Source organism: Onychomys torridus, chromosome 20 (genome assembly GCF_903995425.1).
Source record: "Onychomys torridus chromosome 20, mOncTor1.1, whole genome shotgun sequence".
Lineage (NCBI taxonomy): Eukaryota > Metazoa > Chordata > Mammalia > Rodentia > Cricetidae > Onychomys > Onychomys torridus.
The window spans coordinates 15017286-15594001 of NC_050462.1; the positions used below are offsets into that span (position 1 = coordinate 15017286).

The 576716-nt window shown below is 44.2% G+C and overlaps 3 protein-coding genes, 1 long non-coding RNA gene and 1 pseudogene across 8 annotated transcripts in view; 1 reads left to right on the forward strand and 4 right to left on the reverse strand.

Moving 5' to 3' along the window:
- Window positions 1-1481: 1481 nt before the first annotated feature.
- On the reverse strand, window positions 1482-17640 carry LOC118571250. 4 transcript variants are annotated; one of them, XR_004943306.1, is made up of 3 exons: window positions 17415-17640; window positions 8141-8252; window positions 1482-7098 (listed from the first exon to the last, which is right to left on the reverse strand). It is a non-coding gene; the product is annotated as an uncharacterized LOC118571250 (long non-coding RNA). The 4 variants fall into 4 exon arrangements; XR_004943308.1 differs by having other exon boundaries at window positions 8141-8221; window positions 17326-17640; XR_004943305.1 differs by having other exon boundaries at window positions 17326-17640.
- Window positions 17641-18042: 402 nt separating this feature from the next.
- On the forward strand, window positions 18043-131186 carry Cep83 (centrosomal protein 83). Of its 2 annotated transcripts, none has more exons than XM_036170210.1 (16): window positions 18043-18100; window positions 55831-56101; window positions 56540-56690; window positions 66826-66918; window positions 69123-69254; window positions 79656-79907; window positions 82023-82154; window positions 93615-93729; window positions 95386-95530; window positions 95638-95787; window positions 106395-106470; window positions 108185-108342; window positions 110441-110570; window positions 127513-127616; window positions 129451-129640; window positions 130534-131186. In XM_036170210.1, exons 2-16 carry the CDS (start codon window positions 55932-55934, stop codon window positions 130636-130638), a joined length of 2103 nt encoding a protein of 700 aa, XP_036026103.1. In that variant the 5' UTR covers window positions 18043-18100; window positions 55831-55931; the 3' UTR covers window positions 130639-131186. The 2 variants fall into 2 exon arrangements, with proteins under 2 accessions (XP_036026103.1, XP_036026104.1); XM_036170211.1 differs by lacking the exon at window positions 18043-18100 and adding an exon at window positions 31640-31774.
- A 549-nt stretch (window positions 131187-131735) lies between these two features.
- Plxnc1 (plexin C1) lies at window positions 131736-281681 on the reverse strand. Its single transcript, XM_036169690.1, is given in 32 exon segments — window positions 131736-134159; window positions 135243-135317; window positions 135405-135545; window positions 137158-137305; window positions 138833-138996; window positions 140041-140148; window positions 140236-140267; window positions 142463-142517; window positions 152159-152262; window positions 154572-154749; window positions 168110-168256; window positions 172498-172696; window positions 173709-173833; window positions 175014-175052; window positions 178166-178269; window positions 178567-178668; window positions 181675-181777; window positions 183834-184019; window positions 184121-184324; window positions 187230-187317; window positions 189677-189856; window positions 192659-192798; window positions 204169-204264; window positions 204352-204454; window positions 206361-206448; window positions 210285-210429; window positions 221444-221558; window positions 244245-244345; window positions 248335-248469; window positions 260689-260829; window positions 280554-281333; window positions 281335-281681. Coding segments are annotated over 32 exon segments (4713 nt in total). The 5' UTR covers window positions 281617-281681; the 3' UTR covers window positions 131736-134054.
- Window positions 281682-408855: 127174 nt separating this feature from the next.
- Window positions 408856-410683, reverse strand: LOC118570778 (annotated as a pseudogene).
- Window positions 410684-512439: 101756 nt separating this feature from the next.
- Window positions 512440-576716, reverse strand: part of Cradd (CASP2 and RIPK1 domain containing adaptor with death domain) — a 148168-nt gene continuing 83891 nt past the window's right edge. Inside the window, exon 3 of the mRNA XM_036170195.1 lies at window positions 512440-514524. Within this exon, the coding sequence (XP_036026088.1) occupies window positions 514223-514524 (302 nt within the window). The 3' untranslated portion in view covers window positions 512440-514222. The remainder of the gene's footprint in view (window positions 514525-576716) is intronic.

The window sequence follows — 576716 nt, forward strand, 5'->3', positions numbered from 1 at the left end:
AAACCTGGCTGAAAAATCTATTTCCCTGGTCCCGAGTCTTTGTGATAGACATCATTGGCAATTGAAGTATTAGGTACTTGGATTATTATATAGAGCTATATATACAGTGAGAAGTTCCAAAAAGAGCCTCAAAATTGTCTTCTACCCAAGCTAAGAGAGGAAACAGAATACCACAGGGGAAGTGCAAGGGATTAGTCCAATTCCAGAACATACAGACTGCATGCAGATTGTGGCAGCAAACTTAACCAAACACTAAACCCAACTGGAACCATGCTGAGCATGCTCTAACTGCTAAGGCAGAATAGGGCTCAGGCCCATGATTTACAAACAATGATTTGGTGAAAGTATTCTTTCATATTTAAATCAGAAGCAAGTAAGTTCATAATCTTGGAAAGACAGTATTTCTAGCTTTGTTCAAGGAATATATTAACTCTGTAACCTCTGTTACAGTATAGTCTGCAGAGGCCTGGACATCAGGACATCACACTAATACATTGCCCCACTAATGTCATGCCTGAGAAGGATGACAAGAGGTCACTTATATGGCAGAAGCCTTGGTATGACACATGCATTCAGAAGGAATAAGATAAATCCTAAGAAAATCAAACAATTTAACAGGAAAAGCTTGTAGAGGTCCAATAGTCAATGGAAGGTGGAGACATTGTCTCCAGAGTAAAACACGGTATACTATGCCTCATATGTAATAGTGAGATCTGGAAATGACAAAGCCACACAAGAATATTGCTGCTTATTTAGAGCACACTCCAGAGCAACAAAGAGCTTTGTAACAGTCAGTGTAGATTGTCATATACGTGGGAGATCACAATACATATTTCTCAGGATTTAGAGCAAGACAATACCATCTCTAGCAGAGGATTTTATTCCTTTCAGAAACCATTCTTGGTATGGTACCAGACTCTGGCAAAGTCAAAAAAACCTTGACCATGGGGCACTAAGTTACTATATGTATTCATTATGAACTAAGTGATAAGGTAGATGGGCCCAGCAGCAGTTCATGGTAGTATGGAAATGTACCATCAGGAATGAATCACCTGCATGATCTTGTACCCCAGATCATGTATCTTTTTTACCATGTACTGTGTTTGAACCAGGACACCTTCCTCAAACTGCCCTGGCTAGGAGAGGCTGTGCTCAGGCTTCAATAAGCTGGCTTGGTATAGAAAAGGAAGGTATGGTCAAGGGTGACCCTAAATGATGGTAAGAGCCGAAGGAACAGCATCCTGAAAGAGAGGACCAGAAGTTCAGAGACAATGAAGTGAGGAAAAGAGGTGTAGGAATGGAGATAGGAGAGCAAATACAGGGGCGAAGATTTTTTTATTATACTGTAGTCAAATATAATGAGTTCACATATTGTTGAGTGCAAGCCAAAATCAGCGGTCAGTATATAAAAGGAGTGGAGAAAGATTACTTGCAATAGACCAGAGAGAGTACAGGTGTTCTTTCCAAATAAAACACTTGCAACAAAGACAGCATGGGAATTTTATTCAGAGAGCCTATACACATTCATGTAAGGGGTGGTCCAATACTAAGCATGCTCAGTTAAGGAGTACATTCCTGGGGGAAAATTAAATCCTTCATGAGCATAAACATTGACATTGACTTTTGCATCAACTTGTCTTAGCAATACCCTCTGCTGCCCGGCTAGCCATTACCCGTTCAAACTGGCAAAGTTTCAATCAACAACTCCTCTCAACGGTACTCCAACATTCCAAATGATATGGGATTGCATGGAATTTTGAACTATGGTACCCAACCTGTCGAGTTAGGAATAGAAAAATATACTCGCTGGGTGTCCCGGCACCAAGCAAGCTTTGCTTGCAAATCATGCATGCTGTAGAGGCGGGGACAGATCAAGATTTGTTGGATAGTTGTCTTATGACACTATGTATCAACACACTTCCAAGGGAAATCAGAAGGCATTGGAGACAAGTGCAGCCCCCTGATACTTGGAGGCTCATGGGCTAATGCTGAAGGTGTTGGATAATAAAAATAATAATCTCAATGAGTTCTTTGCATTAACAGGCCCCAGCGGAAGGACAAGGTAAGCTTTAGTAGCACTGAGGAATAATCTTGGAGAGCGTTGAGGAGTTGGGAAGTTTCTTTCCTTTTGCAGTCTTTGCCTCCCCACACTTGTGGTCAGGGACAGGACCTGCCTTGAGAAAGTACAGAGGCAAATTGTGATCCATGCTGAACAAAGGCTCACACAATACCCACAGAGCTGGCAGACTCCAGGATGTATGATAACTGCTTTGGGGATCATTAGAGTGAGTTTTACATTTACATTTCTATTTATTCAACAAGGGTTCAATTTAGAGGCTGGGCACAATGCTGATGACATTATAACAAACAGCTTATCAGGCAAAATTTTCTGAGATCATATCCTTGGAAAGGAAGGGGATCGCATCTTACTTCAACCTCTGTAAAAGTGCGAGATGAGGTTGAGAGCTTTAGGCTTGCTGTGAAAGGTTTGGCTTGCCATCATGAATATGCACCATTTGCTTGGAGGGGGTAAATAACTTAGAAGATGGGTCATTTCTGCAGTTGTCTGCAGCTGCCCTGAGAGTAGCAACAGCACCTGGTGGAACATTGGCAGGCATCCCAGTAGGTGAGCAGTACCAGCAACTAGGACAAGTAGCTACTGAAGCTGAACGTAGGATGCAAGAGCACGTTGAGGAGCAAGAAATCTATCAATTAGGTTTAGACCACGCTGAAGCCCAGATTTTGCTTGATTTTTCACAAGAAGAAACATGAGATTGGGGACCAACAAGCTGAAATCATCCTTGCCACAAAAACGTGAGAAGCTTCAACAATTAGCTGCAGCTATAAGCAGCAATAATCAAAGGGTCATGTTGAGCTCAGGGAGTCTTGCAGCCTCAGCACCCCTTCAAGCCCCTTGGGTTGCTCTGGCCACTGTTCAGCCTCAAAGGAGCACAGGGATTACAGAATGAGCTTCTGAAGATGTCGAGGATCAAGAGATGGATCACAATGATCAAAGTTCCCTTCGTCAGATTTTGGATGCCGGATCTGAAAGTGATGAAGATGAAGGGCACTTGCCCCAGGAAAGATCTAAACCCAACTTCTCACCCAAGATCTTACAGACTCTGCAACTCAGCCATTAGTCAGCCCAGACCAGGCGTACTTCGGAACCACCTCGCTCCCCACTAAAGGACAACTAACTATGGGAGATTTCCTCGACAGACACTCGAATTCCAATCAGTCCCCAGCTCTCCAAGGTCAGGGGCAGAGCCCAAGAACAACATTCCCCTACAGCTCTCAGCCATGAACCCTTGACCACACATACTAGAGTCCCCTACTCAAGACCAGTCACCGCCCATGCCGATTGAGGCTCCTCCTCCTCCGATTTATCCAATGCGAAGCAGCAGTTTCGGTGACAATGCCACTATCTCTCCCCCTTCTCCCTCCAATCCTTTCGATTCCATGGGTGCTTCCTCCAAGAGACAGCCTGGACACCCCCTCCTCTCGATTGGACCTTAAACACGGGATGTGACCGAGGCTGAAGATTGAAGCTGGGTCAACACAAAAGGATTCAGGCAGGGTTGTTATTTTGTTATAATACACCAGGGCGTGCCTGCGACTTTACCACTCACACTATTCCAAATGTGTTGCAATCTTCAGAAGCCTAATTGCTTGACCTTACAGGAAGCCAAGGCTAAGATGCCCAGCAACAGTTTACATGCCTCCTGTGCACACGGCAACCTTCCCAGTCAATCCTCCAGCAAAACTCAGGAGGCCTGTTTAATTTTCAGGCACTTCCTTTTTATAAACATCATCTACTTGCTGGCCAAATTTTCTTACATAGCAGTATTATTTTTGTATTATTAAGAAAGAAAAAGGAGCACATTCCTGAGCAAGCTCAGTTAAAGATCGTAATTTGAAAAGAAGATATAGTAGACACATTCTGGAGCATGCTGAGCTCAAACTAATCAACAGACATGCCTCAAGGAATGCTCTGCTTACACTAAAAATTTTAGCTGCAGGTAAGGAGAGGATACCCCAAAGGTGCATTAACATAAAGGATTTTGTCCCTAAAGGGGCCTGTTTTGCTTAGTGGCTAATGACATGTTCATTCTGACTAGAACACCCATGGTGAAAGAGGAAGAGAAAAATCAAACCGACACGGGATTGTCTGTTGGTGTTAAGCAAGCTTTCGTCAAGACCTGCTCTACAACTGTCACTACAGTGGTGTGAACAGTTATGTGAGCTAAACACGAGCCACAACATAACCTCCCAGTTACAAAAGCCAGCCCACACCTACATCTGTTTCTGAAGAACCCACTAGCAACAGGACCTACATTGTGTGCCCAGTATGGCATAATACTTGAGACAAATCAGACACCTGGTAGCAGGTCAATAACATGGACTCTTCCCATTTTGGAGTGGCTAGTGGTCCATTTTGACAGGGATAAACTAATTCTGGGTGTGGATTTGCTATTTTTGTCTTGCAGGGCCTTAACCAAACACCTAGGGCCTTAAAGAAGGCCTGATCCACAGGCATGGGCTCCAATTCAATGGTGCATCCACTCAGGGGACAAACTTCCCAGGAAAAAGATAATACGTGAACTCCCAACTGGGGAATCATTAGGGTCATCCAGCCTGATAGAACACCAGGCAACCTGCTGGAGGTGTTAGGAATGAGGAGAGACGTCTCCTCCCACACTCCCTCCAATTTCAAGTACAGGAGCAGACTCGGTTCTTGTGCTCAAGGGAAGAGGCTCACATTGGGGCACAGGTGGAGCTAACAGGTTGTCAAGGCTTACTTCAGCAGGTGAGAAGGCAAAGAGCAGAATGCAGGCTGAGCCACGTGGCAGTGTCATCTAGACTTCGTCCACCAGCTTTCCTTCCCTTGTCTATCCCTGGGCAGTCTGGGAAGGTCTCCTTCCTAAAATAGGTGGAAGCTTTCTTAGAAGCCATTACCCACAATTCAGTCTGTTACAATTAGATGCACGACTACCTGTGAAGGTGTAACTACCTGTAGGGTTTGGCTGTTTACTAAGGAAATACAAGGATGTCTTGCACATGCTCCTGCAAGGGTGGAGGGTGAGGCTCCTGGGGCCAGCTGAAACATCTAGAGACAGATTTTGTTTTTCCAAAAGTTCTCTTATCTGGTCAGCTTGGCTATTTCATACCCAGCTACAAGCCCTTTTATTACCTACCTTAGTGTTGTTCCTGACCTTGCGTTTAACCCTAAAATTAATCTTTATCCTAACATTTGCTTTCAATGTAATAATGGTTTAGCTGAAGTACCAGTTCAGAAGCAGGATTCCATAAGGAAACTGTACATACACTAACTTGGAGACCTCTAAAGGCATTGTCCCTACTAAGAACAACAACACATGGTTCCAAGAACCAAGCAGAGGAATCGGAAGTGATCCCACTGAACATTAGTTCTACTGACTTGTTAGAGGACACTATTTCCTGTTCCCACAACGCTACACTTTGGAAGTGTGAAAGTCCTGGCTTCCAATTCGGATGCATTTCTGCTAGGGACAACAAGAGTCCCATTAGACTCTAACTTATGGCTACTGTTTAGGCATTTTGAACTCTGGGTCCAGGTTTGAGCAGTCAAGGATTTCCCATCTTGGCAGTGGTAACTGAGCTAGATCAATAGGAAATTAAAAGGCTTCTAGGCAGAGAAAAACACATGGGTGATTAACTTTGGAATATTTTGATTCCAAATTGTGCCTGGGAGTACACGTTCATAAATTGTAGAGTGAGATATAAATGATTACCAATATATATAAATTTCATCGGGAAGGAGGATTTGGGTCCTACAAGGTAAGCCCTTAGGCTTACTAGAGAAACAACCCGAGGAAAATAGAATCTGACAGACAGTGGAGTAGAATGATGGGCAGCGCTTGCAGCCTACAGCTCCCTGAGTGACAGGAACTGTAGTTTGCCTTAAGAAAGTGCGTTCTCAAGAGGATAGGCCCATGGGGATCACGGAGGAGCCGCTTCTGAGAAAGATGGTGGTTTAAGGGAGCCCTGCTAGGATGACAAAAAGGAAGAGCAGGACTGGAACAAAACATGAAGAAGACAAATGCAGCTACAAAAGCTTGGGTCACGAAATGATACTTCTGAAGAAGAGAAAGTAGATGACGAAGATGAAAGATCCAACTAGGAGCTCTGGATAAACTGTTTCCTGCAGCACGGGGTTAGAGGCCTCAGCCTAAAGTGCGTATCTGATGATGATAGGCCAGGCCTGGGAGGGCAGAGACAGGCAGATCCCTGAACTCCCTGGCCAGCCAGCCATCTCAACTGATGAATTACAGGTTCAGTGAGAGGCTTTGTTCCAAAACACAAGCTGGAGAACTGATGAATGAAAATGTCCAAAGTCAATTGCTGTCCTCTACACCCATGTGCACATATGTGCAGACATGCACACATGAGCAGGCACACGTACCACACACAGAACTATCTCTAGTAGAAACTAATAATGGCATGGTTCATGTGCAAAGATCAAGACACAAAAAATCAAAATAATACCCAAGCCGCCATCAAAGCTGGCATTGCCGAGAAGCAGCAGCTACTATGTAGTACTAAACTAGGGAAACATTTCTTAATGGCAATGTAGAATTTCCTAACAGAAAAATATGAAAAACACTCTGCAACAAAACAAAAAACCCAACCAACCAACCAACACCCCCATCCCCCACACACACCCTCAGCAAAAAGTTTAAGACTGTCTGCTAAAAATATGGCCAGCTGTGATGGTAAAACTGTGGACATGAATCACACTGACAATGAAGTGTGACCCCCAAAGCCTGGACAGGATACCTTAGGGTGGGTTTATGGCAAGGTTACTCATACTGGAGGCTGAGATACTTCTCTAGGTTCTAATGTATCTCTCCTGCTAATCATAAGCAAAAGTTAAAAGATGTGGTGAAATTTCCCCCAAAGTTTCCAAGTGCCTTCTGAGGTCAAAAGAAGAAAAATCTTGTAACTCAATTAGAAGTGTGAATACTGGCGCAGGGTGGAGAGTTGCCTTGTCTTGTTTTCCAGGCAAAACTGAACTCCTGAATTTTAATCTCCCAGAATTCTTATTCTGTATCCAACGTCCTGGTTGAGAAGAAAAAAAGAGAAAAGAGAAAAACATCAAAACACCTTGGCATACTCAAATTATTTCTGCATTGTGTGTGTGTGTGTGTGTGTGTGTGTGTGTGTGTGTGAGTGAGAGAGAGAGAGAGAGAGAGAGAGAGAGAGAGAGAGCGCAAACTGATGACTATAGTTAGTCAACAGTCTTCCAAGTGGTCTATCTTGGGGATTCATCACAACCTTTAAGCTACAAGCTATAAACTTCCTTGATTGCTGCCCACCAATGGCTGAGCATAGCACTGTCTGTTCAAAACTGGGACCTCTTAAGTTATATTCCTGCACTTTGGAGTCTCCTTATTGACATGGCCAAGGCTTTCTTGGAGCTGTATTGTAGGTTCTCCACCAGTCTGAAGGGTCTTCTGGTCTACTTCTTTCTTCCTTTAGCCGATTCTGTCCATGCCTAATTCTATCTTGTTACTTCTCTCAGAACTCAGACTCAGTTCTGTACTGCAGCATGTCTGGTGTTCCTCGAGTCTCCTAAAATGCTATAGCATCAGTCCCCAATCTTGAAGCAACACCTAATTTATAAAACACTTCTTTTGAGAACAACTCAGAGTATGATTATTAAGATTATGAGGGGGCTGGAGAGATGGCTCACAGGTTAAGAGCACTGACTGCTCGTCCAGCGGTCCTGAGTTCAATTTCCAGCAACCACATGGTGGCTCACAGATCTGACACCCTCTTCTGTATACATAATAAATAAATCTTAAAAAAAAGATTATGGAATTTTGGAGTTGGAAGAGGTCTTATAGATTAAAAAATGAGAGAAGCTTGGTCACACCCTTGTTCTTTATTCTCTCAGTTCTTTTTTCTATTTCTAGTCTCTTCTAGCCTAATTCTTGATCCTCAATTGAAATGAACAACTTTATACAATAGGTTGTAAGTATCAAAGAGGCTGTACAGCTTCAGAATTTAGAGAAAAAAAGCCAGAAAGCAATCATCTCCATGGTAAAGTTGGAAAAGAATCAGTATATAGTGGATGAAGACATTTACATAAATAACCTACCCTTTGAACTCTGCATAATGTTTTGTGGTCACGGCGCTTTCCAAGTTTGTCTCAGGAAGATGCTCTATGAAAATGGAGGTGCTGTGAAATAACCAATGATAGATAGCATCATCTACAAAAGAGCAAAGAACTTTGGCTTATAGTTGTTTGATAGGTATATAAAAGTGATTTTTTTTTTTATCATGGTAAACATAACTTTATCTACTCTTTCAAAGAACTCATTATTTGGAGTATGTCTCTTCACAGAGGACATTACTCTCCAAGGGGATAAAAATTGGGTTTGGGACAAGCCCATTAGATATTACCACAATTTTTGGTCCTCCAAGGAGCCACAATACAGAAACAGATGTTCAGTCTATCTTTGTTTTAGGTTTTCATGGTCACATGGTGTGTAAAACAGGGGTGTGTGTCAGGGCTAAAAATGCCTCAGAGCATTAAATATGAAAACAGAGAAATCTGGTCTAGAGGAGCAAAAGGGAAAAAGGAGAGAAGATGAATGAGAAGCTGAGGGAAAGTATAATTATTAAAGAGAATGAGGGAAAGAGGAGCTAACAGATGAAGGAAAAATGTGTGGAGATTTTAAGACAAACATCCTCTCATTTTCCACTGAGCTATAGAAAACAGAACTTCCCCCCCCTCCTTGACATTCTGCAATACACGCTATTCCTCATAGATTATTTCTGTCCCTGGCAACAAATTATTAAATGTGAAACGTAATACTGTGATGCCTGCTCTCTGTTGAAAGAATTCTTATATCCCACACCATTCTGTGTTTTGCTCAACTACTCCAAATGTCCTTACTTTTTCTTATTTAAAATTTAAACATAAAAAGATTTCCTTATTAGATTTCTCAAGTCCCATCATTCCATGAATTAGTAATGTGAATTTTGATTGATAATACCAAAGCCTTTAATTTTATAGCATTTATCCCTATTGATCTGCCATAGTAGACTAGCTCATTTATTATTGTTTGGGCACTTATTTTTTTCTGCAGTTTGAATGTTCAGTGTTGTCCATCTGGGATTGGTTCCCAGATGCTCTATGGATAAGAAAATTTACAGTTTTTATAAGATGTTATTTGTCTATAACATATGAATAATCTCCTGTATCCTTTAAAATTAGACAATTTCTATATGTGTGTGTTGTGTAGGCTCTAAACCTATACTATTTATTGTTATAGTTTGGATCTTTCATTTGGGAAACAGTGGCTTCCCAGTGTGGTACCATGAGGAGATGGTGGAGCCTTTCCAGGGTGGGGTCTACTGGGAGGTCTTTATTATGGGGAGTGTCCTGAAGGGGACAGCGGGACTCCAGCCACCACTTCTTACTCCTTTCACTTCTCACCCATGAACTTGAGCACCTCTGTTCAACTGTGTCAGCGCTTCTAACCTTCCTAACACCTCACAACCCTTTACAATAGCTCCTCATGTTGTGGCGACCCCCAACCAAAAACTATTTCCATTGCTACTTCATAACTGTCATTTTGCTACTGTTATCAATCATAATGTAAGTATCTGTGTTTTCCAAAGGTCTTAGGTGACCCCTGTGAAAGGGTTGTTTGAATTCCAAAAGGGTTGCAACCCACAGTGCTGTGGATAATTGATGGATAAATAAAGCTGATTGGCCAGTAGCCAGATAGAAAGTATAGGCGGGACAAGGAGAGAGAATTCTGGGAAGTAGAAGGCTGAGGTGGAGGGATGCTGCCAGCCGCCATGATGAGAAGCAGATGTTAAGATACTGGTAAGCCACGAGCTACATGGCAACTTATAGATTAATAGAAATGAGTTCATTTAAGCTATAAGAACAGTTAGCAAGAAGTCTGCCATGGCCATACAGTTTATAAGTGATGTAAGTCTCTGTGTGTTTACTTGGTTGGGTCTGAGTGGCTGCGGAACTGGCGGGTGAGAGAGATTTGTCTTGACTGGGTTGAGAACCAATGGATGATGAGTTCCTTGCCATGGTGAGTTGCCTCACTAGCAGCCCTAAAACAGCAGGCAACTGATTATGCACAAAAATCCCCCAAACTAGGAGCCACGATAAACTCTTTCCTAAATTGATCACCTCAAGTTTTTGCTATAAGCTGACACACACATAATGCCAACTACAATATAAATACTAAGTAATTAAGGAATGACAAACATTTTGGATGTATTCAGTACAGTTCATAACTTTTTTCCAGTTTTTATATTCAGGGTGACTCTATGTAGCTCTGGATGTCCTGGAACTCGCTCTGTGGGTAGGCTGGCCTCATACTCAGGGCCTTTACCTCAGCCTGTCTGTCTCTGTCTCCTATGGCTGGGATTAAAGACGTGTTCCACCACATGTGGCCATAATTATTTTTCACTATCAAAAGATCAGTGTTGGTATGACTGTGCTTATCATGTTCACCCCATGTAGTGGTATTTTTTTTTCAATGAAAAAGTATACAGATAGGTTCAATTTAAATTAAGTTAGCGCATATAAATGGGTTTCATGACAGCATTTTCATATATTTGTGTGTGCTATTATACCTCATTTGTACCTACCTCTCTCTCACTGTCTGTCCATTCTCCTATTCTTTTAAAAAGTGTGTGTGTGTGTGTGTGTGTGTGTGTGTGTGTGTGTGTGTGCAAGAACATGATGTGCATGCATGGCACACATGCAAAGGTCAGAGGTCAACTGTGGAGTCTGTCCTCTCCTTCCACTTTTAGGTAGGTGCTAGGGATCAAACTCAGGGCTTGTGTGGCAAGTGCTTTTTCTAGTGAAGCCATCTTGCTAGGCTTCTACTTCCCTTTTGCTGGTCTCCTTCCTCCTTTCAAAGAATTTCCTTTCTGTTTTCACCAGACACAATCTTTTCAAATGGCTATTTTCCACCTCACAGAATCCATGGACATCAACTTATCAGTCCTGAGGGCTGATTTGTGCTTCACTTTCCTCTGAGAGTGGGAAAACTAAGCGTTTTCCTAATGACTGGTCAAATTACTCGGGTATCTTGATATCAGGAAGGGAGTAGCCCTCTTAGCAGTCATTAGTATTTCAGCAAATTGAAAGGTATAATTTCTATTAATACTTTTAAATACATAAGCTATTGTGGCATAGTTAGTATAGAATAAAATGCACGTATCTTAGATATTCAGTGTGTAGGTGTATTATAACTATCACTTGAGACAAAACATCGAACTGCTTAATCCATTAAGATCCTTTGCTCTTTTTCTATCATGTTACTTGTCTCTTAAAGTCACCTTGAAATTTATAAAACTTCTTTTTCTTGGATTCCATATGAATAGAACCAAATATTTGTGAGATTTATCCATGTTATTGGGTGTATGGACAAGTATGTTCCTTTTATTGCTGACTTGTAGTCTAGTGTGTGACTGCATAATTTTCATATTTTAACTGTGTTCCTGTGATAGTTAAGTGGTCACTTTTTGTTATTATGAATAAGGCTGTCCTAAACATGTAGTTTTCTTGTGAACTTGAATTTCAGTTCAGTCAACTAACTGAGATTAATGGCTCATGCATAGGCTAGATTGATGTTTAAAGAAGCTGAGAAACAGTTTTTTAATGTATGTTTCACTAACACCAGCTATGTGTGAGTTCCAGCTGCTGTATATCCTCACTGACATTTGGGCTATCAAGACTGACTCTAGCTCCTCAGTATGGGAAATGGAATCTACTGTACTTTAAATCTGCATTTCTTGTGACTAAAGAATATTGGACATTCTTCTTTGTTTTGTCAAGATACTCATAAAATTTATCCCTTAATCATTTAAAATTTTAGGTTATTTACTCATTTTTCATTTTTTGAGACAGGTTGTTTTCAAAATTTCTACATAGCATAGGATGATTCTGAACTCCTGATCTTCCTGTTCCCACCTCTTATGTTCTGTGATTCCAGGAGTGTTTCACTATGCTTGGCCCCTTAATCATTTTAAAATGTATTATTCAGAAGTGTGTAATGTATTCATAATGTTGCAATATAACCTATCTCCAAAACTCTTTTTTTTTTTTTCATCCTGAACAACTGATACTTTATACTCACTAATCAGTAACTTCTGGTTTCTACCTTCCGCCCAGAGTTGGTAACTATTATTCTGTGATTTGACTAAGTAACTCTTAAGTGGAAACATTGTATCCATTCTGACCGGTTATAGTCTAGTGTATGAATAGCTACCTTCTTTGTGCACCCATGTTGTAGCATCCGTCATAATGTTAACAGTATTTTAGTGTACAAATATACCATGTTTCACTTACTCCTCTATGCACAGACATTGTGATTATTCCCATGTTTTAGCTGTTTTGAATAATTCTCCTACAGACATGGCTCTCATCTGCTTTCAACAGTTTTGGGTATACACTACAAGTGGAATACTAGATTATTTGGTAATTCCATTCTAAGTTTTTGAGGAACTGTCACCCTGTTTTCCAGAGTGCTCTTACAACCCCACCAACAATTCACAAGAGTTTCAATTTCTCCACATTCTCACCAATATTTGCTATTTCCTGGTTGTTTATTAGGTGCCGATAGTAGTCATTCCAATGAGTGTGCAACGGTAATTCATTTTGATCTACACTTGATTCATGGTACTGAGGATCTTTTCATGTGCTTACTGGCCACCACTGAGGAATGGCCTACTGGAGTGTTTTATGTCCCGCATGCCCCCTTTTCAGAATGGGTCTCATTATGCAGCCCAGGCTGGCCTCAAGCTCACATTCCTGCCTCCAACCTCACTTCCAGCTTTTTTGTTTTGTGTTGTGTTGGGACTACAGGGATGTGCCTGTTTATGGTGTCCTGGGGATCCAACCCAGGGCTTTGTGCATGCTAGGCAAAACTCCACCAATGAGGCTACACTCCTAGTTCCAACTCTCAGCTTTTATTTTTATTTTCCAATGTTTCAAGTCTTTGTGTATGTGTGTATACTTGTGTGTGCTCAGGCACCTGAGGCAGCTACCAGAGGGCATAGGATTCTCTGGAGTTGGAATTACAGGCAGTTGTTAGCTGCCTGATGTGGATGGTGGGAACTGAACACTGGTCCTCTACAAGAGCACTGAGCCATTTCCTCAGCCTCCCAGCCTCTTCCCTGCATTGGTTTTGAGTTTTAGTGCTCTACATATCCGGGTATCTTATCAGTTACATGATTTACCAATATTTTTCTCCTAATCTATGAATCAACTTTTAACCATTGATAGTGTCTTTTATGTATGTGTATATGAGTGTGCAGGTACGCATGTATGTACGCATGTGTGTGGAGGCCAGAGGACAACCTTGGGGGTTTGTGTGCCAGTATTATACTGTTTTTGTTCCTCTGGTTCTGTAGTATGATTTGAAATCAGATACTGTTCTTTCTCTAGCATTTTCCCCTTCAGGATTGCTTTGACTATTTGGGGTCTTTCATATGACCAGATGAAGTTTGGGATTTTTTCCTCCCCTATTTCTGCAAACAATGTGTTTGCATTCTTTAATTTCATTGACTCCGTAGACCACTTTCCTAGCATTAGTTCTGATGACCCATGAAATAGGTTTTTACTTTGTCTTTTAGGGTTTTCAACTTGTCCACTGTTTGAAAGTTTTATTTTAGAAGTTCTTACTTCCTTGGTTAAGTTTATGACGAGGCTGTTTTTGGTTTTGATGTAACTCTCTTAATTTTCTTGTTCTCTGTAGCATAAAAGGTCTGGATTTTGATGGGGTGACTTTCTTTTTTTCATGGTTTGTACTTTTGTGTCACATCCAAGAAAATGTTATCTAATTCAAGATGATGAAGATTTCTGGTCATGCTTTTTTTTTCCCCCTAAGAGTTTTATAGTTTTAGATATTACATCTCAGTCCATGGTTCATCTGTAAACTCTTGTAACTGGAGTGAGGTAGGTTCCCAACTTCCTTCCATATGTGGCTGTCTAGTTTTCCCAGTCCGTATTCTTTTTCCTGTTGAATTATCAACACTTTTACATAAAACCAACTAACAAACATACATTTCTGAACTCAATTATGTTTCACATATCTATACCATTTAGGTTTGGACAGTACTCTCTTTTGTGTGTGTGCATGTGGTACATGCATGTTTGTGCATGTATGCCTGCCTGTGCCCACGTGTGGAAAACAGAGGTCTATGTTAGGTGTCTTCCTCTATGAATTTCCATCTTATTTTTTAAGGGGTTCTCTTACTAAAGCTGGGGCCTGCTGTTTAGCTAGACTAGCTGGCCTGTGAGCCCTTGAGTTACAGATGTGTGCTGCTGTGCCTTGCTTTTATGTGGATGTTAGGGATCTGAATTGAGGTCTTCATGCCTGTTCAACAAAAGCACTTTACCTATAGATCCATCTTCCCAGAACTGTCTTCTTATAGCTTTGTAACAAATCCTGAAACCAAGAGCCGATTTTCTAATCTATAGATACTTTCTTTTTGCTTAATTGCATTCATTAAGGTCTCCTAGGTCCTTAACAAGTGTGAAAACAAACTCTTTGTTCTCTTTTCTTTCTTTTTGAGATGGGATCTTGCTATGGTCTTGAACTCACAGGCTGAAGTAATCACTGCACCTTGCTTTCCTAAGTAGATGATATCACAGGTGTGTGCCACCTCAATTGATAAGAAACCTTTGTGTTAATGCTATGTGTGATTTTAGTGGAAGCAGATTTTCTATTTCCCCATTAAGTTTTCAAAATATGATAACCAATCTTGAAGTTCCCTTCTGTTCTCAGCTTGCAGAGACTTTCTAATGTTAATGAGTTTTGAATTTTGTAAAATATTTTTTTTCTGTATCTATTGGGACTATGGCTTTATTTTATTCTTCTTCCATTAATGCTAAAAATCCCTGCCCTATATTAAATTTCATCCTCTTTGGTCATGGTATCTAATTTTCTATATTATAAACTTTAATTTGATAATATTTTGAGAGTTAAAAAGTCTGTGTTTATGGAGAATATTAGTCTGTGATTATAAATGTTCCTAACAAATTTTGGTACTAAGATTATGCTGAACTCATGAAACTGGAGAGTGTTTCTCACTGTTTTGTTTTCCGAAACAGGATAGGATTGGAACTTTTCCTAGAATGTTTGATGAAACTCACTAGTACAGCTATATGGGCCTGGAGTTCCCTTTGTCAGAAGGTTTTTGATTAAAAATTGTTCTAGACTGAGTTACTTAAATGTTTTATTCCTTTTGTGTCAGCTCCTATCTTGCCTCCTCCCCTTCCTTCCCTTGGGTCTCACACAGGCTAGCAAGTGTTCTGTCACCGAGCTCTATCCCCAGCCTCATGGCAGCTTGGGAAATCTATTACTAGCATAAGTAATCCAGGTACCTCTCTAAAAGCTACATAATTCTATTAGTACTGGGACTATAATAGTGTGCAAATTTACAAATACAAAAGCAAATGACAGATAAGAAAATGTGTAATATATAGCAGAAAGATGTATGTATGTTCAGAAGGAGCAAAAAGAATCCAGTGGTAGAGGGAATTCCAGGATAGTGTGATAAATTATGAGGGACACACAGAATACAGCAGGAGGGTATTAGTCCAGGAAGAAAAGTCAGAATCAAGACATGCAAGTGGTATGTTAGCTTGCAGATCTATAGGTAAGTTAATCAAATTTATGGCAAATGAACCCCAAACAAACAAAGCCATCCTAGACCCAGGTCCCAAGGTCACATAACTGTGAGGGCCTGCAGTCAACTGGTTCTCCTTTCCCTGATACATCTTTAACTAAAAATAAAACATGACTTCACTTTTGTAAGACAATACATTTATGAATTAAAAAAAATCCCAAACAGGGTTAAAACATCCAAAAGATAAAAATCACTGTCTCACATTCTTTTAGATTTTTTTGTACTCATATATACCAACATACATGTATTCATATTCTGCACATTGTGATCTGTATTTCGATTTTATGCTTGGGCAAATACAACCCAGATTCTATGGCCATCTGTAATGGAATGTTTTAATGGGTCAAGAGTATTCTGTTGTATGCACACACCTCTCAATTTTTATTATTTAGGTTTGAAATTTATACTTGATTTTCTAAGCGCTGTTGGGAATATTTTTCTTCTTGCAAATGATACAAATGTACTTTTCTATGGATTTTTTTCAATTTTATGGGTGTATTACAGTCTTTGTTATTTCTTATAGTTTACTTCATACTTGGAAACAAGCCTTTCTAACTAACCTCAGGGTTATCACTATATTCTTTAATTTTCTACTTAAAAATATTTTTAGGCCGGGCGGTGGTGGCGCGGTGGTGGCGCACGCCTGTAATCCTAGCACTCAGGAGGCAGAGGCAGATGGATCTCTGTGAGTTCGAGGCCAGCCTGGTCTATAGAGCTAGTCCAAAGCTACAGAGAAACTCTGTCTCAAAAAACAAAACAAAATATAGTTTTAGTTATGTGTGTCTCCATGTGGGTACGTGCATATGAGTGCAGGTGCTCCCAGAGGCCAAAGGTGTCAGTTTCTCCTGGAGCTGTAGTTACAGGCAGATGTGAGCAGCAGGACCTGGGTTCTGGGAACTTTTGGAAAAGCAGGAAGCACTCTAAACCACTGAGCTATCTCTGCACCATAGATTTTCTCCTATTTTTAATGGTTTCATTTGTTTCTTTAAGTGTTCTTCTAGCATTTACTCTGGTGTGAGAGACCAAGTTTTTCTTCAATTACTAATCACTTCTCCTGTTATCTTTCCCTCACTTACCAGTGATTCTGTAACGGATGCTTTCACTGGTTACTACTGTTGACTTCAGCATCTTGGAAAACCGTAAAACATAACTGAATCTACAGAACTCGGGGTTAAGACACTCTATAAACATGCTGCAGCACTTGATGCAGCAGTGTTCGGTAAACTGCTACGGTCAGTGTCACACACACTCGCAGGATGTCTGGTTTCCCTGTTCTGATCGTGAATGTGTCTCCCACGTATCTCCTTTATATAACCCACCCCTAACACCACAAAAAATGCGACCGTTCAGTTGCCTTTCTACTCGAGAGGCCGGATATGAGCAAACATAAGCTATGCTTCCCGATGCACTCTCGAGGCAGGACGCGGGCTTCTGCCACCGCCTACCCTGAGACGCTGAAAGCCTAGCTCATCTCAGCCTTTCGGTTACGAACACTGTCAAAGCGGGCACCACGTGTCAACTTTTACAGCCCGAAGGCCAGGGGCGCACGCTGAGACTCCCTCCGAGGAGGCGAGCCTCCAGGATGAAACTGGGGCAGGAGATCCTGACCTGACTGTCCTGATGGCGAGCTGGGGGCGACTCTGCAGAAAAGGAAAACGTGACAAGAGCGAGACCAGGGCAGAGAGTCCTCAACCCACCGGTGAGACCGGCTCCACGACACGAGTGTCCGGGGCGCGACCCGCCGTCGCCCCGGGCTCGCGGGCTTTTGGACGCGGCTCCCAGGGACGTCCCAGAGCGGCGTTCCCACTCTGCCCACCGCAGCAAGCAACAGCAGCCGCTGCAGCCGCGGCCACTGCGGCCCTGGCAACCGTCGCCGGCGTCCCTGCACCAACGGCTCCGGCCGGGGCGGCGCGCGGCGCTGATGACGTGGCGCGGGGGCGGGACTTCCTGCCCGCGCGCCGCAGCGCCAGCTCCGGACGCGGTCGGCTCGGCGGCGCCGAGTGGCGGGGCCTGCGGGGCTGAGGGGGCGGCGTGTCTGCCGAGGAGGCCGGGCCGCGGAGGAGGAGCCGGGCTTGCCGCCGCCGCCGCCCTCTCGGCCCTTCGAGTTTCCCGGGCTACCTCCTCAGCTCTCCCCAGGCTTGGGCGCCCTCGTCCACCGCCCGGCCCGGCTCGCCGGCTCCCCTGCAGCCCGCGCGGGGCGCGAACCGCGCCAGGCGTGGCCGGCTGGGCAGACACCCCAGCGGTGGGCACCGGACCCCTCGGCCCCAATGCCTGGGCGAGCAGAACGGAGTGGGTGGCGGTGGTCGGAGCTGTGCCGGGGTCCCCCGGGGACGAACGCGGCCGTGTTCCTTTGGGCAAGCTGCAAGGACGGTGTATGAGTTTGGTAAGTGACCTCTCTCTTTTGGGGGGCGGCATGCTGGGCGGGCAGGTTGGAGCCCTGCAGCCCTCCTCCTCCACGCCCGCCCTTGAACCCCGGTTTGGTTTCCTGGAAAAGTAGTGGAAGCGCATGTGTTGGGAAGGCAGGCCCTAAGATGAGTTCTGATTGCAGTTTTTGGAAGCACGTGAAACTCCTTACCCGGAGCTCTTTGGTGCACTGCGGCATGGTAGCCAGCCGAGTAATTGACTTAATGGAAAGCACCTCCCCGGTTTAATTTGTGATGGAAAAAGCTAGGCTGTCATCTTCCTTGTCCTTTAAGACAGCTGTGGCAGTGATGTTTGCTGAGGTAAGGTCTGAAATAGGTGAAGTGTGTTTTGGGCTTGATAACTTTGGCAAATCCTCAGTCCAATTTCTGACTATAATAAAAGGACACGTGGTCTTCATCTAGTGTTTTAAGTCTTTGGTCACCTTCTAATTACCAAGCCACTTCCTTCTCAAAGATGTCTAGGATAAGGATAAATTTGTTCCGAACTTTTTAATATGTGACGAATTCGTAATACCTTCAGACTATTAGTATACAGTACTCAACTGAGGTCTAAAGAACTGAGGAGGTATAAACGCTGTGCTTCTGTTACCAAGCAACATCACCGTAAACAAGTCTAATTTCAATTAGAACACAATTAAATGTGGCCTAGTAATCTGAGTTCAGAGTTCTCCACATTTATGCTTTTAGCCTATAGGTGGTTACATTTCTCATCTTTTGTATTCAGATTTGATTTCCAACCACGTTAATTAGAGTTAGTAGAATGCTTTGATTTTTCTGTGTCGCATGTGACTTTTGGAGACTTGCAAATGGATTTGAGTTGTTCTTGGGTTGTTACTTATTCCAGAGTATGCTGAATATTTCTCTTTGAGAATATTTAGTAATAATCTCAAATAACAAGATGATAGAAAAATAGAGTTGCATACAACATTTGGAGATTGCAAAACACAAGTTTTTAAGCCTTGGTATTGCAGTAGGCTCACTCTCCACTTGTTGAACCCTTCATGATATAACTTGTATGGAAAATTAAGTTTATTTAATTTACTTTTTTAAGTGGTCTGTTTGGTGGGGAAAGCAATGAGACTGGCTGTTGCGTTGTAGTCTAGGCCTACTTTGAGTTGGCAATTTCTCTGCCTCAGCCTCCTGAGTTCTGGGGCTGAATGAAGATGAGGACATAACTGCTGTAAGGTACGGTTGAGGAGAAGAGTTTATTGTAGATAGGAGGGAGAGAACAGCCAGAGGCGTCGAGAAGGGTCCAGACTGGACATGGCCAACAGAACAGACCGGGCCATGAGAGGAGAGAGAGGAGGAGAGGGGGGGGGGAGCAGAACCAAGAGCCAAGAGAGCCAGTAGTCAGAATGGCCAAGCTTCTATCAGAAAGAGAAGCTGGGGAAGAGAAGCCAAGGTCAAGAGCTGGAGAGGGTTAGGGTAGGGGCTGTCCCAGGTACTTGTGAGTAGGAACTGAGGGAGCCTAGAGGCTGGCTTAGACCTTGATATGCTAATACGTACTGCAAACATGTGTTAATGGAACAGCCATAGGCCTGGCCTCTTTTGCCAAAGATAAGATTGACTCTTTTTAGCAAGGAGAAACTATCTTAGTCCCCAGGGAGTGCTGGCTTTTGTTGAAATGCCAGACTTTGGGAAAAGGAATTTCTTGGAACCTAACAGGCCTGAATGATCTTTTTGTTGTTGTTTGTTTCTCCCTTTTTTTTCTTTGTTGTTGTTGTAAATTGAAGCAGGGTCTTATACTTGGGGTCGATCTGGAACTCAGTATATCCCCCATTGACTTCAAACATCTGGCAGATCCTTGTTGCTCAGCCTCCCCAGTGTTGGAACTGCGTGTATGAGCCACCAGGCCGTAAACTGACAGATATCTTTAAATTCAAACCATTAGTGTGGTAGTTTGAATGCAATTGGTCCCCATAAGCCTATAGAGAATGGCACTATTAGGAGGTGTGGCTTTGTTGGAGTAGGCGTGACCTTGTTGGAGGAAATGTGTGACTGTGGGGGTGGGCTTTGAGGTCTCCTTTGCTGAAGCTTTGCTCAGGGTGACATTCAGACTACTTCCTATTGCCTGCAAGATTTAGGACTTCTCAGCTACTTCTCCAGCACCATGTCTGCTTGGATACCTCCATGTTTGCTTGCACACTGCTACATCCCACTGTGATGATTATGGACTGAACCTCTGAACTGTAAGCAAGCCACCTCAATTAAATATCTTCCTTTATAAGAGTTGCTTTGGGCCGGGCGGTGGTGGCGCACGCCTGTAATCCCAGCACTTGGGAGGCAGAGCCAGGCGGATCTCTGTGAATTCAAGGCCAGCCTGGTCTCCAAAGTGAGTTCCAGGAAAGGCGCAAAGCTACACAGAGAAACCCTGTCTCGAACCCCCCCCCCCACAAAAAAAAGAGTTGCTTTGGTCATGGTGTTGCTTTGGTCATGGTGTCTGTTCATAGAAATAGAAACCCTAATTAAGACAATTAGCAATAGGAATTGGAACATCAGGATTATACACCCTTAATAAAATCTGTGAGATTTCATTTTCGTTGTCATTTTTGAAGTAATGAACAATTGAGAAATTGGGCAAGATAGAGAAAAAAAATCAAGAATGATTCATATTGTGTGATGTATACCTTAGTAATTGGAAATCAGCATTATATTGGGGAATGTTCTAATTCAAGAATTGTAGAACGAATTCTTTTTTTTTTTTTTTTTGGGAGCTGAGGACCGAACCCAGGGCCTTGCGCTTGCTAGGCAAGCGCTCTACCACTGAGCCAAATCCCCAACCCTTAGAACGAATTCTTAAGAGAAAGATTAGTGATTTGTCATATGTAATGTATTAGGCTCAATATGTACTTCTCTTACATTGTTTAACAATGTATACTTCTGGGAATGTGTGTTCATATCTGTATAAGAAATGGCCTACCAACTAAATTCTTTGAGAATATATTCACCCCTTGCTGTGTGTATATGCACATGTGTGTGGAGGCCAGATAGTGTTTCTGATTCGCTAGTGCTGGAGTTGTTGTGAGCCCAGCTAATGAAGGTGCTAAGATCTCAGGTCCTCTGCAAGAGCAGAAAAAGCTTTCTTTATCTGCTGAGCCATTTCTCCAGTCCCTCCCCACCACAACTGAGTTCTTAAGTTGACTTCTTCAAAATCGCCTCTCCTTGGCTTTCCAAGTTCATAATCATTACAGCAAAGGCGCCTTTGTCCAAACTTTTTCTGCCACTAGCCTTTAAACCGCCTTCTCCTTCCTGTGTCAATCTTAATTTCTTTCTACCCTGTCCCAATTTCTTCTGTAAAGAAATGTAAATGATACCTTTGCTATAAAGTTGAATTTCACCCTGACATTTGAAATTCTATAGTATGTATTTGTGAATCCTATTTCTTGAAAACTTAGACTTTATGATCTGTTATCTTTTCTTTCTTCTTGACTAGATTAACCTCTTTCATGGGCGTATCCTTTTTTTAGTGACTAAACAGAAGTCATTGAAGGAATGTTTCTTGAATGACAAATGTTCATTTGTACCCCCACCCTTCCTATAATCTAATAGAAGTCAGAACATGGTTGGAAAATGTAGGAAGGGCAGCCATGAACAACAAGAATGGAGATTAAAGAGTGGGGATCACTGGAATCAGAAGGAAAGATTTTGTTCTTAGAAAGTGTGAATGAATATTTGAGAATTTCCCATGACATTACCATCACTGAGAACTCCCTCAAGGATTCTGGCTCCACTCCCACGTGGGCTTGGTGAGTTTGGTCAATTTCCTGGTTCCGCTTTAGAAGAGCCTTGGTTTTAAAATAGGAGCCTCAGTCTCCTCCCTCCCTCCCTCCCTCCCTCCCTCCCTCCTTCCCTCCCTCCCTCCCTCCTTCCCTCTCCCCCTCCTCTCTCCCTCCCTCCTTCCCTCCCTCTTGTGTCTCCATATTCTCTCCATGTTGTTTCACTTCTTCCCATCATACTTTTTACTCAGTCACCATTTAATTTATGAAACTGTGGCAGTATTTTGATCTGCTTCTCATAAATTTGCAATCCTCTGAAGTTCATTATATGTCTATTTTCTGTCAGGACTGCACTTTGTGGATAATGGAGAGATCACTGACTATCAAGTCTAGTTTTATTTCTTTTTTTTGTATTTGAGCAATATTCTAGGAGGAGAGAAATCAGTGAAGCTAGAAAATGCTCACTTTTTGCTTCCTGTATGTTATTTCTAAAGAATTAAAATTTAGAGCTAGGAGGAACCTAAAATCTAATCTCTTCTTTTTGGAAAATAATTGTCATTTTCAAAATATGTCTTTAAACATTTAGGTAATTTTAATAAGTTTGTCATAAATCCCATGTCTGATGTTTATAGCAAAGAGTGGCTGTAGGTGAAGATATAAAAAGGTGAAGTTGAGTACTGGAATATTTTTTATAAATCTTGGCTTCAGTTTTAAGTGAGCTTGCCAGCCCAGCTTCTGAGTTGTTGCCCAGTAACACGGTTGTAGTAGAGCATAGCAACCACTGAAAACTATAGGGTTTCAGGCTGCATACCTAGCCCCAGTGCTCACTCTTACAGTTCTCATCGACATCACATTTCATTTCAAAGCAGATACAGTGTTAAAGAGCATACACTATGTGACTTTGGGTATTTTTCAGGATGCTGACATAATTTCTTGTGTATTATTTCTCACAGAGATGCATTATAAATGGTTTTGAATAACAGTGTATATAAAAGATACCTGAAAAAAACTGGGTCAACCAAAAACCTGTAGAAAAGTCATTAAGTCGTTATTAATCTCTGCAGCCTGGATACATGGCTAGCTAAAGCTGGAGTGAAGTTGAAATGCACCTTTCTTGTGACTTCTGGAGCTGCGTGGAGACCTTAGAGCAGTAAACAGTTTCCTAGCTCTGTGATTGTGTGAGAGGAGGAGCAGAGATTTAGGAGACCAGCCTGAGTGAGTGTGTTGTTTAGTCAGTTTTGTCAGCTTGACAAGAGCTGGAGTCATCCTGAAGGCGGGAGTCTCAGTTGAGGTTTGCCTACATTGGATCGACTGTAGGCAAACCCCATAGGACATTTTCTTGATTAGTGAGGGATTGGGTGGCCCAGCCTACTGTGGGCGGTGCCACCCCTGGGCAGGTGGTCCTGGCATGTATGAGAAAGCAAGCTGAGCAAGCCACGAGAAGCAAGCCAGTAAGCAGTGTTCTTCCATGGTCTCTGCTTCTGTTCCTGCCTTGAGTTTTGCCCCGACTTCCTCAGTGATGGACTGTTGTTACCAAAGAATAAACTGAAATAAACCAGCTGGTATGGTGGCTCTCCCCATTTAATCCCAGCACAGGAGGCAGAGGAAGGTGGATCTCTATGATCCACCAGAGATCTACCTATATAGTAAGGCCAGCCAGAGATCTATCTATATAGTAAGGCTGTCTGAGATCTATCTGTATAGTGAGGCTGTCTGAGATCTATCTATATAGTGTGGCTGTCTGAGATCTATCTGTACAGTAAGGCTGTCTGAGACCTATCTATATAGTGAGGCCGTCTGAGATCTATCTGTATAGTGAGGCCAGCCAGAGATCTATCTGTATAGTGAGGCTGTCTGAGATCTATCTGTATAGTGAGGCTGTCTGAGATCTATCTGTATAGTGAGACTGCCTGAGATCTATATAGTGAAGCTGTCTGAGATCTATCTATATAGTGAGGCTGTCTGAGATCTATCTGTATAGTGAGGCTGTCTGAGATCTATCTATAGTGAGGCTGTCTGAGATCTATCTATAGTGAGGCTGTCTGAGATCTATCTGTATAGTGAGGCTGTCTGAGATCTATCTGTATAGTGAGGCTGTCTGAGATCTATCTGTATAGTGAGGCTGTCTGAGATCTATCTATATAGTGAGGCTGTCTGAGATCGATCTATCTGTACAGTAAGGCTGTCTGAGATCTATCTATACAGTGAGGCTGTCTGAGATCTATCTATATAGTAAGGCTGTTTGAGATCTATCTGTATAGTGAGGCTGTCTGAGATCTATCTGTATAGTGAGGCTGTCTGAGATCTATGTAGTGTGCCTGTCTGAGATCTATCTATGTAGTGTGGCTGTCTGAGATCTATCTATGTAGTGTGGCTGTCTGAGATCTATCTATGTAGTGTGGCTGTCTGAAATCTATCTATGTAGTGAGGCTGTCAGGGATCTATCTTTATAGTAAGGCTGTCTGAGAAAACAACAAAACAAAGAAACAAACTCTTTGTTTCCCAAGTTATTTTGGCCAGTGTTTCATTACAGCAATAAAAAACAAACTGACACTTAACTTTTCTTAGTCTATTTTCCCATTTGGAAAAAATAAGTCTTTGAAGACTTCCTTCAATAATAGCCTCAAGTCATGGCTTGCAGGTGCTTCAAAAGGCAAAACCCCACAATTCACTGCATTTCCCATCAGGTCCAGTCGGGCCAGCATATTTCCTTCCTACATACCTCCCACCCACATATGATCCAAGCACATCCAGTGTAGTCAGGTCAAACAAACTTATTTAGGGGAGTGAAACATGGGGCTTGTTATCGCCCATAAGCAGTAGGCTCTGGCATTTCAGGAAGTATTTGTCCTTGGGCAAGGGGCTTACAGGTTAGAGGCATTTTTGTTTCATGACTCTCTTTGGCACCGTGATTAAAACTGAAAACATTGGCTCTCACATCTGCACTATTCTAGACACGGGAGAAATGGAGAATAAGACTGTGCTGTCTTAGTTACCTTGCTGTCTACCATCTTAAGCACCTGATTGTCTGCTGGGGAAATGAAGAAACTTGTGATTTAACACAGTAAATGCGATAAGGATAAATGGGAATATATTTTGAGACATGTAGGAAGGACACCTGACCTAGATTTACAAGTAAAACACACTATAATTTAGTTAAGTGTAGTTTGAGGGTGAATACAGACATAGTCAACTTATACTGGAGGGGGTCAAGTCAGGGAATAGGATGGAGGAGAAGTTTCTGGGGGAGAGAGGGAATCAGGAGTCATTAGCAATAACTGGTAGTAAAGGTCCTGGATAGAAAGGATAGGGAAAGTGTGTGGGGTCTGAGAAGACTAAACACATGCATGCAGTATGTAGATGGAGACAGTGAGGAGAGCTGGAGTAAGTTCTTGGAGGCCAGAGTGTGCGTATCGTGTACCTTCACTGACCAACACGAGCATTGTCTGTAAACCTGTCTCTGGGAAGGTGGCCTCTGGGAAGATCTGAGCTTGCTAATGAAGATAGTTAAGTCTTTGGTTAGCAGTAAAACAGAGGGAAGAGTTTGGAACCTGAAGTCAAGGACTAAAATGTTGTCTATGTAAACTTTACCAACTACTTAGCTTTTCAGATCAGTTATTTATTTATTTATTTTGGTTATTACTGTTTTTATGTGGAAAAATGATACTTTCCTGAACAGTTGTTTGGTATCAAAGAAGGCACGTTGTAATGCCTGACTCGGTCATAGTGGACGTTAATGCTATACTGTATTTTATCCATTCTAATGTTAGAAATTCTTGTGAGATATGTACCCTTCTATTTCTCCCCTTCCATACTTGTAATCTTATTTTTTTTTCAGAATGATCAGGGGTTGGGGAGATGACTTGGCAGTTTAGAGCATGTCTTGCTCTTGCAGAGGACCTGGTTTGATTCCCAGCACCCACATGGAGGTTCACAACCATTGATTCATTACTCCATTTCAGGGATCTGATGCCCTCTTCTGACCATCACAGCACTGAGCATGCACATGGTATATTGAAGCATGTTCTTAATTAGTCTTAAAAATAAAAATCTGGAGTCAGATATCGAGGGTGAAAGCTGAAAGACCAGAGAAATGTAGTAGCCAGCCACCTCTTCCAAATCTCAGACTGAATGTCAGGGGTCCTATCTCTGTGAATCCTCAAACTGCATGGGCTGAGATCCTGTCTCCACCTCCCTAGTGCTGGGATTAAAGGCGTGAGCCACCACTGCCTGGTCTCTATAGTTAACTAATGGCTAGCTCTGCCCTCTGATCTCCAGGCAAGCTTTGTTTGTCAGAACACAAATAAAATATCACAAAACAGTATATAGATACATACATCTCACATATAATAAAATATATAAATTTAATAAAGAATTGATAAGAATTCCTGAGTTTTCTACCTGATGTCATTCCATATTTTCTATAATGAACATGTTGAGTGTCCCTTTTTAAAAATTATGTGTTACTAAATATTTATAAAAATATTATATATTGTAAAAAATTCTTTATATATTCTGGACATTAAAAAAATGATTTTTGTGGCATAATTTTTTCGTGTGTGTGTGTGTGTGTGTGTGTGTGTGTGTGTGTTTGTGTGTTTTTCCAGAGCTGAGGACTGAACCCAGGGCCTTGCACTTGCTAGGCAAGTGCTCTACTGCTGAGCTAAATTCCCAACCCCCTCTAGTGTGTTTTGACATGCAAAGTTCTTAATGAAGTCTAGTTGATTTCTGTGTGTTCATGTGTACTATTCTTTGTTATTATATATAAGGTTTTTTTTTTTTTTTTAATCCAATCCTAGGTTACCAGGGTTTTCTGTGTGGTTTTTCTTTTGTGTCTTTCATTTACATCTGGGATCTATATTGAAATAACTGTATATATGTATAAGATTAGGCTTTTCTTTTCTTTTTTTAAAGATTTATTTATTTATTATGTATACAGAAGAGGGCGCCAGATCTCATTACAGATGGTTGTGAGTCACCATGTGGGTGCTGGGAATTGAACACAGGACCTCTGGAAGAGCAGTTGGTGCTCTTAACCGCTGAGCCATCTCTCCAGCCCAGGTTTTTCTTTTTTAATGTGGCTGTCATATTTCCTAGCACCATTTGTTCAGAGACTATTCTTTTTCTTTAAGTTGTTTGGATGTCTTTGTAAAAGTATCAGTTGGAAATAGAGCCAACCTTGTTAGTGGGGATGTGGGTAAGGCCCAAAGTTGTGAGCATGGGAGCACTATCCCCATTGCTCATCTGTCTTGTGGCCCAATGGGTGGGGGAAATACCCCTCCCCTCATCTACATCTGAGGTCACAAGAGCAGGAGAGCTGTCCCTGCCCCTTGACCAGCTGCAACACTCAAGAGAGCAGGCCCTACACCTGGGCAACAAAAATAGAGCCAACCCTGTTTGTGGAGGTGTGCTTGATGCAGCCCTGAAGTTGTAAGTGTGGGAGAGCTGTCCCCACTACTCATCTGTCATGTGGTGGTGTGTGTGGGGAAGAGATGCGCCCCCTTACCCACTGCCTCTTACTACCTGCAACAGGCGAGCGAGATGACCCTCTCCCTTGTCAGCCGCAGCACTGGGGAGAGTGACCCTTACCTCATCTGGGCAACACTCTGGAGCTGGCCCTGATGATGTAGTTAGGGGAAGGGTGCCCCTGAGTGCCCGAAAGCAGGAGAGCATCCCCACCCCTCGCTCATTGCTACAAGGGTGAATTTACTGGGCAGTGCTGGAGAGCTCACCCTGGTGGTGAGGACAGGGCAGATCTGGAGGGCTGACCTGCATACCAGGCCCAGACCCAAGGTTATGACTTGACCTGCCCCAACATCTCCATCTGTGATCTGCTGGAACATGTGAAGGGGCTGGTCCTGCAGACCCAAAGCTGCAGGATACCACCACCACCACCACCACCACCGGATGTCCAGGAGGAGTCCTAGTGAGGGCCCTGTATTAATAGGGTAGTAGAAGTCAGAGGCCTCCAACCAGACCAATGACTGTTTGCACGCTCGATCTTGGTCTCTCTGTTTGACATAGTGGTGAGAGCTGAGAGCCTGGAGCCCAGGTGGGGTAGGGTTTTTATCATAGCAGAGGTTGTGGGGAGGGGAATTCCCGGGTTCAGGACCCTGATTGGCAGGTATTTGTTTAGGGTATCTTGGTAAAAAGGGAAAGTTGGTGTCTGCTAGGCTCAGGGACATCTGGCAATCTTATCTAATCTTTTCTAAAGGTTGGAATGTCAGATACTTTCTCTTAGATGCTGGCCCATCCCTGGGTGGATCCTTGGGTGGTGTCAGCTTATGGCTTTTCTTGGATCCAGGTTTTGCCTGTTATGGCAGCAGTTTTGGGGCCTGCCCCCCCCCCCCCCCAGTCAGCACCCTTAACCGCCAAGCCATCTCTCCAGCCCCTCGCATATTTCTTACTGTAGTGAGCTACTTACTTTGTGGTGTTCAGATGGCATACTTTTTATGATTTCAAACTTCTCTGAGGGGGCAGTGTTTTTATGTTATGCATGTCTATCCATGCAGGTTGGAGGTTGGTGTGTGGTGTCTTCCTAATAACTCTCTACCATGTTTTTTGAGATAGCATATTTTACTAAACATGGAGTTTACTAATGTGGCTAGCCTGGCCAACTAACAAGTTCCAGGGATCCTCCTTCTCTACTCTGGATGACAGTGTTCATCATTGTGTCTGGCTTTTTATGTGGGTGCTGGGGATCTGAACTATCTCCCTACCTGACTGTTCCCTATCTTAAACTAGTTTTGTGATTCAGTATATGGTACATCCTCAAAACCGTTCCTGTGTATTCACTAAGGGAGTTTATTGAGCTAAGTATGGTAACACACACCTGTAGTCCCAGCACTTAGCAAACTGAGGCAAGAGGATCTCGAGAAGACCATCCTGGGCTATTGAATGAGTTCTAGAAGACAACCCTGGGCTATTGAATGAGTTCTAGAAGAGCACCTGGGCTATTGAATGAGTTTTAGAAGAGCACACTGGGCTATTGAATGAGTTCTAGAAGAGCACTTTGGGCTATTGAATGAGTTCTAGAAGAACACTCTGGGCTATTGAGTGAGTTCTAGAAGAACACCTGGGCTATTGAATGAGTTCTAGAAGAACACCCTGGGCTATTGCATGAGTTCTAGAAGAACACTCTGGGCTATTGAATGAGTTTTAGAAGAACACCCTGGGCTATTGCATGAGTTCTAAAAGAGCACCCTGGGCTATTGCATGAGTTCTGGAAGAACACTCTGGGCTATTGAATGAGTTCTAGAAGAACACCTGGGCTATAGAATGAGTTCTAGAAGAACACTCTGGGCTATTGAATGAGTTCTAGAAGAACACCCTGGGCTATTGAATGAGTTCTAGAAGAGCACTCTGGGCTATTGAATGAGTTCTAGAAGAACACCTGGGCTATTGAATGAGTTCTAGAAGAACACCTGGGCTATTGAATGAGTTCTAGAAGAGCACTCTGGGCTATTGAATGAGTTCTAGAAGAACACCTGGGCTATTGAATGAGTTCTAGAAGAGCACTCTGGGCTATTGAATGAGTTCTAGAAGAGCACTCTGGGCTATTGAATGAGTTCTAGAAGAACACCTGGGCTATTGAATGAGTTCTAGAAGAACACTCTGGGCTATTGAATGAGTTCTAGAAGAGCACTCTGGGCTATTGAATGAGTTCTAGAAGAACACCTGGGCTATTGAATGAGTTCTAGAAGAACACCCTGGGCTATTGAATGAGTTCTAGAAGAGCACCCTGGGCTATTGAATGAGTTCTAGAAGAACACCCTGGGCTATTGAATGAGTTCTAGAAGAACACCTGGGCTATTGAGTGAGTTCTAGAAGAACACCCTGGGCTATTGAATGAGTTCTAGAAGAGCACCCTGGGCTATCTAATGAGTTCTAGGCTATGCTGGATTAAGTAGTGAGATCCTGTCTTAAACAAATTATTTGTATATTTTGTAGTCTTTGAGTGGAATGTTCTGTCAGTTATAATCATGGTGCTTAAATATTGTTCGCCTTATTTTGTCATTCATTGAAGTCTTCTCTTTTTAATTGTCTTCCCCTCCTTGTATGTTGGAGTTCTGTTAGACACATAAATACTTGTCATATATGGTATACTAATCCTTTTGTCATTATTAAATATGATTAGTGTGGAACATAATTAGTATTAGTAATATTTTTTGTCTTCTGTTTCATCCGCTATAGCTATTCTAGCTTTCTTATGATTGCTGTTTTGTGTATTTTAATTTTTTTGTCCTGTTTCTTTTAACCTGTTTATGTCTTTGAATCAAAGAAATGTTTTGTAAGGAATATACAGTTGTAGAGAAACCAAATCAGCTTAGCATCCTCTGTCCTTGGAATGGAGTTAATTAGTTCATTAATGTTTAGTACAGTTGTTGATATTGTATATTTATGCTATTTTTTCAAGTTTTCTATTTGTCTTTTTTTTTCCTTTCAATAACTGTTGTGGGATATTTTGATCGCAGTGTGATACTCCAGACTGTTGAAAGTTTATCTTAAATCCAGGGGAAGAGCCAGCAACTAGCTGACTGGAATTAGCCATAGAGAACCAAGCAATTTGGATAGAGAAGACACACAGGAAGGAAAGGACAGGAACTAGAGTTTGGGTTTCCTTTTGGTTTTGGAAGGAGGGAAGAGATGTGCAAGGTCAGCTAGTTGCTACTCAGCCTCTCTGAGCTAGCAGGTTTTCACCCCAGCCTTTAACTCCTGAGTCTAATTGATAAATAGAATGATAGAGACTTAATTTAAAACTACATATCTCAACTCCTGGTGGGGCACTGACTGTGGGTCTGTGGGGCCACAAGCGATAATTAAAATATCAGTAGATTCATGTGCCGCTAAGCTGGCAGAAAAACATCAAATAACTAACTTTGAAATGTTGTTTAGTGTACCTTTCAAATTCTGTTTTTTAAAAAACTATATTTATATAATGGGTTTTCTAGAAGTCACAATATGCTTTTTAAAGATTCATTTATTTATTATATATATAGTGTTCTGTCTGTAAGTATGCCTTCAGTCCGGAAGAGGGCACCAGATCTCATTACAGATGGTTGTGAGCCACCATGTGGTTGCTGGGAATTGAACTCAGGACCTCTGGAAGAACAGCCAGTGCTCTTAACCACTGAGCCATGTCTCCAGCTCTCACAATATGCTTTTTAATCTATAGCTGTCTTTTTCAGAATAATACTAAATTCTGTTTAATTCCAGAACTTCCCTCCAATTTAGCTCTTTTTCCTTTCCCTTTTTGATACTATTATCACATATATATATTACAGTTCTGCATATTATAAACCCAATAATGTGGTATTATAGTCATTTCTTTATGTAGTTTAATGTCTTTAAATGAAATGACACTCTTTACTACTGAACCTAGCCCTATTTATTATTAAGCTTGGTTTTTTTGTGTCTGTATAGCTTTGTGTTCAAAAAAGAATCAGCATGCTGTGTTCAAACTGACCCATGCATGGACCTGGGCATTGCAAAGGTGAATTTAAATACAGGCTGTTTTCAAGTCTGTCCTGGCTTTACTTTTCACTAGTATTCTTGTTTGTCTCTGTGTGCAGCTCCTCTAGATAATGCTGGTGGCCTGTGCCTGCTTGGGTATTTGGTCTACATGTTTGCAGTTTTTATTTTTTTCTGTCTGGGTTAGTGGACAATTTATCAAGTCCCTATGGTTCTCTTAATTCTAGACCTGTGTGAAGTCCTTGGTTGTTCTGTGCTTGCCCCAAAGAGACCGCTAACTGGAGGCTATGGGAGGCTACTGTTGCTCTCTGCTTGTCACAGAGGTCTCTACTTGACAGTTGACAGTGCACCAGAAAACAGACCACCTTCAAATAATGCTGAACTTGTTTTCACTGTTACACCCTGGGATTCCTTCACTGGTCTGTGAGGAGATGGGGACAACCAATGGTAAGGAGACTGTGGACTCAGGTTATTCACATCCACACCAGTTGTTTTCATGGTCGTACTTTTTAAATTACTCATAATTCTTTGTATAATATTAGATATTTATTAGTCACTTCAAATATACTCACTGAATTAGTCTCTTGATTTTTCTCAAATATCAATTGGTTTGCATTTTGGTAATTATTTTTAAAAATTAAAATATGGTTCCATCATCTTTCCCTTCTCTTCTCCCCTTCCAATCCCTCCTGTGTACCCACCTGCTCCTTGCTCCTCTTGAAATCATGATATCTTTTTCTTTGTTATTGTTACATATAGTTCTTGGATTTTTATATAAATACAGTGATATTTATCCTATTTTTATCTGTGTCTTCATTCCATAGTTATTGTAACATTTATGCATTCCTTATTATTTCCTGAGTGATATTCCATTACATAAATAATACAGTTATCTATTTATCTTGTGATGGATTTGTGTGTAAGTCTCAAAGCTGTTATGAGTAAGTGGTAAAATTTTTGTAGAGACTCATGCTTTAATTTTTTTTTTTTTGCTTTCTTTTAACTTATTTTTAATTCTTTGTGTTTTTCACATCATGCATCTCGATCCCATTCATTTCCCATCCCTGCATATTTGCCCTCTGCCCTTGAAGCCCACCTCCCCCTGAATAAAATTTAAGAGAGAAAAGGAAAAAAAAAATCTCGTCATGAAAGCTGCAGTGTGACCCAGTGAGTCACACAGTAAACCCTTCAGTCCACACATCTTTACTTGCACGTGTTCATTGCAGAGAGTCATTGGTCTAGTTGGAGGCCTCTGGCTTCTGCTACACCACTGCTGCTGGGCCGCTGCTGGGACTCCTCTTGGATATCCTGCTGTTGCCCTGTGTGTGGAGATCCTGCAGCTGTGCTTTTGTTTCTTAAGTGTGAATAAATGTATTATTGACAGGAATACATGGTAACTATAGGGTATGTGTGTGCATGGGTACACATGTTGTGGGTATGTTGTGTGTGTGTGTGTGTGTGTGTGTGTGTGTTTGGATACACATGTTGTGGGTACCAGACAGAGGTCAGCTTCTGTCATTCCTAAGGAGCTGTTTTTAAAGATAATTTTTAAAAGCTTTCTAAAGTTTTTTTTTTTTTTAATTCATTTATTTATTTTACATCCTGGCCACAGCCTCACCCTAAAGATAATTTTTTGTTTGTTTTTCAAGACAGGATTTCTCTGTGTAGCTTTTAGAGCCTGTCCTGGAACTCAGTCTGTAGACCAGACTGGCCTCGAACTCACAGATCTGCCTGCCTCTTCCTCCTGAGTGCTAGGATTACTAAATTAAAAAAAAAAAAAAATGTAAAGACAGTTTCTCTCATTGGTCTGGTGTTCATACAGGATTATGTTTTGGTGTTATAGGTCAGAAATCTTCATGTTCATTTGAGTCTGTATGCACCTCAGGTACACATGGCTTGATATTCTTTTTAATTTTTGTATCTAAAAAGGTTGTTCCATTACTGTTTGTCCAAAGACTAACTTTAAAAAAAGATGTGTTTTGAGTGTTTTCTCTGCATGTATGTATGTGCACCATTGTGATATTATGCACCCTAATAAACTTATCTGGGGTCAGAGAACAGAACAGCCACTGAATTAGACATAGAGACCAGAAAATGGTGGCGCACACGCCTTTAATCTTAGCATTCCAGGGACAGAGATCCATCTGGATCTCTGTGAGTTCAAAGCCACACTGAAAATAGCCAGACATGGTGACACACACCTTTAATCTCAGGAAGTGATGGCAGGAAGCAGAAAGGGAGGGTATATAAGGCATGAGGACCAGGAACTAGAGCCTTGTTAAGCTTTTAGGCTTTTGAGCAGCAGTTCAGTTGAGATCCATTTGGATGAGGACTCAAGGCTTCCAATCTGAGGAAACAGGATCAGCTGAGGAACTGGCAAGGTGAGGTTAGCTGTGGCTTGTTCTGCTTCTCTGATCTTTCAGCATTCATTCCAATATCTGGCTTCAGGTTTGTTTTTACTAATAAGACCTTTTAAGATTTGTGCTACACACCATGTATGTGCCTGTTGCCATTGGGGGTCAGAAAAGGGCGTCATATCCCCTAGCACAGGAGTTACAGTGTAAGCTACCATGTGGATACTGGGAATTGAGCCGCGGTCCTCTGGAAGAGCAGCCAGTGCTTTTAACTGCCAAGGCAGCTCTCCACTCTCCTATATGACTTTTTCAGGAAAACCTGCTGACATTTTGAATGTTATTACACTGGAATTTGTAGAAGTCAATATCTGAACAGTATTGTGTTTTATGGCATATCTTGGTATTAAACATTCTTCTTTGATAGTTCTTTTTTTCCATTAAAAACAAGATGAGAACATAAATACTATAAAGTCAGGAAACTAATTTTGTCCTACATTACTTCCAGGCACTTAGAGTGTACTTAATGGAACAATGAAGAATTTAATTTGTATCACATTAATTTCTTGGGATTAATTTCTAACTATGGAAGTTCTAGGTCAGATGATATATTCATTTTAGAAAGCTTTTGATTAATCAGGCTGCCCTCAGAATCTTTAAAAAATTAACACAGTTTTTAAAATAAGTGTGTGTGTGTGTGTGTGTGTGTGTGTGTGTGTGTGTGTGTATGCATGTGTGTCCACATTACCTGTGTACATGTGGACACCTGAAGTTGTCATTAGGTGTCAGTTGCTTTCCATTTAGTTTTTGAGTCAGGGTCTCTCTTTGGACCCAGAGTTTACCAACTGTGCTCAGTCTGCCTAGCCAGCTTGCCCTGGGGATTCTTTGGGATTATAGGTGTCTGTCACTTCTGCCCAGCTTTCTACATGTATGCTTTGGATCTCAACTTCAGTCCTCATGCTTTTGGGGGCAAGTGTTTTATCTGCTGAGTCATCTCCTCAGGCCAGAAGTTTTCATCTTTAAGGTACAAAGTTTTCAATACTTATCATAAAGTGTATGCAGTTTATTGGCAAACATCGTGACATACTTTCTCAGAAATTATAAGCTTAATGGGAAGCAGCATCACGTCATCATAGTTTTGTGGATGACTTCTGTCATTAAGCTTTATTGAAATTTAGCAGATAGAGAGGTATTCTGTACAGTCTGGAGAAGAATACGTTAATCATGCTTTCAATTTTGAATGAATGAGTTAAAGTGTAGAGCAAGCAAAAGTAAAAGAATAAATAGCAATTATTAGACAGAGAGACCTAGCAGATAGATAGCATCAAATTGGACACTTACAACATCCCACAGAGATGGCTGGAGTAGCCTAATTGAGAGCAAACTAAAGATAAGATCATTAAATCAAGGACTTATAATCATACAGCAGAAATTGACAAAGGGAGCCCTGTGCAGGCAGTCATTCGGAGGTCCTGGTTGAGAACGTGGGCAGAGCAGAGTGTCCCCTTGGTGAAGCTTCCAAACACAAAAACAAATAGCAAGTAGTAGATAGACAACATCATCAAATCTGGTACCTATAAACATCCGGCAGAAATTGGGGATCCTGAGGAGTTAACTAGGGTTTCTAATGGAGTGAATCTTAGATGGAGGATCCTCTTTTCTCTGCCTTTTCTATGAATGAGGTTCCCATGGCTTAACTTTGAGCATTCTGTTCCCACTGCAGGTATTTTTACACCATGGGCTAAATAATAGTAGCATTTGTTGGAAATGTTTTACTGTAATAAGATTTTTTTCCTTTGAGCTACCAGCTCACAAGTGATGACATGGAGACTTATTATTAATCACAAAAGCTGAGCCTTAGCTTAGGCTTGTCCCACTAGCTTTTATAATTTAAATTAACCCATTTCTATTAATCTGTACTTTGCCTTGTGGCTTTTTACCTTTCTATATGTCCAACTCCCTCCGTGTCTCATTGGCATCTCTCTTGCACTCCGAAAATCATCCCAAGTTTCTCTTTTTTCCCTAGAAGTCCTGCCTATCTCTCCTGCCTAGCTATTGGCCATTCAGCTTTTTATTACACCAGTCACAGCAACACATCTTCACACAGTGTGCAAATATCCCACAACATTTCCCCCTTTTTGTCTAAATAAAAGGAAAGGGTTAAACTCTTAACACAGTAAAACTATATATATATATATATAATAAGAACAATTAACAGGTAAGAATTACATTTGCAGTGTCCATAATTATTTGGCATATTTGGAGAGAATACTCTATTATCTATCCTGTCTTGAAGAATCTAAAGTTTTATATTTAAACCATTTTCTGTAACTTGTATTACCACCATAAAAATACCTTTTTAGACCTAAAAACATTTTCTTAACTAAAGCTTTTATGTCTGTCAACCTTATGCTCTTTACATCTCTTACATAAAAGTTTCTTTTCTGAATTTGGTAACTAGGAAAACTGCAACTATAATTATCTAGTCTTCAACCCCATCAGAGACCCAAGAAGGATATAATATTACACAAGCAAACAGGAAGTGCAGAGTAAGCAACTTCCAAAACTATAGAAATGACAGACATTTGCCTGCCTGGACAGTCACCCAAGGTTCCTCTGCAACGTTGGGGCATCCAGTTTACCTTCTAGATGTTTTCAATCTTGACCTATTTTGATCTTCTCTTTCGTCTCTGTCAAAGAATTAGGGGACTAGCTTTTGGAAAACAATTCAAGAATAACTGAAATAGATATGCTGGAGTCTGGGACCAAGAGGGGGGGCTTTTTTCTTTTTTGGTTTTGGTTTTGGTTTTTTGAGACAGGGTTTCTCTGTGTAGCTTTGCGCCTTTCCTGGAACTCACTTGGTAGCCCAGGCTGGCCTCGAACTCACAGAGATCCACCTGCCTCTGCCTCCCAAGTTCTGGGATTAAACACATGCGCTACCACCGCTTAGCAGAGTGGGCCTTCTTCTAGAATCTACTTTGAACAATCTTAAACAGCATATGAAAATTTATCAATGTACATTATGAGAGACAACCAAGAAAGTAGAGTTTTTATAGCATTTTCTTTGAGGAATTAGAACTTTCTTTGGAAAGATAACTATTATACAGCGGGGAAGTGTAAATAGGGTAACTACAGGATAAAAATATCTTGAGGACAGTGCACAGGCAGGATGCTGCAGCACAGAGCAGCAGCTGTTTCACTTCTAGAGTGATGTAGACTCTGAATGTTGTTCCTGACTCTTCAGATGGCTGTACTTTAGGATTGACTGATTTTGATCTGTGGGTTAATTGAAATTTTTAAGAAAAGATTTCTGGGGTTGGGGAGATAGCTTAGTTGTTAGAGTGTTTGCCATACAAACATAACCCTGAGTTTAGATCCCTGACACTTTGCAGAAAGCCACGTGTGGCTTTGTGCACCTGTAATCCCAATACTGGCAAAGCAGAAATAGAATCCCTAAGGCTTCCTGAGCTCCAGATTCAATGAGAAGCTGTTATTAAAAAAAGGTAGAGGCAGAGCCAGGAGGATCTCTGTTAGTTCGAGGCCAGCCTGGTGTATAAAGTGAGTTCCAGGACAGCCTCCAAAGCTACACAGAGAAACCCTGTCTGGAAAATAAAAAAAAAAAAAAAAAAAAAAAAAAAAAAAAAGTGGAGCGTGATTGAGGAAGATATATAACATTGACTTCTGGCCTGCATGTGTACCCATACACACACATGTGCACACATGAGCATATAAACAAAAGATTTCACTTTGTTCTAACTATGTAAACAAAATTCTGAAAGACAAGTAACGTGTATATGAGAAGCTGTAAATTAAACCCAACTAACAGCATGCTAAGGGGCGATGTAGGGATACAAAAAGAAATGTTTTCAATTACATATGGACCTACTTAGTGCAATATGTGAAATTTACTCTAGAAATTTAGATTTGAATAAAAAGACAACAGGAAGGGTTCTAATAGGAGTTATACTGGTGAAAGCAGTATGTGAGAGGTAGATATGGCCGTGCAGAAATGAGCAAAGAATAAAATCTGGTGTGTTTTCTAGGAGGCTTGTGTTAAAATTGGCTAAGTGTGGGGCTGGCGAGGTAGGTCTACAGGTAAACATGCTTGCCGCCAAGCCTGATTCCCGGGACCCACATGGTGGAAGGAGAGAGCCCACTTTGTTAATTTGTCCTTTGACTTCCACACGCATGCTGTTGTCAACGTCCACCTACACATTTACACACAGTAAGTATAGTAAAAAATATTTTTTAAAAACATTTGCTAAGTGCACATAGTACTTGAGTTTGGTAGTAGGGCAGGCAGTGTGATGGCTCTGGAAATGGAAAAGAATGATTGAAATCAACAGATGAGGGCTGCCAAGATGGCTCAGCAGGTACAAGTGTTCATCAGGCAAGCCTGACAACCTGGAACCCACGTGAAAAGATGCATGGCACATGCATCTGTAATCCCAGGACTCCTATGGGAGATGAAAGATGGGAATGAGAACTGCCCAGAAACTTAGAGACCAGATAGCCTACAGTAAACAGTGCAAAAGCAGAAACAACGGAGACCCTGCCACAAAGTGGAAGGCAGAACTGACTCCTGGCTGTAGCATATTACACCCATACTTAAGTAAACAATTATATAGATATTTTTTAAAAGTCAACAACAGGTGATGGTGGATCAGTAGTATTGATACTTTGCTGCAAATAGAAGTTGAGGATAAGTTATGTATTATGAAATTAGGAAAAGATAACACCAAATTTCCAAAGGAAACAAAATTTGAAGTTAGTGAGTTGATTTGGAGAGCAAATTTTTCCTTTATCCATTCTAGGTTCATGACTGAGACCTCCCTTCCATATTAAAAGGGACCATAGCAAATCAAGAGCATACAATAGCCCCTCCCCCTTACAATTCTAGGAATTGAACCTAGAGCCTTGTACCTGACAGGCAAGAACAGTACCACTGAGTAAAAGCCCCAGCACCTTTTATGTGACATGGAACCTTCAGAAATGAAGAGCCAGATGAAGCTGAGAAGCCATGTGTTTATGTCGTCATGCAGGCAGAAGTGTGGCTGAAGGACAAGGCAGTGGCAGTGGGGGGGGGAGGTGTTAGCAAAATTGATAGCTCAGGCTCTTCTTGAGGGCTCTGTCCTCATTCTTCCACTGGGACCCCTGTGGGACAAGGGTCTTTTGTCTGACTGACTTATTCAACTTCAGTTCGTTTTCTCTTGCTGTGATAAAACACAATGACCAAAGGCTACTGTGGAAGAAGTTCTTTGGCTTTTAGTTCTAGAGGGATAAGAGTCCATCACAGCAGGGAGGCATGGCAGCAAGTGACGGGCATGGTGGCGGCAGCAGGAAGCTGAGATCACACCCTAACCTTAAGTGGGAAGCGGAGAGAGCAAGCTGGCATTTGGGCAAGGCTCTACACTCTTCAACACCTGCCCCAGTGACACACTTGCTCCTCTAGGACTGCACCACCCACTGGAAGCAGCACTTGGAATACCCACGCCCGTGGGGCGTTTCTCAGTCTAACCACAATCTTGGAGGGCGTGGGGAAGGAGGAGGCCAGAAACTGTGCTTCTGCTGTTTGCGGTCGCCAGAGCACAGTATTTTGAGGTGGTGAGTTACGAAGTCCCCTCATTGCGCTTCCCCCATTGTGGGTGGCCTATGAATTGATTGGGAACGTGGGTGTGGACCTGAGACTCAGAGGGAGACCGCGAGTGAGCTGTGAGAGGGCAGCTGACCTTTTCCTAGGGGATGGATGGTACTGTGACGGTACCTGTCATGGGGAGTGAAAAGAGATAGTGAGATGGGTCATGGGAGCTGATTAGGACATGTAGCTGCTGAGAGAGAGTAGTTTTAAAAGGTTGATAGTGTGTATACAAAAATAACTAATGATGTGCTGGCTAGTACTTAGCATGTTTCATTTTTGTTTTTTTGAGACAAGGTCTCACTGTGTAGACCAGGCTGGCTTTGAACTCACCACGATCTGACTGTCTGTGGAGTATTGTGAGTAAAGGTGTATATCACCATGCTTGGCCCCTTAGAGTATTTTAAAACAGTAAATATTTGATGGAAGGTCATTATAAATTACCCTCTTAATTATTAAGTTCAATCTAGATTGGAATGTTTTCATATTTCATATTTTAAAAACGTAATATTTTAATTGGCAAGAAAGGAGTAATGATATTTTTATAGTTTATGTTACATGTTACTATTTTCATGTAAATGAAATCACTAATATTAGAAATTTTGCCCTGGATTATAAAAGTATATTATATCATGTAAAAATTTTATTTCTGCTAATAGTTTTGTCAAGTGAAGGGAGTAGTGCAGTATTGTATTTATTGTGTTACAAAGTATTTATGTTTACCTTATATTAAGACTTCTTTTGAAAGTTTGAGTTTTTGTCTTTTAGATTTCCAAATAGATTACTATATTAGTCCAAACCACTTGAGTGCTGTGGTATTGCTTATTTTCTAAACCATCCTTTTGTATTTCTGTTGTGAAGTTTGTATAATTTGAAAAGTTTTACCACAAGGTGTCATTGTAACCAATAAAAAGAATTTCCTTGTAAAGACATGTAACCTCAATTGTACAATTTTTATATTTCTTTGTTTTTAGAAAATATTTTTATGACTTTATTAATTTTTAGATTTTAAGATATATATATATATATATATTATAATACAAAGAAAACTAAAGTAGCTCATGTTCTTGGGTTGTTATATTTTTACACAACATATGCTTTCCACCTACAAATTTCTGAACAGTGTGTTGCTATCGAGATGGTTTGTTTGAAGGAAAGAATAAGAAGGAACAACAGCAGGTGGACATTTAATGAAAAAAACCCACAGTTTCAAGTCTTTGTTCTTGTCAGGGCCAGCTGTAGAGTTAGCCCTTCTTAGGAGATCCTCTGCAAGAAAGGTGGAGTCGGAGTGAACTGCGGTACTGGTTACAGTTAACCAAAATGCTTTTGCAAAAGATGCTGTGCTTGATTTTTTCATTCATTCTTTCTTTAATATTTTTTATTTGTGTGTGTGCATACATGTGGTATGATTGTGTATATGTTTGCACACATGTATGTGGATGGAGGCTAGAGATTGCCATTAGGTTTCTTTCTTTCTTTCTTTTTTTTTTTTTTTGGTTTTTCGAGACAGGGCTTCTCTGTGTAGCTTTGGGCCTCTCCTGGAACTTGCTCAAACTCACAGAGATCCACCTGCCTCTGCCTCCCGAGTGCTAGGATTAAAGGTGTGTGCCACCACTGCCTGGCTGCCATTAGGTGTCTTTTACCGTATGTTTTGAAGCAGGTTCTTATTGAACTTGGAGCTCATTTAGTGACCAGGCTGGCTGGCCAGCAAGTCCCAGGAATGCTCCTGTCTCTGCCTTCCCGGGTCAGGGATTACAGACACATGCTACCACCCCCAGCTTTTCATGTGAGGGCTGGCCATCTGACCTACAGCTTAAGGTCTTTCATTGACTCTCTAATAATCAACACTAAACTGTGGCCCTCTGCACATAATCCTTAAGGTTCTGTTCTGTCCAGGCACCAGCCACAATGATGCTCTTCTTCATTTCTGCGTTTTGTACTTGATGTTCTTTCATCTCCCCCTTGGTTTAGTTTAGAACTAACTTTGGGAGGTTTCTCTGGCTACTTCTCTGATATGTATGGCTTTCTTCCGTGCCCACATACTACCTATAAATACGTTTATTATTTTAAGACTTTCTGAATAATGTTTTGAAAGACAACATATGCAAATGGTAAAGAAGTTTTACCAGTTCAAAAATGATTGGATGGTATATTTACTGTCTCCTTGGTTGATCTGCAGTTACTGTTAGTGTGCTGTGGAGGTTGGAATGAGAATGGTCCCCAGAGCTCATAGTTTAAATACGTGGTCTCCAGTTGGTGGAACTGTTTGGGAATGCTTAGTGGGTGTGGCCTTGTTGGAGAAGGTGTATCACTGGGGCTGGGGCTTTGAGGTCCTAAAGCCCTCACCATTCCCATTTAGCTCTCTGTTCTGTACTTATGGGTAAGGCTGTAAGCTCCCAGCTATTGTTCCCACACTGTGCCTGCCTGCTGCCTACTCCCCACCTTTGATAGTCATGGTCTCACCTGAAACTGTAAGCCCCAATAAACTTTTCCATAAGTTGCCTTCCTCATGAGGGTCTTATCACAGCGTGAAAAGTAACTAAGACACGTAGATTTGTTAGCTTTCTATCTTGATTAAAAACATACCCAAGATAATTAACTTTCAAAGAGAGAAGCTTTATTTGGGTTGTTTGGAATTTTAGGCTATAGTTGGGCAGAGCTCCTTTGTCCCATGACATGGAGTCTTATAATCTTCCTTAGGGTGTCCCCTGATGACCTAAGGACTCCCAAAGGATATGAAGGAACAGTAGGCAGTCCTTTGTGGCACAGGACTGAACAGGTTGCGCCTCTCAATAGTGCTATCCTGGAAGGTCCTTTAACATATGCACCTTTTGGGGGCATTTAACAACAAAGCTGTAGCTAACATGTTTGTTTCACTGACCACCATTAATTCTTTGAGGACATAGGTGTTCAGTTTACCAAACAAAGTGTCTGGCATACATAAAATAGGCACTTAAAAAGTAGTCTGAGGCTAGAGAGTTGGCTCAGTGGTTAAGAGCACTTGTTCTTGTGAAGACCCAGGTTTGATTCCCAGCCCTACATGGAGGCTCACCGCTTCCTTAGGCACCAGGCATGCATGTGGTGCACAGACATACATGCAGACAAAGCGCTCATTTGAGTAAAATAAGTCTAAAAAATTTAGAAATAAACAAAAAGTAATCTGTAGTTTTGTGATTATGGGCTAGCTCTTTCTTCCTAAGGAGCTGGCTTGAGTTGATAGTCAGCATATTTTGGTATATCCTTCAAACTTTTATTATAAATAGACTAGTCAGTACATGTATAGTTATTAAGTAAATACTGGTTGATTAATATTTTTAATGATTTTTTTTAAATTAACCTTTTTATTGAAGATGACTTTTATCTCATTTCTGGCTGTAATTAAAAAATAGTTTCTGACAATTCTAAAGGATGTTTAAGACAATTACGATAAAGATAAAAAATTTTCCTTGTAAAGTTTTCAAACTATGTTGTATAGCTCATAGAGATAAAATTGCATCAGGATTTTCTTAAAGGATACATGTCAGGATACGTTGGATCACTGGATAACCTTTTGTGTATTAGCCATCTAGTGGGACTATGAACAGAATAGACTTTGTAATACAAACACCAAAGGTACTACTTGCTCATAATTCCCCATGTTACATGTCACAGAGCCTATACTGAGAAACCTTAAAATGGATTTGAAGTATGATTTTGTTAAGAGTCATCTTTGCATTTTAAATCACAACTTAGAGAAAGATTTATAATTTATTACAAATAAGCATTTGAAGTTGGCTGGCTATGATATCTTACTTTCCAGAATTTTATTGGAGTTAAATTGTGCAGCAGTGGAAATATGATTGTAAGAAAAGAATAACATTGTAATTCAGTGTTTGGTGGTTGATTGCTAACCCCTTGAATACATGTCTTCCTTTCCTCTTTCCCTGACTTCCCGTGTTTTTCTCTAAATCACAGTTATGGAGCCTGGCATGTTGCCAGGGCTTTGAAGGGTCTGCTCCCAGCTGCACTTCAGGTTCTGGCAGAGTGTCAGAATGTGACATTTATTTGCTATACAAAACATGATGGGCTGGCTGTCCAAAAGCCTGTAGAATGACTAGTGCATAGTTGTCTTTGGATTTTGAAGACATTTCTAATTTCTGTTTGTAAGTGAAGTAAATGCCCGATGAAGGTTATCACTAGACTTTTTAATATTTTTGAAAAACAACGTTCGCTTTGGGGGCATGGAATATTTAAAGCATTGTTTTGAAATGTTCAAGGGAATAGCATGTGTTTTTTAATGAAATGTATTTGGAAGAGTTCCATAAGCATCAGCAGCTGTGCTTTTCCAAGGTCTTGAATTGCCATACTTTTAGGCAGACATTGTGCTAGTCATTGCTTAAAAAATTTCAGTGCCAGTGTAGGAGAAAATGTAATATGTAGGTCTGTAGATCTGGGATCAGTCAAAAGTGGTCATAAGGGTGTGTGTGTGTGTGTGTGTATGTATGGTTATGTGATTGTTGTAGTTGCAAAGAAGGGACAAGGAGGTTTTTGGTTAAAAGTTGGTGTTAGCAGAGCTGCCTTTCAGACATCCTGTAAGTACTCAGTCAACAACTGAGATGCTCTGCTTCTCTTATTTTGCTTGAATTATATGCTTTTTTAAAAATAATCTTTTGGTGTTTTGAAACAAGGTTTCCCTGTGTATCCCTGGCTGTCCTGGAACTCATAGACCAGGCTGGCCTTGAACCCGGAGATCCACTTGCCTCTGCCTCCTGTGCTGGTATGAAAGACATGTACCACCACTGCTGGTTGTAAAAGAATCTATTAAAAATACTATTTTTATTTTATGTGTATGAATCTTGCCTGTGTGTATATGTGAATTGCATGTGTATGGTGCCTGTAGAGGCCAGAAGAGGGCATTCATTGGGTTCTCTGGAACTGGAGTTTGAGGTGATTGTGAACCATCAGGTGGGTGCTGAATCTGGGTCTTTTGTAAGAACAACTTGCAGTTTGTGATCTTAACTGCTGGGTCATCTTTCCAGTTTCTGTGAATTGCATACTTTAAAAGTTTGCATTATGGATACATTTAGTTGATAAATTTTGCATTGTAGTGGGTACGTGTATGTGTGTGTGTATTTTGAGTGTCTAATACCTGGTTAGGTATCTGAGTCACTGAGCAGTATATTGACTGGTTGAAATTAAAGATATCTGACCATAGTATCAATTTAAAATTATAGTACAGATTTTGAATTTTGGTTAAAAAAAACAGTAGGCATAAATAGCAAGTTGGTATTTTAGTGATCTGTGTTGGAACACAGTCAATGAATGAAGCTGTGTGAGGAGATTTCTGAGAGCTTGTGAGAAACACCAAGTAAATAAGACAAAAGCCTTGTAACCTCTGTTTCTCCATAACATGGGTTCTTGGAATATGCTTCTGTGCCCCTCGCAGGTGTAATAATAAGAGTGGGTTTTACTTTGAATTACCAATCATTTTACCCATTATTTAGAATCATGTTTCCAAGTGTGAGGGTTTCTCCTGACTGTTTACAGCCTAAACTCATGTGACCTTGCCCTTGTGACTGTATACAGCTTGAAATCAAGTGAACTTTGCTCATATGACTTTGTCTAACCCTCAGAATACACTCAGAGTATAAGTTGTCTGCCCTGAAAAAAGTTGACTACTGTGTGAGACTTTAGTTGGTCTCATTTTTAGGCTCTGCTCTCCCAGGTTCATGCTGCCAACTAGAGCAGTAACAACTTGTACCTGTTGTAGAAAATTACTCTATTAAAAATGCTCCAAATCTATTCTTTCTTGGTTTTAGAGACTAGACCTCTAAAATGAGATTGTTACCAGGGCCCTATTTTCTTTGCCATTTCCAAGCCACCCCATCCCTGACTGGTCTTTTTTCCAGCTCTGTTACTATTTTTTTCCATAATATTTTTATTGATTATTTGGGAATTTCACATCATAAACCCTGAGTGTATCTACTTTCTAGTCCTTTCAGATCCATTCCCCCCCTTCCCCCCCCCCAAAAAAAAAAAAAAAAAAGAAAGAAAGAAAGAAAAGAAAAAGGGAGAAAAAGAAAAAAAGTTCAATGACTATCCTAATTGTCATCATGGAGCCTTCATCCAGTAATTGATAGAAACAGATGTAGAGATCCACAGCAAAGCACTGGGTCGAGTCAAAGAGAGAGGAGGAATTATATGAGCAGAGGGGTCAAGATCATGATGGTAAAACCCACAGAGACAGCTGACCTAGTTGGAGCTCACGGACTCTGGACTGACAGATGGGGAACCTGCATGGGACTGAACTAGGCCCTCTGAATGTGGGTGACAGTTGTGTGGCTTGGGCAATATGTGGGGCCCCTGGCAGTGGGACCAGGATTTATCCCTAGTTCATGAACTGGCTTTTTGGAGCCCATTCCCTATTGAGGGATACCTTGCTCAGCCTTGATACAGAGCGGGAGGGGCTTGGTCCTGCCTCAACTTGATATGCCAGACTTTGTTGATTCCTCATGGGAGGCCTTGCCCTCTCTGAGTGGATGGGGGCGGGCAGAGTGGGGACAGATGTGAGGGATAAGTGAGGGAGGGGAGGGAGGGGGAATTGTGGTTGGTATGTGAGATGGAAAAAAAAAAAAACTTAAATAAAGAAAAGGTCCAGAATGTGTTGCCCTTATACTGGACCTTATACTGAAGTATGGTCAAATCCCGGTGGCCAGCCCCTTAAGAAAAACTGAGTCCTTCCCCATCTTTACTCTGCCAGAAGCCCCAACTATGGAGCTCTACATTTCAGAGTTCTCTTTGATGGCCTCCTGTCTAGGCTGTTAATTTTTGGGGGGCAGTGGGGTGAGGGTAGGGGTTGTCACAGAATCCTTTCATGTCCTTTCTCAATTGTGAGCCTGCAGTTATTAATACCATAGCAAAAGTGGCTTCCTTGCCCTCCAGTCAGTGGGGGACATGGATTATGGACTTCCACATGGTTTCTGGCAATAGCTAACAGCATGGATCATGGACGTCCACATGGTCTCCAGCACCATCATGTGGCATGGACCAGTCTCCATGGGCCTGTCTGGTAGCAGTACAGACCCTGGACATCAACACAGCCCTCTGCTGCTGCATGGGCCACAGATCCCATCATAGCAATCGGCGGCAGCACAGATCATGGACATCTGCATAGCCTTCGGTGATATCATGGGCCATGAACATCAACACAGATCCCAGCTGCAGTAGGACTATAGTCCTAGTCATGGCCCTTGGCAGCAGTTTAGACCCAGACATCATCATGGCCCCAGGTAGCAGGGCAAGCCACCCACATCAATATGGTCCCCTGGCAGAAGCATGGCCCACAAAAATCAGCATCACCTTAGACAGTATATGGCCTTCACTGGTAACTCTGGCCAGGGACCTCCCAGCTACTGTAGGACCATGGACATCCATCCACAAGAGCTTCTGGCTAGCTCCTTTTCTAGCTTTTATGGCTGCAGACATTTCTTGTTTTATGACTACCCTTTGCTTCATCTTCTTCAGCCTGAAACCCTTTCTTTCCTTCTCTTACAAAAGTACATGATTATATCTAAGGCCTACCCATATAATTTAGGGTTAGTTTATCATTTGAATATTTAATTAAATATTCATAGCATCCAGAATTAGAAGATGACTTTTGAGAAACTAGAATTCAGCTCCCAAATAGTCTGGAAGCCACAGTTTCTGAATACAGATGAGAAAAATGAATTGAGTTTCAATTGACATTGGATGGTACCATGTGATTTGTTTGCTTGGTGGCTTTGAGTTCTTAACATATGCTTGTGGTTCTTGTAGGTGTTGACTGTATAGAGGAGTGAGATGTTTCTTGCCATGGAGAAAGTCAGAGTACATGTATTATATTTATTAACAAGCTAGTGTCTTAGGGTTTTTATTGCTGTGAGAGACACCATGACCACATAAACTCTTACAAAGAAAACATTTAATTGGGGTGGCTCACTTACAGTTTCAGAGGTTTAGTCCATTATCATGATGGGGAACATAGCTGTGTAAAGGCAGATGAGGTGCTGGAGCTTAGAGTGCTACATCTTGCAGCCAATGGAAAATCAACTGACAGTCACACTGAGGGAAGTTTGAACAAAAGAGACCTCAGAGTCCACCCCCATAGTGACATACTTCCTCCAACAAGTGTACACCTAATAGTGCCACTTCCTTTGGGGGGCCATTTTTTTTCAAAGCACTACTTTCTATTCCCTGGCCCCCAAAGGCTTATAGCCATATCAAAATGCAAAAAAAAAAAAAAAAAAAAAAAAAAAAAATCATTCAGTCCAACTTCAAAAGTCCTCACAGTCTATACCAGTCTCAAACTTGTTTCAAAGCCCAAAGACTCTTTTGAGATGCATAGCAATCTCTTAACTGTAACCCCCCCCCATAAAAATCAAAATCAAAAAGCAGATCACATACTTCCAGCATATAATGGCACAGGATATACATTACCATTTCAAAATGTAGGGAGGGGAGTGTATTGAGGAAGTCCTGGATGAAAGCAATACTGAAAACCAGTCAGGCAAACATCAAACTCTGGAGCTCCATGTCTGATGTCAAAACGTTCTTCAGCTTTCCAACTCCCTTCAGATTTGTTGACTGCAACACACTTCTTTTTCTTGGGCTGGTTCCACTCCCTGTTAGCATGGGTATCCTCAATGGGTATCCCATGACTCTGGCATCTCTGAAATCTTGGGTTCTCTAGAGCAATCCAGGCTTCAACTTCATAGCTTCATACAATGACATCTCTATTAGTCTTCTATTCAGGGACACCCCTGATACATGCCTGGCCTCAGTGGCGTTCTTTAGTCATGGAGGAAAATTCCATAACCCATTTTTTTCTGTCTTTAAAGCCAGAACTATGTGGCCAAAGCTGCCAAGTTCTGTTGCTTGCTGGGGCTGAAATATGGCCCCATCATTCAATTACATTTTCACCAGCTTTCTGTCTTTCACTGCCCAAGCTTGGCTGTCCTGAAACTTACTCTGTAGACCAAGCTGGCCTCAGACTCAGAGATCTGACTCAGACTCTGCCTTCCCAGTGCTGGGATTAAAGGTGTGCCCCACTACACACAGCTCTAAGCTTTTCTTTAGTTTCTTTCCAAATTTAGCTGGTGGGATCTTGTTTTGAGGTCACCACTCCCTTTATTCCATCTCTTAGCTTATCTCCTTGAACACAGAGTTTAGCTCTATTCTACTTCCTGGTGTTCTTTTTCTCCTCAAAATTTCATTTTGTAGTTTACTTTGATCAGCTTGCTCCACAACATTATAAATCTTCATAAGCATGAACACTAGTAACCACACAACAATGTCTATAGTAGGCTGTTTTGAGTTTTCTTCTGACAAGGAAATTAATCCAAACAATTCACTTTAGCCTCAAGCAGACTCTTTGGACAGGGGCAAAAGGCAGCCACTTTCTTCATCAGAATACAACAAGAACATGTTATTTATTAAGCATCACAATGTTATTCATTAAATGGTGCTGTTTACCAGTGCGAGAAAAGCCACAAGGTACAACAAAACTCACTATAAGAGTTTATTAAGGGAAGGGAGCAGAAGGGGGCACTTAGGCCTATGGAAAGATAGTGTAAGAAGGGGGGGGGGTAAGTGGAACCCGCTTTTATAGATGCCCCCCCACGATGCTCAAATAGACATACGTAGCTATACTATGCATATGCATAGATTACGTGATCTTGCTGTACACAACTTTTGTGATCATGCAGGAATCATGCAACACAGGGATTACGTAGGACATAAGGCCCTGGGATGACTCTGCATCTTGCCAGTGTGTGTCATGGGGGAGTGGCTAGGAATTCTAACATATACTAGGAAACATATAATTCTTTGTCTCTGATATCTCGTGCGTGAGCTCACCATGGTTCATATAACTCTTAGCACCACTGTCTTCCATGCTCCTACTAGTATGGCCCATTAAGCAGTGCTTAAATCATTCCACTGCTTTCCAAACCCAAAGTACCAAAGTCCAAATTCCAACAAACACACACATGGTCAGGCCTATCACAGCAATACTCCAGTTCCTGGCCAACTTCTGTCATAGTTAGGGTTTTTATTGCTGTGAAGAGACACCATGACCACAGCAACGCTTATAAAGAAAACATTTAGTTGGGGTACCCCACCTACAGTTTCAGAGGTTTCATCATGACGAGGAGCATGGCAGCATGCAGGCAGATGTACTGGAGCTGAGAGTGCTACATCTTGCAGGCAACAGGAAGTCAACTGGCAGTCACACTGAGGGAAGCTTGAGCAAAAGAGACCTCAAAGCCCACCCCCACAGTGACACACTTCCTCCAACAAGGCCACACTTCCTAATAGTGCCAATCCCTTCAGGGTCAGTTTTTCTTTGAAACCACCATAGCTAGCTTAGAGAAAATCAATTAAATGTGTTTGGTAGAGTTAGTGCTTCATTGAGGAAGTAATGCATTGTCGAGCTTTTGTGTTTGGTTTCTTTGGGAGGCAGTCTCAGTGTGTTGCTGATGCTGATCTCCGAACTGGACTTCAGGGTGATGGTGGTGATGCTTCTGCCCAGCCTCCTGTGTGCTGAGATGATTGATTGGCTTTACTGCTTTGACAGTGTTTTGAACACTGAGTAAGAATTCACTGGGTCAGATGTAGAGTGACGGGAAAGGCATTCTAGGAAATGAAGTTCCTAGAATTCACAAGTGGGGAGTGTGTGCCTATGTAAGTGGTTGGTATACCGAGAAATTTTAAATTTGGGCTTTTACCCCCTAAAATATATTCGGCTAGCTCCTATTTTGCCATTTACACTTTACTTTGATTGTTCTTAAAACAAAGATCCTTTCACAGATTTAAAAGATCTATTATAGGCTATTAAATATGTAAAAAAGCGCTTAAGGGAACTGCAGATTAAAACTACAATGAGTTATCACTTTATACTCCCTAAAATGGCTAAAATTAGATTTGCAGCCCCAACTGTTGGCAAAAAATGTAAGGAAGCAGAACTCGCTCTCATATGTTGCATTGAATGGAAAATGGTACAACTACCTTAGAAAAGGATTTGTTAGTTTTTAAAATATAAAATTATTCATATGCACATAGTAACCATTCTTACATTTCCCTTTCCAAACAGAACACATTCCACAGAATGTGCTTATTCTGTTATTCACTAGGAATTGTGGTTACATTTTCTCCCTATGATTATAAATTTGTCTGTTTTTTCTTATAGATCTATCAAGTCTGTATTTGTACTTAGTAGCCATAGTAAGTGTGTATAAATTTAAAACAACTACCTCTGCCTGGTGTATTTAACCTTTATCAGTATGGATGTCCCTCATTTGTTTGGAGGGAACTTAAAGATTGACTTTATCTGATAGCATAGATTTACCATCTTATCTTTTGATTAACGCTTGCAATATCTTTCTCCCCTTTTCCTTCCAATGTTTCTTTGCTCTCATGTTTAAACAAAGAGGTCGTGTGGAGGTACATATGGTTGTTATGATTTTTCTTTTAAATTTGTTTTTGTTTGAGACATGTATTCTGCATATGTTAGTGCAATTACTGATGTGTAGGTGGACTTTTCTCTATCTCTCCAGCCCTCTCCCAAATAACCACACAGAGACTTATTATTGTTGTTGTTGTTGTTGTTTTCTATACAGGGTTTCTTTGTGTAGTTTTGGTGCCTGTCCTGGATCTCGCTCTGTAGATTGGGCTGGCGTTAAACGCACAGAGATCCACCTGCCTCTGCCTCCCAAGTGCAAGGTGTGCACCACCACTGCCTGGCTCCATGTAGCATTTTAATGGTCATACTAGAGAAGAATTTTGAAGATCTTTATTATAAAGAGTTAAGCGATAGGAAATATTTTAGGATCCTAAGCTATGCATGGTTTGTGTCATGTATTCCTAGTCCCCCACCTAAGCTGTCTTCAAAAATGACTTAACTATTTATTTAGAGGCAAGGTCTCACTATGTAACCTTGGCTGTCCTGGAACTCACTGTGTTAATTAGTCTGGCCTAAAACTCACAGAGATCTGCCTACCTCTGCCTCCTGAGTAGTGTGCCACCATGCCCAGCTCACTAGACTATTTTTTAGAGATGATTTTGGTGAATAGTAAAACTAATTAAAAGTACAGAGGCCTTCTATATACCACATCTCCCTACATGTACAACTTTCCTATTGGCAGTACACCTAATGAGCCTACATTATTATAACCAAAGTCCCAAATTTACATAAGCTTCATTCTTGTTGTAATGTTCTGTAGATTTGGACAATTGTTTATAAGCACCTATCCGCCATTATATTTTCCACAGAAAAGTTTCACTGCTTTAAACAACCTCTGCATGCCCCCTTCCCTCAATCCTTTCTACCCCTTGACAACGACTGATCATTTTACTGTCTCCATGGCCCACCCCTGAATGTTAAATAATTGGAACCTTACAGATAGCCTTTTCAGACTGGCGTTCTTCACTTAGCAATATGCACTTATGCTTTCTCCATTTTTTCCTCATAGCTTGATAGCTTATTCTTTATTAGTGCTGAATTCCATTGTGTCTAAGCTGCCTTTAATCCATTCATTCATGGAAGAACATTAATGTGAGAAATCCATGGAGTCTGCATAAAGGGTGAAGGAATTTTTTGGGGGAAACTTACTATAGCACGGGAGATTTAATGCAGGGTCCTGGGAAACTTAGATACACTCCAATGCTGTTGTGCTACTGAGACAGTCCACACCGTCCAGCCAGGAGTAAGAGAATAGAGCGAGTGGTCTTAAGGGTAGCCCCCGAGCCACACCCCAGGGGCAGGTACTTCAAGGTCATAGGTAGATAGAATAGCTACCTGCTACATCTCTAGAGGCAGTGTTCACAAGGTCATAGACAGAACAGCTATCCACTACAGGACAATTAGGAATAAAGCTGCTATTAAGATGTATGTGTAGGTTTTAAAAAATATGGACACATTTTTAATCACTTAACTAAATACCAGGGAATATGATCAGAAGTTCTATAGTAAGAGTATATTTAACTTTGTAAGAACTGCCAAACTACCTTCCAAAGTGGCTGTGCTATTTTCTTTCCCACCAGTAAGAAGCGTTTCCTTCTTGTCTTAGGTATTCTTTAGAAGTGTGCTTAACCTCCAAGCATTTTCAGTTTTTCCATCTATCTTTCGCTTGTTGACTATTTGTTCGTTTTTTGGTTTTTCGAGACAGGATTTCCCTTGACTATTTGTTCGTTTTTTGGTTTTTCGAGACAGGATTTCTCTGTGTAGCCCTGGCTGTCTGGAACTCTCTCTGTAGCCCATGCTGGCCTTAAACTCAGAGATTGCCTGCATCTGCTTTCCAAGTACTGGGATCAAAGGTGTGCACCACCACCACTACCACCACCACTCAGTTCTTACTGATTATTTGTATAATTTCTTCAAGGTTAAGAACCAATACTGTATGATTACTATTCTCTTTAATTTGTTGTGATTTTTTTTTTTTTTGCTAGAATGTGATTCCTTTCTTTTTTCTTTTCCTTCCTTCCTTCCTTCCTTCCTTCCTTCCCTCCCTCCCTCCCTCCCTCCCTCCCTCCCTCCCTCCTTCCCTCCTTCCCTCCTTCCTTCCCTCCCTCCCTCCCTCCTTCCTTTTTTTTTTTTTTGGTGGAGGGGGCCAGGGCTTCTCCATGTAGTCTTGGTTGTCTTGGAACTCACTCTGTAGACCAGGGTGGTCTTGAGCTCACAGAGATCCTTCTGCTTTTGCCTCCTGAGTGCTGGAGTTAAAGGTGTGCGCCCAGCCAGAATGTGGTTTTTAATGAATATTTCATGTAAACTCGAGAAGACTGTTACGTTGTGTGGCTGAATGAAGTGATGTATAATATCCATTATATTCAGTATGTGAACCTATATACATGTACACAAATGCATATTTCTGTTAGTATGTGCACATATAAACACACACTTCTATGTAAGTAAATATTACAATGATAAAAGGATCACTTCATTATTATAAGCACTTATGTTACATAAGGTTGGGGAAAGGGAAGAGTCCTGTAGGTCACATGATTAGCCCCAGCCTTTGGTGAACTTTGCCAGGGGCATTCAGTCTCCCTGCACTCCTCTTTTACAGGAGGGGTGAATGGAGGGTGCTAGATTTTAGTGCTTTTCTTGGGTGAGGTCGAAGGCTCTGTTAGCATCACAGCAGACTGGGCTGCACCTGACACACATTTCCTTTGTTAAGAAGGCTAGACTGCCCCTGTCTACTTCAGAGTGCTTCTGTGTCCCTTTTCTAGAGTTTTCTCTAGTATTCATTTCGAGAACCTGGTTGGTTCTCGGAGGGAAAACTCAGAAAACTCAGTTTTAAGTGAGAACCACTTAAAACGGTCCTCCTGGAGTTTTAACTCTGAGAGCCGCCTCTACCCAGCTTCCCAGTTGGCTCTTACACTTCGGTCTGCTCCCCTTGCGTAGAAACATTCCTGCTTACCCTTTTCTGCTCTAGCATACTGTTACTCTTGAATTTTCCTATTGGCTTCTCCATTTTCATGGGTGTAGTTTACCTTGTCACCTCTTCTCATATTTGGGTACAAGAAGAGTTTTTGATTTTTATATTGTTCAGCTTTATTGGTGAAATTATTAAGGCCACTCCATGTAGTTAAAAGGGAGGTTTATTTTGTGGGGTAGCTTACAAATGAATGGATAGTTAGGTTGCAGGGTCTGGGAAAGGTGTGGCGCAGTCCGGTGGTGTTCTCTGAAGAACTCTGCTTGGTCTACCTCCTGCGTCCAGGGTCCTGGAACCAAGGGAAACCTCTCTTCTTGATCCTGGGTCTTCAGCTTCCTCCTCCGACCCGCCTTGTGGGCGTGACCATTACCGAAGCCTCAATGGGGGCTGGAACTTCCAGGCCAATGCTGGAATGACTACCCACTACACAGCTTTCTGCTTGTTAGGGTGAGCCTCTTAAATGCAGCTGGAAATAAGGAATCTGCTGTAAGGTGTTTTTCCCGTCTGGCTGGCGGTGTGGCAGCTGTGTGCAGTGTCTAGAGGTCCTCTATAAGGTGTAAGCCAGGATGAGTTTCTTGCACCCTTTCCCCGAAAGTCTGGGAACATACTGATATGTATTGATATAGTCAGTCCAACCATGTTTAAAATGAGGAATAGCGTGAGTGAAGAGTAAGGGAAAAGTGTCCTTAAAGGACCCCCTCTCTGGAGGCCCACAAAGGTTCCTAGTGAGAGCTAAGCTTGCTTCACCAAGGAGCTGCATTAGAGGATGGCTGGTGATTGGAAGGGTCTGCACTTGGCTGTGCTGTGGGGTGGTCTTTTGTGCCACCCCTTGGCATTCCTATAAAAAGCCCTTTAGAAGAGACAGAAGGGGCTGGTGGATAATGATCCAGGCCCTCCTGAGGCTATCCTGTGTTTCTCTCTGCCTCTCTCCTCTCTATATTTCTATCTAAATCTCTTATCCCTCTCTCCTTAAGAGTACCCTGGGGAAAAAGTGGGAGCTGGTCTCCTACACTCCTCCCATCCACACTTCTGTATAGTTTCAAAGGAAACTTAGGCAATCTAATTTCCGTGTATAGGTGTGTGTGTATTTGTATATATACATGTGTGTACATGTATAGACATGATAGCAATTTAGCAGAGATTATATTCAAGCAAGAATGGTTTCCATAAGCCAAAGATTCATTGTTGTAATAGAAGGGAAAATATATGTATATATAGTGGTCTGGAGAAAGGTTAATGATGTTACAGGGAATCAAACGATTTGAATTAATTTTATTTTCTTATAACAAAGTATTTTCCCATCATTTTTAATTTGTATATGCAATAAACATTTAGTTACTGCAGTAATTAATGCTGGATCAATATTTTGGGGGTAGGTGAAGTGATCTTTTCTGTTCTTAGCATAGTAGGTAACACACAGGAAATGCTCAATATTTGTGTGCTAATTGATTTCTTTGAATCTGCCTCCCAAGTGCTGTGTGTCAGAAGACCATTTGCAGCATGACTCACAGACATAATTACTACTGGAGGTCATCTTTGTGAAGATGTTATTTTTCTCCAGATACTTACCAAGTTCTATATAATTTTCCCCTAATTATTGGAATATGTATTCTATACTAGGATCTGCTCTTGAAAGTTCCCACAGTAACTTTGAGAAATAGCTTAATTAGTGAGTCAAAGATGACTTAAACTGGAAAAGCTCATACCTCCGGTCTCCAGGGTTCTGCTTTAGCAAGAAAGAGTTGGGAACACTCCTGAAAGAAGACTAAATCAAAACGAAAGCCTCGGCTTATTCTTTCCATGGTTGTCGGTTGCCTTACAAGGATGGACACCTTGTTTTAGGACTAGTATTTAAAGGTGCAAGCTTGATGGTTACAGAGTTTCTTCATGGAAGTAAAGGACAAGTATGAACCTATGATTCAACTTTGTTTTTGCACTTGTTTTATGAATAGATAGAAATCTAAAAACTGAACTTTAAAAATAAAAGATAGGAAAATAATTGCTAACAGTTATGTAAAACCAAAGGCTGCTTAGGTTACTGAGTATTAATTATGTGCATTCTCCATGCAGGCATGATTTGGTCTCCTGGGATTCTGCTTTAGCAAGAAAGAAGTTGGAAATACTCCTGAAAGAAAACTAAAACAAAACAAAAGCCACAGCTTATTCTTTTCATGGTTGTCAGTTGCCTTACAAAGATGGACACGTTTCCTAGTGTATTTCCTCCTGGCGGAGACAGTAGGCTGAATCCTGAACCTGAATTCCAAAATATGTTAATTGATGAAAGGGTACGATGTGAACATCATAAACATAATTATCAGGCTCTGAAAATTGAACACAAAAGGTAAATTACTTAAATTTTGAGATAAAGTATCGGGGGGGGGGGTGGGAGGAGGTGGCTGCTTAAAAAATTGTTACTGGAGTTGTATTGGCTGAATGTTTGCTCTGGAACATATGGTATATTTTTGTTATATTACAGTATATTTAGTTAATATAGTAAAAATAAATTACTTTGTTCAGATCTATGGTATTAAGTGGGTTGTGAATGAACACTATTGAACATTAAATATATCCAGGTGGATAAATGTGTTTTTTTTTAATTGCTTTCAGAAATTACAGTGTTAATAATTAGATAAAAGTTTGCAAAGAAACAAATGTTACAAGTTTAATGGAATGTCTTATATCAGTCTTGTTTTTCTGTAGTATTGGTTTGCTTTATTTAAAACAGTGAATTTGAATGTAAAATATGCATTTCAAATTGAAATTCTTTTTAAAAAATCAGGTTGCAGGAAGAATACGTAAAATCACAAAATGAACTTAAGCGTGTGTTGCATGAAAAGCAAACTAACCAGGAAAAATTCCAGCTGCTCCTTGAAGAGTTAAGAGCGGAATTAATGGAGAAAATTAAAGATCTGGAAGAAATGAAACGGCAGGTGAGGAAGTATATTTGAATTTATGTAACATTAGTCATGTAGTTAGTGGAAATAAATGGTTTTGGTAAGATTAATGGAAATAAGTAGTTTTGGTAAATTTGTTTTTTTTTTTTTTTCCTATGTTGCTAATAGTTGCTTTGCTGTATCTGCAGTTGATATATAATCTAGTCTTTCATATATTTTATACAACTTCTTAAACTGTAGGCCCCAACCTCATATTAAATTGCGTAAGTAATGTAAGGGTTATGAAAAAAATGGCAACTTCCAAAAATTGATTCAAAATGAAACACTAATGAATCTGAGGTGTTTCTGGCAATACTCGCCTGTGTTACATTGCATGGCTTTACTGCAGTCTTGGTTTTGAACATACAATTAGAGTATTTTCACTGGATCAAGCCATCCAGTAACAAAAGATCACTGTCTAAAACACCTTAGCTCATATTGGAGACTGTTGTATGTAACAACTAGCAGTGTTTTTACTATATGTACGAAGTTTTCTGCTCTCAGAATTAGTGGATTATAATTTGTTTTTACAAAAAGTGAGAGGCCTGTATAAATGGAATCAATTTTTTTGTTTGTTTTAATTTTGTTTTGTTTTATTTTTTGAGATAGGATTTCTCTATGTAGCCCTGAGTGGAAGCAATGTTGAACTTGAGGCATTTAAGATACTCTTTAGACATTGCCTATTTAATCTGTCCCTTAAGAGTAAAATCTAAATATATGTTTGTTGTTGTAAGCATAGACAAGAATAAGCTTAAGGCTGAAGTGGCTATATTGGCATCACATAGAATAGATTGTAAGACAAAGAATTGATTATTAAAAAAGACCTTTATAGTGAAAAGGGTCAATGATGACCTTCATCAAGTAACTGTGTTACTGTACCTTACCTTTCTCATGCGGTAAAGGTAATAAAAGTTTCTACCTAATGTGTTGTTTGTTGTAAGACCTAAGGAGATAATATATATTTTTAGTAAGTACTTGACATATGGTAGATACTCAAATGATGGTATTTTCATTTTGATTGAAGGCAGGAACTTGTTTTCAATATGTCTAATGCTTAGGCCTAGCAGATACATATTTGTTGAATGAATGGAATAATTAATTAATCAAGTTTATTGTTCTGTTAATACATAATGCTGGGTTTCTTTCTCATATGTGCCTAGAGTATCAATATCTTCAAAGTTGTCTAGTTTTCTTTCATATCTGTTACTGGTTCTTTTGTATTCCTCAAAAACATAGGTTGAAGTTCTAATCCTTCAGTATATGGTCTTATTTGAAGATAAGGTTATTGCGGGCATTATTGTTGATGAGGTCACACTGGAATATGGTGAGCCTTTAACCCAGTGTTCCTGACGTTTTTATAAGAAGAGATGAGGTGCAAGAGGGTCATGGGGTAATGGAGACTGCCTCTGTGATGACATGGGGTGGTAGCGACTGCTGTGTGAAGATGGAAGCATCTGCACAGTAACACAGCAGAGCCCAGGAAAAGGCACGGAAAGATCATTGTTAGTGTCAGAGGGATTGTTGCCTTGCTAATACCCTGATTTTTTACTTCAAGCCCCCCAAATTCTGAAACAGTAAATTTTTTGTTGTTTGTAGCCACCCACGTTTTAATTTTCTTTCTTGCCTTGGAAACTAAGATAGCATCTAAAATAGACCTTATTTGTAGAATAGATTTTATACAGGGCTTTAGTGCTTTTAGTACTAACCTAGTCAATTTGTGCTTTGAGATGGGGCATCCAATGCTGGCAGGCTGCTCTGGAGCTAGATTTCCCTCTGCTTTGGCCTCTCCTGTATCTGGAATTGCAGGCAGGGCTGAGCCACCTCATTAATTAAAAAAAATTTTTTTGGGGGGGCGTTTTTTTGAGACAGGGTTTCTCTGTGTAGCTTTGTGCCTTTCCTCGAACTCACTTGGTAGACCAGGCTGGCCTTGAACTCACAGAGATCCGCCTGCCTTTGCCTCCCGAGTGCTGGGATTAAAGGTGTGCGTCACCACCGCCCGGCTATTTAAATTTCAATATTGTTTTTATTTTATGTATTAGGTGCTTTGCCTCCATGTAAGTCTGTGCATCCTATGTGTGTTTGGTGCCTATGGAGGCCAGAAGAAGGTGTGGGTTCCTATACTGTGTAGTTTTAAGTCAATTTGATCCATGCTGAAGTCATTTGAGAGGAGGGAACCTCAATTAAGAAAAAGCCTCCAGAAGAGTAGGCTGTAGGCAAGCCTGTAGGGCATTTTCTTAATTAGTGACTAAGGCCCAGCCTGCTGTTGGGGGATCCCTTCCATCCCTGGGCTAGTGGTCTTGGGTTCTGTAGAAATCAGGCTGAGTAAGCCAGTAAACAGCACCTCTCCATGACCTCTGCATCAGTTCCTGCCTCCAGGTACCAGCCCTGTGCTGACTTCCTTGGATGATGAACTGTGACGTAGAAGTGTAAGCCAAATAAACCCTTTCCTCCTCAACTTGCTTTTTCCCATGGTCTTTCATCACAGCAATAGAAACCTTAACTAGGATAGGTCCCCTGGAACTGGAGTTACAGATGCTTGTGAGCTGGGACATGGGTCCTGGGAGTCAAACCCAGGTCCTCTGGAAGAGTAGCCAGTGCTCTCAACCACTGAGCCTTCTCTCTAGTCCCTCGTTAACTTTATAAATTAAGACATTATTATTTACAGATTAGTATATGTCAAACATTTTCTTCCTCATATTGAAGTGAAATACTGTGTTCTTCCTGTGATATTTGCCTATTCTTTGGAAGTTATAACTTTCCAAAAATCTTGGGAAATTATAGATTGCCAATGTTTGTGGACAAACGTAATTCATCTAGGACAGTTTGTGTCTTACTAATGTACCTGGTTTTATTGTGATATTTATCACACTCACACACACACACACACACACACGTCAGGTAAATACGTGTGTGTGTGTGTGTGTGTGTGTGTGTGTGTGTGTGTGTATCTTAAAAATGGACTGGTTACTGTATTTACTGCTCTTGTAGAGGTAGAGGACCTCTTGATGCCTAGCACCCATGTCCAGCTCAAAGCTGCCTGTAACTCCACCTCTACACACCATGGGCACCAGCACTCAACATATACATACTACACACAGACACATACAAAATTAAAAATAAGCTAAAGAAATACACAAGAGGAGGAGGGAGGGAGGGAGGTTTGATTTAGCTATTTGCTTTAGTGTTTGTTTTTAATTTACACAAATTATGTTACAAAAACTTCAGTAAATTGAGCAGCATCTACAAGAAATATTTAAATGGAGGATTAAGAAAGGTGATTTTTAGAAATACGTAGATGTAACTGTCTTGTTAAATAAGAAACATAGAGCCAATTGCAGAGTTAAAAACCAAGAGGTCAGAGCAATAGCTGAGAGCTGAAAACCTTACCCTTCACTGCTGCTCTGTCTTTCCTCTCTGCCAGAGAGCTACTTCCTGTGTCCTGTCTTTTATATAGACTTTCTGTTCTGCCTTCTCATTGGTTGTAAACCCAGCCACATGACCTCCTCATCACTGCCTGTTTGTATAGACCTCCAGGTCTTCTGTGGTTGGTATTGAGATTAAAGGCATGTGTCGCCATGCTGGCTATATCCTTGAACACACAGAGATCCTGCCTAGCTCTGCCTCCCAAGTGCTGGGATTAAAGGAGTCCACCACCACTGCCCAGCTTCTGCTATGGCTTGCCCTGACCCCAAAGCAACTTTATTAACATACAAATAAAATCACATTTCAGTACAAATAAAATATCACAGAAATATACATCTTTTATCTAACAGGAAAAAAGTACCTATGTAGCATTGATTGTTCTATTGGCTTTCATAGACAAAGCTACAAAAACCATTTATTTGAAGCATATTTCTACATCTGTAGTCAGCAGGAATAAAAGTGCCTACCTCATAGGGTAATTGTAAAGATGAAATGAGACGTTGCGAAGGAAGTATTAGTGCTTTGATGTGTAACACTTAAGTGATCTGTACCTTTAGGCTGTTATTACAAGTTAAGTTTTCCTTATGTGAAGGGTGTGGAAGCAGAAGTATTCAGATAATTGAATTTTTCAACTTTTCTGGAGTATTTCAGACTTCAGGGATTGACACTTCTAATCTGTAAATCTGAAGTCCAAAATGCTCCAAAATCTGGAAGTTTCTGGGGATTGATACAGTACAAAAGGCTACAGCATTGGAGTGTTTGAATTTCAGATTTTTTTTTAATGGACTTTAATCAAAAGTATATCTTACTGATCAGATGCCCTTTTAAAAAGCCTCCAAGGGTAAGGAATAGCAAAGAAGTTCTCCTGATGACTCTGAAGAAGTAAACTCCCATATGAAGAAAGGAGTGTGACAGATGATGGGCAGTTCCCAGGAGCTGAGGGCCATGGTCCTGTCGCATAAGAGCTGGGCTCTACTAGTGTAACTAGTAAGCTAGGAAAGAACTCCTGGTCCCAGGCAGGATTATTAATACCTTAGCTGCATTCATGTGACATTAAATAGAGAACAAAAACTTAGCTGTGTCCAGTATCCTAACCCAGTGGTTCTCAACCTCTGGGCTGCAACCCCTTTGGAGGTGTCTGTTGAATGACCCTTTCACAGGGGCACCTAAGACCATTGGAAAATGCAGGTATTTACATTACAATTCATAACAGTAGTAAAATTACAGTTATGAAGTAGCAATGAAAATAATTGTATTGTTGGAGGTCACCGCAACGTGAGGAACTGTATTAAAGGGTTGCAGTATTAGGAACGTTGAGAACCACTGCCCTAATTCATACATATTGTAAGATAATACAGGTAATATAATTTTAGGTCTTTTAATTTAAGGCCATTTTTTTACTTGGGTTCTAGTACTTGAAAATTGGCTTCAAGTGTAACAAATGCCTCAGACACTGGAGTAGTTTTAGAACTGGAAAGTAGTCAGTAAAGATAAGAATTGTGAGGATCACCATAAGGTTTAAAGCAGTTTAGGAAGGCCTGAATGGTCTTCATAAGATTGTCTTAAAAAAAAAATAAAAGGTTGGAGAAGAGATTAAGGAAGACACTTGACCAATGACCTCCACACATGTGCATACATGTGTACTTGCACACATGCGCATATACCTCACAACAATGTACCTTATACTCCTCCACCAATATACAAAGATTTAAAAGTAAAGCATAGATTGTGCTGCTTGTTTTTTGTTGCCTGTAGTAAAGTGTGAAACGTAAAAGATTAATTGAAGGGAGAGCTCTTGAACAAAAAGAAAACAGACTAGGTATTTTTCAGAAAAGTGTTCTGCCTTTCCAAATGATAAAAATGCTACACAGCAGAAAACTATTGTATAAAGACCAGTTGCCACCACATCTCAAGATCTCAGATTGAGCAAAAGAACAAAATAATCACATCAAGGATCTTGTCAAGAGAGCATAGATTTCTTCTCTTTTTCCTTGACCAGAGGGTCTCTGAGAAGTTTGAAGTATTGTCTTAGCTGTCTCAGGCAAAGCATAGAAATACAAATAGGATTATATAAAAATGTCTGCACATGTAGGCTTTGTTTATTGGGGTGAAAGCCTCAGAAATTCCTACAAGACCCACTATGATTTGGAGACATTTACTTGGGAGACGGTCTGCTGGTTTGGACTGAAATGGACTCAGAAAGTACAAAGTAACAGGCTTTTGGATCCACAGAATCTCTACTGGCAAAAAGAAGGCCTTTAAACCTAGTGGGTTGCAGACACATGCTCCCTTTCATGAAGAAGAAAGGACAGCCTCAGATAAAAACCAAGAGCCTGCCAGGCAGTGGTGGCCCATGCCTTTAATCCCAGCACTCGAGAGGCAGAGTTCGAGGCCAGCCTGGTCTACAAAGCAAGTTCCAGGACAGCCAGAGCTGTTACACAGAGAAACCCTGTCTCCAAAAACAAAACCAAATTAAAACAAAACAAAACAAAACAAAAACCAGGAGCCCAGAAAGCTGAGCCTTGAGCCACAGAGGCTTTGAAACCGAGTCAGTGGAAGTAGTCCTAGTGCTTGGCTGCTGGATTTCAGAACTATTAAGGGTCAGTGACTTCTTTTTTATTTAGGCATAACTGCTACACTGTGCCCTTTTTCCTTTCCCAATCCATATTTCTGCCTAATACACACTTATGAACAGTTTTCCTGTTCCCAAGGACTTTGAAAAAATCATTTATTGTAGTGTAGATCTGCTGTTGGGATTTTTTTTCCAGCTCTTATGTGTTTGAAAAAGTTTGTTTTGTAAAAGTATTTTCACTGAATATTGAATTCTCAGTTGACAGTTTCCCCCTGTAGTTCCTTAAAGATGTTTTTAGTTTAGTTTAGTTTTGATAAGTGTCTCACATAGCAAAGGCACTACCATTCTTACATCTTGAGTCTTTGGTGCCGGCCCCCGCCAGCTCTTTACTACTTTTGAACAGTTTTGGTTACATGCCTTTGATGCCTTTGCTTCATGTTTCTAGTGCTTGGGATTTATAAGCTTCATAGGTCTTGAGTTTTTATTGGTCTTAGAGATTTTTTTTTTTTTTTTTTTTTAGTTTTGGTTTTTCGAGAAACTCATATTCTGCAATACATTTTAACTATTCATCTTTGTTCTGAATTCCTTAATTTCCCTAGTTTTTCGTGCTTTCCTCCTTTTATGATTAAGTTGTTGGAAACAGGATCCTATGAATTCATTCCTTCTTGTTACCCTCCTGCTTAGCTGGTTTGCTCTCACCTAGACGGGACACTGTAGTTAGGCCTGATCTCTCCTCCCAAAGCCACAGCCTTCTCTCCGCCAAGGCTTTGGTTCTATTTGTTCCTTCCTAAACTCCAACTGCTGTAGGATTCTTTATACCTTTTCTCTCCCTCCCCATCTGCTCTCGTCTCCTCTCCTTTTGACAGTCTATGTAGCCCACACTGACCTTGAACTCAACACACTCCTGTCTCCATCTGAGTACAGAGGTCATAGACCTGAGGCAGCATACTTGGCTTGTTAGTGCTGAAGCTTTAGCTTGTCGTGTGTGTGTGTGTGTGTGTGTGTGTGTGTGTGTGTGTGTGTGTGTGTGTTCTGTCTAAAACATCATTTCTCTTTATTTTTACTTTTTTTTTTTTGAGCTGAGGATCGAACCCAGGGCTTTGCACTTGCTAAGCAAGCGCTGTACCACTGAGCTAAATCTCCAACCCTATTTTTACTTTTGAATAGCTTTTGTTTGCCTACCTTATTATTACTTGTGTGTGATTGATTTCTCGCACCTAAATTTGAATTTATTATGGGAAGATGCATGCTTCATTTGAATCTTTGCAGCCTGTAGAAAGTTGTTTAGGGTCTTTGTATGCTTCAGTATAGCTACTGTGTGGGGTTTGTGGGGGTTAGCCAAATTACTGCATGTAAGATACCCAGAGCAAAATGGGATATAAATCATCATCTATTATATAATGTTTTATATTTAGAAGACTCTCATTCAGTAGTGTGTGTAGTATTTCAGGCAACTGTGGAATATTGAATAAACGAATAAAATAGTACATTATTCATGTTTTCAAAGAAACTCATACAAATACGGGCTATATTATTTTTCAGTCAGCATTTGCTCTTTTATTGATTCATGAAACAGGAGTTTAGTAGTTCCTGTATGGTAGTCAGTGATGAAAGGTGTTGGAAAAATAATGACGAATCTTTGTGACAGGAGTGTGCCCATATGCTGCTAGCATCAATACTAATTATTCACTGAAGTGAGCACTGTAAGAGAGTATGACAGAATAGAACCAAAGTTAGTTTTGTTGGTCAGAATAACAATTAGCCTTTCTTTAACAAAATTATGTCTTTAATTTTTTTTTTTTAACTTTTCATTGATTGTTTGGATTTCGCATCATGCACCCAGGCCCCACTCACCTCCCTGTCCTGTCCCCTTGACTCTGCCCTCTGCCCTGCAACCTCCCCAGAACAGACCAGATTTAAAACCAAAAACCAACCAAACAAATAAATCTCATCATAGAAGCTGTGGTGTTGCCCAGTGAGTCACACAGTAAACCCTTTAGTCCATAATCGTTTTTACTTGTAAGTGTTCATTGCAACTAGTCATTGGTCTGGTTGGAGGCCTCTGGCTTCTGCTACACTGTCAATACTGAATCCTCACCGGGACTCCTCTTGGACATCCTGTTGTCCTGTCTCATGGAGATCCTGTAGCTTTGGATCTGCAGGTTCAACCCCCTCCCTTACTCCAGCAGTTCATAGATGAGGTGGATGTTGGGGTGGGCTAACTCATAGTCCTGGTTCTGGGTCTGGGTGGTAGCTGGGTTGGTCAGCCTGCCAGCTCTCCCTCCTTGTTGCCACATGGATGAGCTCTCCAGCACTGCCCCAGCTAGTTTACCCAGTGCAGCAGACAGCATGAAGCAGGGCCAGTTCTTCTGCTCTCAGCCCGTCAGGCTGGCTTGCCCATACTCCCACCGCCAGAGCCAGCTCTACTCTTTTGCCCAGGCGAGGTGCAGGACCTGCTCTCCCAATTGCTGCAGTTGGTGAGGGGCAGGACCAGCTAGCTCTTGCATTCTCATGTCCCAGAGGCTGGTTCTCCTGCCTGCTGCAGGTGGCAAGAGGTGGGTAGGGGAGGTCATATTTCCCTCACCCATGTCATCACATGACACACTAGGGAGCGGGTGGGGGAGGGGGCGCTCTCCTGCTTTCAGATCCACAGGGCTGTCTCACCTGCACCCCCCTGCCAACAGGGTCAGCTCTATTGTGCTGCCAGGCAAGGTGCAGGACCCGCTCTCCCAAGTGAGAGGCAGGGCCTGTTCTTCCTATTGCTGCAGCCAGTGAGGTGGGTGGGCCAACTCTGTGCAGCCCTATCTTCTTGGACTTCAGTGGTAATAGGAGGCCCAGATGACCCCATGGCCCCGGGTGGCAGCATAGGCCAACCAGATCTGTATGGTCCAGCAAAGGCTCAATACTTGGATACCAACATGGTTCTAGGTGGCAGCCCAGGTTCCTGATATCCGCATGGCCCCTGGTGGCTACATGGGCCACAGACATCCATGCGCACTCAGCTGCGGTAGGACCATGGACCCAGACATGGTACTCAGCAGACGGAGCCCGGATGTCACCATGGCCTCGATTGGCAGCACAGGTCACCCAGACTGGCATGGACTCAGGGACAGTGTGGCCCTCAAACACCCACATGACCCCAGGTGGTGACCCAGACCCCAGGCATCAGCATAGCCTTTGATGGCAGCAGGAACCTTGGGCATCACCAAAGACCTGACTACTACAGCACCACGGACTCAGACTTGGCTCCAGCTGCAGCCCGGACTCTATACTTTTAATTTTTAAGATTATAATATAATTGCATCATTTCCCCCTTCTTATTGAAAATAAGTCTGAAGAATTTTCTCTGGTATAACAAATTACTACACCTTTATTTTATTTTTAGAAAATAGACTATCAGTCATTGTATCTAGCACAATAGCCTTAGCTGACAAGTTAATTCTTAACAATCATAAAAGTTATCAGTGATTTTTCTTGTATTTTTGAAACAGGGTCTCTCTCTGCAGCTCTGGCTGTCCTGGAACTCAGAGATCCGCCTGCCTCTACCTCCCAAGTGCTGGGATTAAAGGTGTGTGCCAGCACCCCCAGTATAAAAACATCATTGTTTTTCTTTTTTTCATTAGTCATATTTTGACACCTCTGATACCAAGATTGAGGTTCTTAAAGTGTTATTTTGGGGTTGGCTGTGTTTATCTTTTTCTCTTCCGCCCGTTTTGTGTGTATGCGCGTTTTTACTTACCTGTGGGAACACGGGCATGTGTATGCAAGTGCTCGTGGAGGCTGAGATTGACGTTGACAATTATCTGCAATTGCTCTTCTCCCTGATCAGTTGAGACGAGATCTAGGTCAAACCCAGTGTTGGCTGACAGAGGCTGGTCTTGCTGTCAGCATGCTCTCGGGATCCTGTCTCCACCTGAGTCTGGAATTATAGGCAGGCTGCCACATCCATTGCTTGTGTGGCAGGTACTTGAACTGCTAAGCTATTCCCCCAGTCCTGATAAGTTGTATTTAATGATTATACAAATTAACCACCGTGTAAAAATGTCTGTAATTAGTACTTGTCTTAGAGGAGACTTTGAAATAGGGAGAATTCTTTATTTTTGTATTTATAGTTGTTTGTATTTCTTTATGTACTAGGTATTAACACCCCAAAAACTGGAATTGGTAAGGGCCCAAATGCAGCAAGAATTAGAAGCTCCAATGCGAGAGCGTTTCCGGACTCTTGATGAGGTAAGTCATTAAGTGGAATAACTCTACTCCTCTTTATGCCTCATGGAAAGCATCCTTCATTTACCCAGACCCTCTGCATGGCAGTCCCTGCTGGTGGTCTCCACGGCCCGCTAGGCTTGGATTCCATCTCTCTCTGTGCTCTTTGGTCTCTGATGTTTGTGAAATGGTGGGATTCAAGAGTCTGCATTGGTGCTGTTCTGCCTTGAACATTTGTTCAAACTCTTTTGGCTGACTCCTTAATTTCTTGCAGTTCTTCCCAGAGTGTCCATCCTTCAGTGAGCCCACGTTGCTCCTCTCTGGTTTCCAGCTTCCTACTTACTGCAGCCTGCGGTCTGCCACTCCTGACACCTGGACACCTGTGGAGTTTCCTCACCTCTCCGCTTTCGTTTTTCTGCAGCGCCTGTTCTTTTTAATATGCTAATCTGCTGTATTATTGTGGCTTTGTTTTAGCGCTTCTAGAATGGAGAAACACAATGGAATGTTTTAACGCCTCCTTTCCTTTGCATGAGAGGAAGGACTTGATTTTTGTTCACAGATGATTCCTGATATACAGCAGGTGGAATGGTGTTTACCACCGAAGGGTGGGTTCACATCAGCTGGATTTGTTGCTTCCCCTGTTGCTTTGATTCCCTGACAGAAGCTGCTTGGAGAAGGAACAGTTTATTTTGGCTTACAGTTTGAGGGTACAGTCCATGATGGTGGGAAGCATGGCAGCAGGATCACAAGGCATCTGGCCATGTGGAATCCTCAGCCATGGACGCGGAGGGTGATGAAGGCTTGTGCTTAGCTGCTTTTTCCTTTTTATTCAGCTGGGAAGCCCAGCACATCAAGCAGGGCCGCCCTCACTGAAGGTGGATCTTCCACCTCAGTTAGCCCCTCCCAGGTGTCCGCAGAGGCTAACCTGATCTCGACAGTCCTCCGGAGGTGTGCTTGGAGCCTGTTCTCCCAGATCAGTCTACATCCTGCCAAGGACAGTCAGTATTAACAGCACACAGCCTCCAAAAGAAAAGTACTCATTCCTTTTACTTTGGGTTGAGACCAGATTTCTTGCTTTACTAAATGTTTGATAAAGAGGACGGGTAAAGACTGCAGAGAAGCGCATTAGGTACTGCCTCCACATTTTATATGCTAGCTTTTAAAACAAATATATCAGTTCTTACATTCATAAACTATTACTGTTCCCTCAAAATGGAACCCTTTGGGAGATTGGAGTAGTCCAAAATACTGCCATTGTGCAGGAAGACTTGCAAAATTCTCTTTTATAATGATTTATTTATCCATATCCCGATTTTTCAAATATGCCCCTAACAGCCATATATCCTAATGGCAGGGTATCATGCTTTGGGTGTAGATTGAATTTTTTGTAAATAAAATCATCATACCAAGGCTAGGTATTCAAGTTAAATAACAGCAGGTTTTAAAATCATAGTAAGTACGAAATGAACTATTGCAATTTATATGATTAAACCTTAAGTTAGTATACTAAGTATTCAAGTAACCTTTTTTCTGTTTTGAGGTTATCTAGTCTGACTTTAGAGAGAGATAGCTTATACTTTGTCATACTTGTTAAAATCTATCTCTATTTAGAAAGACATGCCACGTTCTTAACTACTATGACGTGCAGAGAGGGTGACTTTTGGGAGGCTGCATGCTTGTTCCCACAGTGAGAATCAGTGAAGACAAGGCATGAATGAGAACTCACTTTACTGGTCCACTCCAAGGAGCCGCCTCATTTGTTTTGTTGTTCTCTTTCATTTTTCATGAGTAAGGGTGTGTGTGTGTGTGTGTGTGTGTGTGTGTGTGTGTGTGTGTGTGTGTAGATCAAAGTTGGCATCAGGAGTCTTTGATTACTCTTCACCTTGTTCACGAGGCAGGCTCCTTCCTCGAACCCAAAGCTCTCTGGTTCAGCTGCTCTAACTAATGTGCTCTCTGATCCTTTCTCTGCCCTCTAGAGGCTGCACTCGCTAGTGGGCCCTCAGCTCCACCAAGCAGTTACGTTGGTTCTGGGCGTCAGGACTCCTGAGCAGGAAGCATTGTAACTACTGAGCCAGTCTCTTGCTCTTTGGCCTGTTTGTTAGACTTGTCCTTTTCTTTCATAATGGCTGTTAATATAACCGAAAATTATACCATACAGTGGGTTTTGGAGAGGGCACACATTTCACTTACAGATTTTTTCATGCATTGCAATCTCTTTTGTAATTTAGGAAGTGGAAAGGTATAGAGCTGAATATAATAAGCTTCGCTATGAGCATACATTCCTCAAGTCAGAATTTGAGCACCAGAAGGAGGAGTTTACTCGTATTTCAGAAGAAGAAAAAATGAAATTTGAGTCAGAGGTAAGTAATCGGTCACACTGCTATATCAGAGATTGTTGTAGTGAATGTAGTTTTATGATTATATATTTTTATAAGTCCCAAATTAGAGTTGATTGTCTAATTATGTTTTATTAATTAGCGAGGTATTTGTTTCTTTCTTTGTCAGCAATTTCTTGTGAGTGTTTTCCTTTGGCTATTTATTCCATTTGTTTTCTTTTGCCCTAGCCAATGGAGATAGATACATCCCACAGTCCCATGTTGCCATAGCTATGGAGAGAGAATTTTCTCTGTAAAGATTACTGATGTGACTCCTTACTTAGTGCTGTCCTGTAGTGAGGAGCAAACACTTTCTAGGCAGCCGTGGTTTCAGCCTCCATACCTTGTTGAGCTGCTGTAGATCACCCTCCTCCTCAGTGTTTTTGACAGTCCACCACAGTGCTCCTCTGGCATGTGCTCCTGGCTCATCCCTGATGCTTTGGGCGGCCATCTTACTCACGTTCCAGTTGGTCTTCTGCTTCTCTAAAACTGTTTTTTCCCGTTCGTTCTCTGTCTTATTCTCAATGGTTTTGTTATGATCAAGAGGAACAAGTGGCAATCCTGCTGTAACATTTATAAAACTAGGCTGATCCTCGTAGCAGTGCTCTATATGCTGTATGGAGAGACAACTGCATGTTATTTAGTTCATTGTGTTTATTTGGAATTCAATTCTTCCTACCTTCCTTTACCAGTTACCCGATATTTGTAGTATCTTAGGCCACAGTATTTGGCTTAGACTGATTTATTCTTATCAGTGAGCAGTTTCTTGATTGTTCCATAAATTATTTAAACTCTTGATCATTTAAGTTCTTTAGCATAAGAGTGCTTGAACATTATGGATATTTAAAATTTTTTTTCATCTAGCTGTTTATTTCTTTTCACAGTTTTAATGCTTTATTTAGGTTTAATTTCATTTTCATTTAATAGTAAGATGAGAAAAGACTTATTTGAAATGAGGAAGCTGAGGCATAAGATAGCAAACTGTCAGAAATTTGACAGGGTCGTCAGCTAGTGCAACAATAGAAGTCGGTGTCCTCTCTTTCACTTCTCAGCTCACATGTTAGAGTTTTAGGCTTGGAATTATCAGTGATCTGAGGCTCTTACTCTGATTAGTGTCCACCTAGCTTAGAGTTTGGATTGCTATGAAGCAACACCATGACCACAGCAACTCTTATAAAGGAAACATTTAACTGGGGTGGCTCGCTTATTGTTTCAGAGGTTCAGTCCATTGTCATCATGATGGGGAGCTTGGTGACGTGCAGACAGATGTGGTGCTGGGGGAGTAGCTGAGAGTCCTACATCTTACAGGCATCAGGAAGTTCAACTGAGACACTGGGCAGTATCCTGAGCATAGGAAACCTCAAAGCCCGCCCCACAGTGACGCACTTCCTCCAACAAGGCCACACCTCCTAGTAGTGACACTCCCTATGAGATTATGGGGGCCAATCACATTCAAACTACCACACCACCCAACAACTTCAATTTTGTTAGGCGTTCAGCTGATTGATACTATTTGTGGTTGTAAAAGGCTTCATTCACATCTTTAAGTATGACAGATTATGACCTGTGACCAGTCTGTTGTGGAAAATAGAGATGATTAGGATTTCCAACTTCCAGTGTCGAGTGAAGAGTCAGTATGCTGCGAGTGGCTGCTGAGCTTCTGTATGGTCGTGCTCTAGTTCAGACTTTGCTTCAGAAATCAGTCGACGCGTTTGCTTGGGGGGAATTGTGTGTATTCTTCAGGATCTTGATTTTGTTGGCTTTCTTGTTTTTTATTGTTGATGAAAAGAAATGTTGGTCTAAAAATGTTATTACTAATATATTTTTCTCTAATGAAAGACCAAATAATATTTAAAATTCAGATACTTGAAGGGATTGTTAAAGTCTAGAAAAATAAGACTTTCTGCTTTTCCCTTTTCCCAGCTCTTCACTTATTGAAATACTTCAGTTACTGTACACAGAATAGTACTATATGCAATAAACTTGGCAGATCCATTGTGGATTATAATTACAGTTAGGGTTTATAGGGCTTATAGATAAACCAACTCAGAAAGAGAAACGTGTTACTCTGACTGATGGTTTTGGAGATTTCAGTTTGGGGTTGGTTAGCCCCCTTGCTTTCAGCCTGTAGCTGTACACCACTGTGGAGGCCACCCTGGGAGAACAGCTGCTCCACCTCATGGCTGTGAGGGAGAAGCAAGAGGAAGAGGAAGGCCTGAGGCCTTCTCGGAGGGCACATTGCCATGACAGGAAGGCCACCTAGTTATCCTCCATGTTAAAGTTTTTACCAACTCCCAGTGGCTCCAGAGTGGGGGATAAGCCTTTCACATACTTGTCTTGGGGAAACCATTGCAGATCTAAACTGTAGCCCCTGGTAAGCGGCAGAAGTGTTTGCAGCCAGCAGAACTTGCCTGATCAGATTCAAGGTAAGGAAAAACTCAGGAGGGAGCTGCAGTTCTCTGAGTCAAGGCCAACCTGGCCAGCCTGGGCTACAAAGTGAGACTCTGTCCCAAAACAAAAACAAAAAGGGAAGAGGCTGGCTGCCTAATGCAAAAGTCGAAGGTGAGGCAGCAGGGCTGACGTGTGGCTGCAGCTGTGTGTTTCAGGCCTGCCTAGCTAAACAATGACGGTGGCCGCAGCACACAACAGACTTTTACAGAAGTGAGACTTGCTTCTGTTGGATGAAGATGCCGTTTAGCGCCTTAGAGAGAAACCGGTGCCGGGCATCAAGGAGCAAATCTACAGTCTAGTCTGAGGCCAATGAAGAAGCTGGGGAAGTTAAGTGGAAGCCTGTATTACTCATTTACCCATCTGAAAATCCTAAGGCCCATGAGGATTAGACTGAAATCTGTTCTGTCTGTGCTCTGTAAGGGAACACTGAAACCTAGATGGCAATATTACCAGTTTATGACATGTTTTACTGAGTGTTTTCAGCTTGTTATTGAGACCTGGTCAGATAAAAGGCTTCCTTCCTATGTCTTATGGTCCTCCCTGTTAATGAAATATCCATTATGTAGCCTGTGGAAAAAGGAATGGTTTTGGTTTTCCAGTCGTATTATTTAGGAAATATAGGCCACAAAGCTGTTCTTCCCATAGGTAATTTGTGTGGTGAGTCTGGGCAGAATAAATCAGAAACCTTGTGGAAATAATTCTCTATTTGAGTGCCATTAAGAACATTCGTGACTCATAGCAGGAGATTAAAATAGTAACATGAACAAGAGTTTGGGAGAAGTTAATTCCAGTCCTCATGGATGACTTTGAGTGTTCTAAGACTTCAGTGGACGTAGTACCTGCAGAGATGACATAATGCATAAGTGCTCAAAACAGAAGCTGAAGGTGTGACCTAATTTTCCAGCTTCACACTAACACTTGAGTAGCTGAAGAACTGCTTTTTATGTAAGTGAAGATGGTTCCTGCCCCTCTGTGGTAGGGATTGAACCTCTTGCAGGGTAGGTTAACACTGCTACTGAGTCACAACTTCAGTCCAAGAAAGTGGTTCTTGAAATGGAGTGGATCTCTTGGCAATAAAGGGTTTACAGGATTGTATCAGCTTAGGTGGTAAAACAGTGGCAAGATATGAGAGATTGACTCCAACTTGAGAGATCTACTGTAGGTAAGAGGCTGTCAGATAGCATAACATGTTATAGAAATGTCTTTCATGAAAGGAGTCAGTTGATGTGGCTAGCATAATTATTGCCTTGGTTTAAGAAATCACTACAGCCCCCAGCCATTAGCAGTCAGCATCCTAATCAGGCAGCAGCCATTAACATTGATGTAATACCTTCTGAAAAACTAAGATTCACTTAAGGGTGATTGTTGGCAGCTTTTAGCAATGTAGTATGTTTTCAGTAACACACACACACACATTAGTTTTTAAGAAGATATAATACTGTTATACCCTGGATAGACTATAGTATAATAGAATTTTTGTTGTTGTTGCTGTTTTTGTTTTTTGAGACAGGATTTCTCTGTATAGCCCTGGCTGTCCTGGAACTCACTCTGTATACCAGGCTGGCCTCAAACTCAGAGATCTGCTTACCAGGATTAAGGGCATGTGCTAAAATTTTTTTCTGTGTAATGAGAAACAAAAAATAATTGTGAGACCTGCTTGACTGGAATAATTTGCTTTACTTCACCATCCTAAAACTGATTTTAATACATATTTTATTAAAGCCTCATATAATACTGTGTTTTTAATCTATCCAAATCAAAGCAACTGACTACTCTCTTAGTGTGTTCATTCTTGGCAGATTCTTTAGGAATTTTTTTTAATTATGCACTTTATGTGTATGAGTGTTTTACCTGTATGTATGTTTATGCACCATGTGTGGATCTGGTGCCTGCAGAGGTCAGAAGCAGGTGTTGGATACCCCTGGAACTGGATTGTAGACAGTTGAGGGCTGCCTGTGGGTGCTGGGAACTCAACTCGTGTCCTTTGGAAGAGCAGCAAATGTTTTTAACCGCTGAGCTATCTCTCTATCCCCCTTTGGAAATTTTTAAAGGTTTTTATGAGGACTTCAGGAATTCATATATCCTCATTTGTAGCACTAAGAAGAATACATGAAATAAACATGGGAGAAGATGTCTTCGTTTTTATGAAAATGATGTTATGCTTTCTCAATACATTTGGTTAAGTCTGAAATTTTAGTAAGGATGAAATGCTGATTCTCAATACATTTGGTTGTATGTCTGAAAACTTAGTAAGGATGAAATGTTGACGCTGCATTTATAGTCATTACTCTGAGTTGAGGAATTAGAGTTCAGAATTGCGAGGGGCCATGACAGTGAACTTGAAGGAGAGAGTATGAAAGCACACTGGTCCTTTACATGGTAGCTCCTGAGTTTTCAGTGGATTACTAGTTAGAGCCTGCGTGTGAGGAAGCTATCTGTGCAAAGCCAGAGAAGGGATGAGAATGGTCCATGCAAAACAATACCTAGAGCTCACAGGGGACTCGTCAGAGTTATCCTTACATCAGCCAGCCAGGAGGAAATCCTTAATGTGTGACGCATCGCGTTAGCTCTAGATTAAATGTTCTTCTGCTTCTAACAAGTGTTGTAGAATATTACTATTGTTGTTGTTGAGACAGTGTTTTTCTGTATAATCCTGGCTGTTCTGGAAATGGCTCTGTAGCTCAGGCTGGCCTTGAACTCACAGAGATCCACCTGCATCTGCCTCTTGAGTGCTGAGATTAAAGTCATGGGCCACCACTGCGTGGTAGAATATTATTCGAAGGTGTGTTGCTTTTGTTTATGTTGCATTTGTTTAACTCTGTGAAGCTATTTTACTTTGCCTGGCTAAAACACCTGATGGTGGAATAAAGAGCTGAACAGCTAACAGTGAGGCAGGAGAAAAGATAGGCGTGGTTGGCAGGCAGAGAGAATAAATAGAAGGAGAAATCTGGGAGGAAAAGAAGAAAGAGCAAGAGAACAAGGAGTGGAGGAGGCTAGGGCCAGCCACCCAGCCACCCAGCCAGCCGTGGAGTAAGAGTGAAAGCAAGACATACAGAGTAAGAAAAGGACAAAGCCCAGAGATAAAAGGTAGATGGGATAATTAGTCAAGAAAAGCTGGCAAGAAACAAGCCAAACTAAGACCAGGCATTTATAAGTAAGAATAAGATTCTTCTGTGTGTTTATTTGGGAGCTGGGTGCCCCCCCCCCCATGAGTTAAGAGCAAAACCAACCAACAACAAACAAGGACACAAGTGAGTCTTGAAAAATCAAATGTCTGGCTGTCTTAACTCTCTCCCTGGACAAAGATTCAAGAATATAAAGGAAATCAAAGAATCCAGCACTAAAAAAATTAAATTGAGGGTCTAGCATCCCATGGAAAACAACTGGCAGCTAACAAGTAATTTTACATTTAAGGAAGAACTTATGCCAGTTCTCTGTAATATTTACCAGAAAGGGTAGGAGTACTTTCTAAGTCACCCTGTAGGACCAGCTTTATCTTAATCAAAGACAGTCCCTCTGAATAGTAAAGTGCTCCCACACCCTGCCCTGGTGTGGCAGTGGGCAATGTAGGAGCTTGGCCCGGGCTCCCTTCTTCACCAGGCAGTAATGAGATGCTGCGTCCTTTCCTGTTTGTGTTTCATCAGAGCAGGAATAGTAGACTGCAAGCTTTACGAACATCGATCGGTGATAGCAGGGTGACTACACTGTCTTAGGGTTTCTGCTTCTCTGAAGAGACACCATGGCCATGACAACTCTTACAAAGACAACATCTAGTTGAGGTGACAGCTTACAGTTTCAGAGGTTCAGTCCATTATTGTGGTGACAGTGTGCAGGCAGACATAGTGTGCTGGAGAGGTAGCTAGCTGAGTGTTCTGCATCTTGTTGGCAACAGGATGTGCACTGAGATACTGGGTGTGGCTTGAGTATATATGAAACATCAAAGCCCATGTACAGTGACATATTTCCTCCAACAAGGCCGTACCTGCTCCAACAAGGCCACACCTCCTAATAGTGGCCACTCCCTTTGGGGGCCATTTTCTTTCTGTCACACTTTCCTTTCAACAGTGATTCTATAAGAAGCAAAATAAAACAAATTTTAGTTTCAATTCAGAGTCACAATTTCTTGACTATTTCAAGATTTAATTGAAATAGTCTTATATTTAATCTTATATCAAAACCAAGAAAGTTCCAAAACTAAATGTAAGATAGCAATAGATGCAAACACTGAGTTGACTGATAGTATACTCTATCATTATCTGATCATAAAGGATTTAGTTAAAAATTAACCAAACTGGGCATGATGATACATTCTTATATTCCTAGCGCTCAGGAGACTGAGTCGGAAGGATTAGGAGTTCAAGGTGAGAGGCTGGGCCCAGTGGTTAAGAGTGTGTATGTTCTTATAGAAAACCTGAGTTTGGTCCCCAGCAGCCATGTTGGGTGGATCACTACTGCCTGTGATGTGACTTCAGCTCTAGGGGATCTGACACCTTCTCTTGGCCTCTGGGCAGGCACCTATACTGAAGTGCACGTATCCACACAGACACACATGTACACATGTAATTAAGAAATAAAAATGTTAAAAGAGTTCAAGGTGATCCTTGATTGTATAGTTCAGAGCCATCCTGGGCTTTGTGGGATGACCTTCTCTCAGAGAAACAAGAGCTGAAGGACATTGTTTGCAGAAGAACGGTATGAGTGACAGCATTCTCACAAGCCAAAGGAAGTATAGGAGTAGCCATACAGTAGGAAAACAACAGCCTAGGCACTTGATCCTAGAGTCTGTTCGCTTAACCATTTCTGTAGGCTACACCACAAGGCAGTGCAAGCAGAGATGGCACACTACTTTTTCCTGTGTGTCTTGGGGAATTGAATTGATACTGTTGTCCTTTGCACAGAAAAGCAACTGCTCTTTGTAATTCCTGATCTGTTTCTGTCCATTTCTTCTACTCTTAGAAAAGTAAAATTGGGGGTTGGGGATTTAGCTCAGTGGTAGAGGCCCTGGGTTTGATCCTTAGCTCCAAAATTAAAAAAATAAAAAAAAAAAAGGAAAAGTAAAATTGGTTAATACTGAGCGTTGTCTTACTTGTCCAGCAAGTTTGTATTCTAGAGGAGAATGAAGTAAATGTGAATGTGCCTACAGTACAGGCAGATTTGGATAGATGTCAGAGAAGAGAAATTAGAGAAGGACCTTTGGAAATGGGAAGGAAGAATTGAGATCAAAACAAATGAAGGACATCCAGGAAAATGGCATGTGAATCTGATTAAAAGTGCAAGAAAAAGGAAGAGCTGCGGATGTGTCCAAAGTCTGTGGCCAGATGAATGAGCCAGGAGTGCAGTTATGGCAGTGACTGAGTGTAATAGGGTCCTCAACTGCAGAAGTTTTCTGCTAAACTGTACGTATGTTTACTACCTACAGTAGTGCTGGATACAAAGTACTTAGTATTTATTATGCAAATGAGTAAATGAGTTTAGTGACTGGAAAGCAATGGCCTCCAGTTTGGCTAGGAAGGATTTTTGATAGTGAGTTCTGGTTGAGGAATTATAAACACAGAATTTCACCTTCACTGCCATTTTAGTTGTTGCTTTGGCTACCGTTCCAGGTATCATAGAGATGCCTCTCACGTACTAGCTGTGTGGTCTTATATTGAAATGGGCACTGCAAGAGAATAAATAGTGTTACTCCTGACTTTATCTTACTTCAGGACACCATTGTTCATATCCGTGTTAGACCTCCTGGCCTAGATGAACCACCCTACCACTAACAATAGCATAGTAAAACCATTTGCAGCTGGGAATGTGGCTTAGTGGGAAAGTGATCCTCTACCATGTGCGTGACCCTGCACTCGGTCCCTACCACTGCCCAAAACAAAACATTTGTCTGAGTAACCTTAGGCAAATGCTAACCAGTATCTTAAAAATCACCCAGCCAGCCGGGCGGTGGTGGCGCATGCCTTTAATCCCACCCCTTGGGAGGCAGAGGCAGGTGGATCTCTGTGAGTTTGAGGCCAGCCTGGGCTACAGAGTGAGTTCCAGGACAGGTTCCAAAGCTATACAGAGAAACCCTGTCTTGAAAAAACAAAAACAAAAACAAAAAGTCACCCATTGTTTAAACTGAAGCTGGGATAAAAGTAATGAACCAGGGCTGTCCAAGAAACCCTAAATCAGTATAGGCTTGCACCACAGCCCTTGATTGCCTTCTACAACTTGAAGATAAGGCCCTATTTCTGAAGACACCACAGACTTTTGATTGGGACTTGAGGAGTCAAGCTGGTCCTGGCAGGAGCTGGAAGGCTCCTCCCTGAGGACTAGTTCTCACAGCACTGGAAGGTGCCAGGCAGGCTGCCAAGGGAGAAAAGTGACCAACAGTCCCACCAGCTGTAAAGCCTGTGAACCACAGTAACCACTGGCCCGGCAGGACCCCAGCACAGTGCAGCAGAGGCACTTCTGTCGGGGGTGGGTGGGTAAACCAATGGGCGTCTAGTTGGGCTGAAGGCCTAGCCGGTAGGAGGGCACCCATGCCTGGTACTGTAAACCTGGCTAAGAACCCATGGGATGACCCCAGAAGGGAACTTACTACTGATACTTTTCTAAATTAATGTAGCTGGGAATTAAACCCTGGGATCTTGCGCATACTGAGTGAGTATATCACTGTGCCCTCGGTTGGGCTTTTGATGTTTACTTTCATGGATGAGTTTTCTGGAAAAAGTATGCTTACATACTGGGTGTTCACGTCTTTATGCCCTGTTAATATCTTCAATCTGTCACGTACAAAGTCAGACTTGGAATCCCTAAGTTAGGGGCTGAAAAAGATCAGAGAGAGCCTACCTGGCATTTTGAAGATGAGGAAACACCCTGCAGAAGCCTCCCACTTCTTTCCTTTATGGAGAGCGCTGCCAGCTTTGTCTCTGCCCCAGAGCATTTCTTTAGTATCCTTTCCCTTAGAGAGAACCCCGAATGTTCGTTTTGCTCAAACAGCCACAGGTCTTGCTTTTTGCAGTGGTTCACTTGAATAATAAGGGGTAACCCCATACAGAGAAAATCAAAAAGAATTGCTGCTGCGGCTGGGTTTGTCCATCAGTACACAACCCTGATGTATCTTGTTCCAGGTCCCCGGTTCAGTCCCTGGCACCGCAGGGAAGAGGAGGGGATTTCAAGAGGAAATGGGAGCTCAGAGTAGACAAGTGACATGCTGTAGCAAACTAGGAGACCCCAAAGGGGGTCTGTTCTCAGTGCTTTGTCCCCAGTTCTGAGCAGCAAGGGGGGGCCTCTGAGGCGCTCTGGGTGTTAGGAAGCCATTTGGAGCCCACTCACTAGGAGCACGTGGCATCTGGCAGTGGGAGTTGTTACGAAGAAGATAGACGACTTGTGTCTTACCTCTCGTTCCTCGGTGAACATAAGAAAGGAGACCTAGGCTATCGTTACAGTTAGACATTTAATAAGCTTGGCTGTCACTTTAAGAGTTCATTCACTGTATTTGTAGTTATTTACATAGATTTTGTGTGGATTAGTTGCTCTCAAACAGATGATTTATTAGTCCAGACATAGCCAAAGAATTAACTGTCACGTAAAGAGAAATTTGGGAGTGGTCATTGGATTGGCCTAGCATGAATTCCTATCATGGACTTGTGTTTTAAATAATTACTTTATGGTAGTATTTACAATTTTGAATTTTAGTCAGCAACTGATTAAGCCCTGTGCCAGACACTCTGGGGGGAGAGGGAGAGTTGGAGAAAGTCCTTGCCCTTAAAATTGAGTCATGCTGAGTACAAAGTGAAGAACGTGACATTTTAGATTTTTTTCTCTTTTTCCTTCATTTCCGAACCTGAGCTTTCATGTTGTGCAATTTTTAATTTTAATTTACTGACTTGTAAAGCATGTTCATGACTGAAAATTCAATAATTTAGAGCTTGTGTGCTTCCTTTTGAATGTTAGGTCGCACGGCTGGAGAAGGATAAAGAAGAACTGCATAACCAGCTGCTCAGTGTCGATCCCACAAGAGACAGCAAGCGCGTGGAGCAGCTCGTTCGAGAAAAAACCCATCTGCTTCAGAAATTGAAAGGGTTAGAGGCTGAAGTGGCAGAATTAAGGGCTGAGAAAGAGAATTCTGGTGCTCATGTAGAGAATGTCCAAAGGATACAGGTGAGGCAGCTGGCAGAGATGCAGGCTGCTCTCAGATCCTTGGAGGTAAGGTTTAATTGCTTCCCAGTGGAGGAGGGCATACGTTGTCAAGGGCCCGGGACAAGCCTTTGGTTGTTAGAGTATAAACACATGCTCGCCAGTCTAATGCTGATGCATTTGTGTAGTCCCAAGTGTACACGGAAAGAAGAAAGGTTGTGATTCCTCCAAGTAGCTGGCTGTGTTGCTGCATTAGGAGGGGATAGGCACTCTTTGGGAACCATCATCTAAGTGAAGTGACTTTCCTCTTAAAATGTCACAGAGCAGAATAGCAACATACCCCCAAGTTTTTCAAGACTAAAGTCATCTGAAAACATAAGGAACAATTGCTTTTGAAATTAATTATACATTTCTTATACTAGAGTTAAAAATCTTAAAATCATAAGTCCTATTTGAGCAGACATAACATACTACATATAACTTACAAGCTTCTCGTCAAAGTGATAAAAGTTAGCTGGCTATTAATGCATACTAATTTTTGCTGAATTATTTCCCTGAGTTCACTAGAGAAAGAAAATGTTGGCAGAGCCACACCAGGACCTCTGGGAGGTGTCACTTATGAAACATCTATTCACACATGCTTATGCCTCTTAGTGCCTGGAGCCTCAGATGGAGCAGAGACTTCATGTTGTCAGAGTTGGGTTTTCTTCTTTTGGGATAGTTATGCAATAGTTGAGCTAGGAGGAAATTATAGGCACATGGTTTGTAGTATATCCAATTTCAAAATACAAAATGATGGTGGGGGGCAACCAACTGGTACATGGAAAACTTTGGTAAGTTGTGAAGAGGAGAAGTTTTTGTGTGTGGGTTTTTTTTTGTTGTTGTTTTGTTTTGTTTTGTTTTTTAGGGAAAGGTGAAGAAGTCTTGGTTAGTACTTGTCAGAATTAAACTTGGCAGTATCCTTGGGCCTTAGACATAAGCTAATTGACAGCAAGATTGTTTAGGTTGCATTTCACGGGCCTGCATATGTTTGCACAGTGGTAGAGTAAGAGCGGTATCTGCAGTTGAATGTAGTATATAGTCCCAGTGTGAACTCTGACCAAGGTCATCTAGAGTGATCATTTTCAGGGTAAGTTGAACGATGGCAAAGATAGATGGCTCGTTTGTGACATTTTTCAGATTAGCTTGCATTTAGTTTTTATCATTTGTCAGATAAAATGAAAAATAAATAATAACCGCAGGTATTTTTTTTCTCCAGCATTTCTTGGAGAAAACAGTATCTGTTGTACACAAAGAATATAATTTTATATTTGAAGAAAATAATTGTTGTTCCCTGAGTTTTTTTGCTGAATACAGTCTTTATTTAATACAGTAAACATGTATAGAAAATAGAAAACTGAAGTGTATTCCCATAAGTGTAAAACACTCTCATTTTATTTATCTCAATTAGCAATGTTTATAAAAGCTTTTACTTTTTCCTCTCTGCTAAAAGAATACACTGAGTATCACTTTGAGGAAATTTCTATCAATTTAGAGTCTTAAATAACAATCTTAATTGTGTGGTAAGGTCAAAAGCTTTTTTGCTTTGTACTTCAGGAGGCTCCAGGACAGTTGAGAATTTTCAATTTTTGTCTCTTATCTGTTCCTTTAGAAAAGAATTCCCCATTGATTGTGGATTTTCAACTACTTTATATTTTTTCCTTTGTGTGTGTAGATATGTATGTGAGTGCCTGTGTAGCACAGCATGTATATGGCACTCAGAGGGTAGCTGGTAGGAGTCGGTACTTGCTTTTTACTGCTTAGATCCTGGAGATAACTCCGATCCTCAAGCTTGGCAGCAAGCACCTTTTCACCCCCTTACCTGGGACTCGGCAGCCTCCTTCTCTGTCTTCTAAAATGCTTCTCCATAACTTGTGGACTAGCAAGTCTGAAAGTTAGAATTACACCAGCATTCCCATACTGAGTTATTAAATGAGGACTGTAAGTACTTTCTCTCCTGAAAGAAGTAGATTGGAGCTCTACAGGTCAATTGAGAACACTGTTACTCTGGGACATGTTAGTTGTTGCCTAAATTCTGAGTCATTATTGTTGTGTTTGATTATGTATACATTGTATATAGTGCTTACTTTACTGTAGTGTAATGTGAACGATTATGTATAAATTTTAAAATCTTTTGTCTTCAAGGCTGAAAAGCAGTCAGTTAAACTGCAGGCTGAACGCTTAGAGAAAGAGCTACAATCAAGCAATGAACAGAACACTTGTTTAATCAGCAGATTGCATAAAGCGGACCGAGAAATAAGTACGCTGACCAGTGAAGTGAGTTGCCGGACTTTGCTTTATCTAGAGTGCCTGAGATTACACAATGATGGAGTAATTTGGTGTTTAAATTCTCTCTATTGAAATCTTTTTTAGCCCGTGGTTCTGTCTTTGAACTGTGATAGATCTCTAACTGGGGTTTGTGTGCTCTGCCCATGGAGAGTTCGGTGTGCCCTGGCTCTTTAGTACTTCCTCAGCAATCAGCATCCTTCTCCTTTCTGTTCACTCCCTCCCTCCCTCCCCGCTCACTGACCGTCCTTGAAAAAGTTCAGTCTTCCTTAGGGTCTTTGTGTGCCTGCCAGGAACTTTCCTCACATAGTTACATATCTTGCTTCCTTCCTTCCTTTATTGTTACCTCATAGAAGAGGCCTGCCTTCCTTGTCTTAAAAATAGTGAGATAGCATCTTCTGTCTTCTGCCTTATTCTTTGTATTCATAACCTATAAGACGAATTGCTATACGGTCTTATTAATAAAAACCCAGAGCCAGATGTTGGGATGAAAAACTGAGAGATCAAAGGAATAGAACAAGCCACAGACAACCTCAGTTCACCAACACCTCAGTCTCCGAAGAGACCTACTTCTTGTCTACCCACGCCTATATGCCTTTCTGTTCTGCCATCTCATTTCCTCTCTCCACCCAGCCACATCACTTCCTGTTTGTCTGTACAGACCTCTATGGTTAGTGCTGGGATTAAAGGCGTGTGTCACCACACCTGGCTCTGTTCCCAGTATGGCCTTGAACTCACAGAGATCCTGATGAATCTCTGCCTCCCGAATGCTAAGATTAAGGGTGTGTGCTAACACAGCCTGACCTCTAGGTTTACTATATACCTGGCTTTTTTCTCTGACCTCAGATAAACTTTATTAGGATGTACAATATATTGGGGACACAATACATCATCATACTAACCTGCTCTGTTTTTCTTCATAACTTTTTTAAAAGAATGATTTATTTATTTTATGTGCGTTGGTGTTTTGCCAACATGTGTATCTGTGTGAGCATGTCAGATCCCCAGGAACTAGAGTTACAGACAGTTGTGAGCTGCCATGTGGGTGCTGGGAATTGAGCAGCCAGTGCTCTTAACTGCAGAGCCATCTCTGCAGCCCATCTTCATAGCTCTTAATACCGTCTGATCTATTCATTTTTTCTTTTCCCCTTCCTTCCTTCCTTCCTTCCTTCCTTCCTTCCTTCCTTCCTTCCTTCCCCATGGGTTTTTTCCCTCCCTTCCTTCCTTCTTTCTTTCTTTTTTTTAAATGCTGAATGCCATTTATTGAAGGAGGGAGGAGGTCTTAAATACAGGCTTACAGCACAATGGGAAAACCCCGGAGGGTAGAAGTTTGCTTTTGATGTTTTACAATCTTGCATCTAAGCTGTTAATGCCCTATGTGCAGGATACACAGACAAGGAACTTCCCTTAAGCATTCAGGAGGTTGGAACCTCGCAGGGAATTAGCATAGGGAGGATATCAAGGTCAAGGTCAGCAAGAAAGGCAACAGTTACCCAAAACAGGGGCCAGGGCCCTACAGGTCCCCAACCCCCCTTTTACTAAAAAAATGAGCTTCTGACTTAGGTTGCGTGGAACATTGCAGGTCACCTTATCCGTCATGGAGATGCCTGCCGGCCACACAGGCGCTCTGTCTTAGGTTGGTGAGCTCCCCACCCCCCCAGGTACTACCTGTCTCTGAATACTCATCATATAGGCCAATTGTGTGTGAGCTGCAGAATTAACTGCTGCCAAAGTTCTCAAGGTGGCGCTGGGCTTGCAATCTGTGTGTTCGACACAGAAAAGACCAACAGAAGTCTTAACCCACCCATAGCCAGTAGGCTAAAGGCAACTGAGCCATTCCCTTCCTTAACCAGCCTTACTGCAAATTGGAGTCCTTGTAAGATGGTATCCCAAAAGCAAATGGAACTTGAGTTTATAAATTTATAATTTTCAAAGCCAATCGAAATGTATATAACTATTGAAATAAATTTATCATGCCCAATAGAATGAAAGATTAACTAACTAGTAACTACTTTTGCTGCCAGGGTCTCCACTGTGCTAGCTGTAGTAACCAATTATGAAATGGCAATCCCAGAAACAGTAGTAGCGGTGGCTACCACTGCTATAACAGCAACAATGGCAGCAGCGATGTCAGATTCTCTTCTGGTAGAGCATGTGGGCATCCACTGGCACAGATACAACTCCAGGAACACGAACCGCCAAGGCCCATTTTTCTTGATCCCAGCACGACTTAAGCTGGCAGTTCTACAAAAGAACAACTAAGAACCATAAAGAAAAAACAGGCAGCTCACAAGGAGCAGAACTAATGGTCTCATAATGGCTACATTCAGGCTCATAAATTTTAAGGTATCTTCAAAGGGGGCTAAATGAATTTTAGGAGGCCAAAAAATGTTGCACAGAGCCATTCCTGAGAAGTAGGTACTACTCCAGCTTGAATAGGATTGTGAAAATGAAAAGGCTTAGCGGGCATGCTACTGTTAACAAATGGAGGTCAGTGACCTTCAGAGTTATCCTTAATCTCCAAGGTGTCTTGGGTGACACATTCTCAAACATACTTGAAAGAGCAGTTACCATTTTTTATTTTTAAAAGATTTATTTTTATTTTCTGTGTGTGCCTGTATGTATTGTTTTGCATGTGTGTCTGGTGCTCAAGGAAGCCAGAAGAGGGGCGTCAGGTCCTCTGGAACTAGATTACAGATGGCTATACGCCACTTTGTGGGTTCTGGGAACAGAACCTGGTCCCTTGCAAGAGCATCAGTGTTCTTAACCACTGAGACATCACCCCAGTCCCTATTGATTTTGTTTTAGATATCTCCTTCCACTTTTTCCTTTAACCAGTGTCAGCTCCATGATATCAAGGACATTGCTCTTATCACTACAGTACTTCTAGCCCCTGGGAAATCGCATTCACATGGCAGATCCTTGTTAATATTTCTTCAGTAAGTAATTTTAACAACATAACTTGCTTTTAAATTATCCTTAAAAATGTAATTTGAATGTTCTTAAGTCATCTTTATGCCATAAAGTATTTCTCAAATTCAACTTTTCCCCATCAAGTGCAATATGTATATCTAAGGAATCTCAAAACCAGAAATATGATAGCAATGACAAAAATAGTTAATGAAGATCAATTTTGGAGTCAGACAGACTGAATTCATGTTAGGTTTTGCTTTTTAATTAGCTCTGTGACGTTGGTATATCTCTTCTTGAAACTTTGGTATCTACCTCCATAAATGTATCTGTGGAAAAATTAAATAAGGTATTATACATGAAGTGCTTACTATAAGATCTAACAGATACTTACTAACACACTATGGTTTTTAGTCTTTGGACTTTGAAAGTAAGGTTGGTTTCCAAATCAATGAAGTCATTTTATGTCTAGCAGGGTAGTTATATAAAACACCCTAAAAGCCAGGATGGCTCCCAGGTTTTTTAAAAAAAGTATTCTCTGTAGCCTAGTAGAAATGTCTATACTTAGAGGAATTGTCTGGTCATTATAGATTCTTGGCCAAGAATTTTCTGAGATGGCTCATGGGCAGGATGTTGAGTGAAGGTGTTTTGTTTAGTGATGTTTTGTCCTCAGAACTGAGGGGTCTTGGGTCCCCTGAAAATAGAATGCTTACTAGGAAGTTAGACTTGGAGGGTCTGTTGTCGTCTTTTTCCCTTGTTAGCGTGGTTGGTTTTGTTGGACGGTTTATACACGTGGCTGTTCTCTCTACCCCAACCCTAGCCCTGCTGGTCCCTTTCTCACAATCATGCTTTTGGTTTTGTTCTGTGACCATTTGGTTTCGTCAGGGCCATCTGTGGGGACCCATGGATTGGAACTATCATTGGAGACCTCTTCCTTAATCTGCCAGGACCAAATAGTTGAGCAGTGAGTGATAGGGCCCCTGAACTCCTCCATCTTATCTATCAGCCCATTCTCATGAGGACAGTTCAGGTACCTCCAGCTGCTGGCAGTTTGTGGTTGCTGTGCCTGTGTCCTGCCTAGAAGATGACTATATTTCAAGTTGGTCCTTTTTTTTTTTTTTTACCCCCTCTTCCTCTGGTATAAGAAGTGTCTTTTTATAGGTGGACCTCTAATCTGTCGCTTACACTCAATATAGCCATGAGTCTGTATTCACCACCGTTAACTGGAAAGATAGGCTTCTCTGATTAAAACTAGAGTAGCATTTGTCTGTGGGTACAAATGTATGTGTTTAGATGCCAGCTTGATGCCGTATCAGTTTTGCTAAACAACTTTCTTTAGTTCTCCCTCAGGGTTTATGATCTCCTCCACCATGGTTGGTTTGTTTTTTTTTTTCTCTTTTTTTTTTTTTTGAGCTGAGGATTGAACCCAGGGCCTTGCACTTGCTAGACAAGTGCTCTACCACTGAGCTACATCCCTAACCCCCAATCTGCTTGGACATTTTTTGTTTTTTTGAGACAGGGTTTCTCTGTGTAGCTTTGCACCTTTCCTGGAACTCACTTTGTAGACCAGGCTGGCCTCGAACTCACAGAGGTCTGCCTGCCTCTGCCTCCCAAGTGCGCCACCACCGCCTGGCTACCATGAGTTTTTACTAGGTTCAACAGTAACATGCAGTACCTCCTGTAGACTGGGTCTTAATCAATCAGAAAGCAGTTAGTTATCCCATAATAGTGGTACCTCTGTTGTACAGTGGGCACATCTTACCTGACAGGTTTTGTTTATGGATAGTAGGATTCACATCTATGAAGACACTGATGCCATCCTTTCGCAGCAGCTGACATATCACCTTCTAGGACTATGAAAACTAGGTAACAGGGAGGAAGTTTTCCGCTCAGTTCCAGCTTGATTTCTCTATAGCATGCATGCATGTTGTGTGGGATCCTAGTTCTGGTAGGCAGCAGGAGGGAGTGGTTTAGGAAGACTGAGGAAGAGGGGCAGGAAGAGTGTCAAAGCTTGGGCCCCCCCTCCCCGACCTGTAACTCGTAAGGACTTACTCCATCCCTGGTACTGGGGTTTTCTTTACTGACCCATGGCCTTACAAGGTACCTCCCTTAGAACTCTTTTTCCCCAGTTAGCAGGTCTCTGTGTAGGTGCTTCACCCTCTCTTTGTTTTAGCCTGGGCCATGTCACAATCCATCTGTCTTAGTCTCTTTCTGGTCATTCAGCCTTGTGACCATTTGACTTCTCATGTAATTTTATCTCCAGAAAACAAATGTGCTAATCACCCAGGCTTAGAGCATTCTTGTTCCATTTCTCATACAGTTAAACTGGCATTCTGCTTTGGGAAATTAGTGTAAGTGTAACTTCGAATCTTTTTAAAAAGTATTGTGATAAAATTGGATTTTTTGTGCTTGAAATACTGAGGCTGTAATTTTAGATGCATTGGTTGTCACCCTTGGAAGATAATATACTCAGTTTTTTTTCTATTAAAAGCCAGCAAGATGGCTCAGTGGGTAAAGATACCTACTCATGAAGGTTGTCCTCTGATCTCCATACATGCGCTTGGCATTTGTATGTCCCTTCTTCCAATTCGTAAATGTAATTTTAAAAATTCATACTATTCCCTACTATAGAGTATATGTATGTCTAGTGTAGCCTTTTATTTTTGTTTCAATTTATATTTAGCATACAAGTTGTTTTGTAGCTGATGTTTCATTTAGTTCACCTGACATGAATGATACTGAAAGTAAGTAAAACTAGACAAATAAAACATTTATCTATCCACTTACGGATTTTGAGGCAGGGCTATGTATTATGGTTCTCTAGAACTCACAATATAGACCAGGCTGGCCTTGAACTCACAGGGATCCTCCTGCCTCTGCCTCCAGAGTGCTGGGATTAAAGGCGCGCACCACCACACCCAACTACAAATAAGATTGTTAATGGTTAAATATACATACATATATACATTTTTCTTCTCTTCCCTTCTTCTCCTCACCTCCCTTTTTGTGATACTAGGAGCAGAAGTTATGTTTTTGTGCATGCTAGACAAGCATTCTACCAATGAACTACATTCCCAACTATAGCTATTAATCTTTTTTTAAGATTTATTTATTTATTATGTATACAGAAGAGGGCACCAGATCTCATTACAGATGGTTGTGAGCCACCATGTGGGTGCTGGGAATTGAACTCAGGACCTCTGGAAGAACAGTCGGTGCTCTTAACCTCTGAGCCATGTCTCTAGCCCCAGCTATTAATGTTTTTAATTTTAGATATTATCTCTTGGTTTATAGGATTAAATTTAGGTTATGTTTCGAAATTGCACCATTTTGGACTAGGTGGTGAAATACAATGGGAAGTCTCTGAGCTTTGAATCAGATGAACATATTTTGAACCTGACTCATTCATTTTATTTTTTTATTTCTAGTGTATCCTTAAATAAGAAAATCAAGAATACAGATTTTATTTCTTTTTTCCCCAGAGACTGACCTTAGGCAAGCTATTTCCTATCTTTAATATCCTGTTGATTTCATTGAGATCCAATTTCCTAAGCACATGAAGGCCTCTTTCTGTTGATCACTGAGATCCTATAGTATAACCCACTAGAAGTCAGTAATGATGTGGCTGCCTCCTGATTTAGATCAGCAGATACAGACCAAATGTCTATGGTGGTAAGAGTATAGCAGAATTTCAGTCCCCATCTAATCAAAACAGATAGAAAACACAAAGAAGAGCACTCAAGGTTTTTTTAAAGTCCTGAATACATTGTTTTCAGTTTTGCTCAATACCATTTAAGGATCCAGTATATACAGTAGTTTGTTTTAGATCCAGTATCCTGACTAGGTTCCTGAAATACCTGGAACTGGAAATGCAGCGACAGGACATGGGTATGCAGGGCAGGGCAGGGCAGGGCTGGGCTGGGGGAGGGGCCCTCCTTCTCTGCTTCACCTGGGTACTGACCAGTTCTTCTGCTGCGTTCTGTACACATACCCTTCACCATTTTTCTTTCTCTTCTCAAGAATAGATGGTGTCTCCTGTTCTGCTGAAGGGAACCAGCAGTTTGGTATTATTTCTCTCCACTTGTTTATTGGCACTTTGCTGAGACTTGCCTGTGTTTTTTAAGGCACACTTGAAGTAGTTTGCATATAAATGGAGTATTCAATATACCCTTCAACTTTAGACAAAGCAAGTTTCATCTGAAATTTTGTATGTAAAAGGATTGCAGGAAGGATAATTTTAAAAATATTTCTAACATGAGTGTCACAGTTTTCTTTGCAACTTGAAATTTTCATCAACATCTTACAATCCTAGCAAATGGCTGTTTGCAATGCAAAGGAACACCTGGGGTATGTTTAACTAAGTGATTTAAATTTGTAAATGTTAGGCTTTAGAACAAAGCTTTGCCAGTATCAGTGGCTCAGATTAAAAGCATTATCATAGGTGACCTAAAATGATGTCCTTAATGATATTTCACATCCAGTGAGGAACATTATGTTGCTTCATGAGGTTTTCAATCTTCAGAAATCTAAGTTAGTTACAGAAAACCATCCCTCAGAATTGTGACGATCGAGCTAAGGAAATCATATCACCTCAGAATTTCAAGAAAGGTCAGAAGTTTAATATCATCTCTTTAGAATTTATAGCCAGAGCTTCTGGCGGACACATTTTTTTATACAACTATCTTGTTTCTCCTGTGTATTATTTTCTTGGGTTTTTGTTTTGTTTCAAGATTTTTAAGGTTTACTTGTTTGATATGTATGAATGTTTTGTCTGCACATATGTAAGTGTGTTATATGTGACTTGTGCCTATGGAGGTCAGAAAGAGGGTATTTGATCCCTTAGATATGGAGTTATAGATGGTGTGTACCACCATGTGGGTGCTGGTAACTGACCGTGGGTTCTCTGAAAGAGCAACAGATACCAGCCCCCTCAGTTGATTTTGTTGATTTGTCTACTTTAACAGATTTTGAGTACCTATAAAATGCCTAATACTACCATTTAAAATTCTGTATTGGGGCAACTAGCTGAATATTTGCTTCTGTGTTATCAAAAGTGTAAAACAAACCACAATTGAAAAGGCCGAACTCTGGCCAACTGTTTATTAAGACAAAGTAACATAGCTTGGTAAAGATGGATGGGACAATGGAGCTCTTGAAGTTGAAGTTTCTAGGCTTGTTTAGAGTTTGGAAGCCTGAGAACAAGGAATATAATGGCCATGCATTAACAGCAGAAGTTAGGGGTATTGGAACTTGTCATTGTGTGCATGGTGGAGTGGAGGACAGAGGTCATGGTCAGCTGTCTTCCTCAGTTCTCTACCTTACTTCTTGAGACAAGGTCTCTCTTGCTAGCCATCACTGGTTTGGCTAGTCTGGCCGCCTAGGAAGCCGCAGGGAGGGATCTGTCTCTGCTGCCCCAGGGATTACTTGCTGGCTTGCCAGACAGCTTTTAGTTTTTAACATGAGTCCTGGGGATCCACACTCAGGTCTTAAACAGTTTACTCACTAAGCTCTTCATCACCCATTTTCATGCTTTTAATATTTCTTTTAGTATTTTTATATTTAAATATAAAATGTATTTTAGAAATTTAACAATTACTGGTTATGTAAGTAAATCCATTCTTTTAAGATCATAGAAATATGATACCAAAGAACAATTTAATCTATATATTAAAAACAAGTAAATTCCTTGAGCATTTATAGTTTAACAGCATAAGTAAGCCTGTCTCTGACCATGTTGAAATTGTTCCTTTTTTTTCTGTGTGTGTGTGTTATACATTTTTCTGTGTATATGTGCACATGTGTGTAAAGCCCAGAGGTCAATGTTAAGGTGTCTTTCTCAGCTGTTGTCTATCATACTTTATAATTAGTTTTTTAAAGATTTAAAAGTCTTTAAAAATTTGTCTGTGTATGGATGTTTTGCCTGCATGTCTTTCTGGGCACAGCATGTGTACCTGATGTTTATAGAGACCAGAAGAGGGCATCAGCTCTCTTGGGACTGGAATGAGAGACCGTTGAGAACTGCCATGTGAGTTCTGGGAACTGAGCCTGGTTCTTCTAGAAGTGAAGCCTGTGCTCTTAACCACCGAGCTGCCTCTCCAGCATCATTTGTGTGATTTCTTTGTCTGAGACAGTCCTTCACTGAACCTGGAGCTCACTGACTGAGCTAGACTGGCTGTGAGCCAGCTCCAGAGACTCACCTTCTTCCGTCTTGCGGGCACTGGGATTGAGGTGCACAGTGCCATGCCCAGCTTTTTCCGTGGGTCCTTGGATCTGAACACAGTTCTACATGCTTGTGCTGCAGACATCCTGCTGACTGATCCAACTTCCCAGCCTAAAGAATGTCTTCTTCATTTTAGTAAATCTCAGGGTGAGATTAATGTGAAGGGTTTTTCTTTCTTGGTTTTTCTTGAGGTTGCCATGACATTAATCAATGTTCTGTGGCCTTACCTTGAGTTGTCACCTCTTTCAAAGCAGTTGCAGTGCAGTTGAGGGAACTTGTGTGCCATTCTCAGCCTTTCGCAGTCAGTGTGTAAGAGCAACTTCTAACTATGTCACTGGAATTATGTGTGTGTGTGTGTGTGTGTGTGTGTGTGTGTGTGTGTGTGTGTATATATATATATTTTTTTTTTTTTTTTTGAGCTGAGGATCGAACCCAGGGCCTAGGCAAGCGCTCTACCACTGAGCTAAATCCCCAACCCTAGAATTATATTTTAATGTTACATTTTCTCAGCACTTTAATAATGCATTTATAAGTTGTCCTTGGAATTATGGCATAGTAAGAAAATTTAAGTATTAAAACCCCAGCAGAAGGTTACAATTTTATATTTCTATGTCATTTAGTGGTGTACACATTGATTTGAAAGGGTCTCTTCATTGTGAATAGCAGTGTAAATAGTAAAGTACTTTTTTGTTGTTTCCTTGAGATGTGTATTTTCTGTGACACCATTCCTTGCAATGTTTTCAAAGCCCTTTGTGGACAGAACCTCCTGCACTAAGGAACTTGTGTCTGTGGTCCTTCCCTTGGCTCTTGGACCGTCCTGGAGTGTGTTTTAACTGCCATCTTCATTTGCCATTGGGTTTGATTGGGCTCCACATAACTCACCCTTCCTGCCATCCACATCCTATGTTTACCTCGTGTGTGTTTGTGGTCTTCTATCTGATTCTGTGATTTTACACTTAAGTATAAGTCACATTACAGGTTCATCTCATCTCTCTATCTCCTGGTGGAAGCTGCCTAATGCCTTTGTAAATAATTTTAGAAGTTCGTGTACAGTGTTGACAGTGTGGCTGGTTGGAAAGACAGAACTTTTGTATTTACTGCTGTACTCCTGACTCCTAGAATTGTACCTGACACATAGTAAGTAGTCAGTGAACATTGTTGGATGAAGGTATACTACTTATGAACTAGAATTATTTGCTAGGAATATTTAGACTAAAAATGATATGTGACAGACTAATGGGAAGTATTGAAAATTGTTCACATTCTCCTGGGGCTTTAGAAGAAGCAGACTCTGTAATAAAGGATTTATGTGATTTGTACCTGTACCCTCCTTCTACCTCACATGTATATACACATGCTAACACATTTACTCTCCAAGTTCAATTGGTCCTTTTTTGGCCTCTTTTATTAATTCTTTTACTGTGAGTTGATTTCTTCGCTTTTATTTCTTAACCTAGCTCATTTTAAATTAGAGTTAACTTTCTAAAGCAAAGTTAATTATTCTATCTTAAAAAGCTAAGCAACTATCTTCAATGGTGTGCTGTACAGTTTTATGTCAATTTGATATGTGCTAAAATCATCTGAGAGGAGGGGACCTCAGTTAAGAAAATGCCCCCATAAGATCAGTTGTAGGGCATTTTCTTAGTGACCAAAGTGGGAGGGCCCAGCTCACTGTGGGCGGTGCCATCCCTGGGCTATCTGTCCTAGGTTCTATAAAAAAGCAGGCTGAGCCAGCCAGTAAGCAGCACTCCCCATGGCTGCAGCATCAGCTCCTGTCTCCAGGTTCCTGCCTTGCTTGAGTTTCTGTGCTGACTCTCTCGATGATGGACTATCATGTAGAAGTGTAAGCCAAATCAACCCTTCCCTCCTTGGCCATGGGGTTTCATCATAGAAATGGTAACTCCAACTAAGACAATTATGCCTCCCTGTGCTTTATTGTAAGGGATAGCTCTTTGTTTAAAGAGCAGACTGTGTGATGCCCAGCTGTTTCTTCCTTTTTAGAAGGAAGGTTTCAACACATTCCCCCCTGAGATGATCTGAATTGTCAGTGGATGTTATTTAAATGTAGTTAAGATTTTTAAGGCAAGATTAATCCCTGGTGACTCCACCCAAGTATTTGTAAATACATGCCTTAGTTCCGTCAGGGAAAGATCATTTTTGTTTGGTCTCTCTCTGCTGTTCTGAGCCTTGGGATACTTTCTCAGAAGGTACTTACACCCTGTACTACCAGATTATTTACTTATTTCCACCCATGCTCTTAGGTATGTACTGAATGATAAGAAAGTGACCCAATAATAATTTCAGTTTCTAATGACCAACAGGTGAAAGAGCTCAAACATTCAAACAAACTAGAAATAACTGACATCAAACTGGAGGCATCGAGAGCCAAGAGTGAGCTAGAAAGAGAAAGGAATAAGATTCAAAATGAACTGGATGGTAATATATTTCCCCATGCTCTTCTCTATTCTTTTTCGGTCTGAATTCACATTATTAAAACAAAGCAACCTGAGTTCTTTTCTAGACTCTCAGTCTTAATAGAATTTTAATCTTACAGTTCATAGGCCTCTTTTGTTGAATGGTTTGTTCATTCTGTGATCTTTTTTAAGTGACTTATCTTACATTTATATAATAGTTTTTGGTTACTGTGAATTAAAACAAGTATTGAAAATGTGAGTTTGTCCTTTATGTGATTATAAATTTTAAATGCTTGTAGATCATCTGGTTATTAGGCTAAAGGATATAAGGAGGTTATATTATAATTATATTTTTTGTTTTGTTTTGTTTTCAAGACAGGGTTTCTCTGTGTAGTTTTGGTTCTGAATCTTGCTCTGTAGACCAGGCTGGCCTCGAACTCCCAGAGATCCACCTGCCTCTCATGTGCTGGGATTACAGGTGTGCGCCACCACCGCCCAGCACCGCTCCTAAGTTTTTGCTATAAATCCTAGGCTAGTCTTAAACATATCCTCAAGATTTCTCAGAGGTTTAGGTTCTTTCTTAAATACTTCAACAACCTTCCCTCTGGTTATAACTGTGCTTGAAGTTACCTCTGTTGTTTCAGGTAGAGTTTATTTTTTATTAATAATTGTTTTGACTTTCCATATATTTTCAGAGTTGAGAGTAAATTTTTTTAGTGTTAGAGTTTGGGATATATTGCTGTATTTTGTTTTTCAAGGTTAAATATAAATTGGCTGTGGTTATTTATCTCTCATATTTATCACAAGATTTGAGAATTCTTTCAATGAACTTGAAAGTTTCCTCATTGCTCATATTTTTGTTAGAAATATAGCATATTTGCTAGAATCCTAGGGTTTTTTTGTTTTGTTTTGTTTATTTGTTTTGGTTTTTCGAGACAGGGTTTCTCGGTGTAGTTTTGGTGCCTTTCCTGGAACTCGCTTTGTAGACCAGGCTGGCCTTGAACTCACAGAAATCCACCTGCCTCTGCCTCCTGAGTGCTGGGATTAAAGGCGTGCACCACCACCGCCCAGTTAATCCTAGGTTTCTTTTAGAAGGATCCAGTTTTGTTTGTTTGTTTGTTTTTTGTCTTGTTTTTGTTTATGATACTATTCTGGGGCTCCAGAACTCCTGTAAGAAGTCAAGTAAATAAGCCTCTTTGGGTATTGTCTAAGCTGATCTCTACCTCCCAAGGTTCAAAAGAATAAATGTCTGTCTTGAAAGATTTGTGAGCCTAGCCTTTAAGGCGGAGCCATCTCTCACGCCTTTAATCCCAGCACTCGGGAGGCAGAGCCAGATGGATTTATGTGAGTTCGAGGCCAGCCTGGGCTACCAAGTGAGTTCCGGGAAAGGTGCAAAGCTACACAGAGAAACCTTGTCTCGACAAACAAAACAACCAAAAGAAAAAAAGAAAGATTTGTGTATCTATGTGCCTAAAAGTGATAACAAAAATTATCTCCAGCTTGTTTCTCTGTAATTTTGCGAAAGCTCTGATGAGCTGACACTCTATGAGGACCTTGAAGAATATCTGTCCAAGAGACCTCTCAGATTCTTTTGTTTTACTGAGTTTCAAATGCTCGTTAATTGTAAACTTCATATTAATACTGAATATAGTTTATTTTTCTTCTAAAACTATACTAGGATTGCAGGCAGACAATGAAATTCTCAAGTCAACTGTCGAACACCACAAAGCACTCTTGGTGGAAAAAGATCGTGAACTAATACGTAAAGTACAAGCTGCCAAGGAAGAAGGTTATCAAAAGCTTGTGGTGTTGCAGGATGAAAAGTAAGTCCTTCGGACCTGGGTTTGTTTAAAGTTCTTGGTGAAAGCATTGCATTCTCAGATCATCTGTATTGTAGTTCTCCCAACATAATTATCGTCTGTTGTTGTAGGCTGGAACTTGAGAACAGATTATCAGACTTAGAGCGAATGAAAGTGGAACATGATGTCTGGAGGCAGTCGGAAAAGGATCAGTGTGAAGAGAAACTGCGGGCCTCACAGATGGCGGAAGAGGCGGCCCGGAGGGAGCTTCAAAGTATTAGGTTGATTCGTATTTCAAGATAGTTTGGGGGTGCGGCGCCATAGTGGTGTAAACGTAGCACAGAAAACTCCTCTACCTTTTACCCCAAGTTCCATATAGTAACCGATTTCCTAACCGTATTATAGTAATCAAGCCGAAGTTAGGATAAATCAGTAAATAGTCAGCCGACAAATAAGGCCTATTCTCTTTATTTAGGTTTTACCACTTCACTTTGGTTTTTGGGGGGGGGGGGGGTTCGAGACAGGGTTTCTCTGTGTAGCTTTGCGCCTTTCCTGGATCTCACACTGTAGACCAGGCTGGCCTCGAACTCACAGAGATCCGCCTGGCTCTGCCTCCCCAGTGCTGGGATTAAAGGCTTGCGCCACCACCGCCTAGCCATTTCACTTGTTTCTTATCTTTAGTCCACTATAAAATTATTTTCACGGTACTTTGAGACTATGTAAATATTCTCATTAAACGTTCTACTAATTTTAGCATCCACTTACCATTCTTGCCTTTCAGTAGTTTCTCGTGTTTTCCAGTTGTGATTTTCTTATGTATTTTTGACATTTCTTCTACATCTGTTATTTGGAATTCTGAAAAGAAGGGCCTTCCTTTTTGTAATTGGCATTTTAATCACTGTCGACTAGGAGATTCTTGTTTTCTTCTTGAGTTGCACTATCTCAGATTTGACTATCGGAAGCTCGCGCCACTTCCCGAGGATTTCCCCACTTTCTAGCATCGTAGGAATCCTGCCATCAGGAGTGTGGTTCTCATCCTGCCTAGCTATGCTCATTGATACTTCGTAACGGTAGCTTTGATATTGTTATGAATCATCATGTTTCCCACGGCCTCCGGCGACCCTGTGGAAGGGGCTGAGAGCCACAGGTGGAGAACTGCTGGGCTAGCCCTTGCTCTGGCTGCCTTTGACCCAGTATGGTAAACAAATGCAGTCTGGGATTGTCGATTAGTACTAGGAGTGCCTTGCCCTGAGCGCCTTTCCATGGTGAAAAGAGAATATTGGAATCTCTGCTGTTTTGGAACAGTGTCTCCCTTTAATTCTGTGAGGTTTTGCACATGTGGATGGCCACAGTTTGACATTGGGCATTTTCTTCTGTTGCTGTCCACCATATCTTTTGAGATGAGGGTCTCAGTGAACTTGGAGCTTGGTGTTGAAGCCAGCCAGTCTGCAGGATCTGAACTCAGGTCCTTGTGCTTGTTCCGGAAGTACTTACCTGCGCTCCCTTCTCCTTAGCCCAGGTTTCTGTATATTGGTGGTATTTGGTGGTCCAGCTGTTTGTCGTTGTTGTCTATTCTTGGTGTGTTGACCTTTTCATTTCACAGTGCCCTTCATTTTTATTGTGACTTTATAAAGTCTGTTTTGTTTAGGGTTGGTATATTGGCCATGGCTCGCTCTGGTTCCTGTCCACATGGGATGTATTTTCCATGCTTTGCTTTACAGTTTATTTGTACTTTGGATTTATGGTGAGTGCTGTGTAGGCATCATTTAGTTAATCTCACTGTTGCCCATTCTGTCATTGGCTGTCTTTTGATTGGCACGTTTTATGTGTTTACATTTATACAGTAATTACTACTTTTTTGTCTTTAAATTTTATTTCCCCCTTGTTCCCTTCAATACTTTCCTCTTTGTATTTAATTTTTTGCCTTTTTGATTTCTTTTATTCTTCTCTTTTGGTAGGAAGAATGTTCAAATTCTTTTCTTTTAATTGTATATTTTGTAGCTATGGTTATCAAGGGATTTACATTCATATCTTTATGCTTCTAATACTTTTGTTCGAATTTATATCAGCTTAATTGCAAAGACATACACATTTCATTTCTATCTGCACATTTTCTGTTGTTCATGTTACAAAATTACATATCTGTGCACCATATGCCCCCAAACATGATTTTTTTCCCCAGTGAATCAATTTCTTAAATTAACTAGAACAAATTGTGGAGTTGTAAGCTAAAGTTACAATAATACTAATTTTTTAAATTAATTTTAAAATATCTTAATCTCTTAAGCCATTAGTAAGCAAGTTACAATAATAGTTTTTTATAATTTCACATGGGTCTACTATTATTTTCGTGTAGATTTGAGGTGTTTTTTTTCCTTTTCAGAGCTGAGGACTGAACCCAGGGCCTTGTGCTTGCTAGGCAAGTGCTCTACCGCTGAGCTAAATCCCCAACCCCAGAGTTATTATTAAATAGGCTTTCCTTTTATCTAGTGGGCCACCCTTGAACATTTCTTTTGCATAGGACTTAAGACTACCAACTTCCTCACTGTTATGTGGAATTTTTTTTTTTTTTTTTTTGAGACAGGGTTTCTCTATGTAGCTTTGGAACTTTTCCTAGAACTCACTCTGTAGCCCAGGCTGGCCTTGAACTGACAGAGATCTGCCTGCCTCTGCCTCCTGAATGCTAGGATTAAAGGTATGCACCACAACTGCCCAGCTATGGAATTTTCTTTCATTCTAAAAAAAGTTTTTAGATGAATTTTATTTTAAAATGTGTTAGATAAACATCTAGAAGAATTGTTTTTTTGCTGGATACAGGATTTTTAGTTGAAATTTTTTTTAAAGTATATTAAATATATCCATCCACTGCTTTCTGGCCTCTTAAGTTTTTAAATTTTTGTTTTTTAAGGTTTGTTTTTATTTTATGTTTTTGTCTGTATACACGTCTGTGCATGTGTGCCTGGTGCGTGTGAAGATCAGAAGAAGGCTTTGGATCTCCTGGAACTGGAGTTAGGAGTGGTTGTGAGCTGCCATGTGGGTGCTGGGAATTGAAACTGGGTTCTCCAGAAGAAGAGCTGATGTTATTAACCGCTGGGCCCTCTCCTCAGCCCTGCATCTACTCTTTTAAAAGATAAACTCTTTCTGTGTATCCCTGGAACTCGTGACCCTCTTGCCTCAGCCTCCTGAGTTCTAGCACTACAGGCGACCTCACAAACCCTAGCTCTGCGTCTGCTTTTGAATGTCCTGGTCTTTCATACCCGTCTCCCAAAAGTGGAAGGGAGTCAAATGAAGACAGATGAAAGGGCAGGCACTGGTTCTGAGAGGTCCTAGAAGCGATCTCAGCCGAAAAGGGGCCAGTAGCTACAGCAGTAGTCAGTCATCGAGGTACAGGCTTTCCATATTTGGGGGACTGTTAGCATTCACCCACTCTGGTTTCTGGACTGTATGCACAGTCCTGCCTGGTGGTATGCAGAGCTACCTGAGACCTGGGCTGCTTCTGTTGGAAGAGGTGCAGACTATTAAATATACTGTTATTTACAGATGGAACCTTCCTTTAAAAGTCTCAGGTCTTCAGAAGGCTCTAGATTTTCAAATAATTAGACTGATTTTATTAATGTATTTGCTGTCCAAATAAAGAGACATATTCCTTAATTTAGCTTAGGCAGTGTTTCTCAACCTATGGGTCACGACTCCTTTGACAAACTTCTAGCTCCAAAAATATGTGCATTACAATTCATAACATTAGCGAAATTACAGTTATGAAGTAGCAACGAAATAATCTTATGGGTGTGGGTCACCACACCATGAGAAACTGTGTTAAAGGTCTCAGCATAAGGAAGGTTGAGAAGCACTGTCTTGGAACAGACTTTTAAAGCGTGTGGCACGTTCACCTTGACTGACTCAGCTGTCTCGGTGGCCCTTGACTTCTTTGTTTTCCTTCTCTGAAGGAGTTAAAAATTTTTTCTAAGTATTTAATCCTTGTTATGAATATATTTCCCTTTTGTTTTGGTCTTCTAGCTGTTAATGTTTATAAGGATAATACATTTTTATAGGTTAATTTATATTCTGTCTGCATACTGATTTGTTTGAGTTAATTTTACTTTTAATTACTTCATTTAGAAGTAGACATAATTTTATTTCTTTACCAAGTCTTCGGCTCCGAACTGATTACCTAATTGCACTGGTAGTTGCCCAGTTCAGCACTGAGTAGGAGGATAGAGGGTAGGCTCCTCGGTGCTCATCTCTGTGCTGTGTGTGTCTTCAGCGATTAAGAAGTTAGCTTTAGGAGCTAGAGAGAAGGCATAGCAGTCAAGAGTGCATGTAGCTCTTGCAGAGGACCTGGGTCCTGTTCCATAACCACAACCATCGGTAACTCCAGTTCAGGGCAGCCATGCCCTCTCCTGACTTCCTTGGGTACATGCATGCACATAATGCTTGTACATATGTGCAGGCAAAAATTCACACACATAAAATAGATTAAAATTAAATAAATATAAAAGCCTGCTTTTTAAGATCTTGATTGGAATTATATTGAGTTTATATTTTAATTTAAGAACATTACTCCTCCAGTCCCTGACTATCTCGCATCACTCCTCTAGTTCTAAAGTAATTTTCACCACTGCCACTGTACTTTTGTACTTCACCGTCTCGCTCATCTTTTAGAGTCTTATGCCTAGGTCTGTGATATTTCCACAAGTGGTGCTGTTTTCAACGTCGTGATTGCTCACTGGCGCAGAAACAGTTGATTTAACTGACCTTGAATCCTATGCCTGCTCACATTTTTATTAGCAAAGAATAGCCTTCCTTTTCTTGCTCCTCTGTTGTTATTTTATTGTTGATTTTGAGTTTCATTGCATTGTGATTAGAGAATATATCTACTTTATGCAACATATTAGTATTTCATTTGTTATCTACTATGTCAAGGGCAGTACCAGGGGAAGGCAAGTGAAACACCCCCAGGGTATGAACTTTAAAGAGAAAAAGCATGTTTATTTTATCTCTGTGTGTGTCGGCCTGCATGTATGTATACTATGTATGTACCTGGCGCCCTCAGAGCTCAGAAGAGCGTGTTATATACCATGGAACTGGAGTTAGAGGTGGTTGTGAGCCACCATCTGGGTGTTGGGAATCAAATGTGGGTCCTCTGCAAGAGCCACAAATGCTCTCAACCACTTAGCCATCTTTCCAGCCATAGCATTTACCTTTATAGGCTGACTCTGACATTTGCACTAGCCTCACAGTGACTGTCTCAAAAGTTGCATAGAATGGTCACCTCATTTGCCTCATGCCTGTAGTGTATGATCCGTTTTTGTGGGCCTGATAACCTGAAGTTAAGTGAGTGCAGTTGCTCTTCCCCTTACATGGGTTACATTGTAATCAGCCCCACCTAAGCTGAAAATGTATTTACCTCTAGTACCTGACTGCATCACACCATCCCAGTGTACTGTAAAATGTCAGTTGTTTGCCTTAGTCAACACATGGCTGGCCAGTGCTAGCGGCCACTGGCTGGTTTTGCAAGAGCATGTCATACTGTATATTGCTAGCCTGGTGAAAGATCAAAATTCAAAATGTGAGGTGCAGTTTCTCCTGAATACATACAACTTTCACATTGTGATGCTGAAATTTTTAAAATTGAACCCTTACAAGTCAGGTAACATTTGATACATTTATGTGTTTGTAGGCTGTGCATACACACACACACACACACACACAGCCATTAAGATTTGTCTTAGAAAATTTAAGTTTTCTATGTACTAGTTATTTTTGTTATTTGATTTTTCCACATGAAATAATTAATATTACAGTCTTGTTATTAGTGTGTTTCTGCCCATGCTTGTAGTTTTGCTTCTTAAAGGTGGTTGCTATGCAGTTTGGAGTATACTTGTAAGTTACGTTTTGATGACCGGTTGTGGGTCTTTTGCATTACACAGTGCCCCTTTTTGGTTACTCACTTCTTTTTTACGTGATTCTACATTATTATCTGATGTCATTATTCTAAACGTAGAATACTGCTCCCGTTTCTCAACACATTTTTGTCCCCTTTCTAAATTTTCTGCCTTACTTGCTTTTGTAAAATGTGTTTTCTGTATCCAACACTAGTCGTATAGTCTAGCATCGCTCATGAACACGGTATAAGTTGTGGTTTCCTCCGTTTTTATGGATGAGTCATGTGCATCTGCAGTCTTGCAGGCGGGAACATGACGGGTGAGTTGCTAGGAGGTGGTGTTCCACCACGACCCTTTCGCTTAGAGCTGTTTTGAGGTTTGGTGTTTTCTATTAACGCTAAGGGTGTGCTTTTGTGTGGCTCTGTTACTTTCTGAATTATTCTTGCAGAAAGCATTCATAATACAGTGCTAGAGCATCTGCCCTTCAGTACCTGCAGATCTCAATATTTGCTTTCTAAATTAAAAAAACCTAAATCTTAGTGACTTATAAAGATTAAAGATGAATGACTTACAGTCATATGAGGTTGTAGACTGTGCTTTGAGGCAAGCTTCTTAGTCCACATTACTAATGAAAGAACTGCTCTTTTGGATCTCTTACCCTGTTGGTGGCTGATTCTAAAACCATAAGTCTGCAGTGGACTTTGAGAGCCAGTCTTGCCCACCTTTTCATTTAGGTAGATATTTATGTAACTGTTCCAGACAGTCTGTGAGACTTTCTGTCTCTGCCCTCCCAGGGAAGCGCCCCATCTGTTGTTTTATTGTGTCCTGGTCTCAGTTTGGCCTTTAGAATGTTTTCTGTTTGAATTTGAGTGTACTTCGACTGCTTAGAGCTTCTGCAGCCATAGTGATAAAATGTTCAATGTTCTGTCATTACTTAAAGACAGTAATAAACTTGCCCCATAGCTTTTGGTTTGTTTTGTTTGGGAGCATTTAATAAAATACAAAACAGTTTTCATCTTTAACTTGTCTATAATATAAATCATTTCTATTTCATTAGTCACTATTGAGAATTTGTTTTTTATCCTTCTTGAGTTTCTCCAGATTATTTATAATATGTGATTGGCCCCATGAGATGTCCTTAAAATAAGACACCTTAACCATAGACAGTCTGACAGAAGTAGTACTTCTCGAGATTGTATAGTTCTCCGTGTTTAGAATGTCACATAATTGTTACATCACTTGTTTACTGTTTTATAAATTTAGTCATGTCAACCACCTGTTTATTTTTCATTAAAATAACTATAATAATAACTTCCACTTAGTAGAGTCTGGTATGGTAGATCAAAGATGATCTGGGGCTTAAAAAAAAAAAAATGGGTCCTGACAGGAAAAATGTAAATGATATTGAAAAATAGTCCATTATTTAAAAATTACACTATATGATAAGTAACTGATCTAGACATTAATGCATGCTTGAAAGGTGCTTTAAGTTATTCTATACTAGTGTTTTGTTTTCACCACTAATCTGTCATAGTGCAAAGAACAGTATTTTAAGAAGTATTCATTATGGCAGAGGGGATGGTTCGCTGGGTAACGTGCTTACTGCACCAGTGTGAGGACTTGAGTTTGGATCCCTGGCACCCGCATAAAAAGCCAGACATGGCAGTGCACGCCTGGAATGCCAGCACTGGAGAGCAAAGCCAGGTGGGACTGGCTGGCCAGTCAGTCTAGCCAGAACAGCACGTTTAGGTTCAGGGAGAGACCCGGCCTCCAAAAATAAAGTGGAGAAGCATTTGAAGAAGACAGCCCAGTGTCAGTGTCTGACCTCCATGTGTGCATGTACAGACAAGTGCATGTCTGTGTGTGCTGCTTGAATGTGCACGGGCATGTGTGCACGTGTGCATTTCCCCCCATTTTGTATTTGAGAAAGCTGTACTACTTTTTTATGGAGCTTGTGAAGTTTGGGAAGTTACCTGTAAAATTAACCATGTACAAATTTTAGGAGGTTACGTGTGAGTCAGCTTCCCTTAGCAGCAGTGGTCCAACACAAGCTATTACAAGAAAAGGAAGAGACTGTCAGCTGATGTAGCTGTAGAAAGGACAGGGTTTGTACTCTTGTTTGCTTGGACGCCTGGGTCGACAGCTCAACTCTGAGCAGGTAGATGTCACTTCTTCCTCTCTTCCCTCCTCCTCCCATTCTCCTTGTTGGCTTTACTTTCTGCTGCTTTCTCTGTGAGGCAAGTGCATATGTTGAAACGAAAGGAGAATGGGTTAGAAAAGGGTTCAAGTTAGAAAAATCTGGACAGTGGTTTGGGTCTGGTTCACATGTCCGTCTCTGGGCCTATCAGTATGTCAAGGGGAACGAGGCACTCTGTGTAAGCTAGGATATGTGTGATAGAGAGGAGGAAGTGTATTCTGATATCAGGGGTGAAGAGAAGAAATTAAAGCGCTAGTTATCCAAGGGAGGAGGCTTAAATATTTAAGGTACCACCTGTAGTGATAACTTTTAAAGTAATGTATCTTCTGTGAAACTTAGAGTCATTTCCATTTTTATATCATTGCTTTAGGTTTGCTTGTTTATTTGGCTACCCACAGGTAGATACTGACCCTTTTCAACATCATTTAATACAGCCTCATTTCCATTTGTATCCTGAGAAGTATTGTTTGTTATGTATCATCTTCTTAGGAAGCACTAGACTTAGAATCGGACATTTAAACCAGCTCCTTTACAGTTTGGGCTACCGAGTAAGGGACAGAAGTGAAGGTCTAGTAGCATTTGAAGGGCGCAGCGATTCCTGTGTCAGTTAGGATGTGATTCTCTAGCAATGCTTTGCTTCAGTGCCCTTGTACCTTCTTAAGACATCCCCTTCTGGTAAACAACAGCCAGTCCATCTTAAGTGCCTAAGGGGCAGAACACTTGCTTTCAGAAAGTCGGTGTGGAGGACACTGTTCTGAAGAGACATGTTCTAGGAATTTCTGATGCTAGAGAAACCACAAAGAGCTCCCCTTGCTTGTCATATTATTTTGCTTTCCCTTGGTAATGGACATGGACATTATATGAAGGCAAGGTCCTTTGCCACTGAATATGGTATTACCGATTACATATAATTATTTAAATCTGAGTCTCCATTAACTAAAATTTTAAGAAATTAAAATTATAGTTCGTCAGTCATACTGTCAAGCACTCAGTAGCACCATGAAGCTAGTGCCTTTTCAAATTGAAACTTTGAGATAACAATTTCCATCGCCAGATAGCATCTTATCAGATAGCGCTGTTGGAGTGCGAAGAGTGGGGCCTGTCTTTATTTATCATGTTTCCACAACAGAAGTAGGCTCAGCATTTATAGTCAACTGCTCAGTCTATATCTGTTGAACGTTCAAATAGCATACATAGCAGCTGCATGAATACGGTGCCCAGACTCTGACCATGCAGTTGACAGGAGCGCAGTGAAGGCACTTGAGACAGCCATCTTACTGGGGTCCCATAGTTTCCCGCTGAGCTTTTCTCCAGCTGCATTCTCTGCTGTGACTTGACCCTCTACCCCACTTCCTATCTCTACCTCCATGATCCTATCTAAAGTATAATTATAGTTTATCATTCCCCAACTTATCCTTCACTTCCTAATCTCTTACCACCTACTTCATAAAGGTTCCCCCCCACTGTCTCCTTCATCTCCTCTTCCCCTCCTTCCATCCCCTCTGTTCTCCGTCCGTCCGTGCGCCCCCCCCCCCCCAGCTCATCCACCCTCCTGCTGGGAATCGAGCCTTAGCTCTTCTAGGACCACACTGAGCACACTGGCAACAGCAGTCTGGCGTAGCCTCTTTTGTTCTATTACCATAAAATATTTTGCGATTCAGCGTTTCCTTTTAAAGCCTCTCAGTGGATTCTGAGAGGGCATACACCCTCCAAACGCTTTAGGTGGAAATTAATCCTTCTTTTCCCTCAAGGAGAGTGGCAGTGGTAAGCTCCTCTTGTTCTCAGATCTTTATCTGACCAAGTTTGGTTAAAATGGTTTTCCCCTTGATATTTGGTGCATCTAATTTATCTCCATTCTTTTTCCTTTTCCAGTTATTTTCCAGTTATTTTACTAGGTAATCTTTTTAACAGTCATGGAGTCTTTGATACCTTGCTCACACTGTCCCTCTTTCCTGTCCCTTGTCATCAATCATCCATATTGATGAACTATTCATGTTTAGCTGTATAGCTTATGGTATCCTCACTCAGGCATTTTTAAATAGTTTTATTGTCCCATATACCTGTCCATGCCCAGGGCTTGTCATCTCTCAGAACCATTTCCCTCAAAGATGTGAATCTCTTCTTTTCTTCAGTTGTTTTCTGTTCACTGAAACTGGGAGTCCTTGTGCTTCTCTCCCTTCTCACCTGCCAACTGCCTTTTGTCCTGGTTAGCTCTTTTCTCAACCTGGTACAAACTAGAGTCGTTTGAGAAGAGGGACTTCACTTGTCCCCTCCTCACACTTGCTGTGGTATGTGGACATACGCAAATGTAAAAAGTGCTTTAAAGAGTAAAAATCTAGCTGGAATTATGGACTACAATTGTGAAGAACAAGGAGAAGCATGGCTGAATCTTCCCTTTAGACTTGCAGTGGTTCTCACCCTTCCTAAGGCTGCAACCCTTTAAACAGTTCGTAAAATTGCTACTTCATAACTGTGATTTTGCTAATGTTAGGAATCGTAATGTAAGTATCTAATTTGCAGGGTAGCTGACGTATGACCCCAGGTGCTACTGTCATGAATTGTAATGTAAATATCTGATATGTGACCCCGATTGAGAACCACTGCTTCAGAGCTACTGTTTCTGGCGTGTGTGTGCTAACATCTTGTGTTCATAGACAGCCATGTAGCTCCCGGCAGTCTAGACATCTGGACTCTGGATCTCGGGTAGTGCCTGTTGTCATACAGCCAGTCAGTAAGGTAATTGCCCAGTTTAGGGAAAGAAGTGAATTATGCATTCATAATCTTTTTGTTTGGTTGTGGTTTTTAGGTTAAAACTTCAACAACAAATTGTGAATACTGAAAAAGCAGAGAAAGAAAAACTTGAAAATTCTGAGCTGAAACAGGTGTGATTATAATACACATTTTGCTTTTATTTTGTTGAATGCCCCCTTTAAGTCTGTTTTATGTAGTTATTGCAATTAATCATAATCAGTTCTTTGAAATCTGATCCCCACAATTGATAATAGAGTGCTGAAGCTGTTACATAAAGATACAATGTTTCAGTGTTCTGCTTTAATTTAGTAGACTTGTTCTACTTTTGCTGTTTATCCTAATTTATTGATATGCTGTGGCCTGTGACAGATTTTTTTAAGTTATTGTTAAATGACAATATTTTGACATTCTGAATGTTAAAATTAGTTAGAAATATTCAGGTTTTAAGTTACGAATTAATTTTATGTTCTGTGATGTGTTAATGGGTCGTTTTGTTTTCTTGCTGCATCTGTATAAAATTTATGGGAATTTATATTTTTAATTAAGGGAAATAGTTATATAATGTTGGGTAAAATACATAAGATTATTTGTTTCTGATTCTGTTTTTTTTTTTTCCTTGAAGTATTTCTGTTCTCTTAGATTATGAGTAGTGAGGATTCCATTTAGAATTTTTGCACACCAGCTGATACTATTTTGCACATGCAGTTCTGGGTTCCTAATTGAAAGAGAACAATGCTTACATGTCAGCCCACATTGCTGGCATGTGCATTTCTGTGGCCTTACCCTGTAGGGCACAATGTTTTATTCTCTGAGAGGCCTGGATATAATACTTAGACATTGGAATTTCTGCCATCCAATGGGTCTAAAATTAAGTTTCTTGAGGATTGCTTAGTTAAAAAGTTGCAATAATAGAGTTAATGCTTTCCACCCAGGTATAAAAAAAAGAGTTCTACATGAGGAAATTTATTCTAAAATAGCAATTTGAGACATACCATATTACATATTACTATATTCTAGTAATTGCTCCACAAGCACATATAATCTTATGTGGCTTTTATACTATTGGCCATATAATGGGGTTATTTCCCACTTAACCAAGAATCTTGCTTCTTGTTGGTGGTACATGCCTGTAATGTACTTGGGAGGCTGAAGCAGAAGAATCATGAGTTTGAGGCCTGCCTGGACTGTGTGGCAAGACCTTGTTTCTGTTGCCTCTTGAACCTTATGATGGTGTTTTGGTTTTGGTGATGGTAGGGACCAAATTCATGCTTGTGTGCATATTAACTAGACAAGTATGCTCTACTGCTGAGCTGCATCCTAGGCTTATGGTGGGTTCGTTTGATTCCTGTCTCTTGGTTCTGTCAACTCTGAAAGGTCTTTCAGTGAATGGCTAACGAGAAGTTGAACTGAAAGAAAAATGAAGACGTTTATTAGTTGATAAAATAAAAATGGTTCATGAAGGATGTAGATTACAGTTGTACCCGGTGAGGTCTATTTAGTCACAATACAACCGTTGAGTCTTTCTGGCCAGCCAGTCTATAACTCCAACATATCATAGGGAGAACATGTGCTTCCACATGCAGGTAGTGGGGATGGGGTTGGATACGTGTGTGCTGGTGAATGGCTCTAGATCAGGGGTCTCACCCTCCGAGGGGTGCAGCCCTTGAAGGCAGTGTGGATGGTATTGAAGGGCTGTGGTTGTAGTGAGAAATGACTCTAGCCCTGTTGTCTCAGGGCATCCCTGTGGGCCTGCCAGCTGGGAGAGCCATTCCTGAGGGAGGGACTGCTTCTCACGTACCCTGATGCCTGTCTAAGTGTCTTTCTGCTTCTCTTCTTGTCTTTAAGCAAATCAGTCATTTGCAGATCCAGGTGACCTCGCTGACACAGTCCGAGAATGACCTGCTGAATTCAAACCAAATGCTGAAGGATGCGGTGGAGAGATTGAAGCAGGAGTGCCAACATTTACGAAGCCAAGCTGAAAAAGTGCAGCTCGGAGTTGAAAAGTAGAGTGTGCTCTTCATTCTGTACAGACTGTCTTCTTTCTGCCGTATGAAGTGTATTTCATTGATACTGAAACATGAGTCTAGTTTTAGGTGGTGTACTTTCTCCTTCTAGAAAATGAACTTTTACTCCTCAATTGCTTTTAAGTTTTAGGCATGGATGAAAAACCTTTCTTCATTGAGCAAACCAGAACATCATGTTTTCCCAAATCTGTTCTGAATGCCAAAAAACAGAATGATTTAGTTGTGAGGTTGTTCTCTCTCTCTCTCTCTCTCTCTCACTCACTCACTCTCTCTCTCTCTCACTCACTCACTCTCTCTCTCTCACACACACACACACACAGACACGGACACACGGACACATGGACACAGACTTCCTAGAACTACCCTTTTGGATTTCCCTTGTGTGAAGTTGTTTACTTATTTATATATTCTTTTCACCTTGAAATTTACTAGTAGTCGACAGTAGACTGTTAAGGAAAATGTGCTGCTCAGGATTTATACTCTCTAGAAAACATTGGCATGTGGTAAAATGGGGCTGGGGTGTAGCTCAGAACAGTTGGCTGTTACACAGAGGCCCTAGATCTGATCCCTTACACCACAAAAATAAATTTAAAAAAGCAAAACCAAATGTAGAATACTGTTTTATATTTGCTTTGTTTTTATAGCACGTTATTTTTATTTATCTACAGGACAGTTTTCTCTCCAAATTTGTTCTTAAATCAGTTTTACCACATAAAGTTTTTTTTCTACAGTTTTTCTGTTTTTCACATTGTAAGGCTTGTCTGTGTTTTATAGATGGAGTTGTATGTATAGGAAGGCAGTAAGAAAGATGTATCTTTATAATGTGTTGTGACATTCCAGAGGATCTAACTTATTTTGCCAAAGAAGAAATGTGTATCCTTGTTTTTGTTTGTTTGTTTGTTTGTTTGTTTGTTTTTGGAGCTGAGGATCGAACCCAGGGCCTTGCACTTGCTAGGCAAGCGCTCTACCACTGAGCTAAATCCCCAACCACGAAATGTGTATCTTTTAATCTTTGAGTATTTGACGAAAACAAGTGTGAGAATTCTAATGGCACGCAGTGTAGCTGACGTATTTAAGTAGCTCACCTTTGCCTTCCGACTGGTGATCATTGCATTGCTCCAAGTGTGACCGGGCTAGGGAGAGAGCTGGGCAGCAGAGTGCTGGCTTTTCACATGCCTGACTCTGAGTTAAGTCCTCAGGACCCAGACTCGGACTAAACAAGAGGCTGGCTCTCTAGATGAGTGGAACTTAGCTTTTGTCCTGCTAATATACTTAAAATCTGTATGAGTAATTAGACAAGCAATCTAACATGCCAGGGGTTGTTATTTGGATTTTTAGTGGCCATAGTATTGATAATAAAATTCATATTATTGTTAAGTATGCAAAATAGCTTTTAAATTATGTTGTTACTAGGATACAACTTAAAATGTCATTTGTATGAAATTTACACAGAAAAATATTCTTCATTAAGATTTAATATTTAGCTTGAAGTTTTTTTGTTTTGTTTTTTGTTTTGAGATAGGGTCTTTCTGTGTAGCCCTGGCTATCCTGGAAATTGCTATGTAAATTCCAGGCTGGCCTTGAGCTCACTCACAGAGATCAGATTGCCTCTGCCTCTGGAGTGTTGGGTTAAAGGCATTCTCCACCACACCCAGCATGAGGCTTGATTTGTAATCACCTTTAATAGGCACAGTTTTCTTGACTTGATGTTTATAATCATTGTTCAGGGGTTCAGGTTTTAAGTTTTTATCCTGCCAATAAATAGATAAGTTTCTTTATCAACTTAGTAAACGTTCTAAACTTCAGTTTCCTCGTTTGTTTAAAAGACATGACAGATGTTCCTAACTCCAGGGGACTTGGTGTAAACATAGTGTGTCTGTTAGTTTGAATGCAGTGTCCTATTCCTGAACCTTGCTCTGTAGGGCAATGTGAGGAAATACATGGCTGTATAGAGCCACAGGCTGGAGAAGTCAGGGTGTGGCCAGAAAGCCAGGGTATCTGAACACACTTGTGATTGTGCCCACTGGTCTCAGGACTCCTGGCCCATTCCTTAGTCTGTGCACATGTTCCCTGGCAGGACGCTGGAGGAGAGACAGGCACACTGGCTGGAAGAAAAGCGTAGACTTCAGGAGCGCATCACTGACAGAGAAGAGAAGTACAATCAAGCTAAAGAGAGACTCCAGCGGGCGGCAACTGCCCAGAAAAAGGCAAGTTGTTCTTAAGGACAATGCTTTCTGTAGAGTCAGACTTTGTTTTCCAAGGATAACTGTATAATCAGACTGAGGTTTTGTGGCGTGTTTCACATGATATCTAACCATCACATTTTCCTATTGATCTTGCAGAGACAATTGGGAAAATCAAGCAACAGATGCTTTCTATTTTTTAGAGTTAAATTATATTTTCTTATAGATGATATTTTTCAGTGCCAATCCATACAAATGTGTATGACTCGTTCTTCACTTAAGTTATAGTATGATTAGACCTGTTTTAATTACACATAACATTTGTAATGTTGCTTTTGTGGTTAAAGTCCTTTTTCTTGAGCTGGGGATGTAGCTCATTGCTAAGAACTTCCCAGGAATATCCACCAAGGTCTAGGCCAGGCGGGGCTACAAGTGAGACCTTGTGTCAAACAAAACAAAACAATGAAAAAGAGTGTTTGTTTCCAACTCAGAACTAGAGAAACAAATGTCTTTGGCCAGCAGTGGAGTCTTGGACTTACCCTGACCTCTGAAGCCACTCTTGACAGTTGCTACTTGATGTTTGCTAGATTGTCTTTTACAGGCATATGTTGTCTAGAGTCTACAAGCTTTACATTCTTGGAAACAATGCAGTTCTTCATGGAAATTAAGTAGCCAGATGATTCATCTAGTCACTAGTTACAGCTTTTTTTCTGCTTCAGTGAGGACTATAGTAGATCCCGTCAGCAGCAGTGACTCATTGTGGCAGTGATTCAGCTGCTCTTACAGCAGACCTGGTTGTGTGTATGTTTGATGGGTCTTATAGTGGCATTGGTTGTGAAGAAGAAACACTGTGAATACTAGTTATACCAGTGTCTTAATATCTGTCTAGTAGTGGATAGGTGAAGCGTGCATAAGAGAAATGACTTCAGTCATTCTCTAGGTAATACTAAAAGTAGTATGGGGTTGAGATTAGAAGACAACATTTTTTATATAAGAAACCCAGTATTTTTTACCCATATGGAAGCACATTTTTCTTTTTTATTTGTCAGTTGTATTCCTTTCCATCCATGTATCAATTCTGAAAGGCTACTAGTTTTAATGAGATTTCATTGATTTTTCTTGTAATGACTCAAGATGATCTTAGGAATACTACTGTACTTAAGAAATCTCTAGGAAGTATTATGAGCTGTTTATCTTTTGCAGATAAGCTTTCATGTTGCAATATTAGGAATAAATGTTGTAGAGATCAGATCCTAAGTATTAAGGTTAATTTTGGTTGGCTTGTTTTGGAAAAATGGCTTACAGAGATTATCAACTAATCATAGGTGTACCAGAAAGAGACAGGAGGTGATATTTTAAAACCCTGCAAAGTAATATTTTACCACTATTGAATAATGCAAACTTTTTTCTTCTTAAATACTTAACCACCTGATGGGTAAGAACATAGTGCCATTTCACTCCCAAACTATTTATTTATTTATTTGCCTGTTTGTTTGTTCATTTATTTATTTAGTTTTCTATATATCTTTATTTCTATCTATCCATCTATCTTTATTTCTATCTGCTTGTTTGCTTCCTTGCTTGCTTGCTTGCTTTTGGGGTTGCAAGGAGAAAGATGGGGGTCGGTACACTCCCCTATGCATGGAGAACTGGTATGCCTGTCATTCTCTACGTATTCCTTTGAGGCTAGCCTGGAAGCCATCAGACTCCAGCGATTTTCCTGTCTCGCTCCCTTAGTGCTGAGGTTACAGGTGTGCCTAAGATGGCTTGTTAGGGGAGTGTAGGATCCAAACTGCAGGTCTCATGCTCTTCAACATTGTACCGTCTCTCCAGCTTCTCATTTCACCTTTTCCTGTTGTTTTTGAGACTATTATTATGTATCTCTGGCTGGCCTGGAACTACATAGACCAGCCTGGCCTTGAGCTCAGAGATCTGGCTACCTCTGCCTCCCAGTGCTGGGATTGAAGGCACACACAGCTTTTATTTCACTTTTTAATATCTGATGTGTGGATTATGATTTAAGTCTTAGGAAATTGCTCCGTCAGTTCAATCCAGTGAATAATGGCGACTTGGAGCTGTCACACCATGTAGAACAACTGCCCTAGGAACTTAATGTCATCAGTTGAAAAAAGATTGGAATCTGTGTGTGTGGGGGTGGGGGGGGGAGGGAACTATGTATGTAAGAATACCTAATGTTAGGGTTTTAAGTGACCTTAGCTTTCAGATAGCTTTTACAAATTGGGGAATTGAAGTTGTAGATAACCAAGATATTTGCCTAGTTAGAACCCAAACTTTGCAAGTCATGGTGGTGTGTGCCTGTAATCCAAGCACTTGGGATGCCAAAGCAAGAAGAGTGTAGGTGGAGAGCTTCTCTCCAGGTGCCACCAAGCCCCCGTGGCCCCATAGCCCACGTATAAAATAATCATACGGACATTTATATTATTTAAACTGCTTGGCCATTAGCTCAGGCCTACCATTGTCTAGCTCTTACTCTTATATTCAGCCCATTTCTACTAATCTATACTTTGTCACATGGCTCGTGGCTTACTGGTACCTTACATCTTGTCATGGCGGCTGGCAGTCTATCCCCCCAGCCTTCCTGTTCCCAGCTTTCTTCTCCTCCTTGTCCTGCCTACCTTATCCTTCCTGCCTGGCTACTGGCCAATCAGCACTTTATTTATTTTAACCAATCAGAGCAACACATTTGACATACAGACCATCCCACAGCGGAAGAGTGTGAATTCAGGTCCAGCCTGGACTACTTAGGAAAGCAGGGTGGGAGGTCGGCCCTGGCTGAGTGTCTGGTGCACAGTCTGTACTTCCTGCTCTTCCTAAGTTTTCTCCGCAGAGCCGTGGCCGTGAGTCTACTTCCTGTGTTGGCATCATCACTGGGAGTTAACTCTTAGCATTTCCTCGCTTTGGTTAAGCCTCCTAGCCAGGCATGGTGGTGTGGACCCATAAACCACAGACCCTGGAGGCAGAGACAGATGCAGGTGGATCTTTGTGAGTTTGAGGCTAGCCTGGTCTACATAGGGAATTCCAGGTCAGCAGAGTTCATAGTGACACTGTCTCAAAACCAAACAAAACAAACTAAAAACTTCCCTACCACCATTTTTCTATCATTACAAATGTAATTTATAGCAGGTTAACAAACTTTTAAGTTCTTCATTTAAATGTCAAGAAATCATAACTTTCTTAGGCAGTAAGACTTAAACCGTAAACTAGTAACCTAGAATAGAAATCATAATTCTTTGTAATTTCTTACCCATGAAAAATGCTTAAACTCAAGACTAGCAACTTTGTTTTCCCCCCAGGCTAGATAAGCATGCCATCTGGGTATGTTTATTCAGAATGCTAAACTTCTAAGCATAAGACTTAATATCATTTTTAGTAAGTGTATTTAGGTAGAGGCTTGGTGGAAATGCAGTGTTGATATGTGCACCATTTTGTAATTTATTTTTGAAAAGCACTGCTGGGGACCTTGAATTGGAATGTTGTTCTCTGGTTAAAGATTTCTCTCAGTAGCTCTGTTGCCTGTCTTCGATATATCTGTGTGAATATGAGGAATGGTCTCCTGGTATGAGCACAGTGAGCTGTCTGTCCTTCTGAGGCACTGGAAATAATAACAGTTTGCAATTTTTATTTTAAAAAAAGTCTCTTTGAAGTAAGTTTTGGGTTGTTATTTTGATACAAGTTCTCACTATGTAGCCCTGACTGTCCTGGAACTCAGAAATCCATTTGCCTTCCATGTGCTGATATTTAGGTGTGCACCCACAGGCCCAGCCTGAAGTAGTTCTTGGTCCAATACTATTGTAAACGTTTTCCCATAAAGTGATGAGCCATAGCCTTTAGGTTGTAAAGTATTTTATAAAACATGTTATGTGGCCTAGCATTATGCTGAGAGAGAAGAGAAGCCTTCATCCCTCCTTATCGTTGACAACTGTATAATCTCTTTGAAGAAAGAAGGTAATGTTTAAGAAATACCTGGATAATACTATCAACCACTCCCAGGTCAATTATATAGACACTAATTTGAGAACCACTGTACCAAGACACACCCCCCACACACACACCCCGCACCCCGTTCCAATAAATAAGTAAACTAGAAAATGCCCACCAGGATCTGCTAGACAGTTGGAAACCCATGACCACACACACAGCCCTACTTAAACCCGTGTGGGTCATAGAGAAGTTGGAGGAAGGAGGATGCAGAATCCATTACAGACACGTATGAAATGGTCAAAGGGCAGAGTTAGTAAAAGTCACAACAAACCTGAAGACTAGAAACTGTTTGGTGAACTTTAAGAGAGGTCAGAAACCTGGACGGAAGTTCAGAGTATAGAATGAAGGTGAAGAACAACTAACTTGAGAGGTATCTCAAGAGGAGAAATAACAAAATGGAATCAAGTGCAGTGTGCATGTAGTCCTGGCCACTCAGGAGACTGGGGGAGGACGTCTGTTTGAGCTCAGAAATTTAGAGCAAGCCTGGGCCTAGCGAGACCCTGTCTAAAAAACAAACCATCACAAACCAAAAACCCACAATATGCTGGTAAATAAGTCAAGGGGCCCTTCTAGCGGTAAGAGGGTGGGCATGGATTAGTGTAGAATAAAGAACATGGAGTGCAAGTAGATTTAACCGACCACGGCAGGAAGTGATGACATCACATCCGTGTAGACGCGCCCTACTGTACTGGTGACTAGAAGTAATGAAGCCAAGCAGGATGGTGAATGCGTTCAATAAAGTCAGACGTGCCGTGAGATTTGGGAGGAGCGAGGAGTACAGACTAAGAACTGCAGAGAGGGTCAGGAGGAGCTGGTGCTGGGGAGGATGAACTGCTGTGGGAGCCAAAAAGATGAGCCATGCCTGCTGTGGCCAGATGTTTGCCCAGAACCCCAGTGCTGTTGGCTGCAAAGACAGGAGGCTTGCTGGGGTTCCATGGTGGTTGGCCTAACTGGGGAAACAAACAAACAAAAAACAACAACCCCTATGACCTCCAGGTCAGTGTCTGAAGGAGTAAGGCCGAGAGTTGACAGCAGGTACCTGACATCCTGCTGTGGCTTCCGTCATATACAACACACACACACACACACACACACACACACACACACACACACACACACTTTTATAGGGGGCAGATGGTCCTTGAACGTGGTTAATTTGGTAATAAAGGGGAATCCAGCTGATTCTTGTTTTTGAGGTTTCAGCATGGGAACACAGCTACCTAGGCTGATTCTTTCTCCCCCAAGTTTTTCAACAGGGTGTGCAGGGTGGCCTCGAGTTTTCTTTGTATTCCAGGCCAGCTTGATCCTCCTGCCTTAGCTTCTGAGTGCAACTTCACCCGGCTCTGTAAGTGCTCTGTTACTCCTCTGTACTGGAAGGCATCCATTTGTCTTAGGTTGTGGTCATATGGAATGCTAATGTAACATGCCTACTCTAATCCACTGTAACCACTCTTGAACTTGATTGCAGCTGTAAAGACCCTTTTTCCAAATCATATCACTCTGGGGTGCTTTCCAATACCAACAACCAATCCTCAGTTCTCGGGACACCAACTGGTCTTGCTTGAGCAATTCAGTTTTGAAACTACCTGGAATGATAGTTAAATCTCTCAGTTGGGTTTAGTCCCCTAAGAATGCCTCCCCTCCAACTCTAGCCACAAGTATAAGGTACCCAAACCAGCCATAGCTTAGGAGTTCTCATGATTTTGTTTTGATATTTAAATTTTGCTAGGATTCAGGAGAGCTCTTACTGATGTGTGTCAGTTTATTATAAAAGGCATGATTCGGGAATAACCAGATGGAACAGACACATAGATAATTGTGTAGGCTGTAGAGGACCATGCTATCTGTAAGTGACTTCTTTTGTCCACCAGCACAGAAGCTCTCCATGTGTCTAGTTTATTTGTTGAAGAGATTTGGTAGAGCTGTTTGCCTTCCCTCTCCTCCGTGTGGGTTGAAGAGTGGGTCGGAGTGTCATCATGTTCTCACTTGGTCTCTCTAGTAGCCTCCTCCTCCATCCCCAGGGTTCTTGAGCCTCCGTGCTAAGTCACTTCATTACCATACAGAGGACAAATTGAGAGGGACTTCCTCCTGGTTACAAAGGGCACCCTACCACTTAAAGTCCTAGGGTATGGGGAACAAAAACCAAATAATATTTCTTAGGATATTCTATTTATGTCCTCAAGTTCTAAGTGGACCCGAGTTTTGGTGAAGTATTATTCCGTAGTGGTGTAACTAAGACAATTCAAAAAATATGTTGAGTACTTGCTAAGTACTTGGTATAGTTCACCGGAATACCAAGGTGGCCAGATTTCGTGCTAAGAAACATGATATACAGTGGGTAGGGAACATAAACAGATAGGTAGAGGAGGGCCTGCTAAGATTAAAAGTAACAAGATGAGGGAGTGAGCCTTACATCCTGTAAGTGATAAGGTGAGGTTTATTTGGTAACATTTGAGCAGGACTTAGAGGAAAGGAAAGAAGATGTCTTGTTGATTTACATAGAAGATCTTGTTCCAGACATAATAGAAGGCACAAAAGTGTGCAGATGGCTTGTTATGTTGAAAAGATGAGGAGGCACAGTGTCAGGATGGGTAACACAGGAGCTTTGCTTTGATTCTGAATGACAGGACTGCTTGGACACTCGTGCATTGAGAAGTTTCTGGGAATGTCGTATGGGAAAGCAGAAGAGCATTCAGGAAGACAGCTTTAGTAGTCCAGCTTAGTGACCGTGGTTTCTCAGGGTGGAGAGCTAAGATGGCGTCTCAGTGGTCACAGTTTGTCTGTCTGTTAAAGGTAGAGCTTTGAAATGGTTTCACAGTGTGAATGAGAGAGATCGAAGAAGGTAAACATTTTAGACTAAACCTCTGATAGAACAGAGGTTTATTGACATGGGAAGGACCAGAAAGGATGTGTTTGTGAGTCAAATAACATGCGTTTTTGAACATGCTAATGTTTAAAAATTGGTTTTTTTTTTTTTTTTTTTTAAAGTATCTCACTTTATGTATATGTTTTGCGTGCAGTGCCCACAAAGGCCAGGGTGGGCATCAGATCCCCTGGAACTGTAGTTAACTAGGTTGTGAGTACCATGTGCGTGCTGGGACTTGAACCTGAATCCTCTAGAAGAACAGCAATGGTGTTAACATGGAGCCATCTCTCCATCCCCTGAACATGTTAACTTTTGGAATGCTACTGTTATTTGCCTAGTACCCTACAAGAGTTCGTGCGTGTGAAAAGTTTGTTCCTCAAGCAGAAATATTCCAAGTGCTGCGGCTCTTAGGTACTGGAAGGTCACTGAAAACATGTGCTTGAAAGGAATGCGGGGCCTCAGTCTCTACTTGACGTGGTTTCTGACTTATAAGTGATTTGTTCCATTAAACCCTCCAGCCACGATGTACCAAAGCAGTGGGGTTACCTGACCTTAGCCTGGAACTCTAAATCTGTGAACTGAATAGACCTTTTCTTTTTGGCAGTTAGTTACCTCAGATACCTTGTTACAGTAATATGACACTGACTGATAAAACTGCACAGCCAGCTTCTACATGGAGATGAGAAATTCGTAACTAGAGGAGAGTAGACTGGGTTTGATAAATTAGAAGCTGGACTCGTCGGCATATATATGGCATGTAACGCAGTAAAATTCAGTGAGAATAGATCTGAAATTGAACTTGAAGGAATTCTGAACTTTAGAAGCTGAAGAGGAGGAAACAGGTGGTGACCAGTATGGTAGAACCAAAAGAAGTACCAAGTGGAGAAATGCCTCGCGAAGGGTCACTTGGGATCAAGTGGCGTTAGTCTGATGATAAGATGGCAGCACAGGAAGACTGAGGTAGATTCACTCTGTGGTCAGTGCCGGTCACCTTCACAAGGCTTATTTCCATGGGATAGTTCATGGGCAGGAAGGATTCAAGTGGAGTCAGTGAGAGCTGGTTACATGGAAACATTTGTTTGTCTAAGGAGTTTAGTTGTGAAAAAGAGCGGAGAAATGGGGCTAGTAGCCAGGGAGGGTGGGTATTTTTCAAGAAGGAAGAAATTGTAGGGTATTTCAAAAGCACTCAGAAAAAGATCAAGGGAACAGTAACGCCCTTTAGGAGGCAGACGAGATGGGATTCAGTTTAGGGGGGAGGGAGAGTTTCTTATTCTTTTCAGCATGCTATAACAAAAGCATCATCAATGGAATAGCTCCTGCACAATAGAAATTTGTTCTTCATTGTTGAAGAGGCTGGGAAGTCCACTACCGTGCATTCCTAGACACGTGCTGAGTGAAGGCCCACTTTCTGGTGTATAAATGGTATCTCCTGGTCATGTGCTAAATAGTGCTTAGTGGATGAAGACACCACTGGACAGGAATCCTATCTGGAAGTTCTCAGTGTCCCTTATGCTGGGAATTTTCTTCAGAGTGTTTGTTACTTACCAGTCCTACTGGAGGACCTTCAGGTGAATCTACATCCCTGTAAATTACAGAATAATGAAACCTAGTTGTTTTTTGTTTGTTTGTTTGTTTGTTTTCCTACATTCCCTAGACTGGTTCCCCTCATGATTTTATAGCTCTCTTTATTTTGAATTACCTTTAGTAAGTATAGGACACAGTTATACATGTTGTGTGGATGCATAAATATATGTATATATTTTCCTAATAGACATGCTCAATCAATGGTTATTGATGTCTGCAGAGGTGGCTCATTGGCTCATTGTGTTTGTTGGTCCTCTAAAGGACCCAAGTTCATTTTGCAGGATCCACATCATCTGGTGGCTCACACACACTTGTTACTGCAGTTCCTCTGAAAGCATTGTACTCGTGTACACATTCCATATAAACACATATAATTAAAATAATAATAAATCTCAAGAAAGATTGATGAGAGAAATATTTGTATGTTTTACTGTAATTGAAATGACCAGTATATGGAGAAATGCAACTAGATTTTTAGATTGTGTATTTACATGATCATACAGTGATTAGCTGTCTTAAAATATCTGAAAGGAGTAGTACTTTTTTTAACATAGACTAGTAAACAGGTGAATCAGATGTACCCATAGGCTATGGTTTGAATGTTGGTTGTCCCCCATCCAGATTTATACAATGAAATCTAAGACAGGCTAGGTAATGTACCCCTCGAATCCCAGCATTTGGAAAACTGAAGCAGTATGATTGCTGTGAGCTTGAGACCAGACTGGGCCACATAGTGATGCCTGTCTTCAATATATGATGAATTCTGACTCACTAAGCAGTTAGTACAAAATATATTTGGGGGATAGTTGGGTCACAATGACAGTGCCCAGTGATTGGGCTTAATGCCCTCATTAAAGAGGGCACAAAAACTGTCTTTGTCCTTTTCACCTTGTTAGGAGCCAATGAGAAGGCACCGTCTGTGTGGAAGTAGGTCCTCATTAGATTTTATCAGCACTGTGTTCTTGGACTTCCCAAACTCCAGAAGAAAGAGAAATACATTTCAGTTGTCCATAAATTACCCAAGATTTCAAGTATTTTGTTAAAATAGTTTGAGCAAGAGGAAGATATAACCATGACACCACCTGGAAGAACTGTGTACAATATCTCCATGAAGGTCCCAGAGAGCTAGCAAGTCGTGAAACCAGTGTCCTGCAGTGTAGTTCCTAGAGGGTGACCATGGTTCCTGGGGCTGCTTTCTCCGGAGGGAAATGTGTGGTTCCAGAAGAGAAAGCCGAGAGGTTGAGAGGTTGAGCAAAGCTCGGACAGCCTCAGGGGCTTGGGGAGCAATCATTGGATTTCAGACGGCTACACACAGGGGTTTAGATAAATCTAAAAAGTGCTTTGGATCCGACAGAGATTCACACTTGGACAAAGGAAAACCTGACTTAAGTCTCAGTCCTTAAACGTGAGTTAAACTTATACATGACTAGTGTTCCTAGCTGCCTACCAGAAACAACTGTGACTCTACTTTAAGAACAAGAACATTGCTATGGGTAGGAAATTATTTCTTCAGATTTTTATATGTGATGCACAGTCTACATAACTACAAAATGGAGATAACACCGATAACACCATGCACCCAGAATGGTTAAAGTCCAACACACAACCCATTATGAGTGGAGATGTGGAGGATCAGGAACTCCTGTATTCATTGCTGGTGGGAATGCAGAATGTGCTGCCACCCGACCTTTGGTCAGTGTTATACAGTGTACACAAACTCTTTATGACTCATCTGTTACATTTCAAGGTATTTAGATCATTCATCTTTTTCTTTCTTTCTTTCTTTCTTTCTTTCTTTCTTTCTTTCTTTTTTTGTTTTTTTTGTTTTTTTTGTTTTTCAAGACAGGGTTTCTCTGTGTAGTTTTGGAGCCTGTCCTGGATCTCACTCTGTACACCAGGCTGGCCTCGAACTCACAGAGATCCGCCTGCCTCTGCCTCCCGAGTGCTGGGACTAAAGGCGTGCGCCACTAGATCATTCATCTTTATGAAGAATTGAAACACAGTTATAGTAGCTTTATGCCAATACTTGGAAACAATCAAGGTGTCCTTTAGTAGGGATGGATGAACTGTGGCACACTCACATAGTTTATTATTAGCAGTAAAAAGAAGGGAGTGTTGCTAAGCCACATGGACAGTGAAGAACTTACGTGATTCCAAGTATAACAATGGTAAAGAAGAACTATAGAGAGTGAAAAGGTCGGTGCTTGCTGGGTTTTGAAGATGGAGGAAAGGAGGAGGAGTGAGAGCACCGTGGTGTGGTGCTCTCGGAGTAGAGATGTGGCGAAAAGAATAGGCCTTGTACAACTATCCCCTTTGGGTTCAATGATCCGTTAGTGTTGGTAATCAGTTTTGACAAGTGTTCCTTAGCAATGTCGGAAGTTAATAATGTAAGTTGAGTGGAGAAGGCAGCAGCTGGAAAGTTTCCACCTTTTGTTGGGTTTTCTTGCAAATTTAAATTGCTGTAGTTAGAAATAGTTAACAGAAGTACCAGCCCCGGGGTAGTGAGATGGCCCAGTGTGTAAAGGTGCCCGCCGCCGCCGCCATGCGTGACAGCCTGACTGAGTTCAGTCCCCCCAGACCAGCTCCTAGCTGTCCTCTGACTGCCACATGTGTCCTGCAGCACTCTCACACCCTCCTCTTCCTCCTCCTCCCCCTCCTCCTCCTCCTCACACAAAAGTAAGTCAGTGTTTCAGAAGTGCCAAACCACAACAGCAAATGTGAACACACCCCAGATGAGATCCATGCCATCTCAGGGACAGATTTGAAAAGATTGGTGAAGTTGGTAATTCTCAGACACCTCGAAGGACTGAGTGGACAAAGACAAGTGTTTATCATTGATAGAAAAGTGGTTACGACTACATAATGTATAAATAGTAAAAATAAAAAGAATATTATAGAAATAATCATGCTGATTATCTATTTAAATGAAAGTAATACATTCCATGAACATCTTAATGAAGCAGGTATGAGAATAATTAGGAAATCTGGAGTCCTACTTCTCTTAAGGATAAAGAAATGGGATCTTTAATTAAAACCTCCCACAAAGAAAATTCTTCCTTTGGCTTCACTGGTAAATCCTTATAAATAATTAAGGAAAAATAGTACTTAATTTCCCAAGTAATAGAAAAGCAGAAAGAGTGTCTCATGTATGCTATGAGGTTCAACTCTGCTGCAGTCGTAAGAAGAGGGCACAGAGTTGTAATATTAGCATTGTAATGGTAGCAAATAATTTATATTAAATAGTGTGAGTAAGCTTCATTCCAAGACTGGAAGTGGGTTAGCATGAAGAACTGACCAGTGTAGTTCAGTGACCTGTCAACATAGACAGCAAACTGCTATGACTGTTACTGGACATAGAGAACTGCTGAGGAAATCTAGGACCTTTCCTAACAGAAGCTATTACCAAGTTAGTAGTAGGAAGAGGTTTTCCTACAAAATCCTCTAGCTAACACACCTACTGAATAACCATTAAATATCTCCCTTGTTCATCCAAGTTCAGGAACAAGACAAATCAGTCCACTGTCAACATTTTGTTCATTATTTTGTTGGAGGTGCTAGCTAATTTAATGAAGTAAAAAGAAATGGATATAATGATTGGAGAGAAGGGCGTAAGATTGTCACTCATAAATTACATGATTATACATGAGACAGATCTAGCAGTAAGGATTAAAATAGGTTTGGGTGTTTATTTATTTACTTGATTTATTTTTTGAGACAGTCTTGCTGTGTATCCAGGGCTGACCTGGATACACTTGCACTCAGAGAGGTCCTTTTGCCTTTGCCTCCTGAGTGCTAGGATTAAAGGCTTGCCACCACACCCAACTTAAGATATGTAAATTTTTAGAGTTGATGGTTAAAATCTCGGGCAACAAACTAGTTATCTTTATGTACAACTTGCAAAATGAAATATGTAAATTTTATTTACAATAGCAGAAGAAATTTAAATATTTAGGCATGAATCTTATGATATATAAAAATCTATATTTAAAAACAGACTACTCTGAAAAACTTAAAGAATGATTAAAGAAGAAAACTGTATCATGTTCATGCTTTGGGGAATTCATTATTGATCCATGTTCTTCACAAGTAGATCTACAAATTAAATATAATCAAGATCTTTGGACATTCCTTTGTATAAATAAACTGTAAACCGTATAGAGTATTGGAAGGAGCAGCATAACCAAGGCTGTCTTGGGATATGTGAAGCAAGTGAGAGCTTGCTTCAGAGGTGTCCACTCCTGCGTTTCAGGAGAGAGGAATCTTAGGGTGCATATCCATCACTTGTCCTTCATTGCAAACTGTGACGTGAATAAAAAGGATCCACATGCCTACAAGTGAAAGGTGAAAGTAAATACAGCCAGTATAAAATAACTTGGGAGAAAACCATAGAATGTTGGAATAAAGAAACATTTCTTTTTTTTTTTTTCAGAGCTGAGGACCGAACCCAGGGCCTTGCGCTTGCTAGGCAAGTGCTCTACCACTGAACTAAATCCCCAACCCCAGAAACATTTCTTAAATAGGGCACAGAAAGTACTCACAGCTGTTGCTGTTTTAACTCTTTTGGGGGCCCACCACCCAGCTCCCAAAAAAAATCACACACTGAGGATTATTTTTAATTATGAATGCCCGGCCTTAGTTTGGCTTGTTTCTTGCCGGCTTTTCTTAACTTTAAATTACCCTGTCTACTTTCTGCCTCTGGGCTTTTCCGGTTCTCTTCTGTAAATCTTACTCTTACTCCATGGCTTGCTGTGTAGCTGGGTGGCTGAACCCTGGAGTCCTCCTCCTCTGGCTGCTAGATCTCTCCTCCCAGATTTCTCCTATATATTCTCTCTGTCTGCCAGCCCTGCCCATCCTTTCTCCTGCCTTGCTATTGGTCATTCAGCTTTTTATTAGACCATCAGGTGTTTTACATAGGCACAGTAACACAGCTTCACAGAGTTAAACATATGCAACATAAACAAAAGTAACACACCTTAAAATAATATTCTACAATAACTATCTATAAAAGATATGATTGACAATTTCAAAATAAAAGTAAATTTTCTGAAAAATAAAATTTTTTTCTTGAAAGGTGCCTTTTTTTAAATTAACAAGTGTTTATTGTTATTGTTTTGGAAAGTTCTGTTTTGTTTTCAATGCCAAATATCTATATTTTTACATTTTCTATAACAGATAAAAGAATTAGACCCTCAAAACATTATAAAATTTAGATGTGTTGTTTGGTCAATTCTTTTGTATTTCCAAGAATTCACACTGTATTAATGCCATTTATTACTAAAAAAAAGATTAAAATCATTTTAGACTTTTGACTATTTGTAGAATCTTAAATCTGATGATAATTTTTGCCAGTATTCCAATTTCACAATACAAAATTTTCTAATCTTTCCAAGAATTAAGATGATAAATCCTTACACACACACACACACACACACACACACACACACACACACACATTTAAAGTTCCTTAGAGTTACACACTTTGGTTTTGAAACTATCTTCCAGTTCTGAGAAATTTGCTAATATAAAGCTTGCTACTGAAAAGGCATGCAAATTAATGTGCAAACTGGGACTCCAGTAAAACATCTTGCCTGGAAAGGTCCATATATATATTATTAGCAGGTTTTTTTCTTTATTTTATATACCTACCACAGTTTTCTCTCCCTCCCCTCCACCCTTTCCCTCCCTCCCTTCTACCAACTCTCCCCAACCACCCCCTGCTCCTCAGTCTCTGTTCAGAAAGAGACAGGCCTCCAGTGGCTTGAACAGAACAGGCCACTTCAAAGCTGAGGTAGGACAGAGCTCCTCCCCCTGTATAAAGGCTAGGCAGGGTAATCCAGCATGGGGACCAGGTCCCCAAAAGCCAGCAAAGTGCCAGGCACAGGTCCTGATCTCACTGCTAGGAGCCTCACAAACAGACCAGGCTACAACCTGTCACACACATGCAGAGGGTCTACGCTGGTCCCATGTGGGCTCCCTGACTGTTGGTCCAGAGTCTGTGAGCTCAGGTCAGCTGTCTCTGTGGGTTTCTCTGTCATGACCTTGACCCACCCTGGCTCGTACAAACCCTCCTCCCCCTCTTCAACTGGACTTCTGAATCTCAGCCTAAGTGCTTGGCTGAGGATCTCTGCACCTGCTTCCATCAGTCATTGGATGAAGGCTCTGTGATGACAATTAGGGTAGTCTCCAATCTGATTGCAGGAGGCAGCCAGTCCAGGCACCCTCTCCACTATTGCTAGGAGTCTTAGCTGGGGTCATCCCTGTGGATCTCTGAGTTTCCCTGCATCCCTTGTACAGGAGAACCAGCCTACAATTCACAGCCCCATAGAGGCTAGATAACAAAGAAAGGTGCTTTTCTTTAAGAGAATATTCCATGATAGGAGCTGGAGAGATGGCTCAGTAGTTAAGAGTACCGGGAGCTTTTCCAGAGGACCTGGGTTCTGTTCCCAGCACCCACATGAGACAGTTCACAACTGTCTGAATCCCCAGTCCTTGAGAATCCAATCCCGTCTTCGGTTAGGGTCAGGCATGCACATGATGCACAGGTGTGCATGTAGGCCAAACACTCATACATATACTACAAGTAAAAAAATGTAAAACACAAAAGAAATCTCACAATAGGTTGAGACATGAATCTGCAATAAATTCATGTATAAAAGGGTTCATAACCTGAATATTGAAAGAACAATGAAATTACTCAAAAAAATTTTAAGCAAAAACTAGACCAAGCACAAACACACATATGCACAACACTTCTAAAAAACACACGTGGCTGATAGGATAAGAAAAGATATTTAACATCTTGAGTAAACTATCAGAAAAGTTACAAACTTTTGCAGTAACATACTAACACACTACACCAGAATGGCTAAAATATAGGTTACTGAGTCTAACAAATATTGGCAAGGTTGTGAACTCTCTATGGCAAGCTGGTGGGTGTGTAATTGGTAGAATCGTTTTCATATGAAGGGTATACTCCATGGCCTAGGTAAAGTTTGTTAATACTTCCAAACTGTGAAACAATTGAATTTTTCATCAGTGCTACATTTGTACAGTGGCCAGCAATATAACAATGGAAAATTACTACTATAATAGCCAGTAACATTGCTTCTGCACAGATAAAAAGCTTAGAAAAAAACTCTGATGTATATACTATATACACTATATATATACTATATAGTTTCTTTTATACAAATGCGATGGATGGGTGACTGGGCATCCATGTTCCCCAGGCCGTAAGTAAATAAGTGCAGTCATAAAGGTAGAGGAGTGGTAACTTTGCCAGGGTACGTATACCAGGAGGAATATGAGACCTTTATGGATGCTGGATAATGAAGGCTAACAAATGCCCACAAAAGTGTCCCTTCTGGAACACTTAACCTCCAGTTCTGATAAACTAGAAGTAACCTAAATGACCCTTAGTAGTGGACTGGGTGAATGTACTAAATGTCAAAGTCACAGGTGGAAAACAGTATGGGGCAGTGAATGAACCATACCTTGAATAAATGACATGATAATCTCACAAGTGTGCTGAGTGAAAGAAAATAGCATTTGCAAAAAGGCTATACTGTTTGTGCAGTTCATGAAGGTCAACAGTTAGCAGAACCTTGGCTTTGAAACAGATTAGTTGGTTACCTTTTCAGATGGTGGAGGGGTCGTGACGAGGAGGAGGAGGAGGAGGGTACGGTCACTACCTGGCAGCGTTCTTGACCTGTGCAGTGGCCGTGCCAGGGTTTGCTCTGTGCGTTTTCATGAGGCTTTGCATTTACAGTCTGCTTTTTTTCTTTAAACAAGCTTGTTATGCTTCAATAAACAGAAAACATATTTAAGAGATCTGCAGCTGCTAAATTATTTCCAACGTGATGGGTATCTTTCTATTTTTAAAACCTGTTTATAAAAACTGAAAATATGCTTTTGTTCTTATAGTCCTGTTGCATTATACCTTTCTTCCATAAATTTAACAAGATCAGAGTATTCACTTGTAGAAACTTTATGTATTATAAAATTAAATCTATTTTTCCTACTATTTAGAAATATATACTTTTAAACTAAGGTATGCTTGTGCCTTATATTAGCATTCTTGTCCTTTCGTGTTTTGCTTTGATAGTAGTTTATTGATTGCAAATGGACTTTTAAGTTGTGTTCTGGGTTCTTTAACTATGTATATCATCAGAGACCATGAAGAGCTCATGCTTCCCTTTGCAGATGGCAGGCATACTCAGTAAGACTCCTTCCCTTTCTGGGGTTTATTTGCAATGATTCGGTTATTGATTCCAGTTTTCTGGTAGGCATTCATAATGATTCTGTTTGTCCCCTTGAGGGTGTGGTGTAGACCGATGGTTCTTGCTTTTGCAGTTTCAGTACAAAGCCATATACTAATCTTTGTCCCTAATATCCCTGAAAATATTGATCTCTAAATTTATAAAAAGGCCTTAAATATCAACCATTACTTTGTTCAAATAGGAAATTAGGTATCAATATACTTTTTTCATATTAATCTTTTCTTCTTTTTTCTAGAGGAAATCTCTGTATGAAAACAAATTGAAGAGACTTCAGGAAAAAGTGGAAGTCTTGGAGGCAAAGAAAGAAGAATTAGAAACGGAAAACCAGGTGTTAAATAGGTAATGTGTTTGTATGTACATATGCCCCATTGTAATGTTGGAGAACTTGGTTTCTGTTTACTGTTTGCTTATCTGTTGTGTGTGTGTGTCTGTGCCTGCGCCTGCATGAGTTTCTTTGCACCACATGCTCGCAGGCATCTGCAGAGGCTAGGAAAGGGTGTGAGGTTCCCTGGAACTGGAGTTGCAGGCTGTTGTGAGCCACATGTGGATGCTGGGAACTGAACTCTGATCCTTTGGAAGAACAGCAAGTACTCGTCACTGCTAAATCATCTCTCCTAGTCCCAAAATGTTGTTTCTGGGTATACTATACCTTAATGTTTTATTTTAAACTGTATATTTATGGCCAGCACTCTGGAGGCAGAGACAAGTAGATATCTGTGAGTTTGAGGTCAGCCTGGTTTATGTAACAAGTTGCAGGCCAGCTAGATCCCATCTCAAAAAAACCTTGTATTATTTACAAGATTTCTGAAATACATCACCTTTTACTTTTTTTTTTTTTTTTTAACTTAATGTTCCTTCAACCCAAAAGTCTCGATCACATATGAGGGGTTTGTAGTGTTGGGTATTAACAGAAAAAGGGCACTCACTGGCCTCAGCACAGTACAGTGACTGGTGGTGTTCTGGGAGTGGTGTGAGTTCTTGTATGGTAACAAAGTGGTGGTGGTGGTGGTGGTGGAGGAGTTCTGAGCATCGTTTCAGCTGCTAATCACAATCATTGGTGTTCTTTGAGCTGAGAGGATTCATACTGCTAAGTTGGTGATAATGACATTATGTGACCCATTTGATCTAAGGTGACAAAATCGTTTTGAACTGTTAATTAATGTTAGTCTTACTCACTTAATGAAGAGTTTGGACTTTTCTGAAATGGAATTTGCCTATATTGTACAACAGTGCTCCATGTTGTGTTCTGGTGTTCTTGGACAAAAGTTCTCTAGTGGACATGATCTGAGTGTCCTATAATTCAGTTCTGACACTGACTCAGGCTGAGTCCTACAAGACCACTTCCACTTTAGATGGCAGTCATAAAGCCCGGGTTATAACCTGTTCCTGTGATTGACAGGCTGTAAATTGGGGTTCCAGTGACCTCTCCTTCAGCTCTATTGATTTGCTAGTTGCTCACAAAACTGAGGAAAATTCTTGAGAGCAGTTCTTTTAAAGAATACCCTGAAGGACACATATCAACTGCCAGTTGGAAGAGGTGGAAAGGAAAAAGGATGGGCAAAGGGTGTCCATGCCTATACACCACCTTCTAGTCTGTGTGTTTGGCAAAACTAGATAGAGTTCCCTAAACTCTTGTCTGTCTGTCTGTCTGTCTGTCTGTCTGTCTCTCTCTCTCTCTCTCTCTCTCTCTCTCTCTCTCTTTCTCTGTGTGTGTATGTACGTATGTATGTATGTGTATTGTACCTGGGTGTGGTGGCATACCTGTAATCCCAGTGTAAAGCCGTCCTGGGCTGCAAAGTTAATTCCATATCAGTTACAGCTGCAGGGTGTAGTGTGTGTCAATAAAAAGGTCATTTTTCTGTTTATCTTTCTAAATAAGTAGATTCTCAGATAGATGGGTGTTAGAATTTAAGAGTCTTTCTCCCGCCTGGCAGTGGTAGCACATGCCTGTAATCCCAGCACTTGGGAGGCAGAGGCAGGTGGATCTCTCTAAGTTCGAGGCCAGCCTGATCTACAGAGTGAGTTCCAGGAAAGGTGCAAAGCTACACAGAGAAACCCTGTCTCGAAAAAAGAAAAAGAAAAAAAAAAAGAGTCTTTCTCCCAATTAAAAATGATATTCTGATCTTCATTAGGGTGTAACTGTTACAGAACAGAAATACTTTTTCTTTTTAAGACAAAATGTTCCATTTGAAGAATATACAAGGCTTCAAAAACGACTAAAGGACATACAGAGAAGACATAATGAATTTCGAAGTCTGATTTTGGTTCCTGACCTGCCTCCAACAGCATCGCTCCATCCGGCTAACTTTCAGTCATCAGCTGCAGTTCCTGGAGTGGAACTCTCCTTTCCTCCTCATATGCAGGTACGGGCATTTTAGGAAAGGGTCAGCGACTTCTGTTGGTTTTTTCTTTTGTTTTACCAATATAGAGTTAAAAGTCATTTGACAGTAAGAAGTTTTACCTTCTTTCTTTTCATTTACTGTAGAAATTTTCTGAGTAGATTTAAATTTACTCTGCCGTTCAGTGATGATTCTGGGAATAACTTCTCATATTTGCTATAGACAAATAACATGACTAGTGAGTCTTCAAGTAGCCTGGATTTTGTAGCTTAAATCTAGACAGCGATCAAGAACTTACTAATGCAGCACCCTGCCTTTTCCATATGATATTTTAATACTAGTGAAAATGCTTTGAGAGAAGGCACTGCTTTTATTCCTAGTTGATAGGCGAAGAAACTTGGGAGCAGTGTGGTAACTTGCCTAAGATCCTGGCTGAATAAATGATAGTTAAGCTTTTGCTAACTCTAGATCTGTCTGATTCCAGAGCCTAGGCTCCGAGATTTGACTGGATGGTATTCAGAAGATAGACTTTGGTACCTGTTCTACAGTGTAGGCCTAAGAGTTGTCGTCACTGATGGGAGTCTTAGGCCAGGCGCTGCTCTCAGTAAATTCCTGTGCTGTTCCAGTCTTGTTTGAAAGCTGCCAGCTATGTCTACCTGTGCCTGCCTTTAGCATTGTCTAGTTGCTCCCTGGCAGATTTTACTCCAAGGGAGGAACAGACTGGGTTTTGCTTAAGGTTATAGAGCCTGAGGCAGGAGAGAAGGGGGACTAGTTAATGGTTTCACCCTTGCCACTCTGGTTTTAGACTGCTAAAGTTGACATCATTTCTCAGCACATTGTTGGAGGCCTTTATATGAGAGGCAGATGGCAAGTACTTTCCTAGTTGTTCTAGGTTTCTGTTTTGTGTCATTTTTAAGGAGGAACAACATCAAAGAGAACTCTCTCTACTTCGCAAAAGACTGGAGGAACTAGAAACCACACAAAGAAAACAGCTGGAGGAGCTTGGCTCTCCTGGGCAGTGATGCTGGAAGAAAGCCAGAGCCAGGGACTCAATAAAGCCTGAGGTTGAACATGTGCCATTGAGATGCTTTGTTACCGTTTGTTTGCCACATCACCGGCTGCCTCAAGGAAAGGTACATGTGCTGCACTGCCTGGGTTCCAGGGTTGTAGGGTTATGCTAACCAAAGTCAAGTATTTGGAGTTTCAGATACTTGGAGCATGTATTGACAATACAGAACATAAAAGGAACTAACTAATTAAGGAATCAAGTTTTCATATTATTAATTTTCATTTTGTTGAATTTTTCTGGCATTTTGCCTGAAATATATGCCTCTTGAATTCCTTTTTCCTTGTCTTTGAGATATCTGTTTGGCAATAACATGATCAGTAAACATCTCCTTTATTGTATACAAAACAAGAGTTTTGGGAAAAGATGACCATTTAAAAGTATAAAAAACAAAAGTTTCTAAATATGAAAGTTTCAAAATATATGTTCATTATAGAAATCTTTACCTTTCTAAAAGCTGTGCACTTAATTTATTAAATAACTTAATAAATATTTTTATATCTATGCTGTTTTGTGTTTAATTTCAGTGATCATATAGTATATACTAAACAATTGATGATTTCACTTCTTTTCACTTTGGTGAGTTGGAAGTTTAGAAAATTAAGTCCTCTAGCTGTTTCTACAAAGGGCTGTTGTTGATCTTACTTGAAGCAGTGGGATCTTGAAGTGTTGTTGATATTTAGTTGTGTTTCTCACTGGTTAGGACCTAGCCACATAATTATGTTTTATTTACTTCATTTTTCACTGTGCACCCCTTGGAAGCTTCTTCATGTAGCATGTTTTAGAGGAATTCTGCTGGAATAATTTCATATCAACAAAGCAAAGCTTAGCTCAAACTTATGTGGATTTTCATTATTCAGAAGACTTTGCAGTCAAAAGTCCAAGTTGCTCACTGAAGACAGAAACATAATCAAGCCACTCTTGGCATCATTTAGCAAAGAGCCAGATTTCCTTAATGGAGCCGCTTATTTATGTGGAATGTACAATGACATCTTGTTCTTGAAAAGTCATTTCCATAGAGCCACTTAGAGTAAGAAAGACAAACAGTCCACACTTGTTACATCAAAATGTTTATTTTTGGATATAGACATTTAAAACATTCATCTCCAAGAACAGCTTCAGTCAGGGTATACAGTAAGAAATAGACTTTAAATCCTAATACAGAAAAAGGAACAGAAGTCATTTTTAGATGCTGCTTTAGACACTAGTGTTAGAAAAAAAGTTTATAAATTAATTGTTTTGCACCAAAAATATGCAAAGAAACTTGAAAATAGATACTGTTTGTCATTTGCTTCTTTAGTTGCCGTTTAATATAGACCCAGTGACTGATTGTCTCCAGCACACATCTAATTTGGACATTCTCTGCATTTGGCTAATGTGATCCAAACTGTGATCTAGATAGTGCTTTTCACTGGAGGCTTGACAAACATACACACGAGTGAATCTTCATACCACCTCAGTGAGGTAGGTTAGAAATAGTATACAGAAATTGAGGCACAAAGAGGGAAGTGATTTGCCCAAAGTTCCTAACTCCATACAGGACTCATGCCATAGAGCTGGACAGGGACACCCTCGTGTAGCATTTAGTAATACTTTGCTAAAGCTGTGGCTGAACCTTTGAGTGTTCTGTTCCCCAGAGAAGGGAAAGTCTGTTGGGCAATTCTCCTACCCTTGGCTCTCAACTCTCCTCCAACTTTTCTCTTAGGAAAGCCTTCACCTCTTTGAAGACTGTAGCAGCTTTAAATGGGGACCAGACCTCTCACCGTTCTACTTAGAAATAAAGTATTTGGTAGTTTTGAAATGTGTCCATTGGACAGACAATGGTCACAAGAAACAGGACTGGGAAGTGCCTATCAGGACAGTAACAGATGTTGAGATGTTACCTCTCTTATACGTGATCGGCTATTAAGGAGCAAAAAGGATTGCATTTACCAAGACAGATTCCCATTTCATTCTAGATGGTCCATACAGTGCTGGTAGATAGTTCTAAGGAGTGTGCGCTCAATGTTTATTTGCTGACTGAGAGAAAATTCCTTCCTACAGTGGGGGTTTGGAACAGCAAGAGTAAAAGGTGCCTGCCACAAGGGAAGTGAGAGTTCTCAGATTATACTCTTTACTTCTGTTTAATAGAAGGAAAACACAGTGGTATTAAAATTGGTCATGAGCAGCAAAAATTCGGGAATAAAAAAATCAGTAATAAAAAAGACTACATTATAACTGGATAGGAAATTCTGTGAAAACAAAAAGAGGCACGAATAAATGAGTATTTAAATCTTTCTCCTGTAAGGAATACTTTCAAAAAGTACATAGTAAGACTAAGATACCAAGTTGTACTAATATTTTCCAGGCCTTGGGCCTCAAATATATATTTATATATAATACTCCAATGTGAACAACAATTTGATGAAATGTAAAATGTATCTTTTATTTTAATCACACACAAGTATTTATAACCACAGGGTTCACCAGAAATCTAAAGCAAGGAGACACTAGCATAGAAATGTAAGATTACAGGAGCGACTTACACGTCCACATACAGTTCTGATCAAACAGAAGTAAGCCATGAACTCTTTGCTCACAAATACCCAACATGTCCACTACCAGATACATGAAAAGATCAAAAGGAAACGCACAGTAAGTAGGGCAGAGTCTGGAAAAAATGCTGTTGCATTTCAGTGAAACCCACCCCTCTCCTTGCTTTAGAGCTCCTTGGATGAGATGGAGGGAGTTGATGAGTGCAGCTGGCAACCACTGGAAAACACGAGCCCTTTCAACAATGTTGCGACACTGTTAGTTTTTGGTTTAAACACACACACTCACGAACGCTAAGTGTACACACTACCAAATTCTGCCTTTAGCTTTTCCAAGAACTACTGGGGAAAGTGAACGCTGCAGATCCTCAGGGTTGCCCTGACACCTCCACCTTGTTTCCAAATGACTCATTTCACATTTTGAGCATTGTTAGTACCCCCCGTCTAATGCAGAAGTACAGTGTAGTCACAAGTGCTACGTAGCTGTAGTTTTCCAACAAAACCACGTGGATATCATTGTGCTTAAGTGGAGACTGTAGTCACAATACTGGCACTTGCTTACTGGCCCCGTATTCTCTGTAAACAAGGAGGCTGTTTGCAACAACCGCTTCAGCTCTATGTACAGAAAGGTTCCCACGGCCTACCCACAGGCACAGTGGTTGATAGGCTTTCTGAAAGCCGTGCGTGTGCGTGCCTCGGTCTCGTAAAAGACAGTGCTCAGAGAGGAACCCATGTGCAAACTTAAGAAATGAACGACACAGAGTAGCTCAGGCAGCCGTTTCGCTACCAAGCTAGCTGTCTGAAGAACAGCTCTGTCAGAGAAAGCCAGGCCCCAGGGTGCTCACATCCACTTGCATTTCTTCTTCTCATCAAATAAGACTTTGACATGCAAGAGTTGTTTCTGCGCTTCTTCCAGCCCTCGCTCTCTCTCTAGTTTATTTAGAATCTGTTGACAATTAGAAGAGTTATCTTACATTAGAGTTTTAGCATGACAATTCACAGTTCTGGTGGGCTTGCTCGATCTTTTTTTTTTTTCCTCTTTCCTTTCATGCCTGATGCTGTGAGTGGTAAAAATCTGTACGAAACAGATGCCAGCATTTTCTTCGATCATTTCCATACTCACTTTGCAAGTTGTTTTCCTAAGTCATGATCACAGGATCAACAACACTTAGGTTTGAAATAGAAGCCCCCCCCCCCAAGAAATACCAACTATTTGCTTACAAATATGGGGCCAGACTCCCAAAGCCCTGCCCTATGCATCACGTGACAGCCATTCCAAGCACAGCAGGCATCCCTGGGCAGCCAGCATGCAGGCACAGATTCCTCAAATGCAGCAGGCAAGGGCATCCTGAGCAGAGATGGAGTCTCCCATCTCTTCCCCTCCCCTCCCCTCCCCAGGGCTCCCCTTCTCACCCTTGGCAAGGGATGCTTATCATGTGTAAGGAGCTCATTGCCTCTACCCTACCTTAGCTCTTCACTTGATCTTCAAGGAGCAAATGGAAATGGTGAGCTATTCTCACCATTGACATGGATAGCCTGTCCCAGCACGACTGAGTGGGGGGAATCAGGGAAGGGGAATTAACATATATTTGGAAACAATGGATCCAGATTAAGGAGAATTAATCATAAAGAAGCATGGTAGTTCCTACTAATGGTCCTAAAAAGCCCGAATGAGAACACTGTTTCTTGGTAAATTGCGAAAGTCAGTATATCGTGATTTCACGTCAGCATGGAAAACAGAAGCTAAGTGACTTAACAGGCTTAGCTGTCATTATTAGCAGACCACAATCAAACACAAACGGGCCCCATTTAACAGGGCCGTAAGTTACTAATCAGGGTTTACTTGAGTCATTGTGGCCTTAGGCCCCATGAACTCCAATTCAGGCTGGTGGTCTAAAGGTGGGCAGTATGACAGACAAGAGGGGCAGCCTGTGCAGGGGCTGGCTTGGGGCCTCCCTGCCTGCCTGTTTGGGATGGAGGACTACGCCTGAGTCCTTGTCATGGGCTTGAGGGTAAATAAAAATCTTACCTCATCAAAATACTTCACGATGTATTTGTAGATTTCTGTCAAGGCCACTTCTTCATTAAATTCATTTTCGTGTTTCTAAAAGAAAGGCTTGTTGAGAAGCTCTGAAATACGTCTGTTTTTGAGTAACCCAATTATAAGCTTATTTCGGCTTTTTAGTAATACCTTAGATTCCTGAGTTAAGAATTCTTCCATTTCTAAAGATGATAATGGAGGCAGATCCCTGATTGCTTTGTAATAAGATTTTACTTCCTCTTTGTAGGTTGGTATATCCTTGGCATAGAGAAGTTTGTTAGTTGGTGCTTCCTGAAAAACAACAACAACCACAAGAAGCATAAAAGGCCACGGTGGGTGGGGGGCGCTTTATAATAGTGCAGTGGAACTGCACCTCCGCAGGCAGTGACTTCCTGCTAACAAGGCTGAAGTCAGCAGGCAGGCCTCAGTGAGTGTTGACTGAGTGACTGACTGCCACCCAGATAGCTCTGGTGAGTGAGTCACTGTTATTTTCAGGCAGATTAAATGCTAATCTATTCAGCCTTCCTCTCATAAAAGAACTGAAATTATTATTTTTACATGACTTTGAGTTACGGTAACAATGGAACTTATTTCAGTCATAGTTCATTACTAATGGTCGTTAAAAAGCCTGAATTAAAACCCTGTGCTCATCCTCACCCACCAGTGAATTTTGGCATGTATAAAAGACTTGATTGTAGTTCTGATTGAGCCCTTTATATCACTAAAACTGGTAAGTAATTGGCAGTGGCAGATTTTCTAGCTTGTCCCTCATTTCATTAGATTGTAAAGATCTTCCGGTTTCTCAGGGAAGCACCTGGTGGCTCTGACGTCTGACGTGCAAAGATTCCTTGGCAATTTGAGGGGTGTAATGGAAGTATAGTAGTGATAATATGTAAACCACTCGATGAAGGAATCATTATTTGCAAAATTTTTTAAAATCTCAGTGAAGATAGGCGAACCAATGATTAGACTAATGTCCTAGTACATTTTTCAAGAGTTTAATGGCGGAATCAGTGGCGTGGTGAATTATTCTGAAGGCTTCCTACAGTCCTGAGATAGTTAGTCCTGAGAAGTGCTTGTCGGGTCTTAAGTGAATCCTGCAAAGTTGCATGACCATCCATTCAATAAGCATTTATTTATCCAAGTAGCACTCAAGTAGACATCAATCGTACAGAGATGAAGGGGACTGGCCTCAGCCTTTGAGAAGCTTACAGTGTTGTTGGGCAGAGAATTCATTCGCAGCCTGAATGTGATGTGAAGAATCACTGGCAGGCGGACAGCAGGGGAGGACTAGCTGCACCAAGGAGAACTTGTCATTGTGTTCCTTTGTGATAACAAGACCTGTGACCTCTCTGCACCCCGAATTCCTCATGTATAAAATGGGAACCACAGTACCCGAAGGATTAACTGAGCTGTACTGAGAACTCAGTAAGTGGCGTCTTTAAAGGCCACTTTTCCTATGAGCACAGACATTTTAAGGAGGGGAGACCCTGGGGAAGTTCAGAGACACAGTCAGACAGATCTGGTCTCCTGCAGTTCTTCATGCACGTCAAGAAACTGTGTGTGGAATGAAACACTGGCAGATGACTGGGTAGGGTTTCCCTAACAGGACTGAGGCCAGTCAGGAGGGCCCTGGAGCACAGCAAAGATGCCAGTTGTTAGGAAGAAATGGCACCAAGAGAGTGAGAAGGAAGAGTTTAGGGGGGCGCGTGGGCAGCAGGGCCATGGGTGTGGGGTAGGAGGCACTGCCGTCCAGCAGGGGCCAGGGGCTGAAGAGATGGGAATGAGAAGGGAAGAGACGTGAGCGAAGGCAGGTTTTTGCAGGAAGAGGGGGTTGACACACGAGTCACCGGAAGTGATTTCCAGGGGTATGTATGTATCAGAAAGCAAAGCTGGGCCTTACCTTCCCCAGTTGCTGTTCTGTGAGAGAAAAGGCATCCATGAAAGCCTGGGCAATCACTGACAAACAGCTGTCTATGTGTGGAGTCTTCTTAATGTCGAAGACAAACTGAGGGTTCTTCAGGATGTTTACCCAGAAGCGAAGAGGAAGGCTGTTTGGAGGGAAAACAATCTCTTCACAGGTAGGACTGGTAACAGCCAGTGTCTGCTCACCAGTGTGGAAATGAGTGTGTGTGACCTTGCTACCGAAGGACGCAAACCTGCTTAGCCAAACGAACCCAGCAGCAGGTGGCAACGTCACTCAGAGCCAGGAAGGGTCGGGGGAGTGAAGGGGGGCTAGAGAAGTCAGAAAATGGCCCTGGACAAGAATCTCCTCCAAATCTGGGCTACACGAGATGATGTCATCCACGAGAACTTCTCCCTCGCATCTGTTGGGCCTGAGCCTTCAGGCCCTCTTGGTGTGGGTGTGGCATTCCACTCTAAGTCCCTGACTGCCCCCAGGGTCTGACCCTTCTACCCCGGCAGACTCAGATCTTGTCACCATAACTGTGTCCCTCAATGGGGTCTCCTCACCACCACTCGTCAGACTGTTCATCTCCTCCCCCCACCCTCGGCTGTCTTTCACTCATACCGAGGAAGATCACACTTTGAGGATTTTGCTCTGTGGTCTGTCTTCTCAATGCTCCCCTGTCCCACACAGTCATGGTTATATCTTCTCCTCATCCAAGAGGGCACAAGCTCCTTTGAAGCATCTGTTCACCCTGCCCTGCCACTCTTACCCTCTTCCTGCTTTCTGCATGGCACACATGCCCCTCTGGTGCACTTCAGTGGACACAGTCCATTCCCTGTCTCTACCCATTAGAATGCAAATTTTGTGAGGACATGGCTGTGTTTCATGCATTACTACCAAGTGCCCAACAATAGGCACCGTGTAGGCAGTTAAGTAAATACTGGTGTATGAACTTGAGAAGCCCTCACTACATCTCTGTTGCAGCTCTGACCTCGCTTCCTACCACATGGCTGCTGGGATTCTCCATGGCATGGTCTCTTGTGGCTGGGGTATGGAGTAGCAGGGCCTGGGGGATATGAGGCTGGAACCAAAAACAGGACTGACCAAGAGAGCTCTGGAGCTTCACCTTTACTACTTGCTAGCGTGTGGAGGGGTCTGAGCACCCATGAGACGTTCTATTGCATCATGACCAGGTCTTCCTCAGCTGAGGTGCAAAGCATTTCAAATAGAAGCAATAAGCTATAGTCCTCTTTGAGACGGTATTAGCCTAAATGTGGATATCCGGCTCCTTAAAGTAAAATGCTAAATAAATAACATCAAAACCCTTGGGTAATTCTCACGAAATCTACTACTACAAATGACAAAAGCATGAACAACTTCTATCTGGAATCTAAATAGACACACAGCTTGAAAATTGTAAAGCAATTATTGTAGGTACAATAACAGTTTCTCTAATAGAAATAACAGGCTAAACCATAGAATACTAATTTCTCATTCTTTGCTAGTCTAACATTCTAGATGAATCTTTTTCATGTATTGGAGATAACAGGATTTTGTTATTTTGTCCTTTAGACTAGAAGTCAAACCTTGAGATTCTGATACAGTAACTATGTATTTAAGATTCTGCCCTAGGTTCTGGAAAACAGTCAATAATCACCTACATTCCCACCTGTTTGTTTTCCAAATATGTACAACATCAGGATCTGTGATCTTTTTGTTTTCAGCTTGGGCATCCAAAAAGTCAAAGAAGTATTTTATAGCAAATGGGGCCCTGCTATTGGGCAGACTCCAAATGCTTCTGAAGAGTTTCTCCAGCACAGAGTGGATGGCCACCTGGAAGACAGAATGGGAGTCTGAGATTCAAGGTGCTAGTTTTGAAAACCGAATGGAAAAGCCAGTTCCAGGTTGAGAGCAAAGGCCAGTGGGGGCCGGGACAAGGGTCCGGAGAGTCTGTGTCTGCGTTCCGATTTGGTGCATGAACGTGTGGATAGCAATGCTGTGTAGCCAGCAGGGAGATGCAGTGCCTGGTGGAAAGCTGTGTATACAGACAAGCCATGGATGTTCTGCCTTTGTTACATGCAGCCTGGAAAAACTCGGTGATAACACTTTGCTGCTAGATTTTCTTCCTGTTGCGTGCATTTCCATCTCAGGGTTTAAATGTGGACTTCCCAGAGCAGTTGAGTATTTTATCAAAAACAAAAGGAAGGCAGAGCTCTCTGGGAAAGCTGGAGAATCAAGAGGTGCTGGGCAGTCTGCTGCCTACCACACCCATCTCCTCAGGTTGAAGCAGATTTGCTGGAGAAGCTTAAAAGGCTGGGGGACAGTGACCGTATAGTAGTGGAGCAAAAATCCAGACATCCATTAACTGCTAAACACTAGATGCAGTAAGATCGGCTCCCGATTTGTTATTCCACTGGCTTTCCCATCTAACACCTTTATAAGTGAACAGAATTCTTGAATTTCAAAAGAAAGGAAAAAAAACAGTAAGATTTACTAGGTAATCGTCACAGATTTCCCCCTCTTTGATTTGCAATTCAAAGGAGTTTTATTGCTTATCTACAATAACAAGTAAACAAAAAGGAATAATTATGCTGTCAACCTAAAAACTAATAGTGAGGTGGTAGGTAAGGAACAGAACAATAGTCAACGCCCTGATTGAAGATGCTGCAGAAGCAATCCGTAAAGTGCTTTTCTCTTTCCAGCTTATAAAAAAACTGAAGGGGGGTTATAGGATGTGTCTACAATTTAAACTTTCATTTTGCTTTGCTGGAAGGCACAAGGGATTTGTAACATTTTCACACTTGAGCGGAAATTAAGCTGAACACATCCTGTACCCCCAAGGTAGCCATGAAAGCGCGCCTGGAACAGGAAGTGTACCTTGGTCGACAGCAGCTTTGTCAGATACATTTCTTTGACTTTGAACTTGTGTTTCCCTCGATGTCTCTTGCCTTGCACGACTTGGACTGCTTCGGAATCTGGTAAGATCTAAAAGGAAGACAGCGGAAGCGTTACCCGAGGAAACTAGAGAAGGCATGCAGGTCGGTGGACAGCGCAAGACAGCCCGGCACTCACCAAATGGCAGTGGTCATCCGAGTACTCCACATCTGAACGCCGGAGAAAGGGAGAGAAGAGAGAGCCCATTAAAAACCCAACCGTGGACTAATTGGCTCCCACAAAAGCCCCATTTGTTCTCCAAAGCAACAGCTCTTCTAGTATATGGGGGCTCTTCACTGCTACGTCTTTTCCTGTGCTGTACCTGAACAGTGTGAAAAGGGGGGCTAGGCACTGTGCAGGGTCCCTTGCCCTGCAAGTGTTAAGAGTAGAGGCTGAGTAGACACTTCCTGGGGACAGGGAGGAGAGGTTCCAGCCTGTCACTCAACAGAGAGACCCCTGTGTGCCAGGCCTGCAGCTAGGATTAAGCCAGCCATGTTCTGCTACTAATTGCCCAATTACTTAATTTCCGTGAGGGAGAACTATGTAAGAAGGTGCCAGTCTGAATCTAGGTTTCTTTGAAGAAGGGCTATTAGAGATGGGACTAAATAAATGATTAGCCTGGTAAATGGGGGTGTGGGGGGCCCAGGGTGGGAAGGAATGTGGGCCCCTTCTAAGGTAGGACAATGTGTCCAACTCAGAAGGCAAGCAAACCGAGAGGCACTGAACAAGGGGATGTTTGGGAAGAGGAGGAGAAAATGGAGGGTGACAGGCAAAGGCCCTGAAGATGCAAGGGACTAGATTGTCTAGAAATGCTACTAAAATTAGAGCAATTAAGAGGAAGGGGAAATAGTCCATTGAAGATCAACTGTAGGCTTAGTAAGAGGAGTCTGTGGTGTGGGAATGTTCTGATGGACATAAAGCACCGCTGACAGGCTGTCCTTGAGGGAGAAGACGAGCCGATAGAGCAGGTTGGTGGATTTGGTGCTGGATGTTGAGGGAGTCAGGATTCCATGAAGGGCAAGGCAAAGGACCCACCTAGCCTCATAGCAGGAGTTTTGTGTGGTGAGAACTTTGGGGAGAGAAGGAGCCCTCTGGAGAACAGCGTTAAGTGCTTGAGAAATCAATAGCAGTTGGCTTTATCAAGTTCAACACCAATCTTTTTTATTTGTTTGGGTTTTTTGGAGACAGGGTTTCTCTGGGTAGCCCCAGCTGTCCTGGAACTCACTCTGTAGACCAGGCTGGCCTGGAACTCAGAGATCCGCCTGCTTCTGCCTCCCAAGTGCTGGGATTAAAGGTGTGCACCGCCACCGCCAAGTCTGTCCAGCCTTAACTGGACTGCTGTGTGCCGTTCCTGTGGCTGCCTGGCTAACAGTTGGGCCATCCAGGGCTGGGATTGGCACAGAGGGGAAGGAGTCATGTGTCAGTAGGACAGAAATCAAACAGGTGGTTCCCAGCCACAGTGGATAGGGTGGGAGCATGCTGGGGGTCCATGAAGAAATCCAGCCTAAGGTCCTGGTACTCCGCCCTCACAACAGTGGGCTCTTCTAAAGGGCCAATCTTTGCGTCTTACAGGCCACAGCTCTCTCCTTGCCCTCAGCGATGCCATTTTTTTGTGCCACAGCGGCAGCCATTCTACAGAGTGGCTTTGTGTAGCCCAGTGCAGGGACAAAAGGTGGCCCTGCCAAAGGGATGTGGTTCTGCACACTAGATGCTGAGTCTATAGTCACCTATTGGCTCAGGAATCACAATGCCCTGCCTACAGTGTATGTGCAAAGAGCCCACTGGGGAGAGGCCCCCGTCCAGGGCTAAGGACAAACACCCCCCACCCCAGATTTTCTCAAGCATTATCAGTGCTTTCCTGTCCCACAGCTGCCAGGAAGACAAGACTAGTTCGCCGACTTTCCTATAAAACTCCCGTCCCTGCTGTCTGGGAAGTCTGCAATGCGAACAGACTGCTCTCTTGGATATTTTGCATGGACCGTCTTGCTTGCTCAGCCTGTCTAGGGCAGTGTGGTTATCTGCAAGCTGAAGCTCGGACGCAGGGCAGCCTCTTCTGTCGGTGCCTATCCTAGGGAGGACTTGGAAAAAGTTGAGAGGGCGGAGGCTGCCCTGTGTTCAGAGCTGCTGAGAGGCGCCAACTTGCCCAGTGCCGGGCCTTCTGTACCAACATGGTCACAGTTACCCTCCGACTTGCAGAACTCATGTTCTTAGGACTAGAACCAGATTAAAATGGTTCTCCGCTTCCAGAGAATTACATAGCAACAACTCAATCATATCTCTGTGACAGCATGTCTGAGAGAAGCAAAAAAGCAATGTCTCATAAAGCTTGGTGAGAACAAAAGGTTAACAATATTGTATTGGTTACCTGAAGTAAAATTTGCTATCTTCTTAAAGACTTTTATAGTGGATCCATTTGATATCTGAAAGCAGAGATTAAAAAAATATATGAGTTTTCAGATGTAATGGATTTTTCAACCTCAATTCAGGAATTAGACAGATCTTATGCTCTCTCATTTATTAAATATTTATCAAGAGCCACTACATCCTGGGTACCGTGTGCAGGCTAGGGTAAGCCGGGTCACCAGCAGGACACTTGTCTGTCCTCACAGGGCTCATGGTCCTGTAAAAGCAGCACGCAGGCAGCAAGATATACTGAGGTCAGTACCTGTGACCTACATGGGATGGGAGCTGCTTCTGGGAGAGGGGAAGAGTAAGCCATCTTCAGCCAGTCCCCTGCCTTACAGGTCAGAGGAGGCCTGGGTGGCTCCCCACACACACACCTACCACCCAAGGTTTCTTCTTCTCAATTGAATGCTTATGTGCCCTCCAAACACATATGCTGAATCCTCTTAATATGGTGGCATGGGGAGGTGGGGTCCTTGGGAAGCAATTACATCATAGAGAGAAGCCCTCAGAGATGGGATTAATGCCCTGCCCCCCCCCCCAACCAGCACATAAGGGCACAGTGAGATGACAGCTCTCTGAATCAGGAAGAGGCTTTGACTGCTAGTTCTGTGTCTCGTGGAGCATGACCTGGGTGTCTCTGCACCCGAGCTGTGAGAAATAAGTACTTGTCTGAGTCCCCAAGTGGATGCATTCTGTCACAGCATCGGAACTGGCTCAGACAGTATAGGAAAAGAAGAAAAGCTGAGACAGGTTTCCCCAGACTGGCATCTACAGCTGTAGCCAATGACAGAACAGCTGTATATCTAGGTCTGTACTCAACAGTACAAGTCCTCCTGGTTCACAGTAAGTTAGAAAAACACTGTAAATGAACAGACCGTTGCTACATGCCATGGGGTGAATCTCACAGTCCGTGGGGTCAGAGAGTCCAACACAAAACTCACAGTCCAAACTATGGTATCAGATATTAGAGAAGAAAGCGGGGCTAGAGATTAGGACGGACCAGAAGGGGCTTCTGTGCCAGATACAGGGTATGTGTGCTCACCAGGTAGCCCCTCTTCTAATGTGCTTATGATTGTTCTCTCCCATTAATTATAGAATTGCATATGCTTTCAACAAAATCCTCCAAATGTAAGGATAACACACTGGGGAGTGCTCAGCATACACTGCTGTTTTAGGATTCCCATTTCTGTGATGGAACACCATGATCAATAGCAACTTGGGAAGGAAACTTTGCTTATAATTCCAAGTCACAGTTTATCATCCAGGGAACCTGAGGCAAGAACTGAAGATACCCTGGAGGAGTGCTGCTTACTGACTTGCTCAGACTGCTTTCTTATAACATCCGGGACCACCAGTCTAGGGCTGGCACCACTCACAGTGAGCTGGGCCCTTCCACATAAATTGTCAATCAAGAAACTGCCCTACAAGCCAGCCATGGTGGCACATGCCTCTAATCCCAGCACTCTGGAGGCCAGCCTGGCCTACGTGGTGAGTTCTAAGACAGCTAGACCCTGTCTCAGAAGAGAGAGAGAGAGAGAGAGAGAGAGAGAGAGAGAGAGAGAGAGAGAGAGAGAAAGAGAAGAGAAGAGAAGAGAAGAGAAGAGAAGAAAGAAAGGAAAGAAAAAAGAAAATGCCTACAGGCCACGCTGGTGGGAAGTATTTTCTCAGTTGAGGTTCACTCTTCCAAAACAACTCTAGCTGGTGTCCAGCTGACATAAAACTAGCTAGCACAACTATTATTACATGTACAACTATGGTCAATCCTATAAATAGGATTTGGTGTACATACACTGCACCTCCACCTACATCGTAGTGTGAAACATTCCGGGGTCCTGAGAACTGCCTCCCGTCCGCTCCCAGGTAGTTGTCTCCTGTCCTCACAGAGGCGGCCCCCTTTCTGCCTTCTTCCACTGGCTAGTTTTACCTGTTCTTAAGATACAGACAACTGGATTCATACAATACATAGGTGAATGTTTGAAATAGTTTACGGATTTTTTTAAAAAAGATTTATTGATTTATTTATTAGCGCCACATCTCATTAAAGATGGTTGTGAGCCACCATGTGGTTGCTGGGAATTGAACTCAAGGACCTCTGGAAGAGCGGTCAGTGCTCTTAACCTCTGAGCCACTGTCCAGCCCAATGTTTGATATTTTTAATTTTAAGGTCGATATAAGGTCTGTGATGTTAACTTACTATACACTGTGCCTGTCAATAGTACATCTCTTTTCCTTACTGTGTAATAGCCCATTATATGAATGTACTACAAAAACTGCCATATGGTGAGGGAAATGTTAATACTTTGCAAATATGCCAACTGAAACAAGCCAGTTACAAGATCACATGTATGATCTCATTTATATAAAATGTTCAGAACAGTCAAATTTATATAGACAGCTAGTGGTCTTTCTAAATAGGAATTATAGAGAAGACTATGTCATGATGAGTATCTCTTAAAGGTGATAAAATAGTCTAAAATCAGATTGGATGGTACAAAACTATGAATAGACCTAAAACTAGTGAGTCCTATGTTTTAAACAGGTGAATTTTGTTGCTTTGTTTTCTTGTTTGTTTTGGTTTTGGTTTTTTAAGCCTGCTGTTGGAGACGAACCCAGAGCTTTGTGCTTGCCAGGCCAGTATTCTACCACCAAGCTACATTCCTCACTCAAATATGTGAACTTTGAGGAACATAGACTATATATAACTCAGAATAGTTCTGTCAAACAAACAAACAAAAACAAGTATCAGGTTTTAAATGTATAGGTCAGTAGATAAATCATGCAGTCATGGTAATGCCATGTCTCTGTGTGGCCTCCTCTAGCGATGAAGTCCAGGACTCTCACTTTGAGGCCTTTTGGAACCAAGGATCCCTGGACCAAATGGCCCTTCAAGGTGTTTTTCTCATAACCAGGTGGCTTGCTCCTTGGAAAAGACCGGTGCAGAAGCTACCTTCAGACAGAAGAAAACGCAGATACTAAGATGCAGAGGGCAAGCAGGGTGAAGGATAAATGGTTCTGAAGGAGGGACTGGTGGGGAGGAAGCAAGTCAAGGAAAACCCCACCTCCCCCCAGCTGTGTCCTGAAGAGCAACTGTCCTGTCACTTTGAATCCCATCAGCTAAGTGACTTTCCTCTCCACTGTAAAGCCCTTACAAATTTGGACCTGGTCTTCTCTGGTTTGGGGGAAAAAAAAGGAGAATCTTAGAATTGCTCTTAGGCTTCTTGCCCATTGGTTATTGAAATGTGCAGGCCTCTCTGTTAAGCACCACAGGATAAACACAACCTCCTTCAGGTGACACCCACAGAGGAAGAGCCAGCTCTCCAGAGGCCCCAGACACAGATGTCCAGCCAGCTGTGTCCAGCCAGCCGCTCTGTTTAGGCTGGAGGCCTCCCACTGCTAGTGTTCTGGATATATTGTGGGAAGAGGGAGAATCTGGGCAGAGCTAGCAAGACCATCAGGCCTCAAAATCTTCTCCAAGTGTTAACTCTTCCTGAGCTCTTGGACTGCTTTATCACCGAGCATCGTCTTCTTTCCCTTGAACCATTCATCACTTCCTGACTGATTCTTCAGTCCTCCGCCATATTTGATGCAATTAAAACAAATGCCCCATGGAGGCATCCCCATAGCAATACTCAGACACCATGCGTATAAGAATGTGTGAACATAGTTAGAAAATTCCTCCCAACCAAGAGCTGGGTGTACTGATTTTAAGCCAATAAATATCCTTTTATAAAAGGAAGCTGGTGATTCATTCTGGGTAATTGTCAAAGAATGAATCCCAAATGGATCCTGTTGAGTGTTGAGCCAATACTCTGCTACTGTCAGACGCTTTGTTTTGCCAAACTGAGCAACCCTTCCTCTATAATCACAAACACCACGGATGGGCCTTCTGATAAGGAGCGCAGCCAAGAGTTCAAATGTCTTTTCAAGAGCTGGCAACGCGTGGAGCTGGCACTGTGCGCAGGCATTAAGATAGTGTAGATGCAGCTTGTACCAAGGAGATTTTACTCTGAAATTATCTTCCAAGAGCTGGTGTAAAAGCATTTTATTAGTGGATGAGTTGGATGTGTGTGAGCATATTTCTGACTTTCACAGCTGCTCTAGGGCTGGAACATTCCAACCCCATGTGATGCTCTAACACTATTACAAGGACAGGAAACTCATTTGCAGATGTTGGGAGGAAGCAGGTTTCTACTTCCTCTTCTCAAGTCAGCTGCTGCCACGTTCAGGCGACAAACGCCTGTTTGAAGAGTGCCATGGAGCCCAAAGGGTCAAAAACACCTCGGCTGTTCATTCTGTCTTAGGAGCTCTAACTACTTCCCACAGAGTCCCACATCCCTTCTCTTGTCCTCCTGTGAGGCAAGGAGCATTGTCTGGGCCCTGACTTTAGGGATGAAAACCAAAGGAAACCAAGGAAAGATTAATGCCACTAGATAGATCTGCAGTAGGAACATGTCTCCAGCCCAGAGCAGAATAGGAGCACATGAAATTTCAGATGAAATCCTCCCCAGACTTAGAGTGTTCCATGATGCCCTGTGACATGGCTACCCCTTCCCCAGTGATGCCAGCCTGAGACTTGTCATCAGCATTACAAGTGGTGGCCACACAGGGATGAAATGGACACGCGTCAACAATTGAAAGCCACGCCTGGAACGTAGCTTGAACGATTGGAATACTTGCCCAGCACTCATGAAGTCCCGAGTTGGATCCCAGCACACAGGAGAAGCAGGAGGATTAAGAGGTCAACTCGTACATAGGGAGCTGGGAGCCAGTTTGGGCTACATGAGACCCTGCCTCAAAACAAAAACTAATAAAAAACTCCTAAAATAAATCTGTGCATAAATGTGAGATATCTTGGTGGCTTCTTGCCAAGATATCATAGGTTTAGTTTAACCCCTATAAGACAACAAAAGGAGATCAAAGGGATACAAATTGGAAAGGAAGAAGTCAAACTTTCACTATTTGCAGATGATATGATAGTATATACATAAGTGACCCCAAAAATTCTACCAGGGAACTTGTACAGCTGATAAACTCCTTCAGTAAAGTGGCAGGATACAAGATCAACTTAAAAAAATCAGTAGCCCTTCTATACACAAATGATGAGAAGGAAGTCAGAGACACATCACCCTTTACAATAGCCACAAATAATAGAAAATACCTTGGGATAACACTAACTAAACAAGTGAAGGACCTATATGATAAGAACTTTAAATCTCTGAAGAAAGAAATTGAAGATCTCCCATGCTCATGGATAGGTAAGATTAACATAGTAAAAATGGCAATCTTACCAAAAGCAATCTACAGATTCAGTGCAATCCCCATCAAAATCCCAACACAATTCTTCACAGACTTGGGGAAAAAATACTCAACTTCATATGGAAAAACAAAAGACCCAGGATATCTAAAAGAATCCTGTATAATAAAGCAACCTCTGGAGGCATCACCATCCCTGACCTCAAGCTCTACTATAGAGCTATAGTAATAAAAACAGCTTGGTACTGGCATAAAAACCAACATACAGACCAATGGAATTGACCCTGACATTAATTCATGTACATATGAACATCTGATTTTTGACAAAGAAGCCGAAACTATACAATGGAAAGAAGAAAGTATCTTCAACAAATGGTGCTGGCATAACTGGATGTCAATATGTAAAAGAGATCATCCTGAGTGAGGTAACCCAAACCCAGAAGGAAAAAACATGGTATGTACTCACTCATAAGTGGATTCTAGATATAAAGCAAAGAACAATCAGACTGCAACCCACAGAACCAGGGAGGCTACATAGCAGGGGGGGACCCTAGGATGATGACTGTGGCTTATAATAAGTTTTGGTTTTACTTAATTACTGGGCAAGCCTCAATGAAACATTTCACTATTAGGATAAGAATTTATACTGTTTCAAGCTGATAATAGAAAAATAAATAAATACATAAAAATGAAAAAAGAAGCGGCCTCTTCGTTGGCTACATAAACCAACATCTAAACGCGCCTTTCCAGGTAGTTCAATCTTTTTAAGAGCAGTTATGAAACTCGACCACAAGGACCACTGATCTTACCTAACAGCTCATCCGAAACATTTCTGAGAGCTATAAATGTCCTCCGGATGGCTAATCTGGGGTCACCAGTGACCACTTCTGCACTACCACACAGTGTTCTCTCTCTTCTCCTGCCTCAAAACAAGATGTGTGATCTGTAGAGAAAACTTCCTGCCCCACAAAACACCTGTCTTGTAGCCTCTGTGCTACCTACCTCAGGGTGTGACAACTTGGCCCAGCAAAAGGTCACAGTGGGGTGCCGAAGGGGAGAGAGAGGAAACCTAGACTGCAAACATGCCTCCTCAGGCTACCCTGATTCTATCAGTAAGACCCCCTTCATAGCAAACACCCTGAGCCACAGCCAGTTAGGGGAGTGTCTGTGAGGGTTTAATTATAGAGGGAAAAACGCTGCTGGTTTCGTGTGTTTGTGAAGACGTTGGCTCACATAACCCCTTCTCTGCAAGAGATGGAATGCCACTGCAGCAGAAATTTGCCATCCTCTGTGTGCATCTCATGGGAACAGAGAGAATCCTTCTGGTCTAAAAGCATCGGGCTGTGGTGAGCATTCATGGAGCTGGCACTGTGGACAAGGCTGGGTGCTGACTGCCACTGTGGCTGCCACAGAAGGCCACTGCCACCAATGCTGGGAGTTGGATTGGAAACCACTCAGCAGGTTGACAGAGCAGCAGCAACATGGGGCTCTGGAGACCGCACCCAGCCCTACATTCTGTTCACACTGACCCCTCTAGTACCCCCAGAGCAGATGTCCAGCAGAGATCTGCTACACCCCATCGCTCTGCTCACAAAATGAAGTGAAGGAAGCTGGGCCTCATACTCCAGCAGCAAAGGTTCTGTTTACACAGGAGGAGGGACTGGCCGTCACTGACGATTAACGTTAAAGCCTAACTAATTTGGACTAATTGGGGGAGGTAAGTCTGAATCACTTAGAACTCTGAATTAGACCCTATTTTTAAATGAAATATAGGTTTTTTTTTTCCTTTCAGGCACATACAGTGACTCAAGCTAGGGCGCTTTAGTAAATGAATAAGAGTGATAATTAGCATCTTGTCTCTTTGGAGGGAAAAGCAAGGACTTGAAAATGATTTTCTTTAACGAAAGGGCAAAAGCAAACGTCAGCCCAGCCCTCTCAAATTATCCCAAATTCCAAATCTGTAGAGGCGCTATTAAAATCAAGTGCGGAGTGAAGCAGCTGAAGGTAGGGTACATGCTTTTCTTCAGCTCAGTCCTTAGGATCCCAGGCTGCAGGACTGGTCCAGGCTTCGGGAGCATGGCCGCCTGACCTCCCGGGTTTCCTTCAAGCTCTCTGCATTTATTTGCCTTGTGGCTTATCTTTTTAAACATAAGCAGAATCCGTTAAGCCCTCATGTCCTAGCCTTGTCATTTATTACCACCAGGCAGCAACACTGGGCTATGAGGCCAATAAATCATCAGGACAGGAAGTGACTACAGGCCGGATTAATTTCATTATCATCCTTAAGCAGATAGGTGTCTAGTACGCCGATGTCTGCAGGAAGCGTGATGTTCTAGGTCTCCTGGGCCTTGCAGACAGCTGTATGCTGTTTTCTCTGCTGGAATGACCTGTCCTGCTTGTCCTTATTGAGGGTGATAACAAGTAGCCGCCCCCTCCTCAGGGTCCACTCAATGCCATATGGCTGTGGAGAAGGTGAAACAGAGATAGGACAGAGGAGGCTCACTGGAGCAAGACCACAACTCTAGCCAGGAGCACTAAGAAAAGGCACAGCGACATCTGGGCCCTCTTGGATACTGGACCAACTTGCCTCACAGACCCAGGGAGAGGAGATGGTCCAAAGCCCAGAATGCACAGTGATGCACTAGTAGGACCCCTCAGAGACTTTTTACCCACTAGCCTCCTACCCACTTACATCCCTTGGGAGCTGGCCATTGCCACTCAGGAACCCATACTGAGAAAACTGTGGGAACTTTTACCAAAATCCCCAACCTAAGAATGCTAGGTTTGGCCAGGCTATTGTGGGTCAGGAAACCTGAACTGTAGGGGACTTACATGGGTGTAGGGTCATGAGGCTCTGTGACGTCTCCTCCAGAAATAGCCACAGGGCCCCACGGGTAAGACAAAATGCAGGGGCAGGATGCTTCCTGCTCCTGACTATTCAGGCACCTGCTCAGGAATGGTCTTGAGTACAAGCTGTCTAAGGGTAAAGGCTGGTAAAGTCCAAAGTCCATCTTGGTCCTTTTTGAACCATAAGGAGTTGCTCTCCTTCTGGCTTCTTTCTGAAAAAGCACCTCCCCTCCTGAGTGCCAGCCTGGACCCCCACTATTTCCATCCAGAAGGACTGCAGAGCCCACCACCTGAGCCCACTGTGACCATTCACATTACCCCCATCTCTAGGGACACTGATGTTCTGGAACTCTCCCACAGCTTCCAATGGGTCTCCCTATTTCCTGTCCTTCACAATCAGTTTCTGAAACACAACTTTAGGCCCTCTGATGGCCCCCATTGTCCTTGAGATAAGATGTAAACTAGGCAGATGAACAAGACCTGAGGGATGACGGTTCCCTTTCCAGCTCCCTTCCACTTCTCTGGCTAAGTCTCAGGCTCAGTGAACCATCTATAATGTAGGCTAGCAATGGTTCCTACCTCACAGGGCTGCTGAAGCCAGGGGACTAGCCAACATTTAGAATTTAGTGAATGGCCAAGTCAGCCTGGGACCCACAATGTTCTCACTAGCACAGTTCTGGCTAGTCTGAAAGCCCCCCTGTCCAACATGCCAGCTGTCTTTTCCCCACAGGTAGTGCTGACAACTGATCCCAGCCCCATTCTTCAGTCTCCACTCAACTATGGCTCCTATAGGGAGTCTCCTTTGATTCTCCAAGCTACAGCACTATTGTATCATCAAGTGTTGCCTTTCTCTCCCTCCCGGACACTCAACAAAGATCTGCACCATCCGTTCAATGCCGCTGAATGAATCCCAATGTCTGTTTTCAGGAACTTTCCCTGCGTCCTGTCTGGTCACACATAGGCTTCTCTAGCAGTCGGGTCTTTGAGAGGTCTTTGTGTACCCTTCACTGATTTGAGCATTCATCCAGCATGTGGTCACAGGGCTAAAGGAGCCATCACTGAACGGTGCAAACAAATAAGAACATTTAGAACTTCTTCAGAACAAGGCCCGCTGCACAAAGGGTCACAAGGTCGGCATAGTGGAGAAAGGTGAGGCTGAGGATTCCACTTGGCTCAGCATGGACACACTTGACATGCCATGGGGATTTGCACGCATGATGCCTCACCCACAGCTTTTCTAAGAACGCAATGCACAAGGCCAGACCATCTTGCCATGGCAGAGTTTCTGAACTAAATGGCGGCAAGATGGAGAATCAGACAGCCTTGTGAGGAAGGGGACATGTGATGGGGACACCACTAGAGAGAGTTATGCGTGGGCTCTTCTAAATGAGCAGAGAAGACTACCCTAGAAACAAGCAACCTGCAAACCATTCAGACATAGGGAGTCTTGGTTTTGTTTTTGTTTTGTTTTTATGGGCTTACCTAGTACTAGAGTTATCCAATCCAATTAGGACTGTGGGTAAAGAAAGAGTTGGTGAGGCTGTCTTGGTCTTACCTCATAGTGGCCAATGGTGTTTAGCTTGGTTATTCCATCTTCAAGAATCACAGAGGAACTGTCAATGTCCAAAAGTTCTTTCTGTCGCGTTCCCACCTGAAGCTCTGAAAAAGGGGGGACAGGCCTTTGGTTCCTTTCTGAAGTCACAGTTAAGAAAAGAAAAAAGTTGAGTGCTGCCCAGTTATAAGTAAGCAAGCTTGTACGGGGTGGAGCCAGCCAGCCAGCCAAAGAGCTCTGGGCTTGCGTTATAGGGTCTAATATTTCAGAGCTGTTCCTGAAACATTATGCTGAGTCAAGTCTGGAAGTAGAGACCCTGAAGACAGAATCACCCATCATCCGAGGGACTAAAACCTTAAAAAAAAAAAAGCAACCTAGTATCACGTGTGCATGTTCATCCCCAGAGCGCAGTGTGAACTCTTCTCCGTGGTCCCTGTAGACTCTCTGTATACTAACACACCAATCCAGCTAGTGCACCATAGTCATGATAGTCGGAAGGTAGCCACAGCTAAGTGTTGGCTTGGCTTGAATGTGTGCAGTGTTTTATGAATTGTTAGGTTAGCAGCAAGTCAATAGCAGCATTTAACTATTAGGAGGTTGCACGAAAAAATCTGGACTTTGGATTTCTCTTTTTAAAAACCTAGTAATGGGGGCTAGGGAGATGACTCGGTTGGTAAAGGCACTTGCCTCCAAACATGATGATCTGAGTTCTTTTCCCAGGCCCCACATGGCAGGAACCAACTCTCACATGTTTTTATCTTCAAAAGTAGATGTGTCTATGTGCGCGCATGCACGCACACACTAAATAAAAATGTAATTAAAATTGTTTTAAATCTAGCAATAACCAGATATGGTCGGTAGCTCATGCCTACAAGCTAACATTCAGGAGGCTGAGGCAGGAGGATCATCACAGGTTCAAGGTTAGCCTGGATTCAGTAGTGAGTTCTCGGTCAGCTAGGGCTACAATACTGAGACCCTGTCTCTTTTCCTCCTGTTACCCACCCCCCCAAAATCTGGTGACTGTGACTCTGTAACAACCCACAAGGCAACGTCTGCAGAACCCTAAAGGCTCTCTGTCTTAGATGACAAGTCTTTCTAGTTAGATCAGGCTCTGCCATTTCCTGTTCCTAGGTGGTGACATTCTGTGCGTATATGCCTTCTGTCCCTCAGGACACGATGCCACCAGCTTGTTCTACCCTTACCCAGCCTCAGGGTTGGGAAAGGGTCACCTGGTGGGCACAAACCCAGGAAGGGCCTGCAGACTCTGCTGTGGACTTTTTGGCGGGAAAGCTAGAGCTGCTGGGCCGTTTTCCTGTGGTTATTAGGATGGGTGTGCCCATGTCCTTTGTGGTCAGAACCACACACTTCCCAGATGCTGTTCAAGGCAAGTGAGCTGATGGTCGGGGTCAGGCTTCAGTTTCCTAGATGGGGCTGCCCCTTCTGCTTCTCTCTAAGCAAAGGAGCTAAGCCCTCTTGAAGCTGCCAGGTACTCCAGGCCATGCAAGGGAACAAAAAACGTTGGTGCAGAGAAGCGCCTAAGCAGCCTGCTTTCTCTGAAGCAGCCTGCTTTCTTGAAGTTGCTACACATTTGCATGGCCTCCCCCAAATTTCCTAAGCCTGCCTCCAGGCTTTTCTCAATGGTTTCAGCAGGCGGTTTGATTGGTGGGGGAGGATTTTAATTGCCTGCCTAGTGGAGGTCTACAACTGTACACGGAGAGGAGATGAACCTTGTTATGCTGTCTGTCACCACGGCGATCCTGCTCTTCTTTCCTGTCCCATTATCTGCTCTAAAATCCCACAGCAGTCTCTTGGGAGGGCTGCACGGAGCTCAACTTTAAAATGTTGATGAACATTTGAGAGAAATGGAGCCCTGTTAGCTTGCTCACACATATGCTCTCCTTTGCAGTATACCAATAGAGCCCGCAAATGAATTCATAGCAGATGCTGCTCCGTGTTGGGGGAGAACGGAGAATACACTTAATGCAGGGTGCGATTAGCAGGGAGGAAGATGACCTTTCCAGCAGGCTGGAGTTAACGCTCTGTGGCTGAGCCACCCACTAATGACATGCTCTGTATCACAACAAACAAATCAAATGCCAACGTGAAGAGCTACACAGACTGAGGGCACCAGGTTTACACCTTCCTGTACTTCTCGATGCAGGGTGATGCCATGTGGTCCCAGGGTCAGCGAGCACACTGGTTTACAAATACAGTATTTTTAAAATGCCATCTTGGAAGGATGGTGCTTCCTGGGAAGAATCAAGAAGCACAAAAGAGAGCCAAGAAGTGCTTGGGTCCCCAGACATGCCCTCTGGGAAACACTGAGGCAACATAATTGTCACCCAACAGAAAGAAGGGAGGAGGGTGCGTTGCGGGGGTGGGGGGTGGGGGGGCGTGTTTCTGGAATAAACCTTACCGAGACCAATTTCGTTGAGCTGAAGTCCGTACGGGGAACCATTTTTGCTTAGGAATGCCTGGAAAATCTTGTCTTTGGCTTGGCCTATGGTGTCACAGTCAAGAACGTTGACTGCAATATTCCGACAGACATCAGCACTCTCGTTTTCTGGGATTTTTTCAAAGACGACATTTAATGCCTGCAAGAATACGAACAAACAGGATCCAGAGTCTATTCGGGAACTACAGCCTGAAAGGCATTCATGAAAGACACACGGCAAGTCCTACTAACACCTCTGACAGCACATTAGCAAATAGCGTATCGCATTATACTCCTCTAATCTCTTCTCCATAATCCATTCTTTTCAGGGATAATGGAAAGGAAAACAGAAAGTTAAAACACTCCTTATGGAGCAAGCATTGAATAAATATATTGGAGAGGAAAATATATACATGCATAAAAATTCTGCAAAAAAAAATAGTGATTTCTAATTTCTAAAAAAAAAAAAAAAAATCACTTGGAAATATTCCACAGCAAATGAGCACAGACTGGTGATTATCTTCTTTATTAACAGAACCACAGAGTCCCAGAAGTGAAGGTCCAGGTGACCGGAAAGGTTATGAGGTCCCTGTCTTGATCACTCCAAAGAGGTCACTTTTTAATATGCAGCATTAATTATGGCAGCACTCACCTCCTCCTCCACTTTCAACATCTGCAGTCAGATGTTTCGGAGTCCTCATTAAAATACCACGATCCCCACCCTGCACTATTATCCTTGCATTAATTACATTCCCCAGCCATTGCTAAGTTGTACCAGTTAACATTCTCCCGGTGCAGCAAAACCTCAAAATCTAACTAATGGGGGAAGGAAGTCTCTATGTATGTGAGAAAACGGAGAGCCAGGGAATATTTTGAAAAATAACCTAAAAGCAATTTCAGGTTTACTCTGTCTCAGAACAAATGCACAGATCTGGAAAACAAAGTTTGGCCTGCTGCAGATCCTTGCGGGGAGGGGGTGGGAGGATTGATTCAGAGTTGAGCAAAGAGGATTTGGTAAGTAATATGGCATGACTCAGAGTCTTCGGCACCATTATCAGTGAGCTGGGGGGACTTGGGGACAGTGTGAAATGCACAATTGGCTAGTTCGTGGGGGCCTGGCTTAATGAGCGAATGTGAAAGGTTAAGAATCGTGGGTCCAGAAAGAAGTGGAAAGCAGTTCTGTGTACAGATGTTAGGTCTGGTTAATTTTGGTGTATGAGATTTTTTTATTTATGTGCAAGTTTTCATAATAAAGTTTGTCATAAAAATTTTAAAAAAGATGTGGGACACAGCTAATATGGAGAGGGGGGGGGTCCTTAGGATTAGCAGAGGTGCATATGGGGATGGGGAGTTAGGTCAGAGAGCTTGCCTAGCATGCATGAGACTCTGAATTCCATCCCCTGCAATGCAAAACGTAAAATGTGTATAATGGCCCCCCCTATCCAATACTGTCACAGAGGTCAAGGAGGCAGTGTACTCAAGGGGTGCTGCAGGACTAAAGGATGATGGTGGTAATGAGGGATCAGGTCGATATGCTCACCACTGTAGCACTGGATTAGTATACATTCATTTGGAAGCGGAGCCTCGGTCCACATCGGCCAGCGCATGCACAGTGGTTGGTAACTGACTTCGGAAGGTAACTGATGATGAATCGAATTGACATTACCCTTAGAAATCATGACGGATGATCAGGGCCTGTGGCTCACAGATCCCCACAAGGTCATGAGACATCTGAGGCTCTGGCAGGTTCCCAGAGCCGTGTATTCTCTGGCAACGGTGTGTAGCTCTGAGGCCACTCTTGAGGCCTCTGCCCCCATCACTTACCCAAAGGTCCTTGCATCCAGCACTCTCACCTTGGGAGCTAGGATTTCAGTGCAGGCAGCAGTAAAAAGACAAATCTTGCTCTGGGATCCTGCATAGAGTTCCGGGCCTCATGATCACAGGGTGTTCTGTAAATGCCCTGAGTACTTTTTGGCTAGCCAGGATTCTACACATGTGTGGTCATTTTGGTTTATCGTCACGGAAGCTTCAAGAGGCAGTCATTTCAGTGATGCCGAGCAGGGCTTTCCCAAGGCAGAGAGTGGGACACCCATCAGTGAGAAAGCAGTGCTCACCATCCACTGAACTTGACAGGGACCAGATTCTTAACTACCCAGGCTTTAGAACCAGGAACGTCAGTGTCCACAAGCCACCCAACCTATGGCATTTTGCTACAACAGCCAAGACTTAATATCATCCCCCTCTAATCCCATTTATGATACAATGGTTACTTTAGTCCAGTCCTAGCCAAATGATTTAAACTCCCATACTAGTAGAATCTGAACTTTGGAGTTGACCCGTAGTCTCAGTGTGCTCCAGGTTAAGGCCCTGTCCTAGAAAGGTGTCAGTCTTGCCTGCTCGATAGGAAAACCTGTGTCCTGGGCAATCCAGCCATGAGCAAGGGGTTCAAAATGCTTCTCCCCTCGTGATCGAAAAACAACAAAATGCCAGACAAGGAAGAATGCAGGGTTCCAGATAAGTGGGAGAACTGTTGAGTGGACTGTCTAGAAACATCCAACACGGTGAAGACTCATACCTAAACCCTCTCCTCTCTCACCTCCCGCCTTTAGAGACATTAGGGCCTCTCGGCATAGAACTGCCAAGTGCCTCTCAAGACATACTGTTTTTTAATGGGAGAGGGGCCTTGAGTGTCAAACTCAACATGAGGAACATGCTAAGCACATGTGCTATCAACGAGCTACACCTGGTCCTAAGAAATACCTCTTTGAATCTTTTAACCCCCAGGTGAAGGGCAAACTGCTGTGACACCCCCACTTTAGAGCAAGGAATCTGGGGCCCAGAGGGCTCAGTTAGTTGCTCCAGGGACACAGCTTCTAAGTGGTAGAGTCTTTGAATAACTGCTGAGCTGGTCTCAGGGCTTGCTGAGCTAGGGTGGCCCTCCTAAGCTTCGACCCATCCTCCTGGGGCTCTGATGCATCCAGGAACCTGTCCTGGCCACCAGGAACCCCTTCTCTTGGACCAGCTGGAAGCAGAGCCCTTTATTGGAGCTCCCCTCATACACGAAAGCTGGGCAGGGTACTCAGGAGTAAATTCTGTCCCTGCGGGCAGGCCACTTTCTTTAGTCGTGGCTCTTCTTGTCAAAGGCACTTCAGAGAGGCTTTCAAGATAAAAATGAATGGAGAACACCCTTTAATCAGAGCCCCAGCCATCCTGCCTCATGAAATAGTTTTATTGGCATTTACAAAATACCATTCTGTTGCTACCTAAAGGGCACCATTGTCTTTACCAATAGCACCTCTTTATAGGCAATAAATGTTCTTAAAAGCATAACCAAAAGGAAAAAAATACCTTAACTGCATGTAAACTAATGTAAATCTGCCATTGCCTCCAACAGCTATCTGAGTGGAAAAGAGGTAAAGAGGCATTTTACAGAGTCCACAGGGAATTCTGAGAGTAAATCCAGACACAAATTGATTTGTGTTCATTTTTCATGCTGGTAACGCTTAGTGCTCAGACAACAGTTTCCTAGAATGTGAGTGGGGGGGGGGGGGGGCTCAGGTCTCACCTGAGTCTTAATAGTCCCATCCAGAGCAGGGACACTCACCTGAGCCTCTCTTCTATGCTGGGGAACACTAAGGGCCCACGTCACCTCAGAGTGTGAGCGTGTCAGGGTCTGCCTTTGCTACTCTGCCTCATAGCAGGGTCTCCTCTCTACTGTGCACTGTTACTGCCCAGCTCCTCCGCTGTTGAGGCCCACAGAGCCAAGCCCCTCTGTGCCCTTCTTGATGTTAGGGACTGCTTAAAACCTGCTCTCAGAGCCAGTGGCGCACGCCTTTAATCCCAGCACTCGGGAGGCAGAGGTAGGCGGATCTCTGTGAGTTCGAGGCCAGCCTGGTCTACAAAGTGAGTTCCAGGCCATCCTGGTCTACACAGAGAAACCCTGTCTCGAAAAAACAAACAAACAAAACAAAAGACCTGTTCTCAGGTCCCTCACAGCAGGTCTGGGAGACTCGCCTGCCACTTCGGTACACAGAGAATCCCCTGCAGGCAGGATAGGAGGATGGAAAGTTGAGAACATTCAGTCTGATCTGGTTCTATAGGATTTGTAGCTCATTTTCTGCTCATCACAGAAGGCCAAAGTTCTTTGAAGCATACCCTGTCGCTTCGCTGGAAATGAGCCTCTCTGTTAGCCCTGCAGCTCCCGACGGCCTTGGCAAAAAATACTGGCAAAGCTGTGGTAGCCTGTGTGGCTGGTGTCTAACCAACAGCCATGCTGCCTCTTTGACTGATGGCCAGAAAAGAGCCCAACTAGGGGAGAGCGATGCCACTGGTGGGCGCTCTCTCCCCTCCTCCACCAGGCAGCGGTCATGTGACTAAGCCATGGGCTAAGGAAAGATTCTCTATCCCAACAAAAAAAAAAGGGGGTGGGGGAGCTATGGCAACCATCCAGTGAGCACAAGGTCAGGGCCAAGGGAAGCACAGAGGTGGTGAGCCTGGGCTCTGTTGAAGATGGCTGATCATGAGGCTGTCCCTTAGGAATGGAGATAGTCACCTCCAGTCTGCTCTGAGACACACTTCGGCTCCTTTTGACCCTTCAGGTCCTGTTGATCCCCTTTTCTCTAACCTGAAGCCAAATATACCCACATTCATGCCGCTTTGCCAGTTTTACAGTAGCAGGTCAGTTCATTCATAGACACATTGATTTCGCAACAACTAGGGCAGGGCATCGTAGATGATACCATTTGCCCCAGTGCAAGCCCTGAAGGGAAACCCTGGTAGACAAGGATAACTGTGAGATAAACCCAAGTCCTAAGACCTGGTACGGTGGGTGTGATGGTTAATCTTGACCGTCAGCCTGACTGGATCTGGAATCAACTAAGAAACTTCTGGGAATACTTATGACCACATATGGCAGCACCTTCAGGTGAAAGCCTAGAAAGAGGAGGTCTGAAGAAACAGCTTTGATGTTTGTCTCCCTGCCTTTATGTCTTATGGGTAACTTCATCAACTCAGCTGCCGCCGCTGCCACCACATCCCTTTGCTGATGCCGGAACTCAGTTTCTTCTGGCTTCCAGCGCACACTGAAGACCAGTGGCTTTCCAGGACTCCCCCAGCCTTTAGCATCAGGTGGGGGCCACCAAGGCATCCAGCCTCATGGACTGGGCAGCTTACTTGAGAGCTAAGCCTCTCCAATATGAGGACAGCTGCTGTTGGATTACCCAGATTATAGCGAGTAAGCCATTTAATCAATCTTTTTGTTTGTTTGTTTGTTTTTGGAGACAGGGTTTCTCTGTGTAGCTTTGCGCCTTTTCCTGGAACTCACTTGGTAGCCCAGGCTGGCCTTGAACTGACAGAGATCCGCCTGGCTCTGCCTCCCGAGTGCTGGGATTAAAGGCATGCGCTACCACGGCCCCACATAATCAATCTTTTAATAACAAACTCTGTTCTTTCAGAGAGCTCCTACTAACAATACAGCAAAGTGGAGACAAATGGGGGTGTTTGGGGGGTGCTAGTTTGGAGAGGGGCATTCAGGGAGGGCTGCATGGAGGAGGTGGCATTATGAACTAGGTCTGGAAAGGAGCTGGTGATGAAGACTCTCAGCTACCAGACTTAGCAGACTGGAGGAACAGCAAGCTTCAATCTTAAGTCAGGCTACCAGGCCAGGATGTGGAGAAAAAGAACCCCACATCCTTAGGATGGGAGAGACTGGAGCACTCCTGATGCACACCCGCCTTCCCCAAACTACCCCTCTGCTAAGGAAGAAGCCCTGCACTATTTTTAGGGCAAAGAGTGATGAGAACACTCTTTGGAGTTTCTAATAATAATAACAATAGCCAGCACTTATCGAACGTGTACCACATCCCAGCAATGAATCTTCTAATTTCATCGAATCCTCGCAAGTCTGTGAGGTGGGAACTATTATTAGCCTTGTTTAACAGATGGAGACGGGAGATAGAGAGAGGTCTGGAATCTTGTCCCAGATTACAAGCGGTAGGGTCACACTTGGCTATGTCCAGACTCCCACTGAAACGCCAGGAGGCTCGTCATGGTGTTCTCCTTGCTGAGGGCCCTCACTCTGCTGAGGTCCTCGATCAGTAGGCAGTAAGTGGGAACGCACCAGGGCTAGAGGAGGCTTGACCTTCTAACTGTGGCCTGGCATCAAACTGCACACAAAGCACCATCCTGAGGCACGTGGCTTGGGCAAGACTGTACATAGCGTGCAGAGCCTCTGCACACCGTCCTGCCTCTGCCGCTGGGTGTGACCACGTGACCAAATTCTGGCCAATGACTTTCAATGGATGTGTTATGTGGCAACCCTTGGGAAACTTCCTTGAAAGACAGCTGGTGACCATCTGTCCTTTCTTGCATAGCCCTGCTGAGGTCTTGCTGTGGGAACGTGGGAGGAGGACCAGGAAGCAGACACCTCCTTCCAAGAAGTTACCTGAGGGCATCCCGGAGCAGGGCTGCCCATCCTGGCACCCCACACTGGGGAGAAGTCAGCCTCTCTGCTGCCTGATCTTGGGCATCTGGACCTCTGTTCTACACAGCTGCACTGCCTCCTAACAGCGAGATACGGAAGGAAGCCATCAGGCAGACGAGACCATCTGGAGACTCCAAGCTGGAGTGCTTGGGAAAGGGCCTGACAAGAATCTTCACAGCAAGCCTCAAGCCAGTCTCTGCTCGCTAGCCGTTCAGGTTGGTCATGGTCACCTCCTGTCCACAACTGCCTGTCGGTATTGTCTGCCCTTGGCTGCCCATGCCCAGTGCCAACACAACACACGGGTGTTTCAGATGTGTTTTTTCATGACGACAGAGACAGCTCAGCTGGCTTCCTTGCCTCACCCATTATCAATAAATAACCAACAGGAAGGCCTGCAGAAGAGACTTCCTCTTTACCTTAAAGGTGACAAGAAAGGCTGTCTCAAAGAATGGCCACTTCCTCTGTGCCAGGCCAGGTGGCTAGGTGTGCTACATACCTAATTTTCTGACTTCAACACATGTACAAGGGTAGGGTTTTTTTTTTTTTTAATCACTAACTGTTTGCAGATGAACACACAGGTTGAGTGTTCATACAGTCACACTATTAATAAGGGGCTGAGACCAGTTTCATACCCAGGACTGCCACAGCCCCAACCCCACCTCTTTGGTCCCAGCACACGGGTGTATAACTGAATTCCTGCTTGGCTAGTGGCTCTCCCCAGCTTGAGGAACTGAGGGAACATAAAAAAAAGGGGGGGGGGCTTGTTGGAGACTGGGAGAAACTGAACGTTAGGAGAGCACTGTCCCAGGGGAGGACTGTAATGCCACCTGGGTGACTCCTCTGGCATATCCTTGGCTAACAACAGCTGGATGCGGCTGCATCCTTTTTGGGACACCTTATGATTTCTACAGAGTAATGGTAAAGGCATGTATTACAAGCCAGCAACTTTGTCATAAAAGGTCTTTGAGCAATAATTGTTCTCATTCAATAAAACCTATCAAATACATTTCTACTTTCATTCCAGGGCCAAATGAAAGTCAAGAGGAAAGTCTCCTTCTTGTACCGAACTCAGAAAAGCTGCAGTTGGTTCTGCTGCAGCCAGTGGTCCTGGCGCTCGACCGCCCCATCTTCCACCGTGCACCACTTTTCTCTCCTTGTCCCACCAAAGGTGGACAGCTCATGGTTGGGATTCTGCTCCCCTAACAGAATAACAGCGGGCAGAGAGGAGTGGAAGAGAGCCTTTTCCACACTGAACAAGACAAGGTGATGGGGACAATGTTCCCAGTTTGTTTCTATGACCAGTTTCTCTATGCTTAGAATACTTTTGCCTGCCCTACAATGGAAAGAACAGAGCTAGCAAAGATTTGTGGACTGGGAATGCTTTTTTTTTTTTTTTTAGATTTCTTTCCCTCTGTCAAGTGTCAGCTTAAGAGCTGTCAAACTTTTGATAGAAGATCAGGTAGAAATATTTAAGGCTTCCAGGGTCATATGGTCTCTGGTACAACTAGTTAACTCTGCCATTGTAGCAGAGAGCCAACCATACATAATACATAGATGAACACACAGTACTGTGTTTCAATAAAGCTTTATTCATAAAAATGGTCAAGGGCCATCATTTGGCCTAAGGCTATTGACTGATGGATGACTCCTGCTATATTTAACACTATCTTCAAATGGAAAAGGACAATGCCAAAAGACAAACCTGGAAAATTATTTTCATTTCCATCATGATTTGTGATACCACTCTCCCATTCAAGTACTAACTAGGCCTGACTCTGCTCAACTTCCAAGATCAGATGGGATGGAATGTGTTCAGAAAGGTATGGCCATCATCAAAGCTTCCATTTTGTAGAAGGTATAAATATAAATAAGGATTCTAACAATGAAAGAATATTAAATTTGTGCCACGGAGAAGAAAATTAAATACTTTTGTACTGAGATAACTAAATTATTTTTCTAATTCCAAGATTATAGGTGTGAGGAGAAAGACCATGAAGAGGAAAGCCATTGAAAGCCCATTTAAAGTTAATTTTTCATTTTCCACAGCTTGCCATCGACTAGGGAATGACTTACCTAACACGATTATAAAAAATGGTCTCACTCTTTGATCAGGAAGCTAACTATAAAGCTAGTGATGGTTTCAGTATTATCTCAAGTCATAATGGAAATGATTTGCACTATGGTAGAAAGAAAAGGGGGGAAAAAGAGCTTAAGAATTGTTAATTAACTTCACTGTTTCTCCACAAATGCTAGGAGTATTAAAAACAAGATTGCTGAAGTGCAGACATCAGGACTTAATGAACAATGGGATGTAATTGAAGTAACGGGGAATGACTTAATCGGGACAGTGGGTTGTTTAATTACGGGGATAATGGATCTTCTGCAAGGACAAGCTAAACGGAACCGAAGGGGCCTGTGAGAGGTAAGGAGCACTCAGGAGAGCCTGCTGGGGATAGCCAGTGTTGTGTTAGCTATGGAACATTGTATTAAACATGCTTGTCCCCAAATGGTCACCACTGGGGAACAGGCCGACTTGGTATCGGCTGGCATAAACCTCCCACAAATCACAACAGAAGCATTTATGTTTCTGCGGGCATGTCCCCGTGCTTTGTCAAGAATTTCTAATAATCTTAAAGACTTTCGTACAGATATGAGAATGAGTGTAATAATGTGTTTGTCGGCACACTTTCCCAGGGTGCCAAGATGCTATCTCTCCAATACAGCAGATTGGCAAGCTCATTTCCTGGGTTTAAGAGTTCAAAAAACCATTTCTTGCTTAACTTTGATTACAAGTCAAACCCCTCCTTCTAATTCAGCACGCCTGTTACGAGTTATTGGTTTTTCTCATCTCCTCTCGAAACGGAGGCCAATGTCCCTTCTCCCATGTGGTCCACTTTCCTGGAACTGAGATCCTCTGAGTTGTAGACCCTGTGCTGTGTGGCCACACTCCTAACACCCAGGTGGTGGGCCAGGGCCAGGCTTTCAGTTTTGCAGAGGGGGAGAACAGGATGGATAGGTGGTAGCCTACTCTGCCTGTCAACTCTGAGCTAACTCGTGGGTGGTGTGTGAGGGTGTGTGGAGATTAGCGGTCCTCTCTCTCTCTTACCTTTCTTTCAGACAGGATCGAATGTAGCCTAGACTGACCTGCAACTTCTTATGTAGCTGTGGGTGACTTTGAACTTAAATTACATTTATTTATTCATTTCTGTGGAGGGTAGAGGACAGCTTTCGAGGACAAGCTCTCTCCTTCCACCCCGTGGGTGCCAAGGACTGAACTCGGGTTGCCAGGCTTGGCAGCCAGCACCTTTACCTACTGAGCCATCCTGCCAATGCAAAGTCTCTCTGAATCAAGTCTTCACCTTGGTTTTTGAGACAATGACCTCACTGAAGGTGGAGCTATGGCAAAGCCCCTGGGAACGGCACAACTCCGTTCCCTAGCACTGGGGCTACAGGTGTGCCGGAGTGAAATTTTAATGTGGGGACTGGAGATCTGAACTCGGGTTATCATGCTTGTATAATAAGCACTTTACCCTGAACTCCTCCACATTAAAGGAAGTCTTGGGTGGTGTGTGAGATGACAAGCCCTCCCCAGAAGCATCAGTGAGTGAGCTGAGATTAGGGCCATTTGACTGCCAGATGCCAGCCTGGGGCTCCAGGTACCAGAGCCGGAGTGGCTTTGAAGGGCTTTGCTTGGGCGAGTCAGAGGCAGCATCCTCTCAAGATCTGATGAATAAAACCTGACTTCTCAGAAAGATTTGTTAGCATAATGATTTCAAATACAAGAAACTGGCAGCATGGCTGTATGTTCTAGAAAACACCCTACACCTCAGAGAGGAAACATCCTAACCTAGGAGGTGTGAAACCTAACTCAGAGTTTGTTGTGTGAGGCACTGTTTTCTGAGCATGCATCCAAATGGGCTTTTTCTCAAACAAGGCCCTGCCAGGGCACCGATTCTGCTATTTCAAGGAGTTCATGTGACTGTTCGGGAGCTTTCTGATCTTCCTTGATAGAATTTACACACACACACACACACACACACACACACACACACACACACAATCCAATTTGTTCACCACACCTTGGTTTTCAATTACATAAACCACCTCAGGCAAATTTAGCAAAGCAAGGCTTTGAAAGCTACCAGGAATGGAGCCTGGGGAGGGGGGAGGAGGGATGCAGGGACCAGGGGGAGGAAGAACAGGAAGAAGGGGAAACAGAAACAGAATGGTTCAGGCTTGGAGAAGTTGTATGAAAGGAAATGAAAAACCTTAAATTTTTAATATTGACCTTCTGGTAACATTTTTGTCATACAAGCGCAGACGGGCTCATGTGCCTTCTCTCTCCGCCTCTAGTATAATCAGCCACCATGAAAGGGGGGTTGGAAAAGGTTCAACAAAAGGCATTAGAAAAATCATTCTTAAAGGCAAAGGCCCTAGGAGCTGGGGCCCACCTCTGTGCCAGCCTCCCTCTGTGCACCGCACATGTATGGGAGAAGGACAGTGCATAGATTTAATTTTGCATCGCATTTCCCCCGGAGGCTATAAAGGGGGAAAATTCAAGAGTCGACATGAATTTCTTCAACATCAAGTAACATTTTGATGATGAGTCGAGTGGTAACAAATCAGAAACACATGGTCTTAATTGACTGTGAAATAAATAATGTTTCCAAATGAAAGGGAGAGCATGTGCTCAGATGTAAAGCTCTGGAAAGGACTCCAACCTCAAAAGTTTTTTTTTTCAGGCAGCTGACTTCCCCTCCCCGCCAGACCTGCCCCCTCTCATCTCCTCCCCGTCTGGTGCAATGTTTTGTGAAAAGAAATCTTACTGGATCCCCGAAACCTATATCCACTGGTGAACATTTCTCTTTGGGGACCCTGTGAGGGCTGTTTTCTGTTGTTAGAACAGGACACCAGCCTCACCTGAAGCTGGGTGGTTTCTACGAGGAAGAGGTTGATTGAGTTCACAGTTCTGGAAAGCTGAGAGGGCACCATGCTAGCCTCTTCCTGCTGCTGTTGAGTTTGGTGGACAAGCAGCAAGAAAGGCCACAGGGTGAGAAAAGGAGGTAACAGAGTAAACCGAGGATCCCCAGATGACTTATGTTACCTCTGTGGGAGAGCAGAGTTCCTCTCTGTGTTTGCATGCATGCACCTGCATGTGCGCATGCATGTATCTGCATGTGTGTGCAGCAAATGTGCTGTATACTCTTTTAATCTTTCGAACACCTCCATGAGATGGGCAGACAACATGAGTATCACCTTTACTTCACACATGGGGTGAAGCGGAGACATCCTCAGTGTCACCTGGCTGGCTGGTGGCAGAGACAAGGTTCAAATCTGGCTGGTTCCAGAACCCAGGCTCTTAGCCCCTATGCCAACAGTTCTGGAGTAGCCCATTAAACATGCAAAGCCCAAGACTGAGGGGCTCAGTGGTTAAAGGCATGTACCGCTCTTGTAGAGGACCCAGGTTCAGTTCCTAGCACCCTTGTTGGGTTGCTCACAACCACCTGGAACTCCTGCTCTGGAGGAATCTGATACCTCTGGTCTCTGTGGGGACCTGCGCTCATGTGCACACACTTACATGCAGACATACACACAGGCAATTAAAAAACAAATAAATCTGTGGGCTGGGGAAATGGATCAGTGGCTAAGAATATTGCCTGCTCTTGCAAAGGACCTACACTCAGTTCCCAGTGCCCACATGGCAAATAGAGATACATGCAGGCAGTCACTCCTGAATATCAAATAAAAATAAAGAAAAAATAAATTTTTAAAGATGCAAATCCTAGGCCATACCCCCAGACTTGCATCTAGGGTCCCCTAACAATTGGTCAAACACTCTCCAGGCAATAGTGAGGCATGCTAAAGCTTGAGAATCACTGCCCTGCCTCCGAGATGCTGACGGGTATCCACAGAAGCCAGAACACTGACAAGTGCTCCCTCTCAGTACGGCTTCCTGCGTCTTGCCTGGCTGCTGAGCACACTGCCATCTTTAATGGGGGCTGTTACATATGGCGTGAGGGAAACTGGAAATAGCTAATCTATTGGCTCCTCCCCGCCCACAGACATGACATAACCATAATACAGTCCACAGCAGAGTGGTGCCTTCTTCAATTAGGGAGTAAATTCTTCCAGAACGATACCACAGGACTCACCACCCAGAGCCAAGCCACAGGAGACTTAGCTCTGCAGCGAGCAATTCCCGAACTCCACTGGCGTCAACTCCTTCCCTCTCCACTAATGAGGTGGTAAAGAAGCCTAGAGTCTCCATAGAGCTAAAGAGCAAACCAAAACACAGCAACCTTCCCCAAGTCTATGAGAATGGAAAAGCTTAGAAAGCTCCCTAGCCACACAGGAGATATCTTCCATATGGGGCTTCTGCCCCCAAATTCCCCAAAGGCCCTAGAGTGCTGTCTCTTTCTTGGGGGGACAGTTGAGGGTGGCCGGAGCAGGAATGGGTTAAAAGGAAGTTCTCGGTGTCCGAGACTCTCAGGCAGCCTGGCCCGTTCTCCTGGAGTGATCCACAGCATTCCTCTAAAAATATCTATGAGATCACAGTACATTAAGTGCGCGACACCAAACATTTGTAACTAATCCATGGAAATAAAGGAAGGCGTCATGTTGCATGGGGAACACAGTGAGATTTGTCTTGTGTTATTGTTCTAAAATAAGACGGCCTCAATTTGGTTGAAATATATCTTCACACATTGTCTTCCCCAAGCAGAGCCATTTGAGAAATTCTGATTGCAATTATAAGTGCTGAATAGGGAGCACTTTGCATTTCCTTTGACGATGCTAAGAGCTATAAGCAATCCTGATATTAAAATCTTTGGAAATTGATGAGTACCCCAGGCATCATCACAATGTTTTCTTCCCCAATCCAAGTAATTAAAATCTATTATATGAACACGTGTGAATATTTCATCAACTACCGCTTTAAATTAAGTAGATGCATGGGGCCTCCCACCATCCGAAGGGTATTGGTTTTAGTGACCCACCTACCACCCCTTACCCTCTGAGTCTGGATGGGGTGCAAACTCACCACAGTGTTGAATTCGGGGACCTGCCACAGCAGCCAGTCTTCATTGAGGGTGTACAGCGCCTTGCAAGTGATCACATCTACTGGACCCTTATTTATTTTCTGGTTCAGAGTCGTTACCAGCAAATAGAATGGCTCCCCAACAGTCTCCTTGGAAGAGATGCCAAAGCAACAGTTAGCTTTTCTGGGAAGCCCATGTCACTGCCGTGAGTGAAAGGCGGCAGTCCTTGCAAATAATGAACATGCTGTGACCAAGAAAATATGTATTGAGTCACTAGAGACCAGGAGCAAAAGCCAGGAAACTGCCTCATGCACACTCTGCATATGCACATAGCTCCCCAACACTATGGGAGGCATCCAGTAGGGCCCTGCAACTTCATGTTTAAGTTCCTGTCTGGCAGACTATTGCTCATCAGTAGGCTAGTGCTTACGAACAGTTTCTGGAGGTAGAGATTTAACCTTGTTTACATTCCTGTTTAATTGCAAACCAAAAATAAGTGGCGTTAAAAAAGTACTTCACAGTTGAGTCTTGGCGACAGGGACTCGCGCAAGATTGTTTTAAACACTTGCTGAGGAGGGTGGCCTCTCAGAGTTAATGGTTTGGTATAAGGGAAGTGGCCTTCACTTCAGATGTTTGTAGCCTGTGTCCCACCCAGGTGCCAACTCTTGTCTCTTAACATCCAGACACCTCCTGCACACTTCCCTGGTCAGATGGGCAGTCTTGTCGCTCAGTCAGGTTTATGCCTGGTCCTCTCAGGCTGGCCCAGGGCTCCTGTCTCCAGCCTTCCCTCTGAATTTGGGGCTGGTGGCTCTAATGTGCAGCCACTATGTTCAAAGGGACACTGTAGCTCAGGAACAGGCTATGTTCTGCTTCTGAGGCATGCAGCCCTGGGTTAGTTTTGGTTCCTCCTAAATAATGAGGTTTCCAGGATCTATGAACGTTAGGCCCCTAGGTGGAGAAAGAAGGGCTGTACCCAGGCCAGGGAGCCAGAGGACCTCAGGAAAGATGAAAAAGTAGCCACGTGGCTCCAACTGGAGCCCTGTGTTACCAAGTTCGTTTGCACAGCTAACTAACTCAGCTTTCAAAGGAGGGTCCCTTTGGCTCTCTCTGATCTCCTGTGAACCCCCTACTTTGGGGACTCCCACTCTGACCCCCCGATTCTTCTTTTTTACTTCCTGAAAGCACAGTCCCCTCCCCAGGCCTGGGCTTTCCTCTTGCCCTTCCCTACCCTCCACCTCACCTAGTCCACTCCCTCCCCACCTTTCTTTGCTTCTCTCTCCTCCAGTTGACAGATCCTTGAGTGCCTTTCTTATGCAGGACTGGGGGAGGGGGATGTTCAAAAGTTTCCAAGGAGGGGCAAGGGGACCAGTACCTGACATTTGGTTCTCACAAGAAACTGCCTTTATTTCATGGTTCCTAATCTCACCGCTATCTGCCTGCCCACCCCCCCGCACCTTGGGTAATGTCCTGACCACAAAGCTAAGAGCCTCACTTCTCTCTTCCTTACCCCATCAGAGGCACACCAAGGGCCCTTTTGTGGGGGCTGGATCATCCACACTGGTTGGCACAGAAGCCAGCCAGGCTCCCCTGGGCTAGGCAGAGGGGCAGCCACTGAATTAAGGGCTCACTACCCAGTATTTTCCAGAATTCTTGAAACTGATATGGTGACATCTAGCCACAGTGCCACTCGGGCCCACAGTTCTAACCCTAGCTAATCACCCCTAGCATCTCTTGAGGACCCCCTTAAGAACTTAGGTACCACTGGGCAGCAGTGGCGCATGCCTTTAATCCCAGCACTCAGGAGGCAAAGCCAGGCGGATCTCTGTGAGTTCGAGGCCAGCCTGGTCTACAGAGGCGAGATCCAGGACAGGCACCAAAACTACACAGAGAAACCCTGTCTCGAAAAACCAACAACAACAACAACAAAGAGAACATAGGTGTCTGCCCACCCTGTGCTGCACAGGACACCCCACCCAACCTGGATCTCTGTAGCAGAGGCAGTTTGAAAAATCTTTCCCAAAGAGATTGATGTGTGACCAGCCTAAGGAACCATAGGCCATGAGATTTCTTTGTCATCAACTAACACAAGGTTTAGGTATGACTCACCTATTGAAGACAAGTCTTTTCTCTTTGGAAGACACACCAGAGCTGACTGACTGTCAGCTCACAAAGGGCATTCAGAGGCTGGCTGCCCATGCCAGCCTTGGACCTACAAATCTCATCAACACTGCCTTGATTCTCCCATATGCAAAATGACCATAAAGACATCTCCAGACCATTAAGACAAGATAAGCTCCTAGCCCGGTGTCTGACATGTACAGCAAATAGCAGTCATTATTGTCCCCATCAGACCTTGGAGTCCTAGAAGGGGATATTACCTGATGGTTGCTTCTTGCTCAACATCTAAGAGCAACTGGGCTCGGGCAGTCAGGCTCCCAAGCCCCCTGATCACCAGAGGGAATTCTTCCACTGAAAGTGGAAGTTCTGCCCAGGACTGGCTGGATGCCACTTCCTCCTGGGCACTGTGCCACACCCCCGCTCACCACCAAGTGCTCCACACACTCTTGAATCAGCACAGAGAAGAAATCTTGACCCAGAATGCTTTGCTCAAGGGGGCTGCTTGGGCTAGGAGCCCAGATTTTCTCAACACTTCACTCCTTTCATGCCTAAGAGCCGCTCCTGAGAGCTCAGTGTAAGGAAGAGTTGGAAGTGGATTTCAAACCAGGGGATGCAAACCAAACCAAACCAGCAACAGCCAGCCAGCAAGCAAGCAAACAAACAAACAAAACAACAAAACAATGCCCACGGTGGGTGAACACACTAACTGCAGGGATTCCGGGGAGCTAGGTGGGTGGCTGGGGAGCTGGGGAACAGCCTCAGATAGCAAGCTTTCCTTTTTCAACAAAACCCTCCTGGGCCAATGCTTTCTGATGCCTCAGGGGAGGAGGGGGATTGTCTACATCAGCCACAGGGATTCCCTGAAGGAGTTTTCAGAGACATTGGTGTGGATACCAGCCCAGGGCTTTTGACTTAGCAGGGCCAGCTGAGGGACTAAGAATTGGGGACATACATATTAAGGGGGTCGGCTACCTGTACTCAGCAGCAGCTGTGGCCCACCCAACCACAGTGAGACTCAAAAGCAGGTCACCCCAGAAATAACCACTTGACACCTCCCCAGAGCAGATGATGTATACCAAGTAAACAGAAAAGGAGGCAGATTGCATTAATCTTAATAAACGGCCATTGCCTTGGGAATGGGGGGTGGGGGGAGTCGGTTAATTTTTTTTTTTTTTTAAGAAAAAAAGAATGTCGTGCATCTCCTCCTAAGATTGCATTAAACATTAAGCTAGGCACAGTCTGATTTAGAGTGCTGCTTGTGGATCTCAACTTAAGCAGCCCTGTTAAAACCTGTGGCATAACAGTGTGTCTTCTTCAGAATTAAATTAGATTCCTAAACTAGCTGCAAACACACAATGATGCCATTTTTTTTTTTTTTTTTTTTTTTTTTTTTGCTGGAATCTGGATGATCCGGTGAAATTAAAGGTGGATAAAAACCTTCCACACCAGGACCTCAGAGAGCTGAATAAAGACCAAGTTCAAGAGAACACCCTCACTTTCATTTTAATATTTTATAATAATAGCCAATATTTACGGGGTTCTTACTCACCACTGAGCAATGGCATATACTTTCTCATCTGTGCTTAAAAGAGCCCAACAATATTCATCTTCTGTCAGCTCCACAGGTAGTATGCTAAGTAAGGGATGCAGCTGTCTGAGCACCAGACCCAGCCCTGGGCTCCAAGGCCCACTCTGCTAACCCCATGGAAACCAGAGAGAGTTTGCATTCAGAAAGATTTCAAGATGAAATTAAATTCAACCACATTCCATAGTCACTTCAAGAAAGTGAACTCTGAGGACAGAAGGCTCATTGGAGATTTGCTTTCATGCTGGATGCCTGGGAAGAAGGGACCATCGTTAGCTGTCAGCATAGAGGTGAGTAATGCTGTATGTCAAGCGTGATTTAGGGGCCCCAAGAACGGTTCGTGCTCATTGGCATCTGAAATGTTCCCTAGTCTCAGAATGGGCTAGCAGGACCAGGAATGCCAATGTCAAAGGTCAGAAGAGGGGCTCACATTTAAAAATTTTGCCTGAGTGATTCCTAAGTGAATTACATGTACAGGGACCACTACCAGAACAAACAAACAAACAAACAAACCCAAATTTTTTTTTTTTTTTTTAAATTTCCATTCAATCCGGAAGACCCAAGATCAAGTTCAGTCAAATGCTGACACCAGGGAGCATTCTGGACTTAGATCCACAAAGGCACATGCTAAAAATAACTGCCTATTGTCTTACCTCGGACACTGCAGTAGAGCCCTGTGGCACTTACCCGGAGGAAACCAGAGAGGCAGACGGACATCCAGTTTGTAAGCAGCTTCTCCACCACAGATTCGGTGCGCCTCAGCATGAGTTTGGGCTGCATATTGCTGCATTGCTCCATCAAGTCCCGGGTCAGCACCTCCAGGATGCTGGTCAGGTAGACCAGCTTGGTTTGCAGAGCGATGGTTAGGAAGGAGGCAAACAGACACCTGTTTAAAAATAGAGCTGCAGTGAGCCATTGGCCACGGACTCAGCTGGACGGCACTGGTTTCCATGGAGTCTTGCTGGTAACAGGGGATTGTCTTATGAGGAGCTGGTTTTTTTTGCGTTGTTCAGATTCCAACTGATTCTGTCCTTATGTCACAAAATTACCCACCAGGCCTAAGGACCCACATAGACTGCTTGCCTAGTGCATGAAGCCCTAGTTTTGATACCCAGTAGGGCACATATGGGATGTGGTGGCAAAGCCCAGTAATTCCAGATCATCCTCAGTTACATAGTGAGTTTTAGGCCAGCCTGGTGTGTACATAAAACAATACATAAACCACACACACATCAATTTCAACTTTGGGATATTTTCTGTTTTTAGCGACAAGAAGGGAGTCTCTTTCCCCAAAATTCACGGTGTTTTTAAATTTAAAAATAACACTTCTGCTTTTTTGGGGTTAAGAATTTTCTTTCTTCTTTTTTGGTGTTGGGGGTTTTTCAGGGTTTTACAGGGTGCTGTGTGTGTGTGTGTGTGTGTGTGTGTGTGTGTGTGTGTACGCGCGCCTTCAAGACAGACTTGGTGTTGGGCTGGTGTGATCTGAGTTGCTGATGGCATGGCTGCCTAAGCACCCTGTCAGCACCACTGGGAAGGTGCATGCTGCATTTCAGGCAGTGCTTTGGGAACAAGGAGCTTGAGGGCTAGAGATTAGCTCAGTGGGAAGCACCTGTCCAGCATCCACACGGCCCTTGCTAACCAGCACTTCAAGAAGGAAGCAATGGTAAAATAAGGAGCTTGGGTTTTTGTTTGCTTCTGAGACGGTCTTTCCACACAGCCCTGGCTGGCCTGTAATTTGTTACGTAGACCAGGCTGGTCTCAAACTCACAGAGAGGCAGAGGCAAGAGGATCTGGACCACAGGCTGGGATTAAAGGCATGTGTCATCATACCTGGCAGGTATTCAGGTTTTAATATATCTGCTAAGTGCTTATCAAAATACAAAAGTATTAACATGTACCTGTCCTTTACCGAGAAGTTCTTCTGCTTCTCAAGGGTGTGGATGACAGCAACTAGGAAGCTTTTATTACAGATTAGGGCGTCCAAGGCTGTGAGACTCTCATTCTTGTCATTAGCATCTCTGTTCTGCCAGGGGACACCAGCAGAAGAAGACAGCAGCGGAGTACGTAAGATACTATAACTTATAGTATAGTACATAAGATAATATAACAGTATAGTATATAAGATAACTTAGTATAGTACATAAGATAACATAACTTAGTATAGTACATAAGATAACAGTATAGTATATAACTTAGTATAGTACATAAGATACTATAACTTAGTATAGTACATAAGATAATATAACAGTATAGTATATAAGATAACTTAACATAAGATACTATAACTTAGTATAGTACATAAGATAATATAACAGTATAGTATATAAGATAACTTAGTATAGTATATAAGATACTATAACAGTATAGTATATAAGATAACTTAGTATAGTACATAAGATAACATAACTTAGTGTAGTACATAAGATACTATAACAGTATAGTATATAAGATAACTTAGTATAGTACATAAGATACTATAACTTAGTATAGTACATAAGATAATATAACAGTATAGTATATAAGATAACTTAGTATAGTACATAAGATACTATAACTTAGTATAGTACATAAGATAATATAACAGTATAGTATATAAGATAACTTAGTATAGTACATAAGATAACATAACTTAGTATAGTATATAAGATAATATAACTTAGTATAGTATATAAGATACTATAACTTAGTATAGTACATAAGATAACATAACAGTATAGTACATAAGATAATATAACAGTATAGTATATAAGATAACTTAGTATAGTACATAAGATACTATAACTTTGTATAGTACATAAGATAACATAACTTAGTATAGTATATAAGCTACTATAACTTAGTATAGTACATAAGAGAATATAACAGTATAGTACATAAGATAACAGTATAGTATATAAGATAACTTAGTATAGTACATAAGATACTATAACTTAGTACAGTACATAAGATAACATAACTTAGTATAGTATATGAGATAACATAACTTAGTATAGTACATGAGATAATATAACTTAGTACAGTAAGTTGAAAGTTAGAAAGTAGACCCACAATGGCTTTTCCAAGAAAATGAATGATTTAATATTGAATTCATGACCCAAAAAACCCACAATAAAAATTAAAAGTAATAATAGTGAGGACAATGATGATGTTAACACTGAAAGTCAGACAGCCATTGAGCTAAAAATGAAAACTTAGAGACTTACATGCATATCTTCAGTGAAGATGTGTGTGAAGCCACCTGACTGAGAGGAAGGAGACACTTTTATTATTCATAACATCCAAAGGAAATGAACAGTGTATTTTTGTTATAATACTCAAGTCCATTTTAATAAAGCAGAGATGCTATTTGCTAATCTGAAGAGCCTTCAGGCTTGTGCTCCTTGCCTCCAAGATGTAATAAATAACTATTACGCTCTCAAGAAACACCAGTGGCTTCTGACGCCTCTAAGAATAGTCATCAGCATACATCAGCCTCGGTTTTTTTTTGTTTGTTTGTTTTTTGTATTTTTGGTAGATTACATTGCATTTAAAAAAGAACAAACTCAAAAGTTAAGGAAATGGTGGTGGGAGATTATGGAAATATCAGACTTCTCTTCAAGCAACTGACCTGTATGGGTAAGGCTCCCACAGTGCTAACCCCTAAAGGAGAGGCTCCCACAGGGCTGACCCCTAAAGGTAAGGCTCCCACAGGGCTGACCTCTAAGGGTAAGGCTTCCACAGGGCTGACCCCTAAAGGAGAGGCTCCCACAGGGCTGACCCCTAAAGGAGAGGCTCCCACAGGGCTGACCCCTAAAGGAGAGGCTCCCACAGGGCTGACCCCTAAAGGTAAGGCTCCCACAGGGCTGACCTCTAAGGGTAAGGCTTCCACAGTGCTAACCCCTAAAGGTAAGGCTCCCACAGGGCTGACCTCTAAGGGTAAGGCTTCCACAGTGCTAACCCCTAAAGGAGAGGCTCCCACAGGGCTGACCCCTAAGGGTAAGGCTCCCACAGGGCTGACCCCTAAAGGTAAGGCTCCCACAGTGCTGACCCCTAAGGGTAACAATTAAATAGTTGAAATAGCTTTTTGTAATTACATTTACTTATAGGGGAGGGAGAAGGCATGCCACTGTGTGTGTGTTTACAACTCTTGAGGGTGAGTTCTCTCCAATGTGAGTCCTGGAGACTGGACTCTTATTGTCAAGCTTGGTGGCAAGAGCCTTTACTCTCTGAGCCCTCCTGTGGCCCAAGAATTCGTCCTTGACCTTCTGTTGGGAAGCATCGGTATGCTGGGTTCCTGGCTCAAGGTTCTTTCCCGTTTCATTCAAATTTCCTTCTTCCAAGAGATTAGATATTCCGTTTACCCTATCTCTTCTATTTTCAGAAAAACAAAAATTAGTCTATCTATAGAGGACCAGAAGTTCAGGGTCATTCTTTGTGACATTGGGAATTTGAGGCCAGCCAGTAGTCTGGGCTGCCTCTTCCTGTGCTGTCCTGAAGGAACTGATCACCAGGTTATCTGGAGCACCCAAGCTCCAGGCCCAAACATGTGGCTCCCTGTCAATCAGCAAAGCGTCTAATTAACACCTGGCCTCATCTGCTGCAGAGGGCTCATCAAGAGGCCTGATCTGGGGGAACTCCCCCCCTCCCCCATCACTATAAGCTCAGTTTTGACTTGGCTTCCTTCAGAGAGTTCTGAAAACAAATTCCCTGGTGGTTTTTCTACTTGGGTCCTCTCTCCTAATGGCTCCTCTGACTTCATCATCTGGCTTCATCACTTCCCATTTGCCTTTCAAGATTAACACTGAACCCTGAGTTAAGTCAATCAGTTCAGCTCCTTGTGATGACTTTTTCTCTTGCCCTAAAATAACATCGCATTATGCCTAGGTTTTCGTTTCCTTTTGAGACACTCAACTCGCAACCATGTTCCTGGACGCTCATCACTGTGCCTTGTCCTTGATTACTGACTTTAGAGGAGAATTTCTTTTCCAGGCCACAGATTATGCTGTTCAGCACTCAAGGGCAATCATTAACTGTAGAAGCCCACACAGTACTCATCTTGATGCTGGAAATCTCCGTTATTTTATTGCTTTTAAATTCTTAATGGGGATCTCAGAGAGAGCTAGGAACTAGGACTCGTGATTGGAGCTTCTCAGAGGCCCTGAGCATCACCCTGACTCAGGGACTTGAATTCCCTTTCTTCAGATAAGGTAAATGGATAAGGTAGGAAACAGCAAATCTCGGTATTCTTGGAGAATAAGTCAAAAAGCTAGTCTTATTTGGAGTCTTCTTGATTTATAATACCAAGGCTTAGTGCCCCCACCCCCACGCTCCAAATATGGCAGGTATCTTGTGACAATGTCCTAACCTCCTGACAGCACATTATATATCATAGTGTCTGCTGCTAGAATTGTAGAGAAACTAGAAATTGCTTCCTGCATGTGCCCATGTTCCCAGGCATCTGGCCAAACAGAGCCAAGCTGCTTCTGGCAAGGTGATACAAACCCCTCCCATGGCTTGAAGGGATTTCTAACTTTGCTGATAGACCTGGATTTAGATATAGTCCATGGGATTAATGTGTTCCAGGGTTGGGGGGTGGGGGGTCTCTCTCTGGGGTCACCAGACCAATATGGCAGGGCTGAGGTATCAGGACATGGGGGGTGTTGAGGCCGAATGAGTGAGCGCCAAAGGCTTGGGAGGGTAAATGAAGAGGACTGAATGAGTGAGGAAATGGAGGTGTCAGAAGAGAGGCGAGACACCCCCGCCCACCCCCACACCCCGCAATCCAAAGGGCTCTGTACACTGTTCCTCAAGGGTCTAGAACAACTCCCAACTCCGTTCACAGACCTATATCTATTAAACGAGGAAGCTACACACTGATCCGCTAAAGAAAAACTGCCCCAAAAAGAGACCATAAAACCTCTCCGAGGCTAAAAGTGCCTGCCATCAGCTCAAATTCCCTGTGTGTCTACTTCCTGCCTTGTTTGGCTGGTCCTACATTTGTTTCCAATTGAGAAATAATAGTGACTGATCTTGGAGCAGCAGCGCTAGTCAGGCAGATAAACACACCAAATTGGTGAGCCCACAATTTATTGATTTTTAAATGAATTAGCTCACTTCCCAGCAACAAATTCAGTTCGAAACTGGTAGTAAAAACTAAAGCCAAAAAAAAAAAAAAAAAAAAAATCACTCTAAACTTCCGGCCCTAGTAGGATTTTTGTTACCAGGCAAAGAGTAATGGCCAGTGGCCTGTTCGTGCTTTCTACCCTAATCAATGCAATTAATAATTATCCTCTTCCCTGCTCCGCTTGAACTGAAGGTGGGAACTTGCATTATTATTCAAGGCTCAACCTGAGGATGATGATCCATGTTCTTTTACCTCAGGGAAGAAAGTTCTCAGAGCGAAATGTTTGTAGTCAAGGAAGGGTACGGTTCCAAAACTATCAACCACGTCCAATTTATCCATCTGCAGCTCGGCGAAGCCTGCAACACAGAGTCCCGAGAGCAATATTTTAACTCCACAAACAATGGAGGAGATCTGCTGTTGTTTTGCCTAACACAGACGATGACCTTGGTTTTCATTAAAGAAGAAACAATAGATAATTACTCGGCTGGCTACGGAGCAGAGCTGAAGTAAGACACAAAGCCAGGCCCATCGCCTGCTGCTCCCTAGTCTTCTATGATACAAACAGCCCTCATTATGTGGCACTCTCCACGTAAGGGCAAAAATTAAAGGAAAAATAAGGAGGGCTTGTTTTTCTGCAGACGACAGAACCCTACCGTCACGGATCTCTTTCCGGAGTTCACTCTCCAGCAGCTCCAGCTGTTGGCTCTGCTTTCTGCTCAGCTCCTTGGATTTGTGCCTGGTCACCACCACAGCCACTAAGGAGACAGAGATGCTGTGTCAGATCAGTCTAGTAACACAGAAATGATTAGGAGGGAAAGAAACAGGGAGAAAGATAGAGAGAGAATCGAGAAAATCGTAGAAACTCTATTTTAGGGTTGGGGGGGGGGGTCTGGCTTGGCACCAGAGCACTGGCCCAGCATGTCCCAGGCCCTGGTTCCTCCTCCAATGCCACAGAAACAAAAGGAAAAACAAGAGCTGGATTTTATTAAAGGGACATTTCCATAAAAAAAAAAAAGGTCATTCTAAAGAGGGAGGTATTAAATGTAACAGAAAAGAAAAAAAAAATCCACTCACTTCTCTCTTAAAGTGAAAATGAAATCAAATAACCTTTGCTTCTAACCAAAGATCCCAGCTGGCTGGAAAGTAATGAAACTAGCCAAGTTCCCGACAGCCACTGGCCATTTATGCCATTCCATTCTTTCCTCAACATCTCTAAACATCTCTGGAGAAATAAAGCAGTGCCGCAAATGTAGAAGGGAACCACGGGTCCATCCCAGCTGCAGGAACCTAACTTGCATCGTTCAAGGAGGGTGATATAAGGCAAGTCATAGGAGAACCCACAGCTGACGGTCTCCATCACTGCAATCTGGGTAGTCAATGGGACGAATCCTGGAGCTCGGGTTTATGGCCCCGCTCTGTCATTTCGTTTGCTACCTGTGTGGCCCTGAACAAATCCCTTAGCATCTCTGTGCTTGCCTGCCTTACCCACAAGAGCTGAGCTGGAGAACAGATTACAGGCAGTAAATCAAGAAACCACATCGACCGGAGAACTAACAGTTGCCAGCTCATGTAGTCTCCCAGAAGGATCTCGTTTTTGAACAGATATTACACGAGAGGGGTTGGGGAAAGGGTCAGTGCCATGACTGCCATGCCAGTGTGAGGGTCCAGAAACGCCCATGGCAAGATGGGAGACAGAGACTGGAGACTCCCCAGAAGCCAGCCCCAAGGCCACCCACCCTGCATATACTGTGATAAACAAGCAACCCCATCAGCACTACAGAGTTGTCCTCAGCCAGCCACATGTGTGCTATGGTGTTTGGGCACACCTCCTGCACACACACACACACACACACACACACACACACACACACACACACACACAGAGAGAGAGAGAGAGAGAGAGAGAGAGAGAGAGAGAGAGAGAGATTGATTGATTGATTGATTTTCTTTTTAAAGGAATTACACAAAGGAATGACTGCCAGCAAGTACAATGTGTTTGTTCAACACAACTACAGAGAATGTTTTCTAGACTTTTCCACCACCCCAACAGTTCTTACTGTAATTGGGACTGTGCATTTCAATAAAGCCCAAACTCACCCAGCCAGAGTACCCCCTTTTCCAGGAGTATCACTTGGGACTGTGACTCTCCAGGAAGCTACTTTGAGCAGCCCTGGCTCAGCATGTAAAAGGGATGCTGTGTGCATCCACACAGCAGGGTGGGTTTCCTGGCTCTGTTGGTGCCTGGCTTAGGCTACATGTGTTTAGTGTGTGCTTACCAGAGCTGCTGGTGATGCATGCTTCCCTAGAATGAATCAGAATGGGGTGGTTTTTGAAAGGTTCTGCAAACAGCCTTAAAGGTCGAACACGACCTCTACAAAGTCAGGAAGAGACCAGGAACTTCCAGAAGTCACAAAGTGGACATAACTATCTGGTGAGGCTGTCAGATCTGAGCATGGTTGACAGCAGGAGATGCTCAAGGCAGAACCCAGCATTTGTACAAGCAATCTTCTTCATCGAAGCCTACGTCAGCCAGGACTTTATTAAAATGTCAAGCCAAATTTTAGACCTCAGATCCATGACAGAGGGAGATGACTTGGGGAGAGCATAAAAAAAAAAAAAAAAATACCTGAAATAATCATTGACAAGGCAAAATAGGATTTCTGAAAAGCAAATTCATTTTACCAAACCGGTTAATCACACATGTACATCTTCTGTCACGGGAGTGTGAATTGCCCAAGAAAAGCACCAGCCTTTAGTTCATTTCTTAATCCAGAGACTGGTCCAGTCATCGACATCATATCCAATGCTCAGTAAAAAGCAAAGGAAAACAGATTTGGAAGCGAATGAATGAGCAAGGGGATGAGAAGGTACAAGGAAACACTGGCCTTTGCCTCCATGCCCCTCAGTGTCAGAACGGCACCATGTGTATTTAGTCAACAAACATGAAATGCTGTTTGATTGGATAAAGGAGGGGGAGAAGAAACAGGGTGAAAAGGTCACAAACAAAATGCATGGAGGCACCAGAAATAGAGAGATGGCGGAGACCCTATGAGGTGGTAGACTCATGGTGGAAACCCAGGGTGGAAACATTGTCTTCAAGGAATACTAGCTGCAAAGCTCTAACAGCTGACGCTAAGTCAAACTGGGAGCCAATGGCTTAGACATTCACAGTTTTCAACAGAAATATAAAATGTGAGTTACCTAATTTTTAAACGTCAACTTCTTAGGTAAAAACAACAACAACAACAACAAACTTGCCATAGGACCCAGTAAAACATATTGGTAAGCCAGATTCATCCAGTGGTCGTCAGTATGACACCTCCATGGCCATAGGAAGTATGCCATGTTGGAATGGGTAACACAGACACACTTGCAAAACCTGATTCTCCCAGGAAAAACATAACATGGATGGTTAGGAGGTGGTGCTTGGTGGACTTGGGAGGCAGGGTGAGATGACCAAGTTCTGGGAGTCCCCAAATGGACTTGTTTTTAAAACGGTCCCAAGGACTTTGGGAGCCAACTAGATATTTCTCAAATACACAGTACCAACTTGTAATCCAGTTCTTTGTTAATGACACACCCTAAGAACTCGTTAGAAAGGCCTCAACATGTGCCTTTTATTCCTTTCCCAAAGTTTTGAGTTGGGCTTTCACCCATTAATAGTTAATGAAAACAAAAAGCTCCTAAAAGCTGAAGATCAGCCTGCCCTCTGAGAAGCCTCCGGGAATAACTTCTTGGACAATGTGAAACAGGGTACTTACCAACAATGACAATGGCCAGTAAGATGGGAAGAGCGATCAGAAAATACCACGTGGAAGGAACAGATTCCTGTTCCACATAGAGCTCCAGATTTCCCAGCTTGACCTGAGGAGACAGAGTGGCACCATTAGCCCCAGTGGAGCTGAGCACCATAGGCATGCTCACTGTCTTAGCACTAGAACTTCCCCCAAGACACAGAAGCGGTGACCTGGTTGGAATCCATAGGTGTGCCCGGCTGGATCTGTAAGTTTCCAATTCTGGCCTCTTTGTCCTGAGGTTTACCAGTGCAGAAGTGGGCTAACACAGAGGCAGAAGGCCTCTGGCTTTTTTCTACAGGAGCAATTCCATGTCTCTCTCTCCCACATGTGGTACTTGCAGGCAGGGAGGTTTTGAAAGCCACTTTCTTGGTAAAAATCAGTTTGGCAAGGCTAGCCAGCTGATCCCTGAGGGCCCTTTCCACTTTGTGCTTTTTTGGGGTGAGGGATTAAGACAAAGTTGGAAATTAAGCTTGAAAAGGGAAAAACTCTGCATCCGGGTCCTTTCTCCATGGTTGCACACACAAGCGCTAAGGCATATGCGGCTCCTTGGAACCCTGGCTGCCCCATGGAATCACCAAGAAAAGTGACTGGGGTGATACTAGATCTTGGTGGTCTAGCATCTCTCTCCTTGTAGCGTCTTGTTCATCTGCACCCCGCCTCATTCTGTCCTCTTGAAATGGGATGTTGACAGGGTCTACAGGTAGGCTGTGGGAAAGACCAAAGGTCTCCATCCTATAGGGTATCAGCTCACTCCATCCCTGTACTCATTGTCTCTCTGGCAGCTGCCCAGAATCAAACACCAAGACCTGGCAATGCCTAAAAGGTCCTCATAATCTCTGGCCCTCCCTGTGAACTCTCTAACCTCCTGGGCATGCCCCCTCACTCCAGCCATGCTGACCCACTGGGTACGGATCAGACCTAGCAGGCAGGTTTCTACCTCAGGGCCCTGGGGTCCTGTATGTCCTTCTGTCCAGTCTGTCCATGGCTCCTTCTCTTCCTCCTCCTGAGGCTCTCACTCTAATATCACCTTACAGGCATACTTTTCCACAATCAGGTGTAAAGACAGCACAGGCTAGCCCAATTTCCTCTCCCCCACTTACTGCCCTCCCCAAAGATAGTTCTTTACTGCATGTTTTCACTGGGAAGCTCCGGAGAGGCAGCTGTTTCTGCCTGTTTTCTGCTCTGCTGGGTTCGAATCCCAGTGCAGGCACTTGGGAGCTGTGCTGCAGACAGAAGGAGGGAAGTGCGTGCCATGATCTACTAGCATGGAAGGTGGGGCCCCTGTAGGGCTGGTGGTTGCTGATTTTGCAATGGCTACTACCTCTTTGACCAGAATGATAAGCAGAGGGAGGGAGGAAGGGTCAGGGAAGTCAAATCCCTTACCCAAGACCACAGGGCTGTGGGACATGAGCACATACTCATTTTTGCCTCCCACTATGATAGGTTCTTTGTTTTTTTATCTAATTATTTTTTTAACCACAAAGCAAAATGTTGTTCTTTTTTTCCCTTTGCAATGCTAGAGATTAAGCCTAGAGCCTTGCGCACCACGGGCAAGCACGCGACTGCTGGGCCACGGCTCCTGTCTCACAGAGCATTGTTTATGTGACAGGCAGAGCCTCTTCCACTGGAAAGAGTAAACAATCCTTCCGAGAGGGTCCTCAGTCATGAGACCATGGTGGAGGAAGCCACTTGCAAACCATAGGTTATTTGGCTGCTGACAGAGGTTAGTGCCACCCTGCCTGTGCCTAAGAGGCTTTAGTTTGGGGTTTCTGCTAGGACATGTCACTTCTGCATTTAGAGAAAGGAGGACAGCTCTGACATCAGTGGGTCCAGGGATGCTGCTTGCAGATGCTATGGTCTAAAGGTCCAGCCAGCACAAAAGCTATCAAGGCTCATTAGGATTATGGACAATGGTGTGTTCAAGGCTTTGACATTTAGACAAGCACATGGGTGGATCTGCCTGCTATTCTGGTAGGATTATGCTTGAGCTTGCAGTATTTATTTATCTCCTATAAAGAGAAGAATCTAAAGACCCATGAAAGATGCCATTCCAACCTGGAGGTTAGGGAGGGAATTACCAAGACTCAGATAGAGACAACAGGCGGGACTTCCAGGCGACTTACACGAACTTTCTTAGAGGAGGTAGCGATGCTGTTGGCATTCTTGATGCTTTTAATCTTGCAAAGGATGGTTGTGAGATCCTGGTTTCGAGTAATATTTTCAAAACTGCAATTAAATTGCTTATTTTCCCCATGGAAGAGAGTGATATCAATGTCATCCTTGGAAATGTTGAAATTGTCATTTTCTTTCTGCAAGGAACGTGATGAAGATGAGGAACTCAGAGCACACCTGGAAACTCACACACGTGGAATAGTCCACACAGAAAAAAGAAAAAAAGAAAAAAACATACTTGAATTTTTACTTCCAATTCGGTGTCGATCTCAGATTCCACTCGGTACCCGGTAAATCTGGGGTCCTCTAGGTATTGTAGGGTTCCACAGTCCAAGTAGGCATCTTGTACTCTCAGCTTCACAGCAACATTGGTACGCACTTTGGAGCTCTTTAAATTGGGGGCTAAAAACTTGCAGAAAGTTGCCGTGCAAGATTCGGAGACCTAGAGAGAGGAGAGAACCCGTGAGGCACCAAAGGACCCCAGCTCTAAATGCTAAGTGACCTGAAGAGGGACCAAACTTCTGGGAACTTCTCTTTTCCCTCTATAAAACTAGGCTAGCAACACTATGGATCTCATAGGATTAAAGTAACCCTAAATGAAATGGGCCGAGATTAAAAACTCATTCAATTAAATATGGGCTCCCATGAATGAGATCCTATCTACAGAAGCTCTTAGGGCCTGACAGGCACACACACACAGTAATCACTCCACACATGCTAGTGTACTCAACACACAGTATCATTGATATTATTGGCATTCGGGAAAGCTGTCAGGTGATGTCATGGGGGAGTGGAGGCTTCCCAAAGAGAGTGGGATGGACAAAGAGGACCACTTTGGCTCAAAGCACTAAGGTGGATGAGTCCTAGAAACTTAGGACAGGGAATTGAGAGCCAAGGCCAGTTGCTAACTTGCTTGTACCTGGTTGAGAAACCATGTGTCAAGAGAGCCTCTGCAAAGTATTAGCAAGAGCTCCTAAGCTGAGAAAGCTCTGGCGAGGGCTCCCTTTTAGCAGAAGTCCCTAACCACAGGGAGGAAGCAGCTTTTCAGGCATAACAGAAAATAGTAAAGAAGAAGCCAGAGGACAGTAGGTCCCTTAAGAAACGAAGGACATAAGAAACGGGAACAGAGGTAGAAAGCCCGGCCCAATTGATGAGCAGGTTTACTTACAAAGAACACCCATAAACACACTGCCATTTTCAAGGGTACGGAGAGACAGTCAGGGAAGCCTTGCAGGTAGTGGAAGGAGAGGTTGGCAGGTGCGTTGGGGGTGGGGTGTGGTGGCAGAGGGCTTCCTTGGTATGCTTGAGGCCCTGGGTTTGATCCAGAGAAAGGAAGGAGAGCAGTACAGAGCAGGGGCTAACACTCACGCCAAGAAACGCATCAGGTGGGAGAGTCAGTCCCTTCTTGTTTTCTCTAATCCTGGAGTTAAAGGCAGGTGGACAGACGGCAGAGGTGGCCACACTGGTGTAAGTACACCATCCTTTTCCTAAACTCCAGCCCTCTGCCCTGCCTTAGCCCTTCTGTGACAGGATGAAAAGCCACTGGGCAACAGCCTCCACTTCCTCTGCAGCCTCAACACCAACGTGCCGGCTTTTTACCAACTTCCTAAAAGAAGGACCAGCAACAGGGTCGCCCTAGCTCCTTACTCCTAAGACCCTGCCTGTCTGAACTGGGGACCAACCCCTATTTTGAACAACGTCTCAGCCCCCTTCTCTGGTCATCCTATTTTCTCGGACCCCTGGAAGTGAGGATGCTGGCAGATTCTAAGCATCCTTTCTTCATCCTCGATGCTTGCTCTTCACCCACCGTTATCCCCACAGTAATGTTGAGATGACTTGCCTCACCATTCCCAGGCAGCTGGACCCACCCTGCAGACAGCCGTCCAGTGGAGAGCTCCACAGGGGCCTGGTGATGTCTCGGCCGCACTTGGCCATGCCTGAACATTTGCAGGGGCATCTTCTCTGAGCTGCTGCCTCTCCAAACCACCCCATGCACCACTGGTAAAATTATACCCATACTCATATCACTTCTTGCCAAGGATAGGGAGCCGACAGAGGCAGGGGCAATGGGGAGGTATTGCAGAATGAAGAGTGATGTTTTTAGTATGATTCTCTCTCGCACATCCCTATGTGGTCCTCAGCCATCCACATCACCTGCCCCAGCACACCTAGCACTCACTCACCAGCACCTGCTCTGTTCCTCCAGTTTCAGTACAGGTATGCCATCTTCCTTCAGCGGGGGGTGGGTGGGATGGGGTGAGGGGGTGGGGTGGGGGGGGGGGGGGATGGGCAGGAGCCCACGTACCCTTTGCTCTTGCAGCCAGCAAAATGTTTGGCTTACAGTGGGTACTCAATACATGGGACATGCTTTGGGAAAGAGAACACATCTCCATGTCTACTGGCTCAGGCTGTCCCTCAGGTCATGGGCCACCACACAGCTGAATGTATTCCCATCATGGGGAGCTGGCCAGAACCAGACACACTGTGAGGCTGGGAACTAACTGGCCAGGAAGTGTGTCAGAAAGTGGATGTGTGTAAGACCAAGGCTGTAAGAAAGATGGATTGCTATGCCTCCTGTTTCAGGCCCGAACACACACTGGTTGCAAATGGGGCAATGTTTTTGGCACCCTCAACTCTGCTGGCCTTGGCAGGAAGAAGCCCAGAAAGGCCGCTCCCTCACATTCGAGACAGAGGAAGGAAAGAGAAGGCCAGTCAAAAACCACCTACAAGTGACAGCACATCCAGGGGTCCCAAGGTGTGGCTGTGGTCCTCACTCCCTCCTCATGGCACCCCCCTCCTCACGGCACCCATGGCCTCAATCTATAGGCTCCTGGGAGAATCTCAAGGCCCTCTCAGAGAACTGAGTCCCAATAGGAACCAGTCTGCCTCTACTTTGGAGTCATGGGAGGAGGCGAAAGAAAGTGTCTACGTGGGACCCAAGGGACAATGGCAAGAGACTTGTTGTTACTAGCAAGTCACCCAACCTCCAACTGTGGGGCCACCACCACCTACCCTTCACAGGTTCTGTACATCAGACCTCAGGCATCCACAAAGCCTTTCACACATAGGCAAAAACATTTTATCTCATTAAAATGACTGGCCACAAGTCTCACACAGGGAGAATGTGACAGGCCTTGCCATAGGAAATTCGTTTCTGGTTCCGCTGTGTGGCAATCCCAGTTAACCCCAAGAATGAAGTCTGTCTGTCACAGGACAGGCAGTATATATCATAAATGAGCAGAAGTTTATGATGCCAAAGTCACAGACATGAAATATCCCCTCCCCACATACACACAGTTTAGTGAAAGGAAAGCAAAATTATGACTGAAAACACTTCTCACACTTACATTTATGTTTCCCTTTAGCTCATGTGAAATGATCAGGTTGTCGATGACGTCAAAATTCCTACCCATGATGGTTATATTTTGCCCACCACTGCAAGAAATAAAAGGACAAATGGTAAGCTGCAGGCCATTTATACTGATGAACAAAACATTAACAATTAATGTTAAGCTTAGTAGTATCTGGGAGACAATTAACTAATTTCAATTTCAAATGCAAGATAATTTGAGAAGTCTTTAAATGGTGCTGGGTACTGACTCACGGTTTTTAAGACACAAACATAAAAGCGCAGGTCAGGCCCTATTTTAATTCTGGGAAAATGCCCAAATTCTTTAATAGAATTTGAACTTTTTTGTGCTATTTTGCCACAGATAAGCAGATCATCTGCTGCACCTTGAAAGCATTTCACGGAACAAAATTTCATGTGATTACTGTTTAATCTACCTGAAGATGATCCGCTGTAACAATTTTCACGATCCAACTTCCAACCTACCGATTATATTTTGTTTAGTGAGAAGGGGAACATGTTGGACAAGGTAAAATGGTAAGTGATATTAGAAGTTGAAATTCTTGTTTGAGATACAATGTTTTGGTGTAAGGGGGGTGGGGTGGGCGGTGTACATAAATCTCACCAAAACCAAACTGAGTGACTTTACCTGTTCTTAATGTGTCAAAGTGGCCACTGGGTGTGAAATAAACAGCTAGCCACAGTTCTCATGGGAGCATCATTGTGTCAGGTCCAGTACCAGCAGAGCATCTGATGATACCCAGGAGATCAAAGCAAGCCAATACATGCAGGGCAGACAGCGGGTCCTGAGCTCTGCACACACAAGGTGGCAGAGCCCATATGGCCATTGGACATCCTGCCTCAGTCCCTAGAAAACCCACCCAAGCATATTCTACTGATTTCAGACTGTAACACCTACTTCTTGCTCAAAGTTCAAAGGCAAGGAGCAGCTGAGAGACCTGCGCCCAGCACAGCCATGATGCTAGGAAAACAGTGACGTGAGGAAAAAGCAAAACATTGTGGTAGAAACCACGAGTCTTGGGCCTGGCTATCAGAGCTTCGTATATTGACTGAACTGTGTGCATGCCTCCGTTCACCCCCTGCCAAAGGGACAATCCACCATTGGGCTCTTGGGGCTTTTGTAAGATTTAACCAGGTCAGTAGATATACCACAGGTATGTGGTAAGTACCACATCCGGTCTACTTTTTATACATAGGGCATACTTGGTCTCAGAGTAGAGGGATGCATGCAAGAGCCTTGCTTTTGAAATCTCAACTTCCCTGTACCACTTGCATGCAGAAGCCCTGAGCCCGGTTTCTCAGGAGGAGGCTATAGGTAGAGAGAAGATTGGGTGGGGGGATGGGAGGGCAATGCTAGGGACTGAACTGGGGTCTCACACATGCTAGGCAGTGTTTACCGCTAAACTACATCTCCTGGCCTGAGATTAGGCCATTTGAGAGGTAATAAAAGATCAGTGAGTTCATTGGGTTGGGCCCTAATCTAACAGGACTGATGGTGTTCTGAAAAAGGTTATCAGGGCACAGCCTTAGATGGAGGGATGGGAAAAGACAGCTACCTGCAAACACAGGAGAGACGCTGTCTTAGAAGGGGCTAGCCTTCCTCACTCCTTAGAGACACTCAGCTCTACAACATGGAGGAAATTGTCTGTACTGTTTAAACTATCCAGTCTGAATTCTTTATTAAGGCAGCTTATGAAAGCAACAGCAAACAGCCACCTCCCAGGTTCAACTTAACTAAGAATATAGGGATAGTTTTTTTTTTTCTTTCTCATGCTCCCCACCCCCCTCAATGCTTTGTCAGTGGTCTTATCTTGCCAGTACTTGAAAAATTAATTTCATATTGTGTGAGATGAAGAAAATCTCTTCGGGGTTATACTCTGATAATCTAAATGTGAATTTAAATTTGACTGGGGGGAACCTCTTTTCCCCATTAATATATTGGATTTATCTGAAAGAGTTGCTTTTGGAATTTCTAACTCTCAAGGAGGATCTCAGAAACAGAGAGGCTGCTGGCAGGCCCCAATATTTCTCTCAAAGCATTCAAAACAGCTGACTCCCGAAGTTTGAAAATAATAGCTATGGGAGAGGAGCCCCATGCCACAAGCAGGGGAGGCACCTGGTACGGAAGGTTATAGCGGTAACAGCCTGGGCTAAGAACAGCCGCTGTGGTTGAACAAAACATTTGAACTGTGAGTTTCCTGGTATCCAAGGTAAAATCAAAGCAGGCTATGGTCACAGTGACATAGGACAGCCAGCTTGTCAGATGGCGAGCATCTATCCAGGAGTCACTCCTAGAAGAACATGGAGAGGGAAATCTGGGTGCAGCTGCCATTGCTGCATGGATTTGTGCAATGCTCATCATCTGATTGATGTACATGACCCTCCTCCAGAAGAAGAGAAGCCCTCTCTGGGTCCAGACAGTACCTGATCCAGGTGGTGGCAGGGACTATCAGGGAACAGTGTGGCAGAGCTATGTAAGACAAAGCCCCCGCGGAAGAGCAGTCCCCACCGTCGAACTGAATACAAACGTCTTTCATCTCTTTCCGGCTTGATGGAAGTGAGAATTTCATGTGTGTGTCATTTAGCACGTGGCTAACCTGGATCCTAGAAAGGGGTCAGAAGAGGCACTCTTACGTGACACAGACACTTAGCACAGTTGATTAAGGTGACAACCAACCTATGAATTTCACGTGAAGATGGCCACAACCTATCAGAACAGTTGCAAGCAGCTGTAGAATCAAGGGCTGCCTGTTGGGTACAGCTCTCGCAGACCGGGTTCCTTTTTTCTTTTGTGCATGTCTATCTTTGATCTGCATTCCCTTTAGAAGGGGGAAATGAAGACGTATTACCTTTGCCCTCAAAAGTCTTAATGGACCAGGACAAGGAGGGGCATCATATTAAGTTAAGGAATTACGATTGATGTTGTGGAGCATCATGGTACTGCTCTTGTCAGAGATACACTGAAGGGTCCAGAAGTGACATGGTGTCGGGGTTTGCTTTTAAGACTCTCCAGCGGCTATGCCCTCTGCCCTGCCCCTACATGAAAAAGCAGGAGGAAAAGATGAAACTAATTGGGATGATGTCCACAACTTTTAAGTTTGGAAAGAGATTTATATGCATCTTTCTTTCATATATGCTGACATGTCCACAATTAAAGCTTTCTTCTTTTTCTTTAGAAGTAGTTCTAGTTGAGCACTGGGAAGGTAGGAGCCCAGGCAGACCTAACAGTTCTGTCCTTCAAAGAGCAGAGAGCCTGCTCCCAAAGTCTCAGAATCAATGGGCATAGGGCTGGCGCTTGCTTCCAGATTGGGATTGATACCCCTCAACAGTCAAAGCAAAGCTGTCCGTGACATCCCCTCTGTGACCTGCAGTGACCCAGCTTTGTGTCTATGACTCTCTCTCTCTCTCTCTTTTTGAGCTGAGGCTCGAACCCAGGTGTGCTTGCTAGGCAAGTGCTCTACCACTAAGCTAAATCCCCAACCTGGTGTCTATGACTCTCTAAAGCACACATTCAGACCAAGTTGTGTTTGCCACATCAGCTTAATGATGCTACAGGAGAATCTGTTTTTACTACGGGAAGGATATTATGTGCGTGATTATTAACCCTTTGGAGAGAGCAAAAGTCACTGGAGTCGGTCTCTATGTACCCTGCCCCAGATGTATGGATTTTAAGGCTTCTATTTATTTAAAGCAAAGCTCTAGGAATTTCATCCTCAAATCACTAAAACACAAACTTATTTGTAAATTTTGGAAGGCAAAAGGTGGGAATGTAGCTCATTCCACTACTACACTTGTCCTTTTCTTTCTTTCTTTCTTTTTCTAAATAGTCATTCACTTAAAAAGTCTATGTGAAAAGAGTTTGGGATCACCATGGGCTCAGGTGTGAGATTAACTGGGTTATTACATCGTCTGCTTGTGAACTTGGGTTCACCACGCAGATGTGGTTAGAGGAATGCAACACGCAGAAAGGTCTCTTAGTCGTTTAATTTAATAACTGTGGCATCTCAAGATGCATTCAGAATGGAAATGAAGGCATAAAGAGCCAGAAACAGGGTAATGCTCCCAAAACGACTTCTTTTGCGGCGAGGCTGATTGCCTTTCATTGAGTGCACAGGTGTCTAACGTCACAGATTTCGCCACACAAAATGAAAGATTTTTGCAATAAGGTATTTAGCCAGGATAAATGGCACACTTAAGATACCTAAGATGCATAGATACAGGCTTTAATGTGTGTTGATTCACTCTGGTACAGAGGAAAGCCAGTGATGGGCACCTTTCCCCATCAAGATCATGGGTATCCCAGATTCACAGCAGAAAGGGGAGGGGGCAGTGATGTGCAGTCCGTGAACAAAAACAGAAAGTTCACTGAATAAGCATGGCAGATTAGAGTGCTGTACAAATCTGTTTTGGTAGTTAAAAACCAAAACATCATGCTTCAGTGGATTGTCTTAAATGCATTTCCATGATGAAAATAAGCTCAGTATTATGGTTCATGTAGACTGCAACATTTTTTTTTAAACTTTAAATTAGCCCAAACTGATAAAAGTTAATAAGCAGAAAACTGGAGTTATCTGTCACGGTGTTATTACATAATGCTAGTATTTTTCCCTTAGGAAGGTGTAATAATTCCCCTAAGGATGTTAATGAAAAACTGAATTTTTTTTTCATTGTTAGGATAAAAAGAAATCAGGCCAGGTGGTGGTGGTGGTGGTGAACACCTTTAATCTCAGCACTCAGGAGGCAGAGGCAGGTGGATCTCTGTGAGTTCAAGGCCAGCTTGGGTTACAGAGTGAGTTCCAGGAAAGGCTCCAATGCTACACAGAGAAACCCTGTCTCGAAAAAAAAAAATAAATAAAATAAAATAAAGAAAGAAATCAGATATCATTATCTTTAAGGGGCACATTCACCTGGTATTTGTTTGAGGTATATATATATTTTTTACTACTAATATATGTCCTAGTAATTTAATTATTTGAAGTGAAAACCAAGCCAGTCAAGAGAAGAAAGCTGTAGCAAACAACATTTCTATGTCCATTTTTTTCAACTTCAGGTAGTATACGGAAAGAGTGGTTCCATAAAACTCTCCATCAATTTCCAAGGTACACATCTATAGTTGTAAGTTAGTTCCTTTCTGTATATAGTTGACTGTGTTTTGAAAATCAATCAAGGCTCCCCCTGGCAACATGCTGAAGCTGTTGTAGGTTGCAATTTGGGGGAGGGAGGGGAAGTAACACAGGTCAGGGTCTCCCATCTGAACTTCAGATGAGTCGTTAAAAACGTATGACTGATTGTAATTATGATATATAAAATACTGAACTATCATTTGGCTATAGGAAGCTCCGAAGGCTACTGACATTGCTTCAGCGTAGGTCCTAACGTTACCAGAAATCAATTATTTCCACTCACACATCCTTATCACATGTGCTGGTTCCTTTCAGGATCATGGTGATAGTTGATGCTTGGGTGAAGTTTGCTCCGGTAACTATCACGTTACTTTTACCCAAGGTCGATATTTTCTGTGGCTCAATGGCCTTAATGTAGAAGACCTATTGGAAAGAAAAGATTAAAACAGCAGATCAAAGCTACAAAATGGCACTGTCCCCCCTGCTAAAAAAAATAAAAAATCTGTTGATGTGCTTCAGTTCGAAGAACTCACTAGGAAATTACATTTTGCCAACACAAGCAGATAGTGTTTAATGAAATCAATGAATTCAGGGAAGAGGGCTGAAGATTCACATCTCACAACACGTGACAGCAGGGGGTCAAACCAATTAGTCTTTGTCTCCTAAGACAGTTGAAGAGCCCTGGGATTCTATCTGAGGAGTGAGCTGTCACTCAAGCTGAGGAACAGCTCCCTGCCTTACCCTGAGTCCTGAGGCTCGCGATGCTTGAGCCAAGTGTGGAAAAGGCAAAGGCGACCTCCCAGCGGAGGCCAGCCACCCCCAGACTCATCATTCAGTGGAGATACATATATCAATCCAGATAAATTTAATTCCCTAGGAAGGCTCATCTATTTTCTATTTGTTTCAATTAGACTGTTCCAATGAGGGTGGGGGGTGGCGGCGGGGAGGTTCTGTTTTAAGAAGTCTACTAGTTGAACCGTTCAGTATTAAAAAGTTAGATGCCTAAACCATTGTGAACAACCATGTGATCTCTGTGCCTGGCAGTTACCACACTCTGTATGACCCACTCTCTCTTGCCTTCTCTGGCTGATAATCGAGACCGAGCGCCATAGAGACACCTACTACTAACTTCCCTATCATTCAGATCTGTGTCTCCTCACTTCCCCGTTGGCAAGGTCTAATCAGTTTCCCTAACAGACCCCAACGGGGAGAGGAATCATTTGCCCCTTTTCTTTTCTAAAGGTCTCATTTCTATGTATGCATGACTGGGTGTTTCTGAGGCCGGAAGAGGGTGTTGGGTCATCTGCCGTTAGATTTCCAGGTTGTTGTGGACACCTGATATTGGTGCAGGGAACTGGACTCAGATCCTCTTCACGAGCAAGCACTCTTACCCACCGAACCATCCCTTCCGGCTTCCATTTCCCCTTTTCAAGACCAAACAATCCAGAGGCCTCATACACCTCTCCTTCAAGTGCCACTATCCTCCATTCTGGCCACTTATTCTTTCACAGATCCGCGTCCATTCGAAGATTCTGGCCAACATCAAGTATAGCAGAGCTGAGCGTGCATAAACTTCACAGTACTTTAAATGTGACCCAAAAGTCCAGAGAAGCATCGTCAAGTCATACTGGGCCAAAGCACAAATGTTGAGAACAGCTATTTGTAGCCTAAAGTCCATCAAGAAGACACTGAGTCACTCACTGGTCCAGCGGCTGTAATGCCTAGCACCTGCCTGACCCCCTGCTGTTCCAGGTGACAGTCTGTGACCCCCTTAGAGCAGCCCTGCTGCCTGGCTGCACGGAGCACCCCACTGAAATGAACATCTCCTTACTCTGCTCTCTTGGCAAACACAGGTGCTACATGGCTGAACAGTCATCATTATTGCTATGGATTGATTTTGCAGATTATGGCAAATCCATCATTAATGTCAACCACAGTGATGACGTAATGTGACAGGGAATTGATTGCTGTGGCAGACTTTATTTTAATCACTTTTAAAAGGACTTTAGCCCTGTATTTATTGAATCACTAAGAGCCTGAAAGGGTCACTTTAATTATTCTGTTATACTTGACTGCATTTTATGGGGGGAAATTATCTGCTAGAGTGGTACTTGGGATGGGGGGGATTAGCAACGACTTCAAGATAAATCCCTTACAAATGTCAAGGGTGTGTTGTATAAGAAGGCTTACTGTGTAGCTTTGTAGGTGACAGCCAAATGATCAAGTACTTACTAAAGGCCTCTTAAGGGTCTTAAGGACAGTGCTAGATGAGGGTAGGCATGGAGTATGTATGTGTAGGGCTATATCAAGAGCTAGCAAGCTACAGTGTAGGGTTCAAATCCCGTCTGCTGTTTTTGGATGTTCCATAAAAAACCTGTCAAAAGGAGAATAGAATTTCAAACATATAAAAACACACGAAATTCACATGTCATTATCCGGAAGTTTGTATATCATCTCCAGCTGTTTCTAGCATAGCTGAACAGCTACAACAAAGACTGTGAGGCCTGCACAGCCTGAAACACACACTGCCTAGTTCTTTGTAGAGCAGCGGTTCTCAGTCTGTGGGTTACGACCTGTTGGGGGGTTGAATAACTCACAGGGGTTGCCTAAGACCATCTACATTATGATTCATAACAGTAGCAAAATTATGGTTATGAAGCAGCAATGAAAATAATGTTATGGTTGGGGGGTCACCACAACATGAGGAACTGTATTAAAGGGTCGCAGCATTAGGAAGGTTGAGAATCACTGTTATGTAGACAATTTATAATCCCTGGTTTACAACAGACCACTGTCTGCTTAGAGACGAAAGATGTGTGTGTGTGTGTGTGTGTGTGTGTGTGTGTGTGTGTGTGTGTGTGTGTGTGTGTGAAAACTATCTCCTTGGATGTTGATTCTTGTCTTCCATCTAGTTTGCTACTGGGTACACTTCTAGGGATTCTCCTGACTCTGCCTCCCACCTCCCATTGGGAGTGCTGGAATTACAGACAAATGCTGCTTGCTATGTTCAACATTTTGTGGTTTAGGGGAAACGAACTCAGGTCCTCCTGCTTACACCCCACATGCTTTACCCACTGAGCTCTGCTCCCAGATCATAACTTTCTTCTACTGTAAACACTCCACGAACATCCATGTCAAATCTTTTTCTCAGTGCCTCATTCTGTGGTTGCCTGCTGAAGCAAACATGGAAAACACGCTAAGCACATGCTATCTCTGTGTTTGTAGTAGATGATAAAGACAGCCTTGTAACTACTGACAAAAAAAAAAATACTTTAAAAAAATGCATCCCATTTTGCTCTTTTCATGGCCCTAGAAACACTCTCAGAGGATGAAGTCTTCTTAACTTCTTATTTCCTCTTGGGTAGATACGGCCTTCCTACATCAAAAGGATTTCACTTGAAAAATTGGTTTGTTTAGAGAAGTTTCCATTGGTCATTTAGGACCGAGTCCAGGCCTGGCCTATCTTGTGGAAGCAGATGCTCACAGTTTGCTTCCAAAGAGGGTCAGATTAGCTCATTTGTTTGCCTGGAGAACTTTCCTTAATCTTAGAGGGCTAAAAAAAGCTGCCAAGATGACCCCACCCCCGATAATGAAAATATATATGAAAATGTTTTCTTTTTAATTTAAGATAGAGCAGTTATAAGCTGTATTTCATGGCTGCAACAATTCATAGAATTTTTTATAGTTGTTGATAATTTTAAAAAATGCAGTGAAGATAAAAGGGCAAAGAACAATCTTTCCCACAGTGTTTTCACCCTAAGTACTTTAGGTCGGTTTTGGACATTAAAGTTCATTCACGACCTGATGTAGTCAACCCTCACACTCGCCCAGAGGGTTAGTCGAAAACCATAAGTGTGCTGGATACAGCCAGGACTTCTCATAGCTCTACACTGAGACTCTTCCTCCTTCCTATGCCCAAGGTTTCCATACATCAAATCAAGACACCCATGACTGCAACCATCCCAGCCCACCACCCTCCACCGATTAACCTCAGAAAGGGTCACTTCCTGTTAGTTCCATTTTACAGACACGGGTTATTTTTAAGTGACAGTAAAATTTCAATTATTAAAAAAAAATAGCTCAGGTTTTTCATTGTTTTGTATTAAAAAGAGCACATTAGAAACTACTTAATTAGGTGGTTTGTAGAATACCTACTTATTTTTATTTTTCAAAAACTAAGCTGTTGGAAAGTGTCTACCCTGCCTCCGACAAATCTTGAAAAAGTCTGAGAGGATACGCTCTGATGGTGCAGGCACCTTTGGCGAAGTCCGACACCAACTCAGCTCAAATTACCGTGACATTCGTGGAGAAAATATCACTGGTTGAAAGACTATTGGAAAGAGGTGCATTAGGAAGGTGAAGTTTATTAAGAACAAACTGTACTCTATTAATCTGTTAGGGGAAAAAATCTGAATATAGTGAAGCTCTCTGTAGGTCTGGACCTGAATCAACACTTGGTAAAACATTTCTCAGATTTTTCACTCATGAAATTAGTTCAAACAGAACTGGATGTAAAGTCACATGGATTCAAAATCAGCAGGAAATCTGAAGTCAAAGGACATAAGAGAGATGAAAGGTAATATAACTAATTAAAGGAAAGTGTCCTGTCGGGCCCGACGGGTGAGTATTTGATTTGGAATTATTTAACATCTTCATTAATGACTGAGAAGAACAGAGATGTAATGTATTAATAATATGTATAAAGTGAGCAGAGTGGTGACCAGCAGTAGAGATGGGAAAGTGTAAAAGGGACTGAGACATGGAAAGAAAAGAGAATACAATTCCATCAAAGAACAATCAGAGAGTCCAATGAACAAGGCGATGTATTTGACACTCAGCCCCAAGGGAAACCCCCCCCCCCCCCCCCATAGGAGGCACAGCACAGACTCCAGGGAACTTGCGATGTAACTTCTAGTAGGTTCTGAGAACTGTCAAAGGTCAGCAATGCCTCAGGATATAGATGTGACACTTCCAGAGAACAACAATAGATCTATGCTCTGTTATATGAGATCAAGACTTGCTTCTGTGACCTGGGAAGTAACTCATAGGTGAGGGTGGAGCTGCCTGAGCCATTCCTAAATTATTCTTGACCATCGAACCTGAATGTAACCACAGAGTGACAAGACCAGAGAGGAGAGACAGTTAGTTCTTAACCTGGCTTCTAATGTGCCCTCTGCCAAGACTCAGTTTGAACATTCTTGTTGACCCACTGTCGTTGGGGCCACCCTGGCCCATCTGGGGCCTTTTATGCTCTCCTTGTCTTGGGGATGTCTGGCCTTTCCTGGGGCTCATTATTTCTTAGACCTCATCCTGAGCTGCCCTTCTCCTCCTCCATCTTCTGTGAGAAGCTCCCTTGTAGGCTGGGGCACAGATGGGACAGAGTGCTGGGGATATCTTTCTGTATGCTGTGAATACATTGCTCTGATTGATTGAAAAATAAAATGCTGATTGGCCAGTAGCCAGGCAGGAAGTATAGTATAGGCAGGATTAGCAGTGAGGAGAATTCTGGGAAGTGGAAGGCTGAGTCAGGAGACATTACCAGCAGCTGCTGCCATGAGAACAAGATGTAAAGATACTGGTAAGCCATGAGCCACATGGCAAGGTATAGATTTATAGAATGGGTTAATTTAAGATATAAGAACTAGATAGCAAGGAGCCTGCCATGGCCATGCAGTTTAGAAGTAATATAAGTCTCTGTGTGTTTACTTGGGTCTGAGTGGCTGCAGGAATCAGGTGGACACCCGAAAACTCCAGCTACAACAGAGTGGGTCCATCTAATCCTGAGGGAAGCCTGCATTATCTTTAAGAGTCCACCTCCTTTTCAGAGAGGCTCTTGACATCAACATTATGTGGTTTAACACTTATTGTACGTGGACCATCTAAGAGGGTAGTGGTTAAAAACTGCAAACTCTTGAATCAGATACCTGGGTTCAAATTTCTTCTCTACATTTTGGTTTTGAGGCGAAATTTCTCTGCCTGTGAAATGTGGCATTGTGAAGCTTAAATAAACAGACACTGAGTTCAGGACACAAGGGCCCGGTAAAGATGAGCTGTAACTGTTCTGCTTAGTTCGCCCTGGTGTTCTTTCTAGCTGTTCCTTTTCCTTTTATGTATATTCAACTCCTTTATGATAAAGAATCTCACTTCCTCACTCCAAAACATTTGAAGTTTGACAGTGCAACTTCCTTGTGGGTCTAGATTGGGCCTGCCCAACACAAAATAGTTGATCAACAAACACCCTCTGAGTAGAATTAATGCAGAACAGTGTTAGGCCTGTAGAAGCTACTTTAAAAAAAACAAAAAACAAAAATAAGTCTATGTTAAATTTAATTTTCCTTTTGAAGGCAAGATTCTTAAAAGGGTCCATTTGGTGTTGTCTATAAGGAATTGAAGCCCATGCTCAAAAGACATGGAGGAAGAGAAGAAGAGGAACAGAAGAAAAGAATAATATGAATATAAACTCCTTTAGAGTAGGAGACAGATTGATGTGGTTGATTTATGCCCTATAGTGATAAGCATGTTGTGAGGAAAAACAAACATGACCACAGAGGCCAGGTGTGGTCTTTAATCTCAGCACTCTAGAAGCAGAGGCAGCTGGCCCTTTGTGAGTCTGAGGCCAGTCTATTCTATACTGTTGCATAGCATTTGTTTAACTATGTAAAGATGTGTTGCTATTTTACCTTGCCTGCCTAAGGCACCTGATTGGTCTAATAAAAAGCTGAATGGCCAATAGCAAGGAAGGAGGCATAGGCAGGACTTCCAGGCAGGAAGAGTAAGCAGGAGGAGGAGTTTAGGCTTGGTTGTGGAGGGGGACAAGAAGAAAGAAAAAGAGATGCCAGGGAGATGCCAGGGGCCAGACAGACAGACACGGAGGAAGCAGGAAAGTAGGACACACAGAATGAAAGAAAGGTAAAAAGCCCTGAGGAAAAATGTAGATGAAGAGAAACAGGTTAAATTAATTTATAAGAGCTAGTGGGACAAGCCTAAGCTAAGGCCAAACATTCATAATAATAAGTCTCTATATCTCTATTTGAGAGCTGGTTGGCAGCCCAAAGAAAATTCCAACTGCACTACACAGTGAGTTCCTAGTCTACATAGTAACAGCCAGAGCTACATGGAGAGACCCTGTCTGGAATAAAAGAAAAACAAAACAAACAAACAACCCCCCCAAACAACAACAACAACATCAACAACAACAAAACCATGACCAGAAATCACTTAGGTCACACCACAGATCATCACAGCTTTTTCTGAGAGCAGGAGGGCAGCTGCATCTGCCCTCAGCAGGTGAGGGCACCAGATAAAAGATGGCTAGGAAATGAAAGGAAAGATGGCCACCCAGCCAGGTGCCAAGACAAACAGTCTTATGGTTTCAGTAGAGAGAGATTAGGATTGGCCTTTATGGCAGTTATGTCCTCATTCTAGGCCAGAGGAGATTTGGAGCTGCCTTCCCTATTGGGCTCACAAGTTTCCTTGGTTCTGACAAATGATGGCTCCTGTTTCTGGGCCAGGGAACCCTGGATCAAGTAAGTCTTAGGAGAATGTGAGGGCAACTATCCTGGGTTTGAACCAGGAGTCCTCCTCTATGAGTACCGCATTCTCTGGTGATCAAATCCACACATCAAACAGATGTAGTCAATAGCTCTTTATTGCCACCAAAGAAGCAAGACCATACCCCCAAAGGTCTGGGACATACACCCCAACACATGCAGGCTCGGGCTCATCTGCTCTTCCATGTGATCCTTTACTTCCTGCTTCTTTTGTATAGACAAACTAAATTGTTGAGGATTTTCTGAATTTTCTGGCCATGACCACACTTTTACTTATGGTGGTTTCTTCTCATGGAATATTCACTCTTCTGTCTTCTTTTATTTTGTCTAGATGTTTCCTGATCCTCTACAGTGAGCTGAAATGTCATTTCCATCAATCAATCAACCCATCCATCCATCAAAGACTTAACCAACCACACTGCTTGTGTTTAACCACTAGGCATTGGGCTTAAACAGAAAGGACTAAGACTCTGAGCATAGCCAGGCTTTGAGTTTCTATATGCTCCACGACTTCCTGTAGAAATCACCGACTCCAGCTCAGCATCTCAGTGCTGCAGATGCTGCCTGCTCCCTTTCTTCCCAGTGCCCGACATTTGGTGCCTAGGTGATGTGGGCAGAGGCATTCCAGAAAAGCTCTCAGTGGCTTCTCCGCTTGAACCATCGTGTCCGGTCTGCCATGCAAAGCTCAGTTGAGAACAAACAGCACAAACCAGAAAGTTTCACGTTCACATGATAATGAAAGGCAGCAGTGTTTCACAGAGCACAGGAAGTCTCTCCTATGCCAAGCAGCACACTCTTCCCTCACAACCAAACCTGAGAGTCTGTTCTGAGTCACATGAAGTAAATGTTTCGGTTTCAATAAACTGTCTTTCTCCAAACCTAGAAGGGCAATCCATAGAGAGGTATGGAAGGCAAACCTGGGCCTTGGATTATTTTTCAGACTCTCTTGGTGACCCTACCTTTAAAACCACAGTATCACAGTTTAAAAGGTACAGGAAGGTACAATACAGGAAGACAAGATGCTATGACTTCAGCATCCTTCTCTCTTTAAGACATTTACAAAAAGCCACTGCCTGGACTGCCATTCAGCATTCTTGATACACACAAGAACGTGGCTGAATTTCCAGATAACTGCATCGTGTGGTACCCCATTAATATGTACACTCTTTATGTTTTTATGCATCCATAAAAATACATTTAATTCCAAAAACTAATCTCCCAAAGGGTATATCTAGATGATTCTATTTGGAGAACGCATGAGTGGTTGTGAGGCACCAGAGCTGGTGGGTAGGAGGTAGGAGACAGCAGATGGGGCTATAAATGGGCAGCCTGGGGAGTCCTGTGGTGATGAGCATTCTAGACCTTGACTTTTCACATCATTAGCAGGGCTGAGATCTTCAGCTCTATTTTGCAAGGTGGTACTATCTGAGTAAATGGAGCAAAAGTTTTGTGTATTTTTGTTTCTTATAAAACAGTCTTCAAAAACAAGAAAGACACTAGAAAGTTCATACTTCCTGATCTCAAAACATACTAAAAAAATTATAAGAATCAGACAATATGAAGACAGATACACAGAGCAATGGGCCAGGAAAGAACCCTCAGAAATAAAGCCTCACATACAAGCCCATGATGGTCAGTGAGGATGTTATCACCACTGGACCAGGACAAGGGCACTCCAGAAATGGTGGGGGGAAAATCGAATATCCATATACAGAAGTCTGACTGGAGCTCACCTTACTGCATCGACAAAAATGGACTCAAGAGCTGACCAAGGTGTGCATAAATAACTTAAAACTCTAAGAAGAAAATATGATGTTTGAAAGGGGTCACAGCATCAGTTTTGGCAGTAATTTCTTGTGCCTAACCCCCAAAGCACAAGAAAGAAAAGAAAAAAAAAATAGAGAAATTGAACTTCACTGAAATTAAAAATTCTATATATCAAAGAATACAGCAAGGTCAGTGATGTAACTTAATGTAGAGTGCTTGACTAGTAATGTGTAAGGCTGTGGGTTTGAGATCCAGCAATACACACATACACACACACACACACACACACACACACACACACACACACACACACCACAGATGTACTCAACAGAGTCACTTACAGAGTGGGAGAGAAATATTTTCAAGTGACATATTTGACACAGGGCTAACCCTAGAAAATACTTCTGTCCCACAGACACAAAACAAGTTAGCCAATCAAAACAATGGGAAAGGAATTCAGCAGAAGGCATCAGCTAGCAAGCAAGGAAAGGAAAAGGGTGTAGGTGTCACAGATCATGGGGAGAAGAGAGTCAAAAGTCACTAAGATCACACCTCCCATCTGTGAGTTTGGTAATGACCAAACCAAACAAAAAAAGTAAGTGTTAGTGAGGATTTGAGAGACAGAAACCCTTGAGTGCTATCAGTGGATACCTCAACTAGCGAAAGCAGTATGGCTGTACTTTAAAAAAAAAAAAAAGAATTACAGCATGACCCACGAGTCTTAAATTTTTGGCGTTGAACAAAAAAATTAAACACAGTGGCTCACAGAGGCGGTTGTACACCTGTGTTTTTAACAGTACTTATCATATTATCTAAATTATGGAAGCAAAGCAAGCACCCATGCATGGGTGGAGGAATACATATAATAAATAAAATATGTATAAATAAAATGTATCACATACATATACTGGAATTTTATTCACCCTTAAAAAGGAAAGAAAGTCCGATCCATGCTACATAGATGAGCCTTGAGGGCACAAGGGTAAGTGAAGCAGGCCAGTCATGAAAGGCAAACTGATTGAATCCACTCACATGGGGGGCCTACAATGAGTAATGTCTTACAGACAGAAGGTAGCATGGTGGTTCCCAGAGCCTGGGGATGGGGGCAGGGGAAGATTCATTGAATGAGTACTGAGTTTCCGTTCGGCGAGATGTAAAGTGTTCTGGTGATGGGCTGCATGAGAAGCGTGAAGGAATACTTACGCCACAGAACGGCATGCTCAAAATAGCCAAGACGTTAAATTTCATGTCCCGTGTAGCTCACCAAAATTGAAAACGACCACCACCAAGCGTAATTAAAAGAAAAAAGCCTCTATGTTCTCCATCCAAGCTCCTGTCACTGCGCTTTAGTTTTACAAACCGCCGAGAACAGAGAAGCAGCCCATCACCTAATTAAGCCTCAGAGACTCACAGGCCAGAGATATTGGCACACCAAGGTTCTCTAATGCTTTAATTAACTGCATAATCCACTTGGACTCACAGGCCCTTGGCCTGTGTTACTTAATTCACCTAAAGTTACTATCAACTTTTCAGTAATAATTAAAAATGTGTTAGTTATTTACATTGACACTTGACCTTAATAGCTGCAAATGGCTAAGTTGAGGCCACTGATGAGTCACGAAATACAAAGCCAGGCCTTCTGACTGTCTTCCAATGCTCTTCTTAATTTGCCTGGTTCTGACAGACTCCAACGAGAATGAGAGAGAGGCTTTGTCCACTTTGTGTGTGTGTCTGTCACCACATGTAAACACTTAATGAACTTCTGTCAGCTCAAGGAAGCCAGCACCGCACTGGGTCCTAAACAGCCACGTGGGTCCTGCTCACAGATATTTGTATAGTCACGGCGTTACTTTCTGCACATGATAGATATGTTGAGCTTGGTGATAAACTGTAACTATGAAGAAATCAAAAGGAGTTTCCAGGAAAATTTAACGGGTTAAAAACAAAACAAAACAAAATCACCACTCTTGAGAAGAGAGAGACACACATTCTATTCTGGGCATTATTAATGATGGGTTCGGCCAACTCTACAAAATGTGAAAAAGGACTCAGCAAGGCCAGTTTGCACATTGTGCACAGACCCCCTACCCATGCGCACAGCCCCATCACGGGGGCAACCCTCACATCTCGTTGGAACTTAGGTTGCCTCAGCTGCACGCTACCCTTTTTCCCAGTGAGCCACAAAGTCACCTTTGCAATTCGACTTCTACCGGAACAGCATCATTTTTCACAATTACGAAGTTTTAATTTCTTTTATGTGAATGTGAAGCCTTTGATGTATTGAGCCAATTATGTGAAACTTGGTTAAAAATGAACCCAGAAAAAAAAAAACAAAAAAGGTTGTGTGTGGGAGGATTTGGGTTGTAAGTAAAATGGGGAATTTTTTAAAAAAAGAAACCCAGAGTAGTAGTTACCATCGTCATCAAAGGGGGATTTTTTTTTTTTCCCTGTTATCAACACACAACTGGAGTCTGACCTGTGAGGACTGGTCGGTTCTGTTGTTGTTCTTCTCCTTGCCTCCTCCTCCTCCTGAGGTCGTGGGTGGTTTCTCCACAGTGACGTGGCAGAACTCCTACAGTGGAGAACAGCCCTTCAGCATCAGAGTGAAACACCCAGGAACGGATGGGTGGGGCTGGGTGCGCACCAGCATTTGATTTACCTGATCCCTCTCATAATCGGACGGCTCGCAGGAGGCGAAGGGGTGGATGCATCTTTTGTCCCGTTTACACCAAGCACAGGCAGTTTCAATACACACTGCGCACCTGACAACAGGGAAAACCGACTTAATTCTTACATTTTTAAGGGGCTTATTCATCTTCTAGGTCTTTCCCTCTGTGCTGGTTCATGCTAAGAACATGAAAGACGAGGAACACTAATACTCATAATAAAATCTTTGAACAGCCTAGGATGGACAGAGGAAGAAAGGGTGGTCCTTTAAGCTTGGGGCAGAGAGTAAGGCTTTGTGCCCTTCTCTGGGAAGCCCTGCCAGTGGATGGATTGCCATCACACTTACAGAGGTGTTGCCATGGAGACCTGAAGCTGGGGTCACCTGCTGGTCTGCTGATAACAGGAACCCACTGAATCTGCTTCTGAACCTGGTTGCCACTGGTCTGTTCTCAGGTAAGCCTCGCTAAAGATGGATCGTTCCCTCCCTGCTGCCGCCAGCTCAGCAGATCAGCGGGGCCCTCACTCGCTGGAGCAGCCGTGCTACCAATGACATGGTGTGAGATGCAAAGCATTACCTGGCAGCCAGAGAGGAGGGGGTACCACTGTTTGCTTTACCCTCAGATGAAGGAAGAACTGTGTCTACTAATCTAATGAGCCCCTGTGCATGGGTCACTATGGAGGACTTGAAAAGCACGCCTAAGAATGATCAGAGTTAACGATACCGAGATGGTAGAAAGACAGGAAAAATGGGGGGCTGGTCTGGAAAGCTGTCCAAGGGATGCCACAACAAAACACAGCAGGAGGGGATGAGGAGATGGTGCAGAGGGGGGCACCTAGGCTGGAATTCCTATAGGCTCCAAGCATCCCGAGATCCTAACCTACAGAAAGTCACTCTCTGAGGGCTGGAAACAGCTCTCCTTTTGGGTGGGAGCCTCTGCCCCAGGCAGGCTTCCATATAGCAAGCAGCTCCCTGAAGAGACACTCTGAGGCCTGATTCTTCCTTGCCTAGCAGTGGGGTCAGTCATTTCCTTCAATCTGGGCTCTAAAGCAGGGGTTCTACAGAGCGACATCATTGGACACTTCTGGTGCCCCGAGATCTATTTCATTCTCTCTTCCCTTTTCCTGCTGGCTGGGCTGGAGGCTCTCCATAACAAGTTTTCTATTTTCTTCTCTTCAATTTATTTCTTAGACATCACGGATTACTTGTATGGTCACCTTGCAATGGACCTCTTTGGTAAAGACGACCTAACAACTAATGGTCTGCATTCACTTTCCCTACAGTGATTCCCAGGTCAGGCTGAAAACCACATTCATGTGCTGTTGGCCAATCACATCCCAGAACGAGTAACAGACCTCTGACAATACAGCCCACTAACAACATGTTCTGTCCCAACTTCAGAGGACAGGCCTCTGAAAAGTCTCGTTCCTCTGCCTTCTCTCTGCTTTAGGAGCCAGGAGGGAGCTGTGGTCCAAATTCAAAGGGTTCATAGCTGAAAGGGGCCAGTCGTAATAAACGGAAGACACAGGGCTGGGGTAGCTAAGTGGTAGAACACTTGCTTAGCATGCTCAAAGCCCTGAGTTCGATCCCCTAGCACCACAGGAAGAGAGCAAAATGAATGTCATTTTGGTGAGGAAAACCTCAACTTGCCTGACTTGCTTGTCTTTATGCTCTGGCTAAACTCCCAAAAGCGATTTGCATTATGGGAGAGCCTAGCAGTACTCCTTACTTCAGGGGTCCTCTGTGTCTGGGGAAAACACCTTTCCCTGTTGATAGAGACACCTAGGCGCACGCTCTCTCCTCAGCTGCTCCAGTTTTCTTGTTAGGGCTTGAATGAGCGAGCACAGCTTATTACCTCAGCGACTCTCCTAGCTCCCGTTAGGCCATGCTCCAAAAGGCACTTTGGAAAGTTCTAGTCCGCAAAAGAGTTCTTTAGGAAATTGAGGAGTAAAACAGATAAATTAAAAGCAACGAGAACATTTCAATTTCAAAGTCAAACTTACTCTTTTAATGACACACAGTTGGTAAAGTTGAATCTTTCGGATAAGTTCCAAGATGGGAAGGAGAACGTCGCGTTGACAACCAAGACATCTGGAGGAGAGGAAGGAAAAGGAGTCATTCAGGGTGGCTTCCCGCCATAGTCCAGCATAGCTGGAAATGCAAAAGAAAGAAATATTCTCGCCTTTTCTACAGAGAGGGCACGGGTGTGCCAGCTGTTAGCCAACATTTGAGTCAGTATGTGGCTTCTTCCCTGCGGGCCATTCATGCCAGACAGCCACAGTGCACAGCACAAGCCTCCAAACAGACTGAGCCTGACTCTAGCTCCAAGGCACCCACAGATAATCACCAGGAAAAGCCATTTTACAGCCCATTTACATCCCATGCTCTCGCTGGGATCACTACCTCAGCTTGTAATTGGCCAAGGCATGAGAATAAAACAAGTCACCGAGCAAGAAGTGCCTGGAATATAAATACCAGCATGTTGGGAAAGAAACCCTGCACCTTCAGAAAGATCCATACTCTGCAAATATTTACCTAACAAACCCTAAGTGTGGTATCCTGCGGTGAGGCCCAGTAATCTCCTAGGACTCAGCTGTTCTCAAATGAAGGTGGTTTTTGTTGTTCTTGTTGTTGTTTGCTTTTGAAAACCTTATCCATTGAATGGAAAACTCCAAAAGAATAAAATGAGGGTAAAAACTATGCTACGTCAGCAATAGAAAAAACGCCATTTTCAGTGTCTCCTCAAACCTCCATGCTGGATCTGAGGCATTGATACCCAAACCCAGCCGTCAATCAGAATCACAAGAACTTTAGGGAAATGGCAACACCAGGACTACACTCCAAGACATCATGACTCAGCAGAGCTGAGGTGGGTCTTAGAACCTGTGTATTGTAATGCCCCTCCCAACATAAATGAGCAAACATTTGAGTACCATGGTCCACAGCAACACCCTTCAAAGTCATTTTAGGCCTAAGCAAGGACCAGTGCTAATACAGAGGAATTAATATCTTCTTACTTACAGGAATTCATTGGGGAATAGTACATTGGGATTGTTAAATGGAAGTCCTGACATTGTGAGAAGTTGACCTGACTTTGTGGACATCCCTAAGTTCCTTCCTGAAATTTTATTAATATGTGATTCACAAAGTCTAAGGATTCTTACATGGCGATGCCTCGGATTCTTACATGGTGATGCCTCTCTCCAGCACAAAGACTTACTCTGATGGCTAGAATTCCACAGAACATTCTGCTCACGTCAAGTGGGCTTAGATGAAATGATAATCTTTTGTTCTAAAGACAGGGAGGTCTGGAGGGCTGCCATGACCTCTTGGCAGGAGCACTTGAACAGACACTTGATGTATGTTAGGGACATGAACACATGGCCATTTAGCACTAAGGGACTCGCAGGGAAAATAGATTTCCATAGAACTGACAAGCACCCAGGGAGGAGCCTGCAGAAGGCAGATTTCACAGGGCACTAACCGTGCACAGCACGTTGGGAATTTCACAGGGAAATGAATATTCACGAGCTCTCCTTTGGAAGCACTTACAGTTCTCCTAGAAGACGTAAAATAGCCAAGGTGAAGGAGACACGGAAATCAAGGGTACACCAAGTGAGTAGTTTGAGCTCCATGTAGTGTTTTGGGTGCAAGATAGGGGTGCCTGTGGAGAACCAAGGGCGTGATAGAGTGACTGGGAAGGCCAGATCAGACTAACAAGGCTGTATGGGAGAAACAAGACCTTTCTCCAGTGTTTCAAAGTATATGGGAAACAGGATTGACTAGCAGAAGTGAGGCAGTCAAAATTGGCCATGAAGCTAGACATGATGGCTGAAGCTGGACATGATAGCTCATATATATACTTCTAGCACTCAGGAGGCTGCATTGGAAGGATTTGCTACATAGTGGAATCCTCTCTCTCTCTCTCTCTCTCTCTCTCTCTCTCTTACACACACACACACACACACACACACACACACACACAGCCCACAAACTAAGTTTTGTCAATGGCTTTAGACAGCTGAGCACCAAGTGTGGACAACTGAACTTGTTGCATTCAGCTAGGGGAAGGGAGAGCAATTATTGGAGGCTCTTGTGCCATTGACTAACTTTATAAGTCAGTCTCAGGCACTCTGAAGTCATTATTTTATAGGTGAGCAAGACTTGCATCTTTAATGACCCAGTTTAACCAGACGCGCATTTTGAAGTCACGTACGTAGTAGTGGCGAGGTGGAAAATTGGCGTACCTTTTAAGCATGCAGACCCAATGGCTGCAAGGGTTCTTTTTAGCTCATGTCTCTGGCTGTGTGCATCAAATTCCTTCTTGAGGGGTGAAGGATCAGTTGAGTGCTGTGGTCTGAATGTTTGGTATACCCTCAAAAATTTTGTTTTGGAATTTGATAATGTTGTGAAGTGGAGCCTTTGGGGGAAGTGGTTAAGTCATGAGAACTTCCTCCTCATGAATGAGACCCATGTCCTTATCAGAGAGGGTTGGAGCATCATCTCTGAAGCAGGGAGTGAGCCTTCACCATGCACTGAATCTTCTGATACCCTCGGCTGGGATTCCCCAGCCTCTGGAGCTAGAAACAGTAAGTTCCTATTTGCCGATACATCCCCCAATATTAACTGAACTGCTCACAAACAACTCCCATAGCTCCAATATGATCACACCACACCTTCCAGGAGGCCTCCACCATCACTTTAACTCTTTCAAGTCTTTTCCATCTTAACAGACTCACGGGCCTTCTTTTGAGCATCCTGGAGCTCATCACATCTATCCGCCTCTAATTCCAGCTGCTCTCACTCTTTCTGATCTGGACCACTGGGATGGCTTTCTTACTAGCTGCTCTTTAGGAACGAAGTGTTTCAGTCCTTCATTCCCTCTCTCTTCCCCCTCCATTTATTGCCATCCATCCATCTGTCCATCCACTCACTAAAAATTTACAGATTGTAAATGAACACACTGGGCCAGATGCGGCTCTATGCGCAGCAAAGAGCCTTTCCAAGTGTTTTGAAGTCCCTGCCCCGTGGGACTTGCCTTCTACTCCAGTGGGAGGGAGAGGTGATCCACAATTATGTCTTTCTGCTAATGAGCCTGACTCTGCACTTGCAGCTCAGCCTCTCAGCATTTCCTGAGCGCTCCCAGGATGGAGCCCATGTCTCACACAGCCTCCTACGGTCCCCTGGCACTCCTACTTTACAGTGTCCCCTGCCCCTACCCCACCGGCCTTTCTCAAATAGAGCCTTTTGTAGTTCTTCAATCAAAGCCCTTTGTCTTCTGTCTCACACACTTAACTCCGGTCATCCTTCATTCTTCTAAGATTGATATCAATTACTCCAGAAAGAGATCCTTCCCCACCCTGGGAGCCTTTAGGGCTATAGGTTCCCAGTATCCATATACTACATTATATCCCTACATTTATATACTACATTGCATACCAACATTAACACACTGCAGTTTAACCCTAATTGGTTATAAGGATTCTGAACAAGGGCTAGCTTAATCTGTTTTCATCTCCATATTCCTGTAACCTAACACAATATACAGGTGTTCATACTTTCTGTATGAATGAATGAATGAATGAATGCATGCATGAATGCAATGACCTTACAATGTTTTCTCATCCCACCTAAGGTACTTCCTGCTTTTCTGAACTCTGCATTATTTCAGCTACCTGGATAGAATCAGCCCAATGGCGTCTGGCTTTTCTAGGCTCTCCTAGCCAATGTATCCTGCTCTCCCCAGTCATATTTGAGAGTGGGGTGCTGGGGTCGACACAGGAGATGGAGCAGTAGTGAATACCCAGGTGGAAACTAGAGGTAGAGGTAGAGCAAAGAGAAGGTAACTCTCCCAATCCCCAGGAACTGAGCTCAGAAGGTGCTCCTGCTTCTTGACTTTATAACAATGCCCAGAGGCATCCACGTACTGTAGCTGGGTCTGCTGGGGATGTTGCAGGCACAGGTCCGGTTCAGCTGGCTTCTCCCCTGGCAGAGCAGCTTTCCCGTGTCTGCGTTCTTCACCACACACTCTGAGTATCTTGCAGAGAAGCTTCCCAGGATGGTCACTGTGGTCTGTGCAGGGGGCAAGACACATATCATGTGGTTGGTTTGTATCATTGCAATCCCTCCTAGAGCCTTATGGGAAGTCACCTATAGACCTGTGTGGTAGTTTGAATGAAAATGGCCCCATAGGCTCATAGAGACTGGCACTATTAGGAGGTGTGGCCTTGTTGGAGTAGGTGTGGCTTTGTTGGAGGAAGTGTGTCACTCACGGGTGGGCTATAAGGTCTCAGAAGCTTAAGCCAGGCTTAGTATGGTGCACTGACTGTGTTCCTGCTGCCTGCGGATCAAGATGTAGAACTGTCAGCTCCTTCTCCAGCACCATGTCTGCCTCCCACCATGATGGTAATGGACTAAACCTCTGAACTGTAAGCCGGCCCCAATTAGATGTTTTCCTTTATAAGGTTTGCTGTGGTCATGGTGTCTCTTCACAGCAATAGGAACCTTAACTAAGACAACCTGCCACAGGAAGAAGAGTCTCTTTAGGGAGATGTTGGGAAGAAGAGATATTTCACTGGCTCTTTGCTCTTCTGTGAACTGAATATTCTGAGTCTTTGACCACAATTCTGCTCTGTGTATTTTTCTTATCAATTTTTAAGAGCTCTCTGCATGGTGTAGATACTAATCCTTATCTGTCATATTTCTGACACATACTTTCTCATAATCTACTGTCTGTCTTCACTTTAGTTTGTATAATCTCTTACCCTTATACATCTTTATGTAATCAAATATAGGGGTTCTTGTTTTGACTATAAAATGCTTTCTACCCTCTAGCTTACAGACAAGGATTAAATTGTTCCATCATCTTTACTGTTTTATTTTTTAAACTTACATCTTTAACCCATCTGGAATTTATCTCTGTATATACAGTATGAGATGAACGTACAATTTTGTTTTTATCCAGATGGCTAATTAGCTATATCATGACCATTTATTAAACAACAAAACCTCTCCTTTGCCACTGAACCAATACTGTCACTTGAGAAAACTTTTTAGATTTATCTATTTTATGTGCGCAAATGTATTGCCTGCATATATGTGCATGCACCTGTATGTGCCTGGTGCTCATGGAAGCCAGAGGCAGTACCCTCTGGAATTGGAGTTACAAATGTTATGATCTGCCCAGTGTATGCAGACAACCAAACCAGCATCACTTCCAAGAGTAACAAGTGCTCTTAACTGCTGAGCCCTCTCCCTGCCCTCAAGATATCCTTTTCGTAAAATGATAAGGTATTTAGAATCTATTTTGTAAATTACCCTCTTTCAAAATCCATTGAGCTACTTCTGTTCCAGTGCCACTAAGTTTTTACTAGTTTAAATATCTGCTAAAGTGAGTGTCTCCTTATTTATCTTTGTTTTCATAGGAATTCCTAGACATTATTCATCTTTTTGAGATTCACAATTATCTTATCCAAAAGATGGTAAGGTGATTTCATATCTAACTGAAATAGCAAATGTGTACCTTCATTTCAGCAAAGCATATATCTCTACATTACTAAGCATTCCCATCCAAACACAGGATTTTATTTTCATTTGCATGACTATAGACCATGGTTTATTTGAGAGGGTGTTCCTTGATCTTCTGGGGTTAAGATACCCTTGCCACCTCTTTATTACTTCCTATGAATACTATCAGATAATAGCTCAACCGACTTTTGAAATTAGCTATGGTTTACTGTGTGGTTAAATACAATGATGAGCTTCACAGGAAGAGGGTTTTGTGAGTATCTGTGTATGTGCAGAGGTGTGGTGTGTATGTGGGAGGAATGAAAAGAAAGCCTTGAAATTCCAAAGTCCTGAAGCAAATTTCTCCAAATGAAATATCTAAAGAAACAAGGCAGCTAGTTCTCCCATTGAGAAAGGAAATTAAAGGAATGAAATGCTCCAGATGCACTGATGTCAGTCATAAGAGGGAACCTGGTAGGAAGATGACCTGAGTGGGAAGCTGTAGTGGAGGAAGAGGTGACTCTGTCACCAGGGATGGAGACCAATGACCCGGGCCACCTGGGAAGTCCTCACTCTCATCTTCCTGACCTCTGCTCAGCCTTATACATTGTTACCTAGCTCTCTCTGTTGCTCTGCTAATAGCTTGCTAAATCTACACACTAATCTTCCCATTTTTCAAAAATTTGTGTTTCCAGTCCAGTTCTTCCAGCCTGAGTTCACCTGGCCTGAAGTCTACACATCTCTAGGAGACATTTCCTACCTATCTCTGAGACTGTGGCTTGAACCCAAGACCTTGTCCATGCTAGGCAAGCACTTTACCACTGATAAACATCACCAACACAGCTGGCCTCAATCTGTGATCCTCCCTCCTCGGCCTCTGAATAGCTGGGATAACAGGTATGTACCACCACAAGCTCCAGAAGACATAAGCAGAGGAATGAACTCCAAACGATGCTTGCTAACTCATCTTCAAAGGGAGCTGAACTCTCCTTTACCCCATGATTCTTTCTATGTCACACATGCTGGCGCATAACTACATATTTCTTATGTATATGCATATCTTACTCTAAATTCCTTGATCAGTTTAACAATAGTATCAAAAAGGGGTTTCTAAATCACATTTTCTTCAGCTCCTTAATTATTCTCCATTTCCTTCTAGTTCTCACATGTATAATTTTTACATAACTGAAACCATTCTGCTCATTTATTCTATAAATAAACAAGCTCCTAACATGGCCAAATGCTGTACAAGGCCCCAAATAACTAGCGAGTTAAACAACCACAGTCCTTGTCCTTTGAGAGTTTATACAGCTAGACAGACAGACATCCCACTAGACTGGAGGGTCACATGGCATCACGAGAGGACAGAAGCCTGGGAGATGGTAGCACAGTGAAACAGAAAGAATTACATTCAAGGAGCAGTTTGGAGCTATGATGACCAGGATTGGAAGAAAGGACATGAAAACGAGGATTCAGGTGAGGACGTGGATGGATGAAGGTACCAGAGGTGCTGGCTGAGATGGGACTTGCTGAGGGAGTGGAAGATCAAGATTTCAATTTGGAGTATTTCTCAAGTTCAAGATACAAGTTCAAGTATGACATCAAGAAGATATATCAAGTTGGCCGTGAAGGTCAGAGGATCAATATGGGCTAGACACAGAAGAGAGAAAATCATACATGAAGGAGATACAAACACACAGATGATATATAAAGCCATGGAAGTGGATAGGATTATCTGGATAAAGTAGGGTGAAAAGAATGAGTCTGAACTGGGCCTTATATACCTATTTAGAGTCAAGGAGGTGGGATCTGACCACAGGGAGATGGGAGCATCAGCAGGGGGAGAAAAGTGGAGAGGATGTGTGGCACCCCCAAGCTCATAGATTTTAATACTTGGTCCCCAGTTGGTGGAACTTTTGGGAAAGGACTAGAAGGTGGAGCCTTGTTGGAGGAGGTGTGTCACTGGGGGTGGGCTTTGAGGATCCAAAAGACTCAGATCATTCTCAGAGTCTCTCTCTGCTTCCTATTTGCAGGTCAAGATGTGAACTCTAAGCTGTTCCTACCATCATGTCTTTACTCCATCATCATGGACTCTAAACTTCTGCAACTGTTAAGCCCAATTAAATGCTTTCTTTATGAGTTGCCTTGGTCATGGTTTTTTGTCACAGTAATAGAACAATAACTAAGACAGGGTGTGTCATGCAAAAGGCAATGGAAGAGGAGTAACTTAGTTAGGGTTTGTATTACCGTCATGAAACACCAGGACCAAAGAGCAACTTGAGGAGGAAAAGGGTTTATGTGGCTTACACTTCCACACTGCTGTTCATCACTGAAGGAAGTCAGGACAGGAACTGAAACAGAGCAGGATCCTGAAGACAGGAGCTGATTTTGAGGCCGTGGTGGGGTGCTGCTTTACTGACTTGCTTGCCTTGGCTTCCTTGGCCTGCTTCCTTATAGAACCCAGGACCACCATCCTCCGGGCTGGGTCCTCCCCCAGTGATTGCTAAGTGAGAAAATACTTTACAGCTGGATCTCTTGGAGACATTTCCTCACCTGAGGCTCCTTCCTCTCTGATGACTCTAGCTTGTGTCCAGTTGACACACCAAACCAGCCTGTACAAGGAAGTTTCAAGAACTCCCACAGTCAGGGTGAAGGGGGCTGGCTCCACAATCATAAGAAACAGATTTTGGGCCCTAGCACACACCAAACCAAGTGTACCCACAAAGATCCTTAGAGCTTGCTAGCTTCCAGCCTAACCCAAGAAGATGTGAGCCCCAGGTTCAGGGAAAGACCTGGTCTCAAGCAATAATAAGTGGAGAGTGACAGAAGAGGAAATCCCCTGCCCCATTTTGGCTTCTAGGTATGCACAGCCAAACACAAGCATTCATATACACATATAAGTAAGTAAACAAAACATAGACAAATAATAAACAAAAATTTAAAAGAATACAGCCAATCAGCCTAGTAGGATAAGGACTGTAGGATGGCTCCATGGAGGTTAGCAGTGACCTTAGCAAGAACAGGGTCAAGGGAACAGTGAGGCAGAAGCCAGTTGGGGGTAACCTGGAAATAGGAGACACTATATTGTTTGGGAACAGAAGGGGGGGGGTTGTAGCCAGGAAGCCAAAGGTTTTTTTTTTGTTGTTGTTGTTGTTGGTTTTTTTTTTTTTTTTTTTTTTTTTTGTGTGTGTGTGTGTGTGTGTGTGTGTGACCCTGGGTTCCAGGTGAGTGTGGTTTAAAAGCTGAAACTTTGGCTTCCACTGTGATGGGAATGAGAAATAGCCCATCACTCAGATATTTGAATATTTGGTCCCCAGTTGGTAGCACTGTTTGGGGGAGGTTTAGGTGGCACAACTTTGCTGTAGGAAGTCCATGACTGGGGTGGTGGGGGTGGGGTCAGGTTTTCAGATAAAAGCTCCGCACCGTTTCCAGTTTGCTCTGCCTCACGCTTGCAGTTCCAGATGAGCTCTCCGCTTCCCACCTACCGTTGGTAGCCATGCCGCCTGTCCTCCATCGTGGACTCACTCTTATCCCCCTGGAATCGTAAGCCCAAATGAACTCTTCCTTCTCTGAGTTGCCTTGGCCCCAGCGCTTTATCCCAGGAACAGAAGCACAGCCAAGAGAGCTTCATAAATCCAGTGTGAGAATCCTGACCAGATTCATGGCTCTCTTTTAAAAATGGCTGAACAGACAGATGCTCCAGTGGGTCCGATGGGGTACCAGGGATGGTTGCAATGTCAATTAGACTGCAATAAACGCAGGGCCAAAGAACTCACTGCTCTAAAACATCATGTTGACATACAAGTACCTTATTTTACTTAGCTTCTCTCCTTATCGCCAAACAGGTTTCTAATGCTATAAATGCCACCACCACAGAGGCTTTTGCTTGGGGTTTTCTTCTTTCAAGTTGCTTCCTTGGATTCTATGCCTGGAATTAGCGATTTAAACAAACTGAATATATTTATTACTTTTGAAATGTACTGCCAAATTGCCTTCCAAAGAGGTTGTGCTAATTGGCATCAGCAACACTGGGTGTTAGCATAACTTATTATCGCTTTAATGTGTATTTATTTCATAACTAGTGAGGTTGAACATATTTCCATATTTATAGCTACTCTCCTGAATCTGCTCTGAGAGCGTATGCTTTTGACCACTTGCTTTTGGGTATCTTAACATGCTTCTTTTTCTTTTTTCCTAGCTTTATTATTTTGAGAGATTTTGGCTATGGTGAGTACTTTGCAGAGGTTTATGCTTTAGTTAAATCTTTTTCCCCTCTTGTACGGTGTTTTTGTTGTTGTTGGTTTTTGTTTTTGTTTTTCTAGTGTTGGGGTTAAAGCCAGGGACTCACATGTGCTAGGCAATCCCTCTACTGCTGAGCAATACCTCCAGCCTAAGGTTGTTTTTAGAGTAAACTGATTGTATGAATATTTTTCTTTTCTCATTACATACTTCAGAGCTAAGGAAATTATCATACCTTCCAAATTATGTTATGTTTGACTCCCTTTTCTGAGGTATTTTTATGTAATTACTTAATTATACTAGATTTTCTTTATATTTTTAAAAGATTTTATTTTTAATTTACATGTACATATGTGTGAGAGTGAGTATATGCCGTGTGTGTGTGTGTGTGTGTGTGTGTGTGTGTGTGTGCCCCCGTGTGCACATGTGCGTGCTCATGCGTGCCCATGGAGGCCAGAAGAGGGTGTCAGATCCCCTCAGAGTGGAGTTGCAGGTGGTTATAAGCCACTCAATGTAGGCGTTGTTGAGGAGTTCTGGTCCTTTGGAAGAGCACCAAGTGTTCTCAACTGCTGAACCATCTCACCAGCTCTGAATTCTACTTTTACATTCAACAAGAATTGTGAAATAAATATCTTCATAGTTTGCAAGTTATTGTTTTTTAAATAAAATTCTTCTAGTTCTCCTTGTTTTATAACATCTGATCTTCAAAATTCTTATATTCATTTCTGAGTTCTATTCTATGGGTCTGTATCACTATTTTAAACACAGAACAGACTGAGAATTGCTGTTGATATCCATCCAACACTGTAGACGTTCGGCACAAACATACAATGTATTTGTGCGATAATGTATGTGTTTGCAATCAATTGGCAGCACTCATGTCTAAGTGAACTTTAAAATACGTATATATATGTATATATATATACATACATATATATTAGATATTCTAAATCAGCTCCTATTATACTAGATAAATACAATATTGTTTTTAAGAAAACCTCTACTCATTTCACAATGTAGAAAAATAAGTTGTAGAAGGAACTTTTCCTAAGAAACATGGGATGTTTATGGATACACATAGATGTTTTTCCTACCTTCCGAACAGGTATCTTCTACATGTTTATTTACACTTACATTTTCAGTTGATAAGGTTTTACTATGACAAATTAGATATAGGTTCGGTAGGCCACTGTCATGCTTCCTAATTACTATCAGAAAAAACATAGCTGAGGCAAACTATTGCAAAGACCCTCTCCCCCCCAAAACCCTACTTTCTGTAGCTGTCTCCAACAAGTAACAACGCTTAGTAAAAGTGATGTTTAAAAACAGGGAATGCCCATTGCCTCTGAACTCCGTCCCTGAATATTCCTATTGCTTTTATAAGTGGGATTTTTTTTTTTCTTAAAGAATGGAGGTTGAAAATTTGTTTGCCCAACACACTGTATGATTGTTGATATTTGAATATCAACATCTGTACTTAGATGTAATCATTGACATAATTTTTTTTGAGATTTTTGAATTTGGGAGACGCTGTGGATCAGACCAGGACCTTGCTCATGCTAAGTGTGTGCTCTCCTACGCAGTGATATCCTGGAATTCTGGAAGTTTTTTAAATGAATATACTTAGAATATATGCAACAACTTGGGATTGGCAAATGGTGACATTTTTCTGCATTTCAAATCATTTCTATTGCTTGCTTCTGTTATGACTGGACAGCGTTAGTGCTGGTAAAGTCTCTTCTTCCACCTCTGAATTGTGCAAGAGTCTCTCTGCCATCTCCCCTTTAGGAACCAGGTTGTGTTGTGGAAAGTGCTTTCTATTCCCCTATCTGTCCTAATTTTATTGGTAAACCATTTTCACTTAACACTGTTTACTCTGTTGTTCTTGTTTATGGCAATGTGTGAGGCAATAATGGGACCATGTCTGCAGGATGACACAGGTTTGGGTTTTACTGCCTTCCTTCTCCATTCCACTAGCCATTCAACTGGGATAGCCATGCTCACAACCATGTATGAGTCCCTAATCCCTTCATACTGCTCTCCATGCTTGTGATGGCTAATCTTGGTTGTCAACCTGACTACATCTGGAATCAACTAAAAACCCAAGCAGCTGGGCACACCTGTGAGGATTTCCTGGATTGAATTTGAGGTCAGAGGACCCATTTTAAGTCTGAGTCACACCTTTTGGTGGCAGTCAACAGAAAGGGACTTAGAAGAAAGAAGCTCCTGCTTTTTGCCTGTTCGTTCTCACTCTTGCTGGCAAGTTCATCTACCCTGTTGCTGAGACATTCCTTCACTTTGGTTACTAGAGCCCACTTCTTTGGGATTCCAAGGTAGACTGAAGAACAGGAGGTCTCTAGAATTTACCTGGGACTCCAGAACCAGATTGGGAAGGCAAAGACATTCAGTCTCATGTATTGAACAACTACCAGATCCTTGGCCTTTTTTGTTGGGAGACTACTCAGCCCACAGCCTGTAATGTTAAGCCATTCTCATAAATCACATTTTAATACACATATATGTATACACATATATATTCATTATACACATACAACTCCTCTCTCCTTCCTGCTCTCCCTCCCTCTAAATTATGTTTCTTTAGAGAACCCTAACACAATGCTCACGTAATCACCTGGAGACACATGTGCACAAACAGGAAATTTCTGTTCAATAGCAGACCTCATTCTGCCTCTTGCTCTTTTCGCTAAACAAAAACCTCAGAGAAATCCCTCCTAGACGAACAGCGGCCGCTCTAATTAACTCTTTTAATTATGTATTCCTCTGTGAAGATGAAGATATCCTATTCTCCGACTGTTTTGTGTGAAGAAATAATGCCTATGAACAAAGGTTCTGTAATTTATGAGTCTCTTTTCTGTACCTGCAAAGGTATAAGAATGTTACCAGGCATATGACGGAGCAGCTAGCAAATGGTCTTTGACCTTAACTAATAGATGGATTTGGGGACAACCACAGACTGCCATCTCTTTAGGTAAGGGTCAGGTAATGTTGAAACCATGACCCCAGCTTTCAGGTAAGTCATAGATGGCTGGCCATGGAGTAAGAAATATTTTGAAATAACATGATCAAGAGGAGTCAGGTAGGGTAATGTGTCTAGGTAGAAAAGCAGAGAGGGAGTGAAATAGAGGGGGAGAGGAGAAGAAAGAAAGGAGAAGAGAGAGAGGGAAGGAGGGATTTCTTCTTACCAATACTCCTAAAAGAATCAATCCAGAGCCAGGAAGGATAGCTCAGTGGTAGAGCACTTGCCGATGGCATGCCTAACTAAGGTCTGGGTTCACTCACTGATACTGTCTGATGGGGAGGAGGATGAGTCCAGAGATAGTTTTAAAGAATAGCCTAAGGGAGATTAGCAAATTATTGGGCAGATAAGATGGCTCAGCAGGTAAAGGCACTTGAGGTCAAGTCTGATGACCTGAGTTAGATCCCCCCAGGACCCTCGTGGTGCAAGGGAATCAACTTCACTAGCGTTCTGACTACATCCATGCACAAGCATACACGAAATAACGAAATGTAATTTTTTTTTAAAAAAGTAACTAAATTCTTATCTCTAATTTGTGACAGTGATGTAATGACTGTGTGGGGAGACTCTGCTCGGCCCTGTGGTGAGCCACAGTGGGGACTCGGGGTGGTGGGGAAAGAACTAGTGGTTATTTGTGTGCAAGCCTTTTGGCTTTGTTTTGTTTGAGACAGGGCCTCAACTATGGCCTGAAACTTGCTGTGGAAACCACGCTGGTCTCAAATTCACAGAGATCCTCCTGCCTCCCCATCTTGAGAGTTGAGATTTACAGGTGTGATCTACTACTTGGTCTAAGCATGTTTTGAAATGTTCCAGATGACATGTAAATGCTGATTTGGTTCTATCACCCCTTGATCAGTAAGCTAATTTTATTTATTTATTTATTTATTTATTTATTTATTTATTTATTTATTTATGGTTTTTTGAGACAGGGTTTCTCTGTGTAGCTTTGCGCCTTTCCTGGATCTCGCTTGGTAGACCAGGCTGGCCTCGAACTTAGAGAGATCCGCCTGGCTCTGCCTCCCGAGTGCTGGGATTAAAGGCGTGTGCCACCACTGCCCAGCGGTGAGCTAATTTTATAAGCAGCAGCACTTACAAGCTACTTTTTCCCCCCTAGGACACAGAGGAAAAGTGTTACCCTTAAGGGTTCTTTTAATGACAAAGGAAAAATACTTTACATAATCCTAACCACTTAGCATCCTGAGGATATCAAAACTTCCTAATACTTTCTGCCTACTACTTAGCATCAAAGTCAGCTGGCTTATCAAACCAACCAGAGAAAAATTTGGCTATCCCTGGGTACGGATGGCTGAACTTCATTTACCCTGAATGTGACCCCCCTGGCACGGAGCTGGCAGGCATGTGTCTGAAGTTTTGGAGATGAGCCTCATTCCAGAAGCCAGCAGAAAGTGACAATAGCAAGCAACTTTCAGTGCGTGAGTTCTGATCGGTCATGGCTTGAAAGCTTGATCCTTTTATTATTTATCACTCATTAAATGCTCTGGCTTTCCTTTATTAAATGTTAAATCATCTTAAGTGGCATGGTCCTTGCTATTTGAAATGGCAAAGTGAGAAGAGAAACGGGCCCATTTCCTTGTTAACGTGGCATTCAAATAAAACACAGTGAGTATAACAGGCAGGTCAACTGGGGCTCTGTACAATTGCTCATCACACAAGAGCTCTGATGAGGGAGAAAAGGTCTCCTCACAGAACTGTGCAAGGAATTCTAGTGCCCTCAGGGCAGGGCAGGAGTGTATCCGGGAGAGCTCTGTTCCTTCTCTCACGCCAAGTCAAGAGCTTCCTAAGGGAGCCATCCACTTTGGTATACCCTACTGTTTCAATCCACGTGTGCAAACAGGTGTTCAAGGATTGAACAAAGCGGTGCACAGACCGGTTGATCAAAACACAACCCCACAGTGAGCCACATTGCAGGGACCTGCTTAAACACAAGTCTGAACTTATTTGTCTCTATTTTCAAAATCAAGGTATATTTCCACTACATCCAAAAAATAAAAAAAAAAAAAAAAAAATGCGCCTTTTCTTTGATTTCAACTACTGAAGGTCACCTTTACCTAGCAAGATGACAAACTCCATGAGGGCGGTCTGTGCCTTGACCAGGTTATTACTATATCCTCAGCACCTTGCAGATGGATGGCGCCTGGTAGGCCCTCACCATTCACCAACAGAATGAATGGACTCCTGCCACTAAACCTATTTCATTGTTAAAAGATTTTCCTTATACCCATAAGGAAGCTGTGCCAATATGAAGACAATATCATAAAAAGAAATAAAAACATTTCCTCTTACCCGCTCTCTGAGGTTTCGGATTATCTGAATCTTAGGGCATTTTTTAGGTCCAGATGAAATATCCAGCCAGTTTTCAATGCTCCCTGCATGTGTGCAATCTCCCCGAAAAGTGCACCTAAAAATCAACAAAACAGAAATCACCAGTTGATAAATTGGCAGCCATCCACATACACATTAATCACAACTTTCCTACAATCAGCTTCAGCACAAAACAGTTTGGGCTGTTGATTTTGGATGAGAATAGGAATATGATATTAAAATCAGGATAAGCAATGAAGAAATAGCAGAGATGTGTGCGTCTGTATTTCATCAGGTCCAGGAGCAGAGGACAAATGTTGACAATATGTTGAACTTAGACTCCCGAGCTATCTCTCAAGATGACATCACCAAATACAGCCGTCCAAATCGAATCTTCTCATGGATTCAAAATCAAAGAGTTCCTGTGGGGAAATTCCTCCTAAGAACAGTCCAGAAAAGGTTTATATTTTGTATACATTTTAGGTTTGCAATGCATTGCCAGAATACCAACCTAGGGAGTGATTCATTTTGTGTTAAAAAAAAATAATAAAGCTACTGTTTTGTGCTTTGCAACATGATGATTAAATGAAAATATTTCAAGGGCAGAGTCTGCCCAAGAATATAATAAGACATTCCTTAACCATCTGCTTCAGAACATTTATTTAGACAGATACCAAATTATATCAAAAGATACGAGTAAAACATTTTGCAAGGCCACTTTCCCAGGTCAGCCAGCTCAGAGGATGCCCCAAATAAATCTTAGGTTGTGGCCAGGGCCATGTACTCTGATAAACAGATGCTCTCAAACTGTGAGCACTGGCTTCCTTGATGTGTTGGTCACGCGAGGTCCCATCAACTTACCAGATGGGCCAACGAGAATGAACACCAAGACCCACATTACCTTCAAATGCTCCGCCCCATGCACACTTTGCATGAGTAACATGGAGTAGTAGCTTGATATACCACACCCCTGTTAGGCAGAGACTAGAATGAAGGTGAGGGTGATCGCACACCCTTGAGTTTTAAAAAGAACACTAAAAACCCATGATTCACAGGATCCCCACACATCTAAGTGGCGACTGTAATCACTCGGAACAGGGGAGCAGTGCCGTTATGAATGGACCCAAACAATACATCTGACTTCAAAAGACGTTATTTCTCCTTCCTCTTCTGTCCCTTTTTGATTCTTAACAATTCAGGCCTCGCGGCTTCTCTGTGATTCTGCGCTCATTTGAATATGACACATAGAATAGGAAGTTGGTGAGTTTCACTAACCACCAGCCCCAACAACTCTTGCTACCCACCAAGAAACTGGGCTCCCTAGGAGCCTGACTCCCCCTATATCTGTATCAGTCCTCCAACTTCATAACCAAAGGGGTTTTCAGAAGCGATTCTCCAAGGCCGTAAATCTACCTGACCCATGGTGGCTCACTCGTCCGTCACGGACGTTAAGTTCACATTAAACCTCTCAATGTCAGGAGTTTGCCAGCACTGCGGCTCTGAGCACAGAGAATGACGAGGCTGGTTCCTTATTTATATCTGAAAAAGAAGATGACTGTCAAAAAACCCCCTGCCTCTTCTGGGCCCTCTGCTTTGTATCCGGGCACTTCCTCCGCCTAGATGAAAGGAGGGGGAGAGAAATTAAGCCGATTCTACAGACACTGGAGTACAAATATTTTTGCAGGCTCTTAATGCTGCCTGGAAGTCAAGGCCTAAGGCTGCCAAAAAAACAAGTGTAAAATATTTCATACAAATAGTGCTACAATTTGCCAATTTGTAGGCAGAAAAAAAACCCAGCCATGCTGCGGAGTTATCACTCCTTCTCTGAACTACAGCATTTCTTGTCGGAACCACACATTTTGGTATTTAATCATATGCTGCCTTGGATTTACAACTTAACTGTTTCATATGCCCATGCCGTTTCTCCCCAAAAAAGCACTAAGCCCCTCGAAGGATAGGCGAGTGTCTTGATGTTTCTTTAGCAAATCCCTCGGCGTCTGCCAGCGTGAGATGCAAATGCTAGGGTTTCGATAAATATTTTTGAATGGATGGATGAAATATGAAATCTCTATAGGTCTCTTCTACAGGTGATTTTTCTTTCTGGAGCTATAATTTATGTTCAATTCCTCTTTCTGGCAAAGACACTATTTTTCACATAAACCAAAAGTTTGGAGCCGGAGATCAACTTAGGAGTTAAGGTTAGTTTATTTTTTGAAAAAGAAAATGAGACTATATATATATATATGAAATGGGCTGTTCATTTTCTATTCCTCAAGAAACAAAACCTAGCCATGTTGTGCATCTAAACATAAATTCTTTGTTTATGCAAGAAAGCCATCTCTGAAATTTTTTTAACCCCCATTCCTTGCCCTGCACTGGTTAAAAAAAAAATAAAATGAAAAAATAAAAAGTAAACCACAACACCAAGAATATATAACCAGATGGCCAACCAATAACAGTCTCTTATTACTTCTCAAATATTGCAGATTGTAAAAATCTTCCCGACAGCACATTACCCACACATTCACATTTCTCAAGGAGGGAGAGCAGAGCTTAGAGCTCCCACATTTTAGCAAATAAAACCAGGGGCTTTGAGACGATTCATTTTGAAAATTAGTCTTATTCTTATGGATCAATCAAGGAAATGGCCGGGCCAAATGAAGAAATCCTCAAGCCATTGCCTGACCGACATGACAATACCATTGTCAGCCATGACATAGGATGAGATTCAATTCCTAGTGACTTTCACTCCTCTTGATGGGCAGACTCTCCTCCCTCTCCCACAGGGTTTCATGGAGATCAGAGTGGCCTCAAAATCACAATGTAGGAGGCCAAAGATGACCCCAAATGTCGGATCTTCCTTCCTCCATCTCCCAAGCGCTAGAATTACAAGCAAGCAGTCTACTAGCTACATCCCTAGATCTTTTAATTGGCTCCACTTCCATTTTGCCAGGCCATGGATAGGAGGAAAACTGGAACTGCCTCAGCAGGAGTGTGTCCTGGAGAAAACGGCAGGGTGTGTATATCCTCTTTGCTTATGCTTACATATGCTACCCCTCTTCTGAGGATCTGCCTTAGTCGACTTTCACAGAATGCCCAGACCTGTATACTTATAAAGAAGAGAGATTTATTTCTTAAGAAGCTTGGGATAGCCGAGACTGGGAATCTTGACTGTGGCAAGGTGCTTCTGGCTGTGTCATCCCATGGAAGAAGGCAGAAGAGTAAGAGACTGTAAGAAGAGACACCGTCTCCAGCCTTTCCTTTCAGAGTGGCTGTAAGTGTCTGAGTGTGGAGCCCTTTAGCCCTAACTGCTTCCCACTGATCTCCAACCTCACCCCTCAACACTGCTCCACCAGGGTATAAGTTTCCAGCATGCTTTTGAGGAGAACACACTCAAGCCATAGCATGCCACATCTGTCCCTAAAACTTCACATGAAAAATACATTCATTCTGTCATATAGACTCCCAAGACTTAACTGGTCCAATACCAACTCAAAAATCTAGACTCTCACTTAAAGCAATACCCTAGGTATGATACATACATCATGAGACAAATTCCTCTTCAGCTGTGAGATGTTAAATATGATGTGTGAATTCAAAATACAATGATGTGACAGATAGGCAGACATTCCCATTCCAGAAGAAGAATTAAGCACAAAGAAAAACACGTAACTGGTTCCATGTAAGTCTACAACGCAACAACATAGAGAGTGTTAAATCTTCACACTCCAGAATACTCTTTCAGTACATGTCCCACATCCTGGCACAGGGTCTCCAAGCTCTTAGGCTGCTCTGCCTCGAAGGTTAGGATTGGTTTAGTCCACCTAGCAGCTCTCGTAAGTGGAGGTCTTACACCTGTAGCTGAAGAGGTTTAGTTAGCAGTGGTATAATTCTGAGGTCTCAGAAACTGCTCTATTCCCATGCCTTGACTTTCTAGGCACTGCTGTAGTAGAGACTCTCTAGGCACTCTGTCCTTGTCCCTGTAAGTTTCTGCACAAGCTCCTAGGCTGCCTATGATATTAAGATGGGGGCCATCATAGCCTCCTAGCTCATGAACTCTGCATAGCTATAAAACTAGTACCAAGTAGATGCTATGATGGGTCTAGGGACATGTATCTTCCCTCCAGAATGCCAGTCCACGCTGTATCTAGGCCCACCTGAGCCACAGCTGGGATGGCCAAGGCTCACTGTACCAGAATACAAGGAGCAGAATCCCAAAGTTGCTCTGCAAATGAGTGCTGGGGACCTTAGTGCACTTCTCTGGAAGCTTCGTCCTGAAGAATCCAACCTACTTTGAAGAAATGTCTCTGAGGTCATTCACCTGCTATCTTGATAACTGGAACCTGGCTGCCTTTCATCTATGGTAATTTCTAATAAATAATCCTTGGTCACATCCCTAATTTCATCTTCTAAAAATGCCTCTTTTGTTCTTTATCTGGCCAGCTGAGAATTTCCCAAAACTTTCTCCTCCTTCCTGTTTAATGACAAACTCTATATTTAAACTATTTTTATTCTTTCACACCTTTACTACATGCAATAAAAAGTAATCCCACATCTCCTTCAATATTTAGCTTAGAAATTCTTCCACCAGAGACCTTAGCTCCGTCTTCCACAAAGTCCCAGGACACGGGCACAGTTCCACCAACCTCTTTGCAGCTGTTTAACAAGGACAGTGTGGTGTCCCCCCCCGCCCCAGACTCATGTGTCTGAACACATGGTCCCCAGTTTGGAGGAAGAGCCTTGCCGGAGGAAGTTTATCATGAGGGGAATGATGTGAGGGTCTATAGCCTAGCCCCCTTCTTGTTCATGCCTGCCTTCCTGTGTGCCGACAAAATGTGATCAGCCAGCTTCTCGCACCTGCCACCATGTCATGCTTCCCAACCATGATGGACTCTCTCACCCTGGAACCATAAGCTAAAATAAATTCTTTGTGTCTCCAGTTGCTTTTGGTCATGTGTTTTAGCACAACAGCAGAAAAGAAACAGACATGGACAGCCTCTATTCCCATTTCAAAGTCCTTGTTCCTCACTCCCACCTGAGACCTCGTCAGAAGGCCTTCGCCATCCATATTTCTACAAATATTTTGATCATGACCTTGGATGTAATCTCTAAGAAGTCCTGGGCCTTCTCCACACTGCTGATCTTTACAATCTCATCAGAATCATCCTTACTGAGCTGGAGAAATGGCTGATCAAGGAAACACAGTTGCTGGTCCTGCAGAGGACCTGGGTTCAGTTCAAGCACCCACATTGAGGAGTTCCCATCTGCCCATAATTCCAATTTCTGGGCATCCAGCTCCTTCTTTTGGCCTCTGTGGGCACCAGACATGCCCACAATGCAGATACATGCACAGACATGTAGGCTCTAACATAATCTTAAAATAAAAATGAATATTCTTTTAAAAAGGAATTACCCTTCACCCTGCATTGAGGCCTCTCCAAGGCTGCTGCCCCAGATTCTTCCAGATTCTATCCAGGAGTTGTTAGTTCCCAGCCAGTCCCACACGGTCAGGTATTGATTATATCATCAGCCCTGCTTCTCAGGACCAATTATGGGTCTAAGTCCATTCTGTCTACTTAGAACAGGATAGTGCAGACTGAGTAATTTGTGAAGAACAAATTATTTTTTTTCTTATAGTTCTAGAAGTCTAAAGTTGAAGAGTCCAGATATGGCAAAGATGTTTTTGATGTATTGCCCTATGGTGGTAAGAAAAAGGCAAGAGCAAGAGACAGAACTCACAGCCTCATGCCTGTTCATAATTGGATTAATCTATTCCTGACTACAGCCTGACTACAGCGCCTTCATGACATAAATACCTCCCTTCAAGCCCCACCCCAACAGGCCCCACCCACAACAGGCCCCACCCACAACAAGGCCCCACCTCCCAACTCCGTTTACAACACACACACTTTGCAGAGGACATGTTTAAACCACCATAGGATCAGTCTGAAAGCCGTAAGATCTCAATCACTATCTGTGATGGTCGGCTTTAGTGGCAACTTGTCACAAAATAGTGTCATCTGAGCAAACAGCCTCACCAGCGGACTTGTCCTGATTGCCTTGATTGATCGGGGAAGGTCCACCCCAAATGTGGGCGGCATCTCCTGGTAGCAGTACTCTCTTGGCCTTCCCTCTTGCCTCTTCTTAATTCACCAGCTGCTGCCGCTGGCAGTGAGTGATTCCTTCCTTGACATCAGAACCAGCATTTCCAGGCTGCTGTCGTTGACTGGGGACTAGCAGCTCTCTACGAACCTTCCAAGTTTTTGGCACCAGACAGAGACTGCTGAGGTACCTAGCCTTGTAGACTAGCTAACTACTGGGTTCTCAGCCTCCCCACTGTGAGAAGGCCATTGTGGGATTACTCTAGCAACTGAGACACCCAGCCACAAGGACCAAGCAACTACCAAGCAACTACCAGGTTCTCAGATGGGAGACAGCAGTTCTTACTGTTTCAGTGAAACTGATTTAATATGCATATACATACATATCTATGTGTGTGTACATACATATTTTATACATATTATACACACACACACACACACACACACACACACACACACACACACACACACACACACACACACACACACACACACACACACACATATGCTTTTTTCCTATAGAAAACCCTGGCTAAAACAGTTTTACTTTATTTTGTTCCTATTCCTAATTAGATCTCATGTCTACATGATAAAGTCAATAAGTAGATACAAAACTATTTGAAAATTAGAAAAGGCTGTCCAAATGAGAAGAAAGGATTTCCTGAAGAAAAGGAAGTTAATTTAATTTTTTTTTTTTTTTAAAAAAAGCTTTCCTTAGGTGAAAAACTCTGTGGTGATAATTAGTGCATGCAACTATTTAAGAAACCTGTTCTCAGTTTACTATAAATGTGTCATAGAGCTCAATTTGTTCAAAATAATAATAGATGTTAATACCACCACTTGAATATATAAGAAAACGGACCACCTCCCCCATCTGTAACCCAGAAAACATGTTCCAAATCTACACAGCCCCTAAGAGGCAAACAGGGGGCTTCCAGACACTTCCACTAAGCTTGTTTGAAATGCAGAAAGCACTCTGATATAGTGAGTTTGCTTCCTAAGCTAATAGAAATTTGTGTAGTCTATAAGATCCCTGGCTGGGTGGTGGTGGTGCACACCATTGATCCCAGCACTCAGGAGGCAGAGGCAGGCAGATCTCTGTGAGTTCGAGGTCAGCCTGGTTTACAGAGCTAGTCCAAGACAGGCTCCAAAGCTACAGAGAAACCCTGTCTCAAAATATTAAAAAAAAATAAAAAATCCCTGAAAAACTATCCCACCCAAGCATGGAGGCAACAGTACTTGTGCTGGGCACTGTTCTAGGTTTACAGTTAGTTCTCACACACCTCCTTCTATGCCAGTGGTTCTCAACCTTCTGAAGGCTGCAGCCCTTTAATACAGTTCCTTGTGTGGTGGTGACTCCCAACCATAAAATTATTTGCATTGCTACTTCATAACTGTAATTTTGCTACTGTTAACGAATCATAAGGTAAACATCTGTGTTTTCCGATGGTCTTAGGTGACCCCTGTGAAAGGGTCATTTGACCTCCAAAGGGGTCGCAACCCACAGGTTGAGAACCATGGTTCTACAGGGACAAAGTAGGTTCATAGGCACGCAGGGTCACTCATTGTCGCAAGGCTGCCAAGTGGCAGGAGTCTGAGCTTAGAACTGCACACTTGGTCTCCTACTTGCATGGCTTCCTAGGATTTTGGCCACCATTTTCTAAAAGTGCACAGGGTAAGGCCTCTCCGAGGACCTTCGAGTTTCCTGGGGGCTCAGCAGAACTTAGAAAGTGTGGCTCGGCTGAGGGCAAGACAGGGAAGTGGGGCCCAGGTACCAGAGAACACAGAGGGGGAGGCAGTCTTCAGGATGAAAAGCAGAATGAGGTTTTGGGAGAGAAATACTTTACTGGGGGATTTAAGAGGCCTTGGATTTTTAGCACCAGGGCATCCAGTTCTGCTAACGGTTAAAGTCCCTGGTGGACTTAGCCTTAAACACCTATTGTGCTCCAAAAAGAGCTTGCAAATCATCTGTTTATAATATATAATATATTTCCTCCATAGAAATAATATTATAAGCAGTGATTAGGTTTCCAGGTTAGGCCACAAAACCTATTTACCCATAATGTAGCCTTGATATTATATATCTGTAATAAAAGAATAGCAGAGAACAGGGAGGCTGCAGCCATTTGAATTATACAGCAGTTTTTCTTCTCCTTTACTTATTTGTGTTTCTGCTCAGTTGGTAGTCTGGGAATGGTGCCCAACTGGATTGACTTTTAAATTTATTATTATTGTATTGTATTTGTATAGCATTTCTATATTTTAAAATGGGCACGGTTTAAATTATTAATTGTTTTCATGCCAAACACAATGGACAGGAAGACCCACTTCTGAAAACCTGAAACCTGAAGTTTCCAGGTAGGTGAAGTGCCCATATACTGGGCTGGGATGGGGGAGGGGGCAAACCTTGAGCATCTGATTCTATTAGGCTACAATCTCTCAGTAAAAATTTACCACTTACTCAACCTTGAAATAGAAACTCTGAGCTCAGAAATATAACTCCTACTTCCTGCCACTAGAATTTCATCAGCATCCTCTAATCTAATTGTTCACCAAGAGCAGACAGTCCCCAAAGGAATCTGATAACTAAATATCAGGTAATTGGCTTGAATGTGGGGTGAGTGTGACCTGTGCCAAAGATCCTATACTGATAAAATATCAGGAACCTTTTAACAAGCCAACGATCCAGCTTATTCTCTCCTCTCACATAGGCAACTGCATCTTCAAGGGGGGATGCTTTTTCTCCAAGAGCATCCCAAGGTCCCTTGCTAAGTGATTTGCAACAGAGGTCTACATCTTTAGGAGGGTAGGGAGCACAACAGAGGGACCAGGTGGTCTCCAGAGTCGGGTGACATTCATTACAGCTGCCAGTTCATAAGAAGGAGTCAGACTCGGTTAAATGAAAGAGACTAGGAAGTCACTGTGACAAACTAAACTCTGAATTAAAGGCTCCTAGAGTCAGGAAGGGGGAATGCCAAAATACAAGACCAAAATAACTTGCTAAGAAAGCTGAAAAATTGGATCTTCATCACTGGATCTGAAAGTCAGTCTACAAGAGAAAACTATACTAATAACATGGGAATCTGGTATATTTTTTTAAAGGCAAAAATATCTAGCATGCCAGGCAATGTCTTTCACATGATTTCATTCATTTATTCTTCACACACACACACACACACACACACACACACAAAAAAAAAAAAAATCCTACAAAGTAGCTATCGTGATTGTCCCTGATTACCAGACTAGGGGTAGTGAGGCTTTACAAGACTCTCCATTACTTTCCTAAAGCACAGTTAGTATATGGAGAAACTGAGATACTGGATTAAGCAGGATGGCATTACAAGACCATGCTCTCATCTACTATTCTGTGTTGACACTCACAACAGCTAACACACTAGCTAACTAAGGAGTCTTCTCCTTAGACCATTTTGTGCTCCTGGGACAGAATGTCATCAGTGGGAAATATTTTTTATAGCTCCAAAGGCTAGTCAATCCAAGGTCAATGGCTTGTGTCCACAAGAGCCGTCTTGCTACATCATCCTATGGCAGAAGGCAGCAAAATGCAAGAGAAGGTATATGTGCACAAAATAGTAAGGACCCACAATTGCAGCCAGAACCTCTTTTGTACATGAGCCCAGTCATGAGTGTAGAGCTCTCATGAACTAAATATCTCCCGTGAGGTCCCACCTCCCAACACTGTTGTGCCAGGGATTGTTTCCAACACAGGCTTTTGTGGGGGTGGAGTGGGGGGAAGCACATTCAAACTACAGAGTCTTCCTACTGCTATAGATCATGAACTACTTCTAAGACCAGTGGGAAAAAACTCATTAACCTTCATGAAGCAGGCATCATTGTTACCACCTCCATGTAAAACACAAGGAAACTGAGATACAGGAAGGCTAGTTTAGCATGATGTCTAGCAACAGCATCTACACTCTTTCTACTATATCAATTGTTTACTATTTTTATAGTCTTCCACAGTGGGGACATCATAAGTACCAAAAAGATACTATGTTGGTTTTCTCAGGGCATGTACATATAGGAAAATACAGGTTATAGTGAATTTTCAAAGTGAGATGTTAGTGTTTAGGCCAAGAATTTGGGGGAATATGTTACATAAAATTAAACAAGTCTCCTGCTATAAGTCTCTGAGAGTCTCCAATATTCCATTGTGCTTTGTAATTTGCCAAGACAAGGATGAATGACGCACCCAATCTGAACTCTTACTGAGTGGTATCTTGAGTGACTAGAAATTCCAGTTACACACAGAAGGAAGCAATGCCCAACTGTTTTGACTGGGAATTGTGTTGGTTTGAATGAGAATGGCTCCTATCAACTCATATATTTAAATGTTTGTTAGTAGAACTATTTGGGAAGTCTTAGGTGGTGTTGTGACCTTGTCGGAAAAGGTGTGTCATTGGGGGTTGGCTTCAAAGGTTTCAAAAGCACACACTAAGTCCAATCTCTGTCTGTTTCTGGCTGCTGCCTGTGGATCAGAATGTGAAGTTCTCAGCTACTGCTCCAGCACCATGCCTCTCTGCTTCCTGCCATAATGATTATGAACTAGCCCTCTAAAACTGTAAGCCCCCAATTAAGTGCTTTTTTTTAAAAAAGAGTTTCCTTGGCCATGGTGTCCCTTTACAGAAATAGAACAGTGACAAAGACAGCAATAATTCACATGGAAGAGTCAGAAAACTTTGTGCCTCAATTAGCTGAACAAATGCAAAATGCTAGTGACTAGATAGGAATCTGAGTAATAAGGTTGACCAGATGTCCATTTGCATAGCTTCTCTATACTATTTCAGTATCCAGTGTGCTTTCCCCCATACAAAGGCAAGTGTAACACCAGGCTTCTTAGGAGACTCTTACAGCTCTTCCATATCCTAGGAGGAAAGTGTTTTGGGTGTCTCCTTGTGTCTTGAACAGCAGCTATTAAGAGTATTTGTTGACTATCTACTTCCCACACTAATTTTTTTGCTTCTCTGGGGCACAGCCTCGTTCATCTTTGTTTTCCCCAGAATCTAGTCAAGGATCTGGCCCATTGCTAGTGCTCAACAAAGGTTAGCTAAGTTGGAGTAAGAATTAAAATTTAAAGGGACTAAATTCTTGCCCGTGTCTCTATGATACCAGCCTAAGTTGTTTCATTGATTTTTTTGTTCATTAGGTTGGCCTGTTAACTGGCACAGTGGAAAATCAGTCTTTGTCCTGGAACTTGGAGCTGTTTAGCACACATAAAACACATTTGCAGGCTGAAACACTCACACAAAAGGGATTTGTGGCCTTCACTCCATGTGGGTCTTCAGCGAGCCATGGGTATACTAAAAGTTTTCCCTTTTAATTTCCAGTACAGACCTTGTACAGAAGAATGTTCAGAAGGAGTTTAGAAAAACTAGGGAGTGTGGAAATAAAAGTGAGAAAATGATGCCTCTTGGCTCAGGAAGGTCTGGGTTATACCTCTATCTTATACATCCCCTGTGTCACTGGGGGCACTTTTTAGGCTTTTGGGGCACATTTACCCAGCACTGACTAGGTAGCAACAATACTACATCCCTTCCTCTTGAGGGTCATATCGATTCCCATCTCCCCTATCAGAAACAGTGCACACTCCAAATAGCAGACTGAAAATAGCCTATCATTACAAGGAGGCACAAGAGCAAGAACTTAAGACTGGCAGGCAGGTCTTGGGATGCAGAGCTGAACACAAGTGTTTAGACGTGGAGGAGTTGCTAGGAACAGGACAAACATGAGGTCACAGAGACAAGTGAAAGCATTTGAGAAATTTTTCAAAGCCAATCAATACATGCTTATGAAAGTACACGCTGCCTCAGAAAAGGTCATTAAAAAAAAACAAACAAACCTGCATTCCATTAAAACATGCATTTGCTAGAAGGGGTGCTCTTAATGGGGTTTGTTGGAAGTCAGAGCATCACTTAAAGAGATGGTGAGGATAAATACTGGAGTCGGGATGCTGAGGCCTGAGGTCCTCAGTTGCCCACTTCCACTAAACAAACCAAGCAGGCTTCTGGGCAATGTGAGCATAACCACGGCCACCCATCTACAAGGCCAATAGTGGAGCCGTGACTCTCAACACTTAATGCCCCTTTGCCTTCTGCTTCTGTAGTAAGTAGGCTTAGCCCACAGCCCTTCCAGCAGCTAGCAAAAGGGATAAAGAACCCAGGGGACTCAGCATGGCCCCAGACACCATTCTAGTATGGGAAGGTCTCCTGAGCCCTTCCCCAGCATTCGTGATAACCCAGATGCACAGGTTCAGACTGTGCCAGGGTCATTCAGGAATGCCCCACGGCCAGAACGGCATATTCCTCTCTGTCCCCCACTGCTTCCACCCCGCAGACACTTGTCCTACTTGCTTCTCTACAATTAGTCGGCACAATGGGGTCCTCACAGAAGGAGGAGGGGCTACCCCCAAGTCCCATTATTATCATTATCACTGTCATTACAGTGGCACTGGCCCATAGAGAGGTGTGACTGCACAGGCTTCCAGCCTGGGATTTGCACAAGGACACATCTTCAACTGCAAAGGAAGACAGAAGGAAGGGAGATGTTTAATGATCTTCTGTCTCCAGGTGTCTTCCTGGCCATTCTGCTAAATACTATAGAGACATGGAAAGCTGAACGTCCTCTTCCATCCCAGAAAGGCCTTCTAGGACCCAGTTGAAAACTGCTAACCTTGACCTCTTCCTCAATCTGATTTAATCTTGCTCACTTTCTCCTATGTTATTTCCTTGCTGATGTTGAGACCGCCGTCTCCTCCCCAATGACACGCCCACCCATCACCTCAGCATACCATCCTCCTTGGAAATAATCTCTGAAGGGGTAGTCAGTTCAGGAGCTTGAGATGAGATTATACTCGGTGTAGGGTTTGCACTGGCTGGCATCTTGCTAGGAGAAAGGAGAGGGAGATTTGGACGTATACGTGTGTGTAAGAGTTGAGACTGAGACAGCTAGTCTACCATGAGCCAAGGAGCACCAGGAGCCATCAGAAGCTGGGACACACAAGGACAGATCTTGTACTAGAGCCTAGCCCTACTGACACCTTGGTTTCGGACTTTTGTCCTCTGGAAGTACAATAGGTACATTTGTGCTGTTTTAAGCCGCCAAATTTGTGGTGACTTTGGTTATGGTAGCTAAAATCCCTTACTCAGAGGACTTGCATGAAAGTGAAAAATCTGTGCACCTTACTGGGAGGAGTGATGAGAATATCTGATGCTTAGTAGGTTTTCAATATCTCTTGATGAATGTGCAGAATAGTTTCTGCAACTGGAGAGGACCCTGAGTTCTGTTCCCTTTCTCAGTCCACAGGTTATTATGAAATGTCCACGTGAGTATGTGTTCCAGCTTGGCCCTCTTGGAGGGGCACCACGTCCTTCTTTCTCCTCTTTCCTACAATGGTAGACAATGGAATGGCTTGGGAGTTGGAGATAAACCCAGATTTGTATAATCCAAGGCTGGTGAAGAATGGCCTCTAAAGAAGTCTACATCATAATCCACAGGGCCCATGCCTACGTCACTATCATGGCAAACACTTTGCAAATGTGGACTAGTTAGGGATCTTAAGGTAGGGTGGCTTTGCAGTTATCTCTGTGGCCCGATGTTAGCCCAAGGATCAGAGATAGGCATTCAGGACCAGCGGAGTCTGGAGATGATGCACTGTTGGCTTTGAAGGAGGAAAGGCTGACAAGGATTGTGAGCTGCCTTAAGAAGCATGGGAAAGGGAAGGACATGGGTGTTTCTACAACCTCAAGGAGAAGGTCTATCCATATTACAATCCAGGGAAACCCCGTTTCAGAGTCCTCACTTCCAGAGCCACAGTGTAAACATCTCGGGCTCTTGAAGCCACCAAGTACTCCTTACATCAGTAGTTGGAGATCGAAGACAATCCCTGCCTATCTTCTCCTCTATAAAGTAATAGAACTGATCCCTGACTCCTTAGGGTGCCAAGAAGGACAAGTGGGCACAGGGGGGAGTCTCCTGGAGGTCTGTGTTCAAGGCAGGCTCTCTGAGCCAGCTCACTCTGGAGTTAGCAAGCAGGATGCTACAATGGAGCTCATCCATTGTGGCTTCAGAAGAACATGGCTACATGTACTGTACACCATGGACTGTCAAGTTTTGGAACAATGGTACCCTGATGGTCAGGGTTCCCATAGGGCTAACAATTGGCCGAGCGTTCATGAAGAAGTGCCTCTTAGGCAGAGGAGAGGCCTCGAGACAGGAGAACAAGGGAGGCACTAGGAATTGCTCTCAGTCCGCTCTTTACAAACCTTCATTTCTCTCCTGTGTCTAGGTCCCTTCTGCCAGGCCTTCAGTGGCCAGACACAAGCTAGACCCTGAGGGGCTTGCTGTTAGACTGAGCTGAGAAATGATCCATTTCAGAGTCCCACATGCAGTACAGCCCAACAGTGCCTGAAGATTTCAAAACAGCGACTAGGGGTTGCCTGAAGGTCTTCCAGCTGTCATGGTGGGGGAAAAACAGGCAGCAGAATACAGGGGGAGGTTAAATTTGTACAAATAATCAAGGGGGCACCCAGATACCCTGTAATTAGCACGTTGGGGGCTCTGTCTCTATCCTGTGCATGGGGAGCACTAAGGAATTGCCATGAAAGACTGTTCCTGCATGGCCCGTTTTCTGAGGAGGACCCAGACCAGGCCCCACGGTGTGACTGGGCCCAAGAGACAGCCACCAAGCAGATGACCCAGGAAGAGACACAAGGTAAACTCACCTCATAAAATACACGAGGAGGGAGGGGGAGGGAGGTCCAGCTGATGCCTGACTTGATGTAATTCACCTTCTACACTGCCAACATGATAATCTTTGCAAGACATAAATCTTTTAAAGACACAGTCCCCTTTAATGAGCTCTCAGCACATACTAATTAAATCTAAACTCAGAGTCTTCACTTTCTGATCCCACCCAACACTCTTATCCCTTCCAATCCTTCCAATCCTTCCTTCCTTCCTTCCTTCCTAGCCAGTGTCCTAGAGACAAAATCCAACCTGCCACTCCCTAAACAGATCTCAGGCTGAGCTGCTTTTTTGGCATGAAATGCCTCCTACCCCATCTGCCCTTGGTGAAAAATCTATCCATGCTTTCAGGCCCAATTTCAGACTTCCTTCCCTCTACAGCTGAGGGCAATCCCGGCCTCTCCTTGACTTCCCCATATAGCTCACACTACCCCAGCACTTCCCCAGGAGCCAGATCTGCCTTCATTTTCATGGAAAGTACCTGCATGAACCCTCTCAGCAGCCCCCAAGATGGGTACTCCCATCACCCTGCTTTGACATAGCGAATAAACATGCAGGTTATCCGCACAGGAGCCCAGATCCCATTTCATGCAAATCAGCTTTAGGGGCTTTATTTATTTCTCCTCTGTTGTGTCCTAGTATGGAAGTCAATACTGCTTACTTCAAGCAGGACCCCCCATATCCTGTCAGTAACGGGCACCTATGTCTGGTCCCCCAAACCAGATGTCTACATGCACTCCCCTGCAACCTCAATTTACCTCCCCTGCAACCTCAGTTTACCTCCCCTGCAACCTCTTTTACCGTATTGCTGGTAAAAGAGTTAGAACTCATCCCCTTGGGCATCGCCCAGAGGTTCTTCCCCATCTGACCTGGCTTCTTTCATTGGCCTCCAATCTTGTACCTACCCAGTACCTGGGCCACAGGAAGAATCTAGCTTGTTTGGGCATCAGTCCTTTGCTTTGTGAGGTGTTGGGTCAAGGGAGAAAGAATACATCTTCCAGAAAAATGGTGGCCACCTTGATCTTTTATTTTTCATTTTATGGCCCTATTTTTAGTTTGCCCTGCTCGAGGGGGAATTCAATTAATCACCAGGTCTCATCAGTGCTTGATTCCAAATAGCTCTCAAACTCTGACCCTTACCCACTTCTTCCCACAATCACACTAACCCAGCCCTGGTTTTCACAATCACCTGCAATGTCTCCATCTTGCTCCAAATTGCAGTCAGCTGCTCATTCTCCAATGTAAGCTGGGCAGTGACCCCTCAAGATCCTTTAACCAAAATCCAAGTTCTTTAACACAACTTATGAGACCTTTCTTCATCTGCCCCGTTGACCATGTCTCCTCATCACCCACCAATCAATCCCCTGCTATGTCAGGACTCATCCACACTCACCTCCAGGCCAGGAACTCACTGTATACTTTACCAGCCTGCGCCCTTAGCCAATCTCCCCTGCTGATATGCGCCTATGCTTCAAGTTTGGCTGAGTTATCCCTTCCTCATGAAGCTTCCCCCAAACTTTTACATTTAAGTTAGATGCTCTTTATGTGTCTCCATGAAATCCTGTAAGACTTCTATGCCCATCCATCTCACTCTCTATTTCATTCATCTCCTTTACTACTCGAGAGCTTAGATTCACGTTCCCAAGTCCCCATGCCCTCCCTTTGCCATGCCATTTTCTAACATACCAGACGAGACAGAATAAGATAGTATATTTCCCTACCCTACTGATGTTGGGCTTGGCTGTGGAGCTTGCTTTTAGCAATGGAACATCAGGAAACGTGAGCAGAGGCTTTGAGTATATAACTAACTGATCTTGGTGTCTTAAACATCTGCTGTCTGACCTGAGGAGAGTAGGTACTCAAGGAGGGACATCTGAAATAGCCCTGAGTTTCACCTATAGCATGAGGCAAACCTCCTGCTACTCCCTAGGGCTGACGTGGATCCATGAGTGAGAAAAATAAATGTAAATAAACACCTGTTCTTTAAGCCACTAAGAATTGGGCTGTAGTGGGTAGCCATTCCAGCATTGGCCTGGAAGTTCCAACCCCCATTGAGGCTTCGGTAATGGTCACGCCCACAAGGCGGGGCGGAGGAGGAAGTGGAAGACCCAGGATCGAGAGGAGGTCTCAGTTGGTTCTGGGACCCTGGACACCGGAGGCAGACCGAGAGAGTTCTCCAGAGAACACTGCCGGATTGCGCCATACCTTTGCCAGACCCTACAACCTATCCCTTCATTTGTAAGTTACCCCACAAAATAAACCTCCCTTTTAACTACGTGGAGTGGCCTTAATAATTTCACCAATATTGGGCAGTTGCTCAGTTGGTGGTATTACTGAAACAGAAACTCAGTATAGACTGACCTCTATCTATCATTAGACTGTAAACACCACTCCAAAACAACTGTGTCTCCAGATGGAACATCAGGTTTAGAACATGTGGGTGCTCCATAAATGTTGACGATCAGATGTATGATTGAATGACTGAACACTGGCCACTGACATGTTCGCCCTCCTACCTTGCATGTAAGTCCCTTAAAGCCAAGAGTGGCGTCTGGTTTTCCTCACCAGCAGCTAACTAGCTCACTTCCCACATCAGGCTCCTGGTAGGTTTCCAACAAATATTTGTTGAAATTAGAGAAATTGAATATTGCAGGCTGCCTTGGGACAATTTGTGACATTGTTTTTATGGGGAAATGCACTCGTTGAGCCAAACAAACTTGCAAATGAACTTTTGGAACCCCCTCGGCTCATTGCTTCAGGATTGCCAGTTTTGTGGAAATCCAGAACTGAACACATGTGCTATGCTTTGCAATATGGGAGAAGCTGAGAAACTGCTTCCAACCCCAAGATATTCAGCCTCGGGGGGGGGAAAAAACCCTTTCTACCCACACACACAAATGCAGCACAGGTTGGATGTGAGATTCCCACAATAAAATACTAGACTTTCTAGACCTCATTGTTTACTCAATTGTTTCATTTTTTATCTGCTTATCCTGGGTGTCTATTCTTAACACCAAATCAAAGGGAAATTAAGATAACTTTCTCGGCCCCCCTCCCTGCCCAAATCCACTTTCTAGACATGTGTACAAGAAAGTTCAACCTTCTCAACACAGAAAAGAAATTATTTTTCTAAATAAATCTGTGACATTTAAAATAAACACAGTGGGATGCGCCACCACCATACAAAAACATCCCCTTTAGAATTCCTAATTTTGAATGGTACCGAGAGCTTAACATGAGTCATAGATCTGAGGCTTAGCTTCATTTTATCTTAGGCCAGGACCAAGCCAGCTGGGAAACCAGTGAGGTGGGGTGGCTATGAGGGGCCTGTAGTTGGAGAGCTTCTCTCCAGGTTCCACCAAGCCCCTGCGGTCCCATAACCCACGTATAAAATAATCATACAGACACATATTATTTAAACTGCTTGACCATTAGTTCAGGCCTACCATTGTCTAGCTCTTACTCTTATATTTAGCCCATTTCTGTTAGTCTATATTTTGCCACATGGCTTGTGGCTTACCGGTGTCTTTACATGTTGCCATCAACCATGAGTCCAGAATGTTGGCTGATACATAAAGCCACTGGTACTGCCTGCCAGTCTCTCAGCTTACCTCACTTACTTAATGCATTTTTGGAGCACACTGTATACAACAGCATAAAGGGAGAGGTAGAGGCATAAAGGTACAGTGACAGCCCATGAAGAACAAAACAACAGTAATCTAATTGTAACTAGGGAGTGGTTATCTGATGCTGGGTCCTCAAGAAGACATAGATATATCTTCTAGGACCAGACAGCACAGAGCGAGCTAACGTGGGCAAGAGTGTGCTAAAATGGAGACAGACATCCTAAGTTCAGGTGACGGCCCCTGGGCAGGGACACTATCGGAAAGTTCTAGAATCAGAAAGACAATCAATGAGGCTAAGGTGACCAAGGAGAGAGTGGCCTGAGAGAGGTCAGAGCTTCAGATCACAGAATGCCTGGCCTGCAATAGGGGATCTGGCTGAATCGGAGGAAGAGCAGCCAATGGGAGCAATTCATCTGGGGGACACCACCTGGTGGAGATTTTTAAAGGGTCCTTCTTATCAGAAAGTGCTCAGCAGGGGTGAGGGAGTAAGAGAAGCAGCAGGGGAAACAGGAAGAAGACCTCACAGCTAGCTCTTAAGACCTGAGATCCTCACCTAGTTCCCTAACAGCCCTGTACTGTTCTCTCCTGGGGACATAGCTTCCCCAAGTCCCCCTAAAGGGCTGGCAGCTTCCTTTCACCTACCATGGATGGTCCACCTGAGCCAAACTGTCTCTTTGGCATGGTTCTCCTTCTGACCTCCTCCCAGAGTTGAGGCTCATGTTATCAACAGATATCATCCTTGACCCCTCCTTACACAACCACCCACCGTGTCCGCCCTCACCCACCGTAGAACTACTTACCTTTATTCTTGACTATCTCCTCCCTCACTCTTCAATGTGGGGCCCATCCTTGCTTTTGATGCCCAAGACTAACACACAGATGGCTAATTCATCTAATGGTCTGGTGACCACCACAGGTCCCGGACTGTTCTTTGCTCAGTAATATAGCATGAATTGTTAAAAGGTCTTATTAATAAAAACAAACCCAGGGCCAGGTATTGGGGTGAATGCTGGAAGATCAGAGAAGCAGAACCAGCCACAGCTAACCTCACCTCACCAATTCCTCAGCTGATCCTGTTTCCTCAGACTGGAAGCCTCTGAGTCCTCACCCAGAATGGATCTCAGCTGAATTGCTGCTCAAAAGCCTAAAAGCTTAACCAGCTCTAGTTCCTGGTCCTCATGCTTTATATACCTTTCTGCTTCCTGCCATCACTTCCTGGGATTAAAGGCATGTGGCACCATGCCTGGCTGTTTCCAGTGTGGCTTTGAACTCACAGAGATCTAGATGGATCTCTGACTCTGGAATGCTAGGATTAAAGTCATGTGCTACCACTGCCTAACCTCTATGTTTAATATTGTGGCTGTTCTGTTCTCTGACCCCCAGATAAGTTTATCAGGGTGCACAATATATCAACCATACCTTGCTCTCCATCCCCATCTCCATGACATAACATATCCGGTAACCCCACACCTCTGTCATCTCAACTTTAAGCCCCACACAGTCCAGCAAGTATTCTTTCCCAGTTCTCCAATGGAAAGGTCCAGTGCATGGGTCTCACCACCCTCTCACATCTCTTACACACAGTGTGTCCCTGTTTCTCTCCTCCACACAGCGGTCCCTCACTATACACATCAGCGTCTATAGTGGCCCTGGCGCCAGTCATCCCATGGGCCCCACCCTTTGTGTACTGGTCCCCGAACTCTGGCTCAACTGAACTCTACCCTGCCCTGAACATCCTTCCTTCTGTCCCAGCCAGCTCTGGGGTCCAGCCTAGGCCATTTCCTTCCCATCCTGGTCTGAGGCTACCTTCCCCACTGATGTATTAGCTCACAGTTTCTGCCATCTGATGAAAGACAGCACACCACAACTCTCCCTCTCTTCCTTTCTATTGGAATTTTCTCAACAACACAAAAAAGCACTAGTGTGGTGGAGTGTGGGGTGTGTATGTGTGTGTGTGTGTGTGTGTGTGTGTGTGTGTGTGTGTGCATGTGTGTGTGTGTGGTCTCTCCTTGAACTTAGAGCTCACCAATTTGGCTAGACTATCTGACCAATGGACTTCCAGGAATCCTGTCATCTCTGCTGCTTCCCCAGCACTAAGATAACAGACACTTGCGACTACCACTGGCTGTTTATGTAGGTGCTTGAGATCCTACCTCAGACCCGACTGCTTTCGCAGCAAGCACCTTACAGAAGACCGGCTCAGCCCCCATCTCTCCAGCCCCAGATGCCGCTATTTTATGCATCTTTAAAACCCCCTAAACTTGAACTGGGGAGATGGCTTAGCAGGTGCCTTGACCTGCCAAACTTGGCGACCTGAGTTCAGCCCCTGAGACCCAGATGGTAGAAAAAGAGAACCGGCTTCCACGAGCTGTCCCCTGACCTTCACACATGTGCTATGGAAAATGCACCACCCCACTCCAATTAAAATGTCACGGAAAAAAAAATTTAGACCCCCCTAAACTCTCTTGACTCTACTTTCCACTCCAGAATCTGCTCCATCTTTCCTCTGCCATCTTCATAACACCCTGAGGAGTCACCCCCGCTCACTGCTCGTTGTCCTTTGCAGGGCTAGCTCCCCTCCAAGCACAGGCCTCTGTCACAGTCACCGATCGCCATGTGCTAAGTCCCGTGGATGGGTCAGTTTCCCTTTGACCTCCATAGCAGGAGTCAGCACGGTACCCTGTTCTCTCTTCCTTTTCCTTGCCTGGCCTTAAGTGCTTTCTCCCCTTTCTGATACTTCATTGTTTCCCCCCAATTCTGTTCCTCTCTGGCCCTAAGCATCCCAGCACGTCAGTGCTCAGCCCTTGAACATCTCTTTTCAGTTAGCCTCCCATCCCTGATCTGATCTGAAGGCTTCTATAAGAACCATCAAAACACAGCCGACTCCAAAATCCTATTTCCAGCTTGGGCATCTCCCATCAACTCCTGACCCAAGCCTGTTGAGCAACTAGACACTACCTCCATGCAGCTTTTAATCACCACCCCTGTCACCAACCACCCATGAATAAGCTCCTGCCTGGAGCTCTCCACAGACACACAGAAAAGCTTCCGTGCATACATGGAAGGGTTCTCAAAAGCGACAGCGGCCATACAATGCTGGCTGTGATCAGTTCATTTCTTAAAGTCGTGGGCATGTGATGGGAAGAAAAGGCTCCTACCCGATTACAATTATTCATGAGAATTTGCTTGACCCTGCCTCTTTTGTCTGCCTGGGGGTCTCCGAGGGAGAGAGCCCACAAGGAGATGCAGCGGCAGCGGAGGAGGGCAGTCCCTCATCTTGCAGCAGCTTGGACTGTGGCTTCCTCCACCAACTCTTAGTTCATTCCATCTCCATATTTTTAGTTTGTTTCCCGAGCCTCTCCCTAACATCATAGCCACCTCTCTCCATTCATGCCTCCTACCCCACCATTAGCTTTCTAATTCACTTCTCTGTCGCCTTTCTCCCCAATTGCCCCTTTGCTCTGCCATCAGCCTCTCTCTACCTGCTCTACTGTTCTGTTTTTTTGTTTTGTTTTAAACCTGTGTCCATCTTTACAAACTGAAAACACCGATCTGACAACCACTGTTATGTGGCTTGCTTTTTTATTCCCTCTCTCTCATTCCTGCCTGAGCTGCAGTGAAGGCTCTTTCCTCCTTGCTTCTATAGCAAGAGCTGGAGTACTGGGTTACCATGGCAACAGCGAATCCAACCAGGCTGGTCCCAGCGATGCTAAGAACTGCCATGGAGAGGAAGCCGCTACAAGTCGCCCCTGAGCCTAGATGGGTCGTGTACATTGTAATTCAAGACTAGGCTGGGCAGATTCTGCCTGGAGACTGAGATTGTACATCAGGCCCACGGCTATATGGCGTGCAAGGAGACAATGCCATCAATAATAAGGCTTCCACAGAGCGAGCAGAATACATGGCATGATGAGGATTCACTTGTAAATTTTAAAACATTGCTATTCTTTTATCTTCTCTAAGGGAGAACCTTTTGGCTCGTGCTGAAGTCTTGGTGAACTTGGTAGGAAGTAAAAAGCAAATCCACCTACGCTAGCCTCTCCCTTCTCCTGTCACATTCCTGCCCCCTCTTGTCCTCAGACTGGGTGGCCCTGTGCGTTCTGGGTCACATGACTTGATGGTACTGACATGGTAAGAACCATCTTTGAGAATGAATTACAGTTACACCATTTATTTCAGTCCTGGAGAGCTCTGCTCCCCCACAGCCTGGATCATTAAAGTAGGGCAACAAGTGTTCGGCTGCATGACACTTTCTGGAAAATGCGAGTTGGCGAGAAAGAATTCAGGAAATACCTTTGTAGCGGGAGGCACCAGCCGCAGTGGGGGTCTGCTGCTGTTAAGCACTCCGAACAGGATTTACGTTTACTGCAGTTGGCAACCAGAATTCTCCTCACCTGAAAATAAAGAGGACATCGGTTCAGACAGAACCCCAAGCAACCCTAGGGGGGCACCTCCAACACCTTATCTGTTGAAGGGCCACAAAGAGTATATTTATCAACATGAGCCTTGAGTGTCTCCACGGTGGCATCCAATGGTAGGTCTCAAGTTCTAGGATATGATGCGGTATGGAAGGTCATCCCTATTCACCCCAGTGGCTCCTGAACCCACAAATTCAACCAAGAGCAGATCAAAAACATCTGGAAAAACATTGTCTAAACTTGCACAGTGCAATTTCATTCTCTCATTCCCTAAACAGTACAGTAGAATGATTTATATAGTATTAACACTGTATTATATCATAGGCAGGCATAGCTCATCTAAAGATAATTTACTGTATATGAGAGGATGTGTACAGGTTATATGCAACATTTTGGTATTGTGAGGGCTTTGTGGAACCAATCCCAGAAAGTTCCAAGAGACAACTGTATTTCCAGACTGCTCTGTGCCTGAGACTCTTGCCGCCGAGTCTGGGGTGGGGTCTTGGAGACTGTATTATTATGAGCCTTCCCAGGTGAGTTCTACCATAGCCCAGTTTCTAATCTGTGGATAATTATTTCCGTAGGGATCATGGAGCCAGGTGACCTGATTCTCATACAGGGACAGTCAATCTAACCAGCGGCGCTATGGAAATGAGTATCTGGGAACAGCAGTGGTTCTGCCCCAGAATGATCAGGATGCATTTGGCGAGGGATGCAGAAATGAAGTGGTATTAAGGGTGCCTCCATCACCTCAGCTCCTGGCTCAATGACTCACACCCATCCCCTTGGGGTTGCAAATACAAGAAACAGGAGGAGACAGGGCTGAGGGTGTAGTTAATAGTCAAGCACTTGCTTGGTTAGCATGCTCAAGGTGCTGGGTTCGATTCCCAGCACTACAGAAAAGAAGAAAAAAAATGAAACAAGCAGAAGGAGACAGAGGGGGATTAAAATCTTCCCCTGTTCTGAGGAGTGCCTTTTCCATCCACCAGTCGACGGTGCTGGGCAGATCCAGGCAGCAAGCAGAGGCCGTGGCAAACATGCAGTGTTGCCTGGCACAGTTTCGGAAGGCACAATTGCACAGCAGTTGGTGAGAAAACTTATGGAACTCGTTATCCCAGGAAGCTGTGCATGCTGGGAAGTATAAGTAGAGAGATGCAGAGAGTTCTAGGAGTTTGTGGCGAAAAGAGGGCAGAGTCCAAGGGGGACCCTTGAGTTCTAGGATCCCTGTGCCCTCTCTTTCATACTCCTCCGTGCTGCTGTCAGAAGATGCAGGCCACAAGTCTGAGCCAGAACTAAGCAGAATGTGGATATTTATTTCCTCGTAGCTCACAAAACATCTTTTTAATTCTGAGGGATTTTATTAAGTGTCACATAATCTCCCTAACCTTGTTTGGCCGTCTGTAAAAATGGCACCAGTACAAGAGACTTTATAGGATTATTACAAGCGTAGTCTGAAGCATACTAAATAATTTGCGTCATAAGTACTAGCTGTTTGCTATTATGGGAGAAAACGGTGCCATGGTCCAGCAAACATGAACCCCCCTAGGCTCAAAGAGTCAGTAAGTTTCCTTAGCACAAGCTTCTGGGTGCCTTTGAATAGGCCCAGCACCCATGATACTGGAGAGACATAAGTAACAATGGATCATAGGACCTCTCTTGTTGACAGTCTTCAACCTAGAACATTCTTCAGGAATGACCATTTAGTGTATTTAAGCACAAACATAATTCTGTGTAAAAGATAAGATACTATAAATATTACATTAGACTTGCTCTCTAACACACTATGGAACTATTTCTGATCAGAACATATATCTGCATTATAATTATGTTTAATGGGCACACGTTGATATCATTTTACAGATTTTTCATGGCTTTTCAAAATTAATATCTTTCTAGGGGCTAGGAAGGAAATTCTTTGCATTTGGTCTCTCTGGTGACCATGCTTGCACAGCCATGGTCAGCTAGTAGTGTCTCACTATCTAGCCCAAGGTTTAATTTGTGATCCTCCTGCCTCTGTCTCCTAAGTACTATCATTACAAGGGTGCTCTACCATGGTTGGCTAAGCAACAGAACCTCTTGCAATAATGCTAGAGTGAGGAATACAGAGACAGTAAGTTTCGACACCCCCTTGAAAACTGTCCCTGAGGTCTTCAGGCTTAAGTGATTAGGGGTTGGATGCCTCTATTTTCTAGGAAGCAAAGATCTGTGAACTACTGGCCCTTCATAGCATTCTTCAGCCCACAGCACTGGGGTTTGGAGTTCTGTAAGTGTCTTTGTGGGTACTGATGGCAATTTATGAGCTATCTGCAATCTTTCAGAAAGCAAAATGGAAAAACATGCACAGATTAAGCCAGACTTCCAGTATCTTTGCTTTGGGGGGTTGGAATTTTATCAGCTCTACATGGCAGCACAGTCAGTACTCTGGCTGGCAGCTTGGAGATGTCCTTGATAAATAAAGCCTGGGAATGGTTACTTAATAAACACAGTTTGTTGAATAGACAAAAGTCTTTCAAATATGGGATCCCGGGGAAGAGACATAATAAAGAGGGTTTGAATGTCAAAGCAAGCCTGCACAGAAGGCTGTGTAAGGTGAAGAAGGCTGTGGGAGGTTCAGATTTGACCATCGTAATGTGATCATTGGATAGAGCGGGCTTTTCAAACTGCAGAGAGCCATGCGGCCTTTCTAAGAATACTTGATACTGTCGCCCCTACCCTGTGACTCAAAAAGCCTGTGTAGGACAGCCATTGCTCTCCTCCTGAGAAGGGCTGAAAGAGACCAAAGTGAGAAATGGGGGAGGGGGAAGGGCACCTGCGACATCCTTTACATAATTGTCCACGTCTCACTTACCTCCCTCAAACTCAGTGTGTTCAAAGGGTCATGGGCCAAAACTACCAGGCCAGGATGATGATCTATCTTTCACAAGTTTGGAATTTAATGTCATTTTGCATGGGCCTTAGAATTAGAGCAGAGTTTAAGTTCTAGCCCTCTTAAAGATACATACAGACCCACATAGACATATTATATATGTATGTACACATTATGTATGCATATACAGACATATCATCAATACATACATTATATATACACATTATAAATGCATATGTGTCTATACATATGTATATATAATTTATATATACATGTGTACATTTACATATATACATAAATATATACAGACGTATACATATATATCTTCTAGAACTACTTTATTTTTCTTAGACTTTTCATATAAGAACTGAGTAATAATTACATTAACATATTCCATTTCATTAGCATTCTTTACTACATACATGTGTATGTGTAACACAATTCAGAGCACATACAGAGACCACACAAAGAACAATGAGTCATATACTGTAAGAACCCAGTTTAAACATGTTTCCTTTTTCCAAAGATGGAAAAATGTTAAAAAGGTATTGTTTTTATTTTAGTAAGCAGAAACAAGAAAAATCAAAACATCCAGATAAATTAAGAGTGTGTGTGTGTGTGTGTGTGTGTGTGTGTGTGTGTGTGTGTAGGGGGTTAGTGACATAGATTTCCTGGTTCATGAATGTGTATGAGACTGTGGCCTGATATTAACCCCAAGTTCCAAAGCCAGTCCCATTGGGCATACTCATAAATGCATCTAACCATTCAGTGCCCACACAATAAATGTGTAAATTCAGTTACTTTGCTGATTATGGGCCCATTTGCAAGCGCGCGCACACACACACACACCTGAAAATTCTGGCCCTGGAAATATCGCCAATAATACAATTGTCTAAATGGGTAATATTTCTTGCTTAGTTACTGGTGACAGTCAGTACGGATTTTAATTCCAGGCCCATGACCTACTGTAGGTCTCCTCAAAGCCTGCAGCAGTGTTTAAACCTGGTAGCTCAAAGTAAAAGCTTTGCCACTAGATAATGACATCCATGAAATAAGTCCTATTCATAAGTCGGAAGCAATCACTGGCACCCTTGCCTACCTCTTTCCCAGCGGTTAGGTAGATGTAAATGTCCTTCACGGGATGAGGAACAAGCTTGTAGAACACAGGTGTTTCTTCTTTAATTTCATAGATGACCTCTGGACAATTTGAAGTCAAATTCTCACCGAGAACAACCTTTTGTTTAAAAAAAAAAAAAAAAAAAGAAATATCATTTCTATTCATTATCCCGAATATTAGGGTAGTAAGAGCTATACAGCTTAACCTTGAAGTCACGTCCTTTCCTACTCAGGCACCACCTGTAAGCACACCCCAACTCTGAAAAAACCACCACTGGCTATACAACCAATCATAAAACTGTCCAGCTGGGCAATGGTGGCACATGCTCTGAATCCCAGCACTCAGGAGTCAGAGGCAGGTAGATCTCTGAGAGTTTGAGGCCAGCCTGGTCTACAGAGCGAGTTCCAGGACAGCCAGGGCCATTAGATAGAGAAAGCCAGTCTTGAAAAACCAAAAATAAAAAAAATAAAATTGCCTAAGTAGGTAATATTTCTTGCTTCATAGATAGATAGATAGATAGATAGATAGATAGATAGATAGATAGATAGGTGGTAGGTAGGTAGGTAGGTAGGTAGATAGATAGGTGGTAGACAGGTAGACAGGTAGGTAGATAGATAGATAGATAAATAGGTGGTAGGTAGGTAGGTAGGTAGGTAGATAGATAGATAATACATATGTGTATATGTATAACTGGGTGAGAGAATATATTCCTTAATCATCCATCCTCTCATGACTTTGTCTTCGACAAGGCTGACAATACCAAGTACACCGTTACCTGTCTGGGCAGGAGACAAAATCACCAAACCTCACAGACAGCCACACTCCAATTCTGGGGCAGCATTCTCACATATGGAAGTTTGTATCTATCATTTCTGACCAGACCTGGCTCGACCAGAAACCACAAGCAACAGCTTCCTCAGAATCATGCCAAGAGTGACCTTGAAACCAAGGCGCTGTCTGCTTAACATATATTTGCATGGGTTAATCTGTGGTTCCTTGTGGTTCTACATAGTCATGCATTTTAAAGTAACCCTGACAAGTTCACTGGGATAGACAAGTATGGACGTGTTTACATATAAAATAGAAGCAGGTGTGAATCAGTATTCTGTAGTTTGGCAATTAGACACCTGAGTGTCATTCATTTTCAGTCAACAAACATTTACTGATCGTCCATATACTGTTCGGGGTGTAGGGAAATAGCAGTGAACACAATGGGCAGAGTAGATCTGGGAAAGACATCCTCCCTCAGGAAAGGGGGTACACTGCATGGGGGGTGGGGTGGGGGATGGATGGTAGCCTCATCTGTAAATTTGGATTAATAATTGCACAATACAATTGAACGTGATGAGTGAGATAAAATGGAGGAGGAGAATGCAGGCCCATGGTAGGTTTTTGTTTTTGGGGGTTTTTGTTTGTTTGTTTGTCTGTGTAACTCTGGCTGTCCTGGAACTCACTCTGTAGCCCAGGCTGGCCTCGAACTCACAGAGATCCACCTTCCTCTGCCTCCCGAGTGCTGGGATTACAGGCGTGCGCCACCACCGCCCGACATTAGTAGGTTTTTTAAGGAGAGCGATACTGATTCAGAAGCCTACAAGAGTCATCTAGTTTCTGGACGAAACATGTCTTTTGTTTTAATGTATTCATTTTAATGTGTGGGGTTTTGTCTGCCTGGATGTCTGAGCACCATATGTACTGTACACATTGTGCCCACAGAAACCAGAAATGGACACTGGATCCCTTGGGACTAGAGTCACAGATGGTTGTGAGCCACCATGTGGGTGCTGGGAATTGAACTCAAGTCCTCTGGAAGAGCAACCAGAGCTCCTAACTGCTGAGCCATCTCTCTAGCGGGAAACATGTTTGTTTGGGTTTTTCTGTGTTTTATTTAAAGAGGCCCAGTCAGAGCAGAGTCCCTAAAGTAGGAAGAGGCCAGTGTGAGCAGAGCAGGGTGAAGGGTGGGCAGGGAAATACTGTGATAAAGCGGATGGGCACGGGTTCTTCAGTATGTACAGATCCCGCCTTTCACTCTGCAGGGAGAGAAGCGACCATTGAGGAGTTGGAACAGAAGTGTGACAAGGCACAGTGAGGTAGGGCCCACATGTGCAAGGAGGTCACATGAGCTACTGCTGTCACCTTGGAGACTTGGGATGGGGACCTGGCTTAGACCTGGCTTTGCCAATAAGTGGCTGTGACACTCTGCACTAATACCTTATTGAACCTCCCAGACTACCATTTCTTCATCTATAAACTGGTACTAATAATGCCTAACTTTGTAGGTTAAGAACCAAGTAAGAGGCCGGGAGGTGGTGGTGCACACCTTTAATCCCAGCACTTGGGAGGCAGAGCCAGGTGCATCCCTGTGAGTTTGAGGCCAGCCTGGTCTACAGAGCAAGATCCAGGACAGGGACCAAAACTACACAGAGAGACCCTGTCTCAAAACACCAAAAAAAAAAAAAAAAATCAAGTAAGAATCATGAGATACTTAACATGTAATCAGTACCCAATGCATAATAACCTATGGCTAGACTGCAGGTTCCCTTTGGGTAGGGTCCATGTTCTTCTAATCATCCACCTGTTTATCAGCCCAGTTCAGTACTCTAAAAAGTGATGGCATCAACTTTCTTGTCAGTTAGAAGACATCCAGATAGATCACCTAAATTCACACATTTATTAAAAGTTTTTAACGATTTTAACCATTTTTCTGAGTGTTAGGGTGCAGGGTGAGGGTGTGGGTATGTGAGTATGGAGGTCAAAGGGCAGCTTGTAGGAGATGGCGCTTCCCTTCCATTGTGTGGGTCCCAGGCATTGAACTCAGGTTGCTAGGCTTAGCAGCAAGCTCTCTTACCTCCTGAGCCATCTCATAGGCCCAATACTCACATTTCTACCACGGTGGACATTAGTCATAGGACGTATGTGTCTTGAAAAAACAAAACCACCCAGGATTCTTTTTGGACAAAGCTACGTTCGTGTACCCACTGAACAGTACTCCCAGCATACCAATATGGCACCTTGGCATTTGCTATTTCATTACAGGGAGAAGCTTCCTGTAGCTACCAACTCCTGGTACTGCTCCTGAGTCCCCAGCGGACTTGGTGCAGCTCATCAGCAGACTACTCAGCCACTATGGCAGTGGCTCAGTAACCAAATATATTAAGTATGACTTTTTTAAAAAAAAAAACAAACCTTTTAAAATAGCAGCAGCTAGGTCTCAGGGAAATGGGAGAGATCTACAGCTCATTTGAAAATGATTCTGGAGCCGTGTTCGGCAAGATGGTAGCCACTAACCACACAGGGCTGTTTAGATACAGTTGAAAGTTCCATTTCTCCCTCATTGTAGCCATATTTCAAGTACTCAGTAGTCACTCACAGCCAGCACTGGCACACTGGTGCAGGTGTGAAACACTTCCGTGGGCACACAAAGTTCTCCTGAACAAGGCTGCCCTGAAGAACAGAGTTAAGTGGCCGGAACCAAGTGGGGCAGGCACTGGGCCTGTCAGTGGTAATCTTGTCAGGATCTGCCTCACTCATCACTAACTCATAAGCTACACTAGGACTGAGCTGGGGATTTAGACAGCTGCCGTGGTTCGTCCTGGAAAGGGTGATTGAAGAGGAAAGAGAGGAAGCAAAAAGATTGACAGAAAGATGCTCAAGAGTCAGCCTCAAGAGAGGCCGCTGCTCAGGGCCTGCTTCCGGAAGGCATCCATCAAACGCATCCCTCCCTCAGGAAGGCTTTCTGTACCACATTCCCAACACTAACCCTCAACCTGGACCAAATCAAATCTTCCATGCTAACGTCCACATAGCCGAGGAAGAAGTCATAGAATCAGCTAAATGGCATGGAAGAAAACAAAATCCTCAAGGGGAGACACCAGTGGGAGCAAACAAAGTGTGTGTGTGTGTGTGTGTGTGTGTGTGTGTGTGTGTGTTGCTTTAGGTAAGAGGCAACCAAATGTGCCCTAGATACCAATTTGAACCAAATAATTTTAAGTGTATTTTTAATCAATTGTGAAATTTCAGCTATATTCAGTGGATAATCCTAAGGAATTACAGATAATTTTGTTAACTGTGATAATGACATTACAGTCACAGTTGGGAACATGATAATAATTTCTCAGAGAGGCATAATGAAATGCATTGGGGTAAATGTCATAGTGTCTGGAATTCGCTTTAAAATAAGAAGAGACATAAAGTAATCTAGAAAAAACACCATCACTCATCGGTGTTCGGTAAGTCAGGAGCCATGCAGCAGCCTTTACGGGGTCTCATGCCATCTACTCTTGAAGCACAGCTGGCATAGATGGGAGGCGTGTGATACAAATCTGTTTACTTGACACCTTGAAGATGAGGCACCAGCATCCTTCAACATTCCCAATTAGGGCAGGGAAGCCGTGCTTTCTAAAAAATAATGTTACCAGGTATGTTTTGCTAGGGCTTACCAACAATTTCCTACATGAGCTCCTTGCCATGGCCTGCTCACCACAGATGCTGGGTGTGAACAGGCATGTGTCCAGCATGGTGGAATTAAGATCCATCTGCAAGACAATCTAGCATTATTCATGAAAATTATGAAGCATGTATTCTTGGACCCTGAAGCCTGTGTGTGTGTGTGTGTGTGTGTGTGTGTGTGTGTGTTGACATATGTTCACTTTGGCATCCTGTTATAAGTAAAAGTCTAAAACTACCTAAATATCAATAATAGGGAATTATAGGAACAATAGGGTTATGTAAACAATAGTGTAAAAAATAAATTGGGTTATGTAAATAGTGTAAAAAGTAGGGTACCCTTCAGCCATCAAGAAAACCAGAAAGCACTTTTATTGTTCATATAGTTCAAATGTTATAGCAAATATGTATTCATGTAAATACAATTGTTTCTATACACATATGTATGTTTAATGTGTTATATGTTTGATAAAAGTGGGGGAGAGAAAAGGCTATCCCATTTTGCTTGCAGATATCGCCAAGCTCTCATTAGGAAGCTACCCATGAAACTTCTTTTGTTGGTTGCACTGGGAGCCTGGAATGGGAAGTTGGGAATGGATAGTTTTCACTCTGTTTATGCACGTTCTTGGTTCTTTAGTGTTTTAAACAATGTCCACATATTATCTTTAAAAATAAAGACCTGAGGTCAGGCATGGTGACACATACCATTAATTCCAGTACTAGGGAGGCAGAGGCTGTCAGATCTCTCCAAAGTTCGAGATTAGCCTAGTCTACATTGGGAGTTCCAGGCCAACCAGAACTACACAGTGAGATTCTATCTCAATCAATCAATCAATCAATCAACCAACCAACCAACAGATAAATAAATGCACTTAAAATGTAAAGATTTTCGAAGGTGAGTGGAGCAAACTGCTTTTCTTTTGGCCAGATTAAATGTCAACAGTGACCCCCACGCCCCAGAGAGGAAAACAATGGGAGGTTTTCATTTTTATTCCAAAGGTCTCAAATGTCCTACACCAAGAGGCTGGGATATCTGCTTTGCAGTCCTCTGTCTCATCTCCCAGAGATGAGCACAGGTTTCTCCTGACATCGCCCAGCCCACCCAGACCGGGGCCCAGGGGACCTCAGGGACTTTCAATTGTGGAGTGCCTGAGGAGATCCACACAGAGAAGAAAAGCCACAGAGACCAGAGCCAGGGGGCCATTCCTCTTTGGCCCAGTCTAGCTGGGCAGCTTTGGAAAAAGAACAGGACCAGGGGAGCAGTGCAGGAGCCGTGAGTCACAGCCACCAAAATGGGTGGAATTTTGCATAAGAGTAACCTCATCCAACTCACACAACACGCTGCTGGGGCATGATGCAGATTTTTATTTATTGCTTCTAGCATACGACCTTAATATAGATCTAATCTGAAGTCACTCTGCCTCCTCCGTGAATGTTCTTACATTCTCCTCACCGTCCTGCCTCACCTCCTCTGAGGAGCTCTCCTGGATCGCCTGCCTCTCCACCGTGCACACTGTCTTTCTTTCTCTATCTCTCCTGTGTTCTTCTTGGCACTTAACTACTCTCTGAAATGACTTTATCGTTGGATAATTAATGGACTAGTTTTATGCCTTTGCTCACCCTCCACATTCAGCAGGCTTCCGTCTCCGGCTCACCTTTGTAGTAGCTCTTTTGAGACAGGTGTCTCACCATGTAACCCTGGCTGTCCTGGAACTCACTGTGAATACCAGGCTGACTTCCAACTCACAGAGATCCTCCTCCCTCTGCCCCACCCCACAAGTGCTAGGATTAGCACACATAGCTCTCTTTGGGGGTCACCTTTGTACCCAAGTAACCAGAACGGTGCCTGGTAGAGAAAAGTATTTCTTAAATGAAAAGCAACTCTGTTAGCATTTAAGAATTTGTAAAGCTTGTCCCATTCTTTCAGCCAAAGCCTGTGTAGAAAACAAATGTTCCCTGATGGAGAATTTCGGTTCATGTCAACATGCTGTTGCTCTTGACATCCTCCTGAAGCCTCATGGTAGGCTATTAACTAGCCCTGAGATTTTTGCTGCATGCAAAAAAAAACCTCCCAGGCATGCTGCTAAAATTAAACGGGCAGCGATTTCCACACCACACAGTCACAGGACAGCTCTGTGCCACATGGTGAAGTTGAAAGGCAACGGGGAAGAAAAACTGTATGATTGTCATGAGATAGAAAAGCCATGTTCACAAAGCTGAGATGCTTCAAACCAAACTTTTCCTATTCTACCTTCTCCGAGGCTGGTCAGTAGCAGAGCAAATGAGTCATTTGTCTTGTTTATTCTTTCATTAAAAAATGAATGGGAAGGAGACTCCCCTAGACACACAAAGCAGTTATCCAATACTGTGTGGCGGGCCTCAGTAGTTAGGAAAAATAAAGGTTCAGCATGAAGATGAGGTGACTCTCTCGTTTCCGGTCTATCTACTTCATAGTATGTAGCCAGAGAAGTACGTGGCCTGAACTCCAAGTTCCAGACTTGCATATTGCTTGAGAGTAACTGTTCCAAGTCAGGGAGTCCCCAAACTCACAAGCTAGAAGGTGTGAAATGGAGTGAAACCGGAAATAAGCTTTCTAGGACATTCTACGCAGCCAACCACGGAGCCCATTCCCAAGCTTGCCCCTGCCTGTGGTTTCTCCTGTTCGGTCCATTACCTTTGCCCAACTCTCTCCTCCTGCAGCTCTGGGCCTCTCCCGGGTTCTTCTTCTTTTGCCTGTTTGTACATTCTGTGGGAGAATACTAAAATATTTCATTTTAAAACTCTCTCTTACGTTCACTTGACAACCTTAACAGCCAGAGGTCCAGTGAGATTCTTCCAGAATTTCTAGTTGAGCTCTGGAATTGACTTGACTTTACTCCACGGTTTGGGAAAATGAAAAGCCACCTGTAGGAGCAGAGTCTTGACAGAGCTGGCAAGGTGGCCAGTTCTGATGAAGCATGTGAGAAATACCCTTTTGCTGGCTGTGGGGACAGAGCACGACATAGCTTCCTGGGCCTTGCACACTATGTCAGCACCAAGGAAGTTGGGAAATCCTAGTCTCCTCTGGGGGGAGGCATTCAAACAATGTGAGCACAGAATGTTTCCTATTCCTCAAAAGGAGCCCTCTGGGGGAAATCCGGGTTCTACTGGAGGTACAGAGGTCCTCTTGAGCCTCTGACAGTCTCAAGAAGAGAGGCTCAATCCCTCAGCTGCCAGAAACTGTCCCCAAATAGGAACAAACTAAAAACCACAGAAACCATAGCCCCTTCTCAGGAAACCTCAAACACTGTTGTCTTGGGATCAGCCCAGATACCCTAGTATCAGACAGAAAAGTTCACAGCTCGGCCCAAGCCCTCTGTCAAGCTCTACAGAGTACATTTAAACTGTAAATGCAATTTTGCTGGAGGATAAAGGCTTAGACTCTGGGGACAGATTTTTCCATTCAAATCACCTTGAACCAGCTACCTTATTCCCTAAAGCCCCGGGATTTCTCATTGATAAAGTGAGGATGGCCATAGTATTGGCTCATATGGATTAAATGAATTAACCCATGCAGATGCCAATTCTGATAGCAGGCACACACATAGTAAGAGCGCAGAAATGCTGGCTATTATCATCCCTCACCTGCTACCTTCTTATCTTTCATGCTTGTAAGAAAGGTTAATGGGCATGCAAAAAGTTACAAATTTCAAATTTCATGCACATTCCCGTCTCACTCATCATACCGCCAGGAAAGGCTCAAACTCTTTCCACTCTGCCCTTGAGATAAGGAGAATGTTCTACATGCAACAGAATCAGCCCAAAGGAATCCGAACCACATGGCAGACTCTTCCACAGTTGGAGAACGACATGGCATGTGTTCCTAGGATGGCATACCCCATGTGACACGTGCCATGTGGATTTCCAAACACTGAGTTCAGAGTCGGCACACTTTCAGCTGATTTCAGTGGAGAGGCTGACAACTTTTTAAAAAGTGAGCACATAGAATCATATTCCAGAAAGGATGCAAAAATGGAGAGATGATGAGGGGAGAGGAGGGGTGGAGCACTACCTGCCGTATGACCACAACACACCTGCTGAGAAATGGGTAGGGTAGGGTAGGGCCTTTGAGTTCCCCATTTCTTCGGTTTCCCTGCCATGTCATGAAGGCAGAGGCAGGAGGGTAATAAGGCGCTAGCAAACCATAAGGTCTCCAGGTTTTTCAGGGCTCATCATCGAAATCTTACCTTTGGAGGTAGTACCATCTTCCTGGAGAGGGAGAAGGGGGGTATCTTTAAAGACACTTTTTAAAAACAGATCCAGTGTCTCGGCTCAAGTTCAAAATTGTGTTCCCATAGAACAGACCATGGTAGAGCTATTTAAGAATCGTGTTTACAAAGGGTTTGCAGCAGCATTTTAATAGAAGCCTCTACCCTCATTAGCTGAAGGAAAGAAGGATGCAGAACTGGATTGGGTCTGACCTCAACTATGTAAAAAAAGAACCCAAAATGCTGACAGCAGTTGCCTCTACATGACGCAATTAAGAATCATTTTTTCTTTGCCTTCCTCTTAGCATCCCCGCTACCCTGCAACTCTCTACGTGAGCCCACAGATTTTTCACAAGCACGGGGGGGGGGGGGGGATTATTTAAATAGCGTGAGGTTTAAAATGGCACCAAATTATATTAAAAGTCCATGAGGTTTGCAGAGATTTAAGAAGTCAGGTTATTACTGGTGGTGGTAAAAACAGCAACTGGCTGCCGGATGCCTGCCTCACTCCCAGCCAGGCGTATACTACGGTGCCTGGCACATGTCAAAATGCCTTCGCCTCTTGATCACTGCGGAAACTGATGAGTCAGGCTGTGGGTGATCCAAGCCCTTTCTTCTCCTCCCCCCACCGTCTGCATGGGGCTGGGGTTTGCTTTTTCTGTTGCTCATTAGTACCTCCACATCTCGGCTCAGAAGCCAAGCCTGTGCCTATCACCGTTTATCTATCAGATCTGGAGACAGTGTGGTAAGGGGGAAGTGAGATGCTTATGAACAGAGGGATCTGGGGGTGATTTGTGCCCGATCCTATTTTGTGGGGGGGGGTGTCTCCAAATAATCTCAAGGGCTACATCCAAGGATCTGCACATGGGATACAAGAGGAAATCTGAAGGGAATTACCATCCTGTCCATGTGTGGGGCGGGAAGGGAGATAGAAGGCTTTCAACCCTCACCACCCCCTGCTGTGGGAGGGAACTGTCCCAAGAGACAGAGTTGGGGGGTGGGAGTGGGTTGATCTTCAAGAAGTAAACACAGGGTGAGGTCAGAGGTTGCCTCAACCTTAGAAACCTCAGCAGTCCTAGGACTCCCTCCCAACACACCCTCCACTTGCTGAGAGCCCCTAAGGGAGGTTCCTAGAAGGTGAGGCACAGTGGGCAAGGTTCCTATAGCTGAGGGAGATGAATCCAGCCTCCAAAGTTGTTCCAGGTTCAAATCCCTGCACTGCCCTTTCGTAACCTTGGCCAATCACTCAACAGCTCTAGGCCTCCATTCTCCCATCTGTAAAATGGGGTTGTGAGAGTGCTTAATCGGTTAGAGGCAGGAGTAGAGGGACTTAACATGCAGGAAACACCAGAAAAATGTTAAGTCAGGGCTGGAGAGATGGTTCAGTGCTCAGTGGTTAAGAGTACTGACTGCTCATTCAGAGGACCTGGTCCCAGTATCCACACGGCAGCTCACAGTATGTGTAACTCCAGTTCCAGGGGACCTGAGGCCCCCACGCAGATATACAAGCAGGCAAAACACCAATGCAGATAAAATAAAAATAGAAAAAAATGAAAACAAAATGCCAATCTATCCTTGTTAATTGAACCCTAAAAATGAGACTACAGATGGGGGTCTTGAAGTAGTACCCCCACATAGATCCTGAGGACAGCAAGACTTAATCTCAACCACCTCTCTATTAGCAGCATGAAGCTGCAGCTTGGCCTCATCCCCTGGCTTCCAACAAGACTGAAGCTTGGACAGTTGCACACAAATGGCTGAGCTGAACCCCAGGACAGGGAAGCCAGGCCGTCCCATGGGGAACTATTTATAGGCAAGTGTTCCTTCACCTCCAATTCTCCATGTGACAGCCTGGTAGGCTCAGCTTGGGGAAATGGTGTTCTTGTCAAAACACTTGTCAAAAACATCCCAAATCTGAAGAGATAATTGGTAAGGAGACCCAGGAAGGATGGATAGAAATTTCTTCTTGCGGGGTTAATGGGCCTGATTGTATCTGACCAGGTTAGTATGTCCACGGGCATCCCTGGGTGACGAGTGTGTGCTGATTGATGAGCATCTACCTCTCCTATGCCCAGGAACCGAAACCAGGACAACAGGAAAGATGATCAATGTATATTTGAGAAGTATGTGTATACAAACAAATTCCCTCCCATATGTTACTGGGTTTCCTCCAAAGGAAACACAGATTCAATCAAATGCCTACCCAGCACTCGGCGCTGTGTCAGGCTGAGGGAATTCATGGCCCCCTTTACAGGAAGCTTAAAATCAAGTTGGCAGGGCAAACATGGACCGCAGAGGCTAGGTATCAATAACAATAACTAGCCAAAACAATAACAAGTCAATAACAAATCAAAAGATGGTGCTAGTCGTGAGTAGCTCAGAGGACAGGGAGAACGAGGTACCTCTAGGGGCTTGGACACCATTAAAGAGAAAGTGGAGTTTATGCCAAATACAGAAGGACTCAGTAACTCACAGAAAAAAGGGAAAAGGAATCAGGCTGAGGGTAGGTATGGTCAAAGGAGTACACAGTGACACGTATACAAGCTTGGTAGGTGGGAGGCTGTAGGTGTGAGGACAGTTACAGGCCATCAGAGGAGGAAAGGGGTTTTCTGGCTTGTCTAGTATAATCTCATTTTACAGTTGGAGAAATGGAGGCTGAGAGAGACTAAATGACCCTCCTAAAGGCACAGCTAGCCGAGGAGGTGCAGCAGCTGGGAAAGCAGGCCTGCCAGTATTCAATTAAGAGTCTGAGCTGAGAGGCCACTGACGGGCTGCCGAGAGAGGTCAAGCGGTGTCTAGGGTGAACCACTCAGTGCGGTTCCCTGCTATGACTGGTACTGGAGGCCACCAGAGACATGCAATCCATGCTTGCTAATGACAATGATATGATGACCCCTGGGTAATTTCAGATGAGTCTCTTGGGGTTCTGATTTGGCTTTCTCCTCTTCCCTACTCTCCCTCCCCTAGGTGAATTTAAAAAAAAAAATTCTCAACTTGACCAGGGATCATCCATATTGTGGAGGGGGGGGGATAGTCCTATGAAATGAAAGTTCAGGGGAGTCTCAAAGGATTTCAGATCTCTAACCTCTCCTTGGCATGTATAGTTACAAAGGGCAGAAAACAAACCCCCTCTGTGGGTGGTGAGTGGGCCGTGGGGAGGGCACACCTGTTTTTTTTTTTTTTTCTTCTTCTTCTTCTTTTTCTTCTTTTCAAGCCTGCAATGGCTCATCTCTTTGAAGTTGTGAGAAATCAGGTACTTTGTACGTTTCCAGTGTAAAGGAGCAAGAACTAAAAGGTTAAATGTCTCAGGGAGGTGAGTCAGGGATGGGGTAGAGGCTAGACCTGCATTTATCTCACCCAGCAGCTATGAGTGAGGAAAGGGGCATGTGTGGCTCATTCCCAGAGGGCAGGTGGCTGGTGCGGTGCCTCGTTACAGGCTGAGGGTGGTGAGGGAGAAGAATGGCATACAGGTCTCTAAAATGTCCTCCAAGCCTTGTCAGGGCAAGGGTCTCTATGGGATTCACAAAGCGATGTCCGGGGTACAGTCTTGTGTAGAACTCAGGAGCATGAGGGGAAATGAAAAACAGACAGGTTCCAAGTGGATCTTATTAAAAGTAGACGTCTGAAGAACCACAGAGAAACCAACCTTAAGTAACTGGCCGTCCCCAGTCCCCAAGAACAAAACAGTCCTGTTCATCACCATGGTGCCATACACAGATGTCAGGTCAGAGTGGATCAGCGTAGACGATGCAATTGGCTGGACCTGTTGGGGCCGATCCCCTTCTTTCTGCACAGAAATGAGCAAAGGAGGGAGAAAAAAAAAAAGATCATTTTTTAAAACCTAAGCACTTCTCTTTATACTGATAAAATGCCACTCACGAACTCTTAGGGTGTTTGCATTTCTGAACCCTAGATACATTCTCTTCAACAGGATCCTTGGGAACAGCTTTCCCGGGCTTCATCTGCCAACTCACCATGCTTGCCCAAGCCAGCAAAAGTGACATGCTTAACTGTGTATTCACATGTACTGATTGCCAGCACTGAGCAAGCCGTCCACTTCACAAGCCTGAGACAGATTGATCTCTCTCTCTTTCTCTCTCTCTCTCTCTCTCTCTCTCTCTCTCTCTCTCTCTCTCACACACACACACACACACACACACACACACACACACACACACACACACCAGCCCTGTTTGATCTACAAGGCAGAGTTCCACATTACTGCCAGGAGAGAACCCATTTCTGGATCAGCGCTGGACACTGTACTTCTTGCAGGGTTCTGTTGTAGTTCATTTTAGCGAGGCGTGGGCTTCTGTGACTTGAAAAGTGAACATTTCCCAAGGTGTACCTCAGACTATACCATATCAGATAGCAGGACCCTACCAGTAGGGCAGCAGAGAGGTGGGATTCGGAATAGACAAGAAAGCGCACTGTGACGCCTAAAGACTAATGTAGAGGGCAGAAGGCAGAGAGAGAGCCGCGGAGGGTGGCGAGACATGGTGACCCAGCTAATGAGGAACCGAGGAGGACTAGACCTTGAACTGACGCCGTTAAGGAGGAAGTGAAAGTCGCAAACCCTCAACCTAAACGCATTTCTGAAGCTTGGAGCACATGTAATCACATGCTTGCTCCTGCTCATTAAATAAAGGCTCTCTTTAAACCCAGGGACCCAGAGAGTGTCAACCACAATGTCTTTTCCTTTTTTGTTTAAAAGAAATGAAGGGCCCCATGCTGCTTCCTGCCTCCAACGACAGGAAGCTGAGTTTGCTCCACAAATCTCTGGAAGATAGGGAGCGGAGAGAGAGCTGTTGCCCACCGCAGCTACTGAACACAGTGTGATAGCATGCTTTATCTGCCAGAACCCGATTCCCAACTGAACTATGGTTTTTCAAAGGCACATTTAAATCCCAGCCAATGAGAGAGCTGGCAAACTTCAGGAAGCATCATAGTGACTCTTGAAATGGGACAGTTTGGGGGCAGGGGCAGAGAGGTGGGCAGGGGGGAGGGGTCCAAGAATTATTAACTTCATTATATTATTGCCAACAGTGTTTATGTCTCTCAATTTATGTCTTATTAAATATTCATTCTTTTTAAACCCACCAAGTTTCATTAACATCTAAACTAAATGGATTCATAGACTAAATTGATTTCTGAAGGCTTTAAGGTGCCATCGATATTTCTTTGTTGATGCTGTTCTGTGAGCTAGGATCGCTTTCTCCAATACTCCATCACTTTTTCAAGGAAGGAAGGCCATAACCTAAGACAGTGGCTCATTTGCATCAAATGTTCTATAGTGAACGGACTTTTGGAATACCCGTTAGAGATGTATTTTTCCCATGAAAGACAGTACATTTCATGCAGTTGGGGAGGGCGAGGAGGTATCCTGTTAAAATTGAAGTTAAGGGGAAAAGCTCTCTGTGGGCCTGGGGACTGGAACAATAGACCACTGTTTAGATAAGGAAGCCTCGTGATTGTGAGAAGAAAAGTTGGATGACCTTTAAGTTTAAAAAAAAAAACCCACACATACACATCACACATTCTGACTTAAAATAAAACCAGAACGGTTCAAACATAAGGTCATTTCACCGTGCTTATTATTTTTTATGAAATATTTGAGTGTCATAAGGCTAAGTTGGGGAATCAGACGTCGTTTCTGGGTTTCCAGAAAGTCCTCACACTGCTCTTATTTTTTTAATAGTGGACTACACTTTTTGTCATCTTACAACACAAGGCAAGAAAAGGCTGTGAATATGGATTATCTATAAGTACCAGACGGGACCGGAGTCTTAGGTCTGTGTATACAGTAGGGACCAAATAACTGCTCCTATTCCAGTTAGCCATGAAGAATGGTGTCACAGAGGCCTTTGCTGAGGCTGTGTGAGATATCCTGTTTGCCAAAGATTGGCCCCCAAATCACATAGGCTGGTCAGGAGCTAAACAAAAACAAGGGGAAAATTGTTCCCCGATCACAATCTTCTGTGGTCTAGCATTTCCCTGTGACTTCTGACTTCTTCTCAGAAGATGTAGCTTTCCAAACCAAGCCCTAGACCATTAGCACAGCTCTGCGGTTACTCAACCGGTGTGGTCACACTTGAGAGCCTGGTGGGATGAAACACTCACCTGGGGGTAGTCTGCATTTGAATTCAGTTCTCACTCACTGGATGACCTGGATGACTTAAGGATTCTGTGTGGGAGTTGGCTTGCTCTACTGTTTGACAAGGCTAGTTATGAAGAAGAATTTCTAAATGATCATAAGAGTAATATCACCTAACACACCAATATTCACACTGTGCTATGGGACATCTATTTTATCACCTTTTCCGACAACGGCAGTATAGGACAGCGAACCTGACACCTATGTTGAGCCTGGGACCTGTTAGTCCCTAGCTAAATAACTTTAAACCCATTGTTTCAACCTCAACCTGTTCTCAACCTGGGGGTCACAACCCCTTTAGGGTCACATATCAGCTATTTACATTATGATTCACAACAGTAGCAAAATGACGGTTATGAAGCAGCAGCAAAATTATTTTAGGGTTGGGGGTCCCCACAACAGGACGAACTGTATTAAAGGGTCGCAGCCTTAGGCAGGCTGAGAACCACTGCTCTGGATCGTGGAAGGGTTGATAATAACATTTCTTCTCAACAGTTGTTGTAAGGACTAAATGAGTTAGCACACAAGTCTCAGCAGAGTTTAGCAAAGTGCCTGTCTCACGGTAGCACAGGTAAGCCATGCTTGCTGTCATTATTTGAAAACGCAGACAGTTGCCACCACACCCAAGGCAGGTGTTCCTTCCTTCTTTGCCAAAAGACCTCACATTTCCTTCAGATCACAATAACCTGAGCTGGGCAGAAACCACACCCGGTCTTAATTCCAGTCCCCATTGCCAGACACTTGCCCCCCTGCCTCACAGATCAATGGGTGTTCATTCCCAGTGCCAGCCAGTGAGATACAAGGCACGCACTGGAAGGGTGCTGGGAATAGGTATCCTCCTAAGAGAAAACACTTAGGGTAAGCCATTGCTCTTTCTCACTCCTTCCCTTGGAATACAGTTGTACGATGTATAGAATGTATAAAATATATAGATGTTAAAAAGTATAGACTATGCATCATGGGTAGAAAAAGGAAGACATTTTTCTTCCACCAAATCCAAGATGGAGGCTGAAAACCAGCACCTGAGATTAGCACAGGAGGAAAGAACAGACCCTAGGTTCTCTGGGGGTAGGGTGGGGTAAGGTGGGGTGGGATGGGGTGGGATGGGGTGGGGTGGGGAGAACAGACTAAGGTAACAAACAGTAGCTGTCATGGGTTAAGTCACTGTCAACTGAATTTTCTGCAAATCACTGTTTAAGGAAGAGGGATTGTAACTTGTTGGATCAGGCGGTGGACCAGCTGGGAGGTCCTTAGACACAGTTGGAACTTTGTAGCTAATTATGAGCCTGGAAGAAAACAGGAGCGAGGAGGCTTGGGCAACCAGGAGACTCTAAGGACTGGTCTTCCTGAGTGGAAATGGACTCTTTTATGCTGGAAATACAGAAATGGACAGGTCCCTGTGAATGCAGAAAGGAACCCTCAGAATGCCTTTCTTACGCTCATTTCAGCAAATGCAAACAAAAGAAAGACCCAGAGAAACCCCCTCACAAAAGTGAAGTTAATACCTACCGGAGCTGAGCAGAAAAGGGGTGGGGTGTGTTGTGCAGGTAGCCCCACGGTGTCCAGAAATTGTACTTGCTCCTACCCCCCTCCGGCCTCTTTTCTATTTTGCCCTTCTCTCCCCTTAGGGCATAATTGTTAATGTCGCTCTCAGCCCATTCTGTCTAGTTTATTATGTGTAATTTCTCTTGGAGTCCCAGCCTCTGCTTGTTCGTCTGTCTAACAAGGTTAATGCCTTGTAATGATGCTTTCGCCGCTCCTGCCTTTCATGGAAAACTCCAATCTCGAAGTAGCTCTAAACCTGGCCTCCCTTTGGGCTTTCTTGGTTCCCTTAGAGTTGCCAGTCTACTTCTCCCTGCAACATCTAACCATAACCACACGCCCCCCACACTATTTCTCTGCTTCTTCCCCTGCAGTCCCCGTTGGACCTGCACATTTGAATATTTTCAGGGTTTAAGTAAATCTTTCACCTACACGGGAACTTGCTCTTCCCATTCCCTCCCCACTTGCTACGCTGAATCATAGCAGTCAGCTCATTGCCTTCAGAACACCTGTAATTGTTTTGTAAGTTGTACTTAGTGTCCATCTCCCAGAGACTCTCAGCTCTACCAGTTTGTCTTATTCTACTTTTAAAGGCAGGCTCCACCTCAGCATCCAACTCACAGCAAGTTGTCGATAAATGTTTATTGAATGAATAAATAAACACACGGATCAATGTTTGAATACTTTCAATCAATACCTCATCAGGCAACTATGGAACATTGCTAAGTGGGCTTAATCATTACAGAGTTCTTCAGCTGAGCTGAGATGTGTCCCTTGCAAACCGTGGGTTTTGGTTCTGCATTAGGGAGCAATAGTGACTACTCCATACATTCTGCAGCCAGGTATACTGGTCTTCTCAAAAATCTCATATCCACATTTCACCAATAACTCAGAAGATACAGCTTCTGGATCTACTGGCTTCTTAATCCATAGACAGCCTACTGACTGAGTATATTACCATTTAAACTGTGGCTCTACGTCAGTTATGGTAGTACACACCTAAAATTCCAGTAATCAGCAGGCTAAGGCAGAGGAAGGATCATGGATTTGAGTTAAGTCTGACCTACATTTCAAGTTTTAAGGTAGGCAAGCCTGTACAGAGACACCGTGTCTCAAAACATCAACACACAAACAGCAACAACAACAAAATAAAATAAAATACTGCGGCTCTAAGAACGGAACAAAGTATTCGACATAAGCTCTTCACAAAATAAAAGAACACGGGTTCAATCCCCAGGACCCATGTGTAGAAGAAGAGAATTGATTCCTGAAGATTATCCTGTGACTTCCACATGCATACTATGGAATGCTCATGCACATGTAAGTAGATAAATAAATGTTCTATAAAAATAATTGAGTATTAAAGAGAATGCAAGAGGTGCTTTAATATATAACTTCATGAGCAGAGTTAACATTATTCCAACTCTTAAAGTTACTGATAAAAGCATGGAGGAAGAGGATGAGATTTGGAGTACAAAATGAGGCTCCATTGCAAGCTCTATTCCTTATGAGTTGTGGGAGTTTAGGTGGTCATTTCTCCTCTCTGTTTTCTTCTTCCATCCTTCTACCCACCCATCCATAAGCCCGCCCATCCATCTGCTCACCTATCTATCCATTCATCCATACATCTACCCACTCATCTGTCCATCCATCCATCCATCCATCCATCCATCCATCATCTAACCACTTGCTGTTGGCTAAATGTTTGATCTATAAAATACATATGGGAGTAAGTCCATAGGCAAAAAAAAGTCAATCAAGTGAAATTTGAAACAAAATGAGACACTTTACATTTTGTATTATGGTTTCTCAAACTTATATGGTTTAGAGTGGAAGTCCCATTCACATCCTGAGTTAGGGCAGAATTCAAGGAACCCATGAGGCATGACGGGAGGCAGGCACATCTTTATTGCAGCAGGCTCTAACTGAAGCAGCATTTCCTTTCATTTTGGATTCAGTCCACAGCAGGATTAAATGAAGCCATGCCTTTGTCACCAAAAGAAATCAGATATTTTCCTATCATTTCATAGTTGCTGCAGATATCTCAAAATATCATTTAGGCTCATCTCTACTTTGAGATTATGGTGGTTTCTGCTGCTAGATCTTGCTGTGGGATGTGTTAAGATATATTACTATACAACGATATATTTGTATAGCAATATAATCGGTTTATTTGGCAGCCCAAATTATTTGATGCATTAAAAATAGGCTTAGGAGCTATGGGTTTCATCAGAGGCTCACAGCACAAGACTCCCAGAGGGCTAAGAAAAAAAAATATCGCCGAGGCTGGGGGCCTGGCACAAGGCGACACCTGCTGTTACCAGCTGCTTTCAGGCTTCCCCCATCCTACCGCCTCCGAGAAGCACGGGTCAGTACTTGGAATCCAGTTCTTAAAAGGGGTCACCATGGAGGAGAGGAGCCTTCTGGGGAGGCCAATGAGCAATGATAAAGAACAGCTGGTGTGTTAGATAACACGCTTCTTCAACCAGGTTGGGGGTAGGGAGGCTCTGACAAGGAATTCTGCCTTACTGAGCAGGAAGTCCCCAGAAACACCCTTCCCTTCACACTGCCTGGCTTCTACTCTTCCTAGAATCACAGTCCCAGCATCAGCACATCTTGGAAGCTTTATCTCAGTCCTCTATCGCCACTGTCTTTTCCATTAGATGAAGAGAGCCTTCTTTTGCAGCTCTGTAATCTTTTACTGAGGGCTCCCTCACTGTGTGTTAGACGCCTCACCAGATGAACAAGCCAGGCCACTCCCCTTGCTGCGGTCTGAAGGTGTCCTCCAAAGGTCCATCTGTTGGAATGGAATCCCCACATGCACATGTGATTAGCATTTGAGGGTGGGGCCCTCCGGAGGTCATTAAGATTAGATGGCGTTGGGGTTGGAGAGGTGACCCTTGCGGAAGAACTGGGTTCAATTCCCAGCGCTCACACGGCAGCTCACAGCAACACAGCAATTGGTAACTCCAGGTCCAGGGGGATCTGATGCCCTCTTCTGGCCTCCACAGACACTGCACACACACACACACACACACACACACACACACACACACACACACACACACGGTACACAGCCGTACATGCAGATCAAGCACCAATACACATAAATGAAAATAAATCTTTTCTACAAAAGATTGGCATTAGCGACTTTCCACAAAGCAGCAAGTATCTGTCTGTGCTACACTTCCCCTTCTCACGGTGCCTCTGTGTTAAGATGTGTCCAGAAAGTCCTCTCTAGATGCCAGGGCCATGCTGATACACTTCCCAGCCTCCGGTACCCCGCACCAAATAAACTTCCATCCTTTACAACTCCATCCAAGAATTTTGTTATGGCAAAAGAAAGCAGATTAAGACACCACTCAGATGCCAGGCAGTGGTGGCACATGCCTTTAATCCCAGCACTCGGGAGGCAGAGGCAGGCGGATCTTTGTGAGTTCGAGGCCAGCCTGGTCTACCAAGCGAGATCCAGAGAAGGCGCAAAGCTACACAGAGAAACCCTGTCTCGAAAAACCAAAAAAAAAAAAAAAAAAAACACCACTCAGGGCACACGTAGTCTAAACAGGACTGTGTGGGCCAAACAGCTTGACACATTCCAAGTTTTAGGGAAGAGCAGGTTCCACTTCCTAAAATTCATTACCAACACCTCTTGCATCACCCTGTCTGGATGTCCCAAAGGCATCCAATAGCCAACATCACTTAGTTATCTTCTAATCGGCTGCCGACATTTCCCAATTCCATTTCTTAATGAACTACTTACTGTATTCCCACTTTCCTTTCCACATTTCACTGGTCAGAACTCAGTTCAGGTCCTCATCATCACCCCACTGGCTTATGTCAATAAATAAGAATCCATCTGCATCCTCTCGGTTTGCACTCTTGACCAGAGCAACATTGTTTCTGTCCCAGCCAACCGATAAGAGCCTCCTGCAGGCTTCTCGGCCTCCACAGGGCCAGCCATTCCCCACAGGCCAACCATTACTTAGGAATTCAAATCCAATCATTTCACTTCCCCTTTGAAAGCTCTCCTAGGCTTTGAGCAGAAAATCTAATCTCTCCCCACAGCCTAGGGGTTCGGTGGGATGGGCCGCCGCTTCCTTCTTCAGCCCACTCCCTTCACTTCCTCCCACCCTCAACCACACTCACAGTTTGCTCCCTACGCTGACCAAGGCATCTTCCCAAGAGCACTTGCTCCCTGGTTTGTTAGCAAAGCCCACACACAGCTATGGCTGGGGGAGCTCTGGAGGATTCTTGTTTGAACTTTCCCTAATGCACGCCCCTCCCACCCCCATATCTGTTTTATCCCCCTGCTTTAGAATATGTCACGGTCCCCTCATCTGCAAATCGGGACTGATAACACACCTCACTTTGTCAAGTCATGGTAAGGATGAAAGGGGGTAATATTCGGTGTTTAGAACAGTGCTGTGTGATGGCTGCTTATGTCTTAGTTACCATTTGAATGTAAAAATACCTATTTGCCACATGTTTATCCTCTTCCCTGCCGACAGAAGGAGTCTCACACACTGCTGGCCCCTGAATATAAATTCAAGAAATAACTGATCTGAACCAATAACTGTCTTTGTAATCAATTGTTTCACCCTCTTTATCATTAGTGATCTTTCTAGAACACACTGGGGTTGGGTATGCTTCTAAACCTCTTTCTGCTCCTTGTTAGCCTCGGTCTTGGTCTTTCCCACCCAGCTCAGCAGAAATTCCTGAGATGACGCAAGCATGGTCGGGGTGGGGTGGGAGCACGCTGTAGGACCTGGGGACTCTGCAACCTGCTTCACCTAGCACCCCTGAACTTGGCAAGGCTTGCTCCCGGAACAGCAGGTCAAAGAGGACCCGCTGTTCTTTTGAACATATGGAGCTTCTGGGCAAGGGTTTATTTTAAAAAGCAAGGTCTGGAAAGTCTGAAAGTGACCATCACGGTGAATCTACCCGCCTTTGCCTGTCTCATTAAGCCCTTTGCCATCTGGCCCTGCACACTCGTTTCTGGACACTCCCCAGTCAGGGCAAGTGGCTTGTGGCTTGGATACTCACTCAACATCCCACTCGCGCACAAGCTGGATGCTCTCCAAAACGCCCTTCTCTGCCTTCTTCAGTAAGCGTCAAGACACCGCTCAGGCGTCATGACCCTGCTATGGAGCTTTCTGGGCCCTTCCTGTGCTGAGGGTGACCAACACCCATCCTTACGGCTGACCACTCAGAGAAAGCTCGCTTTCTTCTGTCTCTCCAGGAGAGCGGCAGTTGGCCACCACCAATGGGCCACATCTGGCTTGTATTTTGAATGGCCCAGGAACTAAGAATAGTTCTTACATTTTTCAATGATTTGAAAAAAAAAATTATGGGAGAGGGGAATAATTCAGGACAAGTAACAAGTAGAAGGAATTCAGGTTTCAGTGTCCACGACATTTCATAGGGGCCTAGCTCTAGGGGTTTACTTAAGTACCATCCCCGGCTTCATTCACAGGACAATGTGAGGTCAGCAGCTGTGGTTAAGAGATTAATCATAATTAAGAGATGGAGAGTGGTTTGCAAAGACTAAAATACTGACAATCTGGCTCTTCACACACACACACACACAAAGTCTGATGAACTCTGCGTAACAGCATGACTGTTGGGCTAGGAATAGCACTGAGCTCCCAAACAACTAACTTGTATTACAAGCAATAACTGAGCAGAGGGACTAATACTATTGTTGAAACACTCAGCCCCAAACAGGGGGTCTCGATCAAACCCCTCCCCTCAGGGCTCAGGGCTTGTAGAAGAGGAGGCAGGAAAAATATAAGAGCCAGAGAAGCTGGCGACCATCAAGAAAGCAAGGTCCTCTAAATCAATAGGACTAATGTGACTATGAACTCATAGAGACTGAGGCGGCATGCCCAGGGTCTGCATGGGTCTGCACCAGATGGGGTCCTAGAGCTGAAAGGAGCGGTGGACACATTTCCCTCATCCCTAACCTAGAAGCCATCTCTAACTGATAACCACTTGCAAATGAAAATTTAGTTTTCTCCAAGGGAGTTTCACTGGGGACACGAACTACTCTTAAAGGTAGGCTCATGCCCAGCTGTAGATGGCCAACAGAAAATAAACCCAATGGCTTCTTTGGAAATTCCTTGTCCCATAATGTCATGTCAGGGCTTTTTTTTTTTTTAAATCTTATATGTGTGTATTATACATATATATATATAATTATAAATATGTAAATATATAAAATATAAATTAATTATATATATATTTCTGTTTTTACTTTACAGGTCCTTTGCTTATATAGTATGGCTTCCAGGTTAGTGTTTTTATGGGATTCCTAAGGTGTCAATGAGGGGGTCTGTGTCTATATTGGTTTTTGTGCTTTTTTTTGGGGGGGAGGACTCTTCTCCTTGCTTGTTTTAGTCCTGTTCCAATGTATTAGTTTTTGTTTTATTATATTTTACTTTATTTTATTGTGATCTCTTAGAAGCCTGTTTGTCTTTGAATGAGAGACAGAAGGGGGTGGGTCTGGGTGGGAGGGGAGGTGGGGAGGAGCCAGGAGGAGTGGAGGGAGAGGAAACTGTAATCAGGATATATTATGTGAGGGGGGGAAAAAGCTATTTTTAATAAAGGGGGGATTAGCTACAGTAACTGAAATATTAGTAAATTAGTGTTTTGTTGAGAGAGAATCTTCTAACTAAGAAAATCTGTGAGTGTATCAAATCAACAACCAATGTACCTACCTATGACTATTATTCCCCTGGCTCTCATCAATAAATGAGACCCATGATTCCAACCAAGAAAGTCCCCATGGTGGCTTTCATGCCTCTCACATCTTTATTTTTGTTTTGTTGTTATTGCTGCTGTTGGTTTTTTGAGTCAGGATTTCTCTGTGTAGCCCAGGCTGTCTTGGAACTTTCTTTGTAGCCCAGGCTGGCCTTGAACTCACAAAGATCCATCTGGCTCTGCCTCCCGAGTGTTGGGATTAAAGATGTGCGCCACCACCACTGCCTGGCTTAGACTTCTCAGTTTTCATGTGCCTGTGCATGTTCAAAGAAGGAACAGTCACCAGGAAACCCCGAGGTGATATCATGCTATTCTAGTCAAGGGTTGCTCAGTTTGGCTCCTCTATCAGTGTTCTCTGAGGGAGTCCACCCTCAGGACCTGCAGGAGACTGTCATATGTTGACTTCCTTCTGACTGGATCCAAGTTAGCACCTGTTCTGAGGGCAGCACGTGCCCACATAAAACATGTGTTCATGATCTGGTGTGAAAAGGAGAGTTGGACGCAATTCCATTTCTTCCTGGCGATCTGAATTAAATGGCCTAGAGACCCTGTGGCAGTTAGTAGCCAAAGCAGAAGGTATTAAGATGTAGTCTGGGTCAAGCTGAGGCATATTCAGGTAGAAGCAGTGAAGGGCACATGTTTGAGGAAGCAGACGAAGCTACTTGGGAACAGGCTGGAGTTAGGTAGTCAGCTAGCAGGTTAACTACAAAACCCTGGAACCTCAGGGTGGGCATTATCACTTCCTGATGCCGAGAAAGCTCCTTCAAACTGCCTTCAATTCATAACCAGCTGCAACCCCACACCACAGGGAATCATCCTGTCTCCATTACTGATCACAGTGATGGTGACAGTCAACATGTGCCCAGCATTACTATACCCCAAATTAATGTATCAATTCAGACAAGAGCCCTGTGCCACACACAGGATCCATACACACAAATAAAAGGACAAGGCACAGAGAGGCTAAACCATTTGCCCAAGTTTGCACATCTGCTAAGTGGCAGCTTTGGTTCTTTGACCTGACTCTGGAGCCTTATACATGTAACCCTTATAAAGCAATTACCTCTGCAGCTCTAATTCCAAGACTATCACGTGAAACCCCTAGCTCCCTTACTTGAGCTTATATGCACCTACAGCTTTGCAGCCAACTGTACCTAACTAGGATAGGTCTCAGGATTGGCACTGCACAGAACAAAACCCTCTGAGAGCATGTCTGATGTGTGGAATTGGCCCCAGTACAGAAGATGCTAGAAATTCTCCCACATCCTCGGAAAGAATGCAAATAAACCGTTGTCATGCCATGTGAGAAATCTAGTTATGAACTACAGGTTTTTGAGATTTGGAATACAGCCCCCCAAATGTTAAGGCTTTAAAAATCTGTCTAGGTAATGCCTTTGAGCAACTAGGAAAGAAAAGGAGTAACGGGATGAAGTGGTTACGTTTTTGTGGCATTTTATTGGTAAAATGCAAAGAAAGAAAATGGGAAAATCCCTATCCCTGGCACCATGTTTAGAACACAATGAAATCCACTTTCTTTTACTGAAGCATGGATTCAAATCACTTTGAAGCCTGTTTAAAAAATAAAAAAAATTTAAAAAACCACACAGGTTGCAGGCTAGAGAATGGGTTAGTGGTTAAGAGCATGGTGCTCTTCTAAAGGGCCCATATTAGACCTCCAGCACCCAAACGGCAGGTAATGACTCTCCGTCGACTCCAGTCCCAGGGGACTGGACACCCTCTTCTGGTCTATAGAGCCACTGCATGCATATGAAGTGCACAGATACACATCTAGTCAAAACACCCAGACACACAAAATGCAGTAAATAAACTTTACAAACAAACCAACCCACACATTGCCAGCTGTTCTGTGTGATGAAACTTTTTCTGGGGAGACACTATACAAGTCTCCTCATGTCAGATAGGAGCCCATAACAGAACTAAGTACAGACACCACCAAACTTCAACTTGGTGAACCAGGGGGTTTTACTGGAGTTACTTACAGGAGCAGGAATGTATCAAAGACAGCTGTATCACCAAAGCCCACCCCAGCAAGGGCGACAGCTCCCAAACCTGGGAACCTGCAGCACACTGCACAGCCTGCCAGCAGCTCAACAGGTTGGAGAGTGTCCTTTCCAAGTGACTGTGGTCTAAACCTCTTTCGGTAAGCTCTGGCCTCTGCTTCTTCCAGGCAGCTGGTCTGATCTCAGAGTCTTCCTGGCAGCTCTGTTTGCCTGAGAGGGAGTTTCAGCTTTTATTGCTGACTCTGGCAGGGAGGGACCTAGTGAATCTGGTCAGCTTCAGGGACTTCCTGGGGCTATTTTGAGTTCTTTACCTTCCTGCTTAAGAGCCTGCCTGGCAGGATGGAACATTTTCAATCTTATAGGAAACTTACTCAACACCAGCCCCACCCTCTACCCACCTCTAGAGTCTCTGATTTAGGAAGTCTGAGGGTAGGTCCAAGAATTGACATTTTTAGCAAATTCCCAGGTAATGTTGGCACAGGTAGTCCACAAACCACACTTTAAGAATCATTGACCTGGCTGGGCACACGCCTTTAATCACAGCACTTGGGAGGCAGAGTCAGGTGGATCTCTGAATTCAAGGCCAGCCTGGTTTGCAGAGCAAGATCCAGGGCAGGCACCAAAACTGCACACAAAAACCCTGTCTCAAAAAAAATAAATAAATAAATAAAAAATAAAAAATAAAAAATCACTCACCTATAACATGAAGCCCTTCCCTCTAGAATTTGAATGTCATTAAATCAACCACATAAATACCAGTCATGCAGGTGTCTGTGGTCAAAGCTACCTCCTAGACTGGCAGCACAAGCAGCCTGGCTATTGATGTGGGTGGGAATATTTGAGAACAGCCAGAAGAGTAAATAGAATGCCATCTACCCCAGGACTTGAAGAGAAGGGCTCCTTGACATAGCAGTTACTAGACAAAGTTTATGGCAATATATGGTGACCAGAACCAGGAAAGTACCGCTATTAAGTACAGAATGTATTTCTTTATCTCCAACATGATCTCCCAAGATCCTTCACTTATTTATTCAATAGACACTTCTTTCTTTCTATTTTTTTTTTTCATGTATACAGGCTGCCTGCCCTTAATGCGGGGGTTCCGAGAGGTCAGCATTGGATTTGAAGAAGAAAAGGCTTTTCTAGATCAGGGGAAGGAAGTTTCCAAATTGGGGGGGGGGGGGGGGGGGCAGGCAAAATGGGTGGGGTTGTAGGAGCAGAATATAAGCATAACAAGTTAGTCCCTCCTGAAACAAGGACATGGTTGCAAGATGGACAAAACAAGGCAGTCATAGTCATAATAAGGTAGTCACATAACCTTCTGAAACAAAGATAGGGTGCAAGGTGGTTATAAACAACTTTTTGAAACAAAGACGTATATTAAAAAAAATGGCGGGAAGGAGTCAAACCATACAACAAAGCCCACATGGGAGGTTTATTGAGGGGAGGGGAGAGAAGAGGCAGAGACAGGTCCCAGGGGATGAGAGCTGAGGAAGAGGAAGAGAGAAAGAGACGGGAGGTGGGCAAGGCTCACCTTTTATAAGGAAACATAGCGAATGCACAGGGGATGCTCTTAGTGGCTGCAGCTGAGGATATCTCCTGTCAGGACCCCAAGGGCAGGTCAGTACAGATGCCCAAATGCCAAGAACAATATTAACAAGAAATTAATGGCTGAGAAACCACACCTGGCATCAGACAGACCTTCAGGTGATGATGAACATAAACTCAGGAACTCTGTTCACAGCCAAGGATTCTCTGCTCTGCCATCTATCTACCAACAGCCTTGCTTGCTCCATGCAGGATAGGTTGGACACCAGAACCCAGTGTCTGTGGGGACTGACTCTCCACAGCTATAGTTAGAAACACAGGTCCTAGGCCCAGACCACATAAGTTCTAAGTCTTTTGCTCTTTGCAAGCTAGGAACCTAACGAAAGCTCTCTGGGCTTCCATTTTCTCATCTATAATCATCGTAATAACTGAAGTCCTTGCCTCATGCGGTGACTGAGAATCAACAGAAAATAAGGCATGTAAATTGCCTTGCACAAACCCTGCCATGATAACTGCTCAGTGGATAGTAGCTGTGATTGCCTTTTCCCTCTTTCTAAGTGGATTCTGTCATTACATCCGTCCTCTTGAATTCACCCTTGCATGTCGGATGTGTGTAGGAAGGTAAAATTCACCATCTAGTCTACAGGTAACAAAAAGGAGAGGCAGAATCATAACAGAAACTGGAAGGCCAATAAACATCACAGGAAGACTGTATTTTGAGGTCAGCAGGTTCACGCTGCCAAGTAGAACTGGGATAGCACTTCTACACAGAGTAGCAACATGTGTCTTGACTGATGCTATGCCATCATATAATTCACGACAGTTGAATTCTATCAGGCTTTAGAATTATGTGAGTATAGAAGAAGTGGGGAACATATCCACCTGCAATAGGTAGAAAGAACCAAAAGGGTCGTCGTATGAGCCAGACTATGAGAAAATACAATGCCCTCTACAGAGGGATGGCAGTTGTGTTTAATCACAGGCAACACCAAGACCCAACTATGGCAGCCAAACACATCTAGAAGAATCCGCCTTCACAGACTCAAACACAAACCTTTTCCACACATTGGTGTGTCAAAAGCAGTGGGAATTCAGGGAGGGGGGGGGGAGTTAAATCAACTTCCTAAATGAAGGCACATAATTAAAAACATCCACTGCTATATCAATCCAAACACAGGAAAGTTAAGGACCGTAATGAAGAAAACAAATCACATGACGTTTAAAAGCAGAACCCAGGATTGAAGGCAAATACTGACTTCAGAGAGCATCCTCGACTCTCAAAGCCACATCCTAGAAACAGTACATAAAATATAATAAGCATATTCTCAGGCTAGGGAGATGGCTTAGCTCAGCACTTCTCAACCATCCTAAGGCTGTGACCCTTTAATACAGTTCCTCACGTGGTGGTGACCCCCCCCACCACAAAATTATTTCATTGCTACTTTGTAACTGTAATGAATTGCAATGTGAACATCTGAGATGGGCCCCTCAAGGGGGCTGCGACCTACCGGTTGAGAAGTGCTGGTATAGAGGCTGAAACAATGGGTTTCTAATTACTCAGCTAGGGACTAACGGTCCCAGGCTCCACACAGGCATTGGGCTGACTGTCCACTGTCATGGAAGGTGATAAAATACATTCCACATAGCACCCTGTGACTACTGATGTGTCAGGTAGTATTACTCATATGGCCACTTACAACAGTGGTTCCTGATGCTGTGACTCTGTAATGCAGTTCTTCATGGTGTGGTGACCCCCAACCATACAATAATTTTCATTCTACTTCATAACTGTAGTTTTGCTACTGTTATGAATCATAATGTAAATGTCCGATATGCAGGGTATCTGATATGTGACCCCTGTGAAAGGGCCATCTGACTCCCAAAGTGGTCGTGACCCATAGGTTGAGAACTGCTGTCCCAGTGAAAATTATTTGTTGCCCTTTTAATTAGGGGACTTCGAGGGGGAAGTTCCAGAAATGCCACAATGGCAAAAAACCGAAAACAGAAATAGATACTGTGTTCAAGCTGCAAGGCTTTGGTACTTATTTTGTTACTGATCACCGCTTCTTCATCTTGACGATGGGATGCTTTTCACACAGTCAACCAATCAGACTTGCTGACAGGCTCACAGAAACATTGTTGGGGAGCTGTATTAGTTAGGATTTCTGTTGCTGGGATGAAACACCATGACCAAAAGCAGGCTGCTGAGGACAGGGTCTATTTACTTACACTCACTCACTGAAGAAAGTCAGGGCAAGAACCTGGAGGCAGGAATTCACCCAGAGGCCACAGGGGAGTGCTGTTTACTGGCTGGCTCAGCCTGCTTTCTCATAGAACCCAGGACTAGCATCCAGAAGTCTCCCCACCCACAATGGACTCTTCTCCCCCCATCAATCACTAAGAAAATGCCCCACTGGCTTGTATGCCTGTAGTCCAATCCTCTGTAGGCCTCTCTTCAATAGAGGTTCCTCCTCTCAGGTGACTTGAACTCGTGTCAAGTTGACATAAAACTATCTAGGACAGGAGGTGTTGCCCAAATGCACATGGGGGGGGGGGGCTGATGGAGTGGGTCTGCAGAGACTGGCCATCAGGGTGCACTTGAGGGCTGGGCTGCAGGAGACCGATTACCTCTGTGAAAGTACATTGAAATTTGGTGGCAAGGCAAAAGAAAAAAAGAAAGTGCCTTGTGTGTAAAACACTGAGTACACACTCATTACCCAAGTATCTCAGAAATTAATCCTCAGCAGGAAAATCCCAAGGAAGAGAAGGAGCAGTTAAGAGATAAGAGAAACCAGGAGATGAGAAAACACCGCCTGGCCAGTTCTGTCATTACCATAGGTTGATGGAAGATGGAAGATGGGCAATACAGGTACCAGCCGGGAACAGAGTGGGATGGGGAAGGCGAGCAAATCTAAACACATTGATGAAAAAAAAAAAGAAAGAAAAATGGGGTGGGGGCTGTTGGCTGGGAAGGAATAGCTGTTGCAATCTGCTGGGGCTCCCTCTATAGAGTGTTTCAGGTCCAACTCCTGTTCTAGGCACCTGTAATTCAGCATGCCTTTCAAAAACGCATTCAAGACCTGAAAATGAAATGCAGTCGCATGACAACATTTCTCGTGAGTGACAGCCGAGGCCACGTTGATCCCATGACCCCATTAAATGGGGTTGCGACCTGCTATTGTCCCTTCGCTGGCAGGATCGGTGGCACCCAGCATAGCTCATTGCTCACACAAGCAGGCATCAAACAACTATTTGTTGAATTAAGTATCTTATCTGCCTATTTAATTGGTTAGAAAATTGTCGCCTTTTTCATCAAAACTACCACCTTCTTTTTTTTTTCATTGAAATGCTCTTAAAATGCTATCCCATTAAGTCTTTTTAATGCACACCAGCAGCAAGGAATTTACTTAAATGAAAAAAAAAAAAAATGCTAAACTCCCAGCTCCCACCTGTGCAGCCATGACATGCTATTGTTTGAACCTGAGTATATCATTTAACTTGGATGACAAGCTCAGAGGGTAGAGACCCCATCTTTCAGAACACACAGCTCTGAGCGCCCTGGGAGTTCTCAATAAATAACAGCAGCAAGAAATGCTGTGCGGGGACCCGTTTTAATTATTTATTTTTTTCCCCATTACCGATTTACGGCAGCATGTGTTTACCCCTTGTTTGATTTCCAAGGGGCAGCTTTCTCCCAGGAGCTCCTATGAAGATGATAAACAGCTGTAGATGAACCCTGCCCCTCCCCACCCCAGTGCAAGTAGAAACACCTGATTGAGCCCAGAACTGGATTTTGAGTGCATTCGGGATGCATGCTGGGTTTGGAAGGAAACCGAGTCCTCCAGTACCCAATAGGTAGACGCAATCAAGAGGACTGTTTTGGCTCTGCACATAGACACAGCTGTCAGATGGCAAAGCTTGGACTTCCACAGTGGTTGCATGCTGTGGGCCTCAGAGCTGGCTTGCCATTAATCCCCACAGACAAACTGTGCCTGAAGCTTGACACAAAGTAAAATTGGGGGGGTTAATTTCAAATCTTCCAACAGAAAAGAAGGAAGGCAGTGGTTTGCCAAACTTTGGCTATTAGATGATGAAGATATAATAAAAGCAGATATTAAATATTAAGTTTTATGCTTACAGAAAGGCTAAGCCATCTGGGGGCAATGTGTGCTCTTTATGTATTTGTTAAATTCTACTAGACATGAATAAAGATGGCATGTGCTTGCCCCAGCCTAGAAGAAGCAAGTGACTGGAAGCTTTTTCCTCTTTGAATTGGGAAGATTAACATTTGGTAAGGTGTGCTTTGCAGAGAAAGGGCTGGAGGGGAGTGTCTCTCTCTACCCGCATGTTAATGTACCCTCGAGCCAATGTACACAATAAAGTACATGCAACAGTTCTCCACGCGAAGACTTTCTCCCTACCTCTTCCAATATATTTTAGAGCAAAACAATGACAACACCTGTAGCCCTCAATTTCTGCTCCTTGAATTCTGCCCAGTGATTAAGGAGGCTCTCGGCAGGCTTCCCTCTCAGGAGCCATATGCAGAGTTACTTGCCAGCAGCCTTGGAAGGGTAAGGGCCTCGGCAGAAGTGTACAAAGCCTCCATAATCCCCATCCACTAGACCCTCTTGAACTGTCGCTTTATTTTCCAGTCAAAGAACTGTCAATCTCAAGATTTCAAGCTGCGGCTGCCCTGTAGGCTCTAGGGAAACCCGTGTCTTTTGCCTGGTTCAGGCACAACCCAAGGGTGGTGCCAGTGAGCCCCGCAATCCAGTCTGGGGAATCTGCAGCCCAGAAACTGCCTGGAGCACCCCAACACTTCCCACCTCCCCAGGCTCTTCTCTTCAGGGCGAGGCTTTGTATCCATCCACAAGCTGCCTGCTGCCTCCCGCTTCCTTGGGTTCTCTCCGGCAGGTTGAGACCACAGCTACCCGCGGCCAGCCACAGCCCCGCCCCCTCGCACTGGGTCAGGCTGGGCGGTCTGCTGAGCGGCTTTTGCAAGGTAGCATTATTTACCAGTGAGGAGCAGGCCACAACTCTGCCGACCACATCACATGGGTTGCAGCCAGAGATTAGGGGGGGCGAGGGGCACAAAGGCCGGGGTGTGGCAGCGAGTCCTTTAGGTTCGATGGTTTTTCTGTGAGGGCATGGGTAACTGGTGACCCAAAGGGTCAAGCCTACATGCCTACTGAGACTCCGGTCTGGAAAAGCTGTTAGGGTCAGAGGGTGGCGTGGGGAAGCTCAGTCCCAAACAAGCGCCTGCATCTGGACTAAAAGGAATGCGAGGCAGCCACTAGAGTTTTGAACCTCCCTCCAAGTCTCCCCTTACCCTGCCGCCCCCCCCCTTTTTTTTACTCTTTCTCTTTGGGGATCTCAGCCTGCACTTTAGAGTAGCCTGCAGTCTTGGACAGTTGCTGGCGATGTGAACCTGACCCTTGGTAAATGTCACCCAAGTCTCCTCCGGGGCCCCAGGGACAGAGGACTTACGCAGTTGTGCTCGGTCGCCTGAAAGTCCCAGCTGCAGCTCCTGGCGCGCGCCTGGATCTCACTCATCCTGAAGAGGCAGAGAGCCGTGGTGGCAGGGGAGCGCCTCTCCTGGCCCTCTCCAGTGGCCGCGCTAAACACGCCGGCCCAGACGTCCACGGCCTCCACCAGGCTGGAGGAAAGCAGCAGGCGGCGGCCGTCGGGGTGGCCGTGGCTGCAGTCGAGGGCCGCCTGGCCCTGGAACAGCACCTCGGTGCTCTGCGCGATGCGCGCCATGCTGGGCCAGCCGGTGGCGGCTCCGCTGGTGTAGTTGTAGGGGTAGTAGGGGAAGTAGACGCTGCCGTTCCAGAGAAAGGCATCCACGAAGTGCAGGCTGCCCGCACCACCGCGCAGTTTCAGGCGGCCCAGCTCCTGCGTAGCCAGACTGCGCTCCTCCGTGTTCTTGAGCGCGATGGCGGTGTCGCGATCGGATGCCGCGGGGTTGCAGCGGTTCGCGGTCTCCGGCTCCGGCAGCACGTAGGTGGCGGCTACGGCCAGGTACCAGCGATCGGTGCCGCCTGCGCGGTACACCACGCCGGCCGTCGAGCCCTGCGGGTGACACGACACCACCTCGGTGGCATTGCGCAGGGAGCTGCGGCTCAGGTTGCCCAGGGGCCGCACCTCGCAGGCGCCCCGGTCGAAGGTCCAGCCGGTGAGCAGCAGCCCCTCGAGGCCGGTCGCCCCCTCGCGGTAGGGCAGCAGCAGCTTGCTGAAGCTGCTCCCGGGCCGGGGCCGCGCGGGGGGGCGCCAACGAGACGGGCTCCGTGCAGTTGCCCGCTTGGTCCCGGTACAGGCGCGAGAGCCTGTGCTTCAGGCTGTAGTCCAGCTGGTCCAGGCAGCTGCCGCTCGCCACGAACACGCCGTCCGCCCGGCTCGCCGCGATGGCTCCGATGGCTTGCTCCGATCGCCACACCGGCTCGTCCGCGCCCCGGGCGGGCGCCGCCAGCGCCAACAGATAGGCGATCAGGGGCAGCGGTGCGGCGGGGCACGGGGGGCGCGGCGGCGCCTTCCTCCGGGAGACCTCCATGGGGCTAAGGGGGGCGGGGGGCCGCCCCCGGGCAGGGAGCGCGGCGGGCTCAGGCGGCTCAGGCGCGCGGCGACGGAGACGCGGGCGGCGGCGGCGGCGGCGGCGGCTCCTGCGCGCGCTCGGGCTCCCGCGGCCGCCCCATCCCCGCGGCTCGGCCGGGAAGGAGTGCAGGGAGGACGGCGCGCGGCGGGCGGGCTCGCTCCGGCAGCCTGTGCCGCGGCGGCAAGCCCTGCGCGCTCCGGAGCCGCTTCCTCCTCGCCCGCCTTCGCCGGAGAGTTCCTCTGTGCGGCGCGGGCGCTCGCGGGGAGGCGCGGAGGGGAAGGGAGGGGACGGGCGGAGGGGAGCGAGGCGGGCGGGGAGGGCTGGAGAGGTTGGGTGCGCTTGTGCGTTTCACTTTCCCATTGTGAAAGTGGGATGCAACTGGCCCCTTCCTCATCCTCTTCCTCCTCCGCCCTCCGCCTCCCGCCCGCCCTCCCTCCACGCCCATCTCCCCTCCCCTCTTGATTCGGTGAGATCGGGAGGAGGGAGGTCTCGTAATTTGGGTTACTGTGTAGGTGGCCTCTTTCATCTATTCATAACAAAGCTGAGCCGCCTGCCGCGGCCGCCGCGGCTGCCACCATCGGCCCTAGCTCGCCCCGGGTTCCCCCGGCGCGGTCACCGCGCACCGAGCTGGCTCCCGCGCTCGCCAGCCCGCGGGGCTGCTCCAACGCCCGGGTTTTGTTTACGAGAGCAGCCGCGGGCAAACGGGAGGCGCGCGGAGCCGGGACCCAGGGTCGAAGGGGTTGCAGCAGAGGCCCAGGGCTCGAGCCCCTGGGAGGCTGCGAGGGCGGCTGACAGGTGTGGAGCGGCGGGAGGGAGGCCCCAGAGATGCTCCGGGGAGCTGCGGCCAAGGGAGGGCGGAGGGGGGGGGGAGCAAAGCGCCCCTGTAACTGGGGGTGGGTTTCCCCGGGTCAGAGTGAGGTGGGAGAAAGGCGCCACAGGCTCGTTGTGGACAATCCCTCAGGCCAGAGCTCTCATATTTGAAAAGGCTCCCTAGTCTCCCTTGGCAACGGAGTCCCAGGCTCTCAGACCTAGCACTTAGAAAGTTCTGCTCACTATCTAACCCTAATGATAACAGCTAACATTTCTTGAGCATTTGCTACGTTCTGGGCTACGTTAGAAATGCACCATGTCGATTTCTAGTCACTTAATACTCAAAACAATAGTATTAGTTAGTGACTGTTACCATCTTTACTCAGCTTTTGAGAATGGTCTTTGGAGAGGATGTGGAAGCCACCAGGGCACTACTGGTTGGCAAATAGCACATCGGAGATTCGAATCCACCCCTCACTCCAGAGCCTCTTAGAGGCGTCTTGCTAGTCCAGTGCCACCTGTGGCCACTCAGACACTCCCCAGAGACCATTCTTTGAGGCAACACTGCACTGCTCAGGCGTTGCTCCCATCTCAGAGCCCGCTACTCTCACGTTCCCAGAGGCTCTCCCGTGTCCCACCTTCTTTTCTTTAGAGCCTGGGGTCTCACCACTTCACCCGGGGAGCAACTGTCGGCTGGGTTGTCCGTCTGCCCCCCCCCCCCCAAACCACCAAGAATTTCCAGAACAGAAAATCACTGTGCTCTGGGCAGCGAACAGACTCACCTTTTCTCAAAGAGGGCTCCCCAGAGGCAAGCCCTGCTGCCTCCAGCCCCGTGGTGAATGGAGAGGGAGGCTAAAGGGCCTGCCAGGTCCTTGGGAAATGATCTAATTGCTTCCTGTCTTTTCCTCAGCATGGACTACAACTGTGTGTTCTTTCCTCCTTACCTCTAAGTCAACCCAGCTCTGGATGAATTCTGGTGTGTGTTTTGTTGTTGTTTGGAGTCAGTGGCTGGGTGAGCTTCCTCAGAGGCCAAATCTGCTGAGCCGGGCACCTGCTGCATGTTTTACACTTCCACAACACTGCTTCCGGCTCTCCCCTAGTGTTGAGAGAGAAGCTTGGAAAGGCAGGAAGGAGGAGAAGGTGGACGAGGAGCTTGAGAACCTACCCTAGATGTACAGCTACAGGAACTGTGTTCCCGGTGAATGGAACTCAGTGGCAGAGTTTGAGGCAGGCCTTGGCTTCCATCCCCCTGTGTACACACACACACACACACACACACACACACACACACACACACACACCCCATTCCTTCAGTGGTAGCTTTTAAAAGCTGGGATCAGTGGTCATCATTCCATATGCAAGCTCCTTGTTGGAGACCTGCTATCGTTGTTTTTGCCTGGCAATGGGAAGTGCCAATGCTCTTGTTAGATGTTAGATGAAAATCACTCCTTCTGTAGTGACAGAAGGTGGAGGAAAGAGAAAAAAGGAGGGGTGTGTGTGTGTGTGTGTGTGTGTGTGTGTGTGTGTGTGTGAGGTCTAAGTTGATGGACTATGGACCTGTTAAGCAAGGGCAATCAGATAGTTTAACTGCTACAAAAAAAAAAAAAAAAAAAAAAAAAAAAAAAAATCAGCCATCTTCCCCCCCATTTCCCACCACCTGGAATAGTCTAAAGAATTTTTGCATTGCTGAAATAATCTCCCAAAGCACACTGACCGCCCCCTGCCCCAACAACATAGTAGAGCCTTTATGTATCAGTCTCCCTACAGCTTTGCTGTGAATGATCAACATGGCGGGCGGTTCTAGTGGCTTCCCAAATGGACTGTGGCGGTGATGTGTGCTGAGGAGCGGCATTCAGTTCCATTTTGGAGATAGTTTTACTTCACTGGCAACCAAGTCATTTCCCTAAATCCCAGGGAGTTGCTCCATGCAATCAGTTGCAGGCCATATCTCGGAAGCTATTTGGATTAGACATACTCTGTGGTGTGGCATTTTGATCACTGCTCAATTCTTCGCTGCCGCATTTCGAAACAGAAACAACATCTTACAAAAAATCACCAGCAAGGAGTAGAAATAGCTGGCATGGTTCCTGGGGCGCGTTATTTTGCTGAGACCATCAGCCCTGCTCCTGCAAGCAGGCTCCCTCTTCCTCCTGTTCCATTGTACACGGGTTCCTATAGTGGAAGTAACCAGAATCCACGCTAACTTTTTGGCAAGAAAAAAAAATATAGGCAGTCAGGAAACGTGGAAACCACGTTCTTAGCTGATCCTGCCCCATTTTGAGCAAATGCCTTTACCCCTTCCCAATTTTCTACTGTACTAAAGCTCCACCTTCAGGACACACGTTCACATTTGAAAAGTGTGGGAAATAAGGACAACCTAAATAAATATTTAGGCACAGGGTCTCTATCTCTTTGATGGTTTTCTCTTAGACACACCCATCTGGCCCAAGGGTATGCAGCCCAATCGTGACAAAGCTTTCCTCTCTAACAGGCCGACCCCATCTTGTTGGATGTCCCTTATGGCACATTTCGGAACTTCTTGTAACACAAATGGCTAAGACCCAAACAAAAGAAGGTGGTACAGATCCATCCTCCAGACAGACCTGCTACCACGGAAACGGGCAGTTCTGACGGGTTCTGAGCAGTTGTATGCACAGCGTTTGCTTGCTGCAAAAGTCTTCATGATGAGAAAATATCCACTCCCTCAGGCACTGAAAGCAATCTGGGTTAACCATCTCCAACCAGACTCATTTTTGCTGGACAGAGCTTTATAGGTTCTGTGGTTTCCTGCTGAGACTTGAGACATTAAGAACCGTTCAGTAGGCAATTGGTCACAGTCACAAGATGAGTATCATTCACAGTCATACTTTTCTCTTTTCCTTTTTTTTTTTTTTTTTAAATCTGACTATGGTTTAGAGAGCTGGCTGGGTTGATGGAAGCTAGAAGCAACTGAGGCTGTTAGTTCTGGTGGTCAACCATTTCTTTGTACACCCTGTCTATGTAGCTACAACACTAGGGTAGAAACTGAGCGATGCCATACAAAACACATCGGTGTTGGCCTCCTTGGATTTCAGACAGGCCACTTTTTCTCCACAACTCTGTGTTCATACATCTGTGGTCTTCATGATGAAGACATTATCAGAGTTCCTGACCCCTCTCGGTGACTGACAGGAAAATGAAACGAGCTAGCTTCCTCCCTGGTCTGCTGATGAGGAGATAGTTGAAAGTACAGTAGAGGAAGTGTTGTTCTGTAGTTTGAGTTGATGCCGGGAGATGGGTTGAACAAAGTTCAGCCACTGTGAAAAGTCAGTCAAATACAGTGTGGTAAGATGTGGCTGAGGCAGCACTCAGGAGGCAGAGCCAGGCGGACCTCTGCTCCCTTCCTACCCCAGCACTCTGTTTTCATCCTCCTCAAGTCTACATGCTTCAAAGACAACTACCTTCCCTAATGAAGGAAGACCACTGCTCAAACACGTTCTCAAGATGTGACTGAGGCTGCCCAGGGCCTGGTCCTGTGTGTCGCTCAACCCAGCCTTGGATGGATGGAGACCCTTCCACGCTTGGTGACAGTGTTCAGCGGGTGGCTCCTGTGAGAAGACTGTGTGGTGGGATGCAATGTGAGCTCACCTGCAACATCCCAGCTGTCCTTTTCCTCTCTCTCATGGCCTAGCAGGGTTACATGTCCCTTCCCCGAAGAGTAACAATTACAGAAGAAAGAACAGAGAGGGACATTCAAAACCGCTATTCTTAGAGTCCCAACACTTGACTTTCCTCAAGCTACATAGTATAAGGGCCTCCACTACTCTCAGGGCCTATGGAAAGAATGAAAAATACCAAATCTTACTCCAAGACTGTGAGGGCCAAGGCATCAGCCTGGCACTCGGTATTTCATTACTAAAGCAACATGCTAAGCAGGTTAAGTTTTTGTCAACTTGACACAAACTAGTCACCTGGGAAGATGATATTTTAATCAAGGAATTTCCTCCATCAGATTTCTAGGCACATCTGTAGGGCATTTTCTTGATTGATGATTGACGTAGAAAGGCCCAGCCCACTGTGGGTGGCGCCACCCCTGGGCAAAGGGTCCTGCATTGTATGAGCATGCTATGGGGAGCCATCCAACACAAGGTGCTCCTCTCTGGTCTCCGCCTCAGTTCCTGACGTGACTGCTCTTCATGCTGGGCCATAAGCTGTATGATGAAATAAGCCATTTCCTCCCCCAAGTTGCTTGTGGTCATGGTATTTATCACAGCAGTAGAAAGCTGACCAGGGCACATACTCAGCATCATGGTATTTCTTCCAACATCCACTGAACCTATCCATGGTGAAGAATCTAAGGCCATCCCTGGTTGACAGCAAAATACAGTGAAGTCCTCAGTTACCACAGTGTTTCCTAGATTTGCAGGAAGTTGGTAAACTCATCAACTAATTGCATCTTCAGGTTTGGGACACTTCTGCGACTTGGGCTGTCTTTTACAATTAAGCTCTTTTTAGATTATTTTGAAATCTGTGGATATCCTTACTTATATTTTTTCTTATAATCCCTTTGAAATGAAGCACCAAAAGGTTATCAGGAGTAGATACAAAATACTGATCCCTCTTTAAAAAAAAAAAAAACAAAAAACAAAAAATACCCTTTGCCGGGCAGTGGTGGCACACACCTTTAATCCCAGCACTTGGGGGCAGAGGCAGGTGGATCTCTGAGTTTAAGGCCAGCCTGGTCTACAGAGTGAGTCCCAGGACAGCCAGGGCTATACAGAGAAACCCTGTCTCAGGGAGAGAGAGAGAGAGAGAGAGAGAGAGAGAGAGAGAGAGAGAGAGAGAGAGAGAGAGAAAGAGAGAGAATCCTTTCCTGTCTCTGCTTAGCCATCACATCTCAGAGACTCACTGTTAGCATAATCCTGGGCCTCGAGTCCCTTGATAACTGGCAGCCTGGCACAAACTCATTCAAAGAGAAGAGCTGCCATAAAGCAGGCCTTCATAGTAATAATAACTCAAACTCTTAAAATGAATGGCAGACGATAAGATTAACAGGCAGATAACTCCACAGTCACTTGTACTTCCGCTTCCTTGAGATTCTGGTGGGGGAGATGCTCACAGCTGACATTGAAGTTGCTGGACTTCATGGTGAGCAGGCTGGAGCTGTCTGCAAAGCCCATGCTGCTTATTCCCCTGCCCTTGCCCTCCCTGGAAAATATTGCTACCAAGCCTGGGAGGAAGCGATTGGAATGAGTTCTGAGCATGCGTAGTGGCTGTCGGGTGGCCGGGCATGTGGTCTTGGGGAAGAGAGTTGGGAAGCACCTCATCCACACTGGGAAGGTACTGAGGACATGGTGGCTCCACCAGCATCCCTGGCACAAATGGCCTCCTGTGCAGAATCTCAAATGTAAAGATAACACTTTTCCTATCCTTCTGCCCCCTTTTGCCATTTTCACTGTGTGTGTGTGTGTGTGTGTGTGTGTGTGTGTGTGTGTGTGTATGAATGTGCACATGTGTGTGTATGCATATGAAGGTGTCTACCTTATTTTTTTTTTTTTTTTTTATGAGCTGAGGACCGAACCCAGGTCCTTGTGCTTGCCAGGCAAGTGCTCTACCACTGAGCTAAATCCCCAACCCCTACCTTGTCTTTTGAGACGTGGTTGCTCACAGAACCTGGAGCTCACTGATCCAGGCTGACCAGTGAGCCCCAGGAATCCACGCATTCCCTCCCATTCATCCAGGGGTTGCTTGACCTACACCATCACATCCAGTATTTCCATGGGTGCTGGGGAGCCAAACCTCAGGTCCTCATACTCTTACAGGAAGCACTTCCCTGACTGAGACATCTCTCGGTTCTTTTCAAAAAAAGATGTTTGTTGTATTTTACAAGCGTTTATCTGTGTGTATATAGGTCTCTGTACCCAGTGCTTGCAGAAGCCAGAAAAGGACACTGGATCCCTTGGCACTGGAGTAACAGACTGTTGTGAGCCACTGTGTAGGTGCTGGGAACCAAACTTGGTCTTCTGCATAAATACCCATCGTTTCAGTGGCCCTGCTTCTTGTGTTTCAAGATGGCATCTTGCTGTGTAGCCTTGAACTAGAAACCCTCTGCCTTAACTTCTCTAGTGTTAGGATTACAGGCACATGCCACCATGCCTGCATCCTTTGTCTCTTTTTCCAAATCATTTATTGAGAGGTGACTGTTAAACCATCACCACCAAACCTGGTGCCTGTTTGCTGTATAGAGCACCGAGAGTCTGCAGGTCGGGGTGCCTCCCTGGAGCCCCATCTTTTCCTCCCTTCTCTAGTCCTTCCTACTCACTTCTTCTTGCCCATCTCTTCTGCCCAGGCTTCAGTTCTCCCATCATCCTGATTTTCCCATCCTGCTCTGTCCCAGAAGTCTGCATGTATGGATGTAGACTTTGCCTTTTGGCTTCCGCCAAGGGGAGGCCCCGTGGGAGCTATCCAGGAGTGGAGAGCTAGGATGAAACCCAGATACTTGGCCCTCCAGCTCCCTCCCTGCCAATCTGTGCTAGTTGTGACCATGTCCTCTACAAGGCCACCGGTTCCATGGGGGTGGCCTCTCTCTGGCAACGGCCATAGTACCTTTTCTAGGTAGCGATATTTTCTAGAGAGGGCAACAGCCGAGGAATAAGCAGCATGAGCTTTGCAGACAGCGCCAGTACTGACTTACTCAGTACCCCACACGCTGTTCTTTATACTTGTGGCATGCAGTGCCTCCTGCTGGCACTGGCCTTAGCGTGTCTCCCTCTCCCTGCATATTCCTCAGCCATCAACCCCCACTTTTATCCTTCTGTTCAGGTCATTTGCTTCCTGCCAGAATATAACTAAAAATTCAACCTACTTCAAAGAAGGATCCAGAAGAGATCTGGGATGGCACTTCAGCAGGGACATTTGGTTTGTCGTTTGCAGCCAGCATGAGAGATCAGGCAAAGTGCATCTCCTTTATTTCCAAATGGCTGGTGCCTCCAGATCTGGCAAGGGGGAAGTGGGGAAGGTACATGTCATTCCCTTTGCACAGACTCTCCTAAACTAAATTCAGCCCATTGATAGAAACAAATGGAAGCCCTACTGGGCAAGATTATTATTTTTTTTCCAGTTAAAGCATAAAACTAAAGGTGCCTTAAAAGTAAACCAGACTGCCGGGGGCCAAGGGCTCAGGAGGTGGTAGGTAGGGGCACAGGGCAGTTATGATCTCTGAAACACTGTTGAATGTTTGAAGTGTATTTTCAAACAAGACACAAAACCGAACAGACAGCTTTTTTCTTCTTCAGACATTCCCCCAAGTCTGAACTCCAGCAGTCACCTCAATATAGGCTGGAAATTTCATGTCTATTCATCGTCACCAAAACAGAATCAGGAAGAGATCTCCATACTTCTTCACCTCCAGACCTTGTCTTACCTCGCACCAACTAATATTTATAGAGATAAATTGGAAACTCTCACTTCCTTCATAGCTCCAGCCATTCTTAGATGGTAGGAATGTGAGCCACCTTAAGTTGTAAAGATGGCATATTTTAGAAGGTACTCCCCTACCCCAAGGCTTCCATACTTTGCTTCTCAGAGCTAGCCAATCCAAAATGTCTATTTCCTCATTTCTTGGACATCTCAATGGTGATTAAATATTTACAGTGTCAGAGGTCCCTTTCCTCCGTCATGAAAGCTGCAAATTTTATAGCGAAATGGAGTTTTAATTGCGAAGACAGGCATAGATGCAAATTAGGACTCAAATAAAATAGCCAGAGAGGCATTTCTTAGGCTCTTTGGTTGGTAGTAGTAGTAGGGGAGGACAAGGATGGAGGTAAACAGGACAGCAGGGTCATCCTGGTGTGTGTCTGCAAACTACATTTCTTAGTGACAAAGAATGGAGGTGCCGGAGTGTGCTGGGGCCAGGGAGCAGAACAGGGCTGAAGAAAGACCTTATGGTTCCCCTGAAGACCATCAGGAGCCCCCATGTCTCAACTGTGTGTAGGTAGGGTCTGTGCCCAAGCACCCACAATCCCTATGTGCCCACATACTCCTTCCTCCCTCACTGTGCCACCCCGGCTACCTCAACCCCCTGCTGGTCCAATATAATGATCAAGTTCTTGGGCTACAGAGGAGGTCGTGGTAAGGTAGAGGCTTGCCCAAGGAGGCAAGTGGGACTGAAAAACAACCAGCTCCCTGCTCAGTAGTCCCTGCTCTCTGACACAGGGGTTGCCGGTGTCCTAAGGAAGATGTGCCATTTTCTTTGTAACAGGATACAATGGCCCTGGTCAGATCTCAAGTCCAGGTCCAGCTCTGAGCCTCAGCATACTAGTGATAGATTGGAACAAACATCACATCTCATGGGGGTTTCATGAATACTAAATGAGATAATATGGAGGGGGATACATTTAACACAATGCCTGACTCACAGAATCTGCTCAGTAAATAGTGACACTATTACTATTATTTGATGCTGAGACCCAAATGTTATGTTAGCTCACTGTATTAGTTTCCTATGGTTTCCATAGCCAAGTCCCCCAGACTGACTGGTACAAAACACCAAAATCTTTATCTTCCTAGCTCTGAGGCTGGAAATCTACAGTTGTGGTATAGACAGGACTGGTTTTGCTATAGGCATCCTGAATCTTTTCTCTATACCTTCATGTGGGATTAGTTCTTTCTGGGGACTGCTGTGGGCCAGTTTCCTCTGACACTGAAACATCCTGTCCTCTGGGAAGCTCCTTAAAAGCAGGAAGGTAAACAACTCCAAATAGCCCCAGGAAGTCCCTGAAGCTGACAAGATTCACTAGGTCCCTCCCTGCCTAAGAAAGCAATAAAAGCTAAGAATTCCCCTCAGATAAGCAGAGATGAGCTTTAAAGGCGACTCCCAGACAAATCAAGCTGCAAAGAAAACCCTGAACCCACACCAGCTGCCTAGAAGAGGTAGAAACCAGCCAAACTGCCTGGAAGAGGTTTAGACCAACTGAGGCATCTGGAGAGCATATTCTCCAACCTGTTCAGCTGCCTGTGGGCTGTTCAGTGTGCTCTGGGTTCCCAGCTTTGGGAGCTGTCACCCTTGCTGGGGTGGGCTTTGGTGAGGCTGCTGTCTTTGAGTCATTTCTGTTCCTGTAAGTAACCCTTTGCCCATACTCCAGTAAGTAACCCCAATTAATCTCTCTGGTCCACCAAATTGGACTTTGGTGGTATCTGGTCTGTCATGGGTTGCCTTTCTGGGGTGAGTAGGCATGTTTCATGTCTCCTTAGGAAAAGTTTTATCATAGAACAAGGACAAGGTTTCATCACTGTGTGGAGGACCAGCTCCCACTTTTTCCTCAGGGAACCCTTGAGGAGAGACGAATAAGAGATTTAGATAGAAATATAGAGGGGAGAGAGACCTATAGAAACACAGGATAGCCTTGGGAGGGCCTGGATCATTATCCACCGGCCCCTTCTGTCTCTTCTAAAGGGCTTTTTATAGGAATGCCAAGTGGTGGAGCCAAAGACCTCCCCCTAGCACAGCCAAGTGCAGACCCTTCCAATCACCTGGTAACCATGCATGTGGTCAAGCCATCCTCTAATGTAGCCCTGCTGGGGAAAGGCAAGCTCAGATCTCACTAGGAAACCTTTATGGACCTCCACATCACTGTAGCCAGACTTTGGCCTCTAGGGAGAGACCCTGTTAATCTCCAGTGTTGGGACCACAAGTTCATTTGATAAAGAATAGAAAGGGGTTCAAGAACATCACTTGCTGTACATGAATGGCTTCTAACTGAAGCCAAAGACATGAAACCCAGTTGATAAACACACATTTACTCAGTCTCCGGAAAACCCAGAGGTGATGGCACACATGCCTTTGGTAGGCATATACTTAGCATTGTGCATGAAAGAGGGGCCCCAATAGGTATTAAACAAGTATTCTTGATCCTGAAGCTAACCTGTCTCTGGTTGCCTTGCCATGAAATAAACTGTGTAGATTAAACAAACCAGCCCACGGCAGGAGGGGATTGGGGAGGGGGGGTTCCCATGGCTTCAGCAGAAAAAGCCCAAGATCCTGATTACACCTGACCCATGCACAGACCCATCCCAGATAGCTTCTCCACCTTCTTAGCAAGCACTTAAATATAGGCTCTCCATTTGGCTCTTACCCTTGTTATTGTTGAAAATACCAAGTATGTTGTTATACGAATCCTAACTGGTCTTATAATAAATACCCAGAGCTAGATATTAGGGTAAATTCTGAAAGATCAGAGAGACAAAGGAACAGGCCATTTGAGAAACTTCTCACCACTACCGAATCCTCAGGCCAAATGGAAGGTGAGATCCTATCTCTATGAATTCTCTGAATCCTCAACCAAAAAATTCTAGTTCCTGTCTCCTCACACCTTATATTCCTTTCTCCATCCAGCCATTTCACTTCCTTCCTAGTGCTGAGATTAATGGCGTGTGTGCTTCCCAAATACTGGTAGCAAAGGCAGGAGATCCCAAGTGCTGGGATTAAAGACGTGTGACTCCCAAGTACTGTGCCACCACTGCCTGGCTCTGTTTCTATCCTAGACTGAATCAATCTCATGTAGTCCAGGGTGGCTTTGAACTCACAGAGATCCATCTGGATCTCTGCCTCCCAAGTGCTAGGATTAAAGGGATTAAAGGTGTGTGCCACTACTACCTGGCTTCGATGTTTAATCTAGTGTCTGGCTCTGTCCTCTGATCCTCAAGCAAGCTTTATTTGATACACAATATTCACCACAGTATGTACTCAGGGACTTCCATACCCAGCTTAAGGGCTCTTAGGTCAGAGTGAGGGATGTGATAGGGACTGTCTATTTTCAGCAGGGTAGGCCATGGTTCTTAAGCAAGCTGGGCACTTTTCTGCCTCTAGGTTTTTACATTTTCAGTAATTTTATCTAAAATACCCTCCCTCATCCCTTATTTTGCAAACTCCTATCCACCTGCTGTGTGTGTGTGTGTGTGTGTGTGTGTGTGTGTGTGTGTGTGTGTGTTCCTTTAAATTATATCAAAAACTTTCTGGTGGACTCAGCTCCTTAATGACAATATAGAGGAGGATGTAGTTCAGTGGGAGATTATCCATTTAGTATGCTTAAGGTTCTGGAGAAAGGATGGATAGGTGGATGGGTGATGGATGGATGGATGGATGGATGGATGGATGGATGGATGGATAGGTAGATAAAAGTATAGACCAATATACCAAGTGCTCTTCCAGGTCACTGCTAATTCTTCTGAGCCTAAGGATGGCATCTCAGTATCTCTCTACAATTCCTTTCATGAGGGGGGACCCTGCAGGTGTCGATGCAGGCAGTGATCCATGAAGAGGTGAGAATGAAAACTCGGTTCAGATGGACTCCATCAACCTGGATCAGATCCAAGTTGGAGTTCATTGTCAGCACATTTAAACATGGTACAATTTGGGGGAAAGTTTCCAGGCAACAATCATTCCCATTCCAGATGTATAATAAAGCTTAAGGTGGGACTACACCGAAACTCCTTTGCAAAGTACATGTGACCAAGAGGGTGGGTTCTATAGCTAATTAGCCTAGAATCTGGTATGGTCCCTGACAGAGATATCGTAGAGGTCAGCAGGCCATAAAATACTTGTGACATCGTGACTAAGGATGACATCCTGACTAGGGATGCATTCTAGGAGCTAGGAAGGGAGTATCTGGAACATTCTGGTGGGTTTGGGTGAGATCCACCTCTATAGCAAAAGGTGGGTGAAGTCTGCTGCCACAGATAACAAAGAGGCCACATGTCGCTAGCAATATCCACTGCCAGCTTTCTGGGTGGGGAAAACAGGTATTTTATTTCCTCCATTGAGAAGCATTCCTGGTTTCCCTAGTGATCTGTGGGCAAAAAGACCTTTGTGCCCCCTCCCACACACACACACACACACATACTTTCGTGTCTCAAAGGCTTCACTTGCTTGCTTATGTCCTTAGCAAGAAACTCCCAGGGCTCTGCTGATACCAGGCACGTGACAGGGATAAGGGTATGGCCGGGAGCAATGATGTCCCGTCTTATGTAGTTTCCAGGGTGTTATACAGGGTCAGTGTTGAGCAGACATTGTCTGAATGTTTCTGCAAAGGCAGGAAACTGCAGGGGTGGGTGTTAGTCTTTGAGGAACCCACAGCTCCAAACACATCGACTTGGCAAGTACACAGTACATACTTACCAGTCATGACATTCTCCACAGAGACAGAAGCTATAAAAGGAAAAACACAATGCCCTGCCACAGAAATATAGTATTGACGAGATAGCCGGGCAGCCACCAAATGCAAGCCTAAGCTTTGCATTTGGATTATTTGTTAATTTACATCACCTCCCAAACTTTGTTTGAAAATGGCTTTGTGTTGAAAAGGGAAGAGTCTTATACTGTAATTATGTTAGACAAGCTTATAATAATTATAATAATTATCAACCGAGTGCCAATAATACTTTAAGAACTCCACTGAGCATAAAGATCATACTAGTGTCTAACAGGTATTTAAAATTAATCTCTTTAAAAGTGAAAGGGCACAGATTCCGCTTTTTCTTATTTTTAATAAGCAAAGATTCTGACAAATAATTACCCTCCTTTTTTTTTTCTCTGCTAGAAACTTCTGTTTACAAAAGAAACTTTCACCCAGTCCACTGAGAATTTAAGTAATGTGTTTTCTTAACATACCTTGAATGATACACTTTATCTTTTTTGAAATATATGACAACTGGTTAGATCTTGGGACCCTTATAGGGCAGAGGATTTAGGAATTAACAGACAAGCAAGTTTTCATAGGTGTAGGGATTATACTTTAGACATAGAAAAGCCACCTTTTGGTGTGCCCTAGGGTTCCCCCTAGTGGACAGAAAAGGTACATGTTAAGGAAAACAAAGGTTAGTTACCTGAGGGGACGTTGGTAGGTACCTGTGGCTTACAAGGTTTCACTCCCCCTTAGCATCTGTTCCTGAAAGCTGGAAGTATGTTGTCGATTAATAAGGTCTGATTTGTACTCCTCTTCCTGTCTGGCATCCGTAGTAATTAAGGTGTCTCCCCTGCAGGCTTTCAAATGCAGCGTGAAATTACAGTGAGCCCCAGAACACAGCACAGGACAAAGGCTCTTTTATACACACCCCCCCCCCACTCAGTTTCTGCAAGACACCCCTTAAATGTCATTCTCATCTGGAACTATTTTGGTCCAAACTGATATGATGCCTTCATCCAAAACCTGAAAAGATTGGCTCCTCTTAGGGAATCTATTAATAGCTGTGTTCATGGTGGCCAAGTACTGGAAAAAAAAAAAAGTGCTTTTGTATATTGTCCAAATCAGACTTGAGTGTTGGTCTTTGTCACGTTCTTTTTTGTTTGTTTGTTTGTTTGTTTGACAAGTACTCCCGCCAGTCTTGTATGGTGTCTGATTTCACTACACACACACATACACACACACACACACACACACACACACACACACACACACTCACACACACACTTGTTGATTACAGGCATGGGAAGGCAGGTTCTACACGGTGGGGGGAGGGGAGAGGAAGCAGATACAAATGGCAGATCTTATCTGCCGAAAAGCTGGCGATCTGCTCCGATATCAACATGGTGTCTCCCTTCTTCCTCTTATCTTTTTTGAATGTTGGTGTGCAGAGAACCATGGTAACTACTTTTCTGTGCCTGGAAAGCTTTAGAAGTCTCGTTCTTCTGGGAACCTGACTTGTACCCATCCTCCAAACCAGATGTGACTCAAGCCTGGGCAGTCCAGGTGCTAAAGATCTGGTATAGGTTACACGATCCAAGCCAAGCAGAGTATTTCCCGGGGACTGTTGTGTGGATGGTGGAAGAATAGTCTTTTACCAAGTGAGCTACGAGAGCCTATAGTCTCAGCATTCATTCCAGACTGAGGCAGAAGCTCCCCCGCCCCAAGTTCAAGGCAAGCCTACCCTACATAGGGTGACAGTGTCTCAGAAACAGAATTTCTTTTACAAAGGGTTAGGGACTTCAGTTGCGGTTTTCTGAAACTATCAGCAGCATTGGTCTCTGCCTCATAGAAAAGCCACGTGGAAAGCAGAGACCAAAGCTCAAAGAAAGTAGAGGTCAGGGCCGGCAGGATGGCTCAGTGGTCAAAGTGCTTGCCGAGCAAGCCAGGGGTCACACCCAGTGCTGTGGGATGTCTTTCTGTGCACTGTGGATATGTGTTGCTTTCACTGGTTGAAAAATAAATCTTCTTGGCCAATGGCAAGGCAGAATAAGGTTAGGAGAGCCATTCAAACTAAAGAAAGGTGGAGTCACGGCAGACGCTTTGAGCCACCACCAGGAGGAGCAAGATGTGAGAGAACAGGTAATGCCATGAAGCCACATGGCAAAACATAGATTAATAGGAATTGGCTGAATTAAGTTATAAGAGCTAGCTAGCAATGAGCCTGAGCCATGGACCCTACAGTTTGTAATTAATACAAGCCTCTGTGTGTTTATTTGGGACTGAATGGCTGGGGGACAAACTCACGACCCTGAGATTGAGTCTCATACTCTACTGACTGAGCTTGCCAGGCATCGATCACATAGGCCTAAGAAAGCTTAAAGATTCTGAACGCACAGAAATGGAGCCACAGTGGGCTTCCCAGTCTCACGCCGACAGCAGTGCAGAGATGCGTCTCCCCATAGCTTCCTGCGAGATGGAGCTGGCAGCCAGCCGCCATGAGCTAAGCAGTGTGGTGGATTTCCACAGTCTCTCCCATGGGCTGTGGTACAGAGAGGTTTCTTTCAGTTGCTGCCTGTGTGCTTGAGAGCACAGCCACAGGTTTAAAAACATAAGCATACTACTTGATGCTGCTTCCCAGAACTGGGGAGGTAAGCTGAGCAGGGTGGAGCCAGCAGCCGGGGCTGCCGCCACTTTCATCCTTAGCCACACGGTTTAACAGTTTAAAATCTCTGCTGGTCAGAATATGATTACAGGTACACAATAAGAACACACTCAAATGGAAAAACTCTAAATGGGTCACAGTGTGTTTAAAAATATACATGGGCTTGGGAGAGTAAAGAGGAGGTATAGACAGTCATAAAAAAAGAAAGATATAGTTTTAAAATAGTAAAATAAAGTCCTTAGAAAGGGAAGTAAAGTAATATAAATAAAACGAGCCACGTGAGGTTGGAAATGCACAGAAAGTCTGGGTTATGTATACTATTGTGTTGTCTTTAAAATTTTTTCACTGCTATAAGACATTTGATTATAAAAGCTACTGGATTAAATCAACCTACATATTTTAACAATATTTTGACTCCAAAATTTAAGTCTAAAGGTATGCCACTTTGGGGGAGAGGTTATATTTTTGTTTCCACAGGAAATGAAAGGCTATGGATTCATTAAAAATTAAAGACGATCAGATTTGATCAAGGAAGGCCCCCTGAAATCCTTACTACAGACATAAAAACATAAACCTGAAAGAACTGCAAGACACATGATGTATATTTTACCTGCTCAAACACACAACAAGAAATTATCTTTGGCTGACTTGTGTACAATGCACAGTCTGTACTTGTGTTAATGCAGATATGTATGTTACCTTTAAAAATTTATGTATTTTCAGGGCCGGGCATTGGTGGCGCATGCCTTTAATCCCAGCACTTGGGAAGCAGAGGCAGGTGGATCTCTCCGAGTTTGAGGCCAGCCTGGGCTACAGAGTGAGTTTCAGGAAAGGTGCAAAGCTACACAGAGAAACCCTGTCTCGAAAAACCAAAAAAAAAAAAAAAAATGTATTTTCAGGATGAGGGGACCAGACACCAATGCAAACAGATGGCCCAGATGATCCAGCATCTCAAAATGCCTCTGTTGTCGTTTCCTCTGAGTTCTGCATCCAGAAAGCCTTCAAGGCTGCTGGCTGAGATGATCCAGCTTCACAAACTACCACAGTCAGGACTTGATATAAAACTAAATTTTCCCAGGGTCCCCATAAGATTAACAGCACCCCCAATCAGCAGGAAGTAGCCTAGAAAATTATACCCACATTCCCCCCAAAATGGATTATGGATGTTTGTCTTTGTTTAGGGGTTGGTTACAAATTGTTATTGGTCAAGGCCAATCTCTTTCTAAAAGAAAAAAGGGGGATATGATAAATAAATGATAGGACAAAAGGATAGATTATTGAATCTACTTTAATAAAAAACAACTATTAATCTTACATACTTTACATTGGTATGGATTTTGGTTTATTGATAAAAATTTAAAGTTAATTTTATTATACTTATGAAAAGTTTTATTCTTGTTTAAGATATTATGTTTATGTGGCTTATTTAAAAATGTAATATGTAATTAAGAAATACAACTTAACAGTCATCTTAATAGTCAAATTTATAGTATGTTAGTCAGGTTTTATAGATATGCAGATATATATTTTGGATGTATAGGTAATATTCAAACACTTCAAAGACCTACAGAACATGGCATTTAAAATGTTTTAAGAACTTAGACTTTTCTGAACATTGAGACATGTCTGCTCCTTGCAGCACAAATCTACTTCAAAGAGGAAGATGGGCATCTAAGACACTTCATATGGAGTTTATCTTCTTCTTGGCAAAACTGGCCGTTTGGTCAAGCAACTGCTCTTGCCTGGACTGCTTGACAGTATGTCTTATAAACTTGACATGCAGGGCCCATGGGGAAATGACCACTGAACTTTGCCAAAACAAGGTGAGATGGTCCTTCAGGTTCCTGCCTCACAGAGGAAATTGCCAGACATTTTGCAGGACACAGGGAGAAGCGACTGATGAACTTTGCCAATAGATGAGACAATCCTTCAAAGTACCTGCTTCACAAAAAAGTCTGCCAGAGACTCTAGTCCTGTAGGCTGAAGGTGGATACCAGATGTCTCTGTCATTTCTAGAACTTTGGAAGTTGCTTACAATGCACTTCCTGTTTACTTGGGTAATATTATATCCTTCTGGGGTCTTTGATGGAAGACTAGATAGTTATAATTATAGTTGTCCTTAGTTATGATGAAGGGTAAATTAGATATAAAACTTTAGACTGACAAATATAGGACAGATGATACAATGTTTTCTTTAATTTTATCAAATACAAATAGACTAGATATTGTCACTGTAATTCTTGCTTGATAACTGTTTTGTTGTATATTTTTACCATGTTAAAGTTAAAAATCTTCCTTTTGGATTAGACAGAAAAGGGAAAGTGCTATGGGATGTTGTTCTGTACACTGTGGATATATGTTGCTCTCATTGGTTGATATATTAAAGCTGTTTGGCCAAAGGCAAGGCAGAATAAGGTTAGGCAGTACATTCAAACTGAAGAAGGGTAGAGTCACGGCAGACACTTGGAGCTGCTGCCAAGAGAAGCAAGATGTGAGAGAGCAGGTAAGCCACAAAGTCAGGTGGCAAAACATAGATTAATAGGAATGGGTTGAATTAAGTTATAAGAGCTAGCTAGTAATGAGCCTGAGCCATAGGTCATACAGTTTGTAATTAATACAAGCCTCTGTGTGTTTATTTGGGACTGAACTGCTGGGGGGCTGGACAGGACACAGGAAAACTTCCACCTATAAACCCAGATAAAGGTGGCAGGAGAAAACAGGTTCCTGAGGGTTGTTGTTTGACCCCCACAAGCACACTATGACACATACATACACACACACACACACACACACACACACACACACACACACACACACATGCACTTTCACTTCCACACACATGAGACACACATATTAATAATAAGGAATTAAAATTAGAAGGGGGCTCTGTATGCAGAAGACCTGAGTTTGATTCCCAGCACCTACATGGTGACTCACAGCCATCCACAGTTCCAATTCTAAGGAATATAATGCTTTCTTCTGACTTTTGGGGGCATGGTACACAGACACAAATGCAGGCAATATACCCGTACACTTAAAATAGAATAAATAAATCTTAAAACATTTTTGAAAATTAACTAGAAACGAGACAGATGCATACACCCCTCCGTGTTTTGCACGCACACGCACACAGAGCCTCACTGAAGCCCAGGGCTGGTCATTAGTCCGGGTCACTAACTTTTTGTTGGCACTCTTCTTGCTGGTCTGTCCTCCATACCCAATGTCACCAGGGACCACAGGCATCCACTGTCACCATTGCTGATGTCCTTAAGACTTGTACACCTGAGCGACCCCGACTAGATCTATACATCTGAATGCCTCCTGCCTTGATCATCCCACATGTACTCCAAATCACTTTTCTTTTTTCTTTTCTTTTTTTTTTTTGTTTTTTGTTTTTTGTTTTTCAAGACAGGGTTTCTCTGTGTAGTTTTAGTACCTGTCCTGGATCTTGCTCTGTAGACCAGGCTGGCCTCGAACTCACAGAGATCCGCCTGCCTCTGCCTCCCAAGTGCTGGGATTAAAGGCGTGCGCCACCACCGCCAGGCTCAAATCACTTTTCTTGCAACCCCCCCCCCCCCAACGGCCCTGTAAGTTTCCAGTCTCCCTGGATGACACCACATTATAACCCAGCTTTCATGGAAGGCAGAAGTCATCTCAGACACTTCCCTCAGCCCTGGTGACTAATCTCCCATGCGGTCCCTGACATGTGTAACAGACTTGGTTTCTCACATCATGGATCTCTTCTGCTGTTTATTTTGAGATATGTTCTCATGGTGTAGACCAGGATGTTCTTGAACTCATGGCAATATTTTCTGTGCCTCCCGAGTGCTGCTAGAGTTGCCTTTCTAGTTCAGCATTCCTACATCTTTAATTAATCCCTCCTCTGATCAGAAGGAGATTGTTTTAGGTGGGACTAGTTGGGATTCTGGTCCCCAATTCATTACCCAAGGCATTTATATGGCCTTTCATCCTCTTTTAAAACAGCAGGTTTACCAGATTATTTCCCTTTGAACTTCCTGCTGAAGAACGTTCAACCGTTCTTTATTGTTTCCTCGTCTTTTTATGTCATGGGCCTCTCAGGACTCACTCCACCCTGCTTGGCAACACTGTCCTATACCCAGACAAGGCCACTAGAGACGATGGTGAGAAGTCCGAAGGTTCTGTCTGGCCAGGGTCTCCTCAGCAAGCCCTAGGCTAGAGAGGGCAGGCTTGTGTCCACACATCCCATGCAGCCCACTTGCTGGGAAGCTCTGGATTGGAGGCCAGAGGTGACATTTAGGTGGTTACACCAGGCCGTGTCTGTCTGTCTGTCTTTGCAATACTATGTTCTCTGTCTCTTTATATGCTCCTGCACTGGGGTCGGACTCGAGCTAGCTGCAGAGGAACTATGCAGACAGGCAAACCCCAATAGGAGTCCACTAGCCTAGGGTAATAGGTTCTATCTAAGGCAGGAGCTTGATGCCGAGTGCCTGTGGGAAATCATAAGAAAAACAAATGAACACAAAGAAGTCGCAAGCATACTCTAGCCAGACGTATGACACTCAGGGCATTTGCCTGAATCAGAGGGAAGGATTTTCCTCTGTCTTTACATTAAAGGAGAAATTCAGAAAAAGAGAGACGTTTCTCAAAGACAGTCTCCTGGAGACTTCCCAAAATGCCTGGAGAGGTTGAAGGGAGGAGAGGGTTAAATCCTAGAGGGTGGTAGCTTGTGCTAATCAAGCATAAAGCTCAGGGCTATCTTTTGTGATCTCATTGATGCTCAGCGAGGAGACCTGGGAAACAGTTTGTGGAAGTAGTTTGAGTGGACTTTTAGCCATAAAGGAGAAAAAGCCTGTGCTTATAGCATAGGCAAGCAGGAGTTAATCCCCACCCCCACCCGCACACCCCAAACCCAAGGAGTCCAGTTGCCAGTACTGGTTGCTCTTTAGTGTTACTGCTCAAGAGCCCTGGGCTCTTCTTATCTCTTCGCTGTCACAGACATCGGTTACAGCTGCAAGCATCATGTGAATTTTCAAGACAGGAAAGGAAAGGCTAACTTTCTCCCTAGCAAGATGCTGTCATTGCATGTCTGAGGAAGTCTCTATGCCGACTTCCCCTTATATCTCACCAACCACAGCGCGGCCACACGCTCAGCTGACGTCACACCGGCGGAGAGAAATGGAATGGCCACCATTGGCTCCTGAGCCCCGGAGGCAGGGAAGAGAAGTCTGCCCTCCTTGACATCAGCCCAGATACAAAGACAGGGTTTTTTAAACAGGGAAGAGGAGAGATGGGGAAAAGTGAGTGTTGAGACATAAGGAGCGTATGTGTACTGCTCCAATATAGACAGACTGGAGCCTCTCTAGACAAGAAGATGGCCACTTTCCTCTCCACCCATTGATAGGGTCCCAGTCATACACGGGGCTCTGCCCCTAGCCTGTTTGTTTGTTTGTTTATGACACACATCATGATGAGTTGACCTGCCCTTTGGCATATCTGCTTCCCAGCCCTGTGTTCACCTTCAATGCAGTGTTGATTTGGCTGGGATGGAGCCCCATAGCCCCAGAACTCCTTAAAGAAAGCGATTCTATTGTTTGCATCTGATATCTAGAGTGATGCCTACCTAACAAATGGTAAGTGTTCAGTGCTTGTAGAATAGATGTGGCAGAAGCAAATGCAAGACAGAAAAAAAAAAAGAAAAGAAAAGAGCATGTTTGCCCTGGCATCTTCAAGCATGCAGGCCCACTAAATGTGCAGAGTAGATGGAGATCCCATTCAGCCCTGTCTGCTTAAGGAGGCTCTATTGTCTGCCAGGCACTAGGGGCAAAACAAGAGAAGGTTCATGGAGGTATGTTTGCATGCACAGATAACTCACAATACAAAATAGCTTCTGATGAGTGTCTCATTAGATCTACAGGAGCACAGTGGCAGGGGAGGAGGGCGTCGCAGCACGGATGGAATGGTAATTAAAAGCCACAGGTATTGTAAAACTTAATTAATCACCACTGCACCCTCCGCCCATCTCCAACTTCTTAGCAACGTAGGAAAGCGATCAGATTGAATGCCATTCCCTCCGGCTGCTCTGCCTATTTGTCAGCGCACCTGTAGCCCCGTAGCGAAAGAACCACGTGGTGAAGAGCCAGGGAGACTCTGCAGAGAAAAGAGAACCTTGATAGTACCTTGCCAAGACAGGCCGCTCTTGACTAGCTAGAAGCTGGTGCCGTTTTAAAGCAGGCATTAGAGGATCTATTTCACGACTGGACTACAGTTGAGATTCTTGTTAAGGTGTTACTGGAAAAGGGGTAACTAAGGTCACAGAAAAGGTATAGTAACATTCACTTAATGGACCATTTGTAGGTCTATTGCTGCATGGAAGATCTGATTTTGTAGAGGGGCATTCTGGGGGGTCTCTTAAAGCAATGGGGATAACACTGAGAATCTCCTAAGTTAGGGGAGTATGGGCCCCTCCGACAGTCTGGAAAAATCCCTGGGGCTCCATGTGCCGTCAGTCGAAATGAAACAACAAACTCTAGATTCAATGAGAAACTTGGTATCAACAATAAAGGTGAAGGGTGATAGAGAAAGATGCCTGAAGATGACCTCTGGTGTCTATGTGCACACGCTAAGAGAGCACACAGCACACCCATGTGCATGCAGGTGCACACACACACACACACACACACACACACACACACACACATACACACACACACTTATTAAGTCATCTTTAAACAGCAGAATCACACCTGTGAGCTGAGATCCAGGAGTTACTTGGTCCTGGAAGTGCCTCAGCAGTCAGAGCAGTGCCCCAATGGCTGTCACTTATTGGGGTTCGGGGACAGAGGCCCAACAACCAGTAGTCATCAGTCCACAGGGATGGATACCACAGCAATCCCAATCTGGAGCCAGAAGATTGGAAGCTCCTGGGGAAGCCGCCACTAGTTCTTAGTCCACGATGGAAGTTAGGAAATGCCAATTCTGTAGCCCATGAAGGATTCAGCAGCTGCACCCAAAACAGGGCAAATGAACTCAGAGGAAGAGGAAAGGCCATGAGGCAAAAGGCATGATTGCCCTCCTTCTGCCATGCTCTTTTTGCATGGGAGGCTACCAGGAGGTGTGGCCCACAACTGCGTGGGTGTGTGTGTGTGTCTTGCCACGTCTATTGAGGCAATCAGGATGCTCTTCAGGTGAGGCTTCTTACTCAGGTGATTCCAATTTGTGGCAAGCTGACATTGAACCCAACTGTTAGCTACAGAAAATAAAGATGTCGTTTTTTGTTTTTTGTTTTTTGTTTTTTTATACACTATCAGAGTTCACAGTACCAGGCTAGCTACTGCTGTTCCAAAGTCGTGCTACCACATGGTACCCATATGGAGTATTAATGCCAATCTGTGACTCCTGCCATTGATGGCTCAGGATGCTGAATCCTACCTACTCAAATCATCGTATGACAACGTATGCTCTGCTCCCTTAAAAAGCATGTTCTCCAGGGCAAGGTGGCACAGGGCTGTAACCTCAGCTCTTGGGAGGTAGAGGCAGGAGAATAAGGAGTTCATGGTCATCCTTGGCTACCTATTGACGTGGAGGTTAGCCCAGGCTACCTGAGACTCCAGCTCAATAAACCCAAACCAACAAAAACCATATTGAGCTAGGCATGGTGGAGCACTTCTGTAACCCCGGTACTGGAGAGGCTGAGGCAGGAAGATGAGTCCAAAGCCATCATGGACCCTGTAAAGAGACTCTGTCTCAAAGAAATAAAACAATTGTTGCAGGGTTTGGTGTCTCAGGCCTGAAATACCAGCTACTTAGGAGGGTGAGACAGAAGAATCTGGAGAGCTTAGGACCTGCCAAGGCAACCTGGTGAGACCTTGTCTCCAAATCAAAAGTTAAAAAAAGGGCCAGAGTCACAGCTCAATGGTAGAGCACTCATCCAACATGTTTGAGGGCTGGAAGACAGAGTCAACTACAGGAAGATAAAAGAAAAGCCCTATTAAGGAGGTCCACCCAGGGGCCAACCAGAGGAGGTCCACCCCAGGGGCTGCCAGGAGAAGGTCCACCCCAGGGGCTTGCCTCAGACTACACTGCATATATCTTTTGTTTCCCACATGCTTGTTTCCTAGCTGCTAGATCCTTCACAGTCTCTTGTGGTGTTCCTGCCTCTTCAGACATGGCTACAGAGAAAAGAAATGATTTAAGAAGAGGAAAATCAAACTCTGCCTGGCAAGGCTGCCTGTCTACTGCATGAAATCACTCTCTGACAAGGGGGAAAATGCTGTTTCATTAAAATTCAAATAAGGAACGCTTGTGATTTTTCTTTCTTTCTTTCTTTCTTTTTTTAAAAAAGCAAATATAGAGCTGTAACTATAGCTGACGGGACCAGTTGCTTAGGGGAGTGGTGGGCAGGTCCCCTTGCCTGTTGATTTTAGGACTACTCTGAATGGAAGGGAGGAGGAAGAGACAAGAACTCCAGCTTGTTGGGAAAAGCAGATATCTGTTTTATTGTGACAAGAATTCAGTTCCTAAATAAGCATATCAGGGTTAGAATCCCCCTCAACAGTTACTATTCCAATTATTAGGGGTGTCTTCAAAGATTAGGTTTTATATCTGTAATTTTTAAAGACTGAAAACCCAGGGACAGGCAAGATGGCTTGATGGAGAGCTGGTACTACTCTTGCAGAGGACCCAAGTTCAGTTACCACACCATACAACTGCCTGTAACTCCAGCTCCAAGGGGCTCCAGTGCCCTCTTCTGGCCTCTGCTGATACTGCACTCACATGCACATACACATACACATGTACATTTAAATTTTTTTTAAAAGATCAAAAACGTGTTTGACAATAGAAAAAGCCTACAGTAAAATAATAGGTAATTAAGAAGAAATCAAGTAACATGGGGGGATCTCAGACAATTCAGATGTATGAGAGCAACAGATTCTGTCATTGTTTAGCTACACACTTTATTTAGAAAGCAAATGAAACCACCATAGGAGGAGCAAAGGGGATTGGAGAGGAGAGGGTAAGAAAAAATAATAATGGGACATACATACAAAAATGCTACAAGGAAACCTATAACTTTGTATACTAACTTTATGAACTGTGAACTAAATCTAAGAACATACCTTCTGAGTCATTTCGGTTGGATGAACAATTCTATTTTCCCTGGGAAGCACTGGTTTGCTTGACTGTCAATCACATTTTGCCCAGTATATATTTGGATTCCAATGATAGTGGAACACATCCTATCCTATCCCAGCTGCCTATATAGGTTTTTGTGCTGTGAATATGTTCTGTATGCTGTGAATGTGTTGCTCTGATTCATTGATAAATAAAATGCTGATTGGCCAGTAGCCAGGTAAGAAGTATAGGTAGGACAAGCAGAGAAGAGAATTCTGGGAACAGGAAAACTGAGTCAGGAGTCTCCAGCCAGACACAGAGGAAATGATATGTAAAAGCACCGGTAAGCCACAAGCCACATGGCAACTTATAGATTAATAGAAATGGGTTAATTTAAGATATAAGAACAGGTAGTAAGAAGCCTGCCACGGCCATACAGTTTATAAGTGATATAAGTCTCTGTGTGTTTACTTGGGTCCAAGCGGCTGGCCACAGGACCGCAGGAGCTGAACAGAACCAGGAAAACTTTAGCTACATTTTTTTCCCCCACTCAACTTTGAATTGTAGGGCTTGTATCTTGGCATGGTCTCTAGAGTCACGCCAAGAACTTAGGAGGTTTGCAACAAACATTTGCTGAGTGGGATGGGATTCAAAGAGGTTTGTCTGGCTGGGGAAGATCCAGCAGGTGATTTTTTTTTTTTTTTTCTGCATGGGCTAATCAGCAATTAAATGCTGCTTCACCATTGACCTGAGCAGCAGAGTGCAAAGCAAGCCCAGAAGCTTCGATAGTCACAAGAGGGAATTTAGTTTAGCAGGGAGGATGTAAATGGATGGTGGCCCATCAGAAGGCTGAGCATGCTGTCATCAAGTAAGTCACCGGTTCTGACCATCCACTCAGATTGCTTGGTAAATTGCATAGTTTCTTCATCTGTACCATGGGGACCTGAACATTGCCCTTACCTGGGGAAGTTGAGAGGATTCAGTGAGTGAGCCCAGATGACATACTTAGCCAAGCACATGGGAAGTGGGAGTTATTACCCACGTCAGGCACGATGCCCAGTGCTTCTTACATGTTACTAGCAGAGACAACAAAGGAGTGGAGATGAAGAGAAGCCATGGGAGCTGGAGAGAAGCAGACAGGTAGGGGCTTCCGTCCTGGTTTTTAGTTTAGTCTTGCCTCTCCTGCTGTGTTCCACATCCTGTGTAGACCTGCCTTTCCTCACTCAGAATCTAAAGCAGCTCCCCTTCTCAGACACCTCCCTGTATGGCACTAGCTCCCCACAGAGTGCTCCAGAGTGTGTGGAATTGCTTGAAGAACTGTTTCCCAGCCGAGGGACTGGGTGTCTCCACGGCTGTCTGCTCACCCCAGGAAGGAAGAAGTTGATAGGTTCACCAATCAGCCACAAAGTCCTAGCAAAGGGCTTGGTCCACTACAGGCTTAATGAAGGAATCCACACTTGTTGTATACAGATGGAGTAAAGGAATGTGTTGGGCTCCTGTTATAGATAGAGTCACTTCCAGTAAACATGGCATCTTCTTGGTCTACAACGTGCCTTTTGGAAGCCATCAGCAATGGGCAAAGTGGCTCTGCTCCCCACAGACCATGTTCATGCTCTTATGGCTCTTTCAAGTGCCGTAAGGTTTGGCTGGCTGACCTCCAGAGGATCTTGGAGCAGCTCCATCCACTGCCACCCCTACACTTTCTCACGCTCACCAGGTTTACAAAGAGGGAGGCATAGATGGGGGAGGGGAAAAGTCACCCTGACAGCTGCCGGGGTGTCAGTGAAGCTGGGGGACAAAGGGAAGGAAGGAGAGAATTTCAGAACCCACTACTCTTTCCCCAAGCAATGCTCCTTTACGTGTGTCTTTTTGAGTAAGTAGATCAGGAATCCATGCCTTACTCTCAACATTTGGGGTGATCCACAGCACTCCACGATCCCCAAATAGGGTTTAGACAGCCAGAGTGAGAGGATGGTGTGTATACGTCAAATTCAAGGTCATGTGTGGTAGAAGGGACAAACTGGATACCAGGTGTCCTGGGGTGAGAGAGAACATCCTAGGCAGAGCAGAGGGCAGGAGACAGGGAGGAAGTCAAGCCTGGGTTCCAGAAGGAAAATCCAGTCCATGCACCTTGGGAGCAAGCCCGTGGCCAGTCAGGCCCTCTGCAAACTGAGCTGCTGACCGTGGCACAGTACGACAATGGTTGAAGGAATGCAAGGCTGGTTGGTGCCCAGCTGGTGTCTTAGTCAGGGTCTCTATTGCTGTGATGAAACACCATGACCAAAAGCTGCCTGGGGAGGAAAGGCACCTGTTGGCGTCAGCTGGTAAGTCTCAGGCCACACTCCATCACTGAGGGAAGTCAGGGCAGGGACTCAGGGCAGGAACCTGGAGGCAGGAGCTGAAGCAGAGGCCATGGAGGAACAATGCTGACTGGCCTGCTCAGCTTGCTTTCTTCTAAAACCCAGGACCACCTGCCCAGAGGTGGCACCACCCACAGTGAACTTAGCCCTCCCACATCAAGAAAATGCCCCACAAGCCAAACTTATGGAGACCTCAAGTCCTATTTTCTCAGATGATTCTGGCTTATGTCATCAAGTTGACAAAAAAACCCAACCATGACAGGTGGATTACTTTCTAGAATTCTTTTACATAAACTTTTATGCTATGCTTAAAACTCTCAAAGCTGGGGCAAGCCCTCACATCTTAATCCTTTTGGGATTTGCAAACCTTGCTGAAGCCTTTTTCTAGCAGAAGATGTTACCACAGACTAAGGAAGGGATCAGTGGACTGGAACTGGAACTCAGCTACCGCCAGCCCAAGTGCCCCTCCGGGGTGCACTCTCCTCATGATACTGTGCTCACATCTGTTGGGAAATCATTATCATGGATGGGTTCAGAATATGACACATTACAGCCATCTGGAGAAGACGTTCACAATGAGCACCATATTTACATTAAATGATGGCTCTTCAGCTGTGATGTCGTGGTGTAGCGGACAACCCACACAACCCTACTGAGTGGCCCTGCCAGACATCCGACACTGTAACATACTTCAGTGTCGTCCACACCTGTAACCTGCCAGGAAGACACAGAAATGATCTTTGGAGTCCCTTTCAGGCGGTGTCTTTTGTTACAAAGCAGGCCAGCCAAGCTTAGGCGGGAGCTGATGAGTTTATATAGTGGCTACGCTCAGTTACACCGTGATATTTTTGCATGGCTGCCCACGTGTGTCCACCTCTAGGACAGGGTTCTCAATGGTGCCTGAAACACTTGCTTCAAATGCAGAACCTTCAGGCTCTCCCAATCTACTCCAGCTCTCTAGGTCTGGGATCAGATTCCTACATCTACTTCAGGCGGTAAGAGTTACGGTTTGAAAATGCTTGTCTTCAGGGAAGAAATTTGAGGGTTTTTTTTGGGGGGGGGAAAGGGAGGGAACAGTTTCGAGACAGTGTTTCTCTGTGTAGTTTTGGTTCCTGTCCTGGATCTCGCTCCATAGACCAGGCTGGCCTCGAACTCACAGATTATCTGCCTGGCTCTGCCTCTTGAGTGCTGGGATTAAAGGCATGTGCCACCACTGCCGGGCCCAAAATTTGAGTTTTTAAGAAGCTCAAAATAGTTTAATTAGAGCTGCAAAAAAGGTTAGCTTCTTTATTCTTATATCTTTATGCATATATATGTGTATATATTTATTCAAAGTATATAATTGCATATTTATAATATATAATATAAATCATAACAAATATATATTTGTAAAATCATAATCCCTAATACATTTTTTTTCTGCTATAGGCAATTTTTGATGTTACAGAGGGAACAAAATATAATTAACAAAAACAAACAGATCTGCTTGTCAGATATAAACTTTTATGTTTTAAAGAAAACATTATCAGCATCTTGGAGAATTTATGTATATTTGATATTTGTATACAGTGAGGGGTCTATAGTAGGCAAATCTCAGACACTTGAGTGTGTGTCTGTGTGTGTGTGTGTGTGTGTGTGTGTGTGTGTGTGTATGCATTGTTTGATATTAATACCAAGGTATTATTATTATTATTATTATTATTATTATTATTATTATTATTATTGCATTTCGTTTTCCACATTCAAAAGGGTGTCTGCCTCTCCCAGCATTAACTCTGAGGTTAGAATAAACAGCTTCTGTACTTCTGTCTCTTGATTTGTACCTGGGTTTCCTAATCCCATGGCCTAAAGACCTCACAGCAGATAAAACTGAAGCTGAAATGGACATATTCCTGGCCGGGGGGGGGGGGGGGGGGGGGGGGGGGGGGGGGGGGGGGGTCGTGTACCACCCATTCTTTGGGAATAAATGTAGTGGCAGGCAGACAAGCTGCCATTGGTCCAGAATTACCTAGCTACATGGAAGCTGCCCACACCTCTGCACTTGAAGTAATTTTGAGCTCCACCCACTCGCTACCCATTTTTAGCATGGAGGAGTCGCAGCGCGCAGACCATGTGCACCCGTGTGGAAATGTCACCCAAGGCCCCTTCGCAGGTGGGGCCTGACTGCGGGCTACCGGTTCCTCCTCTGAAACTATATGGGTTATTTTTCAAAAACCCGTTCACACAAGCTCTCACACCTCAGCTCACAGAAGTAGGGCAGGCCTCATCTCTCTTGCTTTTATTGGAAGGCCAGTGCGTGGGAAAAGGCAGAAACCAGAAAGTGTGTGGGGCTCTGGCCCAGCATTCCCTACTCTTCGCTCTCAGCACGGAAGAGATCTGGAGAAGCTTTAGAAGCTTTGGAAGCTGAGGATGCCCGGGCCCAGCCCAGCTTCTCAGAGGCTGCAATCTGGAATACATGTGGGACTTTGTTGTTTGCTTGATTTCATTATCTATCTATCTATCTATCTATCTATCTATCTATCTATCTATTTTTGGTTTCGTGAGACAGGGTTCTCTGTGTAGTTTTGGTGCTTGTCCTGGACCTCTCTGTGTAGACCAGGCTGGCCTCTGGCTCTGCCTCCCCAGGGATAGGATTAAAGGCGTGTGCCACCACCGCCCGGTCCCTTCTGCTTTCTTATACACATCACATTACCCTTCCTTCCTCACTTAAGATCTCTTCCCTCCCTCTCTTGAGCTCCCTTCTAGTTTCAATACCACACACACACACACACACACACACACACACACACACACACACCTCACACACACTCATACATACACACACACAAACATACCCTCATGCACATGATTTTAAATCTAGGTTCCACATATAAAGAGAAAACACATAATATTTGTCTTTCTGAGCCTGGATTATTTTGCTTACCATAACAATCTTCAGCTCCATTCACTTCCAGCAAATGTCATGATTTCACTTTTCTTTACAGCCGTAGAAACTTCCATTGTGGATACGTACCACATATTGTGTGATATGTATTACAGGTACGTACTGCTTTCAGACTATTCCCAAAGGACTCTAAGGCAACATAGCACAGAGATACTTATGCATCTGTGTTTGCTGTTCTGTTCAGGAAATGGAACCAGCCTAGAGGTCCCTCGACAGATGAATAAAGACAATGAGGTCTTTTAGGCAACCATAAGTGATACCACGACGTTTGTTTTCAGAAACGGTCTCTCTTTATGCAATCCAGGCTAGCCTTCAACTGTGGATCCTCCTGCTTTTTGCAGTCCAGGCTAGCCTTCAACTCTGGATCCTCCTGCCTTTGCCTGCCAGGTGCTGGGATTGCAGGTATGTGTCATTGTGTCTTCATCCCTGCTCTTGGCATGTGTATACATACATGTGCCCATAATTTACAGTAACAGACAAGAGTGAAAACCATTTTTTAAAAATATTTATTTATTCATTATGTATACAGAAGAGGGCGCCAGATCTCATTACAGATGGTTATGAGCCACCATGTGGGTGCTGGGAATTGAACTCAGGACCTCTGGAAGAGCAGTCGGTGCTCTTAACCTCTGAGCCATCTCTCCAGCCCAAGAGTGAAAACCATTAGTCTGATGTGTGCTTAATCAGTCAACTCAGCCAAATAATATGCAAAATTAATTGAACTTTAAATGAAGAAGGTTGGCTCATAAAGATCAGTAGAGCAGTCCTCCCGTTCTGCCTATGTGTTGGATCAGAAGCCATGCTCCAGGGGCTGGAGAGATGATTCTGGGGCTAGGAGCACATGTTGCTCTTGCAGAGGACCTAAATTCAGTTCCCAGGCCCCAATTCACCATCACCTGTGACTTCAGTTTTGAGGGGGACAGCACCACAAAACCTGCCCTCATATGTATTAATACACATGCATATACAGAACTAAAAATAATAAAATTAAATGTATAAAAAAAGCACCCTATGGAGCTTGGCAAAGGATAAAGGTCCTGTTAGAGCAGCAGTTCTCAATCTGTGTGTCATGATCCCTTTGACAAACCTCCATCTCTAAAACTAATTACATTACGATTCATAACAGTAGCAAAATTATAGTTATGAAATAGCAATGAAAATAATCTTTATGATTGGGGGTCACCATGACATGAGGAATTGTATGTATTAAAGGGTTGCAGCATTAGGAAGATTGAGAACCACTGGCTTGGAGGGAGATTTGTAGCCAGGCATGGTGGTGTATGTCCGCAATGTCAGTACTTCGGAGATGGGAACAGGAGCATCATGAGTTCCACCACTAAGAGAGACCTGTTGTTCAGGAAGAGAAGGAGATGATTTATAAGATCCCTAAGTTTGAAGTTGTGATGCAGTTAGAATCCAAGACCCAGAGCAGGCCATCAGAACTCTCCAAAGCAGATGTCTGACAGCCCTTCACCTCATTCTGGCTTCTGTAACACCAGAGAGTAAAGTAACACTTGGTCCATCTAAAATGTACTGTTGCTGCCCCGTGTAAGCAGATGGTCAATCCACTGGGGTGATTATGTTTCCTCTCTTCTGTTGTTCTCAGTTTCTAACCACGATGGAGGGCTTTTCCAAATTTGTTCCAAAATCAGAGTTCCATGTGCCATTAAGGGCCTTATTGCCAGCATTCTAACCTCCTGTCCATCCCTGCTGGGGCCAAGGGCTGAGCACAACCATTTCCTTCCCCTACACAAGGTATTCTTTTTTCTGTTGTAACAAAGTTCATGAAGACAACTTAAAGAAGATGTACTGGAAAGTCAGAGCTGGTGCTGGGGCCATCTCTGAGTCTGTAAAGCACTTGCATTCAGAACATCATGGTCTGAGCTTGAATTGCTATAACCTACAAAAAGAAGTGGTCTCTTTGGGGCACGCCTGTAATCCTAGTAACAGCAAGATGGGAGTCAGGTACAGGTAGGTCCCTGGAAGTTCAAGGCTGGCTAACCCGGAATATGTGGTCAGGTTCCTGGCCAATGAGAGGCTGTCTCAAATGAGATATGGAAGGTAACTGAGAAATGATATCCAAAGCTATGTTTTGAAATGCATGGGTGTGCTGTGCACAAGTATATAAACACTATACATACACACACACACACACACACACACACACACACACACACGCACACACACACACATGGTGATACTTTATTTGTGCTGAAATGTGATATTTTACTTGTATGTTAATAAATAAAGTTTGCCTGGAGATCAGAGGTCACAGTGAGCCATAAACAGAAGTCAGGCGGTGGTAGCACACACCCTTAATACGATCACTTGGGAGGCAGAGTCTTGTGTGGTCAAGGACACAGACAAGTTTGGTGGCACACGTCTTAAATCCCAGTACCAACCATAGAGACCTGGAGGTCTGTATAGACAGGCAGTGATAAGGGAGTGATGTGGCTGAGCTTAGAGCCAATGAGAAGGCAGAATGGGAAGGCAATAAAAGTACAGGTTAGACAGGAAGAATCTCTCTCTTGGGAAACGATGGCAAGGTGGTAGGTTAAGGTTAGTCGGTGGCTATTCGCTATTTCTCGGATCTCTTTGGCTATTATCCCTGTATTTGGCTCTGTGTTTCTTATTTAATAAGACTGTTTAGAAATTCATCTACACACATACCCACACTAGAGCTGGCTAAGACTGGATCTAGCCTGGATCAGTCACATACTACACTTTTCTTTGTAGGGTAACAGCTGCCAGTAGACTGCCTGAGGTGTCTAGAACACTCCCCAGACAGCAGGTCCTAGTGGGATTGAAGGCAACAGGCAAGCCGCCTTCTCCTTCATTGTGGTTGTAGGTAGCAATTAAAGAGCCACACAAGCACATGACAGGGCTGTAAGCTGGGTGGAGCTCCATTTCTCTGGCCTTTTCTGTGCTTTTGATACACAACATAAAAGATCACTGGAGGAAAACTCTGTGAGGCAGACTTGGACGGGCACCATGGAAGAATAAACTTCCCAAGCCAATGGCCAGAAAATGGATGAGGAATTGAGCCTCAGGCAGCATCTCAAAGGCACTGGGAGGGCTTAGCTTGATTCTTATTCCTTGTTTGTTCCAGGAGTGTGTGTTGGGCCAGGAGGCACTATCTCTCAGCGATTTGAGCCAACCCACGCATCCTGACTTATCTTTAATGAGTCATTTTCTAATGTGCAGCATGCTAATTGACAAGCCGTTAATTTCAGCAATAAAGACAAATGTTGATACTCATTTGCAAATAAAAAAGAATCATTGGTTGTTGATTGACATGTCTCTAGTAGAAGGAAGCATAGGCATCTCAGGAGTCAATCCTCTGTGATGAATGCTGGCTGACTGACCTCCCTCAGACGCATACTTCTGACAGTGACCACTTAGCAGGTGCACCGTGTTACCCTGGTTTTGCTAAAAGACTCCAATGGAAGTCACAGGCGTGTAACATGAAATGGGACAGCTTATGGAGAGTGACCTCAAGTGACTTATGCTGTGGATATCGCTCTGTATAAATAAAATGCTGATTGGCCAGCAGCCAGGCAGGAAGAATAGGCAGGACAAGCAGAGAAGAGAATTCTGGGAACAGGAAGGCTGAGCCAGGAGATGCTGCCAGCCACCGCCATGAGTACCAACATGTAAGATACTGGTAGCCACAATCCATGTGGCAGGGTATAGATTTATAGAAATGGGTTAATTTAAGATAGAAGAACTAGATAACAAGAAGCTTGCCACGGTCATACAGTTTGTAAGCAATGTAAGTCTCTGTGTTTCCTCGGTTGGGTCTGAGCGGCTACGGGACTGGTGGGTGAGAGAGATTTGCCCTGACCATGGGCCAGGCAGGACTGGAGAAACTCCAGCTACAGACTTTAAATTTTCACAAAGAAGCACCTGGATTCTAGTCATCCTGAGCCTGGATGGATTTTTCCAGACTCCATCCACAGCCTGCGTTCCCTCAAACATGATGTGTATGGAAGTGTAACTCACATGTCCTTGGTCATTTTCTTCTGGAACTTTCTACCAGGATTCTATTATTCTGGACTTAAGTCAGGACACTGCTCCTCAGTGGGGGCATCTTTTCAAACCTCAACTGTTCCTGACTGTTTGGAAGTTGGTGTTTGTACACTGGATCTGAAAGAATTCAAATTATTTGTTCTCCAGGAGGCTTTTATTTGTTTAAGACATCGTTATGCAAGTTTTGCTTCATTTAATTTCAATAATTGTCATATGGTGTTTGCTTAATTCTACCTCAAATTCCAAATCAACTGGGAATAGAAAACTTTCTTTTTTGGAACGGCTAAGGATGAAACCCAAGGCCCTTGCTGAACAATACCCACTCCTCCCACCCCACTTGGTAGGGAACTTCTTGAGGAGAAAGGATGTTTTCTTAGTTTTAATTCTTATCTCCAGGGCTTACTGAAATGCCTGGCACTTGTTTGCCAGTGTTTAGTGGTTGTTGGGCAAAAGCAATATGGCTGAGTTAGTGATGTGTAGGGGCAAAGTTTTCCACTTCAGTATTAGTTCACAGAGGGGAGATTATTGCTCACACAATAAGTCACATTTTTATAACCTTCACTGTGTTCCAGGCTCTGTTGTAAGGGGTTTGTGTACAGACACTCATTTCATTTATATGACAGTCTTCTACAACAGGCACCAGTATCTCTGCTACAGAAGAGAAGATTCAAATGCAGAGAAGTTCATGACTTGTCCAAGATCACAAGGTCAGTGAGAAAACCAGGATTTGAACTCAGACACTTTGTCCCCAAAATATGCGTCTGCGATCTATGCATGATGACATTCTAAACAGAAGAAAGTGGGTTTTTTTTCCCACCCCACCTCACAGCCTATACTAAATAACATATTAGGTGGATTCTAATAAGCCTCTGCCCGTCAAACAGCTCTGAGGCAATACATCGTTGGCCTTGGGCTGTTCTATCAGACATGGAAAGTGGTAGAAACCAGCAAGGGGAGACTGGGTCAGGGGAGGAATATACCCTGCCACATGGCTTGTGGCTACCAGTATCTTACATGTTGGTACTCATGGCGGCGGCTGGCAGCATCTCCTGGCTCAGCCTTCCTGTTCCCAGAATTCTCTTCTCTGTGTATCATTTGATGTAGGCACAGCCAAGTCAAGGACTCCATTGCCTCAGACCCATGGGAGGGGTAAAGCCTTCCCCCAAGTGAGGTTGGGAGGGATGGCAAAACCTTCCTCGGGTCCTAGTGCCAATGTTGACAGTGTGTGCAAGCATCAGTGTTTATGAATGACTGACTGATCGGGGTGTGCAAAAGCTACCAACTGCCACTTGTCTCCTCCTGGATGTTGATAGCCCGAGATTACTGCTAACAGACACTCCAAGTCTAGCTAAGCCCTCTCTTTGTGCTCGCATAATTAACGGGCTGAGGCTCTGGGCTGTTGTTGTTGTTGTTATTATTATTATTATACTGGTTATTGTTGTTGCTACTCCAGCAGAGTGGGCATAGCCTACTCATTCCCAGCTTTTCTGTACATGTATCTCTGTCTTTCCTTCATTCCTGATGCCATGGGAGACAGTTTTTATTCTTATCCTGGACTCTCTATGTGTTTGTGTGTGGAGGGGGGTGCAGGAGACACTTCTGAGAAAGAAAGAAGACAGAAAATGTGTCGACAAGGAGAAAGGAAGAGTAGAAAGATGAAGAATCTTCTTCTGCCCTGTGTTGCTGGGGCAGCCCTAGACTCGGGGATACAGAGTAAGGCAAGGGTCTGAGCCGAGCAACTCCTAAGGCCTGTGGTCACCTGAGTATTGGCCATGCAGGACACAGACCCAGTCTTTCAGAACTTCCTATTGTTAGGGAGAACAAGCAATCTGTATTTGTGTGTGTGTGTAAAACTTCCTGGTTGTTAGAACAAAATACCTCTCCCTGCTACAGACCAAGTATAGAGTCTATGAACTCAGATCTGAGACGCTGGGAGGTTGCAGGATTCAGAACTGCAAAGACTGATTGATGCTCCAGAATTCAATGCAAACATCCATGTCTGAGTCCCTGAAATGAGCCAGCTAATTTCTCTGGCCCTTCCCCAGGAGCAGAGTTGGACTGTTGCAGAATTGCCTCTTATGTTTTCCAAACATCATATATGTCAGCGCCACTTCCCGGATATTTTTATCACATTCACATAGCATGCATATCATGACTTAACTTAATGCGTTTCTCCTCACCGGCTCTGCATTAACTCCCTTTTCACAGCTCGGGATGCTGTGGCCAATAATAAAAACCATGGGTTTGATGTTCTTGACAGTCTCCCCTAAGCCATATGAGAGTAGGCAACTCAATCGTAACTCACTTGAGCTAATGTTGCTCATTCTGTCTGTCACTTAAGCTCATCCTCTGGTTAAAATGCTTCGCCAGCAAGGAAGCACTACCATTCAGAATGAGACTCTTTGGTCAAGGCTAAGATGAACCACTGGAGGAGCAGAAAGAGAGGCTGGCTGGGCTGAGCTTGGAGAGGAGGAGCTGGGCTAGGGACACATGTTTTTGTTTTTTTTTTTACTTGATAGGAATTATGCAGATTTCATAGTTTCGCTGTTAGAGACGAGCTGACGTTAGAGCTGGAGACATGCTCCCCAGCTAAGAGCATGGGCTGCTCTTACAGAGGACCTGAGTATGGTTCCCAGCACCCACATGGTGCCTCAGAACTATCTGTAACTCCAGTTCCAGGGGATCTGACACTCTCTTCCAACTTCTGCAGGCACTGAACACACACACACACACACACACACACACACACACACACACACACACACACACACATCTAAATAGACAAGCTGAGGGGCTATCCAAGAACTCCCTGCCCCCAGCACTGGTTTAGAAAAATCTCTGCCAGTCTCCTATATTTCATTTGCCTGTTATCTCCCTCTTATGAAAAACAATTTGCATGGGAACAATCACTCTTAGCTCACAGGAGTCCTTGGGCTCCTGCTGTTCTCTCGAAGGCTTTATCTGTGGTGTAATCACAAGCCCCTGCATAGGGCACCGTTAGGAAGCGGCAAGTCAGAGCCAGGCTTCAGGCATATGATTCTATTCTGAATACTCGAGGGCTCATTCCTAGGAGAAAATCTCCCAGAAATGTACCCGCAGGAGGGCTGAAATAAAGGGAGCAGGCAGGGAGGTGGAGATGGAATGCATAAAGTGAACAGCACAGAGCTATCCATGCCGCAGTGATGAGAGAGTCCTTGTTTTGGCCTTGGCCACAAATGACAAGTAGACATTCACATGTTTCTGCCCCTGGCATCCTTAGTGGGGATCAAGTTGCTGCTACGTGGTACTTGCCCGTCTGGTGCCAGCAGGGGAGAGCATTTTTGGAATAATTTTCCAAGAGGTATGATAACTGGTCTTAAAAATGTATGTGTGTGTGTGTGTGTGTGTGTGTGTGTGTGTGTGTGTGTGTGTGTGTCTTTTGGGGAGGGGGCGTGTGCATGTTAGTGCAGGTACCTGCAGAGGCCAAGAGGCATCAGATGCCCTTTGAGCTGTATGGTAATAGGAACTGAACTCAGGTCCTTCACAAGAGAAGTATGTGTTTTTAAGTACTGAGCCATCCTATTAAGCCATACATCTTATTTTTTTTTTCAAGCAACTTATTTTAGAAGAAAAAAAAATTACCAAAACGTTTCTTGAGCTGGATATGGTGGCACACACCAGCAACCAGGATACTCAGGACATGAATCCAAGGCCATCTTTGGCTTTGTAACAAGTTCAAGGCCAGGCTGGAGTACATGAAACCCTGTCTCAAAACAATAACAACAACCCCAAACCAAAACCAACCAGCCAACTTAAAAACATTTCTTTAAGAGAGAGACCATATTTATATTCTGCATATCCCTGAATTGCAAATGATACTGAACAGGTATTAAGTGCTTGAATGTTAGTTCAAATAAATTAAATTATTTCAATCACCAATTAATTAAATTAGTTACACCTGGGGGGAAAGGGAGACATATGAAGAAGAACACAGAAGTCTCCAGTAGTGCCACCTCCAGAGACAGGCTGCTGATGACTTTGCTTCTCTTTTTCTTTGCATATATATTTTTTCCACATGAAACGAAGAATGTGCCTTATGATGAATTTTGTATCCTGCTTTTAAAGATTAATGTTATATTCTGAGAAATTTCCAAGATCATTAGGCTGAGAACCATCCCTTTGACAGTCTGGATGACACTACTGTGTGTGTGTGTGTGTGTGTGTGTGTGTGTGTGTGTGTGTGTGTGTATCATGGCTTATTTAACCACACCTTGCAGGGCATTCAGGATATTGTTAGCTCCTCAACTGGGTCTCAGTAAATGCTCATGGCATCTGTGGTCTCTTCCAGGTGACTGGCTGTGTATCCGACTCCATGGCTCTATGCTGAGAAGTTGGCTTTAATGACAGCATGAAGGAGCGGTTAAGGAACCCTCGAAGGAGTGGTTCTCCACCTGTGGGTCAGGACCCCTTTGGGGGTCACATATTGGCTATCTACATTACAGTTCATAACAGCAGCAAAATCACATTTATGATGTTGTTATGAAATAATTTTATGGTTTATGGTTGGGGGTCACCACAACATGAGGAACTGTGTTAAAGGGTGGCAACATTTGGGAGGTTGAGAACCACGGTGGGTAGAGGGTAAGGGGAAGGTAAGGGAGCTGAGGAAAGACTAAGACTGAGTAGTTCTCAGTCCCTAAGGGACAGCAGAGATTCAAGGAGGGGAAAGTGGACGAGCATCAAGCTGGACATTGAAGCCTGATGTAACAACATGCTCAGGCTCAGACAGTTCATCTTCTGGTTCCTCTAATAGTCCGTCTGTTGAGAGGCTTTGCACATGCTGTTCCCAGGGCCTGGATGCGCTGTCTCCCAGTTCCCTGTCTTTTGGTTCCGTTAGCTCAGCACTCGAATCCCCATCACTGACTTCCTTGATGCCATTGACTCCCTTTCTTACACTTGTAACAAGTTAGATTTCTTTCTGTAATCATTGATTACGGCATGGCTCCACCATGGGGCACATCACAGGAAATAAAAATACGTGGGACGGGTGAGTGAAAGCGTGGGGCTGAGAGATCTTAAGTTCCTCTATAATGACATAGTGATGTGAACAGAAAAGGACAAGGAGCACACAGAGGCATGGCTTTCCCTCCAGTCCCAGCCTTTGCCTGGTGACAAGCATTTTCTGGGTAGGCATTTAGGCAGAGAGAGAGAGCTGGGCCATACAGGCATCATCAGGCATCCGGTCAACGGCCTTGGTACCACCAGGAACACCAGGGCTGCTCCTCAGATGTGGGACCACAGAAGGAGGGGAAGGCGACCAGTTGCCTCTTTTTCTTCCCATAGTTTCCTGCTATCAAGAGAACAGTGGGGAGAGGCTGCCAGTCTTCCCAAGGTTCCCGGCACATGACAGCCAACCAGGAGTCGTGGAGACCTGGGAGAGCTACGGATGAAATGACTGTGGAGGGTTCACAGACTTGCCTGGTGGCGATATCGTCAGCCGTGGAAGAATCCACGGCTCATATCTGCTTCTTATACATTATTCATGAAAACAGGAAGACAGCCGATAACATCAGAACGACGCCACTGTCCAGAGACTCTCACTACTGAAGCTCCAGGGCAATTTAACTCGCACAGGGGGAAAAAATATTTTCTGCCAATTTGAGGTCTGGAAGGCTCAGAAAGGGAACGCAGATTAGAAGCGGTGGTGAGTTTCCATTGAAAGGAGGCGTGGCTTTCCTCCGGACCCCCCTCCCTCTGCTGGGACCCCCACTTTCTCCTTCCTTAGCATCTAATGGAGGAATTACTGCTGCTCTCCTTTAAACAGCTCTAGGTTTTCAAATCTGTCTGTATTTTCAGACCTGTCCATCAAAAGACAGAGACCAGAAAATAGGACTTTGGATTTCAATATAAATTATTAGCTTCTAATCTCTTCGAGCCTGAGGGACAAGTGCTGTGTGAATAGCCTCCGTCTTCTGCTGCTGCTAAAATCGAATGTTTCTCCCCAATTTCTGGTTCATTCTACCCTGAAACCCCTTCCAGTGGGCTGCCAAAAAAGCAAAGACGATCATATGTTGGAGGGAGGAAACGAGACAGGAGGGAAGGCCCCCCTGGCTATCCCAAGGATCAGTGGGAGAAGGCGGCTCTCTCCAGTTATAAATTTTCTGTTCTAGCTTTCTATCATTATTATTATGGTTGACACATCATTGTGAGGTAGCCCAGGCTAGCCTTCTCCATCCTCCTTACTTGGCTTCCTGAACTGGGAATCAGAGGCATGCACCACAATACCCAGCCAGCTCTTGCAATTTTTCATCTGTTATTATCTGGCCTTTACATAGGTTGCTCCAGCTGCTTAAACATGGGATGAACCTCCCAAATCACCTCTGCTCATTGATTGCACATTGATGGAAATCTATCATCTGTCAAGATCATTTCTGAACTCTTTGCTAACTGAAATAGGAGGCAGGCTTTGGTGACTGCCTTTACACAGTGTGTATAGTCTTTGCTGGCAGATGGACACACGGTTGAGTCATTGTCTAAAATGGTGTTTTGTACATGTGTAGAGAGAGGAGATGCTGGATGGAGGATCCAAAGACAGTCAGGTTTTACTTAATCTGTATTGTACGGACATAATGAGCCCATCTCTAGAACTCCATGGACTCTGCCTTGGAAATTTGGGGAATTAATTTAAGGAAAATAATATGGGGGCATGGAATACAGGAGATGGGAAGGGAACAGGTTAGAACTGAGGATATTAACATGTGTATATGAAAAGGAGAAACCTGTTGCTTTGTATGCTAACTTAAAAATAAAAAACAGGGTCTGGAGAGATGGCTCAGTGGCCCTGGTTCAATTCCCAGCAACCACACAGCAGCTCCCAACCATCTATAATTCCAGTCCCAGGGGATCTGATGCCCTCTTCTGGACTTGAGAGCACCAGGCACGTACATGGTGTACATACATACATGCAGGCAAAACACCATATATATGAAATAAATTTTAAAATTTTAAAATATAAAAATAACAAAACCAAAAAAAAAAAAAAACCCAAAAAACATTGGAGTAATTTGGGAACCAGAAAAAAAAGGTCTTGAGGATTAAAAATGAAAAACAAATTTTTTTTTAAAAAGGAAAAGAAAAAAACAAAGAGCATAGCACAAGTGATGCCCGGAGAGGGCAAATCACAAAGTTGGTTACAAAATTAACTTCAATATCACTTATGGGTACTTAGTACAGGCCAGGTTTTTTTCCCTATGGGTGCTCTCCCGTAGAAGAAAGGTCATCTTTCCAGTTAGCATGGCTACTGTTGGCACTCCTATTTTGCTAATAAAGAAACCAAGCCTAGGAGCTAGACTATTTGCCAAGGTCCCACAGGTACTGGATTTGAATTCAGACAATGGGTGCACACTCAAAGAACTGAGGTTTGGTACCACAGGTTTTCTAAGAGCCAACCGGCAGTGAAAACAAGTATGTGTGTGTGGGTGGGTGGGGGGTGTCAAGGTGGAGGTTTGTTCTACATGGTTCCTGAGAGGTGCATAGGTATTCTCAGGATGCACAGGGGTGGGGTTATTTCATAGGGAGGACTCAGGAGCACAGTGCTCTGGGTACGGCGGGTGGTTTGGGAGGGCCATAGAAGAAGAGGTCTCAGTTAAAGTGGTGTGATGGTTAATCTTAGTTGTCAACTTGAAATGTTATGCAGCTAGAATCATCTGGGAGATGGATCTCTGGGTATGCCTATGGGAGGACTGTTGTGATTAGGTTAGTTGAGGTGGGAGGGCCTGCCCACTGCAGGTGGCACCATTCCCTGGGCTGGAATTCTGAACTGGAGGAAGAGAAGAAAGTGAGCAGAGCTTGAGCACTGATTGCTTTCTTTTTTCCTGACCGGATATGGAGTGGGAAGGTTTCTCCAGTCCTGCCTGGCCCCACAGTCTTGCAGCCGCTTATAAAATAATCACTCAGAGGCTTATTATTATTATTATTATTATTATTATTATTATTATTATTTACAAACTGTATGGTCTATGGCAGACTTCTTATTAGCTAGCTCTTATATCTTAAATTAATCCATTTCTTTTCTTTCTTTCTTTCTTTCTTTCTTTCTTTCTTCTTTTGTTTTTTTGAGACAGGGTTTCTCTGTGTAGCTTTGCACCTTTTCCTAGAACTCACTTGGTAGCCCAGGCTGGCCTCGAACTCACAGAGATCCGCCTGGCTCTGCCTCCTGAGTGCTGGGATTAAAAGCGTGCACCACCACCGCCTGGCCAAATTAATCCATTTCTATTAATCTACGTTTTGCCATGTGTTCTGTGGCTTATGGGTCTGCCGGCATGTTGCTCCTTGAGCAGCAGACTGGCATCTCTTCCCAGACTCCGCCTTTCTCATTCCTGTCTCTCTCCTTGGATTTCCCACCTGCCTCTAAGCTGCCTTGCCACAGGCCAAAGCATCGTATTTATTAACCAATGGGAACAACATATATTCACAGTATACACAAAGCCATCCCCCAGCACTTCCCCTTTTTTATCTAATCAAAAAGGAAGGTTTTAGCTTTAATGTAGTAAAATTATATATAACAAAGTTATCAAGCAAGAATTACAGTTATAATATCTCGTCTATTTGTATTTGGCAAAATTTAAAGAAAATATTTTATCATTTATCTTATATTTGTGAGTCTAAAGTTTCATATCTAATTTATCTTTTATCATAACCAAGGAAATTATAATTATAATTACAATTATAATTACAATATGACAGACTGCCACCTTGACTGCTATGGTGGGTTGGTTGTATTCTATCTAGACCCGTGAGCCAAAATTAATTCTTCCTTATTTGTTACTTTTGTCAGGGTGTTTCATCATAACAGGAAAAGTAACCAGGCAGGGGAGGGGAAGGTGACATGAGACATGTACAGGACCTGGATCACTAAAGGCCTATGTGTTGGCCTGGACTTTACCTTACCAGCCTGAACTAGACTTCTGCTCTGGAAAGATCCTTGGATGGCCATGTCGGGGAGCTGGCCATTGGGATTTGCATGACATAGGGCAGGCTGGAAGGTGTCTCTCTCTTCTTTGTGACTCAGGAAATGGGAACATTATGGGATGTTTGCCCCATGGCCACACCCACCGGGTACTCTTATCTGGTTGGAGAAGCTGGTTTGGTGGGGCCAAGGACACATAGCCCACCTCCTCCAGAATGCAACAGTCTTGTCTCCTGAAGGGAGTCTACTGCCTGCCTCAGCTCCCTTCTCCTAGCCTTCATATCCCTTCACCAGCTGCTCTTTTTTAAAAAAAAAATATTTTTATTTATTTATTTTTTAAATTCCTCAGGGGGTGGTGGAAGCCTCTGCCCTTGGTGAGCCCACCAGAGTTTGTCTCTGCAGACCCTAGTCTTCTATGTCAGATTTGCAGGTCTGGCTGAGGTGGTGATAAGGGCCAGGACAGGGTGGTTACACAAAGCACAGGATTGCTGGCATCCTCTTGCGTTGTCTTATCTGCTAGCCTAACTGTGCCCACGGATATTCTGTTTCAGTACCCCGTCTAGTTTCCTGGTCTGCTTGAGTTCAGACTCTGGAAGGGAAGGGTGTGGTGAGTCACAGAAGGCGATCATCTGTACCACAGCCTGGTGGGTCACCATTTGGGAAACCTTAAAGGAATATTATTTAACTAACAGGAGATTGCAACTAGTGAACAGCAGCGACGCCAGGATTCCAACAGTTTCCCTTACATCTGAAGGCAGTAGCTGGGGCTGGAGAGATGGCTCAGTGGTTAAGAGTACTAGCTGCTCTTCCAGAGGACCCGGGTTCAATTCCCAGTACCCACATGGCAACTCACAACTGTTTGTGACTCCAGTTCCAGGAGATTTGAAATTGTCACACAAACATATATGCAGGCAAAACACAAATGCTTGTGAAATAAAAATAAATAAGTTATATTAAAAAAGATATAAAGGCAGTAGCTGGGCCTAGTGGTTCACAGGGAGGGAAGTCGGGGACTCCCCATATTCTCAAGGCCAGTCTGGTGTACACAGTGAGTTCCAGGCTACCCAGGCAGGCTAGACACCATCCCAAACCGTACCCCCTAAACAAACAAACAAATAATGTGTTAGGAAACTAAGCTGGTCTTTAAAGTCTTTAATATACTGGTATAATATTGCTGTAAGAAACTGCAAAGTTTAAAGAAATATTCTCTGCACGGCTTTTGATGTACAACTGAGGTTGTACAGATGAAATAATCATGTGAGTGATTAAACTGTAGTTACGACAGAGGGGTGGCTGCCTCTTTGGAGAGACTTAAACATTTTCTAGAACTCCGTGTTAACCCTGGCCAGCTTTTTCTCCCCCTCTCTTGTTTCTTCTCTGAATTCCAATGAATTTTTCATCAGCTTATTAATTAGTACAAATCTTGAACTGCACTTTGTAATTAAGGTCTTCTGTGTTCCCCCAGATCTCACACTGGAGTTAAATGTTAATTTTTCAAAGAGAAAAATTGGGAGTTGGACAACAGCCTTCCTTCCTGGCAATAGAATATACATGCTGCCTGTCAGAAAAGATGGAGTGCCTGGATTTCTCAGATAAGGAGTGATAGATTAGCCCTCGCGCGATTGCACACTCATTTGCCCAAGATCACAATCAATTCCCAACAACAGTCCCTCTAGAGAGCCATTTGCGAAGCACACTTAGTAGTCCGGTCACTCAACAGCAAGGCAACTCTCTGACTTGCCCGGACTCTGGGTAACTTTTCCTGGCTCCACGTCCTGGTTTGCTCCCTTTTCTAGCAACACCAGATTCCTCTGAAGAAATCAAGTTATATTGTGTGGGTCCACGTTCCCTACAGGAGCTCTGGTGGTGAAGTTCAGTTGTCAACTTGGCTACATCTGGAATCGACTAAAACCCACGCTGCCGGGCACACTTGTGCGGGGTTTCCTTAATTAGATGATTAGAGGGGGTTAGACCCGGCCTCAATGTGGGCGGTGCCTTCTGGTGGCAGCCCAGATCGAGAAAGGTGTGGAAGAAGGAAAATGGTCTTTGCTCGCCCCTAGGCTGGCCGGCGAGCCCATCTACCCTGTAGCTGTGGTATTCCCTCCTCCCTGACATGAAACCCGACTTTGTTGGCATTCTAACTTGGATCAGCAGCTCGCCAGGAACCCTCCAGTCCTTTAGAGGACTGAGATAACTAGCCTGGAGGACTGAGTAACTATGGGGTCCCCGGGCCTCTCCATATGAGACAGACTGGACTACCAAGACCATATTCTGTGAATCAACCTAATTTCTCCTCTCTCTCTCTCTCTCTCTCTCTCTCTCTCTCTCTCTCTCTCTCTCTCTCTCTCTCTCTCTCACACACACACACACACACTCTCTCTCTCTCTCTCTCTCTCTCTCACACACACACACACACACACACACACACACACACACACACACACACACACACACACACACACACACACACACACAGTCTGCTCCTTTAGAGGACTCTGACTAATATAGCAGTAGTATTGTGGAGCTCCAGCATTCTTGCACATCTTGTGGGCGGGGTTCTGGATTACCTCTTCAAGGGTCATTATTAGCAAACATCCTTAGAAGAGAGAGAAGGGGGGCGGGGGGGGGGTCATTGCCGGTTATAAAAAAAAATAGGGGCTTCCCACGCTCAGGATCCCCTCTTCTAAGGTCCATAATGTCTTCACATCACTCCGTGGGGCTTCAGCTCAGGGAGAAACCCAGGTGGTGATACTGGCTGCTGCTCTTGATGCTGAGTGATACATTATACTGCCCTTGACTCCATGTTCTCCACTGGTGCCTGGGGCGATCCCAGGTAAATATGTCGGTCCTTTTGTTTCTTTCTCTCTCACCATCGAGTGTGTGTGTGTGTGTGTGTGTGTGTGTGTGCGCGCGCGCGCGCGCGCGTCATCATAACCTTACGATACAGGAAGGGTATCACTATTATTCTTGCAGGTGAGGAACATCACGGAGAATTTAACATGAACCGTGTCTGAGCCAGGGTTTGGAAGTAGGCAGTGTGGCTCCAGCATTTGAGCTCTGAATCCTTTCCCTCTTTGAGCAGAGGGACCCTGAGCTTGCCTTGGCGACCGAATCTCACTTTATGGGTGAAGTTCCGCTTCTTCGTGTCTAGGCAGAAGTATGGGGTAACCATGTCCATCCTAAAGTTCCAGAAAGTTTTCATGCATTCTCTGCACGCAGGAGAAAGCTCCCTGGTGGCTGCCTGTGCATGGTCTTGGGTGAGCTGGGGTGCCGGGGCATGAGGACTGGTCCAGGCTGGGTGTAAGGAGGAGACATTCTTATTCTCTCTGGTCGCCCCCCCTTCCCCCTCCCTCCCCCGTTTAGGATCATCGTCCTCTGGTCCTGCTCCACTCTGCAGGCCAGCTGCTCCTTCTGTGACTGTCACTAACGACAGTAAATAAGGATGTGTCACTCCAGGAGGTAGCAGGTACCATTTTGTCCCCGGTTCTTGGAGGGTACCTCGCTGACCACCTGAGACACAAAAACGGCTGTAGAAAGGTCGGTGATGTGAAGTGTGGATGAGTTCTGTAGAGAAAATCGGAGTGGAGGGATAGGACAATGGGGGTGTGTGTGCTCCAGCGGAATGGCGAGTAGGGCTCTCTGAAGAGGTGGCTCTGGGGTCAGGTCCTCAGTCTACAACCTCTTTGCTGAGTGCCAGCCGTAGGCACTACTGCATCGCCAGAAATAGCCCAGCGAACAACAGCAAGTACTCAGCTAAGGACGGTAGGTAAAGGAAGCCCAGGGAGCAGCCATAGTGGGAACCCCAGAATAAAGGGGCGGGAATCCCGGGAGTGGGGTAAAGACAGGGACAGGTACGGTGACCAGGTAAGAGTATCACAGGTGGAGGGGTAACATGGCAAAGCTCCACGTTGGATGAGCCATGCCCATCAATCATAAAGTCACGGTGGCTGGAGCAGTGAGGACCCTGGAAGGAGGCTAAGGAGGACTGGCCGATGGCCTCATGGTCACAGTCAAGGACTTCGGCACTCTGTGTGTGTGTGTGTGTGTGTGTGTGTGAGAGAGAGAGAGAGAGAGAGAGAGAGAGAGAGACAGAGAGACAGAGAGACAGAGAGACAGAGAGAGACAGAGACAGAGAGACAGAGAGAGACAGAGACAGAGACAGAGACAGGGAGACAGAGACAGAGAGAGAGAGATCCCCAGGGGTCTGACCTGCCGTTGTCTGACTTAGAAAACACAAACACTCTTCAGTACCACTGCCACACATGAGCACTCACCTGTAGCCGCAAGGTCTCTCTGGTCCCTCCCGGCCCTGTGATCCTGCAGCCACTTATAAAATAATTACTCTGAGGCTTATATTAATTACCAATTGCATAAAGTATGGCAGGCTTCTTGCTAGCTAGCTCTTATAATTTAACCCATTTCTATTTATCTGTAAGTTGCCACGTGGCTGGGGTTTACCGGTACTTTCATGTCTTGCTTCTCCTGGTGGTGGCTGGTGTCTCTTCCGCCTCTCCTTTTCTGTTCCTGTCTTTCTCTTGGATTTCCTGCCTGGCTATACCCAGACTTGCCATAGGCCAGAGCACCTTCTTCATTAACCGATCATAGCAACACATATTCACAGCGTACAGAAAGACATCTCACAGCTTATGGGATGTCTTACTTACCCTGCGCTAGCCACCACTGTGCGCGCTCTCCCGGGGAAATGTCCCTGGCTAAGTCTGGCTATTGTTTCCACCATATGGTAGAGCTCCTGAGGGAGAGAGGGCTCAGGTAGCTTTTTCCAGAGCATGCAGTTGGTCCTCACAGAATTTGTGTTCTTTGATCCCAGCTAAGCCTTCTGTGTCCTTTGGCCAGTCGACCCTCACGTCCCTAGAGAGAAGAGTCTCTCTCTCTCTCTTTCTGTCTCTGACTCTCTCTGTCTCTTTCTGTGCCTCTGTCTCTCTCATCTTACAAACCCAGCTGCGTACTTTTGAATGGAATTGCCCACTCAGCCTGGCATCCAGGTGGCCAGTCTTTCCTTGAGAGGCTTATTCTCCTTGCCTTATGGAGTTCAGGGTCAGCAGGCTCATGGCTGCTCGCCACAGCCATGTTTATTGATGGTGTGTCCAGGTTCACGCTAATGGGAGTGGTGCAGGGTGGGGGGATTCCCATTTCTAGCTCCTGCTTATATCTCCCTTTCTCTTCAGAGTCTGACAAAACACAACCGATTTCTTGCTTCCCATTCATCTCCAGGCCACAGTCTGTGAGTGCTGCTGCTCTTGCCACTGATGAGTAAGTACATCCCAGGGATGCATCCGTACTTCGTCCATTTGGATTTTTCCAAGGCCAAGGCCAGGGACACCGGCGGCTAAGGTCTCCTTCGGCCCTGCCCCACTCAGCACCCTTCCTGTCTTTCTGATGGCTTATTCTCAGTGCTAGAGAGGCCCGCACCGTAGCCCTGGACATTTTCAGTTCTGTTCTTGACATCATCCCATGACTTCATGTACTCACGGGCACTGTAATCCCAGTCCCACTATGGTCCCTGAGTTAGAGTGTTCCTGTCTTTGTGGCTTTCCAGCTCCTACGATTCCCAATAATGTCACTCATTATCCTCATCCTCACCCACCTCTCAGAATGATCCCAGCACATCCTCTGGCGAACTGTTTGGCCCCATAGAGTCTGCTCCCTGGAAGCCTGTCATGTGAGCATCCTGTTCTCCAGCCCCCGCTTTATTCTAGCAGCTGCTTACATGTAACTACTGCAATGGTCCAGTTACAGCCTTCTCTCTTTCTGGAAGCTTTTTGAGAGCACAAGTCCTCCTTACTCTTGGGATCTGATTTGGTAAGAACAAAGGTGAGGTTAGGTAATTCTGGGGTATATAGTCCCTAGACACCCCCCACACACTGAAAAAAAAATGAAAAAAAAAAATCTCATGACCAAGGCCTCTCCATCCAGTCTGATGTGTGCTGGATTAATTGTTATGACTATCACTGCCTAACATCTGAACAATTAATAGTCCCCGTACTGCATTGCATGTGTGCCACTAACATAACTCTGAGCTTTAACTACTGATAACTCCATTTTACTCCATGAAAATAGGAGTATAGATAGCTGTCAATTCATACAAGGACACCCTGTCTCCCGTCCAAAACCCAGTTCTTAACACCAGGTTTTACATTCTCATTTGCTTGCATGGTCCTGCTGTACCTGATGGCTTTTTGTTCTCTAAGTGTCCCCTGCCTCTGAGTCTTTGTGGTCCTGTTTTCCCCTTCCAAAAGTTATCAGCTTAAATCACCTCCAATTTATTAATCATAGTTTCGTAGATCAGCACAGGCAGCCTGAGCCCTCTATCCATGGTTTTGCAAAGCTAAACTCAGGTGTCAGCTGGGATTTGGTTTTGTGTAGAGCAAGCTCAGGCTTCTCTCCCAGCTCATTGGCCACCGTCAGAGCCTACCACTTTCTCACACGTGCAGAAAGCAAGCTCTCTTTCCTCTTGGTGCTCAGCTCTCCTGGTTGCCCAAATTCCTAACAATCAACCGATCAGAGGAAATGCCACAAGAGTCCTTTTTATTCTCAAATCTCTTTTGCCAGGAAAATTCCAGTCCCTTTCAAATGCTCAGCTGATTAGATGAAGCTGATCCTGGACAATCTTTAGACTTGGGGATCTTAACCACACTTGCAAATTCTCTTAGAAGTAGTACTCAAGTTAATTGGCTGAACAACTAGGAGGAAGAATGTGTACATTGTGGGCTGAGAATGTTGTCAGTCCACTTATTCTGTCTATCATACTACCTGATCTTCAGGACCCAGCTCAACGCTCTAGGGAGTTAGCCCCTCCACAAATGACATACACAGCCATTTTTTTTTCCAGTGGAGTATGGCATTTTATTTTATTAAAAAAAAAAAACAAAAACCAAACAGTCCATTTTTAGCATCTACCTAGGAGAGCGGGAACCAAACTTGGACCTTTTTTGTGTTCCCAGCACCTGGGAGAGCGTCTTACTCAACACATTCTCGGCTAGAATTGTGGTCCGTTGAGCAAGCTCTCCAGATCCTTCCTTCAGAATCACAGACAGTAAAGAAAAGGGTTGTGATAGGTGACAGCGCATGCTTCCGGCCAAGTGCTAGGAACCTTCAGCGCTGCCATGGATTCTCCCTCTTTGACGCCAAGGATAAACTCCTCTCCGCATAGCAGCCTCGGCGACGGTGAGGCGGGTGGACCACTAGGTGTCACTCAAGATTCAATAAAGAGACTGGGTCCTGAGCAAGCCATTGCCACCTTTCTTGGGGGAGGAAGCTGGTTAGCCGGTCCCCACCCGTTGTTTTGTGATCGCTCACGATTCCTCACTATCCACCGTTCTTCTCCCTCCGCGGACACACGCCAGGTCTAACATGGGACAGCAGCCAGGTGCCACCAGGGTTGGAGCCACCTGACCGTCGAAGTCAGCCTCTCAGTTTTATAGATGGGCAACCGACGTGGTGTGCGTGCGTGCATGCGTGTGCGCATGTACAGCCTTGGGGTGGGTCAGAGCTCCCTCCTTACTCACAAGTGACCTGAGGTCTTCCCCAGGACCAAGTCTCCAGTTCCTGAGCTCTAGAGCCTGGATGGGGAAGATAATAGGATAACAACAACACCAACACCCGGGTCGTCTCAGAACATCTTTCTTAGGCACTGAGGACTCGGGAGTGGGGGCACACCCTCTCCCTGGGAATAGCGCCTGCAATTAACCGCCGGACTTTACGCTTGGGGCTGAAGAGAAGCAGCTGAGAGAGCTTGTGAGGAGCAGCTTCAGGTCGCCTTCCCTGCCCCCTAGAAGTGAAGTCTAGCCCTAGGGCTCACCTATTGCCAGACTGTATTTTTTTTCACCCTCGGCAGAGGGCGCCCTTCCCCCGCTCCAGCTCCCCGCTGGGCAAAGCCCTGGAGGCCCCGCTGAATCCTCACCCTGCCTGGATGTGAGGCCCCAGGGCCCCGCTGGCTCCTTACACTGAGATAACTCTGATCATCTAGGTCTGATCTAGGACACAGTCTGGGAATGCTCTGCTCTCTTGGCCCCCTGCAGATCTACAGCACACTGTTATCTTAAGTGAATACTGAAATTCATCTGCGTTTCCTGGAAATCCCAGAGGTTACCCCACTGGAATCCAGTTAAAGAAATTGCATTGGCCTGCCAGTCTTCATCCACAGTGGGGAAAAAAAAAAATCTGAGCTATCAACGTAACAAATTTTAAAATCTGGAAAAGGCTTTTCCCTCCCATTCTATTTGATCTCTCCAAGAGTCATTCACTTATTTTTACAGTCTGCCCTTCATCAAGCACGTTCTGTGTGCCAGGGAACTGGCTATGGAAGGCGGGCTGGCTTGCGAACTGGGTGGAATAACGTCTAAAGTACTCAAGAGATACTTGTAGGGACAAGGGTGAGCCATACCTAAGACGACTGCAACAGAGGAGAGGCGCGCAGGCGCAGGGGTGGGAGCAACAGAGGAGAGACGCACAGGGGTGGGAGTAGGTGTAACAAGCAGTTACTGGACCTCAGGCCGGCCTCTACCTCAACTTCCTCCAGGGCTGCAAACTTAAGAAGGTTAACAGTCGGGATGGTGGCGCATGCTTTTAATCCCAGCATTCCACTCGGGAGGCAGAGCCAGGTGGATCTCTGTGAGTTCGAGGCCAGCCTGGGCTACAGAACGAGATCCAGGACAGCCAGGGCTACACAGAGAAACCTTGCCTTAAAAAAAGGGCGGGGGAGGAAGAAAGTTAACAGTCTCCCAGAAATTGCAAGCCGCAGCTCTCCGGGCTGTACTTCTCAGGTGAGGCCACCCGAGATAACAGAGAGTGAGTGGAGCATCGGACACTTTGCATGGTGAATCCACACCACATATTTGTCCTGAGTTCTCATCCCTAATATGGTCTGAGAACAAGAAGATGGTCTGGATGCTGCACCCCACCCCTGTTTCTTCAAGGTCGGGGCCAAAGGTGCAGATAGGATGTTAGAGTCCAAAGGAAGAAGGCTGCAGACCAAGGCGGGGGGGGGTGGTGGTGTTACAGATGGATGATTCTGTGTCTGGGACTTTAAAAACAGCTTAACATAAGAATTAATTGTGTGGTGTGGCTTTTCCTGGGGAGACGAAGAGAAATGTGGATTGACCCCAGATAGGATATCTATTGTGGACATACAGTTCCCATGATGAGCCAGGGGACTGATGAGGGCTGCTTACGTACAGGACACGGGAACACAAAGGCTTGTGGCACTTCTGAAAAGCTCGTCCCCGAACTGGTAACCACATATCCCCAGAGCTCTCTGCACGTCTCTATACAGCCCAGCTTGACTGGGTTCCAGTCCACCCCCAAGAACAAGTGCCACTGAGTATACAATGTTAGAAAGGGGCCCCTCTTGTGAGTTTCTGTAGCTTCTTGAGACTCATAAATTTTTGTTTTACTTCCTTAACAAGCCTCCCTCTGAAGGAGTGGGGGGGGGCGCTCCTCAATTCTGAGGTGATACCTATACAGCAATCAGGACTGGGGTCCCGGATAGTTAGAAAAAGAGTCCTGGATAGTTAGAGAAAGGACATGACAGCTCTGGTACACCATTAGCTTCAGTGAGACGGAGAATGGAAGCTTGCCTCCACCATGGTGTCCAGAGCCCCTTTGGTACAACAGGTGAATGGGCTCTCTGTGGCCCTGCCTGCCTGTGTTGTTGTTCTTGGAACAGCAAAGGCAGAAGGAAGAGACTCACGTCATCATTGCCCTCCGCAGCTGCAGGCAGAGAGCTCCTGGAATAAGTGCTTCAGATCATGGCTTTGCTGTCCTCATCCTGTGGCTTCCTACAACAGGCGGAATCTTTCCTGTCGCCTGTATGGTCTGTCCTGCTGCCTTGGCCGTCTGCTCCCTGCCTGTTACATGCTGGCTACAGCTTTCTCTCAGCTCCTTTAACCAGGTCTGTTGAGTGGATGCCTTTTCTCACCCGTGTGCTCTTCCTGAAGCTCCCCGTTCAGTGACCTACTCATCTCTGCCTAAGGCCTCAGCTTCAGTATCATGGACAGGTGCAGTATCCATCCCTCTCCTGGGCCGTGCTGGGCACTGGGTGCCTCCCCCACTCCTCCCTGGAGCTCCTTCTTGGTGTATCCTGTTGATGCCTTCAGAGGACTCAGCGTAAGCTGAAGCAACCTTGTTTACCTGCTTGCTTAGTCCTGGTCTGTGTGAAGTCCTCTCGAGCACTGGGAGTTCCTCTGAGTTGCTCTGTTCAGTAGCATCGGGCCCTCAAGAGATGTGTGGAGCATGTGGCAGATGCTTTTGTCACATCTATGTGATAAGTGAACTGAATAAGACAAGAAACCTGGGCTGGAGAGATGGCTCAGCAGTTAAGAGCACTGACTGCTCTCACAGAGGGTGGAGGTTTGGCTCCCAGCACACACATGGCAGCTCACAACTCTCTGTAACTCCAGCTCCAGGGTATATAGTGTCCCCTTCTGGCCTCCTCAGGCACTGTACTCATGTGGTGCACATATGTACATAAAATTAAAAAAAAAAACAAATAAAAACAACTTCAAAAAATAATTAAAAAGGAATAAGATACCTGAACTCCATCAAAGCTGCCATCCACCACCTACTTTTGCTGACTGGCTTGTTAGTCTTTTATGGACTAAGTTGAGTTTGGGATGGTAGTGAGGTTATGCCATGACATGGATCATTCATGTTCAAGGCATTTAGGGCAACTCTTGTAGCTCTCCCCTAAGTTATATGAAACTAGAGTGTGAAAAGAACGTTCTTCCTGATCCAGTGGGGGAGGCTCAGGATCTCTCTAACAGAGAGCTTCCTTAGTGACCACAGGGTTAGCATCCATTGACCATGCAGATGTTGAACAACACACAGACATACACCTTTTAACACAAGGTGGATGAGAGTTTGACCTATGGGGAGGGTTTCCTTTTATCCACCCCTTCTGACAGCATTCTCTGTGACCCCTGAACCTGTGCAGGAAAGAGAGGTCACTGAGGCCGAGAGAGTTCAGTCCCCATCACCAAAAGGACTTTATTTTGCATATTATAAAAAAATTGAAATTCTCAGGGAAGATTGTGTGTCACTGTTTTTTAAAACTAAACCTCAAAGCATTCAGATGCCCATAAAAATGGACATTTAAAGAAAACGTGGTTTTATGACATATGATGGGATGTTATTCAGCCTTGACAGGGAGTGATTTGAATATGTGTTGTGATATATGTGCAGATGTCATGCCTAGGTGACACCAGACAGACACAGAAGGACCATCACCCCATTGATGTGAGGTTTCTAGACATGCTCAACTTCATTGAGACAGAAAGAAAAATGGCAGATGCCAGAGGTTGGAGGGAGAGAGGAGCGGGGAGTTACTGTTCAGATAGGCAGAGGTGATGGTCACCTCGTGCAAGTGGGATCCTATTGGTCCTTTTGTGATGGGCTAATTCCACTTAACAGAATGCCTTCAGGGTTTATTGGTATTATCACAAGAACCAAACTTCTCTTCATTTTAAAGGACGAGGGAAATATCTCCTCTGCCCTTCATTGGAATAGCCTGACAAAGACTGAACAGGAGAAAACACATACCAAGTAATTAATGCGCAGAACGGGGACATCACTGAAGGAGGGGGGTGGGGAGCATACGAGTATGGCAGTATGATGACTCCCCAGCCTAGTATAGTCAGAAGTATGTATTACTGCTTCCTTTACCGAGGGAGAGAATAGGAAATGTGGGCAGTTGTAAAGGTTAGATATGAGACAGAGATTAGTATGTAAAGGTCCTCTTTGGAATTGGAGCCCAAGGGTCAGATGGCATCCTAGAAGAGACCTCTGCCCAGGAATGGTCACAGTCCTCAGTCTTTGTGGTAGTTTAAATAAGAATGGTCCCCATATTGGCTCACATATTGGAATGCTTAATCACCAAGGAGTGGCACTATCTGGAAGAATTAAAAGGGTTAGGAGGAGGTGTGTCCTTGTTGGAGGAAGTGAGTACTGGGGATGGGCTTTGAGGTTTTAAAAGCCCATACCAAGTGCAGAGCCTCTCTGTTCTCTCTCTCTCTCTCTCTCTCTCTCTCTCTCTCTCTCTCTCTCTCCTCTTTCTGCATATGGATCAGGATGAGGAACTCTCAGCTACTTCTCAAGCACCATGTCTGCCTGCATGCCACCATGCTCCTCATCATAATGATAATGAACTGGACTTCTGATCCTATAAGCAAGCCCACAAGTAAATGCTTTCTCTTGTAAGAGTGGCCTTGGTCACGGTGTCTCTTCACAGCAATAGGACAGTGGCTAAGACTGTCTTCTTTTCTGAGATGGATAATGGGGACTTGAAGTCTGGTCTTTATGCAGATATGACCATTCCTCAGAATTTCCTCCCACATTTGGCTGGCCAGAGAACTACAGTCTTGCCCTTTATGTAAAATGTCCAGTGTGACCAATAATGCCCTATTTTGGGGGGAATGACATCATTCTCTAATCCTCTGCAGTAAGTACATGCCACAAGTTGTTTAATCCACTTATCCATTTATCCACTGATGGGACTTTGGGTGCCTTGATCTTATTGTGAATAAAGCTTCTGTGAGTACAGAGGTCCCTTTTTAGTGTTTTTATTACTCTTATTTTTCAAGTTTGTTGTGTATATTTCCAGAACTGGAATCAAGAGATCAAATAATAATTCTGTGTTGTATTTTGAAGAAACTTCCATTTTGTTTCCCATAGTTCTACACTTTACATTCTACTCACAGTACAGCAGCATTCTACTTTCTATTGCCCCTTGCCAACACTTGCTATTTTCTGTTCTCTCTTTCTCTCTCTCTCTCTCTCTCTCTCTCTCTCTCTCTCCCCTCTCATTGATAGCAGGTTACAATCTGTGAGAATTAATATCTCACTATAATTTCTCTTGGTTTTGTGACAAGCTGACACTTTTTAGGCCTGCTGGCCTGAGACTCATTTATGAAGCCTCTGTTGGCACCGAACTCACCCCCCCCCCCCCCCCCCCACACCCCCACACCCCCCACTCCCCCCACTACCACCCCTTTACCTCCTGTGTGCTGCAGGTGTGAGCCACCGTCCCAGCATCCATTGCAGCTTTGACTTGAGCTTCTATAATGATTTAGGCGGGTTGAACATCTTTGGTGACTTATACTTAGTCACTTACATACTGTAGATCCACTCAGGAGAAATTCATACCTCAGTAAAATGGCAATTTGAACATTACATACATTTTATACCCCAGCCCCAAAATACAACCCAAAACCCTGAAGCTCTTTAAAGATTTCTTCTCCTTGACTACTTAGCTCCTTCACCCCAACCCCAGAAATTGTAGTTGGTTGTTTTGTTTTTTGTTTTTTTAGTGCCAGAGGCTATAAAATCATTTATTACAAAGAAATCTCAGGAAAGGGTTTATATGAATATATGTGTGTTTTTTTTTTTTGTGTGTGTGTGTGTAAGTGTATGTATTTGTGTATTGTGTGTGAGCATGTGTGTAAATAAGTGTGTATGAGTGTGTATATGTGTGTGAGTGTGTATATGTGTGTATGTGTGTGTATTTGTATATGTATGTGTGAGTGTGTGAGTGTGTGTATGTGTGTGTAAGTATGTGTATGTGTGTGTGAGTGTCTGTGTGTGTCTGTGTGTGTATTTGTGTGGGATTGTCCAGATAAAGTTGATTACGGGGAGAAGATTCACCCTGAAGGAGGGCAACACCATTTCCTGGGCTTGGGAACTGGACCAGACAAACAGGAGGAAGTAGGTGGAGCCTTAGCGCTCTAGCTGTCTTCTTCCTAACCGCAGATTCAACATGATCAGCTATTTCAAGTTTTTGCCGCCAGGACTCCCTTGCCATGATGGAATGTACTCTCAAATTACAAGCCCAAACAAACCTTCTTCCTCTTATTTTACTTTATTATTTTTTTTGGGGGGGGGTCAGATATTTTATCACAGCAATGGAAAACTGACCAAGGCTGTCTTAGTTTGGGTTTTTATTGCTGTGAAGAGACACTATGACCACAGCAACTCTTATAAATGAAAACATTTAATTGGGGTGACTTGCTTACAGTTTCAGAGGTTCAGTCCACTATCATCATGGTGGGGAGCATGGTGGCATGCAGGTAGACATGGTGCTGGAGGAGTAGTTGAGAGTCCTACATCTTGTAGGACTTGTAGATTGACTGTCACACTGAGGGAAGCTTGAGAAAAGAGACCTCAAAGCCCGCCCCCACGGTGACACACTTCCTCCAACAAGGCCACACCTCCTAATAGTGCTACTCTCTTTGGGGACCATTTTCTTTTAAACCACCACAAAGGCATTTTCCCTTTTATCTACAGAGGCTATGTTTCTAGACTCCCAGTGGATCCTTGAAACCATAGATAATGTTAAACATGGTGTATATTATATAGTGTTCACTCCTATAGCTACCTTAGTATCTCTGTTAGAGGCATCATTTTTGACTTAAAGGAAGCAATTTATGGCTTTTCTGTGACACACCCCCACTTCCCAAACTATCACTTTTGGACTTTAAGACTATTTATCAAGTAAAATGAAGGTTGTTTGAATACACGCTCGAATTCTGTGTCAGTTGACTTGATAATGAAGCTGATGGATGGTGGGTAGCATATATACTTCAGATACACAGGACAGGAATGTGAGTCAGCCTGGGCAGAACAGAGTGAGGTTTCATGGCACCACTCAAAGTGGAGTACAATTTAAAATGTTTGAGTTATTTATTTCTGGAATTTCCCATTTAATATTTTTAGATTTGTGTTGGACACATAGAACTGATAGCACAGAAAATGGAGCTAAGGGTAGTGGGTACTATAGTGCATGTCTTTTTGATTGAAGCTAATCTCTTACCTTCCACTTGAACATCTATATGTGGAATTATTTAGTACATGCCTTTTTGTGCTAATATCCTCATTCGGTCAAACTATAATCTCACGTTCAATATTTGGGTCTCCATTTCTACCCCCTATCCCCTTTCCATAGCAGTGTGCTAGGCAATACTGGGTGCTTAGTAGACACTCATTAAAAAGCTTAGCACTTGTTTCTGAAGTTGAAGGTGGGTAGAAGAAAGGATGCTAATGGAACTGGTCTCCAATGGAAGACGGAGGAAGAAAGAATTGTGATTGGTTTACTACACACTGAGCACCGGGGTGAGGCATAACTTCATTCTCATAAATAAACCTGTGAAGTGCATAGGTAGTTTCTATTTTAGACATGACAAAATGAAGCTCAGAAAGGTTTAGGAGCTTACTAAGGATTACACAAGGATTCACTCTAACTCCAAAGCCTTGACATTTTTCTTTCTGTTGCTAGACCTGTCCTGTCCCTACTTACTGCAGACTATGATTCCTAAAATCTGAGAAAAGAAGGAATTGTCCTAAAACTGATCAGTATGATACCATTTTGGAAATGGGTGCAATCATTTATGAACACAGAGTAGAAAATAGTTGGGAGTATCATAATATTTCAGTCTTCGTAAAAATTAAGGCATCTTGTCTCAACTCCAAACTTAACTTAACTCAAGCCAATGGCAATTTATTGAATAACTAGTAGGCATAAAACACACTACAGGGAAGTGGTCTCAGCCTGTTTAAACTGTGACTTTTTAATATAGCTCCTCATATTGTGGTGAACCCAAACCATAAAATTATTTTTGTTGCTAGTCCATAACTGTAATTTTACTGCTGCTATGAATTGTAATGTAAATACTCGATATGCAGGATATCTGATATGCGACCCCGGGAAAGGGTCATTTGACCTCCAATGGGGTCAGGACCCACAGGTTGAGAACTGCTGATGTAGGGGATACAAGATGAACAGAGAGGTGTCCCTTCAAGAGAAGGGAAGGACGAGCTTACAAGTAGACAGAGAGACCAAAACATGCTGTGTCTACAGAGACGTCCCGAGAAAGTGTGTTTGTCCAGACAGATCACGGAAGATGACCAGAGGGCGGTGGCAGTTTGGGTTGCCTTGACCAACAGCAGAATTCTGGTGGGACAGGATCCTGGGAGACTGAAGATGGCAGGTGTCAGAGGAGTGATGATGTCAAGAACCAAGAAAAAGAGCTGAGATCGATTCAGGTGGGAGAGGGTGAGAGCCTGTGTCAGAGATCTCTGGGAAGGGGAAGGCTGAGTCAGGAGACGCCAGCCCAGCTATCCAGGGAGCAGCATGTGATGGCACACAGGTAAAGCCACAGAACACATGACAACATATAGATGAATAGAAATGGGCTGAGTTTAAATATAAAAGGTGGCTCAGTAGGTCTGAGCTAATGGCCGAGCAGTTTTAATTAATATAAGCTTCTGAGGGATTATTTTATAAATGGCTGTGGGGTCTGTGGGGCTGGGCAGGACCAGAGAAAACTTCAGCTACAGAGATCCTTGAAACACATCTTTTCTCAACAAAATTGAAAAACCTTCTTATGTGGAGATCACACATATGTAAACTAGAGGGTTTTTTTTTTTGTTTTTTTTTTTTTTTATTTTTTTCCTAAGGAGTTTTGGGAGACAGCATGATTCTGAGAGCACCTGGGATATCTGTCTACAGTTCTGGTTGGCTCCCATGGGTTCTGATTCTCCTTGACTCCCTGGGAGGAAAACAGTGCTTGCTTAACAAGGTAGAATTGGCTATTTGAAATGCCGGCACTTATCTGGGACCTTCTGGACATTCCCTATGACCAGAAGTATGCCATTCACTATACAGAACACTGGGTGACAGTGTACAGGATTCTAGAACCAAGGAGTCAAAAAGGAGGGGGAAAGGCTGATTCTCAGGTCCAGCCCAAAGCAATGGACAATGTTTGATTTGTATAACGCTAGCGCCTCTGAAAACACCTCTCCACTTAGGAAGGCTGTGGAGCCCTGTAATCACACTGTAATTTGGACCTTGCCTAATCAAATGCTTTCTGCATCTGGGAACCATGGAGTGAGGGCTGCGATGAAGGAAGCCGAGTGTGTTTTCTGTTCTCTCCAACCACAGCGGTACAGTACCTCCAGGAAAAGCGGTACACCCAGGGGAACGTGGTATGTCTGAGGAAATGACTACGTCTGAGAAAATCATTACCGCTGGGAACGAAGAACATCCAGGAAATGCAGTCCCACCTGGAAAAGCATCGCCTCCCGGAAAGCCAGTACATCTGGGAAATGAGGTACAACCAGGAAACACAGAGCACCCAGGAAAGCAGTGTATCTGGGAAAAGTATGCAATCTCAATCTAACGGTGCTCAGTTTGTCAACCTGCACTCCAGGGGCTGTGTAGCCCTCTCACAAGGCCAGGAGGGACAGGTCTGTTTCCTGAAAAGAGGATGGGCCACACACAGGCTTTGGGACTGAGCAGACCTAGACTCAAATCCCTTCTACTCATGGACTCTGCAACTCAGCATTTAGTAACAACCTCCTCTGCCCCTTCTTCCTCCCGGGCTCTGCTCCCCCTTCCCCCCACCTCCTCCTCCTCTTTTCGTTACATTTTAGTTATTTGTTATGTGTGCATATAGGTATGCATGTGGCGGTCAGAGGACAACTTCAGACTAAGTTCTCTCCTACCACATCAGTCCCTGGGCATCAACCTCTGTGGTGGCCACCTTGATCTGCTGAACCACCTTGCTGGGCTGGCCACAGCCTTCTGGAGCCACTGTTTGCTTACTTGTAAAATGAGGATGGAAAAGTCTATGCCTTGATGCGCTCATGGTTAGAGATGAATAGATCACAGCATTCAAGTCCTTCCTCTGCTGTTGTGCGCAATCATTATTGAACTTGTTCTTATGCCCAGAAAGTTATTCCGTCCTTTTGCTTTGCTGACACCCATAAAAGACAAGTTTAAGCACTGTTATCTGCTGAGCCTGGCAACAGTGACTCCAGAAATCCTAGCTATCTAGAGGCAGGGCTGGGGGAATGTCTTCTAGCTGTATATGCATATTGGCTTTACAGACTCTACATTATTTAGGTACCTTGCCAAGGAAGATGATGGACAATAAAATGTCCAACATTTTATTTATAGGCATCCTCTCAATCTTATAACAAACCTAGGGTACCATCTGCAGCTCCATGAGCCAGCATATGAACAGTTCTAGTATCTCCCCAGAACTTGGTGCTTTCCCCTAACAGAATGGTTTTCCTCAGTCACCTGTTTATCCTGCATCATCCTGGGTGGGAACCAAGGTCCCTCCCTCCTGCCGACCTTCAGCATTCCCTCTTTTCATACTGGGAAAGATATGGCAGGGGAGATACAGGCTCTGTTAGCTTCTTCCGCCAGAGGCAATCACTTCTGCTCATTTCCCATTGGCAAGAGTAAGGGGCCACAAGGCATGCCCACCCTGTGGAGGGGTGTCCAGCCACAAGTGCTGTTTGTGGATGGAGAAAGTACAGCTCAGAGAGTTTAACCAATCAGGTTCAGGGCAGTACCAACAGAGTTCACTGCAAACTTGCAGCCTTTGTTTTGGAGAGAGGGTCTCACATGATAGCCCAGGTTAACCTGGGACTCGTGACATAAGCCTGGCTGGTCTTGCACTCACAGCCATCCAGCGGCCTTGGCCTCAAGGGGGTGGGATTACAGGTGTTAGTCGCCACACTTGGCTCCAACCCCTCTTCCCAGTGATCTGTCATTGTGGGAGGAAGAAGAAGGAGCCTCTAGACGAAAGTCTGGGCACTTGCTCTGAGTGTACGTACTCCTAGGCTGCAGTTGGAAGGCGTCCTTCACTCCCAGTTCTACCATGTTTCCATCTAATCTCCAGGAGGCAAAAAGGCAGAGCCATAGAGGCCGCAGTGAGGATGTCTCATCCACACATCTGTCCATTCGAATCCACAATAAAGGTATCTCACTGTGCATCTGTTCACACTGGGCACATCCATTTGATTCCAGACAAATGGGTGACGTGGTTCTACTTTTAAGTGTCTTTAGAGGATTTATACTCTATAATTTTGTTTTTCTTGTCTTGTCTTTTTTTTTTTTTTTTTTTTTTTTTTCTAAGACAGGGTTTCTCTGTGTAGTTTTGGTGCCTTTCCTGGAACTTACTCTGTAAACCCAGCTGGCCTTGAACTCACAGAGATCCACCTGGCTCTGCCTCCCGAGTGTTGGGATTAAAGGCCTGCGCCACCACCGCCCAGCTTGTTTTTGTTTTTAAGACAGGATTTCCCTGGCTGTCCTGGAACTTGCTCCATAGACCAACCAGGCTTTGAACTAACTCTGCCTGCCTCAGCCTCCTGAGCGCTGGGATTAAAGGCCTGTGCCACCATCACCAGGCTCCTCTGTAATCCTATAGCCTCTCTGTCCTTTGTACCCATGGTAGGCCCTGGGGGGTGCATACCCTGCTCCCTATCTTGGATGCAATGCATTCTCACACCGCTGCTTCTACAGCTCAGCAGAGCCCTTTGTGGTAAGCATTCTCAGCCCAGAGGAGTCTCTTCCCTCAGGGACTCTTGAGAGACTATGTTCTTTTCCCCCTCTCTGCAGAAGAAAAGGAACGTAAAGCTAGCCTTCTTCCCCTTGGTCCATTTACCAGGGCCTGTGGGAGCTGCTAACCACGCTTCTGCTCTCCATCATTCCCCCTTGAGATTACCCCTCTCCCCAGAGTCTATTCCTAGGAAGGCAGCTCTAAGACAGAACCCAGGGAGGAAATTATTTTTAATCACCTTCCTCCATTCCTGGAGGACACGGGAAACAGCTGGGCCATCATGGCAGGCACCGCCTCATTGGAAGACTTCCTTTTCACCTTCTGTTCTCCAGCCGAACAACTATAACTCCATGAAACTATAGTTTGTGGTTTAATTTTTGCCATCCACACTCCTGTCTAGGACACTGGAAGGGTTAGCTCATCACTAGCCATAAGGAAGAGGAAGGTTGGCCCTTCCAAACTACTCTCCCATTTTTATGTCAAGGAGTCACCACAATTCTGTGGGAGGAAGTCTTATGGAATCATGAGTACATAATGCCTAAGTAGCTGCCTAAGTCCACAGAGCAAGCTTAGCATAAAAGAATAAAAAGACAGATTCTGGGCTGGCTCCAGGCATTTACTCCTATCTTGCTGTCTAACCCTGAACACATCTTTTTATGATATATCAGTGAGGAACTGTATTTGGCTGACATTTAGAAATGCCCCTGATGGTGTTTTGAACACTCAAGACTCTACGACTTCACTAAAAAAGGAGGTCGGGGAGGGAGCTGCTGAGGATTGGTGAATCAGTGGGCAGTTTCATCACCATCGGAGACTTCTCATCCAATGGGCTGTGATCCCTGTTTTCTTGGTTCACCATGATCCCTGGAGCCCTAGCCATCCTAAGCTAGCTCCAGACAATGAGAAGGAGGAAGAAAAGAAGCCTGCTCCCCCCTCAGAAGGAGGTTTCCCCATCTTTTTACAAAGCACCTCACTCCATGTCCCAATGGCCAGACATACGGCAACATCTAAGGGCCAAAAAGGTGCAAGTCTCAGAATGGTTCACTTGTTAGTGGCCCTCTCAAATTGCTTATGCCTAAGTTCTTGTTCTGTGTTTGGTATTATTTTCAGGAAAGATTTATTGAGCATAACTGTGCTCCACTCACTCTTCAGGGCATAAAGATGACTAAAAGCAGGGGATAGACGTAGGTTAAAATAACCACAAGGGTTGGAGCTGGAGAGAAGGCTCAGCGGTTAAGAGCACTTGCTACACTTTTGAAGGATCTGTGTTAGTTCCTAACACCTGCGTTGGGTGGCTCACAACTGCCTGTAACTCCAGCTCCAGGGGATCTGACACTTTCTTCTGGACTCCATGGGCACCTGCACTGCCATGTATACACATAAATAAAAATAAAATAAAATAAAAAGAATCACAAGGGGCCTGAGGAGGCGTAGTCAGCTCTTGCAGTGGCTGGTGCATCTTTCATCAGCCTCACCCCTAACTCATCGGAGCAGTGAGGTCAGAGGCAAACCAAAAGGATGGAGGCCCACAGATGGAGGAGGGCACAGCATCGCTAGCTGACACATGGTGAAAACGTGCATATTCTCTTTATTTGTAAATGAAGTAGCTGTTCCCTACTTGTTTCCGAAGAGAAGAAAAATATGCTCTTCCTCTTCATAATCAAAACAAGGGCAAAAATCACTAAGCGGAGGATCAGAAGAGAGAATGAAGACTGTAGTTCTTGCTTCTTGGCCAGGCAAGGTAAAAAGGGTGGTTACAGGACCCGTCACTGTGACTGCCTGCAAGGAGAACCAAGGCAATTCCAAAAGAGAGACACGTTCCTTCATTATCATGGAACTCAGAGATTTATCAGGGCAGGTCTGTTTTAGTGACATCAACCCATAAAACACATGGTACATAATAATAGTTTTGCACCAAGGGAGAATATTTATTTATGATATCAATCCTGGAAAAGTCTAGAATCAAAATTTTAAATACCACATTTTGCTGATTTAAGACATCGTTAATAATAGATATGCCATTATTTTATGTATGGTAATGATAGGGAAATCTCTGTCCAATAAATTATGATGACTTCCTATAGGCCATGAGCAGCATTTTAACTTTAAAGATGCTAAAAGGAAAAAAAAAAAAAAGGAAAAAATACACCCATGCTATATGGTTACCATTCTGTGAATACCTTTCTTTGGAGAAATAAAGTCATATATTATAGGATGGAAGCAAGAGCTCAGGGGGTAAATTTAGCACTTTGATTTCCTGACCCTTCCCACTGTTCCTTCTCTCAGCCTCTTAGCCATTCTTCCTCATGCGGTGTTGTGGCAGTCTCTTTTACACTGACATGTCTACATCTTTGTGGATTTGGGTTTCTGAAGCCAGCTGACTGTTGTCTCAAGAGACATGGCTGTTTCTTCTGAGTCACCGTATACAGTAAAAGGAAAATGACGGGGGAGTTTGATCTTGGCTCAAGTCACAAAATTGTAGGAAGTGGTTGCAAAAACCAAACCAAACCAACCAACAAACAAAACTGTTTTCTGAGACAGGATCTGGGCTGGCCTCAAGCTGCTATGAAACCAGAGCTTGTCTTGAGCTACTGACCTTCAAGTTTTCCTCAGTTTCCAAGTTCTAGGATTTCAGAAGTGGACCACCATGCTTGATGGGTCTGATTGACATTTTAAGGCTCAAAATAGCATAGAAGTAGGAAAGGCAGTCTGAACTAATGGTTGAAAAATCAACAGTAAAATGAAAGGGAAAACAGAAGACAGAATCGCATAGGCAAATGTGTGGTGATGGTTCCAATGAGGACCTAGAACCTCCCATTGATTGGCCCAATAATGGCTTTTTCAGAATGGTTACATGGCCGGCAGGATCCTCCAGCTGGAAATATAAGCATGGGCTGACTCAAAATTTTCACCTTCTGGGGATGGAGAATGGCTCAGCTGTTAAAAGCCCTGGCTGCTCTTTCTAGGTGATGCAGGTTCGATTCCCAGCACCAACATCCATCACAACCATCTGTAACTGCAGCTTCAGGGACTCCAGCGCCTTTTTCTGGTCTCTGTGGGCCATGCAAGCTCATGGCGCACACGCATGCACACAGACAAAACATCCATACAATAAAACAAACAAACAAACAAAAGGCTAATTTTTTCTTTTTTTTTTAATTTTAACACCTTCTTGAGCATGTGCATGTTGGAAATTATAGTAAAGGCTGATGTGGGGGACACAGTTAAGTTTTACTGAGGGGAGAAATTTGGAAATATGGACTCTGAATGGTCAGAACTAGCTCAACTTTCAATCCTTCCTCCCTCTTGATTTTCCTTGTCAGGAGCATTTTTAAACATTTCTGAGTCTGTCCATACTAAATTCGGTAACCCCAACATTGTTCCTCCGACTCCCATCTTACCCCTCTACTCTCTGCAGAGTTCTCCCAAGAAAACAATTGTGTTCTTCTAGACATGCTCACGGCCTGAACTGTGACAGGTCAAACCCTGTCTCCTTTGATGTCACTGATGTATTGATCAACATGGACCTCTCACTGCTCTGAGATATCCATATCCTGAACTTCCGGGACCCCGCACTTCCTTGGCCCTGCTCTTGTTAGATGGTACTTGATTTCCTGTCTAGACTTCCGTTTCTCCTGCATTTAAATGGCTCTTGCCCATCTTCTTCTCCCCTCTCTCCCTGAGTGGTCTCATTCTCTCCCATGGTTTCAGGTAGGCCAACCAAAGACAGATGGCTCTTAAAGCTCAGTCTTCACCTAAAGCTCCAGAGTCCTATCTAGCTGCCATCACTGTGTTCACATCAACATGTACAAAGTTGAGCTGATCACTTGCCTCTCCAACTGATGATTCCTGTATTTCTTGGTTTAGTGAATGGTGCAATCATTCACTCAACCTAGAAACATGTCCCCAACCATAGAGTGCGATCATCCCAATAGTCCTAAACCTACCCCTGATGACTCCTTCTCACCACTACCATGGCTCTTCCTTCCAATATATTTCACCAAAATCATTACAACCATTTCCAAACTATTTTGATTGCCATCTTGTTCCTCCTCAACCAGTTCTAGACAGTGCTTGTTTCCGTAGTTCAAACATGACAAAATTGGCCCTAAAGTCTGCCAACAGCTGTCATTGTTGTTAAGGTAAAATCAAACTCCTTGTCATAGTTAAGTCAATCTGTTAAAGGAGTGGCATTTGGTTCTGCAGCTAGATCTTTAGTAGTTCATTTCTAGACCAGGCTCCACCTTTTAGATCTAGCTCCACCTTCTAGACCTGGCTCTGCCTTCTAGACCTGGCTCCGCCTTCTAGACCTGGCTCCGCCTTCTAGACCTGGCTCCGTCTTCTAGACCTGTCTCTGTCTTCTAGAACTGGCCCAATCATCACACTCATTTTGATGCTGGAGCCCCTTAAAAATGCTGCTTGTATTTCATCTCATGCCTTCAGAGGGCCACTCCCCTTCCAACCTCTTCACATCCCTATAACTTCATCTGGGAAACTGCTTAACCAGCTGAAAGGAAACTGGCCCAAACAAAGGGACTTGAAGGTTATTATCTTGCCCATCAGATCTTCTAAGTTGGATGCTTCCTCACCTATCTCCCTGTCTTTCTCCCAAATCAAAGTAACCCTAATGAGGTATTCATATCCAACTTACTGAGTATTTTACAATTGCTGTGGGTTGATCCTTCTGTATGTTATTACTCTCATTGGTTAATAATGAAACTGTTTGGCCTGTAGCAAGGCAGGATAAAGTTAGGCAGGACAATCAAACTGAGGACTGAGATGAAGAAGGGAGGAGTCAGGAGAGATGCAAGGGAGCTGCCCTAGAAGCCAGAGGACTGGTAAAGCTACAGGACACATGGCAATACATAGATTAATAGAAATGGGTTCATTTAAAAGTAAGAGCTAGTTAATAATAAGCTTGAGCTCTTGGCCAAGAATTTTGTGATTAATATAAGCTTTTGAGTGTTTATTTGGCACCAGGTAGTCAGAACAGAAAAACTCTGCCTCTGTTTGCAGACCATCCTTTGTATCTAGAAGTCATTTAATGCTCATAACAACCCTATAGGTGGGTGTCATCATGTCCTTGTTTAACAGATGAGGGCATGGAAGGACAGTTATTTGTCCTAAGTGTTTCACAATATTCATAATTCAACCAAATAGACAGAAAGCAGTTTTATGCTTGGGAATGCTTAAGAACTGGAAACTCTCCAGAGGCTCAGAAGTCGATGTGCTGGCTATATTTGGTTTGTAAATGAAATGCAGGGGAACTCATATTTCTGGGCCCTTTGGGTATCTCAATGCTTCACATTACAGGGACATACTGAATCACTGAGGTGTGGACCGAAGTCCTGTGAGGAGGATGGGGTGTTCAGAGCAGGCGGGTGTCAACACTCAAGGTCAGCTGGCAGGGAATTCTGTTGCACTGCCCTCTCACGGCTACCTTTGCCCATGTACCACCTACTCATCTCCATCACTTGCCCAGTAGAATCAAACGGAGGCACAACCAGAACCCCCTCCTTTCTACCCACTTCTTACACTGTTCCACCAACCTGCTTTGCTTAGCCTGACCCGCAGCTGCCCTGTGGGCAACCTAGGTCTTCCAGAAGAATTTGATTTGTGCTCAAGAGACTAGGCTCCATTTATCAAACACTTACTGTATTCTAGCCACAATAGTTGCTATATAGTTATGGCATTTAGTCCCCACACATACCCTCTGGAAGCAGGTGTAAGTGTTTCATTTCTGACACTGGGCACCCAAGCTGTAGACAAAATGAGTTGTGCAATATCTGTGTGTTCTTGTTGCTGATTTAAGAAATCTCCACCAAGTTAGTGGCTTAACATAAAACTAATTTATTCCCAGAGATCTGGAAGCCAGATATTCAAAGTTGGCCTCAGTGGGCTAAAGTCAGGCAAAAGGAGGAGGAGACACCACCAGCCCACATTGCCCTTAGAAGGTGTGTTAGCAGAGTGGTTAGATTAGAGTCTGGACCTGGGCTGCCCTAACAAGAGGGGTGCAGCTCCTCATCCTCAATAAGGCAGTGGGAAACACAGAGAAAAACCTGTGTCCAGTGTAGCCTCATTGGGAAGAGGAACACATAGAGAGTTCCAGTGACACCCCAGTCCAGACAAGAGGTTGTGGTTAACTAAATGGCAAGTGATGTACATAACTAAGCTGCTTCTGGTTGAGGTATAATCCTGTTCATCATTAGCCCATTATTGACTCATTATTGTTTCAACTCCAGTCTCTCTTATGAGGTGGTCAGACAAGATACTAGAACTGTGTGAAATCTCTTCCAGGGAGCTAAGTGTCTCCTCTACCTGGCACTATGCTTCAGCCTGTTCCCTTTCCCAGCACGAGGCTCCTAGGGAAGTCCAATTCCTTGGGGACCATTGTTTCAATAATCAGAAGATGGGTGACACAGTCTCCCTTTTAGACTATCTTTACCTATGCCAGGCTGGCTAAAGGCATGTCCTCCAAAGACCCAACTTCCTTCTAGAAGGCTTTACCTCTTACCTTTCCTAGTGGTGGCACTGCCTGGAGTCCAATCCTCTAATATGCCAGCCTTTGGGAGGCACGTCTCTAGGAGGTCCTCAGTGTTCAGCTTTGAGACCTGGCTCCATATACTAGAGAAATCTGACTAGAGAAATCAAACCCTTTGAGCATGAAACAATGTGAGTCTAGAAAGGGCAGACAATGCTATTAAAAATGGAAGCTGGATCAAGCATCCTTCCTGACGTCATTTCCAAGCTGTACGACCTTGACCTTGGTGCAGTTGCTTGGCTTCTCTGCTCTCAAGTTCTTTGTAGATGAGCAGACCTCCCAAGGGGCGTTCAACAACTAAGGAGAGATCAGGAATGAAGAGCCCTTAGCTGCATGCTGATAGGTCCCCGACAGAGGGCGCTATAACCTTCTTTGCACCCCACCCCATCCTTGGAGAATGGCGCTGGCTCAGCCTCTGCTAAGCATAGAATTCCCTTGACTCTTGTTTTCCAGCTCAGAGATATCAGATTTGCTTGCTTCTTGGTTGTCTGCCCTTTGCTTCCTTTAAGGTGCTCTTTTATGTTTAATTTTTTAAAAACATAACATTTCTACGCCCAGTGTCTTCTTGCAGTGTTATATCACGCCAAGTCCGGGAGGCAGATGCGCAGGTTTCTGATCTTGGGTTTGCTTGGGGAGGCCAGGATGTTACTAGGGTTTCTTAGTTGATGCCAAGCAATCTAGCTGTAAGTTGGGGGGAAAAATAGTAAAGAAGTCCTTGGAAGGAAACTGTTTACAGTATGTGGTTGGGGGTGGTAAGTGAGAAGATTCCTCTGGGCTGAGGCTAACAAGAAGAAATCTAAAACATGGAGGCGGCAGAAAGATGTTTCTGAAGAAAAGTCTTCCCAGGGATGGAGAGAAACAGAAGGCTCTGTTCCTGTTGTCCATCTGAGGCTGTGGGTGGTGCTTTGTGTTTCTCTCTTCCTCCCTTGATTCTTCTAATTCTTGAGGTATTAGAAAGGGCAAAAAGGAGAGAGAGAGAGAGAGAGAGAGAGAGAGAGAGAGAGAGAGAGAGAGAGAGAGAGAGAGAGAGATGATTCAGCAGTTGGACTGAAGCAGGAGGGATTGGCCCAGGCAGCTCTGCCGCAGACGGCTGGGCCAGATTAATAGTGTTAATGGGAAGTGTTCCGATTGAAATAGGGAGCAGGGTTCTGGCAAGGTCACTTTCCATCAGGGACTGCCAAAGCTGATGTCACTGGGAACTTGCATTCTACTTCTCCCTTTCCTTTTGTATCTTTTTTTAAAGGCACAGGATGATGGAATGATCTACCATGTTCTTTTGCCAAAGCTCTATTGCTCATCATTCGTTCAAGAGGACGCTTCTTTCTCACGGAGTATTTTGCATTACCCAATTTGGTATTTAAAGGTTATTTGCATGTCCCAGATCATGCTAATGAGTCAGCAGGCACCCACGATGGTCACTGGGTTAGGTGATGAGGCAGGATAACCAAGGATACCCAGGTGTGGTAGGTACCTGTCATCAAATTGAACAAGGGGCGTGAGAGTCACATGCAAGGAAGGGTGTGAGATTAAAGCAAGGAAGATGATTCTTAGCAGCTCTCAGAGTAGTGGGGGCAAGCAAGGCCTTGAGGGATCTGGGAAGACTGCGTGGAGGAGGTGAGCTGTGAGGAGGATGGGTAAGCCCATGCATTCCAGCAGAGAAAGAGCATGAGAAGGGCCTGGGGCAATGAAAGCAAAAATAGTCAACTGAACAAGGAATAATATAAATGGGCTGTCTGTTGGGGTGTCCTGACCCCCAGGAATGTTGATAACCTTGGTGCAAACTTGTATCCCAAGCCTTCTCAAAGCTTACCTCTTGGGGAAAGGGGAAATGTTTTCTCAAGGTCACCTGAGGCATCTTGCCTACAGTATCCCTGTTCCAGCTCAGTTCTAGGGGCCAGTGGGACACCCGCTGTAAGGGTGACCCTAGCTGCCTCTTCGCACTTAACAGCACTCGGCTCTGAGTGTGAGTGTGTACTTCGTTGCAGTGAAGTCTCTGGTAAATGGCTGGCCGCTGCTAGTATCCTTAGACTTCCTCTGACCTCTTCCCCTGCTACCTCCCCATCTCATTCCAACGGTCTCTGGAGCATCCATGTGTCCGCAAGGCTTATTGTCTCCTGAGTGGGTGGAGAAACGCCCCGCTGAAACGTTAGGATTGGTTAGCCATCTGGCAGCTCTATTATCTGAACTAAATAGATGGCAGGCTGAGGGTTCCGAAACTCCCAGTTCCCATCTGGTGTGTGGAAATATCTGAATCCTGAATCAAGAGTTTCAGAGCCTGCTTGCCACTAGGACAGACTGTCCTCTGGATCTGTGCCGGACACCGATGAGATCAGTGTCACAGGTGTGACAGGCCGTTTGGCTCTAGTGATGGATTGGCTTGGGGTGTGGGGGAAGGCTGACCATAAAGGCAGTGAGTCCTCAGTTTTGTGGCATTTATCAAAAGTATCAAGAGATGCCAAGGGTGACTGTTCTGTTGGAATAAGAGTCACAGCAATTCATCTCTGTATTAAAGATGTCTCTTTAGAAGGGCCACATGTGACGATTCACATCACCTACTCAAAAATTCTGATATGTGGCCTACCCCAGCTGTTCTCGTGCATTGCATGTACCATTCAAGCATACAGAGGAGTCAAACATTGTAAGCCCAGCCCATCACGTCTCTGTTTTATCAAACTCTAGGGTAATTGACTCCAAACCTTGTTGTACTGAGGAGCATCTTAGTTGTGGAGGTGGGCTAGATTGGGCTAATATTAGGTCTAGAGTTCAATATTTTCTTCGGAAACTTCAGTTCGGGCCTCCTAGATGGAAGCACACAAGCCACACAATGGTATATAATGGAAGGTGCCTGGGATTATGGCCTATACATTTGCATGTAATTAATATGGTAACCTGTGACTTTTTTTTTTTATTAGATTTTATTTCACCTAAGTTCTCTAATGTGACCTTCCTGAAACCTTTGTGACAGGTCGGGGCAGGTGGTGTGGTATGATTTTATAATCAAAGACTATAGTTCAGGGAAGTTGTGGTTTGTGATTCACACGGAGTAGACACCTGAGTATTCAGATCCCCCAGCGTGGGGCCGTCTGATGGGCCCTGCACCACTGTAAGACGGCCCTGCACCACTGTACTCCCTCCGCCTCAACCCTGCCTCCTTCCATCTTGTTTTCTCCTCTTAGCTCTGCTCCAGCTCATTGTTGTTCCGGCCACACATCTCCTTCAGAGCTCAGGCCAATGCCCTTCCACCCTCCAAATGCTCCTTCCTTTAGGCTTTTGCTCAAATAGCTCCTTGCCAAGAACGCATCCTGTGATGGGCAAGCTTCAGCTTGGGAGCCTGGGAGCTGCTTGTGAGGGTATTTCCTGAGAGGTTTACCGGAGGAAGGAGGACCTTCCCTGAAAGTGGGGGTCATCATCCCATGGACTTGGAGTTTCAAATGGAATAAGAAGGAGAAGAATGAGGAGACCAACTGAGTACCAGCACTCACCTCTCTGCTTCCTGTCTGTGGTTGCAATGTGACCGTCTTGAAATGCTCTTGCCTCTGCGTCTTCAGCAGTGAGATGCTCTGTATCCTCGAACTATGAGCCCAAACAAACCTCTCCCTCTTTACATTGCCTCTTGTCAGATATTTGGGTACAACGAGGCGACAGTAACTAATACACCTCCTAAAGTCACCCATTAAAAACTGCAGTGCCCTCAACATATTCCCTACCTTTATCTTATTTGACTGTCTGATATATGCCTGATATTTATCCATATGCTAGTATATATGATTTGTATCTGTACCTATTCCCATATATCCATCAAGTCTTTTTTTTTTGTTTGTTTGTTTTGTTTTTTAAAGGATAGGAAAATGCAGATAACATTTATCAACAGTTTTTCAGCAGGCAGCTCAGTGAAATTAAGTAGATTCACAACAGTGGACCATGGTTAGCACCCTTCTCTAAATCTCATTTCATTTTGCAGAATGGAAACTCTGAACCTATAAAACAATAATCTTTCCCTCTCCCCCAGTCTCCAGAAGGCTTTGTTCTGCTCACTCTCTGTCCCTGAGAATTTGGCTGTTCATATTAAATGGAATAAACCAATATTTGTCTTCTGGGGACTGGCTTATCTTTCTTGGCATACTGTTCTCAATTTTATCCCACACAGGTCAGACTTTTTTGTGGCTGAACAACGCTGCATCATCTGCACGCACCAATTTTGCTCATCTCTTTACCCCTTGAAGGACTGGGTCGCTTCCACTCTTTGGTGGTTGTGAGTAATGCTGCTGTAAGCACAATCGTACACACAGCTCCTCAAGATCCTGCTTTTAGGTCTCCTGGGTGCACATTCAGAAGTAGCGGTAAGTATGTGGTAATTCTGTGTTCAGGTTTTGGGGAGCTGCCATTTCGTTCTCCACAGCAGCGGTAACATTCATGTTCTGACAGTGCACACAGGCTCCCGGTTCTCCTCATCCTCACCAGCGCTTGGCATCCATTTCTTTGTCAGCAGTCGCCCTGGTAGCTGTGATAGGACAACTCTTTACAGTTCTGGTTTTCTTTTCTCCAGTGAGTAGCAGGACTGAGTATGTTTTTCCGTGCTTGTGGGTATTTGCATATCTTCTTTGGAGACTTGTCTAAACCAGTGGTTCTCAACCTTCCTAAGGCTGCGACCCTTTAATACAGTTCCTCACGTTGTGGTGACCCCCAACCATAAAATTATTTTTGCTGCTATTTCATAACTGTACTTTTGCTACTGTTATGAATCATAATGTAAACATTTTAGAAATAGAGGTTTGCCAAATGGGTCATGACCCACAGGTTGAGAACCAGTGGAACCAGTGGTAAAGCCACCCCCCCCCCTTTTTTTTGTGCTAGGCATTGAACTTAGGATCATGTGATGCTAGGCGAGTCCTCTGCCACTGAGCCACAGACCCAGCCTTTGCCAATTTTTAAAGTCAGGCTCTGTAGTAATTTTTGTTACTGCTCTAAGTTGCAAGTGTTCTTTAAATATTCTGTGTCTGGAAAATGTTTTAAATAAATTAATTAACCATTTTTTTTTAGAACAAGTTTTTTGAGATATTCTCACCACATAGCCTGGGCTGACCTCAAACTCAAGATTTCCCTGCCTAAGTATCTTGGGTTTGATGATTATAGGTGTGAGCCAACACATCTATCTCATGCCTGGTGTATTTTGAATAAGGTGTTATTGAGTTGGGGATGTAGCTCAGTTGGTAAAATGCTTGCCTAGCATGCATGAGGCCCTGGGTTTGATCCCCAACATTCCTAAACCAGGAATAGTGCGCACACTTGTAATCCTAGCACTTGAAAAGTGGAGGCAGGAGGATCAGAAGTTCAAGATCATCCTCAGCTACAGGAATTCGGTCTTAAAACAAACAAATAATTAAAAATCAAAAAGACATTATTCATAATTATAGCTTATATAATATTATCAACTGATTAAAATCAGAAATATTTGTTTGTTTTCTTCATTGATGCAAGCTCAGCACTTAGCACCATGCTAGGCACGAGTGGATGCTGTTACATTTGTTGAACAAATGATAGTATGTACTATGATATAATAGGAGTGTAAGCCAAATAAACCCTCTCCTCCCCAACTTGCTTTATGGTCGTAGTGTTTCATTGCAGCAATAGAAGCCTTAAGACAAGTTGGTAAGACAGTGTTGTAGGGTATTGCTGTGAAGACCTGGCCATGTTTGGGGGAGGATTGTGGAAGGGCTTTGGAACTTCGGGCTAGAAGCACCATTGAGTCTTGAGAGATCAGGGGATGTTCTGTAAGAGCCTGGAAGCTCAGACTGTTGAGAGCAGTGCAGAGGACAGGGGCCTGGCTTGTGAAGTTTCAAAGGGAAGTTTAAAGACTCTGTCAGGGCCATTTGCTATTTGAATTAAGACACAGTCATTCTGTTCAGTTGGGGCTGAAGAGTCAGCCATGATTAGCAAGAGACCAGCACCATTGAAGGGAAACATTTGCATTGCTGGGGCAGTTGGTGTTGGTCAGCTGGAGCTGAGAAATTGTCGTTGATTAAGAAGAAACCAGTGTCATTGAAGTGAAGTCTTCTGGGAAGTGTTCGCTCAGGGTCAGCACACATATGCTGTGTTCCAGAAGCAGCCAAGGTTGTACCTCATGTTGAACTTGGTAGTGTAAGAGTCATCCAAGCAGTTTTAAAAGCATGAAGGGAGAGTACCTGAGGCTTGGCACTGTGAGAGGCCAGGAAAGGCCATTGGTGAAGGTGCAGCCTCAGTGGCAGTTGAAGGCCCAGGACTGAGGGATCATGCAGAGAAGTTGAGGCTTGGCACCATGAAGAGAGTGTATGAGAGGCTATTAGTGAAAGCAAAGCCCAGTTGCAACAGAAGACTCCAGTATTTTGGAGATGCCAGTACCATGGGACGGCCAACATTAGCAGTAAAGAACAGAGCCTGCCTGAGCTCAGAAGACAAGCTGTGTGTGCTGCAGAGGGCAGAGCGGAAATGACTCAAGCTCCCTGGAGGAGCCCAGAAGATCATGAATGAATCCCAGATAATTGTACATCAAGCTATTTAGACTGCTGGAGTTTGGCTTTGCTTTGTTCAGATTGTGACTATGCCCAGATTCTTCCTTCTTGAAGAAGATATTCAACTTAATTTTGATTTTTACAGGGTCCACAGCTGAAAGGCTTCAAAAAAATTTAAAAGGCTTTGGATTTAAAAGGATCGGCTATTTTAAAGGGACTGAAATTCTAACATGTTTGAATTTGTAAAGACTGTGGGTCTTTTAAAGTAATGTTATGGTTTTAATGTGCAATCCTGGTTGTGGATGAACAAGAAAGGAAGGGTTATGGTTGAATTGTGATGTGTTTGTGTGCCAAGTTCACAAGGGGTTAGTTGTGGTAGATAGTCTTATGTCAACTTGACACACTAGAGTCATCTGAAAGGAGGGACCCTCAATTGAGAAAATTCTTCCATAAATTCCAGCTGTAAGCTGGTAGTGGTGAATGCCATTAATTCTGGGATGCAGAGGCAGTTGGATATCTGTGAGTTCCAGGATAGCCAAGGCTACACAAAGAAACCCTGTAAATGACCGGGATGCTGTTACAAGTTCTCTCAAGTCACAGTTATGAAAGAAACATTGTTTAAGGGTGTTCCTGTCATCTACACTGTGTGTGGTCTGGAGTTCCTCATGGTCTGTGCAGTTTTGAATGTGCACTACTACATACCGAGATGACACAGTACAGTTTTACACAATAGCAGTTTCTGTATGCAGTAGGCTGAAATATTTTGATGAACTGCTTAATTTTTTGGATTTTATTTTTAAGTTGTATAATTTATTTTCTTGCAAAATAAAAGTGTAATATAAAAAAACCCAGCTATAAGGAATTTTTTAATTAGCCATTGAAAGGGTAGATCCCAGCCCACACGGGTGGTGCTATCCCTGGGCTGGCAGTCCTAGGTTCTATAAAAATGAAGGCTGAGCAAACCAGTGAGCAGCACTCCTCCATGGCCTCTGCATCAGCTCCCGTGTCTAGGATCCTGCCCTGCTTGAGTTCCTGCCCTGATTTCCTTCAGTGATGAACAGCGAAATATACCCTGTCTTTTCCAACTTGCTTTTTGGTCCTGGTGCTTCATCACAGCAATAGAAAGACAATAGGTGATTAAAAATAAATTGGAAAAAATTAGCTTTTAAAAATTCTTATTGTGTGAGTCAAGTAGGCCATTTCCAGAAAAGTATAGGTAAAGAATAAAGACACCTGGTGGCACTTAGTAGAAGTGAGGATACACATGCTTGTTTGCCACAATTCCTTGCCTGGAAGAATCAGAAATGGAAGTTGACGGCAGCAGGCTACGTGATTAAAAAGGCCACAGCAGGCAGCATCAGTGTTTGCAATTGCCCCAACGTAGAAATAATTCAAATGTCTGAGAACAGAAGAGGGAGAAAATAACCAGGGTGTGTTCAAACATGGACTTCTGTAGAGCAATGAAAGTCAGCCAGGGGGTTGGGGATTTAGCTCAGTGGTAGAGCGCTTGCCTAGCAAATGCAAGGCCCTGGGTTTGATCCTCAACTAAAAAAAAAAAAGAAAGAAAGAAAGAAAGAAAGAAAGAAAGAAAGAAAGAAAGAAAGAAAGTCAACCAGGCCTGTGTCTGGCTCCAACAGGTAAGGAACCCTACAAGATCTAATGTTCAACAGGAGACCAGGCTTATAAAATTAAAAACTGTATAAATTTTACTCACGAGAGTTGTCTTAGTTAGGGTTTCTGTTGCTGTGAAGAGACACCATGACCACAGCAACTCCTATAAAGGAAAACCTTTAATGGGGTGACATAGTTCAGACATGACAGCATGCAGATAAACATAGTGCTGGAGAAAGAGCTGCAATATCTTGATACCGCAGGCTATAGGAAGTAGTCTGTCTCACTAGGCGTGGCTTGAGCATATATGAGACCTCAAAGCCCACCTCTACAGTGACTCACTTCCTCCAACAAGGCCACACCTACTCCAACAAGGCCACACCTACTCCAACAAGGCCACACCTCCTCATAGTGCCACTCCTTATGAGTTCATGGGGGTCAATTACGTTTGAACTACCACCAAAGTTAAATATAGACAACAATTATTGCCGTTTCCTGAACTCATGCATAACTGGGTAAGAAGAGTATTTTAGAAAAGAATGGGGCAATGGACACTGTGATGTTGAGGACAGTGGTCCCCCTGTAGTAGGGGATGCTGTCACGATCATGAAGAGACTTCTTTCACTGTGGGTTCAGGATTTACAGACATCTCTGTCCATTTCTTAGGCTTCACAAGCACAAAAAGTGAAATATAAATCCATTGTCCCTCACTTCAAGCCCAGGAGATTGGAAAGACAAGCTGCCCTGTCAGCCAGCAAATATTGCTTGGGGTGAGTTCTGGAAAGATCCTAGAGATAGATGTAGCCATCTAGATTTGGGATTGGGAGAGCACACATTGCCCATCCAGCCACGGAGGGAGCTGGTGCCAGAGCCTAGGAGTGGGAAAGATGCCTCAGAACAACCAACACTATGAGGCAGCAGCCATATGTGCTTTCTGTCTTCCTCTTAGCAGCACCCCACTACACACACACACCCGGCCTCATTTCCCCCACACTTTGACTTCTTTACAGCCTGTCTTCTGGCCAATGATATCGTCATTGTGGACTTTCCCCTCAGCCTCTGCTCAGGGATGAGCTAATTTCCTAAACAAGCTTCTGCCACAGGGTCCTGAGGCTGGCCACTTGACCCGGCTCCCATCTCCTCTAGGTGCCTTGTAACAGGACTACAAAGAGGTGGTGTCATGTGATAAAGGAGCAGTTCTCATGGAAGTCAGACCCATTTCTGGTTGACAGGAGAGATTTCAGGTACTCTCACTAAGGTTACTTCGTTTCTCCAGGCCTCCTTGGGATGGGCCCAACTCCCACGTCAACCCTGATGTAACACTGAAGGGACTTTTCAAGAGTACAGAAGATGCAAAGTTGCAGCAGAGACTCCCTGGTGACTCTGGAAGTACCAATTCCAGCAGGTGTGGATGTGCCCTGTGAGGAAGCAGCCCAGCTGACAGACTTGTAGTATAGGTCCTGGATGTTCATTTTACAGGAGATGAGCCCGAGTCTTGGCATGCTGATGGGGCTCATTTCTGCTCAGCTCACTGTAGCAAAACAGGGCTCATGTCCTCATGGTCTAAGACTCAGACCAGCAAACAACAGCTGCAGGGCATATTGTATCAATTTTGTATGGTCCCTTGGGCTAATAATTTTCCTAAGATTTTAAAGAGTTGTAGAACACAGTAAAATATATATATATATATATCTCTGGGTGGTGATGGTGCATGCCTTTAATCCCAGCACTTGGGAGGCAGAAGCTGGCAGAGCTCTAAGTTCAAGGTCAGCCTGGTCTACAAAGTGAGTTCCAGGACAGCCTGTCTCAACCCTCCCCCCAAATAAATAAAATAAAGATAATAGAAAAGAGTGTTATGGAGTGGTCTTTTTGTACTCTGTGAGGATGTGTCACTCTGGATGATTTGATGGAGAGCTAGGCAGGATATCCAGGCACAGAGGATGCTGGGAAGAAGAAGATGGAGTCACGAGGGGACATGGAGGAAGCATGACATGTAGGAGGTGAGGTCACAAGCCATGAGCCATGTGGCAGCACATAGATGAATAGAAATGGGTTAATTTAAGTTAGAAGATCTAGTTAGTAGCAAGCCTAAGGTATCAGTCAAGCATTCATAATTAATAGTAAGTCTCCATGTGGTTATTTGGGAGCTGGCTGGAGGGACAGAGAAAGACTCACTACAAAAGAGTGTGCAAAAAAGAACCTATGTAGACTGCAATATCTGGCCTTTTGCTAAACACAATTTGCCCATTGTTTGACTTGCCTTTAGAGAGGGAAATCCACCTTAAACACATTTCACCTTGACTTGTTTGAACCCCTGGATCTCCAGTTTTAATGGTCCTGGCAGATTAATAGCTCGTTCTGATTCTTCTGGCAGCACTCAAGTATTAATAATGTTTGTTTTTATTATTTTATTTTACTTTAATGAGCGCATGTGTATGTATGTATGTGTGTGTGTGCATGGAGGCCAGAAGGAGATGTTGGATCCCCTGGCACTGTGGGCACTGACATTCAAACTTTGGACTTCTGCTGGAGCAGTAATGCCTGAGCCACCTTTCAGCTGTGATAATGGGTTTCCCCAGAGATCCTAAGTGACACCCATGCCCTGCCTGAAGAGGAAAAATATAGTCTCTAGCTTCATTTCCTTTGTTCTGATTGGTTTCTGGATTCATGGACAGTTTTCTAGAAAGACTTTCTGGAAGCCTAATCACTCAAGGAAAGAGTAGTTTGTGAAACTAGTCTATGATTTTTAGTGTCTTAATTTTTTTGTCAAAGAGGTAAACTGTCAGGAATTTAAATCACATAGTTCTTCTCCAGATTCACATTTCTAGGAAGGCCAACCATTCAGACCACTTTACTCTGAATTCGAAGAGAATGGTCCATAGAGATGTTGTTGTTCTTTACTCAAAGGAGGAAGGAATGAGGATGTACCCTTGGGCCTTGATCCTGGCCACTGACTATTCTGTGTGGGAATATTATCAGTGGTGACACGTGACAGCAGAGGGACCATTGTCTGAGACAGACAGGCTGACAGAGCAGTCTGAGACCACATAGTGTGGGAGCCACCACCCCCACATGTCCTAGGAACATTCGGGGATAGAACCACATAAGAAACTTACCATGTTTTCAGTCATGTCTTATAACCTCCATGATAGAAGGCAAAAGTAGAATGAAGAATATACCTTTCATTCTCAATGGAGTGCCAACTGAAACAATGGCACCATTGTGAATAAATGATACGTTTCATCTAAGTCCAAAAGAGACCTTGTTTGTGTGACGTCTACCAGACACTCACATAGTTTCACACACATGTAGGACGTGCACACACACTAACAACATTCTCATAGTCCATGAATATGTCACAACTCATGGCCACCAATGTTACCAAGTGCTTAGGTGCATCAGCTACTGTGTTAAGAGCTCTGCTTACATTACACTTGTTTCATATTCATCACAAAATTAAGACCATGCACATTTTATACATAAAATATTGCCCTGGATCACACAGTCTAGAGGTGGCGAAAACTGGGTTCAAATCCAGAGGCCCACCTCCTTTGACCACCATGCTAGAGAGCCTTCTGTTGCAAGGCACTCCATGGAACAGAAGTGAGGTCTTTAGAGAAATTCCAAGGGGGCCGGGGAGCCAAGTACCCCGCCAGATAGCCTATGCTCTCCTCAGGTGGAAGGCTTGGTGTTTGCACCACACACCTCAATCACAGCCTGTACTGAATAATGTTTCCGTGGTGCTGACGGGCTTTTCTGATGCTGGCTGTAAGAAGCACTCTGAATGCATCAGAACTCATGGCGAAGGCACCGGGAATTGCTAACAACATGGCAGACCCCGTGCTTTTTAGACTGCCTGTGTGGAAACTTGGGCATTTTATTTAAGGCCCGCTCTTCTGTCATCTGAACTGGTGTCAGTCGGCCTCTGAGGTATTGGTTGCATCTGCTGTCGGGTTGCACACAATTTTAAATACAATTTCATGCGACAGTAGGCATTTGCAATGACTCCCACGGTTAGCACATGTGCTTTGTCTTGCTTCATTCTGTTTTTCCTATTTTTATTCTTACTTTACTGAAATCCTATTTTGGGCACACTACTTAAGCCCCCACATTCTTTTGGATTAGAGTAGAAACAAGCATTGTAAATATTTGGCGATTAACATAAATCCCATTTATCAATGACTGGCTTTTTTATTAGTAAAACACAACAACACAGACCCAGCATTAAAATTACACCAAGCTTCATGTGATCTCGTCCAATTACTCAAATGGCCCTTGGAAGCTGTACATATTTCCAGGATAACATTATGAGTATCAGCTCTCAGTTACCTGTGGATGCGCAGAAATAACTGATAAAGATTTCCAGTTGCTAGAGATAATGAAGTTGGTAATAAAATGGTGGATATTTGCATATTGATTCACTCATAAAAGATTAATGAGTGCTTCCTCTACTACGGAGGAAGAAAGTCTCTTTCTAAGGTGAGATAAAGGTTGAATGTTTTTCCCCAAGACTCACATTTTGAAGTCCTGAGCACCCACGCCTTGGAAGGTTTATTATTTTCCTCATTGCTATGACTACATACCTGACCATAACAGCATTTATTTTGGCTCAGAACAGCATTTCTCAGACTGTGGGTCACAACCCCTTTGTGGTCAAATATCAGATATTTATATTACCATTGCATTCATAACTAGCAAAATTACAGTTATGAAGTAGCAAGGAAAAAATTTTATGGTGGGGGGGTCACCACAACATGAGGAGCTGTATTAAAAGGTCACAGCATTACAAAGGTTGAGAACCACCAGCTTGCATCACGGTGGAGCAGGCATTTCAGGAGCTGGTCACATTTCATTCACACCCAGGAAGTAAAGACAATGCTGGTGTCTTTTTCTTTGTTCACTCTGGGACCGCAGCCCATGGAGTGATGCTGCCTTCATGTGAGCATTTTGGAGACTTTTTTTTTTTTTAAGTAACAGAATGAGAGAAAAGATTCCAGATCTCAAAAATGGGGGACTTTGATTTCTTGGCTTGCCCTTTTCCATTTCTCAGCAAAGAAAGCAAGGTTCTCAGCTTGTTAGCACCATGGTCATTCCATTTCCAAACAACCTACAAAGCTGGAAACTATTTTCTGCAGAAACCAGAATTTTCCATCATATTCTGCATGAACGGGGCTGGGGAACGCCCTCATCTGTACCCAGGGCCAGCAACATCAGACTTCTAGAACGGGATGCTGTGACTTGGTTAGTAAATGTACCCCAAGGCTCGTGCACTGAAGAGCTGGCCCCAGACAGTGGCTCTGTTGAGAAGTGACCGGATTGTGCAAACTAACTTATGCAGACTCTTAATCCATGAATGGGCCACAAGGAGCTGAATGAACTGCTGGGAATGGGAGAAACCATGGAAGTTCTGATTAGAGGAAGTAGACAGTTGGGGAAGGGTCTGTTTTGTCTCTGGACCCTTCTCTTGTCTGTCTCTGCTTCCCATGAGACCAGCAGCCTCCTCTCTCTCTTGCTTGAGTTACTATGATCTTCCTGAACACATGCCCATGGAAATGGTGCTGGCTGACCATGAACCATGAAGCCTCTGAATCCAGGAGCCAAGAGAAATCCTTCTTCAAGTTGTAATATTTTTACATTTGTTTGTTTATTTATTCATTTTTTGTGTGTGTGTGTGTGTGAATGTGATGTGTGAGGATGTGTCATCGTGTGTGTGTGTGTGTGTGTGTGTGTGTGTGTGTGTGTGTGTGTGCTCACATGCAAAACAAGTTGATTCTCTCCTTCCACTGTGTAAGTTTGTGAGTCCTTGGGGTTCAACTCAGCTTTTCAAGATTGGTATCTTTTATCCACTGAGACATCCTGTTGACTTTTTCTTAAGTATTTTGTCATGGTGAAGGAAAAAAAAAAAAAGGTGACCCATGAAAGGGCTGAGGGTTCTAACTGGAGATCAGCAAATGCCAGTCTGAAGTGGTTTCTTCTGGCCCTGCTGTGGAAAGGCCGAGGGAGGGGAATGGCATCTTAGACTCATTGGCTCATCTTGCTCGATACCATCATCAGAGCATCACAGATAAGCACCCCAGCTCCTGGCAAAAGCCCTGGACACTAAAGGGTTACAGAGCCTAATGAACTCACAGCCTTCTTACCGCCAGCATCTCAGGGCATGAGGAAACTCGATGAGACCCAAAAGGCAGAGGCCCACACATGGGGTGGATCCTGTGTGAGCAAAGGAGACCTTCAAGGCCGTTCTGGAAGTGACAGAGACAGGCTTTGGTATCCAATATCCCATTGGTTTTAATTATGCATTTGTCTATTTGCGTTTTGTATGTCGGTCTTTCCTCACTGGGTTTACAAGCCATGTGTCTTTTTATTTAGTGATTACTATAAAGTATAGCAGGAAGGATGTTCTTAATATCTGCCGGATGAGGTTTGTAGGGTGTCAGGGCACTGCAGAGAGGAAAATGGCCTTTGAGCAAGGGAGTTCACCAGGCTGCTCACAGGCAACCAGCTGGTTAGGGGAGAACCCAAACTAACTAGACTCTCCACTCCAGGAAGCCATAGAAAGCCACCTCTTCGGGCAGCGTATGTCCTCACTCTCTGTCTAAGGAGGAGTCATGGCAGGGTCAGAGGAACAACAGATCTGGGACGCAGGGACTCTGCAGGCCTACATTTGGTCACACGTCTCTCCCCTATGTAGACTCCCGTATCCAGCTTCCCACCCTTTGCATGTCTAGAGGTGTAGCACTCCTCACTAGGCAAGAGGGACACCACCTCTTCTGTACCTTAGGCTGATGTCAACATCTGCTTGCTCCCTTTGTAGTCTGACCTCAGCTCTCCTGGCGGCTCTTTTTCTCATCCCTCAGCTCATCATGCCCACCCTTGACTCTTCCACATCCATCTTTCTCTCTGCTCTCCTTAAAAGCCACATAAGGACTTTTAAAATACCATGCCAAATTATGTCAGTCCTCTGTTTGAAAACCTTGCAGGACTCTCTTCTCGTTTAGAGGAAAATTCAAAGTTGTCCATGGCATGAGCTCACGTCCTCTGGTCCCTTCTCTCTCCATCCCACCCTGTCCCTCTGGACCTGGTTTTCTTTGCTGCAACGTCACTGGCCTCTTTGTCATTCCTTGACTGCACCACACACGCTCCCACCTCTGGGACACTCTAGGCTGTCCTGCAGACGACCTTTTCCTCAATGTCCTTCATCCCGCTCCTTCCCTCCCTCCAGGTCTGTGAAATGTCGCTGCATCTCTGCTCTCTGGCCAGTATTTCTGCTCAGTCTGCCCTCTTGCTCTCCAGAACCCTTACTACCATCCTTTTTTGTAAAGTCACCTGGGAGTCTGCTTATTTGCTGACTGCCTACCTTCTTTGCATTAGGTTGCCAGAACAGCTGTAACAAAGAACATAAACTCGGCGGCTTAAGCAAACTGTTCTGCATACTGGAAATCTAAGAGCAAGCTGCTGATAGGATCTGGACATGCTGCTATGGGACTGTAACCTCAATGTTCCAGAGGCAGAAACAGGGAGACCACAAAGCTAAGGTAACCTGGGTTACATAGTGAGATCCTGTATCAAAACAAACAAACAAGCAAACAAAACTCAAAGGATGTGGGTTGGATCGATTCCCTTCAGGGTTGTGAGGGAGGAGCTTTCTGAAGCCCTCCTCCTGGGTTTGTATACATGCCTGTCTTCATGTGTCCTCATTGTCTCTCAGCTATGGGTGTTTCTGTCCAAATTTCTGTTTATAAGGCGCATGCTGAATGAGAGAGCACGCTCCAGTGCATTCATTTTTACTTAATTACGTATATAACTGCTCAGTCTCTAAATAAGGTAACCCGCTGGGATGGCTAATATAGATTATCAACTTGACGGCGTCTAGGATCCCTGAGGAAACATCCTGTGGGAATGTGCATGAGAGACTTTCTAGATTTCTCTGGGCCTGCCACTGGGAGCCACTCTTAGGTCATATCCTAGGCAGGGCTAGCAGGATGCAGTGGAAGGCTAGGAGAGGCTGGCTGTGGCAGACACTGTTAATTGCTCATCATGCAGCCAGTCTCTCATACCTTCTCCCAGCCAACGGAGTCTATTCCTATCACAGGGGCAGCAAGTGCAGGTTCTCACTGCCTGCTCTGGCAACACTGGTGAGCTATGCTTGAAGAGAACTCGGCTGTGGAGCGTCTGGGCAAGATACAACCAAGGGAAATAAGTGCATATGAGGAAAATCCACACCTCACTCTTCCTAGCACCTCTTTCTTTTTTGGTCAAGGCAGTATATATGAAGCTTTGGCAACCATCTTGCATGGATGAGGAAGAGTCTCAAGAGATTCTGAGAGAGGCCCTCATGGCTGAACCACTGACTCTACTCCCGTTACGCTGTTATATGAGAAACAGAAACGCCTATAGTTTCAGCCCATTTCCACCTGTTCCACGCGATGGGAAGTCTCTTAGCGATACATCTAAGCTTACTCCCATCTCCTTTTCCCCTCTGGAAGGACCTGGAGACCTCTGTTCAGCTGTTTAGTGATGCCCGGGAAATCTCAAACAAGATACAAGACCTTTCATTTCTGGGGTGGGTTTCAGGTTGTTTGTTGTGGAATATTCCTTCGCACTGTGTGAAGATGTGATAGGTTTAATAAAAAGATGAGCCGGGCGGTGGTGGTGGTGGTGGTGGCGCACGCCTTTAATCCCAGCACTTGGGAGGCAGAGGCAGGTGGATCTCTGTGAGTTCGAGGCCAGTCTGGGCTACCAAGTGAGTTCTAGGAAAGGCGCAAAACCCTGTCTCGAAAAACCAAAAAAAAAAAAAAAATGACTGGCCAATAGCTAGACAGGATTTCCAAGTGCAGAGGATGCTAGGGAGAAGAAAAGGGAGTTGCCAGCCAGCCAGAGAGGAAGCAAGATGAGAGTACAGAGTGATGGTAACCAAGCCTCATAGAAGAACTTAGATTTAAAAATGTGAGTTAATTTAAGCTGTAAGAGCTAGCTAGGAGCAAGCCCAAGCTATTGGCTGAGCTTTCATAATTAATAATAAGTCTCCATATCATTATTGGGGAGCTGATGGTCCCAACGAATACGTCTGACAACAGAACAGTTGTCTGTCTGAGATCCTTCCAACACAGTCTGATGCGTTCCCCTTGCTCGGGTGTATTTTTAAGAGCCTTTGAAAATGTTCTTGGATGGGCAGTTGCTGGGCCGCTCTGTGCCTTCCTTTCTCAGAGAGAAGAGGCTCAAGTGTGAGCTTGCTGGAGGGAAGCGTGAAATCACAGCTTGCAAACTCATGTTGAGAGTTTGAGTGGCCAGCGCCATGGTCCGGGATTTGGGAGGGCAGGGGTGGAAGTGTAGGATGCCTAGCGAGGAAAACAGGAGCCGGAGGTGGAGAGAAGACCAGGAGTGAGGGGCTGACTGCTCTGCATGCGCGCACATGGCGCCCACTTCCAGTTCTCCCCGCTGCCATTCTGCTTCATTGGCACCCTTCCCTGCTGCCTCGCTATCCCCAAAGTGACGGGAATCACCACTTAGTCCGGAAGTCTAAGGCTCCCTCCTGTGGCCTTTGTCTGAAGAAAGACAACACCTTGCCTTTTGAACATTCTCGGCTCTCAGGACTGGCCATGGCCTGAGGTAAAGTCACAGTGTCATCCCATCCATACTGTTCCCTCTTTCTCTACACCTGTTCACTGACTCCACAGCTCAAAGGTATTGTGAGGGCACCCCAACCCCCACGCTTCTGTTTCACCTATCTCCTACAAGTCACAGACGTGGCCAGTTAGCCCAGCTCCGAAATAACGCCTTGAAGTGCATCGATGCATCTTGACGTAAATTATCCAGGTTCGTTATCTATGAGGAAAGCAGGTTGCCCTGTGAGCATGCTAGAATAATGAGTGCTGTGCCTGCAGCCGCAGGGGCTGTCCTTGGGAAGTGAAGGCCGGATTACACTGACTCCTGAACTTCCAGAGTAGCATTGAGACCTCAGACAGACAGACAGCGGGCAAGGTTCTGGCCTATCTCCTGAGATAGAGAGCAGATTGGAACTTTGACAGTGGAAGGTCTGATCCTCGCCTGGGGACAGTACCAGAGACACACTTCTATGCTGCTGTTTCTCTCTCTCTCTCTCTCTCTCTCTCTCTCTCTCTCTCTCTCTCTCTCTCTCTCTCTCTGTGTGTGTGTGTGTGTGCGCGTGTGTGTGTAAATGTGTGCAGATGCACACGCACATATGTGTGCATGCTTGTGGAGGCCCAAAGTTGATGTAGGGTGTCTTCCTCCATCACCGCGCCCCCCCTTTTATTTACTTTATTACTTTATTTCAATCCCAGTCAAATGCAGCACTCTCTGATTGGCTAGACTAATTACCCAGCTTGCCCCAGGATTTCCTACCTCTGCCTCCCTTGGAGTGGCTTACAGGTGGCTGCCATGCCTGCTCGGCTTCTGTACTGGTTCTGTGGATCCATGTTTGGTCTCATTCATGCTTGTGTGGCAAGTCTTTTATCCACTGAGCCGTCTACCCAGAGCTCCATCCTGCTTATTCTTGCCTGGCAGACCTGATCCAGAGGCAGCTATTTGGACTCGTGGGGGAAGGAAATGGGGCACAGTGCTAGGGAACACTCGTCTGGGGACATGCAGGGAAGCCAGAACTTAGATGGCTGTTCTGATTTCTGAGCACTGGGAACTTTGGGGAGATGGAAGCTCTCTGAGGAAGGGCACCAGTGCAGGGAGGGAAACGCTGCTTTGACCTCATTCAGCAGTCTACAAAGGCCATGCACACAGCGGGGCGGGGCGGGGGGGGGGGGGGGCGGAAACAGCGCTGCGGGAACTGAGCAGATGAACTCTCAACAGGGTAGATGAACTCAGCAGAGAGACGCTAAAGCAAGCAAAAATCACATCTGTTTGCTCATACTTCCTTATTTCTGGGCCCCTGGTGGAAGGAGCCCCCCCCCCCACATTTAGGGTGGGGCTTCCCACTACAAATAACCTAGTCAACAAAATCCCTCATGGGTGTGTCCAAGGGGCTTGACTCATGGCTGATTCCAGATCTTGTCTAGTTGACAATCTATATTGACCACCCCAGTGTTCAGGTAGGGCTTTAGGCTATCAGTAGAAGTTTCTAAATGAAAACTGGATGTGACTGGATTCGGTTCCTGGGTTTGCTATCTCATCACCCAGGTAGGATCTCACTCACTTGTAGACTAACTGCAGCCTAATGCGCCCGTGTCTCAAATCCCTCCACATCTCTGTACAACAGTTTGTACTGTAACTGCAATTAAATAAGACCTTCTATACTTTTTGCTGGAATGTCTATTGAGTGGGTGGGTGAGGGGTAGCTACTATTTAGAAGGGCAATTTAAAAGGCTTCCTTGTCTATTCTGGTCAAAAGTAAAAATAGACACAGCAGATGTTGAGCAAATCCAAAGCTGATGTGTTTCTGAGTGGACTTGGGTTGGTGGGTGAATCAGGGCAGCATGAGGAGAGTCCTGGGACCAGCTATTAGACGAAATCGCCTTGGTCAGAAAGGTTGCGGCTTCCTTTAGGTTTCCCAGGCCAGATGTCTCCTTTTCAGAACTGCACGGTAAAGTGATTTTGCATTTGGGGCCTACGGGGACTTTATCCGATTATGCAGCGGCTTGCAGGACTTTCCCCAAATCCCAGTGCTTTTCTTCCTCCATTCTCTTCTTCATCACTAGAGCAGGCGAGGCAGAGAGGATGCACAACCCTGTCCACCTCACAGATGGAGAAATCCAGGCCCAGAACAGCTCAGGGATATGTCCAGACATTGCTGCCAGTGAGTCAGAGCCTAGAAAAGGAGGCAGTCTGCCTGTGCCATGGGAACTTTGTCCTCTGTGTTTAGTAAAGGCACTCGGGGACTGAGGCTCTTCTTTTTAACATAATTTTTTTTGTTGAATCTTTCAGAGTTTCACATCATGCACCCCACCCCACTCATGCCCCAGTCCTTCCGTATCCACCCTCCACCTTTGTGACCCCTCCCACCAAGAGAAAATAAGAAAACAAAACAAAACAACAAACAAACAAACAATCTTGCTAGCCCTTCTGGGCAATGACCTGTTCCTCTATCAACCACAGCCTCCTGGGCATGTGGCATTTCACTCCTCCAGCTTTCCCGCATCTCCTTACATTTTCGTTCATCATAGTGGCATTGGAAATTGTGGAGTGTCACGCAGAATATAATTTTTCCCAAACAGCTTTACTTGCAAATGTTCATTGCAATGACTCATTAGTCTATTTCAAGGCCTCTGGCTTCAGCTACACCATCAATACTGGACCCTCATAGAGACTCTCTGATATCCTGCTGTTGCCCTGAGTCATGGAGATCTTGCGGCTATGGTTCTGCAGGACCAGCCCATTCATGTGCTCCAGCTGCTCATAGGTGGGGCAGATGTTGAGGTGGACCAACTCAAAGTCCTAGATCTGGGCCTAGGTGGTAGCTGAGTTGGTCAGCCTACCAATTCTCCCACACCCACACCATCCGAGCCAGCTCTCCCACTGGCCAGGCAATGGGTAGGGCCAGCTCTCCTGGGCAGCACTACAGTGTGGTAGCTGGTGAAGGGAGCAGCCAGCTGCTGAGGAAGCAGGACATGTAGAAAATGAGATAATAAGCCATGAGCCATGTGGCAAAGCACAGATAACAAATATGGGTTTATTTAAATATAGGAGTTAGCTAGTAACAAGCCTGAGCTATCGGCCAAGCATTTAAAATGTATATTAAGTCTCTGAGTCAGTTATTTGGGAAGCAGCTGCAGGTTATTTGAAAGCAGGCAGTTGGGACAGGGAAACTTCTACCAATAGGATTTACATTGAATAAGAGAGAATTCTTCAGTAGATAGTCTTTGGGATTGAACTTTTGAATTGAACACTGACACTTTCCCTAGTCGCCAGTTAGTTAGCCATCCCCAGATTTTAGGCTTCCCACTCTCTACAATCACATGGGATAATTCCTTAAATCTAACTATATCTCTGCAAATCTACTTATTTCTATCTATCTATCTATCTATCTATCTATCTATCTATCTATCTACTATCTATCTGTCCATCTACCAATCTACTAACCAATCTTTTAATGCCTGTTATTAGTCAAAGCAATCCACAAACAGGCCAAAGTCAAAGTGAGGCTCCACTGATCCTACCTCTTAATGACAGAATTGAGAAAGTCTCCCTGTCAAAGATAGCAAGGGTTAAGGAAATAGCTCACTTAGAAATCACCACAGCTTCTGAGGAGAGATGGATCCCTGAGGCTCCAGCCCACTTGGCAAGTTCCATAACAGTGAGAGGACCCTGATTTTAAAAAGATGCACAGTGCCTGAGGTTGACCTTTGCCTTACACACACACACACACACACACACACACACACACACACACACACACACACTTTGCCCACAAAGACAAGAGAGATGAAAGATATTGTTGTAGTTGTTTTTGGAACCTATCTGCCATAAATCATTACTCAAAGTTGCAGGGGATATTGAATATAACAAGGAAGACAAAGAATAGAGTTTGATAAATATTCCTTGAATACACATCTACATGTGTGTTGATGCATAGGAATTTACACTTATGATTTCAAAGACCCATTGTGACTTAAGAGACACATAGGTGATCCAAACTCCTCCATACTTTATCTTTACATACTGAATGTCCTTCTGGGAGTAAAGTATTGTACCATGTGGTTATGCTGGGGGCTTTGGGTTTTGGAGTCAGACTACAGAGCACTAGACCCAGCTCCACCACTGTGAGGGAGCTGTGGGATCTTTGCTAAGGTGTTTCACTCCTTTGTACCTCAGAGTGCCTCAAGACACTCCCATGAGTGTTCACAATCTCCAAGGATGGTAAAAGTGGGGTGCTGTAAGGAGAGCCCTAGTACAGACTTAGACACTTAGTGGTTTTATCAGGACACTTACCACCAATAATAATTACCAGTTGAAGGGCATCTAGGTTGTTTCCAGGTTCTGGCTTTTACAAATAATGCTGCTATGAACATAGCTGAGCATGTGTCCTTGTGGTATGATTGAGCATTCCTTGGGTATATGCCCAAGAGTGGTATAGCTGGGTCTTGAGGAAGGTTAATTCCCAATTTTCTAAGAAAGTGCCATATTGATTTCCAAAGTGGCTGTATAAGTTTGCATTCCCACCAACAGTGGAGGAGTGTTCCCTTTGCTCCACCTCCTCTCCAACATAAGCTGTCTTCAGTGTTTTTTATCTTAGTCATTTTGACAGGTGTAAGATGGTATCTCAGATTCATTTTGATTTGCATTTCCCTGATGACTAAGGATGTTGAGCAATTCCTTAAATGTTTTTCAGCCATTTGAGCTTCTTCTGTTGAGAATTCTCTGTTTAGCTCTATAACCTATTTTTTAATTGAACTGTCTACTCTGGTAATCAGATGGCTGACTACCCTAACTGTCATGATAGAACTCTCATCCAGTGACTGATGGAAGCAGATGCGGAGCTCCACGGCCAAGCCCCAGGTGGAGCTCCAGGAGCCCAATCAGCAAGAGAGAGGAGGGATTATACCAGCAAGAGATATTGAGGCCATGATGGGAAAAAGCAAAGGGACAAATAGCCAAACTAGTGGAAACACATGAATTGTGAACCAATAGCTGAGGAGTCCCCGTGGGCTGTGAACTGGACCAGGCCCTCTGGATAAGTGAGACAGTTGATTAGCTTGAACTGTTTGGGAGGCCCCCAGGCAGTGGAACCAGGACCTGTCCTTGGTGCATGAGCTGGCTTTTTGGAACCTAGTGCCTATGCTGAGACACTTTGCTCAGTCTTGGTGCAGGGAGGAGGGCGCTGGACCTGCCTCAGCTGAATCTTTCAGGCTGGGCCAACTCCCCAGGGGAGACCTTGTCCTAGAGGAGGTGGGAATGTGGGGTGGATTGAGGGGGAAGGCTGAGGGGTGGGAGGAGGGAGAACAGGGGAATCTGTGGTTGATAGGTAAAATTAAATTAATTATAAAATAAAAACATTTAAAAAATAATAATAATCACCAGCGTGACTAAACTTACGCCATGCTCATGTACTGCCTGTGATGTGCCTCTGTCCTTTTGGCCCATGGATGTCTGTCTTCCTATCTCTGCTCCTCTATCTATGACCATAGGCTCAGAGCAAATGACCACCATGCCACATCATTGACTGTTGTTTATGACTAGGCTTAGCACTCAAGGAGCACAAACAAGATGCAGTACTGCTTCATGAAACCATGCCCCTGGGAACCAAGTGAGTGCCTCTCCCAGCTCCGTTCTCTGACTACAGCTCCTACACTTACCTCATATTTTGAGGCAGACACTGTGCAGTGGTGTCCAGGACCTTAACAGGTTACTTCCCAAAGCCAGTACCTCCAGTGCTCTGTCATCTGCCTAGGAAGCAGTGTGTATGCTGGGAAAGCCCTGGGTCCGGCGTGATCAGGCTACCTGCACTCCTGAGCTGCAGCACTCCAGGCTCCTTGTTGTTCTGTTCTATGTCAAGGCCCCAAAGCATCCTGGTTTTCTGAAGTGGACACTGATGTCAAGATGAATGAGTCTGGTTTTGAATGGTGGCTTTGGCTTGGATTGTGTGTCTGGGTTTCACTGGCTTCTACATTTCACGATGCCAGACAAAGATCCTCTCAGCCATTTGTTTCTGGCTCCTGTGGTTGCTTCTTCATCCGGAGTAGAGAGAACAAAGAGCTTTTGGCAACCCATTTTTAGATTTATGGCAAGTTGTTCCTTGATTGCCAAGATTCCTCTATTCACCAGCATCAGGACCGCTTAGTCATTAAAAGGCGATTACTGAGTCTTTGGAATTCTGGGTGATGGTTCCGGGATACCACATAGGCTTGTTCAGGGCATTACAAGAGCTTCCCAGCTAAGACATCCAGCCCCACTCCAGTTCACCAGGCCATCTGCCCTTCTCAGAGAGATGCATCCCTTTGTGACTAATCCCCACAGAGTCAGAAGATGTACATCATTGCAGGGGCAGGCTATACTGAAGGGTTTCTCTTCACCAGCCTTCATCTTACAGAGACCTCAAATGAGAAGTAGCCCAGTTCAGAGCCACCAAGGCTTTTTCCTCCTGCTTACCTCACTGTCAGTGAATCCCCCACATCCGCTAAAGGTTTGGGGAGCATGTGCCAACCCACGCCTGCGCAGGATGAGTCTGTTTCCATTTCTACCAACAATACTTCTTGATATGGGTACAGAGGCTCAGGATTTGTGTCTGTTTTTTTTTTTTTTTTTTTTTTTTAAACCAAGTCCAGGGCTAGAGAGATGGCTCAGTGGCTATGAGTACTTGATGTTCTTGCAGAGGACCCAGATTAGCTCCCAGCACCCACATGGTGGCTCAACCATCTGTAACTCCAGTTCCAGGAGATCCAGTGCCTTCTTCTGACATCCCATGGGCACCAGGCATGCACATTGTGTACACACACACACACACACACACACACACACGCGCATACAGGCAAAACACTCATACACATAAATTAAAAAAAATAAATGAATCTTTAAAAAATGAAAATAAATAAAATCCTAAGCCCATTGAAACTTTCCAAGGCCCACATCAGAAATTGGAATTTTGTCAGGAGTTAAGATGTCATTCAGTGGGACAAGGACCCTCAAGCTCCTGGCTTTGGTCATCTAGAGAGTTGGCTTTCGGTCATTGGCTCCCCCTTGTAGGGTTTATAATTCACTCATTTACTTACCCATTGTGCATTAGAGGAGGCAGTTCAGCCTGGCACTGGGCAGCCTCTGTTCAATGCGGGCTGCCCTTCTTTCTATTAAGTAGCTCTAGACAATTATTAACCTTTCTTTGCTCTGAAAAATGGTAAGAAAGAAATCATCCCTATCTGAAAGCACTGGGAAGGCTCAGTGAATTAATTTGTTTAACCTGTGCATACATAATTCCCCAATTGCTAAGCTCGTCTTCAAGGACCTGAGATCAAGAGCAATTGAGTCTGGTTTGGAATGGTAGCTTTGGCTTGCGTTGTACATCTGGGCTTAGCTGATTTCTCTGTTTCATGATGCCAGACAAAGGCCCTTTCAGCCATTTGTTGCTGGCTCCCATTGTTGCTTCTCTATCCAGATTAGAAAGAGCTAGGAGGTTTTGGCAACTCATTATTTGATTTATGGTGAGTGACATAAATTGTGCCGGCCCTGGGAAAACACCAAGAGAATATGGTTGGCACCCGGCATTCTGGGAGCTGACCATATAGCAAGGACCACAAGGCAGGTACCACCATCACTGTTCAATGGATATTATATCAAAGAATCCCACACTCCAAGGAGTATAAGAAAGCTCTTCATTAGCCATTAAAGACTTGCAAACCAAAGCACCAATAAGATACCCCTTTCACAGCCACTAGGATGCTTTTAATAAAAGGCAGGCATGAACAACTGTTGGATGAGAAGCCAGAATCCTTCCACACTGCTGCTGGGAATGTAAAACGGTGAAGCCACTGTGGAAAAGTCTAACAGTTCTTCAAAAACTTAGAGCTGCTGTATGAGCCAGCAATTATACTCCCGGGCATATAGCCAGGCATATGTGCACACAAAATTTGTACATGAATATTCATAGCAGCATTATTCACGATCGCCGACAGCAGGCACAGCCCAAATGTATAGCGACTAATGACTAGGAAAATAAAAGTTGGCATGTATGTCCAACGGGATATTATTTGGACAGAAAAGGAAAGGAGAAGAAGGTCCATGAGACTACAATGTAGATAAATCTTAAAAAGTCATCCAAATGGCAGAAGCCAGGAAGGATCACATGTTGTAGCATTCTGCTTAGATGCAATGACCCAGGTACTTGGAAGGCTGAAACAGAAGGATCACAAGTTCAAGGCCTTCCTGGGCTACAGGATGAGGTCTAGGCTAGGCTGGGCAATTTAGAGAGATTCTTTTTCAGAATAAAAAGCTAAAGGAGTGCTCAGGACACAGCTCAATGGGAGAGTGTTTGTCCAGCATCTACCAGGCCCCAGGCTCTGCATCTACTGTTGGCTGTACATTTAGAACTTTATCCCAAGAGTTTGATTCAAGTCCGGTGGGAAATACATAAAACACCTCTGCTTTTTTGAGTCTTCTGTGAGGTTGGCAGCTGAGACAACGGCTTGACCAACATAAATCATGAGTGGCTTCCTGGAGGAGGCTAAACCTGCAATGATCTCTACAGGGTAAGTTAATAAAGGGAGCAGAACACCACAGGGGCAGAGGAACAGGAATTACGTTCGTGGGAAAGAGAACACATGGACGATCCAAGGACCTCATGGGGGGCTGCCTGGGGTCAAGGTACAACATTTGTCATCCTCATGATCAGTTCATTCTCTCACTTGCTCATCCCTGCAAACTGCTTCTATCAAGATATTTTTGGGTGGTTCACACACTTAATCACCCAGGGCAGGGAGATGTCAAAGACGACTGTGTGGGGACAAGGAAGAGTCCCCGCAGAGTGACAGCAGTCTCTCTCCAGTCACTTTCTCTTTGTAGCTGGCACTATGTCAGTGAGAAAAGGGGCAAAAGGCAGCCATTAGCAACACACTGAAGGGCTGAGTCTAATGCCCACAGGGGCTCTTGCTGTTTGTACAGGAGAAGCCCTACATGGGGCTCACTCTTGAGTTGACCCCAGGATTCAGCATTTTTCCCCAAGAGAAGGCTGAAATATTTGACAGAGTTCCCCCAGTGAGGGTGAAAGTTGAAAGTGATGTGAACGTTGCACTATTAATATCGGGTAGAACCAAGCAGACTTCAATGAAGCCACAGGGCTAGGAGGGGAGGGTGTGAGAGAGTGGAGTTTAGGGAAACTTCTAGACGGAGGAGTAGAAACATAATATCTGAGTCTAATTTGGGAGGTTAATGTGTGATTTTTGTCAAATAAATAATGACTATAGAAGTGAAATGCATTTTAAGAAATACATATATCTCACAAGGACATTGAGAAACTGTGCTTCTTTGTAGCTAGGGCGACTGATTGTACAGTTGTCTGGATTTCCTTCATAGCTTCCATGTCCCACAAATCCCCTTGACCTGGAAAACTGGAGTCATCAGTCACTCTGCTTACAATAAAGACACACCACTCTCAGTTTGTCTACAGACCCAATGCAAGACAGAAAACACAGGAGTCACTTCGTGGCTTGTGGGTTTCCAAACCTAAGGACAAACACAAGGCAAGAGGCACATAAGATTGGAAGACAGTGGAAGAGCAAGCCTTCTTCCCCAGGTCAGTAAGGATTCTGAGGGGAGGAGGAACAGAAAGCCACCCAAGGAAGCAGCCAATGAATAGACCTCCCTGGGCATTGGAAATGTTCCACAAGACAAGCCTTTGGAGTGCTGGCATCTGTGTGCATGGCTAAGGAGCCTTTGAAATATGGCCAACACAACCCAATGAACACACTTTTGCTTCATTTTCATTTGAATACCCACATTCAGCCAGTTTATATGGGACTGGGAAGCACAGCCTTTGAGGCTGGGAGAACTCCCTCTTTCTATAGTCTTGGGAGGAAAGGAGTGGTTGATGTTAAGTGAAGAAATACTCAGGTAGCATTGGGATCTAAAAGCAGACAGCATACCTGAGCTGCACTGTCATGGTGTGGGAAGACTCCTGGGCCCCTAGGCATATGAAGTGTGACAGCAGAAGACATATCTGTGTAGTGAGTCAAGACAGAAAGGACCAAGGCTGCCTCAGTAAGGTTCCAGAATGATCCAAGCAGTATGTGGGATACTTCCTGTGTACAATGGAGTCATCATCCAGATATGGCATGTGGGATTTGCAGGCCTGTAGATGGTTAGTGGTGGGGACAAGATATGATCCACACAAACCAGAGACTAAATAATAGCCAAGGCTATCTCAATGGGCAGAGAACAAAGAAGGGCCAGAAGATGTCTCCTCCTCTGCCCTTGTACCTGGAGCTGGATTTGCCTCATAGACCTTGGACTGAGGTTCAATTTCTGTCACTAGGAAGGAATGGCTCAAAGATGTTCAGTTCCAATATGGAAAAAATAAAGTTAAATTTATAACATAGATGAGTTTATAGACTCAGCCTCATATTTATTTTCCATTCTGTGGTATTCAAGTAGCTCCTCTTACATGATAGTGTGCAAAGTACTTGACCAACATTCTCTGGTAGAAGGTATGACAATCTATGAAAGACATTCTAGTATGAATCCCATTTTATAATGGAGGCAACTGAGGCCCTCTATCCTAGTTTGAACTTCCTCTTTGGTCAACTTCAGATTTTATTTTCTTCTGGAAACAATCCTTTACCTCACTCCAAAGATGTGTTTGTAGTGGGTTACTGGCCAGGATAATTCACCTATCAGGCCATGGAGGTCTGCAGGCGAGGGAGAAATGATGATAGGTGTTTGAACCCTATTTCTTTTCCTTTTTGAGCACACGGATGAGACATATGAATGAATTCTGGGGCATGGGCTGTGGAAATATGTGAAGGGGAGGGTGTAGGGAGAGGAGAGAGAGAGGAAGGGATTTTAAGGAGCCCCTGACACTGTACCAGCTCAACACTAGAGAACTATTGAAGCCAAAGAAATCACAAGCATGAATTTAAACGAAAATGGAATATTTGGATTAGTGAAGTTATAAATCCACCTTAGTTTGGGAGACCAGCTCCCACTTTTTCCCCAGGGTACTCTTGAGGAGTGAGGGATAAGAGATATTAGATAGAAATATAGAGGGGAGAGAGACAGAGAGAAACACAGGACAGCCTCAGGAGGGCCTGGATCATTATCCACCAGCCCCTTCTGTCTCTTCTAAAGGGCTATTTATAGGAATGCCAAGGGGTGGCACAAAAGACCACCCTCTAGCACAGCCAAGTGCAAACCCTTCCAATCACCTGGTAACCATGCATGTGGTCAAGCCATCCTCTAATGCAGCCCTGCTGGGTAAAGCAAGCTCAGATCTCACTAGGAAACCTTTGTGGGCCTCCACACCTGAGACTTGCAAGTCTGCTCTCAGAAGAAGGCCAGGACCCCAAAACTGTGTCACTTCCCAAGAAGCATTGTTGTCCTTGTCTAGTTCAGACAAGCCATGAAGATTGGCAGGCAGAGTCATGTCCCAGGGACACGTACTGGATGAAATCAAGGAGTTTCCCGCCAATCTAGCCTTTCAGAACTGCTGTGGACAAGGGTTGTTTCTTCCATGACTCCTCCAAATGGGAGCTTTTGTTTGGGGTAACCACTTTACTTCAGCAGTGTGTGTTGGTCAGGATGGGCGCTAATTTGTTTTCCAGTTCACAGATCTCCAGAGCAGAGGAGGCCAGTCCAGATCCTTGGTGAGGACTAGCCATGCCCCTGGGGTCCTTGATTCTGAGCTATCTAAAGTAACTGGATGGTCTTTGGTTTTCTTGGTTGACATGATGTGATAAGGACCAAGAGTGAAATGAATATTTGTTGATTAGATAGATAGACTCTGCCAGAGACAAGGCTATGTGGTGAACAATAGGGTGTCTCAATAGAAACCCTAACTAAGACACAGTGTAACCAAAGAGTGGCCTATAGAATGACGGATGCTAGGGTGTCCCAAAGAGATTGAGAAGACATGTAGGCAAACAGAAGGGACACAGGGCTGAATATTATGAGGGTGCAGCGCTGTTCCTGTAGCACGTAGGCTAGCTCCTGGTGAAAACTCTAGACAGGGCTGGCACTGTACCTGCTGTGTGCCACACAGTGATGCCTGGCCCACAAGGTGAGGGAAGGCTGAGCTCTTATCCATGCTCTTCCCACCTGTCTGTGTCCTGGCACCAGGACAAGAGGCATCTAGGATTCTGGATAACAGCTCTTCTTTCCCCTAAGGCACATGCTTGTGGGGCTTTGCCTGCTTGAGAAGGGGGTGTATCCCCTCTCTGGCACCAGCTAGAGGCTACCATATGAGACCTGCAGCCATTCCCTATAGTGAATGCTTCCCCAGGGGTGGGAACATGAGGCTGGCTCCTTGAAAAGTCTCTGGTTTGAAACAAGAAAGCTTTGCTTTCAAAGAAGCTTGGAGTGAGTTTGTCTCCTGTTTCCCTGGCTGCTTCTTACCATGTATGGCAGGCTAATCGGAAGTCTGAGTTCTGACAGACAGCTCAGAACTTACCCAAAACTGATGAAAGCCATGTACACCTTTTTGTTCCGATCATTTTTCTTTTTGCCTCCTTGATTTGATATTTCTAGTAAACCTCCTCATTAAAGCAATATTAAGCTTTCTCATACATATGTATATAGTCTTCTTAATTATCTGTTGATGGATATGGACTCTGATACATTTACATAATGAGCCTTTAAAACATGCAGATGCTTCTCACAATTAGACCCAGGTGGGGGCAGGGAAAGGCAGAAAAAACAGGAGGAAAACAGACTCACTTTTGACAACACCAAAGGCACTGTTTTAGAGAAAACCAGAGCTGGAAGGAACGAATTGGTCCTGTTGAAGAGCTATGAGCTCCAACCCACGGATTTCAGATGACATTAGGGATGCTGCCAAGTTAGAAAGAGAGCAAGTGAAATACAATTACACCATGCTCCCAAAGCTGACAGCCAAGCTAATAAAACCGAACAAAGGTGGATGGCATTCAAAGCTTGGGTGCCATAATGGGTGTGGTAAATACCACCACCTCCACCTACTTGCTGCTCAGTGCCATGTCGCTTTGAGTTTAGGGAAGTTAAGTGCAGCCATGACATGTACTGCAGCCAAGGGAAGGTGAGCAGTGGTGTGTGTGGCCATGGGAGGGGGGTGTCGATTTGGAGAGGCATCTTTGCAATTTCTCATGCCCTTTCTCTGTTGTCAGGCTGGAAACATGAGCCTATGTCCTCAACCGGGGAGTCTATGGAGCAGAGAACATGGCTAAAACATGCCAACATGTGGCCTCAGGAAGAAATAAGCCTGTTATGCCTTAACGCACAATGATTTGGGGGACTATTTGTTAGCGGGACAAAAAAAATGACTGATCAAATGAGCTGGAGGGGCCGAGGAGATGCCTCTGTTGGTCAAAGAGATTGCTGTGCAAACATGAGGACCTGGGCTCAGCTCCCCAGCTGCCGTGTAAGAAGCGGGGCAGGGTGGCACATACTATAATCCCAACACAGAGAAGGTGGAGATAGTTGGAAGGGGGGAATCCTTGAAGCTCTTTGGCTGTCCAGCCAAGCCTATTCAGTGATCTCCAAGTTGAATGAGAGTCTCTGTCTGGAAAAACAAGGTGGAAATCCATCAAGGTGACTCAATGTGGACCTCTAGTGACCACACCATGTGCACATGCACCTGCACACCACATATGACACACACACACACACGAACACCCATGTTCCATACATAAGAGAGAGAGAGAGAGAGAGAGAGAGAGAGAGAGAGAGAGAGAGAGAGAGACTGATTGGGGCTTGGGGCTTGCAACGCTATTCTGAGAACTGCCCGCTGGGAATTTTGGGTCTTGGTGCTCAGTGCTGGAAAACTTCAAAGAAGACCAAAGACGCTAAGAGAACCCCTCTTTCCATATTCCCCAAGGGAACCATTCATTCTTTCGGGATCCCTAAGCTTTTAATGTAAAAGATAGTAAGGTTATTCAAGTTTTCCTGGCTACCTGATCTCCAGCAGAGGCTACAGAAGGCCTCTGGGATTTGATGTTCACAGTGACTTAACATAGTCAATGCCCTTGACCCACCTGAAGGGCTATTATGATAGTGAATGGTGATTTGAGATACTCATTCTGTTAAAAAAAAAATTGAGCTCCCTCAGTTGAAAATTGCTATATAAATCTTTGCCTGATGGGAATATCCTGACGGAGGAGAAAATTAGAAAGTACTGACACCCAAAGAGTTCTAAATTAGAAGGTGGTTTTCATTCTCAAGCAACAGGGGAGGACAGATGTGTACTGAGGACTTGTAAGAATCAGCAGGCCCCATCGTCTCTGTCCTTGCCCCCAGAGGGCATGAAGCAAAAAGACACTGTCTAGACCCAACATTCTCTTCTGGTCTCTGTGGGCAACTGCACAGATATACATATATACACATAATTTAAAATAAAAATAAATCCCCCCTAGGGGGTGATTCCTTATTTGGATCTTTTCATCATCCCATGCTTCACAAAACCTTTTTCCCATCCAAAGCAGCAGACTTTTAGGAGATACTTGATGTCTCAATTGCTTTCATTCCAAGTAGATGAGTGTGTGTGTGTGTGTGTGTGTGTGTGTGTATAGTCGATAGTATGATAGAAAGAGTTTATCCTACTTTGGTGAAAGGGCAAAGCCTATATTTCAAATATAGGTTTGTTTGTTCAGCAGGGCATACCAAATCTCTACTAACTGATGACTTCTCCACATCCCTAGGCTCAGTCTAACAGAGAGGAGTAATGGCTGGTCCTTTGCCCCCCCCCATCTATTTCCGATTAATATGCCCTCTGTCCTAACCAGCCTGAAAAGTGATCCTAATTAGTCTTACCAATAAAAACCAGTAGTTAAATATTGGGGTAATAACCTGAAAGATCAGAGAAGCAAAGGAGCAGCCAGTAGTGATTTTTTACCTCTCTGACTCCTCAGACCAAAAGGGGCCAGGGTCCTGTCTCCACCTGCCTTATATTCTTGTCTCTACCTCCCGATGGTGAGGATTAAAAGCATGAACCTCCCAAGTGCTGGGATCAAAGGTGTGAGCCTCCCAAGTGCTAAGATCAAAGGTATGAGCCTCCCAAGTACTGGGATCAAAGGTGTGGGCCTCCCAAGTGCTAGGATTAAAGGTGTGTGTCATCACTGCCTAGCTTCTATGGTTAACTAGTAGCTAGCTCTGCCCTCTGATGTTGTGGATGATTGATTGATAAATAAAACACCGATTGGCCAGTAGTCAGGCAGGAAGTACAGGTAGGACTAGCAGAGAGAATTGAGAGAACAGGAAGGTAGAGAGGAGGACAGCCAGCCTGCCATCCAGGGAGCATCATGTAAAGGCAGCAGGTAAAGCCACAGAACACATGGTGACATATAGATTAACAGAAATGGGCTGAATATAAGAGTAAGAGCTAGACAATGGTAGGCCTGTCTGAGCTAATGACCGAGCAGTTTAAATACTATAAGCATCTGTGTGTTTATTTTATAAGTGGGCTACTGGATTATTTGGAAAAGCAGGACTCTGAAGCTTTGCTCTCTGTTTTGATAGAGTTGTCTGAGATGGAACCTGGAACTCTGCATTTTTAACAAGCATCCCCAGTGACTCTTAAGGACACTGAAGTGGGGAAGCTCTAGAGCATATTTTCACTTCAGCAGCGTCTGTTGCCATAACTCCAGGAGCCCCACTGATCAGCACAGTTGGAATAAAAAGAGTCAAACAAGATCAGTTTCAACACTTGACGTGAAAGTGTCCAGGATTTGGATATGATAAACCCTAGGATTTGAACCACAACAGAAAGACAGTTGAGAGCGACAGACTGCCCACTGTAGTTAGTTCAGCAGTCTCCACACAAGAGTGTGCCTATCTAAACTCCCGTGATGTCATACATGGTCCCCTTTAGGTGCAGAAGAGCCTAATGGGGGTCCGAGAAATAGAACTGGGACCATAAGAAACAGGCCTTCTAGAACTGGAGCAAAGCTGAAACTTCAGGCTATGTCTTCCTGGAGAAAAAAAAAAAAAACCTTTCCCACTGCAATTCAGGTAGGGGTTGTAGTTCATGCCCAAATCACATGTGTCTAAAGCCGTGTGTTACTAACTATCGTACACACCATATTTCACTTAGCCATTACTTAGTTATATCCATTTCCTCTCATTTTGTGTGTTTGGTTCTTATCCCTGAATTGTCAAGTCCAGACCAAGTTAGAAGAATACCTTCAGGGGCTGGGGGGCGTAGCTCAATAGTGGAGAATGTGCTAAGCTTGAGAAAAGGAAGGATGGAAGGAAGGAAGGAAGAAAGGAAAGAAGGAAGGAAGGAAGGAAGGAAGGAAGGAAGGAAGGAAGGAAGGAAGCCTACCTTTGGGAAATTTCATATAGACACTAGAAATACTATAATTTTGCTGCCCAGGGTAGGTACATGTCACATCTACTCAAAATGGACCACTGAAGCAAAAACAGGAGGGGGGGGGGAAGTACTATCTAATATGGTGTGTGTGGGTGATATGTGGTTTAAGAGGCTAGTAAGATAAGTTAGAATTAGGCTTGGGGTGGGGATCACAGTGTAATGGTCCTGGCCCTTTAAGCCATGTTATGAAGATAGACTATTTTAAAGAATGCCTTCCATTGGAATTTTGGGGCAGGGGGGAAATGGCACATGGAGGAATTTCAAATAAAGAGCTTTGCTGTAATTGTTTCTTTAAGCATCATTTTTGGTTTGCAAATTGCATGCCATTTTATAGACAACTAAAGAAACATGATCCAACTGTATTCTTCTGCTGTCCGTGTTTGCGCATTTCCATATGGCTAACATCAGCCTGGAGATTTCTTCAGAAACAATTAAAGATCTTGCCAGATCTTTGAGAAGAAACCACGTGAGCAGGCTTTCTGCTGGCTAGTGACATCTTGTCCTTCCCAACCCTCCAGTCTCTGGCAGATCACTCAGCCTGCTGGAGCAAGACGGCCTCGCAACGGCTGGGGAATGGCAGCCCTTGTCTGAGACATCTTTTACCACAACCCAAATAGGGCCTTAAGGAGATAGCAACACAGAATGTAGACTGTCTCGTTTCTATGGCGCCCAAAGGACAGCAGCAGGAAATGCAAACAGCTGGCGGGGCTTGCCACTCAAAGGGAAGGAACTGACGGTGAATGAATAGGATGTGGCCCCATGTGGGAGACCATGTTGATCCACAGAAGTTAGGCTCGGGAGAGGTAGTACCCATTTGAAAATTTTGGTGGCTTATGGCCTCAAAGACTCATTTCTCACTCCTACTGTCACTTGGGGCAGGAGTAAGCCTGCTTGGATGTTCCCATTCCAGCTGTGGGGAAAGGAACAGTGGAAATCCCAGTTAGCATTAGGAGATGAAAGAACCCTGCAAGCAACCTCCCAGGTAGGCGCAAACACGGGGTGAGGCTGGCCTAAGGTCACCTGGACAGATGATGTTCTACTGAGTGTCCTCTCAACAAATAAAGCTTACCTGGAGATCAGAGTGTAGCTAGAGTTTTTCTCTCCGGGTCCCACCAACCCTTCTATGAAAGACTCTACTGACTAGATACCTGCCTGGTACAATGGTTCAGTGGGATTCCCCTACTATGGTTGGGAACTTATTATCTCCCAGTCTCAGTGATGATTGAAAGCATCTCCATTTCTCAAAAGATGTCTCCCTTAGGGCAGAGGCTCTCAACCTTCATAATGCTGTAACCCTTTAATACCATTCCTTATGTTGTGATGACCACCCACATAATAGTGAGTCATTAATTAATTAATGATAGGAATATAAAATTATTTCATTGCTACTTCACAACTGTAATTCTGCTACTGTTATGAATCATAATGTAAATATCTGATGTGCAGGATATCGGATATGTGACCCCAAAGGGGTCGCGACGCACAGGTCGAGAGCCACTGCCTTAGGGGGCGTCTTTTCTCCAACTCTTACATTCGCTTCACTACATTTTTGCTGTCCCATTGAGTTTTGTGTCTGCATAGCCTAGGTAGCAAACAACAATGCTCCCATCTGCAAAACTTGTGTAAACAAGAACAATAGTATCTATCACGACTATCTTAACCAAGCAGTACCTGGGTGAATTGAAGTTTTGAAGTTTTTTTAAATATTTATTTTTACTTCAGATTATGTGTGTATGTGTATATCTGTGTGGGAATATGGGCACAACAGTGACGTTCCTGAAGTGGGTGTTGGATCCCCTGGTTCTGGAATTATAGGCAGTTGTGAGTCACCCAATGTTGGTGCTCGGAACTTAATTCAGGTCCACTATAGGAATAAGATGTGTTCTCTTTCACTCCAGCCCCAAAGATAAATATCTTTAAAATATCTCCCTAAATGTATTACCAAATAAATGCTGCAAAAGATTATAGACGTTTCAAAGCAATAATAAACTTCCTGTACTTCCCAATGGCAATCTTCTTCATTACCAGCTAGGTAGGAGTAGTTTGAAATCCTTCCCAATAGAAGACACTTTGAAACAGTAAATAAAATATAATAAACATATTCTCGGGCTAGGGAGATGGCTTGGCTCAGTGATTCTCAACCTTCCTAATACTGCGATCCTTTAATACAGTTCCTCATGTGTGGTGACTCCCAACCATAAAATTATTTTCATTGCTACTTCATAATTGTAGTTTTGCTACTGTTATGAAATGTAATGTAACTATCTATGTTTTCTGGTGGTCTTGGAGAACCCCTGTGAAAGGCTCAGCAGATAAGAGCATTTGCAGGGCAAGCATGAGGACATGAGTTCAAATTCCCAGAACTCATGTAAAAAGCCAAGTGTGTGCACCTGTAACCCCAGTACTGTGTGGGGTGGAGAGAAGAGGCTCACTGGGCTTGTGGGTCACAAGGCTAGCTCCAGGCTCAGTATGAGATCCTGTCTCAAGGGAATATGGAGGAGAGTTCTGAGTGATGATGGCATCCTTCAGCTTTTGTACGTTCATGACCTGAATGCATTACATACATGCACATACACATGCACGTAACACATAAACATATGCCACATACACACTCACATACACAGAAAAATAAACATATTCATAAATGCAAAGGTGAAGAGAGAGAGTGGGGAGAGGTGGATAGACTGGTTTTTGGGGGGTACCTCAAATGAAGAAATCCAAATATCAAGGTTTCTTTCTAATTTTGCAATCAAGAAACATGACTTTCATGGCTCTCTGAAGAAAAACAAAAGCAAGCTATGACTGAGATATTTTTTTAAGGGTCCTTAAAGTCACATACTCTATTGCTGTGTCCAGCCTCTAAACCAGGCAGATGCCCCCTGTTCAACCACAGGCCATGCCTGCCCCAAGACAAGCCCACCAGGTAAGCTGCCCACAAACCTTCCCCAACTCTCTTTATTACCCCTGACCCAATTCTCAGGGTCACCCCTAGCACTGCAACAGAACACCAGCTGCAGCTTCCACTCCCCATGTGCACCCCTCCTGTGGATCCCACAGACCAGTCCCGCCTGCCCTGCCCTTCCCCCAAGCCCCCAATACCAGCAAGCATTTCCCCATCAAGATACCAGATGCACAGGCTAATAAAACAGAAAATGCTCAGCCAACATGCTCACTGAAAATCCAGAGAGAAAACAGAAACCAAGGAACAAAATATCCACCCAACCAAGACAAGCCCAGAAATCAGCAGCTAGATCTATAATCACCCCAAACCCAGATGCCTAAGAGGACAATCAAAAACAGCCAGGGCAAATGGTCTCCACCAGAGCCCAGCTATCCTACCACAGCAAGCCCTGTGTCTTCCAACATAGCTGAAGAACAAGAAAAAGACCTTAAAATCAACCGTGTGAAGATGATAGAGGTCCTTAGAGAAAGTCAGGAAAAACAAACAATTGAAGGAAACAAAACAGTTCAAGGCCTGAAAATGGAAATTGAAGCAATAAAGAAAACATAAACTGAAGGAATCCTGGAAATGAAAACTTAGGAATGCAAACTGGAACTACAGAGGCAAGCTTCACCAACAGAAAACAAGAAATGGAAGAGACAACCACAGGCATTGGAGATATTATTAGAAGAAGTGGCAATTTTCATCAAAGAAAATGTTAAATCTAAAAAATTCCTGGCACTGGAGTCCAGTTGAAGAGAGAGAAGAGGATTCTATGAGCAAGGGGCATCAAGATCACGATGGGGAAACTTATAGAAACAACCAAACCAAACTAGAGGGAACTCATGAACTTTAGATGAACAGCTATAGAGCCTCCATGGGACTAGACTAGGCCCTCTGCATAAGTGAGACAGTTTTGTAGCTTGATCTGCTTAAAGGGTCCTCTGGCAATAGATCAGGGTCTATCCCTGGTGCATGAGCTGGCTTTTGGAGCCCATTACCTGTGGTGAGATGCAGCACACAGCCTTGAGGCAGGGTGAGGGGCTTGGACCTGCCTCTACTGAATGTACAAGGCTCTGTGGACTCCACATGGGAGACCTTGCCTTGTTGAGGAGGGAATGGGGAAGCAGGAGTGGCAGGGAGAAGGAGGAGAAGGGGATCTGTAATTTGTATACAAAATGAAAAAAAAAATCCTTAATAAAATTTTTTTAAAAAAATTCCTGGCACAAAACATCCAGGAAACCTGGGACACCACGAAAAGACCAAACCTTCAAATAAAAGAAGCAGAGGAAGAAGAATCCCAGCTCAAAGGCACAGAAAATATTTTCAACAAAATCACAGAAATTTTCCTAACCCAAAGAAGGAGATGCCTATAAAGATACAAGAGGCATACAGAACACCAAATAGATTGGTTCATAAAGGAAATACCCCTTGCCACACAATAATCAAAACACTAAACATACAGAACAAAGGATACTAAAAGCTGCAAAGGAAATAGACATGGTAACATACAAAGGCAGGCCTATTAGAGTTATATCAAACTTCTCAATAGAGACTCTAAAAGCAAGAAAGGCTTGGGCAGATATGCTGCAGACTGTAAAAGACCACAGATGCCAGCCCAGATAACTATACCCAGTAAAATTTTCAGTCATCATAAGTGGAGAAAATAAAATATTCCAGGACGAAGTCAAATTTAGACAATATCTATCTACAAACCCAGACCTACAAAAGATGCTAGAAGGAAAAATTCAAACCAAAGAGGGTAACTACACATGTGAAAACAGTAAATAAATAATCTCATATCAGCAAAACCACACACACACACACACACACACACACACACACACACACACACAAGTCACGTACATACCATCACCACCACCAACAAAATAATCAGAGCTAATAATCATTGTTCATTAACATCTCTCAATACTAATGGCCTCAAATCCCCAGTAGTAAGTACTGTAGTCCTATGGGGCAAATTAAACATAATTGCACAATTTTTTGTCATTGTTTCTTGTAATAAAATCTTTTCTGATTGAAAAAAAAGGGCACGGATGAACAGAATGAATAAGAAAACAGGAGCCATCCTTTTTCAGCATACGAGAAACACACCTCAACATCAAAGCTAGATATGACCTCAGGGTAAAGGGTTGGAAATAGATATTCCAAGCAAATGGACCTAAGAACCAAGCTGGTGTAGCCATTTTAGTATCTAACAAAATAGACTTCAAAACAAAATGAATCAAAAGAGATGGGGAAGGACATTACACATTCATCAAAGGAAAACTCCACTAAGGTGACATTTCAATTCTTCATCTATGCCCCAAACACAAGGCACCCACTTTGTAAAAGAAACACTACTACAGCTTAAGTCACACATTGGCTCTCACACACTGACAGTGGGAGACTTCAATACCCCACTCTCACCAATGGACAGGTCATCCAGAAAAAAAGGAAACAGAAATGTTGGAGCTAACTGACATTATCAACCAAAGGGACCTAACAGATATCTACAGAACATTCCACCCAAACACAAAAGACTATACCGTCTTCTCAGCACCTCACAGAACTTTCTCCAAAACTGACCACATACTCAGTCACAAAGCAAGTCTCAACAGATACAAAAAATTTAAAACAACTCCCTGCATCCTATCAGACCACCATGGATTAAAGCTGGGTACCAACAACAACAGAAACAACAGAAAGCCTACAAAGTCTGGAAATTGAACAATTGTCTAGTGAATGGCCACTGGGTCAAGGAAGAAATAAGGAAATTAAAGACTTCCTAGAATTCAATGACAACGACTACACAATGTACCCAACTTATGCTACACAAGGAGAGCTGTGCTAAGAGGAAGGTCCACAGCAGTGAGTGCCACATAAGAAAAGTGGAGAGATCCATACTTGCATCTTAGCAGCACACCAAAAACTGTAGAAAAAAATGAGCACATCCAAGAGGAATAGACAGCAATAAATTATGAAATCGGGGGCTGAAATCAATAAAATAGAAGCAAGTAGAACAATACAAAGGATCAATGAAACAAAGAGTTGGTTTTTTTGAGAAAATCAACAAGATAGATAAACCCTTATTCAAAGTAAAAATGAGGTAGAGCTGGTGCCTGCATGGAGCCTTCACCCCTACATTCTAGTCTCTTTAGTACAAGAAAGTACTCTGCAGGCTACAGAAGAGAAGCCTGGACACCAACCCAGCCACAAAACCTCCACCTACAATCTGTCCACCCTGCAAGATTGGCAGGTAATGGGACAATGGTGGCAGGTAACATGTTGGAGTGGTCAACCAATGTCTGGTTGAAGGTAGTTGAGGCCTACCCCAAGTTAGGGATCCCATGCCTTATACTGCCTGGATAGCCAGGAACTGGAGACTAGATAGCCTAGATCCTTAGGGTAGAATCAAACACAACAGTCAAGAAAAAATATTAATAAAGATTTTAAATAGTTAAAAACAAAAAATAATAAAGATTTTTAAATACTAAAAAAAAAGTTACATACTCAATGAAAACATGGCCTAGATAAACACGTGCTTCATCATGGAAATGTGTGTTACAGCCAAGGTTCAGAGGATGAAAATCTTCTGTCTTTTGAGGATTCATGGTAATTTTCCCACACCATTTCTTTGGCTGGAGAACAAGGCTATGCCATATCTATCTTCATGAAAACCCACACCCTATTTAGAACATCTGAAATGGGAAAGCATTTCTCCAGAAACTGTACTTCTCTTTAATTCTTAGATATTTACTTTTTCTTTTAGCCACACCACAAAAGCAGATTCTCTCTCTCTCTCTCTCCCCCTCTCCCTCTCTCTCCCCCTCTTCCTCTCTCTCCCCCTCTCCCTCTCCCTCCCCCTCCCCTTCCCCCTCTCTCTCTTCCTCTCTCTCATGGAACTTGTCCCTTAGTGCTTCTAATTTTTATGTTCCATATATTAAAAAACTATGGCAAAGCATGCATCATGTAAATTTTACTGTCAATCATTTTGAATGCACAATAAAATAGCATAAATATGCTCACACTGTTGAGCAGCCATTATTACTGTCTCTGTCTAGGGCTTGATCCATCATATTATGGAATTAGTCTGGCCACAGCAAGGCCAAAGACCACATTTTATTGCTAGCCTTAGTAGAAGCTTAGACTTGAGTGCATATTTGCAATTTTTGGTAGCTGCTAGAGATTTGTGACCCTGGGAAAAGAGAATTTTGCAATAAATCACAGAACTCATCAGCAAAAAAAAAAAAAAAAAAAAAAAAAAACCAATAATATGAACAGCTGGTACTTAGCTTAAGAGGTTTTTGGAAGCAAGACTCCATATTCTTTAAAAAAATTATTTTTAGGCAATGTTGTAATTCATTACATGTATATAATGCATTCTGATTGTTCTCTCTGACCCCACCCTCTCTTACCTCCTCCCCCCCCAACCCTGCTCCTTCTCTTCTTTCCTATAATCTCTTTCCCACATTCATGTCTTTTTATTTTGTTTGTAACCCACTGAGTTTGGCCAGGCTATCTGTGTGACCACAGGCTTGTCATTATCCATCGGTACCTGGTAGACTCAGCAGCAGGTATGTAACTGGAGGTAATGGTTCCCCTCATTCCCAGACTCTGTTGGTAGTCAACAGTTCAGCAGTCAAGGGCTAGAGGCCTGTGAACCCTTTCCCACCCATGGCTGAAGACTCCACATTCGTCTGTGACTGGATTAACTTTGTAAATGCCTTTTTAAAAAATTGGGTACTGTCCACTTTAAAAACAAGAAAAACTGAATCAGAAGAGAAAAGCCAAGAACTATCTAGGGATTCTAGGGAAGAACTACTAAAGTAAAACAAGATGTGTTGGTCCAGAAGAGATGTTGAGGACACTTGTTGAGGGTAAAAACTGGAGCAAATCATCAATGATAAGGAAGTTAGGATTGACCTAAAGCATTTCTTGCTCTAGGCCAACAGGCTAGTAATTGATGCTCAGTATGACATCTTGTGAGTCCATGCCTAGAGACTTCATAGAGGGAGATGCCATCTGTCACTTCCTAAAAGCAACTTGTCTAGCTTTTAGAACACAGGTTACTGACGGAGGTCTATTCTGTTTAAATGCTGCCATTGCCCCCAGCAAAAGACATACATATTCCTGAGACTGATGGAGTCGGGAAATTACCCATGTGGAGCGGGTGAGTCATCATGCTCCTGGAGGACATCATGTCCTTCACAGTGAGTTGTTCTTTCAGACAGTCTGACATTTTAGGACCTCCCTACATCCCTGACATTTTAGAATAGCAGTGGGTACGGTTTCTGGAGGTTTCAGCCTGGACTATCAGAGGACTCTGTGATATAGTTATGGTGACTGTACAAGCTACTTCCCAAGGTACAGCATGTTTGAAAGTGGAAGACACTACTAACAACTACATTAGCCACCCCCTTACCTGTGGCTTTGTTCCCTACTGTTGCTGTTACCCCAATCCAACTAAAAATCCAGTCTAAAAAAGTGGTAAATGGAAATTTCTGAAAGCAAGAAATCGATAAATCAAGGGAAGGCCTCTTTGCTTCCACGGTCAATGTTCCACAGTCTTAAACAGCACATGAAACTTACCAATATAATTCCTATTACTGCTATATAGTGTTCATTACCAACTGCAGCTTTTCTCATTTAACTGAGGATTTTAAAGCATAAATCTCAAAGATCAGGGGGAGCTACCATGCATGGGGACAACAGTCATAAGCTAGAATCGCCTTGGATTCACCATGACGTCTAAGCAGAAAGGATGCTGCTTACATCTATTTAGTGACATATGTTTCGATGTTGTGGCAGATGATGGGAAGAGATTCACATGAATGACTATCACTAGCAACACTGAACAGGAGTCTCCTTGGTCTTCCTGGCTGCTGGCAGCTTAGTCTAGGTTAGATCCAGCACCCAGCGTCTACATGGGTTTGATACAAGAGTTCTTAAAATCCACTGTAATTATATGGAATCTGGCCATCCAGCCTTGCTAGAGGATGAGTCTGGTTCATGTTTCCAGTAGCATTATAAATTATTATGTATCATGGACTTTTAGGAGACTCTTCCCATAGTCAAATCCAAGACCCATAAATCTCCCAGTGCTGAGGATAAATGGGATCCGCCAAACCCAACTCAGGATTTTCAAATGCTCAAAACCGGTGATTCATCCCTAAAAGCAGCATGTGAGAAGATAATTCAGTTTCCTTCTACCTGCACTTACACAGTGCTTGTGGTAGTAGCACCCAACAATGTGATGCTCTAAAGCTTAACTGCGTGCGTTCAAATCCTGGCCCTGCCATTTGCTAGCTCTCCATCTTTGGATAGGCTGTTCATTTCTCCAGGCCTCAGCCTTCCTTTTGTAGAACTGAGTTAACACTTATTCAGGAGAATGCAGCAAAGGCGCTTAGAGCAGAGGGGGGCTGATGTGAACCCCATCAATTGCACTGCTCATGGCGAAGGCACCAAGTTGGCCATAGAATTACAGAGGAAGGCATGGCTCCCAAGCTTCCTATCAGATCTTGGTTCCATATCCCTCCCAGACTCGCACATTGGTCCCCCAAATCAAAGGCATACTTTTCACTGGCCATCATGTTCCTCCATCTTTCCTACTCAGGGGAAGGACAAAAAGAACCCTCTCTTTCCTCTCTGGGTTCCCTGTGTAGGACCCCGAAGACTAGGATGACAGAGAACAGGAGAGATGACCTGGGGGAGGCAGTACACACACACAGGAGAAGAAACAGACTAGCATCTGAGAGGAGAGTGCATCTTGGGTTTCTATAGCATCCTAACAAAGAACAACAAATTTGCAGAGAGGAAAGAACAAAGAAAAGGAAGTGGACAACTTGCCTTGGATGGGAAAATGTAACGGAAGAGAAGGGTCATCCAGTGATATCTGCTGTGCTTTTTCCCTCTGGAACCATCTCCAGGCTGACAAAGAGGGAAGGCCAGAGAGTTCCTTGGCTTCTTCTCACTTACCTCAAGTTTGACATAATCCTTTTGCCGTAGTGGCATGTTTTAGGAAGTTGTACTGTGAGCTCTTTTAATCTCCTCTTTCGTATTTCATCAATGGGGTTTATTCCTGGGAATGTAGCTCAGTTGGTAGAATGTTTACCCAGCATGCATGAAGCCCTGGGTTTGAACTCCAGTACAGTATAACCTCATAGTGGAGTAAGCCTGTAATCCCAGAATTTGGAGGTGGAGGCAGGAAGATCAAGAGTTCAAGGTCATCCTTGGCTATATAGCAATTTGGGGCCAACCTGGACTACATAAGACCCTGTTCTCAAAACACAAAAAAGAGGTGTTTTTTTATAGCACTTTTAGATTTAAATAAAATATGAATCAGCTGATTGTACAGAGATGCCATAGACAGCTTCCGGACCTACAGTATTCTCCACAGTTCACATCTTGTAGTATGCATGTTACTGTGAACAAACCAATGATACAACCCGCAGTTTATTCGGGCTAGCTTAGTGTTTACACGCTGTTCCTTCTCTAATTAGGATCATATCTAGGACACTATGTTCCGTTTAGTTACCCTGTCTCCTTTGGGTCCTCTTGGCGGTGACAGGTGCTCAGCCTTTTCCTGTCTCTGATGACCACGAGAGTTGAGGAAAACCAGTCGGGCACACTGTGAGATGTTCCACGATTTGGGTTTGTCTGATGTGGTTTTTGGTGTTGATGCTGTATGGATTTGGGGGCAGAAAGTCACCGAGGTGCCGTGCCTTTTCTTCACAGCCACTGAGGGTACAAACCGTCAACATGACTTATGGTTCCTGAGGTTGATTCTGACCAGCTGGCTGAGGCAGCGTCATCAGAGCTCCCTCCTGCGAATTCACTCCTTTGCCCTACCCTCCACACTGCACTCTTGGAAGGAGATCACTACAAACAGCCCACAGATTGGACCAGGGCATCCTTTCTGCCACCGTTCTGAGGGCAGAAGAGAAAATACCTTTTATTTTATCTCCATATTTTTAGTACAGTTTGGAGATCATACGATTAATGCACAGTGGCTAGCAAGACATGAAAACAGCTCAGGAGAAGGCCAGGGCCACAGCTGGAGCACAAAAACATCCATGTGGAGATAGGCTGGGTTTCTCCCACGCTGGCCAAGACAGTCAAATGAAATCACAATCGCAGGGTGAGAGGGAGCTAGAGATGAGGATTGTGTGGGGGTGGACAGCTTTGGACCGATGGCCTGATGATGCACACACAGCAGTTCTTGTGATCATTTGAAGTCACTTCTTAAACTAGGGCCAGAAGTAAGAGTGCCAACATAATTATCATTCATTTGTTATTGGAGGGGATTCTTTCAAAAAAAAAAAAAAAAAAAAAAAAAAAGCTCTTAGTTAAGTCGAGGAGGATTAAGAAAAAAGAGAAGAACACGTTCAGACGTTTTTAAAGAACTCATTTAACTGCTTCCTAATTAATTAGTCTGCTTTCCGAGAGCAAACTGCTGTCTAATTGCTAGGGGGAAATTACTCTTAAAGAGACAACCCGAGGTGTCTACAGCAAAACGTGATTTTCTCGCTTGTATCCAGAACGACCTAAGCTGTTTAACATAGGCAGAGAACTTCATTGATAAAGCGAGTTTCTGTCATCTGGCTTCTAAGAGCGGAGTCTATTTTCAACTTGTTTCTTTAGGGGAAGTGTTGATGAGGGGAAGGGAAGAACCATTAGGTTGACAGGCCCTTGGGTCTAAAACCCTGAGACACCTAGCCAATGACTCTCTCTCCCTCTCTCTAAAAACCTTTCTCATGTGAGTACTGTGCTCAACACCCTGGGTAGGGATGCTAGTGTGGGATAGTGTGAGATAAAATCTCCCACATGATAAATGCCAAGTTTTATTTAACAAGCGAGCAAGCTGGCATCTGGAAAGAAGTCTGCAGGCGGATCCTTAACTTCCAGGAAATCTGCTGAGGATTTAATGTTGCCATAGCAACAGTTATTGCAGAAACTAAGTATGAAAGAGCATTGCTGGGTTTGCCTCTGCCTATCATATTTCATCTCTCTTCCCTATAGCACAGAAGGTCTCGAGGTTAAGCCTATGTACAGACACACTCCCACTTAACCATGGGGCTATAGTCTGAGAAACTTACTACAATTTGAAAATATCTGAAGTTGGGAATGCAGTTAATATACCCACCTGCCAAATATCATAACCTGGCAATGTAGTGCATGGCAGCATGTGAGTTGTCCATTCTGCTGATTGTATAGATGGTGAATTTGGGCCCAATTTTTGCTGCCCAACATGCAAAGACAGTGTTCTATCAAGCATGTCACCAGCCCTGGGGGGAAAATCAAAATTCAAAATCTGAAGTATAGTTTCTACTGAATGTGTGCCAGTCTGTACCATTACAGAGTCAAAAATCTTAGGTTGAACAACTGTGAGTCAGGGGCCATCTATACTATTATATCCAACTTATCTGTATTATATACTCCATTAATTATCTGTATTATATACTCTATTTACTCACTGTAGTTGTGTATTTTACATTTGTCTCATCCTTGAATTCACATCACAACAGAAACCCAAGTCTTTCAGAAGCTTTCGAAATATTTGCACAGGAAATGACCTGTCTCTTCTTCTCAGCTGACAATTTCAACATGAGTTGTCTTATTTCTCCAGGGGTAACATGCTTCCACCACAGGAAAACTCACTGGCTAAGCTGGAAAGAAAAGGAAGGCATCGCTAAAACCATTAGGGAAGTCGGAACAATATGGACATTTTTTGGTCTACTGTTTCTCAGAGTGGCATGAATATTCTTGGCTCTCCAGCCTCTCAGGATAGATGGCAAGCTTTTTAGCCCATTTTAGGAGCTAAGTTGGGGTTGCTTCATAAGGAAAAGAATACAGATATTTCTTCCCTCACATGTTTCTTGGGTCTTGTTTTGTAGCCCTGACTGCTAAGCTGCCCATCGCTTTACTTCTATACAAAATGAATTTGCAGCAGGTGGAACTGAAAATTATTGTCGGGGAGATGGACTCTGGGGGCCAGGGGGTTAGAATTAGTACCATTTAACGCTTCCTGTAGCTTATAGCTATTCCCTTCTCTTACCGTCTGAAGTCATGTTTCTTTTGTAGTGTCACAAACATCACAGAGTTGCTAATAAAAGGTCTAAGTTCTTTTTGCACCAGTGCAGAATTGGACTCTTGCCCTGTGGACTCTCATTTATTAACGGGGGGATGAAAGAAACATAAGGCACAAAGTCTCATATGCATATTTTATTCCCTTAGAAATCGCTGTTGAAATGAACCTTCTCCCACGGTAGTTATTTCATTTCTTCTCTTTGATTTATTAGAGGAGGTTTAACTGTCTTTCCCAAGTTACAAGCTGTTCATTAGGCAAAGTGAAGTGGGCCAAAGGTCAGGAAGACTGTGTCTAAAACTGTCTTCATAGCTAAAGGATGAAACTTGGTAGCGAGTCCTCCACAGGGGATTGGGAAGGTCAGAGAGAGAGAGTGTGTGGGTGTTGTTTTCTATGTACCGTACTTCAAAGCCAGTCTGGGCAGCCTTAGTGTGGTCCCTAAAGTTTCCATTTAAAAAAGGAAACCAGGTTCCATGAAATGTCATGTTAAGAACATTGTAAGTAACTCTACTCAGTGCATGAGAATATATGCAGGGTGATTTCAAGAAAGGCAACTGGTGTTAGAAAATGACCCTTGATCATGCCTGTTGGAAATAAGAAAAACTAAGGTATTGTTAAGAAGATGTGTAAAATCTGGAAATCTGGAGAGAAGACTTGGTGTCCAATCCAAGATCCACCAATTACAGATAGTGTGACTTTGGGTAATGTTGGTCTCATCTATGAACTGAAGACAATAATGATGTCATGTTTCTGTTCTGGGCCCATCTCTTGGTCTTTCTTCCCCTACCTGCCCCCCTTGTTTCCATCCACTACAGAGGCTGGAAACCCCACTTGCTGGCAGAGAGGGACAGTCAGGTGACTGCATCTGGCTCATGAGACCTAAATGGAGACCTGTTGGGGATTCAGCGAGAATGTTTGCATCCTTGTAGAGGGACTGGGCTTAGGGAAGAGAGCCCCCTGCCATCCACTCTTTTCTTCCTTCCTTTGTTATCTGGAGCTTCATCAGCCATCTTACTTCCTTGATGAAATAAGCACACTCGCATAGAAGCGAATCTGCTAATTAAAAAAAAATGTTTCTTTTTTAAAATGTAAAACCAGGTCTGGGAACCTTTCCACATTGAGACTTGTTATAACATAAAAGAATGTGCTGTGTTTTGGGTATAAGGCACCATCAATGAGTTAGTTAGACTCACGGCTAAAAACATTCCATGTATTTTATAAGGGTAAAATAAAGCAAAGATAAGCCCTAGTACAAGACCTGGCTCACAGTAAACAATAGTAAATGTCAGTACTTTTTTCCCCCACTCAATACTTTTTGAGGATAAAGGTGTCTTGATAGAGGAATTCATGAAATGAGCCAAACTGTATCTCAGGCTGTTTTTGCTTTTCTCTTCCAGAGGGATGAAAAAGGGTGTGTAGACCATGCTGTGTTTGTTCTGGAAACAGAGAGAATCCTAAGAGCTTTTAAACGGTGAAACTTGCATCTTAGATAGATCATTGTTGAGGTTTTAGGGGATATGTTTGGAACAGACTGGGACAGGGAGAAGGGAAATGGAAAGGAAGTCATGCATCTTTGAGATAATCTGCCGGAGATGATGAGCGTTCAGGCCAATGCAGCAATGGCAGACACGGAGACAGGAGGAAGGTAATCTTTATTGCCATAAAATAATCAGGATTTAGTGTTTGAACAGAATGGGTGTGAAGGGCAAGGCAGAGGAGAAAGAAAATCCTTATATTCTATACTGTGTCACCATGCTACAAATAACCAAGAAAAATATATTTATTGTTGATTTAGAGAAATGTAGACAAGAATTAAGCCTATAGAACTAGCTGTGCACAATAGGAAATGTGTGAATATGAGCCTCCAGCTTTGAGGAAATCTGGAAATGATTAGTTTAAACCATAGGAGGGGAGGAGATGAACCACAAAAAGGGTACATGAGTGTATCTGAGTGTGTGTGCAGATAATTTGGGTGGTAAAACTTCTACTATACACTGGATAGCAACAAGAGTCAGTCTATACTGTAAGAAATGAAAGACTGCTGAAGATAAACTTAGTTATAGGTATCTCTATTATCTATGATTAAAAAGCACAAAAGATGAGTAGTTTACTTGAGAAATTACAAAAGGAGCGAGAAGATAAACTAAAAATGAAATTTATAAAAAAGCTGAAAGCAGTGAATCAGAAAATGAAGTAACAGCGAAAAGAATATTAATTTAAAATGTACCTTCCTTCCATTTTTTTTTTTTAGGGCATTATATTGCCATGTAGCCCAGGCTGACCTCAAATTGACCTCAAATCCTCCTGCCCCAGCCTCTGGAGATCTGAGAGTACTGTGTATGTGTGTGTCCATGTGTATGTGCATTTATGTCTACATACATGCAGAAGCCAAAGGACAGCCTCAGGTGTAATGTCTTGGACACTGTCCACTTTTTTCTTTGTCTTGAGACAGGCCATCTGACTAACCTAGAATTCATCATGTAGAAAGAACACCAGTGAGCCTTAGGAATCCACCTGTCTCCACCTTGTCAGCACTGGTATTCCAAGCTAAGTCGCCATGTCTGGCTCTTGTACATCAGTTCTTGGGATCCTACTGACAGCCTCATGCTCACAGGCAAGCACATTACTGGCCGGGCTAAACGCTACTTCTTGATCAATGATACAGATTTATAAATCATACATATGGTTATGAAAAAGGAAGTATAAGGTTGGAATGAATTAAGAGACACAATCATACACATACAAAACATAAAGGATTATAATAAAGGCAGGCTTACCATATATTTGAAAACATTGCTTTTTGGGGGCATGGGGGGTGTTTCAAGACAGGGTTTCTCTGTGTAGTTTTGGTACCTGTCCTGGATCTCACTCTGTAGATCAGGCTGGCCTTGAACTCACAGAGATCCGCAGGACTCTGCCTCCCAAGTGCTGGTATTAAAGGCATGTGCCACCACCGCCCAGCTGAAAACCTATTGCTAAACAGAGGATTTTAATATGAATTTAAATTTGGAAGGTGACTTCAAAAGTAAAAACATTAGGGGTTGGGGAGGTGGCTCAGTTGTGTAGACATGAGGACCTGAGTTAGGATTCCAGCATCCATGTAAAAAGCTGGTATGTATGCGTCTGTATGTAAGGACCCCTAGACCTTAGCACAACTCACTCCATGGTGGAAGTACCATTCAGACTGTAAAACTCAGCATGGAGACAGCACCACCTGCCAAAACTAAAACAAAGACCTAATCCATCAAAGTCCATATAGCTCTGGGAAAGTCTCAAAATGTACTCACCTTGCCTTTTAGCTTTTAGAGTTCTGCTTCTGGCTAACTGTTCTTGTTAACTGAAGTATGTCAACCCAGAATATGGTTTTTGTGCTGAAAAGCTCACCCTGATAAAGGCTCAGTGCTACACTGGGATCCCAAACACCTAATGTAGTCACTGGCACACTAATAAAGACTTTCTATTGGCTTAAACCCATGTCTGAGCAGTGTTCTCTGCTGAACACCCCACAAGAATTCTAGCACTGGGGAAGCAGAGACAGATGGGTCCCTGGAGCCATTAGGCAGCTAGCCTAGTTGAATTGGTGGGCTTTAGACTTAGTGAGAGACTGTCTCAAAAAATCAGGTAGAGTGATTGAGGAATGCATGATGTTGACCTCTAGCCTCCAAATACATGTTTGCACACTCACGTGCACTTACATGTATGTAAGCACACATACACATGAACACACACACACACACACACACACACACACACACAGAGAGAGAGAGAGAGAGAGAGAGAGAGAGAGAGAGAGAGAACTTTATTAGATCATTTACTACAGAAATACTGGGAAGGATAGGGAGTAGATAATTAAATTTAAAAAGGCATTAGATTGCTGTTGAGTGGTGGCACACCCTTGCAATCTCAGTACTTGGGAAGCTGAGGCAGAAGGATGCAAGCTTGGGCTTTGTAATGAGAGTCTATCTCTCAAGAAAAGAAAAAAAGAAGAGAAAAGAAAAATACATTAGACTCCAACAATGTAGAACTAAGTTTGAGTAGGAAACATTTCCACAAACTAACTCCAATAAATTATCCTAATTTGTGAAAATAAAAATTAAAAACATCCAAATTCACATTATGAAATGCACATCACCTAAAAGCCAAACCTGAAATGATATCAGAGTAGATCATTATCAACTAATTACACTAATGAGGGAAAAAACAATTCTATGTTTTATGAACTAGAATCCACGGGATTACCAGGGGAACACTTCACAGCTCTGAATACAGTTATTCTGGAAACTTAAGAAGAGATGATTATGGGGAAATTATTTATATTGCATCAACCAACTAAAGGCATCAAACAATGGTACTGCGTCCATGAATGGTGCTGTGTTTGGATTGACCCAACACCTACTTAAAACACACTAAGTGCCATGGGCATAGAAGGAATGTACTTGGCTCTTAATGAAGATTATAAAGGTCAGCATGAGAGAGCAGCAGCAAATATAATCATAAATGGTGAAGTGTAGTGCAGTGTATTGTTTATTGCTTAGTGCTTTGCCTGTGGGAGGATTAGAATTCTCCAAAACATTAATATCACAACGCCTTCATCTGGCTGTGTATTGGTCTTGGGCAACAGAACACAAGGGGAATAGGTATGTACTGCTTTAGAGCTGAAGTTTAAGGGCCACTGTATGAACTGGCCATGGCACCTTTCTCAGTTATAAAAATGGCAACTATCCCTAGAAAACTGGGCTGAGCTGGATCCTGGAATGAGAAAACAGTAACACAGACACAGGTAACCTACAGCTATGAATCAAAGAGTGTTATTTTATTAAAAATGACATTTTGGAGCTGGGATGCAGCTTAGTTGGTAATGTGCCTACTTCTTATGCCTGAGGACCTACGTTCAATATTCAGTACCACATATATCAGGAGTAGTGACTATGCCTGGAGGCAGGAGAGTCAGAAACTCAAGATCATCTTTGGCTATATAACCAGTACTAAAAGTAACAGTTCCTGCCAAAATCAAGAACCAGATAGGAACTTATAGTATTGACATTATCATTTAATATAGTCTGTATATCCTAGTAAATAACTGCATACCCAATACATATGTTATATACTATGCAAACAATAAATATGGAAGAAAGAGGTGAATCTTTGTTGCTAATATAATATAATACTCACATCACTGAGTAACTCTAGTAAAAAACAATAAAGTAAAAAGATAATTTGAGGAGCTGAGTAGATACAAAATAAAGAGATAAAACTATTAGCTTTTTCTACATGACTGAAATTCACCTGCACATGGAAATAAGGAAACCATCCAAACCACAGTAAATTGATAAAAATCAGAAATATATGAAAATTAGGTCCTACTATGGCAAAAAAATATGACCTGAACAAATAAGAATCTATACAATGTTCTTGAAAAGGAATATTCATTATCACAAAAATTCTGATGTCTAATAATCTCTACATGTTATGCAAAATGAAAACTTACATTGGTTAATCATTTATCTTGTAACCTCTACTGAAATCTCTTAAATCATGTATACACTGAGACAGACTCAAGACACAAAAGCAAAGCAGTATCACAAGCCATTTAATAGGACTAATTATTCAAAATGTTATCTAGTTTTATAGAAGAGTGATAAAAACATTAGATAACATGAACCACCAAGAAAGCTTTTATAGAAGTTGTATTTTGTAAAAAAATATCAACAAAAAAGCTTAAAGCCCTCTGTCCCAGTTAGCTTTCTCAACTTGACATAGCCTAGATTCATCTAAGAATTATCAATGGATGGATTTTTCTAGATCAACTGGCCAGTCTGTGTAAGATTATTTCGATGGCCTCAATTGATGCAGGAGGGTCCTGTCCACTAAGGGCAACACCATTCCCTGGGAAGATGGTCCCGAGCAGCATAAGAAAGCTAGCTAAGCGTGGACCTGTGATTGAGCCAGAAAGCAACATTTCTCTGTGTATTTAGCCTCCAATTTCCTGTTTAAGTTTATATTGATGGAATATGATCTAGACATGTAGGCCAAATAAACTATCCCCTCCCCTAAGTTGAAAAGTAAATTCTGTTCTCCTGAAGATAAGGTATAAATTTAGTGTTATTTATAAAGCTTCAAAAATGAATTCCTGATAGACTGACACCTGGAAGTAAAAATAAAATAATCATTTTAGGAAAAAAAAATAGGGAGTTGAAGAAATAGTAACTGTAGAGGAAGGTTGGGGTAGGGAGTCGGGAGCTCTATTGAGCTTGTCCATGGAGTGGAAATAATGTTTCTACAGAACCAAATGCTTGTTACTATAACTTTTGTGTCACAGTTAAGATCCCACCAGTTTTTAAAAATAATCAAGTCAAACAAAACCCACAGGCACTGGAGTGCCATTGAACCCACAGTTGAACTTACCTGTGGTTTAGACTTAAGTTCAGAGATCTGGCTGGCTGGAAAGCTAATTAAACCCCCAACATAATCAAACAGAATTTTAAAGTGTGAAATTGTGAGTTCTCACAGAGGTACAGTCCCCCAGGAATCACCAATGCCGATGAGCTGTAGAGTTCTGAGTCCTGAGAGAATAAGGAACCATATGCCCTTTAGATGAGGCCATCTTTAGTTCCTAGAGATACACTCTAGAACAGTGGTGTTCTCAACCTGTGAGTCACGACCCCTCTGGGGTTAAATGACCCTGCCACAGGGGTCACCTAAGACCATCAGAAAGCAGATATTTACGTTATGATTCATAACAGTAGCAAGATTTCAGTTATGAAGTAGCAACGAAAATAATTTTATGGTTGGGGGGGGTCACCACAGCATGGGGAACTGAATTAAAGGATAGCAGCATCAGGAAGGTTGAGAACCAGTGATCTAGAAGGAGCTCACTGTGCTCAACAGCAGTGATTCCCAAATCTCCGTGACTGCATGAAAGCCCTAGCTGGAGTCATGAATGCATCCACAGCAACTGCCAGCCAGGGCTTTGCGTGTGAGCATCTAATGGCTTGGCTTGGCCTATCTAGCCCTACCACCAGCCATTTTGAATTCTGCTGGACCTGAAATAAAGCAGAGCAAAATCCAACCACCTGCTCTTCTGTGGCTCTAACTACCAGGTACATGATTATTTACCAATTCATATTCATTCATTCATGGAAAAGGGGTGTGAGTATGGACACATGCACACAGGAACATGCCGTAACATTTGTGTGGAGGTCAGAACAACTTGTGAGAGTCAGTTCTTACCTTCCCATGTGTGGGATCCAGGGATTGAACTCAGGTCTTGAAGTTTGGTGGCGAGTGCCTTTATCCACTGTCCCATCTCCCTGGCCCAGGGGAATTGCACTTAGTTAACACCAGAAAATATATTGTGTGTATTATATGTATATATGCATAAAATTCTCTGGTATCGTCTGTAGCTCAATAGATACCAAGTATAAAGTTCAATAGATACCAAGTTTAAAGTCTCTAGGCAAATCAGTTGGAGAAAATACTTTAAATTCAAACGATACATTCACATTCATATCTATAATTTAAGAACTGTTCTTTTACAATTTAAAAAAAGATAAGGATAGTCAAACCAACAGCAAAATGGGTTGGAGATACGAAAAGGCAATTTGTCAGAAGAGCAAGCAAGGGGAAACATTCAGCTTCCCCTAATGGGCAGAGAAGTGGAAATTAAAATGACCATGAAGATACCCATCACTACTGTGAGCATAAAAGCTGAATAACACCTATTACTACCAGGGATGGGAATCTGGGCAAGGGCACTCCTGTATCACTGTAGAGACATGTAAAAGCGATTTATGACCTCCGTTAAAAATGTACGTGCACATGCAATTCTACCCAGAGTTCCACCCCTGGGACTGTGAACTACAGAAATTAAACCCCTAGTGTTCAAGTACATATGTGCAAGGCTGACCATTTCGACCTTGGTTTTAATAACTGAAAGTTGACAGGAAACCAAATCCATTAATAAAAGGATACCCAGATGGATTGTGACAATCCTTAGTATAGAATATTAAGTAGGAATTAAATATTGATGACCAACACTAGTTGACCTGGAGTAATTTCTGTTATACACTGGGAAGAGACAGAGTTATATGTTACCAACCCCTTGGAAATATACACTTAAGGGTATTCCTTCCTTGGAACCCCTCCCATTCTCTTGAGTTCTTTCTCAGTGTCCCTTAATAAATCTACATCCACTCTACTTAAAACAAAGTAAGTACATCCTTAAACTTTGCACGTGTGTGCGCTCACACATTGATTACATGTGCATACACTATTATGCTTATTTCTACATAATATATAGCTACATGAAAGAATGCTCACTTATTACTCTTTCCCAGGACTTTCCCCCTTACTATGTTAGTTCTCTGCAATAAACATGGTCAGTTGATATCAGGAGCATCTTAGATGCCATAGCAGAAAACCATGCACTGACCAGCTTATAAACACCAGATGTTTATGTCTCACTATTCTGAAGGCTAGGAAGTCCATGGTGAAGGCGACGCAGAGACTGCTCAGGCAAGGACCTGTGCACTTGTTCATGGACGGTCCTCTGCCTGTCCTCTTGTGTTTTATCTGCTTCTCGGGGCATAGGGAGATGATACAGTTTTGAGCTTTCTTTTACAAAAACCACTCTTCCCAATTAGGAGGTTCTACCTTCTAACCGACAGCTTCAGCTTGAGAGATACAAGCTCACATCACGGTGGGGAAGGAGACATCAGAGAGGAGAGGAAGTGTCAGGCCTAAGCTGGGATGTCTCAGCAGTACTCAAAAAAAAAATCACAAGAACCCGTGGAAGTGTAAAGGTCTAAAATTAGGTTTTGATTAATGCATTACGGTCCATCATGAAAATCCTGTCAAGTAGCAATTTAAAAATGATGAAATACACTTACCAACATGGGACATACTCATTTATTGTTAAGAAAAAACAAAGCTATTCTAAAGACTCTATAGTATGCCATTTGGAAGGAAAAATGTATTTTATGTGTGTATGACTCTATGTGCATATGCAAATATATATTAATGCAAACAACTCACACACAAACATTTTGAAATTGATACACCAGCATATATTAATATTAGAGATGTTTCTTTTTCTTTTCTTTTTTTTTAGGTTTTTTTGTTTTGTTTTGTCCCTGTGAGACAGTGTGTCACCATGTAGTCTTGGCTGTCCCGGAATTCCTTATGGAGACCAGGCTGGCCTCGAACTCAGAGATTCTCTTGCCTCTGCCTCCAAAGTGAGGGGACTAAAGGGGCACACCACCACACTCTGCTGAGATGTTTATTTTTTGGTAGCAGGTTTCTAGGTGGTTTTATTTTCTTGTCTCTATTTCCATTTTTTCTGTGTTGTACCTGTGATTTATGTGAAGAAAGGCCTGGGCATTACCTCTTCTCTCCCATGACCCATTGTCTCATGAGCTTCCCCATTGTTAACTGATCATTCTTCAGTCTTGAGGATGGAAAGGAAACAGTCACAAAAGGAGCCGCCTTCAAGAGAAATCCTCTCCTCAGAATTCTTGGATTGTCCCAGTATTGAGCTCCATTAAGAGGACACAGAATGGATTCCTTATTCTCATTTTTTTTCCTTCTTCAATTTAAGTCAAACTTGGAAAAGCCACCGTCAACGTTATTAGCTCTGATCATAGCTGCATGCCATTAAGGTTCCTTAACTGTTCCCTGTCACCATTTGCTATGAACCTTAATGAACTGATAGAATCACTCCTGTAGAGACTGCTTATGAACTAGAAACAGACCTGCTGTAACGTCCACATTCACAGTGTAGTTTTCAAACATTTGCTCTGATGGATTAGATCTGACTGCAGCTGACTGACTCCCAGCCTCTTTGGAAAGCAGAAAGCTGCCCACCTCCAAGCAAGCCCCATACAGAGTGAGTGTTGGAAGCCCTGGAGGGCTCACAAATGAGGAATTCTAGACTGCTTTTGAAGAATGGCTGGCAAAGGAACCAGGCCTCAAGCCTGGTTCATCTCTAGGGGATAGAGCCACATGCTGGGGACCACTAGACCCCAGGCTAATCTTTCTTTCTACCCCCTACTGAATTCTACCTAGGTTTCCTGATAATACAGCATTTTCTAATAGCACAGCACTCATTTCTGAATTCACTCAGTAGTTAGCTTCACGTAAGTTCAGGAAAAAAATTAATGCTTCTTTCAAAGCCCATTTGTTCTAAAGACACTGAGAGCAAAGGATATGTTCTAGCAGCCTCCCTGGCCCTATCTTACATTAATAGGAAGAATAGTTAACCAAAAAGTCAATTACATAATGGGGGCAAAAATGGAAGCCTCAATAAATCTTCTAATTGGATCGCAGACATGAGCTTACATGTAATAGCTGTATTTTAAATGTTGGTATGAGGATTTTGTTTATTATTTGGTGTTTTATTCTTGGAGTCAGAGTCTCACGTAGCTCAGACTAGTTTCATGCTTGCTACATAGCTGAGGATAACCTTGAACTCTTAGCCCTCCTCCCTCGACCTCCCTAGTGCTAGGATGATAGGCATTAGCCACTATGTCCAGCCTATTTCAATTTATATTTTTAAAGACAGGGGCTCATTGCATATGTAGCTCAAGGTGACTTCAAATTTGCTGTCCTCTTTTCTCAGCCTCCTAGACTCTACACACCACAGGCTTGCATTTTCTTTCATCCCCCCCCCCCCCCCCCCCCACACCCCACTTTGGTATGTGTGCATTTCTCTTTTGCAGTACTGGATACTGAGCCCAGGACTTCCCAGCCTCACCACTGGGCAAATACTCTACTACAAAGTCATGATCCCAGACTCGGCTCTGAGAATCCTTTGTGTGAAGCTTTTGTTATAATAGTAAGTGATCCCATTTTCAGTGTTTTCTTTAGTCTTGAGAGAATTCTAGTAAATTATTTTTGAATCTGCTAATGGTTTAGTTTTGTGGGGTTTTTTTTTGTTTTTTGTTTTGTTTTGTTTTGTTTTGTTTTGTTTTGTTTTTTGACAAGTCTCACGGTGTAGCTCAGGCTAGCATCAAATTCATCATCCTGCTGCTTCAGCCTCTCAAGTATGAGGCTCATAGACACGTACTACTACATGCAGCCCAAACACCAGTACTTCATTCACCATTTTCTTTTCTTATATTTTTTCTCACGTGTGATTGAGTTTATTGTATAGAAAGGTAACAGAAATTGGGGTTGGATAAAGAGTTAGACATAGAATTAATGTGGACCTTCTATTCATAGGCCTTAGCAACTTTGCTGTGGATCTGCCTGTTTTTTTGCATCAAGAAGTTAATTTTCCAAGCCATTTCCATGGTGTCGATCCTCTGGCATGTTTCATAGCTCTTCCACTGGCGATGGTTCCTTTATTATTTCAGTAAGTCCATCAGCAGTGAGGATTCTGTTCCTGGTTCTGTACACACCTTCCACGTTCCCATCCTGGGCCATCACAGTCCTGGTAATGAACTTCAGGTGCTATGGGATAATGCTCTTGTATACTGGTTTAATAAAATGATGATTGGCCAGTAGCCAGGCAGGAAGTACAGGTGGGATAAGCAGACTAGGAGAATTCTGGGAAGAGGAAGGGCTGAGTCAGGAGTCACCAGCCAGACACAGAGGAAACAAGATGACAAGGCAGAACTGAGAAAAGGTACCAAGTCATGTGGCTAAACATAGATAAGAATTATGGGTTAATTTAAATGTAAGAGCTAGTCAGTAATAAGCCTGAGCTAATGACCGAGCAGTTATTATAATTAATATAAGCCTCTGAGTGATTATTTTATAAGTGGCTGCAGGTACACTGGGGGGGGGGTGCAGGTGGGACCCAAGAAACCTTCTGACTACATTCAGGCGTTCAGCCACGGCCTGCATTGCTTTCAAATCTTCATCCTTCAGGACCTAACAACTGCTGCTTCAGCACACAGACTATTACTATCTTCAAGGCAAACTGACTTCTACTTTACCATGGTGATGAGCTCTTCTTTCTCTCCCTCTGGGAGCTCCCATGTGATATTTACCAATGAGTTCCAGTTGCTTTTTTACATTGAATTGACAATACACACACAGGCTTGTGTAGCTTGAATCATGCAGTTGGTACCAAACCAAATATCTTTCTCTGAGTCACTTCATACATTGCCCTGGCCACATTTGATGTTTCCAGAGAAGGGGCCTCTCAGACTTGAGCAGGTGTTTGCTCCCATGTTCTGCTGTAAAACTACATGTAGGTAAACATTTTGAAATGGTGCTAATTTGAGTCTGACCTAATGCTTATTACTGGTCACTTCAAACAGAAAGGGAGTTAGATCTACTTTCTTTTACCCCTCTCAATCTGAAAGAAAGACCTTCATTTAGAATCCACTCCCACCATACTCCTTTTTACTGAAGTCTATTTAAGTGGATATATGTATTACATCCATATATATTATATCCAAATATATTATACATATGGATATACTATTTTATAATACATATTTGTAGAGTATAGAATTTGACATACTATGCAGTTTATACTAATCAAATCAGGGTAATTATCATTTCTACCTCTTCAAACACTTCTAGTTCCTTTGAAATATAATTTGTAGACTATGGTACCCTACTGTGCACCAGATTTGATCCCTCCCATCTAGCTGTGTGCTGGTAATGCTACCTAGACTCTCTCCATCTTCCCTCTGCCTTCTCTCACTCCCTGTCTAATAATAATTCTCTTTTTCTACATAGTCATCTTGTTTTTTTTAGCCTCCACCACTCAGCACTCATCTTCGTTGCCTGGCTTATTTCACTAAACGTGATGCCCTCTGATTCCATCCATATTGCTGCAAATCAAAATATTTAATTTTAAAAATGTATATACATATGGTGTATACTTACCCTGTCTTATTTGTTCGTCTGTTGATAGACACTTTGGAAAATTCCATATTTTGGCTAGTATGGATAGATCTACAATTAACTTGTGAGCCCAAAGATCTCTTAGACTTACCGACTTCATTTCCTTTGGGTAAATGACCACTAATGGGTTGGCTGAGTCACACAGTAGGCTATATTCAGTTTTGTGAAGAACCTCCACACTGTGTGCCATAATGACTATACTAATGTACATTCCCACCAACAGTGCATACCAGCTGCCACCCCCCCTCTCTCTCTACCAGCATTTGTTATTATTATTTTTGGTCTTGACTTTTTGATAATAGCAGTTCTAATTAGGGTGAAATTAGTACATCACAGTGGCCTTGATTTGCATTTTCCTGATGCCTAGTGATAATGAGTATTTTTCTTTCATGTTCTTCTTGCCTATTTCTATGTCTTCTTTTGAAACACGAATGAGATTGAGATCACTTGCCCAGCGTTTAAATCAGATAATTATATATTCTGAATATTGATCTTTTCCTGGGTGGATGGTTTGCTGATATTTTCTCCTGTTCCCACTTGTCTCTTCATTCTACTCATGATTTTGTTTATGGAGCAGAAGCTTCTCTGTTGGATGCAATTCCATTTGCATATTCTCGCTTTAATTGCACATGTGATGGGGAGGGGGGGGCGTCCTGCTCCTGTGCTTATGGCTTACAGCATTTCCCCCGTGTTTTCTAGGGGCTTCTTAGTCTTGATCTAATAGTCTTTAATCCATTTTGAGTTGTGTTCTTTTTTTAAAATATTGTTGCATTTATCTAATCATTATTTTTAAAAATTGGGAGTCAGATATCAGGGTAAGAACCTAAATGATCAGAGAAGTGACAGGGAAGCGAACAGGAACCTCTTATCTCTTCCATTCCTCCATCCAAAAGGGCTGAGATCCTCTCTAAGCCCTACCCTACTACTTCCTGTCTCTCTAGCTGTCCTCAGTCCTCCAAAACCTCTATGGTTAATTTTGGTGAGCTAGTAGCTAGCTCTGCCCTCTGATTCAAAGCAAACTTTATTGTCAGAATATGATCAAAATATCGCACAACAGTATATGCAGAGGAGTAGTAATCAGGTTTCATTCTCTTGTGTATGTATATTTAGTGCCCCACTGTTACTTATCCAAGAGACTGCCCTTTCTTCCATGTGTCTTCTTGGTACCTTTGTTGAAAATCCCTTGGCCATATGTATGCAGATTAATTTCTGGGTACTCCATGCTGTTTCATTCATCTGTACAGTTTTATAGCAGCACCATCCTGTTGTACCATAGTTTTGCAAATGCCAGAGACACCTGCTGTGGAAGCCACCTGTCCTTGACCCCAGAGACACAGTGGAAACCATGAGCCCGAGGCTGTGCTTTGCAGAGGGCCATGTCATTGGGCTGCATGAGGAGAGTGTGGATGGTGCTGGGATTCTGATGGCAGCTGCTGTGATGAAGGGTCTACCTACTGATCTTGAGGCAAGATGGAATCTAACAATGGTTCTGTGCCATTAATATGGCGCTGTGCTATAGCAAAATGAGCTCTGGCCATTGGAGACTCACTGTGTTCCTCCTGTGGAGCAAAGCAGTTGTGCAGACAGATGGGGTTTCAAGTCTGTGGGAACTGTAGCATCCTTTGGTGCTGATGGCAAGGGCCTGGACTTTCCTGCTTCCCTGTGTCTGGAGATGTAAGAGTAGGAAGCCAGGGTCTCTGCTGCAGTGCACTGTGTCTATAGATCACCATCTCTGTGGCTTAGAGCTTTCTGACATGTCCTTGTGGATTTCTAGAGCTCACCTTCAGTAGTCAATCCCCTGAAAACACAGGCAGGCATTCCTTTGTCACCCTGGGTCTCTATGAGGAAGCGAGAAGGGAGCTTGCTATGTGGGATCCTCTCCTCCACCTGAGTCTTGATCTGAGTGTGAAATCAAACTGCTCAGTCAGGTCCCAAGATGGCTTGAGTTATGTGAGTGCCATGGAGTACGACTTGCTCACAGCTTAACTACAGTCATTTATACTGTCAGTAATACAAAGACATAAGGGGACCGCTTGACTTCCCGGAGGTGATCAGGCATCCTGTGTGGAGTTTTCAGCTGGCTCTTATACCAGTGAAGACCAGGCTTAGGGCATGACATCTGGATGTGGGAGGGAGGGACAGGAGCTGCATTTAGGGCAAAATGGCTGAGTCCAGGAAAGGCACAGGGTGAGGGTAGGGAAGCAGTCTCGAGGCTAGAAGACATAGAGAAGCAGAAACGTCTGTAAGGGTCTAAAGGCTAAAGGTCTAAAGGTCTATGTCTGAGAGCCTATACCGAGTAGACAGAGAGGGGGTCTTTACTTGTTGTGGTGATAAATCTTTGTTGTCAGCTTGACTGGATTTAGACCAGTTCAGGAAACACACCTCTGTGCATGCCCGTGAGGGTGTTTCCAGAAAGGTCGTAGAGAATGTAGTGAAACCAAGAGCTGGAGTCCTGGCCTAAAATAGAGACAGAGGAGACAGCACGCTGAATGCTAGCATTCATCTCTCTTTACTTTCTGACTGTGATACCATAGGACTGCGTACCTCTCACTCCCACCACCATCATGGACTGCATGCCTCAGATTCCCCATCACCATCATGGACTGCCTGCCTCTCACTCCACCACCATCATGGACTGCCTGCCTCTCACTCCCACCACCATCATGGACTGCATGCCTCAGATTCTCCACCATCATCATGGACTGCATGCCTCTCACTCCCACCACCATCATGGACTGCATGCCTCAGATTCTCCACCACCATCATGGACTGCATGCCTCAGATTCTCCACCACCATCATGGACTGCATGCCTCAGATTCTCCACCACCATCATGGACTGCATGCCTCAGATTCTCCACCACCATCATGGACTGCATGCCCTCAAGACAGAAGCCAGACCAGGCATTCTGTCACAGCAGTGAGGCAACAGATAACGCTTGTTAATACAAAACATGTCACTTTAAATGTGTGGTCTGCATCTATGTTTCAGCCAGGACCTACTCTCCTCTTACTTTTAGTGCTTCAGTTTTCAAACATTTGTTGTAATACCAATAGAAAGAAATTCACTTTACCTCACAGTCCATGACGCCTCTATCTCTACTCCCTGAACTGAAATCAGAATTCCACAAAACAATGTTTGTACTTACTACGTACACTCTGGTGCTGTCTTACATCCTCCCTTGTGTCCACCTGCTTCTGACCTCTCTTTCTGTATTTCACAGACACTGGCTGTGACCTGCCAAATTCATTCCACAGTTTCAGAAGGAATCATGAGATTCCTGGAGAATGGAAATTATGTTTCAATTCTGGCCCCCAGTTCTGCCACCGTTTGGGGGGGCACAACTTTCTCAATTGCTCAGGCCGGCTGTGGGATGCCTTTTCTGTACGCTGTGAATATGTGTTGCTCTGATTGGTTGATAAATAAAGCTGCATTGGCCTATGGCAGGGCAGGATAAGATTAGGTGGGACATTCAGACTGAAGACGAGGTGAAGAAGGATGGATTTGGGGGAGACACCAGCCCTGCAGCTCAAGGAGCAACAAGATGCCAGCAGTCCGGTAATGCCATGACCATGTGGCAACATATAGATTAATAGAAATGGGTTAAGTTATAAGAGACAGTTAGCAAAAAGCCTGACCCATAGGCCATACAGTTGGTAATTAATATAAGTCTCTGAGTGATTGTTTTATAAGCAGCTGCCGACAGCAAGTGGAAGAGATTTGTCCCCAATGCAGGGCGGGGGCAGGATAAGAGAAACTTCCAGCCACACAGGCCAACCTTTGCATAACCCCTTGTTATTCCCACCTCCTCAAACAAACCCTTTGCCCAAGGCATCCTCAGATTTCACTGCTCCGGGGTCTCTTCCTCTTGTCCCCACCTGTCACCTCTGTTAGCCATTCCCTCTCAGAACAGTCTTCCACTTCATTGTACTTCATCTCTTGGTTTTGAAGAAATAGAATAAAATTAAATTTCCAAAAATACAGTGGAGACACCTTTACTGGCATCTAGACAATTTCAGGGCCAATGAGACGTGTTATTTAACACATTCTGTTGTTATACATTTTTCTAGTGGCCTTTCTCTAAAACAGGAAGTCAATCATAGCTAAATGTTAATGGGGAAAGTTCCAGATATGTCAGACATGATTTTTAAGGGCTTTATGTGTACAAACTTGTTCCCATTATAATCCTATGGGTTAGTTGCTGTTATTATTGTCGCCATTTAACAGATTGCAAAAGCCGAGGCCCAGGAAGGTAAAGCATGCCCGCAGTCCCACGGACAAACTGGGTTGCAAGCCTAGTCAGGTTGCCAGCCCTCCCTCCTCTGCCTTTTAAACTGGAATATAGCAAGTATGCAAAACAATGAGTTCCATGATCAAATCCTGTACATCTGGTCTGCATCCTTTCAAGAAAGCCCACTCTAGAAATTACGTGGATTCCAATTCCAGCTCTACCACTTTCTAGTTGGGTAAGTTATTTAAGCCACCTGAGCCCTGCTTCCTCATTGAATGTAGCACACCACCAACTTACGTGCCATTGAGGAAGGCGTGAAAGCGTGCAATCTGCCATGACTTATACACTTCTTTATCAATTCTGTGATATACACCTGGAAATGTATTAAATCTTAAATATTAAAACAACACAAAACAAAACAATGGATGTCTTAGAATCACTCAAATGTGCCAGTGTTATTCACCTACCCCAGAGCGTTACTACAAGGTGCAAGTGAATCAGGGGTGTGGATGCCTGGCACCCATGCCTAGCACCTGGCAGTCCCAGTAAATATGAGCTCTTCCGATTGTGGTGCACAGCAAAAGGAACTGATGCTCAGGTCAAATTCTTAGGTTGTTCTGGTAGGAAATCAATGGCATTTGGATGGGACTGAGCTCTGCCTGACCAATGGCTCTGGCTGGGTATCACTAAATCAGGGTAGGACTAGCTGTGGTGAGTCTCCAGCTCCATGCACTCTCCCTACGCTTCCCACGTCCTAGCCAGGAGCTCCAGAGCCCATTTACTTCAAGATCTGGTTGCTTAATGCTTTTTGGGTTACAAAAGAGACTTGAAGGGCATAGAAACATACTGCCCGTTTCCCATCCCCAGGGGAGTGTCTAGACTTTCTGACTCAAGGCGAATTACTAAATGCACAGATGCCCATGCTCCTTAATGACTTGATTTCCACTTTTCATAGACAAGGAGATGTGGCCAGAAATAGCCCAAACCCTGCAATCACTCACAGAGCTAGGAGGAGTTAAGTGGGGAGCGTTTCTCCAGAACTCCTTCTCCAAGCACTTAACTGGTGACGTGTGTTCCCTCCCCCTTTGGCTCACAGAACAGATGCTTTAAACAAAATGGCAGTTGACTGTGAATCCCGAGTTTAAAAAAAAAAAAGAAGAAAAAGCATTGCGAAAATGTGGATTCTGCTTCTGCCGGGACACACAAATGCTCCAGGCTGCTGGGTTGTTGCCCTCAAGGAAGCTTTCCCAGTTAAACCCTCACACTCGCGTGCACCTGAGTGTGTGTGCATGCGTGTACTCCCCCCACGGTTACCATTTACCTGAGCATGGGAGGCAGGTGAATTTTCTCACTTGTATTTTGGGGTTTTTGCTCTACCGCTCAGCTCTAAGTGAATGTTCCCCACATTTGCCTCATGAACTCTAGAAGTGTTGTGCTCATCAACCATCCAGCCATGGATTCTTTGAGAGGCAGTCCAACGGGGATTGATTTGGTAACAGCTAAGTGACAGTGCCCCAGACTCCTGTTTCCTTCCAGTGCTGCTGCACGCTGGTCTTGGAATGAGATGAGTCCTCTGGGAGCACAGGCATGGGATGGAGTAAGTCCTGACTTCCACAGAGAGCGACAAAACCTTTGTCATAGACAGAGCAGTAGGTCTTAGGTGATGACATGGTGCCTTGGACTCTCCCAGAGGAACAAAGGTTAAAGCTGACATTGCTAATTGCAGTCTTTGTGGATAATTGTGCTCTTTCCTACCCTGTTGGGAAGATTGCAGTCTCAGAGAAGAGCTCCCTGTGGCGAACTTTTCCATCGCCTTCTTTTGTGCCCAAGGAGGTGAGGGATCATGGGTACCACCTTGTCTAGAGAGATGAAGACACGTGCACAGGAAGCTGGATGCTCCACAGGCTATTTCCTTGGGAATTGGAAGCTTTTATTTATGTACTTCTTTATTGACAGGTACTGAGGACCAAGTCCAGGGTCTACGCATGAGGGGCAAGTAGTTACTAAAGGGCCACATCACCAACCACATTCTGGAGGCTAGGGTCCTGTGGGATTTTGTCAGGCAGAATCCTCTCTCTGTGGTGTACTGAAGGTTTCTCTTTGCTCAGACCAAACCTCTTGTTTCCACAGGGAGAAGCAGAAAGGGATGTATAGTTTCCTCAAACTGCAACATAAACCCCACAACTTCCAGAGCACAGCTTTGCTTAGAGCCAGCAGCTGAGCGAGGTTGGCTCCCACCTAACCATCAGGTGACATCCCGCAGACAAAGTGAGGATTATCCTGATTTCTCCATGTCTCAAAGGAGAGACTCGAGGTCCTCTTCAAGCTCAGAAAGAGGGCATGGTTTACCTCCTAAGGGGAAAATGGGTCTCCTCTCACTAAAACATCACCCCCATTTTTTTTTATCTCAGCAAAGTGCACATAACATAAACATTACCATCTTACCTACTTTAATGTAAGCAGCTCAGTAGTAGTTCATGTATTTACAAGTATATTGTGCAGCTATCCCTATCACCCATCTCCATACCTTTTTTTTGTTCAGAATTTCATATATGACCACAGTGTTCACATAATTTCTCCCTTCCTCTCCTCCCTCCATTTCCTCTTACACCCTCATCCTCTCAAATTCATGACCTCTTATTCTATAATTTTTATTGTTTCCCACACACATACAATCTCAGTGCTCAGCTCTGAACACGTGCACATCTCTGCATTGCTTTATGACCTTGTACAGCTGAAATTTTGTACCCAGTAAACACTCCGCATCCCCTCTCTCCCAGATTCCGACATCTACAGGTCTGTCTTCTGTGGCTATGACTTTGACTGTTCTAAGCAATTCCACTACACAGTATTTAAATTTTTGTGACTGACTTATTTCACATAGCATAATGCCTTCATATGCTATAACATATGTCAATGTGTCCTTTCTTCAAAGGCTGAGTAATATTCCATGGTGTGAAGATGTCATATTTTGCACAGCTATTCATCTGTTCAATAGACTCATACTAAATATTCTCTTTTCAATGATTTTCCCCCAGTTTCAAATTTCTGAAGGCCCAATATGCCCCCAAGACAACCCTGTTTCATACACTTTTTCCAATGATTGAGCAATATTTTAAATGTACATCTAACACATCATCTGTATGTTTTCTTACTATCTTATTTTTTTACCATATGATGTTTGTGAACTATCAATGTTCCATTGCAATAAACCAGTCAGAACAAGCTAGCAAAAACTGCAGTAACAAGCATTCCCAAGCCTAGATGGCATGAAATGTTAATTTTTAATTTTTTGCTCACTCTATGGAAAACTATGTGGTTGTCCTTAAGATTTTTGCCTATAAGCCATGTGGTCTTTCCTTTCATATTTCCTTAGCCAAAGTTAGTAGGAAGAACATGCAACCATTGCTTTGTCCAGATGGAGAATTGGAAATGTTCTGTGGATAATGATTACCACCTTTGAATGTAATATAAAAACCAAAATTTTTAGGCACATATATTTTTTTCTGTAAGTTTAATATCTTTAGTTAGAAATGCTAGATAAACTTTGAAGAAATTATAAATTTCAAACTCTGAACTTGATCTTAGCCAAAAAGAGAGAAAAAAAAAAAAAGACAAAATTCCAAACTGGGAGATAGATGGATTTGAATCTTGACACCTAGCATCAACCCACATACCAATAGTGCAAAGTAAATTAGACATCAGTAATGAAAATTTTCAATGTTTCATTTGTGATCTAAAATCTTTTCACAGGCTATCTTTCTGTTGATGAGGAACCTTTTGGAAGATCCCCAATCTTATCAGGTCCATCTGAAACTTTGGAGTGTGCAAATTATTCAATGGTTGTTGCCCCACATCATGAATGCTACATTTTCTTTCCCAGAACAACCATGTGAGAGCTTGCTCACACACACTAGCTATGGACAAATCTGTTTACCCTAATCTGTAGTTGGAGTTTTCTCCAGTCCTGCTCAGACCCGCAGCTACTCAGACCCAAATAAACACACAGACGCTTATATTATTTAAACTGGCCTAATGGCTTAGGCTTCTTGCTATCTAGTTTTTATATCTTAAATTAACCCATTTCTATTAATCTAGAAGTTGCCATGTGGCTCGTGGCTTACCGCTACTTTACATCTTGCTTCTCATGGCAGCATCTCCTGACTCAGCCTTCTACCTCCCAGACTTCTCCTCTTTCCTTATCCTGCCCACACCATATTCCTGCCTGGCTCCTGGCTAATCAGCATTTTATTTATCAATCAATCAATCAATCAATCAATCAGAGTAACACATTCACAGCATCCCCAGCACTAATCACATCCTTTCACCACATACTATTTTACTTAGGCAATAGCCAATTGATTAATAGCCATATTAGTTCAGGGCACCACCTAATGTCCAAAGCAAATCAAGACACCTGAGATAAAGTAACACAAAATGCCTTAGGAAAATCCAACTCAAGGACAACTCCTATCTAAAGTTATTGGAATGGCCTCTTTAAATATAACCCCATACTTGGTCAGTAGCCTTTTTGCCTGCTCCCTCCTGTCACAACTCTAAGACAGAGGAGAAATGCCAGTACTTGCATGGCCTATGGAAAATCTAGACTACATTCAGACTGCTGCTGTCCCCAGGAAACCAGCCAGCCAGCCACTTGTGTATTTGATAACTACCTTCAATTATTTGTGTTATCTCTTTTAATCTTTAAAGCCATTTTATTCAAACTGTGTCCAATGGGTGCTTTTATATATGAGATGATAGAGGGGATGATCAAAAGGATTCATTCTGAGAGCCGTTTGGGGAAATATGAAATGAAATGAGAGAAATGGAATCCTTTGTTTCTCAATAACTTCTCAGGGCTTTTTTATGCTAATATGATGGCAAATCTTCAAAAGATGCCTGATTTTATCAACAGAAATGGCCTCAGTACATCTTTTTCAAATAAGGATTCAAGGTATCATTTATCTATCAATAACTAATTTGCCACTTTCTGACATGTACCCTCCATGAAAACTTCAAAGTGTATAGAGCATCTCTCTCCACTTGATAGTCACATCATGGTCCAGCTAACCACAGCTGAAATAGCCTGTGTCTAGAATTAGGAACAGGACAGGGCTTTCTCAAAAGAAATTTTAAATGATGTAAAGATTCTAAAGGGGGGGGGGGGGCATCCAAGAATTTGGTGGGGAGTTGAGCACATCAAGAGAGGAAGAGGCCTTAAAGGGACATCAAGCTTGAGATCATTATTGAGGGGAGAGTGAGGAAAACAAGAACTGATGCTGTGGGTGATGGATGGGATCCCCTTTAAATCTCTTGGCTGATTGTGGGAAGCATGCCAGCAGGGTTTATGTCAAAGAGATAGAGGTGGGACAGTCTCTACGTTAAAAAAAAATCACAAAAAAGTGCTTTTTTTAAAAATTCTCATTTTGAATACTATGCTTGGGACCTGGAGACATGGCTCAGTAGTTCAGAGGGCCATTGTCCTCTTTTGGCTTTTTCTGTACTTATACACACACACACACACACACACACACACACACACACACACACACACACTGTCTTAGTTAGGGTTTACTATTGCTGTGAAGAGATACCATGACATGGCAACTCTGATAAAGAAAACATTTAATTGAGGGTGGCTCGCTTATACTTTCAGAGGTTCAGTCCATCATGATAACAAAGGGTAACATGGCAGCGTGCAGGAGCTAAGAGCGCTACATCTTACAGACAACAGGAAGTCGACTGACTGTCACACTGAGGGAAGCTTGAAAAAAAGAGACCTCAAAGCCCACCCCCACAGTGACACACTTCTTCCAACAAGATCACACCTCCTAATAGTACTACTCCCTTTGGGGGCCTTTTTTTCAAACTACCACCCCCCCCCCCCTCCCCACCCACAAATAAAATCTTTAAACTTATTTGCGGAATGAAACAGGGTAAAGGTCGTTAGCACACGTGACTATTGGACTGCTCATTTTATTGAAACTGGCCAGATGAGCCCTGGAATTATTTTCAAGCTGTGAAACATCGCTCCAGCATTCTATAACATACCTTCAGAGAAGTGCTAAATACACTGTGTTTTCAGTTTACAAACCAGGAATAAGAATAAGGAATTAAGCAAAACATTTTTTTCCCTGCTAGCTTAAAATCTTTTTAATATTTAAGGAGCAAAGCATAAAAACAACGGCATTTTTCATATTTTAAGGATTGACAGCAAATTTCAGATGAACTTCTGAGTATAAGACAAGGCTTCATTTTAGATATTATTTCATAAAATGAAAAACATCAGAACGGTATTTGCACACACACACACACACACACACACACACACATTTTTCATTGTTGCTTTGATGTAAACATTAAATGTGTCAGTTCAAAATAAAAGCTTTAATAACCCAACTTTGAGTTGACATTAAGTGTAAGCCATCTGTTTGGTTAATTATGGGTGTTACTTGTGTTAATGACGTATACCTAGTCAGACAGTTAGTGCTGAATTAATTGTATGTAGGAAACAGAATGTGGTCTATTATTTAGCTGGAGCCCCATAGAGTCAGTTATCATTGTTATATCCACAGTCCACAGCTCTTTTCGCTTATCTATGTACTTAGGATTGTTTTCAGTCTTCCTGTGGCTGCTATTAAGAAAATGTCCTAGGGGCTGGCAAGATGGTTAAGAGCACTCATTACTCTGGCAGAGGACCTGGGCTCAGTTCCCAGCACCCATTTCAGGTGGCTTGTAACCATTTGTAGCTCAGTTCCAGAGGAGCATCCTCTTCTGGCCTCCACGGGTGCCTGCACATGTGTGGTGCACATAAAGACAAGCAGTCACACACACACACACACACACACACACACACACACACACACACACACACAGAGAGAGAGAGAGAGAGAGAGAAAGAGAGAGAGATAAATTAAAAAAAAAAAAAAGAAAGTACCCTAGGCTAGGTGGCTACTATACAGCAGAATATTATGTCTCTGAGTTCTAGAGGTTGGGAAGCCGAAGATCAAGGTGAATAAAGGCAGCCGTGAACTGAGTGTGAGAACCCATCTCCCTTTCACTGTAACCTTATATGTAGACAGAGCAGACAGAGCACCCACAGTCTATTTTGTAAGGGAGTTCCATCTATCCCAAGGCTCTGCTCATGACCTATCACCTTTCCCTCATTATTTTTGATATTTTACTGTATTGTTGTACTTCTAAAACCGTTACCTTTGTTTTTAAATACTGATAGTCAGATACATAGATATCACATATAACAAAACAAAAACCTAAAAACTTTCTATCCTAGGAGACTTGACAGAGTGAATTATATTTTTGGACAATCAGGGTGGTAGATAATACATCATCCATTTATTATCCACTGAGGATATTAGACACAGGAGTTAAAATGAACAACAAATTAATCATAAGAGGCACTTCAAGGCAGGAGAAGATGAGGAAGGCAAGATACGGGGTTAGGTAATGAGCCTTATAAAAGACACGAGAGTTCTGTGAACCAACATTCTTGTAACAAACCTATTGGGCCAATGATGATTCTCTTTAAGAAGAGACTCTGACAGATGTTGATCTGCATGAAAGAAAGTTCTTTGGTAACAGGTGGCAAACATACTCTTGGCAAGTTCAGCCTCTTTTAAAAGGAGGGTTGAAAGCATATAGCCAAGCCAAAAGAACAGACTCAGAGATCTCACACACAGAGACTGCTGGAGAACCAGCACAGCCTGACCCTGAGGCATCTTAGGGATCTGGGTATTGTCTAAACACCCAGCTTCATTTTCTGGAACATCATTACAGATAGGATGAGTTTACTATTTTTCAATCTCTTAGCCTTTCTGGTCAATAGTAAACATGAACCTGATGTGGTGGTGTACTTCTTTGAGGCCAGCCTGGGCTCCATAGTGAGTTCCAGGCTATCCTTGACCACATAGAGTCCCTGTCTCAAAAAATCAAAATAAAGCCAAAAACGAACATGACTGAGAACACAGAGGAGGACCTCATGGATATTTTGGCTCTCAGCCTACTCCTTGTCTTGAGAAAATCAGATCATCTCCCAAGAGGGGAGACCCGCCTCATCCTCAAGGACTAGGCACTATTAGTAAGGGAATGTGGCACCCATCCTGAATTTCTAAAACCCAACAGATGCCCACTAGCAGCCTGAACAATAACCATCAGCCGTTGGCCATCCTAGCACTTGAAATTCTGCAGTCAGTAGGAGTGAACAGCTATCCTCAAATACAAAGAACTATAAATATCCCTCTCCGCCTAAGCCCTGCACACAGAGATGCAGGGAGGCAGCATGGATGGCGCAAAACCCTCCAGCTCAGTCTAGAATCCCTCCACCACCCGACATGGGCACCACGTGGGTGGAGCTGCCTGCTGCTGAGAAAGGAGCTTTCTGCCCCTAACCCCCAGGTTTTTCATTCTGATGCAGTCATTCAGCTATCAGGGCATGCAGCAGTACAGATCAATTTCAGTAGCTTCTGACCAGAATACTCAGATTTGTTTTCATCTACAAGGTTAATTGGAGTTGGTGGCTTGCCTTCCTCATTAGATGATTCATGGCACACAAGCAAATATTCCTGTGTTCCTGGGAGTGTATGAGTCAACTTGTTTCCACCCCCCTGGCGCAAACACAAGCTGCCCATGCTCCTATCACCTGCCTTTTTTAGTATTCCTCTCCTTGCCCATTGCTTTTATAGTCCCTCTAACTCCACAAACAAATGCCTCATCAGAAGGTCCGTGTTCCTGCCATGGCAAAAATCAAACCCAAGGGGAGCTATTGAGCTTGTCACCTGCTGTCAATTTTTGCAGCTGTGGCGAGAAGGTTGTCCCTCAAACTTAGTGGGAGCAGGCGGGAATCCCGGGTTTCGTCCCCAGGTGGTGCCTTTCTGTTTCCATCACTACATTTCTAAGCTGTGCTGTATTACCAGTGTGGGTAGCAAAGGAGATCTTTTCCAGACTGGCTTAAGTGTAACATTCAAGATACCTCAAGAGACCCCAGTAGTTTAAGGGAAAGTCGCCAAGCTGGTATTTTAATATAAAACTGGATGTAGAAGACAGAGGAAACCATAGAAATTTCTTGTTAATACGACATTTCAACACAGGATTAGGCGGTCTTTCCTTGATTTACGCTTTTGCTTCTCTGTGCATTAGTGCCGATTACACACAGAGTTCTGTTTTAATGGCTGATCCTGCACAGAGGCAACTCTGACAGCTCCAGAGACATTTCTCCAACCACAGCTCTGCACGCTCTCATCTGCCCGGTTCCAACTCACACTCAGCATCCCAGTTTCCACCCATACTGTGCTTCTCCATCCTAGGCTCTCCTTGTCCACGACCTTGCCATGCTCCCTGGACCTTGCTTCTCCTCCAGGCCTTGCTTTGTGATGCTACCAGCCCCAGCCCAACCTCCAACATCTCCTCTTTGGCCGGAGAACGCCTACAAACTGTGTTTGTGAGCAGAATCCAGTCATTTCATAGTAATAATAATAATAATAATAATAAACATAAAACAAAAACATAAATGGAACTCATAGTCCATTTCAGGAAGCAGGGCCTATATACATGGACCAGCAGGATGTGATACACCATGCAAGCATACTCAGAGAGACGAAACCATCAAAGCCCAACCTTTGCCAGTAATTTTGCAGGCTGAAGAATGCAAGACTTATCTCCCACGCCACTTTCAGGAAGCTGATAACAAGGGCTCTGGAGAAGGATTCTAATGCCTCCTCTGGTGAGTAGGGAAGAAAAGAGTGTCTTCATCAATTAGAAAGATGAGCTTTGAGAAAGTGAAGATGAGTCCATCATCCCTGATGAAATGGACCGTATGCTACTAGAGATTTTTTAAGTCAAAGAGTCTTAAGAAATAAAAGTAGTATTTTAAAGGGGCTGGTTTGGCTCTACATGGAACAGATTAGAGGCAGACAGGATGCTTTCAAAGAAATAAGTGAAACTCTCTTGTAGGGGCTGTGGATATAGTCCGTAGAATACTTGCCTAGCATGTTCGGAGCCCTGGGTTTGATTTCCAAACTCTATAAACTGGGCATGGTAGTGCATACCTGTTTACAGCATTTGGGAAATAGATGCAGGAGAATAGGCCCAGGGTCACTCTCTGCTACACAGTGAATTCAAGGCAGCTTGGGCAACATAAGACCCTATTTTTTTTTTTTTTTAAAAAAAAGCCAACAACAACAAAAAGACTATGGGAAAAGGACTCTAGCATCTGTCTTAAGTGACAAAAAATCCACAGTTCTAAAAGTCCAGGCTGCCACACAAATATCAGAGCAGTATTAAGAGACAGTGGGAAACAGCCAGCCCCAAAGAGAAGGTTACAACAGTAGATGTGGAGATTCCTTCTCTTCTGAGGAGGGATCAACACAATCCGAACATTGGTTACATCCCTAGCCCAAGCCCAAATGGGTGGCAGAAAACTGTGTCTGAGGTATTTGCCTGTGAAGAGTTCTAGATCTCCTGCCAAGAGGAAGGAAGGTCATCAATCTGAACATCTGGCATGGGGCTGGGAGAACCAAAGACCAATGCAACTTTTCAGATGGAAGTGAGCGGGGAAACAGGAGGGGATGGGTTAAAAAGCATTTTAAGAAACAAAATAGATTTGATGAAAAGACTGAAAACAACACATTTTTATAAGGGTGAAAGAGCTAGGGTATGGAGAAATGAGTCTGTGGCTTCAGACCTGGGGAGAATGGGAGTGTCCTTACGTGTATGAGTGAGGAGCTGGGCTGTGATGGGACAGTAGCTGCTACGTTTTCCCCCATACCTGTCTGCTCCTCTCCAATACAACTGAACTGCTACTCAGACTCCATGAATAGAAACCCCTCATGAATCCTGGGGGTGTTGAGTTGGAGGGAACCGTACTGAGCTTCCTGCACAACTGGAATCTTCTGTTCCATTCACGGTACCTTGAAATAGACATGGACAGATGGCCACTCATCTAGAGCAGAGCATCGAGGGTAAACTGTAACTAAGAGGCCAAAAGAATGAACTATGTTTAACCTAAATAACTGAAGTGTGGGAGGAGGGTTGTGATGGCGTCTGTTCTCAAATATCTTAAGAATTATCCCTTTAGAATGATGTGTGTGGTTCCCTGGGTGGGGTGGTTTTTCTCAGGGCTATGGCATGACTGTAGCAGATGGGATTAGAGATAAATCTTCTAAATCTTCTTAAGACAATCCGTATGACTACACAAAGCCTTCCTGGCATAAGCCATTTGAGAACGGTGCCCTTGATTTTGGCTTGGGGTCCTTTAGGCATTGGTATGAATACGTTGCTTAGGCTCTCTACAGAGGAAAAGAACATTTAAGAAGGCCGAGGCTTTGCATCCCAGCAACCTCCTCACTTCTGGGTCCTGTTCTCCTCCTCATTTTCACTCTTCTCCATCCATAACAGAACAGAGTTTCCCCACTCAATTACCCCGGTGTTTCTTTAAGAAGCCCAACTGTCTAAACTAGATTAAGAGATGGTTGAGTCGAGGTAATGGGGCTTTACAGTCAAAAGAGAGTCTGGGAATGCCGTGCCTCTTGTCAACTAATGAGGTGACGTTGGTCGAAACACCTCTCTGAGCTCCAGTTTCATCAAACAAGGGGATTTAAAACCCCTTCCTTGTTCTAACTTTCTGAGATAAGACGTTCATTTTAGGTAATTCACATTTTGTTTCCAAAGGAAAATGTCCAAGACTTCCTTCTTCAAGACCCTGTAGTCACCCATCAATGTGCATGCCACCCTCAGCCATGGATTAAGCTCCCCAGTTCTCTTTTCCTGCCATCATCTGGGTAATCATTCCCTTCCTCCTCCATCTGTCTAAAGGCTCTCCATCCTACCAAGTTCACTGTAGAGAGCTCCCTGGAGAAGGCCAATGTATTTGTTTTTTATACGTTGATGATCGGACAAGATTAAAGTGTTTGTGGCAGGAAGTGAGTCCCTTGCTATACTCTCAAAACCGTTTCTGCTTAGTAAGTATTGTTTAATGGCTAGCATGAGGGGACCAATCGGTAATGGCGGATTTGAGCAGCATCACAGTCCGTCAAGGTGTCGGGAGATCAGCAGACAGCTACGTTTTCCTTTCCAGTCACATAGAAAAGATGGCCCTTGGCAGCCCTCTATCTGGGCAGGTGTATTAGGGAATAGTGTAGCTCTTCCAGAGTAGTGGGAGAGATTTGGCTCTGTTACATATCACATCACCATTCAGTCTGCAAGTACTCATTGTGTGACAACCCTGTGCCAGACACTGCTAAGTGCTTTATGTTAGCCATCTTGATGGATGTGCATCATAAATCCCATCCATTCGCTTGTTGCTGTTAGGTTCCTATTAGGTCCGCCATGCTCTCCCCTCTCTTATTTTCTTTGTGTCCTCAGTCTGGAGCATTCGCTCTTCCTCTGGCTTCCAAAATGCCACATGCACACGACATCTCAGGAGCCTTCCCATGGCCTGCTGTGTGCTCCATGGCACCTATTAGGAACCTAATAGCTTGTTGCTAATAGGTAGGGAAACAGAAGCTCAGAGGAGTTAAATGACTTGCCCAGGGTCACTAGGCAAGAACAAAAACGCCAAGAGCCAAACCCAGGCTGTCTGATGCTACAAGCTGGCACTGACCCTGTGCCTCCTGGTAGGTACAGGCTTCTCCTTCTTCCAGCCTAGAAACCAGAAGGAGGGACTGACTGGAAGACAGGTCATTGAAATAGACAGAAACCACCCAGACAAATCCAAGGTGTCATAGAGTACACAGTAGGGCCTGGGAAGACTCCTGGGATGTCGTGTGCATGTGGCATTTCCTACGAGCTCAGGAAGTCAGAGGAAGAGAGGATGCTCCAGAGTGAGGGCACAAAGAACCGGCAAAGAAAGTGAGAGAGCAGAGAACATGGCTCTTATAAATGCAGATGGAGAGTGGACAGAGAAATGCAGCTGGGCAGTTTCACTGGGGTCATAGAACAGTGGGTACCGTATGATCAGATGACAGCAGTTGGAGCCATTGAAGGGTTCTAAGCAGAAAAGAATGACGTAATCAGATGCGTGCATTAGAGAGATAACTCAGTTTGTAATTTTAGAAATGAAATGAACTGGGTGGGGTGGGGTGTCCGTGCCCATAATCCAGCACTTAGAAGGCAGAGGCAAGAAAATGATAAACTCAAGACTCTGCCAAAAAGAAAGAAAGGACTGTGTACAGCAGGGCTCCTTCCTTCCCAGCAGATCTGACAGTTTGTTCGAAATTCCCTTCTCATAACTGTGGCCACTAATGAGAATCTTCGGAGGTATTCTAGAGAGGTTTTCTCACTCCTAGGAGAAATGTGACTACCTCCAACAATGCAGCAACTGTGTGTGACACCAGGAAAGGATCTGGTTATCCACCGACTAGCCTGAGGATGAAGCTACCACTTGGGGGAGTTTGAGACTAAGAGATGTAGAGGGAAGGGAGCCCCATTCACTAATGTGCTTCCGCCCTGAAGCAGAGCCTTGGAAGGAAGCTGCTCTTCAATCTGCCGGGTTGTGGGTTGCTATTTTCTTTTGGGGTTGCTGCTACCTGAAAAACCTAGAGAAACGGCTTGCTGCCATCACGCCAAAGCCAGCTGCTGTCCTTTGGCTGGGGACATCATCTCGTCTCCTCTTAACTTCCCAGCTAACCCTGCCACTTGGGTCCTCCCTGTGCTCCCTGGGTGGGACTCATGGGGTGCACACATGAACTGCCAGCATGCCCATGATCCCTGCAGCTTCCAATTGAATTGAACACCAGCAAGACTGGTGGTGTGTGTGTGTGTGTGTGTGTGTGTTAGATTGGTGAGAGTGCTGAATCCCAAAGGATTAAGGCTGATGCACCTGCACGTGGGGACCTGCATATGGCTTTATCCCTTCCAGAAACTTCCCAGCTCTATAAAGCAGCCCCCCCCCCCCCCAGTCTCTGGATTCCAGAAACTGCCCCTTGCCTTTGTTCCTTCTTGCCTAGTATGGGGAAGTACTGGCTCCCGCTCATTCGCTCACCACTCCTGAGCAACTGTAGGCTCTCTGTATGGTTCTCGAGTATTCCACCTTGAGACTATTTCTCTTTCCTGCTTGGATCCCAACAGGGTGAGTTCATTGTGCTCACCTGAGACCTTTGAAAAACAGAAGCCAGGACAGGACAAGATTCAAGAAGTAAGCATGGTTTAAAAAAAACCCCACAACCCCAAGAAGCCAAGAGGTGAACACAATGGATGGGAGCCTTCTAGACTGTTATACAATCCAGAAGAGGCTTGGCAAGGCTGATGGGACTTCTCAGGCCAAAGTCAGACATCAGAGGATTCCTATGTCTCTCTCCTAGGATAGGTTGCCTCATTCTTGCTGGGCTCTGCCCCTGCTTGGGACAGAGAACAGCCTCCGTGAAAATCTAGTGATGGGCTCCAGAGCACACACCTCTCCTTCCCTGTGGGTGGCAGTCTTGGAAGGAAGCTCTGGGTTTTTCAGGTAGCAGCAACCCCAAAAGAAAATAGCAACCCACAACCTAGCAGATTGAAGAGCAGCTTCCTTACAAGGCTCTGCTTCAGGGCGGAAGCACATTAGGTACAAATTTCTTTTCTTTTTTTTTTTTTTTTTTTTTTTTTTTGAGCTGAGGATCGAACCCAGGGCCTTGAGCTTATTAGGCAAGCACTCTACCACTGAGCTAAATCCCCAACCCCGAGGTACAATTTTCATGGCCACCATATTCACTCCTTCAACACTTTCGGCACCATCACCAATCTTGCAACCAATACTCTGTTTTTACCTTGCTAAAACTATTTTCCCCAACAAGGATTGTATTCAAGTTCAACATGTGGCAAAGCATGGTGGCACACACTTTCAGTCCCTGCATTTGGGAGACAGAGGCAGGTGGATCTCTGTGAAGTCAGGGCTAGCACGGTCTATAAAGTGAGATCCAGGCCAACCATGCCTGCATAGTGAGACCCTACCAGAAATAGAGAAAGAAAGAAAGAAAGAAAGAAAGAGAGAGAGAGAGAGAGAGAGAGAGAGAGAGAGAGGGAGGGAGGGAGGAAAAAAGAAAGAAAGAAGGAAGGAAGGAAGGAAAGAAAGAAAGAAAGGGAAAGAGAAAAGAGAAAGAAAGATCTAGATAACTGCTGTATTTGAGACTGTGCTCCTTGGGAAAGTTCAGTATGCCTTCTCAGTCAGATAGCTGTGTCAGCATACCTTACTACAAAAATATTGGCTGGCTGGCTTACTAATGACCCGGGCTCCGTAGTATTTATCACCTTACAAATTTATAACCCCAGTGTTCTGATGATTAGGCAAGGTCAGAACCTGACCTTGTCAGCGCACTGGTAGTTTATCTGTCTCCAAGTCAGGCTCCAGTTGTTAATCATGATCAAGGGGGTGGAGGGAAGTCAGCTCACCCTTTGTGTGAAGAAAACACCTTCAGAAGGACAAGAGTATTTGAAGGCTCTAGGATCAATACATTATTTCCCTGAAGAAGTTTAATAATAACTGAAGATTGCTAACTGAGTGTGATATCAGGTCAAGCTGACCTAGGTGATCCGGAGAGTTACATCGGCGCAGCCAGACGCCTCACATACTGTTTACACCACACTGAGATGTTCTTTCAGACAGGATATGAATTCTAAGTGTATCTGGGCATTAGGAAAGATGTTATACATCTATTGACTGGGATTCCTTACCCATTGAATAGTTGTTTAACAAGCACTGCCCATTGGGCCACACCCCCTCTCCATGATTGGCTGACGGAGTCCACCCCTCAGCCCAGCTGGTCCCAGACCTTTCAAAATCATCTTGTGCACGGCAGTGGTGGTGCACACCTTTAATCCCAGCACTCGGGAGGCAGAGCCAGGCGGATCTCTGTGAGTTCGAGGCCAGCCTGGGCAACAGAGTGAGTTCCAGGAAAGGCACAAAGCAACACAGAGAAACCCTGTCTCGGGGGGAAAAAAAATCATCTTGCTTTCCATGAAGCCACCATAGAAAATCCAACAGGAGTTCCAGCTCCTAGACTCCCTTTTCCTCAGAACAGAAACAAGAAACGTCACAGAACTACTTTGGTTTTCACCTACTGTGGGTAGAGCAGAAATAAAGTCCTAAGAGTAAGGAAATCTCATTTTCTTGGGGGAAAAAACTAGATTTATTTTATGTGTGTGAGTGTTGTGTCTGCTTATGTGTGTTTGTGCACCATGTGTGTGCCTGGTAGTTTTGGAGGTCAGAAGAAGGCATTGGATCTCGGGAAGTGGAGTTATGCATGGCTGTAAGCCATCATGTGGGTGCTGGGAGTCGAACCTGGGTCCTCTGCAAGAGCAGTAAGGGCTCCTAACTGCTGAGTCATCTCTCCAGTCCCCATTTTCTTTTTCTTTAATTCTTTTATTATAATTAAGGTGTGTGTGTGCATGTGTGTGTGTGTGTGTGTGTGTGTGTGTGTGTACATATATGCCAAGACACAAGTGTGGACAACTTGCAGGTGTCGGCCCTCTCCTTCCACTGTGTGGGTCCCAGGGGTCAAACTCAAATCTTCAGGCTTGGTGGTGGTCATGTTTACCTGCTGCACCATCTGGCCAGCCCAGGAAACCCTCTCTTCAAGCTGGTTTTGTCCTGAACTAACTTGGCAGCTTTCATTAAACATTTCCTCCTGAGAGGGTGCTACCAATCCCTTTTGTCTTGCCCCACTCACTTCCCAGAGCTCTCAAAAAGGGAGAAAACTGTGATAATGGCTAAGAAAGTGCTGTGGGTGGAGACAGAAAAGCTCAACCAAGAACAACAAAGGCACGTTCTTAAGCAACGCGAGACAAAATTCAGTAACACAGAGGTGTTTCTCTCTAACCCCAGAGGCAGTGTCTGAAAGGTTCCAGCAAACGCCCTGAGAACAGAACATTCTCTTTTGTTTGTTTTGAGACAGGGTTTCTCTGTAGCTTTGAAGCCTGTCCTAGAACTCACTCTGTAGACCAGGCTAGCCCTGAACTCACAGAAATCTACCTGCCTCTGCCTCCCGAGCGCTGGGATTAGAGGCGTGCGCCGCTGCCGACGCAGCCACCACCACCACCTGGCAGAACAGAACGTTCTTATGACAAACTCTCTGGTCTCTGGTTCTATGTAACACAGTAAGTTGTTTTGGGTGGTGCTGTTTTGTTTTGTTGTTTGTTTGCAGGAAAGAGAATTGGAGATTGAGTTGGGAACAGGTTGAGTCTGCTCTATGTTTTATGGTATATCAGCTTTGAGGCCATGTCTAATTTTGGATTACTCCATTATTGAGTATAAGTTCCAAGAAAGAATTACTCTCACGGCTGAGGAGATGGCTCAGAGGTCAAGCGTGCTCCCTGCTCCTGGAGAGAACCTGAGTTCCCAGCACCCATTTTGGGGAGGCTCCCAATAGCATGTCACTCCTGTTACAGGGATCTGACGCCTCCTCAGGCACCTGCACACACATGATTCACACATACACAGAAATAAAAATAACTCTTTAAAAGAAGACTGACGATATCTTGTTTCCATAAGTAAATAGCCATCACCTGCCAGCACAAAAGGAGGCAGAGATTGAGAAATTGTTTGTGCAATAAATAATACCAGCAAATACATCCAATTACAGGAGAAACACCAGACACAAGGCTGTCAGTCATGCCGGATGTAAACTCCTCTCACTTGGGACTATATCTGAGAACCCTGTTGTGGACTATTGCTTTAACAATGTAAAGGTGTGTTACATTTGTTTATGCTGCGTTTTTAACAATGTAAAGATGTAAAGATGCCTGCCTATGGCACCTGATTGGTCTAATAAAAAGCTGAACAGCCAATAGCTGGGCAGAGGAGGGATAGGCATGGCTGGCAGAAAGAAAGAAAAAGTGGAGGAATCTAATGCAAGGACAGCCTAGAGGGTTTTATGACTTTCGCCCTTGAGGTCACCCAAACCCCTAGCACGTCCTAAGAAGCTGAGGTCTCGGCTGAGAATGATTCAGTTACAATGAGACAATGTAAGAGGATGTGTCAAGTAAGACTTGATTTCCAGGGACAGAATCTGTCAGCCATGGAGGCCAGCGATGGGAATTTGTTGGAGGTGGATCTCGGGACTGTGGAGCAGCTGGACAATGGATGGGGACAGGTCAGCTGGGGACTCGGTTCTGTCTAGTAGGCGTCTTTCTATCTTAATAATGAAAACAATTATTGGGGTGGGGCATGCATGCTACAGTGTATGTGTGGATGTCAGAGGACAGCTCCCAGGGGTCAGTTCTCTTTTTCTGCTAGGCAGGTTTCCGGGACAGCACTCAGGTTGTAAAAATTGACAGCAAGTGTCTTCACCCCCTGCGCCATCCCAAGAGTCCCCTCTTCCCACTTCTTGTCTGCTGTTCTCTTAACAGGATTTGGGAGACATGAGGCCCATGACAACGACCAGAGGCCAGTCTATGCCATGGTATGGTGTCACCTCCAAAATGAAACCAACTTTCTTTCTCTTTTTTTTTGTTCCCACTTGAAAGGTTCTGAGAAATGACTCTGATTGGTCTGGTATTCCTCAGATGTTCCCCTCTGGGTCAATCAATCATGTCTGGGTGGATGAATTGCCATCACGAATCAAACTGAGTGAGATCTAAAGGCTGGAGGGGGAGGGACCATCAAGCTCAAGAATCCAGATACGATCACAGGGCTCTGTCATTTAGGGCCATTCAAGAAGCCAAGGTATTGTTGCAAGCTGCAGCCAATCTAATTGTGGGAAGTAAAGGGAGCTGCTAAAAATGCCTTCAAGTTCAGTCTTTTTATTAAGGTTGGAGTCATATTTATCCAAGAAATGCAGAGCCCGGATGCTAAATCTACTGAACAGCCACAGTATACTAAGTACACTTGGTCACAGTGTACTAAGAGGGGGTAAAAGCCTACTTGTTCTTGATCAGTATAGGCTCAGAATATTCAAGTGAGAAGCAGCAGACAAAAACCTACCCGGCACCTTACTCCCCTCTCTTGGAGGACATTGGCTTCCTAACAGTGGTGTACTTTCCTTCTGCTTCCCCTTTCCCAAGAATCTCATGTCAAAGTTCAAATCAGATGCTTTGTGTTAACTCATTTCCATGACAACAAATTACCGCTCTTTCTTTTTGCCTGGCCTCCATCACGTGACATGAAAGGGTAGCAAGCATCGATGTGTTTCTACACCAAGAGTAGGACATGTGCTAATAGGAAAAGTGTCGTGTGCCTCATTAACTTTTATCAAGAGCCGGGGAGACAAAACCAGAGCGGAGAGGACCAGGCTGACATTTTCTTCCCGGATACCCAATTACATTTCATTCTTCCCCAAAGCATAGAAGCAAGTGTAACTTATTTTAAAACATAATTAATCATAGGCAAAACTTCTTAGGAATTATAATGATTTTTCTTATGGAGCATCTCTCATAATGACTTTGTGTTTTGGGTACAGACTGCCCCAGAGAATTTCCTAGAAGGCCTTAGTCCAGCGTTACATGGAAATTTTCCTTTTTTTTTTTTTTTTTTTTTTTTTTTTTTTTTTTGGTCAGATGTGAAAAACACGACTTTTTGTACTTTAGTGTACATTTGTATGCTAGAGACATTGACAGTCTGAAAGAAAACTCCAGAAAAAAAAAAAAACAAAAAAAAAAAACCCACTATCATTCCTACACACATATGCACATGTGTGAACCAACACATCACTGGGAAATTTCCTAGTGACCCATGGAACTTTGGCGGTAGTGTGTCATCTGATTTCTGGATGTCAATTAAATCCTTGGTCACCAAAAGAAAAAGGTTATGTATAAAGTCAATCTCATTTAAAAATAATATCCAATATCTTACCTACCCACATAGTAATGGCAATAGGTTAAATGCTGGTCCCCAAAGATATGCTTGTGTCCTATTTCCTAGAACCTAGGGCTATGATATTATTTCAAAGAAAGTGCTTTAAGGATGTAATTAAGGATCTTGAGATGAGGTCATCCTAGATTATCCAGATTTGCTAAACATTTCACTGACAAATATCCTTATAAGACAGAGGTTGGAACCATGGGGCCAATGGTTAAGGGATGTCATAGCCACTAGAAGCTGTAAGATGCAGAGCTCAGAGCCTCCTTGAGAGCCTTGGGAGGCCCTGCCAGCATCTTAACCCTAGGTTCCTGACCTCCAGGATTGTGAGCCTATATTTCTGTTATTTTTAAGCTGTCAAGTTTGTGGTCGTTTGTTATAGTTTTTCCAGGAAACACATACAGCAACCCACCCAGATGATGAAACCAGGAGACCTGAAGAAGATTTAGTTATTCAGCATAGTTGGTGTCTAAACACAACATCCTGCAGGAACTGGTTTCACATAGAGACAATTCTACATCTGTTACTACTGGTCCACATACGCTGTGCATTCCAGCCAAAGGCTCTTTCCTCACCCCCTTTGTAGAGTGAAGCTCACGGCTGCTGTGAGCACACAGCACCAATCAGAATGAAACCATGGGGTTTTAAGGGGTTTCTTGTGCTGACAGGCCAACCTAGCCTGTTCAGCCGACAGACATTCTTGTGTGATCTTTTTAATGACTTCATAAAGTAAATATAATCCATTTTCTTTTGGAAGAAAAAAAAGAGCCCCAGAAATTAGTTTCATTGCCCAAGGACACAGCTGCTGAAAGCCAGCCCTGGAACAGACACCTTGAATGCCAGGGGGAACAATAACCCTTGTGAGTCAAGGTGATAGGTAAAAACATGTTCCATAAGAGCGGTATGGAATGTGCAGCAAAGTAGAAAAAGGTAGGAACACCTCAAGGGTTAGGAAATGGAGAGACTTCACAGAAGAACCCAGTGTAGCCCTCCAAGTTAAATGTCACACTGAAAGTTAAGAAGCTGTGGTAAGAAAGAATCAGGCACAGCATCGGGACAGCATGGACTATGAAAGAAGAAGAGAAGAACAACTCTGGGAATTCCCCATCCCACCCCAGAAAATTCTCAGAGGGTTCTAGAACAAGTCAGACAGACCTGCTTTGATTCCTGCTTGCTAAGCCATGGCATTCCCCTAAGTCAGTCAGGGGAATCATAACACATCCCCTCTGGTTGTTGGCCAGGTTGAACACTGTAAGGCAAGTACAGAGCTTAACACAGTTTTGGACGATCCAATAAAATTCAGGATCTTGAAGTGGGATCATCTCAACCCACCGAGTCTGCCATGTGTGCCCAGCACACTAACGGCTCACCCAGCACTAGTTACAGCTATTATTTCTAAACTTACCTCAGGCACAACTCTTGGGTTTTGATTCTTATGACTGAATCCAGAAATCCAGGAGACATCACTGCCGTAAGAGCTGTTTGTTCACAGTCTTCAGAGATCTGAATGTTTTCACAGAGAAGATCTTATCACCATCAACCTTCATGGAGATAGAGGGTGGACCCAAAAGAAAACTCAGGAGGGTACCACATTTTCCTCACAATAATGAATTTAATTCTCACAAAAACCCAGAAGGGGGTCATATTTCCTAAGGAAAAACTTCTTTATGCAAATTATGTAAACAATTTTACCTGGATATGCATTAATTCGATATTATCTGTCAAAAGGCTGGTGTTATCAGCTGTTCTAGTTAGGGTTCCTGTTGCTATGACGAAGCGCCATGCTACATGTTCATCAGTAGCTTTCCTAGGCTCTCTTCATGGTGCCAAACCTCAGCTTCTCTCCATGACCCCTTCAGTTCTGGAGCTTCATCTATCCTGAGGCTACACCTTCTCCACTGGCCTATTCTGGCCTCTCACAGTGTCAAGCCTCAGCTGCTCTTTATGACCTCTGCAGGCCTTGAAACCAGTACCACCCAGGTAGTGACACTTATGTTACCAAGTTCAGGTATCAGCACAAGGTACAACCTTGGCCACCTCTGGAACCCAGCTTCTGAGTACAGACTCTGAGGCAACACTTCCAGAAGACTTTATCTCATCGATGTGGGTCTCTTCTTAATCCCGGCTCATTCCTCAGCCCCAGATGATCAACATCTACTGTCCCAGTATAGCAAAGATGTTACTTTATCAGTTCTGGTCTCTTGTTAATCACAGCTGATTCTTCAGCCCCAGCTAACCAGAACCCGCAGATTCTTAACTAACAATATTCAACAGCCATGATGGAGTGTTGTCAAGGGACTCTCAAACTTCCCTCTGGAACTTCACAAGCCAGGTCTCTATTGTGTACACTTCTCTCCACACTTTTTTTCCAGCTCCCATAGAACATCTCATCAAACTTTGAACATCCAATGGCATTTCTAGCCCAATGTTCCAAAGTTCTTCTACAATCCTCCCCAAAGTGACATGGCCAAGTCTGTCACGACAATACCCCACCATTCTGGTACCAATTTCTGTCCTCCTTAGGGTTACTGTTGCTGTGACGAAACACTAGGACCAAAAGTAAGTTGGGGAGGAAAGGGTTTATGTGGCTTACACTTCCACATTGCCGTCCATCACTGAAGGAAGCCAGGACAGGAACTCAAGCAGGACAGGAACCTGGAGACAGGAGCTGATGTAGAGGTAGTGGAGGGGTGCTGCTTACTGGCTTGTTCATCATGGCTTGTTCAGCCTGCTTTCTGATAGAACCCAGGGCCACAAGTCCAGGGATGGCCCCACCCACAATGGGCTGGGCCATCTGCCCCCCATTGATCACTAATTAAGAAAATGCCCTACAGCTGGGTCTTATGGAGGCGTTTTCTCAATTGAGCTTTCCTCCTTTCAGATAACTCCAGCTGTGTCAAGTTGACACACACAAAATAAAACAAAACAAAACACCTAGTCAGCACACCAGCCAACTATTATACTCATAGTGGGCAACAGATCTTCCTAAAGAAACTGTTATTCTGGTGGAGAAATATAGTTTATTAACAAATAAACAAGCCATAATCACAACTTGTGAGGCATCGTCTGGTGTGAACAGAGAATTGATAGGAAAGCTGAGGCAGCCCTGGAGGAGAGAATGCACACATTCATGCCGAGTGCATAGCAAGGTTACTGGGGGTGGGGGTGGGGGTGGGGTAAAGGAACACCTTCTTAAGGAGCCTTAGAACATCCAAAGATGTCAGCTTTGGTCGGAACTCTTAGCGGCCTGAGGATTTCTCTTCATCTTTTAGGAACCTCAACACAAGCCAGAGCCTTGACTTTGATGCAAAAGGGAGATTCAGGATGAACCAGTAGGAAGGAGAGTTGGAGTTTATGAAAAGACACTTTTGGTATAGATTTTAGGAGACTTTATTTTTATGTTATATGCATGGATGTTTGGCTTGAATTTATGTCTACATGCTACACATGTGCCTGGCACATGAGAATGCCAGTTGAGAGCATCAGATCCCCTGGAACTGGTTGTGAGCTGCCATGTGAATCCTGGGAATTAAACCCAGATCCTGTAGAAGAGCAGAGAGCATTCATCACTGAACTGCCATCAAGGACCTTCGTATAGATTTTAAACATGAGGGTTAAGAAAAAGAAAAGATATACCCCAGAGCATGGGTGTGGGCTTCTCAAAGAGAGAGACCTACTTTATTGTCTTTAAAATCATCTGAGAAACAATTTTGGTGGGTTTTTAAGCTGTTGTCTTTAAAGGATTACTAAGGAAACTTATATGAAATTACAGTGTGGCTTCCAAGGGCATTCGACAGAATTACAACTGATAACTCTAGATGCCAAGGATGCAGGGCATTAGCATCTTACTGTAAGCAAAGCTAACAGTCTTGGTTGGGGTTCCCAGAAATTGTCTTGGAGAGGAGTGAGGTCATATAAACACAGGCCTTAAGGTTGGTCCAGGGATATTTTAACAGAAAATATCCCTATGTGAAAGGAATATTCTCTGGATATTGGCAACCCTCGCAGCAAATGATGTTAATTGTGCTGGACATGTAGAAACACATGTCCACACCCTGAGGGCCAAGGACTAGAAAAAGGATCAAACTGAAGTAGATGTCTTCCTATGAACCTCAGAGATGGCTCCCAATCTTCACCCGAGATCTTGTCCTGACAATTTCCTTTTGTTTCGTTCACCCCAAAAACAAGAGCCTTGGGCGAGTTTCTAGGTGTATTTAATGGCTCTCCTGTGCCCTTAACTGGACAGATGATCCTGGAGGCATTAACTACCACACAGTCAGACACACTCTAATGAACCGGCATGTGACCAGAATGGTCAGTAACTTGATATTTGTAACTACTCTACACTGAAGTTTCCTCGTTGAAGATTCTACAAGGTCAAATGACTAAACTTTGGGAGTACAGGGAGTTAGAGTTTTGAGGACCATAGACAAATTATCTTGGGCTACTTCTAGACTCATTGGAAGCCATTCTTTGCCCACCTCTGTGTCCAGCCACTATTAACTATCATGGTGTCGTTCCTCTGTTTTCAGCTGAGACTTTATGGCGCAATGCCCAGGGCATTTCCAAGCCATCCTTTTAATCCTTTAAACATGTGTTCTATGAGATAAGCATAGCAGAACATGTCTACAGTCTTTTCTTGAGTGTGACCTTAATCTAAGCATGCTTAGAAATGGATCAAGTGTGTATGAATGCCTACAGTTTTCCTGAGTGATTGCTCCAAGCTGCCTGTTTCCCAGAAAGGCAGAACTTAGACATACCCTCTGTGTCTCTTGCCTTCTCCCAGTAAGAACCATTTCCTACTCTGTGATGTCTTGGCTATGCATCACAATGTGACCCACTGAGCCCAAGTCCAGTAGGGTGGCTAAAAAGGCAGAACAGAACCCCAGTCTACTTCTGGCATTCCCCAATTGGACTGAGAAGTTCTAACACTTGCCAGTTGGAACTCAACGTTGCTAAAGACTAGCTTCCTGTTTTCCTGTTTGGGGCACAGAACTGTCTATTTTGGCTAGCCCAGGCCTGTCTAACTGTGTGTGTTGGGAGTTGGGAGTGGGAAGAAGATAGTTTTGACTCTAGTCAACAGAGCTTTAATTAGAAGTATATTTAAGGAGCTACCACAAAAAAACCCCCATAGTCACCTGCTTTTCATTCATATGGCAATTCTGTAAGTTAAGATGACATGTTGTGTGGTATCACTTACAGGAACCTGGAGGGGGAGTGCATATATTTACATATTTAGTACCTATTCAAACTGTAAGGTGGTTTTTTCCTTTCTTTCTTTCTTTTTTTTTTTTTGTAGAATGTGGTAGTTTAAAAATATCCACTTTTTTATGTTTTATTTCTTTGGTCTTCAAGCAGTGGAACTTGACTCACCTTGCCTTGGATGTGGGCTGAACTTAGTAACTTTCTTCTAATAGAAAGAAGAAGAAAGAACAGTGGTGGGTACTGGAAAACTGTGGAGACCCCCATGTTTCTACAAAGCAGAGCTCTCTGTGCAGTGGAAGCTGACATGCCCTCTTAACACAGACTATCAGGCTGGGGGTGCATCTCTGCAGATAGAGTTCCTGTCTCAGGAAGCCCTGGGTCAGAGTCCTAGCCCTGCATCAAACCGGGCATTTGTAGTGCAAGACTGTGATCCCAGCACTTGGGACATAGGGACAGGAAGATCAGAAGTTCAAGGTCATTCTTTGCTACAATATAGAAAACAATTTGCTCCTCACATCCCAATAAATGCACCCTTTGGGGTAGCCATTGATTTCTAGTCAAAGGAAAATAAAATCTTTCTTATCTTCCCCAAAGCTTATATCGTGAACAGAGTGCTTCCTCTTCCTGCTAGAGACTATTATTTTATATTTAGGTTCTTCCTCTTTTCTGTGATGGGAACTGGAGTAAGGGATCCAGCTGGAAGGTGGACTTTGAGTTAGCAACTTCAGAATTCCTATCATGTAGAGAAGACCCTCTCTTCCACCTGCACTAGATCAAGCTGTCTCTCTCCATGTCGGTCCTAGGAGTCAATGGCACACAAGAAAGAGCTACTAAGGTAGTCCGTAACTAATAATCTTTTTGTCTCTAGCCCAGAAACCTAATACTTTCAATAAACTAAATGCAAAAAGTAAACTGTGGAGAAACTCAATGGTAGAGTATCTGCTGAGCATCCATGAGGTCCTTAGTTCAATCCCCAACAGCGAAAAAGAAGAAAGAAAGAGAGAGAGAGAGAGAGAGAGAGAGAGAGAGAGAGAGAGAAGAAGGGAGGGAGGGAGGGAGGGAGGGAGGGAGGGAGGGAGGAAGGGAGGGAGGAAGGAAGGAAGGAAGGAAGGAAGGAAGGAAGAAGAAAAATCTTGTTAATGAGTTCATAGATTAAGTCATAAAGGGATTGCCTCTCCTCTCCTTCTTATAGCCTATACTAGGCCAGTTGCCATGTTGGAGACATACCAAAGTGGGGTTTTCATAAAAAAAAAAAAAAAAAAAAGAATGGTTCTGGCCAGTGACTGGAAAGACACCGAGACCTGCTGTCGTCAGCAACGTTAGAGAGCTCAGAAGTGGACCCCCATCCTCAGTCAAGCCTTCAGATGACTGTAGCAGGACAGACATTTTGGCTGAAAACCTTATGGGAAGCCCTGGCCCAGAATCACCTACTAAGTTGCTTCTGGAATCCTGGCCTAGAGCAACTATGAGGTAATGAGTCTTTCTTTGAGGCACCAAGTTTTGGAATAGTTCTTCTTTGGCCAAAGTGGCCAAAGATAGCTAAAATAGTTAGGCAGAGTTGGTTCCCATTGCTACAGAACCCTGACTAAGGGGAAAACAGTTGGTAGAGACCTTAATAAGAACTCGACACACAACAGTGGTTACTATGATCTTACCAAGAAATCAGTCTACTTAACCTGCTTCACTCCCAAGGGTATATCTAGAACTAATCGGGGGAAAAACAGCGTTCAACTTGATAAATAATTCCAGCAGTCAGAACTAGAAGCAGAGAACAGTTTGCCCGGCCAACTAATGAGCTCTCTGCTTGGAAAGATTCTAGCAGAGGAGAGGGACTGTGAATATCAGAGAACAAATTCTTGCGTGGGGAGGGAGCTAGAGCTAACCAATCCCCTGGTACCCATCCAGCCTTGAGATTCAGTGACTCTACGACTCAATGTGCCTTAGGGATGCTTGCTTAGTGCTGATATATCCAGCCTCTCCCGTTCTCAAGGCAACCAGCCCAAAGATGATGTCAGCTGAGAAGGTCACCAAGGGAAGGGGAAATAGATGGGGGATTTATGGGAAACAGACCACAAGTACCAAGCCTGAATTTTCTATTTCAAACGGGATGTCCTAAAAGTTCCCTCTAAGTCACGACTTTAGAAATGACCATCTTCAGTTAAAGAGAGTCAATGAGAGTGATCAAGTAATAGGTTAACCACAAGCTTGGGGAAATTGAAAGGAAAAAAATAATTCTTCAAACTGGCCACAGACCTTTGGCAAGTCAATCCTTGCAATTGAAGGGGGAGGGCAGCCAGGGGTCTCAGAATGGTACAGTCAGAAAGTGACTAAAGTGTGAGCCAGAACCTTGGCTGTGGCTAGAGTTGAGCTATATCTGAATTCTGCAGAAATTAAATAAACAAATATGGCCGTTCCAGCTGAGTACAGAACAACCTGTATTTGGGGAGCACTTGACTCCCCGAATGAGCAACCTTGACTTCCATTGGAAAATATGAACATACTGACTGCCAGGATATCTTTATCAAAAATCAAAAAACTGCAGAAAAAAAAAAAAAAGCAGCGTCAACAGCCAGAACAAGGAAGGACTCATGACCCCAGGTCCTCTAGAAGAGCAATAAGTGCTCTTAACTGATGAGCCATCTCTCCGGCCCCCTATTTTTCTTTTCTTTTCTTTTTTCTTTTTTTTGTATAACAAAAATTAAATAAAAATTTTAAATTTTTATTTAATTAAGATGTACAGTACTTCCAAGAAATTCAAATAAAAAAGGAGAAGCAATTGTTCTATATGTCGGAAAAGAAACACTCCCAGGAGGTCCCTGGGCTGAGGAGTCCCAGAGGTTTAGGGTGGGGTACTACTTGTATAGTCTTCAGAACATGACTCAAACAAGTAACTCTGAGCCTGGGTCTTCTACCTAAGAGATAGGGAATATCGTAGTCTTGCAAAGGCTGTAATGAGGGTAAATGAATTGAAAGCCAAGAGCTTACCATACATAGCACTTGGCTAAAAGCAGAGGTTCTTTATGCCATAGCAATTACTGTTTTGATATCACAGGTGCTGTATGGAGGCACTGTTGTAAACTCTGCATGGCTATGAAGGGCCAGCTCTCCGTATCTCTCACAAGAAGAAAGACTCATCCTGTGGCCTCACTGACTTATGGGCAGGCAGGGTTAAGAAGTAGAGCCCAGGCACGTAAAAGGCAATATTTGCATTAATTACTACTGTTGGCTGCTCATATCGTATCTAAAGTCTCTCCGCTTTTTAAAAAGATGTATTTGACTTTTAATTGTGTATAAGGGGTGTGTGTGTGTGTGTGTGTGTGTGTGTGTGTGTGTGTGTGTGTGTTGCTTGCAAAGGCCAGAGGCTCTGGATTCCTTGCAGTTGGAGTTGCAGGTGGTTGTGAGCATCCTGATTCCAGTGTTAGGATCTGAACTCGAGTCCTCTGCAAGAGCAGCATGTCTTCTCTAGCCCAATGGAAACACTTTCTCCTTATTCAGTCTAGGGTGATTCTTACTACTTCAGTCTAGAAGCTTCCTCACAGACATACCTAGAGGGCTGTTCTTATGGTTATTCCACATCCCCTCAAACTGACAGTCAACATTAACCCTCACAATATTTAAAGAGCCTTACTCCTGCCCTCCATTCCTTTTCTGGAAACTCTAATATCTACATGTGTAGCGCCCCATCAGGGAAAAAATAAATAAATAGCATTTGGTTTATTATTATTATTATTATTATTATTATTATTATTATTATTATTAGTTTTTTGAGACAGGGTTTCTTTGTGAGGCTTTGGAGCCTTTCCTGAAACTCACTCTGTAGCCCAGGCTGGCCTCAAACTCACAGAGATCCACCTGCCTCTGCCTCCTGAGTGCTGTGATTAAAGGTGTGTGCCACCACTGCCTGGCTATCATTTGGTTCATAATTACATGTAGAATAATAGTTTACAATCTCTAGGAAATTCAGTGATTATAGACTCTGGATAGGAGCCATTGCTTAAGGACAACTCTGCTCTGTAACAGCAGACAACAGCTTTCACCTTAATTTCCTAATGTAATAAAGTCAGTTCATTTACTCATTCATGTATGACAGATATCAACAAGTATTTTCTACAGTAGATCCCCCCTTTATCTGCAAGGGGACACATTTCAAGACCTCAGTGGACCTTGGAAATTACCTACCCTGTATTTTCCTACAGACCTACCTGGGATAAAGTATAACTTTTGAATCAGGCCGGCAATAGCTCAACAATAATGAATAATGAGATTAGTTATAACAGTGTACTATGACAAGTTTGTATCTGGACACAGTTACCTCTATGCGTCACATTTGGTCTTAAGGAATCTCTAGTAATTGCTATTCATTGAAGTGTTTGTTTATTTGTTTGTTTTGGTAAAGTCTTTATGTTCTGTCAGAACTAAAATGTTTCTGGATTCATGTTGTACGATATTTGTACACTGAGTGAAGGTGTATTGCTGTGGCTGGTGGAATAAAAAGCTTAACAGCCAGTAGCTAGACAGGAGATAAAGTCAGGATTTCCAGGGAGAAGAAGGAATAGGAGGAGGAATCTAGGCATGTGGGAGATGCCAGGACACAGAGAAGAAACAGGGTGCAAGATGAAAGAGAGGTAAACCCATGTGATGAAACATAGATTAATATAAATGGCTTAATTTAAGTTATAAGAGCTAGTTAGGAGCAATCCTAAGCTATAGACTGAGCTTTCATAATTAATAAGAAGTCTCTGTGTCATTATTCGGGAGCTGGCTGGAGGAAAAGGAAAAGACTTGTCACAGATTCATCATCCATCTCATACTCCATCAGTCACCACCCTATGTCAGACCTCTTGGCATCTCACTCTGAACATGAACACTTTAGTTCCCAGCCAGGGACTCAAGGAGACCTCAGCTCATAATTTGGGGCCTTTCTCTTCTCGGGAATCCCATACATGTAAACTAAAAGTAAATCTTTTTAAAGCAAGAAAAGCAATCAGAGAAGAAGAGTTACAAAGAAGGAATCTGAGTTTGATATGAATACCACTCTTGCATGAAATCCCAAGAAAAGCAGCTTTGGGCCAGTTTCTCCTACTCTGGGCATAGCTACTACACACTTGTGCTTGACAGTGTTGTGGCTGGATTTGAAGTGAAATTTCACTGGATTAAAAAGAAGGCAGCATGTGATCTGTCAGTGATGGCTACTTTCAATCATCAACTTCACTGGATTTAGAACTGCCCAGAAGACAACACATGTCTGAGCCCGCTCATGAGAGAATTGGGGGCGTGGCTAACTGAAGAGGAGGACTCACCCTGAATATGGATGGCAGTATCCCACAGGCTTGGGTCCTGACTCAATAAAAATGGGAAACAGAGTGGGTGAGCTAAGCACCAGCTTCCCGCCCACAAACACAGTGTTACCAGCTGCCTCAAGCTCTTGGATCCACAGCTACAGCAGCTCCCAACACCACACTCCCCCCACCCCACCCCCCACCGCCATGGCGTCTAAGCCGTGGGGGACCTATCAAAGCCAGGTTGTCGGACTTGGTGGTAGCAAGCACCATCACCTACTGAGCCATTTCACCAACCTGTCATCTTTCTTTTACAGAGGTTGGGAATTGAATTTCAAATCTGTTGAGGATTATTATTTTAAAGTGTGTTACTTTTGTTGATGTTACATTTGTTGAACTCGGTGAAGCTATGTGACTGTGCCTATCTAAAACACCTGATGGTCTAAATAAAGAGCTGAATGGCCAATAGCAAGGCAGGCAGAGCAAATATATAGAAGGAGAAATCTGGGAAGAGAGAAAAGAAAAGAGATGGAAGAGTGAGAAAAGGAAGGACCCAGAGAAGGAGGAGGACTCCAAGGGCCAGCCACCCAGCTACACAGCCAGCCACGGGATAAAAGTACGATTTACAGAAGTGAGAGAATGAGAACACTGAGAGGCAAAAGGTGGATAGAATAGTTTAAAGTTAAGAAAAGCTGGCTAGAAACTAAGGCTGGGCATTTATAATTAAGAATAAGGCTACATGTGTGATTTATTTTAACAAACAACATTTTAGCACCTCACATTGGATGCCAAATGCTCCCAAATAAATCACTCATGGAGGCTTATTCTTAATTATGAGTACCCTTTAGCACCTCACATTGGATGCCAAATGTTGATCATTTCTGTTCTTTTGGGGGTGCCCGCCACACAGCTCCCAAATAAATCACTCATGGAGGCTTATTCTTAATTATGAATGCCCGGCCTTAACTTGGCTTGTTTCTAGCCAGTGTTCCTTAGCTTAAATTATCCTGCTATCTTTTGCCTCTGGGCTTTTCCTATTCTCTTACTTCTGTAACTCTTACTTCATGGCTGGCTGTGTAGCCAGGTGGCTGGCCCCTGGAGTCCTCCTCCTTCTCTGGCTCCTTCTTCTCTCCCCAGATTTCTCCTTCTATTTATCCTCTCTGCCTGCCAGCCCCACCTAGCCTTTCTCCTGCATCACTATTGGCCATTTAGTTCTTTATTATTAGTGTTCTAGACAGGCTCAGCAGCACAGCTTTGTAGAGTTAAACAAATGCAACATAAACAAAAGTAACATTCCCCCACACAAATCCTCTGTGGATGCTCTCCTCAAAGGCATGGTCAAGTGAGGTTGGCTTTGTCTTTCGCCATGTTGCTTCACATATCCATTATCGAATTAAAGGAATCACTTACATTACAGACGCCTAAGCAACACACCCTTGTGAGCCCTTGAAAATCACACTGGGGATGATTAAGATGAGGGTTCCTTTCCCTCAAATACAGTTCTAAAACCTGTAGAGCACTGAAGGCGTCCGACTTTGCCTAGTGTGCTTAGAGCAATGAAGACGATAGCCGTGAGAATAACCCCCCTTTACTACACAATCTTCCATCTGCCTCTGCCATCCTGCTGATAATCACAAGAACATACATTTTAAATGTGATTAACTAAATATCCTCTTCATAATTTATAAAAAGAAAATTGATTTTTTTTTTCATCTTTAAAGGAGGATAAAATTCTGTTTGAAGGCCCTCACAGCCTAATGCCGAGTCTTTGAGGACAAAGAAACCCACGATAGCTCATTCCCTAATGACAGGATTGGATTTAAAGAATTAACCATGAAAGGGCTCTAAGGCAGGAAGAGATGAAGGCTGGAGGCAGGCAGGCAGGAGCGGTAGCCCCACCCACCGCGTGTTGCCCAGCTGCCAGTGCAGAGATGACAGTCCCCACTGGGGACAGCCACCACAGCTGGGCACCACAAATGAAAGCAGCTGAGGCCTGGATACACATGGACATGATTCCTTAACTTTAAATGCTTTTCCAGGCAAAGCCTCCAGGCCATTTGCTAACGGTATGTATAGTTTGGGGCCAGCTTTTTAGGAATGGACATGAGAACTCAAGTTGTCTGGTCAATGATTTTATGAGCTCAAAAGCCCCTGGTGCAGAGCTTAGCTTCACATACACCCTACAAAAACAAAAACAAAAACAAAAAAAAGGATGGACCTTGACCTTGTCATCCAACCAACAAGCAGCGTATCTCTTTTTACCTCTGGCAACACCCCCTCTCCACTTCTAAGAGATCAGGGAAGCAGATCTGAGCTTGTAGCTCCCGCCAGTCGGCTGTACAATAAAACCTTTTCTTTTTGCAACAGCCAGGCTCACAGCGATGGTTTCTATGCACACCAGGTGGTAAGCCCTTCTCAGTGACGTCCGCCCTGCACCAACAAGATGAGCATCTCAAGTATGGTCCTGTTGGGGCAGCCTCCATATAGGGCTTGCCTCTGAGCATCACGGGCGGAGCGTGTTGGTTCTCCATCTCTTTGGAGAAAGTGCCACACACAACATTAAAAGAATGAAGGGGTTCTTCTGGACGCTAAATTAGATGTTTCTGTCAGAGGTGGCCAGATGGCTTTAGGCTCCTGGAGAGGCTGGATGAGCATGAAGCTGGGTCACGTTATAGAGGAAAGCTGCTCACCTCTTAGCAGTAGGAATGAATGGGAAAGAGAGATCTAAAGGAGCTAGAGTTACTATCCCATTCAAGGGCACACCCTGAGGACCTAACATTCTTTCTAAAAGGCCACACCTCTGAAAGGTTCCCCTACCGTCCCTCCAAGTCTTTAACTCATGGTTCAAACTACAAGATCCAAACTACAAGAGAGAGGAGAAAAATAAACATCCCCTACATTTTCTTGTTCCTAATGGGAACAAAGCCCCGTAATAAAGTTATATTAACAAGAAAAAAAAATTGAGTGAAGTGCACCTCATGTATAGGTGGGAAATAACCAGGAAATCACATCAAGATTCTGAATAAATGTCAAACAGTAGCTTTGACTTTAGTCTTAAATACCATGTTCCCTAAAACAAAGGTAGACAGGGGGTGGGGGGGGGAGTCCATTTAGGGAAAAGCTGTAGAAGAGGCACTCTGAACAGGGAGAGGCTTTTTTTCTTTCTTTTTTTGAGACAAGGTCTCTGTCTTAGGGTTATTTTTGCTGTGTTGAAAAACCATGATCAAAACAGCAAGTTGGGGAAGAAAGGGTTTATTTTGGCTTATACTTATCACTGTTCATCATCGAAGGAAGTCAGGAGAGGAACCCAAAGAGGGCAGGAACCTGGAGGCAGGAGCTGATGCAAAGGCCATGGTGGAATGCGGCTTGCTGGCTTGCTCAGCCTGCTTTCTTATAGAACCATAATTGGCTGAGGCCTCGACCATCAATCACTAATTAAGAATGTGCCCTACAGGCTTGCCTGCAGCCCGAGCTTATAGAGACTTTTCTCAACTGAGACTCTCAGATGACTCTAATTTGTGTCAAAGTGTCATAAAACCAGCAAGTAGAGGGTCACACTGTGTGTGGGCCAGACCGGCCTGTGGAACTGCTGGGTTGGGCAAGCATGCACCACTATGCCCACTTCTGGTGCAGATTTATCACGTTCTCCATTAATATGAGATTATAGAGAAATAATCTCTATAATCTTAATAGAAATTCAAGAATTTTTTTCTTGTTAATATAACTTTATTATAGGTTTTGTTCCCCACTAGGAACAAGAAAACGTAGGGGATGTTTATTTTTCTCCTCTCTGTGGTTGTTTGGACCATGAGTTAAAGTCTTGGGGGGAATGGTAGAGGAACCTTTAAGAGATGTGGCCTTGTAGACAGAAGGAATAATTATCATATTATAACATGAGTTAGAGTCACCCTTCTGAGTATAGTGAGTAGACGTTTTTTGTAAGTACAGATTGTGTGTGTGTGTGTGTGTGTGTGTGTGTGTGTCCACACAGGTGTGTGAAGGCCAGCGGTCATTCCTCGGTCACTCTCCACCTTGATTTTTGAGAAAGTGTCTCTTGCTGAGGCTCGTGGGGTCTTGAAGTTTTAGTCTGGCTCTACTTCATGTCTGCAGATGCAGTGTGAGCTGTGGTCATTCAGTCATGCATTTTGTCTTCCAGTCAGCCACTAACATGTGCCTACAGTGGGTGCCCGGGAGTCGTTCTTAATAGTGTGGCTTTGTCTGTGGGATGCAGATTGGCTGAAACCTTAGGTCCAACTCTGATCCTCACAGAAACTTTGCTTAAAGCTGTACCACAACGGCATTCTACAGAGCAGCGGCACCAGTTAAGCCCTGTGAATCCGCACACTCAGTGATGGGTCTTCACTGCTGGCGTGCGAGAGAACTGATGTGTGTGAGGGAGCAGGCATGTACGGCGCAGTGACTGTCAGTTCTTGTTTTTACCCAGCCCCAGTGGGAGTGAACCAGAGGGAGAATGGCAACTAGGTGATGAAGAAGAAATATTCCAAGTCATCTCTGAAGATCTCCCGTTGCATCACTGGGCATGTAGCTCAGTGGGGCAATGTACGCTTCTTCGCATGTGCTCAAGTTCAACGGTCAACACCCAGGACTGGAGAAACCGGACTTAGCTCAAGATGAGATGAAAACATTGTAAGATGGGAAGAAACAGGCATCTGGGTTGCCCTTCGCTGGGAGCTGGTGACGTCACCAGATCGGAATGGGGGAAAGTAGAAATGGATGATGGAGTGTCCTCCAAAGACCTGCCTCAGGGTAGAGGCATCCTGGTGACACTCTGCAGGAAGCAGTTCCAACGACACACCCATCATGTGGGCACAGCTCACGAAGCAGCCTCTCAAAACCTGCTGAGAAATCAGTCCCTGATCACCAGCAAGAGGCCTTTACCGGCTCCTCTTACCATGATCTCCATCTCCTCTCTAGAAACTTCCAGGGATTTCCAATGCTTCTTAATAAGTTCTAGCATGGCTCCCAAGGCCCTGAGTAATGTGACTGCTGCCTCCCGCTGGGTCCTGGCATCTTGGCATCTCATCCTACGTTCTGTAATTCCGATCTTACTGGAGCAGCTTCCGTTTCCCTCTAGGAACCGTACACACTGCCACCCTGCCCCCACCCTCACCCACTCAGGCCTTCCTATATGTGGAACCCGGGTCTGTGCCCCTCTCCCAGGGTCAGCAGTACAGGTTGAGGCACTTTCTGTAACTGCCTGGCTTCCCTGCACTCTCTGGGAGGGCAGGGGCCTCACCCACTTCTGTATCTGACGTGTTCAGCACACATCTGGCACACCATAAGTGCACTATTCTAACGCACAAGTCTCATTAGAGAAGAAAAGGAAGATCACAGGCCTATTCCCTACCCATTTCCTGGCAAAAAATGTGGCCTGGGGGCCTGAGGACCTTGTTTCTCTAGAAATAAGACACATTTAAATGATAAATACATGGACTCCAAAGGCCTATTTTCTGGTGTTGAAAGTCACACCCCATAAGACACATGATAAAGATTTCCTTTGATCAGCTTGCCACTTGCCCCTGAAAAGCTCTGATCCTCACCCTGCTTTGACGGTGGATCTGAGTTGCTATTAAGCAGCCACTGAACTGTTCGCCATTCTCTCTGCCTAGAACAACAAACCAGCAGATGCCTGGGAAGGGCATTACAGGAAATGAAAAGTGATTTACAGGAACACAGCAGAGCTGATGCCTTAGTGCCTCCACAACAACCATCTTTAAGTATTTAAAAACCATTGCATCCTACTACAAAAGAACTTTAAATGTTATCTTCTAAAAACCTGTAACTGTCAGAGGAGAGAAACTGATCTTTCATCCAATTGCTACTCAGAGTCCCCATGAACCATTCCATTCCCTCTTCTGGGGGCTTTGCAGAGGCTTTTCAGCTCACTTTCTCTTTAATAAGGATTCCTTTCTGCAACTAATATAGACTTAATAAGACTTAATTAAGCACGCTACATATATTAGTCCATTTTTAGTTGGTTATAACAAAATATCTGAAGCTCCATGTTTTTTAAAGACTGGGGTTTTATTTGGCTCACAGAGTTAGAAGCTGAAAGTTCAAGATGGAGTGGCCTTCTCGGTTCAGCCTCTGGTGGGAGTTCCCTTGGCTACTTCACATCATGATGGAAGACATCATGTTGGAAGATGAGGGGGATGAGAGGATGAGACAAAAAGTCAGGGACCAAGAGAAACATCAGGCTCACCCTTTTAGGACTTCTCACCCTTGAAGGAAATAACGTAAGTCTCATGAGAACTACCTTAATTTCTTCCTGAGGCACCATCTCAATACCCTCAACACAGAAACAGTGAACACCAGTCCTCAGGTATGTGAACCCTTCCAGAACGTACTCAAACCACAGAACCACCCCAGTCAGATCTTTCCTCAATGTGTTTTATTTTACTTGAGAAAGCAAAAGAATTTTCTAGCATATGTGACCCTTGGACACAGTTATTTTCAATATTTAGCCCAACTTACTTAAAAATCAGTTTGGGTTATGGTTGAGCTCTTATGTTGTCCAAGCTCATGTGTCAGATGGAACACTAAGAGGTATAGACACAGACTTGAGACAGGTATGCTCTATAAGGCATGGGTATGACAGGGGGATAGAGACAGTGAAAAGTTACAGAGGAAAATCTATTCTGGATTGTTTAGAGAATACAGTGAGCAGTGAGCAACTTACAGAAAGAACTTGTTGACCAGATATCGATCCATACCTGTCGGCGACTTTATAGTATTGTGGAATATTAATTTAAGATGTGTTACACTTGTTTATGCTGTGAGCATTTATTTAATGATGCAAAGATGTGTTGCGTTCTTTTATGTTGCGTTTGTTTAGCTCTGTGAAGCTGTGTCTGTCTAAAACACCTGATTGGTCTAATAAAGAGCTGAATGGCCAATGGCTGTGTGGGAGAGAGAGACAGGTGAGGCTGGCAGGCAGAGAGGATAAATAGAAAGAGAAAGAGGGCAAAGAGAGGATTAAGGAGCAAGAGACAAAGGAGGAGGATTCCAGGGGCCAGCCACCCAGCTACATAGCAAGCCACAGAGTAAGAAGGAAAGAAAGGTATCCAGAAATGAGAAAGATAAAAGCCCAGAGATCAGATAATTTGAGAAAACCTGGCTAGAAATAAGCCAATCTAGGGCCAGACATTTATAAGTTAGAATTAAGTCTCCATGTGTATTTATTTGGGAACTGGTTGGTGCCCCCCCCCCACCAAAGAGTGAACAGTAAAAACAACCAACGACATTATAGTAATTGGGTGATAGTTGTAGTGAGAAGTGTACTTAAGGGTTGCTGGCATCTCTGGTGTTGTCATAGGACTTGAAAGTTTTCAGTGGCGCTTCATTAACTTTTAACTATTAACTGGACATGGGCCTCAAGCACAGGGAATGAGAGCCGCCACCTCTGAAAGATCATTAAGCCGGTCCCCAGGCTGAGAATAGCTAAAGGTCTAGAATGGGAAGAGACGTAAGGTGGAAGAACCAGGTTTTTAGGGTGCACATAGTTCAAAGACTAGAGTTCAAACTTCAAGACACCCAGCCAATGGCTTCTTCTACTGTACCTGATTTCCTCTTTGAAACAAACCTAGATCACTCTGGTTAAAAATGAGCAGCACTCTTGTGCACACACAGATACATACACACACACTCCAACAGGCACCTGATCAGATCTCTTCTTGACCTGGAAATGGGTCCCGCTTGGATTATAAACTGTATGAAACACTCTCCTCCAAAAGCAATCAAATTAGGGCAGAACAGAACTCTCCAAATATTTGTGATGAGAGCTGGACATTTGGCACCGGTAAATACAATTTCTGGTCACTTGTCCTTCTTGCTATAACTTCGAGAGGCTCTTACACCAGTCATAATAAACCTGCATTAACAAGAGATTGAGATACTTGGGGATTTGGGATTATGTGGGACAGGAATGAAGGGCTAAAGGAATTTGCGGGACTAGAGTGCTGACCTCTGAGGCAATGGCTGTCTATTGGCTGCAGGTGGTCGTCCTGCAGATGTGGGTGTATAAATGAGTTCAGTGCATCCAATCAGCGGAGGCAATTGGGACTCCAGGCATAGGGTGCGAATTTGTGCTGTGATGCTGAGCGATGATTTAATTCTCAGCAAATCCACAGCCTATCTCCAAGAAAGAGAGACAACATCCAGCCCCAGGGAAGACTCCTGGGAAAACAGAGGCAGAAGGTAGGTGATCGCTTAAGCAGTGTAGCATTAAAAAAAAAAAAAAAAAGAAAGAAAGAAAAGAAAGAGATGCAGTTCATGCAAAATTGTTAGAAGATAAAATGTAGTTGTAATTCAAGGCCCACATGGAGTGACCAAGGGATGGATGTGACTCTGACTCACTGGGGAGGCAAGCTGACATGTGTGTGCTTTGTCTCAACAGCGCAAGCAAAGTCACCGCTGCATGCAATACTTCATTAACATTTTTATTTGAAAGTGGAAGAATTTATATTTTAGGATTTTAAAACCCGGAAGTATTTATATGTCCAAAGCATAAACTGATACAGTCCATCTTCCCAGGTGAGGTGTCTTTCAGGTGCTCATTCTCTGTGTGGCCTTCTCTACCCATTTATCAGGGTTCTCCCTTCCTGCTTCCCAGCTCCAAACCTGGTCCTTCCATCGACTACAGTAAATGAGTTGTACGCCCCCGCGGCGTGATGTCCCCCACATCATCACATTCTTCTTTCCCCCAGCACTCCTAATGGCCCATCCTGTTAGGACTCCACTCTGCCCCAAAGCAGAACTGACCCCCTCCCTTAATCCACTTATGACTGGGACTCATTTCCAGTCCCTAGCCATCTTGTGCCAGGGCTGGCTGTGCTGGCTGTAAGATTATTGAAATAATAGGTTAATAAAAAGCAGCTTTCTCAAGACCCCACATGCTTTCTTCCTGCCTCTCCAGACTCCCGCCCCTCCCACGGAACAAGGACTTAGAACAGTGGTTCTCAACCTTCCTAATGCTGTGACCCTTTAATACGGTTCCTCATGTTGTGGTGACCCCCAACCATACAATTATCCTCCTTGTTACTTCATGACTGTAATTTTGCTACTGTTAGGAATTGTAATATGTTTTCTGATGGTCTTAGGTGACCTCTGTGAAGGGGTCAGAAACCACAGGTTGAGAACCCCTGACTTACAGGCTATTGCTGCTCAAAGCATCAACTTTTCCCGACCCGGTCCCAAAATGCCCAATGGATAACCAAGAGCATAAAACCTTGGCCTCTCTGGCTCCGTTTTGCAAACGCCACCTTTGCTTTGAGTTGTTCTTTTTTGCACTTGACTCAGATTTCAGTACGTCTTGCAACAAGACTCAAATCTACCCTCCAGGAAGCAATGACTTTCTTCTTACAGCCAAGCCCTGCCTAACCAATTCGGAGATAACACTCCATGGAACCATCGTTCAACTGGGACTGATGATGTGAATTTTTTTTTTGCAGCACCCTTTTGTCCTTCTGTGACCTGGGAGCTCACGTCAGTGTTCCTGGGAACAGAGGGTACTCCGTTCCGTTGTCTCGCTTGCATAGATACGCTGATTACATTTCTTTGCTGGTTTTCATCATGTCATTTCTTCTTCCACTTTCTGGAGCTATCTGTGGGAGGAATCCCTTCCCACCAGAGCCAGCCCTCTATTGCAGGGTCCAGTAGCTGGAAGGTTAATGCTGGGAGCAGCGGGACTCTCCACACCACCCTGGCCAAGACCCCCCTCTCACCTATTCTTAGGAATTCCCAAGTGTGGATTAGAACATGCAAGTCTGAGTCGGCCCCAGTCACAGCTGCAACTGGACTTCCCATGAATCTCTTGGTTCCTCTGAGTCTTGGCTTTTCTCATCTACAGACAGATGTGAGTGAGGGCTACCTTGAGGGGTTTGCCATAAGAGCATGTGGTTGACGGGCCCTTACCCTTTGGATTTGAAGAAGATTATTAAGTGTGCCAGGATTCTGGGGGAATTCCAGGTGGAAAAAGTGCTAATCTGAGCCCCTTATGCTGACATTGTCGTTGGCCAGCCCTGCCATACCCAGAAGCCAAAAGTGGGGAGGATGGGGGATGAGCACTTTTCCCAAAGCCGGTGCACTGTCCTAATCTGCAGCAAACTTCTTAAAGACTTAACTGATCTGAAATCTCTCAGGATGTATGAGAAGGCACAGTTTTCTTTTCTTTGTTTTTCCATACATCTCTCGATTAGACCAGTGAGTATGAAGGTCAAAGGCCTTCTGAGAATCCCATTTTCTTGGAAGCTCTTAAGAGCCCAGGCACTATTCCCTGGAAAATATGAGGTTCTTGGGGGATTTTTAGAAGCTTAAACTTTTCCATCAAAGTTAAAATATCTAGAAATTCCTTCCTGGGAAGCATCGTCAACACCTTCTTAATTGGCCCAGTTGGCATCAACTCAAGGCTGTGGTTTCTAATTCAGATCCTGGCATGATACCAAGTCCTCCTCCAAGGATTCAGTCTCCTTCTGGGATAGAAGATAAACAAGAACCTCCAGCCCGTGTTTCAGAGTTGGAGAGAAAGAAAAGGAGCCTGGCTGTGGGGCGGTACATAAATCATGTTTCCGTTGCTTTTAGGAAGTGTATTTCTCTCCAGGAAATGATCGCCCTCAAGGGAAATTCTTCGCCTTCCCCTTTGCCTCCATCCCCACAGTGAGTGTGAGAGCAGCTATAAGATGACTTGATTCTTCTTTGGTCTGAGCTCAGAAGGTCAAGTCTGGAGGCCAGTAAGCTTCTGTGTTTGCGTCCAGATGAGTGAGAGCTTGGGCAGCAGACCTGAAGAAGAAGAAACTGACACACACACTCACACATACACACACACACACTCATACACACACATATACACACACTCATACACACACACTCACACACACATACACACACACAAACACACACATATACCCACACATACACACACTAACACACACATACACACTCACACACACACACTCATATTCACACATATACACACTCACATACACATATATGCACTCTTACAGAAACACAAACTCACATACACATAGACACTCACATACACAAACACACATATACACAGATCCTCACATACACACATACACACAAACTCACATACACACATCACATACACAAAGACACATACACAAACACACATAACACACATATACACAGATGCTCACATACACACAGTCACATACACACAGACACACACTCTCATACAAACACATACACACACTCTTATACACACATACACCTACATACATACTCACATACACACACTCACATTCACACATTCTCACACACACTCACATACACACACTCTACACTCTCACATACACACACATACATACACACACTCACATATATAAACACTCACATGCACACATATACACACATACACACAGACTCACATGCACACATCTACACACACTCTCACACAAACACATATTTACACAAACACATATATACATGCTCACATGCACACACACACACACACACACACACACACACACACACACACACACCCCTCTTGGAAAACAAAGCTGCTCCCCTCCTTGGGGCGGCAACCAGGGCCAGTTTCACCAGGGACCACAGCCTTCTGGAGTTCCATTGCTCCCCCCCCCCCCCCTTCTCACCTCCTTATTTCTTCCCCATCTGAATTCCGAAGAAAAGTCCCAGGAAGATGGGTAAGATGTTTACAGCTAAGTTTTTCTTCAGATTCATAGAAACTCATTGTTTGGCTCTGTCTCAACCAACACAGGGCACAGCAATTCAAAAGGAGAATCAAAGCCGGCCCCAGGGGATAGCTCACTGCAGTGTTTCAGAGAAGAGGGACATAGATCCACCCTGTGCTGCCTTCTGCCCTTCATAACCCTTCATGCTCCCGAGCCCCCATGTTGGAGTGTTCCCAGTAGCTCCTCTATATTCTCAAGCTGTGGGTCTTGAATAAACTTGGATCTTTTCTATCTAGCTTTCCCTTAAGATACACCCTTTTATGGCCACAGTTGACTACGGGGACGGAGTGATAGCGGACAGCAGGGTCCTGGCCAAACTCTCTAAAATGGGTCATGGACATGACTGAAAGATATTCTTGAAAATATTATGTGCTTTTGGAAACTCAAATGAATCTTTCAAAGTATATATTGTATAGAATATGTACATGTATATCTGGCATTCTGTCCTAAATATATGTATATGGTAGCAACAATAATAGGAAATCTATGAGCATCATAAAATAATGCAACATAATGGTAACTTAGGATGAACTCACAATATTCAATCATTAATTACTTTTGCACTGGTGGGATGGCTCAGTGGGTAAAGGCACTTACCACGCACACCAGGTGCCCTGACTTTGAGATCTCCAGGACCCACATGGTTGAAGGAGAGAACCAACTCCTACAAGCTGACCTCTGACTTCCATGTGTGCACCCTGGCATGCCCCCACCAAAAAATAATAAAACATTTTAAGAAGGAAATCAATCACTTTTTTCTTTCACTAATTATTATCATTCAAATTATTTCAAAGCAGCCAATATTGCTATTTGCATGCCTGTCAGACCAGAGAAAGTTCAAAACTTCCCTTTGTGAGTGCCTACACAGGAAACTGATTTGACTACGGTTCATTCAAAACGTAAACATTTGACTCAACTAAACAGTGTTTTTGTCCAAATTCTATTTCACAGGTTAATGACCAAGTATCAAAACCCAAACTCCAATTCTGCTAGTGAGGCGGAAGAAAAGAATGGCCCAGGTTTTGAGTGTTCCGTGTGCTGACCTTGGCTCTCCCGGGAACAGCTGACTTGGCTTGAACAATGTACCACTCACAAGTTTATCATTTCCAACTAGCAATAAGAGTATCTATGTCAGGGTGATGCCAGGATGAAAGGGAAAAAGGAATACGAAATTTCAGCACAGCCACGGACGCACGGAGAAGCACCCTGCAAATGCTAATTGTATCGTGACTGCAGAATGGGTCACAGAAAGTCTTTGCAGTGCAATCTTTGAAAACTGGAGTTTGCAACTGAGGCCCAGAATGTGGAATTTGCCCCTTTGATTACCCTTACCACCTGCTCCCCATCAGTTCCCAAGACTCAGTGGAACATGTGACAGTGCCAATTCTCCGAAGGAATACAGCTAAAGAAAATCAAGTGTTGTGTCCAAGGCAATAGCCCAACGCGGATTGGGGCGTGGGGGGGGGGGCATTACCTTTCAAGTCATTTGGGAATTGAAAACTCAAATCTAGTACAATCTCAAAAATTAATAGAATAATTTTTAAAAAGATAAACAAAAATCCCAGCCGAGTCAGTGAGCTTTCCATATAGGCGAATCATGGGCACATAGATGGCTGATGGTGTCAGATTAGTTTGCGTGCATGCGTGTGTGTGTGTGTGTGTGTGTGTGTGTTTGTGACCATCAGCCCCACCAAGTGCTGCTCCATTTGGAGCCTGAGACACAAAGCCAAGTGAGTCCCAGTAAGACCAATGTGGAGAAACTGACCTAGGCTTGGATGTGTTTTAGTCTCCCTGTTCCAGCCCTGACTTTCTGTAGTAACACACTCCACTTAGGACATGTATGAAGGAGGAGAGCTTTGTCTATCCTCTTACTCAGAGAGGAATGATCATTTTACCTGGATTTAAGCAACCATGCCCTATGTTCTGAGGACTATCTCACCATTGCAGTACTTCCTGGTAAGGAAGTACTTACACAATCACATACAATCTTTCCCTCCTCCCTGGGGCCAGCACATAGGTGAACAAACACAAACGTCAATTTCTTTTATTGTGACCTCCATTATCTAAATTACAGGTGACAAGCTTCCTGTTTTCATGTTTCTCTTTGTATGTATGTGTGTTTTGTTTGTTTGTTTGGTTTGTTTTTGAGAGTCTCACCATGTAGCCCAGGCTGGTCCAGAACTTGTTGTGTAGGCTAGCCTGGCCTCAAGCCATGCTTCTCCAGCCTCAGCTTCACAAGAGCTGGGACTATGGGCATGAGGCACCACGCCTCTTACCCTGCTCCTCCCCTTGGTGTTGACTTGTCTAAGTTAGCAGAAACTGGTTTCAGGAAATAATACACGATAAGATCAGTAGAAACTCCATGGTAGGGTATTATAAAAATCCACTCACAGAAGGTAATGATAATGTGAAGAGGGGGAGCTTGGAGAAGAGAGAGGGTGAAACTCGCTTTAACAGGAAGTCCATGTATAAAAATTAAATACAATAAACCACAAAAGTCTGTATAGCATTTTTTTTTAAATCAATGTGGAGCTAACCATTAGGAAATTTAAAACCTTATAATTTAGAAGTAAAGCTGGTGTTTTTTGGTAAAATCACAAATTCATCTTAATTTCTTAATTTCTTCCTATGTGTATGTATGTATTAAGTGACAATTTTTGTTAATTATGGGAAAACTATTTTTATTGGTACATTTTAACAGTGGAGAAGAAGACAATGGAGGCAGGGATCTGAGGGTGTAACTCACTGATAGAGTACTTGCCTAACAGGTACAAGGTTCTTAGTTTGGTCCCCAACATTGAAAAGAAAAAAAAAAATGCCTGTCTTTCTGTGATGGAGATGATTCAAAATTTCAAAGCTGTGCCGAATATCAGAAACCACTCTCCGGGTTGGGGATTTAGCTGAGTGGTAGAGCACTTGCCTAGCAAGCACAAGACCCTGGGTTAGGTCCTCAGCTCTGAAAAAAAAATAAAAATAAAAAATAACAGAAACCACCCTGGAAGATTCTGTGGAGTCCGCATGGCATGTCTTCTCTGACTCTGGATCCCGGAAGGAGTTGGGGCTGGCCGGTCACGTGCCTGTGTGGAAACCCGCCCCTATGGCTCCCTCGGGTTTGTCTCTTTCCTTGACATGTCCCCGCCATGCTTACAGAAGTTCAGTGCTCCTCATCCTCACTGCTTGCCCAAGCATCATCTGCTTCCCTGGAACAGAAATGATTAGTTTCATCTTTACTCTCAAGGCTTAAAGCAAGCCACCCCCTCCAGGTTATGAGGATTATTTTTGAATATGAGTCAAGGTTTGCCCTGCAGTTTTATGGCATTTTTACTGATAAGATAAGCGGCAACCTTGACACTGAAGGTGTGCATGGCTTTTTTCCCAGGTCTGAATCAGAAACTTGGATATGAGTTTATTTTTCTCTGCCATGTGAAGCTTATGGGGATTAAAGCCGGCCTGAAGACTGCCGGGGACCCTGTGGAAGAGAGATTCCGCAGCTCTTTGGGTAGCCATCCAATGCTCACAGCTGGGGGTGAAACAAAAAGAAAAAATGTCCGCAAGCATCCTTTTCCCACAATCACACTGCACCCTTGGATGAGGATGCTCCTTGGATGAGGATGCTCCTTGGATGAGGATGCTCCTTTGCTACGTCGCTCTGCCGTGCCTGACCTAGGTCTGAAAGATGGAAAGAAGGGATTCAGAGCAGAGGAGTACAAAGATCCAAGGCTTGAAGATGGGGGGAGAGAATGAGAACAGTTAGAGCTGCATAATGGAGATATACTGGGACCAGGGGAATAATTACCCACATTTTAAAGGAAGCCTGCCCACACCCTCGCTCAGCCTTGAGTCATACTGTGAGATTCCCAGCAAGTGTGTCATAGGCGTTTGTGGTGGCTAGTTTTATGTCAACTTGACACAAGCTAAAGTCGTCTGAGAGAAGGGAACCTCAACTAAGAAAACGCCTCCAGAAGATAGGGCTGTAAGCAAGCCTATAGAGCATTTCTTAATTAATGATTTATGGGGGAGGGCCCAGCCCATTGCGAGTGGTGCCATCCTGGAGCTGGTGGTCCTGGGTTCTAAAAGAAACCAGATTGAGCAAACCATGGGAAGCAAGCCAGTGAGCAGCACTCCCCCATAGCCTCTGCATGCCAGGTTGCTGCCCTGTTTGAGGTCCTGCCCTGTTCCTTGGATGATGAGCAGTGATGCGGATGTGTAAGCCAAATTAAGTCTTTCCTCTCCAACTTGCTTTTAATAGTGTAGTGTTTCACTGAAGCAATAGGAACCCTGAAACTGTGTTATGCCCGGTTCCCTCATCTTCTACTCAAGTTCTCCCATGGAGAAGTTTGCTTCCTCAGCTCACTTAAGTAAAATACCATTGAAACCTACAGAATAGAGTCTCTGAGTGTGGCAGGGGGACCATGCTCTGGAACACTAAGGTTATGATCAGAGCATTGTGAAGGTTGACACCAACAGAATAATCTTAAAGTTATACCCAACATCATTTGGGCATATCACTGGGAGAAAACATAATGATAGAGGGGAAGTAAGGGCCTCTTAGCATCCCTTTAAAGAATGCAGGGTGCCTTGCCAGGGCTTCAGGCCCCTTGCCTGAGTAAGCCCTGGCAGAGCAGCGAGGATTGTCCAGAAGCAGTGCCTGGTGGCTGAAGGGAGAATGGAGTCAACAGGAGGTAGACTCCAGGTCTGAGAGAGAAGAGGAAAAAGCAATAAATGGAAATGCCATGGCTCTGTAGGCAATGGAATCTATTACTCAGAGATTAAAATGTCATAAGGCGTATATGTCAGCTCCAGACCTTGCAAAATGTTTTTTCCATCATAATTGCTCCTGTCGCCAGGAGAGGGGACTTTCCTCCCTCAGGGAGAGGGGCTGACAGACTGGCTGTCTTTTTCTTTGGACCTCAAAAGCTGCCTCCTATTTATACAAAATACTCACAATGGCTAGCGCCAATGAACACTTACCCTGTATGAACTCTTTACAACTTGTTGGTCTTTCAATGACTCTGTGAGTGGGCACATTTTATTTCATCCCTATGTTACAGATGGAGAAACTGAGGCACAGAGCTATCACGTCCTAAGATTTCTGGGAAGAAGAAGAGAATTGGGATTTGAACTCGGCTCATTTGAGGGCTGGGGCTGTAGTTTGGTGTAGAGTGCTTTCCTGGCATGCATGATGTACCTAAATTCGGTATCCAGTAGAGTCCTCCACTTCAAGGAAAAAAAAAAAGAGAGAGAGAGAGAGAGAGGGAAAAAAAAAGTGAATTCAGCTTACTTGTTCCAGAAGATGGTTCTTACCATTTCCCCAAACTTCCTTTTCAGAGCCCAATTCTGCTGGTGGGAAAGAGGAAGCGCTATAAGGTCTCCTAGAGATTATCTTGCTGGCATTTCCCTTTTTGCTCTGATATTGAGGAAGAAGAGATGCCAATATCTGGAGGGTGGAGGGTGGAACAGGCATGTTACACCAAACCACAGCTAGGGTTAGTTAAATAAATTGCTATGATTCACAACTGATGGCTATTTATTAACTAACCTTTAAGATAATGTGGCACAGGGTGTGGTACCACCTCCTTTTGTTCCAATGTTTGGGTGGCAGAGGCAGGCAGATCTCTGTGAGTTCAAGGCCAGCCTGGTCTACATTGCAAGCTCTAGGTCAAGTAGGATGACACAGTAATTTTTGGAAGATACTAAGTAGGTAAGGTCATGAACTGTATGTATGGAATGATATCCAGTTTTAAAAGTTTCTATACACAGAAGCACATGTACATGCTTAAAGCTATTCCGTATCAAGTGTGGAGTCACCAGATTAAGCACACACCTTCATCTGGTGCTCATAGTTCCTCTTCCTCCTCCTTCTTCTTTCCTCCCTCTGCCCCCACCCATTTCCACTCAGGTCCCACTAAGGTTTGAACTATTGGGAAGCTGTGGAACCTTTGGTCTGGCAGAAATGGGTCACTGAGGGTAGCCTTGAATACTGTTTCTGACTCGACCTCTGCTTCCTGGTTGACCAGCAGGTGAGGATGCTGCACCACCAACTCTTGCTGCCACAGACAGAGTCACTTAGCTTCCACACCCTTTCTGCCAGGATGGGCTGCATCTCCACACCATGCACCAGAGCAAACCTCTCCCTTAAGATGTGGCAAAAGTAACTGGTACATATTCCTACAGGAATCTTTAAAGGAGCTCTGCAAGTTCAAGAAGCCAAGGCCTGAAGCTAGGACCTCTGAATGAAGTTCACTATGATGGTTCCTCCTTCTTTCCTTCCTTCCTTCCTTCCTTCCTTCCTTCCTTCCTTCCTTCCTTCCTTCCTTTCTCCCTCCTTCCCTCCCTCCCTCTCTTTCTTCCCCCACCCCCTTTAAGACACTATAACACTTGCTAAAAACCGAGAGCTCAGTACACAAAATGTTTTCTTAACTGATCAGATATGAAGTTGCTGCTGTGACGCCCAGTCACCCTTGTGGCTGCATTCCTGCTGAGCTACTCCTGGCCTGGCTCCAGAGAGCAGCACCTAGCCCTAATCCAGCCTTTGTTTAACTGATACCTTTTGTTTCTCTTATCACCCTATGTGAATCTTGTCTCAGAGTCTCCCAAGGATCAAAGGCCTATGTAAAACTTGATTCAGGAAACCCAGACCATGGTACCTGACAAATGGAGGAATTTGCACTTGGCATTGTATTGTGGGGAGCCCCTGTCAGGTTGTTTTGAGCTTATGGAAATCAACTGGCTACACTGTAAATACTGAGAAAAATAAAAATTCCTTGGGCATTTAGAAAGTGCTTTAGTCCCTTAGAGGGTGGACCCCCCTGCAGCCATGAAAGGTTAGATTCATCCCCGCCCCCACCCCCAGACAGGGTTTCTCTGTGTAGCTTTGCGCCTTTCCTGGATCTCACTCTGTATGTAGCCCAGGCTGGCCTTGAACTCACAGAGATCCGCCTGCCTCTGCCTCCCGAGTGCTGGGATTAAAGGTGTGCGCCACCACCGCCCGACAAGATTCATTCTTAATACGCCTCTGAGTCTTCTTTCCACGGATCCGAGTGAACCCACACACCCATGCTGAGACAATCCACAACACACCCTGAACATTTCAGTGTATGAGTCCCACAAAGTCACAGTTCAGCCATCACCAGGAAATCAACATTGTGATGTCTCCACTGCCCACACTTTGAACCCCATCTGAAGCACGCCAGTAGTCCCATAATGTCCTTCACGGTTAAGGAATCTGGAATGAAGCTGTTTGTGGTTGGCTTCCTGTCTTTTCCTATGCTTCAGTTTGAAAGTTTCTGGGTCTTGGTCTTTTGTGCCCCTGACTCTTTGGAAGGCCGCTTACATTGCAAAATGACCCTCCATGTGGAACTTTCTGTGTTCCCCTTAACTGATGGTTTTTAGTGGTGCTCTTACCCTGCGAAGAAAAGTCATGAAACACAACAGAATCCACTAACAAGAGTTTTTATTAAAGAAGGGAGAAAGGGATAGATGTGATCAGGCCTGCTGAAAGGACATGTGTGGGAGAGGGGCGTGGAGGACACGGGGCCCTCTTTTTTAAGGACCACCCCGCACATGAGCACACAGGCCCACATGGCTACTCCATGCATGTGCATAGATCACATGGTCATGCAGCCCTTGGGTTTCAACCCGGAAATGACTAGATGGAAATGACTAAGTGTTCCACCAGGGCATGTGCGACCATGGGGGCATGGCTGGAATTCCTATCAATAACTAAAGCCAGGCATTCATCTTCAGCCAGGGATGGCACAAAGGTGATGCTGGAGTCCTCTTGCTACATCCTGTCAGATGGACCAGAAGCTCAGCTGGCCATCTTTTGCAGAAAGATGCATCTGTCAGAGCTGTAATTGCTCTTTGTAATTAGTAAGTATATTGGGAGAGGTAGTTTAAAATATATAAATATCTTGTGTGTGTGTGTGTGTGTGTGTGTGTGTGTGTGTAAATTTTCTACTTATTCATTTAGGTATGTGGACTAGTGACTTCTCACTTTATATTCATTATTTCTTTATTTAATTTTTTGAGACAGCCTTATGTATCCCTGGCTTGCCTTTGTGAAGGCCTAGACATAACCTTACAGGCTCTATTTTAGGGAAAGGGCCACCATCTCAGACCACCTGCTATACTCAGTTCTAGGAAGGACCTCAGGAATATGCAATGGTAACTAGAATGGATACAGAGCAGTATCCTCCCGTAGACATCCTGTCTGTTTAGCTTAACAGGATCCAGATATTCCTGCAGACATCCTGTTTGCTGTTTATACAGGAAAAGAAAGCTTAACAGGATCCTGTCTGTGGTTTATGGCCCTTGGAGATATCTAGATAATCCTGCTGAGCAGTCCAGACAATCCTGTTCACTGGGTTGTGGTTCCCCACCAAAAGTCTAACCCAATGGTTTCAAATGTGGTTTCGTGCCCAAAGTCTAGACCAATAGTTTCAAAAAATCACCTTGCCCTATATGCCTTCTACCCAATCCCAACTGCCAATTCCTGACTTGTGGTTTTTCCCTATAAAAACCCTCTACACCTGGGCTCGTGGCCACTGTCACATTTCCTTCCATCTGCTGTGCGGTGACCCAGGTTGAACCTGAATAAAAGGACCCTTATGTGCTTGCATCGGAAACTGACTCCTTGGTGGTCTCTGGGGGTTTTGTGAAACAGGTACAACACCTTCAAGCTCACTACATAGTGGAAGGAGACCTTGAACTTCTGATCCTCCTGCCTCTGCCTCTCATGTGCTCAGATCACAGACATGCCCCCAACCCCCAGTTTATGTGGTACTGGGGTAGAACCTGGGGCTTTTGTGCATGGTAGGCAAACACTCTTCATCCCTCATCATTATTTATTTTGATGTCCAAATTTTCTCCATTTCACTGCCAAGTGGGTGAAGCTCACTTCTTCAATGGCTTCCTGAAAAGATGGTTTATCAGCAGCTGGTTCTGGATTGTGTTCTTTCCCAATTTAGATCTCCCTGAGGATACATCAGAGAAGTGGTCCTGGATCCTTCAACCGCCACAACCAGGGCTCTGTCCTCTCCTTGAGGAGATTTAGGGCAAAGTGAAGAGTGTAGAATATATTTACCTTTAGAAGCCCTTCACACAAAAGGGCCAGTTTGGCAGGAGGGGGCTCTTCACAGGGCGTGGGTTTCCTTAGGAAACATGATCAAGGAACTGCAGGCAGCCATGAGAAGAGATGTTATGGTTTTCTAGAAAGTTCTTTGGCCACCACCGAGGAAGCACTTCCCTTTTGTGATGAAGAGTAGACCCAGAGAAGATGGGAGACAAGAAAGAAAAAGTCATTAAAAGGAAAAAAATAATTACCTAGAGAATTCAGTCTCATCCTTGGAGCTCAAGCTCTCCGTCACTGTTCCTGGCACATTATGACTCTGTAAGAGAAAGCAGAGAAGGGCTGGGTCAGTTTTCATCTAGAGGCCACAGCCACCGTTCTGACAGAGAGTGAAGGTGTGGAGGCCCACAGCGATTTCCTAGTGAGATCTGAGCTTGCTTTACCCAGCAGGGCTGCATTAGAGGATGGCTTGACCACATGCATGGTTACCAGGTGATTGGAAGGGTTTGCACTTGGCTGTGCTAGGGGGAGGTCTTTTGCTCCACCCTTTGGCATCCTATAAAAAGCCCTTTAGAAGAGATAGAAGGAGCCAGTGGATAATGATCCAGGCCCTCCCGAGGCTATCCTGTGTTTCTATCTGTTTCTCTCTCTACCCCTATATTTCTATCTAAACTCTTATCCCTCACTCCTCAAGAGTACCCTGGGGGAAAAAGTGGGAGCTGATCTCCCACACAAAGGTAAAGAAGCCTCCTCCATCCCTGAGTCCCACCTCCTGTCTCCCATCCTGCCTTCCTTCTTCAAATCCTCTCCTCCCCTCTCCCCATCACCAGTCAGCTTTCTGTGTGGTAAGGAAACACCTGAGTCGAGCAATCTGAAAGGAAGGAAAGTTTGCCTTGGTTCATAGTCTCAGAGGTTTCAGGCGGGGCTTGCCTAGTTCTATCACTGTGGGCCTGTGGGGGAACAGGACATCTTTGCAGGACCATGTATGGGAGCAGGGTACTCACCTCAGGGTGGCCAGGAGTGAGAGGAGGGGAAAAGGGGCAGGGTGTCAATATCCCCCTTCACAGGCACACCCCATCCTGGTGGGGTGGCCTACCTCCTCCCTTCCAGGCCTCTCCTTCCCCCTCCTACTACCCCGCTCCCACTGGTGCCAGAGGCTAGCAACCCAGCTATTAGCACATGTACCCTGAAGGGCCTTTACAGCTCAAATGATGATATACCAAGGTTTTAGCAAGGCCAAACTTCATGGAGAATAGAAAACCTCCTGAAGGGTTTTTGTTCATTTGTTTTTGAAGCTAACTTCAATGTTAATTCATTGCCTCATTTTATAAAATATACAGAACACACACCTTAGCATTTTAAATCGCTTTTAAGTAAAGTTAAGTACGTTCACATTGCTGAGTAAACATCACCATCATCTTTCTCCAGAAACTTCTTCACAGTGCAAAGGAGAGGCTGGAGAATGGTTCAGTTGTTAGAAATACATCAGCACTAACATCTCCTCCTAGCTAACTAACATTTCCAAACTCTCTGATTTTAAATTGTTTTAATTTTATGTGTATAAATGTTTTGTGTGTGTGTGTGTGTGTGTGTGTGTGTGTGTGTGTGTGTAAGCATACCACAAGCATGTAGTACTAGGATCCCTAGAATTGGAGTTACAGATGGTCATGAGGTACCACAGGGGTGCTAGGAATCGAACTCAGGTTCTTTCTCTCTAGGAACAGGAAATGTTCCTAGCTGCTGCTGAGCATCTCTCTAACCCCCAGTTCCCCTATTTTCATGATAAATAATCCTAACAGTTACAGCTGTCCCAGTACACGCCAGGCATTGAGCAAGCCACTCCATAAATATTCCCATTGAATCTTTAAATAGATACTATTATTATCTTTATTTTTCAGATGGCAAAATGGAAGCCTATAGAATTTAGGAAGCTGGACAGATCACACAGATGCCAGGTGCCAGAGTCAGCATTCTAATCCAATGGGTCCACAGAGTGTGCCAGGGGCCGTCAGGAGACTATTATAGGAGCTGAGGAGATGGCTCAGTGGTTAAGAGCGCTGGCTGCTATCCCAGGGGACCCAGGTTCAATTCCCAGCACCCACATGGCGGCTCACAATTGTCTGTAACTCCTGTTCCAGGGAACTCAACATCCCCACACAGGTATGCATGCAGGCAAAACACCAGTGCACATAAGATTTTTTTAAAAAGTCATTAAAAAATTGTTTTAAGACCATTATCTAAAAATTGCAACTTATGTCATATGGGAGTACTGTTGAAGAACAGGCTACTTCTCTTTCATTTACAAATGTCTTCTTCATTACTTTCCATTGAAATAAGTTTAAGAAGAAGACTTATTGGGTGTTGATGTCCTTCTCCCTTAAAGGTTAAGTGAAAAGTACTTACATAGTTCCTCTAGGGTAAGCTGCAGAAGATGTTCCTGTTTGTCCTCAACAAGGACTTAAGCAAGTGTCAGTGTGTCCCTTAGACATCTGCTCCATTAGTAGATTTTCTAAGTATCAGCTTAAAAACCTCTATTTCCCTTCTCTTTCTCTCTTACACAAAGAGGCTCCCAAAACTGAGCTGTCCCTGGAATATGTGTTGCAAGCTCCAGGCCCTGCAATTCTATGACATGTGTTGTCCACAGAAGGTTCTGGAAAGAGTCGCAGAGGTTGGGGCTGTTCTGCTTGTTTGCCTCGGCAGTAGAGCATTTTATTCTCAAGGCAGTTAAGAAACCCCAACCTCACCACAAGCAACTCTCTTTTAGGCCAATCACAAAACTGTTCCTCTAAGAAATGAGTAAAGTCCTCATGAGAGACAACAATAAAAAATAACATTGGCTAGTCTGTGAATCAACTTTCTGGGACTTGTTGGAAAATTGGGTCATGAATAATCTCTGGCTTCTTTGTATTAAAGAACCTAGAGCTGATTGTTGATCTTATATAATAAATGTTCATGGGATGCATAAGATTGGGGTGACCAGGTCTCCCCAGGCTTCCTCAGCCCACAACCCAATCTTCATGCTTAGTTTCATGGAGAGCTCCCTGAAAACCCCGTGTCACAGTGTCTCCACCAGACCAGCTACGGAACCTAGTGGTTCCTCAGCAACTTCTGGGAATGGTGGCCTTACCATTTTGCAGTTGCCACAAGCCAAAGACATCCAATATGGCCAAATGTGGTGGTATTGTGTTCCCCAAAATATGTACTCTAATAAACTTATCTGGGGTCAGAGAACAGAACAGCCACAGTATTAAACATAGAGGTTAAGCAGTGGTAGCACACACCTTTAATCCTAGCATTCCAGAGGCAGAAATCCGCCTGAATCTCTGAGAGTTCAAGACCACATTGGAAACAGCCAGGCAGGTGACTCACGCCTTTAATCCCAGGAAGTAATGACAGGAGGCACAAAGGTATTTAAGGCGTGAGGACAAGTGAGGAAGCTGTGGCTTGTTCTGCTTCTCTGATCTTCCAGCATTCACCCCAATATCTGGCTCTGGGTTTGTTTATATTAAGACCTTTTAAGATACTTGCTACATCTGGCACCCAACGTTCATGGTACGAATTCTCAAAAAAGCTACTTGCCTGTGGCCTTGTGGGCCCCAGCTCAGGCCCGAGCTACCCTTGGCCAGTTGTGATGGTGCACACACGTAGGATTTGCTGAAAGAAAGAGGCAGAGGCAGGAGGATCCCGAGTTTGAGGCTGGCCTAGGAAGCTTTCGAAGGAAAAGCTTCCACTGGGGCCCAGCCACAAATAGTGGCATGGGACCATGGAGGCAGCGGCTGCCGCTCAGAGTTGCTAGCTTCTCATCCTGTTGGTGACTGCAGTGATGCTGCTACCTGGAATGAAGGGCTTATTGCTGTTTGTTCAGAGAAGAATTGCCAGGACCACTGTGTTACAAAAAAGCATTGGCAAAGGTCAGTTTGGAAAAGTTTGGCAAGACAAATGGTGGGGAGAAATTGCTGTGAAGATTTTCTCTTCTAGGGAAGAATGTTCAAGGTTCCAAGAGACAGACATTTATCAGACTGTGATTACTCCAAACCACAGAGGAGACAATAAATAAATAAATAAATAAATAAATAAATAAATAAATAGAAAGAAAGAAAGAAAGAAAGAAAGAAAGAAAGAAAGAAAGAAAGAAAGAAAGAAAGAAAAGAAAAAATATCTTCAGGGAACCATGACCACACCTAACAGTGACTTTGAAATCTTCAAAAAGATGACAGGAGCCCACGATGACAATTCCACATGGACTATGATAAAGCCATTAAGCTGATTAACACCACGGAAAGATTGACTTTGGACTACAAACTGTTCAGGACAATTTCAAGATGGGCTAGCTGAGAAGATCCAGATTCATAGACTACTCAAACAAGGACTTGAGACAAGCCCTGAACTTGGTCATTATGCAGTGACTGGACAAATGATACAGGACTTGACAATTAACCCAAAAATTTCTTTTCAGGATTCCCTAAAGATTTCTTCACCCCCAGAAAGCAGGAAGTAATTTTAAGAAAACAAATGCCCACATTCCCAGGAGGTCGGGTGGATGGTTTTTTCGTCATTCAATCACTTATGGGTAATTGTCATTGTTTACAATGATTGGTTACTAGTTGTTAATTGTTAATGGTCAGGAAAAAAATCTGAACAAGGAGATTAGATTCAGAGTTTTTGTTTAAAAAAAAGAAAAAAAAACAGTAGAGACTATAGATATGAGGTAGATCATTGAGGTAGATCATTGAATCTACTCTGAGAAAAAAGATAAAGAAGTAATAGAATAAATGGGTAGATCATTGAATCTACTCTAAGAAGAAAAAAGGGAAGATATAAAAATGACAAGAGGTAGATTACTGAATCTATTTTGAAAAGAAAAAAGAGATAATATGGATACAATAAGATAAAAGGTCAATTATTGAATCTACTTTTAAAAATGAACTACTTGTTTTAAATAGGATAAGTAATGAAATTTTTTGTCTGAGTTTATCAAATGCTAATGGACTGGCATTGTTAATATATATAAAATGGAATTTTTTGTCTGAATCTGTCAAATGTTAATGGACTACACATCATTAATGCAATTCTTGACTATATATATTGTATATACTTAATTGGACATAGTTTTTCTTGTATTAGTTATAAGCTTTTTAAAATTTTAGACAAAAATGGGGAAATGTGGTGGTATTGTGTTCCCCAAAATATTGTGCACTCTAATAAACTTATCTGGGGTCAGAGAACAGAACAGCCACAATATTAAACTTAGAGGATAGGCAGTGGTAGCACACGCCTTTAATCCTAGCATTCCAGAGGCAGAGATCTGCCTGGATCTCTGTGAGTTCAAGGCCACACTGTGACTCACACTTTTAATCCCAGGAAGTATTGGCAGGAGGCAGAAAGGTATTTAAAGCGTGAGGATGAAGAACTATAGCCTGGTTAAGCTTTCAGGCTTTCAAGAAGCAGTTCAGCTGAGATCCACTTGGATAAGGATTCAGAGGCTTCCTGTCTGAGGAAACAGAACCAGCTGAGGATTTGGCAAGGCTGTGGCTTGTTCTGCTTCTCTGATCTTCCGGCATTCACTCCAATACCTGGCATCAGGTTTGTTTTTATTAATAAGACCTGTTAAGATTCCTGCTACAGCTGAAGCCCAAGGGGATATCAGATGACCTGAATATGTGGCAGTTGAGATGATTTTCTTGCCTAACTTTCTGCATGTATGTAGTTTCCTGTTGAAAATCTGCCCCCTCCCCACACCCATTGAAGTGTTTCCAAATTGGAGAGCTCCTATGCCATTGTCTATGGAGGGTTCGTAATCTCTACCATATCTGTTCTTTCTCAAGTGCTGAGTGTGTGTGCTTTGGATCACATCATTCTTTAATTCCTTCTAATCCACTGCGAGTCTCTCGGTCCATCCTCCAGGCTTTATCGGTTCTCCATGATAAGAATTCTGTAACGCAGGGTTGGTAACACTCATTTTACAGAGCACTACCTTACTGAGCCTTATCGGGGATCTGAGACTAGCAGCTTTCCCCACAGCCGGAAGTCAAGAGGAATTATGTGCTGGCTCGGAACACCCATAGCACACCCCTCCCAGGACTTTCCCTTCCCACTCAACGCCCTTTCTCAGGTCTGTGCTTGTGTGGTGAAGATCTTCGAGTCTATTTCCCTTGGGCTTGCCAATTTTGTTGGTTCTGACGGGTCAGATGTGCAGAATCGTTGTCATCTCAATCCCCACACCTGGCCCCAGGTCTGCTCCATAAATATGGAGTGATGATGTCATGTATTCCATGAACAGCCTCTTCAGACTGGGGTGGGGACAATGTGCCAGAGGACATGTGACGCCACAAGACAAACACCTACCACTTTCCTAAAAAGTCAATTTCACAGTAAGGGAAGTCTATACATCCTTTTTATACGGGCATTTTAAAGTGCCGTCAAACATAAGATTTACATGGCATCTTAAATTTAATTACTAAAAAAACAGTAGTGTGATTACATAGTTAATGTTCCTATTATTTTTTTCTTCAACAAGGCTTCACTGAGCATGCTCTTCACGCCAGGCACTGCACTAGGTCTGGAGAATACAGTCATGAAGTAAACAGATTTGATCCCTGCCTTTGTGGGGTTTGTAGTCTAGAACAGATGTCAGCAAGCCTACTATATAAAATTCCAGTCAGGAAGTGGTGTAGGCCTCTGGAGCCAAGCTCCCCATCATGTTATTCCACCCTACTGCTGAAATACAAACAGCCACAGACAGGAGCTAGGCAACAAGCGGACGGTGATGTCTCAGTGAAAACTTTATTACAAGGCAGGCAAAGGAAAAAGCAAAGACGCGTGGTTGCCAGAGGAGCAGGGAAATGAGAAGCCACTGGCCACGCTGAATGATGCCTCACTGTTGTGGGTCGAATGAGCCCGGTAACCTAAGGTGCAGTGTGAGGGCTGTAATGATGCTGTTGGAGTCTACACCCTGGAAATTGGCTAAGAGCTCGGTCTTTAACGTTTTCCTGTCACATCCCCACCCAGAGAGAGGTGGGGTACGTTAAACTTCCTTGAACGGAGTAAATGCTTTACTGTGGCTAGTGTACACTAAAATACAGTCACTCCAGCATAGGCTCCCACTATAATAGGCTGTCTTACCACAGCAACGGGGCCAACCAGTTCTGGGGAAGAAACGCCAAATCTGGGGGTTGAAATAAACTTTTCTGTCTTCATAAATGAATCACTGGAGACATTTTGTCACAATAACAGAAAGCTACCACACACAGGCAAGCCCAGCTTGTACGGATAATTATGGGCAGTGACCGGTAGCTGGTTCAGGGAAGAGTACTCACATCTAAGATGGAAGATAAGCAAGCAGCCCGAGTCTAAGGTGGTTGTAGCAGCCAGAGTAGCAGATGTAGGGGCAGCAGCAGCAACAGCTATGGGAGACAGGAAGGCATCCTCGGGCACATGATGGACACAGCTGATCTGCACATCCATGACTTTCCCTCTGGCATTTATACAAACACTAACTCTCCAGTCAACACTAAGGCCAGTGACTGCTGATGCCCAGGTAGAAAGTTCCTCAGTAAATTGCTATAAAATAAGAGTGTTCACACGCATATTCCTGGGAAAAAAAGGGACACTAGGAGCATTTTTGTACGCATCCATAACCCTAGGACTCACTTAGGTGAGGCAGAAGGATCTTGCGTTTACCTATAGTCTGAGCAACACAGTGAGACTGTTTTAGTTATTTTCAATCATCTAGAACCTCTAGTTTTGAGAGCTGACAGCAGGCACATCACAAACCACATTTTTAGAGGCTTAGAAATAGAATTTAAATGGGACGAGTTCTATTAGGGCAAAATGAAACCCTAACTTCATCCAGAGTTTCAGATGAACTGGCAGTCACTGACCAAATAACCTTCAAATTAATCCCCCTTGTGCCTGAAGATACAGCCAATGAGAACTTGAGAAGACATCCTAGAGTATATAAAGTTATATGAAGACCATGAAGACCCCAAGACTCAGGATCTGTCGGAAAACATAACAACTAATACTGAAATACTTATAGCTGAACTGTAAGAAGAGCTAAATCTTTCAGAAAAAAACAGTTTCACATGCTATCACCCCTAGGTTTACTATAACTCATATTTCAGTAATTTTTAAGAACTACCCTGACATGCTCAGCCTGTGGAATCATAAAACCTGTTTCAGCAACACCTGTATTAGATTTTGTTATCAAAGTTACATTTATCTGAAAGTATTTGATTTTCCCTTTGCCAACAGCTTTGGCATTGCTTTCAATGATGTCATTTGAAAATCAATTTGCTAAAGCACCAGCTTTGCCATTTGAATGGAGATGCAAGAAAAAGAAGCCTGAAACAAACCTCTTATGATTTGTCATGGCAACACAATGATGCAAAGCATTGTTTATTACCCAAAATTATGACCTCAGAATGCATCTTTTCCATTTAAAATGTGTAGTTATTTAATGTTATCATGCTTATCAACTTAACAGTAAAATATTTTTGAAGGGACAGTCTTTACAGTCCAGTAAATGCCCATTTCTCCTCTGGTTTTTGAGCAAGAACCTGTGGTTTTGCATTAGGCCTTGCAATTTATGTAGCTATTATGTACAGGAATTAGGACAGGCTGTCCTGGGGGAGTGGGAAGGTCTAAAATGAGGAGGGAACTGGAGGTGGAGTGGAGTTACATACAAGTAACTTAGCATGTGCAAGGCCCTGGGTTTGAGTTCCAGCATCACTAAAACAAAAAACAAAATTCTAGAGAAGGTGGAGCTTGTCTCCCAGAGCAATGGCTCTCAGAGTGGAGCCCTGAGTCAGTGTGACCTGATATCTCTGTCGGTCTGTAACGGAACACAGAGCACCCTCAGTGGGTGGTTTAAACACCAAATGCTTCTCACAGTTCTGAAGGCTGGAGGTGTAGATAGATTTTTCTGTCCTGCTAGCCAGCTTCCAAATAACCATTAGAGATTTCTTATTAATTATGAAAGTTCAGCCAATAGCTCAGGCTTGTTTCTAACTAGCTCTTATCACTTAATTAATCACATGGCTCATGACTTGTTATCTCTTGCATACTTTCTCCACGTCTCCTCACGACTCCGCCCTTCTTCTTCTTCCCAGCATCCTCTGTGCCTGGAAATCCTACCTACCCATTGGCCATTCAGATTTTTATTAAACCAATCAGAGTGACATATTTGCAATGTACAAAAAGATTAATTTACAACATTTCCCCTTTTCAGTCTAAATAAAAAGGAATGGTTTTAACTCTAATATAGTAAAATTATATACAATAAGAGCAATTGTCAAGTAAGAATAATATTCATAATGTTCAGTCTATTAGTATTTGGCAAATTTAGAGAAAACATTCCATCATCTATCCTCTCTTGATGAGTCCAAAGATTTGTACCTAATTTATTTTCTATCATAACAAAGGAAAAGTATAACTGTAACTATCTAGTCTTTAACTCCATCAAAGACCACAGAAGGATATAATATTACCTGAGTAAACAGGAAGTACAGTGCAAGCCACTTCCAAAACTATAGAAATGACAAACATCTATAGGCCTGGACAATCAACCAAGGTTCCTCTGCAATGTTGTGGCACACATCTTCATTTGACAGGCCTAGAGTATCTGACAGACTTGTCTGTGAAGCAGGAATTTTGAAGGACTGTCCCATCTAGTCTTGGCAAATTTCAATAGTCCCTTTCCTGTGTCTCCTGTAGAATGTCTGGTAGATTCTTCTGCGAAGAAGCTGGACATGATGGTAAATACTTACAATCCCAGGGCTAGGGAGCAGAAATGAGGGGTTCTCTAGGGTTTGTTGGCCAGCTAGCTTAGCCTACTTGTCGAGTTTTAGGCCAGTGAGAGATCTTGTGTCAAAACAAAACAAAAAAGAGTGGATGATACGTGAGAAGTAATATTTAACACACACACACACACACACACACACACACACACACACACACGAGACACACACACACACACGGGGGTGTGGGGACAGGACACAGAGTACGAGAGAGACAGAGACTAAAGGTCCACCTATCTCCTTTAAGGACAAGTCCCCAAGGACCTGGGAGGGCGGCAGGCATTTCACATCCAAATGGCAGGGGTTAACCAAAGGCAGCCTCTTTTCAACCTCTTAGGACACACACAGCTGGCAGGCTCAGCCTGAGTAGGCTTGTTGTTAGAAGGCCCAGTTCTCATCTCCACCCTCAGAAGCCTGCCAAGCCTTCCTCTCCGGGTTAGGCCACCCTGACCTCCATCTGTGGGTAAAAGAGAAGGGCGCTAGCAACTCAAGAAGCTGCTGCTGTTGGACGCCAGGACTTCTGCTCCTCGAGACGGTGACCCTGAAGCAGAAGCTGCTGGAGTGTTTCTGAATCATCTTCGACAACAGAAACCTTCCACGGAATCACGGCAACTGAGTCCATTTTATTGTTTGCATTCCAAGTCTTTGAAGATCCACAAGACCAGCTGTGTAGGGAGAGGTGGGGAGAGGTAAAGGGAGCCTGTTCTGCCACTGGATGGGCTCTAAGATTTGGTCTCACCCCATCGAAGAGCAGTATTGGACAAAAGGAGCTGAAAAGTCCCTGGCTTTATCAGGGATCCTTAAAGGGGATCTCTGTGAAAAGGACTCCAGTGAGCAAAGTATGGGCGGGTGATGGGTGTCAGGAGAGGAACACAGACCAAGACTAACCAGGGGCTACCACTCAAAGTCACTCTTCTTACAGGGAAAACAAGGACCTGATCACGCCAGCCCAGACAGACTGAAGCTCTACCTACCCATTGCTATTGACTCTCCATATTTTAGGGAAACCTGGCGGCCTGCAGAGTTCAGCTGGATCACCTGGCCTAGCACGGGGTTGCCATTTCAGGTTTGGTCTGATTGGTAGGGTTCTCTTGAAACACCCCCACTCCCCATCTGTGGTAATGCGGACATAGATGATGCAGCCACAGCCTGGAGGCTCATCTCTCTCTAGCAGCCGCTGTGAGTTTCATCAGACAGAACAGCAGAAGATGCAGGGATGGCGCTCTGTGCAAACATCGTCGTTGTCATATCCCAGATGATTGGCATCCCCCAGAGAGGCTCTCGCCTCCATCTCTGTCCTCAGCACCTATTCCGCTTCCACTCCACCTGTCTCTGTTTCTTCCCCTTGCTTGTCTGGAGTGGTTTTCTGTTGATTCTGTGTTGATATTTCCTGTCATAATTTAACAAGTCGGCCAATCTCTCTCCCCACACGGATGGCCAGATTTAACAAAACAAATGACGCCGCCCAGTTCATCTGCATTTTGAATAAACAGCAAGTATGGGGGACCTATGTCAAAAAGTAATTTCTTGTTTGCCTGAAATTTAAATCAAACTGGGAATCCCACAGTATCTGGCAGTGTGAGCCCGAGCTCACGGTAGCTCTGTGTAGGTCTCAAGGGTTTTCTTGTGATTTTTCAAAATAAAATAATGCTCTATGAGAGACTTTGTAATTCTCTCATAATCTAAAAGACACGATTAAACAACATTTTCCAAATGTTCCAGAGAGCTTTGGGTCTCCTGTTTGTGTGTGACCCCCCTGCCTGGGTCTATAGGGAGCTCTTTGAATCCAATGTCACCATACGTGGCCCTCCTGAACCATCCCCGAGGTCAAGGGAGGTTGCAGTGTGGCCAAATGCCAAGAGGTATATCAGGCCTTCGTGAAGGAAAGGTTCATTTTGTCTCCAGTTGGAGCGAGGCAATTAAATTATAAGCTTTTTCTTTCATTTTTGTCTTGTATTTGGTATCTTCTCAGAATGACTGGAGTTTGGGAGTGGAAAAGAAAGAATTCCTCTTTCTGGGGCTCCTTTGGGTGTCCTTGGGAGTGAAATACAAGAGAAGGTGCGCCGGCGAACACCGCCTGGTGATGTGAGGCCAGTGCTGACAAGACCCGGCTACCTAGCCTGTCACACTTCCCTGCTATCTGAACAATCAGCTTCTGCAGGTGAAGGACACCGGGGTTGTCTGAAGGAATCAGTACCAAGAGCTCTGAGGCCACCCTGCATCTCCTTCCATCCTGAGGAATGACTCTGGGAACTGCTGGAAGCCCCACAAGAAGCCCCACAAGAACAGACCCCATTCCCAAGGTCCTGAGGAAGCCTGCCTCCAGGCGCTGCCATTTCTTGGCGGTGTGGTCCAGGCCAGGCTTTCTGCTCTGCCTGCTGGAGGACAGCCATCCTTATTGAGTGTATTTCCAAGAAAGCAGTTGACAGGCTTTGGCAGGGCTATTCCTGGAAATGTTCAATAGGCCATCCTCTGGCAAGGCCTGCTGCTGACGGATGGGTCTAACGGGGTACCGCGTGCTCAGCGCCATCTAGGCCGGGCCTATTCCCAGGTGCCTCTGAGCACCAGCCATCCTCAAATACCATGGGCTGTCAGCTGGCCCAGGCTGCCGGCCTCTTCAGAACTGCTTCCTGCCTGGCAGGACAGATGCCAGCCTGCTTGCTGCTAAATGAAGACAGGCGCCCTGTGACTATAAACTACAAAACAGCAGATCCAGCTGAGGAACTTGCTGTGTGTCCCTGCAGCAAACTTGGTGGGACTCTCTCTCTCTCTCTCTCTCTCTCTCTCTCTCTCTCTCTCTCTCTCTCTCTCTCACACACACACACACACACACACACACATACACACACGCACACACACTTGACCATAGCCAGAGGGCATTGAATACAGCAGCTCTGGCTGTTTGGAGAGAGGCCAATCCTATTGCGAGGCAGAATAGCTCTTAGCAACCCTCAAATGTGAGAGTTTCCTTCAGCTGCCTACCACAGTATGGACCAAGGCTTCTCGGGACCAGCACTACATGCATTTGGGGTGGTCCATTTGCATGTTGGGGGTCCTGTGTGAGCATCCCTGGTCTCCTTCTACTACCACATCAGCAGCAGGCTCCCACTGGCAGACAAACACAAAGGAAGAGTATCTGAACTCTCTGGAAGGTGCGGGCTGAAGAGCTAGTCTCTGAGGACAGGGCTGTGAGGGTCCTAAGAACTGCTTCAAGTCTCTCCTTCCCAGCACAGGCCGCCCTCTTGGGGGAGACCCAAGGTCACATTTGCTTTTGGAAACAGGACACAGACAGACTGATAGATGGGCAGATGGATGAGCGTACACACACACACACACACACACACACACTCCAGATGTTGCTGAAAATCTCCCTGGAAGGCAAAATTGCCCTTAGGTGAAAAAAATCACTATCTAGAGGCCTGGAGATGGGCTCCCAGAGGGGCATGGGGGGCAGGGGTGATGCCAGAGAAAGAAATACTAGCTCAGAGTACCAGGCAAGTCATGGAATCTACGGGTCTCAGTTTCCTCATCTCTAAAATAGGAACAAAGACAAAACGTGGGATCCAGGGGCTATGGAGGCTGGGACACGGGACACACTTCCAGGGGTGTTTAGTCTACAGAAGAAAGAAAGCAGCCGAGGTTTACGCAGAGCTCAAGTCAACGGGGCGGGGCTCCTCTGAAAAGAAAAAGTCAAGGCTGGTTATTTATAAGATTTCCCGACTCAGAAGTGGAAACAAACACAGGCTTTTATCGGCTTTCTCTCTCTTCTCCTTTTTTACAGAAGTATGATGCTGTGCCCCCAAGGTTAGCGAACAAGCTTTCCCCTAGTATTTCTTCAGAAAGGCTTTGGAAGATTTTTTTTGGTTGTTATTGTCATCGTTACAATGCCCCCACCCCCTGCCCCATCATCTTCCTGGGGATTGTGTTTCTCTGATGGAAGAATAGAAAATAGTGAGAGGGGATGGCAGGGGTCGGAGGGTGGGTGGGGTCTCCTTGATGCTCATCGCAGAATTTGTATTTTTTTTCTTTATAGTCAGAAATGGAAACTGGCCAGGAAATACCCAGTGCCTATAGGAAGACACGGTTGCTTTAAAACGGCGTTGCTGTTATATAATTCACTGCTGGCCTCTCCCGCCAGCTTTCAAGGAACTGTAAAGACATCTTGAAAGGTCTCTCCTGCTCCTACCAACAGAAAACATAAAGGAAAGGGGTGGGGGATGACCTGAACTCCCTGCAAGGTACAGGCTGAAGAGGACAGAGCTGTGTGGATCCTGGGGACTGCTTCAAGCCTCTCCTTCCCAGCACAGGCTGTGCTCTTTCGGAAGATCCAAGGCCACATTTGCTTTTGGAAACAGGGCACTGTGATTAATCAAAGAAAACAAAACCAGCTTCGTTTCCTATAACACGTCCACGGAGGGTTTTTCTAAGAAAAACCTTGATCAAAATGTTCCTTCTGTTTTCCCAAAGGCCGGAGAGGAGGGATCCATGGAAGCTGGGTCCTGAAGAGTCCCCCTTCCCAGAAAAGGGCTTCGTTATGCTAACTCGCTCAAAGCGGCGGGGTGGCGGGCGGCTGCTACAGCATCATTGGCCCCTCTGGCAAAAAGCAAGTGGTATCTGGTTCCCACAGCCTCTCACAGGTACTCACCTGCTCTCCCTGGACCGTTCTGATCAGACAGGCTTCCAGGAAGATCTGGGGGACTGAAGGGAACACTGAGCACAAGGATCCGAGAAAGCAGGCAGCTGGGAGTCCTGCAGGTAGCTCACACAGGCTGACCTCGCAGGAGGGGGTTCTCGCTGTAGGTAAAAACAGAGGAGGGCTGATGGAGTGAGACAAAGAGCCAAACCAGGTACTACCTGGGGTGCTCCATAAACTCAGAGCTCAAATAAATAATATTTGAATGTAATTTGTTTAAATAAAAATTCATTTTTAAATATCTACAGTGAACAAAATCTCCAATGTTCAAAGTATCAGTACGCACTTTCACAGGTATGCCAGTGTTTGGCACACTCTTGACTTTGACATTGGAAAGTCTTTAAGGGGTGTACCAAAAGAGCCCTGGGTTTTGAGACAAAAAAGCGCTGACCCCATGAGGATGCAAAAGCACCTTCAACCTCTCAGACTGTTCCCCTGGGCTTAAGGCTGGCCACATCTCCTACACAGGACTTGTGAAGGTCAAGTTCCAGTGTGTGATAAACCATCACCCATGGCAGTCATAGAACAAACAACGAAGTGTGACCGTGCCGGCAGTGGCGGGTCAGATGGGATGGTCTTGGCGAGTAAGGAAAGAAAAGGCAAGATGGAGGGTGGGGGATGGAGGGAGGTGCAAGGGCAGGTGTGTGGAGGAGCATGGGAAGAGGCTGAATTTTGGATTCTGGCCTCAGCTCAGCTCTTTACAGTTGACAGAGCCTCTGTTCATCTTCCAAGTGCTATAAGCCTCAGTTTGCCTAGTCCTAAAGTGGGAGAGAGGGAGATGGAATAATGGGATGTCCTGAGCATTGTCCGCACAAACCTAGTGTGGTCCATGGCATTTGTATACAGGTACACAGACACAGAGACACATGTGACCTGTCCTGGGGAGAGACGGGGACCGAGGAACTTGAGAGGCAGGGAAGAACACTTAGAGATACTGGAGGAAGGCAGAAGAGAACCAAGGAAGGGAGAGGGGGCTAACTCAGATACCATCCTGGACTCAGGACTCTTAGATAGCAAGTCAGCCCCAGTTTCCCTGGAATATCCTTGGAAAGAATCGAGCCTAATGATATATTTGACGTTTCTCTGTGCTGACACAGGGAGCTCTGATTCAGTTTTTCTCAAGTATTCTAGAACACTCTAGAACATTCTACCCTTTTCATCCATCCTCCTGAAGGCTGACGTTTAGTCATACTTCTTGAGAAGACGTCTAGCCTATCGACGAAGTTTTATTATCTCAGTTGGGTAAAGAAACAGAGAAATCATTTTTTCCCCCTACTCACTGATTCTGCCAAACCTCCATGCCTTGCCCTTTGGTTTAAGAGCCAGTGGAATTCTGGGAGTGGGTGGAGAACACAGAGAGGTGAGCAGCAGGCAGGTGCCTTGCACCCAGCTCTGCCCTACTCCAAAGCCGCCCCCCCTCCAGCAGAAATACTTCAGGGAGGGGGGAATGGTTTCTCCTCCAAGGCTGAGCTCCTTTGAATGGGTTCCCTGTGCCTTTCATGGCAGGACAAAGAGGCAACGCTGTCTGTGAGCTGGGAGAGCCGCAACTGACAGATGAGCCCCTGGAAGCCAGGCTTTATGTTTCCTTACCAAAGACGGGGAGAAGGAAATGCCAAGAACTTAAAAGAATACATATTCTAGAAATAATCCCTGACTGTCTTTGGAATGCGTTCTTCTTCCCCTAGTAGACTTGTTTCTTGGAGACTGTTTGCTTTGGCTACAAAAATCTGCTCTGCATTCTGCAAGCACCCACCTGCTTCGGGGGAGTTGCTGCCGCCCCTCTGGCAGCTCTGAGAAAGCTGCCAGGAGGCTGGACTGGCCTCCTCAGACAGCCTGCTGCAGGGTTAACCCATTAGTCCAGGATACACTGACTGGGGTCTAGGGCACAAACTTGACATGATACCAAAATATCAGTAACCAAGGTAATGGATGCAGTGCAAAAAAAAAAAAAAAAAAATCCACAATGAACAAAATATGAATTTTAAAAGAAAGAAAATCTGTGCAGCAGATTCATTCGGTGCAGCTGGGAAGGGCTACAATCAGAAGCCTTTGTTTTGTTTTATTTCAATATTTTTAACATCTATTTATCATGTGCATATGCATATGTGGGTGTATGCCGAAGTATGCGAATATGGGATAGATGATAACTTAAGGTCATTGGTTCTCTCCTTTGACATGTGGGTTCTGATGGAATGCAGGTCATCAGCCTGTGGTGGCAAGTACCTGTAGCAGCTAAGTCATCTTGCCAACCCCATCAGATCTGAGGCCTTTCAGTGTGGGAAAATCTGGTACCATCTTAGCAGGACAGGGAAGAAACCATACCCATCATTTCAAAAAATGGTTCCCTGCCCACATCTGGATGACAGGCTGTTCACAACTATCAAACTCACAAGCTCTCCTGCAAAGGGCTGGAAGGACAAGCACAGCCGGGAACCTCCTCCTCCTCCATGTGTGTGTATGTGTGCATGTGTGTGTGTATGTGTGTGTGTGTGAGTGTGTGTGTGTGAGAGAGAGAGAGTGTGTGCATGTGTGTGTATGTGAGTGTGCATGTGTGTATGTGCGTGGGTGAGTGCATGTGAGTGTGTGCATGTGTGTGTGTTTGTGTGTATGTGAGAGTGAGTGTGTGCATGTGTGTGTGTGTGTGCATGTGTGTAAGTGCGTGTGTGTGAGGGCATGTGTGAGTGTGTGCATGTGTGTGTGTGAGTGCACGTGTGTGTGTGTGTGAGTGAGTGTGTGTGTGTAAGTGTGTGTGTGTGTGAGAGAGAGAGAGAGAGGAAGCACATTTTAATTATTTGCATTGGGACATTCTTATAAAAATAATCCACATTTTAGCTAATCTTTAAAAACTAGAATATTCACTTTGCCTTGAAAAATGTGTTAAGCAATTGATTAAAAACATTCAGTTTTTTTTCTCTATCTGTTGTATTTGGCAACTAAAAATAATAATCATTCCCGTTTACTGATAAGACATTGAATTTTAGCAGAGTTCAAGGCTTTTGGTATTTTGTGTCTTTAACCCCTCACAGTTCTGCGCTCATTACTCTCATCCACAGAGGGTAGATCTGAAGCTCAGAAAACATAAATCATGTTTCCAAATCCCTTGGCTAAATAAACAGCCTGGCCAGCTTCCATCCTTGGAGGTGCAAACTGAGTTACTGGCTATCAGGGTGTTTCGATGGCCCTGGGTGTGCATATAGGCGGGAAAGGGATCCTACCCTCACTCTCCGAGGCTGGCTTGGCTCCCAGGCTTCTGTTTTCATCAGACAGCTCTCTGTCTCTCTCTCTCTCTCTTCCTCTCCCTCTCTTCCCATCTCTCTCTCTCTCTCTCTCTCTCTCTCTCTCTCTCTCTCTCTCTCCTCTCTCTGTCTCCCTCCCCCTCTCTTTGTGTGTGTGTGTATGTATCTCTCTCTATCTCTTCCTGTCTCTGTCTCTCTGTGTGTCTCTCCCTCTCTCTCCCTCCCTCTCTCTCTGTGTCTCTCCCTCTCTCTGTCTCTGTCTCTCTATCTCTCCCCCTGTCTGTCTCTCTGTCTGTGTGCGTGTGACTCTTCATTGTTTTCTTGTCCATCTTTTCTCCTTTTTTCTCTCTCTTCTGCTCCCTTTTGTTTGATTACTTTGCTCATCCAGTGATGAACTACTGTAGGGTGGTATTGACTGTGACCGACCGACATTCCGAGGGTGCAGTCCATCATGGTGGAGCAGACATGGCAGCTGAAGCATGAGGCAGATGGTGACACTCTCCACAGTCTTGGAGAGAAGAGGTCAACGCTGTGTTCTTTTCTCTTTCTCCTGTTTCTTCCGTCCAGGGACCCAGGCCATGTAACGGTACTGCCTCCATGACCACTCAACTAAACTTCTCTGGAAACACCCTCACAGACATGCCCAGAAGTCTGCCTCCGAGGTGAGTCTAAATCCCATCAAACTGACAATCAAGATTAACCCTTGCAAGGCCATTGCTAACCTGTCAGCAAAACACACCACTTTTGAATGATAGTGTTGTGTTCCCTAAAGTCTTGTGTTCATCTTAGAATGCAAACCATATTTAGTCATTCTCTAAGAGCCCTCAAAGTCTTAATAGTCTCCAAGTTGTTCACACACACACACACACACACACACACATACATACACACATACACACACACACACACACACACACACACACACACACACACTCACACACACACAAGCAGAGTCTGTTGTGAGACTCGGACAATCTCTTACCTGTGAGCCCCTGTAACATCAGAATCAACTTAGATACTTCCAGCAAACAATGATACACACCAAACACTCAAATTCTAAAATGGAGGGATGGGGATATTGCAAGGAAAGACGGGACCAAAGCAAGCCCCTAAACCCAACAGGGCAAACCCCGAATGTTGTAGCGTCATGTCAAGCACAGGGTTTGTGGGTGGAATCATATGGCTTTGGTGACCACATTCCGCCTACTGCACCTGTAGGCTCTTTCTTGGCTTGGTTTCATTCTTAGGTCAGTTCGCAGGGAAAGGTTTCACAGATGCCTGTGGTTTTCCTTGCTGACATCCCATGGCTCGGCATCTCCAGCAGCTGGGTTTCTCCAGTTCTACATAAGACTTCACCTTCACAGCTTCATGCAGTGGCTTCTTGGGGCCTCCTTGCATGAAATCTGACCCTGCCTGGCCTCAGAAGCTGTCTGAAAACTCAGTGTAAGCCTCCATGACGCCCTTAACTCTTGCATTTTTTTGCTGCCTGTAAAACCAGTGCTGTGTGGATGATGCTTCCAGTTTTGACCGAGAGTTCCAGATGCAGTCTGGACCTCTCTATCGCATCTGTAGTGGCCTCTGGGCACCTTGGCAACTAATCACATTGCTCCAGAGAACTGAGGCAGAGAGAGATGAATTCTATTATTTTCTTCTTTGTACTCAGTCTGGAACTCCAGTGTATTGAATGGCGCAGCCTACACCCAGGCTGGATCATCCCATTTTGGTGAAACCTCTCTGGAAACAAGGTCATAGACATGCCCAGAAGGTTGACTCCTAGGTGGTACTAAATTCTCTCAAAGTGACAGTTGAGATTAAACATCACACTTCTTTTCTCTTCTAATATAGATGCTCCTGACTTATGGGCTTAGCATACTTTAAGTGACTAATTCCTACAACACACCTATCTTGTGGAGAATCACAGCTTAGAAACACAGTTCACTGTAGACCAGTGCTTCTCAACCTTCCTAATGCTGAGACCCTTTAATACAGTTCCTCATGTGGTGGTGGTGGTGACACCCCCAACCATAATTATTTTTGTTGCTACTTCATAACTGTAATTTTGCTACTTCTGTGAATCATAATGTAAATATCTTTGTTTTTTCCAATGGTCTTAGGCAACAGGTTGAGAACCACTACTGTAGAGCATCAAGGGCACCCCTCAGATTGCCTGATTGACTGGGAGTTATGGATCACTGCCTAAGCATAGCATCAACACAGGACCACACCTTTCATCACTGGCCCAGGAAAGGATGCACATTAAAAATTCAATTTTAAGTTTTCTTAAACTGCATATGTATTGCTTCCCCATAATCATAATAAAGGAGAAAATGGAAAGTCAAGCCACCATTTAATTAGGGACTTTGGGGGTTGGCCTCTGATTCAATTACTCTTGGAAAGAGTGTTCCCCAGCTCAAAAGCAAAAACAGAGCAAGGTCCCAAGTCCCAGTGACCTATTCTCTCCACAGGGCTGACTCCTGGCAGCAGCAGGAGAATGGCCTTACCCTCCCATCTAGACACCTCTAAACAGACACCTCTCCATACCTCTGTCACGTCTGCCAGCACCTATGAGTGTCATTGGGCCATGGTTTAGGGCACACAAATGGCCAGACCGTTGGACCCATGGAGTCATGGGCATCCTCTAAGTCTTGCTGATAGTACTCATGGAAAAGCTCCATCTGGTTGCCCCACAATTTTCCAGCATCATTTTCCAAATTCGGCTTGTGACGATGAAGCTTCATTGTCCCCCTTGGCTAGATGTAGAATCACCATGTAAACATCTCTGTGTTTGTGTGCCTAAGCAAGAACAGCCCACCTAGGATGGGAATGGCCCTATCCTGTAGGCTGGAGGAAGACAAAAGGGAAAACAAGCTGAGGACCAGAAACCATCACTTCGTTTCTTTACTGTGTATACAACGTGACCAGCTGCATCTTACTCCAGCACGATTGCCTTCTCCGCCATGATGGACTATACCCCTTTGAACTGAAGACCAAAATCAATCTTTCTTTAAGTTGCTTTTGTTGGCTATTTTTTTTTTTTTTGACAGCAACAAGAGAAGCAATTCATATACAACTCCTTAACACTTCTCTAAAACTTAGCTCCTTCTGCAGTGCCCTGTAGCTAAGGAACTGATCTCATCTACATCCTAGAAACCTGGGTACCATGCTCATCCTGGACCATTTCCCTACATAATCCCCACATTGAATCCAACACAAAATCTTATTGATCTGATTGATCTACCATCTCTAGGGAGCTCTTAAATCTGTTTATTCCTTCCCAGCTGATGTGACTTGGACTAGACCATGCCCCGCCAGGGTATAGACCATGGCTACAACCTCCTGCCTCTGCTCTTGTCCCCATTCTGCATCTCATGCTCCAAATCAGCAGGTTTTCTGGAATACACCTGCCCAATATTGTGATCTTTCAAAAACACACAAGGTCATCTTACTCTCGTTCTTCATGGTTAGTTGGGGTGATCCTTAAGTCTCTAACATGGCACGTCAGGGAAGTCTCTGCCTGAGCATTCAGCTAGCTCAACAAGCCACACTGAATTTCTTTCAGTTTCCCAAATATACCTATTCTCTTTGGCTCCTTTCCAGACGTTCCCCACTTCTGCAGAGAATATACCCACCCCATTCGCTCCTCATCTTTGGGGCCTCATTGAGATAACACTTGAGAGCCTTTTGCTGACCTTCCAACACCGGGTTGGATACCCTTTGCTGAACTCTCAAGGCTATCTTGGCTACTTTTATTCCAACTCTCATCCTAATATATGAGCCATAACTCTTTCCAGGTCAGGCCATAAGTCCCAGAGAGCGGTTATGTGACTCCATGTGTAGCCTTCGTAACCTGGCCACAGCTGACTACATGCTCAATAAAATCTATTTTTCCAACTAAAGCGCTCAGGGCACCAATGACGTGACTCACCTTCTTGCAGAAACATTAAGAATCACTACCAGGAAAGCGAGTGTTTGCTCGGGAAAGGCCGGGCTCTGACAATGTTACGAAGTGGCTGTGAGCAGCTGTGCATTCACTAGCTGCCCAGCTTCCTAGAAGTACGCCTATTTCAGAATTTGTTTGGAGAAGTTGTGAAATGAATCCCTTTCTATGTATTTGAGAACACTCTGTGTTTCCTTTAATTTCTTCTTGCCAGACTGATAGGGTTTCATAACCTCATTTTAGGGCCACTGTATCTTACCATGACCCTTGTCCTTTCCTCATTAGAAGCCCAGCCTGGCATGGAGATCTCCTGAGAGCATGTTTGAAGAGGAACTGTTATTAAAAAGCACATCTGCCCCTGGCATTCAGAGGAGACACATACAAATTTTATCTTTCATTTTAAATCACCAAACAGCTTGACCTTACTTTTGCCCAAAGGCAAAAACTAAAGGCCTTTGTGATCAAAGCCTTTGGTTAAAACAGAATAATTATTCTGGTTCCCTGTGTACTGTATTTGCTCCTATTTATAAAATGTAAGTGACTGGATTGGATACCCACCCCTTGGCATGAAGTTACAGAAAACACAAAGGTGATGGATTCTAATGTTAACTCTCCCATGCATAAGCTTGTGACTCACTTGGCCTTCCAGAACTTCAGCCTTCTCCTCTGAGAAGCCAGACAGACACCAGCCTCTCACCTCTCTCTCTCTCTCTCTGCCTGGAGTATGACAAACACTGAATAATGTCAATGTCCTTCCCATACCATCTGCTATTCAGTGCACCGTAGCCATATGACAGTCCCCAGGGAAGCTCTCTGGACTGGGAACAGTTTCTAGAACCACAAATCTCTGCTGGAACTGTGCTTCCCAGTCAGCCTTGGTGGCCACACTCATCATAGCAGCTTTGGAGACTCCTGGCGAACACAAGACTGTCTGTCCTCTGTTCTCTAGACTGTACTCCCCCTTGTAATCATAGAGGGACTCAAAACCTGAGTGAAGACGGGAAACAAAGTCATGTGAGGAAGAGGGAATAGACTATCCAAGGGGAGAGAGCTAATACCCTCTTGAGACCAAGGTGGCAAGGGACCTGGCCACCTTAGTGTGGCAGTTAGATTGCTTTCAGGTCGACATATCCAAAGGCTGGTTCCCTAGCTTGCCCAAGGCCTTCACTCCTACACACATATTTCACAGCTTTACAGCCATCTTGAGAAGTTGGCAACTGTTATCAGACCCATTTTTCAGGAGAAGAAACCGATATCCCTGAATCACATTAGCCTGTGCAAACTGGAGCTGGATTAAACTAGAGGCTGTGCTCTAAGTTCAGGGCCCTTCCCACCCCACTCTCTCCCCTCCCACACAGAGAAGGACAATATTCTAGTCAACCTCAAAGGGACCATATGCTTGAGAGCGCTTGTCAATGACAGAGGACAAAGTACCAAACGGAGATTTAAAAAAATAAAATAAAAGGACCTGTGTTGTATTCCCAATCATTAACCCCAGCGATGGCTGCTTTCTCACACTGCAGAGAACAGCCAGTAACACATGCATTCATGCTCGCCCTGGGCTTCTATTTCCCGAGTGTGGATCCATAGCTACTTACTTTACAATGTAAAGGGCTACAGTAAAGCAGAAATGTCTAAAAGATAAATCTGGAGTTCATCACATGTGCGGCTGTAATTACATCTTTGGCCTGTTGTGACCGACCCCATGGCTGGTAGCAAAGGCTGGCAGTCTCCTTCATGAGTTTTTAGAAACAGGCCGAGCTCAACTTTAGTAACTGGCCCACAGCTCGGTTTCCTCATAGGAAAAGCAAGGATGATACGCTTTCTGGAGAGGAGAAAAGGGTTTTGAACTTGTTCTCACCTCTTCACCGTTAGGAGGAGATTAAGTTCTTCATCTGGTCGGTCAGAGTTTGGGACAGGGACAGTCGGCGGGCAAAGGGGCTGTGCCTGGGGACGGTGCTCTTTCTCTGTGCTTCTGTGGAGTTGGCCAACATGAACAACCATTCCTCGCAGTGCTCACGTCTGTCATGCAGGAGCCTAGGGAGGGAACTTGTACTCGTCACCTTCCCGCCACGCATCCCTTCTAGAAACACAATGATTTAGGATCCAGACTTCGGGATCTCGGAGTAAGAAATTCTGCTCTGTTCCTTGTTTGCTTTGGAAACAGTCTCACCGTAGGACCCAGGCTAGCCTGAAATTGCAGTCCTTCTGTTCGGCCTCTGGGTTGCTGGGGTCACAGGTGTGTGCCATCACATCTGGCCTTCTATTAATCCACAGTGAAGACTTGGATTGATCGATCTACAAATGAAAAGCAATGCTTTCTCTTTTGACTCACGTCCTCTGCCTGCCCCTGGGGAGCTGTGGTCACCAGCCTCGCAGGTGATTTCTGACAAGCCCCCAATCCTAGAAATCATGCTCTCTGTACCAAGGTGAAGCAGTGTGACCAAGAGAACTTGGCATAAGAAATGACGTGGCACCTTGAAGACAAGCTGTCCAAAGTCCCAAAGTACCTGCCATGGTTCATCTCCTAATCGGATCACCGTAATGGGGGAAGCCAGTTCCTGTGGCAGGACAAGCCTGATACAGAGAGATACCCGATGACCATCTTTCTGGAATGTTCTCCTCCTTGTCTAATTTTCCTTTGCTCTTTGAAGCTGGGGATGAACTGTGTGTTGTCTCAACTCTTCAGTGTCTGGCATTATAGCTGGCACTGGTACTCACTTTTCAATTTAAAAAAAAAAAAAGCATAGTTTTGTACATAGCTTCTTCTCATATTTCCTATTTTCAATGTTTAAAAAGTTGCTTTAACTTTTTTTCAGTAGAAAGCTAAATGTAGCAATTTGCATTGAATTCCATGGGCCTGTTAGATGGCTGAAGGGGGAAGTGTGTGTTGAAATAAAAGACAAGTGTGAGAAATCTCTTGTTTTACAGAGGCGTTTCCAAATTTGTTTCCAAATTCGCTCTCACAGTTCACGTCAACGTGCATCATAAAGTAACCCCATCTGCTTCTTCTTACACCCAGTTATGTTACACTCAAGATTAATAAAATCATGTTCTACTAAGCTGACTATTTGGACCCCAAAGACACAGTCATTCCAAGTCTCTTATTATTGTCATTGGGTCCTGTTTTCACTCATTTCTGGAGTCTCCCAAGACTGTACGATGTTGACTCTGAAGGCCGAGAAGACCTCTAAGAAACAGGAGAATTAAAAAAAAAAAAAAAAAAAAAAAGGACAGCCTGACATTGTTTGTCTCCTAAGTCTGGATTCTCAGAAGTGAGCTAACCCTGGGCGGTGTGCCCAGGAAATCTGCTCTGTTGATCTGCACCTTCCCCTTTCTTCCCTCAAGGACAAAGCCTGGAAGCCGATCTATGTTTTCACTGACAGCCATTGAAAAGGCAGGTTTAGGAGGCTCGTGAAACTCAAAAGCAGCTTATAAGCCTGGGCAGACTTACATGACCCAGGGCTGGTGAGATGGCTCAGCCGTTAAACCCACTTGCTCTTTCAGAGAACCCACACCCACATGGTGGCCAACTATGCCACTCTGGTCCCAGTGGCTCCGATGCCCTCTTCTGGCTTCTGAGGGTACTGCACACATGCAGCGCACAGCTCTGCAGAGCAAACACCCGTACACATAAAACAAAATTAAAATCAAAGCAAAGAGAGAAAGGAACTTGCAAGTCCCACAAGGCTCTTTCTGGGGTTTAATAAGGGGTAAACAATGTCTGGAGAAGAAACACCTTCCCTCTGATACCCACCTACAGGCTGGGCAGGGGGAAATCTCAGCTACTGCTCCAGCACCATGTTGGTCTGCCTGCATGCCACCACGGTCCCTGCCATGATGACACTTTCCTGAGTTGTCACCACATTGGGGTGGGCTTTCCAGTGACCCAGCTGTCCACATGAACCGTGCCCCTAGAAGTAACTCCTCATCTATGCTCCTGGAAGTTGTTCTAGCAAACTCATGATTCACTATGCTGGGCTGGAATTATGTCTTTGGTCTGTCCTCAGTGGTGGCTGAATAAGAATGGCCCCCATAGGCTCATGTAGTTGAATGCTTTGTCGCCAGGCAGTGGAGCTCTTTGATAGGATTAGAAGGATTAGGAGAAGGGGCTGGAGAGATGGCTCAGCAGTTAAGAACAACGGCTGTTCTTCCAAAGGACCTGAGTTCAATTCCCAGCAACCACATGGTGGCTCACAACCATCTGTAATGAGGTCTTGTGCCTTCTTCTGGCCTGCAAGGACACATGCAGGCAGAACACTGTATACATAGTAAATGAATAAATCTAGAAGAAGAAGAAGGAGAAGGAGAAGGAATTGGAGGTGTGGTCTTGTTGGAGGGAGTATGTCACTGTGCTGTCTGTGAATCAGGGCCTTGAACTCTCAGCTACTGCTCCAGCACCATGTCTGTCTGCCCATATGCCACCACGCTCCCTACCACGACAACAACGAATTAAGCCTCTGGAATGATAAGCAAGTCCCCAGTTAAATTCTTTCTCTTAGAAAAGTTGACTTGGTCATGGTGACTCTTCACAGTGAAAGAACAGTGACTAAGATACCCTCTGTCTGTGATGAATAGAAATGGACTCCCCAGGAAGTTCTGCCATCCTGCCCAGTGTGGAAACTCTGCTCTCTGACTGAGCTGCAGGGGAAGTGTTGGGAGCAGCAGTACTGCAGCCTACCACAGCTGAGGTAGACCTGCTTCCCCAGTATGGGGAAGGCTTGGTAGAAGAAGTGGACCCTTGGTTGTATCTACCTGGAATATAGCTCCATGCAACGTGGAGTAAGGGAACAAAGGAAATTGCCAGCATTCTGTTCCTGAAAGGGTGAAGAGGTAGTCCCAAATTGGGAGCAAGGAGAAAGGAAAGGCCTCCCTCAATGTCTTAATTTCCCATGCCCACAGTAGAGCTGTGAGAGGTCATGGCTCAGGTACCACAGGCTCATCCATTGTTTACCGAGGTGTAGGTTTTTCTTAGGTACATACTCCTCCATTAATTGGCTATATTCCTTTAGAATAATTTCAAAGACTTGGCATGAATTAGAAAAAAAAAAAAAAAACAAAACACCTTTTCACCTGGGCGTGAGGATGCTTGACTACAATACCAGTATTTGAGTGGCTAGTGCAGGAAGATCACAGGTTTCAGGTTCTCCTGGGCTACACAGTAAGGCTCTTTTAAAAAGGGAGATGTTGCAGGGAATTGGTGGCACACTCCTTTAATCCCAGCACTCAGGAGGCAGAGGCAGACAGATCTTTGAGTTTGAGGCTAGCCTGGTCTGCAAAGTGAGTTCCAGGACAGCCAGGGATACCCAGAGAAACTCTGTCTTGAAAAGACAAAAAACAAAAAGTGGGAGGGAGGGAAGGATGCTGTGTCACTGGGGAGAAGGGACTGAGAAGCAGTACAGGCTGGTCGTAACCTTGCTATGAGGCCAAGAAGGACCTTGAGAGCCCGACTCCACCTCCCAAATACTGAGATTACAGATGAATACCAATGCTGCCACACCCAATCCTTGCCTGTTGGCAGTGACATTAGTTATTTCTGGTGAACAATCTTTGGCTAGCCTTATCCTCTGTCTCCTGTATATGTGTCTTTTGATCTATCTGTTACAGATTTTTTTTCTTCAGTGTTGGTCCTCAGTTATTCGGTAAAAGTATTTCCACATTTTTCTTCTTTTCTTGTTTTCTTAGATGTAAAAATCATATTATCATTTTATCTAATAATAATTATCTAGATTATTATTCAAATTTAGAAAATTATTAAGCCAAATCTCCTTAAATAGCTTTGGCCTCACTAATTCTCTCTCCCCTACAAATGGTGCATTTTTATGGATTTTTCCTCCAGGTAAATGAGGCTCTCTTCAATTCTCTTTGAATATTTTCTTTCATCAAATTGATGCTTTGTTTTTCTTGTTGACTACTTTTCAAATGTCCCTATCTCTTCTTCTGCCTTTTCTGAACCAATATTAGTCTCATCCACCATGTTTTCAATTACGTGGGTTTTTTTTTTTTTAATTTCAGGTTTTTAATTTTTTTCAGTTTTAAGTTGTGTGTCAGTTCTAAAACTTCCATTTTTTCCTTATGAGTTTTTCTATTTTTCTTGCCCTCTGACATCTCATGCATTATATTCATCTGTTTCTGTAAAATACAGTAGTCACCTTAAATTCCATATACACTTGATTCTAATAACACCCACTTGCTCTGTGGGGACATCTTTATTTTCTGAGACTTGTCATTTTATATGTTCTGACCACATGTTTGTACTTCTTTGCACATCTGGTAATTCTGGTTGTATGTTGGACATTGTAGAAACCAGAATTTATGGTACTGTCCTCTAACGCAGTGGTTCTCAACCTGGGATCATGACCCCTTGGGCTCTAATGACCCTTTCATAGTGGTTGCATGTTAGATACTCTGCATATCAGATATTTACATTACAATTCATAACAATAGGAAGATTACAGTTATGAAGCAGCAATGAAAAAATTGTATGGCTGGGGGGTCACCACAATGTGAGGAACTGTATTAAAGGGTCTCAGCGTTAGGAAAGTTGAGAATCACTGCTTTAACAGATATTCAGTTTTATGCTCCTGGATGTTAAATTTCTTGTAGATAACCTTAATGCATTGTAGGTTTTTTCCTAAGCCTCACTAAGCTGGTCATATTTAATGTTGCCATTGGTCCTATGGTACAGCTCATCCTCTAGGAATGTACTCGGTATAGCTAAGGCATGATGCACGTGCTTTACAGACAGAATTCTAGAGATGTTTATCAAGTTCTAAGTTGGTAGGATTTTAACTTCAAACTCTATCTCCCCCATGCCGAGCAGCTGCTCAGATCTCTATTCCTCATTTCAACACTCCAGCTGCTGTTTTTTGCTGTGATCTTTGGAATTTTGCCCTGTACATTCCCACTTAAAAATTCAGCCAAGATTTTGTATATACATCTGGGCTCTCTCTCTTCACTGGACCAAACCTTCTGGATGCCTTCTTTCAAGTGCCTTAGTTGAATAAACCTGCTTCCTGCAGACGTGTGAATATCTACGGGGAATAGGTTGGTTAAAGTGCAATTATACCCCATTCAGTTTGTGCCTGCTTTTGAATCTGTCTTTAGAACTCTACATATATACGCTTTATCATTGTTAATGGGAAGTTTAGTCTGATATGAACCACTGTGTAGCTACTGGAAGCTTCTATGTAAATTTAAACATAAGTGGTCATGATATATATTCTATTTTATAATGATGATTTTAATCAGCAATACATTTCATATTGTTTCATGTTGGTAGATATTAATTAATTAACCTTGGGTCTTTTCCCCTGATTGGTGGTGCTTAAAATACTTAACAATAAGGCTGCAAAAAAAATCATTAAGTAGAGATATGAGTAGTAAACCTGAGTTCTTTTCAATGTTCATTGAGAAGGACTAAATTAGTTTATTGTGAATGTACCCCCTTAGAAAGACTACTACAAGAGACTAGTTATATTTGTGTCTACGGCACCATGGGTTCTCATACCATGTATTTTTCTATTTCTGGTTTGCCCTATAAGCAATAATGCCATGAACAGGCTTTGTGCATTCATTCTGCAGTCTTCTCTATAGAACTGTAGAAATTAAATTATGAAATCAAAACAAACCCACATTTAAAATCTGAATTTTAGTGTATACAGTTGTCTGTTGTTATGCACAGGGAATTGGTTCTAGTACTTTCCCTGTGGGTACCAAAACATGTGGATGAGTATTTGCAATAACTGACACATGTAGTTAGGGTTGTCCTGCCTGGCCCACAGTCAGGACAAATCTCTGTCACCCTCCAGGCCCATAGACGCTCAGACCCAACCAAGTAAACACAGAAACTTACATTGTTTAGAAACTGTATGGCCGTGGCAGGCTTCTTGTTATCTACTTCTTCTATCTTAAATTAACTCATTTCTATTAATCAATACTTTGCCACGTGGCTCATGGCTTACCATTACCTTACATCTTTCTTGTCATGGCGGTGGCTGGCAGTGTCTCCCCGCCCCAGCCTTTACTTCCCAGAATTCTCTTCTCTCTTGTCCTGCCTATACTTCCTGCCTGGCCACTGGCCAATCAGAATTTTATTTACACAGAGCGATATCCACAGCAGACACACATACTCCCTGATAAATAAAATCATTTCAAGATTTAATCACTGTTAATAATCACTGTTAATAACCAATGCAATGGGAACATCACATCAACAATTATTATACTATTGTGTGTACAGAATAACAATGACAAGAGAATCACATCTGTGCTAATACCCCCCAATACTTTCTATTCTTAATTATTGAGGTCTTTGAGGAATCCATAGATATGGGCTATCTAGAATCGCCAGTCATTCATTATTGAAGGCTATACTATACAATGATATCACAATGATATCTGAAATTGCCCATTTCATTAAAATTTTAACGTTGCATATTATTACTCTCTTAAATCTTTTTCAATAAACACAAAGCATGTGAACACAATGGTGGGTTGTCTCAAATTCTTTAGTTCTTCTCCATCTTAATTGCAAGCAACCCTAGATTGCTGCTAAACTCTGCATGCAGGAGGCACAGTGGGCACTGTGAATTCTGCGCATAGGCACAGGGATCACTTCAGGAGTGCCCACCTAAACCTGGTGATACCTAACCCTTTTCTCCAGCTTTGGAGCTAAGGCACTGAAATAAGAGTAACTGAAGTATCTTACCATTGACCGTTTCTACTGTCCTCTTCTGTGCCCACAGAAATGAGCTGGAAGTTCCCAGTCACTGTCCTAAACCTACCTTGGATTCTAGGAACAGATCTTTGAAGGCAGATCACCCAGTGATAAGATCACTCCCACGCCAGAGCAACAGTCCAAGGGAAACAACTGGCCCCTTTAAGTAATAAGAACTTCTGACCAGCTTGCAGAAGCAAGCCTGAGATAATGATAATGTTGGTCACACCTTGACCAACAGTGTCTCATTATGCCCATCTCTTTCCCTAAGTCCCAGTTCTTTCTCTACTTGAACCTAAAGTTCATGTCAGTACTCTTAAGATAAATGTGGGGCCACTGATTAAATCTCCTCTCTCTACCCTTCAGCATTGCTTTCTGCTTCAGTTGGCACACTGGTATGGGTAGCTGAACTCAGTCTGTGAGGACTTACGGGGCTGGGGGTTTTATGGTAGAACTCCAAAATGGAAGGCAGACAGAGAAGAGAAATCCAGAATCCAGACCTGTGACCCCCTCCCTGAGAAACTCTCCTTTCTTTGTGTAGCTTTGTGCCTGTCCTGGAACTCACTCTGTAGTCCAGGCTGGCCTCGAACTCACAGAGATCCGCCTGCCTCTGCCTCCCGAGTGCTGGCATTAAAGGCGTGCGCCACCACTGCCCAGCGAAACTCTCCTTTCAATATGCTCTCGTGGTTTGCTTCCTTATAAAGAGTCGTTTATTTTTATTTTACTTGTATGGGTGTTTTGTCTGCGAGTTTGCACGTGCACCACATGGACACAGCACCCCAGAGACCAGAAGAGGGCACTGGATCCCCTAGAACCGGAGCCACAGATGATTAGGAGCTGCCGTGTGGGTGCTGGCCATCGGACCCAGGTCTTCTGGAAGAGCGGTGGTCGGTGCTCTTAACCACTGAGCCTTCTCTTCAGTCTTCATCGATTGCTTCTTATCATTTTCTACAGTTATAATTTTAAAGGAGATTGTAAGATCTGTGAGAACAACACCTGTTTTTTGTTTGTTTGTTTTTGTTTGCCTTGCTTTGCTCTTCCGCAGTCTAAGTGAAAAGAAGAGACATTGGTGGCTTGCTGTGAGATAGGAGATGTTTAGAATCCAGAACCTGCTACTGCAAAATACGGCGGCGGGAGGCTGGAATACGCCAGCCCAAATGTGCCTCTTTGGCGTGAGGAGTATTTTGAGTTGGTTATTGGGATACTGCAGATGCAGGAGAAGTTGAAAACAGAACAGGAGGAATCTCCATCTAGGAAGCAACTCTTTGTTGGCAAAGATGTCCCTCCTCCGAACCAAGAAGGAAAGGATGAGTGTAAGCCTCTGGAAAGAAGAGCGCACCATGGAGAAAGATGCATGCCACAGACTGGCACACAAAACGCTCAGTGTGTTTCCCGAGCAGCCTGCCAGGATTCCGCAGAGCCTCTCATCCTCCGTCCTCTGTTCTAGGAACTGATGGCAGCCGGACTGCAGGCAATGCGTCTGCACTTTCCCGCTTTTTCCTATTACCCTTGCACACATGTTGTTAAACTTTGGTCTCCTGTTCTCTCGCTGACCTCTTTCGTTAGAAGACCATCCGGACTAAGAACTCCAAACGATAGTAGTAATTTACGAGAGTAAATGATGCCGTTCATCTTTCCCCTGCCACAGTGCTAACCGTCTGGACGTGGGGAGGAGACGCTTTTCCAAGTTTCACCTGTGCCCGTGAATTCCACTCAGCCATGCTCACGTGTACCCATTGAGAGCTGTAAACACAGGAACTCTAATTATGAGCAGGCTGGTTCTGCGGCCACCTGATGAAGCCAGGGACTTGAGAAACAGAGTGCCAGAAGAATAAAAAGCCTCCACTGGCAACAAACTAGTAGATTCCTGCCCCCCCCCCCCTTTTTTTAAGCTAATCTTGGCTCCTACAGTAGCTCATTTCTTCCATACACATTCTGGTGTTATCTGAAAATCTGAGTTCTGTAAATCATAAGGAAGATTACTGATTAAAAGGCTTGATGACCTGATGGTTTTTTTTTTCCTTGTAATTCCTTGTTCCTGGTATAGGTGACTCTGGCATTTAATATCATAAACACTCAGGTGTGCCCTTTCTTCAGAACTTACAAGTGTCAGGCAAAGGGCAGAAGGAAAACAGAAGGCCTGATTTGCACAAGACAATTTGCAAAGGGCAAGCTAACCTGTTCGATGGCTTAGGAAACATGTGTGCCCTGCAATGTCAGGGGAGGGCATCCTCTGTGGAAAGCTGCTCGTGGTGCCCGGAAGAGAATCCTCTGGCTTTGACTTGGGAACCCAAACTTCAGATTGACCAACAGTGACCTTAGATAATCTTTGCTGGAATTAACAAATTCCGAAGACAGGCCATTTCCCAATCCTGTGGGTGGCTTAGTAAGATTAGCTGTGTGGAAAGCAGGGAGCCGTGACAGACACCATTAAAAGACAGGAGGATTATTCCTCCGAGGACGGAGGAGGCTAATGACATTTCACTTTGGAAATAGCTTTGGCAGGGGCTCCACGGGGACAACAGGGAGGGTTTGGGGTGGAGACAGAGCAAAGGTTCCTTACCGAAGGCCACAAAGAGCTCACATTGTGTGTGGCTGGCTGGCAGAAGCCAGAACACTCCTTGGCTCACACACTGAGGCATCATCACTGTATCTCAGTGGAAAAAAGTAGGAAAAGGGGAAATCAAACCATTTGTTAAAAAAGTTCAGAAAAGTAAAAACCGGTATTGCCAGCCGTGAGATGCAGGATCCACTTGTGGCAGAGCGGTGGGTTTGGGGGTGGTGGTGGAGCAGAGCCCTTTCTCAGAAAGACTCTGGCTCCTCCTACATCCTCTCATGCAGGTGGCTATCTATTCAAGGTCACCAATAGAGCGTTTTCCCTACAGCTCTGAGATAAGTCCACTGATCAGAACCCCAGGCTGCACCTGTCCCCACGTTCATTCAGACACATTATCATGGCCGCTTACTAAATCCTAAATCCCGTGGAACAACCAACTGCAGCCTTACTTTACTCCACTATCACAGGACCTGATGCCAGGGCCGGACTATGCCTAGGATAGACCATCTCCTTAATGAAATCACTCGTTTCCTGTACCGATGATGGGAAGAAGTCATGGTGTAAAAATGTGGCCCATGGCCTGCACTCACGTTGATGTATAGCTGATGTGGTCTCTGAGGTGCCCTCCTGATAGCATGGCAAGTTACAAAAACCAACTCCGACAGCAGTAAACTCCCTCTTGGGCATCAGTTTCTCCAGCCTATAAAATAAGGTGATCAAGGCTCAACCCCTGACTCCTAAGACTATCAGATAATTGAGCTGTAACTGGAGTCCTCAGCCACAAGGATTCCAAGTCATATCCAGCTACCTGACCTAAGGAAAGCAGACAAAGGAAATGGCAAAAGGCATGGGAGGTGACTGGGGAGGTGGATAAGTAGGTACAGTGCTGGTCATACAAGTATGAGGACCTGAGTTAGAATCTCCAGCACTAGTGGAAATGTCAGTCGGGTATAGTAGCCTGCCTGTAACCCCAGCACTTGGGAGGAAGTCATGGAGGATCCCCCAAAGTGAGCTGCCTTGCTAGACCAGCCAAATTAGCAAGTTCCAGGTTTAAGTGAGAGATCATGTCTTAATATATAAGATGGAGAGCAGTCAAGGAAGGCACCTGACCTCAGCTTCTGGCACACACACACACACACACACACACACACACACACACACACAGATGCCCTTGCCCACATGTATCATATACACATACTGATCCCCCCAAAGAAAGAAAAAGAGAGGGATGTGGAATTTTTATCAGTAAGGCCATGTCAGGAAGATGATGATCGATTACCTCACCCCATCTTTGGGGTGCATTTAAGAGTTTTTCTAAGTAGAGGAAGAACTGGGGTGAGGGTGAGGAGGAGGCACAATTAGGCAGACTTGGACAAACTGGGGCACATCTCATTATCCTCTCATTTCTGGTTCCAAAACGTAGCTTCAGAGAAGTCCTTACTGAAGCTGAGGGACAATCCAGTTCCCCTGAGATGATTGCTCCCTCCTGGGTATGGAGGCAGATCCAGCTCTCATCCACGCATAATTACTTCCACCGTCTCTCTGGGGTGATCAGCCTATGAGATTCCACTGTTTCTGGAATTCAAGGAGACTGCAGGACTGGAGATTTTGAGTCACTTTTTTTTTTTTTTTGAGGGAGGGGGTCATAAAAATGACAGTAAAATCACTTAGTTATTTTAATCTTTGTACTTTCAGTTTTGAAGGGAGTTGAGGTAGGTGAGGTCATTGAAAGCCAATCTACCTTATGTCACCAGGTTTTAGACAGACACCTCTTAGTGATTACCATGTCTATGTGGCAAATTCAGGGAGAATCTGACCCAATGTCAAGGAGACTGCAGGCTAAAGGCAGAACGGCTGAGACTTATTCTGCATTTAGTGGCCGGTCGAGTGAAGTTGGTGCTTTTTAATCAACCATAGTTTCTAAGTCCTTGTTATGAAAGGACACTCGTGCTTGCTCAGAATCCCTTCCAAAGGCCCGGGGCCTACCAGGAATTCCATGAGGACTCTTCTCTTCTCCTGCACCCCTACACCCCTGCCCCTCCATTACTCACTGTGCAGAAGTATTTTGTTCCTGCAGAATGGAGTCAGGTGAGACAGAGCAGGAATTTAGCTAACTGGATATGTCCTAATGCTGTTCGAGATAACCACTAATCCACAGTTCCTGTGAGTGGGGAAGGGGAACTGTCACTGTGCTCTGGGAAAGAGCTCCCTGTGTTGAGACCTGAACTGGAAGGATAGCCTCACCTACATTCGTTCAAGGCTTCATTCTTTCACAGAGACTTTTGTAATCCTGACTGTATGGCAGACTCTGAATTAGGCTAGAGAGAATCTTAAGGCACAAGAGCACCCCTTGCTGAGCCTGTACGCTGAGGGGGTCATACCAAGTAAGCCTCATTTTTATGCTTGATTTTGGAACTAGCAAAGAGAGAGTTGGCTTGAGTCATGGGTACTGTTCTTGCTAGGGGACAGACATTTTTATCTAAAACAGATAAAACCCCACCAAACCCCAAAGGTTATGTATGGGGTCATAGGATGGGTCCAGAAGAGTAGTCAATGAGTGGCAGCATGGGTAGTATTTTAGATTTTATCTAAACTTTAGTATAATCAAATCGTACTTACTTGACTGAAGCTGTAGTCATGGTTATGGTTTGAATGTGAAACGTTCCTCATGGGTTCATGTATTAGAGTACTCGGTCCTCTGTGGGAGTCTATCAGTCCAGATCCGACTGCAGAAGGGTTCTGGTGGGGGGCAGGAGAGAGGAACGAGGAAGTATTAGAAAGATAGAAGGAGACAATAAGAAAAACAGAGACACAGGATAGCTTCGGGAGGGCCCTGGGTCAATACCCAGTCACCTCGAGGTTTATTCCAAATGACTTATTTATTTATTTGTTTATTTGTTTATTTATTTTTACTTACTTATTTATTTGGTTTTTTTGAGACAGCGTTTCTCTGTGTAGCTTTGTGCATTTCCTGGAACTCACTTGGTAGCCTAGGCTGGCCTTGAACTCACAGAGATTCGCCCAAGGGGCGAGGCAAAAGACCTCCCCACCCCAAGATCAAAGCATACCATACAGCCAAGTGTAGACCCTTCCAAACATCTGGTAACCATGCCCATGGCCAAATCATCACATTATGCAGCCCTGTTGGGTAAAGCAAGCTCAGATTCTTTGACCTTGAGTAAGGTCTTACTAGGGAGCCCCTGGGGCCCCCACAGTCCTCAGTTGGGGTACTGTTTGGGGAAGTCATGGAACCTTTGTGACATGGTCCTCCAAGGATTAAAATCTGGGTCTACTCCTGGTTCATTTTCTGTTTCCTAATCTACCATGATATGAAGAGCTGTTGCTCCAGACTCCACTGCCACAGTTGGCCACCAGGATGCATGTCCCTCCACGATGGACTGTGTCCCCTGAAACCATGAGCTGAAATAAACCTTTCCTCCCTTAGGTTATTTTGCCAGGTTCAAACTGGTTAGAACAGCAACCAACCCAGTAGCTAGTATTGTGCCATCACTCTTTATCATGTATGGTTATCTCTAGTGTCCTTCATAGCCATAGATTCTGCAAACCCTAATCTCCCAACATGCATGATGACAACACTCACTGCAAAAAGAGAAAGACTTCTAAGGGTTTCCAAATGCCATGTAGTAGAGCCCTGGGAGGGATTTGGTACCACTCCTAATTAGGATACACTGCTGGAGTGGAGGCTTTCTGGATGCTGCACTGGAAACACAACTACACACAGGGAAGATGAAAGTCAAGTTCAATTGTATTGGGGCTCAGTGGAGGAGGCACCAGGCGAGCCAATGGGGATGCAAATGAGAAGGCAGTAAAGATGTGGCAAGAATGGGAATAGGCAATGCTTCCTATAGGCCTGTCTCAGGCTGCTTCCTTTGTAATTCCAAGCGTGGTTGTGAGTCTCTGGAGCAGACTACACAAAGATGTATGAAGTGTTCTTAAGCGTTCATCAGTGAACCTAGGGCCCAGCTGCCAATCCTGCGAAACCCAACAACTTGGAGGTGTTGGTGAGATTGCCCTGCTGAACAGCCTGCTCAGCTGAGATCCATTCGAATCAGAGAGGTTTCAGAAGCCTACAGTCTGAGGAAAACAAGATCAGCTGAGGAACTGACAAATGAGCAAAAAACGTGACCTGAGAACACAAAAGAAGGTGCTGCCCAGCCACCGCACCAGATCACCAGAATTGTAAGCCCACCCTACACCGACTGAGAACAGGTAAGCCCCCATCTCCGGACCAGCAGACCAGGTCTCTAGCCCCTAGGCCTCAGCCATCACAGTCCCAGGGACCAGACAACTACCTTTCCCTGCTCCCCCACCAAAAAAACAAAAAACAAAACAAACAAACAAACAAAAAACCCCAAGCCCTACAAACCCAAAAACCGCTGGAGCCATAAGCCCTCCCTGCACCAATTGGGAACAACTGCTCCCTGAGACAGAACCCAAGAATGGCAATAGGCAGGAAATGCCCGGAGCAACAGACAACTTTGCTGGCATAGAGTTCCTTTCATGGGGAAACCCCAGTTCCTTTCTGCTCCAAGTATGTGTGCCACCACCTGGCATCTGATGATGACCAGAGAGTGCCCACTGGCTACTGAAGGGCAAGCAGTACAAGTTATGGCTTAGATTAAATTCGGTGTGGCAAAAAGCCAAGGAGAAAATTTGCAAGGATATCGGAGTCATAGAGTGAAAAACGTGACAGATTTATCCGTCATTAAAGAAGATTCACCAACCCATATGTCTCTCTGCAAGTGCTCTGTAATGTGATGTGTTACACTCGCAAAGATGAATTTTGGGGAAAGGAGAATAAATTAGCATTGTTTAAATATCACTTGAGATACTATCCATGACCTTTAAAAAAGTTTTGGCTATTTTTGGTACTGGTGAGCTTCTGGTTTTCCCCACCACACTCCAAGGTCGAATGTTCTCTTTCTCAATGTGTCAGAGAAACAAATATTTCCAAAGGTATTAATAGCTGGTGTCATCGAAGGAAGATTCCAATGTCAAGTAAGTGTGGGAAATAGTGCCCATTGCTATGTGGGTAGCAAGTGCACACTGGTACCTGAAAGTTTTGAGACTTCTTCTCTGGCATTTGTAATCTGAAAGGTCTGATCCAAATCAGTGGACCTGCCCTGCCTTATTCAACATAATTTTTATGTATTTATTTTTTAAATTTTTTTGGCAGGAGAAGGGCAAGCCAGCTCCACACAGGTTTTCCTGGTGTGTATCTTCTCAGAACATCTTCATGTTGGGTCTACCCTGTCTTCTTCCTCCTTCTGCTAACAGGGTCTCACTGTGTAGTCTATACCAGCTTTGAACTCACTGGGTAGGCCAGGCTGGGTTTTGATTTGTGATCCCCCTATTTCAGACTCTTGAGTGCTGGGGTAGAGCTAATGCTCCTCAGGCCTAGCATTTCCCAGCATTTCCACAAATGCCATACTTCTGCCAAGCCCCACTTCAAGATCCATCTCAATGGCTCTTCTGCACAGTGAGCTTGCTCTTTAAATGTGAGTTTTTTCAGATCTCTGTATGTTAGTACCATGCAGTTGTATTACTTCAGGTTTCCCTGGGTATTAAGCTCTGGGTGTGTGGGGCACTCTGGGTGTGTGGGATACTCTGGGTGTGTGGGGCACTCTGGGTGTGTGGGATACTCTGGGTGTGTGGGATACTCTGGGTGTATGGGGCACTCTGGTTGTGTGGGATGCTCTGGGTGTGTGGGATACTCTGGGTGTGTGGGATACTCTGGTTGTGTGGATACTCTGGGTGTGTGGGATATTCTGAGTGTGTGGGATTCTCTGGGTGTGTGGATACTCTGGGTGTGTGGGATACTCTGAGTGTGTGGGATACTCTGGGTGTGTGGGATACTCTGGGCATGTAGGACACTCTGGGTGTGTGGATACTCTGGGTGTGTGGAAAATTCTGAGTGTGTAGGATACTCTGAGCGTGTGGGATACTCTCGGTGTGTGAAATACTCTAGGTGTAAAGGATACTTGGTCTGTAAACAGCTCTACTTCTTTTTACTTCCATGTGGGAGCTATTCTGTTCAACTCTCCTATGTATTCTAAAAGGTTTTGTAGAAAACTATTGTTGGATGTGTTTCCCAGCAAATGCACCAAAGGTTAGCCTCAGCCTCCAGAGAGTTTCTCTGTGTAGTCCTGGCTATCCTGGAACTCTGTAGACCAGGCTGGCCCTGAACTCACAAAGATCCGCCTGCCTCTGCCTCTGCCTCCCGAGTGCTGGGATTAAAGGAGTGCACCACCACTGCTCAGCTTCAAGCTACCTTCTTGGGAAGCTTTCTCTGACACTTGGAAGCCGCGTTCCCCTGGGTCCTACAGTTTCTTTGTTATGTTTTCTCAGTAATAGGGAGCTCTTCCTGGGGAGAAATTTTAGAATGTGCATGGAGCATAGAGTGCCAGATCCTTGCCAAGTTCCTGTCTGGTACCCTGAAGGTGCTCAGAAAGTGAGCAAATGTATGCTGAATGATTGACCCAAATTGAATATCATTCCATGGTTTTCTAGAACAGTAAAAAGAGTTGTTTCCCTTCATTTGATTTAGCATTAGTGATGAAGGCCATTGTTTTCCCTTTCCCAAATTAAATAAGGAGACAAATGTCTGTTATAGAACAGACCTCCAAAATGCCACAATTCTGACTTGTCTCATACTCAAATCTTACAAAACTGCTTTTTTTTTTCTTTCAAATTTGTTTTAGGTTCTTATATTAGTCCATTTTGCATTCATGCAATGAAATATCTAAAGAAAGCTAACTTTATAAAGAAAGGGGTTTATTTAGATTGCAGTTTTGGAGACAGAAAGTCCAAGATTGGGTAGCCTTATTGATTTGTCTCTGGTGAGTAAGGGCCTATGGGAAGAGTTGGGCTTAATGGCAGGGGAGCTTGTGAGTGGGAAAGACCACATTTCCAAACATGAAATTGACATAAAGATAAATTTAGGGGTCACTCTTGAGCCTATAACAACTCCCCCTCTACAGAGCTAGCCCAGGATTCCACTAGAAGGTTTGTAATTTCTTTTGAGCAAAAGACTTCCACCAGACCCCCCCCTTAAAGATTCCATCTCCCACATCACCACACTGAGGGCCAAGCTACCCACAAATGAACCCTTAAGGACAAAGGATAGCCACACTACATTAGGCCTTAAAAGTTTAAAAAACAAAACAAAACAAAACAAAAAAACAACCCTGACCTTTAACACTGTTAGCTTTATCCAAGTCCTGTGCTCTCCCAGAACAATGACAATTAAAAAATAAAGTGTAAGTGTAACAAATATGTGCCAAACCAAAACAGTAAAGTCCTTTCTAATGTTCACAGTATAAAAAAGAAAAAGAACAGCCAGTTAACAGCCATGAATGACAATACAACCCTCAACCATTCTAAAACGTATCTCCATCCTTTCCCACAAGACACCATGATCATTCCTTACATCTCCATCCTCTCCCACAAGACACCATGATCATTCCTTACATCTCCATCCTCTCCCACAAGACACCATGATCATTCCTTACATCTCCATCCTCTCCCACAAGACACCATGATCATTTCTTATATCTCCATCCTCTCCCATAAGACACGATGATAATTTCTTACATCTCCATCCTTTCCCATAAGACTCCATGATCATTCCTTACATCTCCATGCTTTCCCACAAGACACCATGATAATTCCTTACATCACCATCCTCTCCCATAAGACACCATGATTATTCCTTACACCTCCATCCTCTCCCATAAGACACCATAATAATTGCTTACATCTCCATCCTCTCCCATAAGACACCATGATAATTGCTTACATCTCCATCCTCTCCCACAAGACACCATGATAATTCCTTACATCTCTATCCTCTCCCACAAGACAGCATGATAATTCCTTTACTCAGTTTGTTTCTCTACAAAACTCTAAGATACTTTTCATTGAGCTTTCCCTTGTTAACAAAATCGCCCCCCAAAAAGTTCACATCCTTTTCTAGTGCACACTGCCTTTGGTGTCAATATGTGATCTCTCCTTCAGATCCGCAGTAATTGCACACATGTAAGCAGTCCTCAGGGGTACACATCAAGTGCATTCATTAGCAACTGTGACACTCATTCTGAACAAAAATGAGGGCTGACAGTGCTGAACTTAAACGCCCTCCTCTGAGAAAGCAGCAATGCTAAGGTATGCTTCATCCTTTTTAGTTGTAGGAACTGACTGCCTGCGAAGGAACGTCAAGTCTTTGCAGAGTCTAAAATCTGCCTCGTCCTTCTTCCTGACTCCACGAAACCCATAGCTCAGGCCCTTACTTATCTGCCTCCAAAAACACCCAATGCCTTCATGCCTCATTAGTGAGTGATCTTATCCTGGCTGACTAGTAGATTTTGCCATTCACACCTTCAGAAAGGGTGTGTCGGGAGGCTTTATTTTTAGCCACCCACATCAGCTGTCCCCTGGAAAGCAGGAGATGATGATATTGAGTGACAAAAGAAGTCTTGACAACACACCAGAGACAACCAAAGGGTCCACTCCCTCAGCAAAAAAACAGCATGGGGCTTAGCTTCTGGGCAGAAAATAACCGCTCCCAGAAGCCGAGGGAAATGAGATTCAAGCAGATGGCTACACAAAAAGATATTGTTAGGAACAATTTCCCAGTGTATGAAGTAAATGGAGCTCTGTTTTCTCTGATTTCCTCCATGAAACCAACAATTCTCAGCGTGCTAGGCATGAAACGTTCATTTCTCCCTTGCTGAGGGGCTCTGGTTCGAAAGAGATGAGGTGGCGGCAGGAAGTCCCCCCAAGGCAGGACGTGGCATGGCTGTAAATTCTTCTTTGCCAAGAGACGGGTCCTGGAGCACTTTCAGCCCAGACTCCCATAAGGGAAAAGGTCTGTGGTCAGTTATATAAAGACCTGGATTTAGACAAATGATTCTACCTTTATTCCAATACCTCCATACTGATTTATACTCCTATGTGATCCAATACAAACAGCTCCAACTCCACTAAACACAAGGCCTCCAAATATCACTTCAAACCAAAAATATAAATATTCTTGGTAGAATAGTTTGATGCTGGAGGACCAGGGATCATGTGAATATGTGAGGCTCTTGGGAAGCCTGAGTTGGATTCAGATACACTAAAAATTCCTTCAAAATTATATGCCAACTGAGGTACAGGTCTGTGCCTGTGCACATGAGTGTGCAAGTGCTCATATGTATTTTTCTGAAGAAAGTTTCTACTAATTTCTAATATTCATAAAGGAGGAAATCTGTGCCCTTAAATGGAGAAGACTCTCTTCCTACTGTGAATGTTCTGAGGCCTCAAAGAAACATCCCCTACGCAGATGTCTCATCCTTGGTCAAGGAGTGTTCCAGAGACCCAAGTTCCTGGCCATCTATTCCATCTGTAGCCATGTGGAGGCATCCAGCCTCATCCCAGGGGTCAGCAACAAGCTACGTCACCTCAAAAAATTGGTACCCGCAAGGACCTCACAATACCAGTTGTCACCTAGAAACTGAGGGTGGTAAGTGTCCCGGAGAGTACGGAAAGTAATTATTTCATGAAATCTAACCCATAGTTCACATTTTCCACAAATACGCTCCATCAAGAATGTAATGTGACACCCAAAACAGCACTGGCTGGAGATAAAACATGAAAACAAAATAGAAACACATGCTTATTGCCAAGATGTTTGGATCTGCTGGCTTTCTTTTCAAGCACTCAAACCTGGGTCTCATCGCTGGCGCTCTGAATGAGCAATAGCTAGCGGAAACAGGACCATATGTTTTGTGCGAGTTTAACAAAGCCAAGACAAGGTTTAATTGTGTCTTTGAGAGACTCTAATTTTCCTCTAAGGACAGTAAACGCCAACAAGACAGACATCCCCGTTCCTCTCAGCTGTTTATAGTTCAAAGAAGTAAACAAGACATCCCGGGCATGTAGCAACAATTAATTTGAATTTGTGCAAATGTTAGAGAGAGAGAGAGAGAGAGAGAGAGAGAGAGAGAGAGAGAGAGAGAGTATTAAAAAGCACCCCCAAATATGCCTGCTACCTAAACCTTGAAGCTTGATCTTGATTCCACTGTGGCTGAACATGCCATCGCTGTCTTGAGGTATGGAACGGGAAGGCGTTTGTCAGTGTGCTCACTTTCTAAAGGCTTTGAGAGCACTTTGATGGCATATTCGTCTTGTAGACATAGGGCAGGAGCGTCATTTGTCAAGCTGGATGGAGAATACATTAAAGGGATTCTTGTGTCTCCTAATATCTCCGAAGGGGACCATCACACTAACTTGGGCAGGGCTTCCAAGAGCACAGCTGAAGTGTCACTTCCTCTGTGGCCAACTTAACGGCTCCCTTTGCTGTGTAGGCCAAACAGTGTCATAGTTGCTGGCTCTCAGGCCTGCCTTCCCCGGTGGGCTGAGATTCTGCTGGGCAGAAACTATCTTATTCATCTTTGGCTCTCCAGTAACTTGCATTGCTTTGTAACCAGCAAGAATCTGTGCCACGACTGTAGGGATTCCTCTAATGAGAGCCCAGTGTTCGACCAGACTCCCACCCAGTTTCTGAACATGCTCCACAGTGTGCCTGCCATCAGTCCACACTTCCTTACCTTTAGCGTCCCTAGGAATGCACAGAAGGACCCAACACTCCCAACAGTCCCTCCTGCCACAAGCCCCAGAAGGAGGGGGAGGGGGGCTTTAGCCTAACATTTTCAGGCCCTTGGCTCGGTAAAGAATATTAAAAAACAAACAAACAAACCCAGACATTTCCTGTGGCAAAATCCATTGTAGGCTCAGTGTACCTTTTTTACCTCAGGAAGGCTCTAGATCGGTTATTGTGTACGTGTAAATAAACCTACTCAAGAAGGTGGCGTGGCTTGCCTGCGCAATGGAGCCTGTTGCTCTTCAGGCCTCCCATCTCAGAGGAGCCAGGCAGAGGGTGTCACTTCTCTCTATTCCCACAGGCTCAGTACTCAGGTGTAGACTTGATCCCATCGCATTGTGATGAGGGATTGGTGGCTGTCTCATTTGGCAGTAAGCTCAAGAGAGTAGGGACTGTGTCTTCATTGGCCAGCTTTTAATGTCGTCAATGAACAGAGACAAGATTAGCCACTCAGTGGCACTGCACTAACTTTTCCAGAGAGATGTGAGCAAATGGCTGTCCTCCTCAGATAGGACATCCGTGACAGACCAAGGAAAGCATCCACCCAAATCTAGCCTGGTACAACAATGAGTTTTACTGGGGCCACATATGAGGAACAATGGAGCAACGGTAAAGGACACAGGTAACTTACAAGTGACAGCTATATGACCAGTGTCTCCTCTCCAACAACTCCCAACTGCTCACATTCTCAGGAAGTGCAGGGGCCATCTTGTGAGCCTCACTCCCCACAAGCGAATATTAGCAGGCCAGTCTTGTAAGAGTCGAATATGGGTAGTCTCAACTGCTTTGATTTCAAGGCAGAAATGGCCACAGCTTTCTGCAATAGTCGGTGATCCCTCACCCCTCAGTCAGACCTCTGTACTATATGTTGCCAAAGAGAAGGTAGGCCTCCACCTGACCCCCAGTATAGTACAGAATATTGAATCTAGAACCTTGTGCATGCTGGGCAAATGTTCTTTCAAAGAACCATTTCTCTAGTCCACAAAAATATTTTTTCGAAGTCAAATAGTTTGTTGTTGTTGTTGTTTTGCTTTGTTTTCATACTTTGTATAACTTTAAACCCAGCAACTGCCTTCTGGAGTTTACTCCAAGAGTCAGGATGGCTCTATTCCCAGAGGTCAAGTGTCTCTGTTGGGGGGGGGGGAATGAGCAGGTAAGGCCCTGGCAGAAGGAACTGGGTCAAGGATCTGACACTGGAGGATGGTGTGAGTGTTCCAATAGGACCCAGAAGTTTCAGCTTTAGAATCCTGGCTTGGTATGTTGCATACAAAGGACCAAGTTATTCTCCCCCTTGGTCCAGGTCCATGTCTTCTGATCACACTGGCTCTAAACTGGTCATATGACTGGCTTTAGGCAACACAGTATTAGCAGAAGAAAGGCAGGTGTGATAAGGTGGGCTTATCTTCTCATTGCGTGACTCTTGCTGGACCACCGAGTGAAGAAGGGTAGGCAAGCCTGCTGTGAAGGGCAACAAGCCTACACACCTCCGTTATCCTGTGAAGCCTGACACCTGAGTGAGACTGTCCTGCATCAACCAGTGTCAGCCCAGCAGCTGAACACAGAAACGCTAAGGAGCCAGCTGAAGTCAGCAGAGTTGCCCTGGATAGTGACATCTCTCTGGCTCACAGAATTTTGTGAGCCAGGTTTCAGATTGCTATACTTGTTTTTCTAAGCCTATATATGGTGGGGTGGTTTGCAACAGATAAGGAACTAATTGACAACAAATTAAAACACATTTAAAGCTACACAAAGCAGACACAGTTCCTGGTCAGGTCTTGTGAATGGAGATGTCACAATGGGGACTCCCCTTTATTGTTCCAATAATGAAAGCATGAAGACCACTTGAAGATCCATCTAAAACTGATGTGGTTAACCATGGTGGCTTTGCATCCATTAGAGAAGGAGAACACAGATGAAAAGAGGTGGGACTGTAGACACTCACAGGTCTACCAACCTTGGAAGGACACCACCCAATTCTGATCAACAGGGAATGCAAGTCTACTGTTCCCGCCATAATATCATCCCACAGAAAAGGAACACAGAACACAGTGATTAGATGCAGTACAGTGGAGAGGACATCTTGGGACAAGGAGAAAAGCTCAGAGAGTCCAGACATGTTAAGCTTTGCTTTGGGGGGATATAAAGTGCACGGTGGGGGCAGCGAATAATAGTTCTGTTCAGATTATAACATGGGGGGGGGCGTGTCAAGGGGGAACTGCAATGCCGGTCAATGTCCTGATGGGGAAAGCTATTGGTATACTTAGCAGCTAAGTGCCTTTAAGCTCTTCAAAGGCTCTGCTAAAACTATAGCACTTACAAGTGTACTCTAAGAGCAAAGGATGTTGTAAAATCCTTAATGGCATCAGAACAATCCCAGTGTGTTAAATCCAGGAAGCCAAGTGTAAAAGCACTTTACAGGACAGTCACACTCCACTGCAGGAGGACTATGCAGGCTGTGGTGATCAGGGCAGACTCTTACATTTCCTCTATTTAGTCATTGTTTTCTAAACTGATACAACAGGCATGCACTTTCTGTGCATTGAGGAGATTTAATAGAAGTTGCACATTTAAAAATGTTAAAAGACACACTCATGTACATATATGCTCTGCCATACATACATACAGAGAGAGAGGGGGGGGGAAAGGAGGGAGAGAGGGGAGAGAAAGAGAGACAGAGACAGACACATGGGTGGATGGACAGACAGACAGAGACAAAGACTGCTTTTAGTGCCTCCAATGTCCTGCCATCCCACTCTACATGTGCAGAACTTTCTTTGGGGCAGAAAGTCTCTGAACTCACATGGAATCCTTGTGGGTTCCCCCTAACACCCCCTCCCTCGCGCCCGGGACACGGACAGATGAGATCTAGCATCACTTTGCAGAGGTAAAGACAGGCAGTGTTTTGGCATAGCTTGTCATTGGGCCTACACCAGCTGGCTGCAGCAGAGCCTAGCCCTGCTCACTCAGCCATAAGCAGGACTGACTCATGAGAGCCAAAGCAACACACTCTGAGGAATCCCAGAGGGAAATGGCAAAGTGGTAAGAACAAAGTTCAAGCTGGTAAGTGGTTTATTGAAGACTACTAAAGAACGATCTATCAGTGGGCATAGTCATGTGGCCCAAAGTGTGAGTTTTATACAATAATGAAGTATTGACTGGACCACAGGGTGGAAAATTAGAGTGGGTATGGACAGTACACAGTGCTTTGGGGATTGTGTCTGCTGAATGAATGAACTGTGGAACAGCTGGTCTTTTTGAAAAAGAGAAAGAGGGTATCAGATGCCTGAAAGGACATCAACGCGTCCCCACCAGCTTCCTGGGCACCCGCTTGATGCTCACCTCCACCTCTTTATAGGCTTGTCCTTCAGTGGAGGGAGATAAGCAGCAGACTTTCTTTTCCTTGAAAATTCTGTAGAATTAAGAACTTGGCTCTCCGGTTGCTGTGAAGGATAAAGGATAACATCTCCCTGGCCTCTATAATGTGGTCCCCACCTTCTCCCCTCTATGCATAGCTGAAGCTGAGCTTGAATACACTGTGTAGACGAGGATGATGCCGAACTTTTGATCCCCCTGCCTCCACTTTCTGGAGTGGGTTTGCCCCACCACACCGAGTTTATGAGGTACTGGGATGGCATTCAGGGTGCTGAGCAGGCTGGGCGAGCACTCTACTAATTGAGCTACATCCACAGTCCCTAGGAGAGCCTTTTATGCCTCTCTCTGAAAGCATGCTGTCTGCCTCTAATCCACTCTGCAGAGGCAAACCACATTCTAGCTTAGTTAGCCCACACAGGTCCTGGCCCTGCTAAAGGAAGGGTGTACCACCCTTGCATCCATGCCTCACAGTGTTGCTGAGAGGCCCAGATAAGAACACACAAGTGAACAGGCCCTGAAAAAGAGCATTTTAGAGACCCTACATGGTAAATTTTTGTTTATTTGCTTGAAGACAGAGTCTCCCTAACAGCTAGAGCTGACCTGGAATGTTCTGTAGTGATAGCCCAGGCTAGACCTTGAAGTGATCATCTTGCTTCAGCTACTTAAGAGCTGGGCTTACAAACATGTACACCTGTCTGCCTAATACTGTGTTCTCAATGAAAGGCCGGACAACCCATGACCTGCCTCGGGAACACAATACCTTCAGCCATTCGGGCATCAAGGGAGACAGAGCCCCCTTTGTCTCAGACCCAATTACCTTTAACAACTGGACAGAGATTTCTTATGCAATCGTTAAGGTGAAGAGCTGCAGATCTCTTGCTGGCTTCTGCAGGGAGCTTGGGTGTCTCCTGCTTAATGCATACAACCTGCTTGAGCTACTTATCCCCCACTACTTCACATTTGCTATCAAACTTATTCCATGCCCACAATTTGATGCCCTCAATCTATGCAAGAGAAGCATGGGCGGACTAGACTTTCTCATGAATGAGGCGCATTCTACAACACAATTCACGTTTTATTATCATCATCATTATGAAGGGCTAAGTCCACAGTCCAGTTTCCAGGCAACGGAAGAGTAGATGCTTTGTATGCAGGACACCTGCATGCAAAGTGGTAGCATGACTTTTTTTTTTTTGGTTTGTTTTCTTCTGGACCTCTGTTAAAAGGCAACCACGGAGTTCAAAACTGCAGTTACAACAATGCAATCTTAAAGCAATTAAAGCTGTTGGATTATTGAGCCAGTAGAAGCCAGGTGTTCCCCTTCCAGCTAAGGCTCATTGAAAAGAAAAAAAACAAAAAACCCACCCAGAACAAAGCCACTTGCCGAGTGAAAGTCCGGTTCAGCCTGTGTGACTTGGGGACCCACACTCCAGCAAGTGGCAGGGGGGGCGGGGAGGTAGGATCACTCCAGCATGTGCTGGAGCAGCGAGGGGTCTGCCTCCACGGCCTGGAGGCTCTTGTGCAAACTGAGGAAGGTGGCCTGTTTCCCATAGCGCTGGCGCCAGCGGACAAACGCCTCCACCACTTGGGACTGCACGTTGTGGGGATGGTTGGCCTTGCAGCGGTAGATGTCGGTCTGGGACAGCCCCAGGGACAGCACCATGGGTTCCCACTCGGGCCCGAGCTTCTGGGCCAGCTGGTTAATCTGCCGGTCCGATGGGGAGCTGTTGAGGACGTGTGAAGGGATTCCAGCCGTCCAGTCACCTGAGGAGGGAAGGACAGAAAGGTGAATGAGCCGAGCAAGTACCTCAGGCCAGAAGACATAGGAAGGGGGGTTTGGGGGGAGCAGATAAGCAACTACTTCCCCGTCTTCTTGTACTACTTGGAACAGTGGGGTGAACAGCGCCATTTAGTATCTCTGAAGTGTTCACAGATGGTCGCTTATTTCCTCCTCCTTGTGTATACAGACCAACACGGATCATGCCCGTGGACACACAGTTTTGTCTCAAGCTTTTTTTTTTTTTTGATTCCCATTGGTTGTCAGAAGCCACATCAGGACTTGTGGCTGAAGGCCACTTCCCTTGGTACCAGCTTGAGGGCCAGAGGTGTGCTGCTCCAAGCTGTGAGTGCCACTCCCCTTGAAGGAGAAGCTCCAGCTTGGAGGGGGAGGTCAAGGCCAATAGTTCCCTCCTTCCTGTACCAGGAGAAAGGAAGCAGGAATCCAGAGTGCCCTCCCCGAGATAAACAAGCCATAGAGGCAAGAGTTGATGGGAGAGGAGAGGCAGAGGCCATTTGGGTGGTCTCATCATCCCAGTCAAGTCCACTAGAGGACCATAGAGTAGGTGCTTCGAAGAGCCTGACCTTGCACTTCCTAAACAGGATTCCAATCCACCTGAGTCTGCCTCCTAAGAAGCATGACAGTGAATGGTGTAAATGTGCAAAGCACAACCACAGAAGTTCCATGGGCTCCACAGAAAGGGGCGTCCAACCTGGTGTGAGCCACGGAGCAGAGAGGCTAAAGCTGACCCCTGAACAGGAAAAAGCTGGGCAAAGTGGGCGCCAACCCCTCCTAAGGGCGCCGCATGTGCCCAGGTGGAGGCCATGAGGGAGTGGATGGCAGCCAAGGGCAGAGTCTGAGAGGGACTCCAAGCATCCAAGATGGCGGCACTGACTGCTGGTTAGGTTCAGACATCTTGCCACGGCAACTGCAGGACACTTGCTGGCCAGCTCCATCCCATCTTAGTGCACTTCAGAGTCACCAGCCCCTGCTTCATTTCCCAGCTCAACAAAAAGGCCAAAGATCCTGCTGGAAGAGCAGTGGGTCCCACCGCCCTTGTCTCTGACTCCTGGACAGTCAACTGCCTAAACTCCAGGGCTGAGTTACAAAGACCCTTTCAGAATTTGTCTGCTCTGCAATTAGAAACGGACTATGAGGCAATTTGAATAATAAAGATGATACTGATGTTCAATAAATCAACAATAATGATTTTTCAGATTTTATTAAAAAAAATATGGGCCCATTAAAAAAATTCGAAACCCACAAAAAGTACGAAGAAGAAATCAAGTCATCCACTGTCCCTCCTGGACCCTCCTTACATGCCAGGAGGATGACTAGATCTCAGGGACATTCAAAGGGGCAGCAGAAGAGCTTTCCTCTACCAACTGCTTTTGTTTGAAGATAGCAGGGGGAAAAATAAGCAAAAGTAGACCCAAACGTCCTAGCAAACTGCAGTTAAATCCTTAACACGATACCAAGGAGAAAGTTTAAAAACACTTTGTTTTTGACTGAAACCTCACTGCAACAAACTAAACCCATACTGTGCCTCCCCCTCCTGCACCCCCCCTCCTCCCCGCTCCAGCTCACACTGCTGGATCTTTGTGGCATCTGCCACTTCTGTCAGGTGTTATATTTTCCTGTTTCTGAAGTAAGTCTACATCCCATGCCCACCCTAAGGGAAGGCAACAGGACAACGTCTCCAGTGCCCAACAGTGCCCTCTGCTATTGTGTTATGACTGGTTTCCGACTGTGACTCTTCTGTTCCTGTGTCTGTCATTTTGATCTGGGACAACTGGTCAGTTTCAACACAAGGCGATTTCTTACAAGAGACGTTCATAGTTACTGTGGTCTCGGAGTTCTTTGGGGGTCAAGATTGCCGATTGCCTCATTAGAACAATGTCATCATATTTAGAGAACCAATGATACATTATTTCATGCTATTTAACATCCTACTTTTGAACTATAAACATACCTTTATGTTATATAATAATTTTTATATATTTATAAGTTTTCCCCTTGCACATTTATAAGTTTACAGACCTCATTCCTACTTTGTGCTTGGGAATGTTGCTTTGGAGAATTCTGATACCAACTTGGTTATCCAATGTTTTGTGTACGATATTCAGCCTTCAAAAGAAATGAAATACTGAACACAGCCTCTCTGCCAAAGGACAAACCCTGTGTGGTTCCAGTCACAGGAAGTACCTAAGGTAGTCACATGACCACAGAGGCGGAAAGAAGAGTGACATCTGGGGACAGGAGGGAGAGATGGGGTTGGTGTTCAGTGGGTACGGAGTTTGAGACATGAGAGACGAAAGATGTCTAGAGACCTTTCCCTGCTTGACACTTTTCAAAATGTTGTCCAATTGTTACTTCATCTGCTGCCGGTGATTTGGAGTCAAGGTTTAGTTTTGCTTTTGCCTGCTTTTTTCCTTCTGACTTTACTGGGTTTGGGGGATGGACCATCAGTGTCTAATACGACACTCTGGCATCTTTTTATCTCCGGGCCAACTCAGAATGCAACAGATGCTGTCAGCCAATTGTCTGGTACTAAGAACAGGCTGTGCTCCAATTTTTCTGTATGTTCACGGTCATACGCCCTATAAATAGTGCCACATAATTGAGATGGCAGAAACCTGTGGACACAGGCCAGAGCAAAGATGATTGACATATATACACTACCTCCCCCAAGCAAATCCCACCTTCTACCCAGATACCTTTTCTCTCTCCTCCTTCTTTCCGCCTCCTTCCCCCACCCCACCCCCACACAGTGTGCACAGCTTTGATGTCATCTGAACTCTAGCAGGAAAGGTTTCTTCCCTAGGCTTTAAGTTCGGTGACTTCTGCTCAATCTGAAGTTACTAAAACAAACAAACAAACAAACAAACAAACAAAAACCAAATGAGACTCCTAAGGTTTAGAGTCATCTCCTGAGGATAGAATGCATGAAATCAGGGGAAAGTATACATTCAACCACTGTGACTAGCTGGCCGCTGTGTAGTGTGCGGGATGGTCTTGGGTCACACTCATTCAGATATTTTTCTATGTCAGTGGTCACATCTATTTGGATATGGTGGAGAAATTATAAATGGCATTTTAAACCCCAGATTTCAAGGATTAATGTAGGTCCTTTTAAATTTTGAACTAAAAAATTTCAGAGGGAAGTGAATTTCAAAAGCAAATACAGAATGATAACATGGAAACAGAACAGACAAGGTCAATTAAAAATATGAAGTAAACACAGGCGCACACACACACACACACACACACACACACACACACACACACATACACACACACACCAGCAAAACCACACCAGTTGGACCCAGAGACCAAGGCTGGACCGCCCAGGTCTGTGCACAAGAGCACCCAGCACCCCAGCAGTGTACTGCATCAGGTCCTTCTGCAGACCCTCAAAGGCCCTGCCGGCTTCACCCTGTGTCTTCCTAATTTCTAGGAACAGACCTCACCCCACGGCAGCACACATGGTCCTCTGTCCTGGGATGATGAGATTGTCCATGGTTACGAACCATCAGAGCGTGCTGAAGAATGCCTGTTTAAGACTCTAGGTGAGAACTCAACTGTTTATATGGATAAATGGTCTGCCTTTATAGGGATCCTAAATCTTTCCTGTAGTTTTAAAATCTTGCATCTCTGTCTCTGTCTCTGTCTCTGTCTCTGTCTCTCTCTGTCTCTCTCTCCTCCCTCTCTCTTTCAGAGACAGGGTTTCTCTGTGTAGTCCTGGCTGTCCTGGAACTCACTCTGTAGACCAGGCTGGTTTTGAACACCGGCTTTAAAATTTCATTTTCAGTGAAGTTAAAAATCACCTATTTCAAAATGAGCACCATATACACGCAAACCCACCTACCACAACACAATCAAGGATGAGGCAACCCCTTCCCATACTTCCCTCTTCCTTATCCCTCAGCCCTTCATCCCCCATCTCTGTGGTCTCCCGAGTGGACACAGTGTCTTCCTTCTGCAGGCCTCTCTTCTCTCACTCACACTTAGAAGCAGCTGACCCAGACTCCAAGCTAATGCCTCTTTGTAAATCCTGCTGGCATGGAACCACACATCATTTCCTGTGGTTTATAGGAGGTAGTTGCCATCCATGCCCTTTACACACAGAGATCATGTCCTTCCACTTCTACGTCCACCCCTACCATTTTTAGCCCCAGACCAGGAGCAAGAGAGAGTCTGATGGGCTGCATGTGGTCGTACATGCCTATAATCCCAGCACCTGGAAGGCAGGGGTTCAAAGTCATCTTTGGCTACACACTCTTTGTGAGGCCAGCCTGGGATACATGAGACCCTACAAGAAAACACACACACACACACACACACACACACACACACACACACACACACACACCACACACTGGAGAGTCTGACAATATACCAGTCACCCAAACTCGCTGTGGCTATGAGCCATTGCTACTGGTTTAAAATAATATGTTATGAAAAAGTGGAACTTATTCCAGGTTTTCAATAATTTTCCACATCTGACTCTTAACTATTTCAACACATCAATGGACTAAAGAGAAAAGCCATTATCTCAATAATGTGAAGATACCCGTCTATAATTTTAAAGACTGTTTCCTGCCTATAATTTTAAAGATTAATTCTATAAAAGTTCTGAATTTAAGCACATTTCTTGACTTGATAAAACCTGAAAATTATTTCAGTAAACATTTCCTTTGATGGAGAACGTTTAAATGTATTCCCTTTAAGAACGGAAGCATGAGGGCCGGAGCAACGGTTCCAGGCTGACATGGGTACATTGGAATGCACAAGGTACTCCCGAAAAACCACCAGGAGAGAGAGGAGCCTCCACCAGAAAGGTGGTTCAAATTAGGGGAGCCACAGGAGCACGCACATGAAAAGGTGCTAAAACACAGAATTTAAAAAACAAAAAAACAATGGAAACCACAATGATACGTCATTTTATGTGCAGAGAAACCCAGCACTGTAGGTCTGTGTAGACAGCAAGCTGGCAGTGCTGGGGAAACCGGATGTACTTTGGAATACTGTTTCAGCTCGAAATATCAAGAAGAATTCTAAAACCCATCTGCAGGGTGATGTACCAAGCTGTCTGTAGGGCTAAGTTTCATTATTTGTGCCAGTAAGTACACACACATCTGGTAATTCAGTCATCCTGTTTAGAAGATACACATATAATATTATATATAAAACGCCTATATACCCACCCCATCTGTGTTCTCTAACATATTCACCAGGGTCACGCACATAGTTATAAATCGCATGGGCAATGTGGTTGGATGTAGGAGGTGGAAGCATGCATCTAACAGCTCACCATGGGAAGATTAAGAGAAAGTACACACAGGCACACCAGCAAGGGTGGGTGAATACGGTATAAAACTGGAGAAAGATCCAGAAGGGAGATGAATCAGAAATAATCTCCAAATGCCACAGACAAAACTGCACAAATAAATAGAGGGATATGTATCAGACAACATAGTTATCTGTGGTGGGGAGGGGGAGGGGACAGAAATGAGGAGAGATGGAGGACAACAAAGCTTCTCGGGTCCGTGAATGGAATATAGGACAGCATACAGAAGCGGGTGGGTGTGGAGGACAGGACAGGCTTGGGTAGAGCAGGAAGAGAGGAAGGAAGAGGGGGAGGAAGAGGAAGGAGAAGGGAGGGAGAAAGGGGAAGAGCAGACCAAGAAGACCCACACCACCAAGTAGTCATCTTGTCACTCCTGGTGATGACCATGTGGGATGTTATCTGTGGTGGGCGGGCTGGGTTGGGGGATGTTTGGCTGGCAAGGTAGCCTAGTGGTCATTTCTAAGGACCTATGTGAACTCCCGTCCTTGAGTGTAAAGACTACAGAAATATCCTTTTGGCCCAGGAACTGACTTCTGGAAGAGGAAAGAAGAGCACCTTGAAAAGCAAACCAATTAGAAACCTTCATTCTGACAGACAGTCCCAAAGAACGCCCTGGGTTCCTAGAGAGGCAGAGGAATCGGCTATTTGATTTTCCTAAAGCCAATTTCCAGGATGAAGACATGACAGTCTACTCCAAAAATGAAGGCCGTGCTAAGAAACACAAACCCAGCCTACTTACTGTGATGGGAAATTGGATTTGACTGTCAAGTCTGGGAAGGTCAACAAGAAGACAGTCAGCAATAATTGAGTTCTTGCTGAATTAACTGGGCAGGAGGTAGGGTGGATACCCTCTGGTTCTGGGATTAGCAGCCCTGCACAGTCCTCAAAGTTGAGCCTGCCACCAGGTAACCAGGTAGCTTGGGCTAAGTCACTGAGCGTTTCTCAGGCTGATCATTTGTAAAAGATAAATCAGATGGTGCCCAAGGCTTCATTAGGTATAACGTGGTACTATCTCTCAGAAGTGATTAGACTGTTTTCTGCAGACCTGTGACTTTTGAATTTCTCATTAAATCAACTACTGACCATTTAGCACTGTATCCCTTTACATGTCTGTTAATGTAGGAGCACACCTGCAGGCTTTTGAGAATGAATTTTAGCTAATTATTTCTGTTTTGTAAAGACCACACACCCTCTGAAGAAAAAGAAAAAAAGTCAGAAGACTATTTGGTACAATCTTTTTTTTTTTTTTTCCCCTTCTTCAAAACTGTATACAACACTTTGGAAACTTCTTGGGAAGCCATTTCTTCCACAGCCTCACAGGGATCTGCCTGACACAGCTCCAGCTGTTCATCCTTCCTTGAACTCTGCCCTCCAACCACAGCTTTCCTGTAGCTGTTCCCACGGTGGGACACATCTTCGTCAAGGGTGACTTCCCATCAAGCCATACTCCCTGCACCTCTCTCAAATTAAATTCCCACTTACTTTGCAATTCCTTTGTCTACCTAGGACCTAACCTCTCATATGTGATGCTGCTGCTTTTCCCTCCCTGGCCCCGCTTAACATCCCTGACACCGTCAACGCCTCACTAGCAGGGAGCTCTGTCCATTTGCCCACCGATGCACCCAGGTACCCAGAGCGATGCTCTGCATGCAGCAGTCCCTTCTTGCTGTTTCAGGATAAAGGGGTGAATACAAAGGATGCTATACATCAATTACAGCACTCTCTTCTGTACAGACACGGTGCTATTGAATGTCCTACATTCATGCACTTAGCAAAAAACAAGAAAGGAAGGAAGGTCTGTGGAGTGCTCCAGAGAGGGAGAAAAGTGAAGAGCAACATTAGCTCTACCACAGACACAACTAGAAAAATACAAAGCCCACGCAGAAAGTTCTTTACCCCTCTCTTAGCTTTATAAGGAGAAATTGATAGCATTTATTACTTTGAAAAAAATTTTATTCAGAATTCTTTCTCAATGTCCTTTTTTTTCCCCCACGATGTGCTGGCTGGTTTCATGTCAGCTTGACACAAGCCAAAGTCATTTGAGAGGAGGGAGCCTCAACTGAGGAAATGCCTCCATAAGGTTGGGCTGTAGGCAAGTCTGGAGGACATTTTCTTAGTGAAATGATTAGTGATTGATGGGAGAGGACCCAGGCCATTGTGGGTGGTGTCACCCCTGGACTGGTGGTCCTGGGCTCTATAAGAAAGCAGGCTAAGCAAGCCAGGGGGAGCAAGCCAGTAAGCAGCACCCCTGCATGGCCTCTGCATCAGCTCCTGCCTCCAGGTTCCTCTTCTGACTTCCTTGATGATCAACAGTAATGTGGAAGTGTAAGCCAAATGAACCCTTTCCTCTCCAACTTGTTTTTGGTCATGGTGCTTCATAGCGGCAACAGTAACTAAGACACTGAGTAAGTTTGAAAAAGTTAAATATAGTGACTTTTAAACTTTAAAAGTAGCATGTATCATATAATTGTACTTTTCTAGACCATCTCTTGTAGTCTATAACTATGTCTCCTACAGTTTGTAACTACAGTTCCTGTAGTCTGTAACTACAGCTCCTGACTGTTCCTCTATTGAAAGCACCCCCTTTCTCTCCATCCATCCATCCATCCATCCATCCATCCATATTTTCATGCTTAAACAGATGTTTTCTTGATGATGATGATACTTTGTGAGTTTTTTGTTGTTGTTGTTGTTGTTTTGTTTTTTACTTTTAGATATGACTTGGATTTCTCTAAAGCACATGCCGAATTTTTACGGTAAAGTCTTAAGAAGCTGAATGAATGAGAAATAGCAGCTGGTCTTCTAGCACTCGACCTTGAGACCACTGGGTGCTGAGAAGGATAAACACGTTTTTCTATTTCTCTAGAAAGAGACTGAAATAGAGAAACTGGTCATGATCACTGCACACTGCTCCAAGCAGCAACCAGGAAAATGCTGAGTCTGGCATTTGTGCTTGGACATTTGGCAAGAATTACAGATACTTCAGGCCAGCCAGGCAGACTGAACTGGATAGGCAAAGATATGCATTTCTGGGTTTTGTTTTGTTTTGTTTGTTTTTTCGTTTGTGCTAAATCAAAATTTAAAAAGCTTTTATTCTGAATAATATGTGGAGATGCTTCCAGGGTTAGCAGAGATGCTCTTTGGGGTAATGAACTGGTTTTTCCTTTTATAAAAACATGGACATTATAATACAGAAGCAAAATCTAAAAAAACGTAAAAGGAAAAATAATGACTTTTAATCAGCGCCATCTCACCACTAGGCACAACCAGACATCCCTGAGGGCTCATAATACTTCAGGAGAACAAGAAAAAATAAGTTTTTAAACTTTCATAATTAGAGGAGAAAATGAACATTAGGTGAGTGAAAATATTTGGATAAATAGCACCACTATGATCACCTTTGTATTTACTATCATAAGCTTATTTTTATATTACTTTAGGGAAGAGGAGCTCACAAAGATAAAAATGCCTACAGCCCAAGAGAGCCAGTGTGAACCTGTCTCTAAAGTTCTAAGTCACAGACTCGGTGGCAGAATTGCATGGTTTGTAGAGACACGTTTTTTAAAACTACATCTGAAACTTAAAGACAGAGTGTAGTTGCTGAGAGACTAAGATCCAGAGTGCCTGCCATTTCCCTAGAATGCAGAGGTGACCAACAGACACTTTAATGCTCCTGTCCACATTGCTGGCTGGTCTGAAGGCAATGGTTGCCTCAACTGTTCAATAATGTCCAGATGGCTCCTTCCCAGAAGATCTGCAGAAGACGTTTTTTTTTTTTTTAAGATACTGTATGTGGAAACACCATCTGGACACACAGATCTGAGTTGTTCCCTTTCTCAAAATAAAGAAGTTAGATTATTTCACATTAATGACTACTCTCCAAATTTAAAAAATTCTTTTGGCCTTATTTTAATCTTCTGAATGAAATATCCAAACCTGTAGATTGACACCCAGGCTAAAGAGAATGAGCTGGCCCCACAGCTCTGGATAAGATCTTTGTAGCTGAGATCTGGGCAATGATGATAAGAGAGCTGGTTTGAGAAACCACAGCCTCACTACAAACTACGAAGCGACTCTGGGGGACTGACATTTTCCCTGTTGGTCTTCAGTCTCCTAAAGGAAAGACCATGAGGAATACCGGGAACATGGTTAATTCCACACATCAAAGTCCATTTCCTTGATGGAGCTCAGCTGGGCTGGGTGACTCGGTAATAAGACTGTAGTGGGTGGGGTATGAAGGTCAGGCAAACTGTCAACGCCTTCACCAGAGTGAAAGAGCATCCGTCCTAAAAGTACGATGTCCAGGTCTCCTACCAGCAAACCCAAGAGGAAGAAAGCAGACAGTACTTCACCTCTTTTCTTCTTTCTGAGACAGGGTCTTATGAAACACAGGCCATCTTCCCTCTCAAGATCTCCCTGCCTCAGCCTCCTGGATCCTGGATTACAAGCAGTGCCCCTACCCCATCTTGAAGGGTAGGCTTTGTTTTTTTTTTTTTTTAGACAGGGTTTCTCTGTGTAGCTTTGCACCTTTCCTAGAACTCACTCTGTACCAGGCTGGCCTCCAACTCAGAGATCCGCCTGCCTCTGCCTCCCAAGTGCTGGGATTAAAGGTGTGCACCACCACTGCCCCGCTTCTGAGTAGACTTTTTAAAGTGTTACCTTCTCAAAGCCTGAAGGGAGAGTGATATTGTGATTGGCAATCAAGTACTTTCAAAAGATTGAAGCTACTCACAGAGATTCACCTGGCTCGGCCTCCCGAGTACTGGGATTAAAGGCGTGCGCCACCACTGCCTGGCCTGTTTGTTTTTTTAACTTAACTCTTAAAATATATTTGTAGGAGTGGCTAACTACCAGATACTGTGCAGGACAGAGCTGTGAACAAGAGAGACGTGGCCCTGTTACCCTGGGCCTTTCAGCTAACTGCAGCATATGCCCCTTGCCCCTAGCCAAGATAACATGTGTCGGGGCACTTAGGGTTTGCTCACCTTCTGTCCAATAACGTGCGGTTGTCACTGGTTTGGAAGCGGGCCATTTGGCTAATGTGGGTGCCTGAGACTCTGATCATCCCCGTTCCTGATTCCAGACACAGGTGTTAATGGAACTGAGCTTGCTCTTGAGTGTTTGTTTTTTTGTTTTGTTTGTTTTTTGTTTTTCAAGACAGGGTTTCTCTGTGTAGCTTTGGTGCCTTTTCTGGAACTCACTTGGTAGACCAAGCTGGCCTTGAATTCACAGAGATCCACCTGGCTCTGCCTCCCGAGTGCTGGGATTAAAGGCATGTGCCACCGCCGCCCGGCTATGTTTGGTTTTTATTTTGTTTTTGTTTTAGGCCTGCACCACCACCACTGGCCCTTTTCTATATTTCTAGCCAAGAATTTATTTTGAAAGATACGGATGTATTAGAAGCATGTGCATATATGTGAGAAATTGAAAGAAAAGTTTAACAGAACAAAGACACCACCTTCGCAATATGTTACCCTGTTCTATTTTAATTGTGGTTCAGCAACTACGAAATTGATTTTGTATCCTAGGAATTGAGAGCAGACAGAGGTTTGCCTAGCATTGCTCAAGGGTAAGCGCATCCACACATTGCCTTCAGGAAACAATGGGGGAAATCCCATAAGCCATCAGTGCTAGTGTTGGCCTGGAGTAGCCAGAGAGAACACCATGAAGCCCCTCTGGGTTCTGGGCTCAGTGGTACAGTGTGTATGTAGCATGCACAGCATTCTGTTCAACCCCCCAGCTCTATAACACCAAGTAACTTCAAAGGCCCATTCTGACCTAAGAAAGCATGACATCAGCATCCATGGGCTGTGTGCTAGGGAGAGGGGTCTGGGCTGTCTTCACTTCCTCTCTGGGATAACGCAGATCAAGGGTGAAATAACATTATCTTTTTTTCTTGTAACCTTTGGCCTCAAATAACATCATTTTGCATATATGGGCTTTCAGGTAAACTTGGGAGCAACAGTGTGGAAATGTTTCAAAAGTTAGGTTAGTCTCCAAGGCCAGATGATACAAAAATGGGTTTCCTTACCACAGACACGTCTTCCTGAAAACCCAACTGTTTCCAATTCAGAGCTCATCGGATCTTAAAGGCAGAACCCGAACGAGCTGATTTTAAAACATACAAGGAAATGTGGAGAGTCAAGTAGCCAAAGATAATTTTGAAAAAAAAAAAAGTTGGACAAATGACCCAATTAGAATTAAGACCATAGATACTATTGAAAGATAGACAATAATTAATGGAATAAACTGAAGCCCAGGAACAGACCCCCACAAAGGTATAAACATGGTGGTGAAGGAATGGTGTTTTCAACAAATGATGCTGAAATAACTGGCTGTGCATATTCACACACACACACACACACACACACACACACACACACACACACACACACTTGAGAACTCCAACTCACTGTCCATGATGTTCACAACAAACTCAAATGGAAATCTAAAACAGCAACTTCTAAGAGAAAACCTAGACAAAAAAAAAAAAAAAAATTGCCGGGCGGTGGTGCATGCCTTTAATCCCAACACTCGGGAGGCAGAGGCAGGTGGATCTCTGTGAGTTCGAGGCCAGGAAAGGTGCAAAGCTACACAGAGAAACCCTGTCTCAGAAAAACAAAACAAAAATTTCAGTAAACTCAGCTTGGATAGTGTGGTGGTTTGGACGAGAAAGGCTCCCATAGTCTCATGTCTTTGAATAGTTGTTCCTAATTGGTGGAAATGTTTGGGAAGGATTAGGAGGTGTGGCCTTGTGGGAGAAGGTGTGTCACTGGGGATGGGTTTTCAGATTTCAAAAGCCCAGGCCATTCCTCCATTCCTAGTTAGAGCTCTCCCTCCCTCCTCCCTCTCCCACACCTCTCTGACTCAAGCTTGTGGACCAGGATGGCAGCTGGCAGACAGGCATGGCCTTGGGGCAGTAACTGAGAGCTACATCCTGGTCCACAGACATGATGTCAAAGCACTATCCATAGATGAAATTGATAAACTAAACCTTAGTCTGAGTTTAGAATTCTGCGCTTTGAAAGATAAGACACAGCAAGAGCTGGAGATGCAGCTCAGCTACAGGAAGCTGGCCAGCACTCAGGGTCTGGGCCTGTCCCAAGCACCAGAGAAACAAAAGGACAACATCAGGCAAGCCACAAACTGGGAGAAACTATTTGCAAATCATTTCTTTCCATACACACATCTCACAAACAACTTAGGCATGACATGTACTAACAATTCTCAGAGCTTGATAGAAAGACAACTCCATCTGTATGTTTGTCTACATTGTTACTTTTTTAATTGAAATGGAATTACATCATTTTCTCCCTCCAGTTTCTCAAGGTCACACTCCCTTAAACTCCTCCCCTATCTCCCCACTCTCAAGTTGATAGCCTCTTTCTCTTTGATTCTGTTGGGTACACACATGTGTGTGGCATGCACAGGCATATATACATAGAATCTGCTGAGCCTGTTTTTGTTATTTGTGTGTATACGGTCTTGCATTGGACAACCAGTAAGAGGGCTCATCCCTAGGAGAGGCTAACTCTCCTCTCCCAGTGGTCATTAGCTGCCTGCAGTTCTTCATCTAGGGGTGGGATCCTGTGCCATTTCTGCTCCCCCACGTGAGCACGTCTATTGATACTGCCATTGATGCAGTAAACAACTGCTGAGGCAATTGTTTCTAGGAAAGAGTGCTTCACATCAATCTCCTGGCATTCTGGCTCTTAGACTCTTTCTACCCCTCTTTCTTGGCATTCCCTGAGGCACAGACGCAGGAGCTATGATATAGAGGTATCTGCTAGGGCTGGGCTCCCCGTGACCTGTTGATCCCTATATTGTGTCCATTTGTGGTTTTCTGTGGTGGCCTCCATCTGCTGTAAAGAGAAGCTTCTCTGACAAGGGATGGTAGATTTATCGGTGGGTATAAGGATAAGATTTAGAATATAGTGAGGAAGTGTGCTGGTCTAGCAGAGTGGCAGCAGTCGATTCCTTTCTAAGATCCATGACCTACCTCACTAGCCCTGAGAATTTCGGTATGTTTCCAATACCAGACATGATTTCCCTCCTGCTGAGTGGGCCTTAAGTCCAAGTAGACACTTGTTGGTTGCCACTGGCATGTGAGTGCCATTATTGCACCTTTTTGCATAGCTCACCATCCTGTAATGGTCCAAAGGTATTGGAGCGAGTGGAACTGTTCGATTGTGGTAATATTCTGTGGCAGCTTGTATAATATTCTCTGGACCCATGAAAGACTGACTGAAAGAAAGGTTTTCAGGTTAGATCCAGCCTGAGTCATGTGTCCTAAGTATATGGTAAGTAAAACACCCCATTTTAAAAGTGGACAAAAGTTTAGACCGGATACTTCAGTGAAGACAACACAGGGTGGAAAACAGATATACAAAAAGGGACTGTGCATCAGTCACTAGGGAAATGCAAATTAAAACCACCGCTGGATACCATTCAACTCAGATGAATATGGCTGCCAGGCAAAGAAGGAAAAATACTGCAAGATGATGCTTTTGAGAGGGTCCAATAAGGTAGGTCATGTTTGCCTGGAGCAGGGGATGGGAAATGGGATGCCTTTGTCAGATACAGTCTCGGCTATGTAAGATGAATAGGTTCCTCACACCTGACATAACTGCACTGTGTCTAGTTAATGATAACATAGTGTGTTGTTTCATGTTGTGTTCACAGTGCAATGGAAAAAACGGTTGAAATTAAGGAGAACTCTATACAATGTTGGCAGGGTCATGGAGCAACTGAACTCTTACCCACTGCTGGGCGATCACCAGATGGGAGAGTTACTCTGAAAACAACCCGGCAGTTTTTTTAACAAGTTAAATATATACCAAGCCTTTGCTCTTCCGACTTCACATCTAGGTATTTACCACAGAGCAAGGCAACCTCTATTCACACAATGACATGCACACAGGGGCTGTCAGCAGCTTCCTTCATAATAGTTGTAGCATGATTTACAATTCTCTCAACATGTGAAGGAGTAAACAACGTATGGTATATCTGTACAGTGGAACACTGCTGTCTAACAAAACGAATGAAATACTATACAAATGTCAACCTGAATGAGTCTAAAAGTAATTAGGCTAAGTGAAAGAAGCCAGAAAAGAGAGAAAGATGGGGTGGGGATGGGGGGACTAAAGGACTCCATTTATGTGAATGTAGGAAATGAAACTCATAAATAACAACAGAAAGTAGATGTGTGTTTTACTGGGCTTAGGGTGATGAGAAGGAATTACAAAGGACCATGAGAAAAGACTTCAAGATGACAGATGTATGCCATTACCCTGACTGTGGAGATGGTGTAAACATGTGTCAAAAACTTGTCAATCCCACTGCTGTTTTTGAGGCAGGGCCTCACACAGTCTCAGCTGGCCTCACACCTGCTTTGCAGCTGAGGTGGATCCTGAACTCCGGCTCCTTCTGTGCTGAATTCTAGGTATGGGCCACCATATCCCGCATAGCTTATCACACTTTACAGTTTATTTCATGACAATTAGACTTCAAAGAAGCTGACTCTGTCCCCTTTAAAGCACTCAAACATCGCCATTTCCTTTCTAGCCCCCAACCCCTATCACTGTTAGAGCTTCTTTCTCAAGACTCTCCCATGGTGCTTCATCCCGGCCCCATCACCATCTTCATCACTGTTATTTCTGTAGACTATGCTAGCAAAGCTTCCACTGTCCTTCTGTTTCTGATTTGGAGAAATGGGAGTTGGCCCTGGCTTAACCTCCATCCTGCCTGCCAGCCATACCTGATAGTGAGGGCTTGGAGGTCTGGGGAGCCTCTGGCCCAGCTCACTGGCTGACAGAAGGAGAGACCACTTTGGAAACATCCTCTCCAGTGAATCCGATCTTGGGTCTCCACAAGCAGCTGGGGAAAGGCCATGTGTCCTGCCTTACAGTCTCATCCCTTTCACCCATGGGGATCCCATCACCCCACCTCGCATAGTTCTAAAACATTCCACTTGAAAAGAATCTTCCAAAGCAGCAGAAACACGCCCAGAGGCTTCTGGAAGGAGCGGGTATAGCTTTGAAAATGTCCAAAGTATTAAACATTTAGAACACCCATCAATCACAGTGAACCCTGATTCTGGACATCTCTCACAGGAACATTTCCAGAGGCTGCAGTGCTTTCAAATCATATCATGTGCTCTGGCTTCAGACTTGGCCACTTTCCCTTAGAACAACAGAGTGTCATGGCAACTATTAAAGGCGGCTTGTTACATAATGCAGTTCATTGCCCGTACCCTTTCCAGTGGGGTTCGACCCAGGTTTCACAGTGGTCTACTTCATTTAGTGCTGATAGTTTTATTCATTTCTTAGTGAAGAGATCTCTCCACAAAACTGACTGTTGCCTCTGCCTTGGCTTAAGAAAGACGACGGTCTGAATTAACAATGTGAGCGACAGATGGGCCTCTGGTACAAAGAACGTGGCTGAAATTCTTCATGGAGGCAGGTGTCCGCATGCTAGGAAGTTCTTCCAGTTCTGCTGAAGACACTGTTGTCTTACTCAGGCATCTTTCAGGCAGATATAAAATCAAAGAGCTCTGTAACTACTTGTCAGGGTTAGGGTAGCTCTTGTCATGCTTGGAACAACCAAAACCATGAAGGAGGTGGATGGAGGAAGCAGAGGGAACAAGTAACTGATGCATCTTCCCCTCTGGGGTCGGGGTCCCTGGCATCCTGGGTTAAAGGGTCTGTCTGGTACTGCGGCTTTTTCTACTACAAAGAAGGGGTTGAGAAAGAGCTGTGTGAAACAGGTCCTCACGACCCAGTTAGGTCACCCCTTATCCTAGGCTAGCCGGCCCCACCGCTCCCTCCTAGCTGCTGTTTGGATAAGCCGCTGTGCTCCAAGCTTAGGGACCGTTCCCGAGAACTCCGATGCAAGTGCGCTCTCTGTTCGTATCATTTTAAAACAAGAATTAGGGGAGAGAAAGAAATACTTCTGCTCTCAGAACCACTGCCACAAGGCAGGTACCATCAACTTCTCAAAAAGGAGCTATGAGTATTAGGGGACATTGAACGAGAGACCCCAAAAACTAACTAGGAAGAGCCGGAGACTGATTTAAATCCAGCTCTGGCTGGCTGAAGGTCTGGATTCTTCCGGTCAGTCTGCGAAGATGCTGCTGAGATAGATGTCGTCCACAGATCTCAAGGGGGAAAGAAAGAATGACCAGGAAGTCATCTCAATTAGTTTGAGTGCAACTGTCAAATGGTGAAGACACACACACACACACACACACACACACACACACACACACACACACTCCTATTGGATGGCTAATCTGAATCCTCTGGATCAAAATCCTATATCGCCTGAAGGGAGAAGATGATTCTTACACGCTTCAATAATCCATGCTACAGCTATAGAATCCTAGAGGGAACAGTTCCTGATACACAGTTTAGGGGGAGATACACTCTAACAAATCCACCAACAGAAACTTATCTGTCAGGATTGATTTAAGCCCTTTGTGAAGACGTGGCTGGTAATATCTGCTCGGAGAGACGATGTGAACAGTGATTGAGACACCTAGAATGCTCACTCACTCATTTCTTCCCAATGTACTTCATTTGTTCAGTAGCATCTTCTACTTTCTATAGGTCAGTTGCATCCCCCGGACTGTAGAAGATGTGGACATGGCCAACAGCACCTCAGTTTTGGTAAATGAATACTCTATTTCTAGCGTGAGAGCTTTTAGGAAGACCACTCACCAGGGGCTGCACTCAGCTATCACATCATCCAACTCATCCTTTGGTGTGAATGCCACATGGATGGTCCCTGGCTCCTGAGTTTTCCACTTGATAATGCAGCAGAATATGAGACATTCAGTAGAAAGTATATTTCAGATTTAGAAATTGGATCTTTTCCAGGTATTTGTGGTATGTTTCTCTCTTGAGATGCTGGGTAGTGGCAAAGGGGGCTGCAGCTCCTGGCCAGCCATGGTACCCTACCCCTGAGATACCTGATCCTTAACTGTGAGGATCATTACTACCAAGCACAGGTGCTCAATAGGGTAGGTATGTTGAAACGCATTTGTGACTTGGGATATTTTCAGGACAGTCAGAGCAGCTTTACCACGACATAACCCCACTGAGAACTGAGCAGCATCAGTTCCACAGAGATCAATACCACAAACTCTGAAAAACAAAGCTTCAAAGTAATATTTTCTTCCCCCCCTCCCCTTTGAGGCAGGGTTTCTCTGGGTAGCCTCTCCAGCTGTCCTGGGACACACTCTGTAGACCAAACTGGTCTTGAACTCAGAGATTCCCCCTGCCTCTGCCTCCGGAGTGCTGGGGTTCAAGGCTGGGCCAAAGTAACATTTTCAATTTCTTCCTTCAGCAGAAAAGTGCTACAAGAGGGGGAAGAGGAGGAGGAAGAAGAAGAAGAAATAACACAGAAAGTCCCTTGTCATAGTCTTCCAGTTTCCTGGCAGCATTTCTCTGTGTGGCTGTCCTGAAGAGCACAGAAGCAGCTTTTATGGTTAGAAAATTGAAGAGTTATCAAACTTAGGAAATTATAGAGATGGAGAACAACAGCTCATCTACATATGCCCCATCTGCTTTTGGTTTCATGTTTTGCAGTCAATTACTGGAAACATTTGAGAGTGTGCTACAACACTGACCATGTAAAGGGGCTGTGTCCCAACTGCAGCCTGCAGGTGAGGTGGGGATGAGCAGGAGGGAGGTGAGTAGATGATACCATGGACTCCAAGGAGAGAGCCAGAAAACAGTCTTGCAGAGTATCACAAATACAACCCAAGAGTGCACTTGACTGGAGCCGGTGTTTTGAAACACAGTAAAAAACAACCTTCTATTCAGTGGGGAAATGCCACCTCATCCATGATTACATTAGCTTGGGTCACGGTGTCCTCCAGAGCCCGGCAGTTTCGCTGGGGCAGAGTTGCTCTCAAGCTGCTCTGACTGTGGACATTCTGGTGTTTGACAATGGTCCAGATGCCGCTGCTGGCTCTTTGAGCCAGTCTCTTCCGAAGCTCTTCCTCTCAGTGTGGTGCTCCAGATCACTACTCCCTACTGCCCACCCCACCTCTCTTAGCTCAGTCATGGCCACCTCTGCACGAGCCACAGCCTAGCAAGGAAAGGGGCCTCAATCCAAAAAAGATAGGCAGAGCCCAGAGCAGCAATGGATTCACACACCAAACAAACAAAGCCCGAACTGAAGAAAGATTAGTAGGAGTCAACATTCTTTGGCTGAAAGAATTCAGTGGCAGAGAATTCTTAAAAAAAAAAAAAAGAAGAAGAAGAAAAACACGCTGCCTATCTTCACTGATCCAACCAATTCAATACATTAGCAGAAGCAATTAAAAAGTTACTGTTGTCTGTCTGAGGGTAAGGAGTGGAAGCGGGCGGTGTGAGTTAACATCGCTCACTTTTCAGGGACGCTTTTTAAAGGGGAAAGGAGATAAAAAAGTCCCTGGGATTCTAGAAACAAACAGCAACAGTGTGAGCCTATTCAATGCTCGAGTCCCTTTCGGAGCACAAATCACCAGGCTCATTAGTCCACTGTTAGTAGGAGATGACATCCCCGCATCATAAATCTGATCTCCATTTCTAAGCCATGACTCAGAAGTTTGAAAGAGAGTGTGATTCCACAGCTATGCCTGGTCCTGGACCACATATTTCTCTCCCCTTCTCTCTCTCCTCTCCCTCCCTGCCCCATATGCACGCATGCATTTGTGCCTGTGTACCTGTGTGTAGTGTGTTGTGCATGTGTGTGTGTATGTATATGTGTGTGCATGTTTGTGTATGTGTGTGTATGTATGTGTGCATGTGTGTATGTGTGTGTATGTGAGTGTGTGTGCGTGTATGTGTGCATGTGTGTATGTATGTGTGTGCATGTATGTATATGAGTGTGCATGTGTGTATGTGTATATGTGTGTGTGTGTGTGTGTGTGTGTAAGCCACAGCACAACTCCACGTGTTCTTCCTCAGGTTCTGTCCACCTTGTTTTTGAGACAGGGTCTCTCACTAGCCTGGAACTTACCAATTAGCTTAGGCAGGGTAGCTGGTGAACCCCAAGAGTGTGCCTACCTGCACTTCCCCTGTGCAAGGACTGACTACCAACATACACCACCTTAATGCTTAAAGCTCCGTTAAGCATTGCAAGGCATTTCAGGATTCCAACGGTCAAGACAAAAGAGAACAGCCCAATAGAAACAGACCCAGAAGGGGAATGTGTGCCATGTGCCCACCCACTGTTTCTCTGAGAACTTGATCCATCACTACTTCCCCTTCATAAATGCCCTGCCTCTCTGCAGCTTACACAGAAGCTTGCCAGGACTGTCGAGAGTCAATCATGGCAAGGGGTAGCCTTGTGTGGTGGTTTGGATGAGAAATACCCCAAACAGGCACATGTATGTGAACAGTGTTTGGCCCCAGCTGGGATACTGTTTGGGGAGGTTATGGAACTGTTAGGAGGGAGAGTCTTGCTGGAGGAAGTGCGTCACTGGGGAAGGGCTCTGAGGGTACTTCCTGTATGTGTATAAGGATGTGATCAACCAGCTTCCTGTTTCTGCTGCCATACCATGTTACACCCTCCCTGCCATGATGGACACCATCCCTCTGGAACTGCAAACCAAAATCTTCCTAAAATTCCTTTTGGTCAGAGCATTTTATCACAGCATCAGGAAATGAATTAACACACCTGTCTTTCAGCTTCATAGCAACAATTCAATGGGATGTAAGGAGGACCCAGGAGCTAGGAGCTTCTGGCAGTTATTGAGCCTAATTTCTCCAAGGATGGATGTCATCTCCTTCACTAAAGGACCCCAGGAGGAAGTTTTTCATATGAGTTAAGGCTCTGAGGCACAGGTCACTCTGGTTCCTTTTGACTGGCCAAGGTCACTGCTCATTGAGAAAAATTTTACGTTTTCCTTTTTCTTAGCAACAACACTATCCATAGTAATTATATCAAGGTGACAAGACCGTTTAGGGAACAGATGCCAACAATTCATCCTTCTGACACTGACTCATAGCTCTCCATATTCATGTGCAGGTCAACAGGAAGAGAGCAACCCAGCTTCACCCTGCCTTCCTACAACAGAGGAAGAGGCTGGGGACTAGATTTATGCTTCCTGTCACATTCAATTCTCCAGTTTCTTCTCCTTGCTTATTCAGGCTATAGTTTCCTTCCATTTGGGCTATAGTCTCCTACAAAGTAGGGGCATTCTTAGAACGCCATCTCCCCCTTCCAGATGCTCCAGCTTCCACGTGGCTACAAATACTAACAAGAACAAGCGAGGGAACATTAGCTAGCAGACACAGCAGGGGGACGATCCAATCAAGCTGCTGCAGAGTATGTCCAGAGGCCTACGAGTCGGGAGCCATGTGATAGCTCATGAGCCAGTCCATGAGCGAGAGACTCGTGTGACACCTTACGGACTCACCTTCTACATCTGTAAAATGGAAGGACTGAACCAGTTCCAGATACTTTGAGTGCAACTCTCTACAAGGGTGTGACAGAGACTATAAATAAGTATAAACATGGACCCACAGGTGCTGAGGAAACCCACAAGGACACGCCCCAATTAGGGGTCAGTGCTGCTCAGCAGACATTAACTGTAGCTCTGGAAAAGGCAGTCAATGTCTCCACATCACATCTTTGAGAAGAAAGCAACAGATTTTAGGTAAAGTCTCTCTGGGTTTTTTTTTTTTTTTTTTTTTTTGGTTTGGTTTTTTTTTGTTTTGGTTTGGATTTTTGTTTTTTTGTTTTTTGTTTTGTTTTGTTTTTGAGACAGGGTTTCACATAACCCAGGCTGGCTTTGAACTTCCTCTGTACTCAAGCTGGTTATGAAGACTTTATCTTCCTGCTTCCACCTCCCAAGTGCCAAGATAATGGGCACACACCCCCATCCTTGGCTAAAATCTCCTAGTTTTACATAGTGTCAATGAATTAAAAATAAAATACATTTAAGAATGCTGTATAAGCCAAGCAAAATGTGTGTGTAGGCTGGCTGCGGCCCTAAGGGTTCAATCTGTGGCCTCGGCACTAGGCCAGGTCTCTAAGCTTTCTTTAAGAGCTTACATTCTGTGATCTGCCCCAGAGCATGTTTTTACAGCAAAACTGCTGCCCTGATTAATGTCTACTTGATAATGAAGCCAAAAATGACACAGAGCAGGGCTGTAGACGGGACGAAGCTGGGGTTTGCTTTGGAGCCCAAGGGCATAGGAAACCTTGAAAGACTGGGGGTGCGGGTGAGGCCGGAACAAAAGCGGCGTGGCCCAATTTCTAGCTAGCAAAATGATTCTAACTATAGCTAGAAGAGTGTACTGGAAAGAGAGGCCTATGCATGCTGCTGGGCAGAGCACAAGGAGGCCTGTGCTCGGACCATGTGGGATGCACTATGACCTGGCGTTGCCAAAACTCAGAGCGGGTAGGAGGAGTTTTCCATGGTTCCTCGTGGGCTTTCTGATCTTAAGACAGGCAGGGGTCGAACCAGAGGGATAGTCAGAAGGGCACTGGAAGGGAAAAATGACCGAGGCCCTTGACCCAAGATGGAGGCAGGGGCTATGGAGACAAGTAGATGGACGGTGGGGAATACAGACAGGGCATGGATATCCTGCAATGGGTTAGGAAGGGCCAAGACAAGAGGTGTCTTCCAAGATAGCAGGCTGCCAAGTTCTAGCGTGAGTGACTGGATGGCTGCTACTACCATTGCTGGAATCGGAATGGAGAAGGTAGGGTGATGGCTCAGCAGGTGAAGACGCCACCTGAGCAAAGTTACATGATCTGAGTTCAATCCCTCCCATGGTGGAAGGAGAGAACCCCCACCCCAGAACTGTCCTCTGACTTCCGCATGCCCAAGGTGGCACCCCCCCCACCCCCACCCTCCACCCCCACCCCGCACACACATCATACATGTGTGTGCGCACACACATATAATCATAACACAGAGAAAGCTGCATGCAGGAGGGGTCAGTAGAAGCGAGATTGAGAAACTTGTAGGAGATGCCCAGGGGAGCGGGGAGGGGGGGGGGATGCAAAAGTCCAAATCCGGACCACGTGACTAGAAAGGCAGACCCCACATGGGTCTGGGCTACAAAATAATTCATTTAGTTCTATCATTTTCTTGGCTCATTACTTCTCAAGGTACTTTTTGGGGAAACTAATTACAAGAGAAGTTAAACTGTATGTCAGGTGGGTTTCCCCTGCACTGTTCCTCTCGGGTTATTTGGTGTAACCTTCGGATACCCAGTGATAAACGCACCGCACTCACCCTGCTAGGCAGTATTCTGTCTGTCATGTACTCACCTGCTTGTCCTGTCCTCAATTCTGTTGTGTGATGAGACATCCTGGCAAAGAGAACTGAGGAAGGGTCTACTGTGGCTCTCCATCCCAGGGGATGATAATCTGTCCCTTAGTCACACTGGTGGAGGTCTGAAGCAGTGCATCACATCACAGCCACAGACAAGGGCCGAGGCTTAGCGCTCGGCTAGCTTGCTCTGCTCTCACACAGTCTGGGGTCTGAAACGAGGCAAGTGGGCTTCCAACTAACAGGCTGGATCTCCCTATCTTAATAAAAGCGATGGAGATACTCCACCCGCAGACCTTCCCACAGGCTAACCTGATCAAGGCAATTCCTCATTGAGACTCTTTCCCCATGTGATGTTAGCTTGTGCCAAGCTGGCGGTTAAAGCTAACCATCACCGCTCAATTCTCCTAACAGCTCTAAAGATGGACGCCACGTTATCTTCACTCTGCTTAGCAGGAAACCGAAGCACTCGGTGGTCAGGTACTTGCCAAGGTCACGACTGCCCGAAGTGTACTAAGCCGAAGTTGAGCCCAGACAACCGGGCTTCTTGGTCATGCTTTGAAACATCATACACTGTTCTGTGGCCTCTCTGAGCATCTCAGGTGATGCCCGCAGCTCTATTCGGTCTCCCTCTTTCATATTAAATATACCTGCTCCTCATTTGAACTGGTTTCTAGACTTCTTGTTAGGGCTTTCCTCACATGAACTGGTTTTCAGATGAACCCACCCCCCCCCCCACCCCACCCCTGAGGCCAATCCATTTTATTTTCCCAGCTCTTGAACCACCGTAGTTTGCTGGCTCTTGGTCTGTGTATATGAATGAGTCTTCTCTTCTGGATGAAGGACAGGAAGCAGACCCCGTGTTTATTCCCTTCCGAATCCTTTATGGCAATGCCAAGAGTGGCACACAGAACCAGCCCTCTTACACGGACGGGGCAGGCCAAGTGGGGATAATAGGCCCAGCCACGTGGACACCATGAGTCAGCTGGGAACACACTTTTTATCTGTCACAACCCCAATTAAGGGAAAAGGCCTTATTTTGTAAAATACTGGCCTTGTGGTAGCCAGAAATGTCAACATAATGAATTGGCTAATTGTTCCTTCTCGTGGGAGATCTTTGCCAGCACCATCTCGAGATCATAGCATTGAATCTGGAAGGCACCTTACTTGGCCGTGCCCTATGACATGACTGACTTTGTGTGACGGTGAGGCTGCCCGGAAGTCAGGCCACCTCTCATGTTGCTTTTGGGGTCTCACTGCATTTGGGGGTACTCTGCCACAGAGCTCCCCCTCTGTATCTGCTCTCATCTTCTGTTCAGTTCCCCAGAGGCTGGGAGGGGTCCTCCCTGCCAGATGCCTGGGAACACGTTTCTGCTGTCAGCGGGTGGTTCCTGGTCCCTGCCCCAGCCCCTGCACACACTCCCTTCTGACAGCGCCCTCCACACTCCTCACTACTAATCTTCCTCCTCACCTTCCACCCACAAACATGTCAACACAAAGCTGGCTTAATAAGAGCGCCTACCCAAATTCAAAAAATGGTGGCCTCCGGCAACCTTTCGTGTGGAAATCAGGAGGGACAGACTGAAGGGAGGCTAACATTTTGTTCTGGGTTCCCTTTGTCATGGCCTCCTCACATCTAAATACTCGAATTTGTAACAGTAATCTAACCAGTTGGCTGGCCCTAGCATTTCAAGTTATAAAAATGACCCAACTTGAGGCGGGATGCTTGGAAATGCATCACTGAGAACACATGAGAAAAACTAGCTATACTGGGCTGGAGAGAGAGTGGTTGGTAAGGTGTTTGCTTTGTAATGATGAGGGTCTGAGTTTAAGTGAAAGGTGAACACATTTGAAGAATGACACCCAAGGTGGTCCTCTGGTTTCTAATGCACGCGCGCGCGCACACACACACACACACACACACACACACACACACACACACACACACAGTGATACTTTGTTTTATGCTCTAACAAATAAAGCTTGTCTGAAAAATCAGCCACTAGTTAGCCATAGAGGCCAGGCAGTGGGATCACACACCTTTAATCCCAGCACTTGGGAGGTGGAGACAGGAAGTGATCTGGCTGGGCAGAGAGAGGAGTATCAGGTGGGAGGAGCGTGAGGTCCTTTCAGCTGAGGATTTCACAGAGGTAAGAACTCTCTGGTGGCTGGCTGCTCTGCGTCTCTGATCTTTCAGCATTTACCCCGTTATCTGGTTCTGGGTTTTTATTAAGACCAATTAGGATTCGTGCTACAGACATACAAGTGCACATACACACACACACCACACACATACACCACACAAAACACACACACATACACCACACACACACTCATACACCACACACACCACATACACACACTCATTCACACACACCACACACACACACACACACACACACACACATACACACACACACATACACATACACACACCACACATACACATACACCACACACACACACATACCACACACACCACACACACACACACACACACACACACACACACACCTTGTGGTGAAGGAGGGAGAAAGCAGAGTCTACAAATGTTGAGTAAGGCTGGATAAGCTCTCTCTTGAGACACAACATGTGTCAAGGGGGGCGGAGAGAGGCAACAGAAATAAACACAAAATTAAAAAGAGTTGTCTTTGTGGGGTGAAGCTCTGGAGCTGACGCTTAGGGCCCAGGGGCACCGGGAGTGAGCAGTAGGCAAGCTGGAGATGCCGAACCTCCTGGCACCAGCTCCACGCTGTGCGTCTCCTTCGGGGAGCTGAACTCCTTGAGACGCTTCCAACTCTGCAATGGCAGAGTTCTCTCTCAGGGCCTCAGCCTTTGCTGGCCCCCCAGGATTCCAGGGTTCCCGAGGAGAACACAGGGAAGTGCTCCGATCCCCCAAACAAGTTCCATTCCAGTCACAGTGGATGCCCCTTACATAATTCCATTTGAACTATGTAGTTTGGGGGCAGCATACTCTACTCCTCACTCTTCCCCCAATACTGTTTGCTTCAGAATGGGAAAGTCCAGTCAGTTCCACAGAGGATTTGCCTTGCCCCTTAGCAGAGTGTGTGTCCTCGGCAGGAACACTTTGCTCAGGCCAAGAAATTGGATCCCATTTAAATGACAGTAGTTGTGGGAAAACAATATGTCTCCAGCCAGGACTGAAGCCTGGCTAGTTCTTCATGGCTGGCAGGGCCCCAGCACAGGCTCAGCAGGCGCAGCTGAGAAACCTCTTCAGGACACCAGCCTACGACAACCAATTCCACTGCCCTCGCTTGCCCTCCACAGCCTCACCCCTCAATCTGGGTTTTGTCTGGGAGCAATATCCTCTGGCCCTAGTCAGTCCCTCTCCTGGGATGCAACTAGAGAAAAGGAAGTTTCTAGCCTTGCAGGGTCTGTTCCCAGATTCCCCCAAATAGCTTCTCTACCTTGCCTCGGCCGCTCTAAGCTCTACGGTTCATCTCCACACCTTGCTCAGGCCAATAATTCCTTAAGATCCACAGAAGCCAGACCAAGACCATCTCACGACGCAAACCTCTCGATGACACTTGGACCATGTAGGGTTCTCTCATCTATTAGACAGTTCAGGAACCAGAGGTCTCAGCTTATAATAGTAACAGAGGCCAGACAATAGACAGACAGTGACACAGGCATTAGAGTTTCTAGTAGGCAGGGACAAGGTGTCTGAGTGAGCATGTACATGCACAGGTGTGTAAGGAAGGTATTTAGCAGGTAAAGGCGCTTGCCACCCAGCCTGACAACCTGAGTTCAATGCCTGGGCCCCACATGGTGTTGGGAGAGAGCCAACTCCTACAGATTGTCCTCTGACCTACACACATGCACGAATACACACAAAAACAGCGTGTATAGCATAGAAGAAAGAGGAAGTTTCTCTCCTGACTTTGTCTGATTGCTTATAATTCCATGTTTCTGGAATGAGCCACGAGAAGCCGCCAAGAGAGAAGGTAAAGAACGTAACGTTTAGTTCTAAGAGCACCGTAAATTCAAAGTCTATTTAGTGTATGCTCTTGACAACTTGCACATTGCTGCACTGGATTCAAGGTTTTGTTGGACGGGGTCACTTTAGAAGGTTTCTTAGCATCTCAGGAGGAAGGAGACTCTGGCAAGAAGAATTCCAGTCATAAACAGGTTGCTTTTCATTTTAACAATATAATCCTCTCCCTCCATTAGGCGCTGGCAAGGGTTTCTATGCACCATTTTAATGCTTTGTAATTCCTGAATGATTTAGCATTTCATTCAAACTTATATTACCTGCCTTTCCTTCCCACATTAATTTGAGCCATACCCAAAACAACGAAACAAGAAAATGAACGAACAGCATTCACAAAAGCTCTCTGAAACAAAGGAGGAGAAACTTCACGCAGGACAAATGCAGATACTGTACTGGAGCGCTTCTTGACTCAAGTGAGCGTTTTACATAACAATACAGGGGCTGGGGGAAAAATCAACTCAAGATGCAGCCCACCGAGACTGCCTGGTGACTAACCAAGTCCAGACCCAGACTTCACACCGACCAAGAATCATGGCGCCTAAATCAGAACTCCTGCACAAGCCTGTTTCCTTTCCTTGGTTTTGGCAACGACTTATCATGAACTTGGTCTAAGATAGGGAGCAAGAGGGAGAATACTGCACCCTTTTGTACTCATCTGTTGTTGTAAAGGGTAGCTGGTTCTCACTGGGTAGCAGCCCTGTATTTCTGAAATGCAAATAGAAGCTATGCTCAAATAACAAGGGAATAAGAATAAAGCAAAATGAACGAACAAACAAAAACCCGACCATTCATTGGCACCCACTGTGTGCTAGGTAGGAAGTTGGGGCTATTGGATGCTTATCCTATTTCATCTTTTAGACAACTGACTTCTTTAGACCCACAGATTATATAAAGGTTTCGTGCTGCACCGTGTAGGCTGTGGCACAGACAATGCTATGTGTCTACTACAGCGTCACACAGAACGGCTTCCCTGCTCCAAGTATCTGGTGCTTCATGAAGGCATCCTTTATCTCCCCCCCCACAAACCCCCACATTCCTTCCTCAACACTGGCAACCATCAGCCTTTTCACTATTTCTATTGTTTTGCCTTTTCTAGAATGTCACTGTTCTGGATAGGAGGCATCCCTCCAGAAGGTCCACATGTCGAGGGCCTGGCTTTCCGTGTAACAGAATTCAGAAACAGGGAATTAGCAGGGAATAACTGGATTCTCTGAGCTTTAACTTCATGGGTATCTGCACTGATAGTCTCACGACTGAATAGCACCCCTGGGAGGTGATGGGTCTATTGGGTGGAAAGGAGAGCCTGAATGAAGGATGTGGCGTGTGCTGTGTCCCTTCCCGGCAGCTGCAAGGTAAGCAACCACCACCTCATGCTCCCGAGGCCACGATGCTTCGGCCTTGCCTCAGACACAAAGCAATGGAGACAAGCAACCATGGGTTGACTCCTCTGAAATTGGAGTCAAAGAATCCGCTTCCCTAGTCTTTCACCCTATTCCCTCGGAGCAACCATCATGAGGTTGGGGGTCCCTGTGGGGAGACCTTTTAGACTGGCGTATTGTACCAATCAACATGCGGTCACTGTCTTCTGTGTCTTTTCACTGTCTGCCGGCTCATTTCTTTTGATGCTCAGTAACAGTTCACCACACAGATGCACAGGAGCTTATTACAGTTACCGAAGTGTCCTGGCTGCTTCCAAGCTACTGGAAACATTCTTGTATCGGTGTTTGTGTGGGCTTAAGTTTTTAGCATTTGGGTGAAGAGCGGGGAACGTGACTGCTAGGTCACGTGGTAGGACACTGCCCAACTCCCTAGGTGGCTCACCTGCCACTTCCTTTTGCTGAACCTTCTGGTAGTCCTCACTGTGTGTATTTTATCCTTGCTTCTCAGGTGGAAAAAAAAAAAAAGCAAACCCTGAGCATGGAAGGTGTCAAGTAACCAGCTTCAAGTAACACAGCAACGTGAAGACTAACGCGGGGATCCAAATTCGGGGTGACTTGGCTCTAGGGCTGGTGATTTTTCAGCTTTACTGTCCTGCCTCCAAAGCCACCTTAGTGGTCAGCCAGGAAGGGTCCCCAATGGTACATGGGCACGAAGCCAACCTGTGCTGCTTAGCTTAACATTCTGTTCTCAGTCAATACAAGCAGTAAGGGAATGTCCTGCTTTGCATCCGTTTACTCCCCGCCCCCTAAACCAGAAAGTTACTCTTCCTCTCCTCCTTGGCTACAACCCCAGGGTGAGGTTTGCAAGGCACTGTGGGTCTGGAAGGTGACAGGCATTAGAGGCAGCCACTTCTCAATATCACTCTAGCTATAGGCAGCTTGCCATCAACTAAATTTTGCCTAATCATCCCATAAGTCACATTTATGATGCACGTATGGGTCCTTAAATTAGGATGGAGATATATCCTGATAAACTCTTAAATTAAGCAGCCATCACTAAGGAAGGCATTGAATGCTCCTAACATACTGAACATGCTAGCCCAGCAACAGGCTAGATGTAGAAGGTCAGCCGTGTCCTCTCATGACAGTGGCTTACAGCTTGCTGCACGAGACCATTTGAACAATATCACTAGCCCAGGGAAAAAGCAAAGTTTCTACTAAACACGTATTTGCTTTTGCACCATCAGAAAGTCCAGAAATCTTAAGTGGAACCAGGATTGTCTCTCTAAGAAAAGGTCTCAGGAACAGGCTTAGGAATCCAGGGTTTCTTTAGAATAATCTTTAGACCAAAGATTCAAACCTATATAGGACTTAGTCGCTTAGAAATGTCTCCAGCTTGAGACAAGGTAGTTCAGTATTGCACCTTTGAGGCATGGTCTCAGATTGTCCTTCTTCTGAACCCAAGACAGCTGTCCCTTGGCTAACAGATCATCATAACGCATAGTCCAGGAGTTGGGCAAGGAAACACAGGCAGCCATCGGAATGGGTGAGGACAGCCAGTCTAGGCCCAGGACTATGTAAGACCAGCTCTGACACTTACATCGTATGACCAAGGGCATAATGTGGACTCTACCATCTGAAAGCAGAGAGAAAATTTAGCCCGCCATGATACATGCTTCAGCTGTAATGTATCCGTTGAAGGTCCCACTGCAATTCTGCATCCTTAATGTGCAGAGTGTGCATAGGCCATCCCCACCCTCTCTTCCCATGGTGCTTCTGTCACAGGAGTCACACCAGCTTCCAAACAAGCACAGAGCATCCTACTTCAAGGCGTACAGTTTGCTCTGGCCTAGAGAGGCGGCTTAAGAAGCTTAAGGAAAGGAGCAACGTTGAGTCTCCTGGCAAAAGCACACTTTGTACAGCAATCTGGACTCCTAGAAGCAAAGACCATTGCTGACAGTCACGCCACTGCTTTAAGGGGTATACAACTCTCCAGCTGGTGGTTGACGAGGGTACACGACAGTATGTCTTTGGCTGCCACACGAAGATTTGGTCTTCACCCTCATGACTCTCACATAATTATAGTCAAGGTTTTTTGTTTTTTTTTTTTGTTTGTTTGTTTTTAAATCATTGCTGTTAATTGTTTGATTTCAGATAGAATCCCATCACGTAGCCCTAGCCAGCCAAGAATTTACTATGCAGCCCAGGCTGACCTCAAACTTGTGGTAATGCCCCTCCATCAGCTCCTGAGTGCTGGGTGTAAACCACCAGACTGGTCTTTCTTTAAGTTCTGAGATTGAACCCAGGGTCTTTTGAATACTAGGCAAGTGCCCTACTACTGCGCTGTGCCCCCAGCCCCAATATTTTTATTACTCAATAAAGAGTGGACGGGCATGTTGGTTTGGCAGTGTGTTTGTACCATCCTTCCTCTTTGCAATGTAGGTGAAATTGACTGAACATAGCCCTTCATTGAAAGTTAAACACAGGGGCATTAGACTTCTGCTAACTCAGCCTGTTTTCTTATTCATCCCTTCCTCTCAGCTTATCTCCATCCTGATGGAAATGTAGTTACTTCTTTATTTTCATTCTTGATAGACAACGCAGACTACAAAAATTCCCAGGTCCTATCCTTCTATCCATAAGACTGAACTGTCTAGGGAAAATGTCCTACATATATGGAAGAGTAATAGGCAACTTACGGTACATTTCAATTCTCCATATTTTATACAGCGCACCTGCATATTAAGTCATGATGACCAGCTCATGCATTTGAACTTGGAGGTCACTAATGGCAATCACCGGTGTGGCCCTCAAGAACTGCCAGCCTCTTTCCTGACTCAGCAGCTGCCAATGACTAGATCTTCAGCCTGGCCTTGGCTCCTTATTCGTAGATGATCCTGCCACCCCCGTCCTCCCAAGAGACTGGCTGTGTTCACCACATGGCTCCTTGGAGTCTGGACTGCTATGGACTGCTTGTACCACTGGATCCTGGGCCTTAACTTACAATGATGCTCCAGCTTCTCTGAAGGATGAATAGAGGCCCTAGATTTTATCGTTACCTCATTTTGCCACAAAGCAAAGAGGTTCACTATATAATTTTTTTATCTTTATCAATGACTAATCATAATATTTTAAGATGGAAAAAAGCATCAAAAGGGTCATACAAGAACTTGAAGTTGAAAAATCCAATGTTATTGATTCTAACACCAGAGAAACATTAGTTTCTAACATTCTAAAGACTAAGGAAACAGTTGACACCCTAGAGGTATCAATCACTAACTTCTTGAACTGCACCAAACTTAATGAGTTTATGATTTAAATATTTTATTTTATTTTATGTGAATGCACATTTTACCTGTGTGTGTGTGTGTGTGTGTGTGTGTGTGTGTGTATATGTATGTGTGCGCGCGCTCACGCTATGTGTGTGCCTGGTGCCTGTGGAGTTCAGAAGGGGGCACCAGATCCCCTGGAACTGGAGCTATGGTAGTTATGAGCCACCATAGGACTCCTGTATGGCTGTTTTCTTTAAATGCCTAAAATCCAGTACCATTTTTAAATACAAGAGAAAACAAAAGGATTCCTTTTTCTTATAATTCGTGTCCCTAATCTTTAATATAAAACCTACTCCACTGAGGCCTTTCCATCTCACTGGATGTGGTTCTCTTTCCAGCTGCTCAGACCTAACCCACACACGGTCTCCTCTCCTTTCCCAGCATCCCACCCCAGTCTGACAGATCCTAGTACCTGCATCCTCACAGTGCAACCGGAACCCCATCACTTCTCAGCACCCCACTCACCCCACACCTGGGGCCCAAAGGGCACCCCCTTTCACTCATGCCCCCTGACAGCTGCTCTCCACAGAGCAGCTGAGTGACCGTCTTCAACCCTAAGCTGCACCATGTCACCCCTTGCCTCAAAACCCTGCAGTAGCTCCCCCAACACACACTCACTTTATTTAGAGAGCAAATACACAATCCTCTCAATGGCCTGTGAGGCCCAGGAGACCTGACCTCCAGTGATGGTTTTGGCTTCTTGTCCAAACACTGACCACATTCTTGTTCTTTATACACGTGTCAGCCATGTTCCCACTGAGGGCCTTTGTGCGAGCTTGCTTTCACAGCTTTAGCATGCAGCTAACTCCCCCAAGTCTCTGCTCAGAGGATATCTGCTCAACAATACTGCGGCCTGAACTCACACTCCCTGCTCCACAGTCTTCTCTCTCTTTTGAAAACACTTTATTCCTCTGCACATAGCATATAACTGTTTCATAATTACAGTGTCATCATCACCACACATACACACCCTTAGAGTACTAGTACCCTTTACCAATTAGGTAGTTACATCCCCTAAGCAAAGATTCTTCTCTGCTTTCCCAGAGTCAATCAAGTACCCAAGCAGTGCCTAGCACATAGTGAGCACACACTAGACACCCGGGTCTGACGGATGAATGCACTTAGCGTGGCTTTCGGTCTCAACTTAAATGCTACTTCCTCTAAGAAGCCATGTTTGACCTGCAGGATCTCAGTTATGTCACTCAGGCGGTCCTCATCACAGCATCTACCCTGTGTTAGCTCACACGTACAGAGATGCTCTAGTACTTAGAATGGTGCCTCGCACATAGCAAGCACATGGACAACACATGTCTCAGGTCACAAGCTGGAGGTTGCTTCCCTGTTTCAGAATCTTGAGGAATGGGGGAGGGGGGGGGGGGGGGGGGGGGAGTTGGGAGGTCAGCGGCACAGAAGCCATGATTGCTCTGACTTGGCTTCTGTGGAATAAGCTCCTTCACCTCTTCCGCTGCAGGTAAGCACTTCACCAAATTTGTCAAACACTTGACCTGCGACATCCAAGTGGAGTGTCCCTATTGCGTCCCTAGGTCTGCCTCAGCCACCCTTCTGTGTTCCTCCTTTTAGGGTATTTATTGGGTGCTACAGTGATTCAGTTGTTTAACCATGTACCCAAGGGTCCATATAGGGTCTGGTCCTTAGGATGATAGCATTGGGAGGTGTTATGGTCCTATAGGAGGCGGACTGTAGTGGGAGGTTCTGGGATCAGTGCGTGTGTGCACGCATATGAGAGGAGAGGGAGAGAGAGAGACAGAGAGACAGAGAGAGAGAGAGAGAGAGAGCGAGCGAGCTTACAGAGTTTTCAGGAGAGAGTCCTTACAAAAGGCAGAAGCCACCCAGTGCCTCTGGTTAGGGGTGTAATGTCTTGGTTCTAGTATGCACACACACCTATCACGGCTAGTCACCTTCTGCCATGAACAGCAGTGGGGGTTGGGGAGCAACCCTCACTGAATGCACTATGCCATTGGAACTTGAACCTCCAAATCTGTGAAGTCAACTTTTTTAAGATTTTATTTTTTGCCAGGCGGTGGTGGCGTACACCTTTAATCTCAGCACTCAGGAGGCAGAGCCATGCGGATCTCTGTGAGGTTGAGCCCAGTCTGGTCCACAGAGTGAGATCCAGGACAGACACCAAAACTACACGGAGAAATCCTGTCTCAGAAAAAAAAAAAAGATTTCATTTTATGTGTATATGTGCAGGGAACTGAATGTTGTCTGGGACAGACAACTCTTAACTGCTCAGCCATCTCTCCATGCCCAGACCAAAACATTTTCCTTTTGTAATTTATATTTTATAATTTATAATTTATTTGCCTTGTGTATTTCATTATAGTAGCACAACCCTGATTAATACATCATGTCTGTGACCAATCACAACCGTCTTCAGATGGACTTTCCAAAGAGTCAGGAACAGAAGGGAAGTCCAATAATGGCCTCTGTGTCCCCATCTGGGAATGGACTCCTTTCCAAAACTGGCTGAGAATCTCAGGCATGAACACTCTCTCATTCTACAAAAGGAAAGTCCTACCTCCACATCTCAAACCTTACTATGGTGTGATTGATACCTTACATGACTCAAAACATTGGTTTGGGGAAGTCACAGGTCCTTCTGTCTGTTTTAACCCTTCCTGCAAAGATGCTCAAGAGAGAAGCAGACCCCAACTAGGAAGCTCTGGATCATTAATAATAATAATAATAATAATAATAATAATAATAATAATAATAATAATGTGTGATGAATTCTAAGGCAACCGCAATATTTTCAGGAGCCGTCATTTTTTTCTTTTTGGTGGGGACAGAGATGACTTGTATAAACACTACATGTAAGTTTTTGTGGATTTATCTTAGATTTAACATGAAATTGAGTGAGGGTATGAAAACCTGTTTTAAGAAATCATGTCATAAAGATTTACTCCATATATAATTTTCTGCTTATTTCAATTTATAAAATGTGTCATGTTTTCTCTTACTGCTTAAGATAGCAAATTTAAAAGGCCAGGAAGTACATATTTTCAAGCTTTTTTTTTTTTTTTTTTTTGGTTTTTTGAGACTGGGTTTCTCCATGTAGCTTTGCGCCTTTCCTGGATCTTACTCTGTAAACCAGGCTCTCCTGGAACTCACAGAGATCTGCCTGGCGCTGCCTCTTGGGATTAAAGGTGTGCGCCGCCGCCGCCGCCGCCGCCGCCGCCGCCGCCGCCGCAGCCGCCGCCGCCACCACCACCACCTGGCTCAAGCATTCTTTCAGAGGCATCTAGCACAGACATTTGGGATAAACATTAAGCTCTGGAGGGCAGTGTGAGAGAAACGACTCGTGTGATGGGCAGCAGACACTTGGGACACAGAACGGCCACGTGGAGATTTGCTACACCTGTCTGCTGGGAACTGACCTTTTCAGCCTGTGGGGGGAAAACCACATGTCCTAGGAAACTTCTTAACCTAGTCTGCTCATGACCAACGGTTGCCATGGCCAACACCAAAGGATGCAGCAAGCCACTTGCCCGTTCTTCTCTCCCTCAGCAGGGCCCATTGAGTCATAGCATCCCTCTGGGGGCCTGCTGTGGTTTGCCCAGCTGAACGTTGCTGCAAGATCTGTGACGTAGCACCTAGTGCTATTGGCCACAGCATCATGATAATCCATGCCCCCTCTTTCCCTCTGACGCATATACCACCACCAAGGCATTTACTATACAGTTTCATGGCCAGGAAGCAGGCTCGGGCCTCAGGGGTACAAAATATGAACAGTAAACAGTGGGACATGGTTTCACTTTCCAGATCCATGTCACAAATTCAGATTTCTAGTATCCTTGCTAATACAGATTTCTTCAGAGAATCCATGAAGGGTTTTTTTTTGTGAGTTTGTTTGTTTGTTTTAACACTGGCTAGCTTTTTGTGTTGCTTCTATTTACGTATTTATTTTTGGATAAACCCCTATCTTCCTTTTCGCTGACTGACTCAATGAAGTGGGTGGGAGAAATGGGCAGTTCAGCTGACAGGCTCTGAGAAGTCTAAAAATTAGAGAAGAAAAATGATTATGAAGTAAAGTAAACCCCAATAAATTAGGAAGAGTTTTATCACATATATTTAAACAAATGACTTAGAAATATTTCTTTGCACCCAACTCAGCATAAGGCTGATCTCTGCTACAGGGTTCCTGTGCATGGGTGCATGGGAAGGAATACACACACACACACACACACACACACACACACACACACACACACACACACACACACATTTGATCTTTCCAACTATGTTATAACTATTCCATGGGAATTGCTGTTAATCACTTTAAGAATCAGTACAAAGACACCCAGTTCTCCATTCATAAATCACTTTCTGAACTCATCAGCGTCCCCAGAAGCTCTAAGGCGTTCTGTGAACCCTCGGGTTGCTTTAGACTCCCTCACTGCCATTAATTCTCACCACCGGCACATAGCACACAGCACACATACAGCTCATCCCCTCGGCTTTCTGAGATGCTAAGGGCCAGGGAGGCTAATGCAAGATCCAACACAGTCTGCAGGCAAGCTAGCGGAGATCTGAATGTAGGGGCCTCGCATTCAGCTTTGGTTGCTAACTGTTGGCTCTCTCCCATTCTTCCTTTGCCCTGACCAGGCCAGGCGGTTTTATTTTCTAACTGTTTTCTTGGTGTGGATGAGAAGGATGACTCTCTAATCGGGAGATGAAGCAGCTAGCCACATTTCAACAGTAGAGGAGGAGTATGATTTAGAAGGGAACAAAATCTTAATTGTGTTGCTTGCCCAGGGGCCTGACCACAGTATTAGCAGTGAGTCCCGATGGACACGCCATCCATGCGTGAGGCAGACACCCAGGGCTGAACTGCATTGTTCTCCTGAGACATGGAGATTCTTTGGTGCTTCTGCAACTCACATGGGCTGGCATGTGGGCACTTGCCAGAACACTGAGGTGGGAACCAGAAAGTTCCCTCAGATATGCCTGGTAACATTATTCTGGACATTTGGAGTCAGTACAGTAGGACCCGCTGTTGTGTCTACTTCATAGATACACTTAAAAAAGTATTTTAGTATTTCATGTGTGGGTAGTGTACCATTTTCTATTGCCGCCATAACAAACAATCACAGAGGACCTTAAAGAATACTATTTTCTTATTTTACAGTCCTGTGGGTCAAAAACATGAGTCTCAGTGAGCCGAACCCCGGGCATCAACAGACTGTGTTCCTTTTATGGTCAGAAGAGATTCCCTTGGTCTATTCTTTTCTGGCCTCTGCAAACTGCCTGTGTGTCCCCAGATGGCCCTTTCCATGCCAGAGATACTGACTCGAATTCTCCATGACCTGCCTCTCTGCCCCCCTTTCCAGTATTTCTTGTGATGTGTTCGAGTACATCTACATAACCTGGGACAATCTTCCATACCAAAGCAATACCCTTAACTATATCTGCATACTATGTTAATAGATTTAAAGGTTCTGTGGGCTAAGGAGCAAACACCTTTAAGGCAAGGCATGTTCTGCCTACCGCAGATGTGCTTGGTTGTTTCTACTTCAGCTGGAAGTAATCTGGGGCTTCTGCTTCTCAGAATGCCAGAGGAGCTAGATCTCCTGGGTTAACTATTTACTGTCAAGATCGGGCACTTGGAGTTTTTTTTTGGATGGTTTTAGATCCTTAGCTAAGAGTAAGTGTGAAATGATTCACAAAAGAGAACCATGTTTGCTAAGCGGCCCGCATATGGAACACATCTCTTTTCTTACTCATGAACAGCTCTATGCAGGTAGGCAGGTTGGAATGCAGGGCCTCGGCCATGTAACCAGGTACCCGGCTGACCGACACTGCCAACTTTCCAAGTGGTCTTGAGGGCTGTTGCCTCCAGTTCAGCCAGTACCGAGGAACACGGCACAAGAGAGAGAAGACAGGAAGGAGATTTCCATGGGTCAGACCTGGAGTTTATTCCTCTGTTCCTACCCCACTGAGTCACCCTCCATCTCTCCTAACGGTGGTGAAGGCTGGGCACTGTAGTCTGTACGTGAGGAAGAAGAGAAGACAAAGTGATCTTGTTTTACACATGTGTGCAAGGAGGGCACTGCCATCCGCTCTAGTCTCTTCTCAGAACTTAGTATTCCTATCAACATCTAGAAGTGGCTAATCGTAACAATTGCCATCGAAGGAGCCAGAGAATGGCATTTTATCTGTAAAATAAAACCCGTACTTGAGGCTAACAGATACAACTTCAAAAGGAGTTTTTTTCTTCTTTGTCTCAAGTGCAGCCCCTGTGGAGAGCTCCAGACTGCCACCAGACTAGCTATCTCCATGCCTCCCCCCCCAGGAACCTTTCAAACAGAAAAAAAGGCTGCCTGTTGAAAGCAGCTAGAGTTCCCACTGAGGAGGCCCTGGTACACAACAGAAGCCGCTGCTGAACAGGCCTGCCACACCCTCACCCTGCCCTGAAGTGCCCGCCCCTGCCAGAAGGAGGCAGTCTGGGAACTAAAGGGACCTAGGGAAGGATGTGTGTCAGGGATAAGACACCCCACCATTGTTGGGCAAATCTCAGACAAACAAAACTTCCCCTTGAGAAAAGGCCTGAGTCATGCTGTCTCTCACCTCAGGACACTAGGAGACCAAGGAGCACGCTTAGAGGCCCTATAAGGATACTTTTCCCACAGTACAGTCAAACACCCTTGCACCTCATGATTATTGTACCTTGTTACAAAGCTTGTCTTTTCCAGACCGGGAGGGGAACGTCGGAGGCCAGGTAAACCATGAGACAAACAGCTTAGCAGCCCAACTTAACTGCTTCCTAGCCGCCTTGTCCTTAACAGCTGCCGCTCTACTCGGCTTTCATGCTGAGGTGGTGACTGCTTACTTGAGACCCCACTCAGAGTGCCACGATTTAACACAGAACCGCACGACTACATCTCAAGATAATCTCAGAGTTAAAGGAGCAAGGCCTTCAGAGAGGAAGGCCAGCTAATAAATGTGGAGTTGCATTCTGGGAACTAGCAGAACTCAAGAGTGACCATTAATTGACACCGAGCCATGTGGGAGATTGACAGGAACTTTATCATGGGGGATACAGCCAAACACCTCCCAGACTTCTGGTCAATCCTGTAAGCACTGTGCATGGGGCTGCTGACGACATGTTCATGGAAAGTACACAGTACCATACAGTATGCTTTGGCCTGAAATACCTAACCAGAATCTAATCGAGCCTCTCGATCTAACCATGAGCTTACAGGAAATACAAGCAACAGAAAAGCATGCCAAATGCCACCACAAAGATAAACCACCCAAACCCAGAGCCAGCACAGCTACACACTTAAGAATTTACGGGGCTGGAGAGATGGCTCAGCAGTTAGGAGTACTGGCTGCTCTTCCAGAGGACTAGGGTTCAAATCTCAGTTTCCACAGGGCAGCTCATAACCATCTCCAGTTCCAGGGGAATCCACGGCATCCGGCACAACAGCATACATGTGGTACACAAACTTACATGTGGACAAAACACCCATACACATGAAAAAGATAATAACAAAAATTGAAAAAGTAAAGAATGTATGTGCTGGGTAATTCTGTATGTCAACTTTTGTGTGAGGAATACCAGGTAGCTGCAACATTATTTTTGGATATGTCTGTGAAGGTGCTTTGGAGGAGAGTATCATTCATCTCAGCAAACAGTAAAGAGCACCCTTACTAATGTGGGTGAGGCACACCCAGTGTGAAAGGGCCTGAACAGAATGGAAAATGTGAGAGAAGACAGCTCCCCTGTTCGTGAGCTGACATACCCATCCTTCCTGCCCTCAGACATTGATTGGCACGCCTCTTGGACTCTGACTAGGACTTATATCATCTCCTCTTCCCCCTCTCCCCTGAATTACACAGACCAGGTGATGCAGCCTCCACAATCAACGGAACCAGTTCCAACAAGTTGGCTAAATATATATATATATATATATATATATATGTGTGTGTGTGTGTGTGTGTATGTATGTATGTATGTATGTATCTATCTATCTATCTATCTATCTATCTATCTATCTACTAATCTATCAACTATCAATCCATCATCTATCTATGTATTGATCTATCAATATATCATCTCTATCTATCTATCTATCTATCTATCTATCTATCAATCATCTATCCATCCATCCATCTATGTATCGATCTATTTGTCTCTGGTTCTGTTTCTCTGCCAAACTCTAATGTAGTGTATCCCAGAATAAACAAACTTACTTTTTGTGTTTGTGTTTGAGAGGGAACCCTCAAGCTTATGAGCCTTCCATCTCAGCCTCTTGAGGCGTGTGCCTCCATGCCTGGTTTAGTAAACTTTCCCATGTCTAATGGAAAAATCTTCAGTGTGGTGATGCACATCCATATTTTCAGCAGTCAGGAGGTAGAAGTTGGAGGATCTTGAAATTTAGGCCAGCCTGGGCTAGATAGTTTAAGAACAGCCTGGTTTACATGGTAAAACCTGGTCTCAAAATAACAGGGGTAAGGGACATGGCCCAGTGGCTGAGCGCTTGCTTAGCAAGTGGAAGGCCCTGGATTTGGGGGAAAGTTATCATTGTGTAGTTGTTAGCATGTTTTCTACTATGAAGTGCTATAAACTGGCACATTCGAAGTCTAGGTGCTGGTAAAAGTAAATAAATCATGGCTTGCTCCAGCACAGATGTTTGGTTTTATTGTCTTTTTTTTTTTTTGTTTGTAGTGTAGGCTGGCCTTGAATTGAATGTGGAGTGGAAGAATGACCTTGAACCTCTGATTGTCCTGCCTCTACCTCCAAAACCAGAGTGGAAAACAAAGCTGATTCATGCAGTGCTGGGGCTGTGGACTCACCCTAAAGGCTCCTACCGTGAGGGAACTGCATCCTGATGGTCTTTCTGTTCACACTTGCCTGCTGGTACATCTGACCTAAATGTGTTCTTTTGTCTCAGCTTTTAATACTGCCCTAGCTATACACTGCTGTAATGTTCTTGGTGCAATTTAAAAACTTTTAAGAAGATTAATGGCACATCAACACAGCAAGTACACATAAAACATAGATGAGTAGCTAAATTATCCATTGCAGCGGCTTAAAATTCTACTTTCAAACATTATTTAATTTATTTGGTGTGTGGGTGTGTATTGCAGGGGGTGTGCACGCCTCGATACGTGGGGAAGATGGGTTACTTTGGGAGGTAGTTCTTTCCTTCCATCTTTGTGTGGGTCCTGGGATCAAACTGAGACAGTCAGACGCGCACAGCAAGTGCCTCGACCACTGAACCATCTCACTAGCCCCAACTGCAGATCTGAAAACGGCACACACTATGTGTGTATCTTCACAGGGTCCTTGTGAATTGATGATATTTCAAGAACCACCAAGATGCAGCCTAGATGTCAGCTGGGACACACACTGCCCTTGAGATGTAGGAAGAGATAGCTAAAGCTCCAGTGACTCCTGAGTTTCCATACACCCACAGCCTTCCCAACATCTGGTGGGGTTACACTGTCAGAGTCTCCTTCCACTCCAGGGCTCCTGGCCATGTTGACCCCAGAGTTGTTATGCCCAGAGTTGTTATGGCCAGAGCTTGGGTCTTGGAAGTACTAACAAGCCATGCTTGGTCACTGTGGGAGTGTGGATGTAATTAGCCTTCATAACCTCATAGGGAGTGGCACTATTAGGAGGTGTGGCTTTGCTTGAGTGGGTGTGACCTTGTTGGAGGAAGTGTGTCACTGTGGGGGCAGGCTTTGGGGTTTCCTAGGCTCAGGATACCATCTAGTGTCTCAGTCAACTTCCTGTTGCCTAAAGGATGTAAACTTGGACTCTCAGCTACTCCAGCACATCTGCCTGCACACCACCATGCTCCCCACCATGATGATAATGGACTGAACCTCTGAAACTGTAAGCCATCCACCCCAATAAGATGTTTTCTTTATAAGCGTTGCTGTGGTCATGGTGTCTCTTCACACCAATAGAAACCCTAACTAAGACACCCGGCATCCTTGAAGTTACAAGGATGTCATAGTACCAACAGAGTGAGGAGGTTTATTCAGTGGCTACATTTGGTAGAACAGATGAAGAGATGCAGTGACTCCACCCCTGTCCCCACTCCACCATCTTTGGGTCCTCATATTTGAATAGAGAGCAAGACGCATGCATAACTAAGTAGCAGTGATCAAGGGGTGGTCACATCTACCACTGACTCCCAGTCTTAAAAACCATCAGGATTACACAGAATCACTTCCTGGCTGCCACCAAGAACTCAGCCTTTTCCTCATCCAGCAAGAGATTCTCAAGGAATTCCTAATTCCTTGGGGTCATTTGTCCCAATAGTCTGACAGCTGAAGGGAGGATACAAACGTTTCTTCTTGAATCTTTCTGTTCCTGCCAGGATGGTTACAACGTGCGTATCATCTGTACCAGTCATGTACTATATCAATCATGTTGCTAACACAGAGATTTTTACACTTACTCTACCATGTCAGCATGTACCAGCACAGGACACTTCAGAGAAAGGCTTGGAGGCCAGAGTGAAGAGCTGTGTCATGGCTCTTCCTGTTTAGGGATGGTATGTCCCGCCTCCTCCCTGGCCTTTTATTATAACACAAGTCCCCCTCACTCTCTCAACAACCAATAAATGTTTCCCCTTGACTCATACAGAGTAACTCTGCCAAGGTCCAGGCCTTTGGGGCCTCATCATCTTCCCTCATCAAGATGTTTTTTCTACGATCATTTCCTTTAAGTCCGATGCCAGATGTTCCGACAGCAGCATTTTCATCCACCCTGACTCCCGAGGCTCAAATCTAAGTGGAGGGGCTCTCCCTGGTGGAAGCGGCCAAGGCGGGTAGCACAGGGAGATATCAGGTGATCTCAAGCTTGAGTGGGAGCACCAGGAAGCACGGCCAAGTGTAGAAAAGAGACTTGGGAGGAGCAAAACTTTTAATAGAGCACAGGCCAAAGGAAGCACAAAAATGAAAACCGTGACCATGAAAGGATCCTCCTCCCCCAGGCCTTAGGACATAGGGACTTCCAATAAAAACGTAAAAAGATGACCTTGACAGGGAAGTGCTCTTCCATATAACTGTCTTTACTGATCTCAACACACACTGCTCTAAGAACGGAATTCTGTCTATACCCTGAGAAAGGATCCTCGCTACAACAAGGACGGTCATGGAGACAGAACAACAACTCCCCATGGCTCGGTTTTCAAGATGTAATTCTTTGGGGACAAAAATCCTAGGGAAAAAAAAGAAAAATCCACCTCCCAATCTATCAAGTGCACTAGCAGAGCTATGGTCACACCCACAGGACACAACCCATCAAGTGCACTAGAGGAGCTACGGTCACACCCCTGGACACAACCCATCAAGTGCACTAGAGGAGCTATGGTCACACCCACAGGACACAATCCATCAAGTGCACTAGAGGAGTTATGGTCACACCCCTGGACACAACCCATCAAGTGCACTAGAGGAGCTATGGTCACACCCACAGGACACAACCCATCAAGTGCACTGGGGGAGCTATGGTCACACCCACTGGACACAACCCATCAAGTGCACTGGGGGAGGTATGGGCATACCCCTGGACACAACCCATCAAGTGCACTAGAGGAGCTATGGGCACGCCCATGGATAAGGAGATCATAGTTGGTTCTTCCACCATACCCCTCATCCACATGAAAATTCTCCAAGTCGGACCTGTTTGGGGAGGTGGCCAAGAGTCTAATCTGTTAGGAACTTCCCCACTGAGACAGTAGTGAGACATCACAAACCCACTTTAGTCCAGTGGTCACATTTAATCTCTTGCCCTTATTGCGGCTATTCCATAGAAAGCTGCTCTATTATCACATTCAAGTCCAGATTTGAGCGTAGCTTTTGGTTTTATATGCAAGCTTGGGAAACAGGTTTTCTAGGAACTGATCACACTGAACTAGAAATGTATGTGCTGTGGATATCGCTCTGTGTAAATAAAGTTCTGATTGGCCAGTGGTCAGGCAGGAAGTATAGGCGGGACAAGAGAGAAGAGAATTCTGGGATGTAGAAGGCTGGAGGGAGACACCGCCAGCCGCCGCCATGAGAAACAACATGTAAAGACACTGGTAAGCCACACGCCATTTGGCAAAGTATAGACTAACAGAAATGGGTTAATTTAAGATAGAAAAGGTAGATAACAAGCAGCCTGCCACGGCCATACAGTTTATAAGCAATATAAGTTTCTGTGTGCTTTCTTGGTTGGGTCTGAGCGACTGTGGGACTGGCGGGTAAGAGAGATTTGTCCTGACTGGGCCAGGTAGGAAAACTCTAACTACATGTATGGGTTTTTGTTTTCTGTCGTTGTTTTTGTTTGTTTGTTTTGGCTGTCCTGGAACTCACTTTATAGACCAGACTGGCCTCGAACTCACAGAGATTCACCTGCTTCTGTCTCCTGAGTGTTGGGATTAAAGGTATGGGCCACCTCACCTGGCCAGAGCTGGTTTGTTTTGTTTTGTTTATAGGAAAAGAAACACAGAAGGGAAGGGAAAGGAAGGAGCAGAGAGACCACTAAGTATAGGCAGGAGAAGGTGAAGAGAAAAGTCTGTCTTAGCGCAAGGAATAAATGGAGTCTCTGTGTCCTGTGCTGAGGGTTGAGCACCGACTTTAAATGCTACCGGACAAGATGCACACTAGAGATCATGGAGATGCTACCTTTCAAAGAAGCTGAATGAGATGCCTCTGGTTGGCCTCCAAGATGAAACGTGACTGCTGAAGAAGACAAACACAAGCAACAACCAAACACCAAACTACAGTGTTTCTTCAATCTATTTAAAATGCCAAGCAAGCCTTCACACTATAGACAGTCAACTATGCAAATGAGTGTGCGTTTGGGGAAGAGAACACTAGGCTGGGGTAAAGGTGCCCAGATGCCTTTAGGTGCAAATTCATTCATTGGTTCATGCATGTAATAAATATTCATCTCCTGCGTGTTCTATGTATTATGCAGCACTGAACAAGACCTGCTCTTCTGGGTTTATAGGCAAAGAGCAAAACCTAGATTCTTAATAACTAACATGCTTTACTTATTGGCTTTTTGCCTCTCTCTCTCTCTCTCTCTCTCTCTCTCTCTCTCTCTCTCTCTCTGTGTGTGTGTGTGTGTGTGTGTGTGTGTGAGAGAGAGAGAGAGAGAGAGAGAGAGAGAGAGAGAGAGAGAGAACCTTTCTTATATAAACTCAAATAAAATAGGCTACAGGTTAGAGCGTGTCTGGAGCAACAGGGATACCATGCAGAGTAGCCAGGGAAGATCTTTCTAGGGAGGTGACTTAACTGGACTCAGATGAGAAGAAGCCAGCTCTCTAAGAAGTGTGAGATATGAGAGAAACCAAGAGGAGCTAGAGGCAAGACAGGCAGCTGTTTATCTGAAGAGGAGAAAGGGGTCAGAGTCAATGTCAAGCAAAGATGCTAAGGGCTGTGAGGAACTCCTAGGAAACGTGGGAAACACCCTACTTCCAAGCCATGGAGGGTTCCCGTGAGGAACTCCTAGGAAATGTGGGGAAACACTACTTCCAAGCCATGGAGGGTTCCTGTGAGGAACTCCTAGGAAACCTGGGAAACACCCTACTTCCTTGCCAGGTTGCTGTTGTTTTGTTTTAGTTTTATATCTGTGGATGATGAAGTAAAAGTCTTACTGAGGGGAATCACTTGAGATCACTAAAATTGGAACATTCTTAGAGTTTGTGGCTGATGCTTAGTCAAAATTACGCTGAGATGCCGGAAGGCCTCACAGCCTGGCTTTCTGCAGAGCAGCCACAGACGGTGGGAATTCCTGGAAACTGAGGAATGGCTTCTCATCATCCATGTGTGTGCTGAGCAGACTATAGTTGGGAAGTCTCTATTCTTGACCCCCCACTTTGTTTTCTGAGATGGGCTCTCAGATAGCCCTATCTGGCCTTGAACTCCTGATCCTTCGGTCTCTACCTCCCAGGGTAGAGATCACAAGACACCAAGCCTGACTCTGCTTGTTTCGTGTGTGCATGTGTGAGTTGGAATTGATGTTGGGCATCTTCTTCAATCTCTCTCCATGGTACTCTTGGAGACAGGCTCTCTCTTTGAAGCTTAGAGATTCAGCTGGACTGACTGACCATCAAGTCCCAGGGACCATCCTCTCTCGCCCAGCACTACTACATTTACAGGTGTGCACTGTACAGGCTTTTCAAATGTTGAATTCAGGGGACTGGATTCAGGTCTGAGTGTTTGCTGGGTAGGTTTATAGGTATGCACTATGTGTGCTTTTCAAATGTTGAGTTCTGGGGACTGGATTCAGGTCTGAGTGTTTGCCGGGAAATACTTCTCTCACAGAGACATTAATTTTCTTGGCCCCTTTACTTATTCTTGATTTTTGGCCACAGATGACTTACTTTCTTTAGCAACAATGTAGTTTATTTGGGATTATCTGGCTAAATCTTCAGTAGCAGGGATGCAAATTTAAGTCATTTAATTAATTGTGTTAATTAATTTGTATAGTTAACTTGTAACTTGATAATTCACAATAATCTATGATATAATTGTGAGAACAAAGATTTGAGAGAGGAACTTTTCCCAGCTAGAAAATCCTATCTATTGTTAACTTGTTCTATGGACTGGGAAAAACTTGTTAATTTTGGTTTAGCTATACAAATCTCAGTCCTGCTGAAACAGTCGAGTAGTTCAGAACAGAAACTGGACCTAGGTAACTGGGTTCAGGTCAAAGCTTTGCCACGTCACACCTATGCATCTTTGGGAAGTGATTAATGTTTTCATTTCTTAGTTTCTTCACCTGTAATTGAAGATAATGATAGCATCCACTACAATTACTTAAATGAACAATAACCAGATCATAACCATAACCAGATCAGTATCTCCCATAATTTAAATTCTACCCTTTCTTATAGGAAATATGCTGCTGTATCCACTATAACAACAATCGCTCCAACTATGGCAGTTCATAATGACCTTGGAAATCCCTAGTGTGTAACTTTAAACTTCCTTAAGTGGCAGATTTAATAATATCAGTGGTGGGCACCTTTCTACTAAAACCCATTTCACTCACCATGTGCTCAAACTGTGCATTGCAAGCTCTGACTGTAAACTCTTCAGTGCAGAAAGGGATGAGACGGAAACCTTCCCCAAAGAGGCAAGGATACACAGAAGAGGGACGAGTCTCCAACATCTTCTCCCCTTCTCTCTGCAAGTTTCTCTGACCTCCTAGCCCCATGATTTCTAAGTCCTAGGTACCCGGATTCTGGATTTTATCTTGAGTTTTTCGCTATAAAACCAGGCTACCCCTCCAGAAGTCCGTTCTTCAAATACAAACTATTTTCTAAGCCTTTCCAGAGATGTGCAAAGGGAAAAATGCTTTGAAAAATTATGGCAATTTAATATATGATTAGCAACATCTTAGGATTCTCAGAAGTATTTCTAATCTTAAAATACATTTCTTATTAGAATCTCAAACTATTATAAATTAATGTAGAGAAACAAAGATAAGTGAAAAAATTCAACCGGTCTTCATCACCACAGACTTTTCTGGAAGTTAGTCTTGAGACAGAAAAACCTATCAGCATTACTTCCTTCCCTCTTTCTATTTTGAAATAACATAACATTCACTTTATTAACAGAAAATAACTATATAATTATAAGGAAATATATACTCTGATAAATGTATCCATTGAATCAAGGTAATTAACATACTTATGTTTTTGTGGTGTGAACATTTGACATCTACTCTCAGCAACAGACATTACGTTGTTAACTACAATCACCATGCTGTGTCCTCTTGTCTATCTGAAATTCTTTGACCAGGATCTTCCCAACCTAGCCCTGTTCCTGGTCCCCAGTAACCACCACTCTACTCTAGCTTCTGTGATTTCTATTCCACACATTAGTGGGATCATGAGGCAGGACCTCTCTGTGCCTGGCTTTCATCTCTTAACGGTGTTATCAGGTTTACCCATGGTGTTGCAAATGGCAGGACTTCCTAGTTCCTGAAGCTGAGGAGTAGTCACAGTGTGTACACACACATTCTTATTCCATTCATCCGTAACAGACACTAAGTTCACTCCATCTCTTCGGCTATACTGACTAACAGACACTAAGTTGACTCCATCTCTTTGGCTCTCCTGACTAACAGACACTAAGTTGACTCCATCTCTTCGGCTCTCCTGACTAAAGCTGTGGATGCAGATATCTCTCCGACACTCTGATTTCATTTTCCAACAGTAGATGACATAGTTTTAGTTTTTGGCGAATTTCCATATTGGTTTCCACAATGGAAATAATTCTATATTATATAAATGGCCACTTATATGATGTAGAATTTTATAAGTCTCTTTATGAAGTTCCTACAGTAGCTGGGATCCCCATGTTTGAACAAAGACTGAGGAGGAGGAGAAGCTGTGATTAGCTATGTGTAGTACTAGGAAGGGTGTATATATGGATGTACACAGAACATGTCCAGGGCTTTTTATTTGAGGAGATACTAATAATAATTACATTTTCCTTTTAATTCTTTCGTGTAAAATATTATTCTTATCATAAGAAATTAACTTCCAGCCAAACTTTGGAATCTCAGAGTCAATTTCTATAGTCAGAGAAAAGTTAAAGATTACGACTAAGCCTGACAAACCACATGAATTTTTCAAATTTTTCATACTCTTGACTTTTCTAGTGAAAATGTCTCTTGCCTAAGGGACAGTCTATGAACTAAATCATAGGTTTCAATTTCTGGATCACTAGGAAAAGAATTGGGGGGTGAATCCCTCACTATTCACCAAGAAACAGGGACTCAAAGTCATAAAATTGTAAGATGAAATAGAAATTCAAGGTGAGTGAAAGTCAACACCAGTGAGCAGGCCATTGAGGAACCATCTTTTTGTACATTGTGAAGAAGGGTCACTCAGATTGGTTTAATAAAAAGCTGAACAGCCAATAGCTAGACAGGATTTTCAGGCACCATGGACACTGGGAAGAAGAGCAAAGTCATGAGGAGACTCCAGGGACATAGAGCAAGCAGCATGGGCTTTACAAAGTAAAGGTAACTGAGTCATGCTTTAAAAAATACATTAAGAGATATGGGTTAATTTAAGTTCTAAGAACTAGTTAGAAACAAGCCTAAGCTATTGACTGAGCTTTTATAATTAATATAAGTCTCCGTACCATTACTGGGGAGCCGGTGTCCCAATGAGAAGATCTGACTACAGGCCATGCCTGGTACAGCTCTGCTTCAAGATTACCTCTTCAGTTCTTGGAGATAAGGAGAAAGGAGCGGCGCTCAGTACAGTTACATTACAGGGCAGGTCCACCAAGCTGAGGGAGACTTAACCTGCAGAGGCAGCACAGGCTCATGACAGTCCTTCTGAACAGTTCTGACTACTTTTATGTACTGTGAGATCTGTACAATTAGCCCCATACTAGGGATTTGTGGGAAATTTTAAAAACCACAAAATAACATGGACTGTGTTTGCTCTGTCTTTCTAGAACACTGTTCTCTATAAACATCTCTTTTCCAAAAGTTCTTCTTGTTTCAAATGCTAAAGGTATAGCTTTTAACCAAGTTTATTGAGGCATTGGACACAGTTGCCCACATCTAAGTGAGCAATCTAACACTGCTTTACACTGTGAGCCAGCGAGAATGCTAAGGAAATCCTCGTAGATTATCTGACCAACTCCAAGCTGGTCTCCCTCTCCCATCCCTCCCCCCACCACCCTACCATCACCCCAGGAACTGCTGGTCTGTTTTAGATTCTTTTAAGTTCTTTTTGTGTTTTGTTTTTTTTAAAATAAAATGTGTACTTGGTAATTTAATTTTAAACTTGTTCCTTAGTCATTTTCTGTAATTTCCCAACCGATCAGTTGCCCTTTCTGTTTCAAATTATCGACAAGTAACTCCCTCACGTGTCTTCCAATTTTTTGACACTAGCTGAGGGCCTGCTAAATCGAGGCTGCATGCCCAGTGAGTTTGAGGAAAGCGGTGGCCAGTGAGTTTGGGGAAAGTGGTGGCCTTGCCTTCTCTCAGCACCCGCCTCCTGATTTCTTGCTGACTCTAGTGAGAAACCACAGACTGGGAAAGCAAATGACTGCACCAGGCATTGCTTAGCTTCGGCTTGAGGCGAACACTGAGCCTCACAGAAAAACAGGGAGGCAATTCTGGGAAAGGAAACTGTTCAGTGACACAGGTATGAACAACAGGAAGGGGGTGGAGACTAAAAAGGGAATGACCACCATGGGTGACGTACAAAGAAGTCACATAGGACAGACTACATTAAGACAGGAGGCTAGGGGAAGGAGAGCCTTCATCATCATGAGGCTCACGACAAGGTCCAGTTTCCAACAGTTCCCCAAATGCTCTCAAATACCCTACCTCAGTTGACTCTCTATACAATGCTACAAGTAAAACAATGACATTTGTTCCCCTTGTGTCTTAGGGTTCCTATTGTTGTGATGAAACACCGTGGCCAAAACAACCTGGGAGGGGAAGGGTTGACGTCAGCTTGTATCTCTCAGGCCACACTCCATCACTAAGGGAAGCCAAGGCAGGAACCTGGAGGCAGGCGGTGAAGCAGAGGCCATGGAGGAGCGTTGCTGACTGGCTTGGTCAGCCTACTTTTTGTTTGTTTACAACCCAGAACCACCTGTCCAGGGTGTCACCACCCACAGTGAGCTGGGTCTTTCCATATTGACCATTAATCAAGAAAATACCCCCACAGACTTTCCCACAGGCCAATCTGACAGAAGCATTGTTTGTTTGTTTGTTTGTTTTTCAAGACACAGTCCTTTGGTGTCACCTTAGCCATCCTGGAACTCTCTCTGTAGCCCAGGCTGACCTTGAACTCACGGAGATCCACCTGCCTCTTCCTCCCAAGTGCTAAGATTAAAGGTGTATGCCACCACCGCCCAGCTGAAGCATTTTTTCTTAACTGGGGTTCTTCTCCCCAGATAACTCTGGCTTTCACTGAGCTGACAAAGAAAACGAGGGCACCTTGGAAGGAGAGAGAACTGTTTCCCATAGGTCAAGTGACTGTAGCATGAGCACTGGGACCAGAAAGGAGCACATCTTCGAGCTCTAGCACACCTGTTGGGGAACCAATAAGCTGAGGGAGATGGACATCATTGAGTGACTTGTGGACCATTTATAACTCGGCGTGGTTCACATTCACTACCTGCTAGAGTGGACATGGGTTATATTTTTGTTTCTGATGTTAGAGAAAATTAGGCCAAGTCATTGTCAATTATTACAGAAGTAGCAAGGCACATTCCACTTACATAAGCTTGTAAAAATGTATCCTCTTTCCTCCTAAAAATACTAAGCTTCTCAGATACACATTTTAAAACTCCTCACAGATAAGGGAAAGGCATCCACATTAATTTGCCAATTGAGAATAACTTTTAGAGGTATCTGGGAATGTATATTTTCAAATACAGTTCTCATCTTTCTAAGACAAAATAAAAGCAAAATACTGGTGTTGTGCTCCTAATGTCTCTATAGGTGACCAAAGCTAGAAACGACAGTGGCCAAAGTATTATACTTTTGAGGAACGTACGTAACACTGAGTTGTGCCTGAAGGAGGCTGGGATTTCAAAGGAAATACCCACTGTGCTTTTCTAGTGAACTGGTAAAGAACAGACATACCTTTATTGAGTAAAGGTGGATTTTATTTTGGTATTTAGAGCTAAATGGCATTTCTTTGCCATCTGTTTACATTTCAGGTCTGATCTTTTTTCCTCATATCTTCAATAAATATCTCTTCTGATGGCCTTTAACTGTCTTGTGAGGTAGCCAGGCCATGTGGCTTCCACCCTGGGCAGGGAGTCAGCCTGCACTCAGTGTTCTGCTCGGTAGACTTGCCACGTCCGCACCGTCAGCCCTCAGTCCCTGTATTCGCCTCCAGATAGCTTTAGCAGGGAAGGACCGGGTTGCCAGCACAGAACAAAGGCAGTGAAAGACCAAATCAGCACCTGGTGCATTACTACGTGCCCATCACCTTCTGTCAACCCTTGAGACTGCAGAGTGGGAAGAAAGCAAATACTCTGGCATTAGCTGGAGTGCGCCTAGAACCCAGCTCTGTCTCTTTCTAACCCTGGGCAAGTCACTGAATAGCTCAGTTACACAATGGAATGACCAGGAGGGCTGCATGGGATTATGTATTTATAAGGCTTAGCACTGCATCTGGAGTACCGCAAGGCTCAATGCATATTAGTGATATTTATTCTTCTATTTTTTACATCCCCACTCCTCCCTGAATGTGAATAAAAATTTCTCATTCATCTTGACTATATTTAGAGCCTTGATTTCTGAAGGACGCAACAATGTGAGAAGCATTAGTGCATTTCCCACAGACCCCACCAGACATCTCGGGGGCACAGGCCTTGCTGTGAGCCCAGCCGTGAAGCACTGTGTTTCAGGTGTTTTTCACATCTCACTAAATCTTGTGGAGCAGAAGGTAGGGGACTTACACAGCCTGCAGCAAGAACTCAGGGAGGCAGCTTATTCCTCTTCCCTGATGGATGACTGCTACTCGTGACATCCAGAGTCTGGCACCTGGCAGATGACAGACAGCAAGATGGGTCCATGCCCTCGGGCACCCCGGGTTTCACAAAAGACAAAATAATTCTGCCAGGAAGTGAAGCAAATCACAGCATAGAGGAAGTTCAGGACTTTCTTTGCATGTTTGTTTTGATGTTTTTAGAGGGTTTTATATTATTATTATTATTATTATTATCATTATTATTATTATTATTATTATTATCATTATTATTATGATGATGATGATAGTCTTAAAAATGTTTCAAGCACATAAGAAACTGAAATCATCTATTTTTCCTCAGGTCTTATTCAAGGAAAACTATTACTGAAGACATCTCATGTAAGTGCAAATAAATGTTATTTTTTTTTTGGTTCACAGGATCTTATTCTAATACGAATGTGATGTAAGTAGTCACGAATTTCACTGTCACAGCTTGCCTCTGACTAGGCCTTCATAACTGCTGTTCAAACTTAACCCACAAACAAAGTAAAAACAATCTTCACGCTTCTGCAAACAAATAATGCACATGAGCTCGGATTCAAGGCAGACCAGTGGGAAGATGGATGCTGTGGTTTAATCTTAAGTATCTGGAAGGCTTAGCTGTGAAAAGCCTGGTCTCTGGCCTGAGGCACTGTTGGGAGTGGTGGAACCTTCCGGGAGTGGAGCACAGTGGACTGAAGTCAGGCACAGTGCGTGCGGTGTTCCCCACCCTACCCGTTCCCAAACATCAGCAGAAAGGGGAACCCTCTGGCCGGGCACTCCGGGCACTCTGGGCATGTTATGGCATATCTCCACAGTCCCTGAATGAGGGGCCAAATGACCATTCTATGGAAGACTTTTGTCATGCTGACTCCTCAGTGGGCAGGAACCTTGATCTTTAGGCTTTGTTTTCTTGTCTGTGAAGTTAGAGTAACAGGCACAAATGTGGTTTGGAGACACAGAAAAGGTGTAAAAAGAAAGAGGAAAGCAGCCGAGTCATTCTAGCTAAAGCCAGGCCTCTTGCCAGGATCCTGCCTCTCAGACAACAAAATATAATTGTTTTTTATCATGTACAATTCTCATATCCAATAAAGAAAGAACTTCCTGATCTCATCACCAAACACTAGTAGTACATTCAGCCACTCTGATTTTATCTACGGCCTATGCAGACCTATTTACCTTTAAAAGAATGTTTTTCTTTCTTTTATCTTTTGCTAATTCTTTGACAATTTCATGCATATACAATGTGTCTTGGACCTCAAGATGGACTGTTCTAAAAAAAAAAAAAAACTAAGACATTATTTAAATTCATTTGTAAGTATGTCCAATAGATAAGAACTGTTAAGGACAATCTCAATATTGTCAGCACTCAATGAAATGATCAAGGATCCCTTAAAAACATAACAAACTTCATTCCATCTTCTCCTGCTGTTTTGAAGGAAAGATTTCTTTCTTTCTTTCTTTTTTTAAAAGATTTGTTTATTTATTATGTATACAACGTTCTGCCTGCATGCCAGAAGAGGGCACCAGATCTCATTACACATGGTTGTGAGCCACCTTGTGGTTGCTAAGAATTGAACTCAGAACCTTTGGAAGAGCAGTCCGTGCTCTTAACCTCTGAGCCATCTCTCCAGCCCCAAAGGAAAGATTCCTTATGGCTGGTCAGTTAAGACTTAAGTTCCAAACAGGGCTGGTCTCTGCAAGCCCTGCTGAGGCCCCTTTGCTACTTTCTGTAACTTTTATTTACTGAAGCAATGAGCCCAGGTATTTTGCAGACCTTCTATATCCAGGCATGGACTACTTTCAATACTGTGGTGTGAACATGCTCCCCTAGCCCCTGTCTTTCCTATAAACTACTACAGCGAATCCCAGTTATCAGGAACACTTGCCCACAACTAGCCAAAGTTTGAAAGTATTAAACGGAAAATCCAGACAGACAGTTTGTACATTAGAAACTGCATGATACTGTGAGTAGCATGATAATGTTCCCTGGTGGTCCACTTGGTCTGCCAGTGGTGGGTGGTGGGTTCGAGAGTCACAAATGTGCTACTGGCCCAGCATTCGGACGATGTACTGGCTATCTGATTGGCTGTCGCGGTCTCCCGGTGTTCCTGTCTCGGTGACTTTTACTTGACATTCTTCTAATGGCCCAAAGTGCAAGAGAATCGAAGCTGAAAATCTGGATGTGCAAATTAGAAGCCATAAATGCTTCCTTTACGTGGAGAGTTAATGTTTTCGCTAAGATCTACGCTAACAGTGAATCTCTGAGAATGTGAAGAGAAGAAAATGATCGACCGAGGCGGCGTGGTGATCAAACGCTGTCTGTCACGCCCAAGGCCTTGGGTTTGATCTCCAGCAACACAAAAGACAAAGGAAAAGTCACAGGAGTGAAGACAGGACATTTTCAGAGGCTGACACAATTACGTAACTTTTCTTACAGTGTATTGTAACTGCTCTAGGTCATTATTAGTTATGACTGTGAATCTAATTGCTTTCTGATTTACAAATTTAACTTTATCACATGTCTATACAGAAATACCTAGTATGGATGCCAGATTGGTATGACATGCAGTTCACAGCCAGGGTGTGTGTGGGTGTGTGTGTGGAATGTATCTCCATGGATCCACTGTCTTTGGACATGGATGTTGTTTATCTCTTTGGTTCCTTTGTTGGAGGGCAAGAGTGTGGCTCAGAACACTTCTCAGGTACTGCTGTTTCTGTGCAGCAGAGTGTCTGGTTGGCTTCTTTCGGAGGACATGGACTGGATCTGTGGGTTCAAGTACTGTCAGCCCCATCTGCTGATTTTAGCACCCTTCCTGGCTGTTACTGACTTCCGTCGTGTCTCTAGATGTTATCAAACCATGTCTTTCTTTTCCCAGCATCCTTTTCCACTTACTACCCGAAAGTCTTTATGAGGAAGCTGGGGATGGATGCCTTTAATCTACACTCAGAACTATCACCTGCATTTCACAGCTTTAAATGTGACATGTAAGCATGGTTTTGTTTTCTAAGTATTCTTAGAAACTCAGGTATTTTTATGTATTTCAATCCTTTTCATGTTCACTGTCCCATCTGTGTCCCCCGAGCCCCTCCAGGCTGGCTTCTGAGTCATCTTGGCATTATCCCAGCTCTCTCGGTTGTTTTTCAGTTTTCAAATGCCCCAAGGCCTTTATGCTCCACATCCCACATCTGGAGTGAGCCCTTTCTTCAGGGAGCCCTAATGCCTACTAGTGAGAAACACCATTTGGAGGCCACAATCTGGGGACTGCAGTACTGAGTGCTACTGATGCTACCACATGTCTAACCATCTAAATCATGCATTTGCAACGACATCTCCTGTTCAGATGATAGACAACTGGTCTGTTACTCTTCTGAGTTTATACCTGAGCCTTTTTGCTTACATAGAACTTAGTTTCTAGCTGTATTAATTACTTATTTCTTTTCTTTTTTTTTTTTTTTTGTATGTGGAGCTGAGGATCGAACCCAGGGTCTTGTGCTTGCTAGGCAAGCGCTCTACCACTGAGCTAAATCCCCAACCCCTAATTACTTATTTCTAATGACAATAAATTAATACTAAGAATACTGAACACAGTTTAAGCATTCCTTGTGATCATTTTTATTTGCCTTAAACTGATTTCCACACCAGATACAGAGTGAAAATATTTCAAATTCTCTGTGATACACAGTTATATTCATTTCTTATACTGTTTTCTGGGGGACTTTCTTTTCTTTTTTATTTAATAATATACAACATTTTACATTTACATAGATTCGAGACCCAAACTACAAAACAATAGACAACAGAGATATTGAACTTCCTCTCCACCATTCACTCCCTGTCCTATAGATAATGCCCCCCAGCCTTTAACTTTCCCCAAAGAAGAAAATCTATAGAGTGAGGTTCAAATTAAAACGGAAAGATAAGTTCCAACTAGTATTTTTCACTTTTGACATGCAAAGAACTCTTTGGACAAGTCCAGAAAAAAATATTACAAGAGAAACCTTTTGATATCAGCCATACTGTGTTCAGTCACCAATAAAGCAAGCAAGCAGCTCACTGTTCAATTTTCAACTCCCTGGGAAATAAGACCTGTGAGATTCCTTTAATTTTTCCTTTCTGAAGAAAAATGTCAGAAATGCAGCTGAATATACTCATACTGAAAAACCAGTTTTGAAAATTCATAATACATGTGTGTATGTGCACATGCATGTGTGAGCATGCACACACTTGTGTGTGTGTGTGTGTGTGTGTGTGTGTGTGTGTGTGGTACCATAATATATGATGAGTTTAAACTATTTTGGATCTCCACCATTTCCTACCAGCCAACCACCCCAGCTGAATGGCAAACACTCTCCAGACAGCAGTCAACATTCACATTAAACCAAGGCTCCAGCATGGCCACTGTCTGATCCCACACTGGATGCTGAGCCCTAGCCAATCACTGCTCTGGGACTTGTCATTTCTGAAATGAGGTTGCTGTGGCATCCAAAAAGGATTAAAATGTTAGCACCTGACAACAGAAAAAGCAGTGCTCTCAAGCAAAAGCCCAGCTTCTCCACAACCACCAGCCTTTTCCTGCATGCAATCTTAAAGGCAAAAGGGCAGGACTGGGGAGATCAACAAAGGCCCTTGCCACATGGTGATGCAAACCTGACAACCTGAGTTCTATCGCCAGAGCCCACCCCCAAAGCTACCCTCTCACTGCCACATGTGCACACTGGCATGCACACTCACAGTCATAGAGCACACACACACACACACACATACATACATACACATCAACACTACCACACATCACACCACACACACACACACACACACACACACACACACACACACATACACTACTAGACATCACATACACACATACACATCAACACTACCACACCACACACACACACACACACACACACACACACACACACACACACACACACGATGTCTACCCACACCAAACCAAGTACCTGCATTTATTCATTCTAATTCTTTTGATGTCTGTTATAAAAGAACCTGGTTATTAGTCAAAAGGTATTCTTTGGGGGTTTTTTTGTTTGTTTGTTTGTTTTTGTTTTGTTTTTTTGTTTTTTAGGGTTTGTTTTTTGTTTTTTTGTTTTTTGTTTTGAGCTGAGGATCGAACCCAGGGCCTTGTGCTTGCTAGGCAAGCGCTCTACCACTGAGCTAAATCCCCAGCCCATCAAAAGGTATTCTTGACAACTTGACAGCATTGCTCTTCAGTAAACCTCATCTCTGGGTAGGAGCCAGAGAGTAGTCATGACAAGGATCTGATTCTACATGGAAAACAGCTCAAGGCCACTCAGAGGGTGCCTTTGATTAACTTTACACAAAGGTGGAAACAGCCTGATGCTTCAGGAGTCATTGCCAATAATGAGACACACAGAGACAGAAAATAAGAAAAGCCTAGCCCATCATAAAGTCCTCAGGAAGAGTCTGTTCTGCCATCATTTGGTGCATGGTGTACTTTTATTCTGGCTCCACTAAGCCAATGAATCCAGACAGCTGCAGTGTGTTCATTTTTCAAATGACAGTCAGAACTACTATAACTTTTTTTTGTAATTTTTCCAAAGTAGAAGAAATATGCACTATTTGACGGACTCTTTTTGAGAAATATAATTGAGAACGTCTCTAGGATCTAATTGAGAAAGTCCTTCCATACAGAGCTTTCAGTACAAGGTCTAGATAAATAATATGTGGAGGTAAAGGCGGAAGCTTCCAGTAGCAGAAGGGAATGCAATCTGTGACCATGTTGGTGTCTGAGGGCCATGCTGCTTTGAGGGCCATGCTGGTCCAGGTGGGTGGGTAGAAAGGATGGATTTTTCATTATCTACACTGAAGAAAGTATCCTTAGTTGCCATTTACTGAAGATGGAGAGAAATTAAAATACCTCTGATAGAAGATGAGAACATTCTAATGGACCTTGTTAGAGGTCAGCTCTAAGAGTCTGCTTTGGAATGCATGCTGCGGGCCAGGCTTTTTCCCGGATAATTGAGCATCTATGGCTTCTCCAAGTCATCAAAATTGATTTACTACTTCTCACCAGGCAGATGTCCCTGAGCAGGAGCTTTAGGTGAGAACAGGCATAGACAGGCAGATTGCCCCTTTCTAAGTGACTGCCAAGCTAAAACTAATCCTCTAAGACATACAGTGAGGTCTGTCTCGTTCACATACACATGTCAACACAATACACGGTGTTTTGGTGACAGGAAGTACTATGCTCAGGAAAGATGTAGGCAGGGAAGTGAGTCTCACATCCCTCACAGTAAGAACGAGTTCGTGAAGGGAAAAAGTACTATTTAAAAATTATTCGCCTGGTAATGGTGGCTCATACCTTTAATCCCAGCACTCAGGAGACGGAGGCACGTGGATCTCTTCTGAGTTCAAGGCCAGCCTGGTCTACAAAGCGAGTTCTAGGACAAACTCCAAAGTTACCATGGAGAAACCCTGTCTCGAAAAAAATAAAAATAAAAATTATTATTCTGTTTCTATTTTCTTATTTTTGAAATGTTCTTTGAAAGATATTTTTTGAAGCCCTCCCTATAAGGGAGCTTTACCTGGACAGAGAAGTCCATCCAATCCAGGCCATAACTAGAGGGGTGGAAGTCTAAAATAATATCTGGGCTGCCGGTGAAGAGTGGATTTGCTGACAGAGGCTGGAATGGCAGACAGAAGGCCAGAGGAGAAGGAAAAATGAGAAACAATCAGGAGGAAGAGAAGGGGAGGAGGAAGAAGCAGAAGGGTGTAGGAAAGGAGACAGGTAGAGGGCAAGAGAGAGAGATGGAGAAGAGGAAAGAGCAGGTTGCTCCTGCTTAGAGTGAGCAACCTGAGAATAATATCAAAGCTGGGCAGGAAAAAGAGGTGATGATAGCAATATTAAAACAGCCAGAGCTTACCTGCCGCGTCTGTATCCACAGCTGGATACCAGTGTCTGTGTTAGTCAACAGCCAGTGCCTGAATGTCATGCCCACTCACACAGCTGGATACCAGTGTCTGTGTTAGTCAAGAGTCAATGCCTGAATGCCATGCCCCCCCCCCACACACACAGCTCTATACCATAGTCTGTGTTAGTCAACAGCCAGTGCCTGAATGCCATGTTTGCACACACACATACTGTCTTAGTCAAATGTTCTGTTGCTGTGAGGAGACACCATGATCATGGCAACTCTTAGGAAAGCATTTAATTGGGGCTTGCTGATAGTTTCACAGGTTTAGTTCATCACAGTCACCACAGCAGGAAGCATGGCAGCAGGCAGGCAGACATGATGCTGGAGAAGTAGCTGAGAGTTCTACATCCAGACCCACAGGCAGCAGGAACAGAGAGACACTGGGCCTGGCTTGGGCTCTTGAAACCCCAAAACCCACCCCCAGTGATACACTTCCTCCAACAAGGCCACACCTCTTAGTCCCTCTCAAGTAGTGCCATGTCTTAATGACCAACATTCAAACATATGAGCCTATGGGGGCCATTCTTTTTTGTTTTGTTTTTGTTTTTCAAGACAGGGTTTCTCTGTGTAGTTTTGGTGCCTGTCCTGGATCTCGCTCTGTAGACCACTCTGACAGAGTACTGGGATTAAAGGTGTGTGCTACATCCGCCCGGTGGTGGGGAGTATCATTTTTATTTAAACCACCACACAGTCAGATACCAGTGTTAGTCAGGTGCCTCTTTCAGAAAGGTCTGTTAAGTATAGAGGTGGGTAAAAAGTTTGCAGTCAGGCAAAATCGTGCACACCTTTAATCCCACCACTCAGGAGGCAGAGGAAGGAGGATCTCTGTGAGTCTGAGGCCAATCTGGTCTACACAATGAGTTCCAAGTCAACCATAGCTACATAGTGAGACTCTTTCTCAAACAAACAAACAAGAAAGTTTGCTGTTTAACTATTCCCTCAACAAGTATGTGTTGCATCCCCAGACTCCACTGCAAAGACCTCAAAGCTAGGATGTAGGGGAGAGGGGCCACCATGGTGCAAGTGCCCCCCGAGCTTTGTGACCGTGGATCTGTGGCTGGATCAGCAGTCCAGATCAAGTTCATGCAGTAGTGTCAGTCAGTGCTTTCAAAAGCTTCCAGTCCATCAGGAAAGCCAGGTACTTAAACGCATGCTCACAACACGACAGGAACAGAGCTCAGGGACAGTGGCAAGATGGGGCTGGCAGCAGCAGATAACTGCCTGCCATCATCGTTGTGGTCCTCAGAGTCGGACAAGGCCCTGTGATAGGCTCCAGTGCTATTCTCACATCCCCTCAACAGCAGGAGGTTTGGGGGCCTTCTGCTCACTAAGTGCTCGTGGTACTCTGAGCACTTAAAGCTGCTCCCCGAGGTCTTCAGATGCAGACACAGCCATGGAGTTTATCCCAGTCTAGCCCCGAATACCAGCTCTAAGCCCTGGCAATGTATGGTTTTGCTAATGAAGTATAATCCTACTAATCCCAACACTTGGGGTAATTTATTCATTACTACGGGAAAATCAGCTATTTCCAAAGAACCACTACTTGTTTTGAAAAAAACTAAACACTGACTGCAGCATTGCCTCCGGCCCATCTGTAGGCAAGACTAATTCCATTTTAGTTCAAACTTCTGTGAAGATTAGACCTCAGCAGGCGCGTGTATGCCAACAGGTTCTTGATCAAACCTTGATTTCTCTTTTTGAATGATCAATAAAAAGGAAAACCACATAGAATACCGGAAATGCTGACAGCTAACCATCTTACGCCTGAGCCACGGGCAGCCTCGTCATTACCTGCAGTAAACGGAAAGGCCGCTAAAACAGACCCATTTCCCAGCTACTGTCCCCTATGAGTCATCACGGCAGCAACTCGAGGGAGCTTGAGACGACACGCAGTGTTCTTGGGTAATACTGGCACCATAACGAAGTGGTCTTTCGCTCGCAAGGTTCTTCAACTTATGTATTTATGTACTTATGTATTCATTTAGCATGTGGGCAGGAGCACACACGGGCATGTGTGCATGCCACAGCACACACACGTAGGCTAGGGGCAACTTCCTAGAATCAGTTCTTGTCTCCCACTCTGTTGATGAGGGGTCCCTTTTGTTCCTGCACAGTTTAGAAGAGCTGGCTGGTAAGCTTCCAGTCCATTCTCCTGCCTCTCATTTTGGGGGGTATTGAGATTACAGATGGACAAATGGACGTCACCACATCCTCTGCAGCTTTTACCCCTCTATTCTAGCTGACCCCGATCTTGGTTGACAGTACCCAAGAACTATCAAATGTATGAAACAGAACTGTTTCACGGAATCTTAAGAGGCAGGGGTTTTCTCTACCACGCTGTCCAGAGTATGCAGGCATCTATATAACACTGGCAGATAGGCTACAGTCTCTTCTTGAACATCCAAAACTATGAGAAAGTATTTCACTACACCAATGCACCATATCTCCATTTATAACTTCAGAAGCCTACCTCCACCTAAAGCTATTGGTCATAGCCATGCCTCATTCCTCCTCATACTGACCCTAACCAGTTTGAATGCTTTGAGACACAGGGCCAGGGAGAAGTCTCTTCTAAGAAGCTGAAATGACTGAAACACACACAGAAAGATGTGAAACTCCCAGGAATCAAAGAGAAGTCCAACAAACACAACCTGGATTTTGAAAATGGAAGTGTGAGAGTCCCTAAATCAGACACCGGGCTTACTGCCCATTCCTAGCAGTGTTTATGAACAGATAGATTGTCGTAGGTCAGCAGTTCCCACACTGCTGCTCTCATGAGGTGACACCGACTTCCACAGCATCCTTCCTCTGAATACAGCATGAGGAAGATTCACAGGCACCCAGGAGCCAGGAAATGCCACAGGTTTGCTAAGAGCAACCCAGGCCCCAAAATGTATTTCCTTTTTAGATAAGGGTTACTATTTTGATGGCCCAGAAATAACCACAATATTATTTCAGCAAAACCTGTCAAAAATAAATATTCTGCAAAGGAAGTTAAGTCAAATATGAATCTACCTTAAGGAGCCCAGACAAATTCCCTTGTCTATAACCCCCCATGAAATCCTCCAACAACAGGATTATGGGTTGGGAGAATCCAATATGGCAGCTTTGTGAACATATAGGCTTGGAACTTTACAGATAAAGTCCTGTCTGATTTGCCAAGGATCAATATCATTCTTGGCTCAAAAAGACTAAAGTGAACCTTTAAGAAGAAATCAAGACTGTCTTCTTGTAGTGCTGCAGACCAAGCTCAAGGCCCTACTCAGGGTAGGCAAGCACTGTGCAAACAAGCCAGCCTACAGCTTTGTTCATTATGATCTTGGTATCCCATTTCCTTGTTTCAGTTATGATTACAAACTGTGGCTCTTCAATGCCATATATTGGGGTT

Coding starts and splice junctions, on each gene's coding strand:
- Cep83 (XM_036170210.1), top strand. CDS start 55,932: ATGGTTGTCAGTTGCCTTACAAAGATGGACACGTTTCCTAGTGTATTT. Junction 56,102..56,539: donor CTGAAAATTGAACACAAAAG/GTAAATTACTTA, acceptor TTAAAAAATCAG/GTTGCAGGAAGAATACGTAA. Junction 95,531..95,637: donor GTGGTGTTGCAGGATGAAAA/GTAAGTCCTTCG, acceptor CTGTTGTTGTAG/GCTGGAACTTGAGAACAGAT.